Raw genomic sequence first — 472,567 nt, 5'->3', positions numbered from 1 at the left:
GGACCGCTTACCAGCGGGAAGGTAAACGGCGTTTCCGTGTGCGGCTCTGGCTCGCCAGATGCAGCTTTGTCACGCTGGCCACGTGACCTGGAAGTGTCTCCGGACAGCGCTGGCCCCTGGCCTCTTAAGTGAGATGGGCGCACAACCCCAGAGTCTGTCAAGACTGGCCCGTACGGGCAGGGGTACCTTTACCTTTACCTTTAACATCAGGAGACGGGGGGCTTGAGACTCTTCCTGGCCTCTGCTATTTGGCCTAGAGGGGGTCTTAGCTCACCATCATAGGGGAGATTTGAGAGATTACTTCTCTCTCTTTCCCTCCTGTGGAAAAACTACCATTCTTAGTGCCTTCCTTCCTTCTCCAGTGCTCTTGCTACTAAATTTCCTTGGCCAGACCGTCGCTCTCTCATTCTCTTCTGTTGTCCTCCTCCTCCTCAATTTTCTGAAACTTTTAAGAGTATGATTCTTTGTGATGAAAAACACATGTAACCTCTGACTTGCACCTTGCAGGATAGAACACTTCACATAATTGGCTACTTGGTAAGCAGGTGATAAAATGGAACCCACTATTCTGTTTGTTGTTGCTTTTTTAACCCCCCTCCCCCCCAAAAAAAAATCAAGTCAAGTCCAGCCTTAAAAAGCCACTTTATGGTCTCCTCCTGAGTTAAGAAACTCTACTTTCAGGACAGGGAAATATCTTGAATATATAGGGCAGATCAAGAAAACACATCTCATTAGCAATGTATGCACGTACTCCTAAAAGTTGAATTTTTCTATACATGTGATATGCAGTGCATACTGTAAAGTCAATGACTATATTCTTTGCTTAGAATGAACCGAGGACCTTGAAGTAGGAAGGGAGTGTTCGTTCAGGCTCACAGTCATGTCTCCAGTTTGTACTCCAAGCAGAAAGTACCGTACATTGTTCAGCATATTAAACCCAAGCAGCAGACGGCTGTCTCTGCCTTCTTGACCTGCCACCTCTAACCAAAACCTTCTTCCTTCTCTTCTTGGTATATGTTGAAATCTTTCATTGCAGAGAGAGAGAGAGAGAGAGAGAGAGAGAGAGAGAGAGAACTAGGATTGCCACATAGTTTACCAGCTCTTCATCTTTACCTTCCATAGCCACCTTTCAATACTCTACACAACTATGTTAAATCTACTTTCCTCCTTCAGGTCAGTGCTTTTACAAGATGGGAACTGAGTCTATTTTCACTCAGTCTGGCACAGAAATCTTCATTCTGTTTTCTCGATTTTCATTGTGTTCCCCACCCCCACCTTATGATGTAAATATTATCATATATACATATACACACAATATCAAGTGTAAGAATATAGAAAATATAAAAAACAAAACCTGCAATACCACACATAAAAATAATGGGGAATAAAAAGGGGAAAGGTCAATGTGGGGGGAATTATTCTGAGGGACTGGATCCTCTGGAACAAATCTGGGGACATAAAGGAGCTTTGTGTGGGAGGAGTGGATGGGAAAGTTTCATTGCATAAGTAGAAGTCAGCTTGCACTGTGCTGGACATCACCCAATACAAATAGACAAACTTTATTTGCCAGAAGCAAATTTCTATATTTCTTAATATCTAAACTAATATCTAAACTGCATCCATTTTTCATTCAATTCAGTTCACAAGTTTATTGTTCTAGCCAAAGGACTATGACAAACTTGTATTAAGCAACAGTATTAATAAAATAATACAGAACATACATCTATAGTGTAAAAATCTGCAAAGACTTTGCCAAGTTGCTGAGCATTAAAACACAGTTTCCCTTGTGCATCTCTGACAGTTCCAATTCTAATCTTATTTGCCTTTTTAAAATCCAGTTTGCCAGTATTTATGGCAAAAGAGAGAAGTTACCAGAGACACCAACAAAGACAAATACGTCTTCAGATTAAACCTCTGAATCACCACAACAATTTATTGATTTTATCTAATTCATTTTTCCTGATATATTTTTTCAGACAGTGCATAGAGGGCCCCACTGTGTGTCATGAAGCTATTATTGTCGCTGGGAAAAAAGCTGAACCATTTCTGCCAGGGTGTGCTTGCTTGCTTGTGTAGACAACAGTTTCAGAAAGCAGTCTCTTGGGTCTCTATATAAGGGTCAGGCTAACAGAATGAGTGATGTCTTCCACCAGGTTGACCACACATACAAAGTCTTTCTGTACACTGGACCCTGTTGTAGTGGTCATCCAAGACTGCAGTTCGCATCACTTGGGAACGCAGTTCAATAAAAGCATTTCTTAAGGAAACTGGTGAGAGTTTGGTCAGATAACTATCTCTAAAATGCTCTGTTCTCAAGAGTGGTTGCTAAGGGGGAAAATTGGTGTTTTTACTTAGTTGTATGTCCTTTCTGGATATTAACCAGAAGAGCCAATTCCTTAGCTGACACTTAAAAGGTAAAGGTAAAGGTACCCCTGCCCATACGGGCCAGTCTTGACAGACTCTGGGGTTGTGCGCCCATCTCACTCAAGAGGCCAGGGGCCAGCGCTGTCCGCAGACACTTCCGGGTCACGTGGCCAGCGTGACATCGCTGCTCTGGCGAGCCAGAGCCGCACACGGAAACGCCGTTTACCTTCCCGCTGGTAAGCGGTCCCTATTTATCTACTTGCACCCGGGGGTGCTTTCGAACTGCTAGGTTGGCAGGCGCTGGGACCGAGCAGCGGGAGCGCACCCCGCCGCAGGGATTCGAACCGCCGACCTTTCGATCGGCAAGTCCTAGGCGCTGAGGCTTTAACCCACAGCGCCACCTGCGTCCTTATTCAAGGTCAAAGCAGAGCTCTTTATGAATAATGTTGTTCCCAGAATTTGTCTTCACTCTGCTCCATTACTGCTAGTCCTAATTCCTACACTGTTTTTTGTTGTTGGTGGTGGTGGTGGTATATTCAGCTTTCTTGTTTTTGAGCAGACTCTCATATTCCAATCTACATTTGATCAAATTTTCTATGACTTCTTTTTTGGGCTTCTTATGCGAATCCCAAATTGCCTTAGCCAGAACATTCTTAGCCACTTTGCATTGACTGTCAAAGCAACCAAGGTGTGTTGATTGTGTATAGTTATTAATTGTACAAGTTATAAAATAGGGCCTGAGTTCTGTGACAATTTGCTGGAAGCCTTGGAGATTTGCTTATAAAAAATTGGTGCTTGTTCATCAGAGGATTACTATATAGTGTCTCTTAAATGTTGCTGCTCCATCTGTGAGACCATTTCAGCCTTTTCACACCCTTTATTTCTCCAAACATTCTTGAAGATTCAGGTATTGGTATGCATTCTGATAAAACACACGGGGTCACTGACAGCTGTTCATTCTAACACTTCAAAAATGTTCACAAAAGTGAATAGTGAAGAAGAGACTATAATTGACAGCACTTTAACCATGTTTGTTCAAATAAGTATACTGACCCCCTGTGCTCCCTGGTCAGGTTCACATAGTGGAAGAGGACAAGCAGTAGGAAGAAAATAAACAAAGAACTTTCCTAACTGATTATCATTGTAGGTGAAGGGCTGTGACCTAGCTGAGTCTAGGAAAAAAGATTACTCTACGGTCTTAACCCCTTCATGCATTAACTAGAGCTGAACATGCTAATAGAAACTTACTCTGATTTCTGCTTATCTCTTCATCTCATCAGTTCTGTCAATTTAGACACTTCTATCACCTTCCATATTTTAAATGATTCTTTTAACATAGAAACAGAATGACTTCTCCATTTCTTAGCGGCCAACATTTTTGCAAGAACCAGCAAATTCAGATCCAGAACCTGTGGAGGGTGAAGCAAGAGGCCAAGAAACATTTAAGCACCACTTTTCCTGTTCACTTCTCCCCTGTAAACCCTTGCACATATTTCTTAAAGAGAAGCAGAGGGGAATCAAATGTAGAAGTGACAGTAATTTCACTAGGATAGTAAAAGCGGGTTGGTGAAGGAAGGTGATTTTCTGCAGGAAAATAGTTTAAGAGCTGATTTTTCTTTCTGTTTCCCTGCACCCACCTGTCTCCTCTGTCAAACTGCAGCCTGCTATTTCTCTTATTAAAAAAAAAGCTATAAAAAGTATTGCAGAATGGATTTACTCATCATATGTGCCTCTGTCACAACTTTAGTCAGACTTCAACAGAGCCAGGTTTTGAGAAGCTGACAGTGTTTCATGTAGTGGGATCTGCACAGGGCATAAGAACAACGTCAACCCCTGGAAGCATCTTCTCTCTCTCTCCTCCAACTGACTCTTCCTGAAGTCCCACCTCCCATTTCTCCCCCTCCAGTGTTTTCTTTCTGTGGATGTCTCTCCTGCAATTCATTACAGCACTTCAATGCAGCTCATCTCAGGGGCTTAATTTTCCCTTTGTGAACCGGAAGGCCACTATATTAAGCACCTCTGTACACAAACAATAGGGGCTCAAGTCACTCACCACAGTTACAGCTTCCCATTGAGGTGGCATTTAAAAGGCGACATCTGTGAATGAAAAGGAAGCACAGAGGTGGTCCAATTACATGTAGCTCTGCGAGTGTAAACACCTAGTTATGCAGCAGTGAGTCATTTAGGCAGTAACCTCATTCTGTCATGAATGTTAACATGCACCATTTCTCCAGATAAGATTGAGTGAACATCTAGCATGGCTTGGTTGGAAAAGATAAGAACCATTATTAACAGCTATATTTGCATACAATAGTCAAGTATGTGCCAAGGCAGAACAGGAGAGACAATGCAGAATGATAGTTAAAGTAGGACTGGGAAGGCCAAGGTTCAGATCTTAGTCATGAAGTTGTCTTGGGGGTGGGGGATGTAAATCACTCCTTCTCTCAGCCAAACGTACTTCAGAGAATTATTGAGCAGTTAAAATTGTGAGCAAGGTGTGAGCTATTGACGCAGCCACCATCTTGTTGGAATGAAGGCAGGGTATGCATATTAATAAAAAAGAATAACTCAAAAGGAAAAGGAAACAGGCTCCCCTTTGAGATAATTCAGTTCGGACAGGTGGAGACCCACAGCAAAATATTGCAGTGCATCTGTGCTTAGCCCAACCCCTAAAAGGAGTGCTCCTCTCCAGGGCTCCAAACAGCCTGGAGCAAGAGCTTTGTAGCGCCCAAAGAGGAGAGAGGTTTCTGGAGGGGAGGTGTGGGGAAAGGCAGGTGTTTCCCTTCATCTCACTTCCTGATATATGTGCATCCTTCTCACCCCAATATTACCAAACCACAAATATTCTAACCTGTTAGAGCAGCAGTGGGGAACCTTAGGCTTATGTGTCAAATATAGCGACGGGGTGAGCTCCTATTGCTCAGTCCCTGCTCTTGCCAACCTAGCAGTTCGAAAGCACCTCAAAGTGCAAGTAGATAAATAGGTACCGCTCCTGTGGGAAGGTGAACGGCATTTCCGTGCGCTGCACTGATTCGCTAGAAGTGGCTTAGCCATGCTGGCCACATGACCTGGAAGCTGTACACCAGCTCCCTCAGCCAATAAAGCGAGATGAGCGCCGCAACCCCAGAGTCAGCCACGACTGGACCTAATGGTCAGGGGTCCCTTTACCTTTACCTTTTTATAGCCCTTGAAACATCTCTATGTGAGTCTTAGGACTCTCTCCAGTCCATATCCCCTTTCTGGCCCTGCTTCATGTGTTCCTTGCCTGTTTTTGCCTGTCTGGAATCAATTCTGCTGATGCCTGCCTCTTGCTTCTCTGAATGGAGGATAGAAGTGTGTTTGTGTGTGTGGAAACTAGCCTACTGTATATAAAGGGAAAATTTACATTTGTTGCCCCTCCCACTTTGGTTCTAGCTCCACCTACAAACAGCATGTGGCCTCCAAAAAGTTGCCCGGAAGGGAATATGTCTTTTGAAAAAGATTAGCTGCTTGGGTTCTGGCTTTCTCGTTATCCCAGTCCCTGTTGCAATGCAACAATAAAGGACCTTCCAAAAGCAAAGAAGCAGAAATAAACAAATCAAGGATGGTGAAAAAAATTCTTGGTAATCACATGGCTCTACATAAGTATGTGTTTTCAAAGGGCATTTAATGTTTTCATTCTCTCTTGCCTATTAATAGACTTCACCAAAAACATTCTTTTTAATGTACTAAAAATATTCCACATCATTTAAAGCTGAGCTGTTCACAAACCCATCATTTTTCTGGTTTTGAGTAAAGTCTATTTAAGATTACATTGTACTAGCAGCCTTGGACCCAGCATTGCTTGGGAACCATATGAAACCAAAATATTTGCACAGTTTTGAATACAGTGATTAAAATGAGTGCAGTTTTGAAAGATTCAAATTGGTGTCCACGTATCCAAATATAGATGAAAACCTGCCTTTTGGTCTCAGAAACCGTCATGTAAATTTGGTTACAACATCTTAAGAGGTGTCCAAATACACAGCAAACAAACCACTTCCCAAAATATAGAAATAATTCATTTATTGTTTGCAGCTCCATTTGATGGATTGGACACAGCCACAGTCAGCTACTTGTAGCCCTGAATTTAATTTAATTTTATTGTATTAACCAATAAATGCTATGTGAACACTCCTAAGTGTCTCCACTCACATCCCATAATGGTTACCATTGTTAATAAGAACTGGGACACTTGATCATGTAGAAAGTTCTGAGAAGACAGTGGACACATTAACCAAATGAGCTAAGGTACCTGGATGTCTGAGGCAGAAATTCAGAATCCTTCCTCCTCCTTTAGGGGCAGATGAAATAACAGAGTTGACAGTTTTGTTGCCTTTTAATGTTAATCTGAAGGTCAAAATAAGATATCTCATTTATTTCATATTTACATACGGCTTGATGGTAAGAAAAACAATCTGTAAGCAGTTATATAGCTTACTGTGCCTTGTAGTTAAATTGAGGCAGCCCCCTTAGGGAGAGTGCTTTTGCTCTTGGTTGTGCTTGCACACTTCCCATGGGTATGTGAGAATGACGAGCTGGACTAGATGGGTGTTTGGTCTGATCCTGCAGGGCTCGTGTTCAAATGCTAGGGGGTAGGCAGAGCAGTAAAGTTCTGAAATGTGTGTGGTGTGTGGCCAGTTCTCTGCCTCCTAAACGAGCCTCACAGCTTCAGGTATAGTGGAGGATGCTGTCCAGTCACCAGTGCTGAAGTAATATTCAGCTACCAATTTAGTTGGCTTGGGGAGATAAAAGAGGGGATGCATCTTGTGCTTTGCCTCAGGCAGCAAAATGTGTTGGGCTGGCCCCAACACCAGCAGTAGATAATCTCTAGCAAAACCAGTTCATGAGATCTGGGAATCTCAAAAGACTGCCCTGAGAATATATTATCAACCATGAGAAAGATACTGCAATAAGGTATTTTTTTTTTTTAGATGCCTCACCCCCCCAAGTTTTCACCTAACAAAATATGCATTACTTGCAGCCACAATCCATTTCATATATATTGGGGAAAGCGAAATATCTGAAACATAGAGTACCCATTCAGTACAATACGTTATTTCCTCAAACCCTTTTACTGTTGCTCATCTTGGCTCATGTGAACCAAATAAATATATTTACTTTTGAGTAAAAATGCCCAGATATTACATGTTAAGCACTTATTTTGTAAGTACACTTTCTAGAGCTTCGAATCCATCGCTTTAGAGTTTCTGTGCCTTCCTCTTTATCTGGATAAAGTTTGGTGTTTGTTTTTTTACTCAAGTGAAATTTATTTTGCATAGCAGGTTCAGGATTACAAAGAATATGTTGAATTTAGCAGGAGCTTAATATGCACAGGGGATGACAGAGCGACTGCTCTTTTGTCAATAACCCATCTTCCTTTTTTACTGATGCATCCTTTAGTAGCTCAACAGAGCGTTCGGATCTCATTAGCACTTGATAATGAATATGAAATTTCCATTATCAAAGAAGATGAAATTGTAATTGCAAAGAAAAATAGTTTTCATTCTATTCCCCATCCTTTATTTCCAATTTCTCCAAACAGTATTGGTCTCCTCTCTATGCACTAAACTGGTACATATACTCCAGGTTTAATGACCAACACTGGTCACAAAGAGCCCATTCAAGAGCACAGTCCTAAGTATGTTTACTCAAAAGTCAGTGTCACTGCATTCAGTGGGGCATAAGCGGTTAATCAATTTGAAATCTCATTGATCTCAATGGGAGAGATATAACCACTGTACTTAACATCTGTTTGGTGCTAACGTGTTTCTGAAACAAAACTTGCGCTAGGTAGCACCTCTCATTCTGCACATTTTATTATGCAGAACAAAGTGTTGTGATTTACATGCCTCTACAATACATTCCAGCCACCATGTCTTAATATAGTCACTGGGGAAAGCTGTCAAGAGTCCAGCAATTTTGTTCAAGAAGGTCAGCAAAAATGCACATCTAAGTAATGAAATTCTGCATGTAAATAACTTGACTTCTTTTGATGTGCACTATTTACAAAATCTGATAGCATTATACTTTTGTGTATAGTGGAATTTTGAAGTGGTGGTGTATTTTTCAAGGCTACTGTACACATTTGTAATATGGATGTTTGCACCAATAAATTGTTCTTTTAAGAAGGTGATTGCTATAATTACATTTTTTTGAATATGACTTTGATAAATTCAGAGATTTATTTATTAAATATAAAGGGGGGATGCTATGGTGCATAAACACTGGAGTCAGGATCCAAAAGGCCCACTACTTTCACCCATTCACCAGGTGTGTTTGTGCGCATACCAATTTTCAAGTGGCAACTCTTATATTTCATAGGATGCAATTTCAGAGGTGTCTTTGGAAGGAGCTACTCCAAGAAGACGAAAACTGGAAATATACACAGCAGTGTATGGCTTTTGGTGTCCGAGTCAAGATAACAAGCTTTTTGGTGCTAGTATATGTGGAGACATACAAACAGATGCCACCATGAAGCCAAAGAAGTTGACAAATTCTTTAGGAAGTAATTAGCCGGCACCAGGCATCCTATTGGGAAGACCCAGTTTTCTGAGTGCATGTTCTGGAAGTTGGGTAATAGGGGCAGTACAGGATTCCTACTGGTATACCGACCTCCCCGCTGCAACAAGGATTCCCTGCCCAAGCTGCTTCAGGCTGTGGCCGATGTCCTCTTGGAGACACCTAGTTTGGTTGTCCTAGGGGATTTTAACATCCATGCTGACACCACCTTACAAGGGGTCGCTCGGGAAATTGTGGAAAGCGTGGCCTCCATGGGCCTGTCCCTGAATAAGTTTGGCCCAACTCATAGCCATGGGAATGCCTTAGGCCTGGTGTTCACCTCTATGGATGTGGGTGATCTGAAACTAAATAAAAGTGAAACAAAAGAAGTGTCATCGTTGGATCACTTCCTGGTGCAACTGAACTTCTCCACAACCCTTCCCCTCTGCAGGGAAGTGAGACCAATTTGGATGATACACCCCTACCACTTAATGGAACCAAATGGTTTCCAGAGAGTAGTAGGGGATGTTTTATCCCATGTTGATGGCCTTTCAGTTGATTCCCTGGTAGCCCTCTGGAATGCGGAGCTAACCAGGGCTATTAACTGTCTGGCTCTGAAGCACCCTCTCCAATTGCATGGAGCCTGGATGGCCCCGTGGATTTCCCCAGAGCTGAGGGTGATGAAACATAGCTGAGACGGCTAAAGCACCGATGAAGGAAAACTCATTCTGAATTGGACCGAACACAGAATAAGGGCTCAACATCGAGCCTAGCAAGTAGCGAAAGCGACAGTGAAGAGGACCTAAAGGATCTTCATTGGCTCCCAGTGCATTTCTGAGCACAATTCAAAGTGTTGGTGCTGACCTTTAAAACCCTAAATAGCCTCAACCCAACATACCTGAAGGAGCATCTCCTCCCCCATCGTTCAACCCTAACACTTACGTTCGCCTTCAAGCGTCTTCTGCTGGTTCCCTCACTGCGAGAAGCAAGGTTATAAGGAACCAGGCAGAGGGCGTTCTCGGTAGTGGCACCCTCCCCGTGAAACACCCTCCCTTTAGATGTCAAGGAAATAAACAATTATCTGTTAGAAGAAATCTGAAGGCAGCCCTGTATCGGGAAGTTTTTAATGTTGTTAGTATGTTCTGATATATGCTTTGAGCTGCCCAGAGTGGCTGGGGAAACCCAGCCAGATGGGTGGGGCATAATCATCAGCATCATCACCATCTACCACTTCTGTATTTCAAATTCTTGGCAAGAATATGGAAGACATTGAATTAAATTTTCTGCTGATGTACATTAGCCCAGCTTTACAGAGTGATTTTTCCTTTGCTAGCCTCTGATTCAGTTTCTACAAAACATTTAGAAAGACAGGAGGATCACCCTGCTTACATAGCCCAGTAAGGGCTAACTCTTTCATCACAAATGGCAGGCTCATTCCACTACAAAATCTGACCTAGAACAAAGAGGAAATATCAGTTTAAACTAATGGGATTTGGAAGAGGAGCCCTACAGTTTTCATCCTCTTAAGTGTTCAAAATGCTCTTCTCTTAACAAGTGTGGAATTAACCTAGAAGGGTGGTGACGGTGAAGCAGTAAGATGAAGGTGAATTGCGCAGTGAGTGTATGTGTTTGTCAGAAAGACGGACTTTTATGATACAAGTGCATGTGCACCCGCACCCATGGAAAATGAAATACATAAATGCTTGTAAGCCAAATGTACCTCATATAGGATTTGGAAAGTTACTGGATGTATGAAATCCCTTTAAGATCTTTTGCCAGCCTTACTAAAATTCTGCTGACTTCCTGAAGATTTCTTCATAACGTTGGTTATGAATCACCTCCATTAGTTTTGAATTTTACTTTCGACAAAATTTTGGTGCCAACTTTTTACTGACATTCCTAGCAATTCCTTGAAATAAATGTTGGCAATAACAGTTGCTAGAACTATATTGTGGTATTTTTTGGAATGTTACACTTTACCTGCATCTGCTGGTGTTGTCACAGCTTTTAAGAGAGAAATCAGGAGCACAGAACTTCCTTTTAAAAAACGGAAGGGATCCCACGTGGCAAGGAAACAGCTGTAGTGCAAATGGGCATTGCAGCTGTCTGATTTCTCCAGCATAGCTAAACATCAGTACACAGCCATGTAGTTCACACAGGTGTGATGTACAAGACAAAGCCAATGCATAATTATTTATTTAAATGTTCTTGGGCAATGAACATCAAAAACCACCATTAAATGAGACAGGATAAAAGTATTATCAGTACATAACAATAGATATATTGCCTTCAATAAAGTGTTATATTGCTGATATCAGAGTTAACATTTTACCTCTTTTAAAAGGGATAGAAAGTATGTGTAAAGAGGTCAGGCAATTTCTGACCTCCTGAGAATCAATGGAGAATCAATTCCACAGCTGGAGACAAAAAATGTGAAAGAAACAGAAGGCAGGCAGGTTTTAAAAACAAATAACAAGCACCAATTCCACAAATATCTGGATTACTTTAAAATTTGCTGTTCAGGAACCCTGAATATATTTCATAATATGAAGTAATGTAATCGGGTATCTTCTGCATTTTTTTATATAAAAAAGGAAATGTGGCATTGATGTGTCAAGTAGGCAAGGCAGAACTGGATTGCCCATTCCTGGTATTCTCTACCTATTCTGTCTTTTGTAAGTGGCTTTCATGGATACTGTAGTTGACTATGGAATTTTATCTCTGTGTCGTTTCCATAGGAACATCCTCCTGTGGGACCAGAAGCCTGTTTTATTATTGATCCCTGAAAGCTGCCTTATCAACCATTTTTTGTTATAGAGCAGCAGCAACTTACTCCTATAGAGGGTATGAACTGTGACTTTGCTTTAAATCACTCCACTGGTTGCTTTAAAAACAGATTTTTAAACATTGTTTCAGGATATCCAAACCTATCTGCGGAAAAGTCTGTGACTAGAGACATACTAGGTAACATTTACATGGGGCACTGATATGGCTAGTTGGGCTTCACTGTTACTCCACAGCAACTGGATTTTAGGAAGCCTGGTGGTGATGGGCAATATTCTTTCAAAGAAGTCTGTCCACCATTACTGATATTGTCACTGTAGAATCCCCAACACACTTTGAAATACTCTGAGGCAGAACAAAAAACGAACACACTATAATCTTTTCTACATCCTGATGTTGAAAAAATTGTAAGACAGATGAAGTGAAAGGTAACAGGCTCATCTGAGCCCATTCTTTAAAACCAGTTAGGTGCAACTTCATTACCAAACCAATGTACTTGACGCCAGAAGTAATGAATGGTTCTGCAGGGTTAGCAACTTCTGTGATGCAATAACTACATTTGTAATTATTAGTTTTACGTCATCATCCCTCCTCTACCTTAATTAAGTTTGCTTTACCCTTAATCTGGCCCTTTGCACAGAGGTGGAGAACACTTGCTCCTAGCGGATTTCCTTATTGAAAATGTTAACATCAAAAGCAGCTCATTTAATTGATGTAAAAGTGTGTGAAGGCACCAGCTAATCCAACAGGCAGAAAGAACATTTCTTCTCTTCCCTCAAAACATGTTTAGAAGTGTAGCACTAATCCACTTCCCTTTGTTTCACAATTTCTTCCATTTGGACTGTGACTTCTAGGCACAGGTCCAAGAGGTTTTATATTTTGTCCCACTTCCCCTGGGAAACCCCAGCTTGCCACTGTAGAAGAGGAGGAGTTTGGATTTGATATCCTGCTTTATCACTACTAGGAGTCTCAAAGCGGCTAACATTCTCCTTTCCCCTCCTCCCCCACTGTATCACAAAAAAATGTCAACTTGCAGAAAACCCAATCGACAGTTGACAGTAAACAGTAGGACATGGACCAAATGGAAATGTAGAAAAGCCCAACATTTAATTGCTCCTTGTCCTTCTGCAGACAGATGAGGACTTTGTTCCAACAGGCTTTGGGGAACTGACTGCTTTTACTGAAAGGGCTGGTGTCGTGCTTTTTATTGTAACTATTTGGATGGTTTTAACAGAATTAAGTCTATCTATCTATCTGTCTATCTATCTATAATCTACCAATGTTTAATTGCTTTTTTCTACATTTTTAGTGGTTTCTTCTTCTTCAGTGATCTTTAAGGTGCCTTGAGTCTCATCAGAGAACAAAAAGGGATATAAATTAATATATAATAACAACATACCACCCTATTGTGCTTTTTAATGTTTTTAATGTTTAAAGCAGTGGCGTCATGTGGGCTATTTAAATCAGGGCCACCCCACTGCTTATCAAAGGAACACCATCTGTCCTGTTTTCCTCGCACAGAAATAAGGCAGACTCCCAGGGCCAGCCCAAGCTGCTCTTTCATGACACCCCAGATTTGCTGCTTCCTTGGGGTAGCTTCTCCTGCAGGCCCAACGACAGGGCCGGCCCTGCAGAAGCCTTCCCACCCCGCTAACCCTCCAGACACGCGGGAAAAACGTCCTCCTATGCCTAGGGCGCCGGCAATTCAGGACGCCGGTCGGCTGGCCGTCCCCTTCCCCGGGCTCCTCCGGGAAGCCGCCCCTTCCTTGGCTGAAGCGAGCCGGAGTAGGCTAGCAGCGCCGCACCGAGAAACAACGTCGCTCCACCCGCCGCCGCTTCTACTAGCCCACTTGCCGAAGAAACATGGAGTCACACGTGAGGCTTATGCAACTCGAGTGGCGTCCGCCGCGGCCAATAGAGGCTCCCCGAGCGGCGGCGCGGCCCACCCGGTATGCAGATGTGGCTTCGCCTCAGCCAATCCCCTCCCGCCCGAGCGGGCTCCCTCAGGCACGGTCACGTTTCTGACGGTATGAAGCCCGGAGTTTGCCGGGCTGTGAGGGGGCCGCTTCCCGAGGAAGGAAGAGGCGGCGGCGAGTGAGCCGCTGAGGGGAGAAACGAGGGAAGCTGCCGAGCGGAGGGGGTGGGCGAAGGAAGGACTGCCGGCCGCTCCCGTCCTTCTCCCCCGCCCCGTTTCCCGCCCCCGCGGAGCCCTTTCGAGGCAGGCAGCGTCACTCGTTGTATAACCGGCGGCTTCCGCCAGGCGGGTCTGCCGCTCCTCGCGCCCGCCGCCGCCGCCACCGCCGGGGCTGGAGCGCGGGGGGCGCGGGAGCCTCGGTCAGGGTAAGCAAGCGGCGCTGGTGGTGTTTGCGGGGCGGGGAGGCCTGGCCTTTTCCCGCCCGTCACACCCCCTTCCTGAAGGAGGGAAGGGGCGGCGGGTCGGGGCAGCGCCGGTGGAGCCGAGGCTGCTTTTGTGCGCGGGAGAAAATGCCTGGGTTGGTTTGGTTTCGTGGGGGGGGGGGTGTGTCTCCTGCCTATCTATCGGTGGGATGGAGGCGCTTAACTAATCTGAACCAGGAGGTGGAGGCTCCCACCTTTCCTCTTATTTTGAGGCGTTTCGTTGTGTGGCAGTGGGGGGGGGGGGGGGCTCGTCTTTCTTTCCTCTTTTTAAAATGGGATTCAAGGAAACGAGGTGCTTGGGCATGAAAAGCGGCGGTATGAAGTACAGCAAGTAATGTAGCTGCGTGGCTTTTGCGACCCCCAGTGAAGGCGTGGGGGGGGGGGGGCGGCGGCAGCCGAAGGACACGTGGGGATCGGGATGCAGCGGAAGTTTTTAAGAAGTGGCCTCGCGCGTGCCTGGGTTGTGTAAGTGTGCTACTAATAATACGGCTGCACTCCTCCTGAAATGCACGCACCGGAGCGATCCCCTTGGAGTGACAACTGGAATAAAATATGGGGGGGGCGGTGAGCCCCGCCCCGCATAATCCATCACATGACGTGGTGCGCGAACAGCATTTGAATGACTATGCCCATCAACTTGTGGAGGGGGCGGCCCCGTGAAATATTTTATTGGGGGGGGGGCGAAGGCCCCTTGGAGTTGGTTCCTATGGGGGGTTGTAAGTGACTGGCACTACCGGATCGCTTAGGCCACCGCTGGGTCACTGGGCTGCTTTCCGTGTGTCAGTCGTGGCCAGACTCTGCATAGGCTCCGTTGAAGGCAGTACTACACGCTTTGTATGTTTGGGGGAGGGGGGACGGGGAGGCGAGCTGTCAGGTAAGCTGCGCTGGGGTTGCCAGGGTGGCTTTCTCTAATCCTTTGAGCCTAGCGTTAGGTGGTAGGATAGAATAATGGTTTACACTTAATGCTTCACTTGCGCTTTCAGGGAGCCAAGATGTGTTTTTAATTCTAGGTGCTGTAAACTTTTTCCGTTGGCTGGTTGCATGCCTTGTTAATTTTGTTCGCCCCCTCCCTCACCACCCCGCCTCCCAAGTTCATTGCAGAATGATGTGATGTAACTGAGATTAGTTGTGTCTTTAGCAACAAGTCCCTAGGTTTATGATTGATTATGCAAATGTTTGCTGATGCTGAATGGCTATCATTTTAGATAGTGGTTAAATTGGTCTGGATTTTTAATAGTTTTGTAGATTACAAAAGTGATACAGTATTTCATCTTTTAGTACTCCCCTGGTAAATTCAGAGTAGTACATCTGTTATATTCATAGATAGTGTATGGGCAGCATAAGTAAATGGGCATTGTTGAGAAGGAATGGCAGGTTACATCTTTTTTATCTCAAAAGACTTTATAATTTTGCTTTTTTAAACTAGTTTGGATAGCAAACTTTCATGTCACTCTAATCTTTAAAATATTAAAACATCCTGATACTAGTAGATGTGCAGCAGTATAGTACTTCAAGAAATACTGCATTGAGTAATTCTCATTGGTTTGGGATTTCAGAATGTTATTTGCAAGGAAAACACCTGCTGCAGCCTTTCCCAGTGATGTAAAATACGTTTAAGAACTTGTACTGTAGTCTAATCCTATACAGAAGTAACTTTCACTTTATTGAAAAGGCTTTTCCCCAAGTAGATATGCATAATATTGGAGCGCTAATGGATACATCATTTATAGCAGTTGATAGGTGGAGTTGAGATTAGTAGTTGAAACAAGGTGAGAAGTTTTTATCAGAAGTGATATTTCAAGTTTCTGCTGTGTTCCTTTAAGCAGGCGTGCTGTTTGTGTGCCTCTGACACAGTCATTTATGTAACTGTACTTGTGGCCTGGAATTACAAGGAAGAACCTTGCTGCTTTTTATGAAACACAGGAGTGGAATTTTGAAAGCTCTTTAGTAGTAGAAAGACAAATGTGGAACTGGAAACTTTTAAGATGGTAGTCAGCTCTAGTACAAAATGGGGAGCAAATGATGGGCATTTGGGCTGAACAAAACTTACTCTGTTTAAGACTAGAAGGTGATATTTTCAACAACTTCAGTAAACTTGTATGACATCTTATCTATTTTTGTTGGCAATTCTTCTGTTCCTTTCTCCCAGTGCTTTTATTTTTTCCCTACCCCCTATACTTTGGGATTCATATATCCTGAATCAAAAAGAGGCAATCATGTCATGCTCTGCAATAGAGGTTCTCAGGCTGTGATCTACAAGGTCCATTCAAGTGGCCCATGGCAAGGTGGCAGAGTACTTGAGAATATCTGTGCTTGGCCCTGCACTTGATTTATTTTTTCTGATGATGGAATTGAAGCTGTTCTGACCAGGCTTGGATTTTCATACAGGCTAACAAGGCCCTGGCCTGAGGCTTGTGGTTTTCATAATAAACCACTGGTGCAGTCTACTATTCCCCCCCCCCCATTGATTTCCCATTAAAAGCCTGCTAGTTAGAGGTCTTTTTCAGTTGCCTGACTTAGGATTCATGATTTTTTTTTTGTAATTCAGAGCTGATTTTAACAATGATGTTGGTTCTGAAAGGTGGGGAAAGTTACTTTATCTTTGCTTCCCCAATTGTCAGAAGATAGTGAACCATAAGAGGACCCGGATTTTTAAAATGAAAACCTTGGTCAAATGCTGTTTGAAAGTCCATGACTAGAATGTCTGCCAAATAATTCCCATCCACATTCTTGTTGACACTGGCAAAGAACTGAAAAGTTTGGTGAAGCAGGACTATGCTTTGCAAAATCCATGCTGATTCTTCTTTTTTGTGAGGTTTGTTCTGCTATATGTGTATGCACTCTCTCTCTGTGTGTGTGTGTGTGTATATAATCTTTAAGCTAATTTGCCTGTCGTTTCCAAGACATTCTGTCTTGTGACTTTCTAATTCTTAGTTTTGTTGCCAAGTCTGAGAATTTCATCCATTGTCACTGTTTCACTCTGCTCTTCAGATACCATTCCTGAAATAATGACTTCGAATTGTATCTTCTGCAGAGAAGACAGATGCAAATAACTCATTCAACTTCTCTGCAATGTCCCTTATCCTTAATCAGTTTTTTCTCTCCCTAGTTTCCCACTCTTATCATATTTAAATGTGTTGGCCTTAATGTATAGAACACTTGCTTTCTCAGCTTTGACAGAATTTGTGGAGCCCTCTTATTTTGTCATTTGGGAAAGACTTTACACTGAAATCCAATATAATTAAGGGGTTAAAGTGTCAGATTTGGGGCAGGTCAAATAACATCTTTAATTTACCCTTTCAGCTTCCTTTTATGAAAACCCTTACCTCTTTTGTAAGAATGGTTCTCTTTTGAAAACAAATGTTACAATATTGGTGTTTCTTGACAGCTTTTCATTTAAACATACATTGAACATACAGAAGCATATGATAGAAAGGACAAGTAGAGGATTGGTCATAGACCTATTTATGTGCAAAGATGATTTTAGTAACAAATGTAGCTTGCTCATAGCTGAGTCAGTGAAACTTAAGCTATTATGTAAACTCATGGCACATACCTATGACAGACTGGTTTTCATTGCCAAAAAGGCCTAGTTACTAAGTAACATAGCAACAAGCCAATTAATTCTTATAGTATCTGTAGTGAGAATCTGGAGGTGGTTATGAGATGGAAAGATGTGTCTGCTGTTGAAGACTATTGGCAAACTGTGAGTGCAGTTCTGTTTACCAGCATTTGCTGACCTGGTTCCCCCCAGATATTTTGGATTACAACTCAATTCAGTCCCAGCTAGTAAAGTTGTGCATGAGTTGTAGTACAAAACATCTGGAGGGGTCCAGGTTGGCAAAAGCTGCCATACCCACTTACCTGGAGGGAAAGCTCTTTTGAACTCAATGGGACCTATTTCTGAGCAAACATGCACAGCTTTGCACTGTCGGTTAATGATGGTTATAATGAACAGTACAGTGGTACCTCAGGTTAAGTACTTAATTCGTTCCGGAGGTCCGTACTTAACCTAAAACTGTTCTTAACCTGAAGCACCACTTTAGCTAATGGGGCCTCCTGCTGCCGCTGCGCCGCCAGAGCACGATTTCTGTTCTCATCCTGAAGCAAAGTTCTTAACCTGAGGTAATATTTCTAGGTTAGCGGAGTCTGTAACCTGAAGCGTATGTAACCTGAAGCGTATGTAACCTGAGGTACCACTGTACAGTGGAACCTCGTGTTACATACCGTCCTCATTACAAATACTTCAGGTTACTAGCTCCACTAACCCGGAAATAGATGCTTCCGGTTGCGAACTTTGCCCTAGGATGCGAGTGGAAGTTGCATGCTGGTGGTGTGGCAGGAATGGGAGGTGCCACTAGCGAAAGTGCGCCTCATGTTCAGAACTGTTTCGGGTTACAAACGGACCTCCGGAACGAATTACAGTGGTGCCCCACAAGACGAATGCCTTGCAAGACGAAAAGCCCGCTAGACGAAAGGGTTTTCCGTTTTGGAGGTGCTTCGCAAAACGAATTTCCTATGGGCTTGCTTCGCAAGACGAAAATGTCTTGCGAGTTTTTCCGACTTTTTTCCCCCCTTTCCCCCCTTTTTCTAAGCCGCTAAGCCGCTTATCTGCTTATCCGCTAAGCCGATAAAAGCCGCTAATAGCGCTAATCCGCTAAGCCGTCAATGGGCTTGCTTCGCAAGACGAAAAAACCGCTAGACGAAGAGAATCGTGGAACGGATTCTTTTCGTCTTGCGAGGCACCACTGTAAGTTCTTAACCGGTGGTACCACTGTACCTGGTAGGGATGCAACCTTTGTTCTTAGGTATAACTGGGGGCAATTTAACAGATCTGTTACATCTTCACTTTATTTCTCTTGAGGAATGCAAATAAAAATGGTGGAACCATTTGAAGTTTAGAAAAGTTTAGTTTTTCTTGATTAAGCAAGAAATGGTATTAGAATATTAACTTGCATTAAATGCTTGATGTTGCAAACCTGAGTAGGAGACTTGGATTTTCAGAAGAGAGGTGCTTGGTCAGTTCCTACAAGAGGTATGAATGCCTCTATAAAAAAAAAGTGGCATGTTAAAATGTTAGCCATGCCTGAATGTACCATGATCACTCTTCTTCCTAAAAAACAAATGTTGATGCATTAATTTCTAATATGCATCTTCCTTATTTACCGGTAAATCCCTTCCCCAGTAACTGGAACAAATATGGTTATGTTGTAAGGCATGGCTGGAGGCAGTGTGTTATTTCTGAGTTTTAGCTGGAAACATGTAGTGGTCAGCACTTTTCTAGTATAAGGTGCTGGTTAGTTGTCAATTTCATAGTTGCACTGTGGTGTTAAGAAAGCAAATGTGCTGCATATAATGGTCCATATTTTATTTGAATTGTACTGTGGGAGTGATTGAAAATAAATAAATCTACACCTGTTACTATAACAGAAAGTCGTCAACAGGTTTACCACATCTATCAGCCAATCACCCATTCCCACCACCCTTCTGAGTAATACCCCTCCCCACCCTCCCTATATATAAGGATCTGGTGACTTCTGTTTCAGTGTATCTGAAGAAGTGTGCATGCACACAAAAGCTCATACCAATAACAAACTTAGTTGGTCTCTAAGGTTCTACTGGAAGGAATTTTTTTTGAAAGTTTGTTTGGATTTTTTCATTGCAAAAACTGCCAATTTACAACTGTCTTTGTTAATGCTACAGGTGCGACTTCTGCTCTCTTCTAAAGAACCGTTTGACTGACTCGAAGCCCGTGAAAAAGGTGTGTCCCCTAAAGCAGGTGCTTGGTATGTTTTCAATCTTTAAAATCCTTAATTCTTAATTTACTATAATAAGAACACACCCACACCCCTCACACATACATCTGATACCTTGGTGACTGAGTAGTTTAGTGGAACTCACATCCTCTTAAAGTATGCTTAGGAATTAGTCTAAATGTTTTGAATTTTTTGTTTAATGAAAAAGTTTTCATGTATTGTAAATTTTTTCTGATTTCTTTGTTTTATCTTTTTGGAAACCGCTTTGATTTTTTTTTACGATCAAGTGGTGTATAAATTTTATTAAATAAATAAAATAATTTTTAAAAATTGCTAGTGTGTGTGTTTTGGGGGGAATAAGTACTTTCCTTTGTAAATACCACACTGGTCTTAAAATGCTATCTGCTCTTGAGCTCTGATTAATTCTATATCTGTTAGAAACTATTTTATAGTGTAACATTTTTTGGATTTCATGGGTACTTCTGTATAAACCTAGTTTAAGTTGTAATGCCTTTTCCCCTTTCTCATACCTTTTGTTCCAGAGTTATTAAAAAATACATCAAGAGGCTGCTTGAAAAATCCACTTGTCAGTGAAAAATCTAATTGGGAACTATGAAGGTCTAAGGACAATCAGATCTTGGTGCTCTTTTGTAAATGAAAGGCTAAATAGTTATTTGTTACAGGGTTGGCATAACTGACCATCTTTGGCATTTATGTGCTTCCAAAATATTTGTAGAGAACATCACTGGGGTGGGATTCCAGGTATTTCTCTTATATTTTATAGTTCTAGAGGTGTCCGGATCCTAATGGCTGAGAATTAACATTAGAAGAGGAAGAAACAAGGTTTAAGTGTTCTGGACCTAGGTTGTGCTTTTTGATGCTAGCTGGGAGGGACCGTGATGTATGGTACATTTATGCCAACCTTTCTTTTTAAAATATAAGGTAAAGCATGACAGTTGTCTTTCATGATGTGATCCCAATAGCTGTCCATATCTCAATATAGATTTATGGCTCTGCAAATACTTATATCCAATTATTTGCTTATTCCCTCTTGTTACTTGCTGCTATTTGGTTCAAGGCTGTTTCTTGGTGTAAGAGGAATAGTACAGTAAGTTTCATAATAGAAAGTATCCAAGTATGGCTAGCAGTAGTAATGTAGTTTAAAAAGGTAAAGGACTCCTGACAGTTAAGTCCAGTCGCGAACAACTCTGGGGTTGTGGCGTTCATCTCGCTTTACTGGCTGAGGGAGCCAGCGTACAACTTCCAGGTCATGTGGCCAGCATGACTAAGCCGCTTCTGGCGAAACCAGAGCAGTGCACAGAAATGCCGTTTACCTTCCGCCGGAGCAGTACCTATTTATCTACTTGCACTTTGATGTGCTTTTGAACTGCAAGGTTGGCAGGAGTTTAGCTTGTAGTTGGCATGTAGTTTAGCAGTGCCCATAAAGTGCAATTCCTCTTTCAACCAAAAGCAAATTATCTTGCATGCATCTCTAGATAATTGGGAAGAAGAGTGTTGCATGTTTGTGAAAGCTTGGGTCAAGATGTAAAATGTCTAGAAAATTCAGTTAGGGTATATAAACCTTTGGTTCATCAGGGTTATATTAAGTCTCCTAAATGAGACTAACTCTGAAAGCGCTTTTGGACAATTTCTCTAACCTTCCATCATTTATATAGAAATGGTGAACCAGAAAATCTAAAGTGATTCTGTACCATATGACCTGCAACAATATACTAATTTTGTTAATACAACCAGAATATTAACACATTTTTTCACAATTAATATTTATGGGGTTAGATGCAAACTATGTTGTATACATTTAAGATCTGCTGACTTCAGTGGTACCAAAGTGTGACTAACTTCATCTAGATTCAGCCAGTAGTTCTTTGCATGCTCATTCAACAAATGTTTTTCTTCCTCCTAGGTGAACTCAAATGTAAAATTTGAAAATGCTGAATACTGATAACAAAGATGGCTTAAAAAATATCAGAACTGTACAGCAGCTTATGCTAAGTACAGGTGTTCTGTTCTATAACGGAGGAGCTGGATTCTAAACTATATGAAACAATTTGAACTCTTTGAAAATATTTTATAACAGTCATTGACCCTGAAGTTCTTTGCTCAAAATGAGTGACTATTTGGAAATGGCAAATGCAGAAAACATGGATATTCAAATGAAGAATGAACAGAATTTGGAAGCCCTTCAGGAAGATATTGAAATGAATGGTGGATCCAGTGCAAATGATGCAAGTGAAAATTACTCCAGTGGGCATGATTCACATAGCAATGAGGGTGAGGAAAATGGGAAAGAAGCAACTATGATTATGGAATCTTTAGACTGCTATAAAAGGTAATGATGCTACATAGTAGTTTTGGTTGTATGAATGAATGAATGAATGAGAGAGAGAGAGAGAGAGAGAGAGAGAGAGAGAGAGAGAATGTATATGTAACTTGCACTAATGTAGCTACAAAATCATCCAATATGGTGCCTTGGATATGCCCCACTCATCAGTCATTTATATGGAGATACTGAGAGTGTTGGTGGTTTTTAAGTTCTAACTTGAAATGTAACATGCTCACATCTTATGAGGGGGTTCGGTTCCAAGGGTATATGCAAAAGTCACCTATAGTCCAAAGCATGTTTCCCTTGGAGCTGGGCTGCCACAAACAGTGAAGAGGGACCAGAGTCAGCATGCTGAACAGAAAGCAAGGCCAGAGTTTGAATGTTCTTTTCACTCTGTGTCCTCTTGGGTTACCAGGCACCAAAAGAACTTTTAAGCTCCCTACCTTGCTTTTCAGGCAAGGCCTGGTTGATGTGCTGGCTCTGGGACCAGCAGGGATGCTGTCATGAGATCTCACAGGAAGTCAGACTGACCTGTGAAATCCCACAAGGGCATCCCTACTACATTAAGAATAGGGCTTCTACTACGAGTATTGTGTTGCACTAACAGCTGCTGTAGTTGGATCTCACCCATTGAAATAAAGAGACCTAAATTAGTCTTGTCCATTAATTCCATTGGGTCTTCTCTCAAGTTATCTCTTTTATATTAAATAACAGTAAATTAAGAACGATCATACCACACATCTTTTATATCCTTATATGAACAAACACTCCATGTAAGGAAGAAATAATTATAAATCTCAATAGTCTTAAGAGCAATGTATACCCAGTCTGCATCCAGTTAATCATTTTTCTCTCTTAAGTAATAAACATGAAGAACTTGGGCTTTGCAGAATACAAAGCTACATTTAAACCAGAATTGTTTTTGTTCATGTTGTCTAGCAGCGAACTATCATCTAAATCTAAAACCCAGAAGGAACTAATAAAAACATTGCAGGAATTAAAAAGGCATCTTCCTCCTGATAAAAGGATCAAAGGCAAACCTAGTATCCTGGCAACTCTGAAGTATGCACTTGGAAGCATTAAGCAAGTTAGAGGTAACTATATCAGACCTTTCTGTTGAATCAGTGAAATTTAAACTTCATTGTTGAACTACAGTAGGAAGCAGCAAGAGGTATTCTGAATTAATAACTGTGTCTCTTGGTATACTGGTTGGATTCCTGGAACATTTTATTTGTCATAACCTTCCTCTTCTTGGTCTTTCTTCAGCTAAAACACTAGGGTGGAACTTGTTTGATATCTATTCAGTATGAACATATATTGCAGATGAACAGTATGAAAGCATTGCAGAATAAAAATTTCAAATTAACTGCTCTAAAACAAGATACCACTTGCATGTTTAGACACAATCACACTCTCTCGCCTTGCCTGCCACCTGAGAGCTGGTGTCATAATCCGAGGTGGGGGAGGGTATTACCATCTACATGCTTAGCAACCTGAAGATATATAGAAGAGGTTGTCTTTTCTTAATGTTTCTTTAAGCCTCTGGAAACCTTGATGGTAGAATGCATACTCCTGAGCTACTTTTCTGTTCTTATTAGACTACCATGTATTTTTACAGAATATGATTTAATTTAAACAGTGTTATTCAAAAGTATAAACTTTGTTCTCCTGTAGCCAATGAAGAATATTACCAGTTGTTGATGACTAATGAAAGCTATCCATGTGGCCTTGATGTATTGTCCTATACTGTGGAAGATGTTGAAAACATTACAACAGAATACATCATGAAGAATGCAGTGAGTATCCTTGCCCATGAACACATGTGCAAATGATTTCTTAAAAGACTGAACTGGGAGTTGCAGAAATTCACAGTTGTTAATAATCACAGATTCTATATTTCTAAATCGAATAACAGCATACACCATGTTACGTCACAGACAGTGTGGTGTGGTGGTTAAAGTGTTAAACCTGGTCTATGAAATGTAGGTTCAAATTCCTTCTTGCCTGTGAAGATCACTGATGACCCCAGGGCAGTCTGTCTTCTACACACAGTTTGTGTGAGGTTACATTGGGGTGAGCAATCCAGATCCCCATGCTGCTTTCAGCTTTGGGGAGGAAAGGCAGGATAACATTGTAGGAAATGAAAAATAAAATCTAGGAAACCACTGCCTTCCAAGGTAAAGCATACATCTGTCACATTGTGAACAGAGAATGCTCTTGGTCTAGTTTCAGTGATATATGGGGGATCTCTGTGACTTTCCATCTTGCACTATTTTGCAGCCTTTTGAGTGCTTCCAGAGGAAATTCAGTAGCATTAGAAAAACACTTGGGGCTAATTAGACTCAACATTCATAATTGTGTAACCATAGTTGAGTTAAGAGTAAGCCATTGGAACCTATTCTTTCTAAGTAAATGGGAAGTCTGTCGCAGATAAGTGCAAAGGCAATCTGCAAGAAGGAGAAGAGGTAAAGAAGATTGTATTGATGACTGCTTGGAGTACTCCACACAATCTTATATGGAGTTACTCTTCTGGTGTGGCATCGAATAAAATTTGTTTTAGATTACAACTGCCACATTTTTGTTAAAAAATCATTGATAAATATGCAGGTAAATACTAATACTCTTAACGAGAAAAAATGTAAACCTACCATGTCTCATTATTTTAGAATATTTGTAACTCACAAAACGTCTGTTTAACATTTTCCCTGACTAAACTAGTTTTGACTTACTATGTATTGGGTGCTTTATTGTGTTTTTTTAAAGGATATGTTTGCTGTAGCTGTTTCTTTGGCTACTGGGAAAATTCTGTACATCTCCGATCAGGCTGCCTCTATTCTCCACTGTAAGAAAGATGTATTTAAAAATGCCAAATTTGTGGAGTTTCTGGCACCTCAGGATGTCAGTGTGTTCTACAGCTCTACTACTCCATACAGATTGCCATCCTGGACTATTTGCAATGGAGTTGGTAAGTGTGTTTAAATTGTTGCCTCCCCCCCCCCCCCCCGCCGCCACTGCTCATCTGCATTTGAGCCATTAGGATATGTCTTTGCTTAATTGCAGTTTCTTTAGTGTTTGGCTCTTTTTAATTGGCACAGTCATTTGTAGCTATTAGATACAAATATTTTATATTCTGATCTGTTTTGTCTCATTTCATCTGGCTAATAGGATGATTAAGCACTGTACTTACATGCTCCAGAGAGGTCACTGTGTATGCCTGTTGCTGCAAAATCAACAAGGAGCCTTGTGGTACCTTAAAAACAATATGAAAAAAATTATTGTGGCAGAAGCTTTCATGGGGCTGAACTTACTTCATTGAGTTGTTTGTCTGTCAAGGTGGACTCTGTGTGAGGAAAGCTTTTGTTACAGTAAGTGTATTAGTTTTTAAGGTCCCAGAAGAATTTTTGTTGGTTTTGTGCATACTTCCGTTCAATTCTTTGGCAAAACTAGACTTTACTTTTGATATTATTCCAGTCCCTTCACTGGAACGTCATACAGTTAATGTGAATATACTCTGTCCAGCTTTTAAAACTGTATTGTTCAGAATAGAACAACAACCTTCATGCCGTTACTTCCCAGTCTTCTGATGCCCTGAGAGATAGCAACTTTGATAAGGGAGGAGCTTCCAAATTTTAAAATATGAATTTTCTCTTATAGCTTTGAAAACCTATTTTAACAACTACATCTAGTATTAGATAAATTAGTTTGGTGCAAACGCAATGTAGAGTTCTCTTAACTGCACTAAAATAACAAGAAGAAAGGCACCTTTCTCTGCCAGTTACTCTGTGTTTGCATTGTTTTCAGCTGAGTAATTACAGGGGACATCTTTCTGACTTTCAGAGTATACACTTCTTTCTCTTACTGTAGATTATAAAGTCATTTTCATACTTTTATATTTTTATAGAGTCTACCACCCAGGAGTGCATGGAGGAAAAGTCTTTTTTCTGCCGCATCAGGTGAGGCAAAATTTTAAGTCAGCCTGGGGACTAACAGATGTTTTGCTTCAATCTATTTATGTTGATTGGTATGTGGCTTAGCCGACTTACAAAGATGAATTCCAGAATCCTCACTAAAAGCTGAATAGACCTTACAGTTTAAGATGTCACCACAAAAAGCAGTTTCTAGACTGTTGCATATTCAGTAGTGGCAAGTGAGGTGGTCAGGTGGGCTCTATTGCTGTCCCGGCTTCCCAACACAGTGGGTTGCTTACCAAGAGAGTGACTCCACCACGTCTCTCTCCCCATAACTTACCCCTCCCCTTCTTCCCCTCGGTAAGCGACTGTAGCTCCTGTGTTGGGAAACCAGGAGAACAGCAATAGAGTCCCACCTTCACCGCCTCGCTGGCCGCTACTGTACGTATTGCTTCTCACATAATAAGGCCTAATGGCCCTTGCACATAGATGGTCATGGAAAACAGGAGGTTGGCCTTTTTCCTTTCCTTGCACTTCCTAGAGTGTCACCTTGGAGAGTCTCTTGATTTTTCACCGGTGATTTTTCAGAGGATGCTTTAGTAAGAAGGAGGGTTTAAGAGTCCCCATATGTGCATGGAAGTAGCATAGTCCAAAGCCCATCGCTTAGATGCACCTACCAAATACCTTATTCTGCTTGTGGGCTATGCAAACTATAAGAACTCAACTGTTGTTTCTTTTAATTTTTAGTGCAGGGAAAGAGGAGCATACTAGTGAGATCTGCTACCACCCATTTCGTATGACTCCATACCTTATCAAAGTACAAGATGAAGATGATCAGCTTTGTTGTGTGTTGCTTGCAGAAAAGGTCCACTCTGGTTATGAAGGTAATAATACAGCAATTATTTTTGTGCTTGAAGTAAAGCATCTTGTTCATGTAAATGCTCTAGTTCTACAAACCTTGTCCTTTTTTTCCCTTTCAGCACCCAGAATTCCTTCTAATAAAAGGATATTTACAACTACACACACCCCAAGTTGTTTGTTCCAAGATGTAGATGAAAGGTGAACTACTAAAACTATGATATGCATGGTTGTGTCTTTAGCTGTAGTATTGACTAAAATGCAAAAATAGGTAGGAAATATTGATGTGTGACTATAGTGAAATGTCCTCGGTGGGATACCTTTGCAGTTGTTTAAATAATGAGGATATTAAAAAAAAAAATAGCTCTTAGTGAATCTAATTGTGAATTTGATCCATGTTTGACCCGTATTGCATTAGGGACAGGAGAGGTCTTTCTGATGCCCATTTTCTTGAAATGTTCTTCAAAACAGTGATGGGATGCATTTCTAGGATGACCTCTTAGCTCCTTTTTTCTTTATTTACTCATACTGAAATTGCATAACTTAATCTTATTTTGATACCTTGTTCTATGTAGGAAAAGGGGGGAGATGGTCACTATAGCAGCTTGCTGGGTAGGACAGCGCTACTACGCCATCTTCCCAGTAGGTGGGTCACTCTTGCTTACCAGGAGGGAGAAAGGTGAGGCAAGGAAAAGGTTGGTGTGGTGTAAATCTACAGGCATAGTCAATCTGGTGCTTCTGATGGTGCATTTTCACCATGCCAACCCCCCCACTACCTGACCCGCTACTGATAAGCAGCTGCAACCCACCTGCCAGGAAGTTGGCATACTGAATCCACCCCACCCTGCTTCTGTTTTGTATTGTATATTTTTGTCTGCACTATAATTCCCCTAGAATCTTGCTTTGTTTTAGCATCAGTGTGTTGCTGTGCTGACCTCCCTGCCATCTCGCCTGCTCCCCACCCCCACCCCCCGATAAGCAAGAGAGACCCTCCTGCCATGAAGCCAATGTAGTAGCTCTGCCTCACCTGGCAAACCACTTTGGTTTATCGCAGGTGACCACAACTGCTAGAGTTACTAGACTTTTCGGTGGTTGCGTGCTTCATAATTGCCTCTAACGTCCTGACAATTAGCACAGAAAAGAGTGTCGTAAATATTACACAATAATATTTAGGTTCCGCTTATTGGTTTGCAGAACTAAACCTGATACAAGTCCAAACATTTATTCTGTTTTTATTTCAACAAAGTCTGTAAATGAACTTAAGGCTGTGTTTAAATGTATTTTGCTTCATGATTATTTAACCTTTTGTTGTTGTTAGAGCGGTGCCTTTGTTGGGATACTTGCCTCAGGACTTAATTGGAACTCCTGTCTTAGTACATCTTCATCCAAGTGACAGACCTTTAATGATAGCAATTCACAAAAAAAGTAGGTGACTCCTTTTGCATAGTGTGTTTTTCATGAAGGTTGGGGGAAATAAAGGATGAGGGATCCTCATATAGTTTTTGGTAACTTTCAATCAGTTCATTGCTCTTCTGATTATTAGATCATAAAAACATACACACACTGTTTATTGTAGACTCATGAGCTAGATCATACAGTGGTACCTTGGTTTAAGAACGTTTAGTTTATGAACAACTTGGATTAAGAACGCTGCCAACCCGGAAGTATATTGGTCTGTGGAGCAGAACATGTTTCGCTTCCTGTTGAGTGTGTGTAAATTGAGCCCCTCGCTGCTATGGGAAAGCACGCCTTGGTTTAAGAACACTTTAGTTTAAGAGCAGGCTTCCGGAATGGATTAAGTTTGTAAACCAAGATACCACTGTATTAAATTAGGAGTAATATGTTATTAATGCACCCATATATTTTGTTCTATTTTTTATTGTTTTAGGTTGTACATGGGTCTCCCATCCAGGTCTACATCTGCTTAGTTCTGAAACTTTTATAACATCTGGTGTTTTCACATTATTCACTGACTCTTATACACCCACAGCCCCATTTGATCCCATGTTGATGTTAAGACCACCACAAATTCCTCTACCCCACTCAGAAATAGATAATATTAATAATTAGGGAAGCATTTTACAATAGAGTAATGCTTAGCTGTAAATTTTCAGTAGTCTTCAGTTCTCAAGCACATTTAATTTTGATACCTTTATTTAAATGTTTCAATGTGAAATCATGGGAATTACAAATGCTTGGATCATTTAAAATGAGAAATTGTAAATATTTCTACAGTAAAGCTGAAATTTGAATCAATTATTTTTTGTTACAGTTCTTCAGTGTGGTGGACAGCCATTTGATTATTCACCAATCAGGTTCTGCACCAGAAATGGTGAATACATAACTCTGGATACTAGCTGGTCCAGTTTCATCAATCCCTGGAGTCGAAAGATTTCTTTTATAATTGGAAGACACAAAGTTAGAACGTAAGTAAATAAGTGGTAATAAAAATGAAGGTTCTTGTGTCATGAATTATTTGAGATTGGTCTCTTAAATACTGAAAAGAATAATGTGGAAACCCGATTTCCACAACTACCTGAATAGCAACAACCTATTGGAAATGCTGCCCACCCCCCAAAAAAATTCTTTAAGAGCTGATCTATACATCTTCAGAAACACATTCCATTATATAACCAGAAATTATGGGAATGGCTTTTTAAAAGTAAATAACAGGTGCGGAGTGCCCATTCTGGATCAAGATATAAGGGGGACTTTAACCCTTTCCCCCACTCCAAGTCCAGACCTGATCTGAGGTGGGGGGGGGGCTCATGTGCTATTTGCATTGAAGAAACACTTCTATTGGTGTTAATGGGCACCTTTCTTCAAGTACAAAATAGCAAGTAGAGGACCTGATCCAGAGTGGGGGACAAAGGATTAAATCCTCTATTAATCCCCCTCCCACTTCACGACAGGGTCCAAATCCAGTTCAGGCTCCTGCACCTGTTTTTATTTTTAAAAGTTATTCATGCAGTTGCAGAATGGCAGTGTGCCAATTAAATGGTTGAAACATCTGCCCCTATGATGTGGATATTTCACAACTTTTGGAAAACCTTTCTACTAACAGTTGCTGGCTTCATATTAGTAGTAGCAAGAACCACCTCCTTTCAATGTAGAACATTCATGTGATAATAATTGCGATACATTATGGCCACTGCTCAAAAATGCTTTACCGGTGATAATTGGATAATATCTGACTACATTTGGGATAGTTCTGGTGTTTTTGCTTCTGTGTATTTAGTACTGGTAATTATGGAGACGTTTGCCAAATGTGTGGAGCATGCAAAGTTCACACATAAGAAAATGGAATCTATTTGCAACCATATTTCTGAACATAGATTTGTTGAGGGGGGGAGGGTACACACAACAATTGCTCTTTTAAATATGTGCTATAAAGTAAATGCTTTTAACAAGAAACTTATAAGTGCTGCAGATCTTTCCAATCTTGTCAAGAATTACTTCAGAATGAAGAAGTCATGTTTGGAGTGAGTAAGCCTGAATATTTTATTAGTTTAAAAGTTTGTAGATGCAATAGAAAAACAAGGGCTGATATAACTGAAACAAATGCATTTGTCATATTCTAGATATTATTAATGATTTTTACAGTGGTCCGTTGAACGAAGATGTGTTTACACTTCAGTGCGCAGAAGAAAAAATCCTTCACCCTAGCATCCAAGAAATTACAGAGCAAATATATCGGTTATTATTACAGGTACACTTTCCTTACTGTGTTTTAAATCTAAATTTACCTAAACCTCTGGGGTCTCCTCTAGAAAACTGTTATAAGGTGAAATGTTCATAATTTTTTGTCCCAAAGTAATGTAGGCTTACAAAGTATTTAGATACTTGTTCTTAGAATTCTGACCTAGAAATTAACATTGGGTTTCTTTTCTCAGTTATTTAAGAAATTTATCATTACTTCAGCCACTGCAGTATTATTCACTTCAGCAGTTCTGTTGACTGTAGGTTTATGGACAAGAAGGCTCAGGCAATACTAAAACTGGACTGCTCACCTTGAAATTAGTGGGATTACATCACCATAAACTAGAACAACTGGGGTTTTATGGGTATGCTGACTCAATTTTTGCCCCATTTCTGTTCTGGAGCATGGACTTGCTGATAGTACTTGCATTTTCCCAGGTGTGTCATGCCACCTATGCTGCGGGTGATTTGCAAAATGACATTCATTCTCTTAACTAGAATGTTGGATTATCCTGTTATCCTGTTTTATCGTGAAAATATATCCCTGCAATCATTGTCTGCCTATACAGGAGGTTGTGTCTGTGAAGATGCAGGTTCTAGGTGCAATTCTAAAATTATTTCTTGAATATGAGGAAAAACTTGCCGACTTTCTTGATAGCTTGCTTGATTCTTGAACTGCTTGATTGCTTGGTTGATTCTTAGTAGTTACAGTATGCAGAATTTTTGCAGTATATACACTCCAGCTAGTCATTTTCTTTTCTGTTGAAAATGTGTGTGTGTATATTTATATTTAGCCTGTACATAACAGTGGCTCTAGTGGCTATGGAAGTTTGGGAAGCAATGGATCACATGAGCACCTAATGAGTGTGGCTTCATCCAGTGACAGCAATGGGAACAATAATGAAGATACCCAGAGGATACCCAAGCCTGTAAGATTTTCATTATATTATCTTAATAGTTTCAGTCTAATGGGAAATTGACCCTGGGGTTTTTTCTAACAGAAGTCTAATACCTTCTTCATTCACCCCAATCAGCAATTACCGTGTATGGCTTACTGTAAGTTTTTTCAGTAACTCGTTTGTTTGTTTTAAATCTTCACTCTAGAACTCTTCTCAGGGTATTTGTAAAGATGGACATGAGGCCAAAAATAAAGAGCGCGTCTTCGTCAATTCCAGATCAAAGCTTGAAAGTGAGAAGAAATATGCAGGTATGATAGCCAAGTTAATCTGGAATCAGATTTTGGAATAACTCCAGTAGTTTAGCTTTAACCAGGAATACCTTGTCCACAATGTGTGGTCAAGTGCACACAACCCAGCCCTGTTTGTAGTTGTCATTTTGCACAAACAGCTTTGCTGTAGACTGGACACTCTCACATGCTCATACTTAAAGCCCCCACCTATGTTCCCAGGAGTGCATTCAGCAGCTCCCTGGCTTTTGAAAGGTCCATATATAAACATTCTTGGGATGTTTCTGTTACACAGCGAAATCCAGTGACCACGTGGAAAGTGCTACTCAGCCAGCAGAAAATGATGCTGTTGGAATGGCTTGTCAGAGGAGTTTGGCTGCAGAAGAACTGGCTTGGGGAGAACAACCTGTTTATTCATATCAGCAGATCAGCTGTTTAGACAGTGTTATCAGGTGAACAACATTCCACTCCACTAAAGCAATGGCTATATGGAACTGACAACTTTATTTCTAAGAATATCAGGGTGTGTGTTTTTAACCAAGGGTTTCTGGGGTTTTTTGCTTTGACTTGTAGGTATTTGGAAAGCTGCAGTGCAGGTGATGCAGTGAAGAAATCACAGCCTTCCTCAAACGCTGCTTCACTGAATTCTGATATGCTTAGAGAGAAAAGGCATGACATTAAAACACCCACAGGTATTTACTGTTAACCGAATTTGTAATGCAATTCTATGCATGTTTATTCAGAAGTAAGTCCCACTCAGTGGTGGCTGGTGCCTGCTGGGATTGATGGGTGGAAGGCATGGAGACCAACAGCAGGTGGCACCAGAGCCAATGACAGGCACAGTCATTCCCTGACTGGTTGTAAACAAGTAAGAAGACAGGCAGGTGGGGGCTGGCTGAGGGCAGACTGAGCTTGGTGGAGCAGTGCCCCATTTGCCTAACAGAGCAGCCTCTGCTGCTTCCACTAATAATGCACTGTATAAAAACTTGTCAGTCAGTATCACTTGTCATGTTAAGTAGGGGTGGGAACTGTGTTTGACTCCTCAAAGTAATTTAGTTAGACCTGAGTTGTATTCTTCACTTGCTGACACATTTATTTTGTCTTGAGAAACTTACATTTATACATTTCTTGTTCTTTTCTTTGTGTGTGTGTATCACTGTGTTGTTATGTGTTGGTATTTGAGAAGAAAGTGTGCTGTCAAAATCCCACATAGGCCCTACGGAGTTGGAGATACCTGAGAAATCGAATGCTTCTGCTGTTGTTGGTGCTCACTTAACTTCTTTAACTTTGCCTGGCAAGCCAGAGAGCGTTGTATCTTTAACCAGTCAGTGCAGCTACAGCAGCACCATAGTTCATGTTGGAGACAAAAAAACACAGCCTGAACTAGGTACAGTACTGCTTTACAGTTTCTAAGAGGAATATAGACTTTTATAAATCAGATTTTAAGAATGACTATGTGCTCTCTTTTATGTAGAAGTGAACCATGGGAAGACAGATCATGCGAATTTGGAAGAACAAGTTCTGATTAGATGAAAATGAGATCAACATTTCACTTTGTTTCCCCTAAATGTTTTTGTTTGTTTTTAGAAATAATAGAAGATGGTCCCAGTGGAACAGAACCCATGGAGAGTCAGCTTATTGCTCCACAATCTACCACTACTCAGAAGAATCAAGAAAAAGAGTCATTTAAGAAATTGGGGCTTACAAAGGAAGTCCTTGCAGTGCATACACAAAAAGAAGAGCAGAGCTTTCTGACCAAATGTAAAGAAATCAAAAGGTTCCATATTTTTCAATATAATTGCAGTTACTACTTTCAAGAAAGACCCAAAGGACATCCTGGTAACCGTGGTACGACTCTCTTTGCTTATAGCCTCATAACACCATCTGAATGAAAGAAACCCATTGTCATGTTGCAAATGTGCATAGGCAGTTCAGGGTGCTTAGTTAAGTTCAGTTTTACTATCAAACCAAATTGTAGTTGGCTGACAATCGGTTGCTCCAGAAACTCAATATGCAACCTTAGAAGTATTAAGCAGGTGGATGTGGGATTAAACTCACATCATCAGTGATGCATAGTTTTCCCCTTCTCCATGATTTAAAGAGGACATGATTTGCAACTGTATGCAAAAGAATGAAGGTAATTTCTTTCCTAAACTTACATGTTGGGGAGCAAGGCTCACTAGGTACAGTGAGGCTTACTTCTGAGCAAGCACGCATAGGATTGTGCTATTCTTCTAGCTTAGAGGTTTGCCATAACGTGTGGAACACAGGATTAATGAGATGGCGGAAGAGACATGATTTGTGTTGGGGCTCCCCACAGCTTAGAACTGGAACCTCATTTAAATACCAGTTCGGCCCTGGTAACTGTGAAGAAAAGAATGTCTCTCTAAATGTGTGCATAGTGTCTCTCGTCTGCTTATAAGCAGTAGCCAGTTTCCACGTATCTAGAATTTACAGGAAATAGCTTTTTGGTCCAAAGATGTGCTTGAGTATTGATGTCAACCTTTTTAAAAGTTAGATGCATTGTTGAATAGATTTTCTGCCTTTCTCTACAGGTGTTCATGGACCACGACATGGCTCTGGAGTAGATCAGTCTTGGAAGAAAAATGGGAAGAACAGGAAATCTAAGCCAAAACGACAGAAGCCACACAATTCTTCAGACAGCACTACTTCTGGTACCAAACCTCCACACAGGTTTCCCCGGCTTGTCCCAAATAGCACAGCCTGGTCTCCGTCAGATACTTCTCAAGCAAGTTATCCAGGAATGCCTTTTCCTACAGTTATGTCTACATACCCACTTCCAGTTTTTCCACCAACAGGAACTGTGCCACCAGGTCCTGAAGCGCCTCTTTCTGCTTTCAGTGAATCGCAGGACTCGGGAAATCCCTGTCACTTGCCATTATCACAGTTTCCCAACCCTCTGATGACTCCAGTGGTAGCACTTGTACTCCCCAACTACATGTATCCTCCAATGAACAATGGGATCCCCCAAGCACTTTATCCTGATCCACCTAGCTTTCCTGCTCAGCCTTCTTTCTCTTCCCAAGCAGTGTTTACAGCACAGCCTCCATTCACTGCCTCAAACACATTCCCACCTCAACCGTTCCACTATAATCCACTGGCAGGGAGTGAAAAGACCACTGTTGTAGAATCTCGAAATGAGCAATCCCGTTCATGCACTCCACAGTCTCCTGGCCCACAAGGTCAAGCCTCACCACCATTGTTCCAGTCCAGGTGCAGTTCTCCTCTACAGTTGAACCTTCTGCAATTAGAAGAAATGCCCAAAGTGGCTGAAAGTGGCGCTGCTGGTACACTAGGACGCCATGGAACTTTAACTGATGGAGGGGTGACGAGCAAACCCATGAGCTCAGATGACTGCAACAGAAAAGCATCTTCCCCTGTAAGCATTGTCTGTAACTTTCTGGGAAATATCTGTGTGGAAAAAGCCAACATTTTTATCTAATTATGCACATGGAGAGCTCTTTCAATAAGCTCAAATTTTAAACAATTCCATTTTAAAACAATTTCAAATTGTGCATGTTCCTTGGGAAGATTTGTACTAGTTAATATTAGAGTTCTTAAATTTATGTGTTGCCCAGTGTAAAGAATATCTAGGGCATTTTACAGTACAGACAAAAATATATAATGCAAAATAATTCAAAGCTTTTAAAAAACACTAATAAACAACAAACCATAATAAAACAGCCAACTATAAATGAATCTCAAGCTCTTGTTTTATCCTGTGAGCCATCCTGAGACCTGCGGATATAAGGTGGTATACAAATGTAATACATCATCATCATCTTGTTGCATAATCTTAGATTAGGAACTGGAGTTATGAACAACAAAAAATACCTTTTGAATTGACAGTTTGTTTTTTGTGGTTTTGTTCTTTCATTGTTCAGGTTGGATTGCCAATGGAAGTTCAAAATAGCGATGCCTTCTCTGTATCTAGTGATTTACTTGATATTTTACTCCAGGAAGATGCAAGTTCAGGCACTGGGTCTGCTTTGTCAGGAAGTGGTGTTTCAGCAGCTGCTGAGTCCTTAGGCTCAGTTTCAAATGGATGCGGCATGTCAGGCAGTGGAACAGGTAACATCATGTGTGCGGTTAAGAAATCGTGAGGCTATTTCAATGAAAAATCTGTTCTCCGTAATTAAAAGCACACCTTTTTTATTGTTGTTTCTGAAGGAAGTAGTGAAACAAGTCATACCAGCAAATATTTTGGGAGCATTGACTCATCAGAAAACAATCAGAAAACAAAGGAATCAGAACTGGAAGAAAATGAGCAGTTCATTAAATATGTCCTCCAGGATCCCATCTGGCGGCTGATGGCAAACACAGATGACACTGTTATGATGACTTACCAGATACCCTCCCGGTAATTCAGCGTTAGTTCAGACTTGAAGCAGCTTGCACTGTGAACTGCCACTTCAAGTAGATGTATACTTGAAACAGCACTAAAAAAAATTCATTTCTCAGAACTTCTTTCTGTTGCCTCTTTCCTCCAATTTAACCAAACTTAATTAACAAGTAGAAATATAATATACAGAAATATAATAAAATAGGAAAACCATCCTCTTTACAATGAAGTGAGTTAGTGTCAATTTCAAATGCCAGTAATGTGTGTGTGTGTGTGTGTGTGTGTGTGTGTGTGTGTGTGTGTGTATATGTATATATGTATATGTGTATATATATATAAACTACTCTGGAAACTGTAGCTCTGTAATGGAAATAGGGGTCTCCTAACAACTCTCAGCAGTCTTAACAAACTACAGCTCCCAGGATTCTTTTGGGGAAGCTACAACTGTTAAAGTGGTATGATAGTGCTTTAAATGTCTAGCACAGATGTGGCCTTAGCAAATGTGCTAAAGATGATCTTCTCCTAGTTCCCTCAACTTAATTTACCTTCTCAGACAAAAGGGAATTTGGCACTTGGGTGCTTGGCATAATACCTGCAATGGCAGGAAGCCTGAGCTCCAGAATAATCAACTATTTATAAAGTCTGCATGTTCAGGTAGTTGAAGACCTGAAAGGGGTTTGTCTGTATATTTTACTTCAGAAACTTAGAAACTGTTTTAGAAGACGACAAACTGAAACTGAAACAAATGCAGAAGTTCCAGCCAAAATTTACAGAGGAGCAAAAGAGAGAGCTACTTGAAGTGCATCCATGGATTCAGAAGGGTGGACTACCGGGGGCTGTTACTAATTCGGTATGTTTCAATGGTTATTTCTTCTTTCAGTATAAAAGCATTAACTTCTATTTGAGACTTAAGAGTACTCAAATCACAGAGTTGGAGCACTCAGAACCATATTTGCAGTGTAACCCTAACCATGTTTTTGCAGAATCAAGTCGCATTGTATTTAACTGGGTTTACTCCCAGGTTTGTGTGCACAAAATTTCAGACATAGTATGGGAGACGCTTTTGAAATTCATGCTGTTGGGTATTTCTAGTAACATGTCAAACTACAAGATATCACTGAGGAAAGAAATATGAGTTACTTTTTTCTTGTTTTTTTGAAGGAGTGTATTTATTGTGAAGAAAATGTTAACAGCAGACTGTATGCACAAGATGAAGAAGAAATCCATAAAATGGAGCTTAATGAAATGAATGACGCCATTGGGGGGGAATAGCTCAACTACCCTGAACCAAGTCAACAGTGAAAATGTTTAATCCATGAAGATCCATTTCAAACATGATCTGCTTTACAACTATTGCAGTACATCATTAGATCTTCAGGGTTTTTAAGTTTGTTTCTTGTGAAATGGATCTAATTTTATATAAAGCAAATGGATTTTTTGTTCTAGAAAAAGGTCATTTGTGATTAATCTCTTTGAGAGGCTGCATCCCTCAACCAGCCATTGCTGAAGAAGTATAATATCCATTATTTTAAACTATGGAGGATATACTCGGAGCCTGAATGGATACAGCAAAGAATTTCACAAAATATTGTGCCATCCTAAAAATTTATTTCAGACTGCTTTTTTCAGTGATACATAATTTAGAAATATATGGCATATTTTCTAGTTTTGAATGAATTTCAGGTTAGCGGATAAAATCATGCATGTTTCCCAAACCTAACTTCACCCAATCCCATCGATAGTCTAATACTTACTGTTGTTAAAAGCAACTCAAATAATTTCACCTTTCCAAGATATCAAGTAATTTGTTTAGCTTCTTTAAAAAAAGGTTGTATGCATGAAAAATCCCTGGCGGCCCGCCCACCGCCCACCAGTGTTGAACCATTCCCATCCTATTTTTCAATTATCTTTGATCCAAAATTATAATAAATTATTCTTGAAATATGCATCAGTGACTTGTTTGTTAAATGTTTTAATTGATGTTTGTTCCCACAAATTCCCATATTTTATCAGCCATCAGTAATTGTCAGTTCAGAAACAATCTTGTAGAGAATCATACAAAAAACTGCTAGTATCCAAAAAAACAAAATTACCCCTTGAAGGTTGGCATTCTGAACCAAAGGAGCTATTTTCCCAAACGGGAGAAACTAATCTTAAAACTGATTTAGCTGGCATTAATATTTCCATAATGAATAATAATCTGGGAGTTGGAATGATTGCATATATTTAAATAAGAGGATAAGTTAAGTGAAGGAGTCCGGCACTGAGGAAACATGGCTCAACATGACCAGAACACATTTCAGCTTTTAATTGCCCCTCCTCTTTGCCTTCTCAAACAGCTGGCACTCTTTTACCTGCTGGATTACAGGCAATTTCCTCTCCACTGGCCCAGTAGTCACTTTAACTATACTACATTGACTATATATCATTAGCATTGTGGCCTCTTGTGGTGTGGAGGATGGTAATAAAATCATATTAGAAAGCCATCTGTAACTGGAGCGTTAATGTACATCTGATATCCGTAACTGCATTCAGTTCATTTTCAAGCTTTTTTAGATTTATCACTTTTGTTATTTGTGCCCCTAAAGTTAACTTCCAAAGACTGAAGTGTTAGTACTGTATAGAAAATGCTGTTTGTTGCTGAATAGTAGAGCTGATTTCAGGAGTTAGTCACGGCATAAAAATCACTTTTATGTAACTAGGACTGCCTTTCTCCACTTGCACTGACCCAGACCCTGCATTTATCATGAGACCCTTCTTCATGTGCTCCTTCCTCTAGAGGTCTGGAGGGCGACAACACAAGAATGGGCCTTTTCTGTAGTAGTTCCCCAGGGAGTTTGGCATAGCACCTTCATTACACATATTTAAGTGCCAGATGAAAACATTTCTCAACATCCAGGCCTTGGGCTGATTAACATTCTATGGCCTTTTAAATGTATGGGGGAGGTATTGCTTTGTTTTTCTTTTAATATGTAGTTCGTGTTCTCATTTTCATGTTGGGAACAGCCCTATAACCTTTGGATGTAAAAATTTAATAAGTAAAATAAAATAGACATAAATGTACGTATGCATACTAATCTATCTGTCCAAGAATCTTGTCATGCCATGCTTGATACCAACACGTAAGAACTGTCAGACAAGATCTGGCCAGTGGTCCTCTGAGCCAAAGATACAGTCCGACAGCTTTTTGTAACCTATGCTTTAGCAAAGAGAAGTCGTCTCAGGATAATCATGGATTCATTTATTCCTGGGTGGCTGCTGTGATGATGGTGGCTGTTTCCAAGCTTTCCTGCTAAGTCAGAAGCTTGTAGGCATTTTTGAATGTGAGTCTGCCTTCCGCAATCAGCTAGCAATCAATGCGGGTGGCGCTGTGGGTTAAACCACAGAGCCTAGGACTTGCCGATCAGAAGGTCAGCGGTTCGAATCCCTGCGACGGGGTGAGCTCCCGTTGCTCGGTCCCTGCTGCCAACCTAGCAGTTCAAAAGCACATCAAAGTGCAAGTAGATAAATAGGTACCGCTCTGGCAGAAGGTAAACAGCGTTTCTGTGCGCTGCTCTGGTTTCGCCAGAAGCGGCTTAGTCATTCTGGCCACATGACCCAGAAGCTGTACGCCGGCTCCCTCAGCCAATAAAGCGAGATGAGCGCCACAACCCCAGAGTCGGTCACGACTGGACCTAATGGTCAGAGGTCCCTTTACCTTTACTGCCTTCCGCAATCGGCTAGCAATCAACTTTATCTGAACCAATAAATTGTACATCTTAATTGTGAGTTGTATAAAATAAGGGTGAAATCCAACGCAGCATTAGCAGGGCTTCTCCTTCCCTCGTGTACCCCCAGAAACTGCTCGAGAGTGTTGGGGAACACTCAGGAGTATATTGGAGGGGATTACAGAGGGAAAAGAAACCATAAGTCCCATTGTACAAGCAGATTTCAAGAGGGCAGACATCACGGGGTACCCCAGGTATCTTGATTTTCAGCTTGCTTCTGTTGCTCTGGTGCCTTCTAATTTTTGTATTTCGGGAAAGAGGTAAATAATACTCACTTTATCTGCAACCTTCTCTCAGAGCAACTTGTGGCATTATGTGCATGTAGCTATGAACCCTGCCTGATGTAGTTTTTCCTCATTGTAAACTAGGTAATTGAACTTATTAATGCTGCTCACACATCAACATGTTGTGTATATCCTGTTGCACTTAAATTGGTCATTTTTAGCATAAAACGAGGAGGGCCATTTTGAGGAAATGAAGCTTTATCGAATGGCATGTACTTAAATTCTGATTCTGCAGTCACTTATGCACAGGCTTTACATGTAATTTTTAAATCACATGGAAAACTCTCAGTGCTTAAAAGTGTCAAAATTCAGAGTCTCATCTGATTAATTCCACACTCCACAGAACTTTGGGCTTGCGACTTTCTTCTTTTATAGCAGCCACCCAATGCATGGTGAAACTACTATGAGAGCTTCAAAAGCAGCCTTGTGAAATGGCATTGAGGGTATGTTTTAAAGAACTGGAGGTGGGAGTCTCACCACACCTGCCAAGTCCTCTCTGAAGCTTACTGGTGTGTCAAGTGTGGTTTAGTATTTAGTATAGGACTTATGGGTGTAAAATTATTTTTGTAGACATCTGCAACGTGTATGTGTGGTCATTTTCATGACGATTTTGAGAGGCCGGGGAGAAAAGTTGTTTAATCCTTTAATGGGTGGTTTCATAAAGATGTCTACATCATTTTAAAACCTATTTTATTTACAGCAATAGTACTAAAATATTTTCCTATAAATTTTTAACATTGCAAGCCTCTCTTTTTAGGCAAGATTCTGAAACCAGATTTGTTGTAGATTATTTTAGCTTAAAAATACTTGGTCACTATGAGAGAACTTCATTAATGTGCGGGTTTTCCATCTTCAAACAATGTTTTCTGTCTACTGTGCAATATTGGTTTTTTGTCACGTGACTTATTTTTACTACGTGCTTTGTAGAAAATTGGTAAATAAAGAATTTTTTATTTTTAACTGTAGTCTTTCCATAATTGCTTTGTCTGGTTAAACTGTTCTACAGTGAATTGAGAAAACTTGTTATGAGAAATGTCTGCACCCAAATTGCAATGCTTAAAATGAAATCCTCGCCAGAATATGGAATAATTGTCATTCTTGTCTTCCAGATGGGTATTGGTATAACTCTTGAGCCTGTCAACCATTTTATATCTTTGCTACAGCAATGATGAGGAACCTATGGTCTTCCAGATGTTGTTGGACTCCCATCAGCACCAGCCAGCATAGTCAGTAGTCAGCGATAATGAAAGTTGTAGGCCAACAACATCTGGAGAACCATAGATTCCACATCCTTGTCCTACATTGTAATAAATTATTTTGATAGTCATTCTTTATAGATGGAACCTACACAGGCTTGCAGCCAATGATAGTCATACAGAGAGTACAGCAATTGAAATTAATGAGCTTGGCTGACTTAGGTCCATTAATTTATTTGGGTCTACTATAATTTAGCTGGATACAATTCAAAATACATTGCCAATTTTAACCAATAAGAGTGTGCTTGTAATCTCTGAAACACTGACAAACCTTTTAGTGGTACAAAACCCCACATGTACACTATATAAAATAATATGCCTCACCACCTCTCCCCCCTCTTCTTCTCCAACCTTATACTGTACTCAATACTAATGTCTAACAACAAATGTACCTGATTTGTAAGAGAGACTGTACAACCTGAAAAAAGAGACAAGGCATGTACTTTTTGTAAACCAAGAAAATCTTTAATATTTAAAAAACCAAAACTTTATAGTGGCCTGTAGGTGTCACTCTTCCAACATATTTAGATATCCCTAAAACCTGTTTAGAATTTTGATGAGTATTTTACAGATACAGGATTCCATTTTTCATACAATTTTGCAGTCGCACTGTATTTTCAAGAGTCTGAATTCTGAAAGTATCAGTCAGCTGGAAAGCACTGAAGATGTGCTGGTTTTGCTATTCTTATAATCTAATGGATTAACTAAATTAGCTAAAAGACCAACTCTTATCACCTCTGTTGAATCACTGGATTATGTCATTCTGGCTTCCTGTCATTCCCTGGTACTCATGTAGTCTATCCAGTAAGTTGTTTGTCTACTAGTGTAGTCTGCATTGCAGTATTTAGTGTTGGAAACAGCAGTTTGTCTCAAGTATCTAGTTTCTTGAGATCTGCTGTTCCTCAAGGATATTGACAGGATGTTGGGGGTGGTAAAAGCCACAACATGCAGATTGGCTAAACTCTGCTAATTGCAGCTAAATTGTCAGTATGTATAATGGAGACTGTTTTCATCAGCCATAAAGAAAGGGCTTGTTTGTTTCTGAAAATGCCAGTTTGGGATAAGGAACATCGTATCAATTTTTCACTGGTGTGTTCTCATTTCTGACTGACGGCCTGAGCAACTCCAGACATTCCTGAATAACAGATTTTATTTGAAAGGGTCAATCTGGCTTCCACCCTGGCTGTGGAACTACCTGGTGGGTAGGCACAGCCCACCCATGAAGCAGGGTGAAGCCACTGCCTCGGGTGGCAAAAGTCTCAAAAGTGGTGCCCCACTACCTCCTCTGCCAGCGGAAAAGAAGAAGAGAAGAGTTTGGATTTGATATCCCGCCTTTCACTCCCTTTAAGGAGTCTCAAAGCGGCTAACATTCTCCTTTCCCTTCCTGCCCCACAACAAAGACTCTGTGAGGTGAGTGGGGCTGAGAGACTTCAGAGAAGTGTGACTGGCCCAAGGTCACCCAGCAGTTACATGTGGAGGAGCGGAGACTCGAACCCGGTTCCCCAGATTACGAGACTACCGCTCTTAACCACTACACCACACCTCCTCTGCCAGCGGAAAAGTAGTACCAACACCAATTTCTTGAGATATCTTGGAGCATGCAATGATTTTGCTATATTTCTGTGAGTGGGGTGAGCAGCACTTCCCATTTTGACTCAAGTGGCGGAAACTGGACATGCCAGCCCTGATCTGGAGGCTGAAAAATGATTATTTCCTGATTTTGTTAGGCCTTGCACTTTGTTAGACCTTACAATGTTTTTTTATTCTGAATACCATAATATTTTTCTGCCCCACCTTCAACCTCTAGGTGTCTCTGGGAAATAATTTCAATAGGTTTGTTACTATATAATTCAAAGACTGGTTATTGTGGAGGCAATGTGTATTAGAATGTCAGAATGTCCATGTCTATGGGAAATATATGGGGTTCCACAGGGCTCAGTATTATTATGAATGGTGCTGAATATCTGCATGAAGCCTCTCTTAACAGAGATAGGTGTAGCTTTGGGATTCAGCATCATGAATATGCATGGATCTCTTTCCTTTATCCTGTTGGCAAGATTAATAACAACACCATCACACACTTGCATATGCTAGTGACACTTAGCAACTGTGTGCCTTTATTTGTATAAGAAATAAAACCATGCCATTTAACCAGTGCTTTTTTTTCTTTAAAAAAATGTTTAGGGGTACTCATTTTGACTCAAGAAAATCACCATGTTATAGTGCAAATTGGGAAAAATAAATACAGTAAATGGACAAAAGTACAAAGATTCACAAAATGCTTAGGAGTATGCGTACCCCCAGAAAAAAGCACTGCATATAACGACAACAAAAAAAGCTGTACCCTTTAGATGCTTTCAGTTTATATCTTTTCAAGGAAGGCAATTTACCCTCTAGCATACCAGTAATCTACATAAGTTATAAAGATAGAAAAAGCGATTCCAGGATTTGGCAATGGAGCCCTGGGCTGCTGTTAAGTGATGAGAAATAAGGTTTTACTTTCCACATCCTGTTCTGTATATACAGGTGTAGAAATAGTTCATTTAGTTATCAAAGAGATCCTAGTATTCAGAAATTCAGCCATCTTAGGGGCAGCCCTGCCATATACGCACTATCTCTTTCCTGAACCAGTATAGAGGCTGGATGAGGATGAATAGTTTGATACTGAAACCCAGCAAGACACATGCAATATTGGTACAGGATAGCCAGTCTTTGGAAGGACTTAGCTAGCCTATTACAGTCTCCCTGTTGACTTTGCCTGACCAGGTCAGAAGCCTTGAACTTGGCATTGCTTCTTGAGAAGTACATTGAGCGTCATTGCAGGAGTGCCTTCGTTCAAGTTTGGCAGATGAGCAGACTTTCTCCCTCTCCTAAACCTTGCTATGTGGATCTATGCTTCTGTTAACTTTTAGGCTCGGCTTCCACAATGCACCCTACATGGTTCCAACAAAACTCATATGTTTAGGGAAGAGCACTGCCTTCCAACATCATCTGGAGTGGGCACTGGTCTAATTCAAGGTACTGGTTTGAACATTTAAAAAACTTTTAACCTTTGTTCAGCCTGGTCCCATTCCTCAAGGGTCGTGGAGCCCCTTCACTAATTGAGATCTAGTAAACAAATGTTTTTATCTGTCAAAACCTGCCGTATACGGAGTTGTACCTGGCTCAGAGTTGCCTGCACTGACTGCTAATGGCTCTCCAGGGTTTTAGACAGGAGTCATTCCATGTCCTATATTAAGGACATGGCATGCAACCTTCTGCATTTAAGGCAAGTGCTCTGTGAATTGGTTACGATCCTCCCCCCTGCCATTTCTATTGGAAATTGGAACTGCAGTGGCTCAGAACAGGACTTTTGTGATCACTGCTGCCAAACTCTGAAAGGTCCTACCAGAAAAGGAGAAGAAAGCTACCTCTTTGCTGGCTTTTCAGAAGACCTCCCTTTTTAGCAACAAGGTCACATTGAAGTGCTGCTTCTGTGGCTGTTCACATTTGCATTGTGTTCATTGATGAGCACCCTGCTGTTCATTACAGCAGAGTGGTATACAAGGCAAGCATCCTATGCTTTTTCTCTGTGTTTTAGTGATGTCAAGGGCAGCCTCCAGGATCAGTGGCAGATGGCATGTCTTTGAATGTCAGTTGCTGGGAAACAACAGCAGGAAAGGGCCATCACATTCATCTCTGTGGGTTCCATTGGCATCTGGTTGGCCACTGTAGGGAAACACTTGATCAGCCTTTGGTCTGATCCATCGGGGTTCTTCTTATGCTCTTATGGTCATAAGGTGAGAAGAAATTTGTGAGGGTTCACAGAGAGAACATCCTACAAAACCGGGAATAGCAAAGGTTGTGGTCCACTGGTGATAAATTTGGCTTTTGAGCCAATCTAATCACTGACCACGATCGCAGGCAGACCATGTAAGCATAGCAGAGGGAATGGGATTTGTCTGCCCTCTTTTTGTCCCACATATATCTCTAATGTGCTGGCTCTTGGGGCCTGCCCCTCTATGCTTGTTTTCACAACCTTGTTTAGTTTATTTCTGGCTAGTCCCAAATTCTGACAAGAGAATAGCATATTCTGTGGGACATGGCTGGCTGAGCAGAAGCACTGCTGTTAAGGATGTATGAATTTCATACTTTGAAGCATAGATGAAACAATTCTCTTATTCAGTTACCCTCCTCCTCAGGTTTTCTTTTCCAAGTGATGTTCCACATTCTGTGGCTACAGAGCATTATGAGGCCTCATTGGGCAGCTGGTGTGGCAGATACTCCCTTGCTCTCTTTTTTTGGTTTGGCACTAGTCCTGCCAGCCCTCACCCCCTGAATTTGCAGTTAGAGGGCGTCATGGAAAGTGATAAGAACATAAAGAAGAGCCTGCTGGATCAGGCCAGTGGCCCATCTAGTCCAGCCTCCCGTTCTCACCATGGCCAATCAGATGCCTGTGGGAACCCTACAAGCAAGACCCAATCACAAGGGCATTCTCCCCTCTTGCAGTTTTCAGCAACTAGTTTTCCAAAGCATTACTGCTTCCAACTGTGGAGGCAGGGCATAGCCATCATGGCTAGTAGCCATTGATAACTGCAGCCTCCACAAAATTGCCAATCCTCTCTTAAAGCCATCCAAGTTGGTGGCCATCACTGGGGGAGTGAGTTTCATCATTTAACTGCACTGCGGGACAAAGTACTCTTATTTGTCCTGAACTAGATTGTGGCACAAGGGACACGGGTGGCACTGTGGGTTAAACCACAGAGCCTAGGACTTGCCGATCAGAAGGTCGGCGGTTCGAATCCCTGCGACGGGGTGAGCTCCCGTTGCTCGGTCCCTGCTCCTGCCAACCTAGCAGTTCGAAAGCACGTCAAAGTGCAAGTAGACAAGTAGAGAAAGTAAACGGCATTTCCGTGCGCTGCTCTGGTTCACCAGAAGCGGCTTAGTCATGCTGGCCACATGACCGGGAAAAACTGTCTGCAGACAAACACCAGCTCCCTCGGCCAATAAAGCGAGATGAGCGCCGCAACCCCAGAGTTGGCCACAACTGGACCTAATGGTCAGGGGTCCCTTTACCTTTACCTAGATTGTGGCACAGACCAAATAAATGCATCAAAGTTGGCAGTTTAGTATGATGTGTTCTGTGCCACAGATATTGCACGCACACACACACCCCACACACATAACCCACCCCCAGGGAATGGCTTAAGGGGGAAACACCAAAATATATTTCCTTACAGCTCCAAGGCGTAGCCTTTTGTTTCCTTGCCTGAAACTAGTTTCTCTTTCGTCCACTCTGCTTGTGATAGCAAGAATGTTGGTGACTGTAAATGATATATCACTACAGAGCAGATGGTTTTGTTTGGCAACGTCCAGATTTTCCATTCTGGAATTGACGGCAGGAAGCTGGTCTGCGAAATTAATTGCTGCTACTGTTTTACATGCCCTGAATGACTCTCAAAAGTGGGGCTGGGCGGGCGGTGAGGAAACCCACACGCTCTTGTGTTTGCATGAAGCGTTGTTTAAAAACCTTGCGTGGAGAAGAGGATAAGAATGCCATAGGCAGGCCGCTGGGATCAAATAATGAGCAGCTCATGATGTAACCTCCATTCATTGCTGTGGGGTTTGTGCAGAAGATCGCCGTAGGTGATGCCTCCTTTATTTTTGAATCTAGAAGAAAAAGAAAAGGCAGTCCAAAGCAATACAGATCTGTGTTAATAAAAACACTTTTGTTGGTGCTCTCTGCTCGGTGCTCTCTGCTAGAAATGGAATCCAAAATCCCACTTTCGTTTGCTTGCAGTTCGGAATGATGTTTTTAAAAAGCGGTGAAAAGACACAGAGTAAAAGAGGGTGCTGAGACTTTCCCCAGAGCAGCAGCTGGAGCCGTGTATGTGGCAGTTGCTTTCTGAGCCGGTTTTGTTCAGCCTCTATTATCTCGCTCCGTGCTGCTTGCTGGCATTGTGTCCTGAAGGCCATATGTCCCATCTGCTCTGCGCAGACATTCTGTTGGCAAGGAGCAGGGTGGCTGCCTTGTGCCTGCATCTGATTTCCATCCCAGGCAGGAATCCAAACTTTTATTGACAACTCCACCTCCCATTTAGCAAAAAGGGGGGTGGGGAGAGAAATGAAAAAGAAATGATGGGGCCATTTGATTTCAGTTTTTAAAGCTGTAAAGTTTGCAATACATGTCTCATTCCACTATTGAAGAGTTGCGTTGATATAAAGCTAAGGACACGCAGGCACATCTTCTATGTGCATTAAAAGAAACAATGCAGCACAAAGGAAGCACGGCAACTGCATCTCCAGGTCCAGATCACGATGGACAAACTGGTCCTATACAAAGCAAGTTTTTCATGCATTTTTAGAATTCATGTTGTGCTTTGGTTTATGGTGTGTTCTATATCTCATGGGATTGCATCAGGTAAAATAAAAATTATCATTGAAATAATCATTAAAAAATGGACTGGAGCATATACTACTGTTGGGTTATTTCATTTATTCCACAGGGTGAACCCACACCTGCCCTAAGTTAGGCAATTCCGGCTTAATTTTTGCTTGTACTGTACTTGTCTGGTGCATGTGCTTCTAGCAATAACATGTAACTTATTTACAGTGTACAAGAAGAATCAGGCTATAAGTGTGGCAAAGACCACAGTAAAGAGACCAATTACATGTAGAATAATACCTATAAATGCACTTTATAAAACGGTTAATGGCTGAAACAATTTCTTGCATTTAGTTCTCATGCCACAACCTTGTAGATGATCTAAATCCGAGGATGTCTTTGTTATAAACTTGTGGGACAACTCAGTTGGCAGAGCATGAGACGCTTATTCTCAGGCTCTGGGTTTGAGCTTCACATTGGGTAAAAAGACTCCTGCCTTGCAGGGGGTTAGACTAGATGACCCACAAGGTCCCTTCCAACTCAGCAATTCTATGATTACACGTGCAAGGCATGTGAATGATTGCAGGCTGTGGTGCAAGCTTCCATTCCCTTTTAAACATCAAATGGTTCTGAGGTTATGTGGCTTTTACACATGAATATATAGGTTTTTATGAGAAAAATAGGTTGCAGAAAATTAGCCCCATATAAAGTCGTGCAATCACACTCACGCACGCAAAAACACTGTCAGTCGGAATGGGGTATGAATTATCTAAAACTTGTTGCAGACAACATGACCTTTATTTGTCTTTTTAAAATGTGCTAATGGATTTGCTGAACAAAACCGTTACAGAGGTAAGTCAAGTTGTAGAACTGTGTGTGGCGATCTTTAGCATCCTTACTCATGAGTAAGTGTACTTCAGGCTAGCATCCACTCTCTTGAGCCCTACGGAATTTGCTTCTTTTGTCACCTAATTTAGGCTGTATGGAGCCTGTGAACTTTATGGTGTCAACTTTTACTCCATTAGGCTGACAGCAGCATATTTACAGGTAAGAGTCTTTGTTGGATGCATCTGACATGATCAAAGGATCCAAATGCTCAGGAAGTCATTGAACAACCATGCTACGTGTAGCCTTTGAAGGCTAGAGGGACTCAGCAACGAAACCCAGACATAGTCGTCCTGCAAAATGCAATATAAAACCAGCCTTGTCTGAACTTTGTCTACTTTAGAGGCAGCCTGGGATGCTGGACACACTTGATAAAAAGGTGTGCTTAGAAAGATGGGGAGATAGGATTCACTGTTCACTGTTGATCATTGGACCAAAAAAGAGGTATTAGCTAATTATATAAAATATAATCATTATTGTTTGCTTCTATACATTTTAATAACTCTCTAATGACGGGGGGGGGGATTGAGTGGATTTTGCAGAAATTATTTGGAGTGCCACATTCCCACTCTGTCTGAGAAACACTGGAACAGAAACCACTTGAAAAGTCAAGATTAAAATGTTTTCTAGCAAAATACATTGGGCTGCAGCAAATCAGAACAACACCCCCTAGCTTTTTTAAAAATCGCCTATCTTTTCCTTAATGGTTTTTCTTACCAGGCCTGCTGTCCCTTTTAACAGTTACGAAATTAAAAAAAAAAATGAGAGTTGCTGCTGTCTGTCTGGAAAGTGGAGACTTTCCCCCTGAAACTTTTGAGAACAGCATCAGCTCCTCAGACTCTCTGAGCTGGCGAACCCACTGAGTTGCCGAAAGAGTTAAGTCTCGATAGAGTGAGCTGCTCTGCTCTTCTCTCCCCCACCCCCTATTCTCCCACCCTAGCAAACTGAGACTCACTTTGCAGTCTGCAGACGGCTGGAGTTCAGCAGCGGCTGCTGTAGGCAATGTAAGAAGAGCAATGCCAGCAGTCCTTCAACAGTGAAATTCAGACTTTTGAAGCAAGTCTGCGTAGCAGAGCTCTCCGAAGGCAGCATTTTGGTAAAACTGGTTTCCCCCATCCTTTCCCTCCCTGCTGAATGGAATGAGGCACAGAAACCGTGCCAATTGCTCATTTGGAAAAATGCTGTCAGCCTGGTTATGATCCTGCCTGCGTGGTTAATACCTGGCTGCGTGATCTTTTGTTTATCATGGGATTTCCTCTCTTTATAACTTACACAGTAGTGGAAGCTCAGGATTATAAGGGGAAAGCTGCGAGGATGCTCTTTTGAGAAGAAGTCTGCAAGCCTGAACTTCACACCGAATTTATCCAAATACAGTGGTACCTCGGGTTACATACACTTCAGGTTACATATGCTTCAGGTTACAGACGCCGCTAACCCAGAAATAGTACCTCGGGTTAAGAACTTTGCTTCAGGGTAAGAACAGAAATCGTGCGGCGGCAGCAGGAGGCCCCATTAGCTAAAGTGGTGCTTCAGGTTAAGAACGGACCTCCAGAACGAATTAAGTACTTAACCCGAGGTACCACTGTATAGTATTGTAGAAACTAGGGAAGGGAGTCACAGCATCCAAGCATTATGGAGTTGATCCTGGATCATGTTCCAAGCATGTTTTTCAGAATAAGCCACCATAGTGGCCATCTTAGGAAGGAAGGAAGGAAGGAAGGAAGGAAGGAAGGAAGGAAGGAAGGAAGGAAGGAAGGGCACAGCCAGAACCATTGTTTTATATATGAGGATGGTACACAAATTAAACGTCTAGGCCCACATTGTGCAGCTCAAGTGAATGGATCCGCGCAAACACTGGGCAAGAGTTTTGAAAAGGAGGACTTCTGTTGAGTGTGCAAGGTGCAAACTGTGTTGAGGTGGAAGGCAGGAAGAGTCCCTTTTTCAAGCACTGGTGAGCATTTCCAGTTCTTAGCTGAACTTACCTGCAGTTCTTGAAGAATTCCACTGGCTGCCCTCAAGACAGAGAGCCAGTGTGGTGCCGTGGTCAGAGCGTTGGGCTAGGACCTGGGAGACCAGGGTTCAAATCCCCATGAAGCTCACTGGGTTGGCCACCTACAACTTACACCATCTCTGATTGCTGGCCATGCCAACTGGGGCTTTGGGGAGCTGTCGTCTACAACTGACCGGAAGGCATCAGGTTAGGGAAGGGTGATTAGTTGTGTCCAAATGTATGCTGTCCATTGCAAAGGAACCTGTTCCTATTTTTGCAGACTAGTAACTCTTGTGGGCTAGCATACAAGGCAGGCGTATCATCTTTATTCAGAGTAGCCAAAAGTCACAGAATAAGATCACTTGTGAGTTTCAGAGAGCTCTCCTTCAGATTAGATATTATGCAAAAAGGGGAGGGGGGAGACCTAAAGTTTCTGACAAAGGGTTCAGACAGGGGTCAGAAACCTAAGGTCCATGGGCTACAAACAGCCCATGGGGGTCATTTAACCGGCCCATGGACCCCCCACCGCCCGCTTGGTTGGCTCCTGTGCATCGCGCTAAACCGGCACAGAGCAGAGTGGGGACCACTTTCCGCAACACTGGCCAGCTTGCCATTGGCTGCAGGAAGCTCCTGCAACCAATGGGAAGTTGCGCATGCCTCCTCCGCGCTGGAAGGAGACCAGAAATAGTGTTTGCGCATGTGTGTGTGTGCGCACACTCCGGCCCACTGCAGAGTCTGCGGGATTGTGAACCAGCCCAAGCCACAAACACTTTGCTGACCCCTGGGTTAAGGGATTGTATTGAGTATGTGACAGTCTGCAGCAGGTGATTCAGGAAGCTTTTTGCAGACTAATGGTTCTTAACCTTTCTGGAGTCATGGTCCCCTTTGAGAATATGGTGAAAGTTATGGCGCCCACCCCCACCCTCCACCTCAGATTTTTTTCAGAAGGGCAATTTTCAAAGTAACAGGAAAGAAATTGATTTTATGCCCAGATCCCCTGAAACCCATTCCTGGAGCACAGGTTAAGAACCCCTGAAATAGACATGCGGTACTTCTCCCCAGCAGAGGGAAATGGTTTCTGCCCAACTTCAGTCATCTGCTGCCTCAAGTCCCTGGCTTTCATTCCAGTGTGGTTGTTTGCCATACTTTGGACACTTCCACAATCCACCTTTTATAAAATCCCCTCCTCCCCAACGTGTTTTTCATTGTAAACATTTGTTCAGCACTTTTGCAGGGAAATAAACATTTTTTTAGAAGAAAAATGCTGGGGGTGGGTGGGGTTTGTAGCAGCGGCTTTGTAACTGCCACAACTATTCACTGCTTCTAAAATAGTTTGATCTCAAGCCAAAAGATCTGAGCTTTTTTTCAAAAACACACTGGGTGGAGTAGGAAAGCAATTTGAAACGAAGATATCTTTTAGAAGTTCTTTGTAGGAGCTGCTTATCTGTGAGGCTTGGAGAACATCTAAATGAGACATCCATGGGGGGGAGGCAGACGTGTGTGGGTCTTTTCCACAAAAGCAGGAGCATTCTGGGAAGTGGTGTGTGTATGGACTCATTTGGCCCTGTCCACTTGACTAAATACAGATCAAATTTGCAGATGACACCAAACTGGGAGGGGTGGCTAACACCCCAGAGGACAGGATCACACTTCAAAACGACCTTGACAGATTAGAAAACTGGGCCAAAACAAACAAGATGAATTTTAACAGAGAGAAATGTAAAGTATTGCACTTGGGCAAAAAAAGTGAGAGGCGCAAATACAAGATGGGTGACACCTGGCTTGAGAGCAGTACATGTGAAAAGGATCTAGGAGTCTTGGTTGACCACAAACTTGACATGAGCCAACAGTGTGACGCGGCAGCTAAAAAAGCCAATGCAATTCTGGGCTGCATCAATAGGAGTATAGCATCTAGATCAAGGGAAGTAATAGTGCCACTGTATTCTGCTCTGGTCAGACCTCACCTGGAGTACTGTGTCCAGTTCTGGGCACCACAGTTCAAGAAGGACACTGACAAACTGGAACGTGTCCAGAGGAGGGCAACCAAAATGGTCAAAGGCCTGGAAACGATGCCTTATGAGGAACGGCTAAGGGAGCGGGGCATGTTTAGCCTGGAGAAGAGGAGGTTAAGGGGTGATACGATAGCCATGTTCAAATATATAAAAGGATGTCACATAGAGGAGGGAGAAAGGTTGTTTTCTGCTGCTCCAGAGAAGCGGACACGGAGCAATGGTTCCAAACTACAAGAAAGAAGATTCCACCTAAACATTAGGAAGAACTTCCTGACAGTAAGAGCTGTTCGACAGTGGAATTTGCTGCCAAGGAGTGTGGTGGAGTCTCCTTCTTTGGAGGTCTTTAAGCAGAGGCTTGACAACCATATGTCAGGAGTGCTCTGATGGTGTTTCCTGCTTGGCAGGGGGTTGGACTCGATGGCCCTTGTGGTCTCTTCCCACTCTATGATTCTACTGCTCTAGCCCTGGAGGACCTCCTCTCAGGTGAGCAGCCCTCACATACCTGGGTGAATAAAGGACACCAGAAGTACCAGGTTCTCCTCTCAGCTTCTGCTAATTAGACAGCAAATTTCAAAGCTGTGGAAGCTCTTCTTGTACTTACGATAGGCTCCCTGTGTGAGGTAGAAGATTGAAGGACCAGGAGTCTAAATTACTCGGGGAACTTCCACAAGCAGATGAGAAAACACCCTGCTTCCGGAATGCAATGGAGGTGGTGGTGGAGATTAACACGCTCATCCCTGCTTCCATGTTGGTTTTAAATATGAGAACACCCAAAGAGGTCATATGTCTACCTCAAATCTTGTTTAACAGAAAACACCAACTGGATTTGAGCCCACAGCACATCATCCAAGTTTATCACTCGTTTCAGTAAGATTTCAGTGTACCTTTCCCTGGCCTATATATTTATTTACATTCCATATAGTATATTCCATATTCACAGCTCTTCCTTGCGCCATTGGCCTTTTGACCTCTTTAAAAGAAGCAAATTCTCTGGACCTCTGTGCACATATATTCTAAGTGACCTCTTCACACATCTTGCCACAGAGGGCTTTTTTAGTCTTTAAAGGTGGCTAGAATGGTGTTGAGCCACCAAGGTTAATTATCCACCATTTGGCTGCAAACGTTTTCCTGAAACTTCCTGTCATCTGGATTTTGGGCTTACTACAGGCATGGAGGAGAGGGGTTGGATAGATGACCATTTGGCACTACAAATACTCACTGTACTCTAAACATTTTCTGAGCCTTGCCCTTGCTTAGCATGCCATTATGAGGGGGATGCAAGATCATCCGTAAGGCAAATACTCCCCATTGACATTTGACCCAAAGCAGTAACAAGCCCTTCTCCCAGACCCTTTTCTACTGATCTAAGTTATTTACAAGCATCACTGACCACTGCCAATGGTGTAGTGCTAATAACTACAGGGTTTTCCAACTGCATATCAAACAAATATCCCCCTTCTTATGGCATGGAGGGGTGTACCTCTTTTTACAATCTAGTACAGTAACAACCCAGCTAGGGTCTTGCTATTACTTTGAAATTGCAAAGAATAAAGGCAGTTTCTATGTAGGGGGTGGAGAGAAAAGAGAAAAAGCATGAACTTTCTTTTCAGTGTAACTGCTGGAAACCACATCCCCGCCCCAATGAAAAGCTCACTCTTCCTGCCTTTATCAAGGAGGTGTCAGATCTCACACCTTTGCAGTAAGGTACAGAAATGCAAATTTTTTGAAACCCGGTAACACCTAATGAGAGGATGTAAACTTTCTGTGAACTTAATTTGTGGATTTGTGCTGTGTGTTTTTTAAACCCCAACATTTCTCAGAATGTTTCAATGCTAATTGTACATTTCCAGATTGGACAATTTAAAAATACAGAACTTGAAGATGGTCCTTTGCTCTTCTGAATGACTTCAGTTTGTTAGACCTCCTGTTTATAACCCCCTGCATGTCTGCAGGAGACAAAAAAAATATACAAAGTGCAACTCCAGAATTACATACCTCAGAATCAGCTGTCCTATTTCCATTGACTCTCTTCTCTATTCTAGCATCAAAATTTCACTTTTGTTAAACTTTGTTCACAAGTTACAATACTCCCCCTTTCTCCAAGTTTGCAGCTACTAGTAGTCATACCTTATCTTGTAGTACCTTATCTTCAATTAACTAGGCTTTTATCCCACAAATTCCTGTTTTGCATATTCAACAGTGAGCAATCGCTACATACATACTTTGGTCTAATAGGTACACCATTGTTTTGAGAGCAGTAACATCACCCTTGACCCAATCACAATGCATACAAGAGTATTTCCATTAGCACAGGCATGGCCATTTCCCAAGAGACTGTGATCTACTCCCAGTATAAAAAAACTGGTAGTGATCTACCCATTGTTATTGGCTTTTTTTAGGAGGGAAGTGCCCAGAGTTGTTGAGCTTTTGGGGGGAAGGATTGCACAGAGTTTTTTAGCTCCCCGCCGCATAACTTTTTGTACATGATAAGGATCCCGCAATCAGCCGGGGATCTACCAGTAGATAGCGATCTACTGGTTGGACACCCCTGCATTAGCAGAATTGCTTTACCAACCAGGGGAAAGGAGCATTCCCGTATCAAATTGCTTTGTTAAAACAGCTGTGTGGTTTTCTTGCTCAAAACGGCTGCATGGCAAGCAGAACTTGAACAGGTTAAACTTCTCTGTTGCTTATGCAAGGATCTGTTTAATTGGTTGAATGCGCCATATACCTATTAAAGACACAGAACCTTACTGGGGAAAGGAGAAAATAACTTCTCTACACTAGATGCTGCCCTCATAAAAATGTGATAGTAGACTTCAGGATCGCAAGTTGGTGGGAGAGAATCCTGCGGCCTTTCAGTTATTGTCGGACTATAACTCCCCACCTCAACTCTTGACCATCAGTCATGCCAACAGCTGATGATGGGAGTTGGAATCCAAAATTCTCTGGCTGGTCACAGGTTTCCCACCTCTGTATTAAACTAAGGAGAAGACTAATCTCCCCCCTAGAGTTTACTACATACAAGCAGCAGCAATTACATGAAGCAGCATTCAGGAATATGACAGCTCTTCCTACAGTACATAATTGTGCCACCAGAACAAACTCACATCTGGCAGGATCACAACAAAAAGTTGCAAAGACCTACCAGAGATTCTGGCGCCTTAGAAAAGTAGGCATGAATTGTACAGGTTTGTAAACAGAATATGGGGTTTTGTTTTTGCTTTTTGCACCCTCCTTTTTTTCAGTGACACTCAGAAAGACTAATATAGAGCAAAGTGACCCAAGCAATTATTGCTAAAAATTCACGACTTTCGTATTTGCTTGTTTCCATGGTTGTCACTTTGAGGCTTGCAAGGCATATCAGGACCAAAAAAAAGGGGTTCGTTTCTCTTTGGCTGGAGAGTAGAATTGCCAATTACACTGGATGGGATCTGGCAGCTGCTTCCCATAATCATCATTCAGAAAGAGATGAGATTTGAATAGCAAGGGAAGGCTGAGGTCATCTTTTCGACAAGAATGAATGTAGCTTTCCTTTGGTCAAAGCCACCTAGGCAGAAGTTTAGAAAGCCAGAGACCTGCAAGTGAGAAAACTACTGACACAGCAAACCTGCAAGATTTGGACAGAGGTGGCTCTCTCACATACACACAAGGGAAAGGGGAAATATGAGTCTGGATGAACCAAATCTTCCAGATTCCCACTTTCATATGATCAATTCTACTAGAGGTCATGCAATTATGCACAAAGTGCTCCCACAAATACGCAAAAGTCCAAGAAGAAATGCCTACATTGCGTGCACAAACCCACACACCTAGAACTTGCTAACGTTTCTGCACCACCCAAACCTTTAAACCTCTTTTGATATACCTACCCATGCCCTGTATATGGAACCTTTTCCCACACCCATCTCTAGACGGAGGGAACCATAAACTCTTATAACAACATGTGTCCCTTTCTGTGGGGCCACAAAGCACATGGTTACAACAGTTTTTGAATTATTTTCAGCTAACAACTAGCAAGGCAAAGTTGGCTGTACATTCTGTCTCCCCTCTTCTCCCCACAGCAGGTTTGAGAAAAATGGCTCGGAAGAATGATACAAGGTTGGTAGGTAAACCCAGCCCTCAGGGATAGAACCCAGTCACAAGACACCTCTCAGATTTGCACCCGGGAAACAGAAACATGGAATCATAGTTGGAAGAGACCCCAAGGCTCTCATCAGCAGCACAGGAATTCCTCCCTGGGTGAGCCAGAACCACCAACCTTCTGGTTAACAGCCAGACCCACTGACCCACTTGGATAAAGAGAGTATAATCGCCCATAAGTGCAGACAGCTTAAGTACCTATAACAGGCTGCTCACAATGTGCAAAGAGCAACTCAAGGCTGGCTACAGTTTTATTTTCTCCTGAAAAACTCCTATTCATTTATTGCAGAGGTAGTCCCTTATTAATGTGTGGGTACCAAGATGTACACTGCCTATTCAAGGGTCTAAGGGGGCCAGTGTAACAGTCCTTTAACCCTATGATTATGCTGCATCCTTGCTAATTAAACCTTTGTGCGATTTTGATGCATACCTTCTGCTGAGGGAATCAAACAAGAGCAGGCCAACCCAAATATTGTCAGGATGACATTTAAAGCCTCAAGCTTGAAAACCTATTTTTTCAAAACTGAAAAAAGGCTGGACTTGAAGTATAGCTCTGGGCTACAAACCACACTTACCTGGGAGTAAGCCCCACTCAGTTCAGTAGGATTTACTTGTGAGTAGATATCCTTAGGGTGATGTTCCTAGACATTTGATGTTGAATTGACCGCTTATAGTTATTTTGAGGTTCTCCTATTCATTGTGATTTTTTTAAAGGTAAGATCATCTGCTAGGTCCATGTTTCCCAAACCTGGGTCTCCAGCTGTTTTCAGACTACATTTCCCATCATCCCTGACCACTGGGTCTTGCTAGCTAGGGATGATAGGAGTTGTCATCCAAAAACAGCTGGAGAGCCAATTTGGGCTCCTGCTCTAGTCTTCTACCCAATACTATTTTTTCCCCCACTTAAGAATTTGCAATAGTCTACTAACACAAATATTAACTTATAATATTCTAGTTCTAGTTCAGAATACCTAAGAGACTGCAGCCCTAAATACTGTTACTCAAATGCTGCTTTTAAACACACAAAAAACAATACAACAAGGTCCTGCTCATGTTTAATGTCCCAAGTAAAAGTTTATTTGACCTTCTGGGCCTTAACTTAAGCTGCTATGATTACAGGCTATTTCCTTTATTCCATACACTCTTTCTCAAAGTCATTATGTATAAGGTGTTATTTTCACTGGAACTGTCCATACTAACACTTAGTTTGCACATCAAAACATTCCCTCATCTACTGTAAAAGCAAAAAAGGTCTTTACAGGGAAAACTTCCCCTTCATGGGGGAAAAAGTGGGAGGGAGAATGTGGGCCTCCCTTCTAGTTCAAAGGTAGGTGAGAATCTAGCAGTCAGAGAGAAACAACTCTGGTGACAGGCTTGAATTACGGGACATCCAGTCCGATGGCTTAAAAGTTAGTTACAAAGCACACATCTACCAGTAAACTTTGTTTCCAATTTTATTATTCCACATGGTTAACAAAAAGGAAGATTACATAGCTAGCCCTCCAACCTTACTTTTACCCCTCCCTTTCTTTCTCTATGCTGGGACATTTTCTTGCGTTAAGGAAACTTACAGCATAGATCTATATTACAATGACAGCTCTGTGGAAAGGTAACAGCACAAACAGCTCACACATCTTAAAAAATAAAAAACACCTGTTTTTACGTGGAGGAAAGCTAAAGTTGCAGTAGATCAAAGAACATCTTTCGAGTTTCTTAATTAATGGCATGTAATTCAATGTTTTCCATTCAAACCGGGAAAGTATTCAATGGTTCAAACCCTCACTAAGCCATTTGTTATTGGTTTTTACACAATTACCAATGTTGTTGCTTAAAAACAAAGGCTTAGCAATGACAAACTAAATTGGGAAGTCACGTAACCAAACGCAAGAACATACGTGTGCCAAAAACCAGAAGTATAACCACTGTGTTAGCCCAAGAATCCTGAACAAATGAAACATTCCAACTCCCCATACTTGAACAGGCAAGTTCAGTACAATAATTAAGTGCTTAATTACCAATGTTTGCACTCAAGGATACATATTTATGAATTGCTCACTTGGAACAGAATTTCTAGAGCAGACGTGTCACCCACCCCTCAAAATACATGCAATCATTGGTGAATTTAGTTGCTTTTATTTTTATATATATAAAAAGATTAAAATAAAACATTTGACAAGCTATAAAACATACCACAATAAATTCAAATGTGCTAGCTGTGCGTAAGACACGTTTCTAAAAGGCACCCTGCCACCAATATTTTAAATGCTCACCTAATTCCAGTCTGGCTCCTAGTTTCCTCTTCCTTCACTGAAGGAGAAATCCTAGACCACTAAACTCATCAAGAGACTAGCTTCACCAATCCCTTTCAGGGATTTTCCTTTTTAAAAAATAAGAGAAAGAAAAATCTATCACTAGAACATTTGAAGTTGTGCATAACTGCTTAACTTCATACATTTCACTGGTATTAAACCACCAAGTTTTCAAATGCACAAGGGTTTTCTCCTAATCGAAAAAAGGTAGTGATTCAGGGCCACTTATAAGGACCATTAAAAAAACCCCAAGGAAACAAAAAAGGTAAGTTGCAAAACACTGCTGTGCTTCAACAAAAGAGCTCTGCTTCCATACTTCCATCTCTTTTAACCCACACCCTTAATCATAAAAAGAAACCAAGACTTTCCAATATTCACCCATCACACTCACAGATGAAATGTTAACACATTCGAGCTATTTAGCCTGTCAGGATTTGACAGTGTAAGAGTGCCCAGCTATGCAGTCCTGAAATACAGCAACATTACGACACAAATGCACCATCTGAAATCCTCACCGTCTCTATTCCAATGGCTAGAAGAACACAGTGCTCAAGTATTCTCCCTATTAGGTAGATCTTCGTTGGTTCCTGTGCAGTCTCTTTACTACCAAGGTCTCCACATAGATTTGGAAAGGCTGGAGGAAGGCACATTTTGCGTCCTAGACCTGTCCAGTCCATCCAAAGAGATGTGGCTTTGCTCAGCCTCCGTGTCTTCCACATCAGAGCAAGTCTCCTCACTGGAGGAAGGTGAAGGAAGAGGCGAATTGGGACTGGGCAGGTTCAAAGCTGCAGGCGATTCCCCAGGCGTCTGGGAGAGCCCATCGCTGCCAGGCCACTGGCTGATGGAGGGGTCTGACAAGACATCCGCTATCAGGTCCTGGAAACTGCCTTCGTTCAGAGGCATCGACTCCAAAAGGTGGTTCAAGAGCTCTGCTGCAATGGTGGAATCAATCCCAGGGCAGTTGGAGACAAACGTATGAACTTCATGCATGCACTGAATGTACCCAGCTGCAAAGCGCTCGCTGGCCTCCCGCTGCAGTTTGTCACTATCTGAGACCACAGGCAAAGAGAGAAACACAGCAAGGGTCACAAAACATCAATTTCTCCTCTCCCCAGTAGTACTGCAGAAGGCTATCTACTCCCTTGCCCTTCAGGGCTGTCTAGATGCTTAAACTACATCCCACCCCCCACCATACCTGACAATGCCAAACTTGAAAAATGAGGCCCGGAGGCTTCTAACTAAGGGACAATCAGGCAGCATCGCTGCAAATCTGGCTGAGGATACAATTGTGTGTTTCAGGGTGAAAGCCCCAGCCTTTATGCAACGAGATAAATGTTTTGGAAAAACAAGGTAGATGGGGCTGATAGATAAGGTTTTATATACCTAAATGTGCCTGCTTTCTAGTAACAGTTGTATAAGAATAGTTTTAACTAGACTGAGCAAAGTTGGATTTATGCAGTCATTTCACTGCAAGTCCAATTCACAACTCAAGCAGAAGTAGAACTGCAATACTCCTTGTCACAAGCACAGTTCAGCCTAGGTATGTTTACACCAAATAAAACAAGTCTCATCATAACAATTAAGTTAGATCAAAAAAGGGATAGCAGCAGCCACTAGGTAGGGCAACAGGGAAAGAAAAAGAACATTAAGTGAAACCAGAACAGTGAAGGCCAGCAACTTTGGTTCAAACCAGAAATACTTCAGGTGTGCTCTAAGTAGCACCGGTTTTGTGTTAAACTCCCTGGTTTGTTGTGGTATCACAAGGGGCAGGGAGAAGAGACATCATGCATACAGCCCTCAATAGCAAAGAGGAATCAAAATGTAATGATCGTAAGGAAGTAGAGAGAGCTGCTTACAATACTTGGAAAAAATTCCTACTGAATTCAAGGGGACTTCCACTCAGGTAAGGATATACAAGACTGCTGCCTTACTAAGGAGAACAGAAAAGATAGCTTCCCACCCGCAGAGAAATGGGAGAATTGAAACGCTTTATTGGCAAAATAAGCAATGGATGCATGTCCCGTGCAATCCTTGGGTCCCGATGCTCCCTTCTTTTCTAAAAAATAATAATGAAATTTAACTCTGCACCCCCCCCAGCCCATTTCCCTCCCTCTATCTGACAATCCCCTTTAATTTATCTGCCCAGCAGCTTCCTCCTCCAGCCCTAATAAGGAGTAGTTCTCTAGGTAACCGAGGAAACAGCCAGATCCCCGACGCAGGACCAGGATGGAGATGGGAACAAGAAAGAAGGAAGGAAGGATGGATGGATGTCACAGGGCAACACTGCGGCCACTCACCGATAGACCTGTTCTGCAGGATGCCTTGCACCCGCTTCACCGTCAGCTCCAACACCTCGGCGTTCTCCATCTTCGCCTGGAACTAGCAGCAAGCAAAAGGAGAGAGAGGGGGGGAAGGCCACAGCAAAGAGCGATCTCGTCAGTCCCAGCCCGCCTTCCCGCCCTCCGTGCGCCCCCCCCCCCCCCCCGCCCGAAAGTCCTCCGCCGGCCAAGTTACCTCCGTGTCCGCCAAGATCAGCCGCAGCTCTTGCAAGCTCTCGTTGATCCGCGCCCGCCGCTTCTTCTCCACCAGCGGCTTCCTTGCCTAGCGAGGAGAGAGTAAGAGGAGGGGAGGAGCAGAGGGCGCCACTTGCAGATCGCTGCACGCGCGCCCGCTTGCAAAAGCAGGCGCGCACGTCGCGAGAGCAGCCCGCCCCAGAAGTCCACCCCCACCCCCCCGCGCACCCCCTGCGCAGCTCCCGCACCTCCCTCACCTTCCTGTCTCCTCTGGCCTCGAAGAAATCCTCGTCGTCCCGGCTCGGTCGGTTCTTGCTGGGCCGAAAGGAGGGAGCCATGGCCGGATCCGGGGCGGTGCGGATGGGGCAAATGCAGGACGACGGAACGGGGACGGAGAAGTGCAGAGCAAGGGGGGCGGATGCAAGGAGGCGGAGGCCGGAAAATAGTGCAGCGAAATAAATAGATGAAGCCGCAAGGCTGCTGCCTCCGTCCCGCACTCCCCCGCCCCCTCCCGCGGCCGCCGCCCCGGCCCTATTTATAGCCTCTGATTTGCATGTCAATGAGTCTATTGGACGCGGCGCGCCGAGAGGAAGCCCGAACGTTGAGCGAAGCCACCAATGGCGGGCGGGCGCTTTGTCTGGCCGGGCGCTTTCGGGGACGTTTTCCTGGTCGTAGCACAAGCGAAAGCAGCGGCAGCGGCGGGGGGCGGAGGGAAGCCGCGCTGCTGGACAGGGACCGTCGCCCAACGCGCGTTTGTAATGTTTGCTTGCCGTTAGTTTCTGCCTGGTGTTTTTTCAGTTGCTCGCTCGCGGGATTCGACGCGATCGTTCCGTTCTCAAGAGTTAACAGCGGGGTTTCTTGCTGGAGGAAAGGCAGTAAGGAAGCGTGTGTATGTTAGAGAGAGTGATGGGAGTTGCAATAACGTGTGGAAAGGCTGTGAAAGCGACACGCAAGTTGCTTACTGGGCTTGCTAGTGTGCAGTCTTCAACCGTCCAAACTTGCATTATGATTTCTTACTGTGATTATTAATAACCACATGTTTGTAAGGGGGTGGTAGTGCTGTTGTTGTGACCTATCTTGTAGGGTTGTCATATTTGAAAAAGAAAAAACCAGGACACCCCAAAAGTTCTTGAGCTATTTTTTGTTTTTACAAAAATGGCAAAAAACACGATTTTAAAAAATTGACTTGCCTATGATCCAGGACAAAGCACCGCCTTTCGGAACCACCAACCCCCCCCCATCACCACATCAATACCGCCTTTGAAATCCCACTAATGTCCAGGAAAACCCAGACATATGGTAGCCCTATGCAGTGGCGTAGCGTGGGGGGTGCAGGGGGGCCGGCCGCACCGGGCGCAACATCTGGGGGTTAGGGTTAGGGGGCGCAAATCCACGGGTTAGGGGGCGCAAATTACTTGCCTTGCCCCGGATGCTGACAACCCACGCTACGCCACTGGCCCTATGAATCAGACCGTGACCCAGTCCAGTGGTTACAGGCCAGCATGTTAGGTGGCCGGACATCCAAGTTCTGACAGCAAAGTCTGGCCTTTATTAAATATCATGTACATGCTTTGAAAGCAGCAGCTACAGAAAACCAACTTTTCAGGTGTTAGATCATTGATACTACTGGAAGTGCATGTGTACAAGAGAAAGAGGCAGATGGATCTTCAAATCACAGCAGGCTCAGCAGGAACCCTCAAAATGATCTATGGTTGCAGCCTCTGAGTCATATTTTGCCTTCAGGTTTTGTTTGTTTTATATACAAGCCTTACGGAGCGCATATCTGCATCTAACCTTGAAAAGGTTTTGTCAACACTACTGACAAAGATTTGGCTTTTCTCATCTCCCCAAATCATCTGAATAATTCGTGGGGAGGGGAGCAATATCCTATCATCAGTGGAAAGAACTCTGGGAAATAACAATATTTGATACTTGGGCAATCAGTGTAATTTAGTTACAAGTCCATGCTCCACAAGAAGTAGAGTCAAAACTGCAGCAAAACAATAACTGTAGGAGGAAATACTAAGAAAACCCACAGCATACTTAACAACTCCACTACCACTGGCAAATCACAATGTGGCAATCACAATGGTGCAGAACACAGAACAATTACAACGCAGAACATTACATAGGATGTAATGTAGCAATTCTATTTGGAGACTTGGATTTGCAGGAAGAAGGCACTTCCCTTGCAGCCAGGCAGGTGCATTCATCAATGGTTGAAGAATGCTTTGTTTACTACAATGTGTAATATATTTACAGCAAATGGGCCCTTGCCACAAAATGTAGTGCTTCTGTTTAGGGTTTCAGCCACTCAATTCCATTCTCTCATCCCAGTTTCCCTTGTCAGAATTCTGCACCCACATGCTTAGTTTGGGGAGGAGGGGTTTCAATTTGGGACTTTTAATCTCCTTTAAATTTTGGTGATGTACAAATGACTCAGTTAATATCTCTGAGTAGCTTCCTCTCCCACCTCTTGGGAAATTGAAACACAGCTTGCCAGGATCTGACAAAAATAAGGTTCCTTCTACACACCTGTCTCTGCTTCTGTTCCAGCTACTCCATTCTATTCCTCCATTCCATCCAGCCCCGCCTTCTTGCCAGTTTTCCCATCCCGATTCAGTCTCTTACCCTTGCATGCCAACTATTATGGAGCAGGTTTGTTTGCTTGTTTTTTATTTCCCTTCTTTTAGGTTGTTTTCTGAAGATTTTCTGTACTTGTGCATCCCTTGGTTCCTCCATTGGTTCTTCTCTCTTGTGTTTCAGGAGTGAAGTTTTAGCCGCAGAAGCATGAGGAGAACGAATACTCCAGTTAGTACTGTATACAGATTTTACAGCCATTCATCTAGACCAGGCATAGGCAAACTCGGCCCTCCAGATGTTTTGGGACTACAACTCCCATCATCCCTAGCTAACAGGACCAGTGGTCAAGGATGATGGGAGTTGTAGTCCCAAAACATCTGGAGAGCCGAGTTTGCCTATGCCTGATCTAGACACCTTGTTCATTGTATCAGCTGAGTCCTTAGGATCCTATCTTAAAGTTCCTTGCTGTCTTTTTCGAGAGGCAGACGTCTTGGAGATGACTACCAACTCAGTCTTACAGAACTGAGTTCTAGTAAGATTGCAAAAGATTGTAACCCACACATGTGCATGGGAGCAAGGAGGGAAATCATTTTTGAGATGTTGGAAGGCAAAATTCTGAAGAATATTTAATCCTTGATACTGTACCCACACTTGTAGGTGAACAAGGAAAGGAATCGGCTTATTGCCTATATTCAAAGTACAAGGCCAAACAGACTCTCTGGTGGGAGAGAACCACTTGTTGTTGTTTAGTCGTTTAGTCGTGTCCGACTCTTCGTGACCCCATGGACCAGAGCACGCCAGGCCCTACTGTCTTCCACTGCCTCCCGCAGTTTGGTCAGACTCATGTTTGTAGCTTCGAAGACACTATCGAACAAGGAAAGGAATCGGCTTATTGCCTATATTCAAAGTACAAGGCCAAACAGACTCTCTGGTGGGAGAGAACCACTAGCAAAGCTTAAATATCAAAGTTAAGCAGCTTAGTGAAGCATAAGAATATAGGCTATTAAACCTCCTTTATCCTGTGTCAGTTCTGTGTAGCAGCAGACTTCCTTCTACCCCTCTCTGCAGTGAACAAACAACACACTGCAAAGTAAGTTTTAAAATGCTTTACTTGCATAATTGGAGGTCTGCTTCATGTGTTATTCACTCCAATAGCAAAAACAGCACAGGTATAGTATTATTGTGTAGAAATACAGAAAAAATAGCTTCAGACACATGTCCTCCCTCCATGACTTACATCATGAAGAAGCGAGTGAGGAAATAAAGTGAAGAAACACATTGTTTCCTTACCAAAATTGAGGGGGCATGACCTTACTGAGCCTACTCTTACAATTTGACCTCTGTGGTCCTTAACCCCTTTATATGCTAACTCGTAATCATGTGTAGTTATGTTTGACTGCAAATCTCCCACAGAACAATGCCCATATGAGTAGAAAGGGACAAAGAGATGACCAAGTAGGACAGCAAGAGTATCCATGGGAGGAAATTTACATATATTTGGTAGCCACCATGTGGCACATCTTATCACTTAAACAGTGTGCAGCTGAAAAGAGTAACATTCTAAGGGTTAGGTGTGCCACCAAACAGACATACATTTTCTCTTATGCAGAATGTTCCAAACCAGCACCATTCATCTCATTTCGTACAACTGTGTTGATTTCAGTGGGACCAATCAGTGGTTAATTTATCCAGCCCAATGTGGCTGTGTAGTGCTATATAGCTCTATGAAATGAGTGAAACAGTGCTGGTCTTGACTCAGTCTCTCTAAGAAGAAATATAAGGTGCTTGCTATTTCAGAAACTGTGTCTTGAACATCACCATAATAAAATTTCACAAAGTTGCAACACAGAACATTTGAACTGGCAAAAGTTGGACTGTAACGTCAAAGCGTTTTTTTCTGTCGCTGGCTCAACCAAAAGCTTGATTTTAAAGCATTGCATTCAAGAAGCCCTTCAAGATATTCCCCCCCCCCAAATGCCTAACAACTTCCTTTTCCTAGAATTCACTCTGTTCCTTCCAAAGCATAAGAAGAATTAAATTGCTGCCCCTGTATGCCTAGCACTCATTTAAATGTTCAGCATGTTGAAAGCAACAAGAACTACTAACTTGGGGTTTGGGGACTTAGGAGTAAATTTCCATTTCCTCTATGGGAATGTGCACATTTCCAGTATGTGATATGGAGCCATGCTATTGTTTCTCAACAATAGTATGTTCATCATTATGAATGACATAGGAAGTCAGAGGTCATTAGTCATCAGAATGCAAGAAAGGCTATTAGCAGAGCGATCATTGAGGTCTGTGTTAGCTGTATCAGTGCAAAGCAGTATCCTAGGAAAATATTGCTGTTCTTCTTGCCGGTATCAAACTCCCTTACTCTTGCCCCATACATTCCACATACAGAAGCCAACTGGGCTGGCAGAAATCATTTCACTACTGACAACTGGACAGTCGTCCACCAAACCTGAGGGTAGCAGATTTGTTATGGGGGTCCAGGACATGGCACACAGAGCTTTGTGCTCCAACAAAAGGGTAGGGCCAGGGGAATTGGGGGGGGGGGAGAGACAGGGGGCTGCTGTTGCCCCTTGCATCTGCTGGCCCCTTGCACCTGCCTGAGGCAGTCACCTTGCTCTGTCTAATGTTAGGGCCAGTCCTGAATGCGTGTTGTTCAGGACATTGCATAAGTTATGGGGACCCCGCCAATTCTGATTCCACTCTTCCTGCTGTCCATCAGCAATTATTTAAGCTGTTATTTCACTTGCAGATTTCAAACACTGCTATCTGATGTAAACACAATTCATTCATGACAGCCGCCTTTTGATATCTGAATACATAGCTTGACAACACGAATGGTGTGGGTGTCGTGCCAGTAGGACAGGTGGGCAAACAGGCATAGATGTGACTACCAGGAGCTGCAGTGGCAGTCCCCATCTGCCACACTTTCTCATGGTGACAATCCACACATTCATGATTTTGAGGCCTTTGTTGCTGATCAGGTGCTAATAAATATTGAAGGGATGCATATGATGAGGGATCCATTTTGTCATCTGAGGCGAAATGGGAATGGGCTGTTTCCTGTCCCCCTGCCACACCACCGCCCCCAGTGCCCCACCCGCCCCACCACCTCTGCTGCCACCGGGATGCCCCCCTCACTGAAATTCAGCAAGAGGAAGGCTTTCCGAAAGGCCTCAGTGCTCGTCTTCGCCGCCCTAGTGGTGGGGAAGATGAGCAGCAATGCTGCAAGCTGGAAAATCTCCCTCTTGCTGAACTCAGTGAGAGTGGGGCAGGGGGCATTCCGCAAGGCCTTGGCACTTGTCCTCTCTGACACGGTTTGCGGAGATAAGCGGCAATGCTGCGCACTGGAACGTGTCCCTCTCATAGGAACTCGGTGAGGGGGGGCATTCTGGCAGTGGTGGGGTGGGCAGGGCACTGCCCCTTGTGCTTCCGCTGCCTGAGGCAGTTGCTTCAGCTCACCTGATGGGTGGGCCGGTTCTGCATATGTTCACCTGTGTTCCAAATTTTTCAGAACCAATGGTGGATTGTGCCTAGAGCAGCCCACAGCAGGCATAAAATGCCAAAGTGCGATGCCATTATTTCAGAGCACAACAAATTCAAGTATGACAGAAGCTCTGGACAGAGCATTTATAATGCAGCTTAAATAAACACACATGCAGGGTTTAGCACGCCCTCCGCCTCCATCTCCCCTGTCCTCCCTGTACATTTTAGAACCCGGATTTTCCAGGGTTTCCAAAGGGTGGGAGGAGACCCCAGAATGCTCCTCTGCTGCAGTCTGTTGCCCTCAAATACAGCGGAGGGTGACAGGGACTGTGGGGGCAGGGCTGGCACGCTCATGCACACTTTCCCCTTTTCATGTGTCCATTTAAGTCCCATTATGTACGCCTGAACGGCTCTTAAAAGTCAGTAAGTCAAATTCAATATTACAACAATACTTTAAAAATATCAACGGGTCAAAATTTAATAATAATAATAAAAAGTTTGGCAACCCAGTTACTGCAAGGGATCTGAGTACAATCATCCCATAAAACAGCTTCACATTCAAGCTAACCTATTTTTAACAAATAGGAACTAATTACAAGTATTTCTTGATAGCTGGCTTGAATCAGCCTGTGCATCCCCCCCACCCCCCACCCCAGGAGGCTGCGATCACAAAGAAAAGCTGCATCACAGTCTCATCTTTACATGGTCAAAATCTTTCTCCCTTCCTCACTCGTTTTCGCTGCTGCCTCCTTCCCTTAAACTAAAGAATGAAATCCTCCAGCTTTGTGAATGTAACTTGATGCTGATGACAGTTGGCAGCTGCAGTCCTCTCAACAGACTGAATCAAATAAAAGCATTAGGTCTTGTCCCCAAGGAGAAGGACAGGTGTTCACTCTGACTTCTTTGTTTCTTTCCCCACCCCCTGGACTCCCCACCCCCAACACACGTTGGTAACGTATGTCATATTTTTACTAGCCAAGAAAGAAATACATCTATTGTGTGTGTATGAAAACAACAGCATCCCAGGCAGGCGCAAACGTGCTGTGTTCAGACGCAGATATTCAAGCCAAAATGTTTGCTAGCAGCTGCAGCCCTGCTTAGCATGTCCTGGACTAGAGTTTGTTTTGCCAGAACATCATTCACACCAGGCACCTCCACTTGCATGAATACTACTATTGCATTTATGTAATGTATCTTAGCAAAAGAACTGGGATGCTGTATGTGTCCTCAGGTGGTACTCTGGGGAAAGTACATCGGACATAGTTATCCCAGATAATGAAAGGAATTGCTTTTTTTCTTTTGGGGGGGGGGATTGTTCCATTGCCAAAGCTTGCAGTTTGCCTGCATGACAGAATGGCCTATAAAAATATCAGGAGCATTTTGACACAGGTGTATGAGTAGATAAACATGCTTTTTTCCATTACACGCTTCCATTTTAGTTTTATGTGAAATCTGCAAAAAAATAAAAAATAAATGAAATTTCAGGTTACCTGTAAAAGTCAATTCCATCTCTGAAGCCACATGAGCAAGAGCTTGACTGTTTAAAGTTTAAGTACATCTTCACAGTCTACATAAAAACACTTTGAAGACTCTTCTAAGTCTATGCAGGAAGATTTGAGCAAAGTGTTTCTTGGAAGAGTGCAGAACGCGCTTCTGTCCTGGAAGTTTCTCCTACCCTGGTTTTGCAATGATCCACTTATAAGCAGAATCTTAGCTTTACTCTCCAATGGGTACAAGCAAATAACAATAAGCTGGAGACTATATGCAGTCTGTAGCGGTTAGGCCTCCTGATGCCCATAGGCAAACAGCTTTCGTCTTTGTGCTAGGTATCATGGAACTTTCACACATTAAGTTCAGTAAATTAGATTTCTGGTTGCGTATCGCTTTATGGACTCACTTCAGGAAAATCTGTTAACTTGACTGCATGATTGTTCGGCATCTGACTGTTCTTAAAGCATAGCCTTCTTGAACACTGAGTTACTGGAATTAAATTTAACTATGTTCAGGATAAAATGATTCAAGTTCATATATCAGCTTACCTCCCTGCACACATTTTCAGAGAAGGGGAGGAAAATGGAAAACATAGTATAATAAATACCTTGGAGATTAAGATTTTTGGAAGGAAGGTTGTGTGCATGTTTGCATTTCTATGTTGCAAGTACAAAACTCAGCCTCCACCCCCAACCTGTTTTCAAGGAAATCGAGGTGTAAAATGCAGCAAAACACAACATTTTCCTTGAGCACTGAGAGAATAAAATGATACTTGGTTCTATAATCATGACATAATTTTCCATTGGAAGACTGAACATTTGCACCCATTTTATAAGGGAGGGAGGTGATGCAGAATACTATGCAATGCAATATCTGGAGCAACACTTCCCAAACGCTATGATGGTTTTTTAATAGCTATTTGATTCCCAGAGTTTGCTGTGAAGAGGGATTGATTGTTAAACCACTCTAGGAACAATACCCCCCTGAGGGGAATAGAGGCCCACAAACAACTCTCAGCACTGAACTAAATCTCCCAAAATTCTTCAGGGGAAGGCATGGCTGTTAAAATGGTATCGTAATGCTTTAGGGACGCAGGTGGCGCTGTGGGTTAAAGCCTCAGCGCCTAGGACTTGCCGATCGAAAGGTCGGCGGTTCGAATCCCTGCGGCGGGGTGCGCTCCCGCTGCTCGGTCCCAGCGCCTGCCAACCTAGCAGTTCGAAAGCACCTCCAGGTGCAAGTAGATAAATAGGGACCGCTTACCAGCGGGAAGGTAAACGGCGTTTCCGTGTGCGGCTCTGGCTCGCCAGAGCAGCGATGTCACGCTGGCCACGTGACCCGGAAGTGTCTCCGGACAGCGCTGGCCCCTGGCCTCTTAAGTGAGATGGGCGCACAACCCCAGAGTCTGTCAAGACTGGCCCGTACGGGCAGGGGTACCTTTACCTTTACCTTTAATGCTTTAGGGGCAGATGGGGCTTGTCAGCCTGGGGAGGTAGCCCACCTAGGAGGAGGAAAACTTGGATCCTAAGCCTCCACTGCCTTGTGGGATATCTTTGGGACAAGAAATGGCTAAGGTGTAAACTCTACACAAATCCAGAGTGCAATCCCTAAGCCGATTGGATGGCGCCTTGTACACCTTCCGACAGCTGCAGCCAGGCTAGGGCCAAATGTATTGCTCTGCTTTCCTTGGGACCACATCAGTGAGGCCAGCCCTGGACCTCTATACACCCTGCCCGGGTTTATGTCCCAGGGAGGTCATTTGGATGCTGCTAACACAACGGTTTGACTTCAACCCTTGGAGGTGCACTCCATTGTCTCAAGACAGACAAGCAGTGCCACCCTCTGGAGTGGTTGTAAGTAGGAAGACAGGCAAGTGAGGGCTTGCTGAGGTTGGTGGGCAGTGCCCTCTTTGCCCTAATGGGTCAACCTCCACTGGCTATACTGGGATATATCCTTGGCAGCTTTGCTGCATTGGCACTGGGAATGACTTAGCTACCTTCCTTTTCAGCCAGGCAATTCCTTCACCATAACTGCTTGATGTAATTTCTGAATAACTTTTTTTGTGGTGCCCCAGCACAGTTTCTTAGATTTCAAGTTGTGGCCCTGGTCCTCAAAAGTTTGTGGAGCCCTGCATTAAAAGATCTGTTGTACCTCCGCACATATTGGTGGTTTTGTGTATCACAGTAAATCATCGTTCATGGTCAAACATTTAGACGATCCCTGTTTTGCTTTTCCTTAGAACAAGCAACAAACCTTCACCCATGCCTTAGTATTATGTCAGAGCCAAGAATCGGGGTTTGTTTCACTCTAAACAAACCGGGACGTGAAGCCAGTCGTGCTTTGTTTGAGAGAAATAAAACCACAACCCCCAATTCGGACGTAATGCTAAACAAGGGGATCATGGTTTGTTGCTCCTCTTGCACTTGGGGATGATAGCAGGAGCCATCTGTGCTTCCAGTGTAAACTATTTATTATGGTTTAGTGTGATATGCAAACTGAGCTATTATATAATTGATAAAATCCGTTCTGGTACTGAAGCAATCCTTTGGAACCTTGCAATAGGCTGGTTCATGGGTATGCTGTAGATTAGATGCTCCTTGATCTGTCTGCTGCTTTTGACACCATACACCATGTTGTCCCCGGAATGTTTGGAACAGATGGCAGAACTGTCTGGAGTTGGTCTGCCTTCATTCAAATATTATCTTGCGAGTAGCTGCTAATTTGCTAGTTAAACATTCCAATCCTCCGAGCAGGTTTCAGTCTAACAGGAATTGGCTTTGCTTTTTAGGGGCTTTGTGGCTCATCTTTCTTTTGATATTCCGTTTTATTAGGAAGCTGGTAAAAATTTGTTTCTCTCTGGGCTCAAAGTTACTTTATTCGGAGACCTTCAGATCTCCATTTCTTCCCTTAAATATCTTGTCTCTAGAGCTTTTTTCTTTCCTCGTTCTCTCTGTAGAAAGATAAATTGAGATGTTATGTCATCCCGCACAGTGCAAAATTTTCTTTGGGAGAGAGCACTGGGGAAATATGGTGTTTTGTATTTACAAAGATATTCTACTATGTAAGAATGAACATTTTAAAAAGGAATATTTAGTACGTATCCCACTTTTTTTCAGAAAGGCTAATAGAACTATTTGTTTTATGTTGAATCCTAAGATATGGTTTGAAGGCACATCAAGCCTAGGGTTGCCATATTTCAAAAAGGAAACCCCCCAAGTTTTTTTTTACAAAAACAGCAAAAAACGAGATTTTTCTAGGACAAAGTGCCACATTTTGGAAATTCCCCCTGGACGTCAATCCCAGTAGTGTCCAGGAAAATCCTGACATATGGCAGTCCTAATCAAACCACCACCTTGCTTTAGCTAATTAGGTCTGGATCCAGTCATTCCATAGATGGTGAATTTCCTGCAAACCACATGCACTCCACCTTGAGTTCCAAAGTGGAAGAAAAGGCAGTGCATATCAAATAAGAAAATAAATACATAAAATCTATGTGCCCTCACATTGTGTTTGGGACTGAGCACATCCATGTAGCTCTAATCCCAAAGCAACAGTGCCATCCCTCCATCTAATTACAGCCAGCCTTTAGAAAAACTAGAACAGCCTTTTTTTGCTTCCTTGAACAAATTTCCAGCTACCCAAATTATTATCGAGAGACATTCTGAGAACCACAGCTGCCTACTGGGCCAACTAATCAGGATTACATTTTGCAACGTCACGTTTCCAGCATGTACAAAGACCAAAATAGAGAGGAACAATTTGCGTACCAATTTACAAGGCTGTGTGGGCTTCTTTGCACACTCCCCACCCCCCAGACTAGGACCCATGTGCTCAGCACATTGCTGAACCCCAGGATGCAAAATCTTTAGCAGTGACAGTTCCTGCTTTTGGACTGCAAACTCCACAGTGCTGGCTGCCAGTCTCTAGTTCCACCTACATCAGAGTATTTTAATGTGTTATCTTTTACAGATTGTGAACAGCTTTGAGCAGCAGTAAAGAAGACCAAGAGATACCATTTGTGTGGGAAATTCAGCACATGTGAACCTGCCCTATTAATCTTTGAGTCCCAGTTGAAGAAGCCAATAAAGGAGGTTAATGGTAATGTGACAAAGTTTCACATGAAACCTTGTTGTTGTTTAGTCGTGTCCGACTCTTCGTGACCCCATGGACCAGAGAACGCCAGGCACTTCTGTCTTCCACTGCCTCCTGCAGTTTGGTCAGACTCATGCTGGTAGCCTCGAGAACGCTATCCAACCATCTCGTCCTCTGTCATCCCCTTCTCCTTGTGCCCAACATCAGGGTCTTCTCCAGGGAGTCTTCTCTTCTCATGAGGTGGCCAAAGTACTGGAGCCTCAGCTTCAGGATCTGTCCTTCCAGTGAGCACTCAGGGCTGATTTCCTTCAGAATGGATAGGTTTGATCTTCTCACAGTCCATGGGACTCTCAAGAGTCTCCTCCAGCACCATAATTCAAAAGCATCAATTCTTCGGCAATCAACATGAAACCTACCCCCCCCCCAAAAAAAAAAAATCCAAACACCCAGGGATGACTGTGGGCAGGATTCCTGCATTGCACAGGGTTGGGCTAGATTACCCTTGGGGTCTCTGATTCTATGGGCATGCTGTGGTTATGTAGAGTGGCAGAGAGAAAGGCATGCATTCTTCGCATGTTCAAAGGCACTCTCACTTCCACCAAGTCCTGGTTCATGTTAAATTCTTAATCTGCTCCTCTCGTCTTTTATCTTGAGTTTCTGATTCCAAAACACGAAGTACAGCTGTGTTTCACCTACAGTTTGTGGAACAGATGAAATGTTAATTTCAAAAAAGCAGTCTACAGTCAAGACATGCACCCTGGTGATAAAATTTCCCCACAGGAATACCACCCATCAACACAGTACAACTATCAATTTGCTAGAAAAATTCCCCTGGGCTGAAATCTTTGCAATCATTTATATTATAATAGGATTGGTAAACTGCCAGATCTTGTGAATTTTGCACAAGGTCTTTTAGGGAGTCTTCAAATTTTTCATGTTCTATTTAAGAACTATCTCATGCCTTTTCAGGGATTTTCCCAAAGATCAGCTTCAAAATATATACATGGTTTATAATCCAAGAAGGATATTTTCCTATCAGTTTTTTAAAGCATTTTTATTACAATGCAAAACACTCCAAATTCCTAGACTTTGTGAAGGGGAAGGAAAGGAAACTGGAACCTTAAAGTCTTTGTCTTCTTCTTCTTCTTTGGCATGAACATTTTAAGGAAAGAGTCTTATTTCGTCAGATGCATTGGTAGAGAAGACCATACATTTGCTGGCATCTGTGTTTCAGGAGACAATGGAGGAGTGTGCCTTTGGGGGTGAAGTCAAACTGTTTGAATGTTACAATGCCTGCTGTGGGTGTAGTGACCAATTTGGGAGAGGCATGAGTAGAAGTCTGCTGTACTGCTGTACCAGTTTCAGAAAGCAGTTATTTTCCAGCCTCAGTAGCTGGACACTTATTAAAAGGGGTTTATCTTCAATACAGTGGTACCTTGGTTCTCAAATTTAATCCATTACGGGAGTCCGTTCAACTCCCAAAACCATTCAAAAACCAAGGCGCGGCTTCTGATTGGCTGCAGGAGCTTCCTGCACTCAAGCAGAAGCTGCGGCGGATGTTCGGCTTCCAAAAAACGTTCACAAACCGGAACATTCACTTCCTGGTTTGCGACGTTTGGGAGCTAATTTGTTCGACAACTAAGCCGTTTGACTACCAAGGTACCACTCAAGGTACCACTATACAGTGGTACCTCGGTTTGTGAACTTAATCCGTTCCAAAAGTCCCTTCTTAAACTGAAACCATTCTTAAACCAAGGCATGCTTTCCCTAATGAGGCCTCCCACCGCTGGTGCCCTTCCACCTTTCGGATTCCGTTCTTACATCAAGGTAAAATTCGCAAACCAGGACACTACTTCCGGTTTTGCGGTGTTTGTAAACCAAATCGTTCGTCAACAGGACTGTTCTTAAACCGAGGTATCACTGTACTACCAAACTGATCACTGTAGTTCCAACTGTCAATACTGCTGAACCAGTACAGTGAAGATCTCTCATTAAAAGACAGACCTAGAAAGAAGGATACACATGGAAACCATGGTGAGGGTGGCTGAGTGATGGAACTGGTGATTACAGAGGGCTGCAGATAGCTCGGAGATTAATTGTATGCCAAAATGGAAAGGCAGATTAAATGTGGACAGATGTGGCAGACAGATGTAGGCGGAATTGTACTGGTAGCGAGGTTTGGAGTCAGAAAACAGATACTGATTTCACAGAGCGCCAGGCACCCCGAAGTTCATCTGTTCAATTTCCCTTGGCTCCTGGCATTTAAACCACGGTGGACATTATCAAACGTTTGTTCTGCGAAGCTTAACGATTGCATGTTTGCTAGACTTTCAATATTTACCTTTCAGGCTGTCTCAAGCCCTGTTCATTCTGCAGCTGTTGTCTTCCCTCCACCCCACCCCACGAAATAAGACAGGTGCTAATTGGCAACTTGTATGTTACATGTTCCTGAGTTCAAAGAAATGACAATCTTTTCATTATTTAGGTAAATCCACAAGGGGATTTTGCAGACAATCCACAAGACAATGCTTTCCCTCCCCCCCCCCAGATAATTGGAGCTGCACACAAACACACACCACATTTACCCCAATAGTACTGCTTGTGATCACTGCACAAATATTGAAGGGGAGGGGGGGTACCTTTTTGCAGGAGGAGAAACCTGTTTGATTCCTTTTCTTGCAAACCAGAGGTATGCACTCCAGCACAAGAAAAATAGCTAAGGCACATCGAAAGAATATTGCTTTCCTTAAGATGAGACTATAATGTTGAAAAGCCAAGGTATTGCTGTGAAAACAGATTACTTGCAAATTTCCCCCCTTTTTCCTTTTTAGGGAACTACATGGGGCTCGTACTGTATTTGCTTGAGTGGAGAAGCTCTGTGAGGAGAGGTCAGGGAAACTTCCAGCCAGAAGGACAGCCAGCCAGGCTGGAAATGATGAAGCTGGGAGCCCATGCTGAGGAAAAAAAGGTAAAGGTAAAGGATCCCTGGACAGTTAAGTCCAATCAAAGGTGACTAGGGGGTTGCGGCGCTCATCTCTCTTTCAGGCTGAGGGAGCCGGCGTTTGTCCACAGACAGCTTTCCAGGTCATGTGGCCAGCATGACTAAACCACTTCTGGCACAATGGAACACCATGATGGAAACCAGAGTGCATTGAAACGCCGTTTACCTTCCCGCCACAGTGGTACCTATTTATCTGCTTGTACTGGTATGCTTTCGAACTGCTAGGTTGGCAGGAGCTGGGACAGAGCAATAGGAGCTCACCCCTTCTCAGGGATTTGAACCACCGACCTTCTAATCGCCAAGCCGAAGAGGCCCAGTGGTTTAGCACTGCTCCGGGTGAAGCAATGAGGGGAGAACTGTGTATGCCACCATGAGCTTCTTGGAGGAAAGGTGGGATATAAATGCAGTAAAAAATAATCATGCAAATTCAAGAAGATCTATTTTGTTCCCACTGGGCCTGACTTTTACCCCAGACACCTTGAGAAAGCTCTGTACATGCATTTAGTTGTTCTCTCTCTGTGGGGAAAGAGGCGATCTCTTAAAATCCCAGATGGGTCCATAGGCCCCCAAACATGGGTATAACATACCAATAGCAGAACTAATGCAGATGGATCCAAGTTGTGAAAATTTGGTTTATACTTTGGTTGCAAATGCCCTACCTACCTACTTGCTTGCCCATTTACTTACTTTCTCTCCCTTTTTTAAAAAAAACACCCTATTTAATAAAAAGCATGGAGTATCTGAAAACAAACAGAAAACTCCTAACTCATCATCTAAGGGAAATAAAAAATAAGACATTGGCCTCTTTTCTTCCTTTTATTTGTATTAAATGCAGCATGCATTTGTTTACTTATGTTGATGGGTTTTGTTGCCTATGGGTTGTTCAGCTGTTTCCCTGTTTCAAGCCAGCAGTGTTTTAGGTTCTGATTCATACAAATAAATGTACGGTAAGAACTATGGAGGGCAGAGCAAGTTTTGTGGCAGGGCAAGATACCCTTGAATGGTAGAAACTGCCCAATATTGATTGCTTGCTCAGGCTGCATACCCTTCTCTCCCTTAAAAGAATTGTGCATTGCAGACTTTTTAAACAAAAACAACCCTGGAAAGTCTGGCACTAAGATTTAGCAGATCCTAGTCATTTCTAGACACCCCCCATCCCCCATCCCTTCAGTCTGTCTCCCCTTCCCCCAACCACCATCTGTCTGTCTCCCATTGTAAATGCTTCGCTTCCTGATAAGACTTTCCAGTTCCCACTCCCCAGCCCTGCTGCCTCCCCATCCATCAGTTCCTTGCAGTAAATGCTCTTCAGGCAAACTCTCGACAGTCTGCTTCTTCCTCCATCTACCCTTCCTGCAGCCCGCCTCCCCACCCCTCCTACTTTTCACTCACCAAGAGCAAGGCTTACAAAGAGGCTTGCAACTAGTATGGTCTTTTAGGTGTGCTTCACACTTCAGGCACCCCAGACAAATCCTATTAGGTAAGTCCTAAGGAGCCGCATGTTTTAGTCACATTGAAGGCAATGGGACAAGTGACTAGTGGCCAACTTGATTCTTACTGATTTCAATGGGACTAATTTAGCTGGACCCAACTCCTTGCCTAACCAGAAAACTCATCAAAACGTCTTGAGCCCCCCCCCCCCCCGACTTTGCTGTGACATTGCAGCCAACATTCGCTGTGACCCCAGCAGCTACGCACTCCCTGTTAAGGGAAGAGACACCTGAAATTATTGTTCTTGCCCTTTCTGCTGTTTAAAACAAGCATCTGTTGTGCAATTGTGTGCCAGGCAATGATTTTGTTTAGGTTTCAGTCTTGCACAGACATGCCAAGGAAATATTTTCTTCATTGCATTTTCTCTCTCTTGGAAGACTTTGGAGCATTGCTACACAACCCATGCTACATCCTTTGCTCCTGTAAGCAGCAGGTTACTAAGCCATAAGGACTCACAACGAAAATGAAGCACTGTCACTTAGACCTACTTTGTTTTGACAGCAGAGGGTGAGCATCCTGTCTGTTCCCATTAGCTGATAACTAGAATCCGAGGCAAAGTGTGAAATCCAGACCATGCTCAGTTTTACACAGCGGTGCAGTGAAGGGGAAACACAGCTCTGGGACTTTTTTCGGGCATCTGCCGGAGTGCAAGAATAGTGGGCAAAGTTTCCTTGCTCTGGCAAGCATATGAGGTGACAGCAAGGCTTTCAAGTTTGCACAGAGGAAGTTAGAGAATGAGGAAGATAATCCAGCTGAGGCTGCTCATTTCTTTTCTTTGACGGAGCTCTTATACTAGCAGTTTAAAAGAATAATATGTCTTCACAAAATTGAATACCTAGTGAAAAGCTCCCAGTTGCATTCTAACTGGCTGAAGGTATTTTGTTAAATTTCAGAGCGCTATATACAAGTTGAACCTATGCAGGGAATAAGCAGTGCTGAGTTCAGCGGTGATCATTCTCAGGAAGCTGGCAGTCATGCCAAGCCTAATAAAGTGGGTATTAAACTCTCTGGTTGGTGTGTGTGCCTGTGTTGGTTCTTCTTTATCATTAAGCCACACTTGAACCAGATGGAGGATTCCTTCCAGCGGAGGTCTTCTGGCAAGTAGATAACTGACCTGGGTAAAGTAGGAGACGTGGCCATAGGTGTGCATAGGACTGTGCTGTTAGGTAACTCTGGATTAGTGCAGTTCATGCATGCATGGCAGTGATGGGGAACCTCAAGCCCAGGGACTGAATGTGGCCCTTCAGACCGCTCTATCTGGTCCTTGAATCCCCTCCCCCAGGCCACACACTCACACCCAAGATTTTTTACTTGCTGGGATGTGTTCTTCCACCCCCCCCATCCCCTTCTGTCCCTCCTGCTGGAATGTGCTGTAATGACTATTGCTTGTCCAGAGCGAGGAAACATGCCCTTTGGCACCTGAGGCAAACCACAGAACAGTGTTCACTCCTGCCAGATAAGAAAGGGTGAGTGAACACTGGGAACAAAGTGTGTGTGTGGGGGGGGGGTCAAATCCACCTTACCCAGTGGTTGAAGTGGAAATCAAAGGTTGTTGTTTGTGGGTGGGGGGGCTGCTCTGAAACAGACCAGGTAGGTGCAGAGCCCAGGAGACCCCAGAGGGCAGCCCCTGCCGTTTTCTTCCTATGGGGGGGGGGGGAAGAGACCACCCAGAGGCTGCATTGGAAAGGGTTGCTGAGAAGGTGGCAGATCTGGCCTACAAGGAGTGCCCTGAGGCTGTTGCTGTTATCATGGCAGCGTCAGCAGCAGGTGATGCATTCTTTGGAGATTGGATCCTGCCACCTGAGGCAGTTGCCTTGCCTTGCCTCATGGGTGGGCCAGCCCTGTAGCCAACTGTACCAAGGTAAGTTCACTATGTGTTGCTCTGCCCACTTTTGGCCTTTGGCCCTTGTCAGACTGCCCAGAACAGGCATCCCCAAACTCGGTCCTCCAGCTGTTTTGGGACTACAACTCCCATGATCCCTAGCTAACAGAACCAGTGGTCAGGGATGATGGGAATTGTAGTACCAAAACAGCTGGAGGACCGAGTTTGGGGATGCCTGGCCCAGAAGGTAACACAAGCCCCTCACTAAAAGGATTCCCCACCACTGTTGTATAACAAACCATCAGGAAGTATTGGATAACGTGCAAGAGAGAATTGCTACTGCCCACTCACCTGCTACACCCATTCTTTAGCAGTTCTACGATAATAATAAATATATACTTGAGAAAGCATAGGCATGGATGGAACTGCACTGGCTTTGTTTATTTTTATTTATTCTGCTTTTATTTATTATTTGTTTTCATCTTTAGGGTTTTGAATGTCAGTAAACAGAGAAACGTCCTTACCCACTGTCATCACACAGGTGCCAAAAACAGAGAAAGCGGCCATGGTGCTCCTCATGCCCAGGGTGCTTCTTGGAAAAGGAATATATTTTATTGATTCATTTATTATATGCCTCTTCCTACTAGAAAACAGACTTCTGAGCGGTTTGCAAAGCATAAAAACCAGTTGCGTAAAGATTAAACAGCTGTAATTAAAGCACACAATAAAACAATCTCATGATTAATGCATTTTTAAAAATCCATAATTAAAATAAAGAATAAAACAATCCCATCAAAGCAAAATTGCAACTAAAGCAGGAGAGTCGGGTTGGGAGATCAAGGGAATGCCTATGTAAGCAGGTGCATCTTCAAAAGGCATCAGAATACCAACACAGAGGGGGCCTCTCATATTTCAGCAGGGAGTGCATTCCATCACACAGGTTCCACCAGTGAAAAAGCTCAATGATAATCATGCTGTGGCAAAACCAACGGAGTTTCAGTTGTTGATCTTAATGCCCTTACTAGGTAATGACAATGATAGCTCATGAAATTCAGCCTTGCCGCATGCTTCTCAAACTGTGGCCCAAACACTCAAGGTGCTCTAAGGTGAATTTTCAGTGTCTCAATGAGACCACAGTGAAAACGCTGGAGGGCCCCATATTTCTTGGAAGATTCTGTTATATCTGCTGGCTCTGTGTAAAAGATTAGATGGGGCAGCTACACTTGGAAGCACTGGTGCTCTTATTATTCATTTGTTTACTGCCACTGTTGAGCTAGAAAGGCCTGCCAGAGCTGTATATAAAGCAATAAAAACAAGGCACCTGATTTGACTAAGGGGCCACCAGGGAGCGCATTGGAAGATGGCCAACAATAACATCTCTCCGACCCACACGAAGTAATTAAGAGGCTGCTATGGGAAGTATGCAGCCTTCCTTGTCCCCCCCAAGGGTATGGGGGGACTGCCTTGCCAGCGGTGTCCTTAATGCACCCCGGGATTCGAAAGAAGGGGGTGTGGACACTTGGCACGAAGCCCTGGAGTGAAGTCGGCTCTTCCTGACACTGTCTCCAATTAGCGCACTGGTTTGCATTAGCTCGAAATATTTAATTGGAAATATATAATTGGAAAGAAGCTAATGCACATACATCAAGTGAAGATCAGGAGTAAAGACTGATCTCTGTGAGCGGAGTGACTGGCGTGAAAATAAATCAAGTGAAGAATCAACATCAAGAGACTGGTATGTTGGAGTGAAACGGAAAGGGAGGGGAGGAAAAATCTTTTCTTTTTTTGCCTTATGTGAGTACCAATAACCCTCCCCTCCAGACAGAGAAAAGAATCGTTGCTATTATTAATCACAAGCAGGAGACTAAGAACTGTGTGGGAGTGGATTATTGATTGAAGACAGGACTGGTGGAAATACCAGGGAATGAAAGGAAAGTTTTATGACGCAGTTAAAAATGGAGTTTCGTGAAGACAGGCTTGCCTAAGGTGGACGAGAGGGAGGAGGACCAGGGTCACTGGAATGTGAATGTATGGTTATCGGAACGTTATCTTGACCTGGCAGAGCCCTCTGAGATATAGATTCGCAAGCCTGTGAATCAACGGACAGACAGTGGGAATGTTTATAACGGAGGTGTGGAAATGGCATCTGTCCTTTATGTGATATGATTTTTGGAGAGTGTAAAACCCACACAGGAGATGTTTGTCTTTCACCCGCTTGTGAAGATTATCAGAGATCACAAAGAAAGGAATATATGATAACAACAAGAAGATGAAGAAAATAACAAAAAGACTATCTGGACAGAACTGGATAGAACTGTTTGATCAAGGCAGCAGCAAGAGTGATGTTTTGACCCCTTTCGGAACTTGAAGTATGGGTACCCCCAACAAAAATTTTAAAAATCTGGCTGTATAATTTGGATTTAATGTGATTTGGAATTAATGTGATTTGATTGGCCTGTTAATAAAAATTATAGTTAAAAGATAAAAGATTTGACTAAATTATTGAGGAGCTGGTTTTGTGGCCTTGTGTCATTCGTATGGACACCAGAAGCGTCTGCCGAATCAGGCCAATGGCCCATCTGGTCCAGCATTCTGTTCTCTCACTGGCCAACCAGAAGACTGTGGGAAGCCAGGGGACTTCCGGTTGACAGCGATCCGAGCGCAAGCGGGGATTTTCCCTCCTGGGGAATCCCGAGTTTTTCGGAGGATTGGGGGCGTCACAGGGCGCAGTGACCCCCTGAAGTAGTGTCAGGAGGGTGTCCTGACACTCAGGTTCCCGCAGGCAGCCGAAACGCGAACCTCCCGGCCGTCAGGTAGCTCTTAATAAGAGCGACGAGAACGGCGGGGGGGAGAGCGGGTTGCAGGGAGGCCATAGCTACCTCCGAGAAACGAAGCCCCGAGCTTGCAAGGAGAGCTCTCAATTCTCGATTTGGAAGGAATTCGGACTTAATTGGATATTAAGAAGATCATTGAAAACTAAGGAAAGTAACCGGAGGAAAAATTGGAAGCTACGAGACCAGCTTTGCGTCCGCAATCAGCTTAGACGCATAGAAACAACAAAGCGCTTAAAAGTGAAAGTAAGTTACCGCTCGCGGCTACTGTTTCTTCCCCCCTTTTAACTGAACAAAAATAACCCTTTTTGGGAAGATACTAGTTATCAAAGAAGATTTAAAGGAAAAGGGGGGACAGAGGAGCAAGACGGAGTTGTTCAAGTCCTTTGGGGGGCTTGTGAAATTGACTTATTGCAATCAGACTTTGGTGCGGTGGTGAAATAAAAACTGCGCAATAAAAGGGGATTTCCAGACTCCATTGTTAAAGTTATACAGGATTGTCTGATGTTTGCCGAGAAAAGAAGGTTCGTTTTAAACTGATCTGGACTGGCGCTTAGGACTAAACATAATTCGGCTCACTCTTTTGAAGATTTATTTTTTTTCTTTTTTTGGACGGTAATTTCTTTTTATTGAACAATTAAATATTTTGAGCAATTTAATACGGTTTGGAGACCTTGCCCCTAGTGGTCAGAAGATATACAACAACTTGTTTTTTTTTTTATTTGCTTGGTTCTCTTCGGGATTTTTTTCGGTTTTTTTCTTGTTTTTTTTCTGATAAACCTCTTGGCTTTGGGATTACTGATATACATAAATTTGGATTAGCCTATTTGGTGGCAGAAGATTTCCCATTTATATCGACTTTAAGGATTAGCCTAATTGGTGGCAGAAGATTGTTTTTGCTTCGTTTTGGATACTTTTCTTCTTTGGGTTCCCTCTAACTCCAGCAAATTGGTAAAAGTTGGGTCACATTTAAACAAATACCCGCATTGATGGAATAGCCAAATTGGTGGCAAGAAGACGTTCATAGACAATTTGAATTGTGGAGTTTAAATTGGACTGTATCTGATTATATTGACTATACTGAGACTTGGGACTGGGCTGGATGGTTTTTGTTTTCTTCTTGAATTGAATTTTGGAAAAAAGTGTCATTCATATATTTGAGATAAGAATTGTTTGGAGGAGGGACACAGTATAATTTAAGGTTTAGATCCAACGGAATTGGGGATAGTGGGACTGCCTTATATAAAAAGGGAACGGATAGAAAGTAAGGAGAGGGAGAAAATGTCTCACCCACAGAAGAAAGCTGGGAAAGGAGGAACACCGGGAGAAAGAAGGGGTTCAAAACCTGAGGCAGATTTCAAATCAGAAATTTTAAAAATGTTTGCAGAAATTAGACAAAGTGAAAAGAATTTGGAGGATAAATTAGAACATGTAAATACTAGAATTGAGCAGGTGGATAACAAAATAGGTAAAATGGACCAAAAGATTGATGATACAGTAAAAGAGCTGAAAGGTCAAATAAAAGAAGTTAGTAAGAGAACACAATCGGTTGAGGAAGGATTAAAAAAGACAAAAGTGGAGATAAAAGAAGTTAAAAAAGAAGAGGAGAAGATGAAAGCGGGAATTTCAGAAATGACTAAAACACAGGAGGAGTTATGGGATGCAATCTCCATGAATGAATTGAGACAACGGGAGGTGAACCTAAGATTGAGAGCAGTTCCAGAGGTTCAAGGAGAAGATATAAAAGATAAATTAATAACTGAAATTGCTCAATGGCTGGAATTACAAAAAGAAGACGTAGAAAAGAGAGTTCAAAACGCATTCAGGATGAGAGTAAGGACAACCAAGGCAAGGAAAGTTACAGGAGATTGCTTGATCACTTTCAAAGATAAAGACATGAGGAATTTAATACTCCAAAAAAAAGAGAGAAACGATTGAATATTGATGGGAGTTACATAATTATTTTCAAAGATATACCGGTTAGATTGTTGAAACGGAGAGACCCTTATAAACCATTGGTCCAAATTTTGAAGAAAAACAAGATTGAATTTAAGTGGGAATTCCCTCAGGGGATTTCCTTTATATACAAAGCCAAGAGACATAGACTGACAAGTCCCGAAGAAACAAGCAAGTTTCAGAGACGTAACAAAGAACTGATGGCAGAAGAGGAGGAGGAAGAAGGTGCAGTAGGAGGAGCTGACCCAATGGGAGGGAAATTTTTAAAGGGGAAATCTAAAAAGAACAGAGAGACAGATGAAGAGGAGGGGGAGAAGGATGAAGAAGAAGAAGAGGAGGAGGAGGAAGAAGAAAAAGAGGAATCATAAAGAGAAAATTTGATAAAACTGTATATTTTAATTATCGGAAGACATGGCGTTGAAATTATGGAATTGGAATATTAATGGGATGAATGATAAGAAGAAAAGAAACAGTATTGAACAATATTTAAAAAGAAAAAATTTGGATATCATCTGTCTACAAGAAACACATGTGGCAAAAAAGCACAAAAAAATCTTGATTAATAACAGATTGGGTAATGAATTTATATCCTCAGACAAAGAAAAGAAGAGAGGCATAGTCCTTTATGTTAGGAAAAACATAGAAGCTCAACAGATCTTCAAAGATGAAGAAGGAAGAATAATTGCAATACAGATCAATTGGCAGGGCGAAAAACTAATAATTGTCGGGATCTATGCACCTAACGGAAATAAGACTGATTTTTACAAGACACTGGAAGAAAGACTGTTCGAATACATGGATCAAAAAATCATAATAATGGGAGATATGAATGGAGTTGTTTCAACGGAAATGGACAGATTAAGAGAAAAAAGTGACAGCAAAGAGGGGAAACTACCGAAGACCTTTTTCACACTGGTGCAAAACCTCAATTTAATCGACATCTGGAGACTCAGACACCCATTAGAAAAAGAGTTCACATTTTATTCAGAACCGAATCAGTCCATGTCAAGAATAGATCAAATCTGGATCTCGAATGAATTAACTACTAGAATTCAACAAATAGAAATCCAACCTAGAGTAATTTCGGATCACAACCCAATAAAAATGGAGATAAAGATGTATGAAGAAAGAACATTTAGATGGAGATTGAAAGACTACCTTTTGGAAGATGAAAGAATCATTCAAGACGCTCGGAAAAAACTGATGGAGTACTTTGCAGATAACATGAATAAAGGCACAAAGATTAGTACAGTTTGGGACGCAAGCAAAGCGGTAATGAGGGGATTCTTCATCCAGCAGAATGCGATCAAAAATAAGAACAGAGAGAAAGGGAAGAAGGAAATCCTAAAACAAATAATGGACAATGAACAAAAGTTAATTAAGAAGCCAAATAACATCAAGATAAAACAAAATATTAAAATTCTGCAGACACAATTCGCCATGATTATAAACAAAGAAGTTGAATGGAACATTAAAAGGCTGAGACAAAGGAACTTTGAATTTGCAAATAAACCTGGAAAATGGCTGGCATGGCAAATAAAAAAAAGGAAAGAGCAAGGTACAATTAACAGAATTATTGTGGATGGCGAGGAAATAGAGAACCCAAAAGGTATCAGAAAAGGATTTTTGGATTTCTACAAACATCTATATGCAAAGCGAGAGAAAAACAACATAAAGAAGATAGAGAACTTTTTGAAAGGAAAAAAGGTGCAAAAGATCCCGACAGAAATGAAAGACAGACTGAATGCCCCAATAGAGAATGAGGAGATAGTAGAAATTACAAAACAGATGAAAAAAGGAAAGGCACCAGGACCAGATGGATTTACAGCAACGTATTATAAAGAAATGAGGGACTCCTTGACGGTACCACTTAAAGAAGTTATGAACAACATCTTGAAACAACAGGACATACCAGGAACATGGAAAGAAGCCTTCATAACACTCATACCTAAACAAGACTCTGATCTCACACAAGTGAAGAATTATAGACCGATATCTCTGCTAAACACAGATTATAAGATTTTTTTCGGGTATTTTAGCATCAAGATTTAAGAAGATATTGCAACAGCATATCCATAAAGATCAAGCAGGTTTCTTACCTGGCAGACATATGAAGGATAATGTAAGAAATATAATAAATATTTTGGAATATTTGACTGCCAGCAATGAGAGACAAGCTGTTTTAATGTTTGTGGATGCAGAGAAAGCGTTTGATAATGTTTCATGGGAATTTATGCTGAAAAATTTGGAAATGATGGAAGTGGGAGAAGATTTTTATAATGGTATAAAGGCGATATATTCAGAACAAAGAGCTAAATTGATAGTAAATAATGTAATTACAGAGGAAGTGAAAATAAAGAAGGGTACAAGACAGGGATGCCCTCTCTCACCACTGTTATTCATCATGGTTCTGGAGGTCCTACTGAGTTCTATTAGACAAAATGAATTAATAAAGGGGGTAACAGTAGGTCAAAACCAATATAAAGTTAAAGCCTTTGCCGATGATCTGGTAATTACGGTGGAAGATCCGACAAATAGTTTAAAAGAAGTCATAAAAGAAATTGATCAATTTGGAAGAGTGGCCGGATTTGTATTAAATAAAAGGAAAACTAAACTTATGGTGAAGAATCTGGATCAAAGCGCGATTGAAGAAGTGCAAAGAGAAACAGAGATGGAAGTGGCGAAGAAGGTAAAATATTTAGGAATATGGTTAACCCAAAAAAAATTGACTTATTCCAAAACAATTACGTGACAATTTGGAACAATATTAAGAGAGACCTCGAAGTGTGGAGTAGGATAAAGTTATCCTTTTGGGGCAGAATTTCTTCAATCAAGATGAGTGTGCTTCCAAGGATGTTGTTTCTATTTCAAATGATCCCAATAATCAAGGGGACAAAGATCTTCAGAGATTGGCAAAGAACGATCTCAAAATATATCTGGCAGGGCAAAAAGCCACGAATACAATTTAAACTACTAACTGATGCGAAAGAAAGAGGTGGCTTCGCCCTGCCGGACCTGAAACTTTATTATGAAGCATCTTGTCTCTGGTGGATAAAGGATTGGATAACACTAAAAGACAATAAGCTACTGGACTTGGAAGGGTTTGATAATAGGTTTGGCTGGCATGCCTATTTATGGGCAGGAAAGAAGAAAGCTCATAAAAGTTTTGCCAACCACATTTTCAGAGGTGCCCTTATAGAAATATGGGACAGGTACCAAAATATTTTGGAACCAAATGTACCACATTGGTTATCCCCACTAGAGGTCATGAGTGTTAAAAAGATAAACATGAGAGAGGATTGGATGACTTATGGAGATATTGTAATTAAAGAAGGGGGGAAATGGAAACTGAAGCCATATGAACAAGTTAAAAAATATGTATATGATTGGTTGCACTACTTCCAAACAAATGATATGTTTAAGAAGGATTGTAAAGAGAGGAAATATATTGAAGGAGAGTCTAGATTTCAGAAGGAAATAATTAATAATGACTATAAGGTATTGTCAAAAATGTACAAAATGTTACTGGAATGGCAAACAAAGGACGAAGAAGTTAAGTCAGTTATGATACACTGGGCCAGGGATTTTGGTTATAATATACAGTTAGCAGACTGGGAGAAGGTGTGGAAGGAAAATATGAAATTCACTGCATGCATGACGATAAAGGAAAATATTATGAAAATGGTATATAGATGGTATATCACTCCCGTAAAATTAGCAAAAATGTATAAGACATGTAACAAATGTTGGAAGTGTAAGGAGAGGGAAGGGACATTTTACCATATGTGGTGGGAGTGTAAGAAAGTAAAAGGCTTCTGGGAAATGATATATAATGAGTTGAAAAGGATGTTTAAATACACGTTTGTGAAGAAACCAGAAGCTTTCCTGTTAGGAATTACAGGAAGAGAAATTAATAGAAGTGATTATAAACTTTTTCAATATGCAGTGACCGCGGCAAGAATTTTAATGGCTCAAAAATGGAAACAAGAAGAATTACCAACATTGGAAGAATGGAGACGGAAATTGATGGACTTTGCTGAACTAGACAAACTGACAGGAAAAATTAGATACCAGAAAGATCACAAGTTCACACAGGACTGGAGAAAGTTTACGATTTATCTGGAAAATATTTGTGATGAACAGACAACGCTAGTTGGATTTAAAGAGGCTTTGTGATGAGAAAGGGTATTGTGGGAGGGATAAGAGTTGTAAAGATTAATTAACTGGCAATACAATTATAAAGGAAATGTGAAATAAATATAAAATTATGAGGATTGTGGAGGAAGCGGGGGGAAGTCCAAAAGAATTTGGCATTATGGTTGATGTGAATGTGTTATTTAAATCTGTAAAAGAAAATTTTTCTAAAAAATTAAAAAAAAAAACCTGCTCAACAGGAGCAAATGGCAATTCACAGAAACCCCCCCCCCCAAAAAAAAAAAAAAAAGAAGACTGTGGGAAGCCTGGAGACAGGAAGTGAGTGCAAGACTATGGAACATAGCTGTTGAGGTTAGTAGCCAATGATAGCTTTATGAATCTGTGTAATCTTTATAGTCATCCAAGTTGCTGGCCCTCACAGCCTCCTGCAGAAGTGAGTTCCATAGTTTAAGTATGAGCTGCACAAAGATAGGTTTTCTTTTATCTGCCCTGAATCTTTCAACATACAGCTTCACTGAATGCCCATGAGTTATCCATATTTATCCATTTCTCCATGTCATGCAAAGTTTTATAACCTACCTTCCCTTCATTATTAAATGCCTCCTAGCTTCTGAACCAGGGACGCAGGTGGCGCTGTGGGTTAAACCACAGAGTCTAGGACTTGCCGATCAGAAGGTCGGCGGTTTGAACCCCCCAACGGGGTGAGCTTCCGTTGCTCGGTCCCTGCTCCTGCCAACCTAGCAGTTCGAAAGCACGTCAAAGTGCAAGTAGATAAATAGGTACCGCTCTCGTGGGAAGGTAAACGCCGTTTCCGTGCGCTGCTCTGGTTCACCAGAAGCGGCTTAGTCATGCTGGCCACATGACCCGGAAGCTGTACGCTGGCTCCCTCGGCCAATAAAGCGAGATGAGCGCCGCAACCCCAGAGTCGGCCATGACTGGACCTCATGGTCAGGGGTCCCTTTACCTTTTTAGCTTCTGAACCATAATTTGAGGACTGGCTGATAATCAAAGAGTGTTTCATAATAACTGTTCTATAATGAAATCACATGGAGGAAGCTTTTCTAGAACTTCCTAGAAATGTTTACATTGTGGGTTAAACTGAAAGCCCATGCAGGAAAGAAACAACATCAAGATCTAAATGAATAAAGGGTCTGGAAACCAAGACTTATGAGGAGTGCTTGAAGGAGCTGGGTGTGTCTCGCCTGGAAATGAGGAGACTGAGAGGAGATATGATAGCCATCTTCAAATATCTTAAGGGCTGTCACATGGAGGAGGGAGCAGGCTTGTTTTCTCCTGCTCTGGAGGGTGGGACTCGAACCAATGGCTTCAAGTTGCAAGAGAGGAGATTCCGACTGAACATTTGGCAGTGGAACAGACTTCCTCTGGAGGTGGTGGACTCTCCTTCCTTGGGGCTTTTAAAGCAGAGGTTGGGTGACCATCTGTCATGGATGCTTTTGTTGAGATTCCTGCATTGCAGGGGTTGGACTAGATGACCCTCTTACTCTAAGGTTCTTACTCTAAGGTTCTATGATTCTATTAATATATCATACCCAATCAAGTCCAAGAAAAATTCTTTAAAAAAAAGTTTATTTGTAGTTTTCATTTGTAACAAATAAACAATTCAACAAAGAAATAAAAACAGTCCTCACATATTGAACTTCGACTTCCCTCCCCCTCTTCCAGCTGTTCCATGAATTTACCCCCATTCCCCCTCCCCGCATATCCTAGTTAACTCTCTTTATTCTTTTCCTCCTCTTTCATACATGTTTTAGCAACTGCAAGTTTTTACAGTAATCCTGCTAATGCCTTAAATTGTTTACAATTTGTTTGTAAATACTCAATAAATGATTTTCCATTCCTTGATTAAAAAAAAAATTCTGTTGTCTTGATTTCTTATTCTTCTGGTAAGTTTCAGCATTTCTGCATTGTCCATTAATTTCTGTAACCATTCTTCTTTTGTCCGGACTTCTTCTTTCCATTTCTGGGTGGATATCATTCTTGCATCAGTGCTTGCATACATAAATAAATTTCTGTATTGTTTAGATAACTCTGATCCCATAATTCCCAAGAGAAAAGCTTCTGGGCTGTTGTTTTTAACAAATGTTAACTTGAACATCTTTTTCAATTCATTATATATCATTTCCCAGTAAACTTTAACCTTGTTGCAAGACCACCACATATGAAAAAAAGCTACCTTCTTTCCTATCCAAGAAAAATCCCATCCCCCTGCACCCCCCCAAAAAAAATCCAATAATTTTTTGTAAAAAAATATAAATAATTTTAAAACAACAACACCGTTCGCTGAGTACATCACAAAGGAAAGTGTTTTGTATTTCACAAAGGGAAAATAACCACATTCTGCAGCTAAGTATTCATATTGCTAGCGCTAATTTTCCTTTCGGTTATGTAACTTGGAAAGAAAGCAGTAGCAGTGCCTTGGTCCTGCAGGAACTGTGCCATGACTCCCTCTCCTGGTCCTGAATAGTCAATGTTACTGCTGACATTGAGGAAAAGCTCTGGGTCTTCTGAACTTCAGCTGCTTTCCTGTTGCTTGCAGGAGAGGTTTCCCCATCCTTGCACACCCGCCGGCAATTCTCGGATGAAAACGGGGGGGGGGGGGGGTTGGTGGAACAGTAGCTCCTCCTACTGTGATGCAGAGCAAGTGATATGATACCATGGGATTTGGTAGGTGACGTTTACCCTCCCTTCAAAGATGCTTAGGGTAATTTCTAATGCACTTTGAGGTACCACAAATTTACACAAATCTGGTTCATCAGGTATCGGAATACACACACAAAACAACTATCTTGGAGTAACTGAGGGATCTATTTAATTATTTGGAACCGAAACCAATGGTGGCAAGATACAAGAAAGGAGATTCTGGCTAAACATCAGAAAGAACTTTCTGTCAGTAAGCGCCGTTTGACAGTGGAACGGACTCCCTCGGGAAGTGGTGGACTCTCCTTCCCTGAACGATTTTAAGAAGAGGTTGGATGGTCATCTGGTTGAGATTTCCGCATTGTGGGGGAGGGGTTGGACTAGATGGCCCTCGGGGTCCTTTCCAACTCTACAATTCTATGATTTTGGTAAGTGGCAGCAAGCACACCACACAGTAAAAACAAAAAAGGCACTGTACTGTATCCTATATCCTTGGTTTGTGATCAAATACTTCCTGGTCCTATGAATGTCAGGTACTGACATTAACATGGCTATAATTGTGTTTTGTTTTGTTTTTTTTAAGTAATATTTATTAAAGTTTCAAAAAAAGTTACAGAAATGAGAGAAAAAAAAGAAAAACAAAAAATACAAAATACAGAAAAATAAAAAACAATTGAAAACATTTCAATCTTTCCATGTCTTGTCTTTCATTTACTTGTTTCCCTGACCTCCTCACACCTCCCTTTTTTGTATTCTAATTCAATTTCAGCAAATCCTTTCCATCTTTACTTTTATCTTAATAATTCATCTTAATACGTTGTGACTTTACATTCTCACCTATTCATAATCCGATTTTACTTATTTCTATAACATTACTGCTAAACCACAAAACTTCATTCCAGCATCCTTCTAACATTCCTTAATTTTACAATGTTTCTGTAAATAATCTTTAAATTTCTTCCAATCTTCTTCTACCAACTCTTCTCCCTGGTCTCAGATTCTGCCAGTCATTTCCGCCTATTCCATGTACTCCATCACCTTCATCTGCCATTCTTCCCTGGTGGGTAGATCTTGTGTCTTCCAGTACTTTGCGATGAGTATTCTTGCTGCTGTTGTTGCATACATAAAAAAAGTTCTGTCCTTCTTTGGCACCAATTGGCCGACCATGCCCAGGAGAAAGGCCTCTGGTTTCTTCAGGAAGGTATATTTAAATACCTTTTTCATTTCGTTATAAATCATCTCCCAGAAAGCCTTAATCCTTGGGCACGACCACCAAAGGTGAAAGAATGTACCTTCAATCTCTTTGCATTTCCAGCATTTATTATCAGGCAAATGATATATTTTTGCAAGCTTGACATGTACCACCTGTATATCATTTTCAAACATGGCTATAATTGTGTTTTGCAAGTAGCAACACAGTTGCCCTTCCCAGCTGTGTGTGGTATTTAGACAGGATGAGAAGGATGGCAAGTATGACTACCTGTCATCTTCACCAAGGAGATCTTATACAGCAAATGTGCATTCACATCACATGGCCGCCTGCCATCTTCAGCATGTTTACTTGGATGTAAAGTTAGTAGGTGGCCAGATGCAAAAGCAGGTATCTTGGCCTTCTGTACCTTTAATAGCTGAACGGCACCTATAACACCTATTAACAGCATGACAAGGTACATCTTTTGGGCAACTATTACAGGTGCAGAGACCATGTCCTCTTTTACACCTAGCTATCCTTGAAACCATTGAGCAAGTACATTTGGAACTGGGATTCTGGACTCCATCATCAGTGTAGTTCCTAGGCTGTAAGCTCTGATGAAATATAGATTTCCTTCTACATAATTAACCTGCCCCACTGAAGCCATACGCAGAAGCATGTGTCTGCAGACACATTCCCTGCTAGAACTGCGCATGCAAAAGGGTGCCAGATCTCCCAAATGACAGCAACAAAGCTATGTGTGTTTGTCTGAGAATAAGCCAGACTTGACATTTCAATAAACATGCAAAGGATCACACTGTGGATTTCTGTGTCAGCATTCAGAGCTGTAAAGGTAAAGGTAATGGGACCTCTGACCGTTAAGTCCAGTCGTGGACGACTCTGGGGTTGCGGCGCTCATCTCCCTTTACTGGCCAAGGAAGCTGGCGTACAGCTTCTGGGTCATGTGGTCAGCATGACTAAGCTGCTTCTGGTGAACCAGAGCTGTGCACAGAAACGCCATTTACCTTCCCGCCACAGCGGTACCTATTTATCTACTTGCACTTTGACATGCTTTCAAAGTGCTAGGTTGGCAGGAGCAGGGACCAAGCAACGGGAGCTCACCCCGTCGCGGGGATTCGAACAGCCAATCTTCTGATCGGCAAGCCCTCACAACTAAAAATGAACAGAGAACCATGTACACACCAGCACACATTGAGAGGAGAGGGTTGATCTGGAAATAGTGGGACTGAAATCAGGCTTCCTGTTGTTGGCACCCATATGTCTTGAGAGACAATGGTGTGCGCATTCAAGAATGAAGTCAAACCGCTGCATTAGCAGCACCAAAGGGACTTCCTTGGGTGCAAGCCTGGGCAGTGTGTATGGAGGTCCTGGGCTGCCCAGATGACACGACCCCCATCCTAGGGCTCACTGATGTGGTCCAAAGGGAAGCAGAGCAATATATCTAGCACCAGCTTGGCTGTAGGAGTTGCTGGAGGCGTACAAGGTGTCAACCAACTGATATAAGAATTAGAGACCCAGGGTGCAGGGGAAGTCCCTAACTCACTGAAGATTTGAGACCCATCAGCTTCCTTTACCTGGTTTAGCCAGCCAGAGGAAGCCATTCCCAGCATGTCCCATGTATCTGCCATAGCTAGGATGACTGGATACCAAACAGGACAGGGTTTTTGCACTTTTAATAGTTGTGCAGAAGAGGGGATTTCAGCAGGTATGCCTAGCTGGTGCAGGCCAGCTAGTAAAGGTATCAGGAACCCTCTGGTGCCTGGTGACCTGAGCCACAGCATACAGGCAGCCTACTGCTGCTGTCACATATTACAGGACAGAGGACAAGATTGTTAGGATCAAGGGGTTGGATGCAAAGCAAATATTCTGTCCATTGAATGAATTATTGCATAAAGCTCCTACAGCAAAAGTCTATTGAGACTCAAATACAAAGCCCAGGTTCTGATATTTTCATATATCTGCAACCTAATTAAGAAGTAAAGAGTGATAATCTCTCCACATTTAGGAATACACTTCTTTATACTGCACTAGAAGCATATTTTCTGTTTAAAATGGTAGGCCAGATTTCTGAGGTTCTGCAGAAGTGACCCAGAGTTTTCAAAGGCTGGACCAATGCAAAAAAAGAAAAAGGGGGGGGGGAGAACAGGCCTTTTACACCTGCATAACTCTGTAAAAGATGGAATTTCACCTGGCACAACTTGCCCTTCAATTTCAATTAAATGATTGCTCAATTTCAATTAAATGATTGCTCCTTTTACTAACAACCAGTCCTTAAGCCTCACTGTAGCTTTTATTTTATTTTATGTTTTAAAATAACATCTTGCAAAAGCAAACTTCCATCAGCTTGCAGGGATTGTCCACTCTTCTGAAGGTGTGACCTGGTTCATCAGTTTTATATAACCCACCCACCCACACCCTTGTCCTTCTTGCCTCCTTTCATCTTGTGTTTTCTTGCATATGTAAACTAGGGGACTGTGTGTGTGTGTGTGTGTGTGTGTGTGTGTGTACGCACACAATTTAATTTAAGTACCAAATAAAACATGCATAAAATAATAATGACCCGATTAGAGTTGTCACCTTTTTTTCTGGAAAAACTCTTCTACTCAGTGAACGAACACTAAACAGGCTAAAGTTTTTGCAGCATGGAAATGCAATGCTATTTTTAAACAAAAACTTAACAACCTTAACAGAAAAAGTCCCTTGCATTCTATGCAGTTATTCCACCTCAAAGTCTGATAACAACATAAGGAGTGCTTGAAAGGAAGACATTCAGGCTGAAGAGGAGTTTTTCCCAACCAAACATTATTCTGAAAGCTGATATATAAGGTAGTTTAAGTGCTGCTGTTAGAGCATTCTAGGAGACATGCTGGTTTCCCCAAAGGCAGCTTTTAATACTGCCATCCTGGTGCTATCATTGCTAATGGCTTTTCAAGAGGAGAGGATAAAAAGAGAAGAGTTACACTACGAGAGGTGCTAAAATACAAGGTGATGACATTCACTCTTCCTAACTCTCATCAAACAAATCAGTGTGCATAATTAGCGTCCAGATTCTGACGGGTCATTAATTAGTATGCACAGTGTTTGTTTAAGCGGATCCCTCCCCCTTGCTCTCTACTTTTAAACTGAAAAGAACTTCTAATTGCTTTCAACTTGAGCGCCATAGCAACCAAATGTTGACTACCAAGTTTAGAGGGGTCTCCCAGTGCTTGTAGGTAGGCTTCTCAATGAATCTTGCCTTACGAGTTCAGGATTCGTGTCTCATCTTGGAAGTTCAACAGGGGAAATATCTAAGCAAATTGACACTATTATTTAGCAGAACAGCTCACTTTCTTAACGGTTTAGTGCAAAAAACAGCCTGTGTGGATTTTGTTTTCTTTGAGAAGCTATCTGGCTACCTTTGGGGTGGGAGGAAACAGACGTACAGCAGACACCTAATGACTTGCCGATCGAAAGGTCGGCGGTTTGAATCCCTGCGGCGGGGTGCGCTCCCGCTGCTCGGTCCCAGCGCCTGCCAACCTAGCAGTTCGAAAGCACCTCCGGGTGCAAGTAGATAAATAGGGACCGCTTACCAGCGGGAAGGTAAACGGCGTTTCCGTGTGCGGCTCTGGCTCGCCAGAGCAGCGATGTCACGCTGGCCACGTGACCCGGAAGTGTCTCCGGACAGCGCTGGCCCCTGGCCTCTTAAGTGAGATGGGCGCACAACCCCAGAGTCTGTCAAGACTGGCCCGTACGGGCAGGGGTACCTTTACCTTTACCTTTATTGGATAATCAGCAATAATCAAAACCTCCCTCCAAATAAGGGATGGAATTGGGCATAGAATGACATCATAATAATATATTATTACTATTACTACTAATACTACAGTTGTACCTTGGAAGTTGAATGGAATCCCTTCCGGAAATCCATTCGACTTCCAAAACGTTCGAAAACCAAATCGCAGCTTCTGATTGGCTGCAGGAAGCTCAGTACTAAACAGTACCATTTCAAACTCCAGGTGACGAACAGCACGTTTGAATGCTCTCTCTTATAAAAAGCCTTCTGCACATCTAGAACACTTGCAATCTGCTGCTTCTTCTTTCCTTCAGTTGCAGTGGAGCAATAGAGACAAGTTTCCCCTACTGTCTGTAATCCTGGGAAATGGAAGTAGAAATTCCCCAGTTTTGGAACAGGCAATAGCTCAGTGGTAGAGTGTCTGCTTTGCATGACACAGAAGGTTCTGGGTTCAAACCCTGACAACTCCAGGTAGGACTTGCAGAAATCCTTGCCTGAAATCCTGGAGAGCTACTGCCAATCGGTGTAGAGACAATACTGAGTCCGATGGATCAATGGTCTGGCTCAATATGCTCCTATTTAACAGTAGCTGCATAAGAAAAGTTAAGAAAAGTAGGGGCATAAACGCAAGGCCAGCATCTCGCTGTGGTTTCTATTTTTATTAATAAGTTGTTAATTCTTTTAATAGCATATGAAAAGGAACATTATATAAGTCACATACACTAAACAGCCCAAGAGAAGATTCTATAAAATAATTTAGATGCATTAAATAAATACAATAAAATAGCAGCCTTCTACAATGCAGGCTACGCAGCGGTTTACTTCGGCTTGAAGTACCCTGGTCTTTAGTACACCTACAGGAGCAGACTTGCTCCAAAAAGTGTTTTAAAGAGGCATATCTATAAGATACATATAAAAGAGGGTCTAAGATTAGAAATAAGGTTTCTCCAAGACAAGTTTTACCATGGTCTCCACATGTCTAATGACCCCATGTTAATGCCATTGTGTGCAAAATGAGACTGCAGGATCTGACCGGGAGGAGACGACTCGCGCTGATTACAGTGCGAGGGTGTTTGGGGCTGGAATGGCTTTTTCAACCCCGGCTTGTCTTCGGCGGGCTGGAACTGATCCTGAGATTGGTTGGACCCTGTGCTATTCCCCTTGCTGTTCCCAGGGGTGGTAGAACTCAAGTCTGCCTTGCAGGTTTCCTCACTAGATCTGGGCAAGGATTTCAGCAGGTGGTTCAGTAGCCGTGCCCCAAGGGTCTTGTCCATCCATTCGCAGCTCAGGAGGAGATTGTGGACTTCGTGCATACACTGGATATACCCAGTGCTGTACCTCTGCTGAGCTTCCAACCCCATCTTGGAATCTGCTGAACAAGAACAGAAGACGTTTCCTGTTATTAAAGAGTCAAGACTCTAGTTTATAACCAAAGTCTACCCCTGCCCAATATAATGAAGAGTCGCCTCTTTTCATATAATACACATTCTCTTGTCACTGACAATAATCTAGCCTGATAGCCTGCTTCAGCATAGCACTTTAGTATTCTTTGCAAGTGCAAACATCATTGTTTCATGTGCTTAGTTCACCAAGATATATTTGGTTGCTAAGAATGGTCTACAAACCCTCTGAGGTTCACAGTATCACCTTTGCTTATAGAGTGATGTATAATGTGTTAAAAACCAAGCCACTAACCAATCCTAGCCATGTCCACTCAGAGGTAAGTCCAATTTAATTCAATATGACTTAATCTCAGGTAAGTGGAGTTAGGATTGCCGTCTTTGTTAACATCTGGGCAATATCTATTTAGCCACTGCTAAGCTACTTAGCTGAAAATGTGAGCAAAATACCTTCAGGCAAAGTTTTGCTCTGTGGGGACCACCTCTGAAACATGTACAGCCCTTGGAAACTCTATACAAGTACCGTTACATTCTATTGCCTCATTTTGGTACCCTGGTTATTTTATCTTCAATGCTTTGGACTTTACACATGAAAAAATATATCTGGGGCTGTTTTGTCAAGCCTACACCAAGTGGGAGTCAGAAAGGCTATTATTACCCAGATGTATGCTCCCAGCCACGGACGCGGGTGGTGCTGTGGGTTAAACCACAGAGCCTAGGACTTGCTGATCAGAAGGTCGCGGTTCGAATCCACGCGACGGGGTGAGCTCCCGTTGCACGGTCCCTGCTCCTGCCAACCTAGCAGTTCGAAAGCACGTCAAAGTGCAAGTAGATAAATAGGTACCGCTCTGGCAGGAAGGTAAACGGCGTTTCCGTGCGCTGCTCTGGTTCACCAGAAGCGGCTTAGTCATGCTGGCCACATGACCCAGAAGCTGTACGCTGGCTCCCTTCGCCAATAAAGCGAGATGAGCGCTGCAACCCCAGAGTCGGCCACGACTGGATCTAATGGTCAGGGGTCCCTCTACCTTTACCTTATGCTCCCAGCCTAAAGAGGAAACCTTTATAGGCCTTTCTGTGGAGGTGGCACCAAGGGTTAGTTTGGGTTAGAAGAGCCATCTCAGTACCTGTTAAGCCTTTACTTCCAATGAGATGCTCCAGCCTGTTGTCCCGGCACCAGACTACACAAGGCAACTGTTACAAGAAGCCATGAATTCCTAGTTGTAGCCCCAACGTGCTGTCACCGCAACTTCATAAATGAAACTATTGTTGCTGCCACGTTGAGTCCCTTGCACATGCACTGTTTAAAGGCAAGGACTTCAACCGATACTTTATAGTATGGCTATGAACAGTGCTAACAGCCCTCTATCTTAAGTATTGATATCATGTAAGAAAATGGGCACTCCCAGTCAGTAATTTCCCCCCTCTCAGCTTTGCATTAACACACTAAACTAGAAATGGGATATTGAGAAGTACTTTGTGAAAGCACATTCTTTAAGAGGCTTACACTGTTATAGTGTGGACTTGCTGAGGCACTGGAGACACCAGAAGGTGAGAATTGCAATTCAAGGACTGCAGTATGAATGTTTGGGAAATAGGATCATTCTGTGGTTTTGTTTGAAGATGTTGAGTGGTGTGGACAGCCTTCAATAAACAATACAGTAAGCAGATTGTCTGAGAAGGCCCCTTCGGTGCTATAATATCCTAGTCAGAAGTGAGTTTGATCGGACTTTCGCCCAGGTAAGTATACATAGGATTGCAGCCTTGGTATTTTTTATTTAGCATGGAGTCCAGTAGTCACTGCTTAAACTGTTCCGTGTCACTGTTTTATACAATTTACAAAGTTTTATCAGTAACATCAGGCTGGAAAAGTACTGTCTTCTGACTTTTCTGTTTTACTTTTCGAACAATAAGATTGGACGGAACAATGTTCAAAGCAGTGCAGAAGTTACAGAGGTTTGAATAAACACGAAGGGGTAGAAGAGTAAACATACAAGTACATAAATCCACTTACCCATAACTTTGCTATTTTGGATATTCTGGAGATGCTTTACAGTCATTTCGAGGATATCTGCTTTTTCAAGTTTAGATTGCTGTTTAAAAGTGCAGCAACAAAGTTGGTTATTAGTAGCAAAGAATTGTTTTTGAACAATGCTGAAAAAATAAAGCAAAAAGGGAGATGGAGCAGAGGCACGCTAAAAACCGACACTTACATCAAGCCGAAAGGCCCCAACAACAGTCTCCTTGAGCTGGTCCAAGCAGTTGTTGATCCTCTCCCTTCGTTTTCTTTCAATCAAAGGTTTTCTTAACTACAGTGATTAGAGCGAGAATGTTAAGAGTACCTTTTCTACATGGAAAGCTTGGGTCCTGCTTTTGGCTACTGGTCTTGTCAGTTCAAATGCACATAGGGCTTCAATGTTTTTGTTCTTAAAAACAGATGCCTTTTCCATATAGCAGCAAATAATTCATGGGTACCACTGTGGCCAGTATTTTACCAGTTTGGTTGTCTCTCCTGACACACACCCATACACCAGATTTCCACCTAGTTCAATTTTGTATAAAGTCTGACAAGGAAAACTGACAACTCAATCCTATACGTGTTTACTCAGAAGTAAGCCCTACTCCCGGGTAAGTGTGCGTAGGATTGCTGAATTTGTTTTGCCTAACAACCCAGTTACCAAGGAAGAAACAGGAAACTGTGATTTCAATTATGTCCAGGGCATGAGCTTTGTTATAAAACTCTCCATAAAAGCTTTTTACAAGTTTCCCATAATCTAATATATTGTGGTTTTTCTTAAAAATTTCATTCCACAACCCACCCAGTCAGACAATTCTTTTGACAACCACTTGCAGTTGTATTTTTGCTGCTGATTGTGATGGAAATCAGGTCAGGTGGAACATTAAATCCCTGCAGTGCTGCCGGCTTTCATTTCTACAACAGCATATACTAAATTCTACACACAAATAATCTACTTTCTAAAAAAAAAAAAAGTTTGTGATTAAAATTAAGCATATAAAGCAAAATTAAGAGCAGTAAATATAGTTTATATAAACTAGATATATTTTTCTCCTGGGTCACATGTATGGACTGAAATATACAACTCCATATTAAATATGTGTGTACAGATAACAGTCAGAGTCTGCACACACCCATGTGTTGTGTACTTTACCTTTGGTGCCAAATTGCTCTTAGCTTATCTCTCAATACTGTCTGTGGGTTAGTCGCTTGAGAGCTAAATTAGGAGTTACCTCCTGGTAAAACACAGAAACAGTGACCGCTAGAATGTGAACACATAGGGTTGCACACAACATTAGTCCTACTCAGAGTAGAGCCATTGAAATGAATGGGCATGCCTAAGCTTACATCCATTCTTTTTGATGGCTGTTAGTTGGATACAACCCATCCTGTGTCCTTAAACCCTCAAGACATCTTCTATCTCAAGCCACTTACAGAATGTGACATACCTTCCTTTCCTCTTTGGTGTTGGAAAGCTTCTGCACGCAGCTGGCCAGGGTTGTGGCAGTCATTGTAATCCACTTCGCCTGCCCCAAGGCTTAGGGGAGAAAGGGGAGAAAGCCCTTTGGCAGCTGGCTGCTCCCCTTGCCTTCTGGGGCTTTCTCTTACATGATTGCCCTGCTCTGCTTGCATTTATAGTCTGGTATTAGCATGTGAATGAAGGCATTGCTTGGCTAGCCCTCTTTTCCCACAGGAGGGGTTGAGACCAGAGGCTTGTGACCATCAATCAAGGCTGACAGGTCACTACTTTTCAATGGGCAAATCGTACACACGCACACACACATCCCGCTCCTAAAGAGCGACAGATGTCCAGCCTCTACAAAGCTATGCTTGGCAGAAATCTTTTGTAAAGGAGACAGCAGAGAATGGGAGCACTACGTGAAGGCTGTGCGGCCCCTCTCAATTGGCACCGATTCCCATGGAAGGGGTGGCTACAACAGGGTAAAACCAGTTACACCTGGGCAATTGGGGTTAGTGGTTTTGTTGTCTTTTGTGTACAGGTTCCACTTTTTTTGGTCTGCGAATCCTACATCTCACGCTCTTGATCTTCCCATCAAAATAGTCTGCATTAAGAAGTGCCCAACTGGGGTAGACTTTGGTGATCTTTTGTAATATGGCGCCCTGTGTGAGACCAACATCTGGCTCCCGCAATGGATCTTCTCAGTTATGGATCTTCTCAATTTTATGCCCCCTTGGCTCGGCCCCTTGTGCTGGGGAAATGCCCGCACAGCCTTATTTCTGGCACCGATGCCTGTTTTCTAAACAGGAACTGTGGAATGTAATCTCTCAGGAGTTGCCTACATATCTTGCTTTGTGCTATAACTGGTAGACTTTTGATCCTTGGGCAAAACTTAAGTTTAGTACCCAGGTTACTTCCTGGAGATAGGCAGATGTGTCAGTTCCATTTTATCCGATGACAACAGAGGTGCAGATAACATGAAACTGCCACAGCTGTCTATCTCCAGAACTTGTGCGGAAGAAGCCACTGAATTTGCATTGACAAGAACAAATGTTACCAATCTTACCGTTGCTAAGGAATACTCCAAAAGGGCACCGCACCTGGATTTTGGAACTCCCTCCCCAGGGAGACCTGCCTAGTCCCCTCTTTTCTGGTTTTTCATTGGCAAAGCCCTTGTTGTTCAGACAGGCCTTTCACCTACCAAGGGGAGTTGACTTTTGCTGCTGCTGTTTTTTGTCTCCTTCTCGTTGGCTGCTGCTTCTAATCTGTTTGCATTGTTTTTAATCTGCTCTATTTTTTAATATATAGATATAGAGATATTTTAATTGTGCTTTTTTTTAGAGACATCACCTTGCCAACAAAGGTCCGTATAGTAAAAGCTATGGTTTTCCCAGTAGTGATGTATGGAAGTGAAAGCTGGACCATAAAGAAGGCTGATCGCCGAAGAATTGATGCTTTTGAATTATGGTGCTGGAGGAGACTTAAGAGTCCCATGGACTGCAAGAAGATCAAACCTATCCATTCTAAAGGAAATCAGCCCTGAGTGCTCACTGAAAGGACAGATCTGAGGCTGAGGCTCCAGTACTTTGGCCACCTCATGAGAAGAGAAGACTCCCTGGAAAAGACCCTGATGTTGGGAAAAATGGAGGGCACAAGGAGAAGGGGACGACAGAGGACGAGATGGTTGGATAGTGTTCTCGAAGCTACCAGCATGAGTCTGACCAAACTGCGGGAGGCAGTGGAAGACAGAAGTGCCTGGCGTGCTCTGGTCCATGGGGTCACGAAGAGTCGGACACGACTAAACGACTAAACAACAACAACAATAATGCACATGTCCCAAAATGGTATTTCATGTTATTGTTGCCCAGCTTCAGCTCTCAATGGTTATAGAAAGCCCTGTGAGGACCAGAGAGCATGTTGTGCAAAAGAGCTGATCTTCCTAAGTGCATTTAAAAGTTTTAAAACCAGCTGTATGAGGGAACAGCAGTACTGGGAAAGGAGCTAATTATTTTCCCTGTATTAACTTCCTGATCTAAATTCCACCCACCAGTTGCTATCATTCCAAATGTGATGTGGTGGGGGGTGTCAGAAGATGGGTAACATTTATAGATGTTTGTGGAAGTTTTCACTTGTTCTTAAAACTGCTCCACCCAATTCGATTGAAGAATTATGGTGGTGGTGTTTTTTTTAACAGCCGAATCTTTGCTATAGAATCTTTTCTATATTTTTATTTCATTTTGATTTGATGCTGCTGCAGATTTCCCAAGCCGCCAACTCACATGAGATGTCAGTAATGAATGAAATATGGAAAGAAGTCTCAGTGCATGGCCATTTTATTTATTGAGGGGATTTTTATACTACCCTTCAATAAAAATTCACAGGGCAGTTTGCAGAAAAAGAAAATACCAAAGCAATTAATTGCACAAATAAAATACGATAATAAAAACGCAAGTCCTAAAAGGCTGTAATATCTTCAAAGCTGTAGAAAAACAGATGGCTGCTCCTCCAAATATTAACTGCATGCACGACTCCTTGCATGCACTTTATCACATAATGATACATTTTTCAAAGGAGAATGATTGACTACCGGTACTTACAGTGATGGAGAAGGAGGGGAAAGTTTGTGCAATGCACAAGGGAGGGGAATGCAGAAACTTTGTACTATTTGCTTATTTATGTGCAGAGATTCAAATAAAGAAAGTATTACTGCAGTTTAAACAGAAATACAGTATATCTCACCATAGTGGTGAAGACTGACAAATTGAACTGCTCAGTCTTCAGTCCAGGAGCAGCCTATTAATGGACAATGTCAGCCTTGTTAAGGCTGTTTATCTTTAACTTGTACAGTGGTACCGTGGTTCTCAAACTTAATCCGTTCCGGAAGTCCGTTCCAAAACCAAAGCGTTCCAAAACCAAGGCACGCTTTCCCATAGGAAGTAAGGCAAAATGGATTAATCCGTTCTAGACTTTTCAAAACAACCCCTAAAACAGCAATTTAACATGAATTCTACTATCTAATGAGACCATTGATCCATAAAATGAAAGCAATAAACAATGTACTGCAGTCACACAAGCAATCTATCAGTAGCTAAACTGGGTTCCACACAGTCACAAAAACAAAACAAAAAGCCACAAAAATGCAAAAGAAATAGCAAAAACAGATAGTCCTCAGCGTAACACTCAGAAAAGAAGTGTGGCACTCAAATCGGAAGCATAACACTCAAAACGGAGCATGTTCGGCTTCTGGGAAAAGTTCACAAACCGGAACACTTATTTCCGGGTTTGCAGTGTTTGGTTTCCAAGTTGTTTGAGTACCAAGGCGTTTGAGAACCAAGGTACCACTGTACTTGGAAAGGGCAGCCTTTCAAATAGGAGACTGTCCTCTGTAAAGCAGGACACCTTAGCTTTGAAGAGAAGGCTTCAAATAAATGCCAGCCTTATTGTGCTCATCCTTCCTTGTCTCACCTTCTTGGTTCATGCTCAGTTCTATAGTAAGGTAGCAGTATTGTGGAGAACAGCAGTTCCTACTCACTTGCTAGATGGCACGACGTCTACATGCAACTCTTTTTTATAAAAAAGTGCAACAAAACAGAACTAGGCAAAAGAAAAACCCCAGAATGATAAAAACAATTCCAAAAATAATCTGCCAACTAGAATGTCTGGACAAAGAAGAAGGCCTTCAGCTGGTGCCAAATAGATTGTAATGAGTGCCTTCTTAGAAAGGACATTCCAGAGTTAAGGTGCCACCACAGAATATGTCCTTCCCTTTGTAGAAGCAAAGCATATGTCCAGTAGAGAATGTGGAAACAGAGAAGCTATTTCACCTTTCACAAATAGTGGCACGGTAGCACCTCAGCAGCTCCAGGGGTTTCTGTGTGGACAGCCTTTTGTGGCTGTTCCCAAGACTGCTTCTCTGGAATTCTGCTCTTGCATCTAACTTCATTTCTTATTCTCCCCTCCCTCCTTTTCATATCACAAGGCTGACAAACCAAAGGGCAACGGCAGGGCAGAGGCCAAGAACTCTTGTGCACAATGGGTGGGGAATTCCCATAGATCCCGGGCTTGACATCAGATTCATGGATAACAAAGGATTGCAGCTTGAGCTTTCCTCTCTGGAGAAGATGCTCCTTGGTTTACCTAGCTCCTTGACTCCACTGTAAAATCATTGCGGTGATCTTACCATATCAGGCAGTGTGAAGGCATAAAAAGAGAATAGGTACGCCTTCAGGAGAGCACTTACATGAAAGAAGAGGGACATTATTCTTTAATTCTCTTCAATTTTTCAGTTCCCCTCCCTGAAACAAACAATGCCTTTCAACAAGACTTTGGTCTTTCAAATTCTTTCGCTGAAGAATTGATGCTTTTGAATTATGGTGCTGGAGGAGACTCTTGAGAGTCCCATGGACTGCAAGAAGATCAAACCTATCCATTCTGAAGGAAATCAGCCCTGAGTGCTCACTGGAAGGACAGATCGTGAAGCTGAGGCTCCAATACTTTGGGCACCTCATGAGAAGAGAAGACTCCCTGGAAAAGACCCTGATGTTGGGAAAGATGGAGGGCACAAGGAGAAGGGGGCGACAGAGGACGAGATGGTTGGACAGTGTTCTCGAAGCTATGAACATAAGTTTGACCAAGCTGCGGGAGGCAGTGGAAGACAGGAGTGCCTGGCGTGCTCTGGTCCATGGGGTCACGAAGAGTCGGACACGACTAAATGACTAAACAACAACAAAGGTGGTATATAAATGTTTCTATGAATGAGGAGCCAATAATTTGGCTCTTGGCCAAAAGGGAGCATCCTAACTCCTGGCTGAGAGCAACTGGGCTGAGTGGAGCAGAAGAGGCCCCGCTGCATTCCTAAACATTAGGAAGAACTTCCTGACAGTAAGAGCTGTTCGACAGTGGAATTTGCTGCCAAGGAGTGTGGTGGAGTCTCCTTCTTTGGAGGTCTTTAAGCAGAGGCTTGACAACCACATGTCAGGAGTGCTCTGATGGTGTTTCCTGCTTGGCAGGGGGTTGGACTCGATGGCCCTTGTGGTCTCTTCCAACTCTATGATTCTATGATTCTATGATTCATTCAAAGCCCTGCAACTTGCACCATTTAGGGCAAAAGGGGAAGGGCAGTAAACCTGCCAGTTTTTGCTGCACCACTTGCAGGTCGGCACATCAGAGAGGCCCAGATCAGGCCCATTTGTGGTATCTAGCCTAGCTTCACTCCCTTCCTGTCCCATTTTCAGAGTTTATACTGGCCACCTCCAGTGGGGATGCTGCCTCATTTTCAGTGGGTGCAGTAGGGACCTCCCACAAGCAGAGCCAGTCCCTCCCATTCATTCGGCTAGGTGAGGCCAAGGACTTCTGATGCAAAGTTCAGCCTGGGCTTCCTATTGTCTTCAGCTCCACATATCCTCACCTCTTTCCAGAGGAAGATTCCTCTCCATTGAAGTGAATAAGCAAGGTCTAGTGGGGAAGGCAAATTCATACAAGTACTTGCAGGCCAGCACAACAGAGAGGCACAGATCAGGCCCATTTGTGGTATGTAGCCTGGCTTCACCCCCTCCCTGCCCCATTTTCAGAGTTTATGTTGGCCACCTCCAGTGGGAATGCTGCCTCATTTTCAGTGGGTGCAGTAGGGACCTCCCACAAGCAGAGCCAGGCAGAGGGACATGATCAGGGGTTAGAATTTCTTTACCCCTATGCTACAGAAGCTTCACTTTTCCTTTTTTTACTTTTATAATCCTGTATGATATTGTCATCTATGAAGCGTGCAAGAGTTTTCAGAGGCAGGGCTTATTTTCTCCTGTGTGGTCATTCACAAAAGGCTTCATTCATCCGAGAGTGTCAAGAACAGCATTGGACCCGTGTTATCCGGAGACAATTCCTTTCCCCCAGTTTTCCTTCATGGATACTGTAGAAACTTGGAAGAGTCCAAAATAACTTTTCATTCCGGCAAAGTATGACATCTGTGCTTGTTGACTGAATGGGAAATATGCACACAAATGCAAATGCGTCATTTGCATAAGTGCATTACTCAAGGAGGCACTTTTGTGATGGGCTTTCTTATTTTTCTTATATTGCTCAGTGCCAGATTTCAGTGAAAAGGTACATTTCCCCGGACAGACAAAGCCATACTTTTCTTTCTGGGTTTTCCCAAAGCTACGGGGTCCATCTCTCTGCTTTTATTAGCCCCCTCCTCTTCTCTAGTATTTGTCTACATTTCACACTATTTAAAAAGAAAACAACTTGAAACATCTGTTCCTGCACTTTTTTTTTTAAAGAGGGAAAGAAAAGGAGACTTGAAAATAGAAGGGGGAAGTAAGTATGGCAGATGTTAGTGAATTCCCTCCAAGGCAGATGTCTGGCTCTGGAGGTGGGCAGGGGGCGGGCGGGATCTCCTTTAAGAATTCATGGCTATGGCTCCTCTCTGACTTAGGACACGCGACTAACCAGCAAGTGAAAGGACGTGGGAAAACTCTATTGCACAAAGAACTTATTCAAACAAACCTAATAGCCGTGAAGAATCTAATAACCAGCAAGAAAATGGACAGCAAGCCCACAAGTGAGGCCTAAATCTTAACCCTTTCTGCATTTCCTGTAAAGGGTAAGGATAGCAGAGCGAGTTCTCATGTGGCATTTTGTGATACTGGGTGACTATCTTTGCAGACCGACATTATGCTATAATATTTTAGCCCATATAAACGGATTTGTTGAGCAATGCCCAGAATTCAGGGTTTGTGGTTTTGCAGATGTTCCGCTTCCTGTGTTCCAACTGCCTCCACCCTCAATTGCACAAGGTTCAGGTTTGTTTCACACTGTTTTTGTAAAATAGTAATAATAACACTAATGAGAGGTCACCAAGATCACTGAGAAGACTCCAGCCAACTAGGGCCTGATATGATTTCCTACAGAATTCTTCTATCCTATTGCTCAGTTGCTTAAGAAGATTATAAACATACACAGTCAAAGAGATATGACCTTGCACTTATAAACTTACCACTTAAGGTGGCCTTAAGGTGCTTGTCAGTGGTGATGCTGAGGTTCCAGATTCAGTTTCAGAAGCCCTTTGGATGAGCTCATGGAGTGACCAGAAAGGTGTTCAATGCCATATGAAGCTGGTGGACAACTAGGGCATAATGAAGATATGTGAACTGGGTCTGCACCTAGGAAACATGGTTGACTGTTGGTTGGACCATGGATGGAAAATAGGAGTTCTGTGGTAGAGCATGTGTGAGTTGAAAAGCACTGACTCCAACTGGAAAAAAAATAACCTATGGGTGGCAAAGTTTAAAAAGTTAGTCTAAAACAGGCTTCCTCAAACTTGGCCCTCCAGATGTTTTTGGCCTACAATTCCCATGATCCCTAGCTAGCAGGACCAGTGGTCAGGGATGGTGGGAACTGTAGTCTCAAAACATCTGAAGGGCCGAGTTTGAAGAAGCCTACTCTAAAGCAATACATCCTAGCACTCATGAGAACAATGGCAGGTTGTTGCTAGTGTCTCAATCCTCCTTGTATTCTTCAAGATGGAAACTGCTAGTTGAAAACTGCCATCTATGGCATTATGTTTGTTTGTTTTTACATTTTTATTTATACTTTTCAAATTTATACATTTCATTAATTTTACAATCATTTTAACATTTCAAGGTTTGACCTCCTTCCTCCTCTTTCTATGGTTCCTTAAATTTATCTTCTGCATATCCAAATTCATTTAATTTGCTCATTTAATTATCTACTCTAAATATATACTCTTTTGAAACTGCAGGTTATTACAATAATCCCACCAATGTTTTTATCTCTTTGCAATTTATCTATAAATATTCAAGAAATCATTTCCTTTTTTTTATTAAAAGTTTGTTATCTTGATTTCTTATTCTCCCAGTAGGTTTCCCCATTTCTGCATATTCCATAAGTTTTTGTATCCATTCTTCCTTTGCTGGGACTTCTGCTTCTTTCCATTTTGGGGTGAGCAACATTCTTGCTGCTGTATTCGCATACATAAATAAATTTCTATACACTTTAGGTAGTTCTGTCCCTATAATTCCCAAAAGAAAAGCTTCTGGGTTGTTGTTTTTACAAAGGTTATTTTAAACATCCTTTTCAATTCATTATATATCATTTTCCAGAAAGCTTTAACCTTACTACAAGACCACCACATATGATAAAAAGAACCTTCTTTCTCTTTGCATATTTCCAACACTTGTTTGATTTAGATTTATACATTTTTGCCAGTTTACTTGGTGTTACGATACCAGCGATATATCATTTTCGTATAATTTTCTCTTAAACCACCTATGGCATTATCGATACCTTGAGACAAGCAAACTACTTTTCAGAGACGTTTCATTTCTCTATCAAAATGAAATGGGGGAGGAGCCATAGTTCGGTGGTAGAGCATCTGTTTTGCATGCAGAATGTCCCAGGTGTCTGCCAATCAGAGTAGACCTCACTGAGTTAGATGAACCAATGGTAGCTTTCTATGCTCTAAATGCTTCTGAATTAAGAGAAATGTCTGTGGTGAACTAGGGATTCCAGGTGACTGTATTGGTCTATTGTTGCAAAACCAACAAAAGTCTTGTTGCATCCCCAATACTAGCATGTTTATTATGGCATAAGTCAGCCTTCTTCCACTTGGGACTCTGCTGATGTTTCATACTACAATTGCCATCGCCCCACCCAACAGCAGATGAAGTCCAAAACATATACAGCCTGCACGGACAGTAGCCTTCTTCATCAGCTGCCCATAAACATAACATCCCTTTCCTCCTTGCACCCTATTTTTCAACAGGCTGTGTAAAATGTCGGAAAGTAAGGAGCCATATGGATGCAATTGTACACAATAAGCACTTATTTATTATTTATTTTTAACAATAGCCCCAAGCCTAGCATTCTAGAGAGGGGAAGATTATTGTCAGTCGGTAGGGTATTTACTGTATGCAATAAACCTGCACAAAATAACTTCAAGATATACGCAATATACATTATATTTTGGGAAAAAGAGAAAGGGAGAAAAACCTATGCCTAACCACTTTCTCCACACAATAAATAATTTTATAAATCCATGACAGCACCATCTTTGAATCTGGGGCTTCTTTTGTTTACAGCAGGAGTTTTCAAACTTTTGACACCCCCACACCCCCACCTGAAGTGGTTGACAGTTACCGAGACCCACCAATCACAAAATAGGATGCTGGGGCAAAGCAAGTTACAAAATGAAGTTAGATAAAGCCAGAGTTTGGCATGATCAGCTAGCTAAAGTGGTGCTTTAGGTTAAGAACAGTTTCAGGTTAAGAACAGACATCTGAAACGAATTAAGTTCTTAACCCGAGATACCATTGCATTGACCTCATGCCCTACTGATATCTAATCCATTTATGGAAATTGCTATATTCTTTGCCACAGCATTTTCCTTGTGGCAAGGAGTTCCATAGCTCAGCTTTCCTCAAGATAAACACAGACATTTGCTCTGGAGGTATTGTGACTCAGCCTCCCTATTTTAGGCAGAATTTGCTAATACAAGTCAGGAAGGTCCTTTTCCATTTTCTCTTTCCTCCCCACATGCCCACCTCTTCTAACATCCACCTCTTCCTCTTGTGACAACTTTCCTCTTTTTCCTTTCCTTCTTATACCCATTTTGAGAAATATGAACTTTTTATCTAACTTTGCAGTTTCCTTCAGCACTTTCTTTGGCTCTTTTCTCTCCAAAGAAGGGAACCTTCCTTCTCTCCTCCTGTGTCCTGGCCACCAGTTTAGCTGATGGTGTTAGCATCTGTCAAACCAAAAGACTATGGGCTGGACAGGGAGCAGAGCAGACGGATCAGGTGGCACCAATCCGGCCGTGGCCCCGAGGCCCACTTAAAACTGACCCAAGGCCCACTGGTGGGTCCCAGCCCTCTGTCTGAGAAACACCAGTTTAGAGAAAAGACAATTAACAGGAGGTATAACATTATAAATAGTGTGCAGAAAGTGGTTAGAAAAAAAGCTTGTCTCTCTCACTCACAACACTGTGGTTAGTATCAGACCAGGGTTCAAAACACCACTCAGCCAAGAAGCCCACTGGATGACCTTGGGCTCATCACTGCCTCTCAGCCTAACCTACCTCACAGGGTTGTTGTACAATTGTGTACAGTTGAAATTATACAGAAAAGGGAAGAAAGTCATAATCGGAAATGAATGCATACGCAGAATATGAGAGAGAGGAACGGAAAGGGTCAAAGTTAAAGGGAGAAGTATACAAACTCAGAAAAAGAAAATGCAACAGAAAACTCTTAATAAACCTAGCACCACGGGTATACCAGGAGGCTAGTACAACACTGTATTTGTACAGTAGTATCTTCATGTTCGGCATGGCTGTACAATAGAGCCATTTATTCAGCCTCGTCAGGTAAATCAAGTTTGCCGCGAGTCTCTTTCTCCAGCTTCCTTGTGGCTCCAGAGTGAGCAGCTCTACTGGTTCATACTGCCAGGCTTTTTGTGCCAGGCAGCGTAGGGTTAAATCCCAGAGGCTGGCTGGCTGGCTGCTGGGCTGGAAGCAGGTGGTAAGCCTGCATCTGCACAGCACAAGGCTCATTCTGTCTGAATGCATAAAATCTTTTGGAGCAGTAAATACACCCGTAAATCAGGGTTTTAAATAGAGCCAGGCACACAACCCGTCTCGGCGTATCTGCGGGGTGTTTACACAAAGAGAAAAGGGCCTTTTGCATCAATGAAGAGGTTTAAGGGAAAACAAGGAAGCCTCGTTCTCGGAGGCAGGGAGGTTGCGGCAGAACAGGGCCCGGGAGATCTGGCCAAAACCAGAAACAGAATGGATTGAAAAGGGTGCTTTCTAAGCGGGATGTGTTTGGATGGGGGAAAGGGGAGGGTATCGTTGATGATGAATCCATGTTCGGCAGCTCTCCCTTGCTTTAGTTGTTTTATACGTACATATGGCACTGGTCGGTGCTGAGCTGCGGCAGTGTTGCAGTTGGCCAGAGCCTCTGTCCTCTGACGGAGGTGGCTGTCTGGGGCCTCCTCTCCCGCCACTTCTAGCGTGGCCCCAAAGGAGGACTGTATCACCAAGAAATCTGCATGAACTTTGCCTGTGCCGATATATATATGTACAGATGCAAAATCAGAAATGATTACACTGCAAGACATCTCGCCGTTGAGCGGGAAACGGTGACCAGGTGATCTGCTCAGTCTGCCCTCCAGGTGCTGGCTGTAGCTGGGCAACTTCAACCCCCACTCCCCCCTCTATCCCTTCTTATGGTTCTTTATCTTTAAATTAGACTTGGACCGGACAGCCTTTCAAACAGTGGACTCCTTCAAAGGACTGCCCTCTGCAAAGTAGGATGGATGGCCACCTTTACTGGTAGTCTTAGCAGTGGGATAGGTCAGGACTTGAACTCGGGACTTTCTCTGCACATAAAGTGTGCGCTTTGCAAAGGAGCTGTTTCTTGGTGATGTATGGGGTGTTAGGGGATGACCTCTGGTGGGGGGGCACGTTGTGCTCCTTCTGGGATAGTTTGTCCACCTTTAGTCCCCACCCTGCACTTAGCTCTTACCTGTGGCTCCTAGATGCTGCCAGCATGCCACTTTGGCCCATAGCTGTCAACTTTCAGATTTGAAAATAAGAGATCAGCAGCCTTGAAAATAAGGGATCAGCAGCCTCAGCTGTCCCAGGGAGCCTCGAAAATAAGGGATCAACATCCCGCAGACAGTCTACGGGATATCTAACAATCTGGGATAGCAGCGGGAAGCAGTGGGAAATGGCGCTGGAATAAGGGAATTTCCCGCCAGAAAAAAGGGAAGGTTGACAGCTATGCTTTGGCCGCATCCCAGGAACAGCCTTGTCTGGCTGGCTAAACCAGGTGAAGGTAGCTCAAAAAATAAAACAAAATTGCAGAACTTCCTTACAGGAGAGGTATTCCATGTTCACTTTAATATTCTCAATCCCCTGAAAACGCCTTAAAATAACAGCAGCCAGTCATCACTGTGCGAAACAATCTCAGCAGAGAAGACAGTATGAGAGGGTACAAAACCACGCTTTCCCTAAGGCAGAGTTTTGGTCGCAAAGACTCCTTGTTCCAACCTGATCATTCATTCCTCCTTAAAACAAAACGTGCAGAGTTTGCCCCCTAGTGGGAAAAGTGGAACATATTTATAGTGAGGACACTTCCTTTCAGTGCTTTTCTACTATGGGGGCTTCTGGATAAAGACTTAACTAGTAAGCAAAGGGGCCTCTGGCAACAAGGGTTTGGGGGGGGGGGGTTATGTATTGGATTTCACCCAGAAAAGGGTGCATCTGCATTAAATGAGGGGGAAATGTGGACTGGCTCTATGATGCTAATGATGTGTGAACACTACAAAAAATATGCACGTCTAAAGCGCACTGGTGCACAGTAAACACCTGTACAGAAGCATTAGCTGCTTGTTCTGGAGTTACTGCCTTGCTCTAAGAGATGCCTGACTGTGGTTTAATCAATGTAGCAACGTTATATGCATCCCTTTGGGGACACAATTCTGCACCCTGTGGTTCATGGAGTGGCCAGCTCTGCTCTTGCTTCCGTCGGAGGTTGTCTGTGTATCCAGATTACAGCCAGCGTCACTCATGACATGGCCTCTGGCAAAGCTATCCATGCTGCGCCTTCCTGGGGGGCTCACCTGGCAATTCTGAAATCATTATATAACATAAAAAACATACGAAGAGTCCTGATGGATCAAGCCAATGGCCCATGTCACCCAACATCCTGTCCTCATAGTGGCCAACCAGATGCCTAGGAGACGCTTGTGAGCAGGACCCAAATGCAAGAGTTCTCTCTGCTCCTACAAGTTCCAGCAACTGGCATTCAGAAGCACACAGCCTCTGACCACTGAGGCACAGCGACTTGTAGGACATATTTCATTGCAGCTGGGGCAGATGAAGGCATCCGGTTATGCTGCTGCAGATGCACCATGGTGTTTATTCTCTCTGCGCTCCTCCCAGAGGTCATTCCTGCTATGGATACATAACTTGACTATTTGTCTCCAGGCACTGAGGTTGCCTGCAAGGAACTCCTACATGGCAGGGTTGACGTTGCCAGCCTTCAAGTCATGTTTTGTCATGAAATGGCAGGACAACGGGGAAGAGAAAGAGGATCCCGGCGAGGGGTGCAGCCGGGACTGCAACCCACCAGGGCAAACCAGAGATGTGAAAGAAGAGGTTGGGGTTGCAGAAAATATGGGAGGGGATGGGGATGGGAATGGAGTAGGCTTGGGACAGGTGAGGGTCACATGCCTCGTTGAGCCCAGAAGCTGCAATCAACATGCAAAGTATAATAATAATAATAATAATAATAATAATAATAATAATAATTTATTTATATCCCACCCATCTGGCTGGGCTTCCCCTGCCACTTTGGGCGGCTTCCAACAAAATATTAAAATACAGTAATGCATCAAACATTAAAAGCGTCCCTAAACAGGGCTGCCTTCAGATGTCTTCTAAAAGTCTGGTGGGAGGGCGTTCCACAGGGCAGATGCCACTACCCAGAAGGCCCTCTGCCTGGTTTCCTATAACTTGGCTTCTCGCAGTGAGGGAACCACCAGAAGGCCCTCGGCACTGGAACTCAGTGTCCGGGTAGAACAATGGGGGTGGAGACGCTCCTTCAGATATACTGGACCGAAGCTATAAATTCAGGACACATTTGCAGACATTTTTGTAATGCAATGGCCAATGGGCCTGGTGCTGGAAGCCCTGTAGAGCATGCCCTTGGGAATCCTCCCCTCTTCCATTTTATTGATATGTTTGCTGCCCTTGGATCCTTGAATTGAAATAATGATAATAGTAGTAGTAGTAGTAATAGTAATAATTGGCAGGCAGCTGCAGCACTCTGAGCACCAGGTGTCTGGGCCTGGAAGCCTCTGCTATGTCAACTTCCTGCAATGCGCCCATCACACTGTCATTCAAAAGCATTGCTGGAAATTAAAATGGCAGTTGCAATTGCCCCCAGGGCCGTGCCACGCATCAGGGTACTAGACTTTTTTTTTTGTTTAGAGGACCTGAGGCTGATGGTGAACCTTACTAGATCACTGGGGCTCTGACAACTGCTTAAGGATACTGTGTTCCAGTGCCATGGCTGGCCCCAAGCCCAGGAAAAGTTGACAAGTAAAGGTAAAGGGACCCCTGACCATTAGGTCCAGTCGTGGCTGACTCTGGGGTTGCGGTGCTCATCTCGCTTTATTGGCTGAGGGAGCCGGCGTACAGCTTCCGGGTCATGTGGCCAACATGACTAAGCCGCTTCTGGTGAACCAGAGCAGCTCATGGAAACACCGTTTACCTTCCCGCCAGAGAAGGTATCTACTTGCACTTTGACGTGCTTTCGAACTGCTAGGTGGGCAGGAGCAGGGACCGAGCAACGGGGGGATTTGCGGGGATTCGCAGGGATTTGAACCACCGACCTTCTGATCGGCAAGCCCTAGGCTCTGTGGTTTAACCCACAGCACCACCCTGTGTTCCAGTGCCATGGCTGGCCCCAAGCCCAGGAAAAGTTGACAAGAGGATACTGCAAATAAGATGCAGAGTATCCTCATAAGGCAAACAAGGCCAGGACTCCTGCACCTTTAATATTAGTGTAGAAATGGGAAATTCAGCAGATGTAATTTGCCATGCACATCTATTGAAGGTGGATGAACCCTGTCCTCTTTTGCAGCTAAACTCCTAGCACAAGGCACCTAGAAAAGCAGCAGTGATTTCCGTTTGGTTCTCCTTGTTGGGTACAAGCAACCTTGCATGTCTTCAGTCAGTAGAGGGCAGGGTTGAGACTAACAGATACTGTAGTCAGGGAAAATACTCAGTAGTGGTTCGTCACTAAACAACATAAGCTTCGCCACTGCCTACTGTTCTCTTTCTCTCTCTTCCCTCTTCTCCCACACCACGCAGCCATGAAAACCTCTTCATAATTTAGATTTAGAATCCAAAGCCATCTTCGTGAACATGAAGTAACTATAAGTAAAGAACCATTTTTCTTTAGCAAAGCAACTCCTGTGTATTTATTTAGCAATGCTAGTGATGTATGAATGAGATAGACAAGATCCAGCTTCCAAGCACTTTTTTAAACTCTGTTAAATATATATGAAGTTTAAGCCAACCAATTTTAATTCTATAACCTATCACTCCTGTCCTAACCTAGAGCCAAACCCCATGGTCAAGGACTCAAGGAGCATAATTCTGTTCTTTATCACCTCCTTATCCATACAGCTGTTTGTGGGAGATAGCTTTCTAGCTAAGCATCTAATTCAGTGTAGTATTACCTACAATTGCTTTATATTTCAGTGACTCTGCTGCCCTGTATCACGTCACCGATAAATAAACCCCAGAAAAACCGGTGGTGGGTGGGATAAACTTCTAATCTACAACCATAATTGTGATATACCCGTCAATTTGTTCACCAATGGGAACAAACTCTAGGAATAATTCTGAAAACTTGTTACATTTGGAAAATTCCACAGTTTACCTAGATACCTGTTGCAGATACTCTACCCTAGGCAGCATCTAATTTACGAGGTGCAGAACTGGTCAGGAAATAGAAACCAGGGTGGTGTGGTGGTTTACCCATGCTAATTTCCTGCTTTATTTGTTCATTTTAATTGGTGTTAGGTCAATCAGTTTCTTTGCTGCACAAAGGCAGATTAAATTCAAAACGTTGGGTATTCAGTTCCTATCTATCTACACACAAACACATTACTAAAAAGCTCAAAGGTTTTGTGTGGCGTTCTTTTAGTCTGTTTACTGGTATCATAACCTGTTTCAAGTAGAAGACCAACATTTCTTCATTTTTTGGTTTTCCATGCTGTAAATAAAATCCATTATCAGACCCTCCGAGTTTCCCTATTTTCTAGGGACGTCCCTGATTTAGAGAAGCCATCCTGGTTTCTGATTTGATCCCAGAACGTCCCACTTTTCCTTAGGATGTCCCTATTTTCATTGGAGAAATGTTGGAGGGTATGGAGTTATCTGACCCCTGAGCCATTTGAAGGCAATTCTGTATAGGGAAGTTTTATTGTTTTATTATGTTTTATATATGTTGGAAGCAACCCAGAGTGGCTGAGGCAACCCAGTAAGATGTGTGGGGTATAAATAGTAAAATTATCTTGATGGAATGGTACGTCCCTATTTTCATTGGAGAAATGTTGGAGGGTATGCATTGTGTGCATGGAGATTTTGCAAATGCCATACAGGGTCATATCCATAACTTTCACCACCACAATGTGAAGACTGAGCTTTATAAGAGAGCTGTTTAAAAGTCCTCCCTCTCCTTTAAAACAAGCAGCAAACTTACAGGTTCCATCTTATTTTGTTGTTGTTTAGTCGTTTAGTCGTGTCCGACTCTTCGTGACCCCATGGACCAGAGAACGCCAGGCACTCCTGTCTTCCACTGCCTCCCGCAGTTTGGTCAGATTCATGTTTGTAGCTTCGAGAACACTGTCCAACCATTTCGTCCTGTGTCGTCCCTGTCTCCTTGTGCCCTCCATCTTTCCCAACATCAGGGTCTTTTCCAGGGAGTCTTCTCTTCTCATGAGGTGGCCAAAGTATTGGAGTCTCAGCTTCAGGATCTGTCCTTCCAGTGAGCACTCAGGGCTGATTTCCTTAAGAATGGATACGTTTGATCTTCTTTTAGTCGTTTGATCTTCTTGCAGTCCCATCTTATTTAGTTTCACCTTATTATGGTGAAGCGGAGACACTGAAGTGCCTAAGGGGGAGCCGCCTCTTGCAGTTCTGCCGCCTGAGGCAGTTGCCTCAGACCACCTCATGGGCAGGCCGGCCCTGCACTCTACCTTGCAGTGTTTCTACTGCGATGAAGACCTTAAAGACTGCAAAGCACATTTAAAGTAATGTGCTACACAAGCAATCATATGCTTGGGAACAGCCATGCATGATTAATACCTGAAATGTGCCATTGTACAATATCTATAGATTTTAAAGTACACACACACAGCTAAAGAGACACGCTGTCCAAGAATAAGCCATTAGGGTGTGGACTCTGGATGAAATCCTAATACCAAAACAACTGCAAAGGGGGCAAAGATGGACTCTGTTTACTTTATTACTCCAATGGACTTAGCCAAGGCAGTGTAGCTGTTCTGTAGTAACACTGCAGCAGCCTTCACCTGATGCCATTTGAAAGTTTTGGACCCCCATCCAAAACAAGGTAAAGCATATTTCAGGCTTGCTTGATCTACTTTGGTCTGCCAGCCAGAGTTAGCTCCAAGGCGGTTCCCTCACTGCAAGAAGTGAAGCTACAGGGAACCAGGCAGAGGGCCTTCTCAGTAGTGGCACCCGCCCTGTGGAACACCCTCCCATCAGATGTCAAGCAAATAAACAACTATCTGACTTTTAGAAGACATCTGAAGGCAGCCATTTTTAGGGAAAAAATTAATGGTTGATGTTTTATCGCATTATATAACACACAAAATTGGGTGTGTGGGTGTGGACAGACTGACTGGAGCAGGCCCTGTGGTTGTCTGCTTCTGCCTCCCGCACACTTGAGGTTAGGGACATCAGAAGGGAACAATTTCTGTTCCAACTTTGTTTATCCCAATTCGTGCTATTTCTGTTCCGCTGCAGTTCAGCCTCCACAAAATACTACATTATTCCTCTTGCTTTCCTCTATTTCTGTACCTGACATCACATACACTCATGCTTTTTAAAAGCCATCAATGATGCATCATCTGTGGGACTTGGAAAACCCCAACGAAGGCAATGAGAACGGATACCCATGCTTAACTGATTTCCATTTCTGGTGGCAGATGAACCCACAGACTGCAGCAGTTTCCACTTCCTTTTCGGTTTTCATCAGAATTCTCCAATCTTCCAGTTCCTGAGCAAAAGTGGGTGGGGCAACAAATGTAAATATGACCTTTGTACAGGAGCCTATCTTCCATCAAAGCAAACCAGAGGGTCTGTTCAGTGACCTACTCCAGCCAGGCAAACATATTGGTAGAAGATACAGTGGTACCTCAGGTTACATGCGCTTCAGGTTACATACGCTTCAGGTTACAGACTCCACTACCCAGAAATAGTGCTTCAGGTTAAGAACTTTGCTTCAGGATGAGAACAGAAATCGTGTTAAGATTTACAAAAATTGAGATCCAACCCAAGGTTTTATCCGACCACAACGCCATCCAAGGTATTCTGAAAGGGTATGAAGAAAAATCGTTCAGGTGGAGAATAAATGAGAATCTCTTCGATGACCAGAAGATTGTGGAAAGAGCACAGAAATGTTTAACTGACTATTTTGTGAATAATATAAATAAGGAAACAAAAATTAATATGGTCTGGGATGCTAGTAAAGCGGTCATGAGAGGTTTCTTTATTCAGCAAAATGCAATAAAAAACAGATTGAGAGAAAGAGGGGAAAAAGAAATCTTAAGACAAATAATGGAGAATGAAAAAAAATTGATTAACAGACCTAAGGATGAAAAAATTAAGCAAAGTATAAAATTACTCCAGACACAATTCGCTATGATAGTCAATAAAGAAGTAGAGTGGAATATAAAAAGAATGAAACAAAATAATTTTGAATTTGCAAATAAATCCGGAAAATGGCTGGCGTGGCAACTTAAAAAAAGGAAAGAACAAAATATAATTAAAAAGATTAAAGTAGAAGACCAAGACATTGAGAACCCGAAAGGAATAAGGAAAGGATTTGTGGACTTTTATAGAGATCTATATAAAAGAAAAGAGAAATCTAAGATAAAGATGATAGAAGACTATTTAAAGAAGAAAGGGGTGCAAAAAATTTCAGTGACAAATAAAAATAAATTGAATGAACCAATTGGAATAGAAGAAGTTAAAATGGCTATAAAAGAATTAAAAAGTGGGAAGACTCTGGGACTGGATGGATTTGGTGCAAGATATTATAAAGAAATGAAAGACATCTTACTTGTACCGTTGGTAGAAGTTATGAACAACATTCTGAAAGAAGGACAAATACCAGAGACATGGAAAGAAGCATATATAACATTAATTCCCAAGCAGGACTCAGATTTAACTCAAGTTAAAAACTATAGGCCAATTTCGCTATTGAACAATGATTATAAAATATTTGCTAACATCTTGGGAAATAGAATGAAAAAGACATTAAAGGAATTGATCCATAAGGACCAAACAGGATTCCTGCCAGGGAGGCAGATGAAAGATAATATAAGAAACATAATAGATATAATAGAATATCTGACTAATAAGAAAGATAAGCAAGCGATGTTGATATTTGTTTATGCGGAAAAGGCATTTGATAATATTTCTTGGGAATTTATGTTAAAGAATCTGGAAGTTATGGAGATGGGTCATTCATTTGTGAATGGTGTAAAGGCAATATATTCTGAACAAAGAGCAAAATTAATTGTTAATAATGTACTGACAGATGATATTGCTATAACCAAGGGTACAAGACAAGGGTGTCCCTTATCACCATTGTTATTCATATTGGTCCTGGAAGTCTTGTTGAGAGCGTTAAGAAGTAATGATTTGATAAAAGGTGTGACAGTTGGTTGTAAGGAATATAAGGTAAAAGCCTTCACTGATGATTTGGCTATAACAATAGAACACCCTATTAAAAGTGTTAAGGAAGTGTTAGTAGAGAGAGAGCAATTCGGACAAGTTGCCGGATTCAAATTAAATAAGAGTAAAACGAAAATAATGGTTAAAAATATGGACCAAGAGATAATAGAAAGAATTCAGCAACAAACAGATATGGAAGTAGTTAAGAAAGTTAAATATCTTGGGATTATATTAACTCCCAAATGTATTGATCTTTTTCAAAATAATTATGTACCAGTCTGGAACAAGATTAGGAAGGACCTGGAAGCGTGGGGAAGAATGAAGTTGTCATTTTGGGGAAGAATTGCAATGGTAAAAATGAATGTGCTACCAAAAATGTTGTTTTAATTTCAGTCAATACCAATAATTAAAGGTGTTACGATATTTAAAGAATGGCAAAGACCATTATCAAGATATGTCTGGCAGGGCAAGAAGCCTAGAATAAAATTTAAGATTTTAACGGATGCAAAAGATAGAGGAGGCTTTGCCCTGCCAGACCTAAAGTTATATTTCGAGGCTGCATGTCTTTGCTGGGTGAAAGAATGGATAAAGTTGGAAACTTCAGAACTTTTGGATTTAGAAGGACATGATAATAGATTTGGTTGGCACACATATTTATGGTATGAGGAAAAAAGAGTGCATAAAGGTTTTGAAAATCACATTTTCCGAGGTCCGCTGATTGAAGTATGGAATAGGTACAAAAATTTATTAGAGTTTAAAACTCCATTCTGGCTGTCGCCATTGGAGGTAATGAGTGTTAAGAAGATCAATATGACGGGGAGTTGGATTACATATGAGAATTTAATTATAAAAGAAGGAAATAAATGGAAATTGAAGCCATACGATGAAGTTAAAGAATATGTGTTTGATTGGTTACACTACTTCCAAGTGAATGCGATGTTTAAAAAAGAGATGCTGGAAAGAGGTTTTCAAGATGAAAAATCTAGATTTCAAAAAGAAATTGTGAATAATGATGTTAAAATTTTATCAAAAATGTATAAATTATTACTTGAGTGGCATACTAAGGATGAAGAGGTTAAAGTTGCAATGATTCAGTGGGCCAAAGACTTTGGTTATAATATTCAATTTGATGATTGGATAAGATTGTGGAAAGAAGGAATGAAATTTACTGCATGTACTACAATAAAAGAAAATGTTATGAAAATGTTATATAGATGGTATGTTACACCAGTAAAACTTGGAAAGATGTATAAAGTGAGTAATAAATGTTGGAAATGTCAGGAGAAAGAAGGAACATTCTATCATATGTGGTGGGAATGTAAAAAAATGAAAGGTTTCTGGGAAATGATTTATAATGAATTGAAAAAAATGTTGAAATATACAGTGGTACCTCGCAAGACGAATGCCTCGTAAGAGGAAAAACTCTCAAGACGAAAGAGTTTTTCATTTTTTGAGTTGCTTCGCAAGACAAATTTCCCTATGGGCTTGCTTTGCAAGACGAAAACGTCTTGCAAGTTTGTTTCCTTTGTCTTGCAAGTTTGTTTCTTTTTTCTTAAAACCGTGCATTCAGGGGGTGCAGTTGTGACTTGACTTCGAGGAGCAACTCATAGCCCGTGGTGTGGTAGCCTTTTTTGAGGTTTTTGAAGACTTTGGTGATTTTTGAAGCTTTTCCAAAATCCGTGCTTCGCAAGACGAAAAAATCGCAAGACGAAAAAACTCGCAGAACAAATTAATTTCGTCTTGCGAGGTACCACTGTACCTTTGTTAAAAAACCAGAAACTTTTCTGTTAGGAATACTAAGAAATGACATAAAAAAGAAGGATGAGAAGTTGTTTTTATATGCAGTAACAGCAGCAAGAATTTGGGTGGCACAAAAATGGAAACAGGAAGAAATCCCGACGAAAGAAGAATGGAGAATGAAGTTGATGGAATACGCAGAATTAGACAAGCTAACGGGGAGAATTCGGAACCGGCAAGACCAGAGATTTACCGAGGACTGGAATAAATTTACAGAGTATATTAAAAATATATGTGAAGGTCAATTAACGTTTGTAGGTTTTCAAGAAGCTCTGTGATAATAATGGAAAGAAATATTGTTTTATAATAATTGCTAAGATTAATTTGGTTTAAAAAAAAAAAACAATACAGATGCAAGAAATGTGAATAACTGTGAAAACATGAAAATTCCCAGATAGACTGAAGGAAGTCTGAAAGTGGAAATATTGGAATTGGATGTATAATTCAAATGGAATGTTTTTCTTTTATTGTTATATTTGAAAATTTTATAAATAAATTTTTTTTTAAAAAAAGAGAACAGAAATCATGTTCCGGCAGCGCGGCGGCAGTGGGAGGCCCCATTAGCTAAAGTGGTGCTTCAGGTTAAGAACAGTTTCAGGTTAAGAACGGACCTCTGGAACGAATTAAGTACTTAACCCGAGACACCACTGTTCTCCATAGGGCTGCTGAGGGGAGAGAGACTGGGGAGAATCCTTAGGGCCAGATAGAGAGGCGTGGAAGACTGTGTTTGGCCCCCAGGGCCTGAGATTTCCTATCTCTGATGTAGGACATAAAAAGCTGCCTTATACTGAATCAAACCACTAGTCCACCTAACTTAGTTTTGTCTATGTCAGGGTTGGCTAACCATTTCCAGGCTGAATTGATAGCCAAGCTCACCCCTCCAAAGGTTGCCAAAACACACTCAGGCATGTGCACACCCACTCCCATACCACACCCTCCAACATTTTGCTGATGAAAATAGGGACGTCCTAGTCAATAGTTGTAATCATAATTTTTCATTTATACCCTGCCCATTTGACTGGGTACCTCCAGCCACTCTAGGCGGCTCCCAACATACTGTATATAAAATCATAACAAAACATTAAACATTCAAAAATGTCCCTATGCAGGACTGCCTTCAGATGTCTTCTAAAGGATGTATGGTTGCTTATCTCCATGGCTCAGGGGTTGCATAACTCCGTACCCTCCAACACTTATCTGATGAAAATAGGGACATCCGGTGCTTTTTTTCTTAAAAAAAATGTTTAGGGGCACTCTCATTTCCCTACTCATATTGAAATACTGCCCCTCAATGAGGCCAAACTTAGATTCACAAAATGTTTAGGGGGTATGCGTCCCCCTGCGTCCCCCCACAAAAAAAAGCACTGGGGATGTCCTAAGGAAAAGTGAGGCATTCTGGGATCAAATCAGAAACTGGGACTGCTTCTGTAAATCCGGGACTGTCCCTGGAAAAAAGGGAAACTTGGAGGGTCTGCTATGCAGGCCACTCACATCCACTCCCCATGCAGATAGACACGTACCTACTTAGCAGAATGGGAGGGGCAAGCAGACAGACCCAGACATTGGAAGCTGACTTAAGACTGAGTCAGACCATTGCCTCATCTAGTTCAGTATTATCTATGGTGACTTCAGCGCTCCAGGGTTTCAGAAGCGAGACATTCCTCTCCTTACCTGGAGATGCCAGGGACTGAACCTGGGACCTTCTGAATAATATGAGCGGATGCTCTGCCACTCAGCTCTGGCCCTTCCCCTATATATGTACAGTGGTACCTCAGGTTACAGATGCTTCAGGTCACAGACGCTTCAGGTTACAGGCTCCGCTAACCCAGAAATAGTGCCTCGGGTTATGAACTTTGCTTCAGGACGAAAACAGAAATCATGTGCTGGCGGTGTGGCAGCAGTGGGAGGCCCCATTAGCTAAAGTGGTACCTCAGGTTAAGAACAGTTTCAGGTTAAGAATGGACCTCCAGAATGAATTAAGTTTTTAACCCAAGATACCACTGTATATGTACAGTAGTACCTCAGGTTACAGATGCTTCAGGTTACAGGCTCCGCTAACCCAAAAATAGTACCTCGGGTTAAGAACTTTGCTTCAGGATGAGAACAGAAATCGTGTGGCGGTGGTCTGGCGGCAGCGGGAGGACCATTAGCTAAAGTGGTACCTCAGGTTAAGAACAGTTTCAGCTTAAGAACAGACCTCCAGAACAAATTAAGTCCTTAACCCAAGGTACCACTGTACTAACATGCAGGCAGGCAGGCATACTCTTAGCAGGGGAATATACAGGCAGGCAGGCAGGCAGGCAGACAGACAGACAGACACACTCAGCAGAGGAGGGTGTGCAGACAGACATGCACACACATTCAAGGAGCTTGCCTGATGTCAGCCGCTGCAAAATACTGCTAAATAAACAGCCAGTCGCCACCACCACCACAGAATAGGAGCTTTCTTCACCTTCCTCCTTGCACAGTTCCCTCAACAAGATGCAGCTGGTTTGGGTCAGTAGAGGGTAGAGGTAGGTCACCTTTGCAAAGCCTCACACTCGGAGATCTCTGCATCCATAAACCAACAGAAAAATCAGGTGATTGATGCAGCCCCCTAACTCAATGCATTAGGTAGTACTAAGTTTTACTTAGAGCACACCCATTGCAATGAATGGCTATGACTCAGTTTGGTTCATTAATTGCAGTAGGTCTGCAACGTAAGTGACTAGCACTCATAGATTGACTGACTGCAGCTTTTGAGGGTTTCAGCCAGGAGTCTTTCTTAGCCCTTCCTAGAGATGCTGAGGATTGAACCTCAGACCTTTTGCATGCAAAAAAGGCATGTGCTCACCGCAAAGCCACAACCCTTTCCCAAACAACACATCAGCTGAGCGGCTCTTCTATTCCATTCAAAGCCTGGCATAGGCTGTGTAATCTGCACGGTTGGCCTTCTGCTTTGGGCACTGGGGTATCCTAGAAGGGGAGTGGGGAGAGAAGATACCTGCATTTTTGTATAAATACTTCCCATCCTCCTCTCTGAGCACTAGAGCACTGACCGAGGAGTGCAAGAAACTGTCCTGGAGACATTCTCATGGCCTGTGTAGCTGGAACTTCTAAAGGCTGATGCTTTCCTCCAGGTTTCTTAAGTTCCTGGAAAACCGGTTTTGATAACAAAGTATGAACTATCTATTGGGTGTGTAAGATGTTGTGTAAATGCTTCAGCGGCTGAGACAAGATACATCTCTGCTGTGGCCATGGTGCAACTTCCTCCACCTTCTTGGCTTGAGCACAGTCCAGTAATGCATGTGCCAATACCACATCCTGATCTCTAAAGCTGAGCGCCATGCATCACTTAGCATGTTCTCTTCCTTTGTCATGGCTTCTGGTTTTCTTGCTTTGCAAGGAAGGGTGGCATGTTTGCACGAATACCTTGAGCTCTCTCTGTGTTACTCAGCAGCAGCAACAAAAGGATTAGCAAAGCAATGTGCTTATAAATGAGCTTATTTTGAGCTTGCCCTTTCTCTCGAATGGTTCTAACAATGGTAGATTGATGAAGAAAATAAACATACTTAACGTTTCTGAGAATTCATCACATTGCTCCATTGATGTGTAACTCAAGTTCAGAGAACCCTTTTGGCCTCACAGGCCAAATCTTTATGTCCCCTGCCCCACAGGCCAATCCAGATGTCAATCACCAGGTGTCATGATGATGTCAGGTGATAAATGGGTGGTCCCATCCAAAGTTGATACATGGGGAGGGTGCCTGCTTCACCAGCACCTCCCCCGCAGGGAACACCCTGGTGAAGCAGCACCCAGCAGGACTGAACTCTGCCCTCCTCCAGTACTGAATCAGATGGACCAATGGTCTGATTCAGCTTCCTGTGTTCCTTCCGAGGCCACACCCCTCAGGAACCCTGCTCTACATCCCCTCAAGTGCTTTTGCATGGAGGAAATGTGTCCTTGAACTTTGATAATGGGGCAGGGCAGTTTGAGCATACAACACCGATCCTGAACTAACCAGTCAGTTTCCAGGCCTGCTTCAAAGTGCTGCTTTTGAGCTATAAAGACTTAAACGGCTCAGGACTGCAGTCCCTCAAGGACCATATGAACCAGCCCAGACCCTGTGATCATCTTCTGAGGCCCTTCTTCGTGTGCTCCCTCCACAAGAGGTCCGGGAGGTGGCAAGACAAGAGCAGGTCTTTTCTGCATTCCACTTGTGGAATGCTCTCCCCAGAGAGGCTCACCTGGTGCCTTCATTGCATATCTTTAGGTACTAGACAAAAACCTTCCTCTTCACCCAGGCCTTTGGTTAATTGACCAACTGATGGTCTTTTAAATTCTGTATGGGGTGGGGGTTATTGTTTTGTTTGTTATTGTGGTTATGCACTTTTGTGTTTTATGCTGTAAACCACCCTAGATGAAGGGCAGTATATAAATTCAACAAATAAATAAAATAATGCCTGTTGCTTGCCTGAACGCAGTGTCTGCGCAGAAACCTCTGACTTGCACACAGCTGCAGTGGAGGCCACTGTACACTGATTTCCAATTACCCCATGAACATTCCTTAGAACATCTGGAGGAAAAGGGAGCAGAGGCTGGAGAAAGAACTGTAAGTGGCACCGTGTCCTTTCCCCATCCCTTTTTTAAAAAAAAATATTAGATTTTCCACAATTATAACAAAAACCACAAAGCAAAATGACACACAAAAACGGGGGGGGGGGGGGGAATACATCAAGGAACGAAAGAAGAAAAAAGGAACAATAAACAGATAAACAATAACAACAAACTTAATTCTGTACATATCCAACCTTTTAAACATCTTGGTTGACTTCCTCTAGTCCCTCCCTTCTGAGTTTCCTTGTAGTTAAAAATCCGCTCCACTTCCCAGTGGGGAGGAGTTGCGGTGGACCACGTGGCCACCCACTCCCTACTGGGGGCGGGGGACTCTGTCCCCCGTTGCCTGGGGGATCCTGGCCACGTCAGAGCCCGGCCAGCCAACCCGCTGGCCAGGGCCATTTAAATGGAGGAGCGAGCCAGAGGACTTCCTCTTTGGCTCGCTTCCTCAATCACCCGCCCTCCCTCCCTATTTTGCAGGTTAGGCAATGGCCTTGCTGTGGACTTCGGTTGGTCGCCTTGGTTGTCCGAGGGGCCTGGTAGGAATTTTTCCACTTGGCAGATTGGCACTGGCCACTTGGTTTTCGCCTACCTCGTAGCAATCGTCACAACTTTGTTAGGGTTGCGGTTAGGCATTGTTTGACCTTGTGTGGGGGAAGGGAGGTGTGGCCATCACCTGCCCCTCCATGCTTAAGGGTATTCCGTTAAAGGAATCCGGGCGTGTTGATCTAGTCTGAAGCCCGGCTGGCGGGCTAAGGCCTTGACACAACTCCAACAGGAACACCAGGGGGAGCTTGAGTTGGTTCGCATCGACAGGGCTCCCCCTACCGGTGGCTTACCCTTACTGGACTTCCTGCACAATGAGCAGGAATCAGATATAGTCAGGTCCAATCAATGCCTAAGCCAACACCGCTCACATTCTGTAATTTCAATAAAGTTGTGGCCAAAATTTGTCCAATAACATAAACCTAATATCCGTGTCCTTGTGTGAGTTATTTCCAATGAGGGGGTGGCTGTGGGGTCTCGACACGCAAGTAACAACCTTCCAGTATCATTATTAAACTAAAACAATTTCCAATTATAGTCCATCTTATTCACTTTTCTTAACATTCTAAATCCCATTTATTTAATTATAACTTAGTTTAATCCTAGGCCTATTTGTTTCTTTCAAGTAATTTCTAATTTTTTATATTACAATATTTATTCAAATAGTCCTTGAATTTCCTCCAGTCCTCTTGAAACTCCTCTTCTTTCTGGTCGCGGATTCTTCCAGTCAGGTCAGCTAGCTCCGAAAAGTCCATCATCTTCATCTGCCAATCTTCCACTGTTGGTAGTTCTTGTGTGTCCTTTCCCCATCCTTTGGACCCCCCTGCCAAACTCACCAAACATATTGTACCTGGAACTGGATTTGGAGAGTGCAGCTGACAGCTTAATGGGACACAGCTGTTGGCAGCCTGAGACAAGTCCACCCACCTTCCCATAAAAAAGCAAACATAGAGTAAGAGACTAGGGTGATGTCAGCAGCAACAGTTCCTTTGTGAGACTTTTGCAGGTGACCTGAGTTTGTTTGAGTCCTGGGTGAGAGCCAGGAAGCTTAGAGGGAGGGTGTGTCCAAAGGTGAAAGAATTGATACAGCAATTTGTTTATATTTATTAGTAATTTTATCTTAATATAACATTTTTATTCTGTAATTTTATGCAGTGAACCATCCTGAGATCTTGAGATGATGGGTGGTATACAAATGTAATAATAATAATAAGTAGTAGTAGTACAGTGGTACCTCAGTTTTCGAACATCTCTGTTGTCAAATGTTTCGGTTTTCAAACGCCATAAACCCGGAAGTAAGTGCCTCGGTTTTTGAACCGCCTCAGAAGTTGAACTGGAAACACGGCTTCCGTTTTGAGCTTTCTGTGTTGAGGCTTCTGTTTTGAGTTTTTGCTTTTTGAACGTTTTTGGAACTCCAACAGGCTTCCAGAACAGATTACGTTCGAAAACTGAGGTACTACTGTAGTAGTTAACTCTGTATTTTTTAAACATTTGTTGCAGACCCTCCAAGCGTCCCTCTTTTCCAGGGACAGTCCTGGATTTACAGAAGCCGTTCTAGTTTCTGATTTGATTGTGGAATGTCCTGCTTTTCCTTAGGACGTTCCTATTTTCATCAGAGAAATATTGGAGGGTATGTTGTTGTTTAAGTAGTCTGTTGTTGTTTTAGTTTTCTGTACACCACACACGCACACACACACACACACACACACACACACACATGTATCAGTATAGAAACGGTGTAAATAAATAAGATAAATAATAAATATATACATAACATAATCCTGCCCCATTAATTTTAAGTGTCAGCAGGAATATGGTGGGTGAAAATTCTTCCCTTGCGTGTGTGTGGGGTGGGCAGAGAAGCTACATGCAAGCTCAAGCTTCCCCCTTGGGATATATGATGAATCTTGTGCTACCCACTCAGACATCACTCTATTAAAAACAATAGAGCAACATGAGAGATGTGGGGAAGCCTGCAGATCCTGGTTACTCCCCTGCCCCCAAGCCCAGAAAAGCAATTAAAAAAAAAAAAAAGCAAATCGAGAACGTGCACAGAGTTTTGATGAGCTGCAGCCCTGTAGTCCTGGTTCAAGCCTTTATCCGCAACAAGTCTTTCAATTTCATTTCTGTTGCTGTTCATCTATTTTTATACCCTCGCCCCTTTAAAATATTGTATGTGCATGGTTGTAAGCTGAAATATGAGGGTTTGGTGCTATTTCAAACCCCCCCCCCCAAGAAGCACAAAAACCCACACGGCACAGTTTGACTTTGTGCAAGGTGTCTTCTCATCTTTGCTATTACTCTTAAAATTTATTTCCCAGCCCCCCCCCTTCCTGGCTGATTTCTATAAAACCTATAAAAGGAAATCCCACAAAGCCCCCCTTCCTTCCTTCCTTCCTTCCTCCCTTCTTTCCTCAAAACTGCTGAGGAATTAGCATACATTTGCATTGCATTATTCTTGTTGATCTGCCTTTTTGTGCCTCTCTTTCCCATCTAGAGTGGGGTTCCAATTGTCTTATTCCTCATTTCCCTGAAGTGGTGAGTACAATAGTTCTGCAGTACTTCAGCTGGTTGCTAAGCACAGCTGCAATAAACTCGCCCATAAACAACAGCCAGAACAATGAATCCGAGGTCTGCAGCAAATCATGTAGCTACATACATAGATGAGGTTTAAATGGCACACCAGAAGTGGATATTATCTTGGAACGTTAATGGACATTGCACATGGTTTCCTCTTGAGGCTGGATGCTTTGGGGGATGTCGCAGTTATCCCATAATATTCTCCATGACTGCAGCATAAACATGGTGGCTGTGTAGTGCAGCTTTATCATAGCTTTCCTAAGAAATACATATGGATCTATTCTACTTATAGCAAAGCAGAGCGAGTTCTTCCATTTAACTCATCAGTTTGGCATTCCACTTGTTTGCCTCGGAAAAGCCCTGCTAGATGAGACAAACTGGTCCATCCCGTTTCCCAAAGTAACCAATCAGATGCCTCTGGGAAGTCCACACAAATAGGGCAAGAGGACAATAGCCCTCTCCTGCTACTGCTCACCAGCAACTTATTGGCGAATTGTCTCTGAACATAGTTGCTGCATATATCCACTGGGCTGGAGTGAAATTCCATTCATGGAACCTCTTGGTTATGGGATGAGGCAAACCATGTTCTTCTGTTGCTCTTTCCCCTTTCAGCTTGCAGCAAATCTGCTCTAGGAGATTGGAAAGCCCCTGGAACAGCATAGGAAGTGGGACAGGAGGCCAGAGTGGAAAGTGAGAATCAGTGAAAATAACATCCTCTCTGCCCTTTTTGTGGGCAGAAGCAGCCTTCACTGGATCACCAGCCCATCCACAAATGCAAGAAACCCTTCTGCATTTCTCTAGATCCAAGCCACAATGACCAATAGCTAGTGATAAACATATCCTCTGCAGCCATCCAAGGCCCAGAAATGTCTGTGCCTGAAGTGAAGGGTAGGCTGGTGTTTCTGTTCCACATACAATTGAATCTTACTGGTAATTGGACAGGGGCCTCCACTGCAAGCGAAGGCAACAGGCTAGCTTAGAAGAATCAGGAGGAATAGGGGGTTACTGCCACCCCACTCAATATCTGATGCCCGAGCCAGAAACTTCACTCTGCTTCACACTTGGACAGGCCCTGACATCATATAAACTAGCGAGTATCGCAGCGTCTTGCAGCGGTGAATTTTGTGAATAAACTATGAATTGTGTGAAGGAATGTTTTCTTTCATCTGCCTTGAATCTCATGCCCATCAGTTTCCTTGTGTAATGATACGCCAACTGACTACTGCAGAAATTGGAGGTGTATCCTTGAGGTGGTGGTGGGGGCATCAAATAATCACCCAAGGAATGAGTTACTCTTCTAAAGAACTCTTTCTTCTTTTCCTTTCTCGTAATGTGATCGCTCCTTGAGCATCAAAACATCAGAATGAAATTTGCTATACTCATGCAAGGCACAAGTCTAGATTGCAAATTCAAATGCCAACTTGATCCCTGTGCCTGCTCTCAAATGGAGGAGCGAAATGAATGTAATCTCTCCTTTGGAAAATGTGAGATTGTTAGATTGGGATCATGCAAGTTCAGGACAGCATTGTGCATTCAGAGAACAAGCCAGCACCCATTTCCCTCAGGGACTAGAAGCACACAACACACAGTGCAATGCAATCCCCCTTGAAGACGATAAAAATTGGTATGCATGTTCAGAATAATTCAGAATATGAGTCTATGGGGGCCAGAATCCCCTAAATTCCTGGATCCAGTAAAATGTTCGAATTTCATCAAGGACTGACGTGATAAACTAGGTGCCAGACCTTTCTAAAGTTTTAAAATATAAGCCAGGCTAGCTTCCTCATGAGGTAATCTGCCAGAGAGGTCAGCCATTAAAGGTAATCGCCTATTAAGAAAGCCAAGGAGAGGCGGTTGTGTTGCAAGATGGCAAATAACTGATAGAAGACAAAGCCAGAGTTCAACGCAGAGTTTTAGAGTTGGTTGTGGAGGGGGGAAAGGTTGCAAGAAGGTAAAGGCAGCAAGCTGGAGAGGGGGGTCAAAGCATGATGATTGATTTCTGTTTGAATCCGAGGCTGTGGTTATGGGAGAAACAAGCCCATCTTGGGGTGTTTAATGCTGGTCTTCATGGAGTGTCCTCTCACTGGGGAATAAGGAGCACAGCCAACTTAAACCAAAATCTAGCCTTCTCTTTCTTGATAATGGACATTTCTTGGTTTGTAAGCAAATGGCTGTTTATTTTAAATATTTGCTTTGTCATAGTTTAATGAAATTCACTTTCAAATGAATGGAATCTCAGGGTTCTGTGAATGTTCTCTAAAGGTTTATGTACCCACTGGTATGATGAATGCTTTTTTGCTTTGCTGCCATAGGAAAGATCAGTCACATAGTTCAAGGCAACAAGTCTGACTTTCCTTCTGCTTTGTAGGTTATATTTACACTAAAAACTAGGAAGCTGAACAAGCTCAACCAGTCAGTCAAATAGCTTTTCCAGAGTACCTATTTGCCGAGCATTCAAATTCCATCTGAAAATAATGATAGCCGAGAAGCAGAGTATGCTGTATGCACCACTGAATTTAGTAGGACTTCTGAGCAGACACAGTTAGGATTCTCAGGGTCACACGTTAATGAAGCTCTGTAGGAGTGCTTTCCTACAGAGTCGTTTGATATGCACAATGCGGTCCTTTGCATCTTCTTCCCCACCACTACTGCACAAACTGGAGTTTTGCTTACATGTGTTTTCAAATGAAAACAGTCTGTTAATGCTTTTTCTCTGGTTATTTCTTTAATGTTTTTGTGTAAGAAATATTTATGTGTGCATAATGTAAAATAACTGCTTCATCTATTCTACTTTTGCTTAAACAGAAAAAAAGCTGTGCAAAATGGCCATTGCTGTGTGGTAAATTGAGGTGTACTGACATGTATCTTTCAGAGGACTTTTCACTTGTTCTTTCAAGGCAGGCGTCACCTGCTGCTAGTCATATTTCAGTGTGACTTTGTCTAGGCTGCAAACCTGATTTTACATGGCACTTCATTCATGCAATTTCACAAAGCAACTGCTTCAGCTGAACAAAAACATCACTGTAATTTACACATTGTATTGCTCTGGGAATATTATTTAATTAAAACCAGCATGTGACAGAGGGAGTGTCTCAAAGAACAATTCCCCAACTGATGCTGTGGGATGGCAAAGCAGCAAAAATGTCATCTTGGCAAGAAAAAAGCACATGAAGGGTGGTGGTGGGGGGAGCCTTCTGATTCAGTGTTTCCAGAGATCAGTCATTCCTTTCTGGTCCTAGCTGACACCATTTCAACCTGTAGCTTTCCCCCAAAACCTAGTACAGAGAGCACATAATGATTCCACATAAGCATTAAAGCAGAAGCAGGGAAACATTTTGAGCCCATGGGCCACATTTCCTCATGGGCAACCTTCTGCAGGCAGCATGCCAGGTGTGTATGAAGCCAGATGCAGAAGTGGGTGGAACAGCAGGTGTGACTCTTACATATTTGCACAGAAGGCTATATTCCACCTATGCAAACAGAGGGTTTTCCATATAGTCACACACCTCTCCCTATCCTGCATCCAGAGAGCGCAGAGCAGAGCTGTGGAGCAGTGTAACCTGCTGATGGGTCTGGTCTGAGAAGAGTCCCAGAGGCCAGATTGGGAGACCTGGAGGTCCACAGTCACACCCACCACCTGTGCCAGAGGTTTAATACCCTGGCATTAAAATTGCTTGATCTGTAGCTGTAGTAGCAGCAGCAGTAGCAGCAGCAGTACTCCTCCCTTGTGATGTGCATCGGTCTCTCTCAACTTTTGGGATAAATTTTAAAACATCCCCATTTTCCCAGGCATTAAATTATTTCTTTAGAGTCTTCATTACCCCGCTCTTCAGCCAGGAAGCCTCCCAGAGTGGCTGGTCGTTCCTCTTAAGCCTTTCTTATTTATTTCTTCATCCATCCATCCATTCATTCCACAGTGGTTTATGCACAATCTAAACAGGACAGTCCCCACCTACAAGCTTGCAATCTTAAAAATTGCAACATGTAAGGGAAAAGGGACAGGGATGAAATCAAAGCTCAGGCACTGATTTCTGAACGGTTTTTAAGCAGATGTTGGGTGGCCATTTGTCATGTATGATCTAGTTGAGATTCCCGCATTGCAGGAGGTTGGATCAGATAACCCTTAGGATCCCTCCTACTGTTCTAACACATTTTTAATTCTTTTTAATAAACATGGGGAGAGGGCGATGACAGCTGAATGTTTGAAAGTCAAGACTCTGAAAATGAATCACCCCTGTTTCTCTTTGACTCTAGTACGTGCTTCACCCATTAAATTCCAAGTAAATTATCTGTTTAAACTTGAAAGTTTTAACATAATTACAAGCTAGTGTAGCTTTCAATCATGCATCCACACCCTTTGCAACGTTGCCTTTGAAAGCATTTGCCACTCTCTCACAAACAGAGCGAATAAAGTGGTAGGTTAAAAACAACAGTCTGAGCCCCACATTGCTTAAACACACCTGGTTAGTAATGTCCTCCTAGAGGCTAAAACGTATTTTTCACTTTATTTGGGGGGGCCATTGAAAGTGAACTCCCTAGTTGCCTTTTCTTTCAGCAAGGAAATTGTTTAAATATATACATATATATATGGGCATGATCCAAGCAATGTGAAGCCATAGCTCATTGTAGACTGCCTGCTGTGCATGTAGATGATGCCAGGTTCAATTGCTGCCATTTCCAGGTAGGGCTGGGAATGTCCCCTGATGAGCCTCTGACAGTCAGTGTAGACAATCTCCATTGAACCCTATGGGACTTACTTTCAAGTAGGCATGTATAGCATTGCACTGTTCACCTTCCTGTTGAAACCAGTGGGATTTAGGAGGCTGGAACATGCCCTCTGGGGTTTGCCCTTGTATTCAGAAGCCAACAGTGAGAATGATAACAACCCACAAATCCAAATTTAGCACAAAGCAGTTTGAGCAGATGCAGGAAATGCAATCTCTTTGAAAACATGTATCTAGTTTGGCCCTGATGTGCTTTGAGTTCTGCTGGCTCTCAGCAGGGGAACACAGACAGAATTAAAAAAACATCTCCTTTCATGTGCTTTCATAAGGAGTTCCACAGTAGCCATGTGCTGCAAGGAATAACCCTTCCTTACAAAGACAACTCTAGTTCCTTATAGATATCACAGTCTGCATACACACCATCCATTTAAAGTACACACACCCAAGAATCCTGGGAACTATTGTTGGTTAAAGGTACTGGGAAGTGAAGTTTATTAACTGCTTTGGGTTTTGTTTTTTTTACAATCAAGCAGAATTTAACTCTGTGAGGGTTAAACTACAGTTCCCAGGATTCTTTGGGGACATGGCAGATATGTCTTAAATGTACAGTGTGTGAGCAGTCATAGAATTTGTTGTGGACCATGACTGGTTTGCTTAAAAAACAACCACCCCAAAACAGTTTATATTGTCCTTCCCTGCTGCACATTAAATTGCTTACACATCTGGGTGGGTGGGGGAGAATAGCTATAGGTGTAGGGTGTTAGAATAAAAGGAAGAGGGGTCTCCTAGACCAGTAAACACTCCCTTATGTGAGCTTCAGCAGGTTTTTAAACCCCTGTTCATTTCCCCCAAGCCTCTTTCGATTGTACCACACCTGTTCTTACATTCTGTGTGCTGGATAGCTTTTCAGAGACTGGAAGGCATTATGTTAGAACCGTCACTGCCTCAGGCACACAACTTAAAACTTCTGACCAAACAGGTTTCTGCAGCATTAAAGGTAAAGGTAAAGGTACCCCTGCCCGTACGGGCCAGTCTTGACAGACTCTGGGGTTGTGCGCCCATCTCACTTAAGAGGCCAGGGGCCAGCGCTGTCCGGAGACACTTCCGGGTCACGTGGCCAGCGTGACATCGCTGCTCTGGCGAGCCAGAGCCGCACACGGAAACGCCGTTTACCTTCCCGCTGGTAAGCGGTCCCTATTTATCTACTTGCACCCGGAGGTGCTTTTGAACTGCTAGGTTGGCAGGCGCTGGGACCGAGCAGCGGGAGCGCACCCCGCCGCAGGGATTCGAACCGCCGACCTTTCGATCGGCAAGTCCTAGGCGCTGAGGCTTTAACCCACAGCGCCACCTGCGTCCCTAAACCTGTAAAACAGATTTGTCCAGAGACCATAGATGGATAGAAATACGGGCATACCATTGGTGAACATAGGGCTATCATGCTACTTTAAGTATCTGGAAACTCACCAGCCTCGTCCTTTCGGTCTTGGATTGAAGGAAAACCTCTCCCAAGTCACAAAGTGTATCAAGTCACAAAGTGTATCTGCTCTTTTCTGCAACTGAATGCACATTTGGCCTGGGAGTAAGACACTTCTAAAGCAGTAGGGTTTACTTTTCGCATTGGAGCAGACTGCACACACCGGGGGAAATGCTCTTTATATATGCTCAGAGGCCCTGCTATTTTTTTCCAAACAGGATGACGGGTTGAGATGTGTCACTAAAAATTGCTGCTGAATTTCCAGGTCTGCTGCTGCTTTCTGAATTTTTATTGCAGATGCGATTTAACAGTTAAAGCATTGCTAATCGCTGATTAGAGACTAATGTGTCTAAGCCCGTACAGAAACTGTTCAATAAAGCCGTGTTCAGTGAGGGAGAGTTCTTTCGACTACGTAAACGCTAAGAATTTTGAAATCTGACGAAATCCCACCTAATCCAGCATTCTTTGCAAAGAGAGCCAGCAAGCACCAGGTAGAGCACCGTAAAATGTTCAGCGATCTCACTGTGACCTAGAGCATGTGCAGATTTCAATCTCGCATAGCACATGTATCTTTGGGGATATTATTATTATTATTAGGTCAAGAGCCTGGAAAGGCTTTCACATAGCTTAAGCACGCCCTACGATTTACGAAGGAAAGGCCGCGCCCGCCCCCCTCCCCCGGCGTCTGCCCATGCTCAGAGGCATTCCTTTCCCCCATTGTCCCCGATCTCCTTCGCGTTCCGAGAACATTGGCCGGCGTTGAAGGGCGCCTGGCAGGCCCGAGGGCTGCGGCGTCGGCTGCGCGGATCCCGCCAGGCCGCAGGGGGCAGCCGCGAGTCGCCTGCCGAGCTGGGCGCGGGGCTTTCTCCTGCTCCGCCGCAGCTGCTCGTCGGGTCAGTAGTATCCGCCGCCGGGCTGGGAAGGGAAGAGGAGAGCGAGAGCGAGCGAGAAGGGAAAGGAAGAGCAGGGGCCGCTGCGCAGCCAGGACCGCGGGGCGGGGGAGGGGCCAGCCAGGCCGACACCGAGCGAGCCGAAGGCCGTAGGCGAACCCAGCCGGGGAGAGGAGCGCCGGCCGAGGCCCACACCGAGAGCCGCCGCCGCCGCCGCAGCACCACCACGACGCCGACTGGGTGGGGGTAGCCGCCGCTGCCGCCGCCTGCCTGCCTGCCTGCCTGCTTGCCAGCCCCCCGGCCCGCCGCGGAGCGAAGGTACTGCCGGGGCCTTGAGGGCCGCAGCTCGCCGTGTTGCGGCGCCTGAGGAGGCCTTTCCGAGGGAGCCTTGGCGCTTCGGCTTCCCGGGCGCGGGAGGCGTTGGCGGCCAGGAGGAGGGGGGGTCCTCTGTCTGTGGAGCTCGGGCCCCGGGGCCCTTGAGGCCTCCTCGGCCCCCGCTGGGTGGCTGCGGCCGCTTGACCCTCAGGGTGTGTCCTCGGGATGCCTCGACACGGGTTCGACGGCCCCTGACGTGCCCTGCTGGATGGAGGCGGATTTCTTCCCCTCTCCGCCCCGCCTTCTTCCTCTCTCCTTTATTATGCCTTCCGCGCCCGCGGCTGAAGTGCGCGGCTCCAGCCGACCTTTGTGACTGTGGCCGCCGAGCCGGGAGTCGGTTAGGGGAGGGACGGAGGGAGGGCGGAGGTCGGGGGTGGGAAGCAAAGGGGTCCCTGCCAGGCGCCTTGGCGGCTCCTGCTCGGGGGGGGGGGGGCGGGGCGGCGGCATTGTTGTCCTTGTGGGGCTCCAGGAAAACTTTGCTTCGCCTTGGGGATCCTCCATCGGCGCTGGGAGAGGGAGGAAAGGAGGGACCTCCTCGAATCCGGAACTGCTGCTAGTTCGTTCTCTTTCTTTCTTATTTTTTTAAAGGCAGCCTTTTGGGGCTTTGAGCGGCCAGAGTCTGTCGTCAGGTTAGTTAAGCCGGTTTCTTGGTGGTACAGGAATGAAAGCGTGTTTGCTTTTCTCTTGCAAAATTGCCCTGTACGCAAAGGGCCCCGGTTTGCGTTCATGCAGCTACTACATAAATCAATCTAACGCTTCTTGGTTGCTAGGTTGTTTTAATAAATACCGTAGATGAGTAGGCCTGTGCCTATTTTTTTAAAGCCGGAATATCGCAGTAGTAAATAATGAGATTGAGGGTGAATCACAAGGTTCTTTGTATACAGCAATTATCCTTCCTCTGGTAAACTGATTTGATCTGGTCTAATGCATCCCTCTTGAAAACTGGGACAAATGGTGCTAGCTGCTCTGCAAAAAATATGTACCTATATGTATCCTGTACATACAGGGTGTTTCTTTTTAAAGATTTTTTTTTGAGTTTTGCACAGAGTGATATTTTTTATCTGTTTTGCAGTTTGTAAACCTGGAGTTTCTGAAAATATACTGCTAAGTAACATTGGGTCTAAAGTCCCATATAAGATTTGTTTCTGGAGAAAATGCAGCTACTTTAGACAACATTTCTGTTGCAAATGGTAATAAGAGAAATGAACCAATATGATGGACAGAAGTAGTATTTTAGGTTGGCATGTTCATAATCTGGTCTACAGCCAAATTGGTTTAAAGTACTTGGGTCAACCGATTCCATTTTATAGAAGAGTTCTCTGGATCGGGTTATACTATAAAATTTTAAAGACGTAAAATGCTCTTGTGGAAAAGTGTGAAGCATCAGATGCCTCCCATTAGGTCACCTGGAATATGTTTGGAATATGTTTCCTCTTTCGTTTTGAAGTGCATGAATCAACTTAAGAGTATAAACATGACTCAAACTCTCTAGTCCAGGTATCATCAGCCTTTTCAGTTCCAGGGACCGCTTTTAACATATACATGCATTTGGGGACCTATTTCTTAATCTTTTACCATATATTTGAATGGTAGCAGTGCTCCTGTTGTGACCCACATTGGATTAGGTCCCAGTCCTCTGCTGGGTCCTGACCCACCAGTTGAAGACCAGTGCTGTAGACCCTGCAAAAGTGACCATAAGGCCCAGGAGTTGGGGACATTTTTTTGATACTGGCTGAGGGTCCAGCATGACAAATAATTGCACCTGGTAGTAATGAGAGACTGATAACAAGGGCCTCCAGTGCAAGACGAAGGTGAATGAGGAGTGGAATTATGTGGTTGCAAGCAATTTAGCTTGTTGAATGTTCATTATAATTACTTGGGGAGTGGACAAAAGCATTTCCAACACTGGGCTCTTATACATTTTTATCAATCAAGCTTATGTACTGGTTTATATTTATAGTAGAATAATGTTTTTTTATAATCCGTTAATGATGGGATTCATGCTCTGGAGAAAATTTAACTGAATTTTTGAGGAAATTGTTGCTTTTGGCTCTTCTTAAAAAAAACCTAAATTACTAATTTCTTTAATCTGTGGAATTTTAACAGAAGAGAACAGTTTCTGCACAGACAGATCAGTTGTTATAAACAGGTATATTTGAAACCGCCTGTTTTTTAACACAGTCCTATTAAGTTGTCCATAGCAGCTGTTGAGAATAGTAGCCTTAAATTTGACTCTGCTGAAATAATTTTATCAGGAACATCTTTTATACTTGGTTGAGGTTCATGTTGTCAGTCTTTGGGAAGAACACAATGTAATATTGTAGCTTTGGAATATAGGCTCCTAGTGTTACATTTATGGGTTCCATTTCTGCACAGAGTTAGGTGCTTAAATTTCTTTGACTTCAGCAAGATTCAGGCGAATCCGTAGGATAGTAACTTTGTGAATTATAGCAGAACCACATAACAGTTGCTTGTTATTATTGAAGATGAATTTTGTCATTGTTTTTTTTAGTGTTTGTCTGGCAGAACAAGTAGGTGTTTCTCCTATGGCACAAAGTGATTATATTATAAATCGGTCAGTTGGCATAGTATTTTGCATCTCCAGTTGTAATGTTTCCCAATAGTGATAATAATAATAATAATGTAATTGTGGTATTTAAGTACAGATCCTGAAATGTTAAAGTGATGTCTGTCTGACGTGTTCAGTAAGTTCTCAAATTTGCTAAGTGGAAATGAAAAACATCCAACATTATGTTCCTTTAACATTGGCTGGGATCTGTAGATCCCTATGTGTACACCCTTCTAGCCTCATGGAAAGCTGTTCTGGATAATCTGATGACCTTTTGGTGCAACTTTTCAGGGGATAGCCTTTGGATCTCAACCATTATTTGTTCTGTTTCTGTACATGTCTGTTTTCCAATATACACAAATTATACAGTGAACAACAGTTAAATGTTGTGCTTTGTTCAAAAGAAGTTTAACCTATATGTTCATTGGTTATTCCTGTGTTACATGAAAATATGGTTTCTTAAGAGTGTTTTTCTTATTATCACTTTCAAACCCAGGGCTTCACTTTCTGTGAAGTTATGTCAAGAATGCCCCACCTCTGAAATGTCTAGATTCCTAATGTGTTTCATTGAAAGTGGAAAGGCAGTCATTTTTCACATTATAAAATGGCTTACATTTTTAATGTTGGGTCCCTATTAAATTGTGCTAATAAAACTATTGCTTTACCTTTAAACTGACTGTAATAATTTCTGTTTTAGTTCTTTAAGAATCCTAGTAGCATCCTCACAAGCTTATTCATGATTCAAACATTACTACTGATTAAAAGGAGTAGTAAGGTTTGATTTTGTATGACATTATAAACTTGCTCAAGGGCTCTGGAAGATTCAAGTCCTGTGACAAATCAATTCTAATTTCAAGTCACATTGAAACTAGATCTCATTGATGTTGAGAGTACATGCTACTGCTGCAGGTATTAGTAATGATGGTTCATTACTTTAGGTTTTGTGGCATGGTAGGGAAACACAAATCACATTTTTCAACAGAGAGAGATACCAGTATGGTTAAGATTATATGATCAACTTTCCTTCAACCAAAGCAGTGTTATAAACTCAGGTACTGTATATAAGCTAGGCACTAAAAGGCTCCTTAAATAAAGGTTACATTTGCCAAAATGGAATGTCTAGTTGCCATTTGGGGGCAAGGCAGCTCTAAAGTTGTATTTTTCAATATGGCTTTTTGGTTCCTGAAATTCATTCTGATTGTGCAGATAAAAATATAACTGATATAATTCTATAGGATGTGGTATTAGTGTGTGAAAACAGTCAAAGTCCAATGATCCCCAGGTATGCATATCCAGGTGGTGGTGTCAGGCGCCATCCTGGCTCTCAGACATCTTCATTTGGTCACAAGTGGTCAGTAAGCCAGGTGCAAAATTATCCTGGCTCGTTTCTAGAACTGATGCAGAGAACATCACCACTGAGGATTGTGGCACTTTAAAGACTAATAGTCGCATCCTATGTTAGCTGCCCGCAACCAAAATGGACTTCTGCTGGTGCAGGACTTCCTCACTTCCCTGCAGTCCCCTCCCCCTCAAGTCTACTCTTAGGGCACTCACTGGAGCAGATACGGGGAGGGTCTCGGAAGCAAAGAGGGAATTTTGTTTCATGAGCACTAGTTTGCTTATTGAACGTTGGCTGTCACTCTAAAACAGTATTGAAGAACTTGGTGCCTTGCAGATGTTTTGAACGGCAACTTTTACTAGCCCCATCCAGTATGGTTCTGCTGGTTAAGACTGATGGGAGTTGTAGTTCAAAACATATGCAGGATACCTTGATGGCCATGTCCTACCCCAGGCATAAGCAAACTCGGCCCTCCAGATGTTTTGAGACTACAACTCCCACCATCCCTAGCTAACAGGACCAGTGGTCGGGGATGATGGGAATTGTAGTCTCAAAACATCTGGAGGGCCGAGTTTGTCTATGCCTGTCCTACCCTAACAGATTCATTGTGGCATCGGATCAGATGACATATGATGCAGTATCACAAGACTGTTTTTGCTCCCGTAGCTGAACACTGATACCTCTCAGGAATTTTTCCAGAAAATAGCTGTCCTGAGTTGTATGTGTGTGTGTTTTCTTCTTTGCTTATGTTCCCACTTGTTAGTGTTGTAACAAGATTAATAATTGTAGAAGAGCCAGAAATAACCTGCTGCTGTGCAGTAATTCTTTGATTTGTCTTTTAAAGGGGGGGAGCTTTAAAAAGAAAATCAAAGATAGCAACATTTAGAACTTATTTTAAAAACAGCACACATCTTTTGTTCAGGAAATAATTGCAGAATAAATAAAGCTGTCTTAAGTAGTTAGTAATGAATTCACTCATTGCTATTTTTCACAACTACTTAGGATACTTAAGCTGCTCCTTCTTAGAATCGGGCAACATTTGCTGCATCTATAAATAAGCGTGTTGAATACAATATGACAAGTGCAGCCCTAGCACTAGGCCGCAGAGTATGAAGTTACAGGCAGACACACCAGTGCAAATGTTTAGGATATAGTTGCCAGTTTCCCTAACCATCCTTAAATAATTTTAAGACAGTCTTGCTATGAATAGCACCACTCACTCCTTTTAGTAATTTCGTTTAAAACATCCATTGTGACCCTCAATCTCCTAGAAGGAGATTTTAAGCTTGGCAGTAGAATATCTTACTTGATTGCATAGAGCTGGCTGATGCAAGGTGTGCCATACTATTGTTGCTCTCTGGTTTATAACTGTAAAACGCAGATGTGCATGCAAAGTTTAAAATTGCCTCTGAATTCCTTGGGGCATGTCCTCAAACAGAACAATTTTGAAAAGTTCCTCTCTAATTAGATTTCAAACTCAGTGTTTGACCTTGTATAATCTTGTTGTTGCACCAGAATGGATGAGGGTGTGGGTAGATTAATGTGCTGCACGTGCAGCATGCTTAAATTTATTAATAACAATAAATTTCCCTTGAGTGGGAAAGAGGCTGGCATTTATACCACAATAAAAGCGGAATGTGAAAAAGAATATAGGAAGTTGAGTTGGAAATGGCAAGTTATTTAATTTTTTAAAATTCATAGGTTGGGGCCTAAGAATTGCTCCCCTGCATCTTCTGGAAAGCCACTCTGTAAGAGCCAAGGAATAGTATTAAATATATGGAGGGGGTATATCTGGAAGTTTGAAACCACCATTCATTAAGTGCTAACAAAATTGTTGTTCTTTTATGCAATCAACCCTTAGGATATTACTGAATTTTGACATTTCAGTCCTGGATGTGCTTATTGAAATGTTTGAGTAAGCACATTAATGTAAGTTTGGGACTAGTAGTGCTATGTTGTAGTAGCTAACAGATGTGCCCTGTGTAAGAAGAGCAAAAGGATGGGGCTTTGCCACAGTTCCAGCAATATCCAGAAAAACTAATATGGGTGCTGTCGGTTAAGACTGGAAACAATTCAAATTACATACAGCCAACTATGTGAGTCCAGCCCTTTGTGAAGTATTAAAATGGGACAGAGCAAAGCAGGATAGATTCCCATTTGCATAGGATTCTATTATAAATATATCAGGAGTAAGCTATGTTTTTGCTGTCACAGAGGCACATAACTTACTTTCTGTGGGTGACAAAGGCTGGCTCAGGTGCTCTGAATTTCAGCACATTGCCATTCAGTAATTAATACAGTGGTACCTCGGGTTACATACACTTCGGGTTACAGACTCCGCTAACCCAGAAATAGTGCTTCAGGTTAAGAACTTTGCTTCAGGACGAGAACAGAAATCGTGCTCTGGCGGCGTGGCAGCAGCAGGAGGCCCCATTAGCTAAAGTGGTGCTTCAGGTTAAGAACAGTTTCAGGTTAAGAACGGATCTCCAGAACGAATGAAGTACTTAAGTACACTACCACCGTAGTGTGTTACAGGGGACATGTGAATTGAATCACATTGTACAATACAAATATACATATTTATTTTCTCTTTTAAATCCTTATATTTAAATTTTTGTTCCATGACTTGTAGTACATTATTTTAAAGCTAGTTTCATGCATTGTGATATGAATATAATTTTAGTACAGGCAACTCCCGTTTTTCACACCTTCAAAGAATGTGTGACTGCACATGTGCGCATTGCCACATTGCCTGTATATCATCGAAATATGTTGCATCTCATGAGCATTATCAGGCAAAGAAAAGACTATTCTCTACATTTAAGTGTTGTCAGAAGAATCTCTCAACTACTCAGTGTCATGTCTATACTAACATTATGCAGCCCCATAAATCTTAATTGTTTTTTTTTTTTTAATTGGACTGGCTGTTATTGACAGTTATTGGGAATAGGCTTCCTCTTTTACCCTCACTAGCCAGCCGATACTTCTCTGGATTAGGATAATACTTCTCTGGATTAGGTTAATACTGACTAGATCTGAAACCAAAGATTGAAGCTGGTAAGCAAATCCTGATCATTTAAGAGGGAATCTGGTTAGAATTAACCAAAGTTAATGTTGCTGTAAGGGCATGGAAATGTTTTTCTTTTCTTTTCTGGAGGAGGAACGGGGGAAAGGAGCATGTGATCTAGTGGCCCATTCTAGATCACTTAACTATGGGGCCATGCCGAGGCACACACACCAATACATAATATTTTAGGGCTTTGGTGCTATGCATCAGTTATTAAAAAGCTAAAATGCACAATAAATGAAATATTTCACAAATGTGTATATAGTTGGTGTGCCCTCCTAGTTAGCAAATATGAACAAAATATAGTGCAGAGGTCCTATTTAACTTGTAAATCAATGTTCTTTATTATCATTACTGAAGTATAAATAGAATGCTGGACCAACATCAACATTTTAAGCTGAGGTTTTCCACTTGGTGATTTAAATCTTGATTTATATTGCTAGCTTAAATCAGTCCCCCAATGTTGTATAAATGAACAGATTCAGAATTAAGCCCAAAGGGGAGCAGCCAACTAGTTCATACAGAAATAACTACAGCACTTTCTCAAACATATGTGATCTATTTTGGAAGCATCAAGATGTAATTTTCTCTCATACCAGTCATACCCTACTTCAGCTTTAAAATGTGAGGAAGCAGATTAAGCTTTGTAACCTACTGCATAATTTTAACAAAAACATATGTAACATTAAAAGTACTTGGGCTGTATATAAGCTAGCTAAGACTGCAATACTAAGCATAGTTTCTAAGGAGTAAACTCCACTGCGATTTACTTCTGAGCTAATATGCACAGGAATACTCTGCATAAAAAGGGCCTTTTCAGTCTTTAGACATCGCTAAAAAGTTGTAATAGAAAAGTATATATTGCACCATGAAAAGATATGTGGTAATTTAACTTACTCTTTCCAGGAGGAAAAGTAATTGATGTTGAAAACAAATGTATAGATTTGGGCTGTGCGCAAATTAAAGAAATTTAACGACTTAATCTTATGGGTTTCAGCCTATTCATTGATTAAACTTGCACAAGAGTAAAACATATCTGAGGTCAGAAATAATGGAGTTGTAGGAGGCATGATCTGATATTCAGCTTTGTAAATCAGAAGTACTTTTTTAGTCTATTGAAAGACCTTTGAATAATCTTACAGATTAATCTATTAAGCATTGCATCACTAATGCAGGTATGTTTTAGCACTACTGGGGGAGGAGTAGAGGGGATTCCTTTCCCCAAGAGTTCTTAACTGATTCTTAAGGCTGCTACACTTTTTTAAAAAGAAGACTTAAGAAGCACTCTGCACATGTGCAGAACCTTCCATTCTGAACTGCAGAAAAATTTCTTAGCAAAACAACATCAATTTATCTTGCACCTGAACCTGGGAAAATTCATAATTTGAACCTGGTAATTACATGGTTGATACTGTCTCTAGTCGATTATTAGACTGTGGAACGGCAGCAGCACAACATAGCCAAGCCCAAGGGCCCTCCTTATCTCTGAGTGTCACAGACTTGGTCTTGCCTGTGCTACTTGTCCTGCAGGTTGGTCATCCATTCTTTGTGTCATATGACATACATCCACATTATTTTGCTGCTGTTAGAGCACTGTTTCATACCGTAATAAAGAATCTCTCTTGTGTGTCTTTGATGCTGTAACAGGTGTTTTAAGAAACGAGGTAGATTATCGGAGAGAGACTGGGATGAGTGAAGAGATTCAGGCTGCAATCCGACCCCAATAATAAGTTCAATAGGACTTACCGTACTTTCTGGGCTGACAGGGATTGTCCTTTGAAATACAGTCATACCTTGGGTTACAGGCGCTTCAGGTTGCACGTTTTCGGGTTGCACACCGCTCCGAACCCGGAAGTGCCGGAACGGGTTACTTCCGGGTTTCGGTTCTCGTGCATGCGGAGAAGCGCTAAATCACGCTTTGCGCATTCGCAGAAGCGCTGAATTGCGACCCGCACGTGCGCAGACACGGCGCTGCGGGTTGCGAACGTGCCTCCCGCACGGATCACATTCGCAATCCGAGCGTCCACTGTACACAAATCTTAACAGAAATGGAGAATCTTTGGACCCATTATCTCCAGCCATTGGCCATGCTACCTGGAGCTGATGGAAGCTGTAGTCTGGAGGGCCACATATTTTGCTTCAGAATGTAATATTTTTAAAGAACCACCCCCCCAGTGGATATTGTGCTTTGATCCATCTTTACATTTTGCACTAGTATTTCTGTATATAGTGCCACTGAAAGCCTGTATGGCCAGTGTAGTGGAATGCCAGTTTGCCCAGTCAGGAAAACTGCCCTGTGGTTGGTTACATGTCTGAGTGATCCTGAGTTGTACCATATGATTCTGTTATGAGCCATTTGAGCAACTTCTCTAATGTGTTGGTTGGCTTGGATATTGATAATATAGTAGTTCTGAATACTGAACACTAACGGCTATAGTATTCACCTTGGCAACAGACTTGGAGCTATTGTCCATCAATTGCTTTGCTCGCCTGTATCTATTCTTCTGCTGTTACATTCCAGACAGACAGACAGACAGACAGACAGACAGACAGACAACAACAACAACAACAACAACAACAACGTTGTTACCTACTCCCCTCCTGAGGGGCTGTTGAAGGTGCCTGTCAAGCATGGGTGGCAGTGGAGCCACAGTGAGGATGTCAGCACTTCTGTAACACACATGGCAATGGCTTAATTTATGGTGTCAGTAATTGTGATATCAGTGTAGATACACCTGTAGCCTAGAGTCAATTGTTTCCCATAGGTAGTGAGAAAAATGCTGAATTATAAGGCAGTGTGACATAACTAAAGCAGTGGTGTGTTGTTGGGATGGCAGTGTGTATTTCTTTGCTTTGAAATGAGCAGTGTTTGCAGTTTAGACATCTGGCTCCAGGATGTCTAAGGAAGCTGAGAAATTCTGCCTCATGTCCAAAACTTGAAAGATGCACTGTGTAACTCAACGACAGGGGGTACTTTTGAAGCAACCTGTCTAATTCTGGCACATAGACTTTTAAAAATAACAAATACTTGAAACAATGTGGAATTTGTGGCATCTTCTTTGGCACCAAAGACTCCCAAGTTGTCCTTTTGCTCCCTGAACGCAGAGAAAGATCAATTTGCATTTACCTATTTAGTTGGACTCTGACCTCAGCATTTACAAGGAAACTTTTCTTCTTGCATGCCTCCCCAATCCTGACATGTAGCTCCATTAGATCTTCATGGCACATCCATAATCTGAAAGAAAACAAACCAAAAAACTAACTCATTTTTCTTGTTTGTTTTAAGTTCTGTTTCCTTTGCCGTTACACAATAACCACTTGGGAGAATTCAAATTATTATGAAACTACATCTTGTACTTCCTTTCCACAATATTTCTGATATCAGGCATGTCAGTGGGAAACTGCCTCTTCTCTGTAGTTAATAGGGTTGGAAGAATGTTTTAGGAGCTTGCAAAGTATTTCAATTTCTAGATAACATTCCATTTTTTCTGCCCCAGGGGAGTTCAATTTCTAATATTATTGAGGCAGTTTTACTAATATATTCTAAAAGGGATTTTGGGAATTGAAGACAGTAAGTGTTAGACCATTAATTCTACTATTTGGGGACTCTGGAATGCTTTTTCCTGTGAATGGGATAGCTTGAGTAGTCATATTATAGAAGAATCCCATTTCAAAGTTAGAATGTTTTTTTTTAATGTGCACTTTCTACAGTTGATAATGTGAGTGCTTAACCTTCATTGGCCAAGTGCATCTTTGCTTTTTCTTCCAAGTACACAACTGTCAGGTGTTAATTTCTGTTGGCCAAGGCATCTGGTACCTTCATTTTGCAACTTCTGGTGAATGCTGAAGATGCACCTTTTTGCCCTGGCTTTTGACACTTAAAGTGTATGTTTTTAGGATCCTCTGTAATTATAAGTTGTTTTAAACTGTTTTTAATGTTGTGCTTTAATGTTTTAGCTGCCCTTGGACCTTGGTGTAAACGGTGGGCAATAAATTAAAAAATACTAATAGTAGTAGTCTCTCACCCTAGGGTTGAGCCTCGTCATGGTGGTTATAAATGGAGAGGGGTTGGCACCCCTGGCCCCATTACTCCTCCAAGGGATGACTCTTTGGAGGTGGTGATGTGTCACCCATGGCAGGACTTACTCTTATGGGCAGATACCTGAAGAAGCTTCCTTAAACTGCCCCCTGCCATGTCTCGTTCAGCAGTCAAACCAGCTTTATTTCAAACACCCAGTTCCAGGCTACATTGGCCTTAAAGTGTTTCCCAGAAGGACGAATGTCCGAAAGGGCTCCCTCAGCGCACAGTTCTTTCTGCGGCCTCTGCACACCTCTTCCAGCTGTGTAATGGGTACTGGTTACCCAAATTGCAAGTGTGTAGGATGGCAGGGATAAAATATGTATATTTATAAGAATGTGCCTCATGATGATTCATAAAAAGGCTGTAGAATTTTTCATTCAGAAATTACCACACACCGCGTAACACACCTTGAGTTCACCTGACTGGATCTTCTAGATCCCCCTTGCTTTTTGATCTTACTGAGTGAGACCTATGCTATCCAGCATTTGAAAGATCAGAGCTAGTTCCTTGAATAGTGCTGGGAACCAAATTGGCACATGTAATTTCCGTAAGTTGAATGCTGTACTGCAAATGTCATTATCCCACAGATTACTTCCTTGTCTGCCAGTATATGCTTGTGCTGCTTGTCTGTATCATATCAGTGGTGGAGTGGGTAGGGGGGAGAGAAACTTAATTTACAAAAGCTTCCTGAGTTGCCTAGAGTTGATTCTTGCATGCCACAGGCAAAGAAAGTGAATGGCTTTTCCAGGCTGGAGCTGACTGTGTTGATCTGTCCTTACCTTGGGCATGTTGAAGCTTCTGAACAGGATGACAGCCCCGCATAGAATACACTCAGCTTCTAAGGTTACACATGTATGGGTGGTGGTTGGTAAACTGGCCACATCCCTTCTTATCAGATGAAACTGATAGAATAAGTCGTGACCGTAGCTGCCACTTGAGCATTAATTGGCTGTGCCAGGTCTAAGCCCTTTCCCAGACTGTAAATCTGATATATCAAACAAAATGAAAGTAGTCTGTTACTGGTTCAGGATCCAAATTGTTGCTTGTTGTTTGCTAAGGACTCTGTAAAGTACAGTAGTCTCATTTACGTACATCTCTTATGCATACATTTTTTTCTAGATCAAAAAATAACCTTCCAAAGCTGGTATTCTGTGCTTGTACCTTATAATACTTTGCTTAGCACACCACCTGCTACTCCAAAAACAGCTGGAGATTTGGAAGATTTTGAAGGATAGGTGAGTTGAAAAGCATAGAGGAGATTGCTTTACAGTGGTACCTCGGTTTATGATCTTACTCTGTTCCAGAAGTCCGTTCTTAAACCGAAACCATTCAGGTGCGCTTTCCCTAATGAGGCCTCCCACTGCCAGTGCCCTTCCACCGTAAGGTTTCTGTTCTTAGACCGAGGTAAAGTTTGTAGACCAAGGTAAGCCTCCGGTTTTGTAGAAGTTTGTAACCCAAATCGTTCGTAAACAGGGCTGTTCTTAAACTGAGGTACCACTGTATTTGTAAATATGGATTCCAAATGCCAAGGCTTCTGCAACAGTAGCAGTGGCAAAAACAAAGCGGCAACACCCTATACAATATTAGTAAATGCAGGTGTTATTTATGTTGTTAGAAAGAAGCCTTTTTTAAAGACACACACAGGGGCGCACATTTTGCTTCTGATGTTTGCTGGATGAGAATGCAAATATAAATTGTTATAGGCAACATAAGTTTTTATCGCATCATGTCACTAGTTCTGCTTTTAAGATTAATTCTGCCATTTTACTATGTGTTTTTGTTGTTTTGTTATAAATAAATCAAGATGCACAAGCTTAGGTGCATGTGGCAGGAGCATTCTTTTCTCAGCTTCCACTTTATGCAGAAGTGGTACAGTCCCTTTTGCCCTTGGGGAAAGATAAAAAAGGACTGTATGCCTTAAGTTACAGTTCACCTTGTGGCGCATTCCAGTTCTGTGATCTTGCAGTTCTGTATTTCTGAGTTCCTTTGGACTAGTGTCTCATGCTTTCTGTTCCTGATGCTTGACTGTATCATCCAAAATAGAACTTTTGCATCACTCCCTGTTGTGAGATATACAGGTTTCCCAAGTGAGGACAGCTTACGTGTCACGTGGGAACAGAGGCGGGGCAGGAAGAGAGATGTAAAAAATTATTTTAGGTGATAAGGGAAGTGGGGGGAACAAAAAGCATAAAAATAAGGCTGTGAAGTGATCCTAACAGTTCTAAGCTTTGTTCCGTGCTTGAGTACCCATTTCCCCCTGAATTTCAGATTCTCCTTTTTTATTGGCACCAATCCCCATTTTGCTCCTACCTAAGCAAGGTCAGTCTCTCAGATTAGTTAGAAATGTTGTGTAACTGGAAGAACTTGCAAGTTATCAGTGAATTGCACCTGCTTGCAATTCCATCACCAAAAAACAAAAAGCATGTAAGATTTCGGTAAATGTTTCCTAGTCCATGTCCAGTGCAAAGGAGTATTTGTGAACATTTCTGCTGGTTGGTCTTTTTAGCTGGTAAAACGAGTTCTGGACCTGGGCACGAGGTAGCAAGGTACCCAGAGGTTGATCTGAACTCTCCTTACAGTTAGAATGGGCTATATCTGTCATTGGGACTACTCTTCAACCAAAGAAAGGACCGGTATCTATCATTTAACTTCTTTCAGTAGAAACAAACTCAGATTTGTCAATGGCCTGGTTAAATGATTAATGATTATTCCACAACTGGTTATAGCAGTAATGGTTTGGTTGCAATTTGTGCTAGAGCCTTCATGTCTGATTCCTTAGTTCTTAAGTAAAAAATAAACAAACATCAAATTTTTTTTATAGCCTGCCTCTCAAAGCTATTTTTTACTCTGTAGTGGTTGAAGTACTAAACGCAACCCAATGAAATACACATGTATAATTAAGAAGTTTAACACCCCCATTTGCTCTAGATTAGAGTGTGATCATCTAGTTCACTGCACTATGTATGCTTACCTAGGAGTAAGTCATAGTGAACTTAATGCTGCTTACTTCTGAGTAGACTTGCACTGTGAATTAGTGTTTAAACCTGAGAAATTATTTTTACTTGCATTCAGAACCCAAGGAGAGATTGACATGGTATAGTTCCTTAGGGAAAGAATTCCAAAGAACCACCATCTTATGGACAGCCTCTTAATGTACCTCTGCAAGATCTTGGTAGTTCAGACAAGTTTGAGACATTAAAAGTTAATCCATATTTGTGATTTGTTCATAGTTTTCAACTTCACATTTTGAAGTAGGTCTACAGCTCTCAAGCTACTATCTAGTAATGCTTTTTAAAGAGATTTTTTTGGTCATACCAAGGCCAATATAATCAGTATATTATGTATTTCAATTTAGTTGTCCTTTAAGTATTAGTTATTGGATTACTTTAAAATATTGTTTTCTACAGTTTCATTCAGTTTACATTTTGAGCCAATTAAGATATTGAGTTTGAAACTTGTTGTTGACAGTCTGCTTTTAATTAGTTGTGTGAAGAATTTGATAAGATCACATGAATGTGTATACCATTTTGTGAAGATTGAAAAACATATGGGAGAAGTCGTGATAAGATATTGAGTCATAATAGTACAACAGACCCGTCAAACTTTGGCTCAGATTATGCATGTAATTTTTATACAGCTGATGACTTATATATGTCACAAAATGTTCTTATCATACTAAAATCCCATTAAATCTAAATGGTGCTTCCACCATTATGCCCATGATATTACATTTATGTCATGTATTTGTTAGATCCTTAGTTCATACATGTTTTTTTCTGTTCCGAAATGTCATATTCACTGGTCAAGTAAAAGTAGACTAGAAGCTGCTCTAACTTCAAATACTATAAAAGCCAAAGCAGATTCAATGCAAAAGATGGTAATTCACAAATGGCAGATTTTATTACATAAATAACTATGTCCTAAACAATATAATCTTTGATATATGGTTATCTTCCCACTGTTCAAATGGCCAATTTTGTTCTGTGCCCAGCACATAAATTTGATGCCATCAAATGAGGGTTAGGCTATCATTTGATGTAGAAAATTATGGCTCTGTAACTTCTAGCAAGGTCAAAGTGATCCTGTTATAGTCTAGATTAGTTGGCTCAATGCAGCTATGGTTGTTAGTCACTAGTCTTTGCATTATTTGCATTCCTGCATGACAGGTGCCACATCAGTTCACACTTCCTGATGAGAATATCAGGTAGGTATGCTTTGTGACAACCACAGGCTATGGTACATGTGGGAAGTATACCCAGAGCTACCTAATTTGAGAGCAGAACTTCTTGGAAGCATCTGGTTTATGTGTTGGCAGGAGCAGTGTTAACTTGCATTTCCACTAGCTTGGTTGCAGAGTCACCACAGATTACAGCTGCACTTGAAGACGAACCCTGAATATGTGCTGTGCAGTTATCAGAAGTTGTGTTAGGATTCTCATGTCAAACATGGATATTTCTTGTTTACTGTTGGGAGGCAGCATGCTTCTGAACACCAGTTGTTGAAAACCACTGAGGGGAGAGTTCTTTTGCACTCAGGTCTGCTTGTAGGCTTTCCGTAGGCATTCCATCGACCACTGTGAGAACAGGATGCTGGACTGAATGGGCCACTAGGCCTTATTCAGCAGACTCTTCTTATGTTCAAACTTCACATATTGGAAGTCGCTTGTTAGGCAGTTTCTGAATTTATTTAAGCACTCTTGACTGTGCACTGATGTTGTATCACACTCGGTGAGTGGGAACACTTTCTCCCTATTCCTATTTTTTGTGATTAAAAGCTACACATGGCAGTCTGGCATTTTGTTTCTTTCAGGCTTCAATAGGAAAGTTCCTTGTTTTGGACCTGCATGTGTTAACTGCATGCAAAACAATGCAAGTGGGTCTGTATCCTCGCCAACAATGGCCACATGATAACCATGACCAGCAATCTCAAAGGCACTGAATACCATCATTGTGTCAGCATCACCATCTGCCAGCTTAACATTTGAAGCTGGATGAGTAGCTGCTGTAGTTGTTCAGTGGTGTTGTGCGTGCATTTTTCTTCAGCAGTGCCACTTTGTTTTAACTTTGATCACCACTTCGGTGATCAGGCATTACGTGTTGGCAACAGTGCGAGTGCTGCCAATCCACATTTCCTCACCTGGTCACTTACTGTAAATACGTACAAAGGTCCACAAATTTTGTGTGGCTCCCAAGGGGAATGATGGGTCTCAGTTGTGAGTTTGGGGGATGCTTGAAGTGCCTCTGCAGCTCAGTGCAGCCGTGAGGCAAGTGCTGCTTTCTGCCCCCGTCCTAAACTGATAGGTGGAAAACCAGCAAGTTCTCCGATTCATTATGAAGTTAGTGTGAGGTCTTTGCTGTTTTCCAGGCTGGATAAGAGTGAGATGAAACTCACCAGAAGTAAAACTGTTCACCAGTGGCAAGCCCATTTGTAGCCCCTGAATATATACTATTGATTATGTGAAGGAATAGCATATCACAGCTGCAGTTTAACACTTTTGTGGCATGAAATATATTAAAAAATTGTCCAGTAGCACCTTAGAGACCAACTAAGTTTGTTCTTGGTATAAGCTTTCATGTGCATGCACACTTCTTCAGATACACAAATTGGTTCATTCTGGCAACAAAGTTGATCAAACAATTTTGGCACCTATACTTGCTTCTTGTAAAATCATACAGCAAGGGGAAAGCATTTTATTTGTCAGGATCTTGCAGATGACCAGATGGGAGTGTAATGGGGACTGGTACTCTCTTGTTTATTCTGAGTCCTTTTCGAGAGACAGTAGAGAGCGCCTCTAGGGTGAAGTCAAACCACTGTGTTAGTAGCACCAAAGTGACCTCCTTGGGGCACAAGCCATGGCAGTGTATATGGATGACGAGACCCCCCTCTTGGCCTCACTGTGGTCCAAAGGAAAGCAGAGCAATAGTTTGGCACCAGATTGGCTGCAGGAGTTCCAGAAGGAGGTGTACAAGGCACCATCCAACTGTCTTAGGGACTCTACTTAGATTTGTGTAGGGTTTGCTCCTTAGCTTTTTCTTCTCCTGAAGATATCCTGCAAGGCAGCAGAGGTTTAGGATCAGAGTTTTTCTTCTCCTAGAGGGACTACCTTTCCAGGTTGACGAGCCCCATCTGCCCCTCATTTCCCTCTACAGCACATGCTGTAACTGCATCCTTGACCATTGTACCCACTATATCTTCGCATTCAGGGGAAGTTCCTAACTCACCAAGGGTTTGAGACCCATCTGCAACCTTCACCTTGGTTTAGCCCAGTGTATGGGGTGTTAGGGAACACATGCTCCTTCTGGGATAGTTTTTCACCTTTGGTTTCCACCCTGCACTCAGCTCTCACCTGTGGCTCCTAAAGGCTGTCAGCATGTGACAGAGGCCACAATCCTGTGTACATATTATTATAAGAATAATGCTATAGAAGCTCTCAAGTGGAAGTAATTGTTATGTTAAAGTTTCCCATGGATTTAGTTGTTGGTACTTTATTTGTATGCCATGTTTCCATTTTATAATAATTACTTGAATCTTCTTTTAACCATTCTATTGGGCTTGAAGAAAAGATTCTAGGTTTAGATTTAACTGTATTATTTTGTTTAGATGGAATGTAATGTGGAGTTGCTTCCCACAATGTCATTCTTAGAACTAAAAATAAAGCAGTTGGAGACAGATTATTTAAAATTTAGCCCAGCACTAAGAATTACTCACACTCAGTGTACTTACACTTCAGGTGTAAAAATGTTTAGAAATGAAAAATGTTAGAACTAGCAATGCTGAATGGGAGTTAGTTTTCTGTTTCATTGTTACCTAGAATATGGGTTGCAAAGTAGGGTTTATGCAGTCAAATGCCATAGTCTTGTGAATACAATCACAAACAATTCCTGGGATTAGCAGTACTTTTTTCCAGTATGCCATTGTCCATTGCATTAAAAAAATTACTCTGAGCTAATATTTCATTGGGGGCTAATTTAAATAGTGTTGTATGGGAGTAAAAGGCATTACTTGCCATAACAGGTTTCAGTATAACTGAGTTGCTTTATCATGTACTGCAGTAAAGCCATGATCCTGCAAAGGCTTAAATCACATGCTTCACTCTGATCACACTAGCTCCTCTGGCTTCAAATACTGGGTGAGTCATTCCCGAAAAAAGTACTGAATCCCACCAAGGCTGTTGCTAGCAATCTTGAATATATTGCTGTCATGTTAACATGTTTAAGCAGGGATGGAGAGCCCGTGGCCCTCCATATATTGTTATGACTCCAGTATGCATCAGCCCCAGCCAGCACAGCTAATGGTCATTGATGATGGGAGCTGTAGTTGGCAACACACTTGGAGGACCAAGGTCCCCATCCCTATTTTTTAAAGGATGAAAGGGGCCTGCCTAGTGACAGAACTTTAAAAATTGTAGCCAGCATTCAAAGACATGCACAAGTAGTTATGCATATTCAAATGTTCTTTGGGTTTCTGTTTCTCAGGTAGCAGTCCTCATGTAACATGACAGGCTGCCTTAAAATGGAGAGTTTGAAAAGCAATTTTGGACTGGGTTTAGGACATAAATCTATCCCCTTCACACAATTAAAAAGCAGGATCATACCTGCCACCGTACCACACACTGAGGTAATGTTTGAACAGTGGTACCTCGGGTTAAGTACTTAATTCATTCCGGAGGTCCGTTCTTAACCTGAAACTGTTCTTAACCTGAAGCACCACTTTAGCTAATGGGGCCGCCTGCTGCCGCCATGCCGCTGGAGCACGATTTCCTATCCTGAAGCAAAGTTCTTAACCTGAAGCACTATTTCTGGGTTAGCGGAGTCTGTAACCTGAAGCGTATGTAACCTTAAGTGTATGTAACCTGAGGTATGTAGAGCCTGCTCTGCACGTGTAGGCTCACCCTGTGATGTGGCTCCTCTCTGACACTGTCACTTCCACACAGGGAGGGTATAATGCATGAAGGTGACTGTAGGGTCTCCTGTTCCAAGAGGACAAGTAGCAATTCCACTGTGGAAGTCCTTGGGTACAACTATAACAAATTCTTTAAAATCCAGGATCTTATCAAGAAATTTCTGTGTGCTCTTTCATAGTTATCCACAAATTTTTGAATGGCCTTTTTAGACAAAATATTTGGTAGTTAGGACACTGCATGTCTCACAATAAGGTAGGGGAGTGTTTGCTGATGTCACACTGAGTTGCATGAGAAAAGTCAGCATGAGCTCAGGAATTATCCCCTTCCCCATCAGGATGACACTTAAAGGGCAGTTGCAGCAATGAGCCATGAATCTGAGCCCCTGCTCATTTGAGAACTTACCCGTTGGAGTTGATCAGTCATGAATTCAGGGTTTGGATAGTATTGTCCTTCAAAATGTTGAAATGTGAATGAGGGTGTCTGATTCAAGTACTGTATTGGCTTGAACATGAACTCTCTATGGCTTTTTGCAGATTTATGGCTTTATGTGACTTTATGACTGTCTGCTAGCTTTACCCTCTTCTAACAAAACCAGGCAGGGGCAATGGAGGGATGGAAACTGTAGTTTAGAAGTTCTGTTTGGAACCCTGGCTGAAGCTTTTGGTGCTCAACATTTCAAGGTCTCTGGGCCAGGATTGTTGACATTTTTCAGTTACTCTAACATACTGTTGTTCTTTCCTAACTTAACATCTGGATGCAAGTAGGGAAAAGTACATTGTTTTCATGTTTGATGAAACCAGTTTTGAAACCCATTTAGGAGGGCACTCCCAACTTTCAGTGTTCTTATGTTCTGCTGTGAGCTAAGGCAAACCTTTTGTGTGTTTAATTTTGGAAATCTTTGCAGACGAACACTTTTCCAACACTTGTCCCTTGCCACATTGATCTACTAGGTGATGGTCCCAGGAGAAGTTTTAGTTTTGATATATTACCCATGAGATTGCCATTAAGTTTGTAAAACTCAATACCACCTTACAGATGGGTATGTCATTTCATTTCTGTGCTGCTGCCTTTGGGTACCTATAGCCTGCCACATTATAAACAACCATTGTAGGACAACCATGTCTGACATGGTTGATGAAAATGGGTCAGTAGATAAAAATATACCAGTGTGTAAAATTCCAGCAGCACAAGAGAAACAGCTGCATAAGCTCTGTGTCTGGCTAATCTATGTTAAGCATTAAAGTTAGCTGTTGAACATTTTTAGTTTTCAGTGTCTCAGCACTTGTTTACCTTCTCATTTGTCTCTGCTGACATTGTGAAAAAGCTACTACTTAAATGGGGAATAAAAGAGAGAGCCCCATTAGTGATAGGATAGCTTTGAGAGCCTGTGCATATTGACTCTATTCTAGCTATATCAGTGCTACCACTCCCCCCCCCCCACTGAATGTGCTAATTATTCGTCTGAGGATTGAATATCAGATCTGTTCTTTTCTTTTCTTTTTACTTTGGGTTTGCAGGTCAACCACAAGTTTATGTACAATAATCTTAAGATATTGGATAAATCACTATTTCAGAGGTTAAAAATAAATTTAAAATATTTTATTGATTGGTTTACAGGTCACCTTGTAATGGAGTTTTCAGAGTGTTTTGCAACAAGAAGATAGACAATAGACATAGTGTTCTTGCATTGGCAACAAATTTACTTTTTGTAATTTGATTTACGTCAACAATAGGGCCAATAAGATGTAATGATACAATATGTGTGTTGAACTAGTTTGTAATAAGAATGCCAAAATACAAACAGTGCTTTGGAAAGTCAATTTATTGTTTAATGTAATGGAATTTTAAAATTTTTCAATTTAAAATTTTACAATTTTAAAATTGCCTATCTACACCAGATAATCTTAAAAAGGCATATCAAAGTTTTTAAAACAAACAAATCAGGTGGAGACCAGTGTTGTGATAAACATGGACCAAGGATTTGGTCACATGAACCAGTGACTTGGCTTTTTATGGGTTAGTAGAAAATATTTACCCAAGTCAAATGTTTAATTGAACTTTGTTATCCTTAGTGTATCAAGCATTGTGGAATCCCAAGGCTTCTGTCTGGTATGACTGTTTTTATAAGATGTGATTTTTATGCAACATTCTTTCTCTCAACCCGTTTCATTTTTATTCATGGAGTTAGTAAAGACAGTGTAATACTGCAGGTAGGTTGGCATTTCACATACCGTATTTTCGCTCTATAAGACACACCAGACCATAAGACGCACCTAGTTTTGGGAGGAGGAAAACAAGAAAAAAAATATTCTGAATCTCAGAAGCCAGAACAGCAAGAGGGATTGCTGTGCGGCGAAAGCAGCGATCCCTCTTGCTGTTCTGGCTTCTGGGATAGCTGCGCAGCCTGCATGCACTCCATAAGATGCACACACATTTCCCCTTACTTTTTAGGAGGGAAAAAGTGAGTCTTATAGAGCAAAAAATACGGTAAGTACTACAGTACTTTTAAATACTGGCTTGGATCCCAAGATAAGTTAACCTAGATCAGGGGTGCCCAAACTTTTTTCAAAGAGGGCCAGATTTGATGAAGTGAACATGTGTCAGGGCCAACCAGAGTTGCTGAGCTTTTTAAAGGCTTTTACCCCATAATTAGTGACCAGATGACAGATCACCTAGAGACCCCATATGTTGAGTGGTGAAAGAAAGGCATGATATAAATGTACCAAATGATGAATGATAAAGCCACTTCAAATTCAATGGGTTAATACTTTTTAAAAAAACCCACAACTTCTCTTAGTTTTCAAGATGACCGGTCAGTGCTGACTTGCATTCCATATAATCACACCCCCAAACATTGTTCTGTGCAAACAATTTACTACTTGTTAAAGAAAAAATGCTAGAACATGGATGAAGGACAGACCTGTTTTCCAGTTGTTGTTTTTTGGGGAATTTAGTACATGGTCGAAGATTTGATGTTCATATAATATGATTTTAATCCTCTTTTAGTGGGTTCATGACCTGTATGCTAAATTGTTCCAGAAGTATGTACTTTTCCTGGATAAGAGCCTTGATTTTATGTGAACAGGCCCTGGGGCAGAAGAAAGATAATGTGAAAGGGAATATTGACACAAGAAAAGAGACAGGAAGTGGTTGAAGGTTGGTTTACTAAACCAGGGATTAAGAGGATAAACAAGGGCCTTGTTCCAGGCAGTATTCCATTCCCCTGTGGTGCAGCTGAGGAATTTTCATCTTGATATGATTGGATGAAAAATTGAAGTTTCATTCCGTATAATTTTTTAACAAAAGGAATGGTAGGGAATGTTCCTTCCCTCCATTTTTTAAATTGCAAGGTGATTTTGGATCAGGGAGGGCATCTGTCAGGCACCACCTTAGCAGGAGTTTACCCAAAGATAGTTACAATAGACTGCCACCATTAAGACTAAACGTCCTGACAAAAGCTATGCTTTTTCAAAGCTCATAGGATGACTAACCTTAGCAGAACCCTGTGGACTATCATTAGAATATAAAGGGTAGCGTAACCATTTAGTTCAACACCTGTGGAAGATATTTGATGGGGACTGAAGCATTTTGATAGACTAGCACGTTCCTAAAAATGGCCGTGTTGCCTACACACACACACTCTGTCCTTACAGTGTTTAGTCTTAAGGACCTGAGTGAACAGTTTCCTGTCCCCAATAAGACATCACTTGGTGTGGGTTGCTTGTCATTATCTCTTCGTAGATCATTATTTGGCATTTTCCACCTGCAGCAAAGGTAGTAGCAATCTGCTAAATAGGTATTTCCCCCTATTCCCGCCCCACCCTATCATTCACAATTCCAGCTACAGAGAACTAAGCAGTCTTTTGAAGTTGAAATCTTTTCAACTGCTTCATCAGATGAAAAACGTTTGCAAACATCCCAGTTTAGCACATGTGGAGTTACCTAGCATGCATATCTGAGAAATTCATAATGGCAGCTGGCTTGGAATAGAAGTATTTCTCCAGCTCTGGAAAAATTGCATTTTAATTAAAACACTAAACCGCTTACTATTCTGAGAGGAGGAGGACAGGGACAGTCCTTCACCTTATTTTTATATATTTTCTTCCTGCTGCTATACTTATTTGTACTATAAACTAGTTTCTATAGGTGGCCTAAATTGCCTTAATGACAGAGGGTGGAAGCCAACATTGTGCAAGCAGACCGGCTCATGCATTGAGACACCTCCCTCTTCTCCCCTGCAACCATCTGTATGCACCTAAAATGTGCTTTGCAGGGTCCATCAACCCTACAGAAATGTTCTTGTGGAATTGTGGGTGACAGAAAGAGTGACCCCCCCCCTATTGCACAAGTAGAAGTCTGTTCCACTTGTGCATGGACAGTTTTGGATACAACCAAAATATTTACTGGTTTTACTGTGCATTGTAGGAAGATAAGTACTGTAGTACATGGGAATAGTGGATCTATACTTTTATTTTATTTTATTCTACTATTCTGTTTGTAACAAATGGATTAATATAGTCCAATTGATGGCTGAAGCGTATTGATTATCTCAATGTTCATAGAATTATAGAGTTGGAAGGGACTCCGAGGGTCATCTAGTCCAACCCCCTGCAATGCAGGAATATCAACTAAAGCATCCATGACAGATGGGCCTCCAAACTCTGCTTAAAAACCTCAAAGGAAGGAGAGCCCACCACCTCCTGAGGGAGTCTGTTCCTTTGTCTAACAGCTCTTACTGTCAAAAGTTATTCCTGATGTTTAGTCGGAATCTCCTTTATTGTAAATTGAATTCATTGGTTCAGGTTCCGCCTTCTGGAGCAGGAGAAAACAAATTTACTTCAGTTTCCATGTGACAGCCCTTAAGATACTTGAAAATGTCTATCATATCTCCACTCAGACTCCTCTTTTCCCGGCTAAACATTCTCAACTCCCTCAACCCTTAGTTTCCATACCCTTTAGCATTATGTAAATTATGTTGGTGTTTTACTCAGTTTTGTTGTGTTGGTGGTGGTGGTGGGGTGTGTGTGTGTGTGTGTGTGTGTGTGCGCGCGCATTCATTTTAGTGATAAAATGTCAAAAGTGCCATCACTAACTCCTTGAGCCATCAGATGTAGAAATAATGAAATCATGCAGCTCTAAGTAGAGAATTAGCCATTCTAACATCTTCTCTAAGATTCTGAGCATAAATATATCCTTCAGGTTTTTTATGTATCAGACTGATAGGACTAGTGGTGATATTATTGTGAATTGCAACCCAAAACTTGTGGATTGTATCTAACATAAGTCATTCTTGGAGTAGGCCCTTTGAAATTAATGAACATGACTAACATGGTTCCAATAATTTCAAGGGGTGTTATCTTGATATGATTAATATTGGCTACAACCCTATGTTTATTTGTAGGCTATGGCCCAGATCCAAAGATAACATTGTTCCTTGAGCCCAAATCAAGAGTGACTTGCACTTGATTTTCTTGAACAGCAGCCCTCTGCCATTGTAAACTGCTTATGTACTGCTGGGGGTTTTAAATTCATGATATGGCATAGTAGTCTGCTGCTCCAAGTAAAAGGGAAAAAATGAGCTGGGTGCAGGCCCCCTCCATTTGTCTATGTAGCTTTTGGAATCCTGGCCAGAGTTTCAGGAGTAAATAAAAACTTCAGAAAAACCAGATATTTCGGTGTATAGATTAATTTGTTCTCCTTTCAGTTCACTTCGTATTCACAAAAAAGCAGGCACACTTCTTGTATTATTGGTGTAACATCTGAAAGGACAACATGCACATCTCCTCTGTGACAGACTGTGCAAATTCCAAATGTGTGTGTTTATGTGCATTGCCTCCCACAGGTGAGATGTGCAATTTTCCCATGCTACAACATGCAGTAAGAATAGAGGTATAAGTAAGCCTTGCCTCCTTGCACACTGTGCTGTAATGTCTAAAGCATAGGTCACCAACCTAAGGCCCATGGGCCGGAAGCAGCCCGGCCCATGAGCTGCCCCCTAACTGAGCATAGTTTGTGGTGATTCTCAGGCCTTTTTTTAAAAAAATACCTGTAGCTTCTACTGCCTAACTTGTTTCCAGTTATATATTTGAATTATTTGCAGATTAAAGGCACTGCTGGCTGTAATTTGCAGATAATGGCGTTAGAACAGCTGAAATCTATGAATGGCCTGACTGATGGAAATATTCAGGCTTGAAATTGTGAGCCCATAGAATTGTGCCAAGTTTCACTGTCCATCCCCACATTGTTCCAATGAAGGTTTTTATTTACGTTTGTTGTAAACTGAGCAGTAGCGATTTGCTTCCTGACCCAGACTGTGGGCTATTTTCATTTGTGTCAGGTGGGGACAGGCATTCTTTGTCATGACATTGTGACCTCTGCTCTGTCAGCTTCAACTGTCCTTTTGTTTGCGGCAGGAGTAACCAACCCATCAGCATTTTTTAAGCACAGGCTTTTCTGTTGTATCCTATCGAGAACGCTGGAAGTCCAGTCATGAAGTAATTTAAGGAAACATTTATTAATTAGCACATACATATTTGATGGCTAGGCTGCTAAAGCATTTGTTGTTACCCGTTTTGTATTTGAATAAGTAAACTGTAAATATTGCTTGAAAAGGTTTACTGAGTTACAGAATGCTACTCATATTTTAAATACCTTCAGGTCTGTACCTCAAGCACTTTACCTACAGGCGGCTTGTGTTACTTGTATCAGAGGTTGTTGACCAAACTACTAATGAGAGTTGGATCCTTTTTGAAACCATAGAGTATTCATCATAGAACTACTGGAAAAATACAATGTAAAAATAAACTGATCCTAATCTCTGTGGAGTTCAGTTGTGCACTGAGATCCCACATGAGTACTGTTAACTTCAGTGTGGGGGGCCAAAAGATAAGAGAATGTTTCCTCTGCATGGTTAGATCTCTTTTTATCATTTGTAATTACATATACATGTTGTTTAGTTTTACCAGGACAAGCTTCAACAAGGCTACATTCTGCCTCTCCTGTGGCCCAATGGCAATGAAAAGTTTCAAAGTGGCTCCATTTTTTATTAGCCGCAGACGAAAAACTCACTAATTTTCACTATTGTTAGCAAAAATGAGCCATTTTCATAAACTATGATATGAACTTGGCTTGCTTCCACTAATTACAGTTTGTCTTGAGTTTATACATCACAGCAACCTGCACTTTGTCTAAAATGGAAGCAGATACTTCTGACCTCCTCACAGCAGTGTCAGAGGCAGACATGAGTGGCTCAGGAACAGGATTTTGAATACAAGTTGCAAAGTTTCTTGCTAAAAAAAGTGAGATGATAGTAGGAAGTAGGATAGTAGAAAGCACTGTAAAGTCTTGTTCAATTGTGGTGCCTGCTTGCTTAGGCTAAGCAGTCCTAAGCTTTGTTTTATTGCTCCTAACTACAGACTCTCTCTTTTAAACTTTTTTACAGGTGAAGGAATTGTAGAAGAAGAGGCGTGCTTAGGTTGCAACCATGCCATTTCCTTTTGGCAAATCACACAAGTCTCCTGCAGACATAGTGAAGAATCTGAAGGAGAGTATGGCAGTGCTAGAAAAGCAAGATATTTCTGACAAGAAAGTAGAAAAGGTATGTTTTTGCATTTGCTTCTTTGGGGATCTGTTTTAATACAAATATGTGCTCTTCATGCTGGAGAATAATGTACTGGCTATGTATTAGTTTTGTAGAGAGCTTGTGTCTTCTCTCCCTTTTCTAAAGTAACGTTTCCATGAACCCATTACCGTTCCTCTTTGTTGATGCTGGCACCCAAATGCTTCAAATCTTTGTAAGCAGCCTATGTGGACATGGACAACTCCCCAGTGCTGATGCTGTTTCCAACCTACACTAATTTATTTTCTGTCACTACTACCATCATGCCATCTCAAACCTACTCTTTCCTGAGCCTAGCCTGTATTCTCACCTGATTCTTTCCTATCTCAGACCCACTACTCAGTAATCAGTCGCTTGAGATTGCCCACCAGTATGAGATTTAAGTCTATTAACAACTTTGATGGGTGTAGTCATCTTCTCAAGCCACCAGACTATAGGATATCTCAGCATAAATGTTCTTGAAATTGCTTAGTACAAGTGTTAGTCTGAAGTTTCTGCCTTATGTTGAATGCAGTACTTGAAAAACTTAGAAGTCCTTAGTCTGTGCAGCAGTTAAAGGAATGGCTGAAACATGGATCTTCACAACCCGGTTTGTAAATATGTGTATTCAGTTGCTGAAAAATACCCATAGTCTCACTGATGCAGAGGAGAAACTAGTTATAGAATAGTTAAGGGATGTAAGGTTTCTCTCCAAAACATTTTCAGTTAACTTAAAATATAAGTAGTGTCTTATCCACCCCCGCTGCAAAAATAATAATAAATTCATTGTGTCTCTCTTGGAGAGATGGACAGATAGTTTTGAAACAGGTGCTTAAGCCAGAAATACTCCCATGCCGGATGACTGAATCAGAGGAAACATTACTTTGAAATTAGCTGTATGGCACAACTTTTTGAAGACCAACTTGGGGACACCAACTAGGAACATGGAAGGACCAAAATTCTCTTTGGTAATAAGCATAAAGAGCCACATTTAACATTTCCCAAAGTCAAAGGAGTCAAGATCTGGACAGCTTGGAGCCCAGTTACACCAGGGGAGAGGAAGTAGTATATATTCAGGCAACTGTAGAGAACTGGGGTGCCAATGGTGGATGCATGCAGGAACTTAAGTAACTGTTCTGGAAGGAGTGGCACAGAAAATGTAGCAGCTATAGAAGTATATCAAATGAAGCACTGCTTTTTTGTTGGGGAGGGGATAAGGGTGGGTGGCAGTAATAAGAATGATGATGGTGATGTTTTAATATACAGTGGTACCTCAGGTTAGGTACTTAATTTGTACAGGAGGTCTGTACTTAACCTGAAACTGTTCTTAACCTGAAGCACCACTTTAGCTAATGGGGCCTCCTGCTTCTGCCGCGCCGCTGGAGCACGATTTCTGTTCTCAACCTGAAGCAAAGTACTTAACCCGAGGTAATATTTCTGGGTTAGCGGAGTCTGTAACCTGAAGTGTATGTAACCTGAAGCGTATGTAACCTGAGGTACCACTGTACTTAAAAGGGAGCATAATTTCATTAAGATAGAAATTAATTTTGGGGGAAAGGCACATTTGTAAAAGCTGGAAAAAACAAAATGGCATTAAATGGAAAAGGAGGTCTCAGTTATACTAAAGGTTGTTATAATTGTTCTGAAATGCAAGCTAAGCTGCCTCCAGAGTCACTTTTGAAAACCCAAGTTTATTGCTTAATTTGCATCTATTTTTCTATGGTGGGCATGTTTCAAACAAGTTTTGACCAAGTTCCACAGGTGTTGAAATGATCACCCATTGATCACCTGACAGGACCCTTGAGGAATCTATGATTTGAAAAATATGGTGAAGTTGGGGTCTTTTTTTAGCCCTTTGTTTCGCCCTTTTACTTATTTTGCCATTTCATCTTCAAAACAATTTCTGGTGTGCTTTTGTGTGAGAGAGTACACATGGATGTGACACATGCACACCCATTTGTACAATGGACTTATGCTTCCACCAGTGGAACTCCCCTCCCAGCACCCTCTTCAAAAAATCAGCTCCTAAGGGTTTAGGACTCCCAGCATACATTTCTTATATTCCTGTAAATTAGCCTTCTTCAACCAGATGTTAGACTCCCAACTCCATTAGTCCCAGCTGGCATGTTAGTGGTAAGAGTGTTGGGAATTGTAGTCCAAAACATCTGGAGGGCACCATGTTGGGGAAGGCTGATAGTAAATCAAAGCAAACTTTAAATAATTTGTGGTCAATCATTGAGGATGGGTTGGAAAAGCTATTTTTAAAATGCAGAATTAAAAAGGCACATCAGAGACCAGCCTTTTAGCAATCACAGCCCAATCTGCAGTCCTGTCACATAATTATGGGCTGAGCTGTTAGTTTTATTTTAATTTGTTTGCTTTAGAAGGCTTTTAAATGTGGCCCAGTTGGTTAAATAGCTGTTTTCTGGGATGTTGTAGGAAAATATTTACACAGCAATGTTCACGCGCAGGTCAGTTTTCTCTCAGTCAACCAGTACAGTTTATAAGCCTAAAATCCCACTTTTCTACACCTTGTTGTGGTGTTCTATACTTCCAAATCTACAGGGAAACGTGGCTCTGGTTTGCACAACAGAATGTGTGGAACTTTGTTGCCCACATAGCACTGCAGGTTGTGCCTGCAAAAAGAAATTGTAACACCCTACAAAATAATATGCCTCTTATAAGTAGTATTGGGGGTTGGGGATGCACAGACTGCAAGAAATTAAAAGACTGGTGTTAATATAGCCATGCAAGTATAAACATGAATGGCATTTCCCTTTATAATGTGCCTATTCCCTGGTGCTCTTAACTTCTTGGAGTTTACCCTGTGAAGCCGTTGGATGAAAGTTACTACCCTAGCGGCGGCTAATTGTTTTATCTCTTGGGTGGTTGGAGCAAATTAAATTATCTTGAAGCTGATGTCACTTGCTTCTGGAACCAGAACTAAAATCACTGTGGGAATTAGGCATTCAGATTCAGGCAAGGGTTTAGTCCATTGGTTGTTTATTCTCTTCACAATAGGATAACTATTGTTCCACCTGGAATTTTAATTAGTAATGGTGGGAAGAGTGTTGTGCCATTCCTTTCTGGCTGCAAGGAGCTTGATCTTTCTAGCTGCTGCCTTGGGAATCCAAAAAACAATGTGGACTTATTTGTCCGGGTGGCAGAAGCTCCTGTGGAAAAGAATTGAGCTAACTACACAGTTCATTCTATTTCTAACGAAGCTATAACTCTTCTCATTACAATTTTTCCTCTCTTCTCAATTGGCAAAATATGATATAATTTTCAGTGTATCTAAAGTACTACTCTTAGAAATAAGCTATGCTATTGAGAAGATAGATACCATGTTTAAAGTTTTGAAGCAGATGTAAATCATCCATTTTATGGAGGATCATGTTAAGGAAACAATCCTGTTAAACCAATCTTCATGGTTGTGTCGTGTTTTATAAATGGTACTGTCTACCGCACTACCTGATATGCTGCCTCTTAAGCTTCCTTTCATTTTTTTTATAAAGAAGGGCATTCTGTTTCATATTTTATATACGCCTTAATATGTGAAATGTGATACACAAATGCACTTAAAGATTTCATGTACAATCTTCTGATAATCTTCTGAGGCCCTTCTTCGTGTGCTTCCTCCATGAGACGTCTGGAGGCTGGCAACACAAGAACTGTCCTTTTTTCAGTGGCTCCCCACTTGTGGAATGCTCTCCCCAGGGGGGTTCACCTGGCGCCTTCATTATACACCCATAGGTGCCAGGCAAAAACTTTTTTCCTTAACCAGACCTTTGGTTTATTGTCATCCAGTGCCCTTTTAAAATGTGGGGGGTTGGGGGGTGTTATTCGGTGGTTTCTGTTTTTATTTTGTTTATATATTTTGTGTTTTTATATTGTGATTTTATCTTGTGAACCACCCCAAGACCTGCAGGTGTAGGGCAGTATATTATTATTATTATTATTATTATTATTATTAAGCATTTTCCATAAGAATTATTTATTAACTTGGGTGTCACAAGAAAACTGTCACTGGAAAGTAACATGTGGTAGAGATAGTGGCTTCAAATTTTTAAAAGTTCTCTCTTTCCTATATGGTTGATACACACAGCTTCCAGTTTTTTACTCAAGGGGTACAGTAATTACTCAAAATAACAATGAGCAGCTGTTTCTGGTGTTACCCCATTCTTCTTCTCACCAGAGTCCACAGTAGCATATTGTTGTCTCCCCACTGACCTCAGTGAATGTGTATTGCAGAAGTTTGTAGCACTGAAACTCACACGAATTGCTCAGTTTAGGATTCTCCATATATGTGCATATCTTCTGTACAGTGTGCAACCCTGCACATTGACGTGCACATATGCAATGGAACTACTTCAGATTTGCAGTGATCTCAAAACTACTATTTACCTGGCAAGAGGTTGAACAACCCTTCTGTAAGCTAAGCATTTTTGATTGAATAGAGACCAAATGCTCTCCACCCTGCAGTGCTCAAAAAGTTCCCGTTTATAACCCCTGTGCATTAAACAGCCCTGGTCCCAATTGGGGCTGGAAAGCAAGATTGTGCAGCCTGTAGAACTGATTGCTATTTGTAACAGGGCAGGCAAGAGGGATTTGACGGTTTCTTAAATACCTGTTTTTCCTGCTTAATATAGCGCTGCTTATGGTCTTTAACAGCTGTTTTTCATGTTATGCCAAAGAACCTGTTGAAACAATAGGAAATGCCAGATCATTAATCCTACATCCTCTTAACCAATTTGATGCTGACAGCATATGTAAGTGTGCACTAAATCTTTTCAAATGTGAGTTGCAATTTCCTACTCATTGGGCAGCCTCCCTGCTATATCAGAAATCCTTTTGACCAGATCAACTCCTGTTTTGAGTTTCTGGAAAGGCTGATGATCTCATGGCTTAAAAATACTGTGGGTATTTGAATTTTGGGACAGTTCAGTATTGAATTCTCCCTATTTTTGAGCTCAGAATGACATTTCTTCCACAACTTCCCCCTTCCAAAGCAAACAAACCTTGTTTTTTGTTTTTGTGTGTGTTGTTTTTTAGAAGAGAGAGTGATTAATCAGCATGAAGGCAATGATTCTCCTAAATATCCTCAGGAATATCACTTCCTCCTAGGGAGCATGGAATGAATAGTTTTCTCTACCTAGAGCTATTATTATAGAAAAAGAGGTGCCAGAACTCACCATGAACACCTCCCTTTTTCTCTTATGATGGCAATGCCATCCACCTGAGAGGTGCCAGAACTGAGTTCTGGCAAGCTCCAGCTGAAAAAAAGTCCTGCTTCCTGATTGAGTTCTAGGAACAGAGAACACCTCAAATTTCATGTTTCTCAATGAAGTGATGCCATTACAAATAGTGAGAGGTTGGAAAGCCTTTTCTCTCACTTGCAAGTTGTCCCTACTGGCCCGTCTCTCCTCTCCTCAAACAGATGGCCTTGGGAGGCGGCATGCTTCACCTATTCGTTTAGGGTGGCATTTTCTTGTGATATTGATTGCAGGTAAATTTGGCAATGGTGGTTTCTTGGGTGAGGTTGGAAAAACAATCAACATCCTTAGGTTTTAGATGTCTTCCCTGCATGGTGTGGATTTTACTTGCAATAATGTAGGACTGAGGAAATAATATTAGGGTTTTTTTGTTCTTCAGCATGTCACTTTGTGTTAGGCTATCTCTGGACAATTTTGTGTATGTTGATCTATTTCCAGCTTCTTGGTTTACCTCAGCTTTATTTTTAAACTGCCACTGTGCTGGTTTGTGGCATATATAATTGCTCTTGGTGCAGTAAATATTTACTTAGTCATAGAACAGACCTTGTTAGCACTCTGACTCCCCCCCCCCTTTCTCTCTCTAACCTTTATTCAGTGTGTAACATCCTTGACTTTCAGCTAAAGTATGGCATTCATGGTCCTTTTGTGGAATATGTTCAGATGACAGCTAGCTTCCCCCACCCCAACTAAATCGTCCCAATTTCCCCCCATTGTAGAGTGTCATGGGATTACCAGTTATTCTGTAGCTTAGTCACTCTCCCCTGGTTGTGGGAATGTGGCATACTGAACTCTCATCACCACCCCAGGATTTTGTGATCTGGCTGAACTACACCAGTGAAATTGTATATTAAAAAATGTATTGCACTTTAGCCATCTGAAGCTCTCTGTGTTTTCAGCACATAACAAACACCACTTAACCAATTAGGAATAATTTTATTCTTTCAGTGTACAACCAGGAGGTAGGTATGCATAGGTGGGCAGAAGTTGGGGCTGTAATTCTATCAGTGAAATATGTGTTGATGTTCATTGTTCATTTTGATATCTGTTGCATGTTTTGGTCTCAAGCACATACTAATGAGTAGCTTGGTTTTGGCTTTTGAAACAATTACAGCTTTTATGTTTTTCCTTGCTCAGGCTACTGAAGAAGTTTCCAAAAATTTAGTTGCTATGAAAGAAATCTTGTATGGCACAAATGAAAAGGAGCCTCAGACAGAAGCTGTTGCTCAGCTTGCTCAGGAGCTATACAACAGTGGTCTTCTTAGCACCCTAGTAGCTGACCTACAACTCATTGATTTTGAGGTAAGAAAATGTTACACAGACTCATTGCAGCTTCAGTTTCAAATTCATGTTGCTTTAGAAAACCATGTTCCCCAAGAGTTCTTCCTAATCTGTAGTTTGGAAAGTGATGGAGAATATATGCTCACACATAAAATTTCTGGATTTATTAATTATTAAGGAACATTTAATACTTTGACAGTTGTTTGACTGTAACATCAAAAGAACTATATTGTCATAGCACATTTTATACCCAACCTATTACTGCAGTTTAACTCCTAGTCCTGGAAAGGTAAAGCACACAGGATCCCTCATGTTCAAAGAGAAGTAAAACAGCTCAAGGCATCCTTGGTCATGATCCTGGGGCCACAGTTTTGTGGATCCACTCCTACTAATTTTTGCTGCTGCCCTAGATCAGGGATGGGAAAATATGCTATGTGATTGGTAGGATTTAGAAGAACATCAGAAGAGCCTTACTTATCTAGTTCAGGATACTGTTTTCACAGAGTCCAACCAGATGTCTATGCAAAGCCTGAAATTCATGATTCTAAATGAGACAAACTTTGTAGAGGGAGGGGGACACCCAGCTCATCACATGCCTGCAGACTTTTGCGGAGAGGTAATATTGAGCCTGGTGATCTGGGGAGAGTGAAATTTCAGCAGTAATTTCTGTCAAAGGAGAAGCTGTATGTGCATTGTAATGCTTCACTTGAGCAAAATGGCTCCTTTTTTAATGGCATTGCAACAGAAGCCCTGCAGGTGGTGTATCTGCATGTGTGCATTTGGAACCTTTGTGGCTGCAAAGGATTGCTAGATTTCTGTGAACTTGCTCAAGGCACGTTAGCTATGCTTATTGGTACTGAGGTGACAACTCTTTTGTCATTTTGATTATCTGAATAGTGAATGAATGTAAATTGGATAAAGGCTTCTGGTATTCCAAGAATTTTCCTTTTAATTCTCTGTGAAACAGAGTTGTTTGTCCTTTCAATGGATCCTGGTATGGTGAATTTACTTTGGAATGTCAACTCTCTCTGGTCTCTTCTGCTTATTGTCATACCTGACACTGTTATGAATGATATTTTCCCCTTGGAGGTGCATTCCAGAATAGATTAATCAGGAAGTCCACAAAGCCACTGTGATGTCTTATAAAACTAGATCCTTGTGATCTGTTAAGGGAAATTTTAAAGTCGAAATTACATTGTATAAAGTTCTAGAAAACACTCATATGCTAAAAAACCTTATTTCTCTTTAAACAAATGACTTTCTTAAACTACATTCATTCTGTGAACCAGTTATTTCTGTACTGTCTCCTTTGAGATTGTCTTTTCCATATATGCTTACTGAGAAACCCAGGTATAGCATAGCAAGAGTTTTTGTTGTTTTATTTTAATTTTTGTAAGTCCCCCGTGAGTCCAGGTTCTGAGGAAAAGGTGGGATATAAATTGTTTTTGTTTATTAAATTTATATTCCAAAGGGCAGTTTACAATACAAAAACACAAAATTCACAACATAAAAGCACAACAACAACAACATCAACAACATTTTAAGGCCATAGATTGTTTAATCATCCCAAGGCATGGTCAAAGAGGAATGATTTTGCCTGGCATGTCTGCCTGGGGAGAGTGTGTGTTCACAAACGGGGACTTATTGCAGAAAAGGCCTATTCTTGTTTTCCTACTCCCCAGACATCTCATGGAAGAGGCACACAAATAAGGGCCTCAGATGATGATCACAGGGTCAGGGTCTGTTCATATGGGGAGATGTTGTCTTGAAGTATTGCAGTCGTGAGCCGTTTAAGGCTTTATAGGTCAAAACCATCACTTAGAATTGGACCTTGAAACCAACCGGAGGCCAATGCTGTCAGGCCAGAATTGGCATTACATGCTCAGACCATCTTGCTACACCCTCTGAAGTTTCTGAACTGTTCACAGGCAGCGCCACGTCTAACGCATTGCAGTCATTTAACCTAGAGGTTAGCAGAGCATAGACAACAGAAGTTAGGCTCTCCCTGTCCAGATAGGTGTGTAGCTGGGCCACCAGCCAAACTGTTGGAAAGCACTTTGCACCACCAAGGTGGTCTAAACCTCCTGTGATACGAATGGATCCAGAAGTACCCCTAAGCTGCATACTTGGTCCTTCAGAGGCAGTGTATCCGCATCAAGAGCAAACCACCTCCCATCCATCCACTAACAGTGCCTCAATCTTACCTACAATAAGCTTCAGCTTGTTGGCTCTCATCCAGTCCACTAATAATAAACATAATTACTTTCCAGAGGTATTGTTTGCTTATGGAAGGGATATTAGGTGTTCTAGGTTTGAGGTGTGCATTTACTCTTCTTCAATAGATGTTCAATAGTTTGTGGGCAGACAGATCTTCAGGGTGTTGTGTGTGGACCACAAAATACCTTTCATATCTATTAAAACAAATGCCCCCAGGGAGTTACTTCAACTACTGGAGTGATATTTTTTTCTTGGTTTCTTCTGAAAACTGTTTGTTAAATGCCTTCTTCTGCTTGGGTCAGTACTAGTAGCTTTTAGTCTTCACCTCTGCCTGTGAAGGACGTGTGTTTATCATCATAGTGACAAAGTTACATCATTGGAAGTGGTAAATAGTTCAGACAATGATGTAATTGTGTATTATTGTGAACCATCACCAAGTTCATTATGCAGCTAACAAGGAAATACTGTTACTAATGGCAAGTCCGGAAAGAATAATGAGACCCTAGGCAAAATTGGCTGAGCTGGTGAATGACGCTTGACTGTTGTGATACGTGGGGTTTGGGTGAGGCCGCTTCCAGAAACACTGTCCTACTCATTGCCGGAACAAAGAGCTCTGGTGCTGCTTTGGGCCAGCTTACAATGGAATTGGAATTTAGAAAATCATTTGTCTTTTAAATACTTAGCATTTATATTCAGCAGCTCAACATCCAACTATTCGTGCAGGTGGGTGGGTAGAAAACTTCAAGCACCCCCCCCCCCCTTTGCAGCTTCCATTTGGTGTGGATAATGTTTACAGACAGGTGGCATGGGTCTCTTTCCATGATAACAGCACTTCTTCCTTGGCTGGATGCCATTTCTCCAGTTTGAGCCCATGTGATTGTTCTCACCCATATTGTTTGAGACTCAGCTGCATGGGAGCTTCTCATAGTAAAATGGCTCCCTTATACTCCAGAGTAACATTGAAAACGAAGGTAGCCAACACACTGCCTCCAGGTGTTGTTGAACTACAGCATGGGTAGGCAAACTAAGGCCCGGGGGCTGGATCCGGCCCAGTCACCTTCTCAATCCAGCCCGCAGACTATCCGGGAATCAGCATGTTTTTACATGAGTAGAATGTGTCCTTTTATTTGAAATGCATCTCTGGGTTATTTGTGGGGCACAGGAATTTGTTGATATTTTTTTTCAAAATATAGTCCAGCCCCCCCCCCCCCCGGAGGTCTGAGGGACAGTAGACTGGCCCCCTGCTGTAAAAGCTTCAATCATCCCTCACCATTGGCCATGTTGGCTGGTGCTAATGTAGTTCAGCAACAACTGGTTACCCCTGGTTTAAACCACCTTGAATTAGCAAAGAAACACTGTCAACAACATGATCTTCCTAGATAAATGTTTTAAGGCATTGCTTGTGGCCTTTTTCCTGCTGCTTGTAGTAATATCTACTAACTACAAGCAAATGAATTAACAGTTCTGAGGAAGTTGATATAAAGAAAGGAGTAGTCATGAACACAAGTGTAACTCATCTTGAGGTACATGAAACAAGATACTGTTCCTTTTTCAAATGCCTCATAGTCAATTCAGAACATGAAGTTTACCTGCTAAGAGTGTGTCACAGATTAAGTCAAACTTCACATGGGATGGAAACTTCAGGTATGGTAGTTTGGTTTCATTCTTAAAGTACACAAATCATGACTGGATTAGGGGGATTCCTAGCAGCAACCAGTGATATATATAACTGTGATAAATTTTATTCTAGGACTAAATAAAACCATAACTCCTAAACTTGTGTCATTGGTTAAACTGTACTCTGTGCTTTATATATTAAAATTGGCATCGCAATAGCAAATGTTTTGGGAATTCTTGGGCAATAATAAGTGCAAGTCTTGGACAATTCAGTTTGCAGCTTTAAAGGCATGAAGTTATGGTCTCTTCATGTTATCCCTTTTTATATTCACCACTGATTCTCTATGCTGTATGGCTTGTGTTTTTTTCAGGGCAAAAAGGATGTGGCTCAGATATTCAACAACATTCTGAGGAGGCAAATTGGTACAAGAACTCCCACAGTCGAATACATCTGCACTCAGCAAAATATACTGTTCATGCTGTTAAAAGGGTGCGTATAGTATGTTCTATAAACAAACATAAACTGCTGTAATTCCAGTTTAAGACTAGGTCACCCCCCGCCCCCTTTCTCCTGCTCTCTTCAGTCAGGTACACTATCGGTGATTGGAAGTCGAACTGAGCTGTGAAAAACAGATGGCTTGCATGGTCATAGGTCTTTGCTAGAAAAAATCAACCAAAATTATGAAAGTGACTGCTGACTGTATGTGAAAGAGACCTTAAAGGGCAATGGAGACACTTTTTGAAGCTCACGCATTCATAAAGGATATGAATTCCATGTTTGGTTTCTCTTTGAATGAACTGAATCATTGCTCTTCCAAGGGAGTAACTAATACTTAAAACACATTGGACAGCAAATCACCTCCTGTGTTCCTTTGAGATCATCTCTCCTTTTGTTCTTGCATTTGGTGCCTTCCCTTCTTTCCTCAGTTGTATTTGACCTGGTTCACACTTAATGCTAAGCCATACCATGGTTTATCACAAATGTGTAGGCTACTGAAAAGGAGATTGCAGCCATTTTTCTACTCTTCTGGTCCCCACTGCTGTGACTTAAGGCATGGTTTCGCTTAGCATAGAGGTGACTAACCTTTTAAAAGGACATACCTTGGCATCACAACAAGGAACCTACAGGAGTTTTCAGTCATTATATTTTAAAATAGTAGCAAGACCGCAGGAGGAATGATGCAGTCACAATCTCCCTATCATGCCTTCATACTAAGCCACAGTTTGCCTTAGTGCTATGCGATAACTAAGCCTTTTTGCTTAGAAATGTTCACCTTAAAGTTTCCCTATAGGATCGCAGTTTGGCAGCAGTTTTGCACATAGAATTATCTGACTTTGCAAACTGGGCCAAGACATTTGACCCTGTGCCTTTTGTTCACAGAGCAGAACTTCAAACTGAAGTCATGTGCCACAATTCACCCTGTGGCTTGTGATACACAATCCATATCCTTGTAGTTATGATACACCGTTGGCTCAGGCTTGCCCAGACAAGGGCTAATTCATTATGTGCACTCCCTGCCATATTGCTGTTTCCGCTTCTTATATTAATTGCATTGTTTCATTGAAGCATCATGCTTGGTTTTTTTTAACATTCTAACAATGAAACAAATGTGACACTTTACACCAAATTAATGCGTAATGTAAGTGTTGGTGCTGTTTGAAACAGAGGGGTATTTGAGATTGTTTTCTTCCGTACTTAAGGAAATGACATCTCTTCCTTTTTTAAAAAAGAAAAAAAAACCTATGAAAACAGTTAATTGAGAGCTTGCCAACCTTAAAACACTTTGGAAGCCTTTCACACAACAGAACCCAGTTATTTTTCTTTGCTATTTTTTCTCCTGATGATGATGATCTCAATTGCATTTGGCCAAATGTTTAGGGTAGCTTCTGTTTTCCTTTCTTACACCAGCTAGTTCTTGGGGGAAAGCAGTATAGCATATTTTTGAGGTGCTTAGTTTTGCATGCATAAATAGCTTGATGTTCTCAGAATGAGATGCTGTGTTCCTTAACTAGGAAGATAGATAAAAATATTAGGGAGGCCACATTCATCCCACATTTCCAGACCAATCCACCCTGTACATCACCGAATGCAGCAGGAAATTCCAAACAAGCAATGTGTTCTGAACACATTAAACTATACTTACTTATTCCAATCTTGCCCATCCAAGTGTAGGTAACAGTGCATTAATCGCCACTAAATGTTAAGATCACTTTAATAGCTAAGGTGCAGTCTAGGTAAGTTAAAGTTCAAACTATTGAGAGCTTTTTCAGTCAAACCAATACAAATATGGTAAGAAGCCTTTGCAGATACTAGAGTATCAGTGTAAATGCTCCTGACATTCCATCTCCATGAGGAAGCTTTGAAACCCCATTCTACTTTATTTGGCGCTTCCAAACAATTAAATTCAGCTTTGTGTTCAGTGCATTTTAAAGGTGTGAATGAGGGTCATTAAGTCTGAAAGACTAAAGGGACACAGCTTTCTAATCATATGAAGTTTGTAATAAGTATTCCTGACCTCTGTTGCAACCTAAGCCTTTGGAGATTAGCAGCATTTGAGGTTATGAACCTGACTGTCATAGAGAGGGGAAAGTAGTTCCAGAGCCAAATTATCTGAAGAATCAATCTCTCATACCAGTGGGCATATATGTTATGATTGTCTGCAGAGGCCTTGCTACAAATGCCTCTAGCATCAGAAGGTAAACAAGGAGTGACAGAGGCCTTCTCTGGAATGCAGACTTATCCTTTTGAACTACCTCCCAGACTAGATTCACGCAGCATCCTTTCTTGGCTGTTTCATTATTTGCTGTTGCTGCTGCCACCACCGCAACGTAGTATCTTTAAAAAATATTTGCCAATATAATCTACAAACAGAGATGGTGAGGAGGTTCAATATTTGTATTAGTGAATGTTGCTGCATCAATCCCTTCAAAGGTATTAGAGTGTAATCCATTGAAAGAGCAAAATTCTAATCTAGAATCTAGAATCTGCTATTTCCATAGGCCAAGATCTAACTCGCATCACTGTGTACAAGTGGAAAGCCAACCTGCGCATGCAAAAGGAGGAAGGAGATTGGCAGTGTTCAGTTGATGCTGTATCTCTTCACATTGCTCCAGGGGATCTCCACACCTTTTGGATGTATCCTGGCAACCATATATTAAATGGCAGTTCAGCTATTTGTGGTAGATCTTCCTGACGGCCAGGCAATTTGAAAAAATTGAACTGGTGCACAATATTGAATATAAAATTAATAGGACATTGATCAGTGTAGTTGTAGATAGATGAACTGTGAAAGTGTTTTGAAAGTGCAGATGTCTATTCCTAGATTACTTATCAAGATCAGAGAGCATCAGTGCCACCCTAGTGAGAGTGTTGCCATTGAAGAGTGGCACAGAAAATGTTAAAATAGTTTCACTGAAATTGTAGTATTTATTTTACTAATAAATATTATATACAGTAGTTGCTGAAACTTTAAGGAGGTAAAAAGGTTGCTGTGATCATATTTCTCTTTCTGAGTTAATTATGTTGATGTCTCACTTTGCAGTTACGAATCCCCAGAAATTGCTCTGAATTGTGGAATCATGTTAAGAGAGTGCATCAGACATGAACCACTGGCGAAAATAATCTTGTGGTCAGAGCAGTTTTATGACTTCTTCAGATATGTGGAAATGTCAACATTTGACATCGCTTCAGATGCTTTTGCAACTTTCAAGGTAACACATTCTGAATTTTGACAGCTACTTCATATCTAGCTATCTATCTCACACCTTCCCCATGAAATTTCAGAAAAACATACAACACATAACAAATATATAAAATCTCATTACAACAATCTGATATCAGCAGCTAACAACCATAGAACAGCATTAACGAAATCACAACAATATCAGCAGTAAAAATACCCTTTAAATTTTTTTAACTGCTGCAGGAGCAGACGAGCCTTGCATAACTTCCTGAAAGCAGATATAAACTGTTGCATTCTTCACATTAATTGTGTGACTTCAAAATATCTGCAGAGGTGGTAGGTTGTATCCACCTGCTACTCAGAGTAGACCCATCAAAATTAATGGACCTTAATCATGTCAAACCTAGCTGGCTATGTAGCATACAGACAAAATTCCTTCCATTATGTGATCTATAATTGGCTGTAGTAACCCATATACAGTCATACCTCGGGTTGCGAACATGATCCATGCAGGAGGCATGTTCGCAACCCGCAGCGCCGCATCTGTGCACGTGTGTGATGTGATTCGGTGCATGCGCGTGATGTCATTTTGTGGTTTTGTGCATGTGCGAGCGCCGAAACCCGGAAGTAACCCACTGTTCGGCACAGTCTGCAACCCAAAAACCCGCAACCCGCAACGTTCATAACCCAAGGTATGACTGTAAATAATTGAGGAAGATTACATAGTATGGTTATGATAAAGTAATTAGCACCAAACAGAAAGGAAAAGGTGAATATTTTCAAGACTACAGGATTTTTAAGGAAAGCATTTTCCCAGAGCCAAAAACACTACTTCTGACCTGAAACAAAATGGCAGAACATTGGGTACTGTCCAAAAGCAAGCCAAAGTGAATTCATTGTTCCACATTGAATTAAAGTGTGAGGGCCTCTGTCATTGAAAGACAGAGAATTGCAAGCAATGTTAGTCCTACTCAAAATAGATCCATTTAAATTGACATAACTAAGGTCCATGAGTCTGACCAAACTGTGGGAGGCAGTGGAAAACAGAAGTGCCTGGCATGCTCTGGTCCGTGGGGTCACGAAGAGTCGGACACGACTAAAGGACTAAACAACAACAACAACAAGGTCCATCTTGGCTGCCATTTAGAAGAGGAATTGCCCAAAAAGAGTGAAATATTGTCATTTCTAAAAGTGTGGCTTAAGAAAACCAGAGAAGCATATGAAAAAAACTGCATATAACAACCGGGGTAAAGGGGAATACAGTGAAGAACTGTTGCACCCTGAACTATAGGGTAGGAATGGAAATGCCATTTAAATAACCGTGTAATCTCTTGTTTTCAGGACTTACTAACAAGGCACAAGTTGCTCAGTGCAGAGTTCTTGGAACAGCATTATGATAGGGTATGTACTTTTTTTTTATTTTTAATTATGTTGTTACTTAATAATGCTAATTATATCCTAATAGAAGTTTCAAGCTGTCCCTTCACAATGTTGCCCAACTGCTATCTGTTCAGTTATTATTATTATTATTTCCATATCAATGCAAGTTCAATGTTTGACAGCAAACTCTTGCAACTGCACAGTTCTAAAAACGCTGGGAATGAAATTGTATATTAAGAAACCTGTTTCCTTGGTGTGCCAGAATAATCACAAGGGCATGTGTGACAACCGTGCTCCATCTGCTGGTCACATCTGATAATGAAAATGTAAATCTGCTTGTGTTCCCTGTCATGTTGTTGCCTAAAGAATTGCCTGAAAATTTCCTTCAGCCTTTCCACTTGATCATACAGAAATTGGAGCAAAATACTTGAAATGTTTAAATCTTTACATTATTTCTGTGTTTTATATTTGTGCTTCCAGTTCATTGAAATCATTTGGAATCAGAGTGCTTGTGATAGTTAGATTTTTCTTTCTTTCTCCATTCAGTTCTTCAGTGAATACGAGAAGTTACTCCATTCAGAAAACTACGTGACAAAACGACAGTCACTTAAGGTAGAGAGACCTTACTGACTTTAATTATTTTGACATTAGAAAATATTATGAAGAACTTAATTTCAGCAGGTAGGACCAAGCTAGCTATTCATTCTATGTTGTCTCCTGATCAGTTAAGAAAGTTTTGAAGCATGAGCTTATATACTTTAGGAAACCAATATTCTAACATTTAATGGTTAGTACAGGTTCTATAACTGCAAGACTCAAACATTTTGCAAATGTTGAGTAAAAACCTGGAAAGTTTTTGTTTCCTAAGGTGCCTCATCAGTATATCAGTATATTAAAATACACATGGACACATAACAACCTTTTCCCCCAAACCTTGATTCATATCAACAGTTTCACTATAAAAACAAACAGCATGATCTAACATTCTGCACTCATGAAGTTCAAAGTGCAGAAATTTCTATGTACACTGGATGACCCCAAGGATCAAGTCTTTATGCCCCCCCTAGAACTCATGCTTTGCCATAATAACCAATGCTGAACCTGACTAGCCCATTGAGGTCCTCAAAATCTTACAGATGGCCGTAGTGTGTTTTCTCCTTGTGCTGTAAGTCAGAAGACTTGTCAGGATTTTGTTGGCCACACTCCCCATACAGTATCCTTTAAACTGGTTTAATTTGGCACAAGATTGCTTGCACATATTCTCCTGTGTTACCTGCAACATTACAACAAATAACAATGGATTGCATCCAATTTTTCCTGAAGTCGTCCAAATTATGCAGACTCAGTAATGCTAGTTTAGGTAGCACTAGAATAGAGTTGTAATAGAATATAATACCAGAAATTCTGGCTCTTGAAAAAAATCATTGTGGCTAAAGAACAAAAAAAGGTTGATTGAGTTTTATAGCCCTAATGGAAAACTTCACCACTTCCCTTCCCTTCCCTCTTGTTTTTTAGCTGCTTGGTGAACTACTGTTGGATAGGCACAACTTCACAATTATGACAAAATACATCAGTAAACCTGAAAATCTCAAACTTATGATGAACCTTCTAAGAGACAAGAGTCGCAACATTCAGTTTGAAGCCTTTCATGTCTTTAAGGTAGAAACAGCTTTTAAATGTTGTTGATAATGGTATTCAACACTTCAGCCAGTGTGGTGTAGTGGTTAAGAGCGGTAGGCTCGTAATCTGGGGAACCGGGTTCGCGTCTCCATTCCTCCACATGCAGCTGCTGGGTGACCTTGGGCCAGTCACACTTCTCTGAAGTCTCTCAGCCTCACTCACCTCACAGAGTGTTTGTTGTGGGGGAGGAAGGGAAAGGAGAATGTTAGCCGCTTTGAGACTCCTTAAAGGGAGTGAAAGGCGGGATATCAAATCCAAACTCTTCTTCTTCTTCTTCTTCTTCCTGTAAACAGAAGGTATCTAATCTTACATTGATCTAATACTACACCAGAGTGGCTTGACATAACTGAATGAGAAGTATTGGATAAGTATTGGAAAGGGTGGGTGGGGTATGTTGTACAAAGCAAATTCTGTTTCAAAGTCAAATTTATTTTTTAATTGAATCCGTCTCTGAGACTGGCTTATCATTTTTCCTAAAACATTCAAATAAATATATCACATGCAGCTATTTTGAAACAAGCAGATCCCCTACATTTTTCTGAAAAGAAGCCCCTTAATTTTGCATGTAATATTTGTTTTTAATATCCTGTGACAAACAAAAGTTTCTGCATGAATTATTTCATTAATTGCACTAATGAGTATTTTTCAACACAACCCTTTGTAAGCAGTTTTGCTTGATGCTACTCGGATTGCGAATATGCATATTCAAATGCACTAAATCATTTTGAAAATAGTATCTAGGAACATTTGTTCCATTAATAGGTTAAACTAATGAATTCCAGGAAGGAATAATCCATTCTGTTGTTTTAAGTGATGCTTGGTCCTTGTCACTAAGAAGACAGATGCTAATAATTGCACAAACATTGCCTGTGGGCTTTTAGCACCTTGTAGACTTGGCTCATACTTTACATAAATGTAAATATTCCTCGGAGAGTTAATATTTTCTGATATATTAACTGAACTTTTCCTATACTGACCATCTTCTTTCATTGCAGGTGTTCGTAGCCAACCCTAACAAGACGCAGCCTATATTAGATATCCTCCTAAAGAACCAGACCAAACTTATTGAGTTCCTCAGCAAGTTTCAGAACGACAGGACCGAGGATGAACAATTTAATGATGAGAAGACCTATTTAGTTAAACAGATCAGGGATTTGAAAAGACCAGCACAGCAAGAAGCTTAATCTCCTATAAACCCCTAAAATATTAAATCCAAATTCAGCATTTGCTGTTAGATATTCAGCATCAGGCACTCTTATCAATTCATGAGGAACATTACTGCTAATCTGCTGTTCAGTGAACAGTGTTTGTTTTTCTCTCTTTTTTTTTTAGTCCAAGTTGACAAACCTAGCTGCTGCTTTCTTGCACAATGTGGACTTTCTTGGTATTTGTGTCTGAATTCAAGCACACTGCTTGTTTTTAGAAGTTTGGGGGGTGGGGGGAGATTGTTGGTTCATGAAAGCAAACATATAGAAGATAGTTTGGGATAGGAAAAGAAGGTATTAGAGTAGTTTAAGTGACGGGGTGCATGCTTGCAAATCTGATTCAATCCGTACGTTTGCACTTAACCTTGTATGAGATGCGAGCACAATGTTATCTGTGCATACTTGGCACCATAGTATAAGATTGTATGCCTTGATTTTAAAAAAAATGTGCAGTGCTTTATGTGTAATCAAAGGGGAAATGTGAGCTTACTGGGATGAACAGTTGTCTTGCAAATAAAACTGATACTGAAACATAGCAACTTCTAAAGAGTGAAATCTCAGAGTTCATAAGGAAAATGTATATATGCCTTTCACTGCTTTGTAGGTTTTTTGTTTTTTGTTTTTTTTTTTTTGGAGAGAGAGAGTGTGTGTGATTTTGTTGAAAATTGAGTTGTAGACTTGGAAATACATTCTAAGGGTTTTTGTTAATTTTACTTTGAAGGTATTTCAGACAGTAGAGCTTAGCAGTGACACTTTGCATTTCATTTCAACAATGCTTGTTGGTTTCTTTTGTATATAACTCCTAGGCTGCTCATTTCTTTAAAAAGGATTTAATTTGTACAGCAGAGGAATGTTAATGTATTAGTCTGTATCTTTTACCTGATACTGAGTTTTGCAAAATGAAAGCTCATCTGTAATGAATACTTAGGATCACATGGGAATGCTCATTTCACATTTCTTAAATACAGCAGCATTAAAAAGAAGAAAATCCAATTTCTCTGTATTCACTGGTTTAATGGGGTGCCATCAGTTAGGGTAGACTAAAATATAGTTCTGGAACCCACTAACCTATATCCTTCAATGTCGGCCTTATCCATCTATATTAGTGCTGTGTTCAGCCAATTGCAAAATTATAAAGATTATGCTAAATTAATATCAATTTGTTTTTCCTTGTGGGTACATAGAGAATCTCTATTCCTTTCATATCGTTAACATTCGGTATGGTAGTTGTGATGGTAAATAACTAAATAATTCCCCTTTACTTCAAAAACCATAATTTCATAACTGTCCTAGTGTCAATATCTTGTTTGTTAATGCTGCAAACTATCAGTATTTATTTTTTAAGAAAGACTGATGTTGCACCACTTTTTGTTACTGTGATCATAACAAAAAAAAATCTGCTAAATATATCTCAACTATGTTATCAAAATACTATCTATTCATCTTAATAGTAGTACTGAGATCACAACCAGCCAGCCAACTTTATGGATTAGGAGTATGGAAGTTCAAATTCTGCATGATTGAACCTGAATGAGAATGCTCTAAAATTATTTATTGCTTTCTAGCTTCTTTCTGGTTAAATTATTTCACAAATGATTAAACTAATCTCCTGATTGACACCTTAGCTAATTTTTACTGCTTTCATGAAGGAAGTAGGAAAGTAAATCTAGCAAATAGGATTCTAGTAATATTGGCCATCTCAGCATTGTCATGCTTCCTTTAGTGGTCATAACCTGTCCTTTGCAAAGTGATTCATAATGTCTACTGAAAGAAGAAAAAGTAATCATTAAGCCTTTATTAAATCATTTATATAGACAGGCAAAACTGGCCACGAGATGATATTATAGTTCAGTACTCTGTCCTTTTTTATATTTTGGTTAATCGTAGTTAAGAAAAGGAAAATATTACTTGGCAAGTTATTCTCCATTATGCATAAGGCTTCCACTTTAGGGGGAAAATGTAGAAATGCTAAAAAGTTATGTATGTGTATATATAAAGAAGTTCAAAGATGGATTTGGATATTGGTTTTGCTTCTCTACTATTTGGCATGGGAGAAAGTGGCTCTAACTTTTTTCAAACATTAATCCTTGGAGTGTTGGCATTCAAAAAAAGTTGTATTTAAGACCATTTGATGTGCTATTCATATTAAAAAAAACTATTGTACTGGAAGTGGTTTCTTATCTGTGTGAAGGCTTAAAGATATTACTAAAAGTTATTTAATGTGAGAAGTGTTTTTAAACAAAAAAGATGTATACAATTGTAATTCTACTTCCACAAAAGCATTTCATTTCTTCAGATGAATGCATTTCTTAGAAGATCTGGCTGGCCCCATAATTTAAATAGAAATAAAATTTTGAAGAAACACAATTGTGTGTTTTATAATATTTATAGAGGGGGGAAGAACCCACCTGAATTGAATTATTTCTTTTAAGAGGTATATATTCTGCACTTCTTGTGAATGCAGTTGAAACCTTAATGCAATATATATACAGTATATATAAATAGCCATCTACACTTGCAACAACATATAATACTTCTCCAACCTTTGCATGTTAGGTTTATTTCTATCTTACGCAGAATTTAAATTTTGCTAATAGAAACTCTGTTTTTCCCACATATAGGTAACATCTCCTGGACTGATCTAAATCACAAACTTAACTACCCTGTCTTTCTTCAAAGTTCCATGGAAATTTATCACTTGGTGAACATGTATATTTGGGTGAAGATGCTGAGAATTCAGTTAAGACACTCGACTGCAGCTCCACGAGAGAGGGAATGACTTAAGCCCATTTTAATATGGATTTGTTCCCCAATTCCCACAAGCCACTTGGAGAGGTGGATGAGTTTGCCCACTTGTCAATCACCATGACATCTGATGCAATCATACCATGCAGGCAAAGGAAGAGCCCAGAGTATTATGAATAAGATACTATATTGCATCCTAGGTTGCCTTGGCTATTTCCAATCTAAGGGAGCTTCACACACCTAACTTTGGGGGTCCCCCCTCCCCATTAATCAGAGGTTCATTTACAACCTTAAAAAAGAGCGCTAAAGAGCAGTTTTTTCCAGTCTCTTTATGGATATCATATTAAAACTAGCTATGGTCTTCCTCTTCCTTGTTATACACTTAAATTGTGTATCTTGAAGCCTGACTCAAAGATTGGAATGTAAAACTTAATGCACCTTTAAATAACATATTTGTTGAAGTACAGTTCTCATAATTTCTGCAAGATTCTTGACATCCCCTTGTATCTTTTACCGCTGCTCCCACCAGAATCAAGCAGACTGCCAAAATAGCAGGGTGTCCTTTGGGCTTAGCTGCAAAGCAAGATAAGTCAGGTGTTAAGTTGATCCTCACCTCTGTACAAAGGTGCAAATTATATTTAAATCTTCTTAGCGGTAAACCAAATTGGGCTACTCTAGGAGGGAACATTTAAATTGCTTTAAATTAGGATCTTTCTGAGTGTTCTTAACTTCTTAACCTAGGAGTGGGTAGGGGGTATCATTAGAAGTCATATATGGATATCTGGTTTTCCCAGCTTTACTCCTAATCCTAACCTAAAATACCCTGTGAATCAGCAGGTGCCTTCATTTAGTGAATTATTTTAACACCTTGCCACTCCATTTTGGTAGGAATAGATCTTACTTGGGGTACTAAGTCATCATCTCTCAGTTCCCAATCTCTGCATATACAACTCCTTTCCCTGCTTGTCATCCTTTATTTATATCCCACCTTTCTTCCAGTACAGAACCCAAGGACTTTGTGGGCAATCTTAGAGGGCTGGGGCCATCATAACATGGCAGTGGTGGCCCAAGTGGACAGGGCAATGGTGGGCAGCTCTTAGCTTTAATTGTATGGTAGAACACATTCCACCCACACAAAGTCAGAGGTTTTTACACACAGACGCACCCCTACACCTTCTCCCATCTCATATCTAGGGAAGCATGAGGCATTATCGCAGTTCAGTGACACAATCTGGTCAAGCCAAACCACTCAAGGGTGCAAAGAAGAACTGATGAGAAAATCCTGAGGCAAGAAAAAGTGCTGGAACCAAACTATACTTGACTATCACTGCTTGGTCTCCGCAGGCACCATCACATTTGTTTGTGGGTGTTACAGAGCCTGTAGGCACTGCACTGGTGACGTCCCCAATAGCACTTTGGTCCTGTTTCACACTAGTCATTTTCAATTACAAACAGCCTCACTATCTGTGGCATTGCACCTGCTTGGATAACAACTGAATAACCTTCGGGTACAGTTTGGCAGCAGTTCCCTTGATCATGGTGACATTTTGCCCAGTAGCTTTGAACATGAGAATTGTTTCTTGTTTCATCCATGATTGCCTAGTTCATACCTGGCAAGCTATACAGAAACAAATTCCTGTGTCAAGTGTCCTTTGAAGGAGAATGGACAGGGTGTATAAAATTTCTCCCTTTTTAGCCACTCCTCTTCTTCGCGACATAAATTCATCGTTAGTCTGCCCATCTCCTGAATCTTTGGGGTCTTGCAGCATTATTCTTTTCAAAAAGCTCAGCAATCTGGCAGGTGCTCTCAGCCATGTTTGAGTCTTATCCAACAGCCTCCTCAGACATGTTTTGTTAAAACATCCAGACATGTTTGTTTGTTTTTTAATATAATTTTTATTGATTTTTGCACAAATTTTCCAACATAACAATTCCAAAACATCCAGACATGCATTCTGCAAAGTGCTTGACACTCATAGTGCGTTAGTGATGGAGTTAATTCTGTTTTATTAGTTCTGAAATGCTCCCCCAATGCTAACACATCATTTCCATGCATCACTGCCAAACTTTTGGAGGCACGGACGGTGTTGAAAGCAGGATCGCGCACAACCAATAGCATCATGAGTGCAAATAATCATGAATGCACAATAAAAAGGAGATCTGGAGGAGACCCAAAGCTGGCTCCTTGTCTTCCTTCAAGACCTTGTGAATTGTTACCCAATTACTGGCCCAGAGAAGAAAATGTATGTCTGACCAAAATCTGGGAAAATGGGCAACTGTGTAAAACATACAGTCTATGGCAGGCTTCCTCAACCTTGGCCCTCCAGGTGTTTTTGGCCTACAACTCCCATGATCCCTAGCTAGCAGGACCAGTGGTCAGGGATGATGGGAATTGTAGTCTCAAAACATTTGGAGGGCCGAGGTTGAGGAAGCCTGGTCTGTGGTGTTACCTGGCCTAGCTGCTGCTGCTCTACCACTAAACTGCAAATCTAGCTGCCTACCTAGCAGAGGCAATAATTTCAGTTGCCAGCACGTCTGATCCAAGGAGCCATATCTCTTACAATCCTACTGTGTACACACGCTGGAGGTGTTCGCAGTTGCTGGGTGTCTGCTGTGCAGTTGAGATGTGTTTCCTTCTAAGTTCACAGCTCTAACCTTCAAATGTTTCTTCTTTGCACTTTGGTGCCAAGAAAATCGCTAGGAAATGAGGCAACAATTTTATACCTCTGTGGCGTTGGAATAAGCATGACCCATGAGAGTTGGTTTTGGTTTTAACCCAGTGTCTCCCGAAGTACCCCCTGCTTTATTTAAACACTGGTGGATATTAATTCAGCATATGAATGTACATCAACTATGCTATCTATATTTGAAAATAAAATAGGGTGGGAGGTGGACAACAAAATGCTAAGCAGTATAGGTATATGCAGAACACTTAACAGACTATGAAGGAGGACTGGTACTGTGTTTGCAGTGATGTAGTGGTAAACTTTGAAGTGCAGGAGCTCATCCTAACAGTCCCCATATCCACGCAGCCCCCCTCAAGAGTTCAAAACTGCAAGCCACAGTATCGACCAGCTTATTATACACACAAACCACACACCAAAGAAGGCAGAACCCACAGGGCCTGTGATGCAATGATGATGATAATTAATAGCATAAGAAAATACAAAAGGACTTAACCGGTCACAGTCTCCTTGTGCTGATCTCACATCAACAGAGCGGCTGCATTCTTCACCACTTGCTTCTTTCCCAAATACCAATGAACAACTATCAGGAAGGGATTGTGGCCCCATTTACAATTGTTAAAACTGCCGCATCTGCAACCCTCCCTTCATAGGCGAGTATTTTGGTGCAGGCTCATGTCTCCCATATCTGGGACCCAACTCTTGAGGGCGCCCCCTGGGGCACGGTGCAGTTCTCAAATGACAATACTTTGTCGCTGGAAAAATACAATTTCACTGTCCAGCAAAACCTGTGGTTGACTGGAATGCGGTGTGACAAGTGTCATGGGGCACGTATTGGTTAGCACTTATGAAATCAGTGGGGACCAGTGGTAGTCTTCCTGTGTCATTTTGCGAGCACATTTTAATATGCCTTAAGGTAATTTTTGAGAGCTTTCAGCTGAAGCATTCCAGCAGAAGCAGGATCTAGCATTTAAAAGAGATTGGAAATGGGGTGAGAGAGAAAAACGGGTGAGCATCATTGCTCTTTATTATTTTGCTTACTAAGTCACTTATTAGTGTATTACACTATTTGAAATAGTGTAATATCCATTTAGGGACGCGGGTGGCACTGTGGGTTAAACCACAGAGCCTAGGACTTGCCGATCAGAAGGTCGGCGGTTCGAATCCCCGCGACCGGGTGAGCTCCCATTGCTTGGTCCCTGCTCCTGCCAACTAGCAGTTCGAAAGCACCTCAAAGTGCAAGTAGATAAATAGATACTGCTCCAGCGGGAAGGTAAACGGCATTTCCGTGAGCTGCTCTGGTTCACCAGAAGCGGCTTAGTCATGCTGGCCACATGACCCGGAAGCTGTACGCTGGCTCCCTCGGCCAATAAAGCGAGATGAGCGTCGCAACCCCAGAGTTGGTCACGACTGGACCTAATGGTCAGAGGTCCCTTTACCTTTAATATTCATTTACATCCATCCATCCTCCCAAAGAGCTCAAGGCAATCTACAGCGTTCTCTGCTTTGCTCACCAGGGTATACTTACAGCAACCCTGTCAGGTACACTAGGCTGAAGTAGCCAACATGGTGAACTGCATATGCTGTTGAACTACAACTCCCATCAGCCCCAACCAGCATTGGCAGCAGAGGTCTGGGATAATGGAAATTGTAGTTCAACAAAATCCAGAGGTTACCATGTCGGCTGCACCTGCACTCACCTGAGAGATAGTGATTGGCCCCAGGTCACTAAGCAAGCTTCATGGCTAGGTAAAAGGTAAAGGTAAAGGACCCCTGGACGGTTTAGTCCAGTCAAAGGCGACTATGGGGTTGCTGCGCTCATCTCGCTTTCAGGCCAAAGGAGCCGGCATTTGTCCACAGACAGCTTTCTGGGTCGTGATCAGCATGACTAAACCACTTCTGGCGCAACAGGACACCGTGACAGGAACCAGAGTGCAAGGAAACACCGTTTACCCTCCCGCCACAGCGGTACCTATTTATCTACTTGCACTGGCATGCTTTTGAACTGATAGGTTGGCAGGAGCTGGGCAGAGCAATGGGATCTCATCCCATCCCGGGGATTCGAACCACCGGCTTTCTGATCGCCAAACCCAAGAGGCTCAGTGGTTTAGACCACAGCGCCACCCACATCATGGCTGGGAGGAGGGATCTGAACCCTCCTCTCCCAGATCACACTCCAGCTCTCCAACTACTGCATCACATTGTTGCATTATGAGTCTATCATTTCCTCACCTGAATTCTTTTCAAATGTGGGTGGGGGATTGGGCCCAGCAGGCACCCCACTGTTGCAACACAACTATTTCTCCCTAGAGACACACTATTCCTTTCTCCATTGAGATGTGGGTAGGGGCAGTAATTATCAGTGTTACTGTAATGCTAATAGTCATATGGGGTCAGGAAGCTTATTAGTGACAACATATCTGATGCAAATTACACCAAATTTTATAATGGATTCTGGCTGCAGTGAGGAGGCCAACGCAGGCTGACAGTAAACCATTTTTGAGGGCAAAATGGCCACAAAACACCGCAAATTTCTCTCAAGGTCAGGAAGGAGCAAGCTCTATTAAACGTGTAAATGATGGCTGTGAAGTGAAAATGTTGGGTGGCAGGGAGTCTTCTTCGCCTTCAACAGAGGGCCAAAACAATTAATGTGTCTGCATGTTTCATGAAAGAGTCTTCTTTTGATGTTCTTGGATCAAGGACAGTCAGCGTTGCCCGATGCTTCCCTTATTGACCGCTTCACCTAACAAAGTGACAGATTTTAATTGCATTTGCTGTTTAAAATTCAGTTATATTCATTAAAGGAAGTCTGAAGCGGAGGGAAACACACTGACCTTGGCTATGAAAATCTCCTGGCTTAAGAAGCCCGCTGGGAATATGACTTACCGTTGCATCAGTACTGCAGAAAGCGGGAAGGGTCCAAATTAGAAAGTCGAATGTCTCCAGCTCCTCTTGATTATCCGATAAATTTGAATTGATCATTTGCTTTTTAAAAAACAAAAAACAGGGCAGGTCCAAATAGAGGCTCACATGCAGCAATGCAAATACTTAGCAAGGCATTTATGGTAACTACATGTTTACAACAGAACAATTTCACACAATAACTGTCTACTTTTCATTTATAAATAAATAAATAAATATCCAAGTACAGTGGTACCTCGGGTTACATGCGCTTCAGGTTATAGACTCCGCTAACCGAGAAATACTACCTCAGGTTAAGAACTTTGCTTCAGGATGAGAACAGAAATCGCATGGCAGTGGCGCAGCGGCAGCAGGAGGCCCCATTAGCTAAAGTGGTGCTTCAGGTTAAGAACAGTTTCAGGTTAAGAACGGACCTCCGGAATGAATTAAGTACTTAACCTGAGGTACCACTGTACTTGGGAGCTACTGTATGGGGTTTACTGTTGACTGAAAACATCTCAGCCTGTGGTGCAAGGGGTCAGTGTATCTGGCTGTTAACCAGAAGGTTGGTGGTTCGAGCCAACCAGGAACAGCTGTGGGCAGGATTCCTGCATTGCAGGAGTTGAAATAGATGACCCTCAGGGTCCCATCAAACTTTGCATTTCTATGATTCTTCTCTTTCCAAAATAGCTACCCACATTATTCAGTTATTACACACTTCCTTCAGTCTCCACACTGCTTCCAGGACCCGAGGATGGGGAAGTGGGAGGGAAAGTCTGGAGAGCCAGGAAGACCCAGTGGAAGCTGCAACCCTATTATCACAAGTTTTTTAAAAAAATCATTCATTTCTTAAAAATTACATCCCTGTCTTGTAGAACACAGCAGGGAGGAAGATGGCAATGAAATGAGAATGAATTGGCTCTGCCCTCATTGGCTCTGGCCCCACCTACTGTTGACCTACCTGTCTTCTGCCCCTACCAGTTTCAATGGGCACCAGCCCTCCACTGTTCCTCATCCTTGCCTTCAAAGCCCTATGTGGCTCAGCTATCCTGCTACATTCCTGCCCATAGCTCTGCCTCATCACCATCTGCTGTCCAAAAATCTTCTCCCTGCTTAAATTACTCCACACTTTCTCCCTTGCTGCCCCTGATGCCTGGAAGCATATAATAATAATAATAATAATAATAATAATAATAATAATAAATTATTTTATTTATATCCCGCCCTCCCCAGCCGAAACCGGGCTCAGAGCGGCTAACAACAGTAAAATGATAAAACATTCTAAAATCATTCCATTATAAAATGAATTCCAATCAAATTAATGGCAACCATTGGGCTAGCAGTTCTGTGAGGATTGCCAAAGGAGGGAGTCAGGCTGTGCCCTGGCCAAAGGCCTGGTGGAACAGTCTTGCAGGCCCTACCAGAATGCCTGTGTGATGCGACCTTTCTCGCTTCAAATTCCTCTTAAAAACCCACCTATTTTGTGAAGCCTCTGTTCTCCGTGCCTTACTGTACATGAAATAAATGCAGATTCTTCTCCTTGTTTAACCCTGCCTCCATCTCTCTCCCTTTCTCTGTTAGGACTAGCTCCGCATCGACACTGAATGCTAGATTGTCAAGGCTGCAAACAAACCAGACATTTAAAGCGCATTTGCCTCCCAAAGAATCCCGGGAACTGCAAAATAAAGTTTCCGGGATTTCTTTTTTAAATGCATGGTTTGCAGCACGTAGCCAGTGTCCTTGAGCCATGGGCTTTTATGGCCTTGTAAAGAGAATAACAACATTCGACATGTTGAAGATGAGTTTTCTGGGTGAACAGATGTTATTTGAAAATGAAGCACTGGTGGTTCTATTGCCCACAGCAGATAGTGGTTATGTCACCTTTGACAACTGTCGCCACAGCATAATTTGTTGCTGGATTCCAAGAGACCTGGAACATTCCTTCTCCTCAGAAGATCTTCAAAACAGGCACAATTAAAAGGCATCATCAGTCACTTGGTGAGATTCTCTCCCCCTCAAAATGATATGAATTCCCTCATGACCACATCCATTTTTCTTTATGCTAGCAATAACCCTGCAGAGCTCTCTGGTAAAAAAACAACAAACCTCATTCATTTCTGGTTCAGAATTTTTAATAGGCTTTATTTGGTGTGTAGAACAGACAGGTGACTCTGCATTTTGTACTCGGGTTAGGGTTGTTGTTTTTTTGCAAGAGACACTATTGCTCAAATTACTGCTTTAACAATCAGGCACTTTAGGTAACTTGAGAAGAGGTCGTAGTAAGCAAAGCAAAATGCCTTCTCACCTCTTTTAATGTAGGCGCCATCCCTGCGGGGATCTCAGTGCTGCACATCTGACAAAAAAAGAAGTGGGGTAGCATTTATTCATCATTTGTTTCCTGCTACGTTTGAGTGGACGAAGTGCCATTGCCTTATATTCTGCCTGTATGTCTGACACACAATTCAGCTGGATGAAATGTATGGATTGCTTTTGGGGTGGAGTGAGAATGGGTGGTATATAAAAATCTGTAGGAAGAATCTATAGATCTACAAATCTGTAGAATTAGACCACAAACAGCCTCTCTTTTTTGGTACAAACTCCATCTGCTTAGTCACGAATTTTGACTAGCTCTGTTTGCTCAGCCATTCCTCAGTATGGTTAGGTTCTCCTATCTATTAAAGGACCTCACTGCTGTTTTCATGCAAGTCTGTTTTCTCATCAGTTAAAACACTTTAGTGTATAACTGTTACTTTTTCACTGTATGTGGGGCTATTTTGCATAAAAATGATTGCATTTCGAGATCATTATGAGATCAGGCAGCAACTCCAAATTCATTTCCCCTAAGCCACAAAACCTTGAAGTTGCCCAATCCCTGAAAACAGGAGCAAAACTGAAATTATTGACCATGTTGGATCCAGTATGGTAGCTGCATACAGGGCTGGATTTAGGTCTGATGAGGCCCTAAGCTACTGAAGGTAAGGGGGCCCATTATATGTCCAGCTGTCCTTTGTCAACAACAAATTGTCACTGTTTTTTTGTGTTGAATATAAGCTATATGGTAATTTATGGACCTAATAGGTATCTAAAGCCATTTGCACATAACAAAATATGTATTTTATCAAAGTAATTGTTGAACTGAAATACAATTAAGAAGAAGTATATTAATAGTGAAATACAATTAAGAAGTAGTATGTTGGGGGGGGGGTGCAAGAGAGTGGGGCCCTAAGCTATAGGTTGTTTAGCTTATACGTAAATCCGGCACTGGCCATTAAACATACAGCCATTTGGGATTTTAAAAAACGAGTTTGGACTCAGCACATCCAATACAAAACCACTTCTGTTAAAAAGGTTTGAAGAGTTAAGCATCCAGCCTCCAACCTGATTCTTGTGGGCAGGAGAAACATAATGCTTGTCAATAGAGGCAAGGCAATAATGAAAAGGCTTCTTCATCATTATTTTTTGCTATTTATAGCACCATCAATATGCTTGGTGCTTTGCAGTTGGACAACAAAAAATGAGACTAACAAAGGAAGAATATCTGTTCAGTTGCATGTAAAGATGGGGGAGAAGTTTGGTTTGAATGTTAATGATAACTTAACGAATCCATACATTCCAAAACAATATGTGATCCAAAATACAGCTATCCTTCAAAATTTGCACCTCTCAGAATTTTCTGATGCAGTTTTTAAACCAAATAATTTGCAGGAAAATGTGTATGTTACGGGAAAGTGTGCTTTAAAAAGCATGTATTAGTGAGCACAACATATAAAATGCATTACCGGTATATTGGGGGAAATTGTTTGCAAAAATGCATACATTAGAAGAAATTAGGACTAAATGCTGGCAAATTTTCATAAGGATTATTTCTTTAAAATAAACTAACATTGCAGATTGAGGCAGAACTGTGAACTGATCTTGAGACGGAAAAAATGAGAAACTGAAATTTATCCCTCTCTAGTTACATCAGGGGATGGAGATTAGAAGACCTTCCCTCGCACATTCGAGGCATCTGATTATAGCCTGCATCTTAATCAAGACTTATATTTTGATCAAGGTTGAATCTTAAAAATGAGCTCAAATTCACAAATGTTTCATGCCAGGCAGGAACTAGGCTGGCTAAGATTTTGGCAGATGTTCATCCTCTTGGCCAGAGAGGCCCTCTGGTTTATTGCAGTCATAAAAAGGCTGAGAGCGAGGTCGCTGACCTTGCATGTTGCAGAGTACAATCAAGCTGCAATTAAGTTGGTAAATAGTAAGAATTATTGTGCCTCCCGTTAGAGACTTGAGCCACAGGGCAAACGGCAAGGGCTAATGGAAACAGCAGCTGGCTAGGGAAAGGGGGGCTTCTCTCTGAAGAAAGTGTTTTTAAGTTTTTTCTTACTTTGAAAACGTCTTATAAAAAAAACTATATATGTTATGTATTAAATATATTGGCTTAAATGTAATTATGCAAAGGATTTAGAAAGTAAGAAATGTTGGATTCTTATTTCATATAGTTGGAAGAGACCACAAGGGCCATAGAGTCCAAACCCCTGCCAGACAGGAAAACGCCATCAGAGCACTCCTGACATATGGTTGTCAGCCTCTGCTTAAAGACCTGCAAAGAAGGAGCTCTTTCATAGATGGTGTGTGAAAAGGTGAACAAAAGATCTGTTCAGATAAAATTAGAACCATTAGCCATCTGTTTTGCAGGGAATAGGGCAAGAGGGGCCAAAGGTGATCTGGTAATTAAGGTGCCTTGTAGAGGTTAATGGCTACTTGTTTGCCAATTATAAATATAGTTTTTTATTTCCCATAAAAGGCAAAAGGAAATGGGTGTATCTTTTGTGATTGGTTCTAGCAAACAGCCAATAGGAATTTCAACCAGGCTGATTGGACAGAGGCAGCCAAAGGAGGAGCAAGGGGGCTGGGTTAAGGAAATATAAGTGCTGGCCATAATGGCAGGAGGCCAGGCCAGAGCTTGGTAACCATATACCACTGTGCCTCTCATTTATTTGTCTGACAAATAAATTATTATTTTAATTTCTCTATTGCTGCGTTGAATATTTCATTCCAGCTAAGCGTTAACCACAAGCAGGGTGCTACACATTAAGAGCACATGAAGGAGCACACAGATGTTGTAAAGGTGTGGTGATGTGTCCAGGAACAATTCCATTGAAGAACCTAAGAGTGGTTACCCACACCTCACTGCTGGTTGCGAAGGGGCCCCCATGGTAATTCAAGCTTCAGGGGCCCCCAAAGGTAGGTCCGCCAGCCACTGATCTGAACTCCTCTGGACTGAGCATACAGAAATTTGGCAAATTCCCCTTTGGTGTGGCAGATTTTAATACGGCTGCCAGAATGTTCAAATTAGGATTTGGATGTGCTGGAACCATATTTTCCCCATTATCCCACTTCCTTTAGGACACTGGTGCTGACATTACTGATGCCCTTAGTTATGCAAAGAGATCCAAGGCTTTAAGCCTTATTATATATATTGTTACAGATAGGTAGCCGTGTTGGTCTGCCATAGTCAAAACAAAATAAAAAAATTCCTTCCAGTAGCACCTTAAAGACCAACTAAGTTAGTTCTAGGTATGAGCTTTCGTGTGCATGCACACTTCTGAAGAATGCACACGAAAGCTCATACCTAGAACTAACTTAGTTGGTCTTTAAGGTGCTACTGGAAGGAATTTTTTTATATATATTGTGTAAGCCGCACAAAGTGTCTGGGAAAACCTAGCCAGATGGGCAGAGTATAAATAATAAAATTATTATTATTATTATTAAGCTGAAAACATCTGAGGTTGAGTGATTACGTGGGTTGAGTGCAAAGGCAAAAGCAGATCTGTCAAGTCCAGAAGCAAACATTGCCTTTTCTTAAGAAATTTCAATTGGCCTATACTGTATTCATAGTTTCAAGGTTTATGGTTCAGTCTTGACACAAATGCTCCATCACCTAGGCAATGAAACTGGCTGCCATAGAAACCTCAAGGCTGGATTACTCATCAGCTGCTTTTTCAGAAAGCAGATGGCTGCCTTTTCACAGGATGTATTTAAAATAGCTGTTATCTTATGGCAAGATGAAATCAACTTCATATGGGTTAAGTCTGTTCATTTAGATTTGTGGCCCATCCTTTCCTGTGGTTTCAGGATAGGTGATACAGTTACAGGTGCACAAAGATGGACCCCTATGCCAAAAAAATCCCTGAATTCAGTGCTGCACTCTTAAATATGTTTGCAAATTTATTAACTAGAGCTTTACCTGTAGATTACTATTTGCTTCTGGATTAATAGCCGTAGATGAGTTTTTAAGTACGATGGTGTCATAATGACCTAACTGCGGCACACACTGACAAGGTTTGAGGGCACCTTGAACCTTGTACAGTATTATGAAAAATCCAAGTGAAAAAGATATCAGTCTCAGAAATAATGTTGTGACAATAAGGGCTGTTCAACAGTGGAAAAGTCTTCCTCGGGAGGTTGCAGACTCTCCTTCCTTGGAAGTTTTTAAGCAGAGGTTGGATGGCCACCTGTCATGGATGCTTTAGCTGATATTCCTGCATGGCAGGGGGTTGGACTAGATGACCCCTGGGGTCCCTTCCAACTCTACAGTTCTATGATTCTATATGCCACCTCTTGCTTTGGGCTGGACACTCTTCAGTTACCTCTGGTCCTTATTGCTAGAAAGAAAACAACTCTGGTTTCACCATGAAATGCAAAAGATTATGCAGCTGTTGTAATTTAGATATTATATTTTATGTGAGGGAGTCACTGGGAATTTTGGTTATTATGTACCGTATTTTTCGCCCTATAGGACACACTTTTTCCCCTCCAAAAATGAAGGGGAAATGTGTGTGCGTCCTATGGGGCGAATACAGGCTTTTGCTGAAGCCTGGAGAGCGAGAGGGGTCGGTGCGCACTGACCCCTCTCGCTCTCCAGGCTTCAGGAAGCTCTGCGCGACCCTCCGGAGCCCGGCGCGTTTTTATGGAAGACAATCTTACTCAGCTACGATTGATCACTAAAGAAGAAGCCTGGACTTTTGTTGTGGGGACGGGATGGGACGGGACAGAACCGATGTGATTGGTCCGTTAGTGAAGGATGTCTATTGTTTTACTTGATTTGATACTGCAGTCATGAAATTAAAAGACACCTGCTTCTTGGGAGAAAAGCAATGACAAACCTAGACAGCATCTTAAAAAGCAGAGACATCACCTTGCCAACAAAGGTCCATATAGTTAAAGCTATATAAAGCTATAGTTTTTCCAGTAGTGATGTGTGGAAGTGAGAGCTGGACCATAAAGAAGGCCAATCGCCAAATAATTGATGCTTTTTGAATTATGGTGCTGGAGGAGACTCTTGAGAGTCCCATGGACTGCAAGAAGATCAAACCTATCCATTCTGAAGGAAATCAGCCCTGAGTCCTCACTGGAAGGACAGATCCTGAAGCTGAGGCTCCAATACTTTGGCCACCTCATGAGAAGAGAAGACTCCCTGGAAAAGACCCTGATGTTGGGGAAGATTGAGGGCACAAGGAGAAGGGGACGACAGAGGACGAGATGGTTGAACAGTGTTCTTGAAGCTACCAGCATGAGTTTGACCAAACTGTGGGAGGCAGTGGAAGACAGGAGTGCCTAAAAGACTAAACAACAAATACTGTACTTGCTGCTTTGTTGTTGTTTGTTGTTTAGTCGTTTAGGCACTCCTGTCTTCCACTGCCTCTGTTGTTTAGTCGTTTAGTCGTGTCGGACTCTTCGTGACCCCATGGACCAGAGCACGCCAGGCACTTCATCCCCTTCTCCTTGTGCCCTCAACCTTTCCCAACATCTGTCCTTCCAGTGAGCACTCAGGGCTGATTTCCTTCAGAATGGATAGGTTTGATCTTCTTGCAGTCCACGGGACTCTCAAGAGTCTCCTCCAGCACCAGTACTTGCTGCTAAAGGTAAAGGTAAAGGTACCCCTGCCCGTAGGGGACGCAGGTGGTGCTGTGGGTTAAAGCCTCAGTGCCTAAGACTTGCCGATCGAAAGGTCGGCGGTTCGAATCCCTGCGGCGGGGTGCGCTCCCGCTGCTCGGTCCCAGCGCCTGCCAACCTAGCAGTTCGAAAGCACCTCCGGGTGCAAGTAGATAAATAGGGACCGCTTACCAGCGGGAAGGTAAACGGCGTTTCCGTGTGCGGCTCTGGCTCACCAGAGCAGCGATGTCACGCTGGCCACGTGACCCGGAAGTGTCTCCGGACAGCGCTGGCCCCTGGCCTCTTAAGTGAGATGGGCGCACAACCCCAGAGTCTGTCAAGACTGGCCCATATGGGCAGGGGTACCTTTACCTTTACCTTTTTACCCCTGCCCGTACGGGCCAGTCTTGACAGACTCTGGGGTTGTGCGCCCATCTCACTTAAGAGGCCAGGGGCCAGCGCTGTCCGGAGACACTTCCGGGTCACGTGGCCAGCGTGACATCGCTGCTCTGGCCAGAGCCAGAGCCGCACACGGAAACGCCGTTTACCTTCCCGCTGGTAAGCGGTCCCTATTTATCTACTTGCACCCGGAGGTGCTTTCGAACTGCTAGGTTGGCAGGCGCTGGGACCGAGCAGCGGGAGCGCATCCCGCCGCAGGGATTCGAACCGCCGACCTTTTGATCGGCAAGTCCTAGGCGCTGAGGCTTTAACCCACAGCGCCACCTGCGTGAGGCCAAAAGGACTGTCTAGTCCAGCGACCTGTTCTTCCGCGGTGGCCAACAAGTGATGCCCACAAGCAGGACTCACCCCACTTGAGCCCCACCAGCAACCATCATTCACAAGCATCCCTGCCTTCAACCGCGGAGAGAGACCGTAGAGCTCCGAAGCCTTCGCTCTCTCGCTTTCCCTGAGCCTCTTTGGAGTGCATCCTGAGCGCGGACTCTCGCGGCCACCTGCTCGCTCGCCAGCGCAAGACGCGCGTCCGCGGAGCCTCGTTAACTCTTGGCTTCTCCCGTGAAGGCGGGGGGGGGGGGGAGAGACGAGGGAGGGGGGGGGGGCGGAGAGCCAAGGCTGCACTTCCGGCGCTTCCTCCTGGCGGCGGGGTGGGCTCGACGGATGGTCCAGAGAGCCGCGTCGAGCGCAGACGAGGCGTCGGGTTTCGCTTCGGACGCTGCTGCTGCTGCTGCTCCTGCTCAGCCATGGTGAAAATCAGCTTCCAGCAGCCGGCGGCGGGGCTCAAGCCCGAGAAAGAGGCGGCGGCGGCGGCGGCAACAGGAGGCAACTATGGAGCCAAAGCCGAGGTCCTCTTGCCCCACGACTTGGTGAGTGGCGGCGGCTGGGAGCGCCTTTAGCTCAAAGGATAATGATAATAATAATAACAACAACACATTAAATAAAGGGAAAGCGTTTCGATGTCAAGGGATGGGTTCCATTAGGGGGACTTGAAAAGAAAATGAGCCCCGGAGAGTTGCTTGGGACGGAGCCCCCTGGATTGCACCGCGCGATCCGCTGCAGAGCCCGGCCGGGTTTGCCTGCTGGCTTTTCCCTTGCAAGCGCCGACCGGCCGGCCGGACGGGCGAGCGGAGCGGAGCGGAAGAAAGAAAGTCGCCTGCTTCCCTCTCGCCCCCGAGGGAGGGCAGAAAATGGACGCGTTTGGGGTAAAGGGAGGCTGTGCGGTGGTAGAAAAGTGGGGCAGAATTGCGGGTCGGGGGGGGCGCATGATGGCGAGAGGGCGCGTCGGGGCGCGCAGCCCTTCCCGTTCGCTGGCGAGCCTTGTCCCGCGGCGTTTCCCCTTCCGCCGCAGGGTCCGGGGCTCCTGAGGGTGCCCGCCCAAGCCCCTCGGTTGCGGGGCCGGGGAGGCACTTGGAGGCGCCCGCCTTGGGCTCCTGCATCCGTGGACGCGAGAGAGGAGTCGGAAAGTTACAGCAGGAAGAGGCCTGGCGCCGAGTTGCAGCAATAGTCCAGCAGCCCCAGCCGTAGAGGCAGCTCGTAGCTTCCCGCAGGCGGAGGCAACTTTTGCCCATCCCTGAAGTCTCGAGTTATTTATTTATTTTTCAGGAATGACCGGAAAAACGTGCGCTTTGACCACGAGTTCTTCCTCCCCCCCCCCCCCATTCGTGCACCATCATTTGAAAAACCCAGCTTTAGGAAGCTGTAAAATGCGTCTTGGAACTCCTGAGCTTGTGCAGATATTTTCCCCACAGAGCGTTTGTTTCTCAACATTTATATCCCACCAAGAGTCTCGAGGAAGTGCAATTATTCCCTTCCTCCGTTTTTGGTCTTCGCAAAACAACAACCGTGCGAAGTAGATTGAGGCTGAGCAAGAAACTGGTCTGAGGTGATCCATTGTTCTCTTGTTAAGTGGGGATTTGAATCTGGATCTCCTTGTTTCTGATCAGACACGCAAACCACTAGGCCACACTGTTCTCTCCTGACCAGGGCCTGCTGAAGGGCTTCTGGGCTAAGGCAAGAGGGAGATAAGCATAGCTGTCAACTTTTCCCTTTTCTTGCGAGGAATCCTATTCGGAATAGGGGAATTTCCCTTAAAAAAGGGAAAACGTTGACAGCTATGGAGATAAGCTATCAGGCATGCTAGACTTTTGTTGCCTCCCATTTTGAAGATTTCTTTTTTTTTTAAGTATGTGGGGCTTGTTGGTTTTTTGAACCCAGGGTCCAATCCGAGGCCTAGAAAAAGGGCTGTTTCAGCTGTGCTTCAGGAACCTAGTTGAGAAACCAGCATCTCCACAGTGAGTGGTGCTTTGGGTCTCTGTTTAGATTCCCTCCACCCCTGGGGTGTGACCTGCTGAGTTTGGGGTTTGCTGTTGATTCTTCCCCTCTCCTGCCCCCTTGAATAGAATCAGTGGTTGGCATTCTTTGGCGAGATTTCAAAATATCCAGTTATAAAGCTGAGGGAAGCAGCCGAAAGCTTTCTGGGCTATAGTGGCTGTGTCCCTTACCGCGGGGGGCTCTTGCTAGTGTTTCTCTCTATATCAGTTGCTATCCAGTGGGTGGGTGGGGAGGTGCTGAGCTGCCTCCATGATCTCTTCTAAAATAATGGGAGCCTGACTTCATCCTTTGTCGTTTGTGTGTGCTGCATAATATCTGCCCCTGTTTTCATCACACCAGGAATCTCCGCTTGACTCCCGCAAATTGCATTGCACCGCCTCTGTTTACTCCACACAATTTCTCTTTCTAACTCGCTGTCCCGCTCCGCCCCCATGAATAGCCTGCAGGACATCCAGCATGCTTAGATAATGTTCTCATTCAGCCAGATTGCTGAGCATTTCCAGAGGCTTTCACTGACACGAGGAATGCGCAGAAAACTGAGAAACGAGAAGCCTTGTAAAATGGAGGTTTGGATGACCAGGATTCTTCTACATTTGAGTTTAAAGTTTTGTACAGCGCACACACCTTTTGTTCATTTGTTCTGTTATAGCATCCTCCTTCCCAAAGGAGCCGGGGGAAGCACTTTTCCATTCCTCCATTTATATATGCGCCATTTATCTTAAATTATTGGCAGGGGTGGGGAGTGTGTTGCAATGACAGCTGCCTACTGTTTTCTTCCTGTAGATGTGTTCTTGTTGAGTGGTTCAGGAAGTGAACAAATTAAGGTCTCTCCCACTGTTGCCAGAACTGGGTGTGCAGAAGAAGCTGCTTTATACAGACCATTGGGCTACATAGCCCAGTCGGGCTGGTAGTGGCTGTTCTCTGTCTTCCCCACCATGTGCTACCTGACCCTTTTAATGCAGGTGTGGGAAAGATTTGGCCCACCAAGTGTTGCTGAACTACAACTTCCATCATCCCAGCCATTGGCTGTGTTTGCTGATACGGATTGTAGTTCAGCAAGTTTGGAGGGCCAGAGGTTCCCAGCCCTGGAGATGCCAAGATCGAACCTGGAAACATCTTTGTGCAGCATGCAGAGCACCACACTTCTACCAATAAGCTATAGTCCCCATACCTGCTGTATGATCTGCACTTGTTCTCATTGGATTTGTAGCTTGGAGTTCTCTACCCAGATAAAGAACAATTCTGCACCAAGTTAACCCAGATTCTGATCCTAGGAAAGCTGAATTCCGCAATCACAACACAGTTTGCAAATTGATACAATTTTCGTAATATACTCCGCAATTTCAAATCTTTTGCTTCTGGAATAACCAGAATTATCACCATATTCACGTTGGAGAAGGCTCCTGGCACAGTTTGGCCTACTTGTAAATTTATAGTGCTAAACTGACTTTCCATGGCAACGGTCAGTGGTGACATCACTGTACCATGAGGAAGATGCTGGCAGGGATTCCTGACATGTTTTTTTCCAGTTAAAATGAAGAAAAAGATAACACAGTTTCTAACACCATTGAATGCACTACAGTGGTACCTCTGGTTAAGAACTTAATTCGTTCTGGAGGTCCATTCTTAACCTGAAACTGTTCTTAACCTGAAGCACCACTTTAGCTAATGGGGCCTCCCACTGCCACCGCCACACGATTTCTGTTCTCATCCTGAAGCAAAGTTCTTAACTTGAGGTACTACTTCTGGGTTAGCGGAGTCTGTAACCTGAAGCTTTTGTAACCCAAAGCATTTGTAAGCTGAGGTACCACTGTACTAGGATTAGTGTTCCCTTACAGTCATCTTGCAGCCCTTTTCCAAATCCAAGGTGAAGAGAGACTAGAGAGACTTGTAAAAGTTGTTTTATTTTCCTTTTCTTAAAAAACTATTACAATAAAAAAACTTATAAAAAACTTAAACTACTCTAGAATTTATTTTATGAATATTATAAAACTGAGCAAACACAAATCTGTATCTTCTCCAAGCTATGCAGCTTGCATTTGAAAGGAGCAGCAACATGAATATTATGCAATCATTTTACTTTCTTACTTCAAGCTGAGTGTGTCATATCTCAACTACTAGGATGTTTAGATGACTGATATTGAGCAAGCTGGGCTACAGCTTTTGTCTGAGGCTCCTCCCATAGAATTCAGAGTCAGAATCCTTGCTAATCTACTTCAAGTCACTCAGAGATCTACTAGCATATTTCATCTGACCTTCCCCCCATTTCTGCTTTGTACAGGGGAATAGGAAGCTCCATTCTACAGAGTCACACTATTGGTCCATTTAGCTCCATGTTGCCCACACTGACTGACAGCAGCTTTCCGGGATTTTATGTGGGGGACATTCCTAGCCCTACCTGGAGATGCTGGGGATTGGATCTCGAATCTTTTGCATGCACAACTGCAGGCACAAGCTCCTCTTCCTCTCCTCCCACCTGAAACCCCTTTTTGCTCCCAAAAATCTGCTTCAGAAGGTTGGGGAACTCTGCAAACCCAGGTGGGGGGAGATGAGGCAGAGGAGGATGGAGAAGTCATGTTGCACAAGCAGGCTTGCACCACTGAATGTCACTTAAGGTACAAGCCTTTAACACCTGTGCAATTTCTTCCCTCCCGCTATGGAAAGTGGTTCCAGGACAAGGAAATCTGGGTGGCTCCAGCTGCTGTCAGACCATAAGCTCTTGGCATTGGGCATGCTGAGAAGGATTGGTGGGAGTTAAGAGTCCAACAACATGAAGGGACTCCGTTTCTGCCTCCTAGTTTTAGAGTCACCCTGAGGGGGCTGGGGAAACAACTGTTGGGAATTTGCATGTGTTGGCCTCCCTCTCAACCCACTCCCCTTTCCACATGACGGTGTACATTTGTCTTCCACTATGGGCTGATAATCCTGCACTTCTCTGATAGAGGAAAAAGGGTTAAGCAGCCAGGGTTTTATTGAATTCCCTTGTTCTGATTGCACACCCACACGAATCAGCACCCTGCCACCTCTTTCATTCGTGCAGTGACAAAGCTATGCATTAATTAGAAAAGCAGCTTTATTGGGTATTTTGTGCATGGCTTGCTGCCTGTAGCCTCTGCTTAGGGCAGGTGGGTGAGCATTGTTTCTCAAAACACATGGCTGGTGTCAAGGATGCAATCAGACACATCATTGTGATTGTTCTCTTCAAGTGTCTTCATTTGAGATCCCAAGTATCTGTGACTCTCTGTGGCTTTGCACAAGTACCACATTTCATATGCTCTCTGCTGAAAAACTGCTTGCCGTGAAGACTGCATGTAGTACCTTTTCCATTCTAAAGCAAACCTTTTGAAACAGTCTGTATGCATAATTGCGTCCTGGTTTCTGTTGATGTGAGGAAACAAGAGCCATAGTGTTAAGGCTGTGCTCTTGACTTCCTGGGGTCATGAGGATCTAGCTCAAAGCCAGGTACCAACAAGAATTCTTGGGTGCTAGAGAGGACAAGGTGAGAGGTTATAGGCAGTTTACATGTGCAGCAAGAATAGTTCCCCCCTCCACCTAGCCCAGGATGTCCACTCCAGTAATCTGTAACTTTTCCGACCTGGAACCTGCCCTCAATTCACACATGCCTTTAGGGACCCACTTCTTAATTTTTCTTCACTAATACATTAGTATGGCCCTAGTGTTGCTGTTGCAACACATATTAAATCAGGCTGTGCCCAGTAGTGGGTCACACGACCCACTGGGTAAGACAAATGGCATACACTGACTAGTAGCGACACTCCAGCTTTTCAAAAATGGGACATTTCTGGCCCTACCTGGAGGTGCTGAGGTTCGAACCTGGGCAAAGCAAGCAGTGATAGAAACTCAGATATATAAACTAATTGCCAAATGGCACCTTAACGTTACGTTCGCCACAATGGAATGTCTAGGGGCAATGAAATTATTTCATTGCATTTCTAAAAGTAAAGGGACCCCTGACCGTTAGGTCCAATCGTGACTGACTCTGGGGTTGGGGCGCTCATCTCGCTTTACTGGCTGAGGTAGCCGGCGTACAGCTTCCAGTTCATGTGGCCAACATGACTAAGCCGTTTCTGGCGAACCAGAGCAGCGCACAGAAACGCCGTTTACCTTCCCACTGGAGCAGTACCTATTTATCTACTTGCACTTTGATGTGCTTTCGAACTGCTAGGTTGGCAGGAGCAGGGACCGAACAACGGGAGCTCACCCCGTCGAGGGGATTCGAACCGCCGACCTTCTGATTGGCAAGCCCTAGGCTCTGTGGTTTAATCCACAGTGCTACCCACATCCCATTCCATTTCTACACTGCTTTATATTTCAAAGAACAAAACATCTCAAAGCAGTTACAAACACATTAAAACAATCCAGAATAAAACAAATTCAAGCTTCAAGGAAAATATATCAGATCCTTCTCTAAATGACATTTTGCTTTCCCCTATTTATTTGCCTACATAATTTATATGGCTGCCCCATAGCAAAAGTACTGTAGGAAGCCAGAGCAGTGTAGTGGTTAGAGTGTTCGACTAGGACTTGGGAGATCAGGATTCAAATCCCCACTCAGCCATGAAGCTCAATGGGTTACCTTGGAGTCAGTCAAAGCTTCTAAACCTCACAGGGTTATTGTAGGGATTAACTGAGAAGGGGGTGAACCAAGTACTCCTCGCAGAAAAAGGTAATTAATAAGCTCTTCTGCTTACTTGCTTAAGAAAGCCGGGGATGGGGCAGCCAGATGGGTTGTCTGAACCAACCTGGCATGCAGAGATCTCCATGTGGTTGCAGTTGGATCTGCACAAGTCGCAAAATGCATCTGGCACGTGGAAATTTCTAATACTGCAAAGCAGAGGTTCTGCTGCTGAGCTGCAATGAGTGCATTTGGTGCTCTTGTGCAACAAAGCCATGATAGAAACATGGAAATTTTTTGTTAAGAAAAGCAGGAAAAGGTGCTGGAAGGTTATTGTATAATCTCCATGCAAGCAAATTGGAATGAATGAACTGCAGTATGGTGTGACCTCTGTAAATGTTGTTCAAACAGATCAGGATGAACGGTGAGTAATGGGGTTGTCTGGAAGAGCTCTTAGCAACATTTGCTAAGGACATATAGCGGCACTGAGATGCTGGTGTACATGCCCACCACTTCAAGAATTCATTGTTATGCTGCTCATGAAACTGTGTGCCTGTTCTCCAAACCCATGTGTTTTTTTCTAGGCAGGGGGCTCTTAACCAGCGTTGTCTGCAAAGCTCTCAATGCGGAACAGAAGTAATCTGCCAAACTCACAAAATGCACACATTCTCTGTGAGCACATTTTAGCTGAGGTCATTTTCATATTGCAATCTTAGTACAATATATAAGCCCTTTGGGAGCTGCAGACTGTAGTGGAAGAAATAAATAAATGGGGAAAGAATATCGAGGTCCCAGCAGAATAGAAATGGAAAGATTTCGGGGCAAGTCATAAATAATGATGCCGTTCCCTCTGTGTAATTGAATGTTCCCATCCCTGAAAAACAACAACAGAGGACCAAAATGTGATAAGAGTTGAAGGGCTGAGTGTCCTTTGCACCTGATTTGGGGGAAATTGTCTAGGATGGCAACAGCTGAAAAATGAAACAGCTTTGGAAAGCTAAGTGGGCAGGCGAGATGAAAGGACTTCTTTCTGACGGCACTGAACTTGGGTAAACTTGCTTTCATTTCCTTCCTCTTGTTTACATCAGCGGAAATCTCATTGATCAAACCTGCCCGGATACAAGCAACTGTAAGCTTGGCTGTCGCTTATTACATCTAACCTTGAACTTTATCAATGGCAACTGATTTCCTGCTGATAAAAAGGTCGCAAACGACTCTGGGGTTGTTGCGGCTCTCATCTCGCTTTAAAGGCCGAGGGACCTGGCATTTGTCCACTTCCACAGACAGACCCCCCCCCCGCCGGGTCATGTGGCCAGCATGACTAAGCTGCTTCTGGCGAAACCAGAGCAGAGCACGGAAACGCCGTTTACCTTTCTACCGGAGCGGTACCTATTTATCTACTTGCACTGTGTGCTTTTGAACTGCTAGGTGGGCAGGAGCTGGGACCGAACAACGGGAGTTCACCCCGTTGTGGGGATTTGAACTGCCGGCCTCTCGATCAGCAAACCCAAGCAGCACAGTGGTTTAACCCACAGCGCTACTCGCGTCCCTGTTGACACACACACGTAAATTATATATAATACACAGGCATACAACCCACCCTGTTTAGAAGGTCTAGGTGTCTTTTGTACCCCGCCTTCACAAACATCCTTATTTCACCTGTGAGTGCTGCATTTCCACCTTAATCGGCTCTGGTTTATTTTGAGTTATTTTCCTCTTGCACTCCCATGATTTTGGGTCAGGTTTGCTGTACTGCAAGAAGAGGAGGCATGAAAGGAAGAGCGGGAGATACTTGCTCTAGGCCAGAGGCTCTCAAACTTTCCACCCTCAGAGCCCAATTGAAAGGGCTACAAATACCGAGGCTCCAGCTATCACAAAATAGCCATGTCAAGGTTACAGCCAGTTTCAAAACGGAGGTGGAGGCAGACATGATAAAACAAATGGCAATTGTTGGCAACATTTTCTATTGCTATCTAACCCCTCTTTTAAAAAGGGATTGTTTGCCACTGTGAGTTCCCTTCAGCAGGGAGTTCCACAGGTCAGCTTTACTCAAGCTTAGCGCAGACATTGGTTCTGGGGGTATTGTGACTCCTGAAATTATTTTTGTTCTAGGCAAAATGCGCCGACCCGGAACCTCCTTGCAAGTAATTTTATTAGCCTCCTGTGGCTTCTCTCCATCTCCTTTCACACTTGTACTCTTTGCCTACCCCCAATCTGACAGTTTCTTTCATCCTTCCTACCTGGGCCATTACATTCACTTCTTCCTCCTGTAACAGCTTCCATGTTTTATCCCCTTCTTATCTATCCCCAGTTTATTACTCTCACTTTTGGAGATTCTTCTGCTAGCACCTGCCCAACCCAAAGTATCACATAGCCAGGGCTAGGTGGGTTATAGTGCGGAGGCCTTCCTGCCTGAAAGTGGGTTGAGGCTCCCTAGTAGTCCCTGACCCACAGCTGGAGAAACATGGCTCTAGACGGATTTCCTATTAATAATGAATATATTTCCATCCGTGTTTTCTCCCTGAACCAATCTAGCATCGTTTCCAAGGAAAGAAGAAAAAGAAAATGTCTCAGAATAAATCAGTCAATCCTGGTGTGTGTTAATTTATTAACCTGCCCTAAAATGAACCAGATGTTTTTCACGATCCTTTTGTTTTATAAAAAGTTTGGGAAAGCCTGCCTTTTCATAGCTTGTTTGTTTTTTGCCATTCTGTGCCTGCCGCTCGTTGCTCTGCTTCGTTTTCTGCCTGTGCACCAAGCTGATCCACTCCTTCCTTTATTGGATCGTACACTCCTACATATCCTGCCTGCCAACTGGGACGGACTTAAAATGCCAGAGCATGTTTCCTGCAAGTCAGCCAGGGAGACTGTTCTCACCCCCTTACTTCAAGGCCCTCCCAGCTCCGACTATGCCCACCCCACCCACTCCCCACTGAACTGTGGAGTATCTGTGGTGTTCATGGAGCTCAGCCAAGCTACACAACTTGCCTTGTTGATTAGTTTATTATTTTTCTTCCTTGCCACCCCGGTGGAATGCTCGCTTCTGCCGAATTGCATATGTCTGTTGCATACAGGGGCTGCTGCAAATGAGCTCATTTAATGTTTTCGTGCAGTGCATCCTGAGCCGTACCTTGTTTTAAGGATTTGCAGCCACAGGCTTGCTCTCAGCAGTGACCCTTCATTGTTTTCCTAGACTGTGTGCCTGATGTTACTGTGTTGAATTAGCATTATCATTGTGCAGGCTGATCTCATGAGCGCTGGAACACTGATGTAATGCCACACGCTGGATTCCAGTTGCCCGTTAGAAATTTATTTATCTTTGCCCCTCAGATGTGTCCAAGGCAGTGTGCAAAGCTTAAATTAGAAAAGGTTAGTTAGCAAAACAGGACCTGAAACCAGTCTAGTGTCGTTTTGTTAAGTACAGATGGAAGAAACCACAGTTTCCTCAAGTTATGGACATAACAGGAAATTGTGGTTTATTCAGAACTGTATGTGAGTTTGCAGCCTACAGCCTTTGCATGTGAACAAGGCGGGGAAGAGATGGGAGGGCAAAGCACCCGAGGCTCTTTGCACCTTCTTCTTTGTAACTAAATAAACTAAACAAAAATGGTTCACTGTTACTTTTGAGTCCTGATTATATAAACGAAGCAACAAAATTATTGTATGCTAAATATTGGGGAAAATAAAACAAAACGACTATGAATTAAGAAGGACAAATTCTGGATATTTTTTTAAATCAAAAGTTATGTATTCTTTTCTGATTTTTTGTGACATGGTTTTTGAATATTACAAAACATGATGTTTGTGTAATTACTATTAATTGTTTTCTGTAGTGTGTCCAAAGACTCAACAGGGACAAAAATATTAATGGCAGTATTCAAATAAAATATGAGCCACTTGGTCTGCAGAAACATACCTTCCAACATTTAGCCATTGAAAAAAGGGACATCCCATTCCATAATGATAATTTGACTATTTATACCCCACACATCTTATTGGGTTGCCCCAGCACTCTGGGCAGCTTCCAACATATATAAAAACCTAATAAAACATTAAACATTAAAAAAATTCCCTATGCAGGATTACCTTCAGATAGCTCGGGGTGTGGGTGGGTGTGGGTGTGTGGGTGTGTGGATAACTCCATACCTTCCAACATTTCTCCAGTGAAAATAGGGACATCCTGAGGAAAAGCGGGACATTCCGGGATCAAATCAGAAACCAGGATGGCTTCTCTAAATCAGGGACATCCCTGGAAAATAGGGACACTTGGTGGGTCTGTAGAAACATCATATCTGTATAGGGATTCCATAGTAAGTACAGTGTTCATATTATTGACGGGGATGCTGAGGCTGAAGGAGAATGACTTGCTTAAATCTACCTAGTGAGCTTATGGCAGGGGCAGAATTTGAGTCGAGGCCTTCCTGGTTCAGAGCGCACTGTCTTAACTGCTCTTGACTAGTCATCACAAAATATAGTACAGAATACAAATCACACACCAGCAGTAGCATACCTGTTTGCAGACTACCTGTTTTCAGGCTTTGCTTTGTTTGCTTGGCACAGTTTGGAAACAATAATAATCAAAACTGAAAAAGGTCTGCTGTTCATCATGGGAAGCAAACTTTCTGAAATGTTTTACTCTGTATTGCCCTCTTGACTCCTCTTATCTTCTGAAAATATTCCATGCAGCACTGAGAAATCCTGACCAGTGTTTAAGCATGTCTTGCATTGCTCATACCAATGTTTCTGTTACCTTGTCTCCTCCTTTTAAACAGGAGGAGCAGCCATTGCCTTTTCCAGTGGAGACCAGGAAGCCTCTTAGTCGCATCTTCTACTGGACGATGATGATGCTGTTGTTGCTCCTCGGCCTGATTTTGACATCAATGTATGTCTACAGATACTTCTCTTATACGTTCCCAAATCAGGTATGTATGGGGCAGTGTGAAGGGTCTCTACCTCGTCCCCCCAGGATTCTCAAAGTTCATGTTGACTTAACCTATTGCCTTTTCCCCATTAGTCATTTGATTCCTTCATCTCTCCCCCGCCCCAGGTTCATTTATCATTCATACCTCACTTTTGCTTCCTAGGGAAGCCCAGATCCCCAAACAGCAGACAAAAACAAAAAGCCAGAATGAAAGATCTCTGCTGTATATAACAAAATGCAGCATAGATCAAAATATAAAACAATTCAAAGGCAAATTCAGATCAGCAAAACAATAAAACTGTTAGATACCTAAGAATTAATTAAACAACTTAGTCTTCTGACCTTAATGTTCCCATCCCTTGGTACCGACAGATAATTTTTTTGAGAACTCCAGGGTGGAGTCTGAGAGAAGAAGAAGAAGAGTTTGGATTTGATATCCCGCCTTTCACTCTCTTTAAGGAGTCTCAAAGCGGCTAACATTCTCCTTTCCCTTCCTCCCCCACAACAAACACTCTGTGAGGTGAGTGGGGCTGAGAGACCTCAAGTGACCAGCCCAAGGTCACCCAGCAGCTGCATGTGGAGGAGCAGAGACGCGAACCCGGTTCCCCAGATTACGAGACTACCGCTCTTAACCACTACACCACACTGGTGTAGAGAGAGGTGGACCACAGCACTTGCTCATTAAGCACACTTTTTCTTTTTTCTTTTTTGGCAAAATAAATTTCCCATCTTTAATATTAATCTGCAATTTTCATTTCCAAGTCCTTTGTCATTGGCACTTCTCTTTCTTGAGTACATTCCTGGCTCTCTTTTTACTCACTGGAGAGTTTGCTCTGTATGTACGCTGTGGTGGAGGTTTGTGTAAAATGTGTTCTGTGAGGTGATATTTAAGTAACGCAGGTGGGAAGCTGAGACTTGTGATATATACAGCTGGTCCCAGAGAACAGGAGGCAGGAAAAATGGGAAAGGTGGCCATTGTTGTTGTTGTTGAAGACTCATCATGTGCTTGATTTTGAGTTACATAGAAGCTTTGGGCAGAGAGGCAGCACTTACTTAGAGTCACACTTGGGAGCCAGCTGCACATCATATGCAAATGTGTGCAACAAAGCTCCAACTGTCGCTTGTTTTAAAAGAAAAACAGCTTCAGAAGGCAGCCATGTTGAGGTTGTTTGTTGTATTTGCCTCATCTTAAGGGCCTTAGCTCAGTGTGTGGGATGCAGAAAGCCCAAGCTTCAGCCCCTGGTCTCTCCAGAGGTGGGTGGGAAACACACGTCTGAAACAATGGAGAGCTCGTAGTGGAGCCTACACAGCTAATGCAGAATTTGGTGGGCCAACACTGCATAAGGCACTGTCTGCTGTTCCTGTGTGAAAGCTTTTTCTCTGACTCTTGCAACAAAGGTCAAAGAGCCCCTGCATTTACGACCACCCTTTTTATTTCCACAGTATGGCCTGGAAGATCAGGAGCAGGAGATGCTCTGCCAGCTTTTCTACGTAGACGAACTGAGGGAGCAGCTGGAACTGCATGAGAACGTGAGGATTTACCTCGGCGAGAATTATGAGCAGATCAGCATCCCAATGCCCCACTTTGGTGAAAGCGACCCTGCAGATATTATCCATGACTTTCAGAGGGTAAGAAACAAGCAACATGCTACAGATATTATGACACCTTCTGAGGAAGGGCTGCACCTTGGTGTCTCCTGAATATGCTTGTAGCAGCTTCAGAGACTTGCAGGAGTGACAGGACAGGAAACCCATGTGAGATGCAGTTTTCCTGACCATGTTTTTAGTACAGCTTTCAAAAGAGGTTCCTGCTCAGTTAGGTGTACCAGTTCCTTTTCCAAACATTACGTCACAGGTATCTCCTGTAAGCAGAGCTTGTACTAGAAGGATCTTTCAATAAGAAGATGCACTAATGGTTAATCTTTGATGTTGCATGAGAAGTACTAAGGCTGCTTAGGCTGAGGGATCCTGGGTTGTTGGAGTAAACCTCTGCTGCTCTCTCACCAAGACCAACATAGCCTCCCTTGTTTGAGCTCAATCTGCCTGTTTTTCCTTTCAGGGTCTGACTGCCTACCTTGACATCAGCTTGGATAAATGCTATGTCATTGAGCTGAACACCACCACTGTCATGCCACCTCAGAGTTTCTGGGAGCTGTTGGTTAACGTAAAGGTAGGGGAGGGGAAATGTTCCTTATTCTCACAGGGGTGCTTTGAAGATAAACTGGAGCGGACACATGAAATACAATAGATAAAAATAATTGTGCACGGTCTGAAACACAGGGCAGGATTCACCTTACGAACACCAGGGCTTTTGCTTGTGCAGTTGGGACTTTACCCCTCACTTTCTTTCCTGGAACAGCCCCTTAGTTGAGGGGCAGAAGAATGGGAGAACCCTGAATAGTGTGCACTGTGTGGGGACATCACAAATTGAATGAGGGGGTTGCCTGTATGTTGTAAACTGCCTTGATATACTTTATAGAACTGTTGGTTATCAATATTTAAATAAAAATAAATAGATATAGTCGGTCGTCCAATTGGATTTAACAAATAGGTATTGCCAGGAAATGCGTAGTCAGCCTTGCACACATGCTATCTTCTTTGTCAGTCTCCTTCCGTGATGCAGATATACAGATAGCTTGACTTTTACAGAACAGCTCTGCTGGCATTGGAGAACTCTCCTTAATTGACTGAGACAGCAGTATTTTACAACAGGCTATTGATTTAGCTTGATGTGGCAGCACAACAGCATAGCAATGTGTTAAGATGCCCTGCTCCCATTGAGTTTTCTTAATCTCCCAGGAGATAATCAATCACTGGGTCAGGAAGTGGGGTGGTAGGGCATCTGTGGCTTGGGATGCTTGCCAGGGGAACTGCCTATTCAGCTGATGCCATTCTGATGGTATCACTGTGGGATCTCTCTGCTTGCCTCCTCTGCAGTTTTGGAATGTGTAGGTCAGTATGCTGGTGGGAAGTTTGTTCGCTTAGTAGATGGTCTTGTGTTGGGGCAGGTGTCTGCTTTTCAAAATTAATTTCAGGTTTTTTTAATGCTGCCCTATAATTGTGTAATGTTAGGGTGGCTAACAGATTTTAAATTTGGGCTGGGAGTGAGGGTTGGTTAATAAAACATAAAGCAGGACTAAAAACAGCCCAAATACCAGAAACTTAAAGTAGAAGCAAAAGGCTTAACAAAATGAAAAGGTCTCTACCTGGCACCAAAATGTTATCTAGGTAGTTGCCAGGTGAGCCTCTCTTGATAGGACATTATATAATCAAGGACTATTGCAGTCTCAAGCCATTTAAAGTTTTAAGGGTCAAAACCCGTTGCTTCTATTTGTGCCCAGAAATGGTCTGGGAGCCAGTGAATCTGGCAACACACTGTCCTGTTTCCTAATCTCAGTTCAGCAGTGTTGCAGCTCAGTTTTGAACTCTGAAGTTTAGAGACCATCATTAGTCCTGTGCATGGTACACAATGGGAGGTCGCCCAGGGCATGGATAACTGAAGCTGGGCTATTCCTGTCCAGGTAGGGTCACAGTCATCACCCAGCAAAGGTGCTAAAGGGCCACACCTCCTGTGCCAAATATGGTTCAAGAAGCACCCCCAGACTGCAAACCTGATGGTTCAACCCTCTCCAGAACAGGCTGAACACAACTCGCTTCACTATCTTGTTTGGGTTGAATTTCAATGTACTGAGCATCATGCACTCTATTAATATGCCCAGGTATTGATTTAACACCTCTTCCTCCTCCCCTGAGTCGATGAAAATGAGAAGTTGGGAGTCAACCACAAACTGACTTTGCTGAAAAGCTTTCAGATGACCTCACTCTGTGGTTTCGTGTAAACGTTTCAAAGCACGTAGGCAATAGAACAGGACTCTTGTGGGGCCCTGAAGCACAAGCACCCAGAAATGAAGTGAACTCTCTTCCAGTCACAAACCATTTTCTAAAATAATTTGGCAAGTTGAAGCAGAACTACTGCAAAGCACTGCCCTCATTTCTCAGCACAAGGCAACCTAATCCAGAAAGAAATCATGGTCTCTTTGCTTTGTTTCTAAGGAGCAAGGATTGAATTGGCAAAATCTGACCTATTTGGTCATTCAGATCAGATTGAGTATGAGGATACTTGTATACCCAAAGATGAAGGAGGACAGAGTCTTGCACTTAGCAGGCTCAAAACCAACTATATTTTATTATTCTGTCCTAATATTGTTTGTTGGAAGCCTGTGGGTTGAAGAAGATTAACCTCTGCTCATTAAACTAGTTCTGTTTTCTTTCACCGACACATTCAGAGCCATATTGTGCATCTGTGACTTTGCAATATCATTTCTGATTCCCTATTTAGTGCTTCTTAACTATAATTCTAGCCTCCTGTGGCTACATTTAGACCATTGAGAAACAAAGCGACACTGGGAAGATGGTCTGGCTCTAAATGGGACTGCAGTTTTCCCATTCTGCTAGGTGATTTGCTTCAGAAAAGCAACCACCACCTCTCGGAACGTCTTCACTGCACTCTTTCTCTCTCTCTCTCTCTTTCTCTCTTTGTGCTTTTCCTCCATGCACTCCAGGGCCAACTAGCTTGCAGCTTTAGAGATGGAGTGGGAAAGCTCTAAAGAGAGTAAGCAAAATTCGTCAGTGTTTTGATTAGATGTTCTTACCTTCCTATTGGAAAAGTGTATAATTGCATAAACTAGCCTAGGCAGGAGAAGCTTGCTAGTTTCCTGCAGGCGTATGGTTGGTCGCTGTGAGAAGAAGGTACAGGACTAGATGGTCCTTTGGTTTGATCAAGCAAGGCTTTTGAACAAAGATTTATCCAAGAAACCCGATGAGATCATTGCCATTTCCCCTCAACTCTGTGGTTTTAAAAAAACAATTATTAGCGGTCGGGCATTGTGCCAACACAAGGATTTCCACTTGTGCAACAGAACGTCCCCCTCCTCTGCTGTCCCTGAGTGTGCTCCATACCCTCCTCACATCTGCTTCAGAGTGTTGGGGGGGGGGGAATCCCCAGAACAGATTTAGAGGGCATGGGGTGCGGGGCGAGAAGAGGGAAAGTAAACCCTTGTGCTGATGGAGTCTATTAGTCAGATACCACCCCTCTTAATCATATTAGTATTTCATTATCATTGTATGTTGCACTGCTTTGAGTAACATAAGAAGAAAAAAATGGTCCCTGCCATAGTGGCCCTCCAAATTAAATGTAGACTGAGGGCACCATGTAAGTTTATTATAATAACAAATAATAATAAATTTTATTTATACCCCGCCCTCCCCAGCCAAGACCGGGCGGCTAACAACCGATAATAAAAACAAGTTGATTGAAATACAACTTAAAAAACAAGATTGAAATACAACATTAAAACATTAAAATGCAGCCTCATCACAGGAGGAGAAATGAAAAAAGAAAGAGGGGGAGGGAATCAAATTGATTCCAAGCCAAAGGCCAGGTGGAACAACTCTGTCTTACTGGTCCTGTGGAAAGAAATCAGATCCTTCAGGGCCCTGGTCTCCTGAGACAGAGTGTTCCACCAGGCCGGAGCCAGAGTTGAAAAGGCCCTGGCTCTGGTTGAGAACAGGGGACAAAGGTGGAGGCCCCCTAGAGGGTCTGTGTGTTCGTTTTTGGCCTTTTGATTTATAAAAACCAATTAAGCCATAAGAAGATTCCACCTGATACAGAAAGCTTACAAAATAATGATGTTCCTGTCAGAAGTGTGCTGCTGCTCCCGGCTGGTTTTCAAAATGCCAATTAAATCCTTTGCTGATGAAGATGAATGAATGTTGCTTGGATCAAAATATTGAAGCCCTGATAAAATCATTTCTGAGCAAAGATCATGGCTGTCAGGCATAGTTTCCCCCTGAAATTTAATCCCCATCAAATAAGCTCAGTAATAGTTAAGATTTTGTGTATTTAATTCTTTGGTTTCAGAAAGGGGCATACCTGCCACAAACCTACATGATCCAGGAGGAGATGATAGTGACAGAACATGTCACTGACGTGGACCAGCTTGGCTTCTACATTTATGCCCTGTGCAGGGACAAAGAGATATACAGGTTGAAGCGCAGGACTGCAAGAAGACGTAAGTTTTTGCTGTTGCTGTTGCCACTGGAGTTACACTGCTCAGCTGCTCCCACGGCTTGCGCAGATCAGCCTGTTCTGGGTGCTGGGGTCAGGGGAAACTCTAGCTTCCCCCGCCCCAGCCCCGTGCCTGGGGGGGGGGAATAATTTTTTTTCTTTATTTCCCCCCCAAAAAAACTAGGTGCGTCCTATGGGCCGGTGCGCCCTATGGGGCGAAAAATACGGTATTTTATTTAGACATTTATTAACTGCCTATCAACCATGGCCAATGGTTGGTTTACAACAAATGTCTGAAACAGTAAAATATACACTAATGATAAATTAGAACAATAAAATCAGTAAAAACATTAAACTCAACACAATATGCATAAAACCGCTTGGAAGGCTGTTAATTCATCAAGCTGATTTACAGTAAGAGTAACTGTATGCTTTTTTAAAGGATATCATTATGATAGTCTTTATTACTAAAGCTATACGCTTTAAAAAGAAGTTTATTTCTTTAATAGAATAAATGCCTTGATGGAGGCCAATTTAAAAAAAAAATGGTTATGGGATTATTTTTGTGCTGTTGTTTCAACATCCTTGATTCTTGAACTGGTTCTATTTCAACACTCATCTGCTTTCCTCGCCATACCATGTCTTAATCTGACATTTCTTTCTGTTCTCTTCCAGATATCCACCGACGTGCTGCTGAGACATGTCATCACATCCGCCATTTTGAAAACACTTTTGTGGTTGACACAGCTATTTGCCAGAAGTTGTGAGAGCTGCACTCCCAATGTAACCCTCTTGGGCTTTTCCTCTACTCATCCGTGCAGGCGTTCTTGCTCTGTCCTTGAGAGAATGTGTCTTAATTTACTTCTTGCTCCCATTGCTTGCGCATTACTAACTTCTCAGGTCACATGTGGCCAAACACTGGGCCTTGGGTGTCTTTGTTCTGCATTTACATTTAACATTCACACATCACTGGGCTTAAATTTACACAGCGACCCCAAAATGTTGAGTATTGGGTTTCTCTTGAGAAAGCTAGCACAACAATCTCTTCTGAAAAAAGCATGAGAAGCTTGAGAATTGGGAGGCCCTACTTCAAATCTGTACCCAACCACAAAGTTATCTGAGTGACGGTGAACCAACCACTCACTCTCAGCGTTACCAACTTCACAATACTGTTGTGAGGATGAATGGGGTTGGTTTGTTGGTTAGGAGCTCCTTGGAATGTAATAATAAAAAAGAAGAGTTGACCTTTTTCACTAGAGTGCCACTTCCTTGTAAGGGACCCTTCTCAGCACAAAGAACCATTTGTATGAAGCAATTAACAGAAAATCTGCAGTGAAATTAATTCCCTAAAAGGGCAATGAAGCTGTATCAGTATCCTTGCAGGTGAACATAGAAATTCATGGACTTGTCATTCTAGGTCAGAGCTTTCCAAACTTTTCACGTTGGTGACACACTTTTTAGACATGCATCATTTCACAACACAGCAGTTCTGTTTTACTAGCAAACCAGAGGCGAAACTAACTCCTCTTCAGCTTTGAGGAGCAGCGCAGGGAACATTTGCCTGCAGTCAGCACACTGACATGTCAACACAGTTTGGAAAGCTCTGTTCTAGGCTTTACATAGCAGCATTTGTTGCCTTTCTGTGCGAGCTTGCCTGCCATTTTTTCCTCATTTCTCTGTAAGAGGCACAATCCCACAATGCAATGGATGCGTGTACCACTGATCTGCATACAAGATTGGTTGTGTTCTCCTGAATCTTCAGGAGAAAGAAAAGCAAACTCTTAAATCCTGAGTTTGTAGACCAGCAAGAATAAACCATTCTGGGAGATGTTGCTGGTGAAGAGCTGGCTCTCCCAGTGTCCAGATTGTCTCACCATCAAGTGAAACAGGGCCCACTAGTCTTTTTACCACTGGATAGATTACAACTGAACTTGGACCAAATGTTTATCTTGATTGACTTATCTTTGGGATCATAAATAAATGTTTCAGAATATCACATAGCAATTCATTTTTGCCAGATGTTTATAATGGAGGTTTTGTAGATGGAACAGTTAGATTGAGCTCTTGCTTTGTAGGAATGGATTGGTTGAAATAATGATGAGGACCTCCATGCAAATAGGTAGTAGATCTGTGATTCATGTTGCCCACCCTCCACAATAATAATAAAAAGAAAGGGATTAGTAGCATTGCACACTGGATGAAAGATTGGCTCCCCATTTCCTTGCACACTATATATTACCCATTAGGTTTCTAAACATCAGAAATTGAACAGTAGATTATGATCCAGGTCACTAGACATCTGCTCTTGTAAAAGATTGGTTAAACAAGAAAAATCAAATGCAGTTGGACTGCAGTTACACAATTTTCTTTTTTTGTGGCAGATGGAAAAATGTGGTTGAGAACACCCCTAGACAAGTAGAGTTCAGGGAATATGAGAAGGCAGAGGGATGCACAGAAAAGAGACCAACATTCGTTTAGCAGAACTTTGCTAAACACTTCCTACACAGTAAAATTCTCCCAGAAGATAACAGAACTAAAAGCTGTGGTTGCCTTTAAAATACTGGAAATGCAAATTGCACAATCTGAAGCATCTTCATCATGTGTCTTGACCATTGAGGGCATTAATGGATCAGTCCCTGGGATAATGTTGGTCCAGGTGTTGTGTAGGGCATAGAATGCGTGTGTGGAGCAGGGAGATGGAGCAGGTGGACACAGGAAGAGAAGATCTGATATTTGTCAGAAGATCTGTGGCAAGGTTGTCTCCCATAGCATGTAGTGGGAGAGAACTGTGGGTCTCATTGAACAGCTCCCAGGTTACAGAAGGTCTGAGTTGTCAACACATCTATATTTCAGGAATGTGCCTGCATCTCGAATTGAACTCTTGGTGCTTCTGAACAAGGTTTAGGGCAGCTATGCATGCACAAATTGCAGTACAATATGTGCTTCAAGTGTCCCTATGGCATTTGCTCCCTGCGATGAAGTAGTGGCCTGGAGTGATCTGCCACTGTGCTGTCGGAAACCTGCCCACCCAAATATAGGGCATGATGACACCTTCTCTGTATGGCAAATTGAGTGGTTTAGCCAGTGTTAATAATCACAAAATGCCTAATGTCTGGCTGCTGCAAAATAGAGAAAAACTCAAAACAATGCACACATTTTGCCATGTGGAGGTGGACTCAGTGTGATTCCAATTAAAGCAGTCACAACATAGAAGCATATTACTTATAACCATCCTTGGATTTTATTATAAATTTTACCTGCCCATGCAAACAGAATTTTCAGCTCCTTTTGAGGTATGCACTCTGCTTGTTTAGGAGTAATGTTCAAATTCCTATTGATTTTCATTGCAATTTCATCTGAATGGTACAGATCCTGAAGGGAAAGGAGCATCATAACAGTTTCTTTAGTGAGCATCGTGGAAAAGTAATAAAAATTAGGCTTGCATTTTCTTCTGCGCTACTCAAGTTGGAAATCCAACCTTTTTGTGTTTGGCTGTGCATGTTTTAAGCCAGTCATTAACCTTGGTAACTTTGTGCAAAACCTGAAACACATGGACAAGGCCTTAGTTCTTTGCTGGAGCTAAAGATGATTCAAAGAACAGAACATCAGTTATCTGGTGACGAGATGGGGGGAGGGGCGGGTGGGACAAAAGAAAGACCATTAAATGCTTTATATATTTTGTCTGAAAGAAATCTTACCTTTTAGGAGAAATGAATGAGATAATAAAATATTTTACTTCTGGTTGCAGTTGTCTCTTATTTCTGTGTATGTATTGCTGAAGGATTCTCCCAGTGCTACTTTCCTAGAAAAAGAGGTGCCAGAACTTCTCTTACAGTGACAATGGTAGCCACTTGAGAAGTGCGAGAACTGAGTTCTGGTGAGTTGCGGCTGAAATAGAGCCCTGATTATACATGTCTTCAGGCCTTGCAAAGAGGATTAATTAAGCACATGGAGGAGACAGGATGAGTGCACCAGCTCCCATGCCACCACTATTTTCATTGCCTTCCAACCGTGGAGGGAGATGGTCTGAAAGGGGGTGTTTTGGAGCTTTGAGCTTAGAGGGGGGGAAAGTGGTAGTTGCAATGAATGAATGCATTGCAACACAAGTGCTTTATTTCATGCAATTCCATCAGCTGAGAACCCCCTGGTTAGACAGCACTGAATGTCATGGCGATCTGGATGTACAGTTCCTACTGCTCATAAAGCAACAGTAGGGCAATACCTTTATTACGACTAACTAAAATGTCACAAAGCAGTGAGCACACTTTTGAGTTCCCCGAGAGGCCTTCTCTAACATCAGTCTTTCCGTCTTGTAATTATGAAACCAAAGCTCGTAAACCAAAAGAGAATGGAGACTGCTGAATCATATTTCCAAGTAAAGTAAATGTTCTGCGAGCGAAAAGCCCACCATGCATCTTCCTGTCCAAAGCATTACAATTTTGCAACATAAGAAAAAGATTGATGAAATGCAGAAAACTGCGCCTGAATTGTCTGTGCTATTCATTTTACTGGTAAAAACACGGGAGTAACATTATAGAACGTTGGATTATTTTGATTGTTGTTAGCCGTCCTGAGCCCAGCTTCGGCTGGGGAGGGCGGGATATAAATAAAATTTATTATTATTATTATTACAGCCAATGGATTTATATCAGTATTAAATGACAAAAAGCAGTACAATAATAGAGAAATCAGTTGCCTGTAAACTCAAATACTGTATGGGTTTGGGGACAACTGCTACCTTACCAACAGTCCTCATTGTGGGCCCTGGTTTGATTTCCAGGAAATTCTGAACATAATGTGATTTAATTGGTGCACACAAGTCTGGAAGTCCCTCTCACACAGTTTGTTTTATTTAAGAACTGAAATTCCACTTTTCAAAACACAGTTTTCTCAAGGTAGCTTATAATGTCATCATATGACATGAATTTAAGCACACTTCAGCAAAATTGTTCCAAGGGGAGAAATTTCCGCTTCACAACAGCACATCCAAAATGGCTGCTCGCCGAATACTTTAGTCGATGGTACTTGCTTGTGTATTCTTCTCGGTTGAGGCAAATTTCATAAACTCCTTTAAGACGAAATAGTAGCAGAAACCATCCAGGAAGCAGTTGAGATTAGCCCAGCACAGGCTGATCTGAACAAATGAGCGAATCATCTGCTGGCAATCATCCAGTATTTGGTTCTTCACAAGATAATATAACACCAGGGCCACATGCAAAGGGGTGAAGCAGACAAGAAACGTAGTCAGGTTTGCTGTGATTATATTGATGGATTTGCTCCTGTTTGTGAGGGGCTCACCAGGTGTTTGGTTCCTTCGCAGTCGTACAATGATCCTGACCGTGCAGAAGATCATAGCTGTCATGCAAAACAGAAAAACTGTTTCCAGGGTGGTAAACAAGATGGTGTTTTTCCAAATACTTCCGGAAAAGCCATAGAAGCAGGGGCCTCCATGTTGGTGAAGTTGATATGTATATGCAGTTCCTGCCCACACCCCAGCTGAGATGACAAGACAAGTTGTGGCTGCTTTCTTGGGAGATCTTAGGGTCATGGCGGCAAATGGGTGCAATATAGCAATGTATCTATCCACACATATGCACGTGGAGGTTAAGATGCTTCCGTACATGTTCACAAAATACAAGCTTTCCAGAAAGGAGCAAAAGGCACCCCCGAGATCCCACTCGCTTTTGTGATAGGAAATTATCTTAAAGGGAAGAGCAAAGAGCATCAAGGTATCAAAAACCATCAGTGATGCCATGTAGATAATGGGTTCTGTCCATTGCCTGATCTTGCGGCAGGCAAACCACATCGCCATTCCGTTGAACAGCAATCCCAGGATGAATGTGGGAATGTATATAGCAAGTTGGAAGCGTTCCACATAAGGTGGAATGGGGAGGCTTGTGTTCCCTTGACTAGAACAGTTGGCTTGAAGGCTGCTTGTCTCCATCAGTTCAGTTTCCTTCAAAAAAGAGACAATGAGGCTATTGAGGTGTCAGCTACTGGATGATACTTTAAAGAACGAGTCAATTGGTCGGTGCCCCCCACCCACCCCCATTCAAAACCCATCTGAACCATGAGCTCACTGGATAGCATCAGGGAATCAATTTTCTTTCAATCTCCCATGTGCAATATGGAGGTAACAATAAGGTAAAGGTAAAGGGACCCCTGACCATTAGGTCCAGTCGTGACCGACTCTGGGGTTGCGGCACTCATCTCGCTTTATTGGCCGAGGGAGCCGGCGTACAGCTTCTGGGTCATGTGGCCAGCATGACCAAGCCGCTTCTGGTGAACCAGAGCAGCACACGGAAACACCATTTACCTTCCCGCCGGAGCGGTACCTATTTATCTACTTGCACTTTGAGGTGCTTTCGAACTGCTAGGTTGGCAGGAGCAGGGACCAAGCAACGGGAGCTCACCCCGTCACGGGGATTTGAACCGCCAACCTTCTGATTGGCAAGTCCTAGGCTCTGTGGTTTAACCCACAGCACCACCCGCGTCCCCGGAGGTATCAATACTCACCTACAATATTAGAGTTGCTGTAAGGATTGAACACTTAGGAGTAGTGGAGGGGACCAACCTGGTTTCTCTGAGCCATTATCAGGGTCAAATCCCACCTTTGCCACTTCCACTCATGTAGGCTGGGCGTGGCCCTGCAATAGGACACCAACGGGTTTGATAGCACCGCAGTAAAGCTTTGAGTTTTAGCATTCATATTGGTCCTTCTGCAAAATCAACTAAATCATATCATAGTTAAGGACTTCTCTAATCAACCTGGGTCAATTAGAATATGTTCTTCATTCTCCCATTGAAATGCTGCTGCGACGCATATGTGAACGTAAATTTTATACCACAGCACTCAGTGAAGCAGGCAGAAGGTACCAATGGGTTTACCCATTCAAACGCTGAATAAATTATGAAGGAGTAGCTAAAGCTGCCTCCTCCATACAACTGGAAGCTAAAATAAAATAATGATAATTAACTCAACTGGAACTGCAACCAAATGAAGACAAACATCTGAGAGAAGTAGGCAGTGAAGAAGAAGTCACAGAACTCGAAGAAGGCGACTGGCAGCAAATGAATAGAAAGGGAAGAAAATCAAGACGGAAAAAGACGAAAAGGAAGACGCAACAACAGCAAAAGCAACACAGAGATGGTTTCCTCTCTGCCTGACGTCTCATTGAAACTACCAGCTGTAAGTTTGAGATCTATAACCAAATCAGGCAAGAAATGAGATCTATGAGATCTATAACCAAAACAGGCAAGAACTGGGCTATTCTTCTCTTATTTTTTGTTTGCAATATAACCATGTAAAACATTTTCTGTTTCTGTGGGGGAGGGGTTAGTGCTTATGTTCCCCAATGTCATCTTAGCTCATGAGCATCTGATTCATGAAAAAAGAGGCAAACTATTCCATTCTCAGCTATAGGTGCAGGGAAGGTTGTGGCATTTTTGTCAGTATTCTCAGCATTTGCCATTTCACATTTTAAGCTCATCGTTGTACGAAGGTGCTCTGCATGTGTTATGTTCCCTTGGAACCTGGTTGCTAGAATTTTATTCTATTTTTGTTATGGATTAGGAGCTGAAATGTGACCTTGAAGTGTGCTGTGGAATACGGTGCTTGGTGATTTATTTATTTATTTTTTAATTTGCTGCTGAACAAGGATGTGACCTTGAGCTGTGTTTCAAAACCACTTTAGCTTTAGCTAAGTATTGTTTTCTTCAAAAGAAGCCATGGCAGACTCTTTAACTAGTGCCTCGTTGCGAGACTCACTGAGAATCCCCTGTAAGCTGCCTTGACTTCCACGATGGAGAAAGGCCATTAATATTCCAATAATATTCCATTAATATTTGACTTCCTTCACCAAACTGGTGCCCCACCAGGTGTTTTGAATTCCAACTCTGGTCAGCCTGAGCCAATGATTCTGCTGGCAAAGGCTGACTTACATAATAAGTACCTATAAAACCCTATACAGTTCAATGCAAAACTACTTGAAGGACTGTCTCCTCATATGTAAATCTGCTCATCCTTTAAGATTTGGTATTGCAATCTTTCTTGTGTGTCTATCGCCTTCTGAGGCAAGATTTGTGACAGATATAACAGGGTTTTGTTGTTGTTGTGCCCCCCACAAATCTATAGAAAACTCTTGCCTCCAAAGGTGTTCTTCTGGCAGCTGAAATTATTCAGTTGATTCTGTTGCTGTTTGCTTATTTAATTAAATAATTAAATAAATTTATTTCCTGCCGTTGCTCCCTAAGGGTGCCAGTGTATTAATTACTGGCGTTGCTCTTCGCGTTTTTTGCTTTCTGCTGTTGTTCTTGGTTTGAAAATCTGTTGCTTTTACATTTGCTGCTCGGAGGCAGGGGAAAGTGGAATGTGCGTTAAATTACATAAAATAATTATTCCTATCCAATTCTTATAAAGTTGGTCTATTTTGGACTTGCTACCACAAAACACGGTGCCAGCAACTAACTTAGATGGATTTAAATAGGCATGAGACAAATTTATGGAGGACAGGGCAGGCACTGATTACTAGTAGTGATGAATCAGAGTTCATATGGGTCTGATTGCCAACTATTGGGAACAGGCTGCTGAATCTGATGGACCCTTAGTCTAATCCAGCAGGGCTCTCTTCATGTTCTTATACAGGTTGTTTGAATAGACTTTTATGTTTTTATACTTTCTACAACATGCTTAATATTAAGCGCAAAAGTAAAGTGTCATTTGCATCTCTCTGTCTCAAGAGACAACTGAGTGCACCTCCAGGGGTGAAATCAAACTGCTGCATTAGCAACATCAAAGTGACCTCCTTGGAACACAAGCCTGGGCAGGGTGTATGGAGGACCTGGGTTGCCCGGATGACAAGACCTCCATCTCAGCCTTGCTGATGTGGTCCAAAGGGAAGCAGAGCCATATGTTTGGCACCAGCTTGGCTGCAGGAGTTGCTGGAAGGAGGCATACAAGGCGCCATTCAACAGTCTTATGTAATAAAAGTAAATAAAATTATGGTATTAAGTGAACACGCTATGTAGTCCTAAAAGCTATACAACAGAAAAGGTATAAACTGAATGTATTCTTTGCTGCTGAGATGAGATTACATAACAACCAGCTAACATGGCTCACTTGGTGGAGCATGAGACTCTTAATCTCAGGGTTGTGTGTTTCATTCCTATGTTGGGCCAAAGATTCCTGCTTTGCAGGGGGTTGGACTAGATTATTCTTGTGGTTCCTTCCAGTTCTACAGTTCTGTGATTCCATAATGCACCCCAAAACAAGTCAGGGAAACATTTTTCAGTCAAGACATAAAAAGGAAAGTGCAAAACACTGCTCTTTCTGGTAATGGGCGGGTGTCATTTCCTTGAAGAGGATTTTGCAGGAGTAACTAGGCACAGAAAAGGGATGCAGGTGGCACTGTGGGTTAAACCACAGAGCCTAGGGCTTGCTGATCAGAAGGTCAGCAGTTTGAATCCCTGTGACGGGGTGAGTTCCCGTTGCTCCTGCCAACCTAGCAGTTCGAAAGCACGCAGTGCAAGTAGATAAATAGGTACTGCTCCAGCGGGAAGGTAAACAGCATTTCCGTGCGCTGCTCTGGTTCACCAGAAGCGGCTTAGTCATGCTGGCCACATGACCCAGCTGTACGCCGGCTCCCTCGGCCAATAAAGCGAGATGAGCGCCGCAACCCCAGAGTTGTCTGTGACAGGACCTAACGGTCAGGGGTCCCTTTACCTTTACCTTTTTAACTAGGCACAGGCGACCACCAGTAACCATGGTCTAAATGTCAATGCCTACTACAACTGAGATCATCTTTGTTAGTTCCACCAGCTCAAGTCAGTCAGTATTCAGGATGGTGGATTGGGTAGGCTAGGTTCAGGCTGCCCACACACCATACATTTAAAACACCTGACTTCCCACAAAGAATCCCGAGAACAGTATTTAACCCTCAGAGCTACAGCTCCCATCATCCTTAAACAAACTACAGTTCCCCAGATTCTTTGAGGGAAGCTATGTGCTTTAAATGGTGTGTACACTGCCTCACTCCCCACCTTACAAACAGATGGGCATCACTCTCAAAGCTGATAGTGTCAGCCATCTGATTACCGCTGTACATGCAGATTCCGATACACACACAAAGCACATTTTGTACTCAGGCAGAGGAAGAAATGCACCTTCAAGTATGCTATGCTATGCTATGCTATGCACACAAACACATAGAGGAGTTGCACAAGTATGATAGTTAAAGGACCCCTGGTCGGCTAAGTCCAGTCGAAGGTGACTATGGGGTGCAGCGCTCATCTTGCTTCAGGCTGAGGGAGCCAGCGTTTGTCCACAGACAGCTTTCCGGGTCATGTGGCCACTATGACTGAACCGCTTCTGGAGCAACGGGACACCGTGACGAGTGCCAGAGTGCACGGAAACGCCGTTTAACTTGCCGCCACAGCGGTACCTATTTCTTTGCTTGCACTGGCATGCTTTCGAACTGCTAGGTTGGCAGAAGCAAGGACAGAGCAACGGGAGCTCACCCAGTCGTACAGATTTGAACCACCGACCCTTCCAATCGGCAAGCCCAAGAGGCTCAGTGGTTTAGAACACAGCACTGCCCACGTCCCTTAGCTGCACAAGTATTTTCCAGGGTCTGCCATATCCAGTATTGAGGACTACATGAGATGGCTTGCTGGATCTAGACAGATTATTAGCCAAACTGGAGCTAAAGCATTACAAATTTAAAATCCTAGATGTGATCAATGGTATCAGTACTTAAAGCTCATAGAACTTACCCCCAAACTCACTCTCCATAAAACCAGCCAGAATATTGGATGTTATTCAGTGAATCAACAGTAAGTCCTTCTTTACAAAGCCTTTCCTGGAGCAGAATAAACACCAGATCCCAAATGCAAATACTAGCTTCCTCTTATCAATGTTCTTAAAACAAACATGTACCTGCACACTACTTAATTAGCTGGTGCCATCATTTGCGAAAAGCTGCAGCTCTATTCTGTGAACTCCAGCTAACGTTCTCAACTCTCATTATTTGAACTCCTCAGCCTTCTGACGTAGTTTTTAAAGGTATTTGCATACAACGCTCCACTTTTTACTATGTGGTAAACCGGTAGCAGAGGAAATGGTATTTATAAGTCATAACTGGCTTTATTTAGCAACCTGCATGACAAGCTTCTCAATTTGGCCACGATTAGGGAATAGGATTATATTTATCTGAAACCACTCGAGAGACACCGTGCTGTAGCATATACTGTAGCATAACCCAGGCTTTGACATTGATTTTTATATTGCAATGAACTGAAACATTGCCACTTAACCTATTGTAAATAATTAGCTAACGAACTGCTGGAAACGAAGAAAGCATGCAGTATATATAGGGTTCTACTGTTTTAACACTTGCAGGTTAACAGTCACTACTGGAGGTGGTTCAAAACTGATTCTTGGCACCCTATGGAATGAATAGGGCTAGATCTGTAGTGCATTGTTTGCATACTTCTTTTGAAAACCAGCCACAACTGGGATAACTATTTTAGAGCTTCCAAAGAAGGGCTACATTTGATATTAAGAAAAAGTGAATGATATGCACGACCATGTTTTTATAACCTTCCCCAGCTTACTGCCACATTTACAGAATGAGATGTCAGTGTATTTGGTGCAAATGACAGACTAGTCTGCTCATTCTACAACAGTTTTGTTGAAGATGAAATCAAAATATAGTTGTGAGTTTTACTTCCGAGTAAGAAAGTTTCTAATTTACTTTGAGCAATCATTAAAGTCATTTATAAAACATGACCTTCAGTTCCAGGAAACTTGCACGTTATGAGTCATCTGCTGTTTTCCCCACGCTGTATAGTACAAGAGGGCAGACTATGACAGAATCATCCAGTACATATGTGGATTGAATATTCATCATAAGGCAATGTCAGAATTGAAAATAGTAAGAATTTAACATCTTAATGTATTTCACTTAATAAATTTTAAAATATGAATTTATGGACAAACAGGCCTATAGCAAAAACAGCACCAGTGATATTATTTCTTCCTGATCACCTATGAAAATCCAAACTCAAAATTAAGTTCTTTTTACTGGACCCATCAAGATGTATAGTGTCAACTTGTAAATTGTTTGTGAAAATCCTGTTAGTCCTATCTTACTAGTGGTCAGGATTTTCTGCTCAACACAGTAGTTGCTTCTACTAAATACTAGGGACACTGCCTTCTGAAGTTTATAGCCTTTAATTAAAACTCATTATATACGAAATTTATTTAAGCTGTTTGTGTTCATGTGGATACTTTCAAGATATTCTCGATAGCTGATCTACATACTCAGTCATCTCCTGGTTTTCAATTGCTTTATTAGACATATACCTTATCTGCACATAACCTCAGAAAACCACTTTCATCATTTGATTAAAATGAGCTTTCACAGAGCAAATACGGGATAGCATTTTCGTTTGCAGAGGCAGCTCATTCATAATCAGAATGATCAAGAAATGAGAAAGCAATGGTTATGTACAGCTTAACTTGGCTTTAGTGTTGGAATTGCTTCTCTCTTTTGTAGATCTAAAATTTCCTTAACAATTAAGTTCAATTGGCCTTTCCCATAATTATGCTGAAATCAATTCCCATTATGCTGGTTGACTATCATTTCTTCTACTTTATTCATTTTCCTCTTCTAACATACCGATATTAACTTTTCAACTGCTGTCTCTTTTGGAACAATGAGTACACGGATCCCGTTCGCATCCCGAGGTACCACTGTATATCCTTTTTATTAGCATTTTTCCTCCACTCCACGTTTCCAATTTGCTTTATGGCTAAAAGGAGGCAAGTTAATACTTTGAAATTAGACCACTCCCATTTGACAACATACCTTTGAAAACTCGACCTGGGCTCTTCACAATACCTTTGCCACATAGTACTCATAGAAACGTTAAGCTCTTGCAGTTGTTCTGATGCTACAAGGAATCAAGTCATTATTATCTAATTAAGCTTATGTGGGCTGAATAGCCCAAAATCTGGAAGTTTGTCTGCAAAATAGGATGTATGACCTTAACAGCTCCATTGAAGGTTAGTACCCCCCCCCCCCCCGGATCATTCCAGGGCCCAAGTGATCAAAATCTCTAAAATTCAGCTGCTGAAATAGAAGGGCCCTCCTTCAATGTCTTCCAAGATCCCAGATGGCTGCTGAGACCTTCCTAGCCCTGAGAATGGGAGAGGCTATTTCTCAATCCAACAGAAAATTACCCACTCACAGGCCAACCCTGACACTATCTCAGCAATAATAGCTAATGTATACAGAAATAAGGTGCTGGCATATGCATTCCATAAACCTTTGGCCATCCTGTATCATATACCCACTCCTCATACGGCATTGCATCCAACCCTAAATCTGTTTTCTGATTCAAGGCCGTGAAGTATTCCGTGGCCGCAGGCTCATTCATTCCTACCCATTGTTCAAATAATTGCAAACATTAAAGCTCATTTTTACAGGACAAGGGATAAATACAAGCAAGCTCTATTCATACTAACTGGGGGCTAGAAAAGTATTCAAATGTTGTAAAAAATGCAACCCAAGTTTAACTGTAAACTTAACATTGAGAGCATTGCAATTTTGAATGAACGTGCAAATATAAAATAGCACCCATTCTTCAAATTTTAACAGCATTTTCTATTATAATGAATCTTAATAAAAGTCTTTGGATTCCCAACAATAAAGACAAACACACAGGCTGCCATTATTACTTATCACAATTACCCCTGCAACCAGTCAAAATGTTTCGGTTGCAGGTTTTGCATAGCAGACAAAAGTGATCTAGAATCAGGAGCTTTAATAGGCATTCATGTTTACATACTACAACTACTACAAAAAGTTAATGACTGTATGCTATTGCTGCTTAAGGTTGTAGTATGTACTTGCCTCAGAGTAAAACACAGTGAATTTTGCTTCTAATACAGAATGGCATTGCACATGAACTGGAAGCTACTTCATGCTATGATCCAGTTTCTTAAGACACAAATACTATTCTTTGGTATGACTCCAAACCTTTGTAAAGGACTCTTGACTGCCTGAAAAGATGGGTTTATATTCCCTTTCTCAATGTATTGCTTGCAATTTGTCTTTATTTTAAAATTTACATGGACAGATTACATAGTTTTTCTACCTCATCTTTAAGGATACTTTCATGAGGTATTCTTTCCAGCTGATTCTGGAAATGTCCTGTATAAGGGTGAACATAACACCATTATCAGGTTCTATTAAACCATAGAATAGGAAACAGAAACTTTTAAAAAAAGAAATAACAGAAGCTGTACATATATTCATTCGTTTCTTTATTTAACACAAAGCTCAATGTGCACAATGATATCCCCATGTGATTTTCATTATAAAGACATGTCTGCTAAGATTTAGGATCCTGTAACGTATTAGTATGATTCTTTTCAATATAAATTTTTCAGGTTTCAAGATTGTTGCAAAAGGAGTGCAAGGGGGAAGGAGTAGAAGATCTTCAAATATAGGAGGCAGTATATAGCATTTCTGACAGAAACTTTATTTTATACTTTTCTCAGAATATATTTATAACTATTCTAAGAAAGATTTTAAAGCTATTTTAAATGATTAAACCAAACTGCTAGAATGCTTAAATGTTTATTTGAAACAGAACAAGTGAACTGAAGTATGAAAATATTTTCAAATAATCATCTGACATTACTTTTTTTCTAATATTCTTCTCCTTCTTCCGCTTCAGCTTCCACAGAATCAACACCCACTTCCTCATAATCTTTCTCAAGAGCAGCTAGATCTTCACGAGCTTCAGAAAATTCTCCTTCCTCCATACCTTCTCCAACATACCAATGCACAAAGGCTCGCTTAGCATACATCAGGTCAAATTTATGGTCAAGACGAGCCCAAGCTTCCGCAATGGCAGTTGTATTACTTAACATACACACAGCACGTTGCACCTTGGCCAGATCCCCTCCTGGCACAACAGTAGGAGGCTGGTAGTTAATGCCCACCTAGAAGAAAAATGAAAGTTTAATTATGTTTCCCTACAGCACAATGCTCCACCACCCACATTCAAGGGAATCATTGCCGGGCTTATGAGTTTTGCTTCTTCCTTCATTCCCATTACAGCAGGCAAGGACATTACAGAAAGAAAATTAAAGGTGAACTGAATATTAAGCAACTTGAACAAGATAATCAGGTAGGTGAGAATATAAAAAATGTATGTATCTATTCTCCACTATGTCCTGCTTCTACACCATAGGGAGGGAAGGACAAATGGGTTTGTGGGCAATCATGAGGATCCCACTGTGAGCAGACTGTACTTTTGACCTGGGAGTTGTGTGTATCAATAAAACAATAAAACTACACAGGATTAACATTCAGAATGCAGTCATCATTAAGTTATATTTCATCCAAGAAAGCCCTCTGGGTATAGGGCAGTATATAAATTCAAATAATAATAGTAACAATACTGTTAAATATATGGTTAACTTATTAATATCTTAGGATCACATTCTTTGGCATACACAAAGATCACAAAATCTACCAGGAAAGGGCAAACTATTTAAAAGTCTCTCTATCTAGTTAAGTCCCGCCCCCCCAATGCTAAACAAATACTTTAAAAACGATAGGCAAACCCTACTTCTTAAAACCTACATTATTCCAATTCTGAAAATCAGTAAAAGCAGTGACGGGCGCTGTTCCATCTGGTCACCTATTTGAGGGAATGGAGAAAACTGGACCTCCTTCCTTGCCCAAATGTCTTTGTTCCACAGAGTAAAAATCTGCAGCCCATTTCTATATGAGCTATCTGGTTAAGGGGTGATTTCTGTTACATACTTTTTTATTTTACTTTTAATAGGTTAGTTGATGTGGTGTAGCAAACAGTTGTTCTTTAATCAAGGAGACTTGTACTCAAATCCCAAACTATGCTATGAAGCTTATTTTCAGGGTAGCCACAATCTCTCTGCCTACACTACTTTATAAGGCTGTGAGAATAAAATGCGATGCTACTATATACAGTGGTACCTCGGGTTAAGAACTTAATTCATTCTGGAGGTCTGTTCTTAACCTGAGGTACCATTTTAGCTAATGGGGCCTCCCACTGCTACTGCCACGCGATTTCGGTTCTCATCCTGAAGCAAAGTTCTTAACCCGAGGTACTATTTCTGGGTTAGTCGAGTCTGTAACCTGAAGCGTCTGTAACCCAAAGTAGCGCTGTATAGTGCTCTGAGTAAAAGGGAAAATAAAAAATAGAAACAATAATAATAGTCCTTAGCTAGAAGATTTTTAAAGGAAAAATCTCACCCTTTAATATTCTACTTTGAGAGCTTAATGATGATAGGAAATGCTAACTGCCACAAATTAGTAAAAAAGTGGTACTGTCATGTACTTTCCAAACTACTAGATATCTTGTGCCTCTTAGTGACAAATAAGAAATGTAACTTACATGAATTTAACATTGCTGGGATATCTAAAATGCACTTGCATATCATACGTAGTGTTTTTTAAGTGCACTGAATACTGCATACTCTCCCATTTGGATTACGAAGCACGGCACATGGGCCTGCCTCTAAAAAGTATCTGGAAATCTTTGGAATTCAATACAACTATGTGACAAGGATCTGCTCTGAAAGAATGAAAGGGGCCTCATAAATGAACAAATGTACCCTGTCATTTTAGACTGAGGCCTGCATCTTCAAGAAACTTTTAAAACCGTATTTGATTAGTGCAGCATTTTCTATGAACTAATTTGACTAATTTCACTTTCAAAATTACGACTGCACTGTTAAAATGGCAAATGTGAAAACAACTACCTATTAGTTGTTAATTTACAACAGATTAAAAATGAACTATGGACAGCTTGTGCACCATGAAAACCACCTATAAAGAAATGGCTGAAAGGTTCTGTAAATTCACTTAAAATGCTTAAAAATACCTTGAATCCAGTTGGACACCAATCCACAAACTGAATGGTACGCTTTGTCTTGATAGTTGCAATAGCTGCATTGACATCTTTTGGGACAACATCACCTCTGTATAACATGCAGCAGGCCATATATTTGCCATGGCGAGGGTCACACTTTACCATCTGGTTGGCTGGCTCAAAACATGCATTAGTAATTTCAGCGACAGACAACTGCTCATGGTATGCCTTTTCAGCTGAGATGACAGGTGCGTATGTTGCCAAAGGAAAATGGATTCGTGGGTATGGGACAAGATTTGTCTGAAATTCTGTCAGATCTACATTCAGAGCACCATCAAAACGGAGTGAAGCCGTGATAGATGAAACGATTTGGCCAATGAGACGATTTAGGTTGGTGTAAGTGGGACGTTCAATGTCAAGATTGCGTCGACATATATCATAAATAGCTTCATTATCTACCATGAAGGCACAGTCAGAATGCTCCAATGTTGTGTGGGTAGTAAGGATAGAATTATAAGGCTCTACTACAGCAGTAGATACCTGTGGAGCTGGGTAAATAGCAAACTCCAATTTGGACTTTTTGCCATAATCAACTGACAGTCTTTCCATGAGTAAAGATGCAAATCCAGAGCCAGTGCCTCCTCCGAAACTATGAAAAATAAGGAAACCCTGAAGACCTGTGCACAAATCAGCCTAGAAGAAAAAGACAGCAAGCAAAATATTAGTATTCTAAGTGTGTACTTAATGTACAAATCATTCCTAGAAATCACTTGTTTTCACTGTGTGCATTTAAAATATTTGGCTAATTAAAAATTTTCTTCCATTTTTCTTAAAAAGTCTTAAAATCTAATGATCCTAGACTTATTTAATGTTGTCTGATTATTTCATGAAATATGCTGTTTTGATGTTTGATAAAGCTAAGCAGTAGTTCAGTATTGCATTCTACACTAGTAAGTTCTATTTAGTGTAGAACTAATAAGTCAACTTAAATTAATCAAGCCCATTAATTTCAGTGGGTCTACAAATATGTTTAATGTTGGATACAATGCACTGAATTTAATAAGTAGTAAAATGAAATATTTAGTACATTTTACTTGAAATCAAAGACTTCTAGGAAAATATTAAAAAATGGTATGTGTGAACAAAAGAGAATTTATTTATCTATTTCAGATAACATAGTTGCCTTGGATAAAATTAGCTTGTTACTGGTGTATGCCCCCCCACCCAATCTAAGACACAAAAATGACTTCTAGTTATTTATGTGGTCAGTTACAGTGCATGGCTTTGGGAATACTTTTTAATGTGCAATAAAGAACCAATTTTCCTGTTTTTGTTAAGTCTACTAAATCTATTTCAATCACCTTTAAACTCTATTCTGACACAATAATCAGACCTTTAAGATTAAGGACCTAAACCAGAATAACATGGGAAGTCTGTACATACCAAAATCCTGTGAACATAGAAGATCCCTATGTAATACTCATGTGTTGATATTTTACTGCTCTCTGTACAAGTGTATGTGTTACAAAAACCTACTCACTTACAGTAGTTCTATAGCTGTCTGTGCAGTCGTCAAATTGATTCAAGATTGATGGGTCTTTACTTGTAAGTTAAGTTTGTATAAAGATGGGAGGTGGTAAGGAGGGTGTGATTAGCAATTTGGTTTTGTGTGGCCTTTGGATTTATGGCCTGTTACTGATGCTTTCCATTTAAATGTACTCTCCTATTTTCATAATAGAATATTTTTTTCTGACTAGTTTGAAAGGTAGCGAAATAGGTTGGTGTCTGTTCTTAGTTTTCTACTAAAACTTACCAGTTTGCGAATGCGATCCAGCACTAAATCAACAATCTCTTTTCCTATGGTATAGTGGCCTCGGGCATAATTGTTGGCAGCATCTTCTTTTCCAGTAATAAGTTGCTCAGGATGAAATAACTGTCTATAAGTGCCTGTACGCACTTCATCTATAAAAAATTATAAAGAATATTGTAAACCATTCCTATTTCACCTTTGCCTGATGCATTTAGCCTTAAAACATTATGCATGAAATGGTAAAAACAGATAGCTTGCCACAAAACTATTCTGTAAAATTTGTATTGCTAAAGTTAATATTAATCTATAATAACTCTAATATACTGCTCAAAACTGCAATAAAGTCTATTTAACACTAGCAATTTCATACATTGGAAAGAAGAAATATACCTACCAACCACAGTTGGCTCAAGGTCCACAAAGACAGCTCTAGGCACATGCTTGCCAGCTCCAGTTTCGCTAAAAAAAGTGTTGAAAGAATCATCACCACCTCCTATGGTCTTGTCACTTGGCATCTGACCATCAGGTTGGATTCCATGTTCCAGACAATACAGCTCCCAGCAAGCATTACCAATCTGAACACCAGCCTGCCCAACATGGATAGATATACACTCACGCTGTTAAAAAAAAAACAGAACAAAGACACACAGAAGAGTGAAAATTTGTTTGTGCTTTTGTAAATGACTGGAGAATTAAAAAAAATAATTGTACCATCACAGACTATTTTTTAAAAGTGGCTCTCTTTTCAAACACACCACTATCTCAGCCTAGAAAATCTATTTAATGGAATATCCGAGGCCTGTTTAACACTTTCAAAGAGGAATGTATTTCTCTTACCTCCCATATGATCCAATTAGGTTTTACTTATGCACTCATTACCTTTCATCTTTCACAGCATTTTGCCATAATCTGGCCATTACGCACTTCCCAAACGGTTAATAATTACAGTGCATTCCCTCCCGACCACTGTCTCCTTTCGCCCTTCTCCACGATTTCATGCCAGGATACCCGGTTTTACATTTCAATACCGACTTATCCCACTGTGGGCCTGATTCAAAGGAAAGCGACCGCTTTCACGCATCCTCCTGGCCACCCTTTAATAAAGCAAAACCACAATATTCCACCGCTCCCCACCATGGCGAATCTGAGGCGAAGCGACGGTCAGCCCTCGCGCTCTCGGCCCTGAGGAAAGACCGCCAACGGTGCGAAGCCAACCGACTCCCTCCGCAAGATTCGCGCCTTTCGGGGGTCACGCGGCCGCTCTCCATTGGCTGCCGGAACCGCCGCTCGTTCCCTCGTGCTCGCGCGCCACGAGTCGGCCGGCCTTCGCAGCGCACGATGCGGGAGACCTCGGGTTTCCGTCCCCCTGCTTACCACCCTCTTACCCCGAGCTCACGGCCCCCGTCAGAACGCCCTCAGCCGAAGGGGTTCAACACCCGCCATGCAGTCCCTCTCTCCCAAATCCCACGCTCCCTACCATGGCGCCTCGCGGAGATGACGAGTTTCAAGGACACCGGTGGAGCGTTCTGCGCCCTGTCCCGTCTAAGACTAACGTCGATTGTTTAGCCGTTGGGGGCAACGGCCTCTCTCGCGCCCCTTTCGGACGCCCTACTGGTGCCCTATTGGCGGAGGCTGCTCCGCTTTTGCACGCTGATTGGTTGAACGGGCCCTTCTCCAACTCGGGGTGGTTGTGGCCTGATATGATGGGGGTGGTTGTGGTGCGGAGGGGAGCGTGACAATTTAGGCGGGAAACATTTTCGCTCCTGGGAGGAGGGGTGGGTAGCTAAATGGATCGTCGGAACCCCTTGTCAACAAAAGCACCCTTCTACAATATGGGGGCGGGGTGCACTTTTGTCACTCACTGTCAAGTGTGAAAACTGCATGCTTTTCACACATAATTGAAATGTGTGAAGCAGCCCATGATTGTGGATTGCGAAGCGCATTGAAAACACATTTACCCCCTCTAAACTTTGAATTAACCAACTGCCCTTTATAACTATCTTTGAAGGCTGCAGCCTTACATGCACTTAAAAATGTAAAGGTACCCCTGGTCGTTAGGTCCAGTTGTGGACGACTCTGGGGTTGCGGCGCTCATCTCGCTCCATAGGCCAGCATGACTAAACTGCTTCTGGTGAACCAGAGCAGTGCACGGAAATGCCGTTTACTTTCCTGCCGGAGCGGTACCTATTTATCTACTTGCATTTTGATGTGGTTTTGAACTGCTAGGTGGGCAGGAGCAGGGACCGAGCAAAAGGAACTCGCCCCATCACGGGAATTTGAAGCGCTGACCTTCCGATCTGCAAGCCCTAGGCTCTGTGGTTTAGACCACAGCGTCACCCATGTCCCTTTATGCACTTACTAGGGAGTAAATTCATAGAATCATAGAATCATAGAGTTGGAAGAGACCACAAGGGCCATCGAGTCCAACCCCCTGCCAAGCAGGAAACACCATCAGAGCACTCCTGACATATGGTTGTCAAGCCTCTGCTTAAAGACCTCCAAAGAAGGAGACTCCACCACACTCCTCGGCAGCAAATTCCACTGTCAAACAGCTCTTACTGTCAGGAAGTTCTTCCTAATGTTTAGGTGGAATCTTCTTTCTTGTAGTTTGGATCCATTGCTCCGTGTCCGCTTCTCTGGAGCAGCAGAAAACAACCTTTCTCCCTCCTCTATGTGACATCCTTTTATATATTTGAACATGGCTATCATATCACCCCTTAACCTCCTCTTCTCCAGGGTAAACATGCCCAGCTCCCTTAGCCGTTCCTCATAAGGCATCGTTTCCAGGCCTTTGACCATTTTGGTTGCCCTCCTCTGGACACGTTCCAGTTTGTCAGTGTCCTTCTTGAACTGTGGTGCCCAGAACTGGACACAGTACTCCAGGTGAGGTCTGACCAGAGCAGAATACAGTGGCACTATTACTTCCCTTGATCTAGATGCTATACTCCTATTGATGCAGCCCAGAATTGCATTGGCTTTTTAAGCTGCCGCGTCACACTGTTGGCTCATGTCAAGTTTGTGGTCAACCAAGGCTCCTAGATCCTTTTCACATGTACTGCTCTCAAGCCAGCTGTCACCCATCTTGTATTTGTGCCTCTCATTTTTTTTGCCCAAGTGCAATACTTTACATTTCTCCCTGTTAAAATTCATCTTGTTTGTTTTGGCCCAGTTCTCTAATCTGTCAAGGTCATTTTGAAGTGTGATCCTGTCCTCTGGGGTGTTAGCTACCCCTCCCAGTTTGGTGTCATCTGCAAATTTGATCAGGATGCCCTTGAGTCCATTCAACTGAATTCAACTGAACAAAGCAGTGAACATGTACATATGATTATAGTATATTGCTTTTCACATAAATATGGCTCAAAGCAACTGAGAAACTTAGAAATGAACCACTTAGAAAACAGCAAAAAACAAGTACACAGAAAAACCAACAAAAGACTAGGTCTATCAGGCCTCCTCTTCTTGAGCTGTCTCCTGGGAGCAACCATTTTATCAATCCGCCTCTAGGAGGGATAGAAAGCTAAGTTCACTCCCCACTACAAAATGACCACTATCCCCAAAACATAATGTACCGCAGTACAATTGTGTTGTAAAATATCACCATTCTCATTTATTTATTTTTTAAATGATATTTATTAAGTTTTACAAAAGGTAAAAAGACAACAAACAACAAACATCAAAAATACAAACAACATCAAAAATCATAAAGAGAAAAAAAAGAAGACATAAAAAAGATTCAACCTAGTAATAAAAAATTAAAAAGAAAACTCTGGTTCATTTTAATAGTCTTCAAAACCTTATTTTCCTTACCTCCTCCCACCTTCCCTTCTTGTATTCCACTTTAAAAGTTTTTTCAGCAAGCTCATTCATATTCATTTTCATCCTTTATCTTTCCCTTTGTACTCTTACTTATCTTAATCGCTAGAACCCCATCATTTCATTTACACTGCCCTTAGCACTCATAGATTTTACAATCATTTTGTAGATAAACTTTAAACTTCTTCCAATCTTCTTCCACCAACTCTTCTCCTTGATCTCGGATTCTGCCGGTCATTTCTGCCAGTTCCATATAGTCTATTACTTGTATCTGCCACTCTTCCAAGGTGGGTAGATCTTGTGTCTTCCAGTGTTTTGCGATGAGTATTCTTGCTGCTGCTGTAGCATACATAAAAAAAGTTCTATCACCATTCTCATTTAAAATTAATACAGAAGCTTCCAAAATGCACAATGAGATGTATATGTTTTAGCTAATGAGCAACATTATTCAGAAAGAAAGCCACCCAACAGTGCCATCATGTGGGAAATGTATCTGTCATTTGAAATCCTGTGTTTCTTAGCTGTCTTAAACAGTTTCTGTACTTGCCACAAGGAGGAAGCAGAACCCACATTTAGAAAAGCTGCATATCATTTAAAGAATGGTTTAAGAAAGTAAAGGTAAATAAGTTTTCAGCATTTGTAATGAGGGTTACAAAAAGAGTAGAAGGGTTGTAGTTTAATATTCTCTTCAAATCTTCAAAAATCTTCAAAAATCACTGAATTGCAAGAATGCCTTTATGTGCTAGCTGTTACGTTTTGCTTAACACAGATTAATTGAATTGGAGGCAGTTTTCAAATCAAACTGGATTTTATTCTAACTAAAATACTATTATGAGTGGGTGGTCACTGATGGGATCCACTGACTCTGGGAGAAGACTGATTTTCTAGATCCATTTCTATCATGGTTTCAGCCTGGCTTTGGCACAGAAACTGCCTTGGTTGCCTTATGCAGTTTGCCTAGATTCAATAAAGTTTAATACGAACAGTCAATCTCAACAAGTATATGTTGGTTGAATACTGCAAATCAGTTGCATAACCAGCCCTTGGCTTAGGCTATTACCAGAAAATTTGCAGTGGGCAGGATTCCAGTGTCAGGGAAAGGGAAGAGAGTATTTGGTAAAAGAGCTAAACCCTAAATACAAGCAGCAAATAATAATTTAAATTATGGCTGTTATTTCATAACTTTAATAAAGTTTTGTTTTAATCTAAGTGCCAACTGTTTGCCATTTATTCCATAGTGTTTGCACTCATCGGTTAGAGCATTTTAAGCCAGAAAAAGGCTTCTTAATAATTTACCAATAGGAGCATACAATGCTGCTGTCTATCGGGCCTGATTATTCCTTTAGTCCAGTATTGTCTGTTCACCTGCTACCTAATCCACTGGAGAGGTGAAGGATTGAACCTGGCACCTTCTGCATATAAAGCATATGCTCTATCGCTGAGCTATGCTCCCTCTCAATAACAATTGGGTAGAATAATTGGCTTAATGCTTTTTTATATCCCTGGAAGTTCAAACACTAGGGTCATTCCTTGTTAAATAGCAGATGAACATTCAATAAAGGAGTTTAAAACAGGTCTGCAAAACCTGTGATCCACCAAGTGAACTCCTTGCCTCCCACTTCATCTGCTATGTTTGGCAGGCAAACAAGAGATTAATAGACCTTTTTTTTTCTGCCTGTCTGGGATTGCAAAGAGTAATAAAAAGGGTAAGCAGCCAATAGTCCCCCACAATACATGGATGGTGGGCTGCAGTAGGGTTGCCATATCACAAACTGAGTGCAGATTTGTTATATAATATCCATAGGTCCCCCTTCATGGATCACTGCCTTGCCGTGGCGAAGGGGCTTGAAGAACTCAGAGAAGCTATGAACTATGCCGAGCAGGGCACCCAAGATGAACAGGTCATAGTGGAGAGTTTTGACCAAACGTGATCCACCTGGAGGAGGAACCGGCAAGCCACTCCAGTATCCCTGCCAAGAAAACTCCATGGACAAAGACAACAGGCATATAAAAGTTATGACGCTGGAAGATGAGCCCCTCAGGTCGGAAGGCGTCCAACATGCTACTGGGGAAGAGCGGAGGGCAAGTACAAGTAGATCCAGAGCTGATGAAGCGGCTGGGCCAAAGCCGAAAGGACGCTCAGTTGCGGATATGCCTGGAAGCGAAAGGAAAGTCCAATGCTGTAAAGAAAAATATTGCATAGGAACCTGGAATGTAAGAACCATGAACATGGGTAAGTTGGAGGTGGTCAAAAATGAGATGGCAAGAATAAATATTGACATCCTGGGCATCAGTGAACTAAAATGGACGGGAATGGGTGAATTCAGTTCGGATGACCATCATATCTACTACTGTGGGCAAGAAACCCGTAAAAGAAATGGAGTGGCCCTCATAGTCAACAAAAGAGTGGCAAAAGCTGTACTGGGATGCAATCTCAAAAATGATAGAATGATCTCGATACGAATCCAAGGCAGACCTTTTAACATCACAGTAATCCAAGTTTATGCACCAACTACTGGTGCTGAAGAAACTGAAATTGACCAGTTCTATGAAGACTTACAACACCTTATAGAAGTGACACCAAAGAAGGATGTTCTTCTCATTATAGGGGATTGGAATGCTAAAGTAGGGAGTCAAGAGATAAAAGGAACAACTGGCAAGTTTGGCCTTGGAGATCCAAACGAAGCAGGGCAAAGGCTAATAGAGTTCTGTCAAGAGAACAAGCTGGTCATCACAAACACGCTTTTCCAACAACACAAGAGACGACTCTACACATGGACATCACCAGATGGGCAGCATCGAAATCAGATTGATTATATTCTCTGCAGCCAAAGATGGAGAAGCTCTATACAGTCAGCAAAAACAAGACCTGGAGCTGACTGTGGCTCAGATCATCAGCTTCTTATAGCAAAATTCAAGCTTAAACTGAAGAAAGTAGGAAAAACCACTGGGCCGGTAAGATACAATCTAAGTCAAATCCCTTATGAATACACAGTGGAAGTGAGGAACAGGTTTAAGGATTTAGATTTGGTGGACAGAGTGCCTGAAGAACTATGGATGGAGGCTCGTAACATTATACAGGAGGCAGCAACGAAAACCATCCCAATGAAAAGGAAATGCAAGAAAGCAAAGTGGCTGTCCAATGAGGCCTTACAAATAGCGGGGGAGAGAAGGCAAGCAAAATGCAAGGAAGATCGTGAAACATACAGGAAATTGAATGCAGATTTCCAAAGAATAGCAAGGAGAGACAAGAAGACCTTCTTAAACAAGCAATGCAAAGAAATAGAGGAAAGCAATAGAATGGGAAGAACCAGAGATCTGTTCAAGAAAGTTGGAGATATGAAAGGAACATTTCGTACAAAGATTTCCATAATAAAGGACAAAAGTGGAAAGGACCTAACAGAAGCAGAAGACATCAAGAAGAGGTGGCAAGAATACACAGAGGAATTATACCAGAAAGAAACGGATGTCTCATATACCCCAGGTAGTGTGGTTGCTGACCTTGAGCCAGACATCCTGGAGAGTGAAGTCAAATGGGCCTTAGAAAGCACTGCAAATAACAAGGCCAGTGGAAGTGATGGTATTCCAGCTGAACTATTTAAAATTTTAAAAGATGATGCTGTTAAGGTGCTACACTCAATATGCCAGCAAGTTTGGAAAACTCAGCAGTGGCCAGAAGATTGGAGAAGATCAGTCTACATCCCAATCCCAAAGAAGGGCAGTGCCAAAGAATGCTCCAACTATCGCACAATTGCACTAATTTCTCACGCTAGCAAGGTTATGCTTAAAATTCTACAAGGAAGGCTCAAGCAGTATGTGGACCGAGAAGTGCAAGCTGGATTTAGAAGAGGCAGAGGAACCAGAGACCAAATTGCAAACAGGCGCTGGATTATGGAGAAAGCTAGAGAGTTCCAGAAAGACATTTACTTCTGCTTCATTGACTATGCAAAAGCCTTTGACTGTGTCGACCATGGCAAACTATGGCAAGTTCTTAAAGAAATGGGAGTGCCTGATCACCTCATCTGTCTCCTGAGAAATCTCTATGTGGGACAAGAAGCTACAGTTAGAACTGGATATGGAACAACTGACTGGTTCAAAATTGGGAAAGGAGTACGACAAGGCTGCATTTTGTCTCCCTGCTTATTTAACTTATATGCAGAATTCATCATGCGAAAGGCTGGGCTGGATGAATCCCTAGCCGGAATTAAGATTGCCGGAAGAAATATCAACAACCTCAGATATGCAGATGACACAACCTTGATGGCAGAAAGTGAGGAGGAATTAAAGAACCTTTTATTGAGGGTGAAAGAGGAGAGTGCAAAATATGGTCTGAAGCTCAACATCAAAAAAACGAAGATCATGGCTACTGGTCCCATCACCTCCTGGCAAATAGAAGGGGAAGAAATGGAGGCAGTGAGAGATTTTACTTTCTTGGGCTCCATGATCACTGCAGATGGTGACAGCAGCCACGAAATTAAAAGACGCCTGCTTCTTGGGAGAAGGGCAATGACAGGCCTAGACAGCATCTTGAGAAGTAGAGACATCACCTTGCCAACAAAGGTCCGTATAGTTAAAGCTATGGTTTTCCCAGTAGTGATGTATGGAAGTGAGAGCTGGACCATAAAGAAGGCTGATCGCCGAAGAATTGATGCTTTTGAATTATGGTGCTGGAGGAGACTCTTGAGAGTCCCATGGACTGCAAGAAGATCAAACCTCTCCATTCTGAAGGAAATCAGCCCTGAGTGCTCACTGGAAGGACAGATTGTGAAGCTGAGGCTCCAGTACTTTGGCCACCTCATGAGAAGAGAAGACTCCCTGGAGAAGACCCTGATGTTGGGAAAGATGGAGGGCACAAGGAGAAGGGGGCGACAGAGGACAAGATGGTTGGATAGTGTTTTCGAGGTTACCAGCATGAGTCTGACCAAGCTGCGGGGGGCAGTGGAGGACAGGAGTGCCTGGCGTTCTCTGGTCCATGGGGTCACAAAGAGTCGGACACGACTAAACGACTAAACAACAACATCCATAGGTCCTTGCATCATAGGCAAATATATTTCTGTTATCCCAGGTTTTTTTAATCTGTTTGGGTGATATTCAATAATGGTGAAAACTTATGTAAATGGGACTTACTCTTCCTTTCCCCCCTTCTATAACTGCAGGTGCACAACCTAAATCTGCTGTGGAGAGTGGAGGGATCTTTCAGAGCAGAGATTGAGCTTGTGGCCATACTGATATGTTGTCTTCTAGCCTTTTATTTTTGTTACTCATGCTGGAAGAAAGCAGGCAAAAATATTTTTCATCTCCCAGGGTTCATTGCCAGTGGCAGACTTGCTTTACTAGCTCGCTGCTGGCTGAAATGCAGCCGGCTGTCAGCCAACGTTGCTTTTGTTCAGATGCTGGAACTCTTTATTAATAAATACCTTCCCACCAACATCTAACGACATCATTCAGAAAACAGGATGAGCTGAAGCAGGAATGGAGAACTTCTGGCTAGCAGACTGATTGTAACCTAGGTGCTGGGATTCTCCCAAGGTTACATCCCCTGTCTCAGGACGTGCCTTCATGTGCTTTTTCTTGTGTTCAGGGAATGGGCCATGCTGAGAGGTACCTGTATGTGAGGGGCACATGGGGCTCATCAGCCTGGGAAGGAAAACTCTGAACCTAAACCTCCAACTGCCTTGTGGGATATCTTTGGGAGAATAAAAGACTAAAGAGTAAACCCTACACAAATCCGGAGTGGTGTCCTTAAGATGGTTGAAAGGTGTGTTGTTCCTTCTGGAACTCCTGCAGCCAAGCTGGTGCCAAACATATGGCTCTGCTTTCCTTTGGACTACATCAGCGAGGCCGAGAGTCGGGTCTTATCATCTGGGCACCCCAGGTCCTCCGTACACACTGCCCAGGTTTGTTCCCTGGGGAGGTCATTTGGTGCTGTTAACGCAGCGGTTTGACTTCACCCCTGGAAGCATGCTATTGCCAGCAAAAATATTTCAATGATTGCTGCATTTTACAACATATCTTTTCCCTTACATATTTAAATGGAGACATTTGATTTTATGACAATTTCCCCTATTATCATTAGCATTCATCTTTAAGCTTAGATTAAATGTGCGGGGGAAAGGCGGGGAAGATGACTGATTTTACTCCTCTTTATAATCCTAGTTCTTGTGCCACACTGTCCTATGTTCTGTAACCACACAGCTCTGTAAGGGTGCTGCAGAGAAGAATCACTGTTCTAAATTGCAATTAGACTGGATATTTCTCATTCTTCCTTCCACTCATTGCAAAATAATACAACACCACACAAACTTTTCTGCTGGTATATATTCGGGGGTGGGGAACACTGTACACTGAGAGCCAGTGTGGTGTAGTGGTTAAGAGCGGTAGATTCGTAATCTGGGGAACCGGGTTCGCGTCTCCGCTCCTCCACATGCAGCTGCTGGGTGACCTTGGGCTAGTCACACTTCTCTGAAGTCTCTCAGCCCCACTCACCTCACAGAGTGTTTGTTGTGGGAGAGGAAGGGGAAGGAGAATGTTAGCCGCTTTGAGACTCCTTCGGGTAGTGATAAAGCGGGACATCAAATCCAAACTCCTCCTCCTCCTCTTCTTCTTCTTCTTCTTCTGTAGAATATTAAATACATAGGAAAGACAGAAATGAAATTTTGATGTACACACACTACAGTAAAAACAAAAAAAATTCCTTCCAGTAGCACCTTAAAGACCAACTAAGTTAGTTCTTGGTATGAGCTTTCGTGTGCCATGCACACTTCTTCAGATACCTACACTACAGTAATTTACATTACTTCAGAGAAGAGGCCAGCTGCCAAACTTTCTGCACTTACTTTGAAAATAGTTCTAGACAAGGACCTGTTTAAAGAAGACAATGTAATGACTGATGTGCTGAGGCTTGATTGATATACGTTGAAAAGACGTGTCAGAATTCTAACATTTAAAAAGCAAACGGGTTTTTTTAAAAAAGGAAATTAGCAGTCAAAATAGATCGTTGAAACCATGTTATAAATAGCAAAGATAAAAATAAGTAGGATTTCTCTGTCATTTCAAATAATTTTGCTGTTACTTGTTAAGTGGCTGTTAGAGCACGTTAGGACTGAGTTTTGAGTCATAAATCATGATGAGGCTCTGCCTGCGATTTCAGAGGTGGCAATATTGTATGTAATAAGGAAGTTGTATACCTGGCTGACAACACACACGTTTGCCTTCCCAGGTTTATCATCTGTGTTTTTATTTTCTGCCATCATTACTTACAGACTTTCAGTGATCATTTTCCATTATATACTGGAAACAACATTCATTCATATCAATAGCCCATTTGCTATTAGCCCCAGTGGCTGCAGGCTAAAGCAAGACTGGATACAATGTAGCAGCAGCACACTTACACCACTATGTGGCAGAACTGTGCATATTTAGACAATGGCCCAGTTTGCATGCCACCTTAATCCACAGTTAATTTAAAGAATGAACAGTGTGCTGGCACACACTGTTCAAAAGTTTGTGCTTCACTCCTTCCCCGCACCTGCCTGTTGCCTCCTGGGGGAGAAGCAAGCCAGATAGGTTACATGCAGGTATGGGCTCATGGTTTGTGTCCCACAAACAAACCACGATCAGTAAACCAAAAACAAACCTTAGGTTCCACTTGTGGTTTGCTTGGAGAGAAACAAACCAGTAGTCTGGTTTTATACTGTGTCCTTTCTGGTGCAGAAGCAGCAGGACTGGGGGTAGAGTGAAGTGCAGACATGAGCAGTGTGCAGCAGTTGAGTGGTGAAGATGCGTCCCTTCCTCACCGTCGCGAGCAAGTCGTCGATCTTGGGCATCGGGAAAGCCGTGGGCTTGGTTTTCGAGTTCAAGATTCTGAAATCAACTACCAACCTCTTTTGGGGCGTGTCTTTTTTCTTCACGAAGAACACAGGACTGCCCCCCACTGCTTTGGATTCCCGGATGAATCCCCGCTTCAAGTTGTGATCTATGAACTCCCTGAGCTCTTGCAGTTCGTCTTCAGACATGGAATACAGTTTTCCCGTCGGCAGCGTCGCCCCCGGCAGGAGGTCAATCTTGCAGTCGTAGGGTCTGTGGGGAGGCAGGTTGTCTGCTTCCTTCTCGCAGAAGACCTCCAAAAACGCCTTGTACTTGTCAGGTACCGCTTGCAGCATGCCCAGTTGTAGCTGTGGGTCATCCTCTTGCCCCTCGTCTTCCTGGTTAGTCATGATGCAATGTTCTGTGCAGTAGGAGGAGCAGAAGGTCAATTTACGCTGGTACCATGCCAATGCCGGGCTGTGCCTGTCCAACCAGCTCATGCCCAATACTATGGGCGTGTCTGACAGGTGACATTGAAGCTGATGACTTTGCGGTGATTTCCAATTCGCATCACCATTGGCGGCGTTTGCTGTACCACCTGTCCCCCCAGCAATTCTCTTCCATCGACTGTCACTACTTTTAGGGGCATCGTGGCAGGCAGGAGCGCTATGCTATGTTGCTTGATGAAATCCACTCCTATAAAGTCTGCATTGCTACCAGAGTCAATGGTAATAGGGACTTCCATGGTGAGCCCATTGGGAAGCTGGAGTGCTGCGGTGAGCTGCACCACTGGTTTGGGCGGGAGGGGGTCTGTGGGCTGTAAGATTCCTGGGGACTGCTTCACTGACTCGTCTGGCTGGGCCCCAGTGGCTCTGCTTCCAGCCAGACTTTGCCGTTTCCCTGCTGTGGTTCTCTCTGCTGAACTGCTTCTGTTACTGTTACTGAGGCTGCAGTGTGCTTGTGGAGCCTCTAGGGGCACTCTTTTGCCATGTGCTGAGCACTGTCGCAGATGTAACACTTCCTGTTCCCTCTAGGAGGCTTCACTTTGGCTGCTCCCGGTGTTAGGGCTCTGGTTGCTGACTGAGCCTTGGCACCACCTATCTCCATCGGCTCCTCTCCCCCTCCCAGTGGAGGCGTGGATTGAGCGCTGAGTCCCTGGGAAAGAAGGGAGGTGCTCTCGCTGGTGTGCGTCCCCAACGCCCTTCGTCTTTGCTCCAGGGACGTTCTTCCAGACGCACCCCAATTGTCAGCGCTCTCTGAACAACTTCTTGAGTGCTCTGGGGTCTCTCCCCCCTTGCGATTTCGTCTTTCACAGCCCCGTTCAGCCCCTCCCAGAACAGGTCCCTGACGGCCGCTGAATCTTTTTCCCATCCCAGCGCGTTTACCAATGCAAAAAAGCGGGAGTGATATTGCCTCACAGTGGCTCTGCCTTGTTTCAATCCATGTATCTCTTTTCTGGCGACATCTACATCTATCACTGATAAAAAACAAGCATCCATTGCCTTAATGAAGGCATTCGCGTTTTGGAGGGCTGGATCATTATCTCTCCACAGATTGCGCAACCACGCTTTAGCTTCTCCATGGAGATGCGTTAGTATGAAGCCTACTTTCTCCTGCTCATCTCTAAAGTCCTTCTCCAGTAACTTTAGCGCAAAAACCACGTCTGCTCTGAAGTTAGGATAGTGCTGCAGACTCCCATCGAAATGAGACACAAGGCTGCCTCCTCTCTTTCCCAGCCCAATCCCCTCTGGTCTGGCTCCCGGTAGCCCCTGTTTAGTCAACATTTCCAACCTGGCTTGCAGATCCTTGCAGACAGCAGCTGCTTCCTCTTCTCTCCTCCTGGACGCTAGTATTTCTCCGTTAAGTTGTGTCACTGCGTTTTGCAGGGCTGCCATTTGTTCTTCGGTAGTCATCTTGTGCTGCTTTCGTGAGCTCGCGAAGTACCAATCTTCGCCCCTCGCTGCGTCCACTCACGTTGCGAGGTTTTTAGGGAGACGGGACTTACTGTCAGAGCTGCCTCTAGGTCCCAGCTCACAGAGGACCAACGCTAGGCTGTAGTAATGTACAAAAGTCTTTATTGAAGTTCAGTTTCCATTTCAAAGCCACAGTGTGCAGCCCTACGTCTTAAACCCTAGATCGGCGAAGTCCCGTCTGAGTCTCCTCCCCTATGACACCAGTTTAAGATCCTAGCCCTGCTCCACCTTTTACGCTGCTCTCTCCTCCTCTGGGTCCTCCTGCCCACTGGGGCATTGCCCTTTCTGGACTCTTCCGACGCTGAGTCGCTTAGCTCCTCCCCCTCCCTCCGGCGGGCTTTAGGACCCGGTTCCCAATCCTCATTCTCTGCTGTCCCGCGCTCCTGTACATTTGAACTTGCCTCTCGCGCCAGCCCAGTGACCTTTTTCCTAACCGTTACAGTACTTCGGTCACTGCTTCCCTCTTCCGGGACACTGGCCGGATCTGACCTCTCCTCCGTTGTCCGACTTTCTGATGGAGGCGTGGTCAGCCCTGCCTTATCTTCTCTCCCTGGTGGGGAATGCACTGGCCCCGATCCTTGGGACTCTTCCCCCCCACTCTGCTCTGGTGGGGAAGCTGGTCCTGATTTCCAGCTACTGCTCTGGGAGTCCCTGCTGCCCCCTTGCTCCTGGGGCATTCCCCTTGGGAACCCCCTACCCCTGGCCACTGGCGCCCCCTTCTGTGAATCTTCCGATTCGCTGGAGAGGCTCATGGAATCCCTCGGTCCACTGTCCTCTTCTCCTACGCTCCCCTCGGATTCTTCCCCTTCGCTCTCCATCTCCTCTCTTCCCTGTGCCTCTGCTCCTGAGCCCCTGACAGCAACATTACAGCTGCCCAGACAAAGAAAGAGGATGTGGGTACAATCTGCTTTACCAGTGGGGAAGAAGTGAGAATAAAGATTGAGAAAGCTGAGGACAATACACCGGCTTTCTGTTTTCCTGGATCACTGGCAAAAAGATTTCTGAGTACTTTATTGGTGAAAATATTCAGAATTCTGTCCTCATGAAGGAACTAACAGACAGATCTCTTTCATTCTCTTGGCTACAGGCAAATTCATCACACCTTGTAAGGAGGGTTAAATATTGTGTTATGGTGTAATGTGCTTCTTGGCAGCTCACATTGAGCAGGGGACATATTACTGTGTTTTGTACCAGCTGTGCCCTCTGAATACTGGCAGGCCGACAGATAAAGTCCTAAGATGGCAAAAACATGATAACAATTACTGTCTGAATACAAAAGCTTCCAGCCTTTACAGTATAATAGCAGGATAATCCATTGCTCAAGGAGATGGCGCAAAGCATGCTGGCCCAATTGAGGCTGCCGTATAGTCCATCAGAAGCCAAGAGGAGGTGAAAGTACCAAGCTGAGCAGGTATTTACAAGGCAAATACACAAAATACAGAATGTTGGTGTATCCAACCTTGCTGCCAGCTGTTGATGTACACAGAGAAGTATTTCTAAATCACTCTGTTCTGCTTTGGTCAGACCTCACCTGGAATACCGTTTCCAGTTCTGGGCACCACATTTTAAGGGGGATATTGACAAGCTGGAACACGTGTAGAGGAGGGCGCCCAAGGTGATAAAGGATCTGGAAGCCAAGCCTTATGAGGAATGGTTGAGGGAACTGGGTATGTTTAGCCTGGAAAAGAGGAGACTGAGAGGAGATATGATCTAAATATCTAAAGGGTTGTCACATGGAAGATGGAGCAAGCTTGTTTCTGCTGCTCCGGAGGGTAGGGCTCGAAACAATGGATTCAAATTACAAGGATATTCCCATAGACATTAGGAAGAACTTTCTAATGGTAATATCTGTTTGACAGTGAAAAGGGTTGATTTGCCTTCACTGGAGGTTTTTAAACAGAGGTTGAATGGTCATCTTTAGCTGAGATTCTGGCCTTGCAGTGTGTGTGTGTGTGTGTGTGTGTGTGTGTGTGTTTGTGTGAACCTCGGGGTCTCTTCCAACTCTACAATTCTAATATTCCAGAAAGAGAGGGGCCGCCTGCTATGGCAAATTCTGCCAGTCTGGTGGCAAATTCTGCATAAATTGCACAAACTGCAGCAGGGCCATGCAGCACCAGGGAGCCTGCAAGGAGAGAAGGAGTGGCTGGGGTGGTAGAGCATCAGTATGCTGCCCACATGGAGCCAGAGAGCTTGGCCCTTCCTAACAATGACCCTGGATGAGGCCAATGAGGAGCTAGTGGGCAGAACACTTGGCGTGTTTCATGAGAACTCCAGAGGAGGAAGAGCAGGGTGGAATAGGCAGCTCCTGTGGTTGAAGCTTTGCATTTAAGTCAAGCACCACAGGGTTGTGAGCCACTAGTGCCTTATGGCAGTTAAATCTAGAGAAATAAATATGTCTAAGAACCCTCATTGTGAGTAAACAAATGTGCCAAACTGCATTTTAATTGGTATCTAATCTGCAAGCAAATCAGTCTTAAATATCAATAGTTGGAAAACAACCCTTTCACCACATTGCTTAGCATTTTTAGAATACAGTGGTGCCTCGCAAGACGAAAAGAATCCGTTCCGCGAGTCTCTTCGTATAGCGGTTTTTTCGTCTTGCGAAGCAAGCCCATTAGCGGCTTAGCGGATTAGCGCTATTAGCGGCTTAGCGGCTTTTAGTGGCTTAGCGGCTTAGAAAAAGGGGGGGGAAGGGGGGAAGTCGGAAAAACTCGCAAGACATTTTCGTCTTGCAAAGCAAGCCCATAGGGAAATTCGTCTTGCGAAGCACCTCCAAAACGGAAAACCCTTTCGTCTAGCGGGTTTTTCGTCTTGCAAGGCATTCGTCTTGCGGGGCACCACTGTAACCGTTGGACCAGGATCTTCAGTGTCATACAAACCTGTGCACATCAACTAGTTTGTGCTCAAACGGATGACTAAGAACAAATCATAGAAAGGAGGTTCTAATAATTATATGGAATCTTTTTTGGTACATGTTCTTTTAAAATCTATTCCCTGAATAGAATGGAATGCAAATGAGATAAGGGTTCCCATAGTGTCGTTGAGTTCATTATTTCACCTCCCCACAAGCCAAGTGCCATTTTCATGATTCACTGCTGAGGAAAACCCGAGTTGAAAAACAACTGGCATGCAAACCGTAAACTTCTTCACCACATATTTTATTTCCTCTTTTTAGAGGGAAGCAAGCAGACCAGAGTTCCTGTTTGTGTTTCTTTTTAAATGTCACCCTTTTGGAGTTGTGGTGAATTCAAGGTGGTGTTGTAGTGGTGGCAAAATATAAAGTACACTTTTCACCACCACTACTAGGTACTTAGTTGTGGGAAGAAGGGGAAGATATGTAAATGCTGTCAGAGAGATGCATATATTTGGTGTTGTAGCTATGCTCTGTGGAAAATTACATAGTAGAGCAACTTTAATGTTTTTCCTGGTTGCAGTCAGAATTATTCAGAAACTATACTAGTTAGCAAGCTACCAATCTCCTTCCTCCCTTACCCTGAATAAATGAAAAAGTAAAAAGAACCACTGGTTTCCTCTTTTCCAAATTTCTGGTCGCACAACTACTCAGTAAACAATGCTCCCAAAGTGCAAAACAAAAAACCAGTGCAAAACAAAACAAAAAACTTTACACAAAGCAGTTAGCTGCTGACAGTGATGCTCTACTTCTCAGAAAAACTTGTGTTTTTTTAAAAAAATAAATAACAAGTGATTTACAACAGCAGAACCAAATATATTTATTGCTAGGTTTAGGTTTATTGTTTATAATAACATTTAAACTAAAACATGAAAGAGAAAGGCTACAGTACACGAGAAATCCCTAGCTGTAGTTATGCATTGATAATGCTTAGATAACGTGCCCTTTTTGGTTGCAAGCAAATAGCTGTATGGGAGATAGACAGGTACAGTGGTACCTTGGGTTACAAACGCTTTGGGTTACAAACACTTTGGGTTACAAACTCTGCTAACCTGAAAGTAGTACCTCGGGTTGAGAACTTTGCCCCAGGATGAGAACGGAAATTGCGCGGTGGTGGTGTGGCAGCAGCAGGAGGCCCCATTAGCGAAAGCGCGCCTCAGGTTAAGAATGGTTTCGGGTTAAGAACAGACCTCCGGAGCGAATTAAGTTCATAACCTGAGGTACCACTGTAACTAACAAATAAGCATTAAAATGGGTTGTAGGACCTATAGTCCTCTGGATGCTATTGGACTCCAACTTCCATCATCCCCAGCTAGCGTGGCTTATAGTCTGGGGTGATCGGAGTTGTATTCCAACAACATTCAGTGAGCCATCGGTTTTCATCCCCTTATCAACGTGATATTTTTCTCTTGAGAGCAAAGTGTTGAAGAGAACAAAGAGTTAAATGTGTGGGTACAACTGAAACCAAGTGATGCTAAAAATAAAAGTGGAATTTCCCACAAACACTGAATGACAACTAAACGAGGAGGTATGTGGCAACTTAAAAACTGACAAATATACTGTGGCATGGACATTTATGAACTGAAGTGCAGTTAACACACACACACACACACACACACACACACACACGACTATTTCAAACCCTCCAACATTTTTCCAGTGAAAATAGGGACGTCCTAGTTCATAATAATAATAATAATAATTTTATTATTTATACTCCACCCATCTGACTGGGTTGCCCCAGCCACTCTGGGCGGCTTCCAACATGTATAAAAACATTAAACATTTAAAAAGTTCTCCATACAGGGCTGCCTTCAGATGTCTTCTAAAGATTGTATAGTTACTTATCTCTTTGGTTCGGCGGTCACATAATTCCATACCTTCCAACATTTCTCTGGTGAAAATAGGACCATCGTAAGGAAAAGCAGGACATTCTGGAATCAAATCAGAAACCAGGATGGCTTCTGTAAATCCAGGCCTGTCCCTGGAAAATCTGAGACACTTGGAGGGCCTGCTATTTTCATGCCTAACTGAACCACTGTGGTCAACCTCCTCAGTTGCAATCCCCTGTAAATGTTCCCCAGTGCCATAATTCAACTTGAAAATGGCTTCCTATTGACTCCAGGAGGGGCTTTTTCAGCCTAAAACCTTCATAGAGGGAATGGGGGTGGGCCGGTTGTATGCTGGTTGAGGAGGCTCCATAGGCCACTTCCAGCCTACAGACTGCAGGTTCTTCATCCCACTATGTAAGCTAGGGTTATTTGCTACAACCTTTGGCAAAAGTACGGTCTTACTATACTAATTAATCTCTACATAGTTAGATGGACAACCTCTGCCCTGTGGGAGGAAGTGGAGACTGAGGGACACAGGCAAACACAGCATCAGCGCATTCTCCATTTGGACTTCTCCCTCGCCTGTTCTATCATTTTTTTTCAGTCCTTATAAACTGTAAACCACCTTGAGTGCCTTGGCAAAAAGACAGTATACAAATGCAACGAATAAGAAAAAAAAATCTTAGCTAGTGTTCGGACACCTGTTGAAAAGGTGGCTCATTTTTTAGATGCGGACGGCTTGGGGTAGGGCTTCAAGGTAGCCATTTCTTAAAGCGGCACTGCAGTCTAGTCTCAGAATGTTAATGTTTGCAACATATTAAAGGGGCTTGGAAACGCATCAACGGAAACAGGCAAAAGCTCTGCGTACGGGCTGCTATAGGAGCCTGTCAATTGTTGTTCTGAGGGATGAAATCATTGCTTATTGAGTCCGTAATCAAGCTATAATAAACATCTGCTATCCTTCACCTAGGGACGCAGGTGGTGCTGTGGTCTAAACCACTGAGCCTAGGGCTTGCCGATCGGAAGGCCAGCGAGATGAGCGCTGCAACCCCAGAGTCGTTTGCGACTGGACTTAACTGGCAGCGGTCCTTTACCTTTTTTATCCTTCACTTATTGCTTTGGTCATGGCATTCGGATAGAGTAAAATAACAGTTACTGCTGGTAATGCAAGGGACAAGAGGTCCAATTCTGAAAGAGGGTGGCAGTTCCTTTCAGAAGAGCTAGTAAAATAATATAGGGCAGATACAAAGTCTTTCCCCATGAGACAAGTTGCTTAGAATGAAGGCCACAGTCTTGACATGTGAATTTTATAAGGTTTTTTGGAACCAGTTAGGCAGGAGCCTGCTGACTGAGTCAGTCAGCTTGCATTGCAACCAAGCTGGCACCCTTTGGAGACAAAGTGCCTTGTGTTTGTTTGAGATAGCTCATGACCCACTAGCCTATTTACACACTCACTGGCTATTAAGATGGACCTAGTTTCTATGCAGGGATAATGCCATATCTGAGGGACCTCTGGGGAGAGTTACGGTGTGTTCTGTGTATAGAGACATTGCACCCCACACATGAATTCCCTGCTGGTGGAGGTCACACAACTTTATCAGTACAGTGGTACCTCAGGTTACAGACGCTTCATGTTACAGACGCTTCAGGTTACAGACTCCGCTAACCCAAAAATAGTACCTCGGGTTAAGAACTTTGCTTCAGGATGAGGACAGAAATCACGCGATGGCAGCACGGCAGCAGCGGGAGGCCCCATTAGCTAAAGTGGTATCTCAGGTTAAGAACAGTTTCGGGTTAAGAACGGACCTCCGGAATGAATTAAGTTCTTAACTAGAGGTACCACTGTATTTATTTATTTTTTAAAATTCCAGAATTTATTTAAAAGATTTATCCTTACTCGTTTAAAGTAAGTCCAGATATTTTTCTGTTACTTAAATGGTGGTTTGTAAAAAGACCAATGTGTTGTCATCAGTGTTAAGATGCCCACTTTCTTGTCAGTCTGAATGCCTTGCTCCCTACTGTAGAAAGTTGGCTTAGGAAGCAGTTTTATATTTTCCAGTCATCTCCTTTGGTAATGGCACTTTACCAGGGCAGGGAATTTGGCCTCCATTTTCACACATACATTCCCGCAAGTGGTACTTTTTGGGGCCAAATGTTGTGGGATGCCGTAGCTTCATTTTCTCTTGTGCTTCTCCCTGCGGTGTCTCCTCGCTTTTACCAAGAAATTTCTTAACATGTTCTGCGATCTCTTTGTTAGTCTTCTCTTCCACATCAACCAGGACTTGCTCTCCAGTATCTAAATAGAATTTTAAGAATGGCGATGGTGTCATGTTCTTAAACATCACAATCTGAAGCCAAGGGTTTTTGTACTGAAACACACAAATTTTATGGCTCCTTTGCTGAGAGGCCCCCTCGTGTTGTAGTTCACCGTCATCACCTTCATGGCATCCTTGAAGATGATGTTGCCCTGGCTCAGGTACTGCAGCGTCCTGCGGCATGGTGGCGGCAGCCGGCAGCCCCGCACGCACCGTGTAGCCAAGGGCAGCGGCGCAACTTCCTTGCTCTGACCCACCTGGGTGGGAGCGAGGTACCACTGTATTGAGAAGTAATTGAGAAGAGCTGCATTGAAGCAGTAATAATGGCACATTATTTGTTGGAGCACTTTGGGGGACAGAAAAAAACAGCATTTTGAGTGGTAGTGCACTTGTCACCATTATGTATATCTGGGCATGCAGTCTTTAGGTCTTGATCTTCAGTGCCTTGTTTGTGTTGTGTTAGATATTTGGTTTTTAGTTTCATGGAAGCTTCCTGGAATTCCTTGTTCACAAAGTAATAGCAAATGGCATCCAAACAGCAGTTGGTGTTGGCAATAATTCCTGCAAGGTTTGTAAAGTTGTCAATTTTTTCTATCTGAGTGCAGCTGGCCTCAGCGAAGTCAGCTATGGACCGAATTAAGTATGCAAGATGAATAGGTAAGAAGCATATGACAAATACGCTCATATTTGCAAAAATGATATTGATTGCTTTCTGGATGCGCTTTTCTTCATATGGGTTTGTTTTCTTCTTCTTCACGAGTTTCTTTGTGATTTGAATGGAACAGAAACTAAAAATAGTTAATGGTATAAAAAATCCCCAAATGACAGATGCAAAGACATACATTGATGGTTCTCTGGAAATCCTTCTAAAGCAAGTGCCTGATGAAGCTCGTTTCTCAAATTTTTTAGTTACACATATAATGCTGATCATCAAGGCCCAGAGAAACCCAGAGATAACAGCTGACTTCAGAGGGGACCGTATATGCCTTGCTTTGAGGGGATATTTTATGGCAATGTATCGATCAACTGCTGTGATGGTGATAAGGAAGATGCTCATATACCTGTTAATGAAGTATGCAGACTCAAAGGCCAAACACAGTGTAGTCACATTGATTGTCTTATAAGCCATCTTGAAAGGCAAAGTAAAAAGCAACAAAAAATCTGCAATGGCTAAGTTGGTCATGTATACTCTCGTTTCAGTCCACTTGCTCAGAGTGCAACAGAATATCTTCAAGGCCAAGGCATTCAGGATGACTCCAAAGCAGAAAATGGGGATATAAATAAGTGCTTGAGTGAGAAATATCTCTTGACTGCTAGTGGTGTTGCAGTTCAATTCCTGATGCACTTCTTGGGTCATTTCCACACCGATGCTATAAAAGAAACATGCTATAGTTATTATATACCTTTATTGGCCAGGCAAAAACGTTCCTCTTCCACAGGGCCTTTGGCTGTTTAACATCCTGTGCACTTTGGGATGTGTTAGTGGGAGCGGGTGTGGGGAGTGGGGTTATTGGGTTGTTATCGTTTTTATTGTGTGTTTTGTGTTTTTATCTTGTACAGTGATACCTTGGGTTACATGCGCTTCAGGTTACATACACTTCAGGTTACAGACTCCACTAACCCAGAAATATTACCTCGGGTTAAGAACTTTGCTTCAGGATAAGAACAGAAATCGTGCAGTAGCGGTACAGTGGCAATGGGAGGCCCCATTAGCTAAAGTGGTGCTTCAGGTTAAGAACAGTTTCAGGTTAAGAACAGACCTCCAGAAGTACTTAACCCGAGGTACCACTGTATTTTAACGCTGTGATCCACCCTGGGATCTACAGATGAAAGGAAGTGTGCAAATTTTATAAATAACATTAACAATAATATTCATGTAATGCCAGCATTCAAGCTGTTAATAATAATCTTTCATACTTCTACAGAATTTTGCATTCCAAATATTTTGCTTATTTAAATATGTACGCTTATTTAAATATGTAAGCAGCACTGTCATATAAATTATGACAGCAGCCTCATAAAAGCATATCAGTATTATTTATCCTCATATAGCAGTAGATACCCATGTAGTCCTGATCAATTATAAATATAACTGGAGATCTCTTTTCCCCCCTGGCATGGTTATAACTAGCAGGAGTGCCAGTTTGGCTCCGCAACCATAGGTGCCCGGGATTGTGGGTGCCATACAGCGTGCATGGCCCTGGCACTGAAATTTGTGAGTGCCTGGCCCCTTTATAGGGAATTTTGTGAGTGCTCTGGCACCAAGGGCCCCAGGGAGTTGGCACCTATGATAACCAGCCTGAACCAGAAGTGTCTGCAATCATACTTGGAGCTAACTGCATGGAGTTAGTGCCAACACAGTTTACAGTTATAGTCATGTTGTCATTATAATGTAGTCAAGGAGTCCTGTATGACAATCTCTTGAAACTCAACTAGATTTGGTGTCACAAAGGACTTTCTATCCGCTGAGGCTGATATGCTGACTGTAGACAGAGGGAGACTAGTCACAATGATCCATGCCCTGGTAACTTCAAACTTCGGCTACTCTGCAGACAGTTTGGAAACTACAGCTAGTCCATAACACTGCAGCCAACCATTGCTTTCCAGTTTTGAAACCAATGAATGAGCATCTATTAGAATATTCTGTTCTATTCCCACTATGCAAAGTGATTGACCTTATCTAGCAATTAAATTAGAATAACAAGATAGCATATAAATTATGTACATAACAAATAATATGTAAGGTTGACCTTGCAGGGTCTTGTTTAAGGACTTCACCATCTCACAAATGGAGAAAATTGTCCCATCATGAGATTAAAAGGGGGGAGATAAACAAGCCACCCATATTTTTGATTTTCACACTATTTGCTTCCCAACTGCATATTTTTAACAGCTGCTAGATTAGAAAGAAAAGCCTGAGTTTACAGACAGTAGTGGATTCTAGCCTGCTGAAAAAGCCTGAGGACAACCTTTTGGGCAGGCTGCAATCCACTGCTGTGTAAACTCAGTGTTTGCTTCGAATCTGGCGGCTGTTAAAGAAATAGGCAGATGTGAACCCTGGAAGCAAAGACTTTGCAAATCTGTGTGGTGATCAGCTGCAGCAGAGAGAGCTATCAGATTAAACGCACAAAGACAATGTCTCCACACAGCAGAACTTACCACTCAAGAGTTCCAAGTAGTCCACTTGAACAAGTCTGGGATCTTTTGGTTGAGCTTGGAGTATCCTTGCCGTAAGTTTGTTTTCTTTTCAACTCACTGTGGTAAGTCTGGCTACTCAGCCTCTTCTTTTGAAAATCTTGTTCTCACAGCCTGTTTTTCCTGTGAACCAGCTGTTCCGCTCTTGAAAAGTTGTTTTGAAATCATATCTTGAAAAGTTTAGTATTTTAATTTTGAAGTTAGTTTTCTCAGAATTCGTAGGCACAGAGTGAAAAAAATTAAGACTGTATCTTTGTCAGTTAGATCTTTATCTATTTACGTGTATATAGGCTTTTCTGCAAACACAATTTTTTCCATGACTAATAAGTCATCTGCTGTTTTTCTGTTGTTAAATAATGCTTAGTCAAGGAAATGCATTCGAAGTCGTGTGATCTGTTGCAAAATACAGCGCAGTATCTCACTAAGAACATAAGAACAGTCTGCTGGATCAAGCCAATAGCCCAGGGGTCAGCAAACTTTTTCAGCAGGGGGCCAGTCCCCTGTCCCTCAGACCTTGTGGGGGGCCGGACCATATTTTGTTGGGGAAAATCAACTAATTGCTATGCCCCACAAATAACCCAGTGGTGCATTTTAAATAAAAGGACACTTTCTACTCATGTAAAAACACACTGATTCCCAGACTGTCTGCGGGCCAGATCCAGTCCCCGGGCCTTAGTTTACCTACCCATGAGCAATAGCCCATCTAGTCCAAACTGTCTTAATATTGTTTTTAATGCTGCAAAGCTGCACTGGGACCTTAGGGTGAAGGGCAGATAAGAAGTAAGTAAGTAAGGAAATAAATAAAAAATATTCTCCTTGCTTCCTGGCTTCCCTGTATTCCCTCCAGTTCATCCTCCTTGCTTTTTGACTTCCCTGCTTTCCCTCTCCTCCTGCCCGACCCCCTAATTTTCCTTCTCCATTTAGTGCCCCTTGCTTCACCATGACATTTCTCCTTCCCATTTCATGCCATATTCATTTCCCTTCCTTTCCCTTCCACTAACCCACAGAGTCCTGGTCAAAGGAGCCAACTCCTAGGGGCCAAGGGAACTTTGGACCTCCCCCCCAATAAAATTTTTTTGGGGTGTTTCTCTAAAAGTTGATGGGCACTGCCATTCAAATGGTGTGTGCGCACCATGTCATGAGATTGATTATGCGGGAGGGGACCACTCCAATATTTTATTGAAGTTGGCACCCCTGGCTCTGAGCAAGTTCCATTCTACCTATGTGTGCAGTTTTCTCCTGATGGGCAGTGTTATGTACTGAAGTTCTCACCCTGGGCCCGCAGGGGGATACTGTAGATAGTTCAGGTCCATATATGCAAATAAGGGATCGAAAGTGACGTTCAGTGATTGGATAGTTATAGAAAATGGTTACTGTTGCGTTCTAGTGGAGCTCTATATAAGCAGGCTGGCTGAACCCTTCAGTTCAGTTCTGTTCTGGCCTGTGAATAAACAAGAGCTGTTTGAAGAGTCGCTGTGTTGTCTGATATGTTTACCCACAACTTAACAGGCAGGTTCCCAGCTTTGCAAGAGAACAGCTTCAGTCTGCAGCCAGTAAGCTATGGCGCAAATGCAAGAGAGACGTCAGTCTGCAGAATCGAAAGAGGAGACTACCGCTCTTAACCACTACACCACACTGGCTCTCAGAAGGCCTTGTGTGGCTAGTGGGACCTGCTAGTTGAATCCCGACCTATGTACTGTATTTTAAAAAGAACTTGTTCACACATTTTTGCATGGATGACAACAGCCTATGATGTCTCAACCACACAAAAGGAATGGTGAACTGTAAGGGTTGCTTCCTGTTCCAGACATCTCTCTTCAAGGCCTTTTTTGTATATAAATAATAATAGAAAAGTTCTTCCAGATTCTCTTTTTCCCTTACCCAATCTTGAAATAAGGCTTGGCTGCTAGTGGTCCAAGGTCAGTCACCTGTGTGATTACTCCTTTTTCTGTAGCCACTAACACCAACAGGCTCACGGATAGCTCAGTCAGAAGAGCATGAGATTCTTAATCTGAGGGTTGTGGGTTCAAGCCCCACGTTGGCCGAAAGCTTCCTTCATTGCAGGGGGCTGGACTAAATTACCCCCTTGCTCCCAACTCTACAATTCTATTATTCTTTGTGGTGAACTAGCAATAACGAAACTGGAGGAAGAGTAGAGAAGTAAATAAAGCCGACAATAAATCCTTGAAAGAAAATATTTTTTCCCAGCATTCAAAAGGTATCTTCAATTTAATACTGGCCAGGAATCAGGATCCCAAAGTGGAAGTTAGCAAGCTGCAGGCTTCTAGTGCTTAACAGCTTTCTTCTCTGAAGTGTGGTTGGCTGACTTCCTGCTAACTACAATGCCTTGGAACTGAGTCTCTGTTGGGTTATAGCTTAGCTTTAATTGCATTTACTGTTGCACCAAAGAAGAAGTCTAAGCTTGGCATAATAAACTCAAGTGTATGATGTAACCCTGTGTATTTCTATACTTAATCATTTAATTAATTTCATAAAAATTTATATACTGCTCAATTGTAAAAAAACAACTTCTGTATGTGCATGCCTGTTTTATGTATTATATGTGCTTTATTACATGTGCTGTTCTTGCTACTTTTGCTTGCTTGCTGAAATCTGTTTGTTCATTTTTTTGGCTACTGCCTTTATTTTGGTTGATCAATATGTTTTGATTTGATTGTAAATTGGTTGGTGTTGCTAGATCCCCGTTCACTTCAGCAACACATACAGCCCAACAGAATCATTCGCTAACAACACAAACCTATCCGTCTTTATTAAGAAGTAAGTCTCATTGTGTTCATTAGCACTTATTCTCAGATAAGTGCATAAAATTCAACTTTCAAGGTGTTTCGCACATTAAAGCATATTTAAATTGCTCTTGTATTTACTTGTGTGTACAGTGCAGATATTTATTATTGCATTTTTGTACTGTCCTTTCAAGGTGCTCAGTGTCATGTTGCATGGTCTTCCCCTTGCCTTCATTTTATCCCTGAGGTAGGTCACACCAGCAAGCAAAAGTGACCGGCAAGCAGCTGAATATACACATCCCATTTATCATTCTTTTCTGTCTTCAGAGGCAGTAAACAGGATAGAAGAGAGTCAAAGTGTATATTAAATTGTTTATTTAATACGTTTTAACACATGTTAGTGATTAGTTGTTTCAAGGCACATACGCCCAAAGTGGGGTTTTTTTGTTTGTTTTAAATGTAAAGCTTTCGAAAACACTGTCTTACAAAACAGCAGTAAAACTAGCCGCAGTAAAATAAATAACAATTGAAGCTCAAAAACCAACAGTAAACTCAGGAGGACAAAATGCCTGATTCTTGAAGGAAAATGCATCCCCTTGTCATCCTTTGAAACAAACAAACAAACAAAAAGGGATGGTGGCAAATGGCCATAGCTGTCAATGTTTCCCTTTTTTAAAGGGAAATTCCCTTATTCCAAATAGGATTCCTCGCAAGAAAAGGGAAAAGTTGACAGCTATGCAAATGGCTGACAGTTTCTACAACCACCTGGGTCTAGGGAGAGGATCTAATAACCTCTTTCAATGGGACCAGAACCACCCCTTCTCTCAATGAACTATTTATGGAGACACATCACTTTGTTATTTGCTTGTTGTCCTTAATATAGTTAGTAAATTGAACTGCGATTCAGTACAGCAACAGGCCTGATTAGCTGGATGCAATTGGAAACGTGGTTTCACTTGGTGCCCTCCACATTTCCCCATGGCAATCTGTGGCTGAAGCAGTGTGCTTGCAATGAAACTCTGCAACGCTGACAAGACATGTCGGAGATCTCCCATCTTTTAAACCAAGGCTTTGTTTCCGGCGGCACATTTCTGAGAGCACCTTATTCTCAGAGCACATAAATTGATTACTACGACTCAGTTGAATCCAATAAAAAAATCCATCACAGCAAATACTTAATTGTTCACATGACCCCGATTAAGTATTGAAATACATTTCAAGGAAAAGTAAACCTCTATAAGAGAAGGGGTGTAGAATGGGGAATACAGATAGGAACAGAGTGAACAGTTTTCATTCACAATAAGGTGCTCATCTTTTTTGGCTATGAGTTCCGCAGAGAAATGTCATACAAGCCTCCTGTCATCTCTTTGCAGAAGTACAAAAACATTTTTATTGGGGGGTTGTGAAATATACTCAGAGTCGCAAAGTGATTTCATGCTCTTTATTCAGCTCATAGTGGTGAGGAGGAATGAATGAAAGTCCCCTCAAGGTATCTGCTTTATATACATTATTTACACAATGGGCTGCACATGATTGGCTAATTCCGGAATTCTACTGTAAGCCAATCAGGTTGTGGATTCACTTCTATCTGGAGCATGATTGGGTAGTTCCTGCCAACCAATCATACTGCTGCATTGTTCTAGGACCAATCAGACTGCTGCATTCTGAATCCTATTGTTCTAGGACCAATCAGGCTGCTGCCTTTTGGATCCTATTGTTCTAGGGCCAATCAGACTGCTGCAGTTTGGATCCTATTCAACCCAGTACATAACAGGTTGGAACCCCAAAGGGTGCTTTTAAAAACAAAAACAAGCAACTTGGTAAGGACTGAGCACCATATTTTTCCATGTATAAGACACCCCCTATTTTGGGGGACTCCAAATTAAGAAAATGGGGGGAGATTGCCAAGAGTTGTTGAGCTATTTTGGGGGAGGATTGCACATACTTGTTGAGCTTTTTGGGGGTGGAGCAGAGTTGTTGAGCAGAGTTGTTGGGGGGGGGGAGGGATTGCCGAAAATCGCTCACCTGCCTAACTGATGCTGACACTCGCACACGTTGCAAAAGCCACCGATCGTCTGTCCCACCAACAACACGCACAATAGCCGCTGATAATATCCAGCTCATGAAAGGAACCAATCCCACGCCCCCCCTATACACTATCCGTGTATAAGACGACCCCCTAATTTTAACATAATTTCTTAATAAAAAATCCTCATCTTAAACACGGAAAGGTACGGTATGTTCAGTGGGTAGACGACATTGATTGACTGCTGGAGGGGAAAATGAAATGCCTGGGGGGGGGAGCAGGAGCGCCAGCTCCTGTGGGTTGAGCCATTTTGGCCCCCCTATATTTTTTGGGTCCCCCAATATTCAAAAAACATGGAGCTGATTGCAGGACAGTTCCAGTGGCTGGCTCCTTCCCCTCCTACTCCTGCCACGGTAGGGGAAAGCGGGTTGAAGTGAAGTCACCAGCCATTGAAGCCCCCCTTGCAAGCTGGTGCCTCTGCTGGGGGGACAAGAAGGAGGAGGAATGGAATGATGGGGAGTGGCTGGAAACCTGAACAGGAGCACTTGCCAACTGCAACATTTTGTTGCAGCAGGTACCAGTTGTCCTACATATTACCGATGAACTCATTTTCTAAGTTATGCAGCCAGAATGGCATCGTCCACACACAAGAGGGTGGTTTTGCTATCTAGATGCTTGGGGGGGGGACCCTAAGGGTTGTAGAAGTACACCCACTAACCCCCCTCCCCTAAATAGCCCAAGCAGGAGGTTGGACTCGATGCCCCTTGTGGTCTCTTCCAACTCTATGATTCTATGATTCTAGGCCTGTGTCCATGCTTCCTGGTCACAGAATGCAGACTGGCTGCTGGAAGGTGGGAGGGGAGATGGAAACCAGGGGAGAGGGAAGGAACTAGATGCAGTCTGCTGAAAAGGGCATGGCTGGCTAGCAAGAACCCTGAACAAGAGCATTTGAGCTGCAGCTCAGTAGTAGAACATCTGCTTTGCATGCAAAGGTCCCAGGTAGAATCCCTGGCAGGTAAGACTGGGAGAAACCCTCTGTCTGAACCCTGACAGAGCCACTGCTACTCAGTGTAGACAATATGGAGCTGGGTGGAGCAATGGTCTGACTCTGTGCAGGGCAGCTTCCTGTGTTCACTGCATATGGAAGGTCCTACTTCTGTTTCTGAGAATAGCTATCAAGGTGCAACCCAAGCTTGGCAGCATGATGTCTGCCAGGCTTGTGGTTATCCTGTAGCCTGGCTGCCAGGAACTGTGCTTCAAGACTTAACATTAGCAGAATAACCATGTATGTTATGCAAATAATATGTGCATTTCTAAATAACCTTCTAGAATAAGCACATCACTATTTGTATGTTAAAACACACACACACACACACACACACACAGAGTGCTTTTTTTCTGGGGGTACGCAGGGGTACACATATCCCTAAACATTTTGTCAATCTTTTTACTTTTGTCCATTTATTGTGTTTATTTTTCCCGATTTGAATTATTAAATGGTGATTTTCTTGAGTCAAAATGAGAGTACCCCTAAACATTTTTTTAGAAAAAAGCTGTGTGTGTGTGTGTGTGTGTGTGTGTGTGTAATGAATTGACCTTTTAACTGAAAAAATGAAGTGCATTTCTTTCTTAGAGACAATTCCTTTTTGTGTATAAAAAAGAAATGTATTTATGTGTTACATTTATATCTCACCTTGACCCCAAAGAGCTCAATTTTGCAATCAGACTTTTGCCTTTCCCAATTTTATCCGCACAACGTCCCTGTGAGGTAGGTTAGACTGAGGCCTCATTTGCACTATACATTTGAAGCAGTATCATCATGCCAGTTTAAACAGCCATGCTCCCCCCCCCCCAAAGTATCCTGGGAAGTGTAGTTTGTTAATGGTGTTGAGAGTTGTGAAAAGGTAAAGGTAAAGGATCCCTGACAATTAAGTCCAGTCGCGAATAACTAAGCCTGGTGAAACCAGAGCAGCGCACAGAAACGCCGTTTACCTTCCCACCAGAGTGGTACCTATTTATCTACTTGCACTTTGATGTGCTTTCAAACTGCTAGGTTGGCAGGAGCTGGGACTGAGCAATGGGAGCTTACCCCGTCACAGGGATTCAAACTGCCGACCTTCTGATCGGCAAGCCCCAGGCTCAGTGGTTTAGACCCCAGCGCCACGTGTGAGACCCCTATTCCCCTCACACAGTTACAATTCTCAGAGTGGTTTAACAATACCTCTTCCCAGGGAATTTTGGGAATTGTAGTCTCGTGGGGGGAATAGGGGTCTCCCTTAACAAACTACACTTCCCAGGATTCTTTGGACAAAGTAATATATATTTAAAGGGGTATGATGCTGCTTTAAATGTATAGAGCAAGTGGCGGCCTGAGAGACAGTGAGTGGCTGAAAATTAGCTTCACAGTAGAGTGGGGATTTGAACTCTGGTCTCATAGTTCTAGTCCAAGATTCTAACCACTGTGCAATGCTTCTATATAAAAGCTATATTGCACATCGTACAAAAACCAGCATTTATTTTTTTAAAAAGGTAAAGCTCTTAATATAGTATATGCACTCTGCAACCAAATGTATATCAATCATAAAACAAACTTACAAAGCATAATACAAATCCATCATTGTAAGCTGTATCAGCTGCAAACTAAAAGCACTAATTCAGCTGAGGAAGGCCTGAGTATAAAGACAGGATTTCAACATGAAAAATACCATCTTAGATACAGGGATATGTATCTTTCCATAAGAAGCATGGATCCAGAACATAATCTGCCATTTCAGCAAGAGATGTTAAACCAGCACACTGATCTCCATCGGCGATAATTCAAGGGAGCAGCATCGGTTTAAAATGTATCAACTAAAATTAACGTGCTATCCAATTTGTTTACTGTTCTTGAATAGTCTGTGGGGCTTCGTTTGACATAGCGTTCGAAAGGCGACGTTTCAATTGACTGGGCATAGTGCTCCCAGTCAAGGTGAGATGCATCTTAACATGACGTTGTGATTTCAGCTGTTTAAACTTTGCAGTTGTGAATTTTCGGGTGTTTTGCTTTGCAGCTGTGAATCTTGAGTTAAGTTGGACCTGGATTGCATTGCGTTGAAGGGAGGTAAGAGAGCTGCAGCTTCCTGGAATTCCTTAGCAACCATGTAATAGCACATGGCATCCAAGCAGCAATTTAGCTTGGTCATTAACGCAGTTGCGTGTATGGTATTGGCGATGGCTTGCCACACCTCGCAGTCAGCAACTTCAAATTCTTTTGCTAAGTAGCTAAACAGTAAACTCAAGTGGAAAGGCAGGAAGCATATAATGAAGGTGGCCAAGTTCACTGAGACCACCCAGATGGCTTTCTGGGTTAACTTTTCTTCATGAGGACCAGCATTATGTTTCTTCCTGAGGCATCGGATGACTTGTATGGAACAAAACAACAATATAACCAGTGGTATGAAAAAGAAAACGATTAATCTGACCAGGGTAAGAGCTTTGTTTTCCTTAGAAAGTTTATGAAAACAAAACTCTCCTTTCAACGAGAGACTGAATAGGATTGTATAAAGCAAGCAACAGAGCCAAATAAATAAGCAGAAAAGAGCTGCTTTCCACGGAGACCTGATTACTTTGGCTTTCAGGGGATGTTTGATTGCAAGGTACCGATCAACCGCTATTAGCATGATGATGCCTATGCTCATTGGCATGTTCATGCTACTGATTCCGAATATGACAGAGCAAAAGTCATCCACAGGCCAGTTGTTGTAGTGAAAGTACATGATGAATGGTAGGATAAGGACCAGCGTGTAGTCTGCCAGGGCTAAATTGATCATGTAAACTCTGGTCTCTGTCCATTTGCCCAGTTTGAAGCAGAAAACCCACAAGGCAACTGTATTAAATATGACTCCGAAAAAGGTGAGTAGGCTGTAAATAATAATTTCAAAAGTAACTATGTCCTGCTCAATCCTGCCACTGCAGTTCGCCATTATGACAGTTTTCTGTAAAGAGATATTTTAAAAATAAGTAGCAAAAATGGAATGCAGAGATAATTAAAGCTTGATTATTTGTTCTAACAACAGAACCTGGATTATTTAGATCCATTCCTATTATTATTATTATTATTCAAATTTGTATACCACTGTATACCTGTAGATCTCAGGGCGGTTCACGATCTGTGTCTGGGCCTGGCAACTGAACTAAGGAGTTTTGGGGTGAGGTGCCATGGTCCCAAAATTCCACCTGTAGCTGACTAAATAATACTTGTGAGATGTGTGAACTGTTTTGTGTTTTGATTTGTCTTTTTACTGAAAGGGGCTGCCTGTTTTAGCAGAGGGTCGACTGCTTGACTCCTTCCCCCCTCATATCATTTCTCTGCTTTCCAAGTAAATTTTCTTCTCATAGAGAAAAAATACAGTGACTCCCCCCCCCCCCCGTGGGCGAGAAAAAGCAGCTGGTGAGAGTAATTTTGAATGTGGCAATGACATTCAGCCTCTGGGCAGTCCCTTCCTCCAGTTTCCAACAGTCTTGTTCTGATGTTGCCTGACTTTGTCTCTGTCACATCCGCACCATACATTTAAATTGCTATGATACCACTTTTTACAGGCGTGGCTTCCCCTGAATAATAATGGGAGATGTAAAGGGGTATTCAGAGTTGTTAGGACAGTGTTTTTCCAGCTCGGCTCTCCAGCTGTTTGTTGTTGGACTACAGCTGCTGTCATCCCTCGCTAGCAGGACCAGTCATCAGGAATGATGGGAGTTGTAGTCCAACAACAGTGAAGAAACACTGTGTTAGGAGAACTTTATTCCCCTCACACACCTACAATTCCCTGGATGGTTTCACAATTAGTTTTCCAAAGGAACTCTAATTGTAGCTCTGTGAGGACGAATAGGTAAAGGTAAAGGGACCCCTGATCATTAGGTCCAGTCATGACTGACTCTGGGGTTGCGGCGCTCATCTCGCTTTATTGGCCGAGGGAGCCGGCGTACAGCTTCTGGGTCTTGTGGCCAGCATGACCAAGCCGCTTCTGGTGAACCAGAGCAGCGCACGGAAATGCCGTTTACCTTCCCACCGGAGCGGTACCTATTTATCTACTTGCACTTTGACGTGCTTTCGAACTGCTAGGTTGGGAGGAGCAGGGACCGAGCAACGGGAGCTCACCCCATCGCAGGGATTCGAACCACCAACCTTCTGATCGGCAAGTCCTAGGCTCTGTGGTTTAACCCACAGCGCCACCCGCGTCCCTTGTGAGGACGAATAGCAGTATCCTAACAACTCTCAGCACTCTTAGCAAACTACAGTATTAGAGTGCTATGATAGTGCTTTAAATGTATGTCGTGCGTGCTGGTATGTGTGTGTCTTTGTGTGTTTATGAGAGTAGAGAGATACAATCAAACCTTGGATCCCAACTGCCTCCATTTTGGAATGTTTCGGCTCCCGAGCGCCGAAAACCCGGAAGTAAATGCTCTGCTTTTCGAACGCTTTTCTGAAGTTGAATGGCCGATGCAGCTTCCCTTTGAGTGCAGGAAGCTCCTGCAACCAATCGGAATCCACACCTCAGTTCTCGAACATTTTGGAAGCTGAAAGGGCTTCCAGAATAGATTACGTTCGACAACTGAGGTTTGATTGTAGTTTATGCATGTCTTATGTATTGTCTAGTTTGACCCTCAAGTATGGGAAGTTCCTAAAACAGGACATGTTAGTATTAATGAAAGTTGCACAGTACATAGATTTATACACTACCATGCAAGTAGGAGTAAAACAAGAACCAAGCAAAATAGGTTATGAAAAATACATGGTCTGATCTGATTCAGAAGCCTATTATTAAACTGCTTATGAAAGGGAATCTTTCCAGCACCCCTAATATCTTACGCCCAAGCATTCTGCTATGAATGGCTGGGGCAACCCAGGACTCAGCTACATTACTCGTGTTACAATGCTATAACTGCGTCATAAACATGCGACACCAGATGGCGCTGTAGAGCTAAAAACATTGTCTATGCAATTTTACATAGAGGTTTTTTTCCTTTCGTTATGATTTAATTTATAACTTTTCATAGTGTTTTTTCTGCGTGTAGATTCAGCCCCTAGTCAGATGGGCAGGTGCAATTAATAAAATTATTATTATTATTAAGTGAGAAATGTCGTTTATATTTTTGCTCAGCCTTCAGTGAAAAAAAATGTAAAAGAAGAACGCATGTTTACCTACCTTATCTGATTGCAGTTGCCCACAAGGAAATGTTCAGTCTAACCTTGATTATCTGGATGCCATAGGAAACATTTAATCTGATAGCTGATGACAGCACTTGTTTTATCTGATGCTTCCAACTTTTCAGAATGCTAGTTCAGCAGGAACTCTGCAGGCAAAAATGTCATAGCATTAGTACTATCTGAGGTAAAATTTTGCAGCGTTCCTGGAGAGGGGAAACCCAGCTCTTTATCACAAAGCGATAAGCTTCAGAAACTTAAACATACCTTGCCAGGTTCTCCTCTGAGTTCCTGTGCTCTTTTCAGGCCACATTACTCCCTTGTATAGTTTTGCTGTTATGTCTACCCCCATTTCCCTCCCTCAGTATTTAATCTACAGTGGTACCTCTGGTTGCGAATGGAATCCGTTCCAGAGCCTCATTCGCAACCTGCAAAGAACGCAACTAGCATCTGCGCATGCACGGGTCATGATTTGCCGCTTTTGCGCATGACATCATTTTGCACGTCTGCACATGCGCAAGCGGTGAAACCCGGAAGTAACCCTTTCTGGTACTTCCGGGTCACTGCAGGACGCAACCTGAAAAGACGTAACCTGAAGCAAACGTAATAAGAGGTATGACTGTATATTGAATCATCACATTGATCAATGTAATTTGTCGCCATATCTTTCCACAGAAAGAAGAATCTAAACAGTTCTGTGGGTGCTAACATTCTGGCCTCAAGTATTAGGACTTTGCTAGAGTTGAACCACTGTCACACATGGAGCTTAAAATGGATCAGTTCAACCAGACTGCAATGTGAATGAAGTGGCAGATCTCCGGGTCTCAAATTTCAGCGGCAAGCTTTGTGACACCGAAATTTGGTGCTCTGCCCCTCACACTCCATTCTAAATCATAATTGTTGCACCCCCAAGGCTCTGCACCCAGTGTGACTGAACCGGTCACTGTTCCCAAAATCTGCCTCTGGGTGAATGCAGTCCTGCATTGGTCAGAATGCTGACTCATGTCACAGATACATCTCTCCTTCCTTGGAGGTTTTTAAGGAGAGGTTGGATGGCCAACTGTCATGGATGATTTAGCTGTGATTTCTGCATTGCAAGGGGTTGGGCTAGATGATGATGATGATGATGATAATGATAATAATAATAATAATAATGATAATAATAATAAATATTTATACCCCAGCCACTCTGGGCGGCTTCCAATCGAGTGTTAAAAACAATACAGCATTACCCTTGGGGTCCCTTCCAGCTTTACGTTTCTATGATTCTGCTTTCTTGCCCTCATTTACAACAACCAGACACATCATGTAAATAAAAATAGGAAGTTTCAAAGTCAATTTAAGTGCTCTTAATCCAAATTGCTGGATTGACTGTTGGACTATAGCGAGTGCCTCGTTTTGAATAGTGAGTGCTGTGATGACCAGGGTTTAGGATTTATTTTAAATACCAAGAAAACACACAAAAGACCAGGGTCTCTGATCAGGTGGCAGGTAATGGGGAAAGTCTCTGTCCGAGATTCTAAAGAGCCACTGTCACTAAACTAGACAGCACTTGGCTACATGGTGAAAAAGCTTGAGTATACAACATGGAGATAGAAAACGGGTAGACTCATTCTGTCACAGCCCTTACTGGTTGGTACTTCCAGTGTAAGATTTAACTAGCTTCCCACTCTAATTTTCAGTGGAAAGTATATAGGATTTTCATCATAGAAATGTCAAGAGGTAGGACAGGGGTAGCCAACATTATAATTATTTATTTATACCCCACCTTTTTCCCTGATGGGACTAGAACCAGCTTACAGATAATAAAAAAAGAACTGCTAAAAATACATAAAAAAGCAAAACTAAAACACAAAGAAGCATTGATAGAATTAAAACTATACTATATATAAAACTATAAAATCTATTGAAAGTCTGGGAGCAGCCACCAAGAAGATGCCCTCCTGATGCTGTTTGACTACAAATCCCATCATCCCTGACCACTGGCCATGGTCGCTGATGCTGATGGGCACTGGAGTCCAACGATATCAGGAGGGCATCACATTGCATATCTCTGGCACAGGGTGAAGAAGATATTTATGTATCAGAAAAACACTAAATGCACCTGATGTTTATAGTCCAGGAAAGTTTATGCCATAATAAATGTGTTAGCCTTTCAGGTGCCCCAAGACTACTTGTTTTAATTTTAGTGTGTAAATGACAAGTTGGATTTACATAGGAAGCTGCCTTAAACCAGGTCAGACTATTTGTCCATCTATCCCAATATTGTCTGTTCTGACTGGCAGCAGCTCCCAGGGCCTCAGACAGAAACGTCTTTCTCATCACCTCCTACCCGAATTGATTGTGCCATGGCTTGACCCTGGCACTATTTACATGCAAGGCCTGAGCTACCCTGCTGAGCTTTGTCAGCACTGGAGGCATAATCTCAAAATACATTAAATTATGCGAGTTACTATACCAGGAAGCTACTCCACAGAAAATATTTCTGCAGAAATATGGATAAAACTAATTAAGTTCCTGCTATTTCTGTATAGTCCTATAGAACTCAATTAATTATAACACACACTAACCTTGTATACAAGTTGGAAACACCTTGTTCGGTAGTTGAATGTAGAGCTTGCATCAGGAAAGGACAAAACACCATTGCCAGTGCCTTTTAAAAACTAGCTGTCTTATTTGCATAGCCTCTTCATCTCTATGATGTAAAACCGTTTTCTCACCGCCGAAGTCTCTGAGTGGTTGGATATGTGGTATTAAAGCGTACAAAGTCTTGCGTGATAACAGGCTGGTTTGTGGTTTTCTTAGAAGCAATGGGTATGACTCTAGTAGAGTTTCTCTTCTCTAAGTCATGACGGAAATGTTTTTTCATTTCACTCTTGCGTTAGGCATCACACATTCTTTCTGTCATTTACTTTCTGCTGCATCCCTGTTGCCCGTTACTGGAGAGTAAGACCCATTGAAAAGTAATGAAATTTACTGCTGAGCTAACATGTGTAATGCAACACACTTGGATGGTATTTGTTAACTTACCTGTTTGTTTGAGGACACTTTTAAATGCACCTAGAAAGCACACTACACTGGGCAAATGAGAACCGTCAAATCAGAATAAATTTTTGTACAGATCAGTGTTTTGTTCTGTTTGTGCTAGATGCAGTGGTTTTTTCTGGGGGGACGGGTACGCATACCCCTAAACATTCTGTGAATCTGCGTTTGGCCTCATTGAGGGGCAGTATTTCAATATGGAGTAGGGAAATGAAATTACCCCTAAACATTTTTTTAAAGAAAAAAAGCACCAGCTAGATCTGTTATGATTCTATATGAAGATAAGAATGATCATATACCCATAGTTCTGGAAGGCTTCCATGAACTCATGAATAGAGGCAGTTTTAGAGTCGTATGATCAGTTTGTATCCCTTCAGCTGAGGTAACAGAGCTAGGTGTCCACTAGCTGTTGAACTTCTACTGCCATCATTCCTGAACACTGGGCATGCTAGCCGGGCTGCTGAAGGGTGAAATCGAGGGCACCATGTTGACTATCTGTATATCAGATCATGACCTTGATGGGTGATAAAGAAGAATATATTTCACTTGAAATAAGTCAGGCGAGGACCACTTCATATACTTATGCACCTTCAGTAGGCTGGCCATCGCTTGCTGGTGACTGTGCCTTCATTTGATAGACGGGGAAGCAGAAAGGACCGACTTTGACCTTGCAAGGGCTTCAAGCTCTTTATTCTAAAGCGGGTGTGCTGGTGTGCCTAAGCACCAAACCAAATGTGATGGAGACAATGGGATTGGATGCCCAATCACCTTCTAAATCCGGCCCGCGGACGGTCCAGGAGTCAGCATGTTTTTACATGAGTAGAATGTGTCCTTTTATTTAAAATGCATCTCTGGGTTATTTGTGGGGCATAGGAATTCGTTCATTTTTTTTCTTTCCAAAATATGGTCCGGCCCCCTACAAGGTCTGAGGGACAGTGGACCAGCCCTCTGCAGAAAACGTTTGCCGACCCCTGGGCTATAATAACCATGGTTGGCCTTGCAAAGAATTACTGTATAACCCATGCCAAGTGTTTTGTGCATGCTAAAAAAGTGTTATAACGGTTTATTATTACAGCATAGCTGATGAATTTCAGCTTTGGAAAGTCATAACATTGTGGGCTTGTATTTTTCTACGACACTCTGCATGATCTGCACTCCTTCTTCTGTCTAACATTTTTTCTTTCTTTCATCCCACACCTCCGTTATAAACGGATGCAATTATCCTCCCTGTTAAAACATCCTTATGAAAAGCCTAATCTGCAGACAGCAAATTCGAGTCTATTGGAATGAGCATAAATTAATTTCAATTCCACGAGGCATGTCCTTTCTGTTAACAGCTTTTGTCTAACATTCCATTATATACATACATTTCAAAAACATGTTTCACTAGATATTTAATTGCTTCAAAATATTCCAAGCCAGTTTTGGAGCCAATTTCTCAAAAATTTCAGAATGTGGGTGGGAGACTCATAGCTATTTTCAGGGTTTAGTAAACATCTATGTAATTGTGAAGTAGGAAAGATGTGTAGTCTGGGACTTTGCATTATGGGTTTTTTTGTGCAGCAGTGCCACTCGCCTTCCACTAAAATGGCCATGTGAGAGCCCGGGGTGGAGAGAGTGGCTGCGCAGCTGGATGCAGCCCATGAGGGGCCCTTCTGAGCCCCCATGGTCCTTGGCCAGTGCCCAACCTGGTACCAGTAAAGGTTTGCCTTTACTGAACAGCTTCTCCTTCTTAAGTTCCATGGTGCTGTTGTTTGCTGGAGGCGGTTGGAGGATGGATGGTGGCTAACGGATTGAGGTTGAATCCTGACAAGACAGAAGTACAGTTTTTCTGGGACAGGCGGTGGGAGGGGGTGGGGGATTCCATGGTTCTGAATGGGGTAACTGTGCCCCTGAAGGACCAGGTGCGCAGCCTGGGAGTCATTTTGGACTCGCAGCTGTCCATGGAGGCGCAGGTCAATTCTGTGTCCAGGGCAGCTGTCTACCAGCTCCATCTGGTACGCAGGCTGAGACCCTACCTGCCCACAGACTGTCTTGCCAGAGTGGTGCATGCTCTAGTTATCTCCCGCTTGGACTACTGCAACGCGCTCTACGTAGGGCTACCTTTGAAGGTGACCCAGAAACTACAACTAATCCAGAATGCAGCAGCTATACCGGTGATTGGGAGCGGCCGCCGAGGCCATATAACATCACTCTTGAAAGACCTACATTGGCTCCCAGTACATTTCCGAGCACAATTCAAAGTGTTGGTGCTGACCTTTAAAGCCCTAAACGGCCTCAGTCCTGTATACCTGAAGGAGGTCTCCACCCCCATCATTCAACTGAGGTCCAGCACCGAGGGCCTTCTGGCAGTTCCCTCAGTTCCAGGGAACCAGACAGGGGGCCCTCTCAGTAGTGCTGGCGCCCCCCCTTTGGAACGTCCTCCCATCAGATGTCAAAGAAATAAACAACTATCTGATGTTTAGAAGACATCTGAAGGCAGCCCTGTTTAGGGAAGTTTTTAATGACTGATGTTTTAATGTATTTTTAATCTTTTGTTGGAAGCCACCCAGAGTGGCTGAGGAAATTCAGCCAGATGGGCGGGGTATAAATAAATTATTATTATTATTACATCATGTATGTATTGCAAAATTAGCCCAGGCAAACTCTGATCCTGTACTAGCTGTGAGAAAGCAGCCAAAGTAACTGGGGATCCAAGAAGATATTTAATTTCCTGCCATTGTTGTCTGCTTTTTGGAATGGCAGGAACCTTTCCAAAGGCTTCAACAGTGCAGATGGGACAATGTTCTCCCCTGCACCTGACGGCAGCAGGAGATGTAGGGCACACCACATATTGTATTTCTGCCCTCCAACATCTTTCCCATCCACCCTGCAGTGATTGTCACATGTGATGTCTGCCTCACTCTGCCTAATCTATCTGAAATGTCATACCCCCATGAAAGAACTGGTCACATCTTTTCTTTTAATTCTTTCTTCCTCTTTTAAAAATAGTACTGCTTTCTCAGTGTGGGAAATGCAACCAGCCAGCTAGCAAATAATATTTTTTTTCCACTAAAGCTTCACTTTCGGAAATGCCAGTGTGTGTGTGTGGGAGGGGGGGGGGTGAATCAGGTGGCCTGGCTGCATTTATGTGTTTTGCACAAATGCTGTCATTGCACGCAGGGAAAAGTACACAGTCGCTGAAAACCTTTTAACAAAACCAGTTGATGAAATCGCAAAATTGCTAGCTAATATTTGCGTATATCGGCAGGCTCAGTCTCCTGAGCAGGGCAACGTTTCAGAAGCAGAGCTATGTGGGTCTGACTTCCTGAACAATGAAGACTTTTGGTGTCTTTGCAATATTTGATTTATTAAAAAATACACAAGTAGAGCAAAGCACTGGTGGAAGCAAGTAGCACAAATACTCCTAGGAAGCCACAGGCCTGTTATTTCAGGGCATATTCAGACTTCCTTTTGTGCCACATTTCTAGGTACTCTTTAAACCTGTGGGTCTGAGCGCTTTAATTTTTGTCACAGCGCTTTCCCCATGAAAACCTGCTATTTACTGCTAATTTGGAGTAAACTGCAATCCAGAGTGAAATATACTCGGAGTCAAGAGTGGATTTCATGCTCTTTATTCAGCTCATAGTGGTGAGGAGGATGAAAGTTCCCCCAAAATATCTGCTTTATATACATTATTTACACAATGAACTGCACATGATTGGCTAATTCCAGGATTCTCCTGTAGGCCAGTCAGGTTGTGGATTTACTTCAACCTGGAGCTGGATTGGGTGGCTCCTGCAGACCAATCATACTGCTGCATTGTTCTAGGACCAATCAGACCGCTGCATTCTGAATCCTATTGTTCTAGGACTAATCAGACTGCTGCATTTTGCATCCTATTCAACTGTCAGAGGCTCAGGAGCAGAGACACAGGGGAGAGAGGAAACGGAGAGCGAAGGGGAAGAATCTGAGGGCAGCGTAGGGGAGTATGACAGTGGCCCGAGAGATTCCATGAGCTTCTCCAGCGATTCAGAAGATTCCCAGAGGGGGGCGCCGATGGCCAGGGCAAGGGGGGTCCCAGGGGGGACACACCAGAAGCAAGGGGCCAGCGGGGACTCCCAAAGCAGCAGCGGGAGATCAGGACCAGTTCCCCCACCAGAGCGGAGTGGGGGGGAAGAGTCCCATGTATCAGGGCCAGCGTCTCCTCCAGTAGGGAGAGAAGATGAGTCAGGGCTGGCCACGCCTCTATCGCAGAGTGAGGGAACGGAGGGGAAGTCAGGTCCAGCTAGCCCCCCCGAGGGGGGAAGCAGTGACAGGAGCAGTGTAACGGTCAGGAGAAAGGTTGCCGGCTGGGCGCGCGCGCCAAGTTCAAATGTACAGGCGCGCGGGACAGCAGAAAACCAGGATTGGGAACCAGGTCCTAAAGCCCGCCGGAGGCAGGGGGAAGACTCAGGGGACTCAGCGTCAGAAGAGTCTAGAAAGGGCAAGACCCCAGCGGACAAGCGGACCCAGAGGAGGAAAGAGCAAAGGAAGAGGTGGAGCAAGGCTAGAGTCTTAAACTGGTGTCTGGGGGGAGGAGATTCAGACGGAGCTTCAGCGGTCTAGAGTTTAAGACGTAGAGCTGCGCGCCGCGGCTTTGGAATCGAAACTGAACTTCAATAAAGACTTTTGTATATAACAAGAACTGGCGTTGGTCCTTTGTGAGCTGGGACCTCGGGCAGCTCTGACAATAACACACAGAAAACCCCAATTGCTGTTTGTTTGGATTTAGAGTTAAAGAGCAAGGGTTTTTTTTAGGGAAAGCGGTGGGACAGGGGGGGACTGGGGACCCAGTGTGGATGAGCCCTCACATCAAGTCTACACAAAGAGATGCATGTATGGGAAGGAGCTTTCAGAGTAGATCACTGTTAGCTCTCAGTTCTCTTTCTCTCCCCCCCCCCCTTTTACAAAAACTGCAGTTTCTTTGACATAAAAACTTAAGATCTACTCTTGGAGGGGCTGGAGGATGTCATCTTCCCTTCAGGAATGATCTGTGTACATCTCCTTTTTCTAAAAAAAATAAAATAATTTTTTTTAAATTAATTTTTTTGTTCATCACAATAACTTTGTCTCAACAAAAAAGCAAAATACAACCCCCAAGTTTCCCCTCCCCCTCCCCCTCCCCACAACTTCCCTCTTCTGGTTCATTACATATTATTGTCTTTGTCTCTAATTTTTCCTGTTAATTTCACCATTTCTGCATAGTCCATCAGTTTTTCTTGTCATTCTTCTTGAGCTGGGTACATCTCCTAACAATTAGCTCCCATGGACAAACCACTAACCACCACTAACTGAGCCTGAGTAATTTTACAATGTAGGATGTAGTTGGCATGTCTTGGCCAGCATTAACATAATCATAGAATTGTAGAGTTGGAAGGAATCACAAGAATCATCTATTCCAATCCCCTGCAATGCAAGAATCTTTTGCCCAATCTGGGGCTCAAACCCATGACCCTAATATTAAGAATCTTATGCTCTACTAAATATACTCGGAGTCCCGTAGTGATTTCATGCTCTTTATTGCAGCTTGTAAAACAGTGACTGGATTGCCCCCCAAACCTCAGGCTTTTATATACATTATTTACACAATGAGTCCCGTCTGATTGGCTGATTCTGCTTCCCTCCTGGAGCCTGATTGGCCTTTTCCTGCAGGCCAATCAGTTGTTGCATTCTATGATCCTACCAGCCTAATAGGCTGATTAACTTCTTCCTGGAGCCTGATTGGTCTTCTCCTGCAAGCCAATCAGTGGTTGCATTCTAGGATCCTACTTGCCTATTGTTCTAGGATCCGAGATTAGTACATAACATCTACCAACTGAGTTATCCCAGACATTCACAATCTTTTTTCTGATGGTTCTCTCTTAGATATTCTGCAGCTTTTACCTCCTCCTTTTTGGTCAATACTTTACTATTAAAGTATGTTGAAGCAATAAAATTCCACAGCCGTCTCCCAGGAAGATGCTTTTCCATTTAATACGTTCAACCTCATATTTATAGTCTCTTTGAACCTGACAGTTTGGAATTGATTCCCATTGATTAAACTGCCACCAGTCCCTGCTCATTCCTGTGCTAACTCTGCAGTCTCATTGCTTTTCTCCTCTTTGGGCACTTGCACAAATTTATAATTATACCCGCATTGGTAGTGGATTTATTCCAGAATAAAGGAAGTCATCTGCATAATGGGCATTGTTAATATAAAAGCATATTTATATAAATGCATCGTTTTGTTCTTTTTCACAAAAAAGTAAGAACTTTAATGCAAGGATTGCCTTTCATATTAAACTTATTATGGCTTCATTGAATTCAGAACACAGCAGACTGATTATTTAGCTGGAGAAGTCTGAAGTCTTTTAGCAGGAGCCTTGCTTTAACTAATTATAATGAAAAGAGACTTTTTGTTGGACGTGTGTGTCACACAGCTAGTTGCTGCAAATGGAGACGGATGATAAATTCCCGAAAACATATAGGTAAAAAGAATGTGGCCATTGATTCTTTTAAGTGGAAATATGCAGAAGTTTGGCAATTTCAGTCACTGTGGGATACTTCCTTTTTTTGCTCTAAAATGGGAAGCAGTTATTAATCTGTAGGAAAGAAAGATGGGCTATATGCCTCTAAAGTCATGGAACAAATTGCTGCAGAAGCAGACAGTCTGTCTATTCGAATCCATGAGATATTTTTCAAAGGATGGTAATCCACAGAAAATTGGTTGCCCTCCCAAAAAAACAGCAACTTCACATTTTAAAATAAAGTTATAATCATATTGATTTATAATCCTATGTAAACCAATATGGGAGCCTTTGCTGAAGGTTGGGGTACAAATGCTCTAAATAAATGAAATAAAAGCCCATATTTAGGAACCAATATGAAATATCAGAGCTAGCTAACAAACAAACAACCATTAATCCAGTGCTGTGGACCTAATGGTATATTGGATTATTATTTTTTTATAAATAGCAGTGCCTCATGAAGCTGGCAAACTGCTTTTGACACTGAAGTGAGTTTCAAGGCCAAACTAAATGTGACAATTTCCTGTCATCTTGAGTAACTCCCCCCACCTCAAAAAATTGGTTGCTGCAAGGAAACATGAGATGGATTGGGATTATTTGTTTATCCATACTCACCTTTCCTCCACACTTTCCAGGCACGGCCATATCCAAGGCCAGCTCCATATCCAAGTTTTAAAAGAATTATTTCATTTTTCTTTTGCTCTGAATCTTTCCCTGCAAAAACCTGCACTATAAAAAGCTGAATCAGAGCAAATGGCAATCTGTGGGAAACCAACATAAATCTAGTTACAGGTAGGTAGCCATGTTGGTCTGCCGTAGTCAAAACAAAACAAAACAAAAAATCCATCCAGTAGCACCTTAGAGACCAACTATGTTTGTTATTGGTATGAGCTTTCGTGTGTATGTACACTACTTCGTCTATCTGGAAAAGTGTGCATGCACACAAAAGCTCATACCAATAACAAACTTAGTTGGTCTCTAAGGTGCTACTGGATGGAATTTTTTTATTTTGTTTCATAAAACATAAAGTTCTTAGAATCCCTAATCAAAAACATTACATCTGCCAGAAACTTTGTGCTACTATCAACACTCAGCCTTTGTTGAGGTGGCCTGCCAAATGAGAAATTATACAACGGCCACAGAAATCTGTCGGAAGTGGAAATTGCTGCTGCTTGCTTTTTTGTCCTGGATCCGGAATGGGAATACTGTAAAGCCAGAGAATACAATCAATGTCAGTCCAGCAAATATGATCAGTGTTTGCTCATCATGCCCTTTGTTTTTATTGTTTAAACAGCCCACAGTCAATAAATCAGAGGATTACATACTGTGGTCCTTGGACTACCAGTGGTTCACAAGCTTCATTCCGGTGGTTGAATAATAGAATTGGAAGAATCATAGAGTTGGAAGGGACCCTGAGGGTCATCTAGTCCAACTCGCTGAAATGCAGGAATCTCAGCTAAAGCATCCCTGACAGATGGCCATCCAGCCTCTGCTTAAAAGCCTCCAAGGAAGGAAAGCCCACCACCTCCCAAATGAGCCTGTTCCACTCTTACTGTCAGAAAGTTATTCCTAATGCTTAGTCAGAATCTCCTTTCTTGTAACTTGAATCCATTGGTTCGGGTCCGACCCTCCAGAGCAGGAGAAAACAAGCTTGCTGCCTCCCCTTGTGACAGCTCTTAAGGTATTTGAAGATGGCTGTGAAGGGTCCTTCAGCTGGGTGGCGCTGTGGTCTAAACCACAGAGCCTAGGGCTTGCCGATTGGAAGGTTGGCGGTTCGAATCTAAAACAGGAATAGGCAAACTCGGCCCTCCAGATGTTTTGGGACTACAATTCCCATCTCTCTGACCCCTGGTCCTGTTAGCTAGGGATCATGGGAGTTGTAGTCCCAAAACATCTGGAGGGCCGAGTTTGCCTATTCCTGTTTTAGATGGTCCTGATAAAGGTATTGTTCAACTATGATGAATCTGGGCACTTTGCTTTTAGTACTTTGTTGCAGGAATCTTTAGGTGGCATCCAGATGTTTTGTCTCTGCATGTGCAGTGCAAGTGTTGGTGTCCTGGGGAGTAGCTGCACATGCTTTCTCCCTTCCCATAACACAATGTATTTTATGTATTTTATGGTTATAGGTTGTAAGAACATGAAATTATTATAGTGGCTCTATAAAACAATTTACATAAATTTAATAAAATGACTCCAGTTACAGACTGAATGAAATCATTAAACATTTCATTATGCAGGTAATATCCACGAAGGCTGCAATCTTGCAGAGTCAGGTACCTGAGAAGAAGCCTGAGCTCAATGGGAATTACGTTTCACTAGACATTTAAAGAATTGGGTGGTAAAATAGTTTAAGCAGCGCCGACAAACCAATTCCATTTTCTAACGGGAAATTAATGTGAGTTATTAGTAATAGAAGGATATGTTTCTTCACGAGCATTAAATGCTTATGTAAAAGTTGCCACTTTGCAGTAACCAAGCTCTTAGCCAAAAATAAGAAGAAAAGAAGATTCTTAGATACCGATCAGTTGGCTTTTCCTGGTAAAAAGTGAGTCAGATATCTATTATGAATGTCCTCCATGATAGGACAATAAAATGACTCAACTTCTCAACTCCCACGAATGGACTAAAATAGATATTATCCAACTTACGGCTGAATAGAAGCTTTCTTCCTCCTGCCCTCTAAAGTAGCCGTCAGTAATAGCTGGAGCTTGGCCAATGTGAATATTCTTCATAGAAGAGATTTGATGAATGAAGCCAAAAAAGAATCACAGATGAAGAAAAAGCTTCATCTTAGCATGCCAGTCGTGGGACTGGATGTACGTAAGGAGGCAAGCAGATCAAAATGTGTAGGGCAATGTCCAATATGATCTAAAGCAGGGGTGGCCAACTCCCAAGAGACTGCGATCTAATCACAGAGTTAAAAACTGGCAGTGAGCTACCGCCTTTTGGGGGATTCAGGTCAAAGTTGTTGAGATTTTCTTAGGGAGGAGGAAAGCCCCATTTTTTGGGGGGTGCAGGGCAAAAATGTTGAACTTTTTTTAGGGGAGCCAAAGCTGTTGAGCTTCTTTGGGTATTGTTTTTAACCCTTGATTGGAAGCCGCCCAGAGTGGTTGGGGAAACTCAGCCAGATGGGTGGGGTATAAATAATAAATTATTATTATTATTATTATTATTATTATTAGCCAGTGATCTACCACAGACGCCCTGTGATCTACCGGTAAATTGCGATCTACCTGTTGGACGTGCCTGATCTAAAGGATCTGCCTCCAGTGGACAGTTTCTTTTGTCTCCATCTAGTCCCTTATTGTCTCCAGCAGCTTCCCAGGGTCTCAGGCAGACAACATTCACACCAACTGCTACCTGACCGTTTTAATTGGAGACACCAGGCACTGAGTATGGGACCTTCAGCATGTGGAATGCAGGCTCTGCCACTGAGACCCAGTCCCCTCCCTACAGAACTCGGTAAAAATTCACAGGCAATAGCAGTACAGGGTAATAAAAGGAAAATTGCACCCACGGGTGGACAGAAGTATATGTGTGACAAAACCAGATATATAGTCTTTCAGGACAATGATGGAAAGTTATGGTCTCTGAAACTGCAGCCCACAGGCATTTGGCATGAAAGCTGAAGAGGTTTGCTGGCTCAGGAGGGTAGCTGTATGGAGTCACTAATCATTAGCCCTCTGTGGAGGAATCCAGATGTGATTTGTGTGGGGTTGGGTGGGAAGGTTATCTAGGGAAATTCTCTAGTGTGAATTGAAATCAAAATAAAATGAAAAGCAGAGACATAAAAGGGAAAGTGGAGCTCCAGTTCAGGTATTTGCACTGTGAACAGAAGCATCCATGACTCCATGCTGGTTTCTACATTACAGCATATGGATGCAAAGTTCATTCAATCAAGGTGGAGGTGGTTTGATAATTTGAAAGGACTTTCTTCCTTTCAAATGTGTTTGCCCCAATATGGATTTGTGTTAAGGCATTGTGCCCATCTTGTTTCCAGATGCGTGCTTTGAGAATATTTGTATAGTTTTATGGGTATTTTATTATGTAATTTGCAATTTGGTTTTTCTTGTAAATCACTTTGGGATGCCTTTGCGTTGTGGCCAACATAGTAAAACTAACCTAACTAACTAACTAACTTTACAGAGGATGGTTTTCCGAAAGGGCTTTTCAATCCAAGTCTTCCTAATTAAAGACAAAGAACCATAAGAAAGGTGAGCTGGAGGAGTCCGCCTGCAGTCTGCACCAGGGCAGCAGAAAGCACACTGGTCAATTGGTCACCGTCTTCTCCACTATGGTGAGATAATTATTTATTAGTCTGTGTTTATTCACATAGGTGAGCAAGTGCAACTTTAATGTAAACCTTTAGCCTCTTTTGGGTGGCAATACATAAGCAGCCATCCTGTTCCCAATAAGTTTCTGAGTAGAATTCATATGCTCTTATCTACAGGGTTTATTTTCTTACACTGGGCCACAACATACTGTTACTGTTGTGAGACCCCTTAGGCAAGACAGGCTCCCTCTCTCCTTTCCTACATGTCATTTTAAAATCCTATTCAGACGCTTGCTGTTGACATAGACTTATATCAACGCTGAAATGCAATGTAGAAAATCCAATCAGGGTTCACTACTGGTGTGCCAGCCCTGTGCTTTCTGTTGCTGAGGGAAAAGTAGATCTTGAAAGACTGAAGACCCCTCTTGACTGGTGCTTTATTTCAGCTGTGTTCTGCAACGTGTTCTTGGCACACTATGAGTGCATTCATGGTGGATTTCTCTGTTCTTGTTTGTTCTGTGTTGTTATCCTGATGCCACCACTTTACTGCTGTTGGGAGGGGCTATAGCATAACAAAAGCGGGACCAAAAATAAACCAGAATATTGGTGGTATAAAATGCTATGGGTTCTCAGCAAGTAGTTATGGCAAATGCATTGGCTGCAAATGAAGTAGTAGATCCACCCCAAAATGTTTGCAGGTTCAAGCAGTGTTGAAATCAAGATCGTGTGTGACCTCCCCAATAGCAACATGAGCGCAAATAATAATGAATGCACAGTAAAAAGGATGTGTGGAGCGGGACCTCTGTAAACTTACAGGTAAATCCAACTCCAGAATGTTTGAGAAGCACTGAGATAAGACATATATTTCATCACTAATTTTACATTGCTGTATTTGGTTTGTTTCAGCTGGGATCTTGCTGGCTGTTGGGCAAACAAGGAAATGCTGTACTGCACCAAAAGAGAATATTCCCTTATCCAAACTGCTTTATCTTCAGCAATGCAAAATCAACAGGAAAAATAAAGGGATTCTTTCTTCAGCTTGAATTATCGTGGGAGTATGGTAATGATTATCTACAGTGTAGATTTTACAGAATCAAGGACATCCAAAATCAAATGCATGTTTACTTAGAAGCAACTTCTGGTGTATTCAGTGGGACTTACTTTTGTGCAAGTGTGCACACAATTGCACTGCAGATCATATAGAGAACATTTTTTATTCAGTAGAATAAATAGTAGTGGTTATAATATAGCCATATCAAATTTATAATGCCATAGACTCTCACATGTCTTTATGCAATTTCCCAGAGTTCCATGCATCTCTTCTCCTTCTGAAGTATATGGCTGCAGAAACAAATCTCAGTTTATTGAGGTGGTGTTTGCTTAGGCTTTTGTTTTGGTCTTATGCCTTTTGCTCACCACAATTTCCTTTAGAGAACAACAACAACATACCCCTCTGTCGCTTCTATCAGGATGCATCATAGATATGGGGAGACCAAAGGCTGCTGCTTCTTTTAAAGCAATGATGGCTTCAGACAAACCTGAAATCAGACCAATGGAGGCAGCTCATCGGTGGTGCCTGTAACCCCTGTTTTCTTCATTTGTACATGTTGCAATCAAACTGCAGGCAAGGCACAGGGTTTTGCAGGCACCAAAGTTCAGCTGATTGCTAGTGCTTGCAAATTATTGTTATCATTATTATTTATTAAATTTATATACCACCCTTCATCCGAGGGTCACAGGGGGGCTGCAGTATAAAATCACAGAAAAGGCACACAACAACAAATAAAACAATAACCCCCCTTTTGGCTGGTAGTCATAACTTTACCTGCCCGTACCCAATATGGCTTGGAGAAAATGGACGTGCAAGCCAAATTAGGACCCCGGTAGTAGTGATATTCTGAAACTTAAGTTTACCAAAATCAACATAGCATTGTCACCTGGCATTTAGGGCAGTTTTGTAGCTTGGACCAAAATGCCTCCCATCCTTAGATATTAATGTGTATTTCTTCATTTCACCATCTGGTAAGGCAGCCCACTGTGTCCTCCCTCTGCCCAACACCTCCTGTTACCTTAATTCTGGAACCACTGCATGGCAACTCTAATTGGACTGGTTTGGGCTAACTAGCCTATTTTTGGGGTTGCAGACTTCTAGTCCTATGGTGCACTGCTTTTCATCCTGTTTACATACCTTATTACTGTGGATTAAAGGCAGAGTGGAAGATTGTCTCAATTAGCCATATTTCTCATGCGAATGACAGCATTAATGAATCGTCATTAGATTCTTCATCAGAGAAGGAGCTTAATATCAGCAAGCCACTCATTTGTGTCACTGCGTCTTTCTTCATCTGTTTGAAAGAAAATTGGAGACAGACATTCAAAACTGAATAGGGGGGGAGGAAATGTGAGCAACCATTTCCTACTTGTGGCGAATAAGTATAGTTTAATTTCTGTACAAAGGATTATTCTGAATACATGATAAAGACTTGTGTACGTCTGCATGATGGGTATCATCCCCTCTCTGCTCAAAGGGACATACTTTAAAGTAGATACAGTGGTACCTCAGGTTACATATGCTTCAGGTTACAGGCTCTGCTAACCCAGAAATATTACCTCGGGTTAAGAACTTTCCTTCAGGATGAGAACAGAAATCGTGCAGCAGCAGTGCGGCGGCAGCGGGAGGCCCCATTAGCTAAAGTGGTACCTCAGGTTAAGAACAGTTTCAGGTTAAGAACAGACCTCTGGAACGAATTAAGTACGTAACCAGAGGTACCACTGTATGCATAAGATTGCATTGTACATTAGTAACTTATCAGATTTTAACAAAATGCTTAGAGGTCAACCTGCCTTTTGAAGCAGAGTTTCCTGCTAGGATGAGTTTAATAATCTTGCAAGTGGATCAGTCTAGGAACAGTCATTCAACCACAGCAAAGGTAATCAGCAGGGGCTTACCCCTATGCTATGAGATTTATTGATTTTTTTAAACATTGTACGGTATACTGGTCGATTGTAAAAAAAAAAAAAGAGTCAAACCTCTAAGTGGTCTACAGAAAAGAAAAATAAAACCCTAGCATTATCAACAAAAGGCTCAAAAACAGGTATTTAAAAAGATAATTAAAATGAAAAATGGGCTTAAAAGACATGTGTTTTTATCTCAACTTCTACATGTCTGGATAGGCCTGACTAAAGAATAATGTTTTAAGCAGGTGTCAAAAAGTGAGGCTGCCTGATGTTACTAGGCAGGGAATTCCAAAGTTTAGGAGCTGCCACACTAAAAGATTGGCTTCTTGCAAGTGTGGAATGAGTACTAGGTGGCATCTGCCAGTCTGACAGATCAAAGCAGTTGAGTTGTCATGTATGGGTAAGGTGAGCCCACAAGTAATATTAGACATGAATGAAAAGTTCAATTTTTTAATACACTTTAGATTCCTTGAACAGTTTAGGAAAACAACATGGAATTCAGCGTAACTACAAATTGTTGTGTGCTATTGATTTCCAGAGTGTAACAGGCTGCGACAGGCCTTGAAATAATGACACTTGTTATGGGAGATTGCCAGCATTTCAGTGAAATCAGATCCAGGATAAGAATTCTCATGGTGGGCATTCCTTTGTCACCATCTTTGACAAACTTGATGCCTTTAAGATGTTTTCAACTATGACGCCCACCTTCCCTGGGAAGGGGCTGATGGAAGTTGGAGTCCAACCACATTTGTAGGACACCCAGGTTGAGGAAAGCTGATCTGTTGGACTTGCACCTGTGCAGGTGTTTAAAGAGTGCGCTCCCAATTCTGTCGTCAGAAGAAATTGGGCAAGGGCATTTTCATCGAAATTGGGCGGTGTTTCATGCAAGACAAGGGGTGAAGCCACAGATGCTTCCCCCAAGACCCTGGAGAAGAGAGGGGACTAACAAATCCATCTGCATGTCTCTTCCTAGCAGCTTCCTACTGACCTTGCAACCCATGAATTTCCTCAGAACTGAGAAGGGCAGAGAAACACCCAATGTGGTTTACTGACATCCCCTTTCTCTCATGTGATTTTCTTCTTCTTTTGCTTTGTTGCTGAGGTGGGCGTTTCTCACTGTGGGTGCTTGTGGGCAATGATTCATGCCACTCAGGGCGAGAGCCTAATAGATTGGAGGAAAGTGAGTTACCCAGGGTGTTCAGCTACTCAGAAACCACAGTGAGAGGCTGTTGGCTCAGAATCAGGTTCCCTTTGGGTGCGAGACAGGGGGAGAGAGTAGGTCACCAGAAATGAAAAACAGGCTGGGAACTGTGGCTAATCTGGTTCCTTAATCTGTTTGAATGTTTTGTGTTTGCTTTTACGTAGACATTTGGTTGAACTGGAAATTTTAATTTTTGCTGTTGTGGTTTGGCTGGTTTACCTTATGACAGAATTGTTAATTTGTTAGAATTGTTAGTTCTTAATATTTTATATATAAATATAACTCTATCTATCTATCTATCTATCTATCTATCTATCTATCATCATCTATCTATCATCTATCTATCTCTATCTATCTATCTATCTATCTATCTATCTATCTATCTATCATCTATCTATCTATCTATCATCTATCTATCTATCTATCTATCTATCTATCTATCTATCTATATCTATCTATATCTATCTATATCTATCTATCTATCATCTATCTCTATCTATTTATCTATCTATCTATCTATCTATCTATCTATCTATCTATCATCTATCTATTTATCTATCTATCTATCTATCTATCTATCTATTAAGTACGTATCATCTATCTATCTATCTATCTATCTATCTATCATCTATCTATCTATCATCTATCTATCTATCTAGTTAGTTTATTTTTTGAGTACCGGTCATTGACCATAATAAAGAGATTAACTGATTGACTAAAGAGTTTTAAAAAATCAAAACTTAGTCGATCAATTGATCTCTTTATTATGGTCAATGACCGGTATTCAAAAAAGAAAGATTAAAGAAATAGATAAAATGTTAAGAAAGAAAGCAAAATAAGAGAACCACGACAATAAAATTCCTAGTAAGTGTATTGTACTGTAGACTGCAAGGCATAGAGAATAAAATCATAACTTTGCTAAAAATGAGTTTTACACGCAGCAGCTCCATATCGAGCTACACTGCCAGAGGTGGACATGTTCTGATCTGAAAGGAGTAAAGCATAAAATGAATCTGATCAAGAAGGTTTTCCATAAAAAAGGGTTCAATATCTTATGTGTATCATGATAAAAGGAGCAATACATTAGAACATGAGTTTAGTACCAAGGCCAGTGCTTCTTTTCTGGGGGGGGACGCAGGGGTACACATACCCCTAAACTTTTTGTGAATCTAAGTTTGGCCTCATTGAGGGGCAGTATTTCAATATGAGTAAGAAAATGAGAGTACCCCTAAACTTTTTTTTTTTGGATAAAAAGCACTGACCAAGGCACTTGAAGGACTGTCGTCCTACCCACCCACTGTGCTCTTCAGTGGAAGGCTTCTTAAATCTGCCCCCAGCATCTGAGATGGTGACAAGAGTGAGACAGAGACAGAGAGAGGTGATTCTTGGGGGTGGCAGCCCATTGCCTGATGCCTTTCTGCTTCCCCAAAACCTTTAGATGCTATTTTAACCTTGCTGGCTGTTTTGAGCTGCTTTTGTCCACTTTTAGCTCATGGTGCTGTGTTCGTATCCCCCCTTTACTTGTTTTATGATTACTTGCAAACAGCCCTTGGAATATGATGCGAAAGGTGGTATAAAAAGGCCTACAAAATGCCTACAATGTCTTTCCGCCATTTTATAAAGGCGATATCTCCCAAGCGACAAAAGAGTTAATCACATTTACCATAGTAGGAGCAGATGCTGCAGAAAAAGTGAATCCTTTTATTAAAAATGAAATGGAATGAAATACCTGCATCAGTAAAAGCAGCTGTCTGAGTGCAACTGTGATGTGAGTTCTCTACCTCCATTGAAACTGTTCAGAACCTTCTTGTTGAGTGCATCAGAGTGTATTTTTATAGCTCGCTTGTTTTTGCTTGAGATCCATCAATATCCTTTCATGGAATATGAACACACTGGTTCATCCTGGTAGCACATATTTATCAGCTATGCAGCGCTACAGTCAAAATGTCGTGACTGAAAGATAATGAGTGTCCCCATTGACATAGCTATGTTTGCAGTGCCTCTGAAACCTTTTATACTCAGGGTTGACTTGAAAGGGAATGCAGAAGAAAGGGGGAAAGGTTGATGTCAGATTTTCTCCAAGCTTCACTCACCTCCGTCAATAACCTGACATCTCAGTATCAGGGTGTCTGTTGTGCCACAGAGTGTGTATGTTGACTCTGCTTTTCTTTGTAGAGCTTTCAGATGGATTCCAGCAGCTTTCAAGCAAAGGGTTTTTTTAAAAGCAACGGAACTGTGTTGTTGTTTTTTTTTGCTAAAATTATTTATGGATAAAACCTGAGGACTGAATGTGCATAACAAGATTTTGAAGAAAGGGTTTGGCAATGTCAGATACATGTTCGTTGAATCTAGCTTAGTGCAATTGTGATGTGGCAAATAAAGTGATATGCATGATCTGAAGATGGCTTATGATGACCTCCAATAACGCTTGCTCTGGATAATACTTGATGAAAGCGGCTGAACTTGATAACTCCTGGTGACCACTCCTACTCCATACTTCTATGAAGTTGACTCTAAAAGCGCCAAACACATCACAAAGTAATTAATCTTACAATTCTTGGAAATGTGTTCTTAGTCTAAAATATGGTGATTTTTGCAAGAGAAAGAAACATGCTCATTTGATGAGAAATGTTATACTGTCTACAGGGATGCTGACTGATCTTTTATCTGGTACAATGGCTCACATTTGGAGACTTTCCTGATCATGCACAAAATGTTTTTTATCTCAAAAAATAAATTGCCGCAATCAAGTCAGTCTCTAGATGACTGTAGAGAAATGATACATGATTTGACATTTATCAGAATGCTGCAAATGGTAGTGATGCCTGTAATCACTTGGCCATAGCTTGTTAAGAAGTAAGCATTCTGGTCAGTTACCAAGGAAGTCCATGAAGCACTGTTCCAAAACTTTTTAAGAACATAAGAAGAGCCTATTGGATCAGGCCAATGGCCAATCTAGTCCAGCATCCTATTCTCACAGTGGCCAACCAGATGCATGTAGGAGGCCCTTAAGCAAGAGTGCTCTCCTGTGGTTTCCTGCAACTGGCATTCAGAAGCATTTATATCTCCAACCGTAGAGGCACAGCCATCAATGGACTTCTCAGCCACTGATAGCCTTATCCTCCATGAAACCAATGGATCCCATAGACCACTTGAAAATTGCTGAGGGTCTTTGAAGATCACATAATCATTTTTCTGCATCTTGTAGCAATTGTAATGTTCAGTGCTAGGTGCTGTATGATTGTTAACTGCATTTTTACAGACACGCTGAAAACCACCTGAAGAAAGCTCATGGAACTATAGTGTGGGAACTTGTGCCACAAAGCCAGCAACAGTTTATGCTATCTGGTTTAATTAAGGAAGAGGCCAGGCTTTATTGCCAATCTTCACTGGGTTTTGTTATGAATATGAATGTTTGCATGAGATGTACGCGAGATGAGGGTTGCTCTGTGCAACACAGTGGCAGGGTGAAATCGTTGTTCATGTTCTCATTGCCTTGACAGCATTGACTATAAATTGATCTCTGATGATGGTTGCCATGCAAGATAAGATCCAAAGAACCGGACCTTGCTGCAGGCTTCTCCAGGCTGGTGTCTTCCATACGTTGTTGGACTCCAGCTCTCATTGGTCATGACCATTGGCTGTGCTGAGTCCAACAAAATCCAGAGGACACCAATCTTCTGGAAGGCTTCCTTGCTGGGTCTATTCAACTTCAACAAGTCCAGATGCTAAGGGTGTACCAGTCATTTAGATTTGTGCCTGTTTGATTGGCTTTACTTCAATTTCATGTCAGACAATGTCAGGACATACATATACAGTCGTACCTCGGTTTTCGAACAACTTAGTTCTCAAACATTTTGGCTCCCGAACGCTGCAGACCCAGAAATGAGTGTTCCAGTTTGCAAACTATTTTTGGAAGCTGAACATCTGACAGGGCTTCCACGGCTTCTGATTGGCTGCAGGAGCCGCATTTTGGTTTTCAAACGTTTTGGAAGTCAAACGGACTTCTGGAATGGATTCTGTTAGACTTCCAAGGTACGACTCTATAATGTATAAATGTCCAGCAACCCCCCCCCCCTTGAAGCTATTTGCCTGTAACCTGGAAGGTTAAATCCGCTCTGGAGGGGCTATTATGTTCCATAATTGCACTCACTTCTTTCAAAATGTTACAGCCCTTATTAACAATAGCAAGTATGGGGGGGGGGGAAATTATAGCCACCCTCCCAGAGGACTCTGTCTCAGATGGTCAGGCACAAAACTGCAGTTGGGTACCTGATGTTATGTACTGAAGTTCTCGCCCTGGGCCAACAGGGGGATACTGTAGATAGTTTACAGAAAGTGTTACAGTTGCGTTGTAGTGGAGCTCTATATAAGCAGGCTGGCTGAACCCTTCAGTTCAGTTTTGTTCTGGCCTGTGAATAACAAGAGATGCTTGAAGAATTGCTGTGTCGTCTGATATGTTCACCCACAACTTAACACTGGTGACGAGGATGGGATTGATGGACATCAGAGCACAGCCAGATGCAGCCACCCTCTGAGCTGAGCTGAATCACTGAGCTGAAACACCGAGCAAAATCACTGAACAGAACAAATTCAGAGCTGACCGTTCTGGCTAGAGCACGGTGTTCCATCCATCGCCCTTCGCACCGGCATCAGAATCATGGCTTCACTCGTGTTTTCCAAAGTGCCAGATTGAGGTTTGAACATGGTTGGTGCACACCCCTGTTAAATATGTGCACACATTTAATGTACCTTACTCGGGGTGGGAGAGCAGGGGAATCTTCTAAAACAGCGCACTCTTAAACTTTGTCTCCCATGTTTCAGTCCATATTAGTGTTAAGTGTAAAACTATACCAATGATTCAGAAGAGCAAGGGAGCAGCCTCATCATCCCAGGAATATTGCTGCTTTTTCTAGAGAAGGCTCCAGGGAAATCTCACCCGAAGGAATTTTATCCTGCTACATTACTTTTCCCTGCGTCTCCGAACTAGGCATTTGGTAGGATTCGTTTTGTGTGAGAAACTAAGTACGTTTTAAGAGACAGTCCCTGGAGGCAGAGTTTTTCAACTTAGGCCAAGCGTGCTTCTTATTTGCAGTGCTTATATCAGTCCCTGGAGAGAATGAAGACATGCGCATCTGCCACTGTAAGTGGAATGTTATCGGGGGAAAGCAAAGCAGTCACAAAAAGTACCCTGTGAATAATATATTGCAGCAGAAAAATAGCGGAAGAGAAGAAAGCGATAAACACTGGAAAAATACAAGCAGTCTGCATTCAGCTTAGGTTCATGACTGCAATGGGGAACACGATGCAAAGCTTAACAGGCGACTCCTAATTAACCTTTGAGCTCCATTGGGGCATTTTTAGCATTAAAATATTTGTCCATGGGAAGTCTGGGCTGCGCCATGTAATATTTAGTGCTTGTGGTAGACTTATTGTAATTCTTCCATTCATATAATAATTTTCATATCATTTACTGTTTTATCATTTCTATGACATTTACTGATTATTTTGTAAACGAATATTTGCATTCCCCCCACCCATTTGTCAGTTATTTTAAAAGTGAATTTCCATTTAACTTTCTTTTTGGCGTGGTTCTGCCTCTTTTGTCACCATCCATATGTTTGCAGGGTCAAATGAATTCAGAACCTGTTTCTCAGTGCCCAGAAAGGTTTATTTTTTCATCATTAAAAGAATGAAAGGTGGTTTGCTAATATTTTAATTAACAAACACAGCTAGAAAAAACATGGTAGTGCTAATTAAGAGATGGATAAATAAATGGGGTGATAAAATGTTGCACACAACACTGTAAGCAATGTTGCAGTGGGCATTGGGTCATTACATTATTTCATAAGGCCTGAAAAGTGGCATATAAACATGGCATAAACAGGAGTGAGTTGCTTTCATCTGGTTTATTGCCAATAGGTGGCAGCAGATGACAGTCAAAGACCAGCCCCCTCAAGCTCTCTGATAGTTTTTGCACAATCTTGGGGTGGCAAATTGTTTTCTGGGGAAGGGGGCTACTTTCTAACCACAGCACAAAATGGAAATATAACCACTCTCCCCATTGTCCAAAGTCCCTTACAGTGTTTTAGACAGTCTGCTGAAAACTTTTTTTTTTTGTTTCAGCTTGCCTTTCTAGCCACATGATTTTGTTACATTTGTTTTCAAATCGTTTGTTGATTTTTATCTTGCTTTTAAATGATGGACTGGTTTGCGTATGTGTTTTTTAAAAAAACCTGTATACCACTCGATTTCCATTTTTTTAAATAAAAAAGTAGCTTATAAATTTCCCGGATAAACAAATAAATATTGCTTTCACCACCATAATCTGGGCCAGAGTGAGAGGCGGGTAAAGAAGCAAGATGGGGGATTTTTTTTCCTGTAGGTGTGGGCCCCCAGCAGATTCCCCATCATGCATTGCATATGGTCCCTGCCCTCACCCCATTCTCTTCCAAGCACTTGGTTGGTTCCTCACCTCCGCAGCTCTTTCACCTGCCATTTGGACCAGAATTATGGAAGCCAAGCAGAGGCTCCCTCAAGGCCTTGTCAGATGTTGGATGAGTACAGAGGGTAAAAGACTATCTGCTTCTAAAGCTGCAGAAAAGCAGTTGGAGATGGATTGCATTTTCCTTCTTGAAAAAGGCATTATGTTCCCCATAAATCTCAAACACATTCTTCCGTAGATCACTTTCTTCCTGAGGTTCAAGGAAATGCTGGGTCGAAGAGTAATGCTCTTAAGGGAATGATTTCTCTTGTGCACTTTTCAATGCACTCCCCCCCCTTATTTTTTTCCAAGTATTATCCAAAAACTGTCTTTTTGTCTTCTTGCTGTATTTTAGCTTTCTCCTTCAAAGTATATGGTTATTAAAGGGAAACAACTAGCAGAGGGCTTCTGAAAGGGTCACTGTTAATGTTTCCTCTTTATCAGGGTATTATCAGGAGTTAAGCTTCCTATAAGAGCACAAAGGAGGATGGGAAAGCCGTGACTTTCCAGATGTTGGTGGACTCCAAGTCCCATCAGCCGTTAGCCATAGCGGCCACTTGCCAGGAATGATGGGAGCTGTATGCCAGCAACATCTAGTGGTCTCTAGCCCTCAAGTCTGAATAAATCACTCTATTTGCCTTTCCTCCTTTCTAAGTTTCTGACAAACTTGCTTCTCTTTCTCTAGTGAAGTTGCATATTCTTCTTTGAAACCTTTTTATTTTTAAAAAAGTGATACAGAGACAAAAGGAGGGAAGTGAGGGGAGAACTAAGATATGTATAACAATACACACACACACACATACTGCAATATAATCCCATAATTCCAATATAAATTGATACAGTGTTATTATCCTAATAGATATGTACATATTAATAGCTTACTATATTAAAGGGTATCATATAGTTATTCTTCCAATTCATCAGTATCAGTCTCTTGGCCACCATTAGGGCACATAGAATCCATTTTCATTGTCCTGTCGTTAATTTCTATACAATAGGTATACAGTTCAAAAGAATATTCTCTGCTGAAAGATTTAACTTTTTTCCTGCACAGTCATAGTTATACAGTCCAGTACTTTCTTCCAAAACTTATAGAACACTGTACAAACCTATGTTTCAGGGAAGCATTGTCCTTGCAACATCTCCAAAGCTAGCTAGTCCTTTTTTTAATACATCTGTATCAGTCTCTACAGCCACAGCAGGTGCCGTAACTCTCCAGCGGTTTGACTTCATCGCCAAAGGTGCATTCTTCCATTATTTCCCAAGACAAGCAGATGCCAACCATGAGTCTATAATCGTAGCTGCTTTCTTTTAGAAATCCTACTTTATGTTTCTCTTTCTGAAGGCTTATCCTTGTCAGCTTCGTCACCAAGATATGTAATCTAATCTTCTGGGAATGATTGCATTTATTTTCTAGGGAGTTTGTTTTCAGTTGCAGTTACAAAGCCTATTTGCCAAACAGGGATCCAAATGTTGGGCTGCGACAGCGACTGACCAAACAGAACTGCAACAGTCCTGGACAGTAGCTGGAAGAATTGAGTGACAGCTGTGACAAGAGGACATACGTGACTAACATAAACAATGCTTCTATTGTTCAGGTAGGTAGCTGTGTTGGTCTGATGCAGTCGAAATAAATAAATAAAAATTGTCCAGTAGCACCTTAGAGACAAACTAAGTTTGTTCTGGGTATAAGCTTTTGTGTGCATGCACAAAGAAGTCACCAGACCCTTATATATAGTGGGAGGGTGGGGTGGGGCTTTTCTCGGAAGGGTAGTAGGAGATGCGTGATTGACTCAATGTGTATGGTAAAACTGGAGTCATAAATGATGCTGCCATTAAAGTAAATGGGCTCGCCCCAGTACATATATGCGTACAAAATATAATTGGTCCATTTTTAAGCTTTTGATCCTAACATCTGTTTAAGTCATCACCTCTCTCTGAAAAGCCAGTGATGATGCAAATGGAGTCAGTGGAACTGTGAAGCTAAAAGCATTCAGGATTAAAACCAACCGACAACCTAGGTACCAGGAAACATCTACTAAGAATTCCCATCCCTAGACTAATTTATTGGAATGGTATGGCCTTTACACTAACCACAAGAATTCTCAATGAATTTTAGTTTCTCAAAGTGTTACCATTTAAAGCTTTATGTCATTAGGTGACACAAAACTTCTTTATAATCCTATATTTAAGTCCCTGTAGGTGGAACTAAGTTCTCATCTATCTATCTATCTATCTATCTATCTATCTATCTATCTATCTATCTCTCTCTCTCTATCTATCTATCTATCTATCTATCTATCTATCATCTATCTATCTATCATCTATCTATCTATCATCTATCTATCTTCTAGACAGCATACCCCCCCTTTATTAGACTGATAGACTATTCTAACAATCTAACAACTGAGCTATTACCTTGAAAGTTTGGCAAAAGGCCAATCACTGTGGGGCATCTAAAACGTTTCCGAAAGCAGTATTTTCACTCCTGTATTGTGAAAATTATAGTACACTAACAGTAATTAATATTGTCATTTAGAAAACAAAAACAACAGGCTAAGACAGATATTTTGTTTCATACTGGCTGAGAAAATTACACCTATTAACAGAACAATTCAGGAAGCAATCTCCACATAATTTTAGTCTTGGTACAATTATGTCAATACATCCCTAGCAGACAGCTTGGAGTGTCAGACAGTAAACAATAGTTCCGTCATATTTCATTATTGTTTCTATACAAGGAAGATGACATTTTCTATCTTCAGATTATGGACTAATTTTCAGACAAGTGGTTCTTGGAAACTTTACCACAGTTTATGTTTATCTCATTTAAAACACTCAAGGGATTGAGATGGCTGGAAGCAAGTTTGTCAAAGGTGGCAAAACATTTGTTGCTTTAATATCGTTGAAGGATTGTTTAGTTATGGCTGAAATCTGAGCATAAACATCTTAAATAATGGGTGATAACAGAAGTTCGTTAAACTCAGGTTGGACCCACTGAAATAAAGAGATTTGGATTTGGATAATTTACTTAAACAGTTTGCCCTAATCTATATCCACGTGCATATGAATAAAAACAAGTGTCTTTCTCGGTGTCAAATTGCACATGGGATAAAAATGTCATTTGAACTCCAGGTGCCTGTTTATTTTGCAAGAAGCTGGGCTTTATTGGGATCAGGATGTGGAAGAAGAGACCTGGACTCCTTATGCTGCACTCACAATTTAAGCGCTGTGCTCTAAACCACTGAGCCTCTTGGACTTGCCACTTGGAAGGTTGGTGGTTCGAATCCCCGCAATGGGGTGAGCTCCCATTGCTCTGTCCCAGCTCCTGCCAACCTAGCAGTTCAAAAGCACACCAGTGCAAATAGATAAATAGATGCTGCTGTGGCGGGAAGGTAAACGGTGTTTCCGTGCACTTTGGTTTCCATCACAGTGTTCTGTTGCTCCAGAAGCGGTTTAGTCATGCTGGCCACATGACCTGGAAAGCTGTATGTGGGCAAACACCAGCTCCCTTGGCCTGGAACCAGATGAGCACCACACCCCATAGTCGCCTTTGACTGGGCTTAACCATCCAGGGGTCCTTTACCTTTACCTTACTACTATAATCTATGGAAATGAAAATGGAGTTACACCAGTTTTTTCTCCCTTCTGTGGGCATTAATAGTTTTCTGGGAATTTGGAATGGAGTCAGAGTGTGCAAGCAAAGAGTTAGGTAAAGGTAAAGGTACCCCTGCCCGTACGGGCCAGTCTTGACAGACTCTGGGGTTGTGCGCCCATCTCACTTAAGAGGCCAGGGGCCAGCGCTGTCTGGAGACACTTCCGGGTCACGTGGCCAGCGTGACATCGCTGCTCTGGCCAGAGCCAGAGCCAGAGCCAGAGCCAGAGCCGCACACGGAAACGCCGTTTACCTTCCCGCTGGTAAGCGGTCCCTATTTATCTACTTGCACCCGGAGGTGCTTTCGAACTGCTAGGTTGGCAGGCGCTGGGACCGAGCAGCGGGAGCGCACCCCGCCGCAGGGATTCGAACCGCCGACCTTTCGATCGGCAAGCCCTAGGCGCTGAGGCTTTAACCCACAGCGCCACCTGCGAAAAGCACACGAAAAGCTCATACCAAGAACTAACTTAGTTGGTCTTTAAGGTGCTACTGGAAGGAATTTTTTTATTTTGTTTTGACTAGGAGACACAGTTATATAAAGCTAATAGGCTTTCTGATTACGGTATAATGAATTGAAAAATTTTTTTAAAATTACTTTCGTAAAAACAAACAAACAAACAAACAAACCCAGAAGCCTTTTATTAGGAATTGTAGGTACCGACATTCCAAAGGAACAGAAAAGACTTTTCATGTATGTGACAACAGCAATGCGGATGCTATTAGCCCAGAGATGTAAAGAAGACAAAGTCCCTACCAGAGAGGAATGGCAAATCAAGCTGTTCGACTATGCCAAAGTGACAAAACTTAGCAGGATTTTAATAACACTTGTAATGTGGCGAATGTTATGGATAATATGGAAAGATATAAAATATGGACTATGAAATAATATGCAGTTGGGAAGGTGGACAATAGGATCCATGGAGGCGAAGGTGGGAAGTCCAGAGATTTGGAGAAATCTCTAAATAGGGATATGTAATTTGGATTGTTATAATTCTATATTTGTAAAATCAGATAAAAATTATTATATATGTAAAAAGGGAGGCTTGGGCAATGGTGAGTTGGAGCGGCACCTTCCCATTTCATATCAGGTGACGAAACAGGATGGCACCATCCTTGCCCGCCCCTCAAAAATGCCATCTAAGGAAGAGGAAAGGGATTCCTGCAGCAGGGCACTTTCCCTCCCCTCCCCTTCTTGAATATACACTCTGTAAAATGGAAGACCCTGCAGTATGAGGAGACCAGTCTTATAGCACACAGTCAACCCAAGCGGAGGTGACGATCTTCTTGTCATTGCCCCAGTCCCATCCTTGAAACTACAGTCTGTAAAGAGGAAAGAAGGAGACACTCTAAGCAGAACAGGAGGAGAACAGCCTTCTACTGAGCTCATTCACAGGGCCGTCTTAAGCATATGCAGCGCTGGGGTGCAAAGATCCACCCGGCGTCCCTAGGTTGCCCAGAATGCAAGTTACTATTGTTCTCAGTAACCAAAAACATATTATCAACATATACAAGGAGAAAAGTTGTTTTCCTTCATTTGCAGGGAATCGTACAAAACAAAGTGGCACTAATAAAGAAAAGTTCCAGGGTGGCAACAGAAAGCAAACTGAAAATGTTTTTGCAGTTCATCAGAACTATCCAGCAATATCAAGTTATAGGAAAACTGGCACTATTAACAGTAACCCTAGTTGGTTAATTGATTTGGCAACTTCCATGCACATGACGTCTGATGCTAATTCACCCCTCCCCAGAGTTAAATGAGATTCAGGTGAGGGTCATATACCTTGTCAATCCCAGCAGGTATATAACAGGAAGACCTGGCCTGCCCGTTCAGAATATATTTTTTTATTGCTTTCCTCCTCTAAAAACTAGGTGCGTCTTATGGAGCAAAAAATACGGTAATTTAGGCACTATATGTTATAGATTGATAGATACTATTACTATACTAATATCCTTGATTAAGAAAAGGTTCCTTGTATTAATGATCTGATGCATTAAAGAGCTTAAATGAAATGACATGATTCTGGAGATAAAGTAGAAGAGGAGTCGTTATCACAGATAGAGATAGTAATTGCCATTTGGGCCAATTTGAGTATGGCAAGATCTTAAGCAGGATAAGTGCCACACGCAGTCATAGCAAACGATTTCTCTAGAAAGATCCGGCATTTCTGAGCAATTGTTGGCTAGGATTCTGATCTCACACAGAGAGATGGAATTTTGCTAAAGGTAATTTGCTTTCAGATGTATGTCGAGATCATTTGAAGAGAAGTTATACAGAACCTGGAAGAGACTATTTTTCCTGCTTATGCAGCCAACAGCACTGCCACAGGATGCAGCTGTAGGACATCTAGACAACTTTACCAAATAGCCAAATGTTGTTTCTATGGATGCTTCAAAACTTTATGGTGATGCTGTCATCTGTTTCCAGGTAATGCATGCTTATTGTGTTACATAGAATCATAGAATCATAGACTCATAGACTCATAGAGTTGGAAGAGACCACAAGGGCCATCGAGTCCAACCCCCTGCCAAGCAGGAAACACCATCAGAGCACTCCTGACATATGGTTGTCAAGCCTCTGCTTAAAGACCTCCAAAGAAGAAGACTCCACCACACTCCTTGGCAGCAAATTCCACTGTTGAACAGCTCTTACTGTCAGGAAGTTCTTCCTAATGTTTAGTTGAAATCTTCTTTCTTGTAGTTTGGAGCCATTGCTCCGTGTCCGCTTCTCTGGAGCAGCAGAAAACAACCTTTCTCCCTCCTCTATGTGACATCCTTTTATATACAGTGGTGCCTCGCAAGACGAAAAGAATCCGTTCTGCGATTCTCTTTGTCTAGCAGTTTTTTCGTCTTGTGAAGCAAGCCCATTGACGGCTTAGCGGATTAGCGCTATTAGCGGCTTTTAGCGGCTTTTAGCGGCTTATCAGCTTAGCTGATAAGCGGCTTAGCGGCTTAGCGGCTTAGAAAAAGGGGGGGGAAAGGGGGGAAAAGTCGGAAAAACTCGCAAGACATTTCGTCTTGCGAAGCAAGCCCATAGGGAAATTCGTTTTGCGAAGCGCCTCCAAAACGGAAAAGCCTTTCGTCTAGTGGGTTTTCCGTCTTGCGAGGCATTCGTCTTGCGGGGCACCACTGTATTTGAACATGGCTATCATATCACGCCTTAACCTCCTCTTCTCCAGGCTAAACATGCCCAGCTCCCTTAGCCGTTCCTCATAAGGCATCGTTTCCAGGCTTTTGACCATTTTGGTTGCCCTCCTCTGGACACGTTCCAGTTTGTCAGTGTCCTTCTTGAACTGTGGTGCCCAGAACTGGACACAGTACTCCAGGTGAGGTCTGAGCAGAGCAGAATACAGTGGCACTATTACTTCCCTTGATCTAGATGCTATACTCCTATTGATGCAGCCCAGAATTGCATTGGCTTTTTTAGCTGCCGCGTCACACTGTTGGCTCATGTCAAGTTTGTGGTCAACCAAGACTCCTAGATCCTTTTCACATGTACTGCTCTCAAGCCAGGTGTCACCCATCTTGTATTTGTGCCTCTCATTTTTTTGCCCAAGTGCAATACTTTACATTTCTCCCTGTTAAAATTCATCTTCTTTGTTTGGGCCCAGTTCTCTGATCTGTCAAGGTCGTTTTGAAGTGTGATCCTGTCCTCTGGGGTGTTAGCCACCCCTCCCAGTTTGGTGTCATCTGCAAATTTGATCAGGATGCCCTTGAGTCCATCATCCAATTCGTTGATAAAGATGTTGAATAAGACCGGGCCCAAGACAGAACCCTGTGGCACCCCACTAGTCACTCTTCTCCAGGATGAAGAGGAACCATTGATGAGCACCCTTTGGGTTTGGTCAGTCAGCCAGTTACAAATCCACTGAGTGGTAGCATAGTCAAGACCGCATTTTACCAGCTTCTTTACAAGAATATCATGGGGCACCTTGTCAAATGCCTTGCTGAAATCAAGGTAGGCTACATCCACTGCGTTCCCTTCATCTACCAGGCTTGTAATTCTGTCAAAAAACGAGATCAGGTTAGTCTGACATGACTTATTTTTCAGAAATCCATGCTGACTATTGGTGATCACAGCATTCCTTTCTAGGTGCTCACAGACTGTTTGCTTAATGATCTGCTCCAGAATCTTCCCTGGTATTGATGTCAGACTGACTGGGCGGTAATTATTTGAGTCCTCTCTTTTCCCCTTTTTGAAAATAGGGACAACATTTGCCCTCCTCCAGTCTGCTGGGACTTTGCCTGTTCTCCAGGAATTCTCAAAGATGACTGCCAGTGGTTCTGAGATCACATCTGCCAGTTCTTTTAATACTCTTGGATGCAGTTCATCTGGCCCTGGAGACTTGAATACATTTAAACTAGCCAAGTATTCTTGTACTATCTCCTTAGTTATTCTGGGCTGTGTTTCCTCTGCTGAATCATTTGCTCCAAATTCTTCAGGTCGGGCATTGTTTTCTTTATCGGAGAAGACTGAGGCAAAGAAGGCTCCTCCAGTCTGCCGGGACTTCACCTGTTCTCCAGGAATTCTCAAAGATGACTGCCAGTGGTTCTATCTCACCTTTCCTTCATGTCTATCTCACCTTTCCTTCAAGGAGTTCAAAGCAGCATTCTGGGCTCCACACCTCCATTTTATCATCAGGACAATCCCGTGAGGCAGAATGAGTGACCCAAAGCCATGCAGTGAGCTTCATGACCAACTAAGGCTTTTTGAACCCAGATCTCCCTTATCCTACTTACTACCCCTGATGCCTTAAGCACCCTCATTTAGCATTGCCCACTCTCATCTTTGACTGAATCCTTTTAAAAATAACAGATAACTTACCTAGTACTGAATGGAACTCAGTTTTTGCAGTCTTCATGTTTTATTCTATTTTTTGTAATTTGGAGGGTAGGGGCTTCAGAAGGTACAAATGTTTTCTTGGGAGAGAAGAGGGAAGCTATCTGTGTTGCCTTGGCTATCGAACCACCTTTGATTTGGATTCCGCCACTTTTTTGGGGGGGAGAGCTCCCCTGGGTGTGCAAAAACTTCTGGTTTGTTCATTGGGGGCCCTTTTTTGATACCAATGTGGTTTTCATGGGGCCATTGAAGTTGTTATTAGGATGCTGCTGAAAAATATGACAAGGAGATAAAAGTAAACTTCATCTCTGGGGTGAATTCATGTACAGTTTTCAAAAAGATGCTGTTCTTGCCCTTTAAAAGGACTTGAACTTAAATTATTTTAATAGAGCACAACTGAGGGAACTCTCCGACTCAGGAGACCATACCAAATGGAACATTGGCTGGTCTTTTCTGAAGTATATCCATTTATAGCATTCCCACTACAAGTTAGTTGTTTACATGAAAATACTTTCAAATAACCAGAGGTGTGAACATTTGCTCCTGCCAAAGTGACTATGGCTGTCTCCAGGCAAAGCTACCGAACCTTTAAAGGAATTGCACTGAATTTTCTCTTTAGCAATAGAGATAAAGACAGCAGCTGAAAGAGGTAAGTACCAGAAATAGGAAACTGGGTTAATGGATGGACTGGTAAGATGGGAGTCAGAAGCGCCCTTTTAGAAAAATATCTTAGAAGGATGTTAATTTTTGTGAATATAAGTCTACAGGCATAAGCAAAACCGGCAAAAAGGGTGTTTGGGAGGAAGGGTAGGATATAAATCGAAACAATAATTTACATGCAATTTAAATGTGAAGCTTGATTTTTTTAAATAAAAAATCCACACTAAATGGGACAGACCTATGTTTGAGTGTCAGTGAAACACAAATGGGAGTGGCTTAGTCATGAACAGATCAAACAATTACTGGTCCCTCAGCTCTGGGGTAAACCCCACACTGAGTAGTAGGTGATTGGTCTAGACCAGTAGTTCCCAACCAGGAGGGGAGACAGGTGTTACGCGGTTATCGCAGGGGGCACAAAAAGTTATCCCACCCCTTCATTTAAAGGAGGGAGGAGGCTTCTTCAAAGAGCACCTTAAGACAGTCTCCCTGTTCCTGTTCCTCTGGGGGCTGTGATGCAGCCCTGCCCCATCTCAGGCAGACAGGACACTTCTTGTGGGCATGTGGAGTTGGGAAAATGCAAAGGTGCAGGGCCCTGGCAGCAGCAGCAGCTGCAGCTTGTTCACCCTCTTCACTGCTCGGACACACTTTTGTGGAGATTGAGAATAACAGGTTAGTCTGAAGGTGCTACTTCCAAAGGGATTTGCTGCTTAGAGATCTTTCTGCCTCACCATTCACTTCAGCTGTATCTCTAAAACTTTTTATTTGTAAAAAAGTAGAAATTATCACCAAACCGCTGCAGTGTACCACTGACTTTTATTGCAAGAATAGTTTTTTTTTTAAAGAAAACAATAACAACCCCAAAGCTGTATTGTCAGAATTCATAATACAAGTTAGGTTCTCTTTAAAAAGGCTTCCATAATTCAAAACACTTAAATGCACAGGTTTTTGTGCATCTGCTTTTATACCCCATTCTCTCTTCTTCCCATTAGTGAATTTGTTCTTTTTTTTGTCCTTGGATTTTTAAAAGCCTGCTCTTATTCCCTTTCTCTGCCCCACCCCCTCCGAATGCTGGAACACTTGAAGACTCTTTTGTGATGCTATAACACTTGTCAGGTATTTCCAGCTTTAATGAACAGTTTCGCCTTTTCACCTTTTGCCTTCCATTCTTCAGAACTTTTCCCTGTGTGAGAAAGGGACTTTACAAAAAGAGACAGAAAGTCAATAGTAAGTTGTCCTTTCCAGAGATCTTTTCTCTCTCTCTGGCCTTTTTAAGTGCAGTGCAATCCTAATATGTCTACTTAGAAGAAACTCTGGGAAGAAAGACCCTGATCTGCCCACTCTCATTTCTCTAAGCATGTATGCCAACCATCTCTTGCCACAGAGTGCAGGGTGCACTGGATCAGGGCCTTTTGAAAAACCAATGGCTTTGGTGCACCCCCAATTCCCCTCTTTGTTTCTGGTGCTGTAGATGAAGAAGAGGAAGAGTTTGGATTTGATATCCTGCCTTATCACTACCCTAAGGAGTCTCAAAGCGGCTAACATTCTCCTTTCCCTTCCTCCCCCACAACAAACACTCTGTGAGGTGAGTGGGGCTGAGAGACTTCAGAGAAGTGTGACTGGCCCAAGGTCACCCGGCAGCTGCATGTGGAGGAGCGGAGATGCGAACCCGGTTCACCAGATTACGAGTCTACCGCTCTTAACCACTATACCACACTGGCTCTCTGACAAAAAAGGATGGTGGTGGCAGCAACTACTGGACAGTGAGACCCGGATAACAGCACTGCAGGGCTGTTATGCAAAGTTGGGTAAAGAAGGGGGTGTGAGAGGCTCTGCTGAATGCTCCATGTCCTCCACAAACCCAATTAAGTTTAATGGTACATATGATCAGGGGTGTAGGAAGCGGTGGGGCAGTGGGGCAGGGTAAGGGGAGGGAGCTGTGATGCTTTGCTGGCGGCATTCCTCCCTTCCCCCTTCATTTTGACAGCTTGGGGGAGGCTTGGGAGTCGTGGGCGGGCAGTGCGCCAAATGTCTGCCATGGCGGCTCACTCCGGCCCCATAAGTGGCTCACTCCGCCCCTGGCTGCAGGGCACGTGCGTGCTGCTCCGGGCACCCAAGCGGCTATCCTGCACCTGGGAGGGCACCCTCTGCGACACGCCCTCCTTGGGAGTGCGCCCGCCCTGGGCAGCACAGGCATATGCTCCGCCACTGCTTATGAGAGGGGAAGCAAGTATAGAACTGAGGTTTCAGTGACAGAAAATGTGCATGCTCATCTTGTGGAAAACACTTAATGAAGAGTGCCGTCTTTTAAGTCTCTCTGTTGCCATGCTTAGAGAACAAGTGGCTGTTACATATTGGCAGGCCCTTATCATAAAGAGCTGAAGATGAGACATTGCTCAATATCCTAGGTGTGCGGATTTCTTTCCAGACAGCACTTGTACCCAGAGGGAACACTTAAAATGGGTGTCCAGTTGCCCTGGCATCAACCAGGCTTGGTTTAGCTCTCTGGGTGGTTTACTCTCAACTTGTGAAATTTTGCTTTATCGGCCTGGTTTCAGTGAACTGTTGAAGCAGTGAACAGTGTTGGACAGGTGGGCACGTTAATCCCTAGAGTGGCAGAGAAAAATTGACTAGCCAGTTCCTTTCTTGACTTTACATTTGCAATGGTACCTCGGGTTAAGTACTTAATTCGTTCTGGAGGTCTGTTCTTAACCTGAAACTGTTCTTAACCTGAAGCACCACTTTAGCTAATGGGGCCTCCTGCTGCCGCCGTGCCGCTGCTGTGCAATTTCTGTACTCATCCTGAAGCAAAGTTCTTAACCTGAGGTACTATTTCTGGGTTAGCGGAGTCTGTAACCTGAAGTGTCTGTAACCTGAGGTACCACTGTACTGACTTCTACTGCAGCCAGCTGATGAACAGTAAGCAGAGGCGTCTTTCCCATAGGGCTTAGTGGTTCATTGCGCCAGGGCACCAGCCTCTCAGGGGCACCGCAGCAAGTGGGGGAGCTGCGCGGCTTTGCCGGTGGCCTCCCCTTTCCCTGCATGCCTGCCAGCTGCGCCTTGCCAACCATATGGCTGGCGGATTTGCAGCTTCCTTCCCAAGCCTCTGCAGGAGGAGAGCGATCCCTGCAGAGGCTTAGGATGGAAGCTGTGCCCCGCCAACTATATGGCTGCCCTGGCGCGCAACGCCCTCTATCTCTCTCTTTCGCCTGCCCGCCCTGTGGGAAGAGGGAGGCAGGCGATGGTAGGGAGGAAGCGGAGCATGAGGAAAAGGAAGGAAGGAAGGAAGGAAGGAAGGAAGGAAGGAAGGAAGGAAGGAAGGAAGGAGAAGGAGAAGAGAGGTGCCCCCGACTTGCCCCCTTTCTTCCTCCTCTAGTCAGCGGCGGAGCCTCCTCACTGGGTTTGTAGCCCTGCTTGCCCGTCCTGTTCAGCTACATCTAGCCCGAGCCGTAGGTAACAGCAGCTGCTGCCCTGGTTTCTCTCTCCCCGTGGAATCGTGCCCTGTGTTTAATGTTACACGCAACTCTATCTCGGGAAGGGAAGCCTCCTCCCTTCGCTCTTCTTCTTCTTCTTCTTCTTCTTTGGGGGTGGGCTCCTTCTCCGGCCCCACCAACAAGGTCCCTAGTGGTTGTAAAGCACGCCAGACCATTTAGCAGCAACCCCATTCATACTCGCAGCTGACCATCACCCACTCACTCCAAGCCCTGCAAAAAATATAATCACCATTATTACTACTACTACTACTACTACTGCCCTCCACCCATAGATATCAGGGTGGCTCACAGCCTGAAACTATGGTACTAAGCACATGCTAAAAACTAGAACAAAGGCAAACCAAACCAAGCCAAGCCAGCAACGCTCCTTCTCCCTTATTTGTGAAACAAGCCTGTTAATTGCCTATCCAACTAAAAAAAAAAAAGGCACTGAAGGTTTTTGAAATCAATGCAAGCTAAAAGAGTTTCCAAGTTCATAATAATTTTTGCCATTATGTTTTCTCAGTTAATGAAGCCTAACATTACAATGATTAGCATGTGGCCACCAACAGCCCCTGGAATTTTTTTTTTTTAGGTAACAAAGAGCACCTGTATTCATACAAGTTGAGAACAACTGGCTTAGATGAGTCCTAAAGATTCCTCCCAGTTCTAAAATTGCTTGATTCTATTATTAAATGAACAACCAACCAACTAGAAGTGGTGTTCAAGATGTCTAAGCAAACAGCTGTTCCCTCAATGCATGGCTTCCCTGTATTTCTCTGTAGCATCTTAATTTGGCAATGGTGAATTCAGTGTTCTTCGGTTTATTTTTGCATTGTGAAGTAACTTTTCCACTGACTGTATTTATTTACTGCTTTTTCTATTTCTAAAAAAAAAATATGAATCTGAACATTAGACTCTAATCTAATGATTAGATATGAGTCATATGTGATTTGCATTCATTTTGTGTGGTATTCATTGTGAAGTAAATAAAACCACTAGGTGGCAACACTCACATTATTTAAAAAGCTTTGCAGGCAAGAAACAAATCACTGGTTTGACTTTGCACATACATGGGACAAGAATCTTCTGACTTGATCATCCTTTGCTTCTGCTTACATCTGAAGTAGCAGCTGTACTTATATAATAGCTTCTGTTCCTAAAGGTTTAATAATTTCTCACAGGAAACAATTAAAATTACCATGCTGGAGAATGGAAGTTACTTTATTTTGCATTTTCTTGCTTTCCAGACTTTAATCCTAAGCAGTGTTGGCATCAAAGTTTGAAAATAATGGGCTCAAAAGACATTTTCCAGTGTTGTAAGTGTTAGAATTCCTGATCCATGATTGCAGTCATGGGATTTTTGTCTTTCACATGACGGTATATGTTTTGACTTCACAGAGTGGGAAGTGACGAAGACAGGATGTTTGTGTTACTGTGTTCCGTGAAGTGGAACTATTGTCCTTTGTCCTTTTTCTCTTTGCTGTCTGGTGCTAGAGAGAGAGGGAGCCATGTTGCAGTGCTCCGTGTGTGTTTATATGTAAATAAATTAGATTAGCCAAAATGCTGAGTTGCTGAGGTCTGTTACGCATGATGCTCAAACTTTGCGGATCCCTAAGTGTGCCGGTGTTGGTTGGCATCAGTCGCTGTGATGTTCGGGCAGAAGAAAGCTTATGAAGCTCCTGATCGATCGACCAGGAGGGAGGGAACATTCCAGTCAAGTGTAGGCTGAACTCCTGACAGTAAGTCTGGATGTTTTCTGAGAAAAGCTCCATTGCTCAGAGAGCTCCCTTCCTCTGTTTATGATTTGAATTGCGATGCTCTGTATATGGTACAGCTTGTTTTCATCCATTGTACCACAGAGAGTTTTCATCCTCCAAGCCTCTTCTCTCCAAATGACTCATCTCAGGGTTACTTGGCCAGCTTCCAAAGTATTCCTTCCACTCTGCCCTTAGATGATGCCAAGACCTTTCTGCACTTTCGAGGCATGCACACCTTCACCGTAATCAAACAAAAATGGCACAAAGGCACCAAGGTCAAGCCAAAGCACTTCTCATCAGCTAAATGAATAGTTTTAATAAATGCCCAGTTGGAAATGCAGACCCAGAAGTTACATTCCTGGCCTTTAGGGGACATTCAAACAAGGGCGAGCCGAACAGAAACAAATCAAGGAGACGTTCCCAAACAAAAGGTTTCAACCTGTATAATTTTAGTAGCTACCTAGAGCCTTGTATTATGAGACTCTCAATATTGAATCGACAGGAACATGGGAAGCTGCCTTATGCAGAGCACTCACTCAGTGCTGTAGCCACAAACTGGCAGCAAGTTTCAGACACAAGGCCTCACCCAGCCCTATCTAGAGATTCTGGGCATTGAATCTGTGACATTTTCACATGCAGTACATGTGGTGTACCACTGAGCCACTGAGGATATTTTATGTTCCCTGACCCATGTCAAAGACTCCTTGAAATTATTATGGCTTTACCTGCTGAAATGGCAACAGGCACTATTAAACAAAATGGACCCAATCCAACTGGTTCCTTCCATGTGGCATTAGGTGAATGCAGCTGTTTCAGGAGTCCAGCTTCCAGCTCACAGGTTGCTGCTTTCTCACCATGCATTTTAAGGACATTACTTCTCCCAAAGACTCACGAGAACAGTACTTTGTTAAGGGTGCTGCAAATTGTAGCTTTAGGGGGAGGGGGAGTAAATTACAGTTCCCAGTATTCTTTGGGGGAAATCATGGGCTCTAAACCAGGGGCTGGCAAACTAAGGTCCGCAGGCTGGATCAGGCCCAATGGCCTTCAGGACTGTCCGTGGATCAGCGTGGGGATTCTGTTCGTTTGGGCTGCACCATTCCACCCCCTGTGCCATTCCACCCCCCCTCTCCCTCAGACACACCGCGGCGTCACCTCCTCCCTCCCTCCTCCTGGCTTCTCCCCGCCCTGCCTAGAGGAGGAAGATGGCTCGGCTGAGGTGGCTGAGCGCCATTTTAAGCAACCCCTCTCCGGAGTCAGCCCTTTTGCACTGCTCATCTTCCCTCCACTGCCGCCCTGGTGCTCCTGGGGGCCCAGAGAATGGAGTGGACGAGCTCTCTCTGCCTACTCACGAGAAGCAGCAGTGGTGGCAGCAGCCCCAGGGAAGGTAAGTGCAGTGGCTGGGGCTGGGGAGGAGGACTACTTGCCACCCTCACCTCTTCTTCCAGCCCCCCCGGTGCCGTTTCTCCAGCCTGCCACAAGGTCTGAGGGACAGTGGACCGGCCCACGGCTAAAAATTTTTGCTGACCCCTGCTCTAAACGTCCTCTCCACTGAAATGTTTTCCTACAGGAAACAGGTAAAGATACAGTACATTCAGGCCTGAGCTTTTAAAAGGTTCATTGTTGGTAACTTTGTAGATTCGAATCCTATTTTAGGCGCCGTATAGCTCAGCTACTTTTCCCATTCTGCGTTTTATCGCGCTGGTTGACAGCATAATAATTCATAGCATGAATTCAAGCCTGACATTAAAAATTAAATGGCAGCTTGGAGTGCTTACATTATTAATAGCCATAGTGTGTGTGTGTGTGTGTGTGTGTGTGTGTGTGTGTGTGTGAAATCTCTCTTTTTTACAGCCATAACACGTGGTTCATGAGAAACAAGTAAAAGATGGCAAACTTATTGCAGATTCTGTGTAGCTCTCTTTAAATAATGCCCCCTCCCCACTGATTAAAGAGGGAGATCAATGCGGCATTGTTCAGCCAAAGCTAAAAGTTCAATTTTATTTCAGTAGGAAAAATGTCCAGCACAATCCTAAGCACATTTATTCAGAAGTAAGAACTTCTGAGTTCAATAGCACACACTCTCCCAGTGAGTACAGTGGTACCTCGGGTTACATACGCTTCAGGTTACACACTCTGCTAACCCAGAAATAGTGCTTCAGTTTAAGAACTTCGCTTCAGGATAAGAACAGAAATCGGGCTCTGGCGGCGCAGCAGGAGGTCCCATTGGCTAAAGTGGTGCTTCAGGTTAAGAACAGTTTCAGGTTAAGAACGGACCTCCGGAACGAATTAAGTACGTAACCTGAGGTACCACTGTATATGCATAGGATTACAGCCTTAAGTGCACATTCTGACTAAAATTAATGGAACTCAAAAGCACCCTGCTTTGCCTGCCATGTGGCCTCTTTCTGAATATTCTGTTTTCCTAGTCATGGTGTAAAAAGGTGCAAGGCTTGAATTCTGCTTTCCCCTCTTGCATTGCAAACCTCTTATAAATTTTCCCCTAGTAATTTTCAGCCGCTCAACATCAGCTTTTTAATTGCCAAATCTGCTATTTCTTTCATTCCTCCCCCCTTATATTCCTTCTGTTTTAATAACATTCATTACACCGAGTTATGCGGAAAACCCCCACATTTTATTTTTTACATGTGCAGAAGCTCAGAGCGATTGTAAGGATAAAAGAGGTTATTCAAGGATGCTTCTGCCATCTGTTCATGCATGCCTTCTCTCACTGTATGTTCTGACCTATTGGACACATTTTCTATTTAGAAGGAAAGGGGAAGGAGGAAAATGTTTATATGGGGACTAAGTGGGCAAAGGGAGACCCTGGCAATTCTCTGATACCTTTGCATAGAAATGCCACGCTAAAAGATAAAATAGTAAACACAGAGGAGAAGACTGGGGTGTATATCTGTCTAAAGGGTTGTCACATAGACAGCATCAAGTATTCCCAGATTACTCACTGTATAAATTGATTAATTTATCATTAATATCAACAGAACTCCAATATAAGTGCCTTTTTCATATATCATTGAAGGAAATGTCATACAGCTTTTGCTTATTATTGCAAGTTATGCGTCACAGGGTTGTTGTTTTTGGTTATATTTATCAATAATATACAAAACATTTCCTGCCATTCACTTCACATGCCCGCCAAGTGTCCCTATTTTCCATGGTCTGTCCCGGAATTAAAGAAGCCGTCTTGGTTTCTGATATGATCCCGGAATGTCTCTGTTTTCCTTTTTATTCCCCTCCACATCTTGGAGAACAATTAAAAGTGGTGGAGAGATCAAGACTCCCTCCTGTCCTTTTTGCAAACAGGAGCCCTTGCTTGTGTGTGTGGGTGTGTGGGTGTGTGGGTGCAGGTGCAAAAATGGAAATAAAACTGAAAATAAAATATCTGCACCAAATGAAGGAAATGGTGAAGCTGACATACAAAGCCCTTCCTATAATTTTGAAGAAAAATATAACCAATCCACTTTAATTGTAGCACTTCAGCAGCCAGCAGTTTTTCAGTAACCTGTGAAGTGCTTATTCCTTCATTGTAAATTAAGCCTTATGCTGCAAGCCTTTACATGTCTACTCAGAAGTAAGAGCCACTGAGTTCAATAGAATTTACTCTCTGGTATGTTCCTGATCATTCTCACAATTTCTATTATTATTATTAATAATAATCATCCTTTTTTCTGACAGGGATGTAAGGCAACTAACAGCTACATTTTTATTTCATTCTATTTATCTGTTGAAGGTGTTGTGCATGAACTCTTCCCTCACACATTTTTCTCTTTACAACAATCCTGTGAGGTAGGTTGGGCTGAGAGGTTGTAATTGGCTCAAAACGACAGATGTATATGAGTATATTTCATATATGTGTGAGGGACATCAAATATGGGAGAAGCTTCCTGGTGTAGAATAGAATGTCCCTGTTTTTATCTGAGAAATCTTGGAGGGTATAATTTCACCCCCCCCTATGTACCAGATGGGCAGCCAGTGTAGCTGTTTTAACAATGATGACATCAGCAGGCTCGTGGCCACATTCTGCACCAGCTGCAGCTTCTGGATGAGGTCCAAGGGCAGCCCCACATGCAGCTTATTGCAGTAATACAGCCTCTTCCAGTGTGACAAGATTATGTACTTGAAGCCTTGAGAGTTCCCAACTTGGATGGCTTCGGTTTTGTTCCCGCTGATTTTGTGCCCCTGATAGGCATTCCAAAGTCCTTGATTATCCTCTGCCAACACATCAGCCCAAACTCCAGTAGGTTATGCATTAAACCACTTGAAGCTTGCAGCCCACGACTGTTCACAGAAGCTGGGGGAGCAAGCGTATTAGTTCATGTCACTGGGTCATGCAGTGAGAACAGAGGAAAGCAGATTTTTTAATTTGTAAGTCTCGCTAAAGATAAAAACTAGGAAAATCACCAGCAAATCCAAGGGGCATTCCTCCAATAACCTCTCTCACAGCAGTGTGCCATGCATTTTTAAAGATGTTAAACACAAGTATTTCTGTTTGTTTGGGGTTTTTTTTTTACAACAAAATCCCTCTCTTCTACTTTCCGTGTCTGGTGTGAATTGTCCCTTCCTGGCCTTTCTGAACACATCTCAGTTAGGGATGACTTATTTGCCATGACAGATTTAAATATTTTACTAGATGTCTGTATAAATTATGAGGGCCCTAAACTTTTACACAATGCATGTTACAGAGGTGCTATAGAAGCCACTGAGCATCAGATGGGACATATGCCAAAAAGTAATTTATTGAGACACCAGGGTGTGCTTAAGGCTTTTGTCATCTGGAAACCAAAGGTGTGATGACTTCAATATATCACTTGTCTTTAATGAGACATAATATTATAGCAAATGGGTGCCCAGCCACAGATGGTGAGCAGTTGTCTATAATCAAATGAAGATCAATGTCTCATCCAGAACTGGACTTACTGATTGTGCTAGTTGTACGAGGCGAGTATCAGAAGGAAGGTAGCAAAAATACGAATGCACTAGGACAGTTCCCACAAATAAGAGGGCTGACATGCTGGCTAATGATGATAAATGCTTTTCCTCAGTACTGCAGGTTTATTCATCTTTCTGAAACTATACAGCGGGAATAATAAAATTGTACAGCCTCCGAGATGGCTGTCAGCCAGCAGTTTGTCAGCCACCAGTTTCCCATAAATATGTATATTAAAAAATGACACCGAAGTCATGTTGACTAGAATTGTTTCCAAACCTTCTGAATGTTTGAGAAATTGGATTGTTAAAAAATAATATACCATACCAATAAATATGAAACATCACACCTGCAAGATGGGGAAAGAAAAAGAAGGTCCCCTTGGTGGGACTTAAGTTAGTCATATGTCAAGCCCTGCTTCCAGGACTGCTCTGAGAGCCCAAGATTCAGGGCTGGCCCATCCCGTTTCTCTACCTGAGGCAAAACAGGAAGGTCCGCTGTCCTCTCCCCACTGCCTTCTCTGAAGTCTCACTAACTTTGGTCACATGGCTGCGGTTTCCGGGTTCTGGTGAGATCTCGTGAAAGCCCCACCAGATTACCCAGAGGACATTCTGCTTTGCTTACTGCGGTATCGGGAAGGTTTCATGAGGCCTCTTGAGGCCTCCACATGATCTCAAGGAGATCTCAGGGAGCTCTTGCGAGATCTCGTCAAAACTCGGAAGCTGCATTTTTTGGATTATTTGAAAAAAAAATATCATAACCAAATGAAATTGTGGGCAATTGCCAAGAAAATGATAATATACGAAATAGAAGAATATGTATTAGGTGAAATGTGTGATATTATGCAGAATGTGGAGTGGATGGAAGGAAAGGAAAGGAAAGGAAAGGAAAGGTGGGAAGTCAAATTATAAGAGAAATGTATAACAAATTTGAAATTAATTGGTTAAAGTTATGAAAATTTAATAAAAATCTTAAAAACCGAAAGCTGCTTCTGCTTCCCCTCACTTCTCTGGTGGCGGTGTGTGTGTGAGCCTGCCCCCTGAGGTGTCTGCCTCTGTCTGCCTCATGGACAGGCTAATCCTACCCAGAATGACCCTAACTTCAGAGTGTATCTGGGGGCTCCCTTGTCCCCTAAAGAATCAGAGACTATTATCATCTGAACAGTGTCAGAAGTACCCTGCTTCTTACAGTGGTTCGAGTTCTGACTCATGACTGGGTCTTAGCACTCAGACATTCCTGCCCCGCAGCCTCCATACAGAATTCTACGGTGGTACCTTGGTTCCGTTCCGGAAGTCCGTTCCAAAACCAAAGCTTTCCAAAACCAAGGCACGCTTTCCCATAGAAAGTAATGCAAAATGGATTAATCCATTCCAGACTTTTAAAAGCAACCCCTAAAACAGCAATTTAACATGAATTTTACTATCTAACGAGACCATTGTTCCATAAAATGAAAGCGATAAACAATGTACTGTACAACAGTCACACCATCAATCAATCAGTAGCTGAACTGGGTTCTACACAGTCACAAAAACAAAAAAGAGCCGCAAAAACAAAAACCACAAAATAAATAGCAAAAACAGACCTCAGTGTAACACTCAAAATGGAAGTGTGGCACTCAAAATGGAAGTGTGGCACTCAAATTGGAAGCATAACACTCAAAACGGAGCACGTTCAACTTCTGAAAAAAGTTTGCAAACCGGAACACTTCTGGGTTTGCAGTGTTTGGGTTCCAAGTTGTTTGAGCACCAAGGTGTTTGAGAACCAAGGTACCACTGTATTAGGCTTTCTTGCTGCAGCCTCCTCACTTCCTTTTCCTTCGTCTGTGCGTTACCTGCCTCTGCTTCTTGCCCTTTGCCCCCTCTGGTGTATGACTCTTAGCTTTTTTTGGTCTTCTGACTCCCTCCTTACTTGTAATGAACTTGTAGTGTTCCAAGTCACTATGTTTGGGCTCTTCCAGTTTTAGCCCCTCTCTTATATAGTGCATCAAGCCTTTCTGCCGCCAGAGTCTGGTGGCTGCCTTTGATGTAGCACAGTGCACTCAGGCTAGAAGTGGGATGCTGTGGAGGCTTGCAGCATCCTTCTCCATCTTCTTGCAGAACAATTGGCGTTTTCAGTGGAACCTGAATTGGTCTGCATCCAACTCAATGTAAATTTCTCCCCCAAAAGCTGTCTTATATATGTAGCTGAGGACTTTTAAAAGCAAGTATTGAATAAACTTAGCATTTTAAGTAAATGGCTTCAGAGGAAACAAAGGCTGGAAGAAAGAATAGGTGGATATAATTTTCTCACAGGAGACAGGTTAAATGCCTATTCTGAGGCAATGTTTTGCAGAAATGGTCGACCAGATCTCTGGAGTTCCATTATGCAAAATTCTGACACTGAGAATCCCAAAGCAAAAATGAATATACAAGAGCTTCAAGCCCAAAGTACACTGGCACCTTCGGCAAGACAATATATGAGGGAACGTATTTCATTTTACATAACCTCCATGCGTCTCAGTTTAATACTCAGTTAAAACTATTATAGGCCTATACTGTATACCCTGATAAGACAAGACCTGCTGTTATTGTGTAGGGCAACCAGACAGATGAATCAAATCCATTTAAAATTACAAATAACATAAAACTGTTACCTCTAGAAAGCGGTAAGATTTTAATCTTACGCTGCTGTTACAAGTACACGCGTGCCCTCGAGAATGTCTGCCTTTCTCAAGTCTGTTTTTAATCCAAATTTATTGACATACTAAATCCTCCATAAACAAGTTATTGCAACTGTCTTCAATCTTTCATGTTTGTTGTTGACAACGTGTTTTTGTTTTAGTCAATTTTATTTTGTTTTTGCTTCCTGTGATAAATTGGAGAACTGTGCCACATAGAATCAGTGGACAGAATGGGAATAACTAAACCTAAAGGAAAGCAATAGTTCCTTGCTGCAGATTAATTCCAACCAGCAGCAGACAGCACAGTAGGTTCTGCGCTGCTTACCTGACCTCCCTCTACCAAAGTCACCTGTATAGAGAAGGGAAGGACAATATGGCAGTGAGGTCAGTGTGGTGCAAATGTGCTGGTAGAAGCATTCCATTGGCTCTACTGGTGCATTTGCACTGTGCTGACCTTGTCACTGCTTCCCTCCCTTTCTCCAACCTGGGATTCCGCTGGAGAGAGGTCACGTAAGACCCATGGCACCACCCACTTCAGATAACACCTTCAAAAAAAGTTGAGATGCATAGGAAGGCAGCTGTCTCATGAACCTTCAAAATTTCTCTACTTGAAAATTTACATAAGTGAAGACTGGGGCCATCCTGAGTGGAAGGTGAGACCTAAACTGGATCTGCCATCCTTCAAGAATTTGACTGATGCTGTCAAAACCAACCGTACTATTCATGTAATCTTCGATACCTCCCTCTCTATGAGGCGAAGATTACAGCTATAACAAAGGCGGCATTTTTTCATCTCCGCCAAGCTAAGCAGTTGGCTCCTTATCTCTCTCGCCCTGACCTAGCCACTGTGATCCACGCAACGGTCACCTCCAGACTGGATTATTGTAACTCGCTCTACGTGGGGCTGCCCTTGAGACTGACCCAGAAACTCCAGCGGGTGCAGAATGCCGCGGCGAGACTCCTTATGGGGTCTTTGCTGCGAGATCACATTCATCCGGTACTATACCAGCTGCACTAGCTCCCGGTGGAGTACAGGATCAGGTTTAAGGTGCTGGTTTTAACCTTTAAAGCCCTATACGGCCTAGGACCCTCGTACCTACGGGACCGCCTCTCCTGGTATGTCCCACAGAGGAACTTACGGTCTGCAAATAAAAACATCCTGAAGGTCCCAGGCCACAGAGAGGTTAGGCTGGCCTCAACTAGAGCCAGGGCTTTCTCGGCTGTGGCTCCAATCTGGTGGAACACTCTGTCACAAGAGACTTGGGCCCTGCGGGACCTGACATCTTTCTGCAGGGCCTGCAAGACAGAGCTGTTCCACCAGTCCTTTGGTCAGGGCACAGCCTGACTCCCTCCTCTGGCAATCTGCACAGAATTTTGCTTAACGGTTGCCATCAATTTATTATTATTTAATTTTTATAATGAAATGTTTTTAGAATGTTGGATTATTTGATTGTTGTTAGCTGCCCTGAGCCCAGCTTTGGCTGGGGAGGGCGGGATATAAATAAAATTTTTTTTTATTATTATTATTATTATTATTATTATTATTATCCATAAGGGATGTGTGTGGACTGAACATGTAGCCATGGGTGTCAGGAATGTGTGCAGGAGCCAGGCCCTGTGACCAGTAGGGCTTTGCAGGACTGGGGCCTTCCTAAGTTTGTTCTGAAGAGGCAAGGAGTGGCCACACAGGTGAGGCCGCTTAGTAACTCACTGCACGTGGTGGCAAGAGCCGGGAAGGGATATAAGGTCAGCATTTCCCTTCGGCTCTTTGCCACAGCAACACGTTTCCTGCCTTGCTGCATTTGGCTTCTTGCTTCATGAGCCTCAGACTTTGGCTTCCTGACTCCCTGCTTCTTGATCCTTGGACCCTTGGCTTTGTGACTCTGTGCTTCCTGCCCTCGAACCCCTGGCTTCTGGACTCTCATTCCTGCTCTCACCCCGCCATCTTGCCCCCAATCCCGACGTCCTCGGCCGGGACTTCGATCGCCTGTAGACTGGACCATGACAATGGGTATCAGATTTATATCCATGTCCCCCCCCCGCCCCCCATTTTTATCCTAGGGAGAATGTTTTATGCATGCAAATTGTGAGTCTGCTTTTGCAGACTTCTTTGGAGGACGAAGACTATCTAGTACTGTCAGTGATTAGCTCTGTTATGCGAAGTGGATATAGACTTTGAAAACTGGATCAAGGAGAGTCAAATTTAGATACCTCCTATGCAATAAACATTCTGCATGGCTGAGCAAATCAGTCTCCTCCATTCACAAAGCAGAAGCGTCAACAACCACCTCACAAAGTTGTTGTGAGACTATGTGAGAGGTTTACTGCAAAGCTCTTAGAAGTGCTTTTATGTATGAAATTTATATAAGAATGTGTCTATGTACAAGAATCAGGTATTGTTACTTGCAATTAGGGAACATTTCTCGAGCAAGCGTCATGGGGTATCAGTCACAGAATGGCTGCTGTGGAGGAATGTTACAACACAAAATGGCTGCAGTGGGGCATGCCATAATATAATGGCTGCTACATCTAAAAAAACAAAACAAAACTACACACAGAGAGGGGCAGGGGCACAAAATGGTGCAAGCATGCTCTCTCTCTCCCCCCCTTCCCTTCCCCTCCCCCTCCCCCCGGTCAGGGAAAAAGTACCTATGTCAGCTACCACTGCAGTTACTCACAGAGAGAAGTGTTTTATTTTGACTTTTCTGTTCAGAACAGATGGGAGAATAGCTGTCCAATCCTGGCATCCAAGAAAATGTGGTCATGTTTAAGGAGATGCTCTCAGTGTAGATGGGGATGAGCCAATGCAAGGGGCAACTGAGCAGGAAGTGCAAAGAGTCTCTCATGCATTGTGATTTTTTTGGGGGGTGGGGTGGGGTGGTATACTTACTGACAACTTTCACAGGAATCATAGGACGTACTGGTGGGCACATTAGTACCGATGGGCACCACAGTAGCGACCTCTGTTCAAGGGATAGCAGCTGCTTCCTTCAGATATTTTTCACCATTCCATTCACTGTTCTAACTTTCGGTAACAGGACATTAAAGCCCTATGCAGTGGTACCTCGGGTTAAGAACTTAATTCGTTCCGAAGGTCTGTTCTTAACCTGAAACTGTTCTTAACCTGAAGCACCACTTTAGCTAATGGGGCCTCCTGCTGCCACCGCGTGATTTCTGTTCTCATCCTGAGGTAAAGTTCTTAACCCGAGGTACTATTTCTGGGTTAGCGGAGTCTGCAACTTGAAGCGTCTGTAACCCAAGGTACCACTCTATAGCAGAGTGATAAATTCTTGCTCCCCCAATGTTGGTCTTCGTCATGCCCCTTGCTAGTTTTTTTAGGAGTCACCTCTGAGGGTGAAGAGGGTGAGCACTTGCCATCTTAACTAAAGGTTATTGAGAAGGGAGCCTACAGAACAGCGAAGAAAGACACTTTGGGATCAAAGGCAGTGGCAAAGTGACTAGGAGGTTTGAATGGGCTGGTCAGAAAAGCACAGACCTGCTTAAACTAGGACACAAAGCCCACAATAGAAAGATGTAATAGGTTTCTTGTTACTTCATTATTTAATAAGTGCAGCAGCTGAACGACAGCAACGTGACTGGAGTAATGCCCTTTCAGAGCAGCAGAACAATTCCTGGCATGAGTCAGAGTCGTTTCAGTTGGAAGGTGAGGGATCAGGAACTTGGCTACCACAAATCCCTTCATTTCAATGGGGACCTGCCAATTCTGCCAGCTGTCACTCTATCCCAGTTGTAATTCAAGCCACTTAGGTCCTCAGTTCGGTGAGAAAATGAGCATGTTTAGCTAGGAAAATATTTCTACTGATCAGCAAGTCAGTGCTCCACTGCTGAACGTTGTTCCTCTTGTTCATCAGGCTCTGCCTAATATCACTGTCAGTCGCATTGGCTTCAAATTACCACTGGGATGAACTGGCAGTTGGTGTAATTGGCATAGCTCTATTGAAATAAAAGGATTTGCAGCACTAGCCAAGGAGCTGACCTGTAACCTTTTCCATATGCAGAGAGACTCTGTGTGCTATATCTAATTACCTATACTTTGGATAAGAGCTGGCTGGTAAAGATAGTAGGTCAAACAAGGTCCATAGGAATCCAGCAAAGAAGATCCAAAGAATGTCTATAAGAGTCTTGATGGACTTTGATCATTAGGCAACATAGGAGAGGTTGCGTGGCCTTTACTAAAAAGCCAACCCTTGTAATCTTGTCTGCCTCTGGAAAATGTGCAAGGTCAGCCTGAATAGTTTGCATAATATATACATACAACATTACTTCTATGAAAATAAAGGCGCCTCGTGTTAGAAATACATTCATCCTAAGGGCGGTTCCAGATGGGGACTTAATACTGTAAAAAGGTTATTGGGGGCATTGGAAAATACTCAAGGTAAAGTCATTGAAGTCCTGTGATACAGATTTCTCAAGTTAGCCTTGATAAAATACATATTTTATAACTTGGTTGCTTGTCTAGAAATGCTCAAAGTCAAAACAGGTGGAGAAGACAAGTAACAGAGAGACTCAAGAAAGACTTCAGGGTGACAGTGGCCTCAACTTATTCATGCAGTCTTCACTTACTCAACATTTTACCATAGGTCTTCAATGACCTTGGCAGAACTGCAGGGATAATATTTTCACATGGGTGATCTGTTTGTGACTCGTGAGTACTGCCTTCTGCAAAGTAAGCACAAATTGCCTTTTTTTAAAGCATCAGGAATACAGGACTTGTCACGCAAGAGATGGCAGTGGCACAAAGATTAAGAAGAACATTTGCTGCCGAAATGTGGAAGAGGCAACGTCAATGCTAGTAATATGAGTTGTGAGAAGGGGTGTGTGGTTCCAGTGTCTAAACAAGCAGATCCAAGCAATGCACTGCATTTCCCCCAAAGACAGATGGAGCCAATCTCCTATTTTGGGCATGGAATGCTTGTGTTTAAGGTCTTCCAACTTTTCACTCTGAGACTGTACATTAATGGTGGCTGGTCGCTGTTGTGAGCTATCCAGAGTAGTGCTTAAGAATAGTCCCATCTGAAACACTTTAGCACTTTACACAGTAAGGGCTTCTTCCAAAGCATCTTGGAAACTGTAGCTTGTTAAAGGTGTTGAGAGTTGTTAGGAGATCCCTGTTTCCCCCACAGAGCTACCGTTCTCAGAGTGGTTTAACTATCAACCCCTTTCCCCCGGGAACTCTTTCAGAGACTTAACAGTACTGAACATTCATGGTCTTCCATGGGGAGGGATTTCCCAAAAATCCAGACAAAGCTCTCCTCCTTGCCTCTGCAAATGACATGACATACCATATGGAGTGGGAAGCATCTGACAAGCCTGCCCATTGTGGTAGGAAGAGGGAGGCTTGCAGAGCAGCAACGGGGAACCTGTGGCCCTCCAGATGTTGTGGCCTACAACTCCCACCATCCCTATTAATTGGTCATGTTGGCTAGGATTGATGGGAGTTGGTGTCCAACAGCACTTGGAGACTCAAAGGGCTTCTCCTCCTTACTGTATACTCTCCTGGAGAAATTTATGCTGCCGATATAAAGAATGAGGGAAAATACTGAGCCATTAAATCCAAATTAAACCTTTTCTCGTTAAGCAATTATCGGAAATCAAATTCACCAAGTCTTTATTTCTCCCATCTAGCTGCATTATGAACATTGTCTTCTGGAAGGTGAACTTGGTTGGGAAGGATCAATCTTCTGAATTTTGCATACAGTTGTTTGCTCTTGTGCCATTGACTAGAGCTGCAATTTAGCAGCTTCATATTCACTCAATTATTTCTCTGTGGGCTCTAGGTGGGAATTGTTAATGATTTTCTCAATTATGTCAATGAACAATGCAAGTGGAATGTCAATAGAGGCGTCATCTGTTGCACAAAGGCAAACCTCTTTTTTATCTCTTTAAAAAAGTTTCTATTCACTAATTAAATTCCTGGAAAAGTTTTATTTATTTTAGAAACAGCATAAGTTTCTGGATTAATTTGATTGAGAGCAGAAGTCTGAGGTAGTTACACAGAGAATGCATTTATGAAAATTCAGCCATGACTATGGCATCTAAAGATGCCTTTGTTGCTGAGTGCCAAGAAAAAGGGTTTCATCTTACATAGCACTGTGCTATGTAACCTGTTACCTGTGATGTAAGGGTACACTTTCAGATGACCCCCAAAACGAATGCTGAGGCAAAATGCAGGGGAGAGGGAGATTTCTAACCTCAAAGTGCTTCAGGGATGGAGAATCATTGGGCTGTTGTTGGACTACATATAGCTCTTATCAGCCCCATCCAGCATGGTCAGTGGTCAGGGAAGATGGGAGTTGTAGTCCTATACTGGCACTGTATTGGCTACTTCTCATTTCCTGCGGTTTCTAGCAAGTGGTATTTAGAATCATTACTGAATCTGACTGTGGAGACAGAGCATATCCATTGTGACCAGTAGCCTCCATGAGTTTGTCTAATCCTCTTTTAAAACCATCCAGCTTAGTGGCCATCACTGCTTCCTTTGGGAATGAGTTCCATAGCTCAACTTTAAGCTGCATGAAGAAGTATGCCGGGGAATTTTGAGGGGGAACAGCCCCTTCCTTGATAATTTTGTGCCCCCAACCCCCCGATGGTGTGCCTGCATGAAGATTGCCACCCCCCACTACTCTGCATTGGGTTAAACCAATCAACTCAGAATGGTTATCTTATTTTCTTCTCCTTCCTGATATAGATCAGGAGGCATGCATTAAAATGTGTACTGGAACATTGCACATTTTTGCTCTGCCAATTTTACAGTGGTCCAGCTGTAAGATTCTCCTCTCTCACTGCATTAATTTAGTCACTGATAAACATCATGAAAGCAAATAATTATTAGAAGCTGCCCCTTTGTGAGGTTTTAGAAAGTGATATGCATTTCAGCCTTTTTGCTGCCCTCTTTGAAGGTTGATAAAGTAAGCTATTTAATTATGGGGGGCAACCTCATAAAGCAAAATTCAATGACCTTTTCTTCACCCTCACCCTGGTACATCCCAGTCATTCAGCTGTTATACAATCTGCACACTTTAGCCCTGGAGATAGAAGTCAGTGAGCCAAAAAAGTCTTTAGCAGTTAAACCTACTTTTGCAACTATTTTTGGTCATCTCTAAAAGGGCTTCCAGATTGAAAGCATACTGGGAGCCTCCTCCCTTATAAAAGTAGTCCAGTCACATAAATCTGTTTTGAGATTGCCCTTTGTCTCACCTCGTGGTCCCATGGCCAACTAGAGCTTGTTCCAACCTTTCCTATCACTGAGGGATGTCTGAAAGCTACAATTTCTTTTCAACCTTGAGTTGAAAACTTTGCTGGGATTCCAACATTCAACCTTCCACTATATCAATTTTGCATAACTTTAGTGGGATGAACATAAAACGCTTAACCCTACTCAAATCACAGTTGCCATTAACATGAATGCAATTTTAGATTGTAAAAGAGAGTTCCCCCTGATTTTCATGGTTAGTGTGGATTAACTGCATTCACTAAGAAATCAAGCAGTGAATGCTGTTAATTTGTTAAATCTATCAAAAACATGCTTTCAACCACCATTGTACACACTGAGGGAAAGTTAATGAATGAATTTGTTAATTCATTAGTCACCTGTGAGCAACATCTCAGCTCAGTTATTCCTTTTGTAAATGTACAGGTGTACCTTTTGTATAAAACTCCTAGAGCAGGGCACAATTCAGAATCAATAAAACAAATACAGTAAAGCTCAGAATAAAGACAATGGTAACACCATAAAAGTAGCAGCCATAAAATAAGTAAGATCAATAAAATCCATCTGAGCCAAAAATCGCAAGAAAGTGCTATGTTGAGATTTGATACCATTCCAAGCAAAACGTCAGTTCACTATATTCTACCCTCAGCGAGAACAGAAGGTGAAGAAGAGCTAGCAACAATTTTTTGACACCAGGAGCCAGATAAAGCAGAAATAAAAGATCACACCAGTCCATTCCACCTTTTGTTTTTCCTTCAAAGCAGAATGCACCCCAGACATTAAAAAAGAACCAAGAGCCCAACATTTTTTCATGGTTCCCACTTTGCAGCTCTTTTCTGTCATGGCTGGAGAGTGGACTCACCCGCAAAAATCTCTGAGATGCACAGCTGTGACCACTCAATCAAAACTTCGCAGCTTTGCAGTCTAGAATCTGCCCATTTTCTGAAGCAGAAAAGGGAACACGTGACCAACCTTAACAATATATAAACTAAGCGGCTGGGGAAACATTGTGGTCAGAGGTCATTTTCAGTCAGCTGCATGCCTACAGCTGAAGGCCACCTGCAGGATCACAACCATCATTCCCTAGACCCGGGAGGATGCTGGCTAGGTTGCCTCCCTATAAAAGCAAGCTTCTACTATTACCAGTGCAAAGTATGCACTCAGCATCACACTTAGTGGAGCAGGAGGAAAGTAGGGTGTCCCCCACACCCCACCCCGCTCCCCAGCAAGAGGAAATGGCAGGTTATTTCAGATGGTTGATTTGGGTGGCATTTTTATTTGGTGCCAGTGTGGTGTAGTGGTTAAGAGGGGTAGACTCGTATTCTGGGGAACCGGGTTTGCATCTCTGCTCCTCCACATCCACATTTGGGTAGTGATAAAGCAGGATATCAAATCCAAACAACAACTCCTCCTCCTCCTCCTCCTCCTCCTCTTCCTTTCTCATAATTATTTCAAGGGTAGGTTGTACAGATGGAAAATAGAATTTCAAGTTATGAATTATGGTCCTAAAGATCTAATAAATTAATACAACTACATTTTTCATTGGATTCTAGCTGTGATTAAGCGGCCATGTAACCAACTGAATGAAGAGATTTATTAGGAATGAGTAAATCTTCTGATCTGGATTGTGATTAAGTGACTACACGGTTAATGAATCCATGAACTGACAGATATTTTTCTTTTTAGCTGTGAGAGGGAGCAACTTTGCCAAATTGAAACTTTTGCTGCCCCTAGCTTAAGGACAATGTGGGGGCAGCATCCACTAATTCTAGTGATTTTGAGGAAGAGAGTAACTTTGCAGGCGTGCATCGGAAATGAAGTTCTCTTGCTCAAGTCTAACACTTTACACCACTCTGTCCCTCTTAGTAGCACTTTAGGGGCTACCTTCTCTTGGTTGTAACATTGAAATGCCCACAAAATGTAGATGGGAGTGTGTCAGACAATGGAAATGACTGTTGTGATGGCCCTGCCCCCTCCTGACTGTCGCAGTAATGCCATGCTATGAGTTCAGCTGTAAGGTGTAAATGGCTCTTCTTATTTGTCGTTTTATGGAGGAAAGGTCTCCCTAGTCAACTTGACGTCCACTGTATTACATTAAGGGAAATGCTCTGTGTACTTTAATTTTGTGGCTCTCCAATAAAAATAGGCACCAGGCCCTGATGTGAAATAGCTGAAATCAAGGCTTTTTCTTTTCTTTTTTTAAAAAGAACTGTTTAAACAATTAGCAGTTTCAATCACATTCACATCTTGTTTCTTTGGAAAGCAGGCAGAAGAATTTGGCTCCCCACCACCCCCATATAGACCTGCTGGTGTTAAGTACTCTGGGAGAGATGAGATAATCTGGCTCCAGCTGTTAAACTAAATAGATTTGGCTTGGAGCCATATTGGTTTTTATTCACACCAGTAGAAAGGTTAATATACTAGCCTCTCACCTCTCCAGGCTCAAATGGCACAATCATAGGTCCATTTGGATTTACTGAGCCAAATGCAAAGAAGGGTGTGCACAGGACTTATAGCATTAATGGCATTTCTAATGCAGATTTTAGAAGGAAGAATAGGCTGAAACCCACAACTCTTATGGAGCTACACTTTCTTTCCCTTTAGAAGAGTTTGCTCTCTTTTAAAAATAGTGGCCTGGGGTGGTGAATGGCATTTCATTGTGCCAGGTGGGAGCATGTGCCAGATCAAAACCATCATCCTTAAAGTGAGCTGGGGTCTTTAGTTTGACTTAGCATTCTGTCTGCAAATGAGCTGTACCTGGTGGCAATGCCCTGTGTTATCAGCAAGTTTGGTAGCTAAGTCTCTGCTCCCCATGCCTTCAGTCTGCCATGTATCCCACCAGTGGATAAAGCAGCCCTAAAAGCATGCACATGGCTCAGCTGAACACAGCAATGTCACAATTCAATTCAGGAAGCATGTGTAGGATAACATGCTACGCTTTGTATTTTAATACCAGCTCGATGCCATACCTATCTTCAGAAGTGGGGAGGCAGTGCATCATGTTCTTTCCATTGGTGACAAAGAAGGGAAAGAAAGTTGGTGGGAGGTGTTTAGGGGTAACCGTCTATGTTTCAAAGACAACTGTCAGCTCAACCTCACACCCATTTTCAAAGGGGCCATAAATGATGCCCGCAGAGAAGAGGAGTTTGGATTTGATATCCCACTTTATCACTACCCGAAGGAGTCTCAAAGTGGATAACATTCTCCTTTCCCTTCCCCCGCCACAAAAAACGCTCTGTGAGGTTAGTGAGGCCGAGAGACTTCAAAGAAGTGTGACTAGCCCAAGGTCATCCAGCAGCTGCATGTGGAGGAGCGGAGACGCGAACCCAGTTCACACAGTATGAGAGCTGCCTTGAAAACTGAAAAATCAGGATAAAATTGGGTGTGCAGATTAAGGACACAACCAGAGCTTTTTTTCTGGGGGTACGCATACCCTAAACATTTTGTGAATCCAAGTTTGGCCTCATTGAGTGGCAGTATTTCAATATGAGTAGGAAAATGAGAGTACCCCTAAACATTTTTTTTTTTGGAAAAAAAAGCACTGGACAAAACTGTCCTTTACAAACTCAAGCTCCACTCTGACACCCATTGCAAATGATGTTAGCACTGAAAAGTGATAGAGTCACAGAGAAACCTCCATTTAGCACTGTGCTTAGTTTATGACTGTGTCATCCTCATAAGATGGTTATGAAACCTTAATAAGAAGATTTGGACAATTAAATTTATGAATCATTAAGATCAGTCTACTTGAACACCTTCCCCCCCCTTTCCTCATCATTCTCTGTACTCTCATTTATTTATTTGCTCATTCTAATGATAAGTAGTTTCATTGAGAGACCTATAAATCTAAGATACCTTATAAGGGACCAGAGCCATTGAAAAAAAAAATAGTTAGGAGTTTGAGGAATCAGGATAGACTTTTTAAAAAAGCGACTGATCAACTTGAGGCAACATGATACAATGGTCACACCAGAGGTACCTTCCAAAAATGATGCTCAAAAATCCCCTAGTGGGGGGGGTTGAACTGGAAACATCTGGGAAGGCTCTTGAGCCTGCTTTTGGTAAAATAAAATTAAAAAATTCTTTGGCCCCAGCTTCTTGTTAGGAGGTGCAATTTGACCAAAAGTCTTGTGCCATAGACTTCATTACATTTTAAAGGACATAAAATCACCATATGGACCACCCAAGATAAGTAAATTGCAAAATTAATGCCCTGTAAGGTGCACTGCAGTTGTTTTCACTGCCCCAAACAATTACCCATAAGGCAAACCACTATCATTCCTATTTCATAGATGGAGACCTGAAGCTAGGAGACCTGAAGCCATCCAGTGAGATGATTACAGTCCATTACAGCGTCACAAATCTGGAAGGAACCCAAGGTTTAACTCCTCATTATGGGATTGTCATGGCAACAGCATTCCTGGGGAGATCAAATTATATCTCATATGACATATTCCATATTAATAAGAATACAAAAATAAAATAAGCGGTATATGTGAGGTGGAGGAAATGAAGCAAAGATATCTGTAAATGCTAATTAGCATTTGAAATCAAAGCCCAATCAAAGTTCCAGTTTTCTGTAGATACTGCTGAAAACTGGTGTTGCCAAGGTGCACTGTTAATATAAGTAGAGTGCTATCAAGTTGTATAAACAGCCTGTGGCTGTTCTTTGCGTTGTATAGCTCTTAAATTATGTGTTATTTCCCCTCAGAAATTGCCAGGTTCCATATATTCTTATACCAAATGAATGCATTTGAAGGATTTCCCCATCAAGACTCTCTCAGTCTGCCATGCTGTTCCATGAAGACTGGGGAGTGGAGCAACTCAACACACTTCTGGTCTCTGCCCCTATGTTGAGTAACATTGGGAGTATTAATGCACGGAAAGGGCTGATGTCACCAAGAAACCCTTATTACCAACTATCCCCTCATTCGACCATCAACTCCAGAGCTGAAGGCTGAAGTGAGAAAGCATGCATATTCCCACTGTGAGGAAGCCACAAACAAAATCTGGTGCATTTGTTAACTCCTTGATAACATCAATTCAGTATCAAGAGGAAAGGAATGGGAGCGCTTAATGAACTACTATCAAGATGAAAAGATTGTTTTGCTCCACTGGGTGGTAAATCTGCACAGGCTTCTTTTGTTTCCTCATTGGTGTTTTGCATTTCAGCATATTTTGACAATTGTGTGAGGAAATAAATCTCTCTGTGTGTGTTTGCTCTCAAGAGTACTTGAACATTAATTAAAAGTGCAATATGTGTGTTTTAAATTGATTCCCTTATCCTGCTGAATAGAAGACTTTCCTTCTCAAATACTTCATGTTCGTATTGATAAATACATCCATACAATCCCCTTTCCTTATTGTTAAGAACCTGCCAAAATTATTGCTATGGTTATTGGAGCTACTGAAGTACTATTTGCTACCTTGGGGTGGGTAGTCTTTTCTTATTTATGTACAAAGAACATACACAAGAAGTTTCATTTCTTTTGGATTTTGGTGTTTGAAAGCAAGAATGAAAAACTACATTTTTTTCAGATAGTAACTCCTTGATTCAACAGGCATAACAAAAATAATAGCCTAATATAACAGAGTCAGACCACTGGTTAATCTAGTCCAATATTGTATACTCTGACTAATCATGGCTCCCCAAGGTTGTAGGAAGGAGATCACTATTTGATATTATTTCACTGGAGATGCAGGAATGTTCTTTGCCACTAAAATGATTTGTGCAGTTTTTTGAACCTTCTCCAAATTTGTGAAGCATGGAATTTGCACCATCAGGGTGTTTAATGCCAAAATGAAAGCCAGCACCTTGGGAACATGGCGGCCTCATGCTGAAAAGTTAGCACTGGAAAAACCAGCTAATTTTGCCAGTACTGTTATATTTATCAGAACAACGTATGATTCTCTTTCCAGGTTGCTCAAAACAGGGTTGCAGCAAACACGATGAAATCAATTTCTGTATTGTTTATCTGTCCAGTGCTAAAACAAATAAAAGGAGTATTCAGAAGGAAAGTTCAAATATCTAAAACCATACGTTCATGCTCAAAGTTTGAAACAATTAATCAAGAATTTGCTGAAGTTTTTACCCAGACCTTCAAAGGTCAAATGGCATGTCCAGGTGAGCTTACAAAAATGCAAAATAAATAGATACGGATAGTGCAGAAATCTAAATCAATGAAAAGCACAGTGTAATATAAAAGAGTAAAAAAACAACAACCCCACAGCAGCTTAAAAGAATTATAAACTGTACAGGTTAGCAAATAGACATTCACTTTGTGTTGAAATGATAGCAAGGTGGGCCTCAGGTAAACCTTCCTTAGGTGGGCATTCCATAGGTAAGGCATCATAATCATAAAGGCTCTTTCTCTTTGATTGTCATCCATATAATGTCTGATAGCAGCAGCTCAAAAAAGCCTCAAAGGTAGACAATTCTCTGTGGTGGGTGACAAGAGAAGACCTGGGTCTTAAGTCATGCAAGGTTTTGAAGGTCAGTCCCAGCACTTTGAACTGAGCCAAGAACTCAATACAAGGTCAGTGAAGTTAGTTTAAAACAGCTTTGAATATAATCCTGCTTCCTGGTCCCTGTTATTTAGTGATATTTAGAAGTTTGGAATAACTGAGAACTGTTTTGCATGATACATTTTGCATTTGAGAATGTACTCCAGGGTACACAAAATATGTGTGCATGAAGAGCACTCATATGCCTGAAATCATTGGATTTCCCTTGAAATAGGTGTGCACAGCTGCATGGCAAAGAACTGGCCCATGCTAATTATATGTGAAGGTAAAAAGTACTCAAGGTTGCACTTCATAACTGATGTTATCTTTTATATGCAGGAATTTGTTCCAGGCTATACAGTACAGTCAGAGGCAATATGTCTCTGAATGGCATTTGCTGGAAATGGCAAATGGGGAGAGTGCAATTGCACCCAGGACTTGCTTGTGGGCTTCTGACAGGCATCCGGCTGGCCCCTATAAGAATAGAATGTTGGACTGGATGGGCCTTTGGCCTCATCTAGCAGGAGTCTGGGACTTGGGTGGTGCTGTGGGTTAAACCACAGAGCCTAGGACTTGCTGATCAGAAGGTCGGCAGTTCGAATCCCCGTGACGGGGTGAGCTCCTGTTGCTCGGTCCCAGCTCCTGCCCACCTAGCAGTTCGAAAGCACGTCAAAGTGCAAGTAGATAAATAGGTACCGCTCCGGCGGGAAGGTAAACGGCGTTTCTGTGCGCTGCTCTGGTTCACCAGAAATGGCTTAGTCCTGCTGGCCACATGACCCAGAAGCTGTACGCCGGCTCCCTCGGCCAATAAAGCGAGATGAGCGCCACAACCCCAGAGTCGGTCACGACTGGACCTAATGGTCAGGGGTCCCTTTACCTTTACTAGCAGGAGTCTAATGCTATTAAATTAATATATCATAAACAGTGCTAATAAGATGAATTTTGCCCAGGGTGGAGAAACAGAAGTTTATCAACCAATTGTGGGGCAGGAGGTGAAAAACTAAAGTTCTGAAGCTCTTATTCTTATTCTTGTTCCAGCACCACAAACAGCTCCTTTGTAATCTGCATAATATTCAAGACTTTTATCTGAGAGTGAGACAGTTCAGAGTGTACATTTGGTGATTCCTGATAAATGTGACAAAAGCCTTGCATCTGAAGTGGCCAATGTTTCAAAAAACAAAACAAAATGGTTATGGCTATTATTAAATCTGAAAGGTGGCTCAGGACTGGCACTAATTGCATTCATTATTGCACTGGGACTGCTAAGGTCACAGATTCTTCCAGGACAAATTGTATTATATTACTTCAAGTGAACTGAGACTTGGGGACTTTTGAGAAGTTTCCTCTTCCAAAGTCGAATGAAGCCATGTTGCAATTTTGTGGCCGCTGTCAACTTGCATATATGCTGCATTTCATAGCACTGTGGTCTCTGTTCCCAATTGGCTCAACAGCACTTTAATCTCACACAAAATCCTGGGTGTCATTTAAGATTAAGTCCAAGATCTCCACCCCTCTGTTCAGCTCCATGGCCAGCTCTGCTAGAACTCAATCATTTAGGGGAACTGGAAATTGTACCTCTTTTTTTGTGACCAAACAACACAAGTACCCATTATATATAAGGGTAATTGAAATACTATATAGCACTTCTTCCTTTGGATGTTTCCATGATTTCATTCTCCATCACAAGATCACCCTGGCCATTTTGGTCAGGGAGATGAGATTATGTCTGCAATGCTAGATAGCTTTTAGAATGCTAGCTTGCTGGACTCTGTGTCCTCTTTGATGTGCAGATCAACACTATCTCCAGTATGTCCTTTCCTGTCCTTCTTATAGAGATAACTGCAACCCCCTGGTTCACTCTATTCCACCAGGTTTCTGTTATGCTCACAATATCTGTGCTTTTTCTCTAAACTAAGCACTCCAGAGGTCCCATCTTGGCTCAGATGTGATTATTAACACTAGCTCCAATAAACCTAATTAGCAGCAGAATAAAAATTGCATCCAAATAACTAATGCCCTGTCCCTCTGTTTTATTGCTTTTGCAGCATTAAAAGCAAAACAATTCATACATTGACTTGAACCCAGCCGTGCAAAACCTGTTCTCAGCAGCTTGCTAACTAGATTTAAAATATTATCACTTGCTTTGTGGCAAAGCATTAGAGAATAACATGCTGCTTTTGCAAATATAACCAGGCATTAAACTTTTGCCTTGCATTGTGTGTTGAAACCTCACAGCTGATCACAAATCAGAATGCTGGGATTAACAAGTCTTACACTATTAGCCATCAAAATTTAGATTTGTAAAATATTTCTTCCCCAGCTTCTCTGTTCTATCATGCTGAAGGACCAGCATTATGCGTCTTTCTATGTGAATAAGCTCTATACCTACTATTGCTTAGTTTTCTTGTTGGGATTAATCTTTGCTGTTCATTTCCTTCCGAAAGAGTAAGGCTCAATATTTACAGCCTAATAAGGCTTGAGTTTACAGGGATTCTTAACCTGGTGTCCTGAAGGATGTCAGGCAGAGATGCATCCTATGGCCTCTTGCCCTTCTTGACAGTGGACAAAGGAGAGAACATCTGCAAAAGCAACCATACCAGTCAGGGAAGGCTCCTAACACTAATAGGCCAAAGGGCCAATGCATTATACACTGGGCAACCTTTGAAAAGAGTTCTAAAATGGCAGCTGCTGCATCATTTAGCAATCAGATTGTTGACCAAACATACTGTATATAAAACCAATTCTGGCACTACTGCACTGACTAGATCTATTAAGACCTGGCTTTTATTTCTTGAGTTTGCTATAATAGGCTTTAGTGTTTGTACTTTATTTTTTTAAAGTCTCTTAAGGGTCCCATTTGTGAGAAAAGTGACATCATCATTATTCTCCCTGACCCTCATAAAAACCTCCAGGGTCAGACTTATTTACTAGTCTTCTGAGCAAATAGGAGATGCACTACACCTATGTGCAACACAGGTAGGTGGGTAGCATAGGAATGAAGCTAAAATTGTCCTCACCCACTGACAAGGACTTACAGGTTGATGCGGAATGAATATGTTGCCTTAAGCATTTGAACAGCATTGCACATCTGGGCCTCTCAGTTTCCAAAGCTTGTGGCCATTAATCTTCACATGCTTAGTGAAGACTAATGACCACAAGCTTTGGTGAGAGTCACAGTGGCCCATATGAATATGTATATGTATATGTATATGTATATGTATATGTATATGAATATGAATATGTATATGAGAACTCATTGTATGAGTAGCAGAGAAGGAGCTGGTGAGTGTGTGGGGGAGCAGGATACATTAGAAGATAGAAACAAAGAGCAAACTCACCTGGGCTTTCCTCCCTCCTCTACTAAGACAGTATTATATAGCCACCTCGTTTGCCCTATGACAACCTTCCCTAAGCAGCTACTCTCCATAGGTTTTTGGACTACAGCTTTCATCAGCACCAACCTCTGCAGGGCATCAGGTTGGGAAAGGCTGACCTAAACTCAGGTACGCTGCGGAAACTCTTGAAGCCTTCCAAATCTGTGAACAATGTTTATGATCTGAAGCTTCTCACACTGGTGAAAAATTTACTAGCGGTGGGAAATGTTTCCTGCTTCTATTATTGATTTGTTGATGACACATGCACAGGTTATGTGGAATGCATTGAAGAATGCTCTCTCTTTCTCATTCATAGATGTCCACCCCCCATCTTTCTCTCTCACGCCATAAACCAAAAGAAAGAGAGGTGGCTTTCCCCCAGAGATGCTATCAAATCAATGACTCTAAACCTAGTCCTGATTTTTTTAAAGAAAACCTGGCCTACAGGCTTTTCTTTCGCAATGGTAGGGCACTACACTATTGATTCCAGCACACTTCATTTCCTCATTCCACATGGATTTTTCTATGTATGGACTTCTTGCACTGGTTGAAAAAGAATGCTTCTCTTCCTTTAAAGGTAAAGGGACCCCTGGCCGTTAATTCCAGTTGTGAACGACTCTGGGGTTGCAGCACACACCTTGCTTTACAGGCCGAGGGAGCCGGTGTTTGTCCGCACCACAGACAGTTTTTCTGGGTCATGTGGCCAGCATGACTAAGCCACTTCTGGCACTTAGGCACAGCATTAACATATATTTGTGGGATTAGTGAAAAGATATAGGTCAGAGGTGAACTTTTCTGCAGCATGAGGGTTGAAGGGCCACCTATTAGTGGTGTGTGTGGCCAGAAAGGAGGGGCTGGAGCAGGGCCAGTGATGGATATGGTGAGAGAATCCCAAGGGCCAGATGTCTGGACGGCTGCATTTGACTTTCATATTTGAGGTTTCCCATCCCTCCTAAAGACAGAGTGAAACAATGCATCTCTGCTAGATGTGGCAAGGAACTCATTGAAAGACCCCAAAGGCTCATCAGATATCTTATTGGCTTTCTGTAAGTGTTTGGTGGAAACTGCAAGTGAAGGCAGCATATAATCAAGCTCCAGTATGGCTCAAGTGGAGGTACAGAGCAATTTTGACACTGCTGTTATTTCCAAATCTACTCTGGGAGCTATTGAAGTTCCACACCATACTATCAGGACCTCCTTGACCTTGTTTGCCAGCTATACATTCCTGCCATTTTGATATGGTCTAACTTTGTTTTCCCAGAAACGTAAGGAAGTCCATGCACCACTTAAGTATTATTAAATTATCATTATGACAGCAAATTCCGAAGCTATTTTCACGGCATGGAAAATTGCTAATCATGGGACAAAAACATCAGATGGCTAGTATGTAGCTAGGATCACTTTAGCATGAATTAAGCAACCCCATGCTTTATACGATGTTCACTTTGCTGCTAGAATACAATGAAATGAAAGGAACCAAATTATGATGAGCACTTCAAGAAACGAGGCCATCATGTGATAATTGCCATAATCACACAGATAATAAATCTACGCTAACCAAGAAAGTCCCTTTGGTAGGCTTATGCAAATTGCTTTTTGAGGAATGAAAGAAAAGATTATAGCAAACAAAGTCTAATATTTTTTATCAGGTCTAGTATATGGTCTTGACTACACCCATGAGGCTAAATCCATACTGACTCCCCTTCTGTTTTAAGAACAGCAGAAGAGCCTGCTGGATCAGACCAATGGCCCATCTAGTCCAGCATCCTTTTCTTACAGTGACCAGCCAGATGCCTGTAGGAAACCCTTAAGAAGGACTTGAGCACAACAGCACTCCCCCTTGTGGTTTTCTGGAGCTTGTATCCACAAGCATTGCAGAGCTCTCTTTCTCTTTGGCAATCACTCGTAGCCGAGTAAGATTGTCTTCCATAAACACGGTTTTAACAATGAGTCCGAAAGTAACTGTGGAGGCCAATTCTGGATCCACACATCCTTCCATAGTGAGGCATTGGTTTCTGGACGCGAGTTGATCACAGTGTGGATTTGCCAAGCGTGCCTTCCTCTTAGCATGTTTCTCCCTTGCGTCCTGAGTTTGAGTGTCTTCAAAGCCCATGAGACCTTTGGTAAAGGCTGTTCTCCAACTGGAGCACTCGCAGGCCAGTGTTTCCCAGTTGTCAGTGTTTATACTACATTTTTTTTTTAAGATTTGCCTTGAGACAGTCTTTAAACCTCTTTTGTTGACCACCAGCATTATGCTTTCCATTTTTAAGTTTGGAATAGAGTAGTTGCTTCGGAAGACAATCATCAGGCATCCACACAACATGACCGGTCCAATGAAGTTGATGTTGAAGAATCATTGCTTCAACACTGGTGATCTTTGCTTCTTCCAGTACACTGATATTAGTTCGCCTGTCTTCCCAAGTGATGTGTAAAATTTTTTGGAGACACCGCTGATGGAATCTTTCAAGCAGTTGGAGATGGCGTTTATAAGTGGTCCATGTTGCACAAGCATATAGTAAGGTTGGTAGTACAATAGCTTTGTAAACAAGCATTTTGTTTTCCTTGCGAATGTCCCGGTCCTCAAACACTCTGCACTTCAATCAATACTGAAAGCTCATCTCTAACTTGTTTTTGCAGAATTTGTGAGAGGACCTCAGCAGCTACGGGGGAGTTGCAGTTAAGGAGATGTTCTTTCCAGCACAGTGTAATAGCTTATCTTTTAGAAGTGTGATACCGTCTGCTGAGCGTAGGGGGCATATGCCATGATTTATTGGCCCATAGATGGCCTTTGTGGCTTTAAAGAAACTCTGTGTACCATGAGTGCAGAGCACAGCCATCATGGCTAGTAGCCTTCATAGTTCATTCCTTTTACAGCCCCCTTGCCTTTTTGTTTCTCTGCTATCACATGTATTCTTTGCACAGGGAAAAGTGCTACACTGAGAAATGCATGCATTTAATTAGACTGCTCCCATATTGGCTGAGTTTTCCAGGGCTAGCAGTCTGGATTAATCTTTTTTTAAATAACAGTGATCAAACTATATGGAAATGAGCAAGATAGAAATGAGCACTCCATGGCTTGTTTTTATAGTGTCGTTTTTCAAAAGTCTACCCTATGATGTGTTATCTAAAGGAGATAAGGAACAACACTGAATGTTATTAAATCTAGAATGCAGAGGGACCCCACTTAGTAATCCAGCACGTTTATTTTTCAGAATAGCTTTTGGTGACACCTGAAAACACTGAAAAATCAGGTTTTGGGGTAACTAAATTCCCTAAGCTGCTTTCTGTCTGATCTGCCTTCTCTAGTCATGTGGGCTGAATCTTGACTTGAAATTCATTCATTCCACTCACCACCCACAAAGCTTTCAGGGAAATGCTGTGTGTGTGTGGGAAACACCTTTGGATACTTTCACAATTTTCTTGGAAAACTTGAGGGTGGAGGATACCAAACAGAGTTTCCCTACTTCACTGCAGATTTCACCACCCCTTTCCTGATTCCCCCCCCCAACCCTTTTCCTTGAGAAGGGGAAAGGGATAGCTGGCTGCAAGGGGACTCTTTGGGAGACCGAAGAGTGCTTAGCAACCTCTCTTTAACTGGAAATGATGATCCACAGCTTGTCTTGCTCTGCTCTTGCTGACTCGCTACATAAAAGCTGAGACTATTCTCTGATTAACCGTCTGTTGTCTTCTGGCTTTCATGGGATTCTTGCTCTGGTTTATTGGTTGCTGCGTTGGCTGTTGCAGATTTATTTATGTGGTGTAAGATGCTTGGCCCCAGAGAAGCAAAAGGTGGGATTTATGTTCATTTTATTCAGACCTGGTCTTGGCAAACTATGGGGATTTATTGCTCTGTTGATCAAGACCCCAGGCTTGTGCTAGTGCACATAATTGACAAGTGACCATCAACTTATGTAACTGGAAACACACAGTTCTGCATGTTCCCATCAGCTAAAATAGCCTGGGTGAGTAAGTGGAGGCTGCTCCCTTCTGCCTCTCATAAGAGTGGGAATGGAATGGCAAAAGTGTGAGAGTGGGTAGGTGAAAAAGAGGACAGGACTCCTTCACCTCTTAAAAGCTGTGCAGATGGTGGAATTGCACCACTGAACTAAGTGGAGTTTACTCCTCGGAAATTATGCACTGCTGACCAGGGATGTGAACCTAGGTCTCCTCAACCCAATTCCAAAAAAAACGTTAACCATTATACCTTCTTTGATAGGATTAGGAAGCCTCCAATTTAAATCTTGCCTCTGTAAATTCACTGGATGGATTTGGTGTCAAATGCTCCATTCCCATCTAGAATGTGGTGGGTTAAAAAATGCCAGTCCACCTCGCAGATCTGTTATTAACTTCAAGTTAATAAAGTGCTGGGAACATACTCAAAAGCTGTCCATAACAGTTAACTGATTCCATCATAATATATTTCATTACAAAATAAATTTCACTAATTTTAAAACTTAGGTACAAAGCAATTTGCAAAGGGACAGGTATTTCAATTATTTTGCAGGGTGGGAATCCATCCTTGTTGCAAAGACAATATCCCACTGTGCATCCCACGGAAAGTAATCCTGTTTAGAGGAGCAACACTTGCATTTGAGTACACAGCTGAATGTGGATGTCAGTCCTCTGAACGGCATTAATATCAGTGGAGCACACATTTGGATGTGCAGCCCAGCACCATCCCGGTTGTATTTACAAGTGGAATATAGCACCAACAGAGTGGAAGAATGAGGGATAAAAAGAACAACAAATATTCAGAAGAGAAGGGGTGATCTTTTCTTATTTTTGCAACCCCACAGAATGCTAACTCTTGCAGCTGCACGCTGTGCAATTTTGGCATAGAAAGCACTGCTAAGTCCCAAATAAAATCAAGGTATGTGTAATAGAAATGTTTGATTCTAGCAGAATTGTGTCCGAGGTTCATTTAAAAGTGTACCAACAAGAACTAAAAGCTCATTTGTGTGTGCGTCTCTCTCTCTCTCTCTCTCTCTCTCTCTCTCTCTCTCTCTGTGTGTGTGTGTGTGTGTGTGTTTGGAGACATTGTATGTATCTGCTTCTACCAGGGAGCATAATTTCATTTAGAAATGCATCAAGTGTCCTGGAGTATAGGATTGTATAGGATTGTAAACTATTGCCCAAAGTTAAAAACAAAAGTGTAAGAACACAAGTTCCCTGTCTTTGGGTTTTTTTTTTTTTTTTGTCATTATAGAATTATGAGGGGGGGGGGGAGACCTATAGATTTCATTTAACACATAAATCCAAATGCACCCGGACCTTTCTCATCCCCAGATGGAACCATTTACAGAATTCTTGTAGCCTTGCTTGAAACTTCAGTGATCTGAGGAGCTGTCACAACCTGAGAAGTGCTGAAAGGGAAAAGAAGGCAGCCTCTCAATCAGACACATGTCACTGATCACCGGGGGGGTTAAAATAGACCCCTCCTCCGTTCTTTCACCTTGCCGTTATATATTGCACATCCCCCGATATTAGAACCAGTCCCTTGTATGTATGTTTCCCTGACCTACATTTTATTTTTCAGGTTGCAACGGTTAACGTTGGGGATTCGGTACGGTGCCTCAGACAATGAGTGAAGCAAGCAGAAACAGTGGTCTCCGCTTGGCCACATGGTGGAGCATCGCTGAAAGAAATCCTGGTACATTTTAACTCATTGATGTTACCGTTCACCGAATTTGAAAACATTACGAGAAAGAAAAGAAAAGAAAGAAAAAAGATGTAACACAGTGAAGGCTTCTCTATCTTCTTTTAAGGGTCTTGTGTGTATATATATATATCTGTGTCTGCTTAAGAGCATTTTCCTCTGCTGATCCTGCAATGCTTAGCCAGGCAGCTGAAGGAGATCTGGAAGGAGCCTTACTGAGATGACTGTGCCGAGCATCAGCTCCAGTTGCAGTGGTGTTAACAGTGTCTGGTGCAGCAGTAACGGCGGCGGCAGCAGCAGCAGCAACCACAGATATGGCCAAGAGCATCATCTGAGTCCCACTGGCCACCTAGTCACAGCCATCTGCCTTGGCATCATTGGGATCCTGGGTTTCCTAAATAATCTCCTGGTCCTGGTACTTTTCTGCCGAAACAAAGTGCTGCGGTCTCCGATTAACTTGCTGCTGATGAACATTTCAGTGAGTGACCTGATGGTGTGCATTGTGGGTACCCCTTTCAGCTTTGCGGCCAGCACTCAGGGAAGGTGGCTCATAGGGCCAGCCGGCTGCGTGTGGTATGGCTTCGCCAACACCTTGTTTGGTAAGTACCACTTTGTTGTCCTGCACCTGTCTAGGAGCATGCTTCCTTCACTTCTTCTCTGTGGCTTGGACCCAGTCCGGGGCTTGCCTACTGAGCAGATCCCATCTATTGCCTGCTAACTCAGTGTGCAATTTCTTTAGAAAGCTTTGCATCATCTCAGAAAGAGGTTCAGTGCAGCTTAGGTCTCTGGATGCTGCCTTACAGCCTCTTTGAGGTACTAACAACAAACTAGATCATAAAGACCAGAGTTTTTAAAGGGCTTGTGCTGGTGCTGGTGCTGGTTGGAGGAGATGAAGTTCTGTAAGTGTGGAGGACTCTGAGTTTGAAGGAACACAGTTGAGGGACACCTTATTCCCTTTATTTACAAGTTAAGTGCATTATTTGGATGAGAGGTGATGTGTGTGTGTGTGTGCGTGCGCGCACGTGTGAGTGAGAGAGAGAGAGAGAGTGCACACACAGGTGCATAGAAGTACCAGAAGTCCTATAGACCCCAACCTGATACCCTTCAGATGTTTTGGACTACAACTTCCACCAGTCCCAGCCAGCATAGTCAATAGCCTGGAATGATGGGAGTTGCAGTCCAAAACTTCGGGAAGGCACTAGGATGGGGAAGAGTGCTTTAGATTAAACATGCAAAGGACTCTGGTGATTATGGAGTGTAAATAACATAGTCAAAAGTATTATATGCTGAGAGCAAAAACAAGGATCGCCTGTCTATCATCTATCTGTCTATATCATCTATCTATCTATCTATCTATCTATCTATCTATCTATCTATCTATCTATCTATCATCTATCATCTATCAATCATCTATCTATCTATCTATCATCTATCTATCATCTATCTATCTATCTATCTATCTATCTATCTATCTATCTATATCTATCTATCTATCTATCTATCTATCTATCTATCTATCTATCTATCATCTATCTATATCTAACTAACTAACTATCTATTTACCATCTATCATCTCGTTATCTAGCTATCTAGCTATTATTTATCAACCTATAAAGCAATGAAAGTTTTGGGAACTAGATTTGGAACTAGGTGAAAAGAGAGGACTAGGTTGAATAGCTGGGACTACAAAGGGAACAGTAAAAAGGTAATGGAGCTGTATTCCTGCATTGACAAGTCTGCAGCTGTGCTTCTGTTTCAGTAAGGGAGTCCTGGGATTTGTGATTAGCTATAGTATTGTGAGTATAGGATGAAGGGGGCTTTAGGCTATTATGGTAGGTGGGGAATGACAGCATGGCTCTCTGATGGTCTGCCCCTATTAACTTGCTTCTGAGTAGACATGCATAGAATTGCATAGAATCTCAGTTATATTGTAGCAAAGTTTAGCATTTGGGGGCTTGAGTATATGTCTAAAGAGCTGAAGGATGCAAATACAGTGGTACCTCGTGTTACGTACCGTCCCCCTTATAAATGCTTCGGGTTACGTGCTCCGCTAACCCGGAAGTAGATGCCCCTTGTTGTGAACTTTGCCCCGGGATGCGCACGGAAGTTGTGCCCTGGTGGCGTGGCAGCAGCGGGAGGCGCCATTAGCAAAAGCGCGCCTCATGTTGGAAGTGGTTTCCGGTTATGAACAGACCTCCGGAATGGATTAAGTACGTAACACAAGGTACCACTGTATGGTTATGTGTTTTGGTGTAGGATTGCAGCCTTAATAACTTCAGTTTGGGTCCCCTGTTAAGTGTTTAAGAGCAATGTAGTGTTTTGGTTTGCACTTTTGCCATATTTGTTCATTTTACCCGCCCTTCTGTGGTTTGCTATTTTGTCATGCTACTGATCTCCTTGTCTTCATTTTATGTCTAAAACTCAATGCAAAAATTCAGCTCCATTGGTTCTACTCAAGGGAGTGATCATGGTTCCACATCATAATTAATACCCACAACTTCCAGCATGGAATCACTTGAGGCTTCCGACCAGCTCCAATACAGAAATTAAAAACCTGCTAATAGTCACATTTATATTGCTCTGTACAGTGTACAAAGCTTATCACCCAGCTCAGTATTATTATCCCTATAATGGATAGTGGAGGTGGTGGTTGAGACAGCAAGAAAATGGCTTTCATGAAACTAGCCAGTATGTTCAGGACAGAGATAGGTTTTGAGCCGGTGTTCTTTAGCTTATTGCTCTCTCTTAAAAACCACGTTGCACTCTTTCTCTCACACATACAGTTTGTGCTTCAGCATCAAGAGCAAAGCCACTGTCAGAGACAGAATATCACTGCTACTGAGTGAGGGTGGTTATGAAACAACAACACTAAATGTACACTTTGAAAAGACATCTGAGGCTTCTTCTCCTTTGCATATGTCATGCTTTCGTGGAGAAACTGCTTGGCCTAGAAATTTCAAACTTTCCCCAGGTATCGTTGAGAAAGCTTTTGATGACCTCTCCTTCTTGCCTGTATTTCAGATGTGGTCTTATGCTTCTTTTGCAAGTTACTTTGTAAAGAGTCTGGTGCTCAGCTAGTGGCCCTGAAGGTTTTGCTGCTGTTCTCCTTTAAGTGTGGCTTTGTGCGCTATGTCTCAGTTGTGCCTATCAGCAATGCATTCTGGCTGGATTTCAGTTGAAAGTGTAAGAGCCCCGATGGATCAGACCCCAATTTCTATCTAGTCCAGCATCTTGTTTCCCATAGTAACCAACCAGGAACTTGCAAGCAAGCAGGAGATGAGGGCAACAGCCTGTCCTGCTATTGTTCCCAGCAACTGGAATTTAGAGATATGCTGCCTCATTTCTGATCCTGGATGTAATAGCATAGCAGCCACTGGTAGCGTTATTCTCCATGCATTTGTTGAAACAACCTTCAAAGCCATTTTAGCTGGTGGAGCAAATTCCATAATTTAACTACACACTGTGTGAAGAAATATCTCCTCTGGCTTGTCTTTCATTCAGCCTCATTGGTTGACCATAGGTCCCAAGACACCTCTATAATATCCTCCCATTACTCATTATTCAAGCAGCATCTATCAAAATTCTGTGTTTTGCTCAAGTATTAAAAGCACAGGATCTCTGCCTCTTTTGTATGTGGCCACCCTAAGTGTTATTTCAGATCAGGGCTCCCCCTCCCTCCAGCTGGAGCTCACCAGAGCTCAGCTCTGGCACCTCTCAGGTGGGTGCCATTGCCATTTTAAGAGAACAAGGTAGAAGTTCATGGTGAGCTCTGGCACCTCTTTTTCTGGAAAAATAGCACTGCTTCAGATCCTTTGATCCTTGTTATTGTCATTTTCCCCGCTTTCACCCACTCTTCAATACCCTTTCTGAGATGCGGCAACCCAAAATGTAAACATTATTCCAAGTGAGGCAATAAATATCTCTATCATTATGGCGTCTATAGTCCACTCCTCCTTCAAGGAGCTCAAGATGGCAGAGATGGCTCCTCCATCTCACACATACTTTGTCCTCATAACAAGCTTCTGAGGTAGGTTAGGCAAGAGAGAGCGTCTGCTCCCAAGATCATCCCATAAGTTTCATGGCTATGTGGGGATTTGAATCAAACGCTCTAACCATGATGCCTCTTTTCCTCTTTTTAACTCTATCCAAGTTGGTGGGCATAACTACTTCCTGTGGGAGTTCCATAGTTTCATTATGTTCTGCATGAAGAAGCGCTTTCTTTTCTGTGCTGAATCTTCCATCATTCAGCTTCCCAGGATGCCCCTGAGCTCTAGTCTTATGAGAGGAGAAGACTTTTACTAAACCCACTTTCTCCATGCCATACATAGTTTTTATAAACTTTTGTAATTCTGCCTCTTATTCACTTTTCCTGTAAACTAAAAGTCCCAGACGTTGCAACCTTTCTTCATCGAGGAAATCCATTCATACATCCCCTTAACCATTTGTGTTGCTGTTTTCTGAACCTTTTCCTACTCTACAATATCCTTGTTCAGGTGAGGTGACCAAAAGTGTGCACAGTATTCCAAATACAGTGACATCATAGATTCGTATAACAGTATTATGATATTGGCAGTTTTATTTTCAGTCCCTTACCTAATGATCCCTAGCATGTCCTTTGCCTTTTTCACAGCTGCTGCAAATTGGGTTGATATCTTTATCGAGCTATCCACTATGACCCCAAGGTCTGTCGCTACCAGTTCAGTCCCAATGAGCGTATATGTGAAATTAATACTTTTTTGGTCAGGCAGGCACTTTACACTTTCTTACATTGAATTGCATTTGCTGCTTATTCCTAATTTCTGCTTCTTGCTGTTTAACCAATGTCTGATCCAGGAGGGTACCCCTCCTCTTATTCCATGACTGCCAAGCTTAATCAGGAAACTTCTAAGGCACAGCCATTTGGGTAGTTAAAGATTTTATCTCTTTGTTGTTACCAGAGCACATAAGGAGCCAATATTTGTGAGGATAGCTGAAGTCACTTGTAACTGCAACATTTCCTCTTTTGAATGCTTCCTTCATTTCATCCTTCATCTCAGTATCTCCCTAGGCATTTTGATCAGGCAGATGATAGCACACCCACAGTACTAACTTAAACACCCACTGGTCCCACCCTGGCTATCTGGCAGTTGTCTGTCTGCAGTCCTGGGAGAAGATTAAGAAAATGCATAAGAATCTTTTGAGAAGAAGAGTGAAGTGTGCCTCCAAGTTTAATCCAGAAAAAAGCAATATCCTTGCACATCTACAAGGTCAAAGTTTAGCACTGATCTAGATGAACAAGGATGATCCCCCCATTTTCTTCTTTTGAAGCAGAGAACAAGTAGCGGTGGCCATTGCAATCCCAACTCTCCAAGCATTGGGAATTAAATTACAACCAGGATGGTGTTTTTTCTTTCTTTTTCTTCTTGTTGTCTGTGCAGACAGACTTTTATTTACTGGGATCTTTCTGTGAATCATGATTTCTACCCACCTTGTTTTCAGCTGTTAAAAATAGGCATCATTTCCTCTTCACCAATATATTTTATTAATATACCCTCTGTTTCTGGGAGCTCATCCTTAGGATGTGACAATATATTTCCTTTTATCAAATCAGCAGCAGAACACAGTGGAGAGAGACTGCTGTTCGCTTTCTAACACCTTTCCATGCTTCTGACGCTATCCAGACTGGCTTCACCAGAGCATGCTCCTATCCTCCCGGGTGCTCTGATTTTTGACCTAATCAAATGTTTTCAGTAGGTACACATTCTTATTTGGTTTCTGTTTTCAAAATACACTTCAAAACCAATCTCCTTCAAAAAGGCTTTTATGCACAGTTTCTGCACCAGGCAAGGATCTGCTTCCCGCTTGCCTCTCATTAGTTTCTTTGTTAGGAATCCAGGTTGTATTTTAGTATTTGACATTTAACCTTGATACCTTAGAAAGGAGCTAATGAGAGGCAAGTGAGAGGCAGGTCCCTGACTGCTGCTGGAATATTTCCAAGCAATTTAGAAAACGCTGCTATCCATGGTTAGTGTGTGTAGGTTTTTCATACTAGCACATTTCAGTGACTGGAGTAGACTTGCTCAAACTTTTCATGCTCCATCCATATTAAAGAACTTTCAATGTAAGGGAAAGCTACAAAACACTTGGCATACACCAGCATGGTGTAGTGGTTAGTGTGTCAGACTAGGACCTGATAGAACAGGGTTCAAATCCTCACTCGACCATGAAACTCACTGGGTGGCCTAGGGCCAGTTACTGCCTCTCAGCCTAACCTACCTCACAGGGTTGCTGTGAAGAGAAAATGAAGAGGGAGAACCATATACAAAAGATGGTATATAAATGAACTGACTAAATAATAAAATCTTGCTGAGTGGAAGAAAGTTAGGCTGCCCATCATGGTGGCTCATAGTTCAATCCAAAGCATGTTGACTCAGGAAGAGTAAAAAGGTAAAGGTAAAGGACCCCTGACAGTTATGTCCAGTCACAGATGACTCTAGGGTTGCAGCACTCATCTCGCTTTACTGACCGAGGCAGCTGGCATTTGTCCGCAGACAGTTTTTCTGGGTCATGTGGCCAGCATGACTAAGCCGCTTCTGGTGCAACGGAACACCGAAACCAGAGCAGCGCATGGAAACGCCGTTTACCTTCCCACCAGAGTGGTACCTATTTATCTACTTGCACTTTGATGTACTTTTGAACTGCTAGGTGGGCAGGAGCTGGGACCGAGCAACGGGAGCTCACCCTGTCATGGGGATTCGAACCGCCGATCTTCCAAGTGGCAAGCCTACTAAATAGGTCCCACTAAATTCAGTAGGACTTGCTGTCTTGTAGGGATGTTTTTGGGATCACAGCCTCAGAAACAGCAGCTGAGACAAAATATGCCTGCTTTCTCCAGCTCAGTCCACTTCAGATATTTTCAATTACAATTCTCATCAGTCCCAGCTGGCACAGCCAATGGCCAAAACATCTTGAGGGCATCAGGCTAGGGAAGGATGACCTAATCAAAGCTCCATTGACTGCAGTGACACTGAGGAAGTGTTTGAGGGATCATCCCCTCCATTTTGAATGCCTGTGGTGTGACTTGAAACCCATCAAGCTGAACCCATCATTCTGCCTGGACACTGAAGTCTAGCTCTGAGGGCCTTCTGGTGGTTCACCTTACTGTGAGAAGTGAGGTTACAGGGAACCAGACAGAGGACCTTCTCAGTAGTGGCTCCCGCCCTGTGGAACGCCCTCCCATCAGATGTCAAGGGAATAAATAACTACCTGACTTTTAGAAGACATCTGAAGGCAGCCCTGTTTAGAGAAGTTTTTAACGTTTGATGTTTTATTGAATTTTTAATATTTTGTTGAAAGCCGCCCGGAGTGGCTGGTGAAACCCAGCCAGATGGGTGGTGTGTGTATGTATAATTATTTTATATTATATTATTACAATTCAAATTGTAATACAATAAAATACAAGGGATGAAATAAGCAATACAAATACAATTAAAAATCAGTATGAATATTCAGTGCTGCAGACCACCTGAATAAAACTCATGGTCCACAGAGCACAGTTTGGGAACCCCTGCCCTATGAAACAACTTTTGGACTCAATGGGACTTACTTCTGAGCAGCCATCAATAGGCTCTCACTGTACGGCTTCATTTGCACACAGATGTAGCTGAATGTTCACCATCATACCTGAGCTCCTGGCAGATAACAGTTTTCTCAAAGCTAATCAGAAACATTTCTGTTCTGAAAGTTAACCTCTGCACCTGACAGAGACACTGATGAGAAGCAACTGGGAGGCAGACTCTTGCCTAATGTGGAAATGTTGCATGACAAGTGTTTTGTAGACATGTGGAGAATCGAGGGAAACTGTTGTGTGTGTGTTTTTTAACAGCACTTTGCAAGTATGGAAATAATAATAATAATAGAGCAGGTGACAACTTGGAGGGAGATTTTGACTAACATGCCATGTATTTTGTGCATTTCATTGCACATTGCCTCTAGCACTTATATAGCATAGTAGCAATATATAGATATTAAAAAGAAATAAACTGTTTGCAATGTCACATTGGAGAAATCCAGAGGTGCTCAAAAGCAGGGAACAACAACAACAACAATTTCTACCCCGTCCAGCCACTCTGGGCAGCTTCCAACAGAAGGTTAAAAATACATTAAAACATCAGTCATTAAAAACTTCCCTAAACAGGGCTGCCTTCTAAATGTCATACAGTTGTTTATTTCTTTGACATCTGATGGGAGGGCGTTTTACAAGGTGGGTGCCACCACTGAGAAGGCCCTCTGCCTGGTTCCCTGTAACCTCACTTCTCACAATGAGGGAACCACCAGAAGGCCCTTAGCGCTGGACCTCAGTGTCCGGGATGAATGATGGGGGTGGAGAAACTCCTTCAGGTATACAGGACTGAGACCATTTAGGGCTTTAAAGGTCAGCACCAACACTTTGAATTGTGCTCAGAAACATACTGATGCACAAACATATGTCTTACCGTTCTTAGATCTTATGACCAGTTGCTGTGAGGACCTGAGGGTAATTGCCATGACAGCTAGAGACAAGCTCTTCCCATGATCCAACAAATCCAGTGATCATCACATACCCTTGGTTCTCTTGGTCCTCCCAGTGTGCCAAAACCTTTGCTACTCCATTTGTTGGGTAGATAATGATGCTGAGGAGCTGTGGAACAATGCTCTACCATCCATCCCCCCCCCCCGACCTTTTGCTCCTCTTGGAGTCCTTCAAAGAAGAAATGGGACTTTGTTGATCTTATTTCAGTGGGACTTGCTCCCAAGAAAGTGCAAGGATTGCAGCTTTTGTTATATATTTTGTGGCTTATTTTGCACCACTGAACAAGAGTGTTAGTCATGGCACCTTAACCTTGAATCGCAGCTGTCTCTTTTTTTTTATTATTTTATAAAGATTTTTATTAATTTCCAATTTTTTTAACAAAAACAAAAGACAACAAAAAACAGACAAACAAAAAACTCATATTTTCATAACCTTATTTTCATAACCCTCTTTTCCCGGACTTCCCCATACCTTTCCCTTTTTGCATCCTTAATTTAGTACCCTTATTCAGCAACCTATCTTGCCCAATTAAATATAAATTCGTCCTCTTTCTCTATTCCACCCTAAATTTTAAACCCAATTATCGCTGCAATTCTACGTCTTCTTTTCCCTCAGCATTTTAACACTCCTCAGTTTTATAATAATTCTTAAGATACATCTTAAATTTCTTCCAGTCTTCTTCCACAGTCTCTTTCTCCTGGTCGCGGATTCTGCCGGTCATTTCTGCCAGTCCCATAAAGTCAATCACTTTCGCCTGCCATTCCTCCAGCGTGGGTAGCTCTTGTGTCTTCCAATACTTTGCTAGAAGAATCCTTGCTGCCGTAGTAGCGTACAAAAAGAAATTCTTGTCCTTCTTCGGCACCAACTGGCCGACCATACCCAAGAGAAATGCCTCTGGTTTCTTGTTAAAGGTGCACTTAAGCACTTTCTTAATTTCATTGTAAATCATTTCCCAGAAGGCCTTAATCTTTGGACAGGTCCACCAAAGGTGGAAAAAGGTACCCTCAGTCTCTTTACATTTCCAACACTTGTTATTGGGCAAATGATAAATCTTCGCAAGCTTGACTGGGGTCATGTACCACCTATAAATCATTTTCATTATGTTTTCTCGTAAGGCATTGCATGCCGTAAATTTAATACCTGTGGTCCATAACTGCTCCCAGTCAGCAAACATAATGTCATGACCTATGTCCTGTGCCCATTTAACCATAGCAGACTTCACTGTCTCATCTATTGTATTCCACTTCAACAGCAAGTTGTACATTCTTGATAAATTCTTAGTATTGGGTTCTAACAATTCTGTTTCTAATTTCGATTTCTCCACCTGGAAACCAATTTTCCTGTCTTGTTTGAAGGCCTCCATTATTTGAAAATAATGGAGCCAATCTCGTACCTTGGACTTTATTTTCTCATAACTTTGTAATCTAAATTCACCACCTTCTTGTTCTAAAATCTCAGAATATTTCGGCCAATTGGTTGTCATATTAAGTTTCTTTACCTCCTTAGCTGTCTCTTGCACACATACTCCTAAATGAACTGCATTATAAAAATTGCAACTTGAAAGAGCAAAGCTTTTGAATCTTGACCTGTCAGTAATGTCTGCGTCATACCAGACAACCTCTCAGAATCAAGATGAACATGTTATAGATGACAAGGCCAGCATAGGCCCGTGTTTATGAAAATTGTGTTTCCTCTTTTTATTTTGGGTCTGCTAACCACAATAAATTAATAATGATGTTTGCCATTTCTAAAAATTATTAATTACCATTTATCTACACCCTTTGCAACATATGACCTGCCATTTTACTGACAGAACCTTTTTTTAAAAGAGAAAGAAAATTTCCTTTGCAGGTCTTTTTAAAGCCTAAACAGTATATAGACAAAGCAATTTTATTTAGTGAATGCCAGCAGCGCTCACAGAATTTCAGTACGGAGGTGAAACAGTTATTTCTCCCCCTTCAAAAAAGTGGCATTTGAATCAGACAATCAAATAAGCCATTATTATTGACAGCCTAGTTGCATGGTGTACTCTTAGAGATTGACAGCTTGCTTAGTTAGATTTAGCAACACATTTAGCAGAATAATGTCTTTAGAGTGAGTTTTCTGTTGTAGCAGCCGTGCATGTTTTCATACATGTTGCACTTTTTCATATGTGAAAGCAAAATGACCCTTTCCCAAAGTGATATATATAGTTATACATATTTATGTGGGTTAAACCACTGAGCCTAGGGCTTGCTGATCAGAAGGTCAGCGGTTCGAATCCCCGTGACGGGGTGAGCTCCCGTTGCTCGGTCCCTGCTCCTGCCCACCTAGCAGTTCGAAAGCACATCAAAGTGCAAGTAGATAAATAGGTACCGCTCCAGCGGGAAGGTAAACAGTGTTTCCGTGCACTGCTCTGGTTTGCCAGAAGCGGCTTAGTCATGCTGGCCACATGACCCAGAAGCTGTACGCCAGCTCCCTCGGCCAATAAAGCAAGATGAGCGCCACAACCCCAGAGTCGTCTGCGACTGGACCTAATGGTCAGGGGTCCCTTTACCTTTACCTAGTACTCCAAAGTTCCCTGTAATCAAGGAGTGGGGAATCTTTTTCAGCACCTTCCTTTCTGGGAAATGTTAAAAGAGCCAAGGGCTGGGGGGTGGGACAGAGGCAAAAGTGAGTGGAGCAACTGCTGTTAAATTTTACCTTTCCATAGTAGCCTGGCTTCTATACATATTTCCAGACCCCCTTTTCCATGCACACAGGAGCCAACTCCTAGGGGCTGGGGGGTCTTGCCCCCCCCCGAAATATTTACGCTCCTCCCCCACAAAATGATGGACATTGCAATTCAAATGGTGTGTGTGCACCATGTCATGTGATTGCTTATGCAGGGCTTATCTGCCCCCACATTTTATTCAAATTGGCACCTCTGTCCACGCAGATAAGCAAGATGCATTATCAAAGTTCAAGGGACACATTCCAGCTAGGCGAAAATACCTGAGGTACAAATATTGCCCCTCCCCCAGACCTCTCATAGAGGTAGTTAATGAAGAAGGGCCTCAGCTGATGATTGCAGCATCTGGGTTGGTTCATCAGGGGAGAGGGGGTCCTTGAGCTATTGTGCCTGCAAGTGCAGTCAAGAGATATTCCCTAGACCCTGGGACATTTGATGTTTCCTTTTTGGTTGACACAGAACATTCTAGCTAATAAAGTAGTGTTGTGAAATCTTGTAAAAAAATCCATAGATTTATTATCAAGAGATATTATTTGTATACAACCTTCTTTCTCCTTTTCTGCCTTTCTTCCTGGTATCCCGAAAAACAAAAGACAAAGAAGTTCCCATGATAAGCTTGCTTTGTGTGCCAAAGGCTTTCTACAAAATTCAATTAAGTTAGTAAACAGTCTCTGGCTCCAACGTACTTTATTGATATTGAACTGGCTATTTAAAAAATATTGGTGGAAAATCTCCAACAAATCTAGGGGAAGGGAAAGGGGTTAGTCAGTAAATTTCAGGTATCCAGTCCTCCTCAGATCCATTTTGGATTGAACTACACACTCTGGAGTCTGGTCAATTTTGAAATTGCCCCAATTTTCTCTGGAGCCATTGACCTCATGCCTTTCTTTTTGCAGCTTACTAGTACATGGGAAGCAGTATGGATGACTCAGACAAATGCCATGGCTACAGCTTTGGTCTTCGATAAGAGGAATATATTGTTAAGAACCATGGGAAAATTAATCAATAGCCTTGTTCCCAACACTCTTAAATTTTGCTCCAAGCAGCACCTCAGTTCCTGCAACATGAAGGTGAGAAGGGTTTCTAGGAAAGCTGAAACAGGGATTGAGGCTGCTAGTCCCAGGAATAGAATGTCTTCACTAGCTAACAGGGCCAAATCTGCCTCAGACCCAGTCTGGCTCAGTTTTAATCTCATTATTCCGGATAATAATAATAATAATAATAATAATAATAATAATAATAAATTATTTCTACCCCGCCCATCTGGCTGGGTTTCCCCAGCCACTCTGGGAGACTTTCAAAAAAATATTAAAAACTCAATAAAACATCAAACATTAAAAACTTCCCTAAACAGGGCTGCCTTCAGATGTCTTCTAAAAGTTGTTTATTTCCTTGACATCTGATGGGAGGGCTTTCCACAGGGTGGGCGCCACTGCTGAGAAGGGAAATTTTCTAGGGAAAATATGGATGAACCAATCACTGTTTGCAACCATAGACTGATAGATGGTGTGAGTGCAAGAATGGCTTTTCATCTGTATTTGAATGAAAGTTATTGGCATGCACACTCATTTTTTTTTGCATCTCCTACCTCAGTAGGATTTGGAAACATCCACATCAATTTTACCAGCTTTAGAGAAACAACTTCTTACCTTTATCCTGATACTTCCTATGAATAAAGCTGGCCAACTTACATACACATTTGAAGGGGATGCCCATGATACCATGTATGATGCCTGTGATAACTGATGCCTGTGATAATTGCAGTAGGTATGGCATCCATTTAGCATGTGCAGAAATGATGTAATGTTAAATAATGACCCTCTTGAGTCTGATTTTTTCTGGTTTTTAAGAAACATAAATATGTAATTGTGCACTGACTTCAGCAAGTCTTTCCTGCTGTCTCAATAGTGAGAAAATGCCTCCTGGGTGATCTGCAGACTTCCAAATACATAAAACTTGCAATATGCTAGTATCCTCAATGCATAGTTTTGCATATTGAGTGGACATAGATACAGTGGTACCTCAGGTTATATACGCTTCAGGTTACAGACTCCGCTAACCCAGAAATAGTACCTCGGGTTAAGAACTTTGCTACAGGATGAGAACAGAAATCATGTTCCAGCAGTGCAGCGGCAGCGGGAGGCCCCATTAGCTAAAGTGGTGCTTCAGGTTAAGAACAGTTTCAGGTTAAGAACGGACCTCCGGAACGAATTAAATACGTAACCAGAGGTACCACTGTACTACATTGCAATCTTTAGACATGAAAATGTGGAAGCACACCTCTGCTGGTGCGTGAGAAGAGTTGTTCTTCTGCAGAATATTTGGAAGAATAAGGAGATAGAAAGAGACGCTCTTGCCTCCATTTTATGTATAATCTAAAACAGATGGGGAACCTGGTGGCCACAGTGTGATGGACTACAACTTCCATCAGCCCCAGCTGGCATGTCCAATGGTCAGGGATTGTGAGAGTTGGAGTCCAATAGCATTTGGAGCAACACAGACTCTTTACCCCTTTAATACAGGAACTTGCAGCCCTGGGTCTGGTAAGTGCCTGGACAAAAAATGCTATTGTAATACATAGCACCTTCAGTTTCATCATGGAAGAAAGGCAAGATATTAATGCAACAGATGAATAATAATTTACAAGAATTTACTACGTAGTTTCTAAAAGGTCAAGCTAGCTACAAGGCCAATTCTGAATGCAAATGATCTCTGAACCATTGCTTTACCACTATTTGCATTTATTTACACACATGCAGGATGAACACAGATGGAAACACTCAACTTAAACAGGCTGTTTCCAGTCTGCCTCACATTGCAAGCCTATTCCTCATGTCACACACAGAGACCTTGATTACATTTGGTTGGGAAGAGGATATTTGCTAGCCCTTCAGAAGGCCAGATATTGAGATTCACAGCCAGCTATTTAGTTCCCATGACAACATATTACCTGCAATTTGTCTAGCAATAGATCATGCCAGGCTCGACCTGGACAACTGGCTTGACTACTTCAGCAGTCCTATTCTTCTCTAGATCTCAAACATAAACCCATACTTGGAAAGTACTTTGGAGGTCACCTAGTTCAATTCCCTGCTCAGAATAATATGGTCACACAAGTAGAGAGGGAACAGTAGATATGAGGCCAAGGTGGTTCAGGAAATAATTTGCTAATGGATGGGTCTCATGGCTCAAAGTGTTTCTTCAAAGCCCTCAAAGCCTTGTTTATAAGATGCACTTGTTCGCTTACAAAACAGTTGTCTGAAATAAAACAAAGTAATCTGCTGTTACCTTACAGGTACGGTGTCACTCATATCCCTGGCTGTGCTTTCGTATGAACGCTATTGCACCATGATGGGTACAACTGAAGCTGATGCCACAAACTACAAGAAAGTATGGCTGGGAATCTTCGTGTCCTGGATGTATTCTTTATTCTGGACCTTGCCACCACTTTTTGGATGGAGTAGCTATGGACCAGAAGGACCAGGCACAACATGTTCAGTTAACTGGCATTCACGGGATGCTAACAATGTATCTTACATAATTTGCCTCTTCGTCTTTTGCCTTGTCCTTCCTTTTATCATTATTGTTTACTGCTATGGGAAGCTGCTGTGTGCCATAAAGCAGGTGAGTGGATTTTTCAATCTTTTCGACAGAGTGTCAGTGTGTTGTGTTGCATCCAATGGCAAGTCAAAGTCAGATCAAGGTACATGCAGGTCCCACTTACTGAACACAATGCTTTCCCTGGAATTCATTCATTAGATGAGCATTTGTATGAGTCCACAGTTTCCATTGATTTCTATAGGATCATTTCTCATATAGGATTTGTCCAATCTCCCTACCCCCTCTCTCCATGGTTTCTTCCTGAAATGGCTGCAGCCAACTAGCAAAAGAGAGGCAAAGGAAAAACTGATTTGTGGATTTTTGTAAACGATCAGGGAATTAGCCGGACCTGTGTGCACTTGGCAGAAACAACCAGGACCTTGGACAGCTCTAAAGGGGCTCCTCTGGCTGAAACATTTTCCTCCAAAGATGCTTATCTAAGTGGAGAACTAGATCCTAGTGAAGTTTGGCAAACGCAAGTCAAAGTCAGATCGAGATAGGCTGGAGTGCAGTAGACTACCTCCCTGGAGGTAATGGCTGGGTGGTTAAAGGGCCATAATCTTATTTTACAGTACAGTATTTGACTTCTGTAAGGCTGGGGAGAAAGAGGTACTGCAGGGGACTCATCCTTTGAGTCAAAGGTGGTGGCAGTTCTGTTCCCTTTAAAGGAAATTGCATTTCCAGTAGTCCAAGTCATATGAACATTTTCCTTTTGCTGAAGATGCACCATGAAAGCAAATGATTTATTTGAAATAAGAGTCTTTATACGGTGAGCAAACTAAAATTAAACACTAAAAGGGTAATGTAAAGATAAGATTGAGTCAGTGTTGGCGCAAGTAAATATGTTAACATAATAATAATACCTGAAGGAGCGTCTCCACCCCCATCGTTCTGCCCGGACTCTGAGGTCCAGTGCCAAGGGACTTCTGGCGGTTCCCTCGCTGCGAGAAGGCAAGTTACAGGGAACCAGGCAGAGGGCTTTCTTGGTAGTGGCACCCTCCCTGTGGAACGCCCTCCCTTCAGAAGTCAAAGAGAAGAACAACTACCAGACTTTTAGAAGACCTCTGAAGGCAGCCCTGTTTAGGGAAGCTTTTAATGTTTAATAGGTTATTGTATTTTAATATTCTGTTGGAAGCCACACAGAGTGGCTGGGCCATAGCCAGATGGGCGGGCTATAAATAATAAATTATTATTATTATTATTATTATTATTATTATTATTATTATTATTAGTCCATTTACAAGTATTGAGACTAAGAGTCTATATAGTAAACTTGATTAAAAAGCAATTCTCTCCCCAACCCGCCCCTCCGAACAATAATTCCACAAACAATAACCACTGTGGACAGGTCAGTAAACTTTAAAGGCAAATTATTGCCAATTTCATGGAAAAGTCATGATTTAGAATAAAGGATAGAGCAACATCAAGAAGAATAGGTGTAATGCTGTGGAAACATTTAAATTGTGTGGAAAATCACATAAAATATGAAAATCAGCCAGAAAGGAAACATTGGGAAGATGGACTAAAGAGCTGTCCTAATGCAGCCACAATCTTCCCTCACCGCTAGTCATATTTTTTTCTACATTAAACAGCCCTCGACTGTTTGATCAACTTCCACTTTGACTCCCCACCCTCATTTTGTTGCAAATTGAATTCATCAGAATTCATGGCCTTTTCAATTACCTTCATTTAGTACTTCTTTTTGCAAATGCCTTCTCTTATTTCATAGCAAGCCACCTTAACTTTGCTGTTGTAACCATAGTGAAATTGACTTGATACAGTTTGGTATTTTGTTTGTTTTCAATTGGTGAAATGACACACTTCACTGAAGCCTTCAACATGAGTTTATAAATAGCCTTCATATCTCCTGACGTGATTCGCCGCTTGTATATGTGCATCTTTGCTTCCTTTTAACTTTACCATTTCATATCTGAGTAATTTCCCCCATAAAATATAAATACAATGGATCTGGATTGTTTACACAAGGTTGCCACCCACTCACATAGATATTGAATCCTTTGCAATGGTTGCTGCTTTTACAAGTGGTTTGACAAAACTTAACCCCTTACAATGGCTCTTGATGCTACTTATGAAAGTGGTGGAAATGAATTCAAGATTCTTATTGCGTGGCTCAGAGGTGGAAGGATGAGTGCAGGTGGGGGAATCTCATCATGGAAAGATGAACAACAGCACATCTTCATTTGTTTTGAGATCCATGTGCAAATCCTACTTTGCAGAAGAGATTCTGGGCACTCTTCAAGTAATGGATCCTGTTTGCACAGTGGAGCTCCCCCACCTTTGCTCTGCCATACACCCCTTAAAAAAGTTCTGGGGTTCCGCAATGCACCAGAGCAGATTGGGGGGGGGGAATGGGGAGGAGCAGAGGGAAAGTTATGTTGCACAAACACAAATACTTGCACTGAAGGGACATGTTAATTGGATACTGCCCTCCCATTCAAATTTCCTTTCCCACATTCTCGTGGAGTGGGGTGGGGTGGGAGGGCCAAGCGAAATCACCTCCTGATTTCATCCTATCTGCTCTGGCCTACTAGCATTCTCCATCCCTCTATGTGCTGAGCTGAGCTTCTTTCGTAGCTTAGATCCAGCATTTGTTCATGACAACCACTTTATAATGTCAAAGAGAGAATGGTAAAATGCTCTGCGCACAGAAAAAGGCAACAGAAATGGAGGTGCTCTTAATAATTATGTGATGTGAGCTGGTAGTACTGCAGAATCACAATAACAAGGCCATTTGGCTTGATTTGGTTCAAGACTGGAGATAGGGTACAGGAGAATATAAGTTTTGATAGCACAATCCAAACCCAAGATCCTACAGGTTGAGCAAGTTTAGAATAGGTTGTAACTTACTCATCCCAGCTCAGCCAGAGATACACTAGCATAAGTCTCTCAAGCTGGCTGAGCTGGAGCTGTGATGGCTTAGCCCATAGAGCTGAAGCCCGTGGAATTTACACCATCAGGCATGGGACAGGACAAGGAGAGACTTAAGAACATGGTGGAATTTATGCTCATAAAAAGGGTAGTCTAACTATATTTTAAAGACTGGGTCCCTGTCATTTTCACTCATGGATTGTGAATGGTTGATGCAACTGCTTCAGGACATCAAGGTTTCTGTCATATGTCATATACAGGTGTATCAAGACAATAGATCCTGTTTGGCTTTGCTGAACTCAGAGAGTTGCAAGCAAAGAACCAAATACTTGCAGATTAAGTTACATCATGCAAGAGAGTGTATTCAGAAAGGACTCATTCAAGTGTCCTGCATGCCAGGAAATGAAATTCCTGCAGATCTGTTGTCTAAGGTAGTTAACAGAGAACAACTTAAGGTTTATGTACAGCGTTTGCAATTGGGTTGAACCACAGATACTTCAGGTTACACGGAAAGGGGGAGGATGTTAGAATATAGTTTCGTTCCACCTTTAGAACAGGCATGTGGAGTTGTTGTATGTCACATGTCTGTTTACTTCCAGCACAGTCTGCTGGGAACTTCCGTTGTATATAGCTTTTGCCTATGCTTTTTGCTTGGACACGAAGGGAAGTAGACATGTTTTTCCGGACATTAGAAAAAAAAAAATTCGGCTGAAAACGGGAAAGGCAAAAATTAAGGAAGTCTGCCTCCCCGGAACTGCAGAAGAGATAAAGCAACGAAAATCAAGCTGCACTTAAAGGGAATCTTTCTAATTTTTTTAAGCTGTCAAACTGACATCGGACTTAAAACCTCCCCCCAGATTGGCAGGAGAAGGGGGGAAGGGATTGGAACGTTGTTAACCTGCTGGAAAATTAATGGAAAATTAAGACCTTCCATTGTCAAACCCCCTGGGGTCGGGCTGCCCAAACAAGACACCGGGACGTGAACTGTCAAACTTTGAGAAGTGGGGACTTGTTTGTAACAAAGTTACCGGACCTTAGACGTACTTTGTTGCATTTTGGCCACATAGAAAATAGAGACTTTACAATTTGGATATTGGAAAATTTCTGGCTACTGTTATACTTCCTTGCCTCTTTGTTTTCTTCTATCTCTGCCATTTGGATACAATTGAATGCTCCCTCTAGAGGGTTTTATGTGAAACTGTTGCACTTGAAGAAGTAACAGTGGGATTTTCCACCTGGGAATCAACTCTGTGAAAACGACCTTGAGGATATGAGTGCCCCTACAGATGAGATAGTAACAAGGCAGAAAGCAAAACAATCTCACAAGAAAAGGGCCTCTATATCAGGAACTGCAGCTGTGCAGGAAAAAACACCAGCTTCTATGGATCCTATGACTCAGGCACTACTTAAAATAAATCAATCCCTGGAAGCATTGACAAAACTATCGACAGAGAATTCTAAAAAATTAACAGAGTTGACAACAAGGTTGGATGTGAACACAGCTAGTGTTACATCGAACACAGATTCTATAAATAGATTAATTCAGGAAAGTTCAGAAACACGAAAGATTGCAGAAAGTGCAAAAACAACGGCAGAAGAGACAAGGGAAAAATTTGGGCCTATTATTAAAAAAGTGAATGAGCATGATGCAGCCCTCTCCTTACTGGAACTTCAACGTAAAGAGAAGAATTTAAAATTTAGATTGGTGCCTGAAGGGGAAGGGGACAACCTTGTGAAATTTCTTACAGAGAACATCATAACTTTTTGGCAGGAGGAATGGGAGGAAGATGAGGAACTTGAGATAATATCAGCCTTTCGATTGGGTAGAAGGCAGGATAAAAAACCAAGGGACTGTCTAATTACACTGAGATCAAAAGAAGAAAGAGACAGAATATTGAATTTGCATTATCAAAAGGCATTGGTGATCCAAAATTGTCAGATACAGATTTTTAAGGACATCCCTAAATACATTTTAGAGGTGAGAACATATTACAAAAGTTTAGTAGACCTGCTGAAGAAAAACACTATACCATTCAGATGGGAGTTTCCACAAGGACTGTCCTTTAACTTCAAAGGAAGGAAGATTAAAATAAAAACAATTCAGGACAAAGAACAATTTTTGGAGAAGTACCTAGAGGATCTGCAGAAAGGAACCGTGGAGGAGAGGGAACCACCTGATATAGCAAATTTGTCATTTGGACTTCCACTACCACCATCGGAGGAAGAGCAGAAGCTTGGAGCAGTTGGAGGAACAGCTACCTAAATACAAAATGTCTCTGCAACTCCTTAGCTGGAACTGTAACGGTTTGAACCTTCCTCGGAAAAGAAGACAGGTTTTTCACATTTTGAAGAAAGAACAATTAGACATAATATGTTTGCAAGAAACCCATATTGCCAGGATACATAGGAAATTACTGATAAACAAGAGACTCGGTCAAGAATTTATCTCATCAGATAAAGTAAAGAAAAGAGGTGTGGTGATCTATGCAAAGGAAAAGTTGGCTCCAAAATTGATATTCAAAGATGAACAAGGAAGATACCTGGCAATTGAAATACAAATTCAAGGAGAAAAGATATTAATTGTGGGAGTTTATGCCCCAAATGAAGGGAAGGCTGAATTCTTTAGGAAGTTGCATGAGACATTAGTTGACTTTTTAGATTATAAAATCCTAATGATGGGAGATATGAATGGAGTTGTCTCAACAAACATGGATAAAGCACAGAGACAAGTGATCTCGAAAGAAGGGAGACTACCAAAGATCTTTTTTGAAATGACTGAAACAATGGACTTGATTGATATCTGGAGAACAAAGAATCCTTTAGAGAGAGAGGGAACTTTCTTCTCAGAAGCAAAAATGACATGGACAAGAATAGACCAAATTTGGATTTCTAGCAGTCTGGCGTCAAGAACAAAAAAAGTAGAAATATGCCCAAAAACGTGCTCCGACCATAATGCGGTTAAGATGGAGATGAAACTAACAACAACTGGTTCCTTTAGATGGAGAATGAATGACACCCTATTCAAGGATGAAGAGATCCATAAGAAGGCCCTTAAAACACTAAAAGATTACTTTGAGATTAACAGGAAAACAGATGTGGAAAAAAGAATAATTTGGGACGCAAGCAAAGCCGTGATGCGAGGTTTCCTAATTCAACAAAATTCTATTAAGAGGAAGCAACAAAATGAAAAGAAGGAAAAAATTTTAGAAAAAATAAAAGAAGGAGAGAAGAAGTTGAGGTCCAAACCAAAGTCCCATGAGATTTTGAGAGAAATAAAGTTTCATCAGATGCAATACATGGAGCTCATGAACCAACAAATAGAATGGAAGATAAAGCAAATGAGACAAAGAACTTTTGAATCAGCGGATAAATGTGGGAAACTTCTGTCATGGCAATTGAAAAAAAGGCAGAAAATGAATACGGTAACAAGTTTAGAAATGGATGGAAAGATTATCCACAAACCCAATGAGATCAACAATTGTTTTCAAAGCTTTTTTAAGAAATTGTATGCACAAGGGCCAACCAACGAGCAAGAAATAGAAGAATTTATCAGAAAATACGGTTTACCAAAAATCTCAGAACAAAGTAAAAGGATCTTAAACGAGGAAATAACAGAACAAGAAATAGAGGGTGCCATTCAAAATATGAAATTGGGAAAATCACCAGGACCAGATGGCCTGACGGCCAAATACTATAAAATGCTGAAAGAATGGTTGATACAACCATTAAAGGAAGTTTGCAATGAAATTTTGAAGGGGAAAAAGGCACCTGAATCGTGGAAAGAGGCTTTCATCTCACTTATACCGAAAACAGAGACTGAAAAGAACCAGGTTAAAAACTACCGCCCTATATCTTTGCTTAACGTGGATTACAAAATTTTTGCAGACATTTTGGCAAAAAGATTAAAGAGAGTTCTGGCAGAAGAGATTCATAAGGACCAAACAGGCTTTCTCCCAGGTAGACATATGTCAGACAATGTGAGAAATATTATAGATATTTTGGAGCTGCTGGACGTTGACATTAATAGGAAAGCAGTTTTGATTTTTGTGGATGCGGAGAAAGCCTTTGACAACATTTGTTGGACTTTTATGAAAAAGAATCTCCAAGGGATGGGGGTAGGCCAAGGTTTTGAAAACGGTATAGGTGCGATATATTCTCAACAAAAAGCCAAATTAATTGTAAATAATGTGGTAACAGAAGAAATACCTATAGAAAAAGGTACACGACAGGGTTGCCCAATATCCCCTTTACTTTTTATATCAGTCCTGGAGGTTTTGTTAAACATGATCAGAAAGGACCAGTTGGTTAAAGGAGTTCAGGTCGGAGTTAGACATTATAAATTAAGAGCATTTGCAGATGATCTAGTATTGACCTTGCAACAGCCAGACACTAGTACTAAAAGAGTATTAGAATTAATTGAAATATTTGGTCGAGTAGCAGGTTTTAAATTGAACAGACAAAAAACGAAAGTGTTGGAAAAAAATTTAACAATGGAAGAAAGAGAGAGTTTTCAGAATGAAACAGGCTTGGAAATAGCAAAAAGGGTAAAATACCTGGGGGTAAACTTAACATCTAAGAATGTGAATTTATTTAAGGATAATTATGAAAAATGTTGGTCAGAAGTTAAAAAGGATCTGGAAATATGGTCAAGGCTGAAACTTTCCTTGTTAGGCCGAATCGCTACTATTAAGATGAATGTATTGCCTAGAATGCTGTTTTTATTCCAGACGCTGCAGATTGTGGACAAGATGGACTGTTTCAAGAAGTGGCAGAAAGACATATCAAAATTTGTCTGGCAGGGCAAAAAGCCCAGAATTAAATTTAAGATTTTAACTGATGCAAAGGATAGAGGGGGGTTTGCCCTGCCGGACTTAAGACTCTACTATGAATCAGCAGCTTTTTGCTGGTTGAAACACTGGCTACTTCTTGAGAATACTGACATTTTGGATCTGGAAGGGTATGACAATAGTTTTGGTTGGCATGCATATTTATGGTACGACAAGGTAAAGGTGTATAAAAGTTTTAAAAACCATATTGTAAGGAAAGCATTGTATAACGTTTGGACTAGATATAAAGATTTGTTGGAAACTAAAACCCCTAGGTGGGTGTCACCAATGGAAGCTAGGGAAGTAAAAAAGCTTAACATGGATTCTAAATGGCCAAAATATCATGAGATTATAGAATACGATGGTGAAAGGGTGAAACTTCAGAGTTATGAGAAACTAAAACCTAAGGTTCGAGATTGGTTGCATTACCATCAGATAAATGAGACGTTTAAACAGGACAGGAAAATAGGATTTCAGAAAGAGAAGTCAAAATTAGAAACAGAATTGCTGGAACCCAATACTAAGAATTTATCAAGAATGTATAACTTGCTGTTAAAATGGAATACACAGGATGAAACGGTGAAATCAGCTATGATTAAATGGGCACAAGATATAGGTCATGATATTATGTTTGCTGACTGGGAACAGTTATGGACCACCGGTATCAAATTTACTGCATGTAATGCTTTAAAAGAAAATATTATGAAAATGATCTACCGGTGGTACATGACCCCAGTCAAGCTAACAAAAATTTATCATTTGCCTAATAATAAGTGTTGGAAATGTAATGAGACTGAAGGCACTTTCTACCACCTTTGGTGGACCTGCCCAAAGGTTAAAGCTTTCTGGGAAATGATCTATAATGAAATTAAGAAGGTCCTTAAGTGGACTTTTCCTAAGAAACCAGAGGCTTTCCTCTTGGGTATGGTGGGCCAAGTGGTGTCAAGGAAGGATAGGACTTTCTTTATGTATGCCACTACAGCAGCAAGAATTCTACTGGCAAAGTATTGGAAGACGCAAGAACTACCGACTCTGGAAGAATGGCAAACAAAGGTGATTGACTTTATGGGACTGGCTGAGATGACGGGCAGAATCCGGGACCAGGGGAAAGAGACAGTGGAAGAGGACTGGAAGAATTTCAAAATATATCTTAAAAATAACTGTAAAATTGAGGAATGTTAAGATGTCAGGGGGTAAGAAGTAAAGAATTGCAGCAGTAAACAAAAAAACTTAAGAAATATTTACGAAAAGGAACTAAGACAATGGACTTAAGGGTTGCTAAAGAATTTTTAAACAAGGATGCAGGGATGGGGAGGTATGGGGAAGTCAAAGAAAAAAGGCTATGAACCGATGAGTATGAAGTTATATTGTGTTACACTGTTCTTTATTTTATGTGTGGAAAATTAATAAAAATTATTATAAAAAAAAAAAAAGACATGTTTTTCCTTTGTCCTGCTGCTGAATAAATGTTTGTAAATATGCTTACGTATGCCTCTGTCTGCCACTTCCGTTGTGAAGAGTTATTCACTCTGCTGATTGGAGCATGCTCGAGTTGCTGAAGGCTTCTGAAGCTGTGTGCCACTGTTTGATGCTGTTCCAAGGGAGACCGGAGTTCGCCCGGCTGCCAGCCAGTGGGCTGAAGGCCTGCCAATTGCCCCCCGTTCCCAGGTCGCATCTCAACAGCTGGGACCTGCTCAGACAACAGTAGCCCCGCTGTTGAACAGAGCTTGGAACAGGGATAACTTACACCACTTTTACATCAACAAGCTGACATTCCAACAGCTTCTTATATTTAGGATTGCCCCACCTGGTATATTTGAGGTTCCAGTCAAAGGAAGCCCGCAAGCATTCTGTCAGGGGAAGCAGCTGAAAAGCAGTCATCCATTTGTCTGATTATTGGTTTGGTGATGTTTATTAATTTTGTATAAAAACATCAGTGTATGCATGTGAGCCGAAAAGGAACACACGTACAAACACGCCATCTTTTACTCTCCACCCACACTACAACAAAAGAAGCTGCAAGCATGCTGTGCTCCCAGGGACTGTCTGGCAATGGCACATGAGCAAAGTCAAATGCAAAGCAGAACAATTTTCTGCATATTTGCTGAATGAAAAATAGGTGTTTGCTGTGTGGAGGAGGCAGGCTGCAAGACACATAATGGAAAGCAGAAGATTCATGGGTTGGAAAATATGTGTGTCTATGTGTGTGCGTGAGAGAGAGACTGCACTAAAGTGCACCAGCTATAGATTTTTTGAGTTACATTCATTTTAAAGGAACACCCAATGGCTTACTATGGGAGGTGGGAGAACCCAAAGACTAGCAACTAAATAGAATTGTAGAGTTCATACCATTGAAGGTTCTAGGGGGCCGAAAAACATGCCCAAGCATCACCCTATGGAAAAGTCTGTCCAGTTATGAAACATACCAGGAACGTAGGACTGTAGGCCAAAGGAGTTTCTGCAGATTGTTAGCAAGAAGCAAAAAAGCAAAACAAAGGAAAAGATAAATGCTAACAAAATATTAAAACTGAGATAGAATAAAGAAGCTGCTTAATTGTTAATCCTGTTCACACAGTTGTGCAATTACAGAAATGAAAATACTTGTACCAATCAATTAACCTCTCATGCATAAATTGCAAAGAGGTTTACCTCATTGCCTTCCAAATTAACAAAATCCCTCTTTGGGAACCACGGTTTTGAAAATGAAAAATAAAAATAGATCAATTGTTTGTTAAGTGATCAGCATGCTGACAAGCTCTTGTTCTAGTTTTCTTTTTATAATTGAGGCCCTAAAAATAAACACATTTCTGCCTTATGGAGAGTTTTAGTGGTTCAGCTGCTCAGGGGATTGTCCTTGGTAAATGAAGCTGAAAAGTCGCTGTGTGGCTCATTTCACATGGTGACATATGAGAAACGGTAGATGGGAGCTGTACCCTAAATGGGCCAGGGCCCATCCCCCAGGCTCTGAAAAGACACAGCTGCTTTTCTGAGGTGAAGAAAAGAAAAGGAGGGATACAGGCAGCGGATGGAGACTTCCTGATGCTGCTTCGCACAATGCAGACCTACAAGGTATGATACATCAGGTGGGCCTAGATTCATGTTTTTTTCTATTCCCTTCAGCAGGGCAACATTATCTCTGCAAGGCCCAGGGGTTTGAGGTGGTTGTTGTTTCAGTTTCTGCAAGCTTTGGGATTCATTCCATTTTGCCAGTACTTCTCTCTTGAGTGTATGGTGCCATACTCAAAGAACTGAGTTTGCTATTTGTGTATAAGATGATGATTGAAGTAACATGACCAAATAGCAGCTGGGAGCGTGAGCAGCACTAATAGTAAAGGGGATGAATACTTTACCTCAGTTTCCATGTCTCCATTGTTGGCAGAGTTACTTGAGTAATGCAGAGAGAAAATCCTGGTAGATGTTTACTGGACAAACTGAACAAAACTTTATGTCACTTAAGCAGAAAGAAATAGAGGGTTTTTTATTTTTTTGACAAGCATTGCTCAGAGCAGGAAGACATTCAACTAAACATCTGCAAGAAAACTTCCTCACAGCTAGACAGCCTATCAGAGCATGCACTACCTCACGAAAGATCATGCCATCTTCCATCCCTGCTTGCTATGCAACACTGACACCCTCTTGGCTCATTGACTTACTGACAACAGAATTATCCCTTAAGTTACACACTGAATGATCTCTGCTGTTGCACCTCCAACACCCAAGCCACAAATCTCCAGAATGCCCCACCAACTTTATACCCTGCAACTGAAGAGCCTTTTTTGTTTTTTAAGGGCTGCTTCTAGCTTCTTAAGGATGCACTCAAAGATTTACTTTACTGACAACTAACAGAGCATTGATTTGTGGAATTATGGATTTCTGAGTGCCATTCTCCCTCTGCATGTGCCGCTACACTGAGCAAGACGTATTACTTAGAGGCAAAGGCCACAGTCCTATGGGAATCACACATTAGTCACCTGTAACCTGGAGTCGGAGTGCTTTTCTCTTGCCAAATGTGTGGGAAGGATTAGAGTCTAGTTACTATTAAGGGAACAGAGGAAAGAGCTACACCAGGCAATTTCGGCAATTTCCTATGCAGCTGACAGCAACTATTGTGCTCCAGCTACTTACCTCTCATTTGCTATTTGCTGCCCAGGATCAGGTGCCGACATTTGTGCACACAGCTGCCTTATCCTCTTTTCCCTGGTTCTTGAGTATCAAAACAAAACATTTGAAATAATAATAATAATAATAATAATAATAATAATAATGGAGCAGGAGGAAGGGAGAGATAGATAGAAGAGATAGTTACTGGAAAGGGTGCAGAAAAAGACAACCAAAATGGTCAGGAGACTGAAACACCCTTCCTTTGAGGAAAGTTTGATGCTTTTTAGTTCAGCAGAAAGGTGAGTAGATGGAGATGCACGTGGCATGAAGAAAGCAGGTAAGGATACATTTTCTCTCCTCTCTCATAATAGTGGGGCCTGCTGTCATCCCCCCCAAAACAGAAGTACTGTCGTATCTTGGAAGTCAAACGGAATCCATTCTGGAAGTCTGTTTAACTTCCAAAACGTTCGGAAACCAAAGAGCGGCTTCCGATTGGTTGCAGGAGTGTCCTGCAGCCAATCGGAAGCTGCTGAAGCCACGCCAGGCATTCGGTTTCTGAAAATCATTTGAACACCGGAACGCTCACTTTCAGGTTTCAATCATTCAGGAACAGATTTGTTCGGGAGCCAACGCGTGTTTTCATTGCCAGTGATTGCAGCTTTGATTTGAACAATCCGTTCTACACCTCATCCTCCTTCTGCTGGCTGTTCTGCAGGCAGTGGGCTGCTCAGTGATAGGCAAATGCCAGTGGAAGGCACCTCGAGGGGTAGAATTATCCCTTTGGTGTCTCCCCTTTTGGGATGCCATTGAGGTCAAGGAGTGCACCCAGATAGTGGCAGACGGATGGTGGAAGGACCCTGAGGGAGAGGCAGGGAAGAGAAGATCTGCCAGTATGCAGTGGAATTCCTCCTTCTCCTCCAAAACAATGACAGTCTGGAAGTGACCATTGTTGCCATAGAAATCTTTAGAGATGTATCTGAAGTGTATTATGGTGCTTATATTGAGCATGTGCATAGCATGTGGTGAATGTTGTGCATAAACACACAGGCATATACTCTCCTGTGGAATTGTGGAGTTTTTCTTACTATCAGAGATTTGCCCCTTTAATCCAGAAGTATTGTCAAGCATCCAGTTTGAATTGAATTTAAATTTCATTCTTAAACTGGACACTTCAGATACTTCTGGAATATTTAAAGGGGTTGTTGCTCCCCCAAAGACAGCAATATGGGAGAGGCAGCTTTTCCTGTTACTCCAATGGCAAGAAATGGCCCTCTGTGCAGTTGGAGGAACTTCAGCTACACCCAAACACCCTTTTTGCAGCTCGAAGTGACATGGCTGACATGAATGGAGTCATGTGGTAACCACTTTACAAATATGGTTTGGCATAAAAAGTGGGACTGCTTTCACACCTCTGCACCTAAGCAGCAATGGGTATGGCTTCTATAGTGACAGTTGCAATGGCATACATTCAGCCACTCATGAGGCGAGGTGAGGTGACCATTTCAGGTAGCAAGATCCATAAGGGCAGCAGATCCCAATGTAGATCTTTATTCTTGCTTTGTTCCTGATTTCACTCCCTGCTTCTTCCCTGGTGGGGAGAGGGCAGCCATTTTGTGGTTTGTCTCAGGTGCCGAAATGTCTTGGGCTGACCCTGCATTCAGCATTGCTTTTTAAAACAAACAAACAAACAAACAAACAAACAAACAAACAAACAAACAAACAAACAATTTTGGGTGTGTGCACTGAAACACCCACCCACAAAAGCCAAATAGAACTCAGCTTAAGGTTCATTTTCAAAATTTTAAATGTAAATAGCTGCAACATGCTATTCTTAATTTCATTAATATTTTTAAGTCCCTTCTCTGCCTCATATACTTTCAGTTTGTTTGCTAATGAAGACACGGAGTTTCGGTCATAATTTTCTTGCTTTCCCTCAGCTGAATTTAACTTCTGCATTGTCAAAGGTTTGCACACAGAGGCTTGAATTTTAAGCTGGTCATTTTCTGCTAACTGTCCCCAACATTAACATTGCCTCCTGTATCCTATCCCAAATCATTACTAAGTGTCCCCCATCCCTCAGAGGAAAAGGGGAGCAGGAAATGTCTTTTCCATGGATGGAACTTTGTTCTGCCACTGATGGGAAGTTGGGATCCAAACCAAGGGCTCCACTATGCTGCACACTTTTCGAAGCATAAACTTAGAGGAAACGAATCTTCCTCTCCATCTGAAACTCCAATATCTTTTCTGCATCCAATCTCATCTGAAACATTAATTGACTGATTTAAAAGACATAATCCTAGACTGGAACGATTTATCTATAAGCAGCAATTTGTCTTGCTTGACAAGATTGTTGGCTGCTTATAAATACAGAGATTGTGTCTATTTTTTCAGAAAAAAATTTATCATTATTTCACTTTAGTTGCAAACTTTAGGACTCTGTCATCCAGTGGTCTGATGCAGAATAATTTCCTGCAAGCAACTCCCTGGGAATACTAGATCAGACTAGATTACATTCATTCTATAATATATACTCTCTAAAATGTTCAGAGAGAAGTAAATTGGTTTCATATACTTTCAGATAAAAAGCTCATATTTTAAATTGTCCATTGGATTTTTGCTTTGCGTTGAGGAAAAGGCTGGAATTAAAATCTATCTATCATCTATCATCTATCATCTATCTATCTATCTATCTATCTATCTATCTATCTATCTATCTATCCCCTTCATGGATCACTGCCTTGCCGTGGCGAAGGGGCTTGAAGAACTCAGAGAAGCTATGAACTATGCCGAGCAGGGCACCCAAGATGAACAGGTCATAGTGGAGAGTTTTGACCAAACGTGATCCACCTGGAGGAGGAACCGGCAAGCCACTCCAGTATCCCTGCCAAGAAAACTCCATGGACAAAGACAACAGGCATATAAAAGTTATGACGCTGGAAGATGAGCCCCTCAGGTCAGAAGGCATCCAACATGCTACTGGGGAAGAGCGGAGGACAAGTACAAGTAGATCCAGAGCTGATGAAGCGGCTGGGCTAAAGCCGAAAGGACGTTCAGTTGCGGATATGCCTGGAAGCGAAAGGAAAGTGCAATGCTGTAAAGAAAAATATTGCATAGGAACCTGGAATGTAAGAACCATGAACCTGGGTAAGTTGGATGTGGTCAAAAATGAGATGGCAAGAATAAATATTGACATCCTGGGCATCAGTGAGCTAAAATGGACGGGAATGGGCGAATTTAGTTCGGATGACCATCATATCTACTACTGTGGGCAAGAAACCCGCAAAAGAAATGGAGTGGCCCTCATAGTCAACAAAAGAGTTGCGAAAGCAGTACTGGGTTGCAATCTCAAAAATGATAGAATGATCTCGATACGAATCCAAGGCAGACCTTTTAACATAACAGTAATCCAAGTTTATGCACCAACTACTGGTGCGGAAGAAACTGAAATTGACCAATTCTATGAAGACTTACAACACCTTATAGAAGTGACACCAAAGAAGGATGTTCTTCTCATTATAGGAGATTGGAATGCTAAAGTAGGGAACCAAGAGATAAAAGGAACAACTGGCAAGTTTGGCCTTGGAGAGCAAAATGAAGCAGGGCAAAGGCTAATAGAGTTCTGTCAAGAGAACAAGCTGGTCATCACAAACACACTTTTCCAACAACACAAGAGACGACTCTACACGTGGACATCACCAGATGGGCAGCATCGAAATCAGATTGATTATATTCTCTGCAGCCAAAGATGGAGAAGCTCGATACAGTCAGCAAAAACAAGACCTGGAGCTGACTGTGGCTCAGATCATCAGCTTCTTATAGCAAAATTCAAGCTTAAACTGAAGAAAGTAGGAAAAACCACTGGGCCGGTAAGATACAATCTAAATCAAATACCTTATGAATACACAGTGGAAGTGAGGAACAGGTTTAAGGATTTAGATCTGCTGGACAGAGTGCCTGAAGAACTATGGATGGAGGCTCGCAACATTATACAGGAGGCAGCAACGAAAACCATCCCAATGAAAAGGAAATGCAAGAAAGCAAAGTGGCTGTCCAACGAGGCCTTACAAATAGCGGGGGAGAGAAAGCAAGCAAAATGCGAGGGAGATAGAGAAAGATACAGGAAATTGAATGCAGATTTCCAAAAAATAGCAAGGAGAGATAAGAAGGCCTTCTTAAATGAGCAATGCAAAGAAATAGAGGAAAACAACAGAATGGGAAGAACCAGAGATCTGTTCAAGAAAATGGGAGATATGAAAGGAACATTTCGTTCAAAGATTACCATAAAAGGTAAAGGTACCCCTGCCCGTACGGGCCAGTCTTGACAGACTCTGGGGTTGTGTGCCCATCTCACTTAAGAGGCCAGGGGCCAGCGCTGTCCGGAGACACTTCCGGGTCACGTGGCCAGCGTGACATCGCTGCTCTGGCGAGCCAGAGCCGCACACGGAAACGCCGTTTACCTTCCCGCCGGTAAGCGGTCCCTATTTATCTACTTGCACCCGGAGGTGCTTTCGAACTGCTAGGTTGGCAGGCGCTGGGACCGAGCAGCGGGAGCGCACCCCGCCGCAGGGATTCGAACCGCCGACCATTCGATCGGCAAGCCCTAGGCGCTGAGGCTTTAACCCACAGCGCCACCTGCGTCTCAAAAGATTACCATAATAAAGGACAAAAGTGGTAAGGACCTAACAGAAGCAGAAGACATCAAGAAGAGGCGGCAAGAATACACAGAGGAATTATACCAGAAAGATATGGATGTCTCGTACACCCCAGGTAGTGGGGTTGCTGACCTTGAGCCAGACATCCTGGAGAGTGAAGTTAAATGGGCCTTAGAAAGCACTGCAAATAACAAGGCCAGTGGAAGTGATGGTATTCCAGCTGAACTATTTAAAATTTTAAAAGATGATGCTGTTAAGGTGCTACACTCAATATGCCAGCAAGTTTGGAAAACTCAGCAGTGGCCAGAGGATTGGAGAAGATCAGTCTACATCCCAATCCCAAAGAAGGGCAGTGCCAAAGAATGCCCCAACTACCGCACAATTTCACTCATTTCACACGCTAGCAAGGTTATGCTTAAAATTCTACAAGGAAGGCTCAAGCAGTATGTGGACCGAGAACTCCCAGAAGTGCAAGCTGGATTTAGAAGAGGCAGAGGAACCAGAGACCAAATTGCAAACATGCGCTGGATTATGGAGAAAGCTAGAGAGTTCCAGAAAGACATCTACTTCTGCTTCATTGACTATGCAAAAGCCTTTGACTGTGTCGACCACAGCAAACTATGGCAAGCTCTTAAAGAAATGGGAGTGCCTGATCACCTCATCTGTCTCCTGAGAAATCTCTATGTGGGACAAGAAGCTACAGTTAGAACTGGATATGGAACAACTGATTGGTTCAAAATTGGGAAAGGAGTACGACAAGGCTGTATATTGTCTCCCTGCTTATTTAACTTATATGCAGAATTCATCATGCGAAAGGCTGGGCTGGATGAATCCGAAGCCGGAATTAAGATTGCCGGAAGAAATATCAACAACCTCAGATATGCAGATGACACAACCTTGATGGCAGAAAGTGAGGAGGAATTAAAGAAGCTTTTTTTGAGGGTGAAAGAGGAGAGCGCAAAATATGGTCTGAAGCCTAACATCAAAAAAACGAAGATCATGGCCACTGGTCCCATCACCTCCTGGCAAATAGAAGGAGAAGAAATGGAGGCAGTGAGAGATTTTACTTTCTTGGGCTCCATGATCACTGCAGATGGTGACAGTAGCCACGAAATTAAGAGACGCCTGCTTCTTGGGAGGAAAGCAATGACAAACCTAGACAGCATCTTAAAAAGTAGAGACATCACCTTGCCAACAAAGGTCCGTATAGTTAAAGCTATGGTTTTCCCAGTAGTGATGTATGGAAGCGAGAGCTGGACCATAAAGAAGGCAGATCGCCGAAGAATTGATTCCTTTGAATTATGGTGCTGGAGGAGACTCTTGAGAGTCCCATGGACTGCAAGAAGAACAAACCGATCCATTCTTAAGGAAATCAGCCCTGAGTGCTCACTGGAAGGACAGATCGTGAAGCTGAGGCTCCAATACTTTGGCCACCTCATGAGAAGAGAAGACTCCCTGGAAAAGACCCTGATGTTGGGAAAGATGGAGGGCACAAGGAGAAGGGGACGACAGAGGACGAGATGGTTGGATAGTGTCTTCGAAGCTACAAACATGAGTCTGACCAAACTGCGGGAGGCAGTGGAAGACAGGAGGGCCTGGCGTGCTCTGGTCCATGGGGTCACGAAGAGTCGGACACGACTAAACGACTAAACAACAACAACAACATCTATCTATCTATCTATCTATCTATCTATCTATCTATCTATCTATCTATATCTATCTATCATCTATCTATCTATCTTACTGGCTTGCCCCATCCACTTTGGGCAGCTTCCAAAAATATATAAAAAGATAACAAAACATTAAACATTGAATAGCTTCCCTATACAGGGCTGCCTTCAGACGTCTTTTAAAGGTTATGTAATTACTCATCTCCTTGACATCTTCTGGGAGGGCATTCCACAGGAGGGTGCCACTACTGAGAAGGTGCTCAGCTTGGTTTCCTGTAACTTTACTTCTCACAGTGAGGGAACTGCCAGAAGGCCCTCAGACGAGGAACTCAGTGTTCAGCCTGAACAATGGGGGTGGGTGGGTGGGTGGGTGGAGAGGAGACAATCTTTGAGGTATACTGGGCCGAGGCCATATAGGGCTTTAAAGGTCAGAACCAACACTTTGAACTGTCTTTGGAAATGTACTGGGAGACAATGTAGGTCTTTCAGGACCAGTGTTATATGGTTCTGGCGGCCACTCCCAGTCACCAGTCTAGCTGCTGCATTCTGGATTAGTTGTAGTTTCTGAGTCACCTTCAAAGGTAGCCCCATGTAGGGCGAATTGCAGTAATCCAAGCAGGAGATAACCAGAGCATGTACCACTCTGGCGAGACAGGCTGGATCTAGACACATCAAAGAAGCGTTTCAGGTAAATGCGTTGCAGACTTTGTATGAGAAACCGGGTTCGCAAAAATGGAACTCCACAGCTCCATCTGGTGTCACAGTATTAGAATGCATAAACAACACATGCAGTATAATGTGCTTTTTCTTTGCCAATGTAGCTGAGTCCACAGTGTGCGGGCTGGTAGGGTCTCAGCCGATGTACCAGACAGAGCTGGTAGACTTTAAATGCATACTTTAAAACTAGGCAGAATTTTTTTCCCCTTTCAACAATCATATTAATTCAATTTTTTTAAAAAATGAATAACCTCACATTCTATAAAAAGCCACAAAATCAGTTCCCCTTAATCCCCATTGCAGACGACATCCAGCTTTAATTACACTGCAGGGAGCACATTATGTCAATGGAGGTAGGACTTGGTATATTGTGTCCGATGTGGCGAAAGAAAAGGTGAAACTGGCAGGGTGCACCCAGTGCCTGCATTCTTTGCTTTCTGCATACTGTTTCCGACGCCTTCAAATCCCTTTCTATTTTTACCTTATAATATTTCACTAATCTGCTGCCTAGGGAAGGATAAAACTACAGCTAATAGATGGGAAGTGACAGACACACACAATGCATTCAGTGATGAAGGACCCTGGGTCAACCTGGATGGGTCCAGGTGGGATGAGAGAATGCTCGGCATTAATCTGGTGGCATCATTGCTAGGAGCCCAAAGAACAGGCAACAACATGACTTCTACCTTGCAATTTATAGCACTATGGTGCAGCTGTCAGGAAGGAAGGAAACAGGAGCCCTCAAACTACACCTACAAGAACAGAGCCTTACTAAATTGTAGACTAATGGAAACTAAGAAAAAGCAAACCGTTCAACATATATAATGTTTACACACAAATATTCACACATCCTGGGCACGTCTGCACCTGGCAGTTGGTGATGGGAACAATTCACCATTGATCCAGGACACCAGACCCAGGAATAATTTGAGGATGTGTCTATGCAACCTTACTCCTCTTCAGCCATTACAATACACTGTTCACAGAATATGTGGATTTTGGGGGAGAAAGTGGTGTGCGATCAGTGCCCCAGCTCTGCCCTCTACTGTCATTGTTTCTGTCACCCTTGACTTATGGAAAGTAATGTGTGACGTGCAGATCTTCCTGTATCTGCAGAGGTTTCCTACACGTTTTGGAATCTGCTCCACTGTCAGGGCTGTCTTTACCCGGGGGTGCAAGGGGTGCGGGGCACCCGGGCGTCAAATTCTGGGGGGTGCCAGGCACCCGCCACTGAAGCCGCCTAAGCTCTTAACTATCTACCTGTTAAGAAATAATAAATAATTTTGATCAAGCTAGAAAAACAGAATGCATATATACCTAGGTATTACCAAAATGTATGCCTACTGTTTCACTAAAGGACTTTTGACTTTGTGCACTCATCTACCAAAGACGCGCCACGCTTGTCATTCACAATGGCGGTGCTTGTCAGACTCATTGATGGCACTTGTCATTCTCAACGGTGCCATGCACGCGAAATCAACTAAATTTGGGGTTGCTGGGTGGATATTTGCACCCCGGCAGTGCATATGATAAGACGGCCCTGTCCACAGTCATTCTCTATGAACTGAGAGGGATGGAAACAACAGCTGGGAGGGGGTGCAATGCACACAAATCTAGCACACTTCCCCACACTGGCCCCTCACATATTTTGTGAAAGTAATGGTCACATTCCCACCATACATTTAAAGTGCTAGGATACGCCTTTGAACACTCATGGCTTTCCCCAAATAATTCTGGGAGCTGTCGTCTGTTCAGAACTCTAAGAATTAGAGCTGGGGGGCTGGGGGGGGGAGTAGCGGACCTCCTAACAACTCTCAACGCCTTTAACTGCAGCTCCCATAATTCTTTGGGAGAAGCCACTACTGTTTAAAATGTATCATAGCACTTTAAATGTATGGTGGGAATGTGGCTAATGTCTGAAGAGGGTATTGAGTCATAAAAAAACCTGTTTTTATAGGAATGAATTGCCTCAGGGGGAAAAAATGTATATTATGTGGGATCGCTGATTGCTTGGCCCTAAAAATGCTTCAAGAAGAAGTTGCTTCTGACTGGCAAGGTCTGAGAAAATAGAATGCGCTCCTTTTGATTTAATTTGTTGGGTGATATTTTGACAAGACCAATCTCAGCATGTTCCTCAGCTTCATTGTAAATACCAACATTTATTAATGTTCTGTTCAAGGTGCTATTTTTCTTAACTAAGCGATTTAGCCTTTGTCTGGTGTGATAGACTATCTAGAGAATTATTTCAAAAGTAAATAGGGATGATATGTGCAGATAAATGGAAATTTTACTTAATGGGAATCTTTTTCTAACACGATGCTTATGAAATGACAAATTAAGCCTATTTGTTCTCCGATACTCTGAATAGAATAAATTCAATCCAACAAGCAGAAATAGCTAGATTAATCACCCAATTTTAGCTCATTTTAGCTCATCTAATTTTATTTCCATTTTTAAATAGTCAGTGCATCCTTGCTAAAGATTAACCAGGGGAATTCTAATAATATTGCCACTCTTTCTCCTAGGAACTTGATTGCTAATAAACCTTTAACACGGAAATGGCTCCTGGGATGCCGCTTATTAAGCACACACAAATAAATATTGTTGCAGAAAGTAGTAAGGAGGAAATGATTTTAGGATTGTGAGGTCATCTTCCAGGATGATGTGTTTAGGTGCCCTTTCCATTGAAAGCCTCATGTTTCATGAAACCAATCAACTCATTTAAAAGTTGATCCCAAGACATCTTGATGCCTAAGGCAAAGCACCAGGTGACATCTCTTCCCCATTTCACAGACAGAAGCCAATAGGACCAGGAGCTGAATCTGATTCCAACACTGGTGAAAGGTAGTATCTTCTTCTCCACCTGAGGCATCAGGCTAGTTTAGCTCTATCCTCCAACAGAGGGGGGAGGGAATGGTCCAGGGGCTCAGGAATAACTGCCCTGGGGTGGGGAAGCCACTGTAGCACCATCTCCAGCCTTTGCCATCCCTTTCTTCAGGTAATCAAGGTATACAGGCTCAAAAGCTCTCAAAGCTTCTCCCCACCCCACCCCCCATCTCTGAAAATGAATACAGTCATACCTTGGTTTGCAAACAGCTTAGTTGCCGAACAAATAGGGTCCCGAACGCTGAAAACCTGGAAGTAAGTATTCCGGTTTTCAAATTTTTTTGGAAGCCAAACGTCTGACACGGCTTCTGCTTGAGTGCAGGAAGCTCCTGCAGCCAATTGGAAGTTGTGCCTTGGTTTTCAAACGGTTTCAGGAGTCAAATGGACTCCTGGAATGAATTAAGTTAAAGAACGAAGATACCACTGTAGCACCACTTCCACTCGCAAAACTGCAGTGTTGCCACACTGTACAGCTACACTGTTTTAGGGTGGGGGGGGGAGCTTTCATATGTGGCCTTTTGGAGATAATGGAATTGTCTTCCTGCTTTCGCAGATCTGAGAAGGGAAGGAGAAGGTGTCAGAGAATAAAAGTTTCTGGATCAAATGTGGCGCTGTGTGGGTGATAAAGGCTGTCAGCAGCAATTTGACAGAGGCATTCTGTACAGGAAGGAACTTCAAGTGGTCTTTTCAATGAACGGCCCTGTCTTTTCAACAAGTCTTAACTGCCAGAGTGGACTTGAGATAGTGGTAGTAGCCTACTAACCCCTGTACCATGTTGGAATTTGGAGACATAGGCTAGGGTGTTTGCATGCTGCGTGAGATTTAGCAGCAGGCTTGGGGAAACCACGTCTGAAGAAATAGCATTTTTATTTTTGAAATGACACCCCAAAACAAACCAACAAGGACCTCACACCCTCAGTGGATATGGATGTGGACAAATTGTTGGGGTGGGGGACAGAATATGGAGGGATGGGTAGAGATGGAATGGAATATCCTAGTAAAGGGTATGGCTGACTGGTTGGCATCCTGACCAGGAACGCATTTTGTTGCAGTTCCCACTTGTTGAAGGTCAAATATTCCATGACAAGCCAAAGACTATTCATTATGTAAATTCACATTTCCAAAAAGGTATAACCGGACAATCATTCAGGCAGAACAGGACAGGACAGATGATTCAAGACTGCATTTGTAATTGGATGCTTTAGCTTTTCCAGCTGATCATTTTTTAAAAAACACATTCAGTACATGGCTATTAATAATAATTTGTTGCATACACAAGAGCTGTGCATTGTAGCCTTGATCTTATTCACATGGCACTCTGAGGAATGCTGCTGTTATCAGTGTTGTCTAAACTTATTAACTAATGCTATAAAAGGTGCACTCTCACACTGTGTGCATGAGCCAGCGATTTCTCAAACCACAGGTTAATAATAGATTCGTTTCAAATCTAAAATCCAACAGGTTCATTAAAATCTTTCTTTAAAGAGATGTGCTTGAGAACATTTTGCTGCTCTTCAAATTTTATATTTATTGACATTTTGAGCTAGCATTGTGCAACACAAAAGCAATTTAAGGCAGTCTAAGATACCTAATGATTTGAGAACGGCAGGATTCTTCTGTGTTAACTTTTACAAACAGCATCACAATAAGCAACTGGCTGCAACACGCAACACCTGGAAGAAAAATCAGTTACCTATCCCCCCCCCCATTTATTCAGTCATTTCTAAATGAAAACATTTTCTTCTTTGGGGGAGATTATTTTTGATTGTGTTCTGACAAAACAATTTGCTTTAGCAAGTGAGTGTGTGTTGGGGGCAGCAGAAAGAGGTGTGGGAACAATTAACAATTGACATTTAAGGAGTCCGTATGGCATCGAGTAGTGGCTAGAGTGTTGGACTAGGACCTGGGAGACCAGGGTTCAAAGGCCACTGAGCAACCTTGGGCCTCATCTACCTCACAGACTAGTTGTGAGGATAACAAGAGGAATGGGAAAACCACATTTACCACCATGAGCTCCTTAGATGAATGGTAGCATATTAATTCAATAAAATAAATAAAAAATCTTCACTGCACCAGGAGCAAAATAACATGGTGGCAATGTAACTTATGAAATCATTTATGTAAGTTATGTAATTTTGCCACTGAAGACAGCAAGGTGAATAATATAGATTTTGGTGGAAGATGTACTTTTTAGGAGCTGAGTCAGAGATAGATCTGCAATAAAGCACCCGATGTCAGTGAAGTTAACTCTTTTGCGTAGGCCTAGTGATCACAACAACCCTTCTCAGTAGGTCGTGCCCCAGTGAAGCAGTTGTGAGGACTGAAGGTCCCTGGCTTCCCACCACTCTCTAAGACTCCTCCCCTAGTTCCTCCCCCAGCAACCAGAGACTCCTTTGCTGTGTCTCTCTTTGCTCTGCCCTTTTCATTTCTCTGCGTATTCTGGGACACCAGCATGGAGGGAAGATGGTCACAGCAGGAGGGGGAGACTCCCTGGATTCTTCAGCAACCTGCCTCATCTCTGTCTCCTGGCCTTGTCCTCTTCTGTCTCTGAGTCTGGACTGCTCTCTGCCCCAGCCTCTTCCTGCTCACTAAACCCTGTTGCCTCTTCCTCTTCTGACACCTCACCCCCCTACTCTGCTCCTTCTTCTCCCTCTGACCACTCACCATCGTTCCACCACCAGTCCCCTGGCTCTAAGCCTTCTTCCCCTGGGCGTTCCCTTCGGGGTTCCCCAGCATCCAGCCAGGCCATGACATACAGCAGCAGAATGGAATATGGGGTGGAATGGAAAACACACCCCTGCTTCCAACTATAATTCTTTGATATATGCTCCATGGGACCATCTCCTTCCAAATGAACTATATTACATTTTACTAGAGAAAAGTACTGCAGAGTTCTCTCTCTCTCTCTCTCTCTCTCTCTCTCTCTCTCTCTTTCATGCACACATGCTCTTACAGGGGATCTGTTTTGTGTATCTCAAGCTCTCTGCAAATGGAAATTCCACGCACAAGCAGGTGGGCTCTGGATTAATTACCATCTGCTTCTTTTTTCCATGTTGCTACTTGGTGCATCTGTTGGCTGCCTGGGAGAAATAATGTGGATTTGGGATTGATTAAATTGCTGCAGAAACAACATGAACTTCTTGATTCCTCCCAGATGTCACTACTAGTTAACATGATTGTGGTGTCATAGAGTTTCCCACCACCACAGGTGAAATTTTTTCACCTGAAAGTAAATTGCATCTTTTTTTCCCAATTAATGTAATTAAAATTGTTCATCATTTTACAGTCATCTGTTTGCCTGCTGGTGAAATTGTCCCTTTACTGCTCTGTGTTTCAGAGTTCTGAAGCATGACTATTTGCCCTCGTGCTGCTTTTACAGCAGCTCTGAGGGCGGAGGCAATTTTGGGAAACTCTCATTTATCTGATGTTTGAGTTAAGTAGGGCATAAGTACAAACACAGAAAAGGTGATTTGCTAAGAAGGGGAAGTGCTGAATCATTAGCATTGCCATTTCCCCCTGATGGAAAGTCAATATGGCTAAATGAGATCCTTGGATAGAAAACACTTTCAACAAGTTTCATTGTCCTCAAAATCTACAGGGGGTATTGTTTTTTAAGAAATAGATGCATATGGCCAAAGTCAGTCAGATATGGGGAACGTGTGGCTCTGAGACTTCCCATCAGTCTCAAGCCAGCATGGCCAGACTTCTGCCTTCTCTATTCCTCCCTGCAGCCTGCCACCCACCCATCAAATTTGCTTCAGATGCTTGTGGGATCCTCTAGAGCTGTGAAGGGGGAAGAGAGGAAAGGGGATTCTGCTCACACGATATCACCCCATGTGAATATAGTTGTATTTTCAATTAGGTAGCTTGGGAGCAATAGCTTCATATGACAAGGCTGGTTGGTTTACAATCTACACATTACATGCATACATACATACATAAAAAGATAAAGGTACCCCTGACAGTTAAGTCCAGTCATGAATGACTCTGGGGTTGTGGTGCTCATCTTGCTTTACAGGCCGAGGGAGCCGGCATTTGTCCACTTCCGCAGACAGTTTTTCCGGGTCATGTGGCCAGCATGACTAAGTCGCTTCTGGCGAAACCAGAGCAGTGCACGGAAACGCCGTTTCCCTTCCCGCCGGAGCAGTACCTGTTTATCTACTTGCACTTTGATGTGCTTTCGGACTGCAAGGTTGGCAGGAGCTGGGACTGAGCAACGGGAGCTCACCCCATCATGGGGATTCAGACCGCTGACTTTCCGATTGGCAAGTCCAAGTGGTGCAGTGGTTTAAACAACGTAATTCAACCTCTTCCACATAAATCATAGTAATCTATAAAATAAAGATACAAAAATAATAATATCATTAACAGTGACCCCCCCCAAACTTCTATAAAAATATACCCCAGCCCAAGAGTCTATTCAGCAGCCTCAAGTTTTGTAGCTGGTGTCAGTCAGTCAGTGCCCCGCCCTGCCAGGCCAGGTGGAAAGAGGCCTATTAGGCAAGGAGCAGGTCTTCCAGGATTCACAGCCAAGGTGGTCAATAAGATGGGATTTTGGATGGATGGTTCAGAATGAGTGAAATTCTGCATTGTATGCTTGTAATGACATTGGCTTCTCAACTGAGAACCAAGCACCGTCCCATAACATGTAGCAGCAGAGGGATGTTAAGTTCACTGATGTCTTACAGCCCGATGTTGTTGAACTAAAACCGACCACTAGCCATGCTGACGGCGGCTGATGGTTGTTGGAGTCTAACAACATCTGGAGGGTCACAGCTTCCTCATCCTTGTTCTATAGATGGCTGCACACTGACTGTTCAAGCAGGAGGCTCCCTGTTTAAATGAAGACCCAGATTCATGCAAACATGTAGCACATGGTGGCCCCTGGAAAAATCTTCATGGCTCCACTTGGTGAGAAGCCAATATGTTGAAATGGGCAATATTATTTGGACACTCTGTCACTACCGGATGCCAGCATACCAGACACTAAAAATAATTGCCCAACAAAGCACATATCACCTAAACTGCCCATTTTAGTGGAAGCTCATTTCAACCATCATGGGAGGATAAATGTTTGAATTCATATGGCTTTATTTGTTAAGACACCGAAGAGAAGGGATATCTAATATAGGATCCTATCTGGACAGAAGTGCATATTAGCAGTTTTAATGAATTTTCCTTGCAAACATCTTTTTAGTGGTTTTGAATGCTATAATAAATGCATAATATTTTTCTTGCTGTATGATCCAGTCTTTATTCTCTTTATTGGTGAAGGTTTTTTTTTTTTTAAAAAAAAGTGCTAAGTTTTTATTGCCTTCAATAGCCAATACCTATTATTTTAAACCATTTAAAATACCATTTGTACTAACAACAAAGAGCTAAGAGGTATATGCTTTATTTTATGACATTAATAACACCTCCCTTTGTCAGGAACCTAATAGAATTGAGATTTAATAACAGTGATAAATGTGAACTGACATTCTGGCGTTTATAAGGAAAACATTCTACCAGGGTGTTAAAATGTTCAGTAACTGGAAATGCCTCTTTGATAGCTAATGAATATTTGAGCAGAAATGAACCCATTGAAGGTCCCAGAGTTTCTCTGAAAATATTGTCTTCTTTTCTTAATGGGGTTGCCTTGGGAGAATATCTTCATACTTCAAAATCCAACTTGCTATAAAACATTGACTGCTTTATCTTTTGGCTTTGGAGAATAGTTAGATGCTCAATATGAGTTTTTGATCAAAGATAGTTGATAGTGTGTCTGTGTGTTTTATTAATAAAGCAAGGTTTTGCATTAACTAAATCTTTGGAAGAAGACTCCTGGTCTCCAGACATCTTGAAGTCTACCCAGCTGTTGGCATTTGTCTGTCTTGAGAGATGATGGAAGAGTGTGCTATCAGGGGTAAAGTCAAACTACAGCCGAGTTACAGCGCCTCCTGTGGCTGTATAGACCAATATGGGAGAGACATGTTTTATTGCAGCTGGGGCAAATGAAGGCATCTGGTTTCGAAGGTGCATATGCACCATGCCATTTCTTCTCTCTGCACTCCTCCCAGTGGTCATTTCATGACAGCTACCCAGCTGGCATGAGGCCAATTCAGATAACCAATCTGGCATGGGGGTTCACAATTAAACACACATTTACCACAATTAATCATTTGGAAACAAGTCCCAAATTTTAACATCTGTCATGCTAAAGGACTAAAAGAAAAAGAAAAAATGAGACCACTCAGGCAATAAAAAACAGAACCAGAATTTGTTTACTCTTTGCATATGTTATGAAATTGCTTCTTTCATATGCTTCGGAGCCCTCAGGGAAATTCTCGATCTGTTCTCCTACCAAGACATTCTTAATCAGAGGCTGAGCACTGAAGCAAAAATGCATTCTCCCATTCCTATCCTATATACCGTACATTAGCTGGGGTACATTATTTATACACAAACCAAAAGTTCTTTCTTTATTATATCACCCATTCTAATGCTATTAGCCCTGGCTCCACCTATCAATGGCTGTAGCTGAACCTACTCTTGGCCTTCCACTCAATGGGCACCAGCCACCACTGATAGCAGCAGCAATAATAATAATTTTATTGTTTATACCCCATCCATCTGGCTGGGTTTCCCTGGCTAGTATTCAAAGCTAGCCAAATAATTATAGCCCCAGAGGCAGAAAATTCCTGACATGCTCCTCCCTGGCAGTAACATATTGTAATAATAAATAAACAACAGAAAGGGCAGCAAATTGCTAATGCTCAAAATTCACTGCCCATGGCAGGCATCTCACGCTACCAAATGGTTGTTGTTGTTGTTTAGTCGTTTAGTCATGTCCGACTCTTCGTGACCCCCTGGACCAGAGCACGCCAGGCACTCCTGTCTTACACTGCCTCCCGCAGTTTGGTCAAACTCATGCTGGTAGCTTCGAGAACACTGTCCAACCATCTCATCCTCTGTCATCCCCTTCTCCTTGTGCCCTCCATCTTTCCCAACATCAGGGTCTTTTCCAGGGAGTCTTCTCTTCTCATGAGGTGGTGGGCAAAGCCAAAGTTGAGTTTACTTTACCCGTGTGCTCCTTTTGGTTTTAAAAAAACAGACTGCTTTCACCCTCCTGCTTTAGAAGTGATTGCAGCTGGCCTGATTTTGTTTTATTTTTTAAAAAAACAGAATTGCCATCGTCATGTTTAGTTTGTTCCTCAGCCGCTTTGAAATGTTTTGTTATTCAAAGTTAGTAATTGGAAGGGGAAGTACACCCTAAATTACAGGCTAACGAACCTTTTTAGGCTTCGTCAAACTTAAACTTACTGAAAGTTGAAAAAGTCAAATGTACATTAGACTAATTAGAACTGCTGCCTTTCCACTGGGACAGGGGACCTTGTGCCCTTGTCAAATCAGAACTATTCACCCCATATTATAAATTGCTCATAGTATCTTGAAATGGGGGCAAGAGTTACAGCTAATTATGTTTATGACAGACTTGTATTCAACATTTTGTTTTTTCATCCCTCTTGAAAAATATCATTGCGGCAACGCAATGCAAAATTAAGATACTTGAGAGGAACAGCTAATTAGACCAAATAAAGACTTCCTTGGTCTTTTATTTGGTTGGTTGTATTGTTGTATGTTATGCACATTGTATGTTATGTTCACGTTTAATGAGGGTGGATTTGTGTATTGGGGGTGGGGGGTTTATGTTATGTTGTAAATAAAATTTCCAATAAAAATTAAGGAACAGCTAATTAGTTAGTGGGCTATTACTGTATTGGCCTGAATATAAGCCGCACCCGAATATAAGCCAAGGGGGGGAAAGAAAAAAAGGCAATACCCGAATATAAGCCATTCCCTTAAAATTCCACAGGCACTCACACTCGTTCCGTTTTACCGTATAGCTGTTTCAGTGGCAATATCATAAAAGCCAGTTTTTGTAGGCTGTAAATTTAAGCCGCACTTTAACTTTTCACAGTCGGAATTTGGAAAAAAAAGTGTGGCTTATATTCGGGCCAATATGGTAGCTGCAGCTTGGACCCCTTAAACACTTGTCTGTCCCATCCCAGTCTGAGGAGTGATAACATCAGAACCTGTAGGTGGGATTCAGTAGAAGCTGTGAGAATGTTTTCATATAACATTATGCTTTCAAGAAGCAAGAGTGAGAGTGACATGGATTGATTTCCCAAATGCATGCTTTTGGGAGTGTGGGTCCCATTTCCTGATTCCCCATTAAACAGGTCAGAGGCAGGTGAAATTTCTGGTGAAAGCTTATCTTTTTCTGACAACAGACTGAAGGTGAGACAAATGAAAACCTATAATCATGCTTATCATTCTTTACTATTACCTGACACTTTTGTGCCGCTGCCTTGCAGTATAATAAGCTTTAATGATGGTTACAAATACCTTGGCTTGAACAAGATGCAGAAACTTTAGTGTCAAGGAAGAAAAAGAAAGAGGGAGACATAGAGATGGGAAAGCCTAGAAAAACCCAGAATTTTTGGGGGAAAACCCAGGTATTTTTTCCCATTTCCCCCCAAAGCCATTTTTTAGGGTGTGGTTTGTTGTTGTTTTTTGAAAAATTGAAAAAAAAGGTTTGATATAGTTTGAATATTCCACACACCTTTTTTTCTTTAATAAAGCCCACCTGGCTTTGGAAAAACCCTGCCCCCACCCCAATTTTTCCACCCCCCCGGCCTTCCCATCTCTAGGTGTGCTAGTGTGCCTTGCAATGCGGTCCAGAGTGCTGCATTATGCTGCCAAAATATTCCTGGACCCTTCCAGTTGTTTTGTCTGGAATCAATTGACTGAGGAAAATGCAGAAGGGACATGGCTACCCCTGGCTGCAGATTACCGACTTGATTCCTATCACCAATAAATGGAAACATACCCTCCAACATTTCTCCAATGAAAATAGGGACGTACCATTCCATCATGATAATTTTACTATTTATACCCCACACATCTTACTGGGTTGCCCCAGCCACTCTGGGAAGCTTCCAACATCTATAAAAACACAATAAAACATTGAACTTTTTTTTAAAAAAAACCTTCCCTATACAGTGATACCTTGGTTTAAGTACAATTAGTTTATGAACAACTTGGATTAAGAACGCTGCAAACCCAGAAGTAGGTGTTTTGGTTTGTGAATTTTGCCTTGGAAGCAGAACATGTTCCGCTTCCTGTTGAGTGTGTTCCATTTGTAAACTGAGTCCCTCACTGCTGTGGGAAAGCACGCCTTGGTTTAAGAATGCTTTGGTTTAAGAACCGACTTCCAGAACGGATTAAGTTCGTAAACTAAGGTACCACTGTACAGGATTCCCTTCAGATGCCTCAGGAGTCGAATAACTCCATACTCTCCAACATTTCTCCAATGAAAATAGGGACAACCTAAGGAAAAGTGGGACATTCTGGGATCAAATCAGAAACCAGGATGGCTTCTCTAAATCAGGGATACCCCTGGTAAACAGGGACACTTGGAGGGTCTGTGGAAATGCTCCATTAATAGCTTCCAGTTTGCACATAGCTAAGATTAGATTTCAGTTTGGAGCATCAGGACAACCACAGAATGATAGGAATTAATTCATATTGGCTGCCAGTCTGGTTTCTACTTGAGATAAAGACTACAGTGAGGAAAAACCAGAGGAGCTCCTTCCTTGGGCCATCCTTCTTATTTGAAGAAGAGGTGCCATTGACACTGAACAGGCTGAATACGTTCCCACCTCTCACATCCAACAGGAGGTGGGCAGTAGCATTCTATGTAATGCCTCAAGAGTTCTAAAATCAGGCTGTGGAAGGACAGATGGGCAAAATTACACACACACACACACACACACACACACACACACACACACACACTTTGGTTAAGATCTTCAATGAGTAACAATATTAACTACCAATAGGACTAAACAGATTAAGGGTGGGAGGGGCAGAGACGGACTTCCATGTTGCCCTGAGCTCCTTGGAGGAATGAACGGATATCCAAAAACAAAGCACTTCAGAAATTGGTAGTAGATGATCTAACAGCAAGCATTGTTTTATCTCTTATAATTTTTGGTCCACAATATGTATGTATTAAGGATGGCCTTAATAAATGAAATCAGCCAATAAAAACTCCATGTATTACTATTTTCCTGCCTTTTAAAAGGCAGATTGGCTGGCAGTTCTTCAGTAGCATTATTACCATTGGTTAAGCTTTACAAAATACAGTCATACCTCGGGTTACAGATGCTTCAGGCTGCTTTTTTTTTGGTTTGGGGACCGCCAAAACCCAGAAGTACCGGAACAGGTTACTTCTGGGTTTCGGCGGTCACGCATGTGCAGAAGCGCTAAATCGCGCTTTGTGCATGTGCAGGCACACCGAATCGCAACCCGCGTGTGTGCAGACGCACCGCTGTGGGTTGCGGAAACTGCGGGTTGTGAACGTGCATCCCGCATGGATCACATTTGCAGCCTGAGCGTCCACTGTAGTCGCAATGCACTAAACAATCATTCACCAACCTCTTACAAGGGCATTCCAGGACCTAGACAACCCTTCAGAAGTGTGACAGTAGCACTTTAGCTTTTTCACTAATCATCAGTACATTCTCTGTGGCCAAGCCCTCACCAGAGACACAATGGCCCATGGTTACTGCAGGCTGGTGTGACTGTTTGCTGTTCTAGGATCCTGAAACATGATACCATTTAAGTTTTCCGTTTTTCCGTTTCAAAACATCCATCACAATACCTCACTCATGTTGCATTTTGCAACCCGACAAGACAGATGTACACATTATCCCTCTGATTTTACAGGTATTGACATAACCCACAGTTGTTGTTGTTGTTTAGTCGTTTAGTCGTGTCCGACTCTTCGTGAGCCCATGGACCAGAGAACGCCAGGCACTCCTGTCCTCCACTGCCCCCCGCAGCTTGGTCAGACTCATGCTGGTAACCTCGAAAACACTATCCAACCATCTCGTCCTCTGTCGCCCCCTTCTCCTTGTGCCCTCCATCTTTCCCAACATCAGGGTCTTCTCCAGGGAGTCTTCTCTTCTCATGAGGTGGCCAAAGTACTGGAGCCTCAGCTTCACAATCTGTCCTTCCAGTGAGCACTCAGGGCTGATTTCCTTCAGAATGGAGAGGTTTGATCTTCTTGTAGTCCATGGGACTCTCAAGAGTCTCCTCCAGCACCATAATTCAAAAGCATCAATTCTTTGGCGATCAGCCTTCTTTATGGTCCAGCTCTCACTTCCATACATCACTACTGGGAAAACCATAGCTTTAACTATACGGACCTTTGTTGGCAAGGTGATGTCTCTACTTCTCAAGATGCTGTCTAGGCCTGTCATTGCCCTTCTCCCAAGAAGCAGGTGTCTTTTAATTTCGTGGCTGCTGTCACCATCTGCAGTGATCATGGAGCCCAAGAAAGTAAAATCTCTCACTGCCTCCATTTCTTCCCCTTCTATTTGCCAGGAGGTGATGGGACCAGTAGCCATGATCTTCGTTTTTTTGATGTTGAGCTTCAGACCATATTTTGCACTCTCCTCTTAAGCCTCAAAATAAGCAGAGTGGGCAGGAAGGGTTGGAGAATGAAAGGTATCTATTAAAATAATAGATGAGAACATCTAAAGGTTTGGGATTATTGGAAGATGATTTTAGCATGGAAACCCTGAAGAGATAATAGGCTGTATTCTCTCCTACATATTCAATGCTACTGCTGCTTAATTATATGGATGAAGAAGAGGAATTGTACTGATGTTACATTATAAAGGCACTTGTGGCTGGAGATTACTAATGGGAGGAAAAGTGATTGAATTGCAACAGCATGGCAGTGGGTTTTTTCTCTCTAGAGTATTCACCATCATTGTAATGGAAAAATTTACTTGGAAGATTACAGCTTGGGAACCAAGTATCTAAAAGAGCACTTACTCCTGTATGAAAGTGCTTGCTCAGTCCTTAATATCCTTAAGGGCCATTTTCTAGCTATTCCCCTAGGCAGGTGTCAGCTAGAGGATGAGCTTTCTCTGTGTCAGAGGCCTGATTTGGGACACTCCTGCTAGAGATGTTCCCAGTGGGCATTTGCTCTGTTAGGACACTGGGCTAAAACCATTTTATTCCAGGCTTTCAGAGAACAGCAAGGTTGATTTTACTGCTGCTTTTTGTTGATACACATGCTGTTTCTGAGTGGGTATTTTTAATGCATTCTACGCCATTTCATCTGCGTCTGCACAAAGGGCATATGATGGAACATCCACAGCAAGTCTTAGAGTCACATGCTCCTGTGTGGCTGGGAAGGATTTGAAAGCTTTTTTGCTCCTTCAACCCAACATTTCCCTCCATGTCGCCAGGAGCAACAAACTGTGGTCAACATTGGCCCCATCTGCACTACTCTTTTAAAGAGGTATCATGCCACTTCAAACAATCACAGCTTCCCTCAAGGAATCCTGGTATGGTAGCCTGTTAAGGATGCTAAGAGTTGCTAGGAGACCACGGTTCCCCTCACAGAGACTACTGTTCTCTGGGAAATGTAACTTCATGGGGGAATAGGAGCCTCCTAACAACTCTCAACACCTTTAACAAACTACAATTCACTTGATTCTTTGGGGGGAAACAAAGGTGTTTAAAATAGAATGATATTGGCTTAAACGTGTAGTGCAAACGGAACCATTAAGTGCAGCAAGTTTGAAACAAGTTTGTTAACCACAGTTCCCTGTTTAAATAACAAGGGGAGCTGGGGTTGACTAAGGGTGGAAGCAGGAACTTTTGAACTCCTCTCAGCCTTGTGGGACAGTGAAAGGACAGAGGGGAACAGGTGAGCCCAAGGCTCGCTAAAGTGCATTTCTGCTCATACGCATCATGCTAAATAATGGTTCGGCATTTGTAAATGTGGCCACTGAATGTATATTTTAGCAATTTTACAGTACCTTAAATGTTTTCTTATGCTGCTTCATTTTGAAGCTGCCTTCTTGAATTAAAAGTGTGGTATGTATAAATAGGTACCGCTCTGGCGGGAAGGTAAACGGCGTTTCCGTGCGCTGCTCTGGTTCGCCAGAAGTGGCTTAGTCATGCTGGCCACATGACCCAGAAGCTGTGCGCCGGCGCCGCAACCCCAGAGTCGGCCATGACTAGACCTAATGATCAGGGGTCCCTTTACCTTTATGTTCACACACACACACACACACAGAGAGAGAGAGAGAGAGAGAGAGAGAGAGAGAGAGAGAGAGAGGCTCGGCCCACTTAAGAGGCAGAGTGAAGCAGCTGCCTCGGGTGGTGGAAGTCCATGGATCTTGCTGAAAATCGCTGATGCTGATGCTGCTTCTTCACACACGGCAGAGGAAGTGGGGTTGTCAGCATGGTGGTGGTGGCAACAGGGTGGAGCAAAATGGGAAGCACTGGCACTGCGCATAGACATGAAGATCAGCTCAACTGGACTGGATTTAATTCAGGAAGTTGTTGTCTGCCTGGGCACAATGAACATTGTGAGGACAGATGTGACATTGTGGATCTGGGGCTTCACGCAAATAAGCTACCAAATCTCCAAGGGATCTAAGACATTGCCTGGACTGCTCAGGGCCTGTACCAGCATAGCCAGGCAGAATCTATGGAAGCCTGAAATGTATTGCATGTTTTAGGACAAAGGATTATTTTCATCATACTTCTCTTGCTACCACAGTGAGCATTAAGTGCATCTTCTGTATTGTGTGTGGGGAAACTGGCTGTATTTTTTCCCACAAGTTCTGGATTGGCTACTGGCCAATTTTAAATCGAAGAAAATGATGAAGAAAAAAAACACCCCACCACAATTTAGAGTGAAAAGACCCAGAAGGAGCATTTGTAATTATTTTATACCAATCAATAATGGACACTCTTTCATCCGTAACTGAAAATACTGTCTATTTCAACAGCTTCTACCTTTATAAAACCCATCTATAGGTGCTTCTAAACTGTCACTGTTTTCAGATAGAAGCCAGTCATGTACCTTGGGTTACATACACTTCAGGTTACATACGCTTCATGTTACAGACTCCGCTAACCCAGAAACAGTGCTTCAGGTTACAGACTCAGCTAACCCAGAAATAGTGCTTCAGGTTAAGAACTTTGCTTCAGGATGAGAACATGCTCTGGCGGCACGGCGGCAGCAGGAGGCCCCATTAGCTAAAATGGTGCTTCAGGTTAAGAACAGTTTCAGGTTAAGAACGGACCTCTGGAACGAATTAAGTACTTAACCCGAGGTACCACTGTACTGGCAATTTCAGGTTGCGCTATGAAATATGTTTTGGAGCGCTTGCAAAACAAAGCCACTTCCTCTAGAGATCTGAGTTTTTGTGGTAAGGAAAGTGATGTGAAAATGCAGGGGAAAGAGTAGGATAACACTTGCAACATCATCAGAATTAAATAGCCAATGTCATCTAATCTCACTCCAACCAAATCAAGATTAACGCTCCATTAACAGCAACCTATGTGCTGTTATTTCCTCGGCACTGAACAAGTCTTATCACATAATATTGCTGATCTTTTATTTTTTATTTTTTATTGTCTCTCAAATTATTTTATTCACATTTATTATTTTATTCACATAATATACATGCTTTACAGCAAACAACTCCAAAATAAGCAGTCAACTCCAAAATAAAATAATATGTAACAAAACCATAAGTCTCATGTTTTTATTTACACTGATCTCCTCTCCGATACTTTTACTTAATATTTCTTGCTGCTTTCTGCTTTTCTTATAGAATCTTTATAAAAAATTTAATCTCTTAAATCCTATACCAATCTTTAACAATTTCAATTAATCCTTTCACCTCCCTCCCCTCTTTATCTTTATTGCTGATCATTTTGAAAGCTCAAAGCAGCTCGAAACCAGTAAAAAAAGTTTAAAACTACAGTATCTTCATGGGTTAAGTAAACCCTACAATAAATTCATGCAAATAAAAGCATAAAGTTAACTAATACCAAGCAATTCATTGCATACACCCCTCAATTCATCCCCCCAATCTTTCTTAAACCGAAACAATAAACTAATTTACACAGTTTTCCTATGCTTAGGTTTGCATGAAACACATTTTAAAAATCCCTAGGTTTCTTGGTACTGTTTGTAGCCAACGTGAAGGTTTGTGGTGCAGAGAGTCAGTTTCAGAAGAGCTTCAGAGAAGACCCCCGACATCTGCTCTGCTTGATGTTGGCCCAGAATGCCTTTGGAACAGCAGGCGCATAACCGCAGGAATGCTCAGTAGATTGATTCTTTGGAACGCTGGCCAATAAATCTGTAGCACATGCCAGGTCTCCAGGAGAAAATCTACACTAAGCTTGCATGCATTAGTTAGAATCGAAATTGTTCTGCTGCTTTATGAGAAAATGGGAAACCCAATCCCATATCCTCCAGTGTTCACAGATAGCAAAAGGGGCCTGCTTGTGGCACCCTCCAGTTGCCATGCTATCAGAGTCCCCCTCCTGGCCTGCAGTGTTGACCAACTTTAAGTAGTCCTACTGGCTGATAGCTTAGGGTTACCAGACGTCCCCGGTTCCCAGGGACAGCCCCCGGATTTGCAAATCTGTCCCCAGACAAATTCCACCCCCGGAATGTCCCCAGATTTGCAAATTCCCTGGAAATGTGGCAGCGGCAGCCTCAGCAGCCCAGAGCCAGCCGGGTAGCGCAGCCTGCAAAGCATGGCAGGCTTGTTGGCATTTCTTCCTGAGGTTTCTTTCTTTCTTTTCAGGTTGCATATAATTCAGCTGTCTCTATTTACCAGGGGTGAATCTTATTTTCTGGACTTTCCCCTTTGTGCAGATGCTTTGTCAAACTTTGTGTTAGTCTGAGTTGCTAGAATTCTCTTCTGTTTTATTCCCAGGGTCTGTAGATTCATGAAAGGCTCTTGAAAATTTCAAGGTAAATAAGGTCAGTCATAATGAAGCAATAAAATAATCAAGTGCTTTAAAACCCCATTGGAATTAATTTACATTCATCATTTATGTTTCAGTACCATAAAATGTTGGAGGCACTTATTAGGAAGTAGCTCAGCTGTTTTCCCCTTTTAGAACAGTTTAGCAAATTAGGCAATATGAGGACATAAGAAGAAACCTGCTGAATCAGAACAAAGGCTTGTCTAGTTCAGCATTCTGCTAATTCAGATAGCTATGGGAAGTCCTTCAGCAGCACCTGAGCACAGCAGCACTCTCCCCACTTGTGATATTCGGAAACATCCCACCGCCAACAGTGGAGGTAGTAAACAGACAATCATGGCTTGCTATCACTGATAGCCTTATCTTCCATGAATCTGCCTACGTACCTTTTAAAACCGTGTGGTAGTGAATTCTATAGTTTAAATATGGGCTTTGTGAAGGAGCACTTCCTTTTCTCTGCCCTGAATCTCCCAACATTCAGCTTTATTGGATGATCCCGTGTTTTAGTATTGCAAGTAGAACATCTCTCTATCCAATTTCTCCATACAATACAAAATTTGTATTGTACTGGTAGGTTAACCTCCCCATGAGTGTGTACATGTGGGTGCATAAATGAGTGAATAGCCCAATCCACCATCCACCATCCACCATATGTGTGAATAGCCCCATCCACCACTATTCCAGGCCCCACACACTTCCAGTTCTAGCCACACTTACTAACATGTGCCCCCTGACTGCCCACTGCATGCTGCATGTTGCCCCCTCACTCAACGGTATCTTGCAGCAGTAAGAAGAGAGTCTTCACTTTGAATTTACCCATAGTAATCACAGCTTGAAGAATGCTGTCAATGCAATTAAGCCAATAAAGGTATATTAAAGCCCTTCTGGAGAACATTACCTTGAGTTTGAGGACTCATTTTGCTTTCCAGCCGAGTTGCACAGCCAGACATCCAGTTATATTATGATCACATTGTGCAATTATGAGGATGCACAATGAGAAGAAATTTGACAATTGCTGGCTTTGGTTGCATTACCTTAAAGCAGGTTAAAAAAGAGTGTGAATCGAGTGTTAGCAGAGAGGTTGAAAAGCATCCAGCTCGCTGGAAGAAGAAAACACATATGAAGATGATAACACCAAAATTAGGAGCTTCTCTAATGAGCACCATTAACCAAACCAAATCCTAATCTGTTCACAGTTAATGTTCAGATTTGAAATTACATTATGAATCCAGGCCAGCAGTTCAGCAACATGTTTGCAATGACAGTGCTCTCTGCTTGAACACAGCCACCATTTTCCTGTCCAGTGGTGATGACTTGGGCCACAGACTGTGGGTGCCCAGCACACGAGCACTGCATTGCGATGGTGACTGTGCTGGGACCTGCACCTGTGCCACAGAACTCCAACCGAGACCCAGTGGCAGAGGGACGGGCCCTGGCCCAGTCACCACAGCATTGCCAGAGGTAAGGCAGCTGCAGACGGCAGGGAGCAGAGGCCAGAAACCCACAGCAAAACTTTTGTGGGTGCCCAGGCAGCCAGGGACCCCTGGAGATGGCGCCAGTGTTTTTTTCTATCTCACAAAGGCATCTTTACAAGTTACCTCCTGGCATTTCTTAACACTCCCTTTCTTCCCAGTCATTTGATGGATGCACCAACCTTCAGCTGTGCACATATGTGACTTTTAAATGTGATTAGTTTTTATATGTTCTCAATGTTTTAAACATATTTTTATTTTATTTTAATTGTATTGTTTTACTACTTTGTTGTTTGCCCTTCTTGACTCCTTTCGGAGGAAGGGTAGGACAGAAACTTAACAAACAGAAAAATAAAACCTGAGCCACAACAGATTCAGGAGAAAAAAATGAAAGAACTGACTAAACACTCTACCTTTGACAGAGTACAGAATGGATATTATACCTTCAGCACCTTCCTGGGTGACTTAAGCCTGGGGGGAAGCTGCAAGGTATTTCTGAAGCTAAAGCTGCAAAGAACCAGAATGATTATTTTTGTGGATTCGTCCAATGGAACAGAGAAAAGTATCAGAAACAGCAATTTACTATGCTGAAAGTGCTGGAAAGTGATATTTCCCTAGTCTACCTTGCTTATAAATAATGAGGAATTTGATGGCCAGAGTCTGAATCACAGGGGGTTCATCCACACATTTACTTGACCTGCATTTTGATAGTATTGTGTACCAATTAATTCCCCCAAGACTGAGAGCTTTCTTCATTGTTCCATGGCTGTGGCTTGCAAAAATCCAATCTTAGCTGCTCAACTGAAGCTCGGTTAAGCAAAATCTCTCTTCAAATTTTTCATGCATCTGATAAGTTTGGATTCAGCAGGTAAGATAGGACAAGGAGACAAGCCCTCAGATCTAGGGGAACTGAATGGTACACAATATGATCAAAATATGGGTCAAGCGAAAGAGTGGCTGTGACTAGAGTTGCTTTCTCCAAACTAGATGCAATAGTGAACCCACCTCACTCATCATTACAAGCTGCAACTGTAACTTCAAATCATTTGGGCACATTTCAAAACCTTGCTCTGATAGATGCCTGAGGCATTCAGCATGACCTTGCACTAAAAGGTGAAAGGGTAATGGTAAAGGACCCCTGGATGGTTAAGGGCATTCCACAGGGTGGGTGCCACTACCAAGAAGGCCCTCTGCCTGGTTTCCTGTTACCTCACTTCTTGTAGGGAGGGAACCACCAGAAGACCCTTGGAGCTGGACCTCAGTGTCCGGGCAGAACGATGGGGGTGGAGACGCTCCTTCAGGTATACTGGGTATTGAGGGGGTTGAATTGAAAATAGTCTTGAAGGCCAGGCAGAAAGGCCTAGAGGTCCACATTCAGCCAGTGGATAAGAGGTTCCCCACCCCTGATTTACATTACCTAGTTGCAAACGCCTTAAAACGTGTGTGGCTCACAGTATAGTAAAATGTTCACACAGTGCTGTATGGTCTGCATTTTATAATCCAGATGGTCACTAAGTTTACCAGAAGGAATAACAGCTTGAACAGGTCCCCCCCATATTTCTTTCCATATCCCCCCCTTTATTTTGTTAAGCTGATGGTGCACACAACCACCAATTCAAAAAGTTCTACTCTTTCCTTACTTTCCAAGTTCAATGTATTGATCACAATGTCCTCCTCATAGTAATAGCCATTGCTCTTTGGTTCCATTGTGAAACATCTGCACCTTCCTTGGGTTTTGCCTGGAGTCTACAATATTGGTGACGATTGGTGGCCCCAGTTTTGGACACCTGTCAAATCACCGACAAAGTAATGACAGCCTTCCAGTTCTAAATGCTGCTGAGAAAGCGAACAGAAACAGACAATCTACTCTGTTCTTTATCATAATTCCTTGACCCCACCTCATTTGCTTCAGGAAAGATTGCTCCTGGATACCTTTGCAAGATGCTGAACATTTTATTTGATATTGATATTTCATTAAAGTTACCACATTTCTACAATAACATAATTTGGTCTCCTCTCTCCCTTGATCCCTTCCTCACTGTGGATCCCTTAACCTCTTTGGAACGATCATTTTCATTTCTGTTGTACTGTCACTCGTGTATTGGGTGAGTGTGTGCTGAGCAGTTAAGTGTTAGAGTGAAGTAGTAGTAGTAGTAGTAGTAGTAGTAAAATTAATTAATTAATTAATTAATTAATTAATTAATTAATTACCTACTCTGCCCATCTGACTTGGTTGCCCCAGCCCCTCTGGGCTGCTTCCAACAGAATATAAAAAGACACACAATAGATCAGCTTCTCAATACCGGGCTGCCTTCAGGTGCCAATGGAAGGTTGTATAATTGGTTCTCTCTTTGACACCTGAGGTCAAAGAGGTCACCTGTGTTCCACAGGGCGGGCCTTTGTTTCTTCTTCTTCTTCTTCTTCTTCTTCTTCTTCTTCTTCTTCTTCTTCTTCAGTTATTTATACCCCACCCATCTGGCAAGGTTTCCAGCAATTGGTGCAATTGGTGGAGTAAACCCGGGAACAACTGAGTGACAGAGCATCTGTCTTGCATACAGAAAACCCTGCATTATTCCTGGACATCTCTAGGTGGGCATGGGATTTCCCCCTGTGTGAAATGCTGGATTGCTGCTGCTACCAGTCAGTGTAGACAATACTGAGCAAGCTGGACCAATGTTCTGTCTTTCTGAAAGGCAGCTTCCTTATACAAAAGTTTCTGTTTCTGCAATGTGTTCCCTACTTTTTGTGGCTTTTGAAGATACTTGAAGAAGAGCTCAAAGATACCACTCCAAGTCTCTTGAAAGTTTTATGTAGTTTACTCAATAGGATTTTCTTGTGAGCGGCTAGTTGAAAAAGGTCCTGTATTCAGCTTTCTGTGCCTAGTGTGACACAGGAGGGTTCCGGAAGGTTTCGGCAACCTTGCTTTAAGAATTTTGTGGGAAGGTTATTTTAACAAATGCAAACACTGTGCTGAGTACAAAACAGGAAGAGGCATTATGTGTGTGGGTTCTTTAACATGAACAGGGAAGAGAGAAGAATAGACTGGAAACAAAGAACATTTCAAATGAATCTAGGCTCTCCCTGGATTAGAAACAATTACGCACAACCTTAAATTTTTGTTCCCTGTTGTCTAGTTTCTCTGTTCTCAAAACATGGTTAATAGTGCTGTTAAGTGTTTGCTGAGTATATCAGAAAATAAATTGAAGCACACTGGAGTGCACAAACGTTTCCACTGGAAATTACAGCAAGGTGTTGGATAAGACCACTTGGGAACTTAATTTGGAAAGTAATTTGTGACTTGAGTTCTGCAAAGCTACCTATGGATAAACTGAACTTGTGCTCAATGCACCAAACACCAGGTAATGTGAGGAAAATCCTGTAGTGCGTACAACAGCAGCATTAAGAAGGGACATCGGTTCTGTGTCTGAGGAGTGGAGGACAAGAACAAACCTACTTGAAAGCAAGTAGGGAGCAGCCTAAGGTTCATCTAGACAGTAGGGCCTATTTTATAAGTGAACCTCCATTGTATGATATGGGTGTCATAGGGGTTTGGTTTAACAGATTAATCAAATGAGGCAGAACATGTTATATAGCACCGTCCTTTAGAAATATGTTTGCATTTTTAGTTGATAGGCATGTAGCATAGTTCTGCTCTTTGGCAGCAAAAGTCAGTCACGTTATATGAAGAAAGAATGAAGGCTAGATAAGTATATTTTGAAGAAGAGGCAGGTCTTAGGCAACTCCTATTAGGAACCAATTCTTTGTGCAACTGGACACAAATTGGATGTATGCATCAGTAAAACATACAATAATCAGGCTAAATTAAGTAAAGTAAAAGGTAAAAGCCTTGGAGCTGATCTAATTTGTAGGGGTGGAGTATTCAGAAAAATATCTAGGGTCGCCATATTTTGAAGCACAAAAAGGAGGATATATTTCCAACTTCTACTTTTAACTGTGGATCACTATGATGACTCTCATTTTACATACCCATGAAAAAGAGGACGTGTCCTGGAAAAAGAGGACATATGGCAACCCTAAAAGATCCAACACTGCTTGAAGGAACTTCACATCATGAATCATTTTCCCTACCTACTTTGTGGTACCGTCTCTCTAGTGGTAAAGATGGGCATAGCAGCTGTACTTAAGAATTGCATGTTGTGGTCTATCAAACTGGTGATGCTTTGCAAATGGCAATTTCATGGAATGCTGATTCCTCATACAATTTCTGGTCCTTGTTCCCACTGATGCCAGTTAGCTTTGCCTTCTGCAAGCAGGGATATGGGGTTTTGACTGACACCTGCACTATCGAAATGCTAAGGCTGAACCATCTCTTTCTCTTTGCCTCTCTCACAAGTTGCACCTTACATAAGACCTGAGCGGCAGGGAGGGAGAAATGCACTCAGCGGACCCGCTATGGATTAATGGTTTTGCCTTTAACCATGTTGGTAGTGGTTTGCAATCTGTTGTGACTGAGAGTTCCGTGTCACAAACAAGCTTTACCGAAGCACATATCGGAAAGCTACATAAAGTCTGCCTAAATGTCAAGCTGCCCGGGGCGTACGGCTGACCTTTAACCATACAGCAGATAAAATTCCAGAACAAGACAGCTGACCCAATGGGCAATAGTAATTTACTCTGTTATTACTGCAGTAAGACCACTTGCTGTATTAGATCTGACTAATGTGTCATCAAGGCTGAAGTGTTTGTGTGGCTTACTATCACCCAGTACTGAACATAGCACTGAACTGAAGAATAAATAACATACTCTCTCTTGTGCACTGGCAAATTAATACTTCTTAGTGTGGTTTAGGCATTCCTTCTTTGAAGCACAGTTAGCAGTTCAAGCATCCAGTGTGTGGATTCTTCAGGTGTGCAGTGTACCACCTGCAGACTATAAACTGATCATCACCTGTACTGCACTATAGTTTATATATAACCTTGACTTAAATTAAACAAAGCAGTGAGCAGCTTAGGAAGGAAAGTGGTGAGGGATCCCTGTTTCTACATGACTTCTGATAAACTGTGGTTTGCCTCCTTGTGGTACTAAGCTGTTGTTGGAAGTGGAACAGCAGAGATTATTTACTTAGCCTTTTAGGGGTTCATTCTGTTAGAGCTAAAGTCAACTAGCAAAGGGGGGGGGTGTTTGGTGGTGGTGTTGCTTAGTAACCAGGCAAAGTGGTATGATCTTTACTGAGGTAGCACCTGCGCTGATTGGTTGTGTATTTATGAGGAAATTTTCCTTTGTATGGTTGGCTGGATGTCTCCATGCTATGTACAAGTCCTGAATTAGGAAAGACAAAGTCTCTCATTCCTTTCTCCTCAAATTATACACTGCTTATTTTATTTTATTTAGTAAAATATTATCAGGTTTCTCTTCTCTCTGGGCTCTATCTGCAATATTTAAGTGATGCAACAGATTCTCCACCCCACCCCTCAGCAGAAGGAATCACATAATTAACACCATATTATTTTTATTCCTTATTTCCTTTCAGTTGTATCACTTGATCAGTCCCTCCTCTCCTCCCTCCAACCACTTTGCAGTGGCTTTCTCCCATCTAAATGTCATACACAACTGTGTTTGAGCTTTGAGTATGACGACCAGTATCTTCCCATTGCATATGTTACCACCTTGAAAGAAGCAGTATATGGACAGCAACCGTAATGGAGGAAATTAAGGGCTCTAACTTTTGTGGACAAGAAGTTGCAAATTACCCTTTGCTGAAAAGCAAGGAAAAATTTGGTTTGCCTGGCACTAATGAAAGCAGTACAATCACTACCTTCTTAGCATTGTTAAAACTGATTATATTACCTAAATTTGTGGCCAACGGGCCAAATTTTCAAGAAACTTCTCTAATCATTTGGGACATCGCAGCAGCAAACCAGTTTTGGCTTCATTAGAAAGTAATGGCTTAATTAGAAAATGTAATGAATTTGTTAGCAGTCTTCAATTATTCAAAAAGCTGAAAACAACAGTTCTTTTTTACTACTTTGGAAGCATAGTTGGAGTAATTATTCATTACCATTATTTATAGCCAGATATAAATCCTTCCAAGGTTGTTTACAAGTAAAAAAGAATTACATTAAAGAAAGGGATCACAGCAAACAATACCAATATCTACATTTAAAATGTCCTCAAGATCCTTCCCACAGAGCAGCTGATCACAAAATGGCCCTGTGAAGGAGGGAGGAGCAGGGAATTCCAGCAGCAGTGGGCTTTGAGGTGATCTTCTGCAAGGAACATGGGTGAGATAAAATAAACAAACCCTATAAACTTGCTTGAATGTTCCCATAACTTCCTTCCTGAAGGCAACAATGTTTTAACTGATTTTTCAGGAAGAAAGTGATTTTCACATTTTATTGTTCCCTTAATTTTTGTTCCGAAAATGGTAAAAGTGAAGTAAAAATGCTTTTTTGTTTCAGTAGTGAATTTGCTCCTTCAGATTAGCAACAACCTTTAGATTAAAAGTGAGACTGTGGGTCTACAGTGTTTTTCTACTGTCTCCAACGTAGACAGTATAACGTCCACTTCATACACCTCTGTTAAAAATGAGATTAAGACAGCTGCCCCACTAGTTTCAATATGTTGTAGTGGTTAAGAGAGTCAGATTAGGACCTAATAGACTCGGGTTCAAGTCCCCACGCAGTCATTAGTTGACTTTGGGCCTGCCTCACAAGATTGTTGTGAGGATAAGATATAGGGAAGAAGTGCGGAAAGAACCACGTGTGCCAACTGCAGTTCTTTTGGAAGAAAAGTGGGATATGAATGTAATAAAAATAAATAAATTGTAACCGTGAGTAAAGGCTGATTCATATGAACATTCTATGGGGCTTGTTTTTCACCTGTGGGGTTTGTAGGCATGTCAGACTAGACTGGAATGTGGATGACAAAGCTGTTCCATGGGAACTCAGCAACAAAACAAAACCACAACGGAGCACAACAATATTTTTGAAAGCACTTGCCTTCAGCTGTTTAAAAATGTACTTGGTCGGGGTGAGATAAAAAAGTTGTATTCATGTCCGTATATTTATTTATTACATTTACAGTGGTACCTCAGGTTAAGTACTTAATTCGTTCCGGAGGTCTGTACTTAACCTGAAACTGTTCTTAACCTGAAGCTGTTCCATGGGAACTCAGCAACAAAACAAAACCACAACGGAGCACAATAATATTTTTGAAAGCACTTGCCTTCAGCTGTTTAAAAATGTACTTGGTCGGGGTGAGATAAAAAAGTTGTGTTCATGTCCGTATATTTATTTATTACATTTACAGTGGTACCTCAGGTTAAGTACTTAATTCGTTCTGGAGGTCTGTACTTAACCTGAAACTGTTCTTAACCTGAAGCACCACTTTAACTAATGGGGCCTCCTGCTGCTGCCGCGCCGCTGGAGCCTGATTTCTGTTCTCATCCTGAAGCAAAGTTCTTAACCTGAAGCACTATTTCTGGGTTAGCAGAGTCTGTAACCTGAAGCGTACGTAACCTGAGGTACCACTGTATATGCCACCTTTTCCTCCAAGGAGTTCAAGGTGGTGGGTATGGTTCTCTCCTCCCCATTTTATCCTCACAATAACCCTGCGAGGTGGGGTAGGCTGAGAGACAGTGATGGGCCCAAGGTTACTCAGTGAGCATCCTGGCTGAGTGGAAACTTGAACTCTGGTCTTCCAAGGCATAATACAACACTCTAACCCATTGTATCACACTGACTCAAGCATTACTGACATGTTTTGTATGGTATTTGTGAAACTGTTTTGCTTTCCCCTTCTCTTCAGGGCCAGATAAGATGGCATGAGATGAAAGATTCATGTGCTGCCTTATCTCACATGGCCTCCAGTTTCCTCTCCTTCCTTCTGGTTTTCTCTGATGTACAGTATCATTGTCAGAAGATCTGCCTACACTCGAGTAGGACCCTGGCAGAGACACATGCCTGACTGGCATGTTCCCTCCTTCCTGGTCGATAGTTTTGGGAGCTTCAAAAGCTTTCTTCTGCCCGAACATCACAGCGACCGATGCCAACAGACATCGGCACACTTGTGGATCCGCAGAGTGTTCACAGTTTGCATAACAGAACCCCAGCAACTCAGCATTTTGGCTAATCTACTTTATTTACATATAAACACACACGGAGCACTGCAACATGGCTCCCTCTTTCTCTAGCATCAGACAGCAAAGAGAAAAAACAAAGGACAATAGTCCTACTCCATGGAACACAGTAACACAAACATCCTGTCTCCGTCACTTCCCACTTTGTGGAGTCAAAACATATACCATCATGTGAAAAACAACAACCCCATGACTGCAATCACGGAGCAGGAATTCTAACAATCATATGTATACTTTGTTTGTGAAATGCTGCAGTGCATAGTGTTCCTGTTCAGGGTTCTAGCCATCCAGCAGTGCCCATTCCCCAAACACCCCAATCCGTGGTTTTCTGTTTTTCTCCCAAATCCACTGTCAACACATCGTCTTTGTTGGGCTTGGGGGGGGAGGGGCATCCCCATCCATTAAAATCTTTTCCCCCATAATATTTTGTTGTCCTTCAGCAAACCCCAAGCATGCCAATACGCCTTGTTTGTAAATCGTGTTGCTTTGGCTACGTGAGGAAGTGCCTTTGGAGATTGAGTTTGCTATTAGTATATATGCTGATGTATGCATTTATGTGTTGTAACAGAGGTGCATTTTTAAGAAAAAGTATGGGTGGGATGGGGGAGTCCCCAGTGTGCTTCTGATCCTGCAGAGTCAATAATTGCTCTCTGTGACTCTTTGACTAATCGCTGAAAAATACATTCAGACAAAATTTGGCACAAATTACTCTCACTTCCAAATAATGGCAGCTGCAAATTATACTCTGGCCTGCCAGACAGAGAAAGCCAGCCTAATTGAGTTAATAATTGCTCACAGCTTTAAAACTGTTCCAGCAAGGCCTCTGTGCTCTATAACCAAAAACAAAAAACAGAAAGTAAAGCTTTTCTTTAAATTATGAGAGTTATTAAATTAATCTGTGGTTCAAATGTCTCTTGCACTGTTGGGCCAACTGTGATGGAAAGAGTATGCTGGGATCATGTTGATTTTTTTTTTTTTTAATGATCAGATAACAAACACCATTTCAGAGCAGCTGGAGTTCAAACATCCAGGCCAATATTTACTAGGGACTGTTTAGCTGTGATAATGCCAACTGGGTGAATTGTAATGTATTTGAAAGGTCTTTGCTCCTCAAAGTCTGGTTCCCCCCCCCTGTTGGCAGGAAATTGACATGACAGGGAATAGCAGATGGTACAAGATCACAGTCTTTTGTTCACTGTTATGTCCACATCAGGGGTGGTTAATCTTGCTTTTGGCCCAAAGGCCAGTGGTGGCTGATGATGATTGAGAATTGTAGGGCAGAAGGCAGGAAGACCAACAGTAGGTGGAGCCAGAGCCCATAACCACTCCATGACTGATTGTAAGCAACAAGGTGGGCAGGTAGGTGGAACAGGCTGAGGTTGGTGGGGCAGTGCTCCATTTGCCCTAAAAGACCAGCATCCACTGCCAAGGGCATCATTCACTCTTGGCCAACCTACTGAGGGCTGCAGACTAGTGCTAGTGAGTCACCCCACCCACTCCACCTCAAATACAAGACCCTTCTACACACTACACACAAGTACAGTGTGGTGTAGTGGTTAAGAGCAGGAGACTCATAATCTGGTGAACTGGGTTCACGTCTCCGCTCCTCCACATGCAGCTGCTGGGTGACCTTGGGCCAGTCACACTTCTCTGAAGTCTCTCAGCCTCACTTACCTCACAGAGTGTTTGTTGTTGGGGAGGAAGGGAAAGGAGAATGTTAGCCGCTTTGAGACTCCTTCGGGTAGTGATAAAGCGGGATGTTAAATCCAAACTCTTCTCTTTTCTTCTTCTTCTTCTACACTCATGCTCCTTAGCTGATCTATGCACATTGGCTGAAGAGAAGTGATTACCCCTCCCTACTTACAAAATGATGGATCTGATGCCTATGGAGAGGGCAGTGTGAATCCTCATCAGGGTGCTGGGTTGGGTGGAGAGGTTCAAGCCTTTCTGCTTACTTCAGCACCATGTTTACTTTAGTTCTTTTGTTTTTTGCTGCAAACACCAAAATCAGTGTGGTATTGGGGATCCATAACAACCCCCTGTTTATACAAATGCAGTACAGTGGCACCTTGGTTCTCAAACTTAATCCGTTCCGGAAGTCCATTCCAAAAGCAAAGCGTTCAAAACCAAGGCTGACTTTCCCATAGAAAGTAATGCAAAATGGATTAATTCGTTCCAGACTTTTAAAAACAACCTCTAAAACAGCAATTTAACATGATTTTTACTATCTATCGAGACCATTGATCCATAAAATGAAAGCAATAATCAATGTAATGCAATATAAAATAAATAAGACAGTACAGTGGTAACTCGGGTTAAGAACTTAATTCGTTCTGGAGGTCCGTTCTTAACCTGAAACTGTTCTTAACCTGAGGTACCACTTTAGCTAATGGGGCCTCCCGCTGCCACCGCGCCACTGCCACGCAATTTCTGTTCTCATCCTGAAGCAAAGTTCTTAACCCGAGGTACTATTTCTGGGTTAGCGGAATCTGTAACCTGAAACGTCTGTAACCTGAGATACCACTGTATTGTAGATGATTTTAAAAAAAATCTTACCTGCACTGACTATTGTTTGGATTGTTGGGGTTTTTTATCCATTTCCGCAGTCACTCAATCAATCAATCAATCAATCAATAGCTGAACTGGGTTCCACACAACCACAAAAACAAATTAAACAAAAATGCCTCAAAAACAAAAATGTAAAATATATAGCAAAAACAAAAGTGCCAAACTTTATCCATTTCAGAAGTCCGTTTGACTTCCAAAATGTTCGAAAACTGAGGTGCAGCTTCTGATTGGTGCAGGTGCCCTGGAAACAATAGCTGACAGCCACATTGGACATTCTGCTTCCAAAAAAAAGTTTGAAAACGGGAACACTTCCAGGTTTTCGGTGTTTGGGATCTGAGGCGTTTGAGTACCAAGGAGTTTGAGAACCAAGGTACCACTGTACTTGAGCTGCACAGGGTACATTCTTCCAAACAAACAGTTGTACATGTGTAAGGACAGTTTGCACCTGTGCCCATCAACCCGAAGGAGTGTCAACAAGGCTTTGCGAAGGTGGCTCACTTGGACTTCCACTGAGCCCTGGAGTCCCTTCCCACTCTACAATTCTACGAGTCTATGGCTGTTTTCTTTCTGCTCTAGCGGGACATCATCCAATGTGCTTCTTCTATTTCAGGTGAGCGGAGTCACCAAAGGGATGGCACAAACCAGAGAGCAACGGGTGCTGATCATGGTGGTTGTGATGGTCATCTGCTTTCTTCTCTGCTGGCTACCTTATGGCATCGTGGCCCTGATAGCGACATTTGGGAAGCCCGGCCTAGTTACCGCCTCTGCCAGCATCATTCCTTCCATCCTTGCAAAGAGTAGCACAGTCTACAATCCGGTCATCTACATATTTTTGAACAAACAGGTAAATAAAAACTCGCTGTGGTATAGGGAAAGGGTTGATAACAATAGTTGGGGGAAATGGGAACTAAATAACCGCTCCCAAATAACAAATGGTGGCTGTGAAGGAGAAGCACTCACTGACACAGACTGACAATTTAGCCCTGTATTTCAAACTATGAAAATCCAACATTACATAATGAAGTCCTGCTCCTTTGACAACCCACTTATCTTGTCGGCTGAGAATATTGTGGCTCCATGACAAGGAAATGGAACAGTGAGTAGTCAAGGAGGTATAGGATCTCCCCAGGGAAATGCCAAGGATTTGGCTTTAAAATGTATGACAGGCTTTGTACAAACATGAGCAGTAACTTTCTAACTAAAGAAGCAGACACTTTTGGAGTACTAAAGAGAAAGCAACTCAGTTGGTTGGTTAGACCTTCTTTTCCTTCCAGTAAGTTTTATTGGGCAAAAAACAACGTGAGAGTTATAATTCAGACACTTTCATACAGCACTGAAGTAAAATGGCGAGAGTGATGTTTCTGGGAATCTTCCATTTTTCTTGAGTGTATACTTTCCTTGGATTGCATACAGCAAAAACCACCAACTGGTCTGCTAGTTGCCATGATTTTATTTGGTCAAGATTATATTTGGCACTAAAGAAAGTAGAAAATAAATAAAAGACATTATCTCCGAAACCCAGGAGTCCGAGTCCCCCTTTGGAAATTATTTGAATTTGGAATATATAATTGGTAATATTGTATGTGATTTGATACGATTGGATTGGGTTTGTTCATAATTGGAAGATTTTTATTGGAAAATGAATAAAAATTATTTAATAAAAAAGAAGATAATATTTCGCACTGACACTCTCAGAGCATCCAGTGTTTTTGTAAGGTGATCTCATGAGAAGCAGCATGATGAGTGCAACATCAGCTTTCATGCCACGTGGATATTTGGATGTTTTGAACACGGTGTGCTTCATCACATGCCACTCTAGTGGCTGAATAGTTTGGTTGATCAACAAGTTGCTCTGTAAATTTGCATGGACATGGGTGGCACTGTGGTCTAAACCACTGAGCCTCTTGGGCTTGCCGATTGTAAGATTCTGCGTGATGGGGTGAGCTCCTGTTGCGCTGTCCCAGCTCCTGTCCCAGTTCAAAAGCATACCAGTGCAAGTAGATAAATAGGTACTGCTGTGGCAGGAAGGTAAACGGTGTTTCCGTGCGCTCTGGTTTCCATCACAGTTTCCTGTTGTGCCAGAAGCAGTTTAGTCATGCTACAACATGACCTGGAATGCTGTCTACAGACAAATGCCGGCTCCCTCAGCCCGTAAGCAGAGATGAGAGGCGCAGACCCCACAATCCAGGGGTCTGTAATGGTTGTAAGGGGGTTACTTGTGCGTAAATTGCCTTCAGTTTAGTCTGTTTGTTTGCTCAACCATGTTTAGGGTTGGAGCTCGCCCTCCGTGACCTGTTAGTCACTTGCAGAATCCGTCAGTGGGCATTTCTTGAACCTCTTCCAGCATAAAAGCTGCTTGACGCCAAGTCTCCTCCTATGTTCCCTGCGCGGGACGCGTCTGCGCAAGTGAGGGGAAGGCAGGGGCGTGCCAGCGCTCTCTCCACTAGATTCGGGTGAAGGGTCTTGGAGCCCTGTCACCAATTCCTCCATCTCCCTCTCATCTCTATTGGTGTTACGCTGAATTCCTTCCCCCCGCTGGTCCCCTCTCCGGCATCGCTCTGGAGCCCTGCCTCCGCCTCTCGCTCTGCTCGCTCTGATGTCAGTTCCCTGACAGGTCCTTTACCTTTCTGTAAATTTGCAGGAAGCCATTCCAACAATAAAACTGTCAAAAGGAGCTCATGCTACAGAGCATTCAGATTATTCCGATGACAACTACTTCACAACATCAATAGTTCATCACTTCAGATGAAAGGAGGCAAAATCAGCCTCCAAAGCAGTATGATTGGCCCTAAATGAGCATTTCTTTATTTAATTAATTTATAGCCCTCTTTTTCTCCAAGGACCTCAAGGTGGCATACATTAAAACAGGACAGTGTAGCCACTGCAAACCTTCCTCTTTTAGGCTGAGAACTTTCCCATTCTGCATCTGTGTTGGAATTCCTTTTGAGATGTTTTAAAGTTGATTTAAATGTGTGTTTATTTTTCCCATCTCATGTTCTTTGCCACTCTGGGCTCCTTTAGGAGGAAAGAACAGGATATAAATTTAATAAGCAAATAAATGTTACTGCTTTGAATATTAGAAACAATGTCCAGTCTGAACATCTATGTTTAATATGATGTATTCACCTTCACCTTCTACTCACAAAACACAAAGATGAATTGTCAGCAACTTATCTGCAAGATTCATCTAGAATCTGTATGTTTACAGATAACACTGGCCAACAACAAATTTGTTGTCTGCATTTTTTCAGTTGATTTAGGACGAATCTGATGCACTGAATCCAAAAATCACGTTGGTTTTGCTCAATCAGGTCAAGTTTTTGAGCTATGGCCACATGTCTTTTTTATGTTTTTGTTCACATGTACGCTTGTGTGGAGCATTTTAGAAGAAGTTGGTGGGGGTAAAATGCCATGTCGAATAATTGTTTTGATTGGAAATGATTATTTTAATGACAAGAAGTATTCAGGTCCAATAGTTCTGGGTGATTATGTCGAAAAGGGATCAGTTTGAAGTCATAAAACCTCGAAATCTTCCATAAATTGGTGAGGCATAACATTAAGTTGGGGGATCAAAACTAAGTTAATGGGGCAGCCGCCCCACGAAGTATCCTGATCTTCAATCAGCACGTCGTCCTGTAGAATCATAGAATCATAGAGTTGGAAGAGATCACAAGGGCCATCGAGTCCAACCCCCTGCCAAGCAGGAAACACCATCAGAGCACTCCTGACATATGGTTGTCAAGCCTCTGCTTAAAGACCTCCAAAGAAGGAGACTCCACCACACTCCTTGGCAGCAAATTCCACTGTCGAACAGCTCTTACTGTCAGGAAGTTCTTCCTAATGAGTCCTGTAGCTCATTGTGATGAAATTCCAGTGCCTATCTAATGAGAACTTCCTGACATTAGTGACGAAGATGCCTCCAGTGTTCAAGGACATGAAGAAGAAGAAGTGGTTCTTTAAGATGATGCTCCACATCCATTTTCCCAAAAGGAGTTGAATGATCTAGTTTGCGACCTCAGCTTGTCAAAGGACTCTGCCGAACTGTTGGCATCCAGATTGAAAGGAAAAAACCTCCTCTCTGACAGTGCTCGAATCAGCTTCTTCCGCAACAGGCATCAAGAGTACCTCCGTTTTTTCTCAGAAGAGAAGGACTTGGTGTACTGTGCAGATATTGCACAGCTTCTGCTCAAGCTTGGAGTGCCACAGTATGAACCCAAAGATTGGAGACTGTTCATTGACAGCAGCAAGCAATCACTGAAATTTGTTCTGCTACACAACGGCAACCAGTTTGCCTCTATACCCCTGGCTCACTCGACTACACTGAAGGAGAACTATGAAGTGGTGAGGTATGTGCTGGAGAAAATTGGTTATGATCAGCATAAGTGGTTTATTTGTGTTGACCTGAAGATGGTGAACTTTTTGTTGGGACAACAGTCTGGCTTCACCATGTACCCATGTTTTCTGTGCATGTGGGATAGTAGGGACCGTGCTCAGCATTACACGAAGAAGGACTGGCCTGTGCAGGAGGAATTGGTGTCTTGCAAAGAAAGGAACGTCATCAATGACCCTCTGGTGGACAGAGACAGAATACTCTTCCCACCACTGCACATCAAGCTTGGCTTAATCAAGCAGTTCACCAAGGCTCTGGACAAGGATGGTGACTACTTCACTTACTTGTGCCAGGCTTTTCCAGGATTGACCATGGAGAAGTTGAAAGCTGGCATCTTTGACGGTCCTCAGATCCGTCAGCTCATCAGAGATCCAGAGTTTGGAAACTCAGTGAGCAAAGTGGAACTGGAAGCATGGAAGGCATTTGTTCTGGTAGTGAATAACTTTCTTGGCAACAATAAGGCCAGAAACTACACAGAACTTGTCAACAACATGCTGACTGCTTTCAGAAACCTGGGCTGCAACATGAGCGTCAAGATGCACTACCTATTTTCACATATGGACTGGTTTCCTGAGAACCTGGGTTCAATGAGTGACGAGCAGGGGGACAGATTCCATCAGGACATGAATGAGATGGAGACCAGGTATCAGGGTCGCTGGGACGCAGTCATGATGGCTGACTACTGTTGGACTCTGAAGAGATACCTCCCTGCCACTGAGCATTCCAGGAGTTCCAAGAAATGGAAGTTCAAGCCCTGAAGTTTGAAAAATGGTGAAGCAACATGCAATTTACGTGTACTTACCTTTATCAATGCCCACCATTCAGTTTACAGTAAACCTGACCTGATGGAGAGAAACGGATGCCATTTCCTGATTCAGCTGTGCAAAAATACCCTAAATCAGTTGTAGAAATCTAGACAACATTCAAAAAGTAAAAAATTGTTGCCCAGTGTAATCTACAGATTCTCCTCAGCCTCTTTTTATAAAAACAACGAGCACTTTTTCTGTTTTCCATTCTTATCCAGCCTCCTGAATTCTAGCTGATAAATAGAATGTGGACTTCTGGAGTGAAATATATGTGACTCAACATCCAGATTCTTCACAGTTCTGTGCAAACTGATCTATGGTATAAGCCTAAGGACACAATATAGCTTTTTTCACTCACATGTAGTGCATTTCCATGTTCAACCAGGAGCAGCTAAAGAATCATGGCTGAAATACTTCACAGATTATGCTGTTTACAGTATTTTTGACAGCGAAAGATAGAAGAAAATATATATATTCACCATCATTTTTATTACTCAGTTGTGAACTGGTTTATTCAGATTAACACTATTATTGCTTCTCAGCTATCATATCTCCACAAAATGTCCTGTTGAGGAACATAACATAATTGGGGGGTTTTTTATGTGAAAAAGTCCCCTGACTTTTTGCCTTCCTGTCAAGATCTATAAAGTACAAACCCTCTGTATATGCAAGTTATGCTTTTGATCATACCAACTTCCACAAAGACATAATGAGCAGGTTAGGTTGTCAGTTGTATTAACAACAGCTAGTGTTGAAGCAGTTATACTTTTGTAGCAATTGCAGGCTCTTCAGTCTAACAACAATTCTTGCAGGTAATATTGTAAAACTGTGTTTGCTTCCTCCCAGAGTTTCAAATTAATCCATGAGCATGGAAATATTCTGAGTTACTTTTTGCTGAACTTTTCGTTTAATAAACACGTATTCCAAATATATTCCAGTATAACACTTCCCCCACAAATGCATAATATGCACCACATCTATGTTGGCACTGAATATTTTAATATCTAGTAATGGTGCTGATTTGCTAATATTTGCTGGTGTTGCAAGGGGTAATGGCAGAGAGCTGTGGGTACAGGCTAATCTTGGTTACTCAGGAGGTTTACATAGCAGAGAGATAATGATTACATTCTTGATCCAACGAGGTCATTAAACAAGTACAAATACTTGCATATATAAACTGCAGTGGCTATTTTATTTTATTTTATTGTTTCTCGTGCAACTTGGAACAATGATTACAGGTGGCCTTCTTCTTAAAGCCCACTGGAAATAAATATACTGTTTAGTCTTCAGCATTCCTGAACTTCTCTGTGTTTTAGAAGACACTGTCCAAATAATACAGTGCAGATACAAGGTAAACACCACATCTAATATTTGCCATACATTATTGTGAGGAAACAGAAAGCTATTGAAAGCGAAGGGTTGTTTCCACAGAGTTTCTAGGCATGAGGATGATGGATCATATTATTACAGGATAATGCCACAAGCTGTAGAACTCAATAAAAGACGGAACATCAACTGTTCCCTTCTCTTGTGTCCCTCAGTTTCAAACAAAATCCATGTGATCCATCTTTGTTATTAGAGACCCAGGTCTTTTATCACCTTTGTCTTGTATGCCAGCTATGGCCATCTTTGGATCATGATAGTCAGTGTAGCCCATGCATTAAAGGTAAAGGTAAAGGTACCCCTGCCCGTACGGGCCAGTCTTGACAGACTCTGGGGTTGTGCGCCCATCTCACTTAAGAGGCCAGGGGCCAGCGCTGTCCGAAGACACTTCCGGGTCACATGGCCAGCGTGACATCGCTGCTCTGGCAAGCCAGAGCCGCACACGGAAACGCCGTTTACCTTCCCGCTGGTAAGCGGTCCCTATTTATCTACTTGCACCCGGAGGTGCTTTCGAACTGCTAGGTTGGCAGGCGCTGGGACCGAGCAGCGGGAGCGCACCCCACCGCAGGGATTCGAACCGCCGACCTTTCGATCGGCAAGTCCTAGGCGCTGAGGCTTTAACCCACAGCGCCACCTGCGTCCCAGCCCATGCATTAGTGACATTGAACTGGAGCTGCCCTTGGACCAGAAGGTCCAGTTAATGGAGAATGCAGTATCTGGACTGATGATGGGTAGAGATGGCTGATAGCATGAGACACCTCTGCTGAAAGATCTGCACTGGGTGCCAATGTGATGCCCAGCCAGGGTCAAGGGCAGGCTTCCTCAACCTCAGCCCTACAGATGTTTTTGGCCTACAACTCCCATGATCCCTAGCTAGCAGGACCAGTGGTCAGGGATGATGGGAACTGTAGTCTCAAAACATCTGGAGGGCCAAGGTTGAGGAAGCCTGGTCAAGGGTATTGTATTAATATACAAACCCTGAACAACTTGGGTAAAGCATATTCTAGGGCAGTGATGAATACTGGTTGTTGGGAATCACGTGGAGAGAGTGTTATTGTGCTCGTGTTCTGAATATTGACCACAGTGGGAACAAATTAATAGACTACGTGGGCTTTTGGTCTGGTCCAGCAGGGTTCTTCTTTTTTCTTTAATTTAAGTCACTTAATTCCAGCTGCATGGTCTTTACATCTGATAAACATATGAATATTCAGTGTGAATTGGTCTTACGAAAACAGAATCATTTTGATTCATAGCAATTCTGACAAATGACAGCCATTGGCAGAACAGGGAAAACAGGGAAATAGATTACCTGTCAGAAATGTAGCTTTTTGGTGAGAAGGGTTCACAGAAAATGGAGGAAAGTGGACTCTCCTTTTTTGGATTCCACAAGGCAGAGCAATGTCATTGAAGATAGATGTTCCGATCGCTTCATGAGGAAGCTTTTTTTAAAAGGGAAGTATCAATGGTATTTTGCAGGAAAATAGTTACTCTCAATCCATTTATCTGTGACACAAGTAACTGGTCAGTGCTTATTGTGTCATTTATCTGCTTTGGGAGCTCTTAAAATAATAACAATAATATTCAACAGTGGGTGCCTTTCCATTATCACCCATATCCATTTATCTCCCCAAGTGAAAACTCTAAGCCATACAGGGTAAGGAATGTTTTTGTTCAAGGTTAGCACGACGTCAATCTTTTCAAAGTTACCTTGAGAGATGCATATACCCATTTGGAAAAAGATAAAGCAGCCCAGACTGGCAAGACTATTTCCAAAGAAAGGAAAGAAACTGTTTTATATTTCTTACTTGGGAATTCAGGAATTTATTTCAGAAGCAATCAAAATGTACTCTGATACACTGTTCTACAGTTCCGCATAACAGTTCTTTCATTTTCCACTTTTATTATTATTAAAATAAGGATAAACAATAAAAAAATGAAAAAGAGTAATAGAACACAGTTAAAGAAGAAAATGAACAACAACTAAAGTCATTACACGAACAACACACTGTAAATATACAAGGGCTACCTGTGGTCATTAAATTCTTCCTGAATATGGTATTTATAGTATTCCTAAGAGTGTTTTTAATCATTATTTATAATCAGCAAATGTAATTATATTAGGAGATAATCCAATTAAACTCCAAACACCCCATATTCTATGCAACTGGCGATTCAATCCAGTGAATACATAGATTAAACAATATAATTCATTGACAAGCCCAGGAGCCTGTAAGGGACAATGCCCATTTCAACTAACCATATCACTTTGTGAAACAGAATTATAATTTGTTGAAACCAAAATGTTGCTATCAGATGCTTAGGACACATACATATTTTTTTTTTGCCTTTTGCCAGTGCGTACATATTTATTGCTTCAGCTGCATGTAAAATAATTAATTCCAGTGGGACTTGTTTATTTTATCTTACTCCCAAATTTTAATAGCAGGGATTGATCTGGACCTGTTCCTCTGGATGTGTGTAAGCCCTTGTGCAAGCCTAAAGCAGGCTTAGCACTTGAAATGCAGTAGGTCTGCTACTTACATAGAGTTTGGTTTCTGGGGTCTGCATACAAAGGCAAAATCACACCAAGTCAGGAACCCCCAGAACCACAGAGGGCTACAAGGCAGAGGGCTGCTTACTGGGCTCTGGGAAGGTTGTGGGACGGCCCATGACTTTCCCACAGCCCAGTAAGGAAGGAAAACCTGCTGCGTGAGTAGGTGGGGGAAATAAATAAATAAATTGAGAGTGGGGAATGATAGACTCCCTCCGCTCTCAATTTATTTATTTATTCATTCCCCAACTGCATAAAGTTGCAATTGCACACCCTCTAATATTTCTCTGATGAAAACAGGGAAATAACAATAACAATAATAATAATAATAATAATTCGTTATACCCCACGCCTTTCAGATGTCTTCTAAGGGCTGCATAGTAACTTACCTCCTTGGCTCGGAAGTCACATAATTGTCTTCCGAGGCAGGCAGGTCCCAACAACAATAGATCTGTAGAACTGCATGATGATGTAGGCAGGTTTGTTTTCAGTTCATATCCTACTGATCCCTGGCATGGAATTTGCCTTTTCCACAGCTGCTACCCACTGGGACCGCAGTTTCATCAAGCCATCTACTACAATCCGAAGGTCTCAGTCACTGCCTGCTCAGGCTCCATGACCATATATGTGAAATAAAGATATATCTATTTTTTGCCCCAATATGCATCACTTTATGCTTGGCTACATTACCTTTAAGCAGAAGGTAGACAGCATCTGTTAGTGATGCTGTAGTTCAGGTCTGGGAGAGCTTTGGCCCTCCAGATGTTGCTGGACTACAACTCCCATCAGCCTCAGCAAGCGTAGCCAATGCAGTTCAGCAGAATCTGGAGGGCTAAAGGTTCCCCATATTGGCTATAGTTAAAAATTCCTGCCTGAGCAGGAGGTTGAACTAGATGACCTCCAAAGTACCTTGCATCTCTAAAATCCTATGATTCTGTTCTAAAAATCTATAGTGAAATGTCACTGGATGCCTAGAGCTAGATTTCTCTCTAGGGTAATTGTGTAGCTGGAGCCATACATTGTAAGGTTCTACATAGTCAAGGCCTGGCAGTTTCACCTATGTGGGATGCATTGTGATGTGCTGCTAATTGCACTGTATTTTTAAACACGACACCCTCTGCATATTATAAGAAACAGGCTAGCTGGGTCTCTTTGGCTTTTCTTTCTAAGCAGTAAAGGTAAAGGTAAAGGTACCCCTGCCCGTACGGGCCAGTCTTGACAGACTCTGGGGTTGTGCGCCCATCTCACTCAAGAGGCCAGGGGCCAGCGCTGTCCGGAGACACTTCCGGGTCACGTGGCCAGCGTGACAAAGCTGCATCTGGCGAGCCAGAGCCGCACACGGAAACGCCGTTTACCTTCCCGCTGGTAAGCGGTCCCTATTTATCTATTTGCACCCGGAGGTGCTTTCGAGCTGCTAGGTTGGCAGGCGCTGGGACCGAGCAGCGGGAGCGCACCCCGCCGCAGGGATTCGAACCGCCGACCTTTCGATCGGCAAGTCCTAGGCGCTGAGGCTTTAACCCACAGCGCCACCTGCGTCCCTTTTCTAAGCAGTAGGGGGACTCATTTGTGCAAATTCATTAACAACTGTGAAGTCGTACCAGGGAAGTCAAACAGATTCCCTTCCGGAAGTCCGTTTGACTTCCAAAACGTTTGGAAACCAAAGCGTGGCTTCTGATTGGCTGCAGGAAGTTCCTGCAGCCAATTGGAAGCCATGGAAGCCCCGTCGGACGTTCGGCTTCCAAAAATAGTTTGTAAACCGGAACAGTCACTTCCGGGCTTGTGGCGTTTGGGAGCCAAAACGTTCGAGAGCTAAGCTGTTTGAAAACCAAGGTACAACTGTATATGGAAAATTTTGAGCTTTCTTCTGGAAGAATACAAAAGCTCTTGAAGGTCGTTATTTTTTAATCATCAAACATACTAAAGCAACACCGCAAGTTATATTTTTCGCTCCTTTCGCCAGCGCATATGGTTCCTTGCCTTTTCCTCCCCCATCCTGGGCAGAGGTCAGTTCGTAAGACCTGACTCATCAAATATGAGAAGAAGCATCAATGCCACTGATAGAATAAAGGACAGGGAGACTTAGTCCTTTGATGTGCCGCTCTCTCTAGCTGCAAGCCAGTCAAATTCTTAGTCATGCCCTTTTCTTTAAAATCTAGAAAGACTCCCACTAGCCCCAAGCCATGCAATTTATTTTTTTTAAGCACAGAGTGACTCATTTGTGTGATATCTATCATCTGTCTATCTATCTATCTATCTAGCTATCTATCATCTATCTATCTCGGTGGCAGTTAACCCGGGACACTTCTAATGTTATATCACAACTACCATTATCCTTGACCATGGGCCATGCTGGCTGGGGCTGAGGGGAGCTGGAGTCCAATAACATCTGGGGGGGACCACATTAACTACTGCTGTGAGCATGAGGTCCCTCAGTGGGGTGGCAACAAGAGAAGGCTTTGTCATGGAGCACTCTCCCCATTTTCTCTTCAGGCGGCAGGCCAATACAAAGGCTTTTTAAAAGAAACATTTCTCTTAAGATCCGAGGATGAACGGCAGGTATATTGAATTTTGCAATCGAACTCTGTGGTGAATTTGGAAACAGTTTTAATTTTGTGTGTTTTTGCATGGCAGAGAGGGCTGGACCTGAGCTGGCCAAGGATGCACTGAATCCTTAGCCAGTCCAGCTATTGGCAAGTCATGAGCACAATTTCCAAGCACAATTCAAAGTGTTGGTGCTGACCTTTAAAGCCCTAAAAGGCCTTGGTCCTGTATACCTGAAGGAGCATTTCCACCCCCATCGTTCAGTCTGGACACTGAGGTCCAGTGCCAAGGGCCTTCTGGCAGTTCTCTCACTGCGAGAAGTGAGGTTACAGGGAACAGGGCAGAGGACCTTCTTGGTAGTGGCGACTGCCATGTGGAATGTCCTCCCATCAGATGTCAAGGCAATAAACAGCTATTTTACTTTTAAAATATATCTGAAGGCAGCCCTGTTTAGGGAAGTTTTTAATGTTTAATGCTGTATTGTGTTTTTAATATTCAGTTGGGAGCTGCCCAGAGTGGCTGGGGAAACCCAGCCATATGGGTGGGGTATAAATAATAAATTATTATTATTATTATGAGGGGCCTGATGTGGGCCTATTTGCTGTAGCAGTCTAGGAGTGCAATTCTAAACATGTCTAGTCAGAAGTAGGCCTCACTGAATTAATTGGGATTTACTTCCCTGTAAATGTAAATAGTATTGCGGTTTAAACAAGTTCTTTTAAAAAATAATAATAATATTTTTTATTTAATTTTACAAATATAGAATTATAACAATACCAATTACATATCCATGTTTACAGATTTCCCTGAATCTCTGGACTTCCCATCTTCCCCTCCATGGGTCCTATTGTCATCCTTTTCAACTGCATATTATTTTGTAGTTCATATTTTATGTCTCTCCGTTTTTGACAATAATATTTGCTACCTTACAAGTGCTATTGCAGTCCTGCTAAGGTTTTCATCTGCTTACAGTGTTCTCCTAAATAAATTATAAAATTTTCCCATTCTTTATTGAAGTTTTGGTCTTCTTGGTTCCTGAGCTTTCCAGTCAGTTTTGCCATTTTAGCATAGTCCAACAGCTTAGTTTGCCATTCCTCTCTGGTAGGGACTTCATCTTCTTTCCATCTCTGGGCTAGTAGCATCCATGCAGCTCTTGTCGCATACATAAAAAGTCTTCTCTGGTCCTTTGAAATAGGTTTTTTTTTTTTTTTTTTTTTGACAAAAGATATTTTAAACATTTCCCCCCAATTCATTCTATATCATTTCCCAGAAAGCTTTTATTACACATCCACCACATATGATAGAAGGTGCCTTCATTTTCTTTACATTTGCAGCAGATATTTGCACTTGTCTTATACATTTTTGCAAGCGTACTAGGAGTCAAATACAAACGGTACATCATTTTCATATAATTTTCTTTCAGCTTACAACATGCCGAGAATTTCAAATCAGTTTTCCATAACCTTTCCCAATCTAAACTAGTTCTGATCCAACCCATTATGTGAAAGATTCCAATGTTTATTTTAGGTGGAAGATCTTGTGGAAGAGACACACATTGCAATGGGCAAGCAGCCCACTCCAGGCCCTGTGTGTTTATTAAATTTAATCCTTGGCGTTTTCCTAGATTCCCTACTGCATATTCCTGGTTGCAACCCTGGAGATAATCATTTGTGCCTTCATACCCTCAAGGGACGCAGGTGGCGCTGTGGGTTAAAGCCTCAGCGCCTAGGGCTTGCCGATCGAAAGGTCGGCGGTTCGAATCCCTGCGGCGGGGTGCGCTCCCGCTGCTCGTTCCCAGCGCCTGCCAACCTAGCAGTTCGAAAGCACCTCCGGGTGCAAGTAGATAAATAGGGACCGCTTACCGGCGGGAAGGTAAACGGCGTTTCTGTGTGCGGCTCTGGCTCGCCAGAGCAGCGATGTCACGCTGGCCACGTGACCCGGAAGTGTCTCCGGACAGCGCTGGCCCCCGGCCTCTTAAGTGAGATGGGCGCACAACCCCAGAGTCTGTCAAGACTGGCCCGTATGGGCAGGGGTACCTTTACCTTTTTAACCCTCAAGACTAACTTGCTCCAGTGCTCAGTTTGGGGCTGCCATTGATGACTGCCTAGAATGTTCAGCTTTTGCAGAATGTGACAGTCTGTTCCCATTGTTGCATCTTCATTAAATCTTTGCACTGGCTCTCTCTTGTCTGCAATTCCAAAAAAAATGGCCCCAAGCTATAACATTCCAAATGGCTTCAGCGCTACATCCATTTAGAGACTATATACTTTAGGGACTTCATCCACACTTACATTTCATCTTCATTCTTCAGATCAACCAAACAGGGATGCTTGCCTACAGCAATAGCCTACTAAATTAAACACAATGAGAGCACAGAGGAAGGTGTTCCCAATGGCTGTATCACAACCCTGGAACTCATCTTGCTAAAGCTCCATCACCACTTCTGAAGAAATGTCCCGTTATATCTCAAGAAAGCACCATTGCAAGAAATGCAATGGGAGTTATTTGTTGTGATGAACTTGTCCTGCTGATTTCAACAGGACTTAATCTGGGATACTATACTAAACTGTGATACAACAGAAGAGCAAAATTTGGTTATGATATCTTGAGATGTATCCAAATGCATAGAAGACTTCCCAAAATATATACAGTGGTACCTCGGGTTACCTACGCTTCAGGTTACATAAGCTTCAGGTTACAGATTCCACTAACCCAGAAATAGTACCTCGGGTTAAGAACTTTGCAGCGCAGCAGCAGGAGGAGGCCCCATTAGCTAAAGTGGCGCTTCAGGCAGGTTAAGAACAGTTTCAGGTTAAGAACAGACCTCCAGAACAAATTAAGTTCTTAACCTGACGTACCACTGTAGTAGACTAACTTAAAGGTAAAGGGACCCCTGACCATTAGGTCCAGTTGCGGACGACTCTGGGGTTGCGGCGCTCATCTCGCTTTACTGGCCGAGGGAGCCGGCGTATAGCTTTTGGGTCATGTGGCTGCATGACTATGCCGCTTCTGGCTAACCAGAGCAGCGCATGGAAATGCCGCTTACCTTCCCGCCGGAGCAGTACCTATTTATCTACTTGCACTTTGTTGTGCTTTCAAACTGCTAGGTTGGCAGGAGCAGGGACTGAGCAACGGGAGCTCACCCTGTCGCGGAGATTCGAACCGCCGACCTTATGATCAGCAAGTCCTAGGCACTGTGGTTTAACCCACAGCGCCACCCGCATCCCTTAGACTAACTTAGGCAAGTTCATTAATTTTAATGAACCGTATCTGAGTAAAACATAGATGAATAGCACCCATAAATTCCAGTCAATAGCCATATAATCCCTTTGCTTTACAGTGGTACCTTCGGTTACAAACACTTCAGGTTACAAACGCTTCGGGTTACAAACTCCGCTAACCCGGAAGTAGTACCTCAGGTTGAGAACAGAAATCGCACACAGGTGGCACGGTGGCAGCGGGAGGCCCCATTAGCGAAAGCGCGCCTCAGGTTAAGAACGGTTTCGGGTTAAGAATGGACTTCCGGAACGAATTAAGTTCGTAACCCGAGGTACCACTGTTTTATAATAGTTTCATGTATTGCACTTTTTATTCATGTAGGGATTATCTGGGGAGGGGGTTTAAAATGGGATTTAAGCACTATCTCTGGATAGAGGCCAATCGCTTAGTTGGAAATAACTTTTTAGTTTTCATTGTCCTACAAGCAGCAGGACTTTTCTGTCCTTGTATTAGCTCAGTGTCCCCTAGAGAAGCATATACAGGTGTCTTTTTCTTGACAGAAGAATTTCACTGCAACAGTTTTGAAAACGTCTGCTGTATGCAACAGTAGGCTTACCTCCCCTTCCCTTCCTCCTCCAAAGTAGAAAAATATGCATACTTCCAGCTGATTAAAATATACTGTTATAATACAGGCATCTGCTCTGGCATCTGTTACAAACTCCATCCTCCATTTTTCCTGACTCCAAGTCACAGTGAATAATTTTGTGACTGACAAGTACAATTTAATTGTGAACCCTTTACATTTAGACAGATGCCATGGAAACATACACATCAGATAGTTTATCAACACTTTTTCGATTGCTTTAGATACTTTCCTAGCTTTTGTGGGTAAGATCTATCATCTGTCTATCTATCATCTATCTCTATCAAATATATACACACATAATAATAAATAGAACAACTCTCACCCCTATAATGGGTATCATGTTGTACATTAACATTAATTATTCCAAATTCTCCTTCCAAATGTCCAGCATATAATGTCCTGGGGGCAGCATAAAAGCTCCACCCTCTCAATCACCAATAATTATTCCCAGGAAAGACTATAGTTCAAGCCAAATATAGCTTTATATGCAAAGATGCTATAGAGAGTATATCTTTAAGACCAGTTTCATTTGTATATTGAATAAATGGCCACCATATTGCAGAAAAAAAATGTCCTTTTTCTCCTTTCCTTTTATCACTTCTACATTATGTGTTATATTCTCAGTGACAGCCAATCGCCAAACATTTTTATACGATAAATCCAGGGATAATCCTTGTGAGGTTTCAGCTACAGATTGTTGAGCAGCCACTAAAAAAATAGCCAGTAAATCCTTATTCTTTATACCAGCATTCAAGGAAAAACAACTGGGATGAGAAATCCATGGGCTCACAAACCATTCTGAATACATCTGAGGACCCCAGTCCCCAAAATGCCTGCATTACTGGGCATCCCCACCGTAAGTGATAAGAAGTCCCCTTAGCACCACATCACTGACAGCATCATGGTTGGACCAATGTCCTTTAAAAATCATTTCAGTGCAGTTTTAAAGATGCATCTCTGGCTTATCAATTCACCCTGCAGAAATGGCCATGCATGAAGCACAGGATAATTGGGATCGTTGCAATTTGAATAGATCGGGGTGGCAAATTTCTGGCCATCCAGATGTTGCTGTTCAACAACTCCCATTAACTTGAGCCAGCAATGTACGTGGACGATGGAAGATAGTTTAGCAGCACTTTGAGGACCGCATCTCAGCCATCATTGGAGTAGAGAAAATGCATGATTCCTTGCCACCTACTCTTAGTCCTGGATTCAGCCCTTACGTACTCCAATGCCCATGGCTTCTCCCTGGTGCCTACTTCCAAGGTCTTCTCATGTCACTAGAAGGTTACATGAGCCACAATTACAACGACTTCTTTTTTTTTTTTTTGTAAATCTGTGTTGTGCCAGTGCAGGAGTGGAGGGACCTGTTTGAAGTCAACATCACTTAAGGAAAATGTTTGGAAACAAAGAAGGGTTGTAAGAAAGAATCTAGAAATTTGGCCACGGATTCCAGGATGGAACCAGAACCCGAAACTATCGGTCTACCTGGGGGAGACCTTAAATTCTTATGAATCTTAGGTCAACAGTAGAAAATAGGTATGCGGGGATAAGGTGGCAGAAGAAATTCAAATGTGTGTTTATCAATGAAACCCATGGTGTATGCATGTTGCAACACAGTTTTTAAAAGGGTGGTTGTAGAGTCGGTAGGATCTTTAGTAATTTTAATATAAAATCGAGAATCAGAAAGTTGGCAAGTAGCCTAATCCACATGATCCTCTCTATTCATGATGGCAATTCCCCCTACTTTATCAGCAGGTTTAATGATGATGTTAGTATCATTAGATAAATAATTAAGGCAGATGTGTTGGGGAAATGTTTAGGAACTATGATAGAAGCCCTTATGGTTTCCTGTTTGTTTGTTTGTTTGTTTGTTTGTTTGTTTGTATGAATGAATGAATGAACTTCCTTTCTGATGCTGTATATATACCATGGTGTGATGTCCTCTACATCTCCTTATGGAATTTGAATTTTATAGCCCACCTGGAGCATGATCCAGAAGGATAGCAACACAATAGCAGCTAGACCTGAGGCATGCTCCATCTGTGCACCCCATGGACATTTCACACTAAGGAGAACTATGAAGTCTAGTGTATTAAAATGTCACAGGCCTCATAGAAATATGAGTGACTCATATTAACAATGATTCTAGCAAATAAGTAGCATATATATGTGCTACTAATTTACTAGAATCAAATTCTGTATCTATATTCGGTGCTTGCAGGTTCTCCCTGTAGCTCTGGGCAATCTCTCTGCCAAAATTCTGACACAATCAGCAAAGCTGTCAGGAGATCTCCTCGGCAGTTGATACTATTATCTGCTGACGAGCACATAAACAAAACTCAAAACAGTGGAAAAATCCTAATTAACACCACCACCATTTAAGTAAGAGACTAAGGACATAATTCATTTATATCAGGGATGAAACAGTGCAGTAAATACCATCACCTTAAGAACATGTTTTGTCAAAAACGTTTGGAAATAAAGCCAATATTTTTAAAAATCATATTTATTTATTATATCTAGCACGCTCACACAGGGTTCCCAGTGGCGCTCTCTCTCTCTCCCCCCCCCCCCTCTCTCTGTATTAAAACAAATTTACAAAGCATTGTAGCTTGTATCAGCTGCAAACTAAAATCACTGGGAAAGTACAAAGGCTGGTTTGCAATATACAAAGTACCATCTTGAATATAGGGACATATTTGAATGAAAGGCATTACCAGTAAATAAGAGCAGAATCTGATGTTTCAACAGGAGACCTTAAACCAAGACACTGATCAGTGACAATTCAGGGCACCAAGTTCAGATAAAAATGTATAAATTAAAATAAACACAATACTGGGCTTCTGTACTGTCTTTGCTTTGTCTGCTGAGCTTTATTTGACATAATGTCCTAAGTATGAGGTTTTGATTGGCTGGACATAGTACGCCAAAGGTGAAACTACATGCCTCTTAAAATGGCATTGTAATTTCAGGTGTTTAACTTTGTAATGGTGCCATTTCAGGTGCTTTACTTTGCAGCTGTAAATCTTGAGTTAAGTTGGACCCGGATTGCATTGCGTTGAAGGGAGGCAAGAGAGCTGCAGCTTCCTGGAATTCCTTAGTAACCATATAATAGCACACGGCATCTAAGCAGCAATTCAGATTGGCTATGCATGAAGTTATATGCATGACATTCTGCAACTCGCAGTCCGATCCTCTGACGGCCTTCAGGACATAACTAAGCAGAAAGCTTAAGTGGAAAGGCAGGAAGCATATAATGAAAGTGGCCAAGTTCACTGAGACCACCCAGATGGCTTTCTGGGTTAACTTTTCTTCATGAGGACCAGCATTATGTTTCTTCCTGAGGCATCGGATGACTTGTGTGGAACAAAACAACAATATAACCAGTGGTATGAAAAAGAAAACAATAGGTTTGATCAGGGCATGAGGCACATTTTGACCAAAGTGTGAATAAAAACAAACATATCCTTCTTTAGTTTTGAATGATCGAATGCGTGTGATTGTATAAACTAAACAGCAGAGCCCGACAAATAAGCAGAAAACAGCTGCCTTCCATGGAGACCTGATTACTTTGGCTTTCAGAGGATGTTTGATTGCAATGTACCGGTCTATCGCTATTAGCATGATGACGCCCATGCTCATTGGCATGTTCATGCAATTGATTCCGAATACGACAAAGCAAAAAGTATCAACGGGCCATTCATGGTAGTGAAAGTACATTATGAATGGTAAGGTAAGGAGCAGTGTGTAGTCTGCCAGGACTAAGCTGATCATGTAAACTCTGGTCTCTGTCCATTTGCCCAATTTCAAGCAGAACACCCACAAGGCAACTGTATTAAATATGACTCCAAAGAGAGTTACTGGGCTGTAGAGAACATATTCAAAAGTGACTACATTCTTATCCATCTTGATTTCACTGCAGTTTGCCATTATGACAAGTTTCTGTAAAGAGATTTAAAAAAAATAAAATAACAAGTAGCAAAAATGGAACACAGAGGTCATTAAAGCTTGATTGATTGTTTTAACAACAGCACCTGGTTCAACTTCACTGTTTCCTAACCTCCTTGATTCAGAGTAAGGTAAAGGTACCCCTGCCCGTACGGGCCAGTCTTGACAGACTCTAGGGTTGTGCGCCCATCTCACTCAAGAGGCCAGGGGCCAGCGCTGTCTGGAGACACTTCCGGGTCATGTGGCCAGTGTGACAAAGCTGCATCTGGCGAGCCAGCACCAGCGCAGCACACGGAAATGCCGTTTACCTTCCCGCCAGTAAGCTGTCCCTATTTATCTACTTGCACCCGGGGGTGCTTTCGAACTGCTAGGTTGGCAGGGGCTGGGACCGAGCAACGGGAGCGCACCCCGCCGTGGGGATTCGAACCGCCAACCTTTCGATCGGCAAGCCCTAGGCGCTGAGGCTTTTACCCACAGCGCCACCCGCGTCAGAGTAGGACAATACTAGACGCCAAAAAATTATTGTTTCCCAGAAAAGCATATGGGGCACAATCATGGGTGTAGCTGGGAGTGGGCAGGGAGGGGCAGTTGCCCCCAATCAATAAAATTCAATAAAAATACATAGCAAACTAAGGTTCTGCCCCCCTAAAAAAAAGGCCTGCCCCCCCCAACAAAAATCCTGGCTTTGTCCATGGGCACAATCATTCCTGTTGCAAGTGTATATATCAGTTTCAAACCAATGTATCTGTTCCATCTTTCAAAACAAAGAAACAAAGAAATGATTACCGTACCTGCCTTATCTGACTCCAGGTGCCCACAAGGAAGTGTTCAGTGTAACATCACCTTGATCATCTGGAGGCCATAGGAAGCCTTTCATCTGAGAGTAGCACTTGTTCCACTGGATGCAGCCTCCTTTTCAGGAGGCTAGTTCAACAGGAGCTAGTTCAAGTGCTATCGCATTAGTACTATCTGAAGCATAACTGTGCAGCATCTGTGGGAAGAGGAAACCCACCCCTTCCTCACAAAGTGATAAGCTTCAGAAACTCGATCATATCTTGCCAGATTCTCTTCTGGTTCCTCGTGCCCTTCTCATTCCCTTGTGATAGTTTTGTTGTTGTACCTACCCCCATTTCCCTCCCTCAGCAATTAATCTATATTTAATCATCACATTGATCAATGTAAGTCGTATTTTTCCAAAGAAAGAAGAATCCAAACAGTTTCTGTGGGTGCTAACATTCTGGCCTAAAGCATTAGGACTTTGCTAGAGTTGGGCCACTGTCACACATGGAGGTTAAAATGGATCAGTTCAACCAGACTGTGATGTGAATACAGCCCACCGTTGGTCAAAATGCTGACTTTTGTCACTCTCTTCTACCTTCTTGCCCTCACTTACAGCAATCAGACATGCCATATAAGTAACAAGAGGAAGTCTCAAAGCCATGTTCTTCATCCAAGTTGTTGAATTGACTGCTGAACTACAACTAGTGCCCCATTTTGAATTTTGAGTGCTGTGATGACCAGGTCCTAATTTGTGTCAGGGATCAGCCTTGGGGTTTATGTTCAGTACCAAGTAAATACAAAAGACCAGGGTCTCTGATCTGGCAGTAGGCAATGGAGAAGGCCAATGTCTGAGACTCTAGAGCACCACAGTCTAGGCTGTATGGTGGGAAAAGCCTGATCTCATATAGGCAGCTTCCAATAACTTCATAGAAAAAGATTAAGGTCACAAACTACCACAGTCCTTATTGGTACGTCTAGTATAAAATTAAACTGGTTTCCTGCTTTCATTTTCAACAGAAGGTTTGTAGGCTTTTCAACATAGAAATGTCAAGGGTTAGGGCAGGGGTAGCCAACATGGTACTCTCTTGGTGCTGTTTGACTACAAATCCTATCATCCCTGAGCATTGGCCATACTGGCTGATGCTGATGGTCACTGGATTCCATTGTTACATTAGCTATCTCTGGGATAGAGTGCCCCCAGCCTGTAATAATAATGAATGTAGCCGATGGGATAGTTATATATCAGGATAGCACTAAATGTTTCTGATGAAGTGGTCTGTAGTCCATGAAAGTTTGTGCCATAATAAATGTGTTGGTCCTTCAGGTGCCCCAAGGCTCCTTGTTTTAATTTTAGTGTGTAAATGACAAGATGTAGTTACAAATGGAAACAGCCTTAAACCAGGTCAGACTATTTGTCCGTCTGGCCCACTATCGTCTACTCTGACCATCAGCAGCTCTTCAGCATGTCAGACCGAGAGGTCTTCCTCATCATCTCCTGCTTTAATTGACCCTAGAACTATTTACATTCAAAGCCTGTGCTCGTCTACTGAGTTATATCCTTGCCCTTTGTAAACACTTGAAACACAATAATGAAACACATGGAATTAAGTAGGTTACTACACTGGAAAGCTACCACCTAGGAATGATTTCTACAGAAATATGGAAAGATTAGACTAATTGAATTACTTCTGCTTCTACTCATTTGAATAGTCTTATAGAATGCAGGTAATTATTGTATTTACTAACCTTATTTACTAACCTTGTGTACAGGTATGAATATAACTCATTTGAAGGTTGTACGCGGTGCTTATTTCAGGAAAGGACAAACACCAATACCAGTACCTTTCTAAAAATAAGCCAGAATAAACTGCCTTATTTGTACTGTCTCTTTATCTCTGTGATGTAGAACTGCTGCATCCTGACCTGTGGGATGTGTGGTATTAAACAGTTCAGACACTTGCGTGCTAAAGGGCTCGGCTGTGGCTTTCTTAAAAACCAAAAGGAAGACACATGCAGAGTTTCTCTTCTCTAAGAGATGTCGGAAATGCTAGACTGCTGTTTCATTTCACTTTTGTGTCACTAAGGAAACATTTCTCATTCCTAGTATTGCAAGTCATTTGCTTTCCACTGCAATCCTATTGCCTGTTACCTGAGAGTAAGCCTTGCTGAAACTGATGGGATTTATACTGCGTGGTAGATATGTGCAAGATTGCACAATTAGATGTTCACTTCTTGTTTAAAATTTTCTAAAATACACCTAGTGAGGAAGCTACACACAAGAAAACTAAATCAGAATAAAAAGTGATACAAGTTAATATTTTGTTATGCATGTGTTAGACTGGTAGAATTCTAGGCTGGCTGTATCATTGGTCATGCAGCTAACTCTGCATATCATTAAAGGCAACAAATATTTATTATTTATTTACTTCCTACCAGAGAGGGGAATAGGCATACATGGAGTTTTCTGCCTCAAGTGGCAAAATAACTTGACCAGCCTTAGGTTCTATAGACCTCAACTGTGGGAATTGGGCACTATTTGCTGCTCTGCCCCAGACAGGAAAATGTCTTGATATGGCTCTGTATGATTGGTGAGAGCAAGTTAAGCTCAAACCATGGTTTCAGATCTTTGCTTGTTTTCACTAACCATAGGTTTAAAGAAACCACACTCCCTGAGTTTCGGCATCATGCAGAACTATCATTTGTTTAAAGCCGAAAACTTCTGCTCCTTCTGAGTGCAACATGAAGGGGATTACATACTGGTCCAAGACTTGCTGTGTCTTGCTCTCGTAGCAGAAAACCAGGTTTCTCATTTCAAGCCACTGAGTTGCATCTTTACAACTGTTAGTTTGGTTTATGTTTGGTGCAACAGACGGAAATGGACCAACATCACCAAACTACTCATTAACCTTCTGGATCCAAAGTATTGGCATTTTGGATTTAAATGGTTGAAAGTATGAATCAGAACTCAGAGTGGAAAGTTATGTCAGTTAGTAGTGTATAAGTACCTCTCTATTTGACCCTCTCATGACATTATTTTCTGTCAAATTTTTTACTTTTATTGTTTAAGCTTTGTTACCTGTATTGCTTCATTAAATCAGAAGCAAGATTTTTTTTTTATCTTCAAGCAGGACAGTCAAGCAACGCGGTTGCCTTGTGCAATGCAAATCGAATCCATGCACCATGTGGTGGACACCATGTGCATGTTTGGGAATGATAATTAATTCCTGTTTCTCTTTAGGTGAAATGTTGATGGTTTGCTACTGTGTGAAAGCATTTACTTTCTTAACCAAAAAGAAAGGATATGTAAAAGCCATCAAAATAAGCTGCAAATTCCAACAGAACCAGGAAGGAGCTTTCTAAAATATTTTCTCTGTACAAACAAATCTCTCCCCTATGGTCTTTATCATGGTTTCTTCCCATGAAAATTTCAGGTAATCATACACAGCAGACAACAATCTCAGGACTCTTGCCTCTCAGAAAAAGTGGCGTTTGATTGCCCTGTATGTCATTTTCAGTCTTCAATTCCTCCCAGCCCGTTATATGGAAACTGTGAGTTGAGGCGAGTTGAAGACTAAAAATGCTGTGCAGATTCAAGGTAACATTCCCACTACAGAAGACTGACTACCTTGAAAGACGAAGCCAGCAGCATCACAGAGAACTCCAGGAGGGAGGTCTAAGGTAAGCAAGAGACTGTTACAACAATTAATTTCTTCAGAAGTGATTTGTAACTATTTGCAAACGTATACAGAAAACATGTACACGTTGAGCTACCTTCTCAGTAATAAAATGTGTTTAAAATATCGTGGTTTCACCAACATTTTCTGAAATCCAGCGTTTGCTTTGTTTTATATCACGTGTGAGATGGATAATGTTTCACTGTTAGTAAAATCACAGGGAATGTTGTCGAAATGACAAATTTCTCATTGCATAAACAGGGAGTCACCAGTATGATGGCTGTGGGGGCACGTGTGCATGAAGAGGCCTTCTCTGGTGCCTACAGGGTCCCCTCACCAAGATAAACATAGACTTGTTTGTTTGTTTACAACCATGGTTCCCAGTTGGTGGTTTGAGGGCCCCAGATCCGCATAACCCACCCAGGGGGTCCGTGGCAGCATTCACGTAACAAAAACTACTGATATCAAAATTAGGGAGTCCATAGCTTGGCTTTTGAAAAACGGGGGGTCTGCAGTAATAAGCAAATTAGGAACCACTGATTTACAGTATTTAGGGCAGGAGAGTAACACAGATGCCCCTCTAGCAGTTAAATAAGTGGGACTTAGCGTCCATATAAACATGCAAAGGCTCAAACAAAAACAGATTGCCCCTGGGTCTCTGCCTGCTGTAGGTTTTCAAACAAGTCCAATGCAATTTACTTCATTTTTTTCAACCACTTGGGTCAGGCACAGCCCAAAAGAGTTACTGCTTGCCATCAGTAGTTGTGTTGAGCTAACTTTGCCTGAGCACTGAAAATAATGCTAACTGGCTACAAAGTATTTGGATATTTGTCACCACTGTGAACTACCCACACACCTTTTGTCCAGTTCCATTGAGTTTTCTCTCATTAAGTTCTGTTTTTCTTAATTGTTGGGTGCGTTGTTTTCTTCACAGGAAATAAATGATTCAGCTTCCTTCCTCCAGTTTATTTTTAGGCTTTTCATTTATTTATTTAAAAAATTATATAGTGCTATATCACCAAACTGTATCAGATTGGTTAATACCATATTCATCTAAGCAACCACTATCTGACTTGCTGCATCCTCATAAAGCTTTGCCACTACTCTGCTTGAGCACCATCTGCAACTGGCAGAGGCAATCTTAAAGTACATAAAATCAGACCCCAAATGTTGTTGGTTTCTCCACCGACCAACATTTTTCTCTATTGTCTCTCAACAGAGCACAGATGTGCTTCAATTTCAGCAACTGATTTGTTTGGAGCAGAAATACTTTCAGTGTAATTGAAAGACAACATGCCACAACAGTAAGCTTTGCCTGCCAAAGCAACAAGGAGAGAGTGGGCACTCCAGTTCTTAGGCCTTTTATCTTCAAAGGCCTGTGCTTTTCATTTTACAGCTTGGAATAAGAGGCCTATGAATCAGATAATTGCTTGTGAAATATCTTGCTGATACCTGCTAAGACAGCTTAGCCACCCTCCCCAACCCCCCAAATAAACTTCCTTTTGAACAAAGGCATTTTCAAATTTTTTTTTTAAAAAAGTTATGTCTCACAAGTTTCACTTGACAAGTTTCCTTTAGAAAATATCTTTTGAGCTACAGGTTATTCTTGGGGAGGGAGGTGAATTAAAACAAATAGACATGCTATTTGGTAACACAGCAAAAGATGTAGTTTTTGGCTTGAGTCTTGAGAGGGAAGCTTAAATCTCAAATGAGGCAAAGCTTCATTTATTTATTTATTTTTGGGGGAAATGTCATTATAATTATAGGGTGTTTGGGAGTATCTGCATGATCTTGTTCCTCAAAAAAAACCCAACAACTCTCTCTCTTCTCTCTCTTCTCTCTCTCTCTGTATGTGTGTGTGTAACAGACTGTGGCAGGGAGACATGGGAAGAGAGAGAGAGAGATCACACATTCACCCCACTGTTTCCAGGCAGCTGCTATTCACTGGTCACACCCTGAGTGTGAGGATGAGTCCCCAAACTCTGATAATGCCTCCTGCTTCTCTGGATGGAGGAGGACGGAGAGGAGAAAGAGAGAGAGACTGAGAGTAGAAACCAGCCTAGTGTGCAAAGATAAATTTTACATGGTTTGTTTCACCCACTTTTGCCTCTGGCATGTGGCCCTTGAAAGCTTCCTCAGAAGGGAATGTAATCCAAGGGCTGTAAAAGCTCCTCAATTCCTGTCATAAAGGCAGGTGCTGTCCATGGTTCAATTTTTGTAACAGACTCCTATGAGAGGTGGTGGACTCTCCTTCCTTGGTGGTTTTTAAGCCGGGATTGGATGGCCATCTGTCATGTATGATCTAGCTGAGATTCCTGCACTGCAGGGAGTTGGACTACAGGAGGTTACCCTCAAACATTACTGTCAGGGAACTGCCATCAGAGACAGAGGTGGAGGGAAGGCTCCAGAGCGATGCCGGAGAGGGTCCCAGCAGGGAGAGAGGAGCCCAGCTGCTGGGGAAGGAAATCAACGTAACACCAGGAGAGAAGGGGGGCAGATGGGGGAATCGGAGAAAAGGCTCCAGGACTCTTCACCGGAGACCAGTGGGGAGAGCACGGGTGCTCCGCTGCCCACACCCTCCCTGCGCAGAAGACTTCCGCGCAGGGAGAGTAGGAGGAGACTTGGCGTCAAAGAACTTCTTTGCTGGAAGACGTTCAAGAAACGCCCACTGACGGATTCTGCCAGCGACTGAGACAGCCACGCAGTGAAGGGCTGCCCAGACAGAAAGGGTTCAACCAGGCAACCAAGCCAAGAGTGGCGGCAACTTACACATGAGCAACCCCCTAGAACCATTACAATTACAATTCTATGTGTGGTGCTTCCGGGGAGTTCAAAATTCTGCCATCACTATTTACTTATTGTATTGGTATGCCTTATTGTTTTACTATATTTCAATTTCGTTTTTTTTGCTGTCTTGGAAGTTTTCTGCTGAAAGGCAGGATAAAAAAAGACTTAATATCTTTATTTTATTTCAAAAGTTCATACTACCCACTAGTGTCCTTGACATGGAATTCTGCTAAAGAAATTTAGAGAACAAGGAAGGTATCAAGTGCTCTTTGTTCTAAAGATGTCCTTGATGAAGAATCGAGGGCATGATTTAGCTTTGAGGGTTTGTGAGGGTGAGGGGAATGCTCCATAATAGGTTGATGTCTTTAGAGGCAATATTTAAATTAAGGTGGGCGAATGCTTTAGGCATGAAGTACATGACACACAGAGAAGATGCTTCACTGAACATGCAAATCCCCAATACACTGCATAATTCAAAGGATTTACAGTGATAACTCACCTTTTAAATAATTGAAAATATTTCTTAAATTCACAAACATCCGCACATAAGAACTGGCCATTTCCATAAACTTACTTTAGCTAAGGACACTGTAAGTGTGCTTTATTTCCACATCTTCTGCTCTTAAATGAAGAGAGTTCTACCTGCTGATTCTACCAAAGCTTGTGTGGCAACTGTAGCTAGCAATCTGAGTTGCAACCCCATTCTGAAAGGCTGCTATTAGTAGTCATATGGGACGCGGGTGGCGCTATGGGTTAAACCACAGAGCCTAGGACTTGCCGATCAGAAGGTCGGCAGTTCAAATCCCCACAACAGGGTGAGCTCCGGTTGTTCGGTCCCTGCTCCTGCCCACCTAGCAGTTCGAAAGCACCTCAAAGTGCAAGTAGATAAATAGGTTGCGCTCCGGCGGGAAGGCAAACGGCGTTTCCGTGTGCTGCTCTAGTTCACCAGAAGTGGCTTAGTCATGCTGGCCCTCGGACCTGGAAGCTGTATGCTGGCTCCTTCGGCCAATAAAGTGAGATGAGTGCCGCAACCCCAGAGTCGGCCATGACTGGACCTAATGGTCAGGGATCCCTTTACCTTACCTTTTTATGGTTGCACAGACATAGCTGGTGGTTCTGAACCAAGGCTGGCATGAAGGTAAGCAGTCACCAAAATTGACCCCTAAGCCATACAATTATAAAGCTACCATCTTCCCAGGTGTGGGGAAGGACCATAGTTCAAAGGGAGAACATCTTTGAATACAGAAGGATCCAGGTTTAACCCTAACAGCTCCACATCCTGTAGACCGTGGGTAGGCAAACTAAGGCCCAGGGGCTGGATCCGGCCCAATCGCCTTCTAAATCTGGCCCGCGAATGGTCCGGGAATCAGCGTGTTTTTACATGAGTAGAATGTGTCCTTTTATTTAAAACGCATCTCTGGGTTATTTGTGGGGCATAGGAATTCATTCATTTCTCTCTCTCCAAAATATAGTTCTGCCCCCCACAAGGTCTGAGGGACAGTGGACCGGCCCTCTGCTGAAAAAGGTTGCTGACCCCTGCTGTAGACCTACTGGCAGTTTATGCAGACAATACTAAGCTAGGTGAAGCAATGGTCCAACTTGGTGTTAGGCAGCTTCCTATCTTGGGCTGTTCTGTTGGAACCTACTTTGTAATTGTCTAGGCATTAATAACTGTTTTCTGCTCTCCCAATTCTGTAAAGTTCTGATTTCTAAACTGTTTCCAATTGCTTGGTTTTCATGTGATGCTATCTCTTATTTTGCTTTACTGGAATGACTATATCATTGTAAATAGCTGTTGGGGATTTCCTGAAATAATGGGGCTTGGGGATCAATACCAAATCATATAAGAGCTTTGTCTCTTCATGTGAGGGCAGGTTGCTACTGAAAGGTAGACGATTTCAGAAGAGCTGGTCTCCCATTATCAGATAGGATATGATCTAAAACAACCCTTTCACACCAGAGCCAAGAAATAAAAGCTAGAGTCACATCAGTGGCACAATTAGCAACAATGAATACTTGATTTGCATGTCAGAGTGCATTCATGAGAGCGGTAAGGAACGCTGCCAAAGGACAGCACAGGCGAGAATTAATGAGTATCTACAAAAGCCAACAATTGCCTTCTGAAAGAGAATGCAGAAGCTGTTCATTTTTGTGCATAGCCTTGTGGGATCTATTGTCTATAGACAATGGAGTACATCCACAGGGCGGATCTGACTGTTTTATCCTCATGGTACTGCTTAGCTTTCAAACAATGAGCAAGTCATCCAAGTTAAGAGCAACACCTGGAACACAGAATCCACTTGAAGGAAGTGGGTGAGAAATAGGTGGATTTTTCAATGAATGTTAGTCCAAATGATTTGAGCAAGGGGCATTTTAAGGGAGTGGTCTGGGGGGTGGTTGACTTGAGCACCACCCCCATATCTCATACCTTTATTTCTCCTTTTATTTTATTTGTTTGGGCAGATGGGGGTGTAAGACTCCAGTGATCTACCACCTTAACTAGCCCAGTCATCCTTACATAAAAATCCAGAGTGTGGTGACATCTCCTATTTCTCCTATTTGGAATTCTCATCTATCAGACAAGCATGAGCACTGATTGAAGGCCCTCCCCTTCCAAAAGGCCTTTAAAGGGAAAATTCTTTTAAATCCCACTTTTTATCTTGTATCAATACACATTTTCTCGCTGATGTTTTTATTGTTAAAAAAACCTTGGGATGTTTCGTGGGAAGTGAAATAAATAAAAAAGCATGTGAAAAGGAAAAGTGGCCCTTGGTTATCCAGAGATCTATTGGCTCATAGCCACCAGGATCTTTATGCTGATCTACGTCAATGATTCCCAGGGTTTGAATTCCAATACTTGAGCTACATGTGAAGGGGCACATCTATTTGTGTAGACCAAGGTTTGCCCTAATCACGAATAATGGAGGAGTTGGGCCTGGTTTTTCGAGCTAAAAACGGGTTGCAAAATCTTCCCCAGATACCTGGTTATCTGCTGCTGAACTGATGTTCCCTGTCATTGTTTCACAAAACCTCACCATTACAGTTCATCCTATTATATAGAGGGGAAGCAGAAAATTGCTTTTCTATATCAGAACTGCTTATGATTTTTTGATACTGCAAAAGTACCCATGAATGTCACAAAATGTCATTTCCACTTTTGAAAGGTGTGATGGAATAAGTTCTGCCACCCTCCAAAAAAATCCTATCCAGGTCATGAAACTACAACACTCAAACCAAAAACGGTGTTGGGAAATTTGGTGCTGATATTATTTTTTATGGGCTTCACTTAATTTCAAATGGGAAATTGTGAAAGCTTGCATACTTATAGTAAAGAAATCCAAACATAGACCAAAGCCCATCTCAGGAACCATTGTGGGGAATTGGGCACTGTTATCTTCAAAGGTGTCCAAATCAGCAGTTTGGAATGGTTGCATCCACCATCTTGCTTCAAAATGGTGTCCAACGGTGTCAAAACATAGACAAAAAAACACTCCTTGAGCCCAAGCACTGTCACGCCAAACTGGAATGGTAGTATTTCCAGGGGTGTCCAAATTGGCACAGTTTGGAATGTTTCACCACACCATTTTGCTTCAAAATGGCATCCATCAGTATCCAAATACAGACCAAACCCTGCTCCTAAATCTCAGGTACCATCATGCCAGTTTGGGCAACAATATCTTCAGAGGCATCCAAATAGGGGCAATTTGGAAAATGTTGGTCCACTATCTTGATTCAAAATGGCATCCGGTATCCAAATGTAGACAAAAACTGGCTTCTCTGCCTCTGGAACCCTTGTGCCAAGTAATAATAATAATAATAATAAGAAATATTATTATTATTTATACCTACCCCACCCATTCGGCTGGGTTTCCCCAGCCACTATCTCAAGAGACAATTGAATGCATAGTGAACAAACAGATGGACCACTTTCCAAAATATACAGTAGATTTATATTCCGTCTACAGTTCTACACTTTACCTGGGAGGAAGTGTCTTTGAACAAAATGTGATTTACTTCTGAGCAGATAAGCCTGTGGGGATACTGTCTCTGAACTAAATAGGACCACCTTTTAACAAGACATACCTATTAGGCTGCAATCATCTTATATGCACGTACACTGGAGAACATATCTTTGAAGTCAATAGGATTTACTTCTGAGTGGACTGTTACGGCATATCCTATGTCATGGTGAAGTCTGATTAGAAGAAAAAAGTTTTCCCAGTGCGCTTTGACTGCATTTGGTATGTTGCAGACTTCTGCAGGCACAATTCCACTTGGCTTTTTAGTCTTTATTATGCTAGAAGCTGTGTGCACAGAGGTTCCTCTCTCTGATACAGCAGCTAACAATCTTGGGAATTTCACTGTTCAGATGGGAGAGCAGGGACCAGATTCAGCCCGTCGCTGCTGTTACCTTTCCACCAAACAGATGAACTGGAGTATTTTTTATCTGTTTCCTTTTTCCTTCGAAAGGGAGCTCTGTGCAGGCAACCTTGCCTGTTTTCTTCACACTCTTTTGCTCCGTGAAAAGCAGTCATGGAAAAACAGTTTACAGTTTCACCATGTTGCAACGTAAATTCTACAAAAAAAAAAATTAACAGTAACAGTGTTCCAAAACATCCAGAGTGGACATCACTTTCTTATAGGATCTAATTCCTATAAATCACCCATTCTCCAGCTTGGAGCTCACTGAAGCACCCAAAATCAATACTCGTATTTAGCCAAGCATGGCACTAGTCAGCAGTATAAAGGATCCATAATCCTCTGCTTGAGCTGTGGAGCAAAAGCTCATTTAGCAAGAAAACCCAAATTATGTTGCAATGGTTTCCCAGGGAGCCTACATTCCTCTTACAGGTAATGCTCTGTTCTATAGTAATTACTTGCTGGGTGGAAAAGCTTCTAGTATGACATATTTCCAGGAAATGTGATGTAAACATTCATTCATCTATGGAGAAAGAAGCAAAAGGCTTCAGGGCAGCTAAAGAATATCCTGCAGGCATGGAGCTGTCTGTGTAAGTTTTTTTTAAAATACTAACACTGGATGTCTTAACTGTGCAAAAAATAAAAACAGACCACAGGCAGAGTCATATGCTTTATGTCTGGGGCACTGAAACTTGATATACAGCTTACATTTGGGGGGATGTGGTCATCCTGTAACATCCAATTCAACTTTTCATTGTATCTAAATTTCTTAGCTCCTCTGCCTGCTCTGCAGTGAACAAATGAAAATAGCAAACTAAGAACAATTTGACCCAATGGCCAGATGTTTATCCTGCCCAGCCACAGAGGGCCTGTGAGATGTTGAACATCTACGCTATGTTGAACGTATACAGTGATACCTCAGTTTACGAACTTAATCCATTCCAGAAGTGCGTTCTTAAACCAAAGCCTTTCTTAAACCGAGGCACACTTTGAGGCCTCCCGCCACTGGTGACCTTCCAGCGTTTGGCTTCCGTTCGTAAACCGAGGTGAAATTCGCTAACCGGAACACTACTTCCGGTTTTGCGGAGTTTGTATACTGAATCATTCATAAACAGGGCTGTTCTAAAACCGAGGTCCCACTGTATGCCAAAACCCAAAAGCTTGGCAGACAGAACTAGAGTCCTTTGTACTCCACCTTGATCACTGAGGAATTAGGTCAGTGCAAGCAACAAATCAGATGATGTACTGGGTAGGTGAGGGGTATTAAAGAACCAGGTAGGTAGCAATACAGAGCAGCAGTTTGGACCACGACAAGTTTCGGAATTCCTGCTCTTATTGCAGAAGGGGAAGAAGGGTGCATTTAAAATTATGTATTGTTTTGGCCATACAGTATCAACACCTTGTGATTACTGTCAATAGAAGGCTGTAGGACTAGTCTTCTGATGTCTGGATTCATCTTTTGTATCTCATTAAGAGGACTAGAAATTAGTTTAGCATGACTGAAATGCCAGAGGGTTTTTTGTTTCATTTCTTGCAAGAATATTCTGGTGGTACAAGTGTAACATCACAAGTTCACACAGCCTTAGGTATTCACAACCCTAGATGTTTATGAAAGCTTACTGCTATTAGATACAGCATTGTATTTCTTGCGCAAACAGATTACAGTATATGTGACAGGAAGCCAATGGGTTGCTACCCTTTCCTTACAGACTCACAAATATCCATTCACACACTTTCTTAAACCTACAGACATCTGCACCCTGGATCAACCCAAGGCCCTCACAGTTAGTATATGCTAGGCACGTCCAACACATAGATCGTGATCCACCGGTAGATCACTGGACGTCTGTGGTAGATCACCAGTAAATCACTGGCTCCCTCTAAAGAAGCTCAACAACTTTGGCTCCCCTAGAAAAGCTCAACATATTTGCCCTGAACCCCCCAAAATGGGGCTTTAACTCTGTGAGTAGATTGCAGTTTCTTGGGAGTTGGCCACCCCTAGTATATGCCATCCTTCACATTGTCACCTTGCCATAGCTTGTTGTATACCTGAAGGAGCGTCTCCATCCCCATCGTTCTGCCCGGACGCTGAGGTCCAGCTCCGAGGGCCTTCTGGCGGTTCCCTCATTGCGAGAAGCAAAGCTACAGGGAACCAGGCAGAGGGCCTTCTTGGTAGTGGCGCCCACCCTGTGGAATGCCCTCCCATCAGACGTCAAGGAAATAAACAACTACCTGGCATTCAGAAGACATTTTAAGGGAGCCCTGTTCAGGGAAGTTTTTAATGTGTGACATCTTAGTGTATTTTTGGTCTTTGTGGAAGCCGCCTAGAGTGGCTGGGGAAACCCAGCCAGATGGACGGGGTACAAATAATAAATTATTATTATTATTATTATTATTATTATTATTATTATTATTATAGCTTTCCCTAAGATCTACAAAATACCAATGATTTTAAGGCTTTTGATGGAATAGTCCTCCTGTCCCCATCAGTCCCATCTTTGAATTTCACTATCTCAAGGTCTTTGATTATTGAACCGCATGTACTTAAAAGACAGAATAAGTTTTCTAAGTGCAACCATTCCATCAGACTAAAGCAGAAGGAAAGATTGAAAGCAGGGCCCACTCTCATGGGCTCCTCCTCTCCCTCCCTCAACTGTTTCCATTGAAGTGGCTCATTATAAGAACTCTGTAACTTTAAGAATAAGAGTTTGCTTGTTGTTATCTTCCCACATCCTCCCTTTTTCCTTTTATGTCATGCCTTTTAGATTGCCAACTCGAGGGCAGGGACTGTCTTCTTTGTTATTGATCTTATGTAAGCCACTCTGGGAACCTTGTCAGCTGAACAGCAGGGTAAAACTACTTCAGATAAATAACATGAGAGACCACTGCAAACAATGAGAGATTTGCCACTTACTTCCAAGTGATGTAGATAGTAGCACTTAGTGGCAAATTCAACATTCCTACATGCCATTATGCAGTTGAAAAATGAAACTGGTTCCTCTAACACAGCCTTCAGTGTTGAAGACTGAGTTTGATCATACATACAGAAGTATGCACTTACTTTCCTGTATTCTATTTTTTTAAGTTGCTCAATCGGTTTTCTGGTTTGTTGCTACAGTCTCTGACTTTACCTGACCTTGTAATCATTGGTAGTGGTAATTTAGGAGGACCAGATGTAACTGATGACAATGTAGCTTAAAATCATTAGTGTGCACTTGGTTTTGTCTTCTAATTCCAAGTTTAACGCACTTTCCTGAAGACTAAAAATTGAGCCATGACCTCTTTTAGCCCAAATTTGTAAAATGAGCAGTAGGACTTCCTTTAAAATATGGTGGTGACCTTGAAGTAGCTCCATGTGGAATTCACCCAGTGGCTTCTTTAATGCCTTAAAATAATTCAGATGCATCAATATGCCCCGTGAGATTACACCTCCTTGCAGTACATGCATTTATACTAATTAGGAAATAAGACAGAGCATATGATTGTAACTAATGTTAAGGGCTCAGCAAAGGGAGTCAAGGCAGGACTGTTGTTTGATAAGATGGAAATATTTTTCAGAAGCTGAACTGGAATAAAGAGATGTAAGAAAATAAAGTAGGGATTGGGAATTTTAGGACCCTCCAGAGGCTGTGGGACTCTAGCTCTCATTAGCCCCAGCCAGCATAAGGCAAAGGACAAGCATGATGGAAAATGTAATCAAGCAACACCTGGAGGTCCCTATTCACATTATAAAGCATAGGTCTCTCTCTCTCTCTCTCTCTCTCTCTCTCTCTCTCTCTCTCTCTCGGCTTTCCATCACTGTGTGAGCACACTTTTCCCTTTTCAGGATGTGCCTGTTGCTCTGTTAAAATTTTCATTTCCCTGCCTTTTCAGTCTGAGCAGGTTTATTTGCTGTTTTATCCCTTTTATTTGCTGTCAAGTTTAATTGTTTTAAAATGCCTCAAACATTTTAAACAGAAAGGTGGGGTAAAATTCAAAATTTGAATAAATAAATACGGAGCTGTGGTGAACTGTACAAAGAGAAAACGAACAAACACTCCACTCTTTGTTAGCACATAATCTAAAGCAATAATCCCAAACACACTTACTAGGGAGCAAATCCCACTCAATTCCATGGGACTTACTTCCAAGGAAGCATGCACAGTATTGACTGTAAGTTCAGTTTTGAAATGCCCATCTTCAAAGGCTTACATCAAGAAAGCTGCCTATTTATTTTTTTATTTATGGAAATTTGAAGAGATTTTTTTTTCGGGGGGAGGGACTCTGTAGGCTCATAAGAAGAGGCTGTTTATTAATAACAGGCTAACCCGCAACTGCATAGGAAAAAGAAAGTAACTACAATTAAGGACAAGCTAAAGCATGGAGTCTTAGCTCCAACCCCTAATAACTAGAGACAATATTTAACTCGGTAACTCTGCATTACTACAAATGCAGTCAAATTTCACTGAAATAATATTTGGCTGCTAAATTGAACTCTAAATGCATCTGTTAATTTATTTCATTTTATAATTCCTGCCCATTACAGTAGCTCGGAATATCATTTCTCTATTGAACATCGAAGAGGAGGACCACATCGCTCTCGGTGCAATGGCAGAACAAATCAACCACACAGCAGATTTCTATTTAACGCCTGTCTTTGTGTTTCAGTTTTACAGGTGCTTTTGCTCTCTTCTGAAATGTGACAGGAAATCAGGCCTTTCCAGCAACAAAGGCTCCTTGAGGTCTACTCGAATGTGCTGCACTGTCCCGAGACAGGACAATAACTTCACGTTTGTCGCTGCTTCAGCCGGACAGCCGTCCTCAGAACACCCAGAAGCAACTGTCAGCCTCCAGAATCCGGAACCCACAGCCCTCAATGGCCCCAAGGCAAAACAAACAGTGTTGCTTGTAGCTCATTACAGTGCTTGAGTGGAAGCAAACTCTTTGCCCTTTCAGACTGAGAAGCAGGTAGAACTGAAGAGGAGCAGGACTTGGGGAGTGCCTAATGAACATAAATTGGTGTCTGTCTCCGGGGCACAGACAGCATGTTATGTGTCCCTCAGAAAGGTAATACTCGGATCTTCGAGGTACTGAAGTATTAATTCTGTGTTTGGAGAGTCCGAATGCAGAAAATAGTATGGTAAACTCTTTCTTCTAGAGGAGAAAATGCTCTAGATTTTAACCATGCTCAAAACACAGCATTGGTGGTCAATCTACAACATAAGCATGTGAACTGCCCCAAGGTCTTATGTTGAAGGGTGGTATATAAATCTAATAAAAAATAATAATAATGTGCACGTACGCACAGCACAGGAGACCTTCTGGCTTTGCCTCTGGCATCGTTCAGTCCCACTTTCTGCTCAAGAATGCTGCCCACTTTCTAGCTAAGCAGGTTACAGGGAAAACCAGCTTAAGTCATATGGAGATACCTATAGGCATTGTGCACGGAGAGCCATTATGTCTTACTCTGAACTGGACTTTTGGCACTGCCGGCCTTGCCAAAATGGTTGGCCACTGTTAAAGCAGAGGGACTGACGGTCTTGTGTCATCTGTGACCACATAAGTGGAAGTTTCAATTTCACATCGTGCAATCAAGGTTCATATTGGATATGGGGAGAAGTTAATTTCTCTTTTTGTTACTTACTATATTGCAACTACTAATCATCCCTCCTAGCATGAACTATCAGCATTGGCCAGAGCACACAATAATTTCCCATTTTCCCCCAGACAGTTTTTAATTATATTTCACCTCAAAACTACAATAGAATTTTGAAAGTGTTGCACACAGTGCTGGATATTTTGTGACCAATTCATATCTAAGCTCAACATACAGGGTTTGGGTTAAAAGTTTCTTTTTTCTCTCTCAGCTGGCTAATGCAAAATAACTGAAACCCTATAATTCTGATAAGAAAGTAGGTTAGGAAACAACTCCAATTAAGAAAGGAGAATTACAGAGTCAGCTTGAAGAAACATTAAACAAGAATGGTTTCATAAAAACGTTTATTTTCCCTAGGAAAGGACAGTACATTTCATTTCATTTTCATTTTTTACATTTCCCCAGACCTCAGTGTATATATGTAGATACAACTATCAAATTCTTCATGTGTACCAAATGAAAATCCTTACACTAAAAATTATACTAAAATGGTTCAGTTTGCACATTTGAAAGCATAACCAACAATGGTCAAAACTGATGTGTCCTTACAAACAACAGAAACTTTCCTAACAATTTACATTCTCGGGTTTATGAATGTCAAATGACTTCAATCAGCAATGGACAATTGGTTGTAATTCAACTGAAATAAAAGCAGAACACATGGCTGTCGCTTGACTGGGGAATATTGGATATCTCCAGAAGACAGAAAGTGGAATTAGACACAAATAGATTTCACTATCTCTTTCAAGATCCATCGTGAGGTAATGTACGTAAGGGTTGTAATTGGTTTCTTAAGGTAATGGCAAATTAATGGTTACATTAGAATAAAAGAAGAACGTTCTTTAGAATGAAATAATAATTTGGTTCTCTGAATCAGTTATTTATTGATAGTGTATCCCGAACACTCTTTAGGCTAAAGAAATTAAATAATCATAGAAGCTATCGTTTATTTATTTATTTATTTATAGCAGACATTTTATTTGTTGTAAAAAATCCAAAATCCCACATGAAAACAATCATGCATTGAATTGGCAACGTCACCATCCTATTCCTCACAATGGATTCATATATACGATAACTATATTGTTATGTGTACTTGAAAAATCCAAGGGTTCAAGGTTTTGGGATACAGCGCTTACTCAGGTTTGGTTTTCTTTTGAAGGAGGTCACTGGAGTCTTACGGGGATTTTATACCTTATAGGTGAAGGTTCAGGATTAAACCATTCCAGCACTTAGTCCATGATCTAGTATTCTCCAATAAGATAGTCTAGGGCAAGAGCAAAAACACTGAGATTAAGGCAGAGCTCAACTGAGTGCTTCTTCATCTGCCCCTGCTACATACCAGCAGTTTCTTCACCAACAGTTTGATGACATCATCTTTCCAGCAATGAGGGGAAAGGAAGATGTTCCCTTCCAGAAGTCTCTTGACATTTTCTCCTCATTTAAAGGAAAATAGTCTAACAATGACAGTCTGTGGGAGAAGCCCTAGTCTGTTTAACAATAGAATGCATCTGGATGAAACCTGCCTTGTGGGTTTCAGGTCCATCAATTCTTTCTCCCCCAGAATGAATAATTTTAGAGTTGAAAGGGACAAACCTCAGTCCCATAAGCACTAGATTATGAGGAGCATAACTTTATAACATTGAGTCTAGGTATAATAAAAGCCAAACAGAAAGGCTGTGAGAAAGGCTGTCAGAGAACAAAGATGCAGTTGCTCACAATCTGTGGAGTCCGTTGTCAAAGGATGATGGGACAGGCTTGTATCCAAAGTAGCACTGAGTCTCTTGTTCCCTTAGCGCAAATATTTACTCTTGTGCAACCAAATTCCCCCTCCTGCCCCCATGTGCCACATAAATATGTGCTGGGTTCCCCAAACCCCCCAAACAGATTTGGGGAGGGCAGGGAAAGGAGAGTGGGAAAGGTTCCATTGCACGAGCGTAAATCTCTCTCTGTACTAAGGGGAACAAGTTCCTCGGATCCCTCCCATAGTCTGAAACTAATAATGGGCCTTGTATGGCCCTTTTCGGGACATGGGTGGCGCTGTGGGTTAAACCACAGGGTCTAGGACCTGCTGATCAGAAGGTCGGCGGTTCAAATCCCTGAGACGGGGTGAGCTCCCGTTGCTTGGTCCCTGCTCCTGCCAACCTAGCAGTTCAAAAGCACGTCAAAGTGCAAGTAGATAAATAGGTACTGCTCTGGCGGGAAAGTAAATGGAGCTTCCGTGTGCTGCTCTGGTTGGCCAGAAGCGGCTTAGTCATGCTGGCCACATGACCCGGAAGCTGCATGCCGGCTCCCTCGGCCAATAAAGCGAGATGAGCGCCGCAACCCCAGAGTCGGCCACGACTGGACCTAATGGTCAGGGGTCCATTTACCTTTACCTATGGTCCTATTCAGGCATTCTTCCCCCTCTCCCCATGCAATTCCTCATTGTCCCTTCTCCTTCTGTCATATCACCCACTTTATCCCACAGCTCTTCCCCTGTTGAGGTCTGGACTTCTGCAGATGAGATTGGGTAGGTTTCCACCCCCCTCCCGGTATAGAACTCTGGAAAATCAGATTTGCAGATTTCCAAGGCGCTGTTTAAAAATCTCACATGGAATGTCATATAGAATTATAGAAGAGTTGGAAGACACAACGAGGGTCATCTAGTCCAGTGTTTCCCAGCCTTGGGTCTCCAGCTGTTTTTGGACTACAACTCCCATCATCCCTAGCTAGCAAGACCAGTGGTCAGGGATGATGGGAACTGTAGTCGGAAAACAGTCCAACCACCTGCAATGCGGGAATCTTTTGTCCAATGTGGGGCTCATATCCATCACCCTGGAATAAAACATCTCATGCTCTACCGACTGAGCTATTTGAGGTAGCCATGCATCGTTGCGCTTACTGATATCATATGGTTGGTTCTGCTTGTGTTTCAAAAGGCTATTTTGTCCTTTTAAGGACTCCCTCTCCCTTTCCTCTTTGTGTTCTTTTGACTGAACTTTTTAAATAATTAGATTCATCAGCGTTGGAAATCTATTTCTAAATAACCATTGAAGATAATATTCATGATTTTACATTTCTAGAATGTCTGTATTTCCTGTGATTCCCCCCACCCCATATGTGAATATATTTCAGCTTCAAGTGTATTTCTCTAGGCTGCTTAAGATGTTACAGAATGGTATTGTATTTCTTGTTTTTGACAAGAAGCTATTGTTTCAAATTATATTCATAGCCTCAAGTTTTATGTTTGTTTTTTTAAAAAAAAACCTGTCAGCTGAGATTTTTTTTTTTACTTCACAGAGGATGAAGGCATTGCCTGCAGAATTGCCTTCAGAAATGAGGTTGCTGTTCTAAACACACTTACTAGGGAGTAAGTCCCACTGAACTTGGCAGGATTTATTTTGGAGTTAACATGTATAAAATTCAGAAGTCGGCCACTCACCCAGGCATTGGATGCATTTTCAAATGCATCCAGTGAGTGGGGGGAAATCTAGTTTTTGAAAATAAGTGTGTAAGCCTTGAAGCGATTTAGGAGCCTTGAACAAAATATACCCTCAGCAGCAACAGCAGGAACTGTGGCAGAGCCATGGAGTCACCCTCCTATCAACAGCATTGATACAACTTACCTGGATGAGCTGAGGCAGAGTGGCAGGAAACCAGGGCTGCACAGATGCCCCAATGGAGCCAATTTGCCACACCGCATCAACCACCACTGACATTTAGCACACATTAAATGAGTCCAGAGTTAGGCATCCATGGTGGTTCGCACGTGCTGAGTGGGATTTTGTTTTTCTTTAAAAACAGAACAAAAAAACCCCTTGGTCTATTATCACGTGGTTTTGAAAGTTCCCCTTACATGACAATTGCCCCCCTCCCCAAAAAATGGGTTGTGTTTGTTGATATTCCTTTCAGGAGATAAAAAATCCTCACACACAACGAAAAAGCCTCATATTTTGAAGGTGCCTAACATGAAAGTCCCTACACCAATTTGTCTGAAATTTCACAGGTTTCATTTTCACCGGCAAATTTCATTCAATTCTTACAAAAAGAACCCCAACAATATTACAAGTGTTTTGTTGATTTCCACACTAAAATCAATGCGAAAGACACAAGTTACTGCCATGGATAGCCATTTGCTACCTTAAATACTTTAGGTAGTGTGCTAGTTCCATCAACTTTAAAAACTGTTTATTACTTTTTATCATTTTTAATACTGGAATTGGGGAAATAAACCATCTAAGAGCAAGCACAGAACTAAAACTTAGATGGAAGAGAATCTCATCCTACCTAATTCACACTTCCTGAAACAATACATAAACCGAAACACAGTGTTCCTTTGAAAATCATACTTCTTCAAAGTTTCTGATGCTGTTTTCCAACCTAAAAATGTGTACAAAATATGTACATGAGAGGGAAAGAGTTTGTGTTTAAATGTATGTATTAATAAAAATAACATGGCAAAATGCATTCTATCAGAGAAAAATCATACACAAAACTGTGTATGTCAGGAGAAATGCAAACTAAGATGCTGGTGAATTTTCATGAGGGCTGTTAAAAATAATTTGCAAACTGATGAGAGAAATGTGGCCAACTGAATTTAAGATTGGACATATGAGAAACTGAGAGAAGCAAAAATTGACAGGGTCATCCATCCCTAACAAAAACATATCCATTCAGCTGAAAATCAATGATTGCTAGATATCTAAGTGCCATTTTTGCCTTTAATGTCAAACTCTGGGCACCCAAGCTGTGAAAATCCCAGCTGACATTTTCATTCCTTCTTTTGGGATTAGGTACTTTGAAGTGTTTCAAATGGTTCGTTGTTTCAAGGTTCTCTCATAACTGGTCAGTGACTGAATTACTGTCATGTTGAAATAATGAATAAATTATTTTCTTCTCAGTGCTGTTACTATTGTTATTATTCAATTCAATTTTTCAATTCAATACTTTATTGCAGTCCAAAGACCCACAAAACAATTTCAAAACTAGATACAGTTAAAATGACCAGACAGACAGATGGAAGAAACCATTATTATTACTATTATTATTAGTAGTAGTAGTAAAGGTAAAGAGACCCCTGACCATTAGGTCCGGTCGTGGCTGACTCTGGGGTTGCACCGGAGTGGAACCTATTTATCTACTTGCTCTTTGATGTGCTTTTGAACTGCTAGGTTGGCAGGAGCAGGGACCAAGCAACGGGAGCTCACCCCGTCACAGGATTCGAACCACCGACCTTCTGCTCGGCAAGTCCTAAGCTCTGTGGTTTAACCCACAGCACCACCCGCATCCCTATTTTAATAGTAGTAGTAGTAGTATGTTAACTAAACTATAGACTTGGGTCCAGCTTTTGCAGAAGTGTTGTTAAACTGATATGGAGAGAGTGCTGACTGCAGAGCTGGGGCCCAGCCCTTTCAGAGATAAAAATTCTCCATAAATTCTGGTCCCAATCACAGCTCCAGATGATAGAATGAGCCATCCATCCTTTTGATCAATCACCTTTCACAATACACACTGCGCACACCGTGTCCTTGTAACCACATGCCTAGCTGATGCTTCCACTTCCTACTTTGTTGCAGCAGTTCCCACAAGATACTTTTTAAACCAGAATCTTGATTCCTCACAGCAATACAATTGGACTCAGGATCTGCTTCCCATGGGCATCTGATTGGCCACTGTGAAGGATTAGATGGGATCTTGGCTTGATCCAGCAAGGCTTTTCTTATGTTCTTAAGTAATCCAAAAGGTCTTTCTCCTGACTGTATGTCCCTTTATATGATTCCAGCCCAGACATTTGAAACTGAGAAAGATTGGCAAGCCTAGCCAATGGAAGTGTTGTATGATTAAGTCTCACTGATTATAGTGGGTCTTAGGAATCAGTCACCTACCCTGCATTTTACCTGGTGTTCATAAAACACATATTTTCCATATTCATCCTTTGGCGTAGATACAACATGATGTTCCATCTATGTGGACTCATAGAATCACAGAACTGAAACCAAGTCAAAATGTCATCTCCCCACTAACTATGTCTAGCTGGTGCAGAAAGAAGTTGCTGAGTATGAAAGCATAAAACCCATTTCTTTGGTGTTCAATGTCCCTTATTCTTACCTGAGAACTGGTCCAGCAATAGCAATCTGAAAAGGTCACAGCACCCAGCAAAGTGCCTGCCTGCCAAACAGTACACGTCTCTGCATGGATCTATTCAAAGTGGAAGATGTTAGTAGTAATGGTCTGTAGAGAGATGGCCAGATGGATAGATTTTCTTTCTATCTTTTTAAAAGCATTTATGGTATATGCTGCCAATCCATAAAATATAAGAAAGGTGTGTACAGCAACACATGCAGTCCTTAACTATTTGGGACTTAAACTGAGACGATGTGAAAAAAATTGCCATGTAATCAATACAATATAAGATTCTTGTTCTAGCCATGCAGCAAGAGTACCAATAATGTGACGATCTGATAAGATCTTAATTGCACTGGCCAGCTAATTGCTTTATGGCCCCAATTAGCCCCAGTGGTCCGGCACGCTTCCCAGCCACGCTGCTCTCAGACCTTCTTCTCCGGTTTCGCCTTGCAGAGTAAAAACACAGCGGATCAAAACCGTTGCAGTCTGCTTCAGATCCAAACACACCAAGCACTGTGTATGTCCAAATTCATCAGTTCTTTATTGCAGCAAATATTTACAGCTCAGCATTTCCCAAATTCTCCTGGACTGCTAGCATTCATGGCGTCCTCTCTCAGAGACACAGAGAGAACAACAAGTAGAGCTCCTCCCTCCTTTCAAACGTCAGAATGGGAGGCACACTCAGAACAAACATTAACCCAGTAAGTTCTGAACCCCAACACCCCCTCTTGTCGAGCATTCTGACAAGACCTGTGGATGTACCTTTGCAGACCTCTGTGAGATCAATCCCTTCCCCAATGCCTTGCGCCCTCTCCTGGCGTTCCTGTCAGGCATCTGTGGAACATCCTCACAACTCTCAGATTCGCACTGTGCGAAACTTACCCACGCACCTGTGGCCTGATACCTCTCAGGTGGAATTCCCTTCGTTGTGCGACTGGACCGCCTGGGCATAAACTCAGGCACTTCCTCTGACTCACTGTGGTCAGCAGGTGTGTCCCTTGCATCCCGGGATTCCCCCTCTGACTTAACACGTCTTCGAACCCTTGGAATTACCCTCACAGGAGAACTAGGCTCACTCTTGGGCTCCCTTTTTACAACTTGCGGAGATGCCCCATCCTGCTCCTGACTTTGGTCAGTGAGCTGATCGTCATCAGCAGACTCAGCCCCTGGCTCTCCTTCCTCCTCATCAGAACCGTCCTGCTCTGAATCAGAAAGACATTCTGAAAGAATATCGCGTCTGGCAGGGGTCTTTGACCTTTCCTCCTGCTTACAGAACTCAGCGTGTTTACTGATCAGCAGCTTACTCTGATCACCTGACGGATACGCAAACCTCCATGCACGAGCCGTTGGCTCATACCCACAGAAGATCATTTTCTGGAACTTGGGTTCACCTGGCCCTCGCAAAGCTTCAGGCACCGGCAGCAAGGCCGTTGATCCGAACTCACGGAGGAAGTGAACCTGAGGCTTCCTCCCGTGAAGCATGAAAAACGGTGTGTCTCCTACCACTGAATTGTAGGACCGATTCCAGGTGAAGCTCACATATTTAACTGCCTCCATCCAAAACTTTGAAGGTAACCCAGAATCTGACAGCATCACCTGTGCAGCTTTAACCAGAGCCTCACTTCTGAGCTCTGCCACCCCCCTCTGTTGAGGAGAAGTCACTGTGTGACTTATCCCTTTCTTGTGAAAGAACTTCTGCAAAGCAGACCCAGTAAACTGTGAACCTCTGTCACTAGCAATTTCCCTGACTCTGGTGGAGAACCTTAGTTCCACCTCCTCAATCCAACACCTAATCAGCTGTGCTGCATCTTCCTTGGATTTGAGACCATGTGTCCAGGTGTTCTGCGAAAAATCATCCTGCAGTGTCAGCAGAAACCTGGCCCCTCCCAAACTTGGTTCCTTCATGGGACCCAACAGATCTATGTGCACAAGATCAAAAGGTTTTGTGGTTACCCTCTCCACCCTGGGGTAACTGCACCCTCTTACCTTTGCCTGTCTGCAAGCCTGACAATCTAGGACTCTTGCACATTCCGCAATTCTACAGCCTTTGGAAACCTCAGGTAGCACCTGTAGTTCTTCAAGACAAGCATGCGCTGTCTTCTTATGCCACACACAAGAACATGAAACATGAGTGGGAACTGTAGCACGCAGGGCTTGTGCTTTCTCAACCTTCCCCACACCCTCCAGAGACGTTTTAAGAATGAAGAGATCATTCTGCCCCTTTGCAACTCTAACCAGTTGCTTCCCTCCTTTGGAGATTGTACAAACATCGTGTTCAAAGCAAACCTTAAACCCCTTTTTCAACAAATAAGGCACAGATAAAATACAGTGTTGCACTCCTGGTACAATGCAAACTTCCATCTGCTCCTGCAAAACAGAAAACAATACATTTGCAATGTTATTCACATTTTTCTTTTCCCCACTTGCAAACTGAACAGTTTTCCCAGCCGGAATTGCCTTGCAATTCCACATCTCGACTGCAGGGGTCTCTGGGATCAGGTTGCAGTTAGCTGCTGAATCGATTAGAAAGCGAAAATCAGTGTGTCTCTCAGAGCTGTCCTCAAACAAAGCCATACTGGCAACAAACGTATCGCTGCCCCCTCTCTCTGGGCTTCTGCAGCAGTTCTGTCTGGTTGTCTTGGCAACCAACTCCCCCTTGCTCAGGACCTTGGCAGCTTCCGTAGAAGTAGCCTCCTCCGTTGCCTTGGAGACCGGCCTGGCCTCTGCGTTCCCACGCGACTCTTTAGGCCTTATCTTCACTTTGTCCAGGTGGCCGACCTTGAAGCGTCTAGCTCCTCTCCGCAGCCTTCCTGACTTTGCATGACGACGATCCCCAGTGGAAAAATACTGCCCAGGGCTCCTTTCAGCTGGCCTGGCCCCCCTTCTTCCGGAAGAGCCCTCTGTGCCAGCCCTGCCATCGCTGAAACTGCGTTTCACTTCAGCACTCACAGTGGAAAACTTTTGAAACTTGCCTTTGGAATTCTCAGCCCCCCCGACTTGCACCTCAGGGACTAGGGCTTCAGCCATTTCCAGGCTCTGCATGACTCCTCCAGGGCCCTGGCATCCTGCTGAAGTTTCACACAAACTTCTCAGCACCTCCCAGGCAGCCCTTGCTGACTTTACGCCCTCCAAACTGGGCAAAAGTGATGCATGTACGCATGCTTTTAGCATAGCAAGCTCTCTTTGCATTCTCTGCTGGCTTTCTTCAGGCAACGCAGCCTCAAAGCCTGTAATATCTGTCCCTTCAGGACCTGAATTCAGGGGAAGTGGTTCTCTCTGGCTTACATCCCAAAGCCCAGTAACCAGAAACCAACCCCTTACTCTTCTGGACCAGGTTGCCCAACTTCTTAAAGTGAGCTTCTCAAGCGGAACGTCCTCAAAGACCTGGCTGTCTGCCATTCTCTCCTCTTTCCCGGGGCCCCAGCTGCTGTACTCACGTTTCACCAGTCAGCTCTCCGGCACCCGATTCCTCAGCTGCTTTCTCAGCTCTCTGCCTCAGCAACTCTTGCCTCTCTGCAGCAGGCAAAACACAGAACGCAGACCTCTGCCGCTTCAGTAGCGTCTTCCAGCTATTGCCAAGCTGACTTCAAGACTTCAAAGCTCACCGGCAGACTCTTAGCAACAGTTTTATTAGCGGTAATTAGGTCCTCCATAACCTGTGACGATCTGATAAGATCTTAATTGCACTGGCCAGCTAATTGCTTTATGGCCCCAATTAGCCCCAGTGGTCCGGCACGCTTCCCAGCCACGCTGCTCTCAGACCTTCTTCTCCGGTTTCGCCTTGCAGAGTAAAAACACAGCGGATCAAAACCGTTGCAGTCTGCTTCAGATCCAAACACACCAAGCACTGTGTATGTCCAAATTCATCAGTTCTTTATTGCAGCAAATATTTACAGCTCAGCATTTCCCAAATTCTCCTGGACTGCTAGCATTCATGGCGTCCTCTCTCAGAGACACAGAGAGAACAACAAGTAGAGCTCCTCCCTCCTTTCAAACGTCAGAATGGGAGGCACACTCAGAACAAACATTAACCCAGTAAGTTCTGAACCCCAACAAATAAAGCAATACAGATCACACATCCAGAACATGAGCCAACATCTCTGATGTAAGAGAGATACCAGAGATACCAACAAACTCAAACCCAGCTTGATTTCAAATTAAATCTCTGAATCACCACAACAATTTATAGTGATTTTATCCTTTTTCCTGGTTTTTGTTTTGTTTTTGCAGCCAGTGCACAGAGCACCACTCTCTGTGTTATGAAGCTATTATTGTCACTCAAAAGAAACTGGACTGTTTCTGAACCTACTTGCATTTGTGAACAAAGGTTTCAGAAAGTGATCTCTCGGGTCTCTATATGGGGCAGGCTAACAGATAATGATTGATTTCTTCCACTTGAGGTTGACTACCACCTGCATTCTGGACCCTGTTGAAGTGGCTGTCCAAGACTGCAATGGGCATCCCATGGAAACACAGCTCAATAGAGGCATTTCTTAAGGAAGCTGGTGAGAGTTTGGACAGATAAGTAGCTCCAAAATGCTCTGTTCTCAACAGTGCATATCAAGGGGGAAAATTGGTGTTTCTATTTAGTTGCAAGTCCATCTTGGATTCTATCCAGAAAAGCCAATCCCTTAGCTCACACTTATTCAAGCTTAAAGCAGAGCTCAGTTGTGGAAAATAATAATAGTCTACATGTTTGCCCAGGAGTAAGACCCATTAAGTTCCATGGGGCTTGCTCAATGGTAAATTGAGATGGGATTGCAGTTTAAGACTCCTTGGGAGTAGGCAAGTTTATTTCCATTGCTTTCCACCCCCAGTGGTGTTTGTGGCATTTTTGATTAAGGGTGTGCTGTCCCAACAGAAATTCTGCCCCAGGACAGAGCCTAATGCCCCAACTAGAAGAGTTGTGAAACTTATTTTTGTATTTTTTTAAAAAATGCAGAAAGCAGATGTTGAGGGCGAAGGGCTGGTAATTATTTCAGCAGGCACCATTGGGAATTTTCTCCCAATGCAAATAGCAGCTTCAAATGAAGTGGGCTTTTTTTTTTTTGCATTTTAAAACATAATTATGCATCTTAAATACAATAGTGCTTTGTTAATGTCATGTTCGGCTTGGCTTGAATGCTGCTGGCAAAGAAAGGGGGAAGACTAGTGCTGTTGTTACTGGCTTTCTCTGGGATAAAAATGAACAGGCAACTCTCCCTCCATCTCCACCCTGCAAAGGTACAGAAACACCTCCAACAGGAGCACCTGGAAAGAAGCCCAATGGGTGCAATGGCGTCTGAGGTAAACGGTCCTCCTTTGCGTTCTGCTTCGGCTCTTGCCAGTTCCTTCACAGACATGAAAGGCCACCTTCCTGAGGCGGGACATGAGTGTCAGTTACCATGGGAATGACAGCGATGAAAATGATTCAGCTTGACAGCTCTGCAGGTAAAGCATGGCACTCAACAATTACTTGGGAAGAAGGCAGTGTTCATTTCTTCTTTTCGTCACTTACTGGAACTGTATGAAAAAGCTGCAGGTAGAAATTATCAGATGTTCAAATCCAAGACATTTTCCTCATCAGAGGCAGATTTAGGGGAGTGTTGGGTGCAGAGCCTTGGGGATACCACAGGGGACACCACAACTATGATTTAGAATGGAGCATGAGAGGTGAGGGCTGCAAATTTTGATGTTCCACAGTGCGCAGCTGAAATTTGAGACACCGAGCTCCACCGCTGTACCTATTAACCAGGGAGAAGAAAGAGTCTTCTTCGGAGAAACCCTTCTGACAAGGCTGGGTTAAGCTGACTGACAGACTGTAGGAATGCGAATGGCAATATGCTTGACGGCTTTATTAAGGCCTTCCAGGGCCAATGAAGCTAAGTGTTGGAAGAGTCTTCATGCGGTACATGGTAAAAGCTTTCTCCCACAGGAGGCAGTGATGGCCACCAGCTTGAATGGCTTTAAAGGAGAATTGGACAAATTCATGGGGGAGAAGGCTATCAACGACTGCTACTGGCCACAGTGGTGATCCTCTGCCTCCACAGTCAGAGGCAGTAATGCTTATGAAAAACAGTAGCTGGGAACCATAGGAGGAGAGAAGAGTGCTCTAGTGCTTGAATCCTTCTTGTGGGTTTCCTGCACGCATTTGTTTAGCCGTTGTGAAAAATCAGGTCTTCTCTTAAAGAGGGCACGTGTTGTGGTGAGACCTGGCAACCTAACCCTGTGTTGTGGGTGGGTACGTTTGGATAGCCACAACACCCGATTGGTAGGTCCCTTGATGCTGGGTTCAATCAGGCCAATGGGATGCAGGCTAAACGGATCAAGGTACCTATATATACCTAGGCATGTGACCCAGAGCTTCCTCTTTCGGTGTGTGCATCGGAACACTGGCCCACCTCTCCCTATATTTAGGGCTTGCACGCTTGACCTCGCTATGCCATTGTGTGTTGTCTGTCATTGGGACAGGTGCATGGCAGGAATTTCCCCACTTGGCTGATTGGCTGTTGCCATTTGGGTTTCGCCTGCCACATAGCAAATCGTCAGAAGTTGTAAGGTTGCGGATAGGCTCTGGTTCAGGTGACAGGGATGGAAGAACACTCTCGCCATCCCTATCTGAAGAGTATTCTGTTAAAGGAATCCAGGTACTCGATGGTTTGATCAACCCCTCTGAGGGGGTTGTGCCCGTGCCTAAGTCCAGGGGAGCATTTGGGTGGCAGAGATAGCTTGTTCCCGGTTTTCCGTTTATCCAGGTGTTCACCCTTGGCTGACCTATGCTGGAACCCTGGGTCAGCGCTACCTGTATGGCAGGGAGCTAGTCGAACCAGAGCCGATGCAACCAGTCACTTGCTGTAACCAATAAAGTTGTGGCCTAAATTCTGCCAAAAACCAAACCAAAATTTGAGTCTTCTCTGAATTTATTTAAGGGGGAGGTTTAAAGGTCTACACACACAACAGGATGCTGGACTAGATGGGCCTTTGGCCTAATCCAGCAGTGTTATTCTTATGTTTTATGACAGCCACAGACCAGTTGCTGAGCTGAGTAATGCTGACCAGGTTGGTGGTGCTTATCTGACCTTCCATTACCAGCATCTGCTTACTGGGAGGAAGAGGAGGATGTGTGAGGCAGTGGTGGGTGACTGCAGATGCACCAGCAGAGGTGCCATGTTGGCTCTGCCAGTGCATTTGCGCAGCACGAACCTGCCACCACCTCACCCTCCCAATAACACTGGCAGCTGGTCAGGTAAGCACCCCTGCCAGCTGCTGCTGATATTGATTACAGCATATTCTTAAGTTTAGAAAGATGTCCTTGCCACAAAAAGCTTTCTCTGCTGGTGTGTACAAGGTTTAGGCCGTCTCACAGAAGGTGCATAAAAAGTTGCTTGTCAATTTTTCAAGCACTCAGTTTGTTGTACAAAATACTCGCCCTGCAGGATTGTTTCCTCTTGTCCTAAAGTAACTCTCTTTGCACTTTAGGTGTGAGAAGAAAGTTTCCATCCCAGGGGCTCCCTCAGCTGCGCTGTCTTAGCACTTTCACTAATGCTGAAAAGTTTCCTTCCCGGTAAAGCTGCCACAGAGAATTTCCTCACCACTCTGTATAAAAGAAAGCTTGGCCCAGACAGTGTTCTTCTCTGTGACCTTAAGCTACAGCAATAATTAGGAACTGAACACAAAAGCAAATTCTAAACCAGCAAAACAATGTGCTGTGATGGGTCATAAGGAAAAGACATTTGACACCACCCATTTGAAGCTGATGAAAAAGAAACAAAACCCCTCCAAAACTCTCAGACAAATAGCTGCCAGGCTTTCCTCACATTCTCACAGCAGCCAGGGATGTGGGTGGGGGTGAGGGAGAAGATCAACCCAAGTTAACTGGTTGCTAGCAATAAAGTCTTCAGAAAAGAGGCTCTCAAGCAGAGTATGAAATGCCCAGGGCCCTGCTTTATAACAAAAACTGAACAAAAGGCTGTGCAGATCAAGAGGTCTTCGCTTGCCATATTTTCTAACATGTGTGAAATGCTGAAATGCAAATGTCAGCATGCAAAGTTCTTGCAACATTTACGATTGATGCTAAAGGGTAAATATATAGTCTTCATAGAAGTGTGAAGAGGGAATACAGGAATGCTACAGGTCCCGTTTCAAATAGTTTCAAGTTATCTGACAAAGCTGCAACAGTCTGAGGAGTGAAAAACTATGCAAGATAAATGGGGAAATGCATTGAGATCATGATTGTAACATGTGCCATTGGTTTACTATAACAATAAAGTCCTAAATTCATGACATACATAAACAATACATAAAGAAAGGGGTTCCTCTTTGTCACTAAGATGTTTCCATCAGGCAAATAAACTGACAGCCACATTTATACTACAGGCATATTTTAGTAGTATAAATCATCTAAAATTGGTCGGAAACTATGACGGCATCAACATTATGACCTCCTCTCATCCTTCCTAGTTAACTGTGGTTGAGTACAGCCAAACACCCTGTAGAAGGAAACTGTATGAAAATGAAAACATAGCAAAATGAATTTATTTTTACTACAATCAAGACTGGGAAGTATCCCCAAGAGATTTTAAAAAATATTAATTGGCATAAATTTAACTTAAAGATCTCAATATTCTGGCTAAATAAGTTTTGCTCCCTCAACTGCTCAGCATTCGGTTTGAAGTTAAATCACCATGGAGAACTGTTTGCATTCACTGGCCCCTTACATATCTCATAATATGATGAGTTAGGCCTTTATGGTTAACATACATTTGCTCAGCAGAGCCCACTCCAGCGGTAAACATCTGACAGCAGATGTACTAATTACCTGATCTGGCCATTTTCTTACATTAGCTTCCAGATCTGGTCGTGCAAAAATGTACTTACCTTGCATTGCAAACATAGCAATCAACTCAAAATGTGTCTGAAACAGCTTTTCTGCTATATAGGGTCCAGCTGTTTGTTTTGTGTGTGTTTCTGCTCAGCTTCATCTTTCACATACTTCCTGATCCAGTCTAATAGGAACAGCTCTCTTACTGGCTTTTTAGAAGAAGCTTATGAGTAGGCCAAATATTTATCCTTTGGGTGCTGAAACTGGATGAGCACGCAGTAGTCAGTGATCTGTGGCCTTCATCCATCAAACTAATGCATTGGAGAAAACTGTTAGTTGCTGACAGCTTGGCACTGGTTTTAAGCATTTTGATGTCTTAGGCAAAATATTGAGCGTGACAGCCCTTTCTGCTTCATAGTAGGACCTGGAACACCTGAGCCTTTCAGGGCCTAATATACATAAAAAGCTTGTTCAGACACAAATACTTTTGTGTACTGTGATGGGGGAAGTTGAGAGACGAGACAGGATAATGGTGTCAGGTCCATATACATTCAGTTAAATATCCGCATGGAATCTACATGAGCAGATGCAACATGGCAATGCAGGAAGCTGTTTTAATACTGAGGCAGGCTTTTGTGGATCCATTTTCAACAGCGAATCTTAAAAAGAAGCCTTTAAGAAAACCAAGCACTACAGAAAGAAGTGCAAAATAACATTAAAGTACCTCGTTCCTTCATTTTCTTCAGACTTTGTCTTCTGTGCGGAGATGAGAAAGGCATACCTATGACACCTTTCGCTTGGGGATTTTGCCCAGTTCATTGAGTTTTTCTTCAGATTCCTCCTACAGCTCCTGTGGCTCAAAGAGAACTTTTCATCAAATAAAAAGAGAAATCTGTTCAAAAATACATGTGAAACCACTCCAGCTTTCTCTTTCCCTAATTTTCCAACATATGACATTTCCTTATGCAGTTCCTTCATTTGTCATTTTCTTTTTACCCATCGTTTCTAATTCTTTATTTGGCTTTTTGAAAAGATAAGAAGAACGGATTATTTGCAAAGCTTCTTAGCTGCTAGCACATCCCTAACTGCTTTAAAAAACATTTTTAAAAATCAGGGTTCGCAAACTCTTTTCCTCCCTTTGGGATTGGAAACCTTTTCTCATCTGAGGGCCACATTCCCTTCTAGTCCCCCTTCTAGGGGCCAGAAGCCACTGGTAGACAGCACCAGAAGCAAAAGGGGCAGAGCAGCATGCATATTTGTGTTATTTTTATTTATTTATTAAATTTATTTATCGCCCTTCGTCACAAGATCTCAGGGCAGTTCACAGAATATATACATTTTACCTTTGTACGGTAGACTAGTTTATGCACACATTTACAACCCCCCCCCCTTTATTTTCCATCCAGCCAAGCAAGAGGCATTTTAGCTTTGGGAGCAGCTGTTCTCTTCGAATAGCAAAGCAAAGCATGTCTGTCTTCAAAACAAAAAACACAAACTTGGTGCTGTGCCTGGCAGCTATGATGGGGCTGGATCTAAGTGTGGCAGCAGCAGCAGCTTCTTCTCACCAGAGGTGAACACACCTGTCCTTGCCAATGTCACCACTCAGTCCCATTTGTACTAGAGCAAGAGGTACACTGGGAGTTCATTGTACATGATTCCAGAACAAGCAGAAGGGAGCTAAAATTCACAAGTTTCATGCATCATGTGTGTTGTCTTTTAGGGATGGGTATGAGTCTACCACTGGCTTCTTAGTTCTCTCTCTCAACAAAGAAACATTCCATTCTCCTAGGGGTACATGAAAGTGGTGTCTGCAATAGTCCAGGAAGACAGAAGAACTGACGTCTGCATTGACACATCATGAGGCAGCATAATGTCATCACAGGTATGGGAAATGCAAAAAGGTCTGAAACATCTGCCATGAAAATTGGCATTGGAGTAGGCAAGTTCAGATGCCAGAGTCCCAGGTGTTTTGCTTGGTGATCTCTCTCTCTCTCTCTCTCTCTCTCTCTCTCTCTCTCTCTCTGTCTGTCTTTTGGGGCTGCAGGCTGTCTGTTGGCATTGCCATTCAAGTGACAAAATGACAGCTGAGGAAAATAATTGTTCAGGGACTGGGTCGTGCGTAAACATTGATTTCACTAAGCACTGATGTGTACAGTATGTTCAAGGAAGCATCATTTCAACCTCACTGGAGCAGACTAGCAAAAACAATAATACAGTGGTACCTCAAGTTACAGACGCTTCAGGTTACAGACGCTTCAGGTTACAGACTCCACTAACCCAGAAATAGTACCTCAGGTTAAGAACTTTGTTTCAGGATGAGAACAGAAATCATGCAGCGGCAGCACAGCGGCAATGGGAGGCCCCATTAGCTAAAGTGGTACCTCAGGTTAAGAACACTTTCAGGTTAAGAACGGACCTCCAGAACATATGAAGTTCTTAACCCAAGGTACCACTGTATATCCAAAGCCAGATTGTGTGAAAAGGCAGCAATGCAGGAGAGGGCTAATGAGGGCTCCTAGCCATGATGGCTCAGCTCTGCCTCCACACTTGAATACCAGTTGTTGACAACAACAGCAGTGGCAAGTTGAGAACATGAGGCTCAGCTACATGGGCCATTGGCCTGATTCACCAGGCCCTTATGTTCTTATGTTAACCCTCTCTTGAAAAATAGAGTTCCCCCCCTTGAAGACTTTCCTGTCTCCGCTCCCTGCGTTCCACCAGTGCTGCTCTAGATGAACCCCCCAACCCTCCAGAGAAGATTTTGGGGACACACAGAAGGCTGCAGGTAAGAATGAGAGGAAGGGGAAGTCCCATCATACAAATGGAAGTCCATTCCACAAGAGGACTGACACCATTGGATGCTAATCTGGTTTTATCTTGTTTAAATGCTAGCATAAGCTAGTGGTTATTTCATACGTTACCCTGCCTTTTTTGTGTATACCTCAGAACTTTTCATTGTACACCTAAAAATTTAAGGTGAGTTTGCAAACGTGTGAATTTTGCTGGTGAGTTGTGATTGTCTGCTGCTTCAAGTTGGGTTTACACTCAGTAGCAAACCCTTAGTAGACATAACGTGTGAATGTGAGCCTGAAATCTTGCAACTGAAAACAGAAGACTCAGAATAAAGTTTGAAATTAAGTGACCTTTTTACATATATATCATATTTTTATTTGTTTTGACCATTTATATGCTGATTAATTACAATAATCTCTCAGTGGGGTTATTATCAATCTTTGTGACAGTCCTTGGTGGCCAGCTGGGTTTCCTAATTAGATCTTAATTCAGATACAATTGTACAAAATTATCAAAGCCAAGAACATGTGGGAAGTTGGAAAGGACATTTGCTTACATATACTAATGTCACCCAGAATTACATAGCAAAAAAGGCTGAGTTTTGTATCCTGGCATGTGGTTTCATCACAACTTTAGAATTAAAACAGTATTGATACACATATATGATGGCTTTGCACATTTGTTCCGCATGTTCTTATAATAAAACCCAGCAGGCCATTAAAATGAGCCACCATGACCCAGAAAACTATGGCAGAAATCTGTAACTCTCCCTAGGTAGAAATGTGAGTACTTGTGAAACATTTGATTGTAAATGGTTTTGGGAGAAGAAAAAAATTGATTGAGTCAGCTGGTCCTGTTCTGAGGGCTCCAAATCAAGAGTGGGAAACACAGCAACCATGAGTCTCTGATTGAAACTGACCTAGTTTACATAAGTAGCACATTTCTGTTAGAATTACAAAGAATCATGTGAGCAGTCTTGGTGCCTCTCCATTGGTGTCTAATTAGGAAACATAAGAACGTGCACTGCTCTGGTTTTGCCAGAAGCGGATTAGTCATGCTGGCCACATGATCCAGAAAAACTGTCTCCGGACAAACGTTGGCTCCCTCGGCCAGTAAAGTGAGATGAGCTCTGCAACCCCAGAGTCGTTCATGACTGGACTTAGCTGTCAGGGGTCATTTGCCTTTTAAGAACATGAGAAGAGCACTGGCGGATCAGCCCAATGGCTCATCTATTCCAGCATCCTATGCTCACAGTGGCCAACCAGTTGCCCAAGGGTAGCCTGTAAGAAGGGTCACAATAACACTATCTCCAATTGTGGTTCCAAGATCTGGCATTCAGAAGCATTCATATATAAATATTCACTTTCATAAAACATCCACTTTTGGGAAGTGCATCCCAACATGTCCTAAAATATCTTGCTTTCCCCAGTTTCAAGGTGTTTCTTCTTAGCAGAGGTGCCACCAAGATTGAGGGGGCACAGAGCATGTCACACAGGCATCACTTGCATCTCTCAACACTGCACAGGCCAGTGTGACCTTGCGCCAGGCCACACAAGTCCCCAAAGCATCTCCTGATGCAGGCCGGTGCAGCCTTCCGCTAGGTCACACTGGTCTCTGCAGCATCTACCTACATTGGAAGGGCTGGGCCCTCTTCAAACAAATTGAAGGGATTGAAGACACCTCAGCCCCCTAGAGTTGGTATGCCTAGACAAGGGAGTGAAAGACTGGTGATTTAACCCCACCTCCACCTTCTTGTTAAAGAGATCTGTGAACTGAATTTATTTATTATTTTTTGTTTAATGGCAACTGCAGATTGGATTAGAACTAGGGTTGTCGGGTCAGGAGCATTTGAGGCCCTGAGATTTGAAGGCACAAACCTAGGAGCCACTTCTGATGATGTCATCGGGGCAGGCCCTAGAAATGTCATTAAGCATTATCCATTTTAAGCATTAACCAGACTCACTGAGAGGATGCCATTCACATAAAGGGTATGTTCCTATGCTTTATATGAACTGCTTTTGTGAAGAGCTGGCGTTAATGCTGCACTTGCAAATTGGTACCAGTTGGGACGCGGGTGGCGCTGTGGGCTAAACCACAGAGCTAGGGCCTGCCGATCAGGTCGGCGGTTCGAATCCCCGCGACGGAGTGAGCTCCCGTTGCTCGGTCCCTGCTCCTGCCAACCTAGCAGTTCAAAAGTACATCAAAGTGCAAGTAGATAAATAGGTACCACTCAGGCGGGAAGGTAAATGGCATTTCCGTGTGCTGCTCTGGTTCGCCAGAAGTGGCTTAGTCATGCTGGCCACATAACCCGGAAGCTGTACACAAGCTCCCTCGGTCAGTAAAGCGAGATGAGCGCCGCAACCCCAGAGTCGTCCACGACTGGACCTAAGGGTCAGGGGTCCCTTTACCTTCACCTTTACATTTAAAGGTGCTGTCATCCATCTGGAGATTCAAGCCCTCTCCCTGCCACCCGGTAGGAGGGCAAAATGAGAAACAAAAATATTTGCTCATGCCTAGTTGAGGACAGACTGGGGGCAATCGGGGGAGTGGTGAATTGAACCCCCTTCCTTAATGCCATGGTCTCAATTAGGGTTTCCAGACCCCTAGGGCTGACCTGTGGAAGATAACTGAATGGCAACCAAGGGCATAGCTAGCATGCTCATTCCCACAAGCCCACATGTCGTAATGGTGCGAAAGCTTAGATGTCCCATAAATAAAATACTGTAAATAAAAAATAAAAACCTTTAATTGTACTGCTTGGACAGGGCATTTCAGTGTACACACATTGAAGTCATTTGTTTATGATTGCACATCAAGCAACAATAAAAGGGGTTAGGGCAATGATCCCAGAGTCCCCAAAGGCAAATCAAGCAGCTACCATCACCAGACCGAGTTAATGAATCTCTGAACAATGATATGATCTGGGCTGATTGTTTCAAATCTGAAGCAATATGTCAACAAATCAGGGATTACAGAAAGGCTTGCACTTGTTAAGCTACACAGTTAATTAGATCCACAGTGACTCTGTTTCTTTATGGAAAGAAAACAAAAAAAGGGAAGGTTATCAGTTGTTGCTTTTAAAATTTCTGGGTAACCTGAACGTTTGGTAGTGAGTAAAACAAGGCTCCAGTTACTAATTTGCCTAGTTTGACATGGAAGAAATCATTGTGCAAGCTGTTACTGCATGAGCAATTAAACAACGAAAGAAACTTAATATAGCTTTCTTTTCTTCACAGAGAAGGCTTCTTCATTTTTGCCCCTTAAACAATTTTCACCTTGCCACTCATAGTGTCCAGCCATATTTGTGAAATAAATAAACAAAATACTCCATGTACAGCTCACAAACTGGGTGTGATGTAACAGTCAAGTTCGCTGTTCCCCTCCAGCAGTTAGAGGGGAAGGATGACAAAGGGCACAAGGGAGCCTCTGTACACAAGGCCAAACTCCATGTGGATTTTTCCAATAATGTGGCTGCCCATTTCTGATGGGAAATGCCATCAGATAAATTCAATTCTCCTTTTGGAAACATTTTGGATAGGAACACCAAGAGAGGGGGAAGAAATACAGTCTCGTTTCTCTTTCAGTTCGGGATTCAGAAATTATTCTGTTTTGAAGTCAGGGTTTTTGTCAGGCCAGTTATTTTTTCCCCTTCCCAAAGCAACTGTTTATTGAGGTAAATAAGTTTGTGTTTGACACTACTTCAAAATTTCATACATTGGCTATTAAAAGGTAAAAACGATCGAGCAGGTTTATTTCAGCATTGAATCTTTGTTAGCTTCTGCCAGTGCTCTTGCAATTCGTTCCATTTCCTCACACTTCTTTTTCTCTTCTGCTGCTATTCTACTTTCCTCCTCAGCGATAGGCTTTGAATGGTCATTTCTTTTCTTTCCATGGACTATCCCCATGAGCACTGAATGCCTGCCGAACTTGTTCAGAGGGGAAACATCCACCGGTGGAATCATCTTGCCTCCTTGTCTGACCACTAAGAAGGCAGTGACCACGAGGCCAGTTATGATAATAAAAAACAGAGCTGGCTGGAGACCAAACTGAGCTGTCAAAATACAGCTTTCAGATTTCCTATCTTTGCTTTAATGGATTTGGCTGAAAAAAGTTTCAAGTAGCCTTGCTTAATTGAGACATTTGATGAAACCCACACCACTAAGAGTTCCACTAAACCAAAAGAGATATAATATATTATTGAACATAAAATGGAATTTAGTGAACTGCATTTATTTTTACCAGGAACAGGCCTAATGTTGCTTGGATGTAAGCCCTCGAGATGCATCCAGTTATTTCCATGTTTGTGTGGCTCAAAGCTGTGTGGCAAGAAATTTCTACAGAATCAGTAATCATAGTACATTGTGGGACATCAACTCTCACCATCCCTGGCTATTGGCCATGATGGCCGGGGCCAAAAGTTCTCCAATGACATTCAAATGAATTTTCCATATTGAGAGTAGTTTTGAATGTTTCTGAAGAGCCACCACTGGCAGAACATTTGTGATGTGCGACGGAAACACAAGTCTAAAACTTCAGATGGGGGTGGGGAATGGCTGAATGGGGAGTTGCCCAACTTAAGAGGAATTAAACATATCTTCTATCTGTCACTTTTCCCCTGCAGATCACCCTCTCCAAATGCTGCTTTACAGTAGATAAATGATGGGTAATGGAAGCTGGCTGTGGAGCCAGTGTGGTGTAGTGGTTAAGAGCGGTAGTCTCCTAATCTGGGGAACCGGGTTCGCGTCTCCGCTCCTCCACATGCAGCTGCTGGGTGACCTTGGGCCAGTCACACTTCTGTGAAGTCTCTCAGCCCCACTCACCTCACAGAGTGTTTGTTGTGGGGGAGGAAGGGAAAGGAGAATGTTAGCCGCTTTGAGACTCCTTAAAGTGAGTGAAAGGCGGGATATCAAATCCAAACTCTTCTGGCTAGTAAGAAACTTACTCTAAAATCACATTTTCTTTCATAGTTCATCCCCCAGTTGCCAAAGAATGAATGTTCCTTCCTTTGTAATGCTGCAGCTTTCATAAATTTCATAAATTTGCACACACATTGGTCTGATTTATACATCAAAGTAATGGGCTGATAAGATGTGATTTATAGACCCAGCAATGAACCATGCACCCTTTCCCCTGACTTTGGCACCGAGATCACAGATATTTGAATTGGGAAACTATGGTTTAACCTCTGCCTACTTGCCAGCCTGCCATTAGGTAGAGTGATACAGCTACCTCAGGCAGGTTTTTTATGTCATGAAAAGGTAGCAAATTGTTAGCTATTTAATTGATTACTGCATCTTTACTGCCAGGGAGGAGGAGCTCTTGTGGGATTTCCTACTTCCCTTTTCGTGTCCTTGTTAGTAAGTTGGATTAAACCATAGTTTCCTACTTCAAAAGTAATAGGGAACTGTGGTGCACCATGATCTTAGCATTGGAGCTGAGTGTGGGATGGAGTGCATGTGGGGGAACAAATAGGAACAGGGCTCCTTTACCATAAAAAACATGGGTTTATTAGTCTGAGATTGTTATGTTTAAACATACTCTGCAGTAGTCTACAAGACTGTAGTAGAAATTCAGGATACCTGCCTTTCTCCTCTTGCATGCATGGCTGAATGATGGCATTTTTTATCTGCCCTTGGAGAACACAATCACAAACCTAAATATTGATGAAACCTAAGATTTGTTTCCAATTCCTGTCTCGTAACTGGTCTATTGAATTTCCACTTCACAAGTGGAATTGCTAGACAGAACATTATTTATGTTCTATTTTACTGTTAGCCATGAATAGTCATAGCTTGAAAAGATCACATTATCAAAAGATAAAGAGGATCTTGAAATACATCAGACGCAGCTTTTGCATGCTTTCAGACAATTATGGTATTTGACCAGCACAAATGGAAGAGGACAAACTTTTCTAGAGCTGTAGAGAGATGTAATTTCACAAATACATGGTAGTTTTTGTGCCATTTAAACAGTGGTGTAGTCCATACTTGTAGAATAATAGGTTTTTATGCTCCTGAGCAGCACAGTATTTTCTAATTTGAAAGGGATTGCCACGGTCTTTACATAATTGTAGGTGGGAGTTTGCTGTTATTTAAGCCAGCTGGAAAAAGCAGGATATGTGATAAACACTCCCAGGTTTGATAATAAGCTTCATTTAAATTTGAGGGCAGAAGATAAGAGGTAGAAAGAGAAAGCTCTAGGAATTCACAGCTGTTGTGTAAAATCCTAAAAGGTAATTTGCCAATCACAGCTCTAACTTCACTCACTGGTTAAAACACTGTGAGGTAAAGGCTGGGACTATCAGCCAGTCTAGCTCTGAAAACAGAAATTGCAGCTTGGGGGGGGGGCTTACATTTTGACATTTCTCTCTTGAACCAGAGCACCCATAAACTTCCTTTAAAAAACCAAAAGCAAAGCTAAAAGTCCTGGGCCCCTGGTGGTCTTTGCCTCCCAAATCAGACCCCTTCTAACCACCTGATTGGAGCCCAATCTGCACCACTAGCCTTAGGCCCAGCTAGAGGAATATGCAGGCCAGGATTATGGAGGAGGCAAATCTGGACTGAGTTTCCATTACGTTTCCCAAGGCAGGGTCCTGGTTCACTGGCTGGTAGTGCCGGGGGTTGTAATCAATTAAGTTTGAGTACACCCACTGAAATTACCGGTAATTAACATGAGTAAGTTAGTCCATTCTGAGGAAAACATAGTTGACTACCACCCATTTATTCCATGATTTCCTGGTTTCTGTTTGTGGATTACCACTTTTATTAATAAAGAATAAAGCATGAACAACCCTACAAATTATATGTATGATTCTATGAAGGCACCTTGCAGTTTTAGCTACTCATCTGTTTGTAGCAGAAGCTTAAGCCAACCTCTTTCACAACCCAGGGGCTAGTACTTCAAGCCTACCTCAAGGCTTCCTTTCTTTCTGACAAGTGTATTAAAATTTTGTGGGTGTTTTGGGTGCTCCTCTACAATTCCAGAAGTGCATGCATATTTACAGGAAAATAAAATAAAAAAATTCCTTCCAGTAGCACCTTAAAGACCAACTAAGTTAGTTCTTGGTATGAGCTTTCGTGTGCATGCACACGAAAGCTCATACCGAGAACTAACTTAGTTGGTCTTTAAGGTGCTACTGGAAGGAATTTTTTTATTTTGTTTTGACTATGGCAGACCAACACGGCTACCTATCTGTAACTGGAATTACAGGAAAATGTTAGAATTCCTGCTCCATGATTGCAGTCATGGGATCTTTGTCTATCACATGACAGAGTGGGATGTGATGGAGACAGGATGTTTGTGTTACTGTGTTCCGTGAAGTGGGACTATTGTCCTTTGCTCTTTTTCTCTTTGCTGTCCAATGCTAGAGAGATGCTAGAGAGAGAGGGAGCCATGCTGCAGTGCTCCGTGTGTGTTTATATGTAAATAAAGTAGATTAGCCAAAACGCTGAGTTGCTGAGGTCTGTTACGCAACTGTGCAAACTCTGCGGATCCCTAAGTGTGCCAGTGTCGGTTGGCATCGGTCACTGTGATGTTCGGGCTGAAGAAAGCTTTTGAAGCTCCCGATCGACCAGGAGGGAAAGAACATGCCAGTCGGGCATGTGTCTCCACCAGGGTCCTACTTGAGTGTAGGCTGAACTCCTGACAGAAGTATGAAATGAGTCACGGGGCATCAAAGGACAAAGGTGATTTAAAATAAGAGTACCGCATGCTTGTTGTTTAGATCCATCCAAACGTGACCCTGAAGTAACTTCAGCACCAATATTGAAAATCTCCGCAACTAATGTAAGCGTTCAAACTGAATGTAAGGGTTCAAACTGAACTGCTTTGTGGTATGACAAGGCTAAAATACATAAGGCTTTTAAGAACCATGTTGTCAGAAAAGCAGTGTTCAATGTCTGGACAAAATATAAAGACTTACTGGAAAATAAGACCCCAAGGTGGCTATCACCAATGGAGGCTAAGGCCCTGAAAAGACTTAACGTGGAAGCCAAATGGCCGAAATATTGGGAAATAATAGAAAAAGATGGAGATAACTGGAGGTTGCAGAGTATGGAGAAAATAAAGGATAAAGTGCGAGATTGGTTACATTATGCTCAGATTAAAGAAGTCTTTAAGTTGGACAAAAAGATAGGATTCCAGGTGGAAAAATCAAAGTTAGAAACAGAACTGTTAGAACCCAGCTCTAAGATACTTTCAAGAATGTATAACTTGCTGTTAAAATGGAATACACAGGATGAAATGGTCAAATCAGCTATGATAAAATGGGCACAGGACATAGGGTACAACATCATGTTTGCTGACTGGGAAAAGTTATGGACCACAGGTTTGAGATTTACGGCATGTAATGCCTTGAAAGAAAACATTATGAAAATGATATATAGGTGGTACATGACTCCAGTCAAGCTTGCAAAGATATACCATTTGTCTGATAACAAATGTTGGAAGTGTAAAGAAGCTGAAGGAGCATTCTTTCACCTCTGGTGGACTTGCCCTAGAGTGAAGGCTTTCTGGGAAATGATATATAATGAGTTGAAAAAGGTATTTAAGTATACCCTCCCCAAGAAACCAGAGGCCTTTCTTTTAGGCATTGTTGGCCAGAGTGTGCAAAAGAAAGATCAAATTTTTTTTATGTATGCTACAACAGCAGCAAGGATACTCATCACCAAATGCTGGAAAACTCAAGATTTGCCCACACTGGAAGAATGGCAGATGCAACTGATGGACTATATGGAACTGGCGGAGATGACTGGCAGAATCCGAGACCTGGGAGAAGAACTGGTGGAGGAGGACTGGAAGAAATTTAAGGACTATCTACAAAAATACTGTAAATTGTACGAGTGTTAAGAAGGATGTAAGATTAGTAATAACATGGCTCCAACAAACTAGTTATAAGGAATAAAAATCTAAACGCGATTGAAAGAAAAGACAAATTTTGGATAAATAGTATGTTATAATTAAGTTTTCAAAAGAGTGATTTAAATTCTAAAATTTGAGATTTAATATTGGAAAATTACATTATATGAATCGAAACAAGTTAATAATTTGCTAGCAAGATTTATGAGTTTAGAATGCAGGAACAAGAGATGTGAGGAAGTCCAAAGATGAGAATGAAATGTGGATATTGGAAAATACTATGTTATCTATGTTATCTATGTTATGGTTTAAACAAAATTTTAATAAATATCATTATAAAAAAAAAAACTGAACTGCTTTGGAAAGAATTTATACAGGGAACTGGCTGAATGCAAAAGATGGATCGAGATCGGGGTCCTAAGCATCTGCTGCAGGGGTGAGGGGCTTCTTTCAGCCTGAGGGTCATATTGCCTTCTTGGCAAACTTTTAGGGGCCACATGCCAGTTGTGGTCAGGGCCAGAGGCAAAAGTGGGTGGAGTAACTCATTTTTACCCTTGTACATTAGGCTAGTTTCTGCACATACTTATATTCCCCTCTGTTCTTCATACAGGGAAGAAAGAGGCATTCCAGCCAGGCAAAAGCTCTCAAGAAGGATGCAAAGGAGGTCGAGTAATGAGGTGGGTGAGGAGGGTGTGTGGCAGGAAGAGAGGCTTGGTGGGCCGCATTTGGGCCTCAGTTCCCCATTCCTGGTCTATTGCCATCTGTGTGACTAAAACAATCAGATTGATGGAATTGGAAAAGAGAAAAATAACAACAATGAATACTGAATGATTAAACGAGTTGGCATGAAGTACAGAAACAATCACTTTACAAAATCTTTATTACAAATTTTACATCTTTGGGTCCTTCAGAATTATTTCAATCGATTTCAAAGATCATTGTTGACAAATCACATAGATGAGGTTCTGTGTTTTCATTTCACATTGGAAAAAAAGCAAACATTTCTTGAGAAAAGTAGTCTATACATGTATATAAAACTGGCAAACACAACCCTGGGAGCAAAGTAATTATTCCAAATGCCTGTGTGTGTGTGTGTAGCCACAATTAAATAGAGAATGTTATTTTCAGTACAAGCGTGAATTTGGAGCAGAAATTGACTTGAGGTGGGTCAGTCAAATTTACAGTGTTATGATCAAGTCACATCATTTCCTTCACATGGTCAGCAAAATAAGGGAGAGTCACATTATGCAGATACTCAAAACTGACTTCTCTAAACAGTGCTTCTAATAAGGTGGCTTCTATCCTGCTGCTGAATCATCTGAGATTAATGGAAAGCCACTCAATATCTCTGTCCAGGTAGAGTCTTCTACTGTTGTTGCTACTAAATTGTGACTATCCTTGGTCTGACAGGCATTGTTCAGAAAGCTGAAGCACTATGTGTGTGTGCATGCATTGAACCAAACCTCAACTGTTCCTCTCTGATATTCAGATACCATATATCATGAATTCACTTGGTGTGCATTCTTATGCATGATATATGCTTTGAGAAGCAGCAAACAGCTTTCAAATAAGTACCAGGGGCTTCAAACTGAGCCAATACAGAGGCTGAGGAGAAGGGCAATTTGATGATAGCAAAAAGCAGGGCTTTTTTCAGCCGGAACTCACCGGAACTCAGTTCTGGCACCTCTCAGGTGGGCGCCATTGCTATTCTAAGAGAACAAGGAAGGCATTCGTGGTGAGTTCCAGCACCTCTTTTTCTAGAAAAATAGCACTGGCTATAAGGGATAATGGCGGTTTTAAGAGAAGCATTGAAAATGAGACACACACTCCTTTAAAAAAGGCTCATTTTCACAGCAATTACAAGGTTACTACTAGATATGGAAAAGAGGTCTAGTAGTGGGTGCAAAAAAAGGGGGGGAGGGCATGCTAATGCTGAGAAGGAACAAGTAGTGGTGAAATATTTTCAGTCTGAGGGCCACATTTCCTCACAGAGAAACTTCTGTGGGGCGCATGCCAGAGGTGGAGGGGGCCAATGCCAAACACACACCCCACTCGCACAAATATACACACACTATTCTCTCACATCCACACCCTGCCCTCCCATTCACACAGCCTCTGAAACCTTCCCTGCTCTCTTGCACCGTTTTTTTCCTTCTCAAGTTATCATCCTCCCCCTTCTCTTTCTCCAGTCCTGTAAACTGTTGTTCAAGTGCAAATGGGACCCATTTTTTTCCTAAACTCTCCTGCCTGCCCCTACGAACTGCCCCCCTCAGGTGGCAATTAGGCTTAGGAACAAAGTTCCCATTCATGTCAAATCCTAGAGCAAAGAGGATTGTATTGAAAAAGTAAACACCAAGGTGTAATGGTTCTAGGGGTTGCTCGTGCATAAACCGGTGCAACCTGAGTGAACCTTTTCTGTCCGGACAGCCACTCACCCGTGGCTGTCTCAATCGCTGGCAGAATCCATCAGTGGACGTTTCTTGAACTTCTTCCAGCAAAGAAGCTCTTTGACGCCTAGTCTCCTCCTACTCTCTCTGTGCGAAAGCCTTCTGCGCAAGGAGGGTGTAGGCAGCAGAGGACCCTTACTCTCCCCGCTGGTCCCCGGCAAGGAGTCATGGGACCGCCTCGCCGATTCCCCCATCTGCCCCCCTTCTCCACTGGTGCTACGCTGATTCTCTTCCCCAGAAGATGGGCTGCCTCTCCCCATCCCGGGACGCTCTCTGGGACCCCTCCGGAGCCCGCTCTCTCCCTCTGGCCCTGATGGCAGTTCCCTGACACAAGGTCACCATTCACTGGTCGTGGGAGATGTGAGGCAGAATTCCAGCAGAGAAACTGGAACAAAGCTTGTCACCTTTGTGCCCAGACATCTACAGGTTAGATGAGGTTTGGAGAGGGAGGTCAGATCAGAAAAGCAGATTGGGGAGTTATCAGCACAATGGAGGCAGCCAAAGACTTTTGACTGAATGAGAGTAGCCAGAAAGTGACAGTGGAATGAGAAAAGTCAGAGACAAAGGTCCAACCCTACTGAGAACTCTCCAGGGACTGGAAGAGATGAAGAGCACTGAAAGAAATAGGAAGACAGGAGGAAGAAAAGTATGGAACGTCATAAAAGATGGGAGAAGAGGTAAAGAAGTAAAGTTATCTAAGCAACAGACCCTTGATGATGAAACTGATTGTATCTTGAATAATGCAATGACCAAATCTAAAATTTAACCTGATTAAGGAAAATAGAAACAGCTCTAATCAACAGCAGGACTTTACCCAGTTGGTTTTAAATGGGATGACTTTTTGCCGTATTAGAGGTGGCGGCAGGAGATATTATCTTCTATCAATCACATCAGAATCCAGCAGCATCCTAGCTGTTACATTTGCAGTATACTGCAGGCTCAAGATTAAATGGCATCTTCATGTGGATTCACATAGTTGCATAAAATAACAAGGCTGCCATGGCTTTTAAGATTTTACCTCCCCAACGCACATGGCGGCATATCTGTCAAGGGTTAATTTCCAGTCACAGGCATGGGGTATTATGCCACCCAAAAGCAACTAGAGCTGGAATGGCACACTTCCAAACAGCAACTTAGCTAGCCCTTAGTCCTCTGGCATGGCTATAACTCTGTCATTGCAATTGCCAGGTTTTCTGAAACAGGTAGCTGTAAATTTTGGATACTCTTTTGCTGTGGAAAGACAAGCCTGGAGAAATTATATTAAATTAGTATTTTAAAAATGAAACTAGTAGATTGTTTAAAGAGCATCTTTGCTGTGGAAAGACATAGGAAAACAATCCCCTTGGTAACTTTTTCTTGGCTCCGTCTTCAGGGACGTCAGGAGTGGATAGATACACTTAGGAGCAGTGTTTTTAAACCCTGGTCACAATTCTTTCCCGTGCGTACCACACTGAGTTCATCTGACCAACATATGAAGTGCTATTAATATATCATATCATAAGCACTCAACAGAGTTTGGCACTTTATAGCATCTCCAGCATCCAGCCAACATGACTGTTCAGTGTCTTGCAGGCGTCCGTTCACAGTACAACAGAGATACTCTCTTAATTTCCATGGGCAGGGATGTCTTGGATACCCAGAATATCCCTTCTGTAACCACAACACTCCAAAATTTGCAGAGGGAATAAAATACACAACCCACTAAAAGTAGCTCAAATGTATTCCTAACCACACAACTTTTTCATGTTTTGACACGGATTTGTAGAATGTGTGGTTTTTAGTCCAGGCATGGGATAGTTAAGAAAGAGGAATCCTCAGGTCTACTTAGCTACATGCAGGCTCAGAACAGACTCTACGCTGGAAAAGCAACTTCAAATTTTCACGCCCAGAAAAGTGGAATTCTGCAACCAAGGTAAATGAAGCAAATGAAACCAATTTGTGCATTTGCTTCTTTCACACTTTCTCTACTACTGTGTGTCTTACGAAGGGCTCTTAGCTATGATGGAGGTGAGGTGTCAGAGGGACCCAAGGGTCAAGACCTGGTGTCCTGTGCTGCTCAGACCACTGCCGAAAACCTGGCTAAGCTTTGCACTGCAAGGGTACCACCTAGGCTGCGATACTGGCTTCACAGGCCAATCCCTTCTCACCCAGGCCTATATAGCCTTGGCCTCAAAACTCGCTCATTAGTCTGAACCTTCTGTCACTGTGACAGTTCAGCAGTTGACTTCTGGT

At 42.5% G+C, this 472,567-nt stretch overlaps 11 protein-coding genes and 1 pseudogene across 31 annotated transcripts; 5 read left to right on the top strand and 7 right to left on the bottom strand.

Moving 5' to 3' along the window:
- Nucleotides 1-13,645: 13,645 nt before the first annotated feature.
- PER2 (period circadian regulator 2) lies at nucleotides 13,646-38,124 on the top strand. 7 transcript variants are annotated; one of them, XM_079975839.1, is made up of 23 exons: nucleotides 13,646-14,007; nucleotides 19,768-19,850; nucleotides 21,745-22,170; nucleotides 23,107-23,258; nucleotides 23,839-23,960; nucleotides 24,928-25,129; nucleotides 26,066-26,117; nucleotides 26,820-26,956; nucleotides 27,053-27,131; nucleotides 28,249-28,355; nucleotides 29,203-29,356; nucleotides 30,534-30,639; nucleotides 31,424-31,558; nucleotides 31,734-31,836; nucleotides 32,111-32,267; nucleotides 32,389-32,507; nucleotides 32,999-33,202; nucleotides 33,403-33,663; nucleotides 34,371-35,215; nucleotides 35,721-35,907; nucleotides 36,007-36,196; nucleotides 36,878-37,028; nucleotides 37,340-38,124. In XM_079975839.1, the coding sequence occupies exons 3-23, from the start codon at nucleotides 21,947-21,949 to the stop codon at nucleotides 37,448-37,450; spliced, it is 3,798 nt and encodes a 1,265-aa protein (XP_079831965.1). In that variant the 5' UTR covers nucleotides 13,646-14,007; nucleotides 19,768-19,850; nucleotides 21,745-21,946; the 3' UTR covers nucleotides 37,451-38,124. The 7 variants fall into 7 exon arrangements, with proteins under 7 accessions (XP_079831965.1, XP_079831961.1, XP_079831960.1 ...); XM_079975835.1 differs by having other exon boundaries at nucleotides 13,647-14,007; nucleotides 19,768-19,825; nucleotides 23,104-23,258; XM_079975834.1 differs by having other exon boundaries at nucleotides 13,647-14,007; nucleotides 23,104-23,258.
- Nucleotides 38,125-58,320: 20,196 nt separating this feature from the next.
- Nucleotides 58,321-62,225, bottom strand: LOC307216714 (transcription cofactor HES-6-like). 2 transcript variants are annotated; one of them, XM_079977217.1, is made up of 4 exons: nucleotides 61,959-62,225; nucleotides 61,703-61,789; nucleotides 61,486-61,567; nucleotides 58,321-60,237 (listed from the first exon to the last, which is right to left on the bottom strand). In XM_079977217.1, the coding sequence occupies exons 1-4, from the start codon at nucleotides 62,037-62,039 to the stop codon at nucleotides 59,792-59,794; spliced, it is 696 nt and encodes a 231-aa protein (XP_079833343.1). In that variant the 5' UTR covers nucleotides 62,040-62,225; the 3' UTR covers nucleotides 58,321-59,791. The 2 variants fall into 2 exon arrangements, with proteins under 2 accessions (XP_079833343.1, XP_079833344.1); XM_079977218.1 differs by having other exon boundaries at nucleotides 61,486-61,561.
- Nucleotides 62,226-96,921: 34,696 nt separating this feature from the next.
- LOC307216078 (transcription cofactor HES-6-like) lies at nucleotides 96,922-101,572 on the bottom strand. 3 transcript variants are annotated; one of them, XM_079975943.1, is made up of 4 exons: nucleotides 101,104-101,572; nucleotides 99,866-99,961; nucleotides 99,667-99,745; nucleotides 96,922-97,624 (listed from the first exon to the last, which is right to left on the bottom strand). In XM_079975943.1, exons 1-4 carry the CDS (start codon nucleotides 101,299-101,301, stop codon nucleotides 97,215-97,217), a joined length of 783 nt encoding a protein of 260 aa, XP_079832069.1. In that variant the 5' UTR covers nucleotides 101,302-101,572; the 3' UTR covers nucleotides 96,922-97,214. The 3 variants fall into 3 exon arrangements, with proteins under 3 accessions (XP_079832069.1, XP_079832068.1, XP_079832070.1); XM_079975942.1 differs by having other exon boundaries at nucleotides 96,922-97,627; nucleotides 101,104-101,569; XM_079975944.1 differs by having other exon boundaries at nucleotides 96,922-97,627; nucleotides 101,118-101,274.
- Nucleotides 101,573-117,629: 16,057 nt separating this feature from the next.
- LOC307216071 (G-protein coupled receptor 35-like) lies at nucleotides 117,630-424,971 on the bottom strand. 3 transcript variants are annotated; one of them, XM_079975924.1, is made up of 3 exons: nucleotides 424,828-424,971; nucleotides 423,028-424,030; nucleotides 117,630-117,762 (listed from the first exon to the last, which is right to left on the bottom strand). In XM_079975924.1, exon 2 carries the CDS (start codon nucleotides 424,016-424,018, stop codon nucleotides 423,065-423,067), a length of 954 nt encoding a protein of 317 aa, XP_079832050.1. In that variant the 5' UTR covers nucleotides 424,019-424,030; nucleotides 424,828-424,971; the 3' UTR covers nucleotides 117,630-117,762; nucleotides 423,028-423,064. The 3 variants fall into 3 exon arrangements, with proteins under 3 accessions (XP_079832050.1, XP_079832049.1, XP_079832051.1); XM_079975923.1 differs by lacking the exon at nucleotides 117,630-117,762 and having other exon boundaries at nucleotides 422,675-424,030; XM_079975925.1 differs by lacking the exon at nucleotides 117,630-117,762 and having other exon boundaries at nucleotides 422,675-424,030; nucleotides 424,832-424,971.
- On the top strand, nucleotides 137,227-184,675 carry CAB39 (calcium binding protein 39). Of its 3 annotated transcripts, none has more exons than XM_079975920.1 (9): nucleotides 137,227-137,560; nucleotides 164,018-164,173; nucleotides 170,581-170,745; nucleotides 174,930-175,048; nucleotides 178,101-178,269; nucleotides 179,583-179,642; nucleotides 180,168-180,233; nucleotides 181,137-181,280; nucleotides 182,297-184,675. In XM_079975920.1, exons 2-9 carry the CDS (start codon nucleotides 164,060-164,062, stop codon nucleotides 182,483-182,485), a joined length of 1,026 nt encoding a protein of 341 aa, XP_079832046.1. In that variant the 5' UTR covers nucleotides 137,227-137,560; nucleotides 164,018-164,059; the 3' UTR covers nucleotides 182,486-184,675. The 3 variants fall into 3 exon arrangements, with proteins under 3 accessions (XP_079832046.1, XP_079832047.1, XP_079832048.1); XM_079975921.1 differs by lacking the exon at nucleotides 137,227-137,560 and adding an exon at nucleotides 138,225-138,246; XM_079975922.1 differs by lacking the exon at nucleotides 137,227-137,560 and adding an exon at nucleotides 156,906-157,008.
- Nucleotides 199,857-220,923, top strand: ITM2C (integral membrane protein 2C). Its single transcript, XM_079977334.1, has 6 exons — nucleotides 199,857-200,090; nucleotides 210,964-211,113; nucleotides 212,556-212,741; nucleotides 213,172-213,282; nucleotides 217,033-217,183; nucleotides 217,855-220,923. The coding sequence occupies exons 1-6, from the start codon at nucleotides 199,968-199,970 to the stop codon at nucleotides 217,944-217,946; spliced, it is 813 nt and encodes a 270-aa protein (XP_079833460.1). The 5' UTR covers nucleotides 199,857-199,967; the 3' UTR covers nucleotides 217,947-220,923.
- Nucleotides 221,860-228,301, bottom strand: LOC307216068 (G-protein coupled receptor 55-like; the record flags this gene model as incomplete). 6 transcript variants are annotated; one of them, XM_079975914.1, is made up of 3 exons in its annotated part: nucleotides 221,860-223,135; nucleotides 223,754-223,826; nucleotides 226,298-226,539. In XM_079975914.1, 3 exons carry the CDS (start codon nucleotides 226,339-226,341, stop codon nucleotides 222,191-222,193), a joined length of 1,062 nt encoding a protein of 353 aa, XP_079832040.1. In that variant the 3' UTR covers nucleotides 221,860-222,190. The 6 variants fall into 6 exon arrangements, with proteins under 6 accessions (XP_079832040.1, XP_079832041.1, XP_079832042.1 ...); XM_079975915.1 differs by lacking the exon at nucleotides 226,298-226,539 and adding an exon at nucleotides 227,950-228,301 and having other exon boundaries at nucleotides 221,863-223,135; XM_079975916.1 differs by lacking the exons at nucleotides 223,754-223,826; nucleotides 226,298-226,539 and adding an exon at nucleotides 227,950-228,301 and having other exon boundaries at nucleotides 221,863-223,135.
- Nucleotides 231,809-237,553, bottom strand: LOC307216060 (tubulin alpha-3 chain). Of its 2 annotated transcripts, none has more exons than XM_079975896.1 (5): nucleotides 237,393-237,553; nucleotides 236,310-236,532; nucleotides 235,919-236,067; nucleotides 234,118-234,798; nucleotides 231,809-232,189 (listed from the first exon to the last, which is right to left on the bottom strand). In XM_079975896.1, the coding sequence occupies exons 1-5, from the start codon at nucleotides 237,393-237,395 to the stop codon at nucleotides 231,893-231,895; spliced, it is 1,353 nt and encodes a 450-aa protein (XP_079832022.1). In that variant the 5' UTR covers nucleotides 237,396-237,553; the 3' UTR covers nucleotides 231,809-231,892. The 2 variants fall into 2 exon arrangements, with proteins under 2 accessions (XP_079832022.1, XP_079832023.1); XM_079975897.1 differs by lacking the exon at nucleotides 237,393-237,553 and adding an exon at nucleotides 237,050-237,176.
- Nucleotides 256,749-273,786, bottom strand: LOC307217415 (uncharacterized protein). Its single transcript, XM_079978566.1, has 4 exons — nucleotides 273,282-273,786; nucleotides 270,713-270,860; nucleotides 267,535-268,504; nucleotides 256,749-257,951 (listed from the first exon to the last, which is right to left on the bottom strand). The coding sequence occupies exons 3-4, from the start codon at nucleotides 268,490-268,492 to the stop codon at nucleotides 256,897-256,899; spliced, it is 2,013 nt and encodes a 670-aa protein (XP_079834692.1). The 5' UTR covers nucleotides 268,493-268,504; nucleotides 270,713-270,860; nucleotides 273,282-273,786; the 3' UTR covers nucleotides 256,749-256,896.
- On the top strand, nucleotides 304,527-329,267 carry LOC307217414 (uncharacterized protein; the record flags this gene model as incomplete). Its single annotated transcript, XM_079978565.1, has 5 exons — nucleotides 304,527-305,017; nucleotides 305,520-305,572; nucleotides 309,069-309,137; nucleotides 328,703-328,789; nucleotides 329,122-329,267. Exons 1-5 carry the CDS (start codon nucleotides 304,923-304,925, stop codon nucleotides 329,265-329,267), a joined length of 450 nt encoding a protein of 149 aa, XP_079834691.1. The 5' UTR covers nucleotides 304,527-304,922.
- Nucleotides 339,779-444,612, top strand: LOC307216064 (vertebrate ancient opsin-like). The gene is made up of 4 exons (XM_079975909.1): nucleotides 339,779-340,543; nucleotides 354,501-354,829; nucleotides 405,160-405,393; nucleotides 440,344-444,612. The coding sequence occupies exons 1-4, from the start codon at nucleotides 340,165-340,167 to the stop codon at nucleotides 440,602-440,604; spliced, it is 1,203 nt and encodes a 400-aa protein (XP_079832035.1). The 5' UTR covers nucleotides 339,779-340,164; the 3' UTR covers nucleotides 440,605-444,612.
- Nucleotides 444,613-462,775: 18,163 nt separating this feature from the next.
- Nucleotides 462,776-462,994, bottom strand: LOC307215627 (ATP synthase subunit e, mitochondrial pseudogene; annotated as a pseudogene). The gene has a single exon. The product of its transcript is annotated as an ATP synthase subunit e, mitochondrial pseudogene (transcript).
- Nucleotides 462,995-472,567: the final 9,573 nt, after the last annotated feature.

This window comes from Podarcis cretensis (assembly GCF_951804945.1).
Source record: "Podarcis cretensis genome assembly, chromosome: 5".
Classification (NCBI taxonomy): Eukaryota; Metazoa; Chordata; class Lepidosauria; order Squamata; family Lacertidae; genus Podarcis; species Podarcis cretensis.
The sequence above is the reverse complement of the archived record's forward strand: the minus strand, read 5'-3'. Positions and strand labels throughout refer to the sequence as shown.

What these genes read in the sequence shown, in the direction of transcription:
- LOC307216064 (XM_079975909.1), top strand. Translation starts at nt 340,165, where the DNA reads ATGACTGTGCCGAGCATCAGCTCCAGTTGCAGTGGTGTTAACAGTGTC. An exon ending in CTTCGCCAACACCTTGTTTG is followed by an intron (nt 340,544 to 354,500) that starts GTAAGTACCACT and finishes GTTACCTTACAG; the next exon opens with GTACGGTGTCACTCATATCC. An exon ending in ACATATTTTTGAACAAACAG is followed by an intron (nt 405,394 to 440,343) that starts GTAAATAAAAAC and finishes TTTGTGTTTCAG; the next exon opens with TTTTACAGGTGCTTTTGCTC.
- ITM2C (XM_079977334.1), top strand. Translation starts at nt 199,968, where the DNA reads ATGGTGAAAATCAGCTTCCAGCAGCCGGCGGCGGGGCTCAAGCCCGAG. An exon ending in TCCTCTTGCCCCACGACTTG is followed by an intron (nt 200,091 to 210,963) that starts GTGAGTGGCGGC and finishes CCTTTTAAACAG; the next exon opens with GAGGAGCAGCCATTGCCTTT. An exon ending in TTATCCATGACTTTCAGAGG is followed by an intron (nt 212,742 to 213,171) that starts GTAAGAAACAAG and finishes TTTTCCTTTCAG; the next exon opens with GGTCTGACTGCCTACCTTGA.
- LOC307216078 (XM_079975942.1), bottom strand. Translation starts at nt 101,301, where the DNA reads ATGCAAGCAGAGCAGGGCAATCATGTAAGAGAAAGCCCCAGAAGGCAA. An exon ending in AGGAAGGTATGTCACATTCT is followed by an intron (nt 99,962 to 101,103) that starts GTAAGTGGCTTG and finishes TAATCACTGTAG; the next exon opens with TTAAGAAAACCTTTGATTGA. An exon ending in TTGGGGCCTTTCGGCTTGAT is followed by an intron (nt 99,746 to 99,865) that starts GTAAGTGTCGGT and finishes ACTTTTAAACAG; the next exon opens with CAATCTAAACTTGAAAAAGC.
- LOC307216714 (XM_079977217.1), bottom strand. Translation starts at nt 62,039, where the DNA reads ATGGCTCCCTCCTTTCGGCCCAGCAAGAACCGACCGAGCCGGGACGAC. An exon ending in TGATCTTGGCGGACACGGAG is followed by an intron (nt 61,568 to 61,702) that starts GTAACTTGGCCG and finishes GCTTGCTGCTAG; the next exon opens with TTCCAGGCGAAGATGGAGAA. An exon ending in CCTGCAGAACAGGTCTATCG is followed by an intron (nt 60,238 to 61,485) that starts GTGAGTGGCCGC and finishes CTGTGGTCTCAG; the next exon opens with ATAGTGACAAACTGCAGCGG.
- LOC307217415 (XM_079978566.1), bottom strand. Translation starts at nt 268,492, where the DNA reads ATGGCGAACTGCAGTGGCAGGATTGAGCAGGACATAGTTACTTTTGAA. An exon ending in ACAACTGCAAAGTTTAAACA is followed by an intron (nt 257,952 to 267,534) that starts GCTGAAATCACA and finishes TAATAACTATAG; the next exon opens with CATGTTTCTTTTATAGCATC.
- LOC307216071 (XM_079975924.1), bottom strand. Translation starts at nt 424,018, where the DNA reads ATGGCAAACTGCAGTGAAATCAAGATGGATAAGAATGTAGTCACTTTT.
- PER2 (XM_079975836.1), top strand. Translation starts at nt 21,947, where the DNA reads ATGAGTGACTATTTGGAAATGGCAAATGCAGAAAACATGGATATTCAA. An exon ending in AATACATCATGAAGAATGCA is followed by an intron (nt 23,961 to 24,927) that starts GTGAGTATCCTT and finishes GTTTTTTTAAAG; the next exon opens with GATATGTTTGCTGTAGCTGT. An exon ending in AAAAACACAGCCTGAACTAG is followed by an intron (nt 33,203 to 33,402) that starts GTACAGTACTGC and finishes GTTTGTTTTTAG; the next exon opens with AAATAATAGAAGATGGTCCC.
- CAB39 (XM_079975920.1), top strand. Translation starts at nt 164,060, where the DNA reads ATGCCATTTCCTTTTGGCAAATCACACAAGTCTCCTGCAGACATAGTG. An exon ending in TACAACTCATTGATTTTGAG is followed by an intron (nt 170,746 to 174,929) that starts GTAAGAAAATGT and finishes TGTTTTTTTCAG; the next exon opens with GGCAAAAAGGATGTGGCTCA. An exon ending in CAAAACGACAGTCACTTAAG is followed by an intron (nt 180,234 to 181,136) that starts GTAGAGAGACCT and finishes CTTGTTTTTTAG; the next exon opens with CTGCTTGGTGAACTACTGTT.
- LOC307216060 (XM_079975896.1), bottom strand. An exon ending in CCTTGAGCCAACTGTGGTTG is followed by an intron (nt 236,068 to 236,309) that starts GTAGGTATATTT and finishes AATTTTTTATAG; the next exon opens with ATGAAGTGCGTACAGGCACT. An exon ending in GGTGTCCAACTGGATTCAAG is followed by an intron (nt 232,190 to 234,117) that starts GTATTTTTAAGC and finishes TTTTTCTTCTAG; the next exon opens with GTGGGCATTAACTACCAGCC.